This window comes from Schistocerca nitens, chromosome 4 (assembly GCF_023898315.1).
Source record: "Schistocerca nitens isolate TAMUIC-IGC-003100 chromosome 4, iqSchNite1.1, whole genome shotgun sequence".
In the NCBI taxonomy this organism is placed as follows: domain Eukaryota; kingdom Metazoa; phylum Arthropoda; class Insecta; order Orthoptera; family Acrididae; genus Schistocerca; species Schistocerca nitens.
Genome location: NC_064617.1, coordinates 273,293,762 through 273,870,477, shown reverse-complemented (window position 1 = coordinate 273,870,477; position 576,716 = coordinate 273,293,762). Strand labels below are relative to the sequence as shown.

The following is a 576,716-nucleotide window of genomic DNA, read 5'->3' as shown; positions in this document are numbered from 1 at the left end:
CTACGTAGCTGAGATGGCTGCAAGGCATTTGCAGGAACTACGTAATTAACAAGGGCTGAAAGATGGCGCGCCCAAAGGGTCGCCACCTTTCACTACCTCCCACTGGCAGTTATTCTTTTCGCTTAGGAAGTGTCGCTCGTAGATTACAGTTGTGACACGGAAAAGGGGAAAAATTAAATTGCATAAAACCATTTTCGTTCGTTTTAACTAAAAGAGAAAATATGGGGAATGCTTTGCAAATCATCTACTAATATATAAATGTCACCCAACACAGATACATATGCAAGGAGATCGACGGACTCGTCACTTTCACATTTATTCTCTGAACATGTGGGGTGAAGGTCATGTATTAAGTTTCAGTGATTTAATTCATGGACCTTCTGGTCACAGTAAGTACATGTAACGACCATTTTTTTGCTGACCAACAAAATCAACGTGGGTATAAAGCGTGTCTCCAGCAAGGCAACACTCGCTCACTTATTGTCAGGGTTATAATTATTTCAGTACAGTCGGTCCTATCACGTTTACTTACTGAACCGCTGTGACATTGATCTCCCTGAAAAAACCAAATCAGTACAAAATTTATCATTCACTGAAAGTCCTTTCATACCAAATACTTTACACAAAGGTTCTATTGTAATTCTATTCACCCCACATTCACACACACAAACACCTCGCAAAAAAATAAAGTATAGGTCACCAAACAGTGCAACGAATAGTGAATATTTCGTGTGAACATCATGTGTCACTGTGAGGAGGAAGCGTAGTTGCGGTAGATAAAGAAAAAGGTTTATATAAGAGACAACATGGTTACATTGTAATTAATACACACTATTCGGAAATTTGAAACTCGTCAACCGCTGTTACGTCAGTTCCCTACCAAATGTTTCAGGTTTCTAAATCAATAAGACAAAATACAATCAGACACTACCACATGCATAACGGTGTTCATTTGTGCTCCTTCCAAGAAAACCAAACCATCCTACTCTTCCTCTCGGTCGACCTGTTTTTTCCGTCCTTCGTTTCCTGGAGTCAGAACTAATGACGCCCTGCACACAGTGTGCGATAAAGGACGTCTGCAGCAAGGTGGACACAGCGACATTGATATCGCCTTGCACACGTACTGACACGTGGGACATTCACACATCTCTCGCACACCAGCAAAATTGGGGTCGGACCACTATACTTGCGGGACCAAGCTCTTTACGCTCGCCTCGAGTAGTACGCGCAACCATGTTGAGGACACATCAAAACACCGAATAGAGAGAGAAAAAAAAACAAAGGCACAGCGTTTCAGTGGCGTAGGGAAATACAATGCCGCAAAACGTACTATCAACCACGTTATCACCGAAAAACGACAAAGTCTAGCCCTGTGGATTCATCTCTAACAATACGCGTGTTCCTGGCGTACATACAACCGAAGACACCCAGGAAAATCTAAAGCTCAGCGCCTCGGTGGTGTGGGCAGACGCAACGACACAAAAGGAACACAACGCTCAGCGGAAAGAAGACGAAGTCATGGGACCTAAACAGTTTGTAACACAAAATGTGGATCAGTGCAGCTCACTTTCCTAAATCGTCTCTCCAGAAAAGTAACAACAATGACGTCTGATTCTGATTTCTGAAAGGCAACTGTTTCTTTTCTCTATATACAATGGACAACCTAGTAAGCCGCAGTTCACAATACCTTGCTGAGATTAGTCTACTGAACAAATATGTGTATTTGTTAATGACACAATTACATATTGTCATCCATAATGGTCTAAAGAGAAACCTTATTTTTTTAAATCCCATAAAAGTTTGTTAAAAAATTATCTACACTACAACATACCTTAAAACTATTCAGTCTACCTTAATAGAAAAAATCCCAACTTCATCTTCTCCCTTACTCCATGAAATGTTTTATGTCACTGACATGGTGGACGCCGATCGACTTCCTAGATTTTAATGTTTCAAGTTCAACAGCATTGTGGTGGGCAATTCCTTTGATGCGTCCTGGTCTACTGTAGACTGCAAAGTATTTGTGACACAGCTGCTTCTGTCTGTTGGAAAGGCGAAACGCTTTAAGCAAAAATTTTTGTCCAATAAAAACTCTCGCTCTCGGAATTTCCTGTTAGAACGCTTCTTCCTTCTCCTTCCTGCAATCTGTATCTTTCGCAGTGCATCCTCTACTTGCTTCTTGTGTTGCTCTCGGGTTCTTGGGAGGGGGGGGGGGGGGGTTCAACAGTTTCTCTATCGAATCCTTAGGCTGAAGATGTTACTAACAGGGGACATCACTGTTATTCCATGGGGTACCTCGTTCACAATATCTTCAAGATATTTCAGGAAGATATCCCACATCGTGTGCTGTTTTGCGCAATGTATCCGATATATTCTTCTTAAAGTCTGAGGGTATTTCGGCTGTCTCATACATCTTGCTCACGAGATGGTAGAGTTTTGTCAGGACTGGCTCTCCTGAGGCCGTCAGTAGTTGACAATGTTGACTGGAATACTCTCTTTCAAATTCTAAAGGTGGCAGGGGTAAAATACAGGGAGCGAAAGGCTATTTGCAATTTGTACAGAAACCAGATGGCAGTATAAGAGTCGGGGGACATGAAAGGGAAGCAGCGGTTGGGAAGGGAGTGAGACAGGGTTTTAGCCTGTCCCCGATGTTATTCGATCTGTATATTGAGCAAGCAGTAAAGGAAACAAAAGAAAAATTCGGAGTAGGTATTAAAATCCATGGAGAAGAAATAAAAACGTTGAGGTTCACCGATGACATTGTAATTCTGTCAGAGACAGCAAAGGACTTGGAAGAGCAGTTGAAAGGAATGGACAGTGTCTTGAAAGGAGGATATGAGATGAACATCAACAAAAGCAAAACTAGGAGAATGGAATGTAGTCGAATTAAGTCGGGTGATGCTGAGGGAATTAGATTAGGAAATGAGACACTTAAAGTAGTAAAGGAGTTTTACTATTTGGGGAGCAAAATAACTGATGATGGTCGAAGTAGAGAGGATATAAAATGTAGACTGGCAATGGCAAGGAAAGCGTTTCTGAAGAAGAGAAATTTGTTAACATCGAGTATAAATTTAAGTGTCAGGAAGTCGTTTCTGAAAGCATTTGTATGGAGTGTAGCCATGTATGGAAGTGAAACATGGACGATAACTAGTTTGGACAAGAAGAGAATAGAAGCTTTCGAAATGTGGTGCTACAGAAGAATGCTGAAGATTCCATGGGTAGATCACATAACTAAGGAGGAGATACTGAATAGAATTGGGGAGAAGAGGAGTTTGTGGCACAACTTGACAAGAAGAAGGGACCGGTTGGTAGGACATGTTCTGAGGCATCAAGGGATCACAAATTTAGCATTGGAGGGCAGCGTGGAGGGTAAAAATCGTAGAGGGAGACCAAAAGATGAATACACCAAGCAGATTCAGAAGGATGTAGGTTGCAGTAAGTACTGGGAGATGAAGAAGCTTACACAGGATAGAGTAGCATGGAGAGCTGCATCAAACCAGTCTCAGGACGGAAGACAACAACAAAAACAACAACATCCGATATATAAAATGTTTGTGGTCGAAACCCAGGTCTTCAGTTTCGTATGCGCTCATTACCTACTCTGCGACTCTCACGCGTACGATATTCTGTGAAACCTCGTCCCGTCGACTGTTATGGCCGATCCTTCTAATCGGCACCCAATTATGCGACTGCTCCGCTACTGTGGCGAGGCACATCGCTTGCGTTGCGCACGCTCGTGGTGGGCAAACGTAAGTAGATCTCTGTTGCGGGGATTCTAGATAAATAGCTGTTCGGTAATATCGGAGCGTGTCCCAGTCTTACTCATCTCCGGTTCGGTTTGTCTTTGATGTTCCTCGTCCTCCCCTGTCTATTAGCGCCCAGTATTTCCAACTGTTTTATACGAGCGCGTGTGTCTGTAATATCCTTCATGATCTCAGCTTGTCGCTGGGAGGCACGCTCGTGGTCTTGTTCCAGCAGTTTCAATATTGTCTTCTGGTATTCCAGTTTCTTAATTTTCTTAGAGTGCAGTGAAATATGTTCCTGAGTTTCCCGAAATATCTCGCGTCCCTTATTCTGCGTCGTGGTAAAAACTTCCCGGGTTTGACGGACTACATTTTTGTCTGCCCTAGCGTGTTTCTTGACCACTAGAGCGTCTTTTGTGCACCAGTTGCCTCCATTCTAGAAATTTTCTTCCATTGCGACCTTTTCTGCATCACCTGCTTGCCTCTTGGACGTAGCTACCTCTCCTAACACAGCCTTCATTTTTTGTGTTAACCTACCTTCGAATACTGCAATCGCTCTTTTTGTTTCTTTTGCTTCTCTGCGCCTTTCTTTCGCTTCTCTTCTCAAAAACTCGAGGATGCTGCTCTTCGCTTTGCTATATTCGATATTTGCTCTCAGAAATAGGACCACCTTTCTATCGCCAGCCACTGCTGGATTTCTTCTGTGAACTACTACATCGACATGACATGTGTCTTCCATATCTTCATCCTCGCTTACTTCACTGTTGGCTTTAGAGTCGTCGAAACAGGACGCTGAACCGAGCCTATTAGTTACCTCTGAATTTGGTTGTTCCATGCGAAAAATAACCGGCTCTTCTCCTGATCCCTCCCGATCTATACTCTGACTGTCCTCCAAGAGAGCCCGCTACTTAGCATTTTGCATTAACGACTCCGCCCCGCTCCTAGTTATCATTCAGACGTCAAACAATCATTCGAAAACAAGAACCTATACAGTTGCCCTAAATACCTTCGCTGTTAAAACGCACAGACACACCACGAAAATAACTCTCCAAAAATTCACAACGCCGCTATCCAATAATCAGATAACACACAAAATACAAACATACAATAAACTAAACACGTGAAAAGAGTAACTTGACTATCGCGAGATTAATTTGTTCATAATCTTTTTACTACATGAAATACGAAAAAATACAAGTTACCTATCTGACTGCATATCATTACATTCTACCGGTAAGATCTTGGCAGGCATCGTCAATTTGTAAGGTTTCCTACCCTTATTACGTACACTCGGCAAACAAAAAGTGATTATAATTCAAGTGGTCAGGATGAATAGGGTTGTTGTTGTTGTGGTCTTCAGTCCTGAGACTGGTTTGATGCAGCTCTCCATGCTACTCTATCCTGTGCAAGCTTCTTCATCTCCCAGTACCTACTGCAGCCTACATCATTCTGAATCTGCTTAGTGTATTGATCTCTTGGTCTCCCTCTACGATTTTTACCCTCCACGCTGCCCTCCAATGCTAAATTTGTGATCCCTTGATGCCTCAAAACATGTCCTACCAACCGATCCCTTCTTCTAGTCAAGTTGTGCCACAAACTTCTCTTCTCCCCAATCCTATTCAATACCTCCTCATTAGTTACGTGATCTACCCACCTTATCTTCAGCATGAATAGGGCACTGAACTGAAATATCGTTCTTTTAAGACGTAGTTTATTACAAGGTCAACACGTAAATTCCCTGAATTAGCATACAGATCATATTGCAAAAAAAGGGGCTCAAGCTAAAATGATGTCTCGCAAAATATAGTAGCAACAACGCTTTCTGACTCTATGTGAGGTATTAAATGAGATTGTGAAACGCTATCTGAACATCAGTACGACATGGATTGGTTGAAAGATAGGGCTGCACATCAGATGGACTCGCTGCAGTGAATATTAAGTCGTCAGACAAAGATTGCTAATAGGCCCGGACTGTCAATGTGCTGACCACTGAACGGCCCAACGGTTAATGTGGACACTGGCCATACTGCTTCCAAAATCCCCCGCGAAAATTGGCGCCAGTGAAGCCCGCGTGCATTCCCTACCTGCGGCAGACAATGCTCTCCTTCCCAGAGTAATCGTAAATCCCGGCGACCAGCTGTCAGTTGCACATTCAAGGTGGACGATACGCCTCCAGAATGCAGGCTGTTGGCCACTGCAAAGGCCGCAGTCGAAGTACTCTCGCGCCGAGACGTGCAGAGAATCGCAGCTGGCGCGCTGAAAAAGCAAGACTTCCTCTGTGGTGGCTCTCCGCCAATTTGCCGGGCATACGGCGTGCCTCGGACGAACTGCCCAGACCGTCCTATACGGTGTACACCCACAGAATGGCCACGAAAATCTTCCCTCTCTTTCCTCCTCGATACCAAATCCAGATGGAGTTACCAAAAATTGTCCCATCCAATCGCCAAGCTACTCGTGCAAATTGCGACAACGTCATTTTTCTAACAAACACCACGCCAGAACTCCCACCTAGACATGGTATTCTTCCAATGAGAAATACTGCCTCCAAAATCCCCCGCGAAAATTGGCGCCAGTGAAGCCCGCGTGCATTCCCTACCTGCGGCAGACAATGCTCTCCTTCCCAGAGTAATCGTAAATCCCGGCGACCAGCTGTCAGTTACACATTCAAGGTGGACGATACGCCTCCAGAATGCAGGCTGTTGGCCACTGCAAAGGCCGCAGTCGAAGTACTCTCGCGCCGAGACGTGCAGAGAATCGCAGCTGGCGCGCTGAAAAAGCAAGACAGAGGAAGGCTCTCCGCCAATTTGCCGGGCATACGGCGTGCCTCGGACGAACTGCCCAGACCGTCCTATACGGTGTACACCCACCGAATGGCCACGAAAATCTTCCCTCTCTTTCCTCCTCGATACCAAATCCAGATGGAGTTACCAAAAATTGTCCCATCCAATCGCCAAGCTACTCGTGCAAATTGCGACAACGTCATTTTTCTAACAAACACCACGCCAGAACTCCCACCTAGATATGGTATTCTTCCAATGAGAAATACTGCCTCCAAAATCCCCCGCGAAAATTGGCGCCAGTGAAGCCCGCGTGCATTCCCTGCCTGCGACAGACAATGCTCTCCTTCCCAGAGTAATCATAAAGCCCGGCGACCAGCTGTCAGTTGCACATCCAAGGTGGAAGATACGCCCCCAGAAAGCAGGTCGTCGGCCACTGTCCTGCTGAAGACCGGGACTTTTGTAGAAGCCTGGACGCTTTGTTGGATGAGCCTAAAGCGGTTCCTTCGACTTCTGCCGCCCTGGCCACGACCCCCTGCCATCCTTACCAACACAGTCTAGTGCCACAACTATAATTGCTACCGGCAAGCAAACTCTGTCATTCCCTGTCATACCCACAATTACTCGTGCTGATGGCTCGCTACATAGCTGAGATCGCTGCAATGTCTCTGCAAGGGGTATGTAATTAAGAAGAGGTGAAAGATGGCGTGCCCGGAGGGTCGCCACCTTTCAAGCCCATTTATCAGTATGATGTAACACTCTCTCTGACCCATTTGGATGCACTGATTGTTGTGGACTGTTAAGGCAGCCAGTCCACAGTGAAGTAGCCGAAAGGGCACGCGTCAACTCACGCCGACTGGCGCGAAGTCTGGAACAGGATACGTGATGAATGTGATAAAGAAAAGAACGTAGCTACTAGAACACTTAACTTTTATATCGTCCTTTGGTATACAGCATTCTTGATGATACAAGTGAGACTCTTTCTTGAGGTACATGCAACGTTACAAATGGTTAATGGCGCCTTGCTAGGTCGTAGCCATTAACTTAGCTGAAGGCTATTCTGTCTCTCGGCAATTGAGAGAAAGGCTTCGTATGTGTAGTCGCTAGCAATGTCGTCCGTACAACTGGGGCGAGTGCTCGTACGTCTCTCGAGACCTACCTTGTGGTGGCGCTCGGTCTGCGATCCTGACAGTGGCGACACGCGGGTCCGACATGTACTAATGGACCGCGGCCGATTTAAGCTACCACCTAGCAAGTGTGGTGTCTGGCAGTGACACCACACTGATTGTGCTGGGAAGCGTGTCCTAAAGCCCTCATATCCCACCGTGACGGAAGCTGGCCCACAACTATTGTCTAACTTGTTGTTAATATCCCAGATACTGGCACTGCGATGCAGCTGATGTTCGAGATGGTCCCACACGCGTTCCATGGGTACAGATCTAGGGACCCTGCTGGTCGCAGGAAATTCCCAACATCGCGCAGTCAGTTCACAGATACACATGCCACGTGTGGACAAGTATAGTCCTATTGAGAAATGGCGCTACGGTATTGTTGCATAAGGGGTAACAGCTGAGGACGAAGGATGTCTGGGATGTCTGCGGTGTACCGTGTGGCGTCAGATTTACGTCTATCACTACCAGCCGTGACCTGAAGACATACCCGATGGCTCCCCACACAGGGACGTCAGTGCTGTGCTTTTCCAAAATATTGGAAAAATGGGAGCTCTCCTCAGATCGCCGCCATACCCGCCGGCAATGGTCATCTGGGTTAAAGCAGAGCCGCGAGTCATCGCTGAACACAGTGTGTCGTCATTCGTCAGCAGTCCATGCTTCCTTCTCACGCCACCATTTCAAATGCAGCCGTTTGCGTTGGGTTATAAACTGCAGCCTAAGCATGGGATGGTAATTCCCTCACCCGACCAGTGGTGCGGGATGACACAGGGTCTTGCAGGGAGTCGATTGTTTTTTCTGGGATGGCAGACGTAGAAAGTATTACGATCTGACGATAAAATCTTCTCGGGTTGACAGCCGAGTCAACCCGAGAAGATTTTATCATCGACATTCGCCGAGAAAGCCGAGTGCACAATATGTAGATCCTCCCTTGTTTAGACGCGGTCGACAGCATCTACATCTACGTGATTACTCTGCTATTCACAATAGAGTTCCTGACAGAGGGTTTAATGAACCACGTTCAAGCTGTCTCTCTACAGATCCACTCTGGAACGGCGTGCGGGAAAATCGAGCACTTAAATTTTTTCCTGCGAGCCCTAATTTCTTTTATTTTATCGTGATGATCATTTCTCCCTATTTAGGTGGGTGCCAACAGAATGTTTTCGCGATCGAGAACTGGGAATTGAAATTTCGTGAGAAGATCCCGTCGCAACGAAAAACGCCTATGTTTTAATGACTGCCACTCCAATTCACGTATCATGTCAGTGGCACTGTCTCCCCTATTTCGTGATAATACAAAACGAGCTGCCCGTCTTTGAACTTTTTCGATGTCATCCGTCAGTCCCATCCGATGCCGATCCCACTCCGCACAGCAATAGGGCGAACAACCATGGTGTAAGCAGTCCCTTTAGTAGACCTGTTACACCTTCTAAGTGTTCTGCCAATGAATCGCAGTCTTTGGTTTGCTCTACCCACAACATTATCTATGTGATCGTTTCGAGTTAGGTTATATATAATTGTAATCCCTAAGTATTTAGCTGAATTTACAGCCTTCAGATTTGTGTGACTCATCGCGTAATCGAAATCTGACAACGAGTGCCTGTCCTCACGTTTCCAAGCGCTCCAGAATCAGGACACTTTAACATCTGAAAGCCCCACAGATCAGGATACTGCACAATTCAGCCAGCTGGCTAAATGGAAACCCACAATGGATTACCTTTCAAACTGTCAGGTGCTGATAACGGTGTCTCATACGCGTACGCGGCATATATGTGTTGTTCACTGTGGTCACGCAACATTTGATGCTGTTGACACCCGTTGTATACCCTACCAGGCCTGGTAACAACATTAAACGCAAACAACACCAATGCGCCGGCCTCGGTGGTCTCGCGGTTCTAGGCGCGCAGTCCGGAACCGTGCGAGTGCTACGGTCGCAGGTTCGAATCCTGCCTCGGGCATGGACGTGTGTGATGTCCTTAGGTTAGTTAGGTTTAAGTAGTTCTAAGTTCTAGGGGACTAATGACCACAGCAGTTGAGTCCCATGGTGCTCAGAGCCATTTGAACCATTTGAACAACACCAATGCACTGTAGTGGCTATTCTACTTCTCACACAGAATTGCAACTCGAATCACTTACACACTCGCCGAAGGTGTGTAAAAGTATGAAATTACATTGATAACCTTCCCTGTCTTCTGGATTACTCATTTTGTCTCTCAGTCTGTGTATAATTCACGCACATCCCCTTTATCTATTAAACTGCATTGGTAATGAATCAAGCCATATTAAATCGAAACAGCGACGTGGGATGGATACTAAGCACACAATCACGGGTCCTAACCTTCTCTTTTTTCCTGTACATGTATTTTTCATCCCAAAACTAAATAATTAAGACTGTCTTCAATTATATTCCTTACCTCTAGTATTTGTTGAAACATACCAAGATGATAGGAGAAGCTGACAAAGTACAAGCGTACGCAGAGGGTTCAGTTCAGGCTTACAGCGAGCTAGCTTAAAATTCCCCCCAGCTCTGGTCAACAGCGACCTTCATTTTCACCGACACGGATGCGAGAGTTAACGCGTGCGACGCATGAAGCCATCAGCCGCGTGTCTCTCTCTTTCCCCTCCCTTTTACCCCCAGCAGCACTGAATGGAGGCTGCACACGCGAGCTCTGTATTCCAGCGTCGAAAGCTGTTTCCTGTTACTCCTGTCTATCGCAATCTCCACGTTAATAATTAAAGCCTTCCTGGAACGAACCAGCCGTCAGTTGAAAGAATTTTCTGAGCATAATTACAGCAGCCTGAAAGATCCGTCAGACAGCGAAAATCATAGCGGAAAATATGTTACACGACCACGCAACAGTCGTTTCATTTATCAAACGTCCGCTTTATTTTTTCGTTTCGTCCTAATGCTATGATAGAAGTCTGGAACCTTGGCAAGTCTTTTTAGTACATAACTGCGTTATCATAAAAATTATTCCGACTTTTCACACATTAATGAAATTAACTTTCGTTACAATGATAATGTAATGTATTAAGAGTATAACACACAACAGTCCGAAAGAAATTTCATAAAAAGTAAAGGAGCTTTACGGCACTACAAAGTAGTTTTTTTAAAGGTTTTTGACATGTGTGTCACAGAAGCAAATCATGACCTTGATAAAGACTGTCTCCAATACGGTAAATAAACAAACATTTTCGGGATCTCATTTTACATTATTAAGTACTGTCTGTTTCGATCTGTCGTGCAGATCATCTTCAGGCCTGGCGCCGCAAGGTGCAGTTTGTCACCGGTGGTACGAATGAGTATTCTGTCATAATAAAAACAAATTTTGATCCAGATGGTTTTCCTGAATCTATCTGTGTCCCGGAAAGCATTGCATTGCATCTTCTTCTTTTTAAGTAAGTACACAAATAGAAAAGACACATTTACATGTACAAAATAAATGAAAGACAATGACTTTCTTTACATTTGAAAAAGTTTATTCAAGTGCTTTGCGATATACCATGCTTTTGGTCTACATGATACATGCGGACGTGCATTGTCCTGTTGGAATAGCAAGTTCCCTTGCCGGTCTAGGAATGGTAGAACGATGGGTTCGATGACGGTTTGGATGTACCGTGCACTATTCAGTGTCCCCTCGACGATCACCAGTGGTGTACGGCCAGTGTAGGAGATCGCTCCCCACACCATGATGCCGGGTGTTGGCCCTCTGTGCCTCGGTCGTATGCAGTCCTGATTGTGGCGCTCACCTGCACGGCGCCAAACACGCATACGACCATCATTGGCACCAAGGCAGAAGCGACTCTCATCGCTGAAGACGACACGTCTCCATTCGTCCCTCCATTCACGCCTGTCGCGACACCACTGGAGGCGGGCTGCACGATGTTGGGGCGTGAGCGGAAGACGGCCTAACGGTGTGCGGGACCGTAGCCCAGCTTCATGGAGACGGTTGCGAATGGTCCTCGCCGATACCCCAGGAGCAACAGTGTCCCTCATTTGCTGGGAAGTGGCGGTGCGGTCCCCTACGGCACTGCGTAGGATCCTACGGTCTTGGCGTGCATCCGTGCGTCGCTGCGGTCCGGTCCCAGGTCGACGGGCACGTGCACCTTCCGCCGACCACTGGCGACAACATCGATGTACTGTGGAGACCTCACGCCCCACGTGTTGAGCAATTCGGCGGTACGCCCACCCGGCCTCCCGCATGCCCACTATACGCCCTCGCTCAAAGTCCGTCAACTGCACATACGGTTCACGTCCACGCTGTCGCGGCATGCTACCAGTGTTAGAGACTGCGATGGAGCTCCGTATGCCACGGCAAACTGGCTGACACTGACGGCGGCGGTGCACAAATGCTGCGCAGCTAGCGCCATTCGACGGCCAACACAGCGGTTCCTGGTGTGTCCGCTGTGCCGTGCGTGTGATCATTGCTTGTACAGCCCTCTCGCAGTGTCCGGAGCAAGTATGGTGGGTCTGACAGCGGTGTCAATGTGTTCTTTTTCCCATTTCCAGGAGTGTACATTTAACGTAGTTCACACATATTTGCACACATATTTGAGCCCTATCTCTAGGTAATTTCAGCCTGCAGTTTCATCTGAATTCTGAAGAAACTTTTAATTCTGCCAGTAAATGGCCGTCGTTTCGAGAAAAAGGATTGTCGTTATCAATTGTCTACTTGTCCGCTATTTTACACCATGCGGCTGTAGATAGGAGACACAGACTGCACTTCATACTTTTAAAGAATTCCAAGTCAACTAATTACAGGGAAGAAACACCAACACATCTTTCGTGGCAGCCACATCTCATCGTTACCCTCAACACTAGTGGTAGTATGTGTATCTTACTCTCACAGAATTTTTAAGCAAATTATTCATGAGTACACCAAATTTGGTTGAAATTTCTCCAGGCATTCTTGAGTTACGATTTTATGTCGCACCTTTTGACACCGAGCCCTCAGCGAGAGGGGTAACAGGGATGTATTACAATCACAATAATATTTTACGGACAGCAAATGATACATATCGATGGTAGGCAATGAATACCTCGTAACTCTACTGTGTTAAATTTTGCAGGTGAAACGGAAGCGGTTTCTTAACAAGTAATATAAAGTCATTCAGAAATTTGCTACATTTTCAACCGTGTAGTAGAAGCCTAGTTATTGACAGAGAAGAGAAATCCATGCACTTTCAGGTCTTTCTCTGGTTATGGAGTTACTGGTTGCTTAAATTAGGAGTTTTCACAGACAGAGTTACGAGGTTTCCATCACCTACCATCGATATGTCAATTTTGGTAGAAACTCCTTCAGGTGTTACAGAGTTTCGTTGATCTATCAATGTCTTCACATCCCACCCTCTTCCCCCAACTCTAGATGTGAAACGTAATCATGAATGTTACTAGTTAGTCTAGTGACTTGGAAAACTTTTAGATTTGATATTAATATGAGTAGTTACTGAATATTTTTAAATGTCTCTCCTTCTCGTCAACACCTCCACCAGTAGCGCTGCTTGGGGTATATTATCCTCACAATATTGTTACGCTAGTAATTACACAAGCCGTGAGTCATGTACACTGCCGGAAAAAATATTAGTGCACCCTTTCAAAGGTTCTCTTTTCACTCAGAATTTATTGTTGCATGTGGAGTGCATGAAATGATTACATTAAAAGCGGTCCTGAGGTAGTCGTACGCACAAACCACCATCACTTCTGTGTAGGCAGAATCTACTTTCAAATGGTTCAAATGGCTCTGAGCACTATGGGACTTAACTTCTGAGGTCATCAGTCCCCTAGAACTTAGAACTACTTAAACCTAACTAACCTAAGGACATCACACACATCCATGCCCGAGGCAGGATTCGAACCTGCGACCGTAACGGTCGCGCGCTTCCAGACTGTAGCGCCTAGAACCGCTCGGTCACTCCAGCCGGCTGCGACAGTAGCAGCCGCGTGGCTCCAGACTGAAGCGCCCAGAACTTCTCGGACACCGCGGCCGGCTGGGCCGTGTTCTTTCGAAGGAACCATCTAGGCATTCGGCTTCAGTGGTCTGAGGAAACGATGGAAAACCTAAACCTCGATGGTCGGATCGATATGTGACTGCCGTACTCCCGCGTGCAAGGCCAGCATTTTAATCATTGCACCACTTCGCTCGGGAATAGGAATATGGGGAACCTTTTTAACTTGGTTTGGATAAAAAGTAATGGCAACTCTGCCGTAACATGAAGGTAGTGCGTCACATGGCATGCAGGCTGTCTATAGCTAATAGCAGAAGATCTGTTGAAGTAGCGCGGTGAGCAGCGACGGCTGTGTTTGAGTCAGTTACTGTACGTACTGTCTGCAAGTGCGGGAGGCCAGTTCAAGCACCCTAACGGTATATTTAGGAAACACGAACAACTTGCGTGGGTCAAGACTGAACTGGCAAGTGATCGGAGTGCCTTCTGGCACTGCGTCTCACTGTCCTTCACGACAACGCACAATGTCATACGGCGATCCCAGTGCAGGAGTTTCTGCGTACTTGGTGGCGTGAGATATCGGATAATCAATCGTATACACCCGATATGACCCGGTGCGAATATGACCTGTTCTCCAAAAAGGAACCTCTTCATGGCACTCGCTGCAACAGAAGACATCATACGTGTCACAGGGCGGTCCTTGCGAGACATCGACAGAGATTGATGCGCTGACGGTGTACGACGCCTTCCATCTACGTGGAGGAAGATGATCGAGATGCGGACAGATTATGCTGAGGGCATGTAATTTTGTGAAGCTACCAATAAAGTCTGGTATGACTTAACAACCTTGTTACCATTACTAGCAGCTGGTTGGTTTGAACTGCAAGAAATGAGTTGAAGGCGGGCGATAGAACAAAAAGAAGTGTTGTTTTGAGGACATTAAATACGACACATGTAGACGGGATCTCGGTAGCGGTGAAAGTTACTCATTGCGGGGAGGAAATTATTAGATTTTAGAGAACACTACAGTATATTTGATTTCGAACTTAAAACCTATCAGTAATAGCGAGACTGCACGTGTAACACAGGGTTTGAGGTATGCTGATGATGGTACATGCGAAATAGTTGGGGGAGAATTGAAGTACAGTATTCTGTTACCCGCGCGAGTGTAAAAAGTGAAACATGGGGCTTTGAGATGTGCTAATGATGGTATATGGGAAATAGTTGGTGCAGAACTGAAGTATCCGACACGAAACCGAAGCAATTTTTTTCTACGGGACGAGTAACTCTTTATTTTATATTCCACTGTACAAGGTTATTCATTGGACATTAAAACTGTCAGCGAGCCGCTTCAGTACAAAAATGTAGTCATATATACTTGCATGTCATAATGGTGCGTTAACTGTCTTAACTATAAAAGAATTATACAAACAACGAAACGTCGATCAGCGAGGCACTACTATATATTGTTATTTAAGATTCCTTACATGTTAGTCTTTGTTCTTATCATGGACTACAACAACTTAAACTAATTCCCTTAGCTATTCGCGAAAGTTTTGTTCTGGCTCATACGCATTTTAATATATTTTCTAACTTATTTTTTGGAAGAAGGGGGAAGTGAGATATTTCGATATTTTAACGCGCAAAAGTGATCAAGGTCGTCACTAGAGATTGTGATAATAAAAGGAAAATCAACTTGATCAGTTACTGCCAAACTCTATTTCACAATAAAATATTCTATTCGAGCTGTAAAAGATAAATGCATATTTTTTATAGTCACACACGAACAACACGTTCAAACAGTACAGTCAGGTGGAAAGATCGAAACGTATGTACCGTATATAATTTAAGAGTTTGAGTGAAAGTTCTTGCATGAGATAGCAAGAACGTATGAAATATACGTTAACTTTCGTGCTACCAATTGCAGTAAGCTATCAGTCTATAGTAGCAAAATGTAAGACCGTCTGCCATATCACCCACGCTGCCATCTCGCGGCGATCACTCGTACCTTTGCTGTGTTCGGCAGTCGCAAGAGGTCGTCCAATGAGCTAGAAGAGTTAACCTATCGTTTCATCAGTCGTAGCTGTGCTCTTTGAGCGAGTCATTTGTCTGTAAATCTCAAAGGGAAATAGTTTAATTGATCGCAATGATTCAGTTTTTCCAAGTTTTCTTTGCTAATGTACACGGGTCACTGCAATCATTTTCGGACTTTCACTTCATTTGGTGAAGAACTATGCGGGCAACTGTTGTAAATCGCCACAGAAGAAAGTTTTGTTGAAATTTACGTGTTTAGGAGTTCTTCTCTCCCTGATAATCTCTAAGAAGTCTATAAAAATAATCACTTGGATCAGAGTCTAGACTGTAAGAAAAACGATACAAGAGCATAAATGTTATGCAGGGTGTACCATAATTTTAATGACGCAAGCCGTCAATGTTGGAAGTACACTATGTTAGAAGCAAAAACTTCTTCGTAAACGAACTGTCAGCGAGTAATTGCGAACTCAAGAAAACATGGTGTGGTCGTTTTCAAAAGAACTGGAAACAACGCAGGACTTTAGAGTGATGGACGATATTGCAAGAACACTATGAACTCCTATTTTAACGGGCACGAGTATGCAGTAAGTGTGGGATGTAGCTGGAATATACTAAAACTAGAGTGTATTCTATGATTATTAAAGCAACTACACTCCTGCTAAAGTACCTAATAACTGTTCTTAGCCATTACAACTTTCCTAACTGTGAATTTACGAACAATGCAGTCAGCGGTGGCTGGTAAAGACAAATGTGCGGTTCTCCGTCAACGGCTTCTTGCGGGCCCGCTTTTACTAAGACTTTTGGGTGCTAGTGTCGTACTTACAACTCTGTCAGTCTGAACATCGTTTATGATAAACCCTAGAGTTCCAAGTACGAAGAGCGGCTAGACGTTACAGCAGAAAACGATGACAATCCCATGTTCTTCGTTTTCAGTAGCATTTTGTACAGCACCCTTAACTAAGGTGTACCAGTTTCAGCATTGTTCAAAATAACTACATTTATTCAACAATGCATGTATCGGAAGATCAATCATCGAAAGTTTTGTAGCAGGCAGCAGCGATTTATGGTGTGGTGAATCTTGACTGCGCTGTTCCATGCCGTAGATGGAACTATACATCTACATATTTCAACAAAACATGACCTTCGGATCGGAATAGATTCGGAATTGATAGCAAGTCGCTTTACATGTTTATATTATCAAAAATAAACATTAGGGTACTTTGCACCCACACTTCGAATGAATCAGGCTTGTGGTTTTTGTATCAGAATTCCCAAGATCAGTTTCATTTTTATGGATATTCACTAAAACAACCTGTTTACTGACTCCTCAACACTGTGGTAATGGGACATGGTAGAAAGTGATAACGTGATTTTCACTGATAAGCCAAAACGTAACGACCACTGCCCACCGCGAAGTTGGATGCCGCCTAGTGACGTCGCAGGTACATGACGCCGTAGCAAAAGTACGAAAGCGGAGCAGACACGGACGGGGGATCACCAAAGCGAAGATATGGGCTGCAAATGGGGAAATCCCTTGAAGTGAGCGACTCTGACAAAAGGCAGGTTATTATTACGCACAGTCTGTAAACGATAATCTCGAAAACACAGTAGCTGGTCGAATGTTCACGAGCTACTGTCATGAGCATCCGCGGAAACATGTAGAAGGACGGTAAAACTACCACTAGGCGCTAAATGTTTGGACTTCACAGGACGTGGGGTTCGGTGAACTGTCTGCTCTTTAAAGTAGGATAGATTTATGCCGAAAGAGCACAATGCTGGTGCACTCACAAATGTTTCGGAGCACAACGTTCGTCGTACATTGTTGAACTTGGAGCTCTGCAGCAGACCACCCTTAAATGTTCACATATTCACCCAACTACATCGTCAATTACGATTGCATGGGGCACGGGAATATCGGAATTCGATCGCCGATCAATGGAAACGTGTCGGCTCTTCGGGTGAATCACGACACTAGGTCGATGATCGTTTCCAAAAACGCCGTCATCGAGGTGAACCGTGGCTCGAAACGTGTAGCGTGCCACGGAATCCGGCTGGAGGGAGCAGTATTATGCCATGGGAGACATTCTCCTGCGCTTGCGTGGAGCCTGTGGTAGCAGTCGAAGACACGCTGACAGCGGCGAACCACCTGCATCCGTTCATGCTTGATGCCCTCCCCGATGGCGACCGAGCGAGGTGGCGTAGTGATTAGCACACTGGACTTGCAATCTGGGGGACGACGGTTCAAACCCGCATCCGGCTGTCCTGATTTGGATTCCATAATTTCCCCAAATAACTTCAGGCAAATGCCGGGATGGTTCCTTTGAAAGGGCACGGTGTACTTCCTTCCGTAATCCGATGGGACCGATGACCTCGCTGTTTCGGCCCTTCCCCCAAATCAACCAAAATCCGATGGCGATGTCATCTTTCAGTAGTATAATTGTCTGTGTCTCGGAGTCGAAACCGCGCTACAGTGGTTTGAGAAGTATTATAGAGAACTCACGTTGATGTCTCGGGGACCAAATTCGCCTGATGTAAATCCTACGGAACCCATCTGTGTCGCTATCGGTTGCATCTCCGCGTACGCAAATCAGCGGCCCGCTATTTACACGAATTACACTACCTGTGCGTAGACATTTAACGCCACATAACTCCACAAACCTACTAACAAACTGTCGGATCCCTGATACACACAGTCAGTGATGTATTTCGTTCTAAAAGACGGACAAACGAGCTATTAAGCAGGTGATCATGATGTTTTGGATCATTTGTGTATTTATGACGATTTTCTCCACTCAGAATCTACTTAACCATTCGAGCAGGCCGTACTTTTCACAGCATTTCTCATCGCTACATACTGGATCTGCATCTATACTCTGCACACCACTTCCAAGTGCATTGTCGAGGGTACTTCCTATTACTTTAGTTACTAGAGTCTTTACCCGTTCCATTCACGTGTGAAGAGCGGGAAGAACGATTGTTTGAACGCCTATGTGAGCTCTCTGGTTTCTTCAGTCTTGTCTTCCTGATCACAGCGTGGACGATATAGTGGGTGTTGTAGCATATTGCTATACCCATCGCTTAAAGTTGGTTCTTGAAACTTTGTCAGTAGGTTTACAAGCGATATCTGCGTCTACCTTCAAGCTTCTGCCACTTTAGTTCTTGCAGCATCTTCGTTACGCTCTCCCATGGATCAAACAAATCTGTGCCCACTCGACTTGCCCTTTTTGCATAGTTCCATATACACTGTGAGTCCTGAATGGTACAGGTCCCACATGTTTGTCCAATATACTTGGATGACCCGCACAACTGTTTTGAAAGCAATGATCTTTTTGGACTGCTAGCAATGCAGTAGTATTCTACCAATTAAGTGCTGTCTGCCACCTGCTTTACCTACGGCTGAACCTATGCGATCGTTGCATTTCATATCACTACAAACTGTTACAATCAGATATTTGTATAAGATGACCGATTGCAGCTGTGGCTGACAGACGTTGTAATCATAGGATACTACGTACGATTTAACGTTTTGTGAAGAGCAAAATTTTACGTTCCTGAACCCTTAAACAATTTATCAATCTTTGCAACCACTTTGAAATCTTATCAACATCTGACTGAATATCTCTGCAGCTTTTTTTCAGACAGTACCTCATTATAGATCAATGCGTCATCTACAAAAACTCAGAGGTTATTTTTAATATGTACAGTAATGTACAATATGAGTAGCAAAGGTCCCAAGACACTTCTCTTACTCGCACTTGAAGTTATTTCGACATCTGTGCTGTCAATAGTCTCCGACGTCCCGCTCGAAAAAGTGGCGTACACTTAGTTGAGCATCTAAGCTCTGTCTGAGACGAGCCCCCGTCTCCTGAGAAGAAACCCATATCTCAGAAGCCAGTGCTCAAGCTGAAACGAATTAAAAGCGTCTTCGCACAGTCTCAGTAACTGGAAAGATGTATACTACAGACTTCGCCGGGCACGACATCTGGAAGATAAAATGTAAACCTGTACTCAACCCGAAGGTGCGTTGCCTCCATAGTGCTTTATTGAACATGACCCGCCCGCATCTCGTGGTCGTGCGGTAGCGTTCTCGCTTCCCACGCCCGGGTTCCCGGGTTCGATTCCCGGCGGGGTCAGGGATTTTCTCTGTCTCGTGATGGCTGGGTGTTGTGTGATGTCCTTAGGTTGGTTAGGTTTAAGTAGTTCTAAGTTCTAGGGGACTGATGACCATAGATGTTAAGTCCCATAGTGCTCAGAGCCATTTGAATCATTTTTGAACATGACCCTACTGCAGGTGGTAAATTTTCTAGTCTACTCAGTGTACGCAGAACACAGTTTACGATTTCTCATGTTAGCGCAGACACCGGTGAAACAAGCAGCACACAGGCTTCTGTGGCCGATGGCAGTGGAGTTAATGAAGTGAATGGCCAGCCAGAAGCAAATCGAGAGTGTGGCTAAATGCGTCGTATACGGACACAGGGAGCAATCCGATCGAAAACGTAAACTCAGGAAAAATAATGTTTCTACAAATCAGGGGCATGTTGGCTACCGAAGGCTTCAAAGAATTAGCGAGACTGATTGACGAGTGTGGCGCCACGGTATTTACGGGCAGTCTCGCATCAGTGGAAGGGCCACGCGACGTGCCTGTAGCAGCAGCGGCGATGGGGTGGGCTGTGGCCGGGGTATCAAGCCTAAGTGCTTCTGCCCTTTCCTCCATACCGACATTCGAGATGAGTGGGGAATCTCAGTTATCGTCGGATACTAAAGTGAATTCTTGCACTCTAACCAGATAAATGAAGACCGTCAGATTGACGTGGACTGGGAAGCACTTGGCGTTTTTCACATTGAAATATCATAAGATTAGATTCGGAAGCGAAAGAAGCTGCACTGGGTGGGCTACAGTTAACTTCCTGTTGAAAGTTGTTTATAACTTTATAAATAATTAACAAATATTCGTGAAACGAAAACATTCCCCATAAACACCATCAGCATTCATCAGTTTTCGTAAATGAATGAGGATACTTACCGGCGGGTTTTTGCCGATAATCCAGTGGTGCGTTTCCAAGAACTTGATGAATTAGCTCTTCCCACTCATCAATAGTTTTTGGATTCGTACAGGAAACTTCCTTTCGCCCACCCCCTGAAGAAGAAGAAGTCGCAGGGCGCTACGTCAAGAGTCCTATCTGACCACTCAGTAGAGCTACGACTTTTCAATAAGCGTCCTGGAAACTCGGTGTCGAGCCACGCACGAACAGCCCTTGCGAAACCAGGTGGGGTCCTGTCTTGCATAAAAATTGGCCATCTTGATTTAGGTTTTCTGTAATTTTCCTAAATCTCTTCAGCAAACTGCTGGGATGACTCCTTTGAAAAGGCACGGTAGATTTCCTTCCCATCTTTCCCTAATCCAAGCTTCTGCTCCGTCTCATTGTCAACGGGACGTTAAACACTAATATCCCACTCCTCCTTCTCTGCCCGTCGCCACACTGCCTGCTCACGGCAGTATATCATCACTGGACGGGATAGCGCCGGTTTGCCGCAGTCCATCCACCAACGGAGGGTCGTGGTACATGCCCAAAGACGTCGTCTGCGAGATCTTCTAACATCTTCAGTGGCGTCTCGACAAGCTGAGTCTGTCAGATGAGTGACGATCATTTTCTAACGACCTCGGCAACGACACACGTGCTGACGAGGTCGTACACATGGTCAGTGTAGGCTCCAGGCCACAGTTTCGCTTCGAGGACGTCAGCGTAAGACTGCGTGTAACATATATTCGATGGAGACGAGTAGCAAAAAGATTCGTCGCATTGGTGTACCCAGGACGGAGGTCATGGACGTACTCCCAGGTGTCAACCAATTTAGCCACTTTTATGTCGTCTCGTTGTCCCTATAGAGCAGTACCATAGGAAGCAAGGAGAGAATGTGTTGTTTTGGCCTGTATCCTCGTTCTATAACACAAACTGCACGCAATTAATAACTGGGTTCTTTACTCATAAACAAAGAGCTACTCAACTTAAGTTTCCATGTGCTGTGGTACAAGGTCTCTCCTGTATAGTCTACGTACCCTCAATGCTGTTGAAGTAGACCTCCTCTACGTTCACTATAGGTTTGCCATGTACTGCCTGTCTCTGTGCTACATGCGAAGTCTGTGGCTCCGTCTCGGTGTCACGCTGAAACTCCACGGCGTGCAGACTCGAACTAACTGGCTAAACTGGCCCACCGGTCCGCGGCGGCGGTCCTGAATACTGGCGTCTGATAGGGTGAAGGCGGCGTGTTTCCAGCGAGTCTTGTCGTTGACCTCTATCGATACTCCCGTAACCTCTATGCCGCATGGTGTGCTGTCAAATGGTTCAAATGGCTCTAGGTTCCAATGGTTCAAATGGCTCTGAGCACTATGCGACTTAACTTCTGAGGTCATCAGTCGCCTAGAACTTAGAACTAATTAAACCTAACTAACCTAAGGACATCACATACATCCATGCCCGGGGCAGGACTCGAACCTGCGACCGTAGCGGTCTTGCGGTTCCAGACTGTAGCGCCTAGAACCGCATGGCCACTCCGGCCGGCGGCTCTATGTACTATGGGACTTAACATCTGAGGTCATCAGTCCTCTAGGCTTAGAACTACTTAAACCTAATTAACCTAAGGACATCACACACATCCATGCCCGAGGCAGGATTCGAACCTGTGACCGTAGCAGCAGCGCGGTTCCGGACTGAAGCGCCTAGAACCGCTCGGTCACCGCGGCCGGCGGTGTGCTGCCGCCAGCGTAGGCCATCACAAGGTATATCACGGAAATTGATCTTTCAGTGCAAGTACACAGTTAAAAAAATGGTTCAAATGGCTCTGAGCACGATGCGACTTAATTTCTGAGGTCATCAGTCGCCTAGAACTTAGAACTAATTAAACCTAACTAACCTAAGGACATCACACACATCCATGCCCGGGGCAGGATTCGAACCTGAGTCCGTAGCGGTCGCTCCGCTCCAGACTATAGCGCCTAGAACCGCACGACCACTCAGGCCGGCTACACAGTTAAAATCGCCGCCTAGGATAAAATGGTCGTGCTGATTTTGGAAGAGCGGAGCAATTTCCTCTGCAAAGAAGAGGGAACGCTCTGCTCTCCTGTCTGTACTGGACGGTGCATAGATGTTAATGAGTCATACATCAAGAACCGTCATTGCTAATCGCCGCTCCGAGGGTACATACACTACACGCTCCTCCGCGATGCCTTATCTGAGAAGTATTACTGGCCGCTGCCAGTTTCAGAGGCGTGCGCTACGTCGCATTTGTACCCCTACATGACAGGAAATTCGTCGACGTGTACGACGTCGATGTCTGCCGCTTGTATTATATCCGTGAGTAAAGACATCTTAATTGACAACCGTATGGTATTGATGTTGCTAGAGGCGAGCTGGTATACTTGTATTCGTCCAATCTCGTACGTATCGTCCATGGAAGCTTACGGCATCTGTGTTCTACAGACAGGTTACGTGACTCCGTCATGTCGGCTGTCGTTGGTTATATTTCTAACCCCAGAGGGTTAGCAGGTCACATTCACAGTCATCAGCGCAGTCTCTTTGGGACAAGTTTGACGTCGGATGGGTCTTTCCAGCCCCGTCTCTCTGCGCCATCTCTTCTACTACCTTGGTTTGGGAGTGAACGTGATAGCTTCGCATTATCGATCTCTTCAGGCCGCTCTTGTCGTATGCTGTGGTGGTGTTATGGGTGTGAGATCTCGGTACCCTCTGCAAGGTGACCGTCTTCTGCGGCCGTTTCTCGATCGTCACCCTTCGTACGTATTAAGCAGTCGTCCAATGGGGTGAGACATCGTTTCTTGTGTCATATCAGGGTTCTTACTTATGCGTGTGCATTTCTGTGGGCGTGTGTCTCTGTCGGCACTGCAGTCTGAGACGAAGGCAGCCGTTGGCACTATCTGACCATCGATGACCATTTCCTCTTCTGATCCCCCTATTGTAGGCATCGATTGCTGCTGCTCGGAGGGGGTCGTCGGCGCCGCTACCAAACTCGTGTCGTCATCTCCCGTCGTCGGCTCTTCGACGGGACTGTCCAACTGTTGGGTGAGGTCACTGTTCAGTGGGGCGTCCTTCCGGAACACATTTGCGTATCTCTGTTGGAGACATGTTGAGCGGACGTGGCCAGTTCTGACCACAGCCTGATAAAGTTTCTGGCTGACTATTGTTCTGCAGCCCCAAATTGTGAAGTAAGACGGCAAATGTTTTGTTAACTCGATACTTATTTGTCGCAACCCGTTAAGTCCCAGGTAAATAATAAAGGGTATCTATTTTTATGCTACGTGGCTGAGTGCCCTACCATAGGGTTGTAGCGCGGCAACCACGATGTCAGGAGGAACCGAAAGTGGTAGCTCGAATACTTTGACAGTTCTCAAGTGAAGTCCCACGTTAGGAACTGCTACTGCTCCCTCATTGCCGTCAGAATATTTATATTTAAGTCTGTCTTTGTTGTCACATATGACCCTGTCACAAACCGTGTCATCAATTTGACGTTGGTGACACTGCTTGTGACAGAAAAGTGAATTCAAATCCTATCCTGTGGTTCAATTTGATATCTCATCTCCTGTAAATCGTTCGACTTCAGATGCCTCCGGTCGTGCTCATTCATTATTAAAGCTGATCTTGATGGTAAGACCGTCGGTACGAATGAGCCATTCGAGATCGAAAGTATAACCGCTTGTGAAAACTACCAGGAAGTAAATAACCGGATGCAGGCGAAGCTCCGCGGCAAAGATTTAAGCAGACGTCTATGCGGCACCACCGCCGAAAGCAAACTGGATTTACCGCTTGACGATCAGGCTCGACGTGTATGTAGGTAGTTCATCTATATGTTTTGATGAGTCGGTTTCCGAATATCAATATATATGACTGCGCTGACATGGAATCAAAAATTTTTTACACTGCCAAAGAATACTCGTATTTGACATAAATTTTAAGTTGATTTTTCTACACGTTCCTGAGAAAAAGGGGTCTTAACAGATGGACGGAGTCAGATGGACATAAACGGCAAAAAATATTTTTAATGAGACGTAATAACAAATTAGCAATTTTAGGATTTTCTCATTTATTTATATTTGAAACCTTGCCTCTTGTCAAATTTGGTGTTTCTAGGTCAACAGGGAGTACCATATAGGTTTTGTTGAGTGAGTTTGCGAGTATCAAAATAAGTGACATAAATGGCCGTATCTTTAGACTGGATTGATTTAGAAACTTAAAATTCTCACATCGCCAAGGGACAGTAGACGTTATTATGTGATATAAATTTCAACTGGATACCTTTAGTTGTTCCACGGAAAAACGGGACTTAATGGTGAAATAGACATATAGACAGCCATACAACGGAGTGATCCTAGAAGGCTTTCGTTTTTACCGGTTGAGGAACGGATTCCTAATAATAAAGTAAAATAAAATAAACTAAACTAAAATAAAATAACGGATGATGGTACTGACTGGCTGCTAAATTTGAACAACTTCGCCGTCCAACTTACCATAGACTACTGTAGCAATGCCCAGAGTACTGCGCAGCGTTGAGCATAATCACCTCTCCCCTTGCCCCGTCAATGAAAATGACCCGCCAACATAAAACCAACAAAAGTGTTGCCCTTAATTAGCCGTCTGCGTCGTATGTATATACCACCTCATTTCAGTGTTATTACAGCTGGAATCGCTGGGAGGTTTTTACCGATGCGCACGCATCGTTCGCTCGTTCGCAGGCGCCGTCCAGTTTGTGACGGAATGTTTTTCGGCGCGTCCGTGCTGTATTGTGCGACGCTTCACAAGCGGCCACTTGTGGAAGCGGCATAATTTTGCGCGCCGGGAAGGCTGCATTATTAGCGGAAATTATCATATGTGCATACTAAGCGCGAATGCAAATTCTCATAATTTAAATGAAAATGGGGTGTTGCATATGTGAGCTGCATATGCTTATCTAAACCGCCCTAATAGGGGCTAGCGAGGCAGCCACTGACGGCCAACAGACCGATCGCTGCCTCTGTTAAATACTCTTTCGGAAATTACTCTATTTACACTACATACTAAAAAAGCTACTTTATCTCCCGCTTGTTTTTCGACACAAATACAAAAATAGGGAGTGCCGATTCAAAGCGGGCAATCGATGTCTATACGGTTGTAAAACACATTTCGCACTGTGTTCGCCATCATGGCGAAGAAAGGAGCACAAAATACAATCAATTTCTGCCTGTATCTGTAAGTTAAACAACTTTTATTGCATTCAGTATATGGCAAAACTGCAGAAAAATATAACGCATGCAAAGGCAATTTAATAAGTAAGGTAACGCCGTCTCACATGGCTGAATTCCACGTCTAGATAGAAGTGGCACTGAAAGATTTCTAACGCCTTGGTAGGTGGAGATGCTTGTGCCGTTGCGCTGTGAAATACGGTTTCAAGATGGAGGTTCTAACAACCCCACCACAACAAAGGTCAAAAATTAATTATGATTGTAGTGTTGCTCACGCTACTAAATATTGCATTTTCGGGCAACAGTAAAGTTATAATATGTGGCAGGTGTCATTAGAGCACAGTTAATAAAGTCATTTCTTGAAATAGTGGATAAACTAGGCACTCATCTTTTCGTGTTTCCCACGCTGGTCTCGTTGTGAACGCATGGCTCAATCGTCGAAAATCTAGGTAGTGATGATTCCAAGCTCGGATGCAAAGAGGCCTAGGTGTAATTCTGCAATATTCAAAAGTTTTGTAGATGTGTTTCATAAACCATTCTTGAAGATTAAACTTTTGCAAGTTAGGACAATGGTGATGTAAAAAAGTAATCAGCACTCCGAATTTAAGTTACACTTCTTTTTTATTACTTTTGTTGCAATATCACGTAACTCGTTCCAAAACATCACTTCACAATATAAAACATACTTGAAATATCTTCCTCACTGTTAAAGTTCACATTTGCGTCTTTTTAACATGACGACCAAAGCTTGACTCTCTAATAACCGCTTACGCGCCCTAAAATCAGAGTTACAAGTATGTCAAAGATCATAGTGACGAAAGAAACAATACACATAAGAATAATATCATTGCAATATATACATATCGATGTATCGAAGTACCTCTACATTAATGAAATCAAATCTGAATGTTGTCACAGAAATATGTTAGCTATTTTACAGAAACACAGTAGAATATTGCTGGTATCGAGAGGTTGAGGTGAGGTGCCGTAATGGTTAAGTAATTAAAGTACCATTATAAGGTGTTGACTGTTGTATGTTCCACGATCTAAGTGTCAAGTATAATCAGGGTCTTTCATTTAAAGAAAACGTCCTCGGCTCGATTTATCGCCATCTGTTGTTGTTGTTGTGGTCTTCAGTCCTGAGACTGGTTTGATGCAGCTCTCTATACTACTCTATCCTGTGCAAGCTTTTTCATCTCCCAGTACCTACTGGAACCTACATCCTTCTGAATCTGCTTGCCGTATTCATCTCTTGGTCTCCCTCTACGATTTTCACCCTCCACGCTGCCCTCCAATGCTAAATTGGTGAGCCCTTGATGCTTAAGAACATGTCCTACGAACCGATCCCTTCTTCTAATCAAGTTGTGCCACAAACTCCTCTTCTCCCCAATTTTATTCAGTACCTCCTCAGTGGTTATGTGATCTACCCATCTGATCTTCAGCATTCTTCTGTAGCACCACATTTCGAAAGCTTCTATTCTCTTCTTGTCCAAACTATTTATCGTCCTTGTTTCACTTCTATACATGGCTACACTTCATACAAATACTTTCAGAAACGACTTCCTGACACTTAAATCTATACTCGATGTTAACAAATTTCTCTTCTTCAGAAATGCTTTCCGTGCCATTGCCAGTCTACATTTTATATCCTCTATACTTCGACCATCATCAGTTATTTTGCTCTCCAAACAGCAAAACTCCTTTATTACTTTAAGTGTCTCATTTCTTAATCTAATTCCCTCAGCATCACCCGATTTAATTCGACTACATTCCATTCTCCTAGTTTTGGTTTTGTTGATGTTCATCTTATATCCTCCTTTCAAGACACTATCCATTCCGTTCAACTGCTCTTCCAAGTCCTTCGCTGTCTCTGACAGAATTACAATGTCATCGGCGAACCTTAAAGTTTTTATTTCTTCTCCATGGATTTTAATACATACTCCAAATTTTTCTTTTGTTTCCTTCACTGCTTGCTCAATATACAGATTGAATAACATCGGAGAGAGGCTACAACCCTGTCTTACTCCCTTTCGAACCACTGCTTCCCCTTCATGTCCCCCGACTCTTATAACTGCCATGTGGTTTCTGTACAAATTGTAAATAACCTTTCGCTCCCTGCATTTTACCCCTGCCACCTTCAGAATTTGAAAGAGAGTATTGCAGTCAACATTGTCAAAAGCTTTCTCTAAGCCTACAAATGCTAGGAACACAGGTTTGCCTTTCTTTAATCTATTTTCTACGATAAGTCGTAGGGTCAGTATTGCCTCACGTGTTCCAATATTTCTACGGAATCCAAACTGATCTACTCCGAGGTCGGCTTCTAGCAGTTTTTCCATTCGTCTGTAAATAATTTGCGTTAGTATTTTGCAGCAGTGACTTATTAAACTGATAGTTAGGTAATTTTCACATCTCTCAAGAACTGCTTTCAGCAGAAGTTTATGGAGTGACTGTAATGTCACAAAAACAATGCGACTTACTGTCAGGTACGGATTAGCAATACCAGTTCACTTTTTGCCCACTGTTTTACAGTTACATTTGGGGTCACTGGAAACGTGTACATGAAGAGGAAGCTTCGCACCCTGCTAGCGTTTCAGAAGGGCTCCGGTGCAGTCTCGAGTCCCGTTTGTCGGCAGAGGGCAGCCTGTGGATCTCATCAGGTCAGGACCTTGACGCTAGCCGGGTTGTCGCCGGCTCCGCTGCTCTTGTGGGGACACGGCCGGCACCTGCCCAGTGGACGCAATGAACACTGCTCCAACTTTGCCATCCCCTAGGAATAATCTGAACGTGGCGCCTTTGCCTTTCTGCACTAACTTTGAAGGCTCACATTCAACGGTGGCAGTGTCGGAGCTGTTTCGCGCCAAAAATTTGCTTCATCCAAAGAGATTGCATCATGACACCCAGCACATGGCGTACACGGACTGACCAATCAAGGTCACACTGCCTCAGCCCAGCGCCAACACCGTGGTAGTAAAACGTGTGTCTTTGTACGCAAAAAGTTTGAAGTTTCCTGTTCTTTCCTCAAATTTTTGGTAAATTTTGTTATATTTCTCATCCATCACATTGGCAGTAGTTTGAAGTTATACCCTTCATGTTGAATTTGTAAAAGGTTGGAACTGGGGTAGGGGAAGTAACTTTTTGAGTATTCAGGGAGGAGTCGGAAGGCGACCACCATCTGCTGTTGTTTGGCACAATTTGCTGATCTTGAGGACATGTAAGTATTCGCAGTCTGCAATCTGAGCAGCTCGCTTCTTGTATGTTTTGGGTATGTAAGCTGGATCGCTGATTTAATTGCGGTGTTCCGAAAGGATAGGCTAAACACGGTAGGCGGTGGCTTGTTTGTTGTTAGAAGTAGTTTATCTTGTCGCGAAATTGAAGTAGATAGTTCCTGTGAGTTAGTACGGGCAGAGGTCATTGTTGCCAACCGGAATAAAATAATAATTGGATCCGACCTCCTAATTCAGATGATACAGTTCCTGAAAGGTTCAAAGAAAATTTAACTTTGATTTCAAACACATACCCGACTCATACGATTATAGTTGGTGGTAACTTTAATTTACCCTCGATTTGTTGGCGAAAATACATGTTTAATTCCGGAGTTACGTATAAAACAACATCCGAAATTGTGCTAAACGCATTCTCGGAAAATTATTTCCAGCAGTTAGTTCATGAGCCCACACGAATAGTAAACGGTTGTGAAAACACACTTGACCTCTTACAAACAAATAATTCTGAGTTAATAGCGAGCATCAAAACGCATACAAGGATTAGTGAACACAGTGTTTTCGTTGCGAGAATAAATATTGTAACCCCCAAATCCTCCAAAAATAAACGAACATATACCTATTTCAAAAAGCAGATAAAAATTCACTTGACTTCTTCCTGAAAGACAATCTGCACTCCTTCTAAATTAATAATATAAGTGTAGACCAGATGCGGTTTGACTCAAAGTAATAGAATCGGCGGCAATTGAGAGATTTATACCAAATAAATTAACAAACGACGCAGCTGATCCTCCTTGGTACACAAAACGGGGCAGAACACATTTGCAGAAACAGCGAAACAAACATGCTAAATTTAAACAAACGCAAAATCCCCAAGATTGGCGATCTTTTACAGAAGCTTGAAACTTAGCGTGGACTTCAATGCGAGATGCTTATAATAGTTTCCACAACGAAACTTTGTCTCGAAACCTGGCAGAAAATCCAAAGAGATTCTGGTCGCATGTGAAGTGTGTCAGCGGCAGGAAACAATCAATGCCTTCTCTGCGCGAAAGCAGTGGAAAAACTATCAAAGACAGTGCTGCCAAAGCAGAACTACTAAACACAGCCTTCCGAAATGCCTTCACAAAAGAAGACGAAGGAAGCATTCCAGAATTCGAATCAAGAACAGCTGCCAACATTAGTAACGTAGAAGTAAACATCCTGGGAGTAGTGATCCTATACGAATTAGGTTTCTTTCGGAGTATGCTGATGCATTAGCTCCATACTTAACAATCATATACAACCGTTCGCTCGACGAAACATCCGTACACAAAGGCTGGAAAGTTGCACAGGTCACACCAGTATTCAAGAAAGGTAGTAGGAGTAATCCACTAAATCACAGGCCCATATCATTAACGTCGATATGCAGCAGGATTTTGGAAAATATATTCTGTTCGAACATTATGAATTACCTCGAAGAGAACGGCCTATTGACAAACAGTCAACAGGGATTTAGAAAACATCGTTCTTGCGAAACACAATTAGCCCTTTATTCACATGAAGTGTTGAGTGCTATTGACAAGGGATTTCAGATTGATTCCGTATGAATTCAACTAAATACCTAGGAATTACAATTACAAACAACTTAAATTGAAACTAACCCATAGAAAATGTTATGGGAAAGCTAACCAAAGACTGCGTTTTATTGGCAGGACACACATTTAACAGACCTACTAAGGAAACTGCCTACACTACGCTTGTCCGTCCTCTTTTAGAATACTGCTGCGAGGTGTGGGATCCTTACCAGATAGGATTGACCGAGTACATCGAAAAAGTTCAAAGGATAGCAGCACGTTTTGTATTACCGCGAAATATGGGAAAGAGTGTCACTGAAATGATACAGGGTTTGGGCTGGACATCATTAAAACAAAGGCGTTTTTCGTTGCGACGGAATCTTCTCACGAAATTCTAATCGCCAAGTTTCTCCTCCGAATGCGAAAATATTTTGTTGACACCGATCTACTTAGGGAGAAACGATCATCACGATAAAATAAGGGAAATCAGAGCTCGTACGGAAAGATATAGATGTTCGTTCTTTCCGCGCGCTATACCAGATTGGAATAATACAGATTTGTGAAGGTCGTTCGAGGAACCCTCTGCCAGGCACTCAAATGTGATTTGCAGAGTATCCATGTAGATGCAGATGTAGATTTGTATTTTGTTTCTCTAATCTGTCTGCGAGTCTGACAGATAAGGAAAGCTCTGTGCTTCATTCTCCATACAGCCTTCCTTTCATTTGGTAACTCCCACAGTGTTAGCACCACACTTGTTAACGTTATTTCGTGACTCAGTTATTCTTGCTCTGTAATAACTTTTGATTGACCTTTGTGAAACTTAAGAGTAAATAAAATACAGTTAAAGATTCTTAACTTGGCCTACAACTTTCCTGGTTGGGAGTCCCATTCAAAAAAATAAATGTAAGCTGTCCGACTGCAAAGATGTGCTTTGCTGTTTCGGTGTTGTCCTTTGCATACAGTGGTAAGATCAGACGATGGGTTACTGATTATTTCATTTTTTTAATAGCAGCAAGCTCAGAAATCACTAGAACACTTACACATCAACAGGAAGTTAATAAGGGCAGAAGAGATGATCGACATAATCAAATGTAAAGGCAGCCGATAAATCAACTTCGGAAACAACATGTGCTGTGTAGGACTCGTTCAGGCTGATAGTCGTACTCATGAGAAATAGACTGCACGCAAATTCTGCATCTCCAGTGGCAATGATACAGCAGATATCGTGCACAACCAGGCACAGAAAGATGGGGGAAAGTACGGGGGGAGTGGTGGTGGTGGGGGGGGGGGGGGGGGGTAGGGCGTTGGTGGTGTAATTAGAGAGTCTTGTACTGTAGGAAGCAAGGGTGAGGATGTTGTTATGGGTGGCTGGTATCCTCGTTCTACAAATGCATGTGTCGATTAACAGGGTCCTTTGTTTACATGAGCACATAGCTGCTACTTAATTTGAATAGAGTCCATGAGTTGTGGTACGAGCTCAACAGTAATAGTCCTCTTGCAGACAATAACAGTAATCTTGCTATTACACTAATCTGGTTGCTATGTACTGTCATAACCCTCGATGTGAACAGAGCCTGCACTGCAAATAACTGACAGACGCCAAACTGGAGTGTGTGTGTCAGTGAGAGTCTCCAGTCACCGGAGGCGGCCTGAAAACATGATGCCGAGAAGGCGTTGGCAGCGTGTTGCACGTCGGTGTGTCTCTGGCCTCTCTCGTGATAGGCGCGCTTGATCTTGAGCCTACTTATCGATCTTCGTGTTTTATCTTTGCCGGCCGATGTGCTGGCAATAGCTTGCACCAGCGCAGTAATCATGTGACTCACGTCTCCTCTGCTCTCACTCCCAACCATATTAGAATAGTGTATTGGGAGAATTAAGCTACATGGAATCTAAGAGTCTCGAAAATAGCAAGGAATTCTACAACTTAAAAGTCAGTTTTAGCTCTAGATATTTTCAGCTACTTGAGTGAGGGGCTGCTCTCTTGAATAGGCCTGCAGCCTGACTGGTAACATTCTAACCAAGTAAAAGTGCAAATTCAGAGGCTGACTACTTGATTTCGACAAAAGTCGTTTATGAATAATACACAGGAAGTTGAGTAAGAGAAAACAGTAAAGCAAAGGCTCTGCACTAAAAAGAAGAAGGTAAATGACATCCATCATGTATGCAGAAATGACTGAAAGAAATAACATTCCTTTCATTTACACTCTCATATAGCCATAGCTTACAGACCTAGAGTTCTCAGTCATAGTGCTCAGCGAAACACTGGTAATTAAGAGCACATGTATTGATATCATATTGTTGAAGATAATTATGTTCTCAGACTTCAGAGTGTTTAAATTTTTAGTTGAAACATGTACTCCTCTGATATCTGGGATATGCCGTACAAAGGCTATATCTTTCTGAATTTTAATTTCTTCTATGTGATGGTAAAACATTTTAGTATTTACTAATATTAAATGGTTCAAATGGCTCTGAGCACTATGGGACTTAACATCTGAGGTCATCAGTCCCTAGAACTTAGAACTACTTAAACCTAACTAACCTAAGGACATCACACACATCCATGCCCGAGGCAGGAATCGAATCTGCGACCGTAGCGGGCACGCGGTTCCAGACTGAAGCGCCTAGAACCGCACGGTCACACTGGCCGGCTACTAATATTAAGTAAGTGTTAAAGTTAGAGTTGCTGTTGTTGTGGTCTTCAGTCTGAAGACTGGTTTGATAGCCGGCCGAAGTGGCCGTGCGGTTAAAGGCGCTGCAGTCTGGAACCGCAAGACCGCTAAGGTCGCAGGTTCGAATCCTGCCTCGGGCATGGATGTTTGTGATGTCCTTAGGTTAGTTAGGTTTAACTAGTTCTAAGTTCTAGGGGACTCATGACCTCAGCAGTTGAGTCCCATAGTGCTCAGAGCCAGTTGAACCATTTTGAACTGGTTTGATACAGCTCTCCGTCCTGTGTGAGCCTCTTCACAACCGACTAACTATTGCAACCTACATCCTTCTGAATCTGCTTACTGCATTCATCTCTTGGTCTCCCTCTACGATTTTTACCCCCCCCCCCCCTCTCTTCCCTCCAATACTAAACTGGTGATCCGTTGATGTCTCAGTATGTGTCTATTAACCGATCCTTCTTTTGGTCATGTAGTACCACAAACTTCTTGTCTCCCCAGTTCTATTCAGTACCTCCTCATGATCCACCCACCTGATCTTCAATATACTTCTGTAGCACTACATTTCGAAAACTCATATTCTCTTTTTGTCTAAACTGACTGATTATCGACCAAGTTTCAGTTCCATAAATGGCTACACTACAGACAAATACTTTCAGAAAAGACTTCCTAACACTTAACTCTATATTCGATGTAAACAAATTTCTCTTCTTCAGAAATGCTTTTCTTGCCAATGCCAGTTTACTACGGACGTTATCAGTTATTGTGCTGTCCAAATAGAAAGAAACTTATACTACTTTACAGGTAAGTGTCTCGTTTCCTAAACGAATTCCCTTACTATCACCTGATTTAATTCGACTATATTCCATTATCTTTGTTATCCTTTCGTCGATGTTCATCTTGTATCCTCCCTTCAAGGCAATGTCCGTTACGTTCAACTGCTCTTCCAAGTTCTGTTGTCTCTGACAGAGTTACAGGAACATCGGCAAACCTTAAAGCTTTTATTTCTTTTCCCTGAACTTTATTCCAACTCCAAATTTTTCTTGGTTTTCCTCACTTCTTGTTCAATGCACAGATTGAATAATATCGGGCATAGGCTACAACCCTGTCTCACTCCCTTCTCAACCACTTCCTCTAGACTCTTATTGCTGTCATCTGGTTCTGTACAAGTTATAAATAGTCTTTGGCTCCCTGTAGTTTAGCCCTGCTACCTTCAGAATTTCAAACAGAATATTCCAGTCAACATTGTCAAAAGCTTTCACTAAGTCTGCAAATGCTATAAACGTAGGCTTGCTTTTCCTTAACCTACCTTCTAAGTTAAGTCATAGGATCAGTATTGCCTATATTTCTCCATAATCCAAATTGATTTTCCCCAAGGTCGGCTTCTACCATTTTCTTTCATTCTTCTGTAAAGAATTCGTGTATATATTTTCATCCATGGCTTACTAAACTAATAGTTCGGTATTTTCACATCTGTCGGCACTTCATTTCTTTTGAACTGTAGTTATTACATTTTTCTTGAAGTTATTTCGCTTGTCTCATACATCTTGTACACCAGATGGAATATTTTTGTCATGGCTGTCTCTGCCAAGGCTGTCATTAGTTCTGATAGAATGTCGTCTACTCCGGGGCCTAATTTCGACTTAGATCTTCCAGTATGTATCTCTCCCGTAATGAATTATGCTTGTAAATCCTTACATTTGTCGTCTAGCTATTACTGCTTAGCCATTTTGCACTTCCTGTCAATTTGATTTTTTAAATGTTTGTGTTCCCTTTCGTCTGCTTCATTTTCTGCGTTTTTATTTTTTCTTCTTTAATCTATTAAATTCAATATTTCTTGTGTTACCCAAGGATTTCTACTAGGCTTTGTCTTTTTACCTATATGATTCTCTGCTGCCTTCACTATTTCATCTCTTAGAGCTACCCATTCGTCTTCTACTGTATTCCTTTCCTCTGTTCTAGTCACCCACTGCCTAATACTCCCTCTAAACTCTCAGCAAGCTCTGATTCTTTCAGCTTATCCAGTCCCATCTCCTTAATTTCCTACATTTTTCCAATTTCTTCAGTTTTAATCTACAGTTCATAACCAATAAATGGAGGTCAGAGTCAACATCTGCCTTTGGAAATGTTTTACAATTTAAAATCTGGATCGTAATTCCCTGTCTTACCGCTATATATAGTCATTGTGAAACCTTCCGTTGTCCCCAGTTCTCTTCCACGTACACAACCTTCTCTGATGATTCTTAAACCAAGTGTTGGCGATGATTAAATTACGCTCTGAGCAAAACTCTACCAAGCTGCTTCCTCTTTCATTCCTTTTCCCCAGTCCGTATTCACCTACTATTTTTCCTTCTCTTCCTTTTCCTACTATGGAATTTGAGTAGCCCGTACTATTAAATTTTCGTCTCCCTTAACTATCTGAATAATTTCTTTTATCTCATCATACATTTCCTCAGTCTCCTCCTCATCTGCGGAGCTAGTTGGCATATAAACTTGTACTACTGTGGTGGGTGTGGGCTTCGCGTCTATCTTGGCTACGGTAATGCGTTCACTATGGTGTTTGTAGTAGCTTACCCGCATTCCTATTTTCTTGAAAAATGGTTCAAATGGCTCTGAGCACTAGGGGACTTACCCCTATTTGATTTTGTATTTATGACACTGTATTCACCTGACCTGAAGGCCTGTTTCTGGTGCCACCGAACTTCACTTATTCCTACTATATCTAACTTCAACCGATCCATTTCCCTTTTTAAATTTTCTAGCCTGTCTGCCCGATTAAGGGATCTAACATTCTACCCTCCGTTCCGTAGAATGCCAGTTTTTTTCTCCTGATGACGACATCCTCCTGAGTAGTTCCCAACCGGAGAGCCGAATGTGGGACTATTTTACCTTCGGAATATTTTATTCAAGAGGACGCAATCTTCATTTAACCATACAGTAGAGGTGGATGCCCTCGGTAAAAATTGTGACTGTAGCTTCCCCTTGCTTTCAACCATTCACAGTACCAGCACGGCAAGGCCGTTTTGGTTGATGTTACACGGCCAGATCAATCAGTCATCCAGACTGTTGGCCCTGCAACTACGGAAAAGGCTGCTGCCCCTCTTCAGGAACCATACGGTTGTCTGGCATCCCAACAGATTCGCCTCCGTTGTGGTTGCACATACCTATCTGTATCGCTGGGTTACGCAAGCCAGCCTACAGTCGGCAAGGTCCATGGTTCACGGGGGGGAGGGGGGGGGGGGAACTATTGTTAGTATTTCATTAAAATATTTTATACATTTTATGGTAACTGAACCATTTCTTAATATTACATAAGGCAAAAAAGTATCCGGACACTCCTTTGTAATGCGGGATTGACCACTAGACGCCACGAGAGGCAGGTTCTCCAGTATGAAAGGAGACTAGGGGTATTGTGTTGTCAGCAGAGAAGAAGTAACAGACGACAAGAGCACTCAGGACAGCTCAGTGAAGTACGAACAGCTAAATCAAGACCTGAAGTCATGTACATACTGACGGACAGGGACCGTCTAGCATTTAGACCGGTGGTTATAAAAATGGCTTGAAATCAGCGGAAGGAAACACTCGTGAGTTCCAAAGTGTTACCAAGAGCCCAGCTAGTACAGTGACGGTGTGTAGGGAGTTAAACAGAATGGGGTGCAATGATCCAACAGCTCCTCATAGATCACATATTTCAGGAAGCAAGGAAGGAAGATTGGGTTTAACGTTCCGTCGACGATGAGGTCATTAGAGACGAAGCACGAGCTCGTATTGTGTCAAGTATAGAGAAGGAAACTGGCCGTATCCTTTCAACGGAATCATTCCGATATTTCCCAGGAGCGATTTATTGAAATCACTGGAAACGTATTCTGGGTGTTCGGACGCGGGTTTGTACCGCCCTCCTCCCGTAGTCCAGTCCACTGTGCAAACCACTGTACGACCTCGCTCAGTCACACATTTCAGTAGCCAGTGCTAATGGCCGCTTTAGATGGTGTAAAGAGCAGCGCGACTGGACAGTGGATGATTGGAAACGAGTAATTTGGATTGATGAATCACGCTCAGCACTGTGCTATGCGATGGAAGGAATTAGTTTTAGCGAATGCCTGGATAACGTTACATGCCATCGCGTGTGGTGCCAACAGTAAAGAATGGAGGAGGTGGTCTTCCGGTATGTGGGTGTTTTTTGTGGTTAGGATGTGGTCCCCTTATTTCACTTCAGAAAACGCTAAATGCGAAAAGATATGAACACATTTTACAGCATTGTGTACTGTATACAGTAGAGGAACAGCACCGGCAGGGCCATGGTTTGTGGAGAATGACGTTCCTTAAATGGATTGGCCGGCCCAGAGTTTCGAACTGATCCCAGTGGAAATCTACTGTCTCTGGTTTCAGCTGTTGAGGAAGGGTGGGCTGCAGTTCTTCCATAGATATTCAGGCACCTCATTGAAATTGTTCCCAGCAGAGATGAATCCGGGATAAAGACGAAAGGTAGACACACCCAATATTAACGTTCACTAACAATAAAAGGTGTCCACATACTTTTGATCAGACACCGTACTTCTGTGCATTTTCGGGCATGTGCGTTTCAAAGGCTACATTTCTTATTGTTGCATTACAAGATTTTAAACATTTTATGGTAACTAAACTATACAATTCATTATTATTTTAAAATATTTCACATATATATTTTGTTGTTATTATTTAAGTCTATAACGTGTGGCCGTTAACGGTGAGGATGAGTTTGCGGCAAGTTATATTCATATTTAAAGGGTAGAAGGGGGGGAGGGCGACAGTGACAGTAACAAACAACTAAGATACCGCCAGAACGAAACAGTTTCAGCGCCGGTGCACAACACTAGAATACCGGCAGAGGTGTTCTCTGTAGGTACGGCTACAACTCTCAGGCAGGAATGAAGCCAAGGAAATACGGTTATGTGTCCAGCACTTCATGCAGTACGAGGCGGACCGTGTTTCATTCCTGCTCCGTATAATTACAAGGAGCAAAATTTGGGTGCATCGTGTGACGCTTGAAACGAAGAAAGCATCAGTGACATGGACACACAGTCTCCCTTCCCCTCTCTCTTCCCCTTTCCTGTACGAAATTCAAAACACCACTATCAGTGAATGGATGACGATGATGATGGTTCATGGTTTAGGGTGCTAAACGGCGAGGTCATCAGCGCCCTATCGGTGGAGAAACGTTTGGTTAAATTCCTTTGGGAAAGGCAGGTGAATGCTGCCAGTTACTGTGCCGCACTTCAACTGGTGAAGCAGGCGTTTCGGAAGAAACGACGGCGATTGAGGCACGACAACGCCTCACCGCGTACGGCCTTGATTCGCGCGGTTTGCTTCGGCATTTCCAGTGGACTGTATTCGAAATCTCTCCTCACAGTAGGGATCTCCCAGTAACTAAGTTTAATCCATCTGGACCCATAAAGAAACATCGGACCGATCGCCCTTCAGACAGATGTTGACGTTCAGGGACTGTTGTTAAGTGTCTCCTAGACCTGAACTCTGATTTCTTTTATGCCTGTTTCGACAAATTGTTTTACTGCTGGAACAAATGATTAGCCAGTCATGATGGCCGTGTGGACAAGTAATATGTATGAGTGCCATAGTAACTTTGATTTCCTGAACAAAAATTTTCCAGGCATATAAGGTTCTGGGAAATGAACTCTTTGATGCGGCTGCCAAGGAGATTTCCTCCATTCCAACTCATACTCGCTGTTCAGTTCCCTGCAGGCTTTCGCCACATACCTGATCATAAAGAACATGTGTTGGTGGGAGGCACAGTGGCTGAAAGTGAGGAGTAAGTAATAAGCTGCGGTCGCTGAAACCTTCAATGCGACCGTGGCTTACCTCATTCCGACGGCGACGAACTGAAGGCTCAGAGTGGGATATTACCCATTGACACATTGCTTATGCGTTCTTTGCGAGGAGCCACTACCGCGTCAAAGATGTGGAATGCAAATGTAAAGAGATCGTTTTTCTATTGAGTGTTTTTTATATGACGACCGGAAGGCAGACCGGGTCTCCCGAGCTTGGTGGCGGAGTGGTTAGCACACTGGATTCGCATACGGGAGGATGGCGGTTGAAATCCACCTCCATCGAGATTTGGGTTTTCCGTGATTTCCTTAAATCACTCCAGGCAAAACCCGCGCGAGTTAAAACAACAGTCTATATCACAATGCGATCTAGACTGTTGTTTTAACCAAGTTGTATCGCCAGATCGTTGTCACTCCTCTGGACCATGTTTTCCAAATTTATGAAACGCCGGGATGATTCCTTTGAAAGGGCATTGCGGATTTCCTTCCCCATTCTTAACAATAACAACCCGAGTTTGTGCTCCGTCTCTGACGACCCCGGTGTCGACGGGATATTAAATCCTAATCATCTTTTCTTCCCGGGTCTCCCACAGTACCGGCCCTCTATTTTACATTATAATAAGGTGAGCTGAGTTTGGTTCGTATTTTAAGGTTTTGAGTGATGCCAGGAGTCCCTCCCAAAACAATTAATGTGTCGCATAATTGGCCTGGTCACCTATTATTTATCAGTAGCCACCCAGCCGCAATAGTCTGGGCGCTTTTCAGTGAGTACCGGCATTTTACCCTCCATCTTACTTAGCTATTCTACTGTGTTTAGTCTGCATTTTATGATTTTTTATGAGCCTCAGAAAGTCAGTCTTGTATTTTCAGCTCTTATTTGTTTATACAACTTCGTTTCAAAATTGATTATTACTATTTTTTTAAAATATTTTCACCGCCCCCGTCTCTATTTACTTCAAGCAAGGGCGCTGATGACTTGTCGTTCAGACTGGTACAAAAACAAATATAAAATTAAAAATAACCATACTAAAATATTGATGAGCTAGTAAAAACTTACAGCAAATGAACATGTACGAAAATTATTAATACCACCATTCCGATCTGCTCGATCAGAGTAACGCGCAGCCTGCTCTCTTTGCGATATGGGGAGGTAAGCCGGACCAGGGTCGAACCCGGGCGGCGGGCTGACGACCGTGGCTGGCGCATCGGCCAGCCCTGTTGTGGCTGGCTATTAGGCGGATTTCCATGCTCGTCTTGGTAAATTCTGGGCTGGTCTACAATTTTCGCCTCGGAATACACGATACACAACTAAAATACGATCACACACGGAACGAAGTTTATACAATTCACAGACATGTCGTACCCACGACTTCCCTTCCTTAGGTTACCTTGACGACTATGGCGACTGGAAGTCATCCGGTGGCAAAGTTAAGTAAAATAATAAATACGCCAAAGCATAAGTACCGTGGATCCCGTCCAGGCGGGATTAACGCTCAGTAAAAGAAAAAGGAGAAGAATGAGATTAATATCACAGTTCTATAGCAGCTTTATTCCAGGGAAGCTAACGAAGCAACAGCGTTTGCATAGGCCTTCATGAAGTTATTCCAGGCTCCACGAAATCTTCTCACTTTTTGCTTCATTGCACCACAGTGTTTCTGCAATCCCCAGTTGGGAAAGAGATATTGCACATGGTGGTTGCCCGTTCTGATGTCTTTGAGATGGCTGCAGATTTTTCTTGATCCTAGAGATTTGGGCGTAGTCAGCTCGCCCGTGGGCGGGGGTAGGTTGGTTAGGCCTACCCGCCAGGTATAGAGTATCATTGCAGGCTGAAAGAGCACATATGACAATATGAGTCTTAGCTTAAAACCGAACATTAAGTAATGGTGAAAGGATTTATGAATAAATAACGCCGTGAGCTGATGATTGAAGCTGTAACATTTATTTTGGAATTAAGATGATACTTGGCAAGCGGTAGAAGTCGAGAACTGCATCAAGGCAACGCTTCCTTACGGATGTAATAACAGCGAAAGAAATAGTTGCAACGATATTGTCTCTCAATACTCACATCCATTTCTTCCCTCGTATTAGCGTGACTGCGGAAATTTTTGCAGAATTCACAGAAAACACAGTATGTACACCTGCTACACGTGAGGTCATATATAACAACATATCTGTCGAATGGGAGCCGCAGTCTGCAATCGACTTTTACATCATCGATATGCCAAAACTCATACAAAAGTTATTTAATAAGTGTAAGTGGTATGGAGAGGTAATTCCAGCAGAGCCCTGTATATAAAAGAAGAAACAAGAAAATGTATAGAAGGTGTAGTGGCATAAGTGTCGCAAGTTCAGTTTGCAGCCTGTATAGGAAGATTTTAAAACAAAGAACAGACAAGGCAATAACTGAAGTGGAAGAACAAAGTGACTTTGGAGAGGTAGGATATATGTATATAATATCTTTACCCTAGGACAGATCGTGGAAAAGAGTTTCTAAAGGAGTCCAAACAGTTATTTGGTCATAGCTGGAGAAAGCAAATGACACAGTGCTGCTAAAGATATTGTTCGAAGTGCTGTGTCCAGGGCAGTTACCAAAAGTTTATGTAAGAAGTTCAGAAAGCTTGTAAGAAGTTCTTCTATATTTGGCGTTCTAACGTATCAATATTATACTCCTTACTTATCGTTCGCTTCTGGAATCTTCGAATCTGAGCGCGCCTTTTCTATGGAGGAAAGACTGCCTTGGTGTATAATAACAACAATGCCCCAGCAGTAGTGGTCACCCACCGGCTTTGTGTGAGCAAAGACAGTGGTCGTTGTTGAGCTCCCGCGCTGATGCCCGCAGCTTCGTGGCGGATAAACAGTGTGAATACATTAGTAGAAGGTATAATTAACAGTTGAAAGTGTGGTGTCACCGCCAGACACCACACTTGCTAGGTGGTAGCTTAAATCGGCCGCGGTCCATTAGTACATGTCGGACCCGCGTGTCGCCACTGTCAGGATCGCAGACCGAGCGCCACCACAAGGCAGGTCTCGAGAGACGTACTAGCACTCGCCCGAGTTGTACGGACGACATTGCTAGCGACTACACGTACGAAGCCTTTCTCTCATTTGCCGGGAGACAGTTAGAATAGCCTTCAGCTAAGAATGGCTACGACCTAGCAAGGCGCCATTAAGCATATCTGGAGAGAGTCTCACTTGTATTATCAAGAGAAATGTACCACAAAGAATTAAAGTAAGTATACGAGAAGCTCCGTTCTTTTCTTTATAGCTTTCATGACGTATCCTGTTTCAGACTTAACGCAAGACGGCTTGAGTTGACGCGTGCCCTTTCGGCTACCTCCCTTGTGTCTAGACTGTCTTGTCTAGACACAGCAGAAAGTTTTACGTTAGGAGAAAAGTGTTCGAGTAATTCAGTTATTTCGCGGAAAGGCTTGCGGAATTAGTTATTAGGCTAGTATCGCGTAGATGAATCAGAAATTTCCTAGGGGAAACATATTGATATTAGGACGTGAATGGAAAGGCTTCCGTGATCAGTGATTATCTGTTTAATTAGTGTGGGAACACAACGTAAGATCAATGGTTACTTCATTGCGAATGTGAAGCAAGCATAAATGTTAAAACGAGACTGTTAGAACTTAGGCATTGTTAGGGAAGCGTGTTGTGTGCTAAATAATAGGACAATGAAACAAAATGATTTGACTTGTACTGGTATTATTTTCCATTTTTCAGCTGATTAACTTTTCAAAATTATAAGAGACACAGTTCATATCAGGCACTTGGTCAGGTTTCTTCGTAACGAAGCGTATTCTCTATGTAAAGTTCCTATATTTGAAACCGATAGTCCGGCAGCCGAAAACTATAAAAAAAAACTGCAAAGAGATTAGCGGAGTTTTACAACCTCTACAAGTCGGCTGAATGTGCGATTAAACTGAGGAAAAATTTTTGTAGACGAGCCTTTACAATAACTAAAGGACAGAAGCAAGGTTATCGTTGGTCTCCCACACTCTTTACGATGTACAGGGTGCTCAGAAACAGTGTGAAAAGGTTGTAATGGTGTTTCATGGGAGGTCCTGCTGAGAAAAAACTGTTAAGAAGAAAATTCGGTATGTTGCGTTGTTTCTGAATTAATTAGCATTGAAGTTAGTCAGTCAGGTCGTCACGTGCGTAAATTCAGGCAATCTGTCAGAGGCGGTGACACCAAACGTGTTCTCCGTGTGGTTTCTTCAAGCCGGACAAGTGTGAATTTTGCTCACCTACCTCTAATTTACCACCCCCGAAAAAAGCACATTTAACTGACAATGAGCATTTGAACACTTGGTAACTAACAGACCCACAGATGTCTGTGAAAGTACCGCATTTTAGCGGGTGCAAGTCCTTGAATTTGTGCGCGCAACGACCTAGCTGGCTAAGTTCAAAGCTAAACAACTCAGAAACGGTGAAAACTATCGATTTTTTTAATAGTTAAGTCTCAGTAACACCTTCCCTGCAACACCTTTACAAGCTTTTCAAACTCTTTCTGATCACCCTGTATGTACGGAAGGCACTGGATCTCCGGCGTAGAAAGTGGGTGGGCGTCGGAGCTGAAGGACGGAACCGGTGTATGTACACACTTTTCTATGCCACTAATCAGGTCACTGCAAGAAACGATGAAGAGGATACATCTTACATGCTTAGAAAGTTGTTGGAAGATACAAAAAGGGAGATTTGAAAATTAATTTTGAGAAGACGAAATATCTATGTTGTAAAGAGGAGGGAAGTAATTTGCATATTGGTGGGCATCAAGTTAAAGTATGTAAAGAGTTTAAGTATCTGAATAGTATCACGTGATGAAAGATGTGGCAGAGGTATCCAACAACGTTTAAGGCTGGTAAAGACAACTATCCAAAAATTACTGTACGTTGTTCATCAAATATAAGGTTAAAGGTTAAAATGCGATTACACAAATCCATCACGGACTCAATAACATGTTACGGGAGGGAAGGAATGTTGGGATCTCACAGAAAGGAATTAAAACAGTCTTAGAGCTTAAGTAATGGACCACTTGGAACGCCTATGTAAAATTTACCGACTTGACCGCGTAAGACATGAGGTAACAGGGGAAAAGACGCAAACTCATTATAGTATTGTGGATAGAATAGAGGAGCGTGGATTGTTAGGGCATGTCAAAAGAATGGGAGAAGACAGATGGCCGAAAAGAGCACTTTCATGGCAACCTACTCGAACAAGAAGAAGAAGGGAAAGATCACGAAAAGAATTGCTAAAGAGTACCAAAGGAGCAATGGCGAGGAGGAGAGTAGAAGAGGGTGAGGAATAATGGAGAAATCGAGGGGTTTGTCAACAGCGATGAGTGAAAGGGGGACAGCTGAAGGATCCCAGTAACAAGAATATGTACCAATATTTACCGAGATGTCGCGTTCGGTTTTGTAGAGTGTCATGAACATAACATTTAAGCACCACTACAGATTCACTTTAACGTACGTTAATATGAGCTGTAAGAGCTGCATGTTGCCGACAGTATATCTCGACTGTGTTGTCCAGCAACATTCCAACCACGCAGACTGCAGCAACATGTCCAACATTATCGACCGGTGTTGCTCGGCATTGTTCGCGACAAAACATTTCAGGGACAGAAATGTTTACATGGGCCACACTGCTGTCACAAAACGGACGAACGCAAGATAGTGGGCATGAGTGCGGCTTTCCAACTGTTAACTCCGCACTAGGAATCGAGTAAGAAAGAAGAGACAAATTGGGCTTTGTGGATACGTTCTTTTTTACGTGAGCGGAATGCTTCAGAAAATTTCAGCTCACCAGCTGTTGCTGGATACATAACTTTCTCAGAATTTTACTAAAATGTCGAAACAATACGCACAAGTAATTTGTCATAAAATTGCTAAAACAGATACAAATGTGAGAGGGTGTATACCAGTTGCAACCCGACTGGAGATCACCCTTCGGTTTTTAGCTATTGGTGCTTCATACAGAAATTTAATCTATCTCTTTAAAATGCACTATACAACAATAAGCCTCGTGGTACCAGAACCATGCAGCGCATTGGTAGAAATACTGAAATATTAAAGGCACTGAGAACTGTAAAGGCCCAAAGCAAAGAAACAAACGCCGGCCGCGGTGGCCGAGCGGTTCTAGGTGCTTCAGTCCGGAACCGCGCGACTGCTACGGTCGCAGGTTCGAATCCTGCCTCGGGCATGGGTGTGTGTGATGTCCTTAGATTAGTTAGGTTTAAGTAGTTCTAAGTTCTAGGGGACTGATGACCTCAGATGTTAAGTCCCACAGTGCTCAGAGCCATTTGAACCATTTGAGCCAAAGAAACAAAGATTTGTGGAAAATAGCTGTGTGTGGAAATCAAATTTATAGACGAGTCATCAGTCTCATAAGTCTGGATTGGTTTTTAACCAAGTCTCAGCAGCCTATACTTTCCTATGAAAAAATAATGAACCCGATTCATGTTATCAAATATTAATTAATTTGAAGATTATATTTATTATTAATATTAATTCACAAGATTTCGAGGTCTAGGGTACTGACAATAGTGTCTTTTGAAAGTTGTAAGTTTGTAATTAATTAGAACATGAAGAACAGATATTAAATGCACCATACTTACGATAATCAGCCATTTCAACACTTCGTGCTCCCCTTTGTCGTAATCTTCATCAAGCACATTCTGTGGCTTCAAGTTCAGACAAAACTTTCGATACACCTCTGATTATGAAGTATTGCTGCTACGTATATGATTTAGACGCTACATTGTTACCAACCCCAGATAGCAACTGAGTATCGCAGAGCAAAAAAATTATGGTTTGTGCATTGGGTCCATATGATGAAAATGAATATCCAAGAAATTATGACACAGCTTCCGTGAATGTTCATATATACAGCCTGGGAGTACAGGTATAAAATAAGCTGGATCACCATAAAATCGACAGATGTCAGGAGCATGCTACAATCTCAAAATCAATGACAGTGGTCTTTAGGCCCTTATAGTTCTCAATGCCTTATTTTTATTGCGCTTAGATTGAAAAAAATACGATTGTTGTTTATATTTTAATGTTATTCGCCAACACACGAAAACAGAACAAAATTCAGATTGCAGTCTCTGTACACATTACTTTCACTTCCCATAGCTTTGGTTCTAGATTAATTGAATTTACTAAATTCATAGTTCTCTCATTTGTCCGCTTCTCAGTTTCTGTTCACAAGAAACTCACAACAATAACAAATAAGTAACAAAATAGATTGCTACATGTTTGGGGGCAAACTTTTGAGCAAAGGCGAAACGACATCTTTTTGGTTCACACACGCGACTTCAGCCCTGTCGGTAAGAGAAGCAAGAAACAAAGGTAAGAGTGTATGGGAAGCATTTAGAGACAAGGACAAAGACATTGCCTTGCAATACGAAATATTCTCCACCCTTGGTGGAGAACACCGGCAACCCCTCCGCAACTAATTGCAACATCAGCAATACTTCCTGGCCACTTCGTACAACTGCCTTGTATTGTAGCCATATTGGAGCACCTTTATTCCCATAAAAATTATGTTTCATTAAAAAGATTATATCAAACATAAATCTTAGCTTCTACGACTTTTTTATAGACATATTTGTCCGCAGCTCGTGGTCGTGCGGTAGCGTTCTTGCTTCCCGCGCCCGGGTTTCCGGGTTCGACTCCCGGCGGGGTCAGGGATTTTCTCTGCCTCGTGATGACTGGGTGTTGTGTGATGTCCTTAGGTTAGTTAGGTTTAAGTAGTTCTAAGTTCTAGGGGACTGATGACCATAGATGTTAAGTCCCATAGTGCTCAGAGCCATTTGAACCATTTTATAGACATATTTATTTGTGTACACAACCAGCTCGTATAGTTTACAGCACAGTGGGATAGCCAGCGGGACACGTAGGTGAGCCAGACTCAGATGAAATCCTTTCGGTGTTTTAATGACCATTAATGTGGTACACCAAGCATCCCTATTGTGGTTTTTAGGCGGTTTTCCATGCTTATTTAGGCAAATGCTTGGCTGATCCCCATTCCCCTCCTCGGAAGAAAAGTACACAAATAGCTAAAATACGATAACACACCGCACAGAATTTACACGTTTCACTGACAGGTGGCAGAGACGACTTCTCTCCCTCATGGTAGCTGGCGTCTGTGGCGACAGGAAGGGCGTAGGGACACAAAGATAAATAAAAGTTTGTCACATCGTGAGAACAGCCCACGCTTTGTGACGGGGTTAACGCTAGGATACAGATATTCATTTCAATACACAATTTTTACACAGACAATACCAAACACAATTTTTCAACAGTTGTTACGAAATTTATTTCAGTTTGCTTTCACGCATACATAATGTCACAAAGGTAAAATACCTTTTTTCTTGCAGTGGTTTATTGTGCACGCCTATCAAATTCATAACACGTTAGGAAATATGAAAGGAGCTGTTGTTTATGTTAACAAAGATGGAACATTTGTATTGTACTGACAGATGTGTGTGTGTGTGTGTGTGTGTGTGTGTGTGTGTGTGTGTGTGTGTGTGTGTGTGTGTGTGCGCGCGCCTGCCTTTGTGCTTGTCTTCAAAGCAAAATACCTTCAGTTATAAATGAAATTTATGTTCGCTAGCTCAGTTCTTTTGATTCAGTATACAGTTGTTGGCTGTCTAGTTACGTGTGTAGAATTTTGATTTCTTATAGCAGGTTCATATTTTTGCCTTTTTGGCATCGTATAATGCGTCCACGTTTTTTGGATATCTTTTACTAAGTGTTAACTCTCAGTTAATTGCCAAGCAAAGCCTGACCATCTTCGAACTTTTACTTACAGTGCATATGCATTTTTTTGCATTTCGTTCCGGCATTCCTACTTATTTGCACACGCAATCGCCATAGTTAAACTTGTGCACTCCTTACACACTGTTTAGTTGGCTAACTTCATTGAATTATGCATGCATGTGTTGTGTAACTTGACGTCTGCGAAGGAACTAATTCTTACTTTACTACTGCGAAATTTGGCGATTTTATGTGATATTGTTCCACTGAAAAGCACGCCAACATACAGTACTTGGTTATATTTTCTCGTGCTTCCCGTGAAGAGTGGTAATAACGTTGGCTGTACAAGTACTGTTATTTTCAGATGTTTTCCCTGTGATGTTACTGTGTAGGTAATCAACTGAAGCTGGATTGAAGCCGTTATTTTGTGTGATGGTTTTCCCGGCGTACTACTGATACTGTTTCTTCGGACCTAACGGAATTCTATAGTATACACTATTAAGCATTGCTTGAAGTAACCCCTTCTCTGTTCTCACTATTTGTGTAGATCTGACTTCAGTGTTTTAGTTTATTAAGAAACAGTTTACCGAACATTATAACCATAGTAACTAAACAGCAATATCTTAGTTTCATCTATATGAGCCAAAACAAAAGAATATCTGTAAACAACTTCGTAGCAGCTGTTTAAAATTCATATTTGCTATCGCAAAAAGATTCGATTATGATGATTTGTTGTAAGAATTAAAATTTTCAATATGAATATTTCAGAAAGACAATACGTTACGATGAAAATAAAAATGAAATTATTATTAGGCGAATAAATTTTTAACATCAAATAAGTGTACACATGAGATTTTGATATACTTCGTCATTGACAGCAAGTAAACTTCATTTATCCGTGATTTTAATTAAATGTTACTTCTTGTAGTTATATGTAAAAGAAATGCATAAAATATGCAAAACGTGGAATTAGAAATTAATGTCAGATTGTGAACGTAAAGTAGAAACAAATAATAACTAAGTTACTAAAGCGTCTTCTTTCATATGACGTTACTGACAATCGATGACAAAAATTAATAGCGTAGAATTGTTATCAGACAGAAAGAAATGCCTGCAGTGATTTCATTCGCGACTCTTCGGTAGGCTTTTTGGTTGTAAAACGAACGTCTGCTGTACATAGTTTCTTCTGCATGTTATCATCTCAGATATTATCGTAGAAAATTTCTCAATTGCCACTGTGTTTGTCGAATTTGCAGATGTGCTCATGATCCTGTTAATTAGCCTCGACTTGGCTGGTAAATGCCGACAAATTGTGTTTTGGAATCCAATAAAACCAATAAATATTTGTAAATAGACATTATACGCCTACCCTAATTTGCATATAATTCTTTCGTTTCGAAATTAGTAGTATTAAATCATAATTTTCTTCTTCTGAAATTGCCTTTCAGTCTTAGACTTTTGAAAATGTGATCACGCAGTTGCCGTACTCTTGATCGAACAGTTTACTAATCCTTTCCCACCGCCCCTACCCCACCTCCACTCCTCTCTGTCTCTTTCCTTCTTTCCGTCCTCTCTTTCTCTATCCCCACAACTTTCTTTCCGTCTCTTTTCGCACCTTTTTCACGATCGTTACGCCTGTAAAAAGCTGCAATGTTTAGCTTTCCATCGTCAGTAATAAAGCTCTGAAGATTTTTTTTTTCTGTATTTGATACCTTATATCTGTCTTTCCTTAATATAGTATTGCATTCTAAATTACGTTGTACGCTAATTGCTGCAAATGATTTTGTGTCATCTAGTGATTAATATTAACACAATGATTATTCATTGCAAAACAAAAACGATGCTGAAGATGCATGAGCTTCGGTGCTAGATGTCAGAAGAACAGACTGTGCAGAAAATGGCTTTACGACTGATCTTAAGTTTCCTGGTTTCTAGTCGAGTTGATTGTTTTAATTTTGAACGCAATATTTAGGCGACTGCCCTAGCATTCTCCTACAAGTAATGCAAATGAAGTCCTTAGGGGGCACTGAGTGCGCCCTCTACGAGGAATGAACCGAAATTTTCGGACTGTTAGTTACCAGGAGATCTAAGATTTTGCCCTTACGAGGCGGTTTTCTGACTTACTGTCGAAGGAACTCTCAGGAGGGCATGTAGAAAACCTCAGACGAATACTGGCGCCTGTTTTATTATTTTCTGTTTCTCAGTCTGTAGTTATTACCTTTGAATTTGTACCTGTTCCCGTAACGTTGTCAAGAGTGGCGTAACGCAGAAGTGGTTGGCGTTCCTACCGTGCGGCTGCCCGGCGGCGGACAGTTTCGCCAACATGCGATGGTTGGAATTCTTACACTGACTGGCCAGAACGCATTTTACGTGTTACCAGATACAATAATTTCGTGTACCTGAAGACAGAATTTTAAAATCTCGAAACAGGTCGTTGTTTAAATAAATATTAGTACAACTGAAGTGGATCGCTCTAAATTAATTATCATGCCTCTCAGTTGCGGATGTCCTATGTGCCAAATCTTTTTCCGCCTCGTAAGTTGTAATTCCTGTGTGTAACTCTAACTGACGATGCGCGCCAGCCCGTAACCTGCAGCTCAACGTTCAACAAGTTATCATCAAGAGGATAACTGTAGTAACTACCTGAATCTTACAACGACAGGACGCAATACAGGATGCTTATAAATTACTTATACAAAAGTAACCTTTAATTATGAAAAAGGTGAGTAACTTACAAAAATGTTTCATACAGATGTTTGTAACACGACATATGTCCCACCTATAATCAATTTCTTGCCAAAACCTATGAAGAAAGTCTTGATGTATGGTGAAAGTCGCTTGTATTAATCCGTTGTAACAGCTCATCAACATTTCCCGGAAGCGGAGGAACAAACACTCCGTCTGTAATGTAACCACATACACGGAAGTCCATTGCGGTTAATCAGGTTCAAAAATGGTTCAAATGGCTCTGAGCACTATGGGACTTAACTGCTGAGGTCATCAGTCCCCTAGAACTTAGAACTACTTAAACCTAACTAACCTAAGGACAGCACACACATCCATGCCCGAAGCAGGATTCGAACCTGCGACCGTAGCGGTCGCGCGGTTCCAGACTGTAGCGCCTAGAACCTCTCGGCCACACCGGCCGGCGTTAATCAGGTGATCACAATGGCCAGGATACTGTTCCATCGCGCCCAATCTAAGTCGCCACATTCCTATATAGATATACGACAATTCCACTATAATAATACGGTGGAGCACTATTTTGCTGGAAAAGAAAGTTTGCGCCAATATCCTGTTGTAATTGAAGCATCAGATAATGTTCAAACCCGTCCAGGTACGATATTTTATTAAGAAAATTTTAGTAAGAAAATCATCTTTAGTCCCCATATTGTAAACCATTTTTGCAGAAAACTCAGCTCGTTTTTCTTGATCACTTTCTCTTAAAGTTTGCAACAGTTACAGTTTGTAGGGTTTGAATGTCAGAGGTTTCCGTAATACCTCCCACACTGTAACACTAGGCCTATGCAATTGTAAGCTGGCACGTCTTGTTTTTTACCCGGACTACGAATGTAAGACTGGCGACTTTCTGCGTCAGAGGCTGCTGGCGGATCCTGGCTCGGAATCCTAGTGATACACGCCAGTTTCGGTGAAACTTTTGTACCAATTAGTAGCAGTTTGTCTTTGCGGTGATGGCTTGCGATGTTTAGTCCTGAATCGTTTCTGAATTGTTGTAGCGGATTTGGATTCATGAAACCACAAACAACACTTTGCACGCTCTGTACCATTATACGATTCCATTAAGACTTTTGCAGTAACTCACGCGTTACCTTTTCACAATTAAAGGCTACTTCTCTATAACCAATTCATAAACATCCTATATTAGTAACCCCCTTGAAAGATCACGGTGATGGTTTTGCAGCTCTGTAAAAAGTGTACAACTAGTACTAGATGGCCACCGCTGACCTAAGTCCTGGTAGAGTAGTGGTCTGCACGTACCAGGCGGTTGTATGGAATCAGCACAGTGAAGACTGTTCGACATGGAGACGTGACAGAATGTCAGAAAAGAGCTGTCGTGTTTGTATGTGCCCCTGATCACACTGCGAATTAAGTTATACGATTTCTTGCTATAGCAACGCGGATTGTCCAACATGTTTACAAGGATTGGTTTACCACTTTTAGCCTTGTAACACAGCTTAAGAACAGCGGTCGTCAAGAGATCGAAGAGATCACGGACGCTGGGTACCGGACACGAATGCCGTCCCTTGCCAGTGAAAATCGGTTTCAAACCAGACAGAAATTTCTGCAGACAGTGTATGTAGATCTATCTCAACCAATTTGCGAGCGAACATTGTGAAGGGAACAGGATGCAGTGGATATTTGCAATCGTAAACTGTATTTCACACCTGCTGCTCCATAGTCACAGCGTTGTAGACATAGACTGGACTACCTAGTGGATAGCGATGACACAGACTTGTAATAGACTTTAATAATTGTTCACTGGTAGGGAACTCTACTCGTACTTCGTTACTTCATTGGAAATCTCATTGCGCACTAGGCAAGCATCAGAATATTCAGTTCAACCCGTAGAGCATGTTTCGGATAATATCGAAATATTGGAGAGTAGTGGGAGGGGGGGTATACCTTTATCACCCCAAGTGCGGCTTCTTTGTCAAAGAATGGCATTCATTGGTATGGAGTTCAGAGCCATCTATTAACACATCACACATCGCTTCATGAGGTATTTCTCGTGCACTTTTACTTTACTCGTGCAATACCAAGCTGACAATTACGTTGCAGTGATTAGGTGTGTTTACGTATTTTATATACCACATACCTCGTGATTTAACTCTGACAAAGTTTCACCACATTCAACACATTTTTGAGCTATTTTTCCACGATACACGAAACCCAATTTCTTTTTAAGATTTTCATCTTGTGGTCACTGGCCGTAATTACGTTTAGGCCTTCTTATCACTGTTATTTCGTATGTGCTGAGGAATTACTTACTGCAACTAAATGTTTGGTCGAAGTTTGCATTGTGATGTCAGTGAATTTATTAATACCTATAACCAACTTCGCATGGCCTATTAACAGTTCCCAGTTTGAAGGGGATATATCATGTTTCACTCCAGCTTTGATATTTTCAACCAGTATGATATACAGTCTTGTTCTAGATAATAGAAACGTTCTACCATTCAACCAGTAAGAGTAATGGTACTAGACGGCAAATTTTCTGGAACCATTTCGATACTGAATTTAATCATGGATGCCGTAAGAAACATTCTTCTGAAAGTGGCGTAGTGAATACACAAAATTGCTTATGCGGAGCAAGCTGAGACATAAATATCTCCTTGTTTGGGTGTACAAAATTGTAGACTGGATTTAGTGAATTCATAAATACACATTAATCAAATGGCTCAAATGGCTCAGAGCACTATGGGACTCAACATCTGAGGTCTTCAGTCCCCTAGACTTGGAACTGCTTAAAGCTAACTAACCTAAGGACATCACACACATCCATGCCAGAGGCAGAATGCGAACCTGCGACCGTAGCAGCAGCGCGATTCCGGACTGAAGCGCCTAGAACCGCTCGGTCACAGCGGCCGGCACATGAATCACCAGCAGGCCTAGGGACACTGTTGATTTCCAGAGACATGGAAATTTGCAAAGCAATGTATTACAATTCTATTGAAATGTTTCCATTTCCCTTGTATTCTGGAAAGATTTTTACTTTGATAATGAACCGCCAGTGGCTTTTTAGGCCACATTCAGGTGACAAACGAATGTTGCAAGCACAGACAAAGTAACGTGCGACTAAAAAAGATATTACAGATACAGAGCACACCTAAAATGATGAGATTCAGAATGTTGACAAAGTAAGTATCGTTACACTTATGGTATATGAAAAATAAAATTCAGTATACTACTCTAATCTGTATTTACGTAACTGAAACAATACTTAATAGACCGGGAAAAGCAAATTGTGATGGAGACATAAAATTAAGCTGTCACACTTTGTCATATGTTTACCGAATTTGGGTATTACTAGTAATATCATCTATCTGCTTTTCTTAACAGAATGTACAACGTCATAATGTACATCGCAATATTCTGTTAAAAATGATCTGCAAAGGTAGAATCTCTCTTTCCTAGTCTCGAGCTTCCGTCACGTTCTGATGACCTAACTGCGACAGCTCTGCTTTAAGTTGCCCGTATGTGCACCATGTCCCAAGAGAGGCGGTCAGAATTCAGGAGTATGTTCGGAACAACCACTCTAAGCAAAAAAGTACAGTACATATGGGCTCTAAAATCCATGTCTTAAGGGCTATGACCACTTGTTCAGTACAAGAAATGTGTTACACAGTAGCGAAGATGGACAAAAGCCCATATCTCTTCAGGTACGCTTCTTAGAACCCATATTTACTAGACTTTTTTGCTTCGTATGATCGCTTCTGTCATATTCCTGAATACTGATCATTCCTCCTCGGATACCCTGTATATCACATTATGCTGTCCCTGTATATCACATTATGCCACAAATTTAGTTGTGGTTTTCGTTACTGAATAATAATTTAGCTACAGTTGCTATTTTAGTTGCAATGCATTAAATTTTCTGCAAGGCTATCTGAAATTTTGCCAACATGTATTGAGCTCCAAACAAACTGATGTAGGCATGCCTTTCCAAATACAGAGATATGTAAACAGACAGAATATAAGACAAGTGGCTGGCGCAGTTGTTAGACCAGTTACTGCTGCTACAACGGCATGTTGTCAAGATTTAAGTGAGTTTGAAGGTGGTGTAATAGTCGGCGCACGAGCTATGGGACACGACATCTCCGAGAAAGACATGATGTCGGAATTTTCTCGTACTACTATTTCACGAGCGTACCGTGAATATCAGTAATCCGGTAAAATATCAAATCTCCGACATCGCTGCGGCCGGAAAAACACCCTGCAAGAACGGGACCAAAGACGACCGAAGAGAAACGTTCAACGTGACAGAAGTGTACCCCTTCCGCAAGATGCTGCAGATTTCAGTGCTGGGCCATCAACAAGTGTCAGGGTGCGAACCATTCAACGAAACACCATCGATATGGATTTTCGGTGTCGAAGTTCCACTCGTATACCTTTGATTACTGCACGACACAAAGCTTTACGCCTCGCCTGCGTCTGTCAACACCGACATGGACTGTTGCCTGCTCGGACGAGACTCGTTTCAAATTTTATCGAGTGGATGGACGTGTACAGGTATGGAGACAACATCATGAATCCACGGACCCTGCATGTCAGCAGGGGACTGTTCAAGCTAGTGGAGGCTCTGTAATGGTGTGGAGCGTGTGCAGTTGGAGTGATATGGGACCAGTGATACGTCTAGATACGACTCTGACAGGTGACATGTACGTTGGCATCCTGTCTGATCACCTGTATCCGTTCATGTCCATTGAGCATTCCGACGGACTCGGGCAATTCCAGCAGGACAATGCGACACCCCACAGGCCCAGAATTGCTACAGAGTGGCTCCAGGAACACTGTTCTGGGTTTAAACACTTCCACTGTCCAATAAACTCCTCAGATATGAACATTATTGAGCATATTTGGGATGCCTTGCAACGTGCTGTTCAGAGGAGATCTCCATCCCCTCCTATTGGTACGGATTTCTGAACAGCCCTGGAGGATTCATGGTGTCAGTTCCATCCAGCAGTACTTCAGACATTAGTAGAGTCCATGCCACGTCGTGCTGCGGCATTCCTGCGTGCTCGTGGGGACGCTACACGATATTATGCATGTGTTTGTTTCTTTGCCCCTTAAGTGTGGTTATGTGCTAGTGCAGCGGCTAGCTGGTACCGATTAGCCGTCGTATATAAATTGCGTAATTTTACGCCTTTCATTATTTCTTTACCCAAATAATGACATTTTTATTCTAAGAAAGATTACTTTTCGTCTAGACGTGTTGGAAAACTCACTTATCGATTGTAAACAACGTTAAAAATTCAGAATTTTGGTGAAGACTGGATCCACAGCCTTCATGAAATGTTTTAATGATGTCATTCCGCCTTAGGCTGTCAAAATACTTATTAATTGCGATTGCAATTTCGATACATGGTCACTGTCAAGCATTGTGAGATATTGTAACCCAGTCAATAACAAAAACCTCTGACATGCTGGAACAACGTTCCCAGCAGTGTAAATGAAAATTGATGTCGTGGAGTAAATATGCCCGCATTTCCATACATCATGCAAGCACACGTTGGAAAGCTGGCGAAATAACAGCAGATATGGTAGATACTGAAGTCAAAATCTCGTTTAGCTACATGTTACTGAGTGAGTTACAACATCCCACAATACTGGGCAATGTCCGTGTGTCGAAATTGCAATCGCAGTAAATAATATTTTAACCGCCTAAAGCGCAATGATTTCATTCAAAGAGATTAAATCAGGCTCCATTCTGTTGGGTTCGAAATGCAGCGTGGGCACGAAGATACATCCTTAAGTCTGTTTTCCACAAGCAATTTTCTGGTTAAAATCGACTAATAGTGGTGGGTGCACGTCACATGCCAGCATGTAAATCAACCGCCAATCACATCGCGAGTGGGCCTGTTACTTCCGTGACCAGTCGATTGTGTCGAGAGTGAAGTTCTGAAATTCTGATTATTCTGAAGACCCACTGCGCATATGCAGAAACAGGGGTGGTGGCATAGTCTGCTAATATGATAAGTTAACCTGTACTAGCTTCGCTCTTTCAGATTATAGTAATAGATTTTGTGTTTTTTGTTTTGAAATCTTTATTTTTTTGTTTGTTCTGGTAACCTATTCCAAAGATTACATGAGGATTGATATTTTTCTTCCGACAGTTCTCTCACACAAGAAATCAGATTTCTGAAGGCAAAACGCTATTTCACTTTACAAAATACACTCCTGGAAATGGAAAAAAGAACACATTGACACCGGTGTGTCAGACCCACCATACTTGCTCCGGACACTGCGAGAGGGCTGTACAAGCAATGATCACACGCACGGCACAGCGGACACACCAGGAACCGCGGTGTTGGCCGTCGAATGGCGCTAGCTGCGCAGCATTTGTGTACCGCCGCCGTCAGTGTCAGCCAGTTTGCCGTGGCATACGGAGCTCCATCGCAGACTTTAACACTGGTAGCATGCCGCGACAGCGTGGACGTGGACCGTATGTGCAGTTGACGGACTTTGAGCGAGGGCGTATAGTGGGCACGCGGGAGCCCGGGTGGACGTACCGCCGAATTGCTCAACACGTGGGGCGTGTGGTCTCCACAGTACATCGATGTTGTCGCCAGTGGTCGGCGGAAGGTGCACGTGCCCGTCGACCTGGGACCGGACCGCAGCGACGCACGGATGCACGCCAAGACCGTAGGATCCTACGCAGTGCCATAGGGGACCGCACCGCCACTTCCCAGCAAATTAGGGACACTGTTGCTCCTGGGGTATCGGCGAGGACCATTCGCAACCGTCTCCATGAAGCTGGGCTACGGTCCCGCACACCGTTAGGCCGTCTTCCGCTCACGCTCCAACATCGTGCAGCCCGCCTCCAGTGGTGTCGCGACAGGCGTGAATGGAGGGACGAATGGAGACGTGTCGTCTTCAGCGATGAGAGTCGCTTCTGCCTTGGTGCCAATGATGGTCGTATGCGTGTTTGGCGCCGTGCAGGTGAGCGCCACAATCAGGACTGCATACGACCGAGGCACACAGGGCCAACACCCGGCATCATGGTGTGGGGAGCGATCTCCTACACTGGCCGTACACCACTGGTGATCGTCGAGGGGACACTGAATAGTGCACGGTACATCCAAACCGTCATCGAACCCATCGTTCTACCATTCCTAGACCTGCAAGGGAACTTGCTGTTCCAACAGGACAATGCACGTCCGCATGTATACCGTGCCACCCAACGTGCTCTAGAAGGTGTAAGTCAACTACCCTGGCCAGCAAGATCTCCGGATCTGTCCCCCATTGAGCATGTTTGGGACTGGATGAAGCGTCGTCTCACGCGGTCTGCACGTCCAGCACGAACGCTGGTCCAACTGAGGCGCCAGGTGGAAATGGCATGGCAAGCCGTTCCACAGGACTACATCCAGCATCTCTACGATCGTCTCCATGGGAGAATAGCAGCCTGCATTGCTGCGAAAGGAGGATATACACTGTACTGGTGCCGACATTGTGCATGCTCTGTTGCCTGTGTCTATGTGCCTGTGGTTCTGTCAGTGTGATCATGTGATGTATCTGACCCCAGGAATGTGTCAATAAAGTTTCCCCTTCCTGGGACAATGAATTCACGGTGTTCTTATTTCAATTTCCAGGAGTGTACAAACAAAGAAAAAGCTGCACTCTGCATAAATATCAACGTAAACGGATGAGAAACGTTATTTAATTAAAATTGTTCAACCAGTGAAAAAAGTCAGCTCTACTGAAGGAGAAACATTTTTGGGTGTTTTTTGGCATTTAGAAAGTAAAAAGAAACAAATATGTAGCACAAAAGCGCTATATATTGCATTCTAAATATTGTATGATGGTTTTGTAGGTATATATTCATCCAGTAAGTAAACATTGTTGTTTTGAAATATCTAGACGACGCTTTTCCAATTCTTTCGCTTCTCAATAGTATAAATAATTTGACCTTTATAAAGAAAATGCACGTTAAATTTTGTTTTTATTCATTCAAAAATTTATCATCATAGGTAGTTCTTAAAGGCTGTTATTATATTTCAACTTTTTTATAAAGAGGACTGGCCCCCCCATATATTCACTTTCACCGCTCTGGTGTCAAACTCGCAGCAGAAAGCTCTCAAATGACATGCAAAAAAGTTCAAATGGCTCTGAGCACTATGGGCCTTAATTGTTCTTTAGCACCTATGCCTGCGGAGTGCTTTGCCAGAACCGTCGAACCCTTCTTTCCAAAAGTACCTCGGTCTGCTGGTGGCTCCAGTCCATTAATAAAACCACTAAAATTCCCTTTGTTGGAGTGTCAAGCGAATGGAAAGGTATTGCCTCCCCACATCAAAAGGATTTCAAGGAACTCTGTCAAAGGTATGAAAATCAATTTTCACTTTGCTGTGACGTGAGCGCTGATGGCAGATTAAAACTGTGTGTCGAACCGTGGTTCGAGCTTCGGATCATTCCTTTTGCAGACAACTGCCCTACAGACAGACCTATCGTTTTTTACTCAAGCATGACTCACGACCCGCCCTCACAGCATTACTTTCGCCTGTACCAGGTAGGAGATGAGGTACTACATCTACATGGGTATTTACATGGGTACTCTGCAAATAGGTTTTAAGTAATTGTCAAAGGGTTCATCGAACCACCTTCACGATTCTTTATTATTCCAATAATTCACCTAATGCAATAGGACAGTTGGGAAAATTATGTAAAATACAAGGAAAGTAGGCTTATAAAAGCAGACTGTTTTGAGACTCGTCATTAAGCCAAAGTAGTCTTTGAAATAGCGTTGCGGTTCATGTGGCTGTATTTCAGGTCTAATTTTCACTAAGTACAAAGTTTAGTCAACAAAAATAAGACAAATAACTTTCATCTACGACGAAGTTGACATATCATTGACTCCGTTAACATTAACGCCAAATGATCACCTTTTTGTAATATACATGAAATGCTTATTTCAGAAAACACATATTCTATGATAAGTCTTCCAATATTGCTGTTTAATTTGTCTAATTTACATCTAAACCCAGTTCAGAAGATACATCAATGTAGCACAGAGAAAATCTTCTGAATGAAGAGATTAAATTCAGTTTATATTCAGAAGACTTTGTAGTCAGGGCAGCCACAGCCAGAATATACCTTTTGAAGATAAAATAGCTTCAGCTGTAAGTCCTTTATTTTTAACACGACCAGTTTCGCAACAATTTAGCTGCGTCATTAGATGCAGTCTGTACAAAGTAGTGGACAAAAACTCATGTAGGGCAAGAAATGTAACTAAAATGAATGGATATACGGGATGGACATGCACACAAAACAAAATCATAGAAAAGAGGATGGGATGACTCAGCGTTCATAGTCAGTAATCTTTCGCTGAGCACCGGACGTAAATTATAAAATAGCATAAAACAACATAGAACGCTCCCCTTGATACGCTCCCTTGATACGTAGAAAGGACAAAACTAAAATAAGGACTTACTGATAAACTATCAGGTAGGTAAACTACTACTAAATTCCACTCACGTGAGTGCCAGTATGTTGTGAGCTATCGGGTCCCCTAACGTCGAGACAGTGGTCATAAACCGGCCGCATATGATCATCTATGGGATTATAAAAACGGTGTACATCACTACGCAGCTAAAATGCTGCTAAATCGGTCGTGCTTATAAATACTTACAGTTGAAACGTTTTTATCTTCAAAATCGGTTTATGTTGTTTAGAAAGTATATTTATTGTGGATAGAAAACGTAAACTGGTATAGTCCCTTTTTCAGTTTTTTGCTTAGTTTAAATAATTTGAGGGATTCATTGATAGTGATAATCTCAGTCGATAGAGTACTAGCCGTGAAAGGCAAATGACCCACTTTCCAGTTCAGTCTGTCGCACAACACAGTGCTGCCAAGAAATTTCACCTTCAAGATTACCAAGGAATAATGATAACAAATATCCAAGCGAAACAAGTAACTTAGCATTTTACAGTGCCATCAATCTAAAACTGCGCAGAAATGTCAATTGTTCGGATTGCAGCCGACCATTCACCGTGACTACGCTCACTCGTATATTTAAAATGTAATATCAAACTTTCAGAAAACCAGTGAATAGCTTCCTGGTTTTAAAGTTTCAGAACCCGGTTAATCAATAGTAGTGCCCATACTTTTGCGAACGGATCCGGACGAGCGGAAGCGCGTATGGTAAGGCGTTCCAGACGGGCAGCCCACCTGCCGCTGGAGTCCAGGTTTCCGGCAGATGAGCTCGCCCGCGCCTACCCCGGGACGTGGTGCTCAGTGAACTGTGCGGCGGCTCCTGTGTTTGCCGCGGAGCAGAAGTTGCCGGGAGTAAATATTTTATGCGGCCAGGATTGCAGTCCGAGCAACTTTCCAACTGTTACAGCAGCCGAAGGTTTTTACGGCGGCGAGTCGACCGGAGATGATCTCCGAAGTTGGCCCGTTAGCGGGGGTTCTGCTCGCGACGGCCCAACTTTACAGCAGAAAAAGACCTCCCAGCGGGAGGGCGACTCCACCCTTATTGCGATCTCGACCGTTTCCAGAGCCTCTTACTCGTGTGCTCGGTCTGGGGGTGTGGAGTGTCTGCCGGCGATTGGCCGCCAACTACTTCCCGCCGTTCGCGGCGGCGATTCAGCTGCCGAAAACACAAAACACTGACCAGTCACATTATACTGTGTTATAATGTGAGACATGTATCTACGGATATAAAAGGAGGAACTGGAAGACTCACGCAACAACCCACAGGCCTAAACCACCTGTCATAACAACGTCAAATTTGGTGGGAATGTTCATTATCAGCCCTAGGCCCCTACTCACAACATATATTGTAAAATGAAACTCCAAGGGGCTTAAAGTAGCTAATGAGTTTTGCTATTTGGGGATCAAAATAACTGATGATGGTTGAAGTAGAGAGGATATAAGATGTCGACTGGCAATGGCAAGGAAAGCGTTTCTGATGAAGAGAAATTTGTTAACATCGAGTATAGATTTAAGTGTCAGGAAGTCATTTCTGAAAGTATTTGTCTGGAGTGTAGCCATGTATGGAAGTGAAACGTGGACGATAAATAGTTTAGACAAGAAAAGAACAGAGGATTTCGATCTATGGTGTTACAGAAGAATGCTGAAGATTAGATGGGTAGATCACCTAACTAATGAGGAGGTATTGAATGGATTGGGGAAAAGAGAAATTTGTGGCACAACTTCACTAGAAGAAGGGATCGGTTGGCAGGACGTGTTCTGAGGCATAAAGGGATCACCAATTTAATATTGGAGGGCAGCGTGGAGGGTAAAAATCGTAGAGGGAGACCAAGAAATGAATACACTAAACAGATTCAGATGGATATAGGTTGCAGTAAGTACTGGGAGATGAAGACGCTCGCACAGGATAGAGTAGCATGGAGAGCTGCATCAAACCAGTCTCTGGACTGAAGACCACAATAACAACAACAATGGGCTAATGTGGGTATCACTTGTTTGTTATTTATTTATTTAGCCGTCCATACACATTGTACAAAGTATGTATGTTCTCAGTATGTACACTGTGCTGGCGTAAGCTGTCGTCAGCACACCGGCCGGCAAAGATGTAGCAAGAAGATCGATAGTGGGTGTTGGATCAAGCGTGCTTATCAGGAAAAAGGGCAAAGACACTCGCAAGCAGCAATCCGCCAACGCCCTCTCGACCACAAGTATTTAGATCGTCGCCGCTGACCGGAGGGCTCATGCAATCTCTCAGACACTCTCAGTCTCAGTCACTAGCTCAGTATCTGGCGCACTAGCTCGCATCCTAGTTTGTGTAACGTACCTACAACAAATATATGTAACGTAAATACAACAAATAAAGCCTGTGTTCGTCTGTTAAAATGGACTCGATAACCAACATGAGCTGTCAGTAAATGGAATATAACGTACTTAATACTGTGTGCATGTTGTATAAGTGTCAGTTTCACTCTCATTTAAGCCCTGAACAGATCGTTACTTGATGAGCTTAAAACTAACATTTGGATAAGCTATCTGACTGCGCATTTGAATAAGAACTTACAAATGAGACTGAATCTGGCTTCTGCAACGGAAGTGCCTGCATTAGAGTACACGACATGTTGTGGTGTGTCAGTGTCTCTGCTTTGGCCCTAAGCTTTGCACTGATGACTGCATTTTTCCAAGTGGTTTACAGCAAATCGCAGCAGCATGCAACAGCAGCGGCTAAAGCTTATTGTTACTAAGAATGAATTTAATAAAAAGTAATTTGCTTGGGTCCTCTTAAATACCAAATATCTTGTAAGAAGGGATTTCATAAATTAAGTCTATTTAAAAACTTCAGAGATCATCATGACCAATAATATTTTGACAAGTATTAATAATGACTGAGTGCCAGATTGACAAATTATTTCAATTTCAGAGTTACATTAACATTTAATAACCAAAGCCTATTTACTAATTATATGTGGAGAATAATAATTATTATTTGGAGGATAAGGAGGCTTCTTTAACTGACAAGCAAAGCATGGGATTATTGTAGTCTCAGACTAACAATCCTGATCCTAACCCTGCAATTGCGCTTTGCGCTATGCTTGCGAATTTTACATTGAATTCCATCTTCAAGTGTAGCTGAAGCACCCAAATCTCTCCTGGCTATATAAATGCAATCAGGCCTTGAGTGTGGTAAGATCTGCCATCACCAACGTGAGGGCAGCGTGATACGTCTTCTGTCTCCGAGCTCTCTACAAACACTACTGACTTGACTCACACAAATGCTTAGAATCACGCTTCCATGTTTCGCCCTCAGATTGTTACTACCGATATCTGAGTGCTTATTTATTTCCAGTCTTACAAAATGCAAAAAATAGCCTAAAGTTGACTCGCTCTGTTAAGAGCTTAAATGACAGTGAAACTAACACTCAGACAACACGAACGCAGTGTTAAGCAGCTTACATTCCGATAACTGACAGCTCAGGTTGCTTATCGAGTCCATTTTTACAGACGAACGTAGGCTTTATTTGTTGTATTTACGTTACATATATTTGTTGTTGGTACGTTACATTTGGCGTCCGTCATTCATCTTCTAGCAGGACTTGTACTTCACCAGCACTGAGGCTAACATGGGCTAATATTAAAGAGCTTGTACCACAACACACGGACTCTTAAAGTTACGTAGCTTCCTGTTTGTGTAAATAAAGAACCCTGTTAATACATGTGTGCAGTTGTGTTGTAGAAAGAGGATACCGGCCTCCAAACAGCATCCCCTCCCTTGATTCCTACGGTACAAGACGCTACAGTGGCGACGAGAATATAACACATGCAATTCTGCTTAAAAGTATATTGACATATTTGTATATGCTTTTTATGACATCGGAATACCTGAGTCACTGCGTAATTTCTCTCGTCACTTTTATACATGTTTATTACTTATGGTATACTACCAGTTTTCTTGCACACTTTCAGATTTTTCCGAAGAATGCTCATTATTTTATGGCTTTTGGTATTTTATTGCTCTATTGTAAATACTGATGCAACTCATCGTTTCGGATCTTCTGCTTATTGTTCGTGTCTAGAAGAAATTAATGGCTTGATCTAGTTCTACGGCTATGAATAGTGCTGTTCGTGCTACAATTTTTCTTAACGTACAGTATGTTCTGGAATACGAACTCACAAGAAACAGTCAAAATACCTGATATTTTAAATAATTATGTGCAGGGAGCCCGTTTACTGCCTTTAGAGATGTTTCTCACTGCTCTCGGTTTCACTTTGAAAATTGTTTCTGAATTGTGAAGACTATTTCTCCAGAAAGTTATCCCGTCTCTGAGGATTGAATGCACGTAGCTACAATACAAAATTTTACGCGTGCGCCGAAGTGTATAGCCTGTTGAGGATATCTTTTTTGGCGGATCTTGCCGCAGTCATTTCACATCAGTTGGCTATCAATATGGTTCAAATGGCTTGAGCACTATGGGACTTAACTTCTGAGGTCATCAGTCCCCTAGAACTTAGAACTACTTGAACCTAACTAACCTAAGGACATCACACACGTCCATGCCCGAGGCAGGATTCGAACCTGCGACCGTAGCGGCTGTCAATATGCAACCGTAAACATTTATATGCGACTCGGTAGAATTTAAGGATCAATGCCCAGCCTAAAGTATTGGCTCTACGGAAATACAATTTGGAAGCAGCATTCTTTGTTTATCTCTGAGGCCCTCTAGAAACGACTTTCTCTTTATTCATCACATAAGGCGACGAAAGAGAGCTTCAAAATTTTGTTGGCATTTAGATGCCCTTTCTAAACTAATGATCCATAAACATTAAATTTTTAGGGAACATCCGTTATGTACAGTTGGCGCGCACTAAGGGGGTCTTTCGAAAAATTGAGCCCGTACCTCGACTGGGCCGTTAAATCACCACATCTCATTCCCGTGGAAAGGAGTATTCGGAAACAGCGGGTGAAACGTAACAGTGAACATCCCCGAAACTAGACAGCTCTGCAAGATCTGACCATCAGTGGGCGAGTTGTTCACCTTGATGTGGGCCACCTGAGAAAACTCGTGCACTCTGTTCCTCGCCAAATCAAGGACAGAGGTGCGTTATACAGTATTACGCTAATGTTTCTCGAGGACGACTAATTTTTTGTCTGATGTGGTTATGTTATAAGTATTAAAATACGATCCGTCGTGTTTCATTGTAGTTACACCGCTGGTAAAAGATCGTACGATATTAATGGGTTGGTGCATAAGTTCGTAGTGTTATTCCAGAAATTTTGAACATGACACATACACATAACAGAGGCTTAGGTCTTCGATAATATACTCTCCTTCGCTATTTACAAATCTCTGCCAACGCTGGGGGAACTTACTGATTCCGCGACTGTAGAAATGATGTGGTTTTGAGGCCAAAAACTCGTCGTGCCCTGTGCGGAGCGCATTTATATCCGGAAAGCAACTGTCTTGAAGGTTCCTCGATAGATAGTGAAGAGTTGAGAATCTGATGGTGCAAGATCAGGAGAATGAAGTGGGTGCGGAATGACTTCCCGAGGCAACTTTTATACAGTGTTTTTTCTTTTTTTTTTCCAGTCTAGCAGAATGGGGGCGGACATGATCGTAGAGTAGCATCACTTCACGCAGTGTACCTGGTAGATCTTCCTGGACTGCGTCTGCAAGAAGTCTCAGTTGTTGGCAATAAACGTCAGCTGTGAAGGGGGGGGGGGGGTGGAAAGGGGAGGCGGGGGGAGGGAAGCAATTCGTAGTACACCACACCGACGCTGTTCCTCCAGATGCATAACATTCTTTGCTGGATGTACGCAGGTCTTTGTACGGAGAGTTGCTGCATTGTTTGGACTCAGCCATTCCTTTCTTTTCCTTATGCGATCATAAAAACACCATTTGTTGCTACCACCAATCATACAGGATAGGTACAATCTGTGTTGTTCACAAGCCAATTGATGACGAACAAACAGAGATGATCATGTTGCCACGAGGAAATCATGTTCTTGCCGTGCTCTGTGCAATGTCTTTACCCCCACACACGGCGCAGATGTTTCTGGCTGCCACCGCAGCTGTCGCTCCTCTGCTGAACTCAGACAGAAGAATATGTCGGAAACGTTCCGATTTCTCCACTTTGCACTCCATTTTTAGCGTCCATAGCTCCACTCACTATCCCCAAGTGACAGTATGTACACACAATAGGCAACATTGAAATACAAATAAAAAATAACAATCGATAAATATTTGTTAGTCCGTAGCAACCGTAATACCAACATGCAAACCAAAAACGCAACGAACTTACTCATCGACCTAATACTTTACTCGCAGCATAATCTCCTAGGTTGAGAACAGTGCGAGATGGTTCAAATTCTTGATCTTCTTCTGAAGAAACGCTGACCATTACTGTTTCTACTCACACCACAAATTACGAAAATACAACCGTACATATTCAGTTAGCCGAAACACAAGTCACATTAAAGTATACTTTAAAACTGAACATTTAGTAAATGAAACAAAATTACAAGTTTGTTTACCATGTATTTAAATTAAAATATCACAATTTAGATTTAAACATATAGAAGTATAACCTCAACTGACACTGTCGTCAACATTAAAATTCGTAACTCCCAAGTTATATTCTTTCACTATAAATCCAAACAAACAAATCTTCGAGTGATATTCCCATCTGACTTCCGACACGATAGCATAGAACTTTTTTTTTTTTATTCTGAAGTTTCGTTTCTGTTCACCCAGTGTTTCTATTAACCCTATTTTATGGCAAGCAGAGTGATTAAGGGGGTTAGTGATTCTCGTCATCACTTTATCCAGCGCCCCTTCCCCCCCCCCCTGGAAAACACTACAGACATACAATATTGTTGTAGTGTACTGGTATGGCGGGGTCAGTGTTTTCGGCATCTTGTTAATAGCACCATCATCGCTGCATGTGATTTAAACGGGTACAGTGACAGCATATACCTCCTTTCATGGTGCATATGGATCTATGTCATATGTAATGAATGACTGAGTCTGGCCGCCCAGGGGTGGCATGACAATTACTTGCAGCATCTCATCACATGTTCACAGTGACCATTTCGCTCCCCAGAGCATTTGGACATACGTGGGACGCCGTATTACGAGCGACTTATAACACTCCTGTCTGCTACAGCAGTACCATAACCTTAAAGTTGTAGGCAGGTCGTGAAATAAAACTATCTTGTTAAAACAATTATGGTATAAAGCAACAGAGCAGTTTTACCCTCTGAGAGGAATTTTCTTATGTTGACCGTGTTGTACCTAACGGAGGTGGCTTATCGGAAATGAAAGTTAGAATTACGTAAATATTTGAACAGTAACAAACAAAATTTTGCCTATTTGCACTGTTTAACGGATAAAGAAAACGGTCGCCAGCCTAACTAGGCAATAGAATGATTAACATTCTCGTTCAAGAAAATAATTATTAGTAACTTTAACGGATAAACACAACCTATACTTTGTCACACGCGAGTGCAATGAACTCTGCCACATACATATGTTTACGGTAAGATTGAAACTAACAGTTAGAGCAGCACAAACCATTTGCAAAATTATAACAGATAACGGAACACACTATTACTTTCAGGGCTTGTTCAAACTGTATGGTCTTTATAACATTACTATTAACATTCACTGCAGGATCATAAATTGGACATAGGTAAAGTCTCCCTCAGTTAAGTACTTTACTATTTAAAATGAAAGTTAATTGGAATCCACTAACAGGTTGCTTCTCACTATCTTTTGAATAAAGAAATTATGGTTTTCATAAATAGTGGTCTTCCCGTTACTTGTTACCTAGCATTAGCACAATAGACAAACTGTGGATCCTGTCATACTATTAATATGCACTTCCAATACTCAAGAGAGACAAACACTTAGTAATCATGAACATATAATTTTCCATAAATGCAGTTTTCTACTTTTACTACAGTGGAACACAATGTTGACAAGTTTGCAAGAAACTGACTCACCTTTTCAAATTTACTACAGGTAGCAGTGTAACCATTTACTAAGCAAAACTTTATAAGCCTCAGTCTTAAGAACTTTTAATTTGAAGTTGGCAACAACACATTAATAAGCAGTTTTAGTAGGAAAATTATTTTCAGCAAGCATCATTAACTTTAACTCACTCTCTTGCCACATTAACTTTAACTTTCTTTTTACTATGTTCAAGAGGCATCAATTAGCAAAACACTAGACTTTAAAGTTCTTTCAGTAAGGACACTCGGAAATCACTTTAGTTCAAACGGAGAGGAACCTGAGAGGTGTTATGATAAGGAGAAAAATCAAGGTAGATACATAAATTCAGTTATAAATTACCTTATATTTGAGCACACTAACACATCCATTAAGCTGATCCTTCACTGTACATTACTATAGTACTCCATTACAGTGATTGCGCAATGGTAGGTGGAATTGCAGGTAGAATTGCTGGATTCTGTCATTTCTTAGTGGCGATGATAGATACAAATTCCAGAATAGTTCCAGCTATTTATCCATCCATCCGAGGCATTGGAAAGCGGCAGGAAAAGCCGCTCTCGGAACCAGCACAATATGCAACATTTACATGGCAGTGCACAGTTTGGTAACTCGTCCCCGACTGACTCTTGGTTCCACCTTTTCTACCTAGGCCAGCCACAATTTGCGCGCGCTACACAGTTCCGTTCCCGAGGGGGACCATTACACCTTTTACATACTAAAGAACTAAAAACCCTAAGTGAGGATCAGCAATTTACATAACAGAGAACAAATATTTTAAATGAAACAGAGCCTTTGCACATATTAGCATTTCTACAAAAAATTATTCACACATAAATTATGACTGATGACCTTAGCTGTTTAGTCCCCCTTAAACATCCCAACAACCACCACCACCACACATAAATTACAATTATATATAGAAAGTTTTGTTCCCTTCAAATAGGGGACAAAGAATTTAAATGACATATATACTACGTTGCATAGAATCAAACCACGACATCAAAGTTTTAAACAAAGAAAAGAGTATACAATTTTGTGTTATCTATTCAATCAAACACATTCACAGAAGCTCAACGATGTAACATTAAACCAAAACAAAAGGCAAAATAAATCAGTACAGTATTAGAGCTATGGTGTTACAGACTGCGTTGTCTTTATCGCCGTCACAAACCGTTGCTGAGCTACAAAGGGCGCTTGTCCAGCTGTTAGTGGCGTCACCACAAAGATTGTCGTATAGCATGATCTATTCTGTGTTCAGCCATAGGGTTCTGTATTTGTGTCTCAGCTTGATGCCAACTGGCACGCACCACCTAGCGTGTGGAAGCTAAAATCGACATTAAGTCGATGGTCGAAAACACCGAAAATAACAAACGTACGACTACAAGTAATGTAAGTTAAATCTGTAACGAATAACAAATCCAGAACTGAGTTAAAAAACAGCACACCATCACACAGAGTTCCATATCTCAAATTCCAGAAAAGCGAAGTGCCGCGAGGGCTAGCCGCGTGGTCTAGGGCGCCTTGTCGCGGTTCACGAAGCTCCCCCCGTCGGAGGTTCGAGTCCTCCCTCGGGCATGGGTGTGTGTGTTGTCCTTACCGTAAGTTAGTTTAAGTTAGATTAAGTAGTGATGAGCTTAGGGACCAATGACCTCAGCAGTTTGGTCCCATAGAACTTACCACAAATTTCCAAATTCCATCCAAAAACGAATTAACACCCGTATTCCAGAATTTGTCTAACGTATACTGCAGTCGCGAGATACGGACTGTCTATCCGCTTACTGCACCGGATATTTATTTCCTGTACAGGGTCAACGGCCATACCCATTTGATACGCTATCAGCGACCCTTGGAGTCGCAGCTGCCGAAGACGGAACTATGAGAGACCAAAATGGTCCCGCCGCTAGCCCGCTACCCTTACGATGCTGTCTCCTAAGATAATCCATCATAGTGGCGTTCTTTATGCCACTGTTAGAAGTGTACCACACTTACTGTGCACTACCCATAGTCCTTAACCAGGGTATCTTTTAATTTATCTTTTTCGAGGTGCTTGGTGTTGGTTCCTGTATCTCAAACATCCTTCAACTTATGGACACTGTTACGTCACTTCATAGTAGTTTAATTTTTTATTGACCTACTTCATCTTTATTTGTTATTCCTTGGTTTCTAATATTCTTTCATTTTTTCCTGTGTTATCGGTTTCTTGCGTTCATCCACACTGCTCCTAATTTCAAATTGTTTCTACATATGTATCATCCCACGTATCTTTAGTATTTTATTCTTCTAGGAAGATCTATTATCTCTGATCCTTAATAATGGTTTCTCTCCGCGTCTTTTTTACAAAAGTACTAGAATGTAAGTGTGGTTATAGCTTCCGCAGCCTGCCATTGAATATTACTAAGAAATAGGAATTTTCTCCTATGTTTTGTGTTTCCTTTTGAAGTTTTCAACTATCTTTTCTCTGTGTAGCACCCACAATTTCTGCACAGCTCTTCTTTTTGTTGTCAATCGTCTATCTTGTTTATAACTCATTTTCAAGCATTCCTGTATGTGAAGAGTCGCAAAATTTCAATCGACGTGAATGTCACGCCACATTTGTCAGGAGATTCAAAACATAATGTATCTCGTTTCATACATATCTTATTTGAATCCAAAATACTGAGAAGATATTTTATGCTGCCCGTCTCACCACTGCAAAAAATAATGAGGCAAATTGGAAAATAAATAATTTTTTAAAAACTCTCTTGGTGCAGTTCCAGGGAACTGACTAGTTCGAAGTACCCCTAGCAAAATTTTTGTTTCAGGTTCCGTTAGTACTGAGACAGTACCTTTTACTTGTAATAATACAAGTACTGAAATAAAATGTTAATGTTTTCACAAGTTGTGAACAAAAACCATTTTTCAAACTTTTTACAAGAGAATGACTAAATTCAAGAAAAATCTTTCATTATTGACTTCTGTTTCTTACACAGCTTCATACTTGGCGTCAGATGTTGCAAAGTTCACTGTAAAACTCGCTGTGCTGATCGGGATGAAGTGGCTGTTCCTGACATTTTCCAGAGATACGTTTTGTCTGTTCAAATCAACTTTTTTCTCTGTTTTTGTAACTCATATTATATCCTTCTATTACAAAGATGTTTTATTGATAAAAACAAAAACTTACACGCACTCTTTCTACCACACTAACAGGTCATCAGTTAAATGAAGGAGACGTTGGCGTATGACACGCGGAACTCCAGAGGAAAGCAGTACATGACATAAAGACCATGCGCCATCTAGTAATGAATGCTTGAAACATTTTCTTCATGTTTTGGCTGGTACAAGTCTAGTAACGTGCAACAGAGTACCGAGAAAGCAATAACAGTGAAAACGCGTTTTGTGATAACAAGCCCTTAGAACGTTTGATATTTCCACTGTCTATATACGGGGTGTCCCAAAAAAAAAAAAAATACCGACAACGCTCAGTATGTTGTGCGGGAAGGCAAACTGATCGGTTTTCAAGAAGGAATCAATATCTGGAAACTCACGGCTTGGCACTGAAAAGTGTCGAAGTCTGAGAACGAACGGTTATAGCGGTTTGTTCCGACGAATCGTTTTGGTGACTGAATACGGAAGGTATGCAACCGTTCAGCCATCTGTGTACTGCGGTGGATGACTTGAGTCCAATAACACTGTGGACTTTGTGTGGTCTGTCAGTTCAGTAACGTTGTTGACAGCAGTGCGACGTGTACAAGAAGAACACAGCTGCGGAAATGACCAACATGGTGCTTGAACACGGCAAAGCGGATTTCAGTCGGAGAGCTGCTGCAAGAATGTATACGGAACATTTTCCAAACAGACGTATCCATATCATTACACTTCGTGGCCATATAGAGATGCCTCAGAGAAGCTGGGAAGTTGAACGTATGTATTGTCTGCCAGAGTTGTGTCCATTGTAATAGTAGAGTAGTAGCAATATGCTTGATACTTGCGAATACTATCCGCAGTCTACTGTTTGTCCTCTGGTAGGTGCCGAAACGTGATGCGGGTCGACCACACTCGGCTCGAACCCTACAGTTGAGGAGGACATACTCATAATGTTAGAAGAGGACCTAGCAACCAGCACCCGTCAAGTGGCACAGGCGCTGCACACGTGTGACTTGTACAAGAACACCAGCTCCTTCCACACAATCCGCAGAAAGTCCAGGCATTACGGGAGGAGGACTACACACGACGTGTACAGTCTGCGCAATGGTATTTACAACAGTGCATACTCCAGACACAATTCCCGAGTTCAATGATGAATGCACGTTTATTAGAGATGGTATATCAAACTTGGCCAACATGCATGTTTGGGCGGGCGAAGATCCGCGTGCAGAGACGACTCCCAACCACCAACACAGTGACGGCATTAACATATGGGCCGGGGTAATTGGTGACCATATCATTGGGCCATATCTACTGTCAAACGGCCTAAGAGGTCTGATCTACCTCACATTTATTGGAGATGTTTTGCCTGCATTATTGGATGTTCGGATGGACATTCGGCTGCAACAAGACGGAGATCCAGAACACTTTGAAGTCGATTTGCGGACTCATCTCAAGGTCGCATATCCTAGTCGACGGATTACTAGGTGTGGACGAGGTACACCAGCACGGTCGCCATATCTGACACCTCGACCATTTTCTGTGGCATAGTATGAAGAATATGGTGGACGGCACACCTGCAACGTCAGCGGAGGACCTCACTGCTCGAGTCCAGGGAGCAATTAAAATATTTTAAAGGCAACCGCACGTACTGGCTCATGGGCGTGAGGGTCAGCACCGCTGATGTAGGCCCTGTATTGACATGGAAGGCACGCAGTTCGAAGGCCATTTTTACTGTAGAGATCACGATGTACTACACGTGATGGGTTTATTGACGTAATGTGGAACGCACACCCATCTCAGACTACGAAAACAGAAGTTGTATGTTGCTGGAATTGCAGCCTTTCACTAGTAGGCTTCTAGCTATGAGAACACTGTGTTAGATGTCCGCCATGTTACAAAGAACATCAGTGTTTTAACTAGCGTAACTTACGTGCAGCAATACAACAAAAACATATACTCGATAACTTTTTTTAAAGGTTCATTAAAAGAGCCTTCTAATTTCTGCGACAAATACAGGTCTTGATAATGGAAAGATCTTCAGCCTCCTTTATGGATATTAAATTTTCTTGTGTAAGTGTCTGTAATTGAGAATATAAGAGACACTGTAATGTACAGAAATTAGGAAATTTATTCTTAAAATACTGTGAATAGGAGAGATGAACACACAAAATATTCTCTTCATCACCAATAATGTGGCCTACGACAGGTTGAGAATGAGGGATAATCGTGTAAAAAAATAGACGTTGTAGACATGAGTGTGAGAGTAAAGAACGATAATTCGGGTCATTCGTTTATTTCTTGAAACCAAGTTCTGCTACGTCTGTCTTAAAGTCGTTCGTTTTTCCATTCACATACAAGAACTCCAGATGATAATAAATAACAATAGACACGCTGTGGGAACAAAACTTTGCATACGTTTTGTTTCGGATAAAAGAGTTGAAATATCATTCCCGTTTTCTTTTCCTGTAAATAAGCGCAACAATAAAAACTCTGGAACAGTTATAAACTACTGTAACGTTGTGCTCTTGCGTCAACTGTAGCACTTACAGAAACGATGAATGAAACTCTCATCAGTTTCTATTGCCATATATTCATCTTACGTTCTACATACGTAAAATATCTTTCGCCTAGCCCCATTTGTACTCTGCCGTTATTTATCGCATTTGAACTGGGATCATGATTTTTTGTTAAGTTCCTTGAAAATTTCAAACAGGATCTCCTCGGTTTCGTAGAGAATTGGACGTAGGTTTATCAGAATGTTTCAGTATTGCATAAGCTTATCCGTGCCTATTAGAGAAGTCCAAAATATTCACATCATCGCTCTGGAATGTAGACAATTGTATCAGCGGAAATTACAGTTATTTGAAACAAACTTAAAAAGGAGCTGTAGTAATTTTCTGTCTTTTGAAGCTTAAAATCCACATAAATTCAGAATACTGAAAAAATAATGGATTGGTGGAGCAATGCTGGCACCGCAGTGACAGCGGAGCTTAATTTGTACAAAATGGAAGTCAGGCGTGTGTTCTGTACTCGTGTCAGAGGGGCACTATCGTCCTCTATATTTTTCATCGTTAAAAAAAAAAAAAAAAAAAAACGCGTATTTTAATTGCGTCCTCCTAACAACATGAAATGTCCGGCAAAAACAACAGTCTAATTATGAGAAGCAACAGAACCCTCAAGCGAGGCGGCATAAATTATTAATAAACAACAATATTTCATCACAGAGCGAGTGAAGAAATAATAGGAACACAGAATGAAAACGATGAATATTTTATCGTATACCGTGTTCGGTCAATCCTATCTCAATTTCATCTCTCTCTGTCTTCATGCTTCTTAATAAAAGTCCCAACTGTTTTTTTTTTATCCTGTGCAAGGCTACTAACATTTACATCTCTTGACTAAATTCATTATTTAACAGGATAATGTTTTTATCCTCATCGACCCCAAACACAAAAGACTAAATCTCTTTGTACTGTTCGACGACGAATGCTGGAACAGGCCTTAGAACAATACTCGCAATTTTTCAGTGGAATTCCGCACTGTAGCGTTTACAGCAACGAAGCGCAACGAGGGCCAGTTACTTTTAATTGTCTGCTTTGGGCGGCAAGTACGGATCCACAGGATACCGTGCATTTCAGCAGTCGATCAAAGAGTGTGTAATGATGGAGCTGGAAGAGACCGAAGATTTTCTCCTTGATTGGAAAGAGAAGAAGGAATTTTGAGATGCGGAAGGCTGGTAATTTCTGTGACCAACTGTGTATAAAACTGGAACACTGTGCGCGTTAACGAGTCGGCTTCAGTTGCATATTATCGAGTTCTACCAGCTGTTAAATTAGAAATCAAGTAGGAAAGATTCAACATTGAATTATCTAGAAGAAAATTTCTTCTATCGTTGTTTGCAGAAGCCAGAACTAAATAGGAACTCAGAAATTATTATATCATACTACTGTTTTACTGTTATAATTCATTTCTGATGGCTTCATTAAGTAAGAAAATCGGAAAAAGAGAAGGGATTCGCGTCTGACGTTTGCTGTTTTGCTTGTAACGTGTTTGTTTTGTGAATTCAGTATAGGCGTATGTGACAATGACATGTCTTCCACACTGACACTCCTTTAAAATGCTAAAGCGAAATTATTTGAATGGCTTGAGCAAGTACCAAGTGCTTTGGGTAAGAGTGCGTGAATAGGTGAAGCTTTGTAATTGTATTGGACGACAATGTATGCAAGCTCATAGCGTGAGATGAGTATGGAAAGACACACTCGGTTGATATATTTAAAAGAAGTATGTAGGAGTATGCTAGTGCATTTAAAATTCGGATGTATTGCTGAGGACGCGACTTTTGGAATGTTTATTGAATAGACATTTTACATAGAGCATAATTAGTTACTATAAACTTTCTCCTAGTTAAAGGAAGAATTACTATACGCATAATTCTTGTAGTGGTTGGTTTACTCTAGCCGTTGTTCGTTGTGATAACGCCTCCCTTCCCGGACTGGAATCGTTCGCCGATCGAGATGTTATCGCCTAAAAGACGTGGCACTGTGGAATCCACCCGAAGACTCAAAGTAGACCTAGTTATGTATATAGTGATATGCCGTTTACATTGTATACACGCTTCTGTAGAAAAGTTAGTAATGATGAAAAATACATATATGGATGAAAGGACTTGGTGTACTTGCTGAAAATGTAACAGTTACTGGAGATATTACTTTGTACTACAATTATTAATAAAGTCTGATCCTTAACCTCTGTAACCGGGAAGCGAACATCACGAACCGGGGGCTCAAGGACGCAACAGTTTGGAAAAATTCGAAAGCATAGTGCCGCACTGCCCGCTGAGCGCCTAGCGAGTCGGTGACGTAACCCGGCCGCCTCGGCTCGGCGCCAGGCCGGCGCAGCAGCAGGAGCGCGCTGCTAGAGCTACCACAGCGCGCGTTCGGGATAAGCCTTCCTGCTGGTGCCTGCAGAGTCTAAGTCCACTATCAGCGCATTACCTAATCAAGGTCACCCGTTTTCCATATAAGCGGGCAGTGCACGCCAGCGGAACCATTCCGCTGTGAACTCTATCTGCAACAGCATTGAAGCACTATGCCTCGTCGACATGCCTATCGTTAACGCCGCCACCGCATGCGTGTCTACAAACATATTACAAGTCTCAGTGCCAAAATCTAGCTTTTTCGGACGAGTCCCTCTTTAACTTGTCTTACAATGACGGGCGCATATGCCTTCGGTGGCGCCGTGGTGAAAGCAATCGGGCAGACTGTATCGTTGAGTGGCATAGCGGACAAACGTGAAGTGTGATGATTCGGGGCTCCATTGACGGCTACATCAGGGAGGGTTTACAGACAGAGTCATTGCCCCTACTGCAGACCGTTCCACATGCCATATTTCAATAGGACAAGGCTCGGCCGCATGTGCCGAGGAATGTGCAAACCTTCTACGAAGAACGGTGGGTACCACTGCTACCATGGCCTGCCCGTTTGCCTGGTAGGTCGCCGGTCCAACATGTGTGGGATACTGTCAGTCGACAACTCGTTCGTTCAGGTCCCCCTGCAGCATTACTTGCTGCCTTGTGGACGCGCCTCCAACCGCGTGGCAGAGTATTGCCCAACAGCGCATTCAGGCGCTCTTTCATTCCACGCCACGACGTCTGTCAATCTAATCATTTGTGTAGTGACATGTTCCTTATCGCTGGGATAAATTTCATTGTGACCACATCTCTCAGTCTTTGTGTTTCACAATCTCCAAACAGTAGTGTATTTTCTTGTATTTTATTGAGGATGTTCAATATATGCAGTTCTTCCCTAATTTCCGACTTTCGAAGTCTGTCGGCTCTGTGCATCCCTTTGCTGCTCAAGGAAACTCATCCTTGTTGCTTGTACGTGACAAAAGAAGAGGTGAAATGTGAATAAGAGAGCTTGCGACGGCCTTCTCATGGTAAATGGAAATGAGCGTTTGACGTCATTGGCCGGGAGGCCCCTTCCGGAGCAGGTCCGGCCGCCTTCGTGCAGGTCGTATTACACTCGACGCCACATTGGGCGACCTGCGCACCGGATGGGGATGAAATGACGATGAAGACAACACAACACCCCGTCCCTGAGCGGAGAAAATCCCCGACCCAGCCGGGAATCGAACCCGGGCCCGTAGGACGGCAATCCGTCGCGCTGACCACTCAGCTATCGGGGCGAACAACTTTTCATGGTGGGGCACAGCGGTAAAATCTGATGTCACCTTACGCCTCATGAACTCCTGAGCTGTTGCCTTTTTTCCACATGTATCGACACATTGCTGACTGAGCAAGGTGTGCCGAGCGCCAAGGGTCATGTCGTAGAGGGCCACCCATTTGTACCCTTGGAGACGAAGGTTGTAGGCATCTTTGAGCCAATGGTAGCAATGGTAGACAGTTACAGGGTTTCAAAAAAATGATCCTTTAATTGTGTTGTGCAGCGTATTTGCTACTCTATCACTTTTCCACAGTGCCATGCGAAATGAGAGGTCATAACAAATTAGTAAAATTATAATTGCCCATAATGGAAAAACAATCATGATTAGTGAACTGAATAGAAATTCCAGGCACCGGGAAAAAGATGAAACGTCAATTAACATGCAGTGTTAAGAAGAGATCATATTTTCATCACCTCTTAATTCCATCTATATGTAAACAACCGTCCCCTGAAAGCCTGCACTGTGAAACACTGGTGTTCGTAGTTTGGAGAGAGGTGCGGTTGGCGGCGTTTGTGCCACAGCAGCGCAGCTTCGAGCCTAGCTGGGGCAGCGCGATGTAGAAGAGGTTAGTCAGCTGCAGCGACTGGTTACGATATCAACTGTAGGCCAGCGTCGCCCCCGCGGTGAAAGCGGCGGACAAGCCTGGGGTAAGTCGTGCGGACAAAGATTCGGTGCAGCGACGGTGGTTCTCCGTATCGTCGGGTTGGCACAGAGTTGTCGGTCGGTGGGACAGGTAGATGCGGCGACTGCTACTTCATCCACCGCGGGAAGCCACCGGTTTGGCTATGGGGCCGTGTCGAGACTTGTCTGACATCTGCGTTACGGGCCCATGTTGTCGTCACGGGCCGCATATGGGCAGACCACAAGTTAGTTAGGGTCAGTAACCGAGGCGGAAGAGACAGTCTGCAACGTGGCGTGCCTTAGAGCCAAGCGAACTATACCTGTACAGTCACAACGGTCAACGCAGGGAGTTGCCAAGCTGTCGTGGACATCACTTAACCGGTGGGCGGTAGCGTCTTTTCAGGGTGACTGGTGAAGACGGCAACCACAGCCAGAAACGGAGAACAGTGGAAATTTGTTATTGGTGGAGGGCACAGAGCACTCAGGGCCTGCTTTGATGTGCAACTGATAAGTTATCAGGCTGATGTTGTTGAACATAGCCTGTGACTAATGTGTGTGTGTGTGTGTGTGTGTGTGTGTGTGTGTGTGTGTGTGTGTGTGTGTGTGTGTGTGCGTGCCCACGCGCGCGTGTGTGCGTGTGTGTGTGTTTGAATACGTTGCATTCCTTGCAAGTATGATATTTTTTATGCCGTGGCCGTGATGACACAAGAGCTTTCAATCTCTATTGTATTTTATTTTCACGCTGAGGGTGTATTCAACAGTGTGCACGAGAAAGTCGTCTGCGTTCTGTAATAACACCAAAGGTGTGTGCAGCCACTGTGGATAGTCAAGTTTTCTGAATTATGTGTTGATATTTGCTGTCCATAGAGAAGATATTCTGCTGGAGTGCTGTTGTGTGTGGTAGTAGTGAGTAGCTGGTGAACGTTCTTGATAGCAGAGGTAGCTCCTGTGTGATTTCATTCATCTATTATACTGTCGATGAAAACACGGGAAGTTCCATAACCCCATTTCCCAGATACTTCGTTCAATGCCGGCCGGTAGTGGCCGAGCGGTTCTAGGCGCGTCAGCTGGAACCGCGCGACCGCTACGGTCGCAGGTTCGAATCCTGCCTCGGGCATGGGTGTGTGTGATGTCCTTAGGTTAGTTAGGTTTAAGTAGTTCTAAGTTCTAGGGGACTGATGACCTCAGAAGTTAAGTCCCATAGTGCTCAGAGCCATTTGAACCATTTTTTAACTTCGTTCCATGGGAGAGGGGTCAAAATAAACGAACACACGTCTCGGCTTATCCGTAGATACTCGACCTTTCTGAAAATACAAATGTCAAAATTTCTCTAGGTATTTTTCAGGTACGTTATGTGCCTTTTACCGCGCGATTTCCTCAGACGAAATTGTAGCACAATCGGTTCTGTCGTGGCTTCTTAATTTTGCGCCCCGTGTTCGAAATCTCATTACCGTTTTTCATTTATATACCCATGTCTGTAAAACATTACTTCATTTCTGTTATCGATTGCTTGGTATAAAGTTGTCCTTATTTGTCTATTAATTGTACATCGAATGAATGAATGAAAAAAAAAGAATGAGAAAATTATTTGAAATTGTTTTCGGTGAAATTCCTGTAAGGTATCTTGAGTCATAATCAATTGCAAGCGTCAGTTTTCGGAAATGTGAACCGCTATGCGTCGTTTGCCGCGAAATTGCTGCTAAGGAGCGAAGTCTTCTCCAGTGTTAACGACGTTTCTTTCCCGAGTGAGATTCATACAAAGAAATGCCACTGTAGGAAACCTGCCTTCCCCCTGCGGCCCCGGGGGTTAGAATGGGCCGAGGTATTCCTGCCTGTCGTAAGAGGCGCCTAAAGGAGTCTCACACCTTTCGGCCTTTATGTGATCACCCCCCGTAGGGTTTGACCCCACTTTTCAAAATTTTCCCGAAGAGCGAGTCAATTGGAAAAGAACGCCTTACATGGTACATCGTGTCCATCGTTCATTCAGATATTTAGCCCACTCTCTCGTAGTGGTATTGCAGTCCCGCTCATCCTCCATTTCTTGAGCCAGGACACCTTCCTGGGTGCGATTTCTTCCACCCACTATGCAGTGTCGTTTTCTGTGCCGACGATGACCATGGAATTCTTGGCACCTAATATCTAGTACAGTAACCAGCCTGTTGTGGTGGGCCCGCCATGCACCCTTTGAGCCCCCTGACTACACAGGGATCGCTCTTCTGAGGCCTGCACTGTTAACTCCCCACATATGCCAAGGAGTAGATACCCGTCACCTTGGGGCATCGGGACTCCAGGAAATGGCCATCCTGCCAGGTGGCCTTTGCTGTGGCTGGGTGGCGCCCGTGGGGAGGGCCCCTGGTTGGACTGGGTGGCATCAGGGCAGATGATGCGCGATGAAGCGTACCACATCATCACTTGCTGGTGATCAAACGGCAGCAGTCTCTAACCGTTCCAAGTCCCCATACAATGCAAGGAATTATGATCCTAAATCGTTCCCCTCGCTGGCCGCGCCATGGGAGGAACGCCAGGCTAAGGATGGCAGCGAACCATATTTTCCCCAGTACCTCATGTGTACGAGGTCTCGATGAAGCCTCAGTTTTTTTATGGTGGGGAGCACTTCCCTCTCTGTTGCTCCCACACCACCTACGCCGTGAGCACTGTCCCCCCAACCATTAGGGACACCAGTCTCTACTTCCCAGCCATAGAAGTGTACGTTTTCTTTGGCTCCTCTCGCTAGGAAGGGGTCCCTTGGGTTACTCCCTTCCCAGATTTCTGCTAGTAGGAAAGATGACACCCGCCAGTGGCTGAAGAACCCAAAAGCAGCTGCTCGTAGGGCTTCACGATCATCCTCAGTCCTGGAGACTGAATCAGTGAAGCCCTCCCAGCCAGAGAAACCCAAGGATCAGCGCGAGAAATTCAGAAAGAAGACCCCCAAGTCAAAGGGAATTGCGGTGGCACCCACACCACGGCTGCCTGCAAGCTCTGCGTCTGAGTATGAGGTGAAGATTCTGGTGTCCTCTGAGAACCTAGATCTCGCCAGACCCTCAGACGCAATAAATTTAGCCTGAAATGTCAGTGGCAGCAGGTGGCCCTGAGGCGTAGACTGCCTCATTGAGTGTTTCAAGCCTTTCCAGTCTCACGTTCACGTCCTCTTCCAGTGGAATTGCTGCGGTTTTTTCCACCATCTGGCTGAGCTACAGCAACTGTTAAGCTTTACACCTGCTTTCTGCATTGCCCTCCAGGAAATCTGGTTCCCGGCAATGCGGACCCCTGCCCTTAGCGGCTACAGGAGATATTACAAGAACCGTAGCGAATATAATAGTGTGTCAGGTGGAGTTTGCATTTATGTCCTGAACTCGATATGTAGTGAACCTGTGCCCCATCAAACTCTTGTCGAAGCTGTGGCTGTCAGGATACGGATGATGCAGGAAATAACTGTCTGCAACGTATATCTCCCTCCAAATGTTGCGATACCCCTGAACGTATTGGCTGCACTGATTGATCAACTCCCTAAACCTTTCCTACTTTTGGGAGATTTTAACACCCATTACCCCTTGTGGGGAAAAACCATGCTTACTGGCCATGGAGAGATTATTATTTATTTATTTATTGCCAAATTATAGACGTGTTACCTGATGTTTAAAACAGGTCGTACCTCTTACAATTTTCGTTTTTCATCTTTTTACAGTTTTCTTTCCTTTTGTTTTATCTACAACATTTACAAAGAATAATACTTTTCAAAATAACAGTAATTTAAGGTTGAAATATAAATAAAATTTTGTTGTTTTTTAAGAATATAAAAAGAAGATAGGATACATGAGAGATTTGTTAGTACCATCACCGAATGTGAATGTGACTGACGGTGAATACCTCGGATTGGTGTCTTCGAGCCGTTGACCGCCAGTCATACACACACACACAAATGGTTATTAGTAGAGAAATAGTGTTGCTTATCCTATTTATTACTAATCCTACGTATTAACTACTTTAGGTGCCCATCCATGTACAGCATTTGGTATTTTCTTGGCTAGATTTCCAATACTTTTGCTTATTTACTGTCACATCTCAGCTTCCTCCTCCTGTTCCTTCTCATTGTCTCATTGTCATTATTTTCGCTGTCACTGTGGGTATCGCTGTCCATCCTCTGGAGATTGCTGTTACGCGGCACATAGGCATGTCTGTAATGTCGTGTCTGCATATACTCTTCATGTGTTGTTTTTGAAATACTGTTTGTCAGTGCAAAGGTGTCGAAAATTTACTGTCCCAACTCGACGTCTGCCTCTTAAATACTGGGACCGCCACATATTTTTGTGCCTCATGGTAGTTATCCGGCCACTGATTTATCAATTTGCAGCCCTGGACGTCTCCGATCTATGTCATGGAGAGCACGTGACAGCCTGTGTGGTAGTGAGCACTTCCCATCTTCCTGTCACTCCCCCGGCGTCATGCCCACGGACGCCTACCCAGAAGAGCTTTAAACAAGGCACACTGGGTAGCCTTCACCGCTGCTGTCACCTCTGAATCTCCCCTACGTGGTGCCATCGTTGTTGTCATTAAGCAGGCCACTACAACGATAATTTCTGCGGCGGAAAACACGATCCCTCGGTGTCTAGGGTGCCCCAGCGAAAGACAGTCCCTTGGTGGTCACTGGAAGTCGCTGAGGCAATTAAAGAGCGCCGGCGAGCTCTACAGCGGCATAAGTGGCACCCTTCCCTAGAGCACCTAATAGCCGTCAAGCGGCTCCGTGCCAGAGTTCGCCTGCTTATAAAACGACGGAAACAGGAGTGTTTGGAGAGGTACGTGTCGACCATTGGGTGCCATACGTCACCTTCCCAGGTCTGGACGAAGATCAGACGTCTTTTTGGGTACCAGACCCCAACAGGTGTCCCTGGAGTTAACATCAATGGCGATTGCCGAGCACTTTGCTGAGCACTATTCCCGAGCCTCTGCGTCGGAGAACTACCCCCCAGCCTCTCGCACCCTCAAACGGCGAATGGAAAGGAAGGTCCTCTCGTTCACTACACGCTACAATGGACCCTATAACGCCCCAGAGTGGGAGCTCCTAAGCGCCCTTGCACATTGCCCCGACACAGCTCCTGGTCCGCATCGGATCCACAGTCAGATAATTCAACGTCTCTCGTTTGACTACAAGCGATATCTCCTCGCCATCTTCAACCGGATCTGGTGCGATGACGTCTTTCCACCGCAATGGCGGGAGAACACCATCTTTCCGGTGCTCAAACCCGGTAAAACTCCGCTTGATGTGGATGCCTATCGGCCCATCAACCTCACCAGTGTTCTCTGTAAGCTGCTGGAACGTATGGTGTGTCGGCGGTGGGGCTGGGTCGTGGAGTCACGTGGCCTACTGGCTCCATGTCAGGGCGGCTTCCGCCAAGGTCGCTCTACCATTGATAATCCTGTGCCCCTCGAGTCTGCCATCTGAACAGCCTTTTCCAGACGCCAACACCTGGTTGCCGTCTTTTTTCACTTACATGAAGCATGTGGCACGACCTCACGACATCATATCCTTGCCACATTGTATGAGTGGGGCCTCTGGGGTCCACTCCCGATTTTTATCCAAAACTTCCTGTCGCTCCGTACTTTCCGTGTCCAAGTTGGTGACTCCCATAGTTCCCCCCGTATTCAAGAGAATAGTGTTGCGCAGGGCTCCATACCATTAGTGGCCATTAACGACCTTGCAGTTGCTGTAGGGCCGTTGGTCTCCCGTCCTCTGTATGTGGATGACTTCTGCATTTCGTATTGCTCCTCCAGTACTGGAGTTGCTGATCGGCGCCTACAGGGCGCCATTCACAAGGCGCAGTCATGAGCTCTAGCCCACGGCTTCCAGTTTTCAGCAGCGAGGTCGTATGTCATGCACTTCTGTTGGCTTCTTACCGTTCATCCGGAACCTGAAATTTATCTTAATGACGATCCACTCACTGTAGTGGAGACGTATCGATCCTTAGGACTGGTTTTCGACGCCCGAATTTGGCTACCTTACCTTTGCCAGCTTAAGAGGGAGTGCTGGCAGGACCTCAATGCTATACGCTGCCTGAGCTACACCAACTGGAGGGCAGATTGCATTACCCTGCTACAGCTCTACAGAGCCCTTTTTCAATCCCGCCTTGACTACGGGAGTCTGGTTTTCGGTTCGTCGGCGCCCTCAGAGTTGCATTTCCTCGACCCAGTGCACCACTATGGCGACCGCCCAGAGGTGGGAGCTTTTAGAATGAGTCCGGTGACCAGTGTCATGGTGGAGGCCGGAGTCCCTCCATTGCGGATCTGACGTGTGCAGCTGCTCGCCAGTTATGTCGCACACATTCGTAGTTCTCCTGAGCATCTGAATTACCGTCTCCTCTTCCCACTCGCGGCAGTTCATCTCTCGTATCGGCGGCCTAGGTCAGGGCTCACGATTGCGATTCGCGTGCGATCCCTTCTCTCCAAACTGGAGTCCTTCCCTTTACCACCTCTACTTGAGGTCAATTCACGTATACCTCCATGGTGTACACTTTGCCGAAGATTCGTCTGGACCTTTTTCATAGCTCTAAGGACTCCGTTAACCCCCTCCACTCTCCGCTGTCACTTCCTCTCAATTCTTGACGTGTTGCGTGGCTCTGAAGTTTGTTTACACCGACGGCTCGATGGCTGATGGTTATGTTGGCTTCGCCTATGTCCATAGGGGCCATATTTAACAGTATTCCTTGCCCGCTGGCTGCAGTGTATTCACTGCAGAGCTTGTGGCCATATCTCGTGCACGTATGTACATAAGTTCCTGTTCTGGTGAGTCTTTTTTTTCTCTGTTCCGACTCCCTGAGCAGCTTACAAGCTATTGAACAGTGCTACCCTCGCCATCCTTTGGTAGCGAACATCCAGGATTCCATCTCTGCCCTGGAACGCTCCAGTCGTTCAGTGGTGTTTGTGTGGACCCCAGGACACGTCGGAATCCCAGGCAACTAACTTGCTGACAGGCTGGCCAAACACGTTACGCGGAAATCGCTCCTGGAGATCGGCATCTCTGAAACTGACCTGCGCTGACTTACGCCGCAAGGTTTTTCGGCTTTGGGAGACAGAGTGGCATAACAGTATGAACAATAAACTGCGTGTCATTAAGGAGACTGCGAATGTGTGGAAGTCTTCCCTGTGGGCTTCTCGCAAGGAATCAGTTGTCCTTTGTCGGCTCCACATTGGCCATATGTGGCTCACACAAGGTTACCTCCTCCGTCGCGAGGACCCACCTCAATGTCGCTGTGGCCCCCAAATGACGGTCGTCCACCTCTTGCTGGACTGCCCACTTTTAGCCACTCTGCGGCGGAATTTTAACTTTTCCAGCACCCTACCTTCGATGTTGGGCGACAATGCCTCAACAGCATCTTTAGTTTTACGTTTTATTCGTGAGAGTGGGTTTTATCATTTGATCTGAGCTTTAGCGTATGTCTTTTGTCCCTCTGTGTCCTCCACCCTAAGGCTTTTATGGTGGAGGTTTTAATGCGTTGCAGAGTGGCTGGCTTCTCCTTTTTTATTCTCATGGTCAGCCAGCTATGGTAATCTTCTTTCTTGTTTTTAACCTCTTCTTTCTGTTTCTTGCGTCTCTCTGTGGTTTTCTTGTCCGGTTTTGTCCATTTTAGTGTTTGTTGTCGTTCTGTCGTCCTTCTGGTTCTCCCTTTCTCCTGTTATTGTGCCATACCTCTTCTTTGTTTTCTTCTTTCCCTTGGGTAATTGTTCTACTGGGAACAAGGGACCGATGACGTCGCAGTTTTATTCCTCCCCCCCCCCCCCCACCCCCCTTTTAAACCAACTAACCAACCAAACCTGCCTTCGCACGATGCTCGTGGTGTTCGAAATATTTGTGTTTCGAATGTCTCTACAATCATACAAGGGAATGGACCAAATCTTATGAGAAATAAACAGATGGACAAAATATAAGAATTAATATAAGAATTGAAATGAGAGTGAAATATCGGAATATGAAAATTTAAAAAGATTGTAACTTCCAACATACCATACTCACATACAGTATATTATATACTAAATGTATGACATTTTCAAATCCAGTTGTAATTTTACAGTGATATAGGGTCAACATTAACAAAACCGACAAACTGCAGGGACGGACTCCTGACTGGAAACGAAGGAAAAAAGATGCTATGGAATGTGTGCGGAAATGCATCGTTGCCACAGTAGATGGTACTGACGAATGAATGGTCCCTCTTACCACGTGCCGTGTGTACTTTGGGTGTTGCACGCTGTGTGACTGGCGCAGCGTACTGTAAGCAGATGAATGGTCCGGTATTTATGTCGGGAACAAGGCGAGATGGTGTTTGTGTACCGTCAAGCAGATGGAAACGGTCGAGAGGGAGCAGGGCTATACCAAAACAAGTACCCTATACATCAGTAAGCACACATAATTTGACGCAATAACACATGGTGTACCGGTACCATAGGTGTGTATTATGCGTCATAAGCCGTTTCTGATATATACAAATGAAATTCAACTTGCATTGTCGGAGGGCACAAATTTCGTACATTTTACACATGATATAAGTATAATAATGCTGAGAAAGTAGCTATCGAAGTATTCGAAAGAGTCTATAGATGGATTAATCCAAATGGATTATGATATTAAATTTAGACAAGATTTCAGTACATACAGTTATCCTCTTCCCATAGGATACCACAAACTGTAAAAATTGTCTACTCAAACAATGAAATACAAAGGAAAAAAGTGATTAGTTTTTGAGGCTACAGACTAGAAAAACTAGGGCTTAGAATAAATAATGCATGTATATCTGTTGCTTATATATCTTTAGGTATATAAGATAGTGGTTCACGACCCTATACCCCGAAACGCTTACCAGCAGCAATGTCATCCGATCCTGAAAGTCGTCATTCTATCAACTCAGTACAGCTATGTTTTCAGTACGTATGGCTACTGCTATAGATTATTTAAAAATGAATAAACTGTTTAGCAAATTTTTATTCATTAAAGAGTTAGGTAAACCTTTCTTGCAGAAAATCAAATTTACGGGGGGCAGTGGTCTCAGGGTAAAGAAGCTTATTGTAACGACTATATCTGGGTTATTTCTAGAGCATCCTGCAGAGACCTCTTCAAGAAAACGTCATTTTGACAACTGCTTCACAATATATATAGCTTTTCCTTCTTCAAAAAATAGTGGAAAGAGTAAATATAATACTAAGAACAAAGACTTCAAGGGGCAGGGGGGGGGGGGGGGTTGGGTCAGTACAGAAAATAATCAGAGACTTGGGCGCAGATGCATTCAACGACTTGTTAACAACTTGCTTATGCATGTCAAATGTCTTGTAAGAAAGATGTACTTTAATACTGCATTAAAGAACATTCAGTTGAGCGAATTTTTCCAATTCACTGAAGGTTATCTTCACCCGAAACTCTTAAAATTTATGTTTTAGTTTATTTCATAATTAACATCAGCACTGAACACAATAATATTTTATAATGCTAAAACCATTTCATTATATTTAACTTAGATAAAATGTACATTTCTGTTTTCTTTCCACATCCCAGAGACTCCTCGTCGTGCAATCGATACAATAAGAGTAATGTAGCATAAAACGTTTAACGTTATCTATCTGGTAGTTGATGGCACCTCATAAATAACCACACATGAAAGACATTCCTATTGGTGTCAAAATGTACTTTTATTTAAATCTTGTTATAGGTATCAATGGATCGTATTTGATCGTCCTCCTCAATTTCCTAAGTACACATCTAAACGTACATAGGTAATATGCCGAAATACAGTGATATGCAGTCTGTATTGACACGCAGACGTGATCATGCAGTGGAGCATATTCTCGAGGCCGTACCCAAAGAGAAATGTCTGTCAGCTGGATTGACGTTCCCGTATTTCGGCAGGGGTGGAATCGACATTCGCTGCAGAGCTGGACAAACATAGCACGGCGCTTGCTGAAAGTTTCAATCCTGCGGCCCTTCTGTTGCTTTGCAAAATGCACCGCTGTTTGCCCTTCTTCTATAGATAGACGATCACCGGCCGTCTGCATGGGCGTAACAAAGCGAGTGCTTCATATTTATCGTGCAAGGACGCGACAGACTCCAAAACCAGCTTAGGAGAAGTTTCACTGGAATGTTTCTTCGCTTGGACGTTCATTCTCTACAAATTATTCATAAGATAAATAGCATAGAAGATCTCTCAGAATATAGCTTCGTTAAGCGAAGAGTCGTCCAACAAGGAAAGGAGAAAGATTAAGCTTCAACGTCCGGTCGACGATGTAGTCATTAGAGGCGGAAAGAAAGTAATTTATTAGTTGATTGTTCTAGGAAAGTTCGCATTCGGAAATTCAACGGTAAACCACAACGTAATACACAACGCCATCTTGCCATGGCTGAACGTTGTCCTTCCAATCGTTCCACCCTTTCTAGGAATCAGACATAATCATCGTAGCTGTGTCGCAGCACTGCCATCAACTCTCTCCAAATACAAAAGAGTAACATCTGCTCAATAACCGCTGCAAAGAATTCTCTAACAATTCCCAAGCCAATATACCTAATTTTCTCCACCAGTATTCACACTAACTTTTCATAATTTCGCGATCCAGAAATCTACTAGCAACTCTCTTTGATAATTTGAAGCCATATTGACTATTAATCGACCGTGATTATTTCAGAAATATGAAAAAGTTTTCAAATACCGCTACCATTCACAAAGTTTGTTAACAGCTGAATTATTCATTTAGCGACACGTTTCGTGGTGACATCTCACCATCAGACTGTACTGGCATTACAAAAACATTTACCGCATGTTTAAACAGATATTACAGCTTCTTTACATGACTGCTCTCTCTCTCTCTCTCTCTCTCTCTCTACAGAATGATCACAGCAAAAACATTTAACACGTGTTTATACAAAAGTTAGATCTTGTTTTCACGACTGCTCTCTCTCCACAGGATGATCACACCAGGCATGTAAGGAAAAAAATCATATATTAAATGCTTTGTAATGCCATTACAGCCTGAAGATGAGGTATCACCCCGAAACATGTCGCTAAATAAATAGTTGTCAACACATTTTGTGACTGGTAGCGGTATTTGAAAACCTTTTCAAACTCTCTTTGAATTTTAAGGCCAGTATTCCCGCAGAAATTTTTCCCAAAACTCTTTGACATCATTATAAGCATTTACGTTATTTGCTCAGGGAACTGCATCTCCTTTTAATGTCTTACTTCGAAGTAAATTTGCTGCTTTGTTGGAAAAGATACTGACAACACGTGCATGAATTCCTGTACGAATGATTTTTGGTACACATTACCTTGAAGAACGAAATAATTACATTTGTTACATCAAATGAAGACCGATTCGTCTGAGGTAACAGGCGAATGCTGTACTAAACTTTTACAAAACTTTAAAATCTCTTGATCTGTGTTGATCATTTCCGACCACAGTATGACTATGTACAAACTGCTCTTTTTGAAATGGCTTGGACACCTTTCGCTCAGCATCCAGTGTATGATTGTCTGTGATGATTGCTTGTATTAGTCATTTATTTGTCAACAGCCTCCTTATGTACTGTTTGCGTCAGCACTACTTACTCCGTAAAATTACGATAGATATCTGTATCGGCTTTAAACTTTTTCGTGATTAGCAGCTCTGATTCCATCGCCCATGTTTCGCAAACCTTTTACACACTACTGACTTCCGAGTCTACCTTTGAAGTCATATTTTTCAACTGCGGATCAACCTACACCTCCAGTTGTACTCTGTATTGGGCAAACTGGTTATCAAACTCATTCTGTACTACCGATTTCAGTTTCAGTATTTTGATTATCACATGGGTCTGTGCTTGTTTTATTTCCATTACCAGCTTCGAAGTTGCCTTTTCATTACTCTTAAGAATTTCGCTTCTTAAACTTCCGCTATTCTTTCGTAATTAAGATTTGTGATCACTTAATGTGGTGATTGATGACAACAGTAAAATATTGTACCCACCAGACTTGACATCTGCAGATAATTGTTCCACTACTGAATCTGTCAATAACCGAATGTATCAATACCAGTAGGTACTAATCGCGCACATCGAATACAAGTGGGTTTATTTGGACTTGCTTTACTGGAACAATGCAGGAGGCTCTAACCCCGTTACATTGCTGTACTGTTATCTAGCCGATAACATATAGGGACTGAAAACTTCAGTACTACTCAGCTGCCATTTAATTCTATCTATCTCAATTATACCCTCAGTCGTCCGCCGCCGGTTGCTGAATGATCAGCGTGACGGATTGTCAATCCTCTGGGCCCGGGTTCGATTCCCGGCTGGGTCGGGGAATTTTCTCCGCCCAGGGACTAGGTGTTGTGCTGTCCTCATCATCATCCTATCATCCTCATCGACTGCAGGTCACCGAAGTGGCGTCAACTTGAAAGACCGGCACCCGGCGACTGGTCTGCCCGACGGGGTCCCTAGCCATACGATTAAATAAATGAATACCCTCAGTTTCACGTTGTGAAGTGACATCTACTGGGCCTTATCACTATTGACCGTACTGTTCTGAAGTGTTACAAGCGTGCCCAACATCTGGAAAATAACTCTATAGCTTATCTTTTGAAGGTCCCTCCAGCGTATCGACCACGACTGCCCTGGCCGCCATCTCTGCTGAGGCCCCGGTGCCCCACTGTCTGGGACCGCCAGTCTCCGGTGACATCATGTCTGGCACCATCTGCGTCCTGGCCTACAACTGCCATATTTTACGACCAAAAAGCCGATTTTACCTGCTCCCGGCAGAAGTGCGCTGACCGCTGGAGCTCTCCCTTTCTGCCGTAAATGGGACGAGTAAGAACCTGTAGCTGCTACTTCTCAGTGTTGTATTTTACGCAACCATGACTAATGTCGAAGAATTCATTGCAAACTTATTACTCCCTGCATAAATACACAGCAGCATTGCATACCATTTCTCGGCACCATGATGCACCATTTTGGAACATTAAATTCCCTCTGTTGATTTTATTTAATTCTATGTAACATTTCTGATATTAATCGACTGGGAGCTGATATTCATACATTGGTTTACACAGTGTGAAAATAAAAATCAAAACTCTAACATGCCGTCGAATACACTTTCAACTCCCAGACACAGTAAGCAGACTAGCAGGGGTGTGTGAGTGAGTTCCAACAAAAAACTACCTTCTGGTACATTACACTGGTAGACCAGCCTCAGATACTTGAACTGTTATCCTTATCTTTTATGCAGTTGTTCATACGGTACACTCTCATATGTGAAATTTGATTCCTCTTTACTTTAATGTCACAACACTCCAGGAGACATTGGTGAAATGGAAATGAAATGAAGTCCCATGCTTCTTTACAGAGCGTAGGGGAACGATGCGGGAAACCCGCACCGCCTTACTAGGCAAGGTCCTAATGGAGGTGGTTTGCCGTTGCCTTCCTCCGACCGTAATGGGGTGAATGATGATGATGATGAAGACGACACAACAACACCCAGTCATCTCGAGGCAGGAAAAATCCCTGACCCCGCCGGGAATCGAACCCAGGATCCCGTGCTCGGGAAGCGAGAACGCTACCGCGAGACCACGAAGGGCGGACAGGAGACATTGGTACACCATCAAATAAAGAACAAACTAATCTGGTAAAATCGCAGTATATTGTTGAAGCTCTGCGCCCTTTAATTTGGATAGTGTGTATGCTTTACAACAATTATGCAAAGTCACTAGTGCGGTTATCAGAATTCACGGAGCTTACGCGACCGAAAATTACTTCCAATTGCGAAGACCCTCCCACTTCCAATGAAATAATTACTCGCGTATAAAGTAGAGCGTACCACCGCGGCACTACCTGCCACACAGATTGCGCTGTCTGCCACTCAGTTTCTGACCTCTGGATCTGCTGGCAATAAGTCCCGCGGTATTCTCCGAGACAGGGAATAGTCTAAAACCCACATTCGCGACCAGGAGGCCATCAGCAGAGCTCAAAACATCACAAAGGCTAGAGGTGGACACATACCATTTTAATATTCATTAACAGGGATGTACTAAATAAGAGGCGTGCAAGAAGAAAATGGAAATTATGTTCCTAGAGGCGATAGTCCATCGTCAGCATCAAAAATTGAGTATTTCTAGTATGCACTGGTCCCAAGTATTTTGCTGTGCCCAGCTTTTCTTTGGTCATCCAGTCTTCCTTCCATCCTCTTTTTTTTTTATTTACGCACAGTGCAATACTAAATTCGTGCATCCTTGTTACATGCTCTTTCCATTTGCTCCAGTACTTCAGTATTTCTTCATTCAGTAGATTCATGATATCTTTATTTAATCTTATTGTCTCTCGGTGCCCGCATCTCGTGGTCGTGCGGTAGCGTTTTCGCTTCCCACGCCCGGGTTCCCGGGTTCGATTCCTGTCGGGGTCAGGGATTTTCTCTGCCTCGTGATGGCTGGGTGTTGTGTGCTGTCTTAGGTTAGTTAGGTTTAAGTAGTTCTAAGTTCTAGGGGACTGATGACCATAGATGTTAAGTCCCATAGTGCTCAGAGCCATTTGAATCTTTTTTTTTTTTTTTTTTCTTTCTCTCTCGGTAATCTCGTCTCTGAAATTTCTGCTCAGTCGATCTGTCGTTTAATAACCGTTCAACATTCCCATTCTTACAAGAACGTTGGTTTCGTCGTTATTTTGTATACTACAGGCTGAAAAAAGTGAGACACGACGACTCAGAGGTGTGATTACAATGACATTTATTCCACCCACTAGGGACAGGACACTACACACATGTCTAGCCTTACAGACTTGTACATGCACTGTGAATGTGGAAATTCAGTACGCTGTAGCGCCATCAAAGAGTGCCTGAATATGCTACTGGGGAATATTCTGCCACGCAGTTTGAAGGTATGTCCACAAGGCATCAACTGTGGATGCAGGAAGATCTGAACGAACAAGTTGCCGACCGATCATATCCCTGACATGTTCGATGGGTGACCTGTCAGGCGAAACTGCAGCCAAGGAAGTAGTGCTACCCGCTGTTCTTCGAAAACGGCTTGCACATTCGTGCCACATGCGGCTTGCCGTTGTCCTGGTGAACTGTGGCATGTGGAACGGCCTGCTGAAGGGGCAGTGCCTCGGGCTGTGAAACTTCTCTGAAGCACTGGTAGCTGCTCAGATTGCTCTCAAGACGAAGTAGGAAGCGACATCGCGTGTTGCAGGCAGTGACGACCCAAACCGTCACACTTCGCGCTTGTCTGTAATGCCGCTCAACAATACAGTCTGTCCGATTGTATTCGCCGCGGAGGTATCGAACGCGTATGAGGCCATCACAGTAGGATAAGGTGAAACGGGACTCGTCCGTAAACATTAAATTTTGCCACTCAGTAGTGTAGGCGTTCACATGCCAGTTGGAGTCTGTGGCGTTGGTGGGTTCTGGTCAATGAAGGCCGACGCAATGGTACACGTGCCACTAGTACATCCCGCAAAATACGGCGTAGAACCATCGACGCAGACATGTCCACACCCGTTGCAGCTCCCCAACGTAGAGTCAACACTGTGTATGAAGCTCTTCTGTCCGTTATGGCCAAGCGGACAAGAATGGCTGTCATGACGCGCTGTGATCACATCGCGCCGTCCAGTACCCTGTCTGCCCAGTGAACAGCACTCTTCTCTCCACTGGTACCACATACGCCTCCTGTTGAAGCAGCGTGCCCTGGACGAACCGCAGTGTCACAGATCGACAACCCGCCCCCCGGTGACCAATCCTTCTGCGCCGTTCGAACGCACTCACAGGCCGATATTCCACCATGTGACGTCGGCAAGGCATAGTGCCACTAGGTTACACGTGTCCACTTCGTATGACGGCTCCGCACAGACTGAGCGTTGCGTAGCACTGACCTCTCAGATGACACGAAAGAGGGTGCTGTTGGGCCTACGTGCACTCCACCTCGCTGCCACTTAAATCACCTGTTGTGTGTCCGCTACTCTACATGCCGTCTTATCGTGGCGTGCTGCAGACCATAGCTTCTGAGTGATTGACTTTTTATAAACAGTAGTGCAGTTTCAGCAAATACGACGCTGCTAATGTTTTCGAGCTATTGGCTGGGCAATGGATGCTGACCTAGCCAATTTTATCTCAGTACGACAAAAAGGAACTGCTGTATAACACACAGTGAAAATCCATTACTGCTGTATCCCGAGCGTTCGGTGACCCTTGCTACTGAATGAAATGCCGTTAGAATATTCTAGTCAGGAATTTCAGTATCCATTATCTCGAGTTTCTTAGCCAGTTTTCATAGAAATCCGATTTTGACTTCTCCTCGATCACCACGTAACGCAGAATGCCAGTATTTTGACTCCTTTACGTCTGTGCTGCCTTCTCAGAATAAAAAGTAATTAAGAAGAAAAAGAAGAAAAGAAAGAAAAATGAAACCAATCATTTCGTGCAAAGGCGCACGAAAGGAAGCACTGTGGTAACTTTACTTAAAATTGTGCTTGTATTTATTCAAAATAAGTGGCCAAAAGAAACGAAATAGAGCTTATGTTTTGTCGTTTCGAGTGGCTAGGAAACAGTATCTCGAGGAAACTCTTGTTTAAGGGACCAAAGTATTCGGTGCTCAAAGTAAAGTAATTAGAATTCCTTGCGCGATTCATGTATGAGCGCTAATCATAAAGATGTAACTGTCGCCTCGAAAAAATGAAGTTACGTAATTAATTATTTGTTTGACTGCAAGTTCATGTCTGTAGTTCTACTACGCACTGGAATTCTCTCACCACAGTACGGCCGCATGTTGCCAGAGCTGCCAGTCCATCCCACTTTATCAATGGGCTGGGCCGCTTTGTTTGGGCTCCTATAGCGGCGTGCTATGGTACTGGGGAGCAACGATGGCTACATGCACCAGGACTGCAGATTTGTATTCTTATCGGGGTTCAGATCACATAAGGAAATGATCGGGACGCTTCCTTTGAAAACAACCGACCGATCTTCTTCGCCATCATCTCTCAAACCGAGCTTGTGCTCCGTCTCTAATGACCTCATCGTCGACGGGACGATGAACCGTGATTTGTTTCTATTTTAGCCGCTGTACTACAGAGAGCGTTATACAGATACTCAGCTACCTACAGTGGCAGACGCGTCAAGAGAGGTGTTCTTCATGACGGAGACGTCTACTGTTGAAATTTCGAGAGAAGGCTTTCCAGGAGAGTCGCAGGTTCGAATCCTGCCTCAGGTATGGATGTGTGTGATGTCCTTAGGTTAGTTAGGTTTAATTAGTTCTAAGTTTTAGGCGACTCATGACCTTAGAAGTTAAGTCGCATAGTGCTCAGAGCCATTTCAACGTTACCTATCACACAACAAATTAATATGGCACATCTCACACAAATTACGCTCTCTCAGTTAAGTGTATTGTAGGTTGTAGGTAGTAGCATTAGTGTATTTAATGATTGATAAACACAGTTTGTCAATAAAACTGCGTTTCATCGTATTTTGTAAAGTATTCTCTCTCGTTTCTTCCAGTTCTCCTGCTTCGCACCGTCAACAAATCTGAGTTCCCCCTCCTCCTTCTCTTCCCTCTCTCCTTCCCCTCCCGTCGACTGCCCAGCTGAGATTCTGAATGCGCCCTTGGACGTAAACACATTAACGAGAGGCACTGCAAAAAGGAAAGACAAGGAGAAAAGTACTGGAAGACGAAGAGGGCTGTTTCTCTGTTACTGGGAGGCGGAAATGTTAAGACCTCCGCGCAGCCAGCGGCAATACATCTCCGTATGCGTGCATAACACACGCCAGCCCTCACCGCAGACATTTCCTTTCTTCCCAGCTGAATAAAATAATGCATGACATTTGCATTAATATCATCGGAAAAACACACTAAGGTCCGCATAACTGATGGAGTAAATGACGTAATCTGAAGTACTTGTGGAGTCGCGCTAGCGTAAACAAAACCCTGTGATAGGCTATTTAACTAAAAACTAATCTTAAATCTGTATTTAACGTAGTGGAATTCGTGCCACTGTGAAAAATAACACACTTACGACATATTTCTAAAGCTGCAGATAAATTCGGTGTAATGCAGAGACGGATAACGAATCGTTCATCTTGCACGCTATTCGCAAGTTGAATACGAAGTGGGAAAAAAGGACGAAAATAAGGTTATTTATTTTTCCTCCGTGAAATGAGCACTGCAGTGCCTTCATATCCTTCAGACCTGTCCCTGAGCAATTCCTCGTAACCAAACTATATTGCCCATGCTGAAACCCGAGAAACGTGGATCGGAGGCGAAAACCTTTCGAACTACCAGCTTTCTTTTGTGTTGACTTAGGCTCTTGCCAAGAATAGTCAAACACAGACTCCATTTTTGACATGGAGAGCACGGTACATTGCCACTGTTGCAGATGAGTTTCAGGAAAGATAAAGATACCAACGCAACGCGACTGTAACACTAACGATACACTTTGAGAGTGAGCGCCAACAGATAGATGGCAGCAGTATTTATGGGGTTGAGGGAGCGGCTTCGAGTTCCTGGAAGATAATACTGAACGAATAATGGTTCAAATGGCTCTGAGCACTATGGGACTCAACATCTTAGAACTACTTAAACCTAACTAACCTAAGGACATCACACACACCCATGCCCGAGGCAGGATTCGAACCTGCGACCGTAGCAGTCCCGCGGTTCCGGACTGCAGCGCCAGAACCGCTAGACCACCGCGGCCGGCACTGAACGAATAGACATACCAGATATACTTGTTGGTTAATCTAATCTGTCTTTTAAGATATACGAAATTCATTATTACAGTGAAAAGCAAAACTGATGCTGCTATGGAAACTAGTAACGGTCTACCATAAGGATAAACACTACCACACTTACTGCTTAGTACACATTACCGGAAAAAAATATGCAACACAAGGTCAGTTTAGCGACAAGTGAGGTGACGGGTAGTTAACATTGTAGGAGATTATGATAACTAATTCAGACCAAACAGCTGCATCAATACACAGTGTGCCCAGCTCTGGTGGGACTGCAGACGTGTATTCTCGCATGCAAATGATCATAAAGATACAAACAAACCCGTTGGGGGAATATCCGCAACTGAGCATGGTATGAGACATGAAAATCACAGCTTGAGTTCTATGGCTTTTATTTTTTAAGTCACGACATGTTTCGGGTTAATATAGACTCTCCTCAATCCATCCTCCAACGCCTTCAAAGGTATGTCGATGATATTTTTTATTTCTTTATAATGGAACCGACGCTTAAGTACAACTTTTTCAAAAAGATTTCGATAAAATGCACGCCAATATACAGTGTATGCCTACGTTAGAACACCTCTGTGGCTTCACTCTTCCATTTCTGGACCTGGAAATAACATTACAAGACAGTAAAGTTCATTTTAATAAATTCAGGAAACAAACTAAGATTAGTTCTATTGTTAATTGCTCTTTTGATCACCAAGAGCAACATAGAATGGCTACTCTCCGTGCAATGCTTTACCGCGGTAATCGAGTGCCGCTCTCGGAACAAGATTACCAGCCAGAAGTGGATACAATTAAATTCATAGCACATGCTAACGTCTATCAGCCAAACGTTATTGATGTTCTTATTCAGCAAATGCAATCGAAAGCCTCAACTAACAACCATTACCAGAGTACCCTATCACCCAGTAAAAAAGACTACGTCGGAAAAATTTATTTTACGATCCCGTACGTAGCTATTATGTCTGATAGGATTGGTAAATGGCTCAGGAAAGCCTTCTATGCGTCCAGTAAAGCCAGATGTCCATTGAAACACCACGAAACTAGAGAATACAATCGCTACGCTCATCAGGTATCTATCGGACTGAATATGGCGATTGCCCGTCAATACGTAGAGGCCAAACCGGCCGGTCCTTTAATATACTCGTACGTTTCAGAGAATACAAAGATCTCAGCAATTCTAAATCAGGCCTGACCAACGATATGAAAAATTATAGTCTTTCTATCTCATATATAAACACGGATTGCAGTATTTTACATCTTCAGACTAAGGGTTGTGTTTTCAATATTCTAGGGGAAATTGAAATTCATCACAGACCTAATCGTTATCCGTTGTGCACTTCGAGTGAACAAACCTCGCTTAAGCACACAAGCCTATTGAATAATTTTTCTTTCATGAAGCAGCGTCCGACTTCACCCCTTCCTCTTTCTATTTGCTGATAATTAAGCGTTCCAGCTGTATGCTTTTAACAGATTTATTAATTTTTCGTTATGTGATATTACTGGAACTTTGCTAAATACGTGGCCACTAAATGGCTTCTCGCTTACGCAAAAACTTTATGATTCAGTTTATTTTTGTTCTGCACACTTTTAAGAATTCTACTTCCAATAAAATTCTGTACACTTCCAGCGGTTTTATTAACTTTTGATTAGAGCATACTACCGGAGCTTTGCTAAATATGTATTCGTTTTGTTTCTTCATTTTAATGTATTCATTAATCTTTCAAAATTTGTCTTATTACACTTTTCTAAGCGCCTTTAGTGTCATTTGAATCTGGCCTTCACACTGATTACAAATTAAACTGCCCAGAGCAAAAAAGGAAGTGGTAAACAGATGTAAAAAAATTATTAACCAGCTTCGTGCAGTAAATAAGGTAGCAATTGGTGTGCCGACGAGGAGACAAACATTTTCCGCTCTCCCTTACGCTCAGAAGTTCATGAAATGACAGTCTGAAGCTATAAGATTATTTTTTGGAGCTGTGATCTCAACCTCATCACATGTCCTCTTAGTCGAATGGTTCAAATGGCTCTGAGCACTATGGGACTCAACTGCTGAGGTCATTAGTCTCCTAGAACTTAGAACTAGTTAAACCTAACTAACCTAAGGACATCACAAACATCCATGCCCGAGGCAGGATTCGAACCTGCGACCGTAGCGGTCTTGCGGTTCCAGACTGCAGCGCCTTTAACCGCACGGCCACTTCGGCCGGCTTAGTCGAATACTTAAGCTATAAATTTCTAAAGAGACGAACCCAATTCTCCGGTGATGCCCTCTTGGGGACATTCTGCTATTTCATCAGTTGGTATTACGTCAATGGGAATTTCGTTGCGAGAGAATAATGGGATGGTATGGTATTCCTCGTATACACTAACGAGCTAAGACATTATGACCACTGCCCACCACTAGCGTTGGGAGCAAGCGACGCGGTAATGAAAGTATATAAGTGGATCAATGACGAATGGGAAAGCAGTCTATCGACGATAAGGGCAGCAAATGGGAAATATACTCACATAAGCGACTCTGAAAGAGCGCCTATTCTTATGGACCGGTGTCTTTGAACGAGCACCTCGGATACGGCGAAGCTGGCCGGCTGTTGAAGTGCTACTGTGTCAGCATCTATTGAATCTGGCTGAAGGATGGCGATACCACGAACTGAAGGCAAGGTGTTAGACGTCCACGCATCATCACATAACGCTGAGGTCGGTTGCTTGGCTGCTCAGTAAAGCAAGACAGGCGGCGATCCGTGGCAGATCTGACGACAAAGTACAACCCTGGTGCAGGCACAAGTGTTTCGAATCACACCGTACAGTGTACATTCTTGAACTTGGTTCCACAGCAGAGGTCTCCTACATTTCCCCATGTTGACCCAACGACATGGTCAGTTACGATTGCAGTGGGCACGAGATCATCGAGATTGGCCTGTGGATTAGTGGAAACGTTTCACCTGATCGCATAAATCACGTTTCGTGTCATCTATGCGAACGATTGTTCGAAAAACACCACACTATATACCCTGACCGGTGGGACCAGCTACACGCTATTGGAAACATTCGCCTGGACATCCATGATATCCTTGCATCCTTTCATAGCTGATATCTTCTGTGATGGCGTTAGCAATCCAGCAGGATAACTGTACGTTTCACATGGCCAGAACAGTGCTACAGTAGTTTGAGGAGCATACGTCGGAACGCTATCAGGCGCCAGATCCGCGCCGCAAACCATAGGCCAGTAATTTAGGGGAATTGTGTGACCTGTGTCAGAAACCTACCAAGGACTTGCCGAATCCACGCAGGATTGCCGTTGTATTGTGTTCCAGTGGAGAACCGATACATTACTAAGTAGGTGATCATAATGTTTTCGCTCATCGGTGAATACTCACCGGTGTCCACCCAGCGAACATTACCGTTTGAGAGGAAATTTTGCGACTCCATCATTGAGTCACGTTTACACCGAGGTGACAGAAGTCATGGAACAGCGATATGCACTTGTAAAGATGGCAGTGGTATCGCGTACACGAGGTATAAAAGGGCAGTGCAATGGTGAAGCTGTCACACCCAGGTGATTCAAGTGAAAAGACTTCCGGTGTGATTATGGCCGCACGACGGAAATTAACAGACTCTGAACGCGGTATGGTGGTTGTAGCCAGACGCATGGGACATTCTATTTTGGAAAAAGTTACGGAATTCAATATCCCGAGATCGACAGCGTCAAGGATTGGAAAAGGGTACAGGTCATCCCCGTTTTCAAGAAGGGAAGTCGAACAGATGTGCAGAACTATAGACCCATATCTCTAACGTCGATCAGTTGTAGAATTTTGGAACACGTATTATGTTCGAGTATAATGACTTTTCTGGAGACTAGAAATCTACTCTGTAGGAATCAGCATGGGTTTCGAAAAAGACGGTCGTGTGAAACCCAGCTCGCGCTATTCGTCCACGAGACTCAGAGGGCCATAGACACGGGTTCACAGGCAGATGCCGTGTTTCTTGACTTCCGCAAGGCGTTCGATACAGTTCCCCACAGTCGTTTAATGAGCAAAGTAAGAGCATATGGACTATCAGACCAATTGTGTGATCGGATTGAAGAGTTCCTAGATAACAGAACGCAGCATGTCATTCTCAGTGGAGAGAAGTCTTCTGAACTAAGAGTGATTTCAGGTGTGCCGCAGGGGAGTGTCGTAGGACCGTTGCTATTCACAATATACGTAAATGACCTTGTGGATGACATCGGAAGTTCACTGAGGCTTTTTGCGAATGATCCTGTGATATATCGAGAGGTTGTAACAATGGAAAATTGTACTGAAATGCAGGAGGATCTGCAGCGAATTGACGTATGGTGCAGGGAATGGCAATTCAGTCTCAATGTAGACAAGTGTAATGTGCTGTGAATACATAGAAAGATAGATCCCTTATCATTTAGCTACAGTATAGCAGGTCAGCAACTGGAAGCAGTTAATTCCATAAATTATCTGGGAGTACGCATTAGGAGTGATTTAAAATGGAATGACCATATAAAGTTGATCGTCGGTAAAGCAGATGCCAGACTGAGATTCATTGGAAGAATCCTAAGGAAATGCAATCCGAAAACAATGGAAGTAGGTTACAGTACGCTTGTTCGCCCACTGCTTGAATACTGCTCAGCAGAGTGGGATCCGTACCAGACAGGGTTGATAGAAGAGATAGAGAAGATCCAACGGAGGGCAGCGCGCTTCGTTACAGGATCATTTAGTAATCGCGAAAGCGTTACGGAGATTATAGATAAACTCCAGTGGAAGACTCTGCAGGAGAGACGCTCAGTAGCTCGGTACGGGCTTTTGTTGAAGTTTCGAGAACATACCTTCACCGAGGAGTCAAGCAGTATATTGCTCCCTCCTACGTATATCTCGCGAAGAGACCATGAGGATAAAATCAGAGAGATTAGAGCCCACACAGAGGCATACCGACAATCTTTCTTTCCACGAACAATAAGAGATTGGAATAGAAGGGAGAACAGATAGAGGTACTCAAGGTACCCTCCGCCACACACCGTCAGGTGACTCGCGGAGTATGGATGTAGATGTAGATGAAGAGTGTGCCAAGAATACCAAATCTCACGGTTTACCTCTCAGCACGGACAACGCAGTGGCAGACGGCCTTCAGTTAACAACTGAGAGCAGCGGCGTTTGCGTAGAATTGTCAGTGTTAACAACAAGCAACACTGCTTGAAATAAGCAGTCAGTGCGGCGAAATCTGGCGTCAGTGGTCAACGGTCGCAGACGACGGGCGCGAGTGCCTTTGCTATCAGCACGACATCGCCTGCAGCTCCTCTCTTGGGCTCGTCACCACATCGGTTGGACCCTAGACCACGGGGAAACGATGGCCTGGTCGATCGAGTGCGGATTTCAGTTCCTGAGGGCGGACGGTAGGGTTCGAATGTGACTCAAACCCCATGAAACCGTGTACCCGAGTTCTCAACAAGGCACTTTGCAAGTTGATAGTGGCTTCATAATCGTGTGGGCTGTGTTTACATGGAATGGACTGGGTCCTCTGGTCCAACAGAACCTTTTGGAGACCATTTACAGTCATTCATGGACTTCATGAAATTTGTATGGACGACAATGCGCCATGTCACCGGGGCACAATTGTTCGAGATTGGTTTGAAGAACATCCTGAACAATCCGAGCGAATGATTTGGCCACCCAGATTTCCCGGCATTAATCCCATCGAACATTTATGGGAAGTGATCGAGAGGTCAGTTAGTGCACAAAATCCTGCACCTGAAACACTAACGTAATTACGAATGTTTGAAGAGGCAGAGTGGCTCAATATTTCTGCAGGGGACTTCCAACGACTTGTTGAGTGCACACCACGTCGAGTTACAGCACTTCGCATGGCAACAGGAGGTCTGACACGAATAGAGGACCTGTCTTTAATGCAAACGGCAGAAACAGAGTTGAGCTCTATGAATTGCTAATGTGATTCCGCTAGCTTACAAGACAACTTACCAAGGGTTGCGCAATGCACTGCGCCAAAATGCAGCTGCACAAAGACAGATATAAACTGAATAATGACGCTATTGTTATCGCTGAGGATTTTACTGCCATCTTAGAAGTTATAAAGCTTTCTGCCCGACTCGAAACCTGCTTCTGTCTTGCAAAAATACCTGAGGAAGGGACACTCAGTGTGATACTGATATTGATACTAACTGATGGTGCTAAAAATATGTCTATTGACTGCGAGAGGATATCACATTCTTTTTGTCTTTGATATAATCACATATCAAGGTAGCAGGTAATGAAATAGCTGATTTCTTACGAAGAAAGCTACTACAGTGGTAAGGTAACACACTAAGTCTCAGCCAGGGACGGGAATTGTTAGCTGTTATATCCCACGTGAAGTTTAACCACGTTCAATTTAAACAAGGCTGCCGAATATCAATATCATATCACCTCCTCAGTGCGACAGTAGTGACGAGCAAGACCAAGCCCATATATTCTTTGGCTGCGTATGCCGGACGACCTAGTCAACAGCATTACCAAGGAAACTAGTTACCGACTCAGTCCCTGTACACTTAGTGTCAAAAGATATTTTAATGTCAGAAAACTATAGACCTCTTACCAATTCCTGGAACTGTAGAAAGAATGGAGTCGTCCTGCCTCGACACGTTACTGCATCTGAACGTGCTAACTCCATAACTTGTTCCCTGCGTGAACGTTGTATAAACTGCGAGATTTAATCCTAACAGTCTACACTAGGTGGTTCGCTGATTGTTGGAAGAGAGGTCATTTTACCTTATGCATTCTAAAGATGTCTCCATGTCCCCACTGGAATTTCGCTACGTAGGTCGCAGCTTCTAACATAACTGTTAACAACGAGATCACTTCTATTGTCACTTTAATACTGCAGAAAGTTTTTGATATACGGAAGCTGGGTACCACCTTATTTATTCGTCCATATGCGTTAAATAAGAAGTAAACTTACATCTGGCAATTTGATAAAACAGTGCCGAGAGCCAGCAAAAAGTTAAAAGTCAAATTTACGATAGCGATATCTAATCTCAATATCGCACTCAAACAATATCGCTGTCTTGTTTTGAGAATCGAGTAATATATCATCAAATGTTGCGCGAGGTGCTTTTAACATCTGATGAAACCTTCCCGAGTTATCAACCGAGTCGCCGTAATGTGGTCGCAAAGTTTCGATGAGTTTCCTACTTATTATCTTCAGGCGACAACTCGACTCGGTTGATAACACGAGATCATTTCATGAATGAAATACCCCGAGAAACCTAGCATTCTCTCACTTTTAAGATTTATTTCTCTTTTAACTACGAACCTGTACATTCGATGAATAGTTACGTTTTAATATCACTGAGCTCCGAGGTTGACTTCCTAATCACCAACCATAACAGTTTCTCACTTGCCCGTACATCGAAGGTCGACCATCTTCGTCAACATTAGTCACGTTAAATTGATTAATTATTATATTTCGAAAGTTGTTCTCAATAAGTAATGTTACAAACATGAATCATCAGCATGAGTAAGAATTCCAGAATATGAATACGTACAAGCGAAATTCATGAAACATGAATCAATGATTGTAATGTTGGAATCTAATTTTAATATCATTTGCTGTACTTCGTCATGGCTGCAAAATTTCATTACTGTTACATATAAGAGAATACACGTTACTTATGTGAGGATGGTCCCTGATCGATACTCATTACACAGTACCGGCTGAAAGTAGTTCCGGTAAGCAACCATAGCGGAGTCAACAGACAAAGGGGAAATTCATACACCCACAACCTCAGCAAGAACGCTACTGCACTATCTTGGTAACAGCGAATGGCCTGACAGGAGAAATGGACATGCTAGCATGGCCATACGTATTTGAAAATCAACCAGGATTGGAAGTTTTCAGATATTATAAAAGCAGTAAGGGAAAGTAAAAACAACGTGACAAGACACTTTGTGAACAAGGAACTAGTAGCCACTGGCGTGCTATAAATAAGGGATCATCACAAGTATGAACAGTAGTATGATAGCCATCCCAGTACAGCAGCAGTCAGATTTCATCCTCCAAGCTTTGACGCTACAATACTGAGTGCCATGTAGCAAGAGGTAATCTACGAGGAGAAATGTGTTCCATTTCGCAGAGCACCTGACTTAGATGAATATAGAGCAACATAAATATTGGGTGTCTATATGTGTCAATTAATAGAAGACTAAGAGCTGTTTACGCCTTACTCTTTTAGTGAGCTGATGTATGTGCTTCTATCGAGAATCAGAACAAGTTGTGGCATACTATTCGTCTCTGACAGAGCTGAGTAATTCAGAGGATAGGCTGAGATGTACGTATTCTCTGCAAGTAAGCAGACACGGAACAATACTCCTATCAGAGGGTCATAAACTAACATTATTAGAGTAATCAGAACAGTTTTCTTCTAATACAACTCTTGAAGAGCTAGGCTTACGATCCATAGGAGGAAAGTCACTGAAAATGTCTATCTCAGTAAGGTATTTACGTGAAATTAACTGTTGAACTGTTTAAACAAAACCTGTTTGAAATCCATAAAGGTACCTAGTATAATAGAGAGGTGCTACAGATGAAAGCTGAAAATTATGGGGACTGATAAGATAAGGAATGAGGAGGCTCTAATCAGAATGGAAGGGAAAAGGAGTACACAAAGTGCGACAGTAAAGTAATGAGTCTGATTTTCTTTGCAGGATGTGGCAACCCTGCAGGTTAGCGTAGGCACAATACCTTTCACCTTGGTCTATAAGCTGCTTCTAGTCCAAGTGGCACATCGATGCAATTGCTCAGTCGTGAGTTGTGCTGTAATAAGTTAACACGTGTTTGTGTCTCTCGTCACGGAAATGGAACTGCATAATATTGGGCAACGGTATGCCATTTCTTTTCGCGTTAAATTGGGTGAAAACGCGACGACAACTTACTGTAAGCTTGAGAAGGCTTTAGAGGAGGTTACGTCAAGAGCTCAAGTTTCTCGTTGTCATAAAATGTATAGTGAAGGCAGAAGGAATGTTGAAGATGAAGACAGCAGTGGACGACCATCAACCTCACGGACGGATGTCAACTTGGCCAGGGTGCGTGAACTGGTACGATCTAATCGAAGATTATCTGTGAAAATGATTGCAGAAGAACTGAACATCAATCGAGAAACGGTTCGTCTAATAATAACTGAAGATCTTCGTATGAGAAAGATTTGTGCAAAAATGGTCCCCAAAAATCTCACACCACAACAGCGAGAAACACGGACAAATGTGGCAGCCGATCTGTTACAGCAAATGGAATTCAATTCAGAGTTGTTGAGCTGTATTATCACTGGTGATGAAAGTTGTTTTTTGCAGTACGATCCAGAGACAAAACGCCAAAGTTCGCAATGGTGCTCAAAGGGATCACCCAGATCAAGAAAGCTCGCATGTCAGAGTCAAAAGTGAATTGTTTGCTTATGTGCTTCTTTGATTCCAACGGAATTGTTCATAAAGAGTGGGTGCCTCCAAGGCAAACAGTTAACCAATATTACTACAAAGACATTTTAGAAAGAGTTCGTAAAAGAGTTCTTCGTGTCCATGCCAACATAGCTGATAATTGGATTCTGCATCACGAGAATGCGCCATCCCATACTGCTCTGTCAGTACAGCAATTTTTAACCTCAAAACAAGTTTCAGTGTTACCACAGACACCTTAATCACCAGATATTGCTTCGTGCGACTTTATTCTATTTCCAAGAGTCAAAACGGCGGTCATGGGACACCATTTGCAAACAACACATGTCCAAAAAGCTGTGACGAGGGTCTTGGAGGATATTACAGAAGATGAGTTCCAGAAATGTTACCATCAATGGCAGAAGCCCTGGAAAAAGTGAGTGCAATCAGAAGGGAACTACTTTGAAGGAGACAACACCAAACTTGACTAAAACGGTAAGCAACATTTTTTTTCACGTCAGTCTCATTAGTTTATAGTCGCACCTCGTATGAGAAACACTGAGAAGAAGAAGGGGCAGGATGACAGGACATCTGTTAAGACATCAGGAACGAACTTCTGTAGTACGAGAGGGAGCTGTAGAGGGTAAAAACTGCAGAGGAAGGCAGAGACTGGAAAACATCCAGTAAACAATTGAGGAAGTAGGTTACAAGTGCAAGTCTGAGATGAAGAGGCTAGCGCAGGAGAGGTATTCGTGGCGGACTGCATCAAACCAGTCAGAAGACTGATGACCAAGAAAAGATAACAGTCCTGTCCACACCCCTCACCTGTCCTAAGTAACTTAAAAAGGCGCACACTTCCTGTCACTTCCTACTATGTTACAAAGGAACCAGCCCACAAAGCACTTCCTTTCATGTCTTTTCCGCAACTAATAGGGATACGACATTGTACACTATTCATTAAGCTACTGTACTTATGTAGCTGTCTACTATGTACAGTCTAATTCTCACTCCCTACTATGTTACAAAGGAGACAGCCCACAAAGCACTTCCTTTCATGTACTTTCCGCAACCAATAGGGATACGAGTGTTTGTACACTATTCATTAAGCTACTGTACTTATGTAGCTGTCTACTATGTGCAGTCTAATTTTATTTCTTTCAGGTTTAGTAGACATGTGCTTCGAAACGATTCATCCAATTTGATCTGCCACATGAATGAAAACAGAAACATTTCACATGAAAGACTTCATCTACTTTTCACAAATGTTCCTGTGGACGCACGACAAACAGCAATACGATAGTCAGACTCGTCCCATGCTTTTGCGAGTGTACCTGGAGTTATTGCATTCACTGATGTTGCTTTGTGGTATCGAAGTTCATCCAAGAATGCTTGGAAGGTGAGGCACATAAAAGACGCGAAAAATCACTTTCCATCAGATGAGGGGACCTTTGAGGCCTATGATGAAGTGAGAGATTGTATGCCACTTAACGGTCGATCTATCGTCGAGGCAGATCATTGTTGAGAACCACTCTTACGCGCAGCTGCTAATAAGATTATGTTCAGCCCTGTTCAAAAACGAAATTTTCGGCGTTCTCACAACTGCAGAAAAAACCAGGTCTGTAACTTACCCACGTACTTGATATCTGAAACATGCGGGCTAGCGAGCGACCAATCTGCACCAGAGAGGCCGCGACTGGCAATCATATACAACTTTATCAGAAGTATCTAAACACCTACTGACTGACATTTATAAAGGTTGTGCGTATCCTTCGCCTTCACGACGGCTTGAATTATCCTGGCGACTCTTTCAGTGAGGTGTCCGAAAGTCTGTAGAAGAGTGGTAGCCCATTCCTACTGAAGTGGTAAAACCACTGCTTTTTCGGACATGTCCGAAGGAACAGACACTACGCGTTCGTATAAAATTAGAGAGGATTTGACGCTTGAGTCTGGAGCGTAGTCAACAATTTGTCTCATCCGACAGAAGTTCCATTGGGTTGAGAATGGAACTCCGGGCAGGCCATTCCAATTCGGGAATGTTATTGTTCACAAATCATTGCCTCCCAGATGCTGCTTTTTGACAAGATGCATTGTCATGCTGAGACAAATAATCATCGTCTCCGAGCTGTGCCTGTACTGTACGCAGTACATAACGCCTTAAAATGTGTTCACATACTTCCACGTTTTCTTAAGCCTAATAACGAGACCACACCGTAACCACGAAAAACAGTTCCACACTGTAACACGAACTCCTTCGTATTTCACCATCTGCACTACACATGATGGGAAGTAACATTCTCCACGCCAGATCCAAATTTTTCCATCTGATTTCCCCGGGGTATAGAGTGATTCGTTATTCCAAACCACTATCTTCCAGTCACCTGCCTTGCGGTGGCGTCGCTCTATACCCCACATCAAGCGTCGCTTACTACCAACTACACAAATGTGAGGCTTACGTCGAGCTGCTCAACCACTGTATCCCATTATTTTTAACTACCTACGCACAGTCACCATATTACGTGGATCTCTGGTAGCGCTGTGGAACTCACTAATGATTCCTTTCTCTTACTTCATGGTATTTTTAAACCACTCTCCGCGATGTTCGGCGGTCCCTGTCCGTCGCTACATGGGGTCTGCTTGGTCGTGGTTTAGCTGTAGCTGTTTCTTCTCGTGTCCACCAGTCGACTTTGGCACCTCTAGAAGGGTTGAAAGGTCCATGATAGATTCGGTACACAAATGATACCCTTTGACTGGTCCAAGTTCGAAATCAGTGAGCTCTCCTGAGCGATCCATTCTGCTAGTACTGCTTCTCTACTGAGATGATGATACCCTACGCGTCCTTTTATACTGGAGGATCCGACTCCCCTGACATCTAGTGGTCAAGTCCCCATTGCTAAGGGGTGTCTGGATACTTTTGATCGTGTAATGTGGGAAGTGGCAACTTAGAACTCTCGTCAGTGTAACCTTTTAGTTTCAGTGCGAAAATCAAAATTTACCGCAAGTTTCTACACTCGGATAAAAAAATATAGTCTTGCCAAGTCAGATGAATGTTTTTAAAACTCCCTGAATACGTAGATAACTGGTTGGGGGGGTCACCGAAAGCCTAAAAAATAGAAAGAATGAAAGATACTTCTGATGGTGAATTGATAGCATGGCAAAGTTGAATTCTCCTTCATGAGTCACAGTTTTGAATTTACATAATCTGTCCACCGTTATACCTATGTGTTTTGTTAATAAAGAAGACTTCTGATACTACTGAGAATTAAAGTTAACTAGCACACCTGAATCAGTGTTACATTTGCAACCACCAACCACTATAAAGCTTCTACATTGAAGCGCCAAAGAAACAGATATAAGCACGCGTATTCAAATACAGAGGTATGTAAACAGGCAGAATACGGCACTGCGGTCGGCAACGTCTGTATAACACAACATGTTGTTAGATAGGTTACTGCTGCTACAGTGACAGGGTACAAGATTTAAGTGAGTTTGATCTTGCTGTTATAGTCGACGCCCGAACAATGAGACACGGCTGTGGCCGGAAAAAGATCCTGCAAGAACGGGACCAACGACGACTGAAGAGAATCGTTCAACGTGACAGGTGTGCAACCCTTCTGCAAATTGCTGCAGATTTCAGTGCAGGGTCATCAACAAGTATCAGCGTGCGAACCATTCAACGAAATATCATCGATATGGGCTTTCGGAGCCGAAGGCCCGCTCGTATACCCTTGACGACTGCTCGACACAAAGCTTTACGCCTCGCCTGGGCCCGTCAACACCGACATTGGAGTGTTGATGACTGGAAACATGTTGCCAGCTCGGACGAGTCTCGTTTCAAATTGTATCGAGCAGATGGACGTGTACGGGTATTGAGACAACCTCATGAATCGATGGACCCTGCATCTCAGCAGGGGACTGTTCAAAAAAATGGCTCTGAGCACTATGGGACTTAACTTCTGAGGTCATCAGTCCCCTAGAACTTAGAACTACTTAAACCTAACTAACCTAAGGACATCACACACATCCATGCCCGAGGCAGGATTCGAACCTGCGACCGTAGCAGTCGCGCGGTTCCGGACTGCGCGCCTAGAACCGCTAGACCACCGCGGCCGGCAGGGACTGTTCAAGCTGGTGGAGGCTCTGTAACGGTGTGGGGCGTGTGCTGCTGGCTGATACGTCTAGATACGATTCTGACACGTGACGTTTGCAAGCACGTGACGTTTCTAAGCATCACCTGCATCTGTTCATGTCCATTGCGCATTCAGACGGACTTGGGCAATTCCAGCAGGACAATGCAACGTCCCACAAGTCCAAAATTGCTACAGAGTGGCTCCAAGAACACTCTTCTGAGTTTAAACACTACCGCTGGCCACCAAATTCCCCAGACATGACCATTGTTGAGCATATCTGGGATGCCTTACAGCGTTCTCTTCAGAGGAGATCTCCATCGCCTGCTACTGTTACAGATTTATGGACAGCCCTGCAGGATTAATGGTGTCAGTTCCCTCGAGCACTACTTCACACATTAGTCGAGTGAGTGCAACGTCGGGTTGCGGCACTTCTGGGTGCTTGCGTAGGCCCTACACGATATTAGGCAGGTGTATCAGTTTCTTTAGCTGTTCAGTGTAGTTATTATGGGAAAAGTTGTTAATTTCGAGCTTTTGTGTGTGTGTGTGTGTGAGTGTGAGTGTAGTTTTTTTTTTTTCGCTGTTCCGAATGTAGTACGTGCAATTTCGCAATGTTGTGCTGAATATAATAAGGTTTAAGGAAGGTGCAATGAACTAACCAACTATGAGATTCTCTGAATCTACTTACCCGCACGCGCGTACTGTAATTCTGTCCCAGATTTTAACTTCATTTTCTTTTGACTCAAAACAAGCGTGCAAAACATATGTTTTCAGAAAACCCGCAAATTAGTTGCGCGCGTAACGCAGTTGCGAGCCGCCGCTTTTGTATTTAATGCAAGGAAAAAATAGGGTTAGAAGATGTGAATATGCAAGAGAAAGGAGTGGCTAAGGGAAAAGAGTGACGCGGAGAAAAATACTGCCAGAGTACCAGACGTTTCGAGAGAATGAAACATGCAGATCAACAAGCAATCTGCAAGATGAGCCGCATGTATGCTTGTGTAATGGACATCCGATCCTACCATAGACAGTTCTTTCTATCTCGACTGAAATCAGTAACGGAAGATATTTACCGTAACACAAACGAAAACTGACTCGGGAAGCACTAATTCATTAATACACGAAATCTAAAGTAATCGTTTGGCCACTTTCGCGTAAAACAAGGATATTTTTATATGTTTTCAGTGCCAGTAGAAACTTCAAAATTCTATTAGACAGTGTGGAATATTTAGAGATGCGAAAATTTGCCCTCATTGACACATTTCGGTGACTGTACTTCTTTAGCTCCCACGTGAATATCTAAATTGATACGTTTGATAAAAAAATTATTTTTCAGCGTAACCTCCATGGATCTGAATAAATTGGTGCTATGGTACAGACTTTTTTTGAACTTCATACAACAAAGAAGCATTAATGGTCTCGAATGCAGACGTGGAACGGAGAGAGAAATTCCAAAAACAAGTCATCTACGTCACAGTTTACCGTGGAGTTTTGACATGTATTATGAGTATACTGGAGACGAAGCAAGCGTGAAGCTTGACACGTAGCGCTACAGGACGAACATAAGACTCATGTAAACTGTAAAGTACTGTGAGATGAGGTGCTTAATAACGAAACGAGAATATGCAAAAATCTTACCAGGAGAAGAGGTATATAAGCGGGTGAGGAAACAATAATTAAATTGCCACTGGAAGGATCAGTGTAAGGGCAGTTTTGTGGGGTAAGGCTTAGCCTAGAATGTGAAGAACAGGTTACCGACAATATTGAGTGTAGTACTCACGCAGAGATGAAAACAGTAGCGCAAGATAGGAAGAGACTGGGGATAGCGGCAGATATTGACAGAAACTGGTCATTATTAAATAAAAATGGGGATTCAGCTGAGAATGATAAAACTTTCGCAATATTATTTTAGTGGTAACAGAAATGTTTACTTTAACATCTATAGGTGATGGTTTACGAGGGCTAATACTGCACCGCATGTGTACACTTATTTAAGTTATTCATTTGCTATTTTCTTTTAGTCTGTGATCCAGGCAGAAGAAAAAACCAAATTTTACATATGAGTTGGATCTCATGAAGAAAAAATATAATATTTTAATTTAAGAAAAATATTTACCTAAAAGGTAACATCCATAGTTGCCTTTGGTGAACTGGCGCACCGGTATCAGTTCGTTCGGGATCCAGAAGGTACTGTTGTACTACACAGCATTGCTACATCACCAATTTCGTAAGCTACAATTGTAGAATACACTATGCTAAACTATACAACACTATACTACCCAGCACCGCACCACACTACTGTACTTAGTATTTGAGGTAAAACTAGATTCGCTCATTTTTTTCTGTATTATGAGCCCTTGAAGCGCTGATCCGTTGAGGCACAGCTCAGGATCCAGAGGTGCTGTGCTGCCATGCCATCCAAGGTGCAGAGATTGTAGAATATCTGTCAAGGTCTCAGGAAATCCTTCCTGATCCTCCCCGACACTCACTTTCTCGTTGCTTTTGAAAGGTAACTGTATCTGGATGATCCATCTTGGTGCGTCTAGGCTGTATGTGGTCTCTTCTTGCTTGGTTCAAATGGCTCTGAGCACAATGCGACTGACTTCTGAGGTCATCAGTCGCCTAGAACTAATTAAACCTAGCTAACCTAAGGACATCACACATATCCATGCCCGAGGCAGGATTCTAACCTGCGACCGTAGCGGTCGCTCGGCTCCAGACTGTAGCGCCTAGAACCGCACGGCCACTGCGGCCGGCCTTCTTGCTTGTCTCTCTGCTATGTAGGCTTGGAGTTCGTAAGCTAATATTTTGGCTGTCAGCAAGTTCGCTTTGTGCCACAATTCCTTAGTCCTTGTTAGGCTATAGACTGGTATATTACTAGTGATGTTCACGTCCTAGTCTTTAGCATTTTGTCTAATCGAACAGTTCCTAACGACGTGGTTCGGAATTCCAATTGCTTCACATCACAAGCGTCTATGGTGCGCTGGTCAATTTTCTGTGCGAACTTACAGTGTCCTGACAGATATTGTATTGCTCTCTTCTCCTACGAGAAGAATGACGTTTTTCATCTTTCTTTTATGTTGGGAAGGATCTTTGAAGTGTAACGTAGGCTACCGTCTATGTGGTGCTGAAGATAGTGTAGTTGCTCCTGGAGATTTATTTCCATATCGCCCTTTTATCACTTGTAGATAACTAATGCTACACGAGTTAAAAACCATCACCACCACAGCATCGACTAGGTGTGTGTGTCATTGGACGCAGAGCTTAAGGGTTTAAGTCCAATTATGTTTCTAGAATCCTCTCTACTTCGGTCATTATCAACGCTCAAATATCAAAATTCACCTACCAGGATTACCGTCTCATTATCTAATCTCATTCCCTCCGCGTCGTCTGATTTATTTCGACAACAGTCTCTTACCTTTCTCTTGTTTTTGTTGATATTCGTATTATAACTTCTCTTCAAGACACTATCAACTACACTGACCGAGGCGGCGTAGTGTGTAGCACACTGGACCCGAATTTGGCCGGACGACAATTCAAATTCGCTTCATTCCATCCAAATTTAGTTTTTCCGTGTTTGTCCTAAATCGCATGAGGCAAATACCAGTAAAGCTCCTTCTAAAAGACGGGCCGATTTTCTTGCTCAGCTTTCCCCAGCTTATGCTCCGCCTGTAATTTCGTCATTGTCGGTAGGATATTAAACTCGCAATCTTCCTTCCTTCCTTCCCGTTACCTTCAGATGCTCTTCTAAGTTTTATCCCGTCTCCGACAGAATTACAAAGTCATCTTCAAACTTCACAGTCAAACCTCAAAGTTTTTATTTATTTTTCTGAACTAGAATTCCCCTTCCCAATTTCTGCTTGATTTCTTTCACTGCTTGCTCAATGTACAATTGAATAACATCGAGGATAGACTACAACCTTGTCTCACTGCCTCATGTCATTTCTTCGACTCTCTACTACCTGCAAAGTGTCAAAGAGTGTAGTCCATTCAACATTACAAAAAGGTTTCTTTAAATCTTTTTTCCATATATCTCCTAAGATATTCCGTAAGATTAATATTACCTCGCGAGTTCGTAAATTTCTCTGGAACCCAGACTGGCATTTTCAACGGTCAGCTTCTATCAGTCTTTCTTTATTCTGTAAATAAGTCGTTCAGTATTTTACAACGATGTAGTAAACTGATGCTCGGCTAATATTGGCTCCTGCCAATACCTGCCTTCTTTGGAATTAGGAACTGTAACAGTATATTGCATACCAAGTGGAATAGTTCTGTCAAATAATTACGAGGGTTGCACAGAAAGTAATGCACCGCATGTTTTTTCTCAGCCGAAAACGGTGCTACGAATGCGAATCGTTATGTATGTATCATTTGAAGTCTTCTGAGTGAGTGCGCTAAGTTTCCGTCACTTCCGACAGATAGCGTAGCTGCAGGACAGTTTCAAAATGGTGTCTGTCGGTGATGTACGTTATAAGCAACGTGCCGTCATTGAATTTCTCACCGCAGAGAAAGAAACTGTGGGGAATATTCACAAACGTTTTGTGAAAAGTCCATGGAGCATCTGCTGTCGACAGAAGTACAGTTTGTCTCAGAGTAGGAAGGGTGGAGTCATCAGAAGGCGGTTCGGCGGAGCTCCACGGTTTGCAGCTTTCGGGGAGACCATCCACGGCTGTCACACAGACACAGCTTAACTAGCCCCCTCGGACTTCCATTTGTCTGAGCCATTAAAGGATGCCATTCGTGGAAGACATTTTGAGGACGATGAGGAGGTGATTCACACAGTGAAGCACTGGCCACCAGGACAAGGACTGGTACCGACAGGGCATGCACGCCCTTCTTTCGCGCTGGAGGAAGGCCATAGAACGGCTTGGAGATTACTCAGAAAAATAGGGTGTGTAGATAAAACATCATTCTTTCACGTGATTCTCATTATGTTCAGGAAAGAATTGTTGAAGAAAAAATTGGGTGCATTACTTTCTCGGTAACGCCTGTATGAATGAATGTTTTCTGCTCTAGGTTCCTACGTCTTTCAGTGCTTCGCTGATGCTCTTCCCCCTAGTATCACATCTCCCGTACATACACACTCAAACGGAGAGACTTGTATATATATATATACATATACATATATATATATATATATATATATATATATATATATATATATATATATATATATATATATATCAGTCTGAAAATTGGTTTGTTGCAGTTCTCCACTCAAGTCTAACCCATCCATTTCCTCTGGTATGCACATAACTAATCCGACCTACATTCACTCGAGCCTGTTTACTGTTGTCAATACTTGATCTGCATCTACAATTTCTACATGCCACCGTTTCCTCCATTACCATATTAACTATTCCTTGATGCCTTCGGACGTGTCCTGTCAACATACCCCTTCTGTTAGTCAAATTGGTAGATAATTTTCTCTTCTCCCCGATTCGGCTTAATTACTCTTCACTAGTTATCCAGTCTAATCAAATAAATCTTCAGCATTCCTCTGTTCACCTCATCTCGAAAACATCAGTCCTGTTCATATTGATTCTAGTTATTGTCCACGTTTCACTCTGATAAAAGTACGTAGATTCGACGACGACGCTTTCAGGAAAAACTTCACAAATGTTAAACATATTCGAATGCGTTTATATAACTAATATTAACTCTATTATGAAACCATTACGCTTCGACACTTGCCTTCACTTTGTAGTCAACCCAAATGATTATGCTCCAGCCTAAAGCTCTTTGTGTCAACTGTGAGGTGGCCCGTGCCGGATTTCAAGCTGTACCGTCTACGGATATGTTCGGAGTCTCCGCGTTTACTGGGTTGTTTGCGCCAGACCGAAACTGTGTTATCTGGCCGTGTTATCGGCTAAATGTTCTTGCTCCCGGCGTCTGTTCTGCTACCGCCCCAGTGTGCTGTCTCCGTCCCATTATTTCCTCGTATACAAAGATACCTAAATGCAGAGCAGTTCGTTGTGATAAAGTACCTAGGCCAGTTAGTGCGATGTACGCCGGAGATACAACGCTTGCTGTATTCACGACCTAAATGCTGCTCTTGATCTCGACAAGGTATATGCAGTATTTGCTAGTTACGAGAAAATGAAGCCACGCTTCTGTATAGTGATAATTGGAAACAACCTTCACCTTAATCCTTCTTTTAGACAAGACAGAATTAGATTAACGTAACACAAATGCTTTGCTTAAATGAGAATCTTTTGAACATAGGCGACATTGATTTCGGCAATCTCTGATAAATTTAGAGGAAAGTTATTCGCAGTTGCCTGGGTAACGCATCCTCTGCCACCAGCGTATTGTTCGGACAGGGACGAGGAGCACAGGATAAGGGAGATTAGGTTGCGTACTGTAGCGTGACAGAAAATATTCTCCGCCGTGCATTGCACAGTGGGTTGCGGATTATGTACACTACGGGTCATTAAAATTGCTACACCAAGAAGAAATGCAGATGATAAACGGATATTCATTGGACAAATATATTATACTACAACTGACATGCGATTACATTTTCACGCAGTTTGGGTGCATAGATCCTGAGAAATCAGTACCCAAACCAAACACCTCTGGCCATAATAACGGCCTTGATACACCTAGGCATTGAGTCAAACAGAGCTTGGATGGCGTGTACAGGTACAGCTGCCCATGCAGCTTCAACACGATACCACGGTTCATCAAGAGTAGTGACTGGCGTATTGTGACGAGCCAGTTGCTCGGCTAGCAGTGATCAGGCGTTTCCATTTGGTGAGAGATCTGGAGAATGTGCTGGCCAGGGCAGCAGTCGAACATTTTCTGTATCCAGAAAGGCACGTACAGGACCTGCAACATGCGATCGTGCATTATCCTGCTGAAATGTAGGGTTTCGCAGGGATCGAATGAAGGGTAGAGCCATGGGTAGTAACACATCTGAAATGTAACGTCCACTATTCAAAGCGCTGTCAATGCGAACAAGAGGTGACCGAGACGTGTAACCAATGGCACCCCATACCATCACGCCTGGTGATACGCCATTATGGCGATGACGAATACACGCTTCCAATGTGCGTTCACCGTGATGTCGCCAAACACGGATGCGACCATTATGATGCTGTAAACAGAACCTGGATTCATCCGAAAAAATTACGTTTTGCCATTCGTGCACCCAGGCAATGTCGTGATGCGATAAACCGCAATCGCGATAGGTTACAATCCAACCTTTATTAAAGTCGGAAACGTGATGGTACGCATTTCTCCTCCTCACGCGAGGCATCACAACAACGTTTCTCCAGGCAACGCCGGTCAACTGCTGTTTGTGTATGAGAAATCGGTTGGAAACTTTCCTCATGTCAGCACGTTGTAGGTGTCGACACCGCCGCCAACCTTGTGTGAATGTTCTAAAAAGCTAGTCATTTGCATATCACAGCATCTTCTTCCTGTCGGTTAAATTTCGCGTCTGTGGTGTAGCAATTTTAATGGCCAGTAGTGTATGTTACTTGGCAGTCAAACATCATGCAAACGTTACTGTCGTCCTTGAGTTTCGCACACCACTGTAGTTCTTTTGTACGTTCCCATTATTTTGGAGGTCTTACCCACTACTGCCGATATGTCATCGCAGGAACTAAGCTCTTCCTCAATGTGTACCAGAAGGTATTCACAGTTTGTCGTTCTTGCTGTGAAGATACGAGCATCACCTTTGTCCCTTTCAAAGTAATCTCCCTCAGATATAATACACTTGTGCCAACGCATTTTCCAATCGAGGAAGCACTTCTCGAACTCACCTTTCGTTGTGATGCTTAACTCCATCAGCGATTCTATTTTTGTGTCATCAATGCTGGAAAACGAAATCCTTTCATGGATCTCTTCAGCCTCGGGAATAGAAAGAAGCCACAGGGGGCCACATCCGGCGAATACGGTGGCTGTGGCAACACAGCAGTTGTGTTTTTCTGCCAAAAAACCACGTACAAGCACTGAGATATGAGCAGGAGCATCATTGTAATGCAGCTTCCACGAGTGGTCTTGCCACAGTTCTTGTCGTTTTCTTCGGACTGCTTCACGCAAACGGCTTATGACTGCCAGGTAATATTCCTTATTGAACGTAAGGCAGGAACTCATGATGCACTACCCCATTGCAACAGAAGAAAACAGCAGTCGCGTGCGTTCGGACTTGTATATTAACCGGTCTTGGCTCTTCAGGCAGGTTCCATTGTCCTTGATATCGATGTCACACCCGTACGACAATGTTTCGTCGCCTTTTATAACCTACTATAGAAATTCTGACTCGTTGTCGATTTCATTCAGAGATTTCTGAGACATATCTACGTGACGTCGTTTGTGGTTGAAATTCAGCTATTTCGGAACAGACTTCGCTGCTACACGTTTCAGACCCAAGACATCCCAAAAAATTGCTTATCATGAGCCAAATAATACACTAGTGGCCATTAAAATTGCTACAGCACGAAGATGACGTGCTACAGACGCGAAATTTAACCGACAGGAAGAAGATGCTGTGATATGAAAATGATTAGCTTTTCAGAGCATTCACACAAGGTTGGCGCCGGTGGCGACACCTACAACGTGCTGACATGAGGAAAGTTTCAAACCGATTTCTCATACACAAACAGCAGTTGACCGGCGTTGCCTGGTGAAACGTTGTTGTGTGGCCTCGTGTAATGATGAGAAATGCGTACCATGACGTTTCCGACTTTGATAAAGGTCGGATTGTAGCCTATCGCGATTGCGGTTTATCGTATCGCGACATTGCTGCTCGCGTTGGTCGAGATCCAATAACTGTTAGCAGAATATGGAATCGGTGGGTTCAGGAGGGTAATACGGAACGCCGTGCTGGATCCCAACGGCCTCGTATCACTAGCAGTCGAGATGACAGGCATCTTATCCGCATGGCTGTAACGGATCGTGCAGCCACGTCTCGATCCCTGACTCATCAGATGGGGACGTTTGCAAGACACAAACCATCTGCACGAACAGTTCGACAACGTTTGCAGCAGCATGGACTATCAGCTCGGAGACAATGGCTGCGGTTACCCTTGACGCTGCATCACAGACAGGAGCACCTGTGATGGTGTACTCAACGACGAATGGCAAAACGTAATTTTTTCGGATGTTTACAGCATCATGATGGTCGCATCCATGTTTGGTGACATCGCGCCGAACGCACATTGGAAGCGTGTATTCGTCATCGCCATACTGGCGTATCACCCGGCGTGATGGTATGGTGTGGCATTGGTTATACGTCTCGGTCACCTCTTGTACGCATTGACGGCACTATGAACGGTGGACGTTACATTTCAGATGTGTTATGACCCGTGGCTCTGCCCTACATTCAGCAGGATAATGCACGATCGCATGTTGCAAGTCCTGTACGTGCCTTTCTCGATACAGAAAATATTCGACTGCTGCCCTGGCCAGCACATTCTCCATATGTCTCACTAATTGAAAACGTCTGGTCAATGGTGGCCGAGCAACTGGCTCGTCACAATACGCCAGTCACTACTCTTGAGGAACTGTGGTATCGTGTTGAAGCTGCATGTGCAGCTGTACCTGTACACGCCATCCAAGCTCTGTTTGACTCAATGCCCAGGCGTATCAAGGCCGTCATTACGGCCAGAGTTGGTTGTTCTGAGTACTGATTTCTCAGGATCTATGCACCCAAACTGCGTGAAAATGTAATCGCATGTCAGTTCTAGTATAATATATTTGTCCAATGAATACCCGTTTGTCATATACATTTCTTCTTGGTGTAGCAATTTTAATGGCATGTAGTGTGTGCTGACATCATCAGCAACTTCTGCGATGGTGATCCGGTGATTTTCCAGAACCTTTTCTTTACTTCTTCCACATTATCGTCAGTAATTGATGTGTTATGGCGTCCAGACCGATCTTCGTCTTCAACGTCTTCTCGCAAACTCTCGTCTCACTCATAGCCGCAGTCATTTAAAATGCGGTGCTGCACTTTATTCCATTTTTCAAGCAAAATTTAATGTAAATTCATCAGTCCATCTTTTTCGAAAGTAAAATCGCCGAGCATTCAAAAACACGTATAACCTTTTCGACTGTCAACAACGAAGTAAACATTCAAAAAGGGTGAAAATGCAAATATGCATCAGGAACATGTGTACCAACAAGATTAAAAAAACTGAAAAAGTCGGATGTATAACGTCCGCGAAATTAAAAAAATTGCCGTTGCTTTTTATGCCATCTCTTATTCCGTCTCTTTTCTGTAGCGAGTAACATCACACTGTCGGCAAAAAGGAGGCAACCGAGCTGCGCCTGAGGTGAAGGGTCTCAAAGCGGTAACCCTGGAAGGGGCGTCTCGAGACACGTGTAAGGGAGCACCGCCGTCGGCTGGCCAGTGAAAAGTGGCCGAAGCCCTCGTGTGGAGTGGTAGTGCACACTAGGATACCGGGGGCGGCGGCGGCAGCTGCGGGGGCGGCGAGATGGGCGGTGGCGGCGGCGGTGGAGGCCGAGGGCAAATCAATATGACGCCGGGTCAGCCGCAGCCTCGGCCCGGCACAGCTGCTGCCGGCAGTGGGCGCTCAGGACCCGACCCGGAGGCCGCCGTCCGCCGAGCCAGCCGCCAGCCCCACGGTAAGTACTGTGCTGTGCACGGCCTCCTCCCACTGCGTCACATCGCACACGGCCGCTCCTCCGGCCGCTCCTTGCGGGGAAGGGGGCGGGTGTCTTAACTGTCCTCTCCTAGACTGTACACATCTTCCCCTACTCCCACCCCTTCCCCTGCTTCCCCTCTGAGGAAATGCACGTCTGCATGTGTGTATGCTTTTATGTTTGTGTGGGTGGAGGTATGTGTGGTGGTGGGGACTTGTGTAGGCCTAGACATGTGCTGTGTGTGTATGTGTGTTTTGTGTGTGTGTACATGTTTCAGTTTTCTTTCGTTTTGTTCACAGATACGTTTGCATACTTCGACTCTTGTACAATCCCTACTGTCAAACGAACGATTGACGTCCATGAAAAAAAAAAAAACCTACGTCAGTGCCACCGAATTGGCTTCCGCCCTCTGTTTTTATACTGCAATGTAGCTATGTACCATTGAAACTGAGTCAACAGTTTTAGTATTTGCATCTGTCTTATACATATTTATCATTCACTTTATTGTTGCATCTACTTGTGTGTGTTACACCCGTCACACACGAATGCGCATGACCGTTTCTATCAGTGTTTTCTGGGCCTTTTGAGGAACTATACAGTAAGCGCACATTTAGAATCCATATAGAATTTGCGTCTTCCACTAAAGTTCCTTCCAGTTGTTGAGTTGTGGATTTGTAAACTAACGTCTCTTCATGTCACTGCGTAAATTATATTGACTGACTGAATTTATTAATCAACATCTCTTCGTATCACTGTGTAAATAATACTGATTGACCCACTTAACATATTTACCGAACAAATGCTGGATACTTACTACACTGCTAAGCAGATGAATAATCGCAAAGACTTTTTTTTCTTTTTGTAATCGTATTAACTGCTGAGATACAGACATCAGCTTAATATTATCAAATGCACCTCTAATGGCTCAAAAACACCAGTTCATAACGAGACAAATTCAGTTCTACAACTGGACAACAGTACAAAATAAAATCGCATCATAAATTCGATTTTTATATCTTTACTGAAACGGATTCAGTGACGGATACACAAATGCGTCGCTAAGATAATTTCTGATTTATTGGTGTATTGTCCTTCGACGTAACTAAATGTAGCGCCATTCGACGCAGTTCAAATTCCCAAAAAGATACGTCGAAATTCATTTACGTTATATTATTAGTACAATATTTTCAGCGTCCCATCTTTATTAATTACTAAATCATTATAACTCTACAATAATAATTTACTAATAATTAATTGCTTGATAACGATACTGAAAACTGAAATGGAAAATGGTACTGACGTGTATCAAGAGCGGACGCGCTTACATCATACGAAAAGTGGTTGTCCACTTCGTGCCATCATCATCATTAATGTGCGAAACGGTAGTTAATGCACAGAGAAAATTGAAGTAAGGAAGTTTCCCAACAAAGCAACAAATTTCCAAATCTCACAACTGGTACAATAAGTTCGCCAGCTAAGCTTCGTCAAATTCGAATGGATATGTCTTACTAACAACTTGGTGTAAATGAATTCCAGCATGTCGCCGAACGACGTTGATGAAGTAAGACGTTGATTTAAAGGCACTTCCATTGAATTCTCCAAAGCGCGATACGTAACTGATAAAATATCTCTTATCTCAAGCGATTTTCATAATTCTGAGTGAAATTCTTCCCACGATATGACCAACAAAAATAATGTCAATGTTCAGAACATTTTACTCCATAATTTCTCTCCAAGCAAATGGCAGAGCTATGTCGCTGAATTCGTGTCATCAATAGTTGTTATTCTGGAGCCAAAAAAAATACCCTTAAATTTGGAAAAAATGGTCTCTTCATCTAGATAGTTTATAAGAAAATTCTTTTACTGTATTATCCAGGATAGAGTCGGGTCACTATGTAACGTATTCAGATCATCCGATGATGACTCCTAAGAAATCGAAATCGATTATAATCCCGTCTGACTCGAGCCTAGAAAAATGGAATAAAATAATTTTATCACAGGATGGTTACTGCCTTCGCCTTTGGTGTGTGTCTGGTCTGTGGTAGTTAATATGGCTACGGAAAGAGTTTCTTCTGACTGACTGTTCACTAATATGACACAGATTGCTCATGTCTTCGACCAAACGAAAAACACCTAACGTACACCTTTCAGTATTGTGGTAGCATGCACACTAGCATTCATTGTTCATGGTCGGCAGTTCGAATTTTATTAAGTGTTCGAAAGCACCCAGTTTAATCCTCACATCGTATACAAAAAGCAGCATTTTTTGACGCTCTCGGTTGAAATTATTGCTCGAATATCACAGGCAGACATTCATTACAAAGATCTGCTGTAAAACTTTTCTTATAGTGTGTATTAAACATTGCTCAAATGAGTGGAATGGTCTGTGTGGAGCCCTGGACTTACAGAAATATGGGAACACCAATAACCACAGACTTATTTCAAATGGCTCTGAGCACTATGGGACTTAGCATCTGAGGTCATCAGTCCCCTAGAACTTAGAACTACTTAAACCTAACTAACCTAAGAACATCACACACATCCATGCCCGAGGCAGGATTCGAACCTGCAACCGTAGCGGTCGCGCGGTCCCAGACTGAAGCGCCTGGAACCGCTCGGCCATACCGGCCGGCACAGACGTATTTGACGGGAGGGAAGGTTATAACAGAGACTCTGCTAAACTTAAGCCATCAGTCACTTGAAGAACGATACTTAATATCTCACGAAAACCAACCAAGAGCAACTACAAATCGCTGCTATAGTGATACCGAAGGTATAACGATGATAACGTAGATGCGGAGAACTGCAGTGGGAAACTGAGTATTCATTGACCATTTGCCAATTAATTTTCATTTCTGTTTCATTTATGTCAAAATTGCCGTAAATTAACCGTAAGTAAGAATGCGAACATGAAATACCAATAAAGACAGATGTATACAAAACGTAAAAAATAAAAAACTCAAATTGAGTCCAAAAAAATAACCTTATCAGGATATCTTTTGTAAGGCTTTCTGTAAATTCTAATATTACGCAAGGAGGCCCTTGGCTCCTATCACGGCCTATAGACTTCTAAGTTTCGAACGCAAAAGATGACGTATGACTTCAGGAATTATTTCACCCACACTTAGTGAATGAAATTCAATGAATGATCGAATTCAGTGAAGAAGAAGTCAGTGGAAATCTAATGGCACTAAATAACATCAGTAAAATCAGTTAAGAAATGCTGAGACTTCAGTAACAGATATTAAGAAATTAAATTCTGTACCAGACCGAAATTCGAACCTGGCCTTCGTAAGTTACCTAGGCACGGCTCCAAACCTGACTCAAACTTATACTGTCACTGATTTTTTCCTCACATCCCTATACTACAACATATGTACCTTCACAGGGTATGTGGGAATAGCAGCACAGTGGGCGTGCTCAGCCTGCTTTATGGTTAGGGTGACTGCTACCAAGACCCCTTCAGTCCAGTTTCGAGACTGAATTAATAAAAAACAGAGAAAAGTTAAGATGATGATTTTAAGGCTTCAGGTGTTCTATATAGCCTCCCCCACTTGAACACGACGCACAGAACGTTTGTACAATCATGCGAAACTGCCAAACAAGTCCTTCTTCAGAACATTTGTTCAACTCGTGCGGCCGGCCGCGGTGGCCGTGCGGTTCTAGGCGCTTCAGTCCGGAACCGCGGGACTGCTACGGTCGCAGGTTCGAATCCTGCCTCGGGCATGGATGTGTGTGATGTCCTTAGGTTAGTTAGGTTTAAGTAGTTCTAAGTTCTAGGGGACTGATGACCTAAGATGTTAAGTCCCATAGTGCTCAGAGCCATTTGAACCAAACAACTCTCGCGTCACATTCACACCTTCTTCCACCAGAGACCCATTCCGAACTTTGTCATTTTGTGGTAGATTCGCACTGATAACTCAAAGTCTTTTCACTCGTGACGATCTTCTGCAGAAAAAAATGGTTTGCGTTATGCCAATTCAATCAGCCTCGGCAGACGTCCACACGTATTTCCTTTTGTTCTGGATTCAGGGTGTGCGGGACGAACTTTGCAAACAATTTTCTGTTCTTCAAAACATTCTGGAGCATACCTTGAGCACTCGATGTACAGATGTTCAGTTCGTTACTCCACAGCGATTTGTGACTCAACGACGCTGACACGACACGGCTGCACGTCCTCTACTTAACACCGCCTGCTCACAACTTATATTCATCGTACGCTCACCTGTTGTCTACAGTTGTTGTTAGTTCACACTGTCGCCGTAATTACTGCGCTGACGTCGCTTATGCGCCAGGAATAAAATCAGTATCAGAACTTTTTGGACGGACAGTGTAAGCAAGATATCCAGGTTCGGGTCTTAGTCTGGCACAAATTTTCATTTGTACGACTTAGTCATTGTTGTCAAGTGCCAAACTGACTCATCACATGATGATCTCTTCCGTTTCCTAATTTGATTCTCCAATATCGGTGCCGTAGTTTCTACTGGGTGTATGTTCGGTGACTGAGGGGCAACTCGTAATTGATGAGCTACTGCAAAGCAACCAGCCATGGGTCTTAAGTGTTAATGTTTGGAGTCGTTATCTTGATGGAATAAAAGCCATCTCTCGATTCCAAGCGCCTGTACATTTGTTACTAAACTGTTTCACAAAGTGTTTATATAACCGATTGCGTTAAAATATAACGGCTAGTTCTGCAACGCATGCGTGATTCAAGTAACCAAAAATGATGACACTCTCTCCACCTTGCTACACTGTGGATGCAATATTTCTGGCGTCGAGCACTTCATTTACCTTTCCCCACACAAACTGTAGCAACGACTCAATAGCGCCGCATGTTTGACGGTAGCGGTCAATGCGGGCCAGGGCAGTGCTTCACTGATGGAGTACTGGTTATTCTTCGAGTTCCACTGTCCCTCTTAATGCATATAGACTAATTTTGGAGCGCTCTATCCAATGAGCACACAAAATTCTCTTTTAAAAATCATTTTGCTTGTAAAGGGAAACAAATCGACGCTTTACGACGACACTGCTCGTCGCATGAAACATTTGACGAGCAGTGTTTGTTTGGAGTGACTCCAGCTACACAATGTGAAATGAAATCCCAAGTATCTGATGAAACACTAGAGAAACCGCGCCTGACAACTCTATAAATATACGAATGGAAAATGGTACACATTTTCTACTTGTTAATGAAATGGAAGGAATATTTACTACATGGCCTACTAAAAGTTACCTTCTGCTATGTACTTTACACTAACTTAGAAAGTACAGATCTCGTATCGGAGGCAATTCAGTTTGCATTTTCATGCAAGCGTCCGTCACTAGACTAACATTATTCACTATTTCTGTTGACTGCTCACACGACTTAAACAATTATTGTTCAGTGTTGTCCTTATGTTTCGGCACCGCATTTCTCCCTCTCCCTTCTCCCATCATCATCTTTTAATGCAAAACATAAACTACACACGTATCCGTTACACTCTAAAAATACACATACGACATTACTCTCTCACATCTGTTAGGATAGGTAGCAATATGCGCGGAGGAAGAACACCGTTTCCGAAAGGTGGCTGAACCCACCCCGTAGGATATCCCAACTACCAGTGCCATACGACATTTAAAGTTTAAGTGTACCTCAAAAGTTGATACTCTTCTACCCTTTATCATATTTCATTCTAATTACAATGGGTACGCATGTAACTGCTTTCCGGCAATATCCTGTCAAGATTTAAAAGATTACGTGCGAACAGTACAAGTTCATCAAGCAATTCTGTGTAGTCAGCTACAAACACATGTAAGCATTTACATGATTTCCTCGAAGTAAACTTGACATTTTCATTTGTATTGCCGGTACCATAACATTCTGACGTCTTCCTATTAAAACAAATCAGTGGAGTGATGTAGCTATGCAGCTTTGTGTCCAAAGAAATACATTATTTTATAAAGAGCGGATGGTTAAATAAATAATTGTTGTGTGACTTCAAACCCGGTACAAAAGGTTCGATCTGAAGCCACTTCAACAGTTTGCATGTCAGTTTCGCTTCATATTTCATTAAGCAGCTTATTTGACGTCATCAGGAAATTTTAGATATGTGATCAAGTTTTAGAAAGTGATAGCAATTAGCGACTTTGTGAAATGTTCAGAGACTTTCTTTCAGTTAGATGTAAAATACTCTTTTCGAATCAGAGTTATGTCATAAATATTCTGCACATTTAAAGGGGGCGAATTGATGTGCTATCTCTGATATTCGACAGTTGTTCGGTGCAATCGATCTTGATACAATTCAGAACAGAAATCTTCCCTCTGTCTCTCTTCTGAATGCATTTGTGTACGCGAGAGGACAATGGTTTCTCATGCAAAGTAAGAAAGGAACGAAGACTAGGTTTAATATTCCGTCGACGACAAGATTATTGGAGAAATAACACACGCTCTGGTAGAACAAGATTAGGGTACGCAATGTGTAAGTGTCCTTTTAACAGAAAACACGCCGGCCGTTTTGACCGAGCAGTTCTAGGTGCTTCAGTCTGGAACTGCGCGACCGCTACCGTCGCAGGTTCGAATCCTGCCTCGGGCATGGATGTGTGTGATGTCCTTGGGCTAGTTAGGTTTAAGTAGTTCTATGTTCTAGGGAACTGATGATTTCAGTTGTTAAGTTCCATAGTGCTCAGAGCCATTTGAACCATTTGAACAGAAAACACCCCGGCATTGTCTTTACTGACTTAATGAAGTCACGGAAAACTTAAAATTGGATGGTGGTGTAGTATTTAAACATCGTGCCTCTCGATCGTTGGTCCAGTATGAAAAACAACGAAAAGATGCCGCTATCGGAGCAAACAAAGGCGAGTATTGCTTCTGTTTAAAAGATTCTGCCGCGCTGTCTATGGGCGTCTTGCACGGTTCACGCGGTTTCCCCCGTCGGAGGTTCGAGTCCTCCCTCGGGCAAGGGTGTATGTTGCTCTTAGCGTAAGTTAGTTTAAGTTATATTAAATAGTGTGTAAGACTACGGACCGATGACCTCAGCAGTTTGGTCCCACAGAACCTTACCACAATTTTTTTTAAATATTCTGCCTGAAAAATGGGGTACCTGATACCTCAGTCTACCTTCCTCTGCACCTTTAAAAATTTTCACATAAATTTTGGCAGGTGAATATATTCGCGCTCTTTTTAACGTGCATGTCCCCTCTCAGTGCCACAAGCTCCCTTAATTGTAACTCGTTCGCACCACTACTGCATCGCTGTCAGCAACTCAGAGCCATCCACTTCTACTCGCCCATTCTCACTCAGTCATTCAGTCCAACTCATTGTCATCGTCTCTTTGTGCTTCTTTAACTGTCATCGTATCCATTCCCAAAGCCACAGTCTCCTTCGTACTGTCCTACTACTACTGTCTCCACTCACTGTCATTATCTCCCTCTCGCTCTCTCTTACTGCTGCTATCTATTTCAGTCCTCCCCAGTGATGCTGTCTTCTCTCACTCCCATTATCTCCTCTTTCACGTTGCCATTGTCATAGATTCTTTCCCTCATTATCACTGACACTCACGCAATTCTTCTCCCCCTATCAATGTCTCCTCCACTCTTTCCCTAGCATCGTTCTGTCACTGTCAACTGTGTTCCACTGCCACTGTGTCTGTCTCTTTCTGTCACTCTGCCAGTGTCTCTTCCGCTCTTTCTATACCACAATCGCTGTCTACTGTCAGTTCCAATCAAGAACAGCTGCCAACATGAGTAGCTTAGAAGCAGATATCCTCGGAGTAGTGAATCAGCTTAAATCACTTAATAAAAGCAAGTCTTCCGACCCAGACTGAATAGCAATTAGGTTCCTTTCGTAATATGCTCATGAAATAGCTCCATACTTAACAAATATATACAACCCCCCGCAGCCGGCCGGTGTGGCCGTGCGGTTCTAGGCGCTTCAGTCTGGAACCGCGCGACCGCTACGGCCGCAGGTTCGAGTCCTGCCTCGGGCACGGATGTGTGTGATGTCCTTAGGTTAGTTAGGTTTAAGTAGTTCTAAGTTCTAGGGGACTGATGACCACAGATGTTAAGTCCCATAGTGCTCAGAGCCATTTGAACCATTTTGAACAACCGCCCGCTTGACGAAAGATCCGTATCCAAAAACTGGAAAGTTGCACAAGTCACATAAATACTCAAGAAAGGTAGTAGGAGTAATCCGCTAAATTACAGACCCATATCATTGACGTCGATATGCAGCACGATTTTGGAACACATATTGTTTTCGAACACCACGAATTATATCAAAAATGGTTCAAATGGCTCTGAGCACTATGGGACTGAACATCTTAGGTCATAAGTCCCCTAGAACTTAGAACTACTTAAACCTAACTAACCTAAGGACATCACACACACCCATGCCCGAGGCAGGATTCGAACCTGCGACCGTAGCAGTCCCGCGGTTCCGGACTGCAGCGCCAGAACCGCTAGACCACCGCGGCCGGCCGAATTATATCGAAGATGGTTCAAATCGCTCTGAGCACTATGGGACTTAACATCTGAGGTCATCTGTACCCTAGAACTTAGAACTACTTAAACCTAACTACGCTAAGGACATCACACACATCCATGCCCAAGGCAGGATTCGAACCTGCGACCGTAGCAGTCGCGCGGTTCCGGACTGAAGCGCCTAGAACCTCGGCCACCGCGGCCGGCTACCTCGAAGAAAACGGTCTACTGACACACAGTGAACAAGAATATAGATAACATAATAGGTACGAAACACAACCAGCTCTTTATACATATGTAGTGTTGAGTGCTATTGACAAGGGATTTCAAATTGATTCTGTATTTCTAGATTTTCAGAAGGCTTTCGACACTGCATCACATAAGCGACTTGTAGTGAAATTGCGTCGTTATAGAATATCATCTCAGTTACGTGACTGGATTCGTGATTTCCTGCCGGAGAGATCACAGTTCGTAATAATTGACAGAAAATCATCGAGTAAAATAGGAGGTAGTGTTATAGACTCTCAGCTGTCCCTTACCCATGTAAATGATTTAGGAGACAATCTGAGCAGCTGTCTTAGGGTGTTTCCAGATCATGCTGTCATTTATCGTCTAGTAAAGTCATCAGAAGATCAAAACAAATTACAAAACGATTTAAAAAATATATCTGTGTTTAGCTAAAATTTGCGGTTGACCTTAAATAATGAAAAGTGTGAGGTCATCCACATGAGTACTAAATGAAATCCGTTAAACTTGGTTACACGATAAATTAATCGGAATAAATCCCATAAATTCAACTAAATACCTAGGAATTACAATTACGAACAACTTAAATTGGAAAGAACACATAGAAAATGTTTTGGAGAAGGCAAATTAAGACTACTTTTAATTGGCAGGACACTTAGAAAATGTAACAGATCCACTAAGGAGACTGCCTTACCAGATAGGATTAACGGAGTACATCAATAAAGTTCAGAGAAGAGCAGCACGTTTGTACTATCGCGAAATAGGGGAGAGAATGTAACTGATATGCTACAGGATTTGTGGTGGATATCATTAAAAGAAAGGCGTTTTTCGTTGCGAAAGAATCTTCTCACGAAATTTCAATCACAAGTTTTCTCCTCCGAATGCGAAAATATTTTGTTGAGACCGACCTACATAGGGAGAAACGATCATGATAATAAAATACGGGAAATCAGAGCTCACACGGAGAGATGTAGGTGTTCGTTTTTTTCGCGCACTATTCGAGACTGGAATAATAGAGGATTTTCGTGATGATAGTTCGATGAATCCTCTGCGAGGCACTTAATGTGATTTGCGGAGTATCCACTTGGGAGTAGTCGTGGGTGTCCCATCTTGCAGCTTTATTATTTTCCGTCTCTTTCGAACTGCCGCTACATCATTTTCTCACAGCATAAGAACTGCGAAATATATTCGCATTCCAAAATTTTTAGGAAAATTTTTAAAGGTGCTCAGTAAGGTAAAATGAGGCAGCTAGTACCCCACTTCTCAGTCAGAGTCTTTTAAAGAGGATCATATTCGCTTTTTTGTGCTTCTATGGAAGCATTTTTCCGCTGTTTCCTGTCTTTTCCCTGCTACAGCAGGGCATTTCACTCATGTGAAAATGACCTCATGGATCAGTAAAATTTTGGGAGTTTACATATGTGAAATTGGAATAACTCAAAACTATATGATTTTACACCTCAGACCCGGCTTAATGGGGAAAAATATTTTGCATGTGCTTCAGTACAACAACAGCATGAAGTTCCCAGAGCCCTTCTGATGGTATCAGCTACTTTATCGCATATTTCTCCACTCTAAGGCACTTTATAAACTACGTTTTCGTCGCACACAGGATTTTACGATCGTATTACACGTGTGCAAGTAGGGTAACTTTGAATTTTTTATCTCGGGAACAGATAAAGATATGAATAAAATTTTCTACGGTGTTCGAGATAGAGATCTTATAAACATATCGTAAAAACTTCAGCCGTTTGCTGTGCATAGCCGCCTTGTAAACCGCGGCTTGGTTTATTTATTTATTTATTTATTTATTTATTGTTCCGTGGGACCAAATAAAGGAGAAGTCTCCATGGTCATGGAACGAGTCAATACATGAAATTATAACACGATATTAGAAACAGATAAAATGAAATATAAAAAAAACATATTCGGGTGACAAGTCGTAAGTTTAAATAAAGAAAATCAACAATGTAACACTGGAATTTGCTTAATTTTTTAGCTCTTCCAGGAGCTTCTCGACAGAATAGAAGAAGTGAGCCATGAGGAAACTCTTCAGTTTAGACTTAAAAGAGTTTGGGCTACTGCTAAGATTTTTGAGTTCTTGTGGTAGCTTATTGAAAATGGGTGCAGCAGAATACTGCACTCCTTCCTGCACAAGAGTCAAAGAAGTGCATTCCACATGCAGATTGGATTTCTGCCTAGTATTAACTGAGTGAAAGCTGCTAACTCTTGGGAATAGACTAACATTGCTAACAACAAACGACATTAAAGAAAATATATACTGTGAGGGCAATGTCAGAATTCCCAGACTATTGAATAGGGGTCGACAAGAGGTTCTCGAACTTACACCACATACAGCTCGAACAGCCCGTTTTTGAGCCAAAAATACCCTTTTTGAATCAGAAGAATTACCCCAAAAAATAATACCATACGACATAAGCGTATGAAAATATGCGAAGTAGACTACTTTTCGTGTTGAGGTGTCACTTATTTCAGATACTGTTCTAATGGTAAATAAAGCAGCATTTAGTTTCTGAAGAAGATCCTGGACATGGGCTGTCCACAACAGCTTACTATCTATCCGAACGCCTAGGAACTTGAACTGTTCCGTCTCGCTTATAATATGCCCATTCTGTCTGATCAAAATATCGTTTATTGTTGAATTGTGAGTTAGAAACTGTAAAAACTGAGTCTTACTGCGATTTAGTATCACATTATTTTCCACAAGCCACGAACTTATTTCATGAACTACATTATTTGATACTGTTTCAATATTACACACAAGATCCTTCACTATCAAGCTGGTGTCATCAGCAAACAGAAATATTTTTGAATCACCTGTAACACTAGAAGGCATATCATTTATATAAATAAGAAACAGCAGTGGCCCCAGCACCGACCCTTGGGGAACGCCCCACTTAACAGTGCCCCATTGGGACTGAACATCACTACCACTCTCAATATTGCGGAGAATTACCTTCTGCTTTCTGTTCTTAAAGTAAGAGGCGAACCAATTGTAAGCTACTCCCCTTACTCCATAATGGTCCAACTTCTGCAGTAATATTTTGTGGTCAACACAGTCAAAAGCCTTCGTTAAATCAAAGAAAACACCTAGCGTTCGCAACCTTTTATTTAATCCATCCAAAACCTCACAGAGAAAAGAGAATATAGCATTTTCAGTTATTAAACCATTTCTAAAACCAAACTGAACATTTGACAGCAAATTATGTGAATTTAAATGCTCCAGTAACCTTGTATATACAACCTTCTCGATAACTTTAGCAAACACCGATGGCATAGAAATAGCTCTAAAATTGTCAACATTATCAATGTCTCCCTTTTTATAAAGTGGCTTCACTACCGAGTACAATAATCGGTCAGGAAACCGACCACTCCTAAAGGAAAAGTTACAGATATGGCTAAGTACTGCGCTGACATACATAGAACAATACTTCTGTATTCTGCTAGATACCCCGTCATATCCATGAGAGTTCTTGGTCTTTAGTGATTTAATTATTAACTCAATCTCCCTCTTGTCAGTATCATGAAGGAGCATTTCAGGTAACAGTCTCGGAACACTTTTTTCTAAGAGCGCTATATGATTCCCTGTTGGGACTAGGTTTCTATTTAGTTCGCCTGCTATATTAAGGAAGTGATTATTAAATACTGTACATATATGCGACTTATCAGTAACACGGACATTCCCACTACGCACTGATCCTATATCCTCGACCTGTCTCTGCAGACCAGCCACTTCCTTTACGACTGACCATATGGTTTTAATTTTATCCTGAGACTTAGCTATTCTATCTGCATACCACATACTTTTTGCCTTCCTAATAACATTTTAAGCACCTTACAATACTGTTTGTAATGGGCTGCTGCATTTAGATTCTAACGTTTTGATATAATTGCCACTTTGTTCTACAAGATATTCTTATCCCTCTAGTCAGCCACCCATGCTGCCTGTTTGTGCTAGTACCCTGTTTTGAACGTTCTAACGGAAAGCAACTTTCAAAGAGCACGAGAAAAGTCTTGAGGAAAGCATTATATTTATCGTCTACTGTATCAGCACTATAAACATCTTGCCACTCTTGTTCCTTGATAACGTTTACAAAGATCTCTACAGCAACTGGATGAGCTTTCCTAAACAGCTGATGACTATATTTAACACGTGTTGCAGCACAAAAATCTTTTAGAGTTAAAATTTGTGCATCATGATCTGAAAGGCCATTCACCTTTTTGCTAACAGAATGCCCTTCTAGTAATGAGGAATGAACAAAAATGTTGTCTATGGTTGTTCTACTGTTCCCTTGCACTCTCGTTGGAAAGAATACGGTTTGCATAAGATTATATGAATTAAGGAGGTCTACCAGCATCCTCTTCCTTGCACAATCACTTATACAATTAATATTGAAGTCACCACATATAACTAACTTTTTGTATTTCCTATAAAGTGAACCAAGAACCTCCTCTAGCTTTAGCAAAAATGTTGTGAAATCGGAGTCTGGGGATCTATAAATAACAACAGTTAGAAGTTTAGCTCCGTTAAATTTAACCATACCTGCACAACATTCAAACACCTTTTCAGTGCAGTACTTTGAAACATCAATTGACTCAAATGGGATGCCGTTTTTACATACACGGCTACTCCTCCACACCGCAAATAGCTCCTCGAAAAGCTGCCAGCCAACCTGTATCCTGGTAAAGGAAGCCTCTGAATTGTCTCATTTAAGAAGTGTTCAGATATACCAATAATTTCAGAGTCAACATCTATAAGCAGTTCACTAACTTTATCTCTAATACCTTTTATATTTTGATGAAATATAGTAATTCCCTCATTACTCGGATACCTAAGCTTTGTCGAAAGTGGTTCCTTTGTTAGAGAGACTTCCCTTAAGCAGGAATACCTATCAGCTGACTTCACTCCAAAAAAGGTGCAGCTCTAACACCCACTACTGCAGGAATTTTCCCATGAATGATCCAACCCAGCCCACCTATGCTGTCACCTATAAGCTTTGCCAACCTCCCCTTCCCATACCTGTTGAGGTGCAGGCCATGTCTAGTGAAACCCGTCCTGCTGATAGACTCCACCGACACCACTGAAATGTGACCCATGCTTTTTGTCATCAGCGCACCTCCAAGTCTCATGTTATTACGCCTGACGCCTGTATTGAGATGAGGCCGATCGTGACGCTGAAACAGTTCCACGAAATGCACATTCGTGTTGCCAGTCTGAGTGGCTATCTTTTTCAGGTCACCATTTATGTCATACTCCCCATCCCTATCAATACTATTACCAGCCCCACCCACAATCACTACCTGATCCTCTTTAGTAAAATCCCTACATAACCCCCCTATGTTAACAGTCACCTGAGCCAATCCTGCATTAGGCTTCAAAATGATGGTGACCTGTTACTCACTCCCCAGCACTTCCTGCAACTGCTGGCCTACACCTCTGCCATGAGAACTATCTAACAGCAGAACCTTCTTCTTCCTCTTCGACTTTGCAACTGTTCTAGCCACCGTAACTACTGAGGTCTGCTGTATACTTCCTAAATCTACAGCTACTAGAGATTCCTCTCCACTAGACTCTGACAGTTGGTCATACCTATTGTAAACACCAATAGTAAAACTATCTGAAAATCTTCTTCTCCTAGCAGATCTCTTGCCAACAGCCAGCTCCCATTCCCCAACCCCCTTCTCCCTCCTCATCCTATCTAGCTCCTCCTGTGCGTTTTTCAACTGCACCTGAAGGGCACAGATCTTACGCTCCTGCTCCTCTAACAACTTACTCTTGCTACATAACCTGCTGTTCCAGGAGAGGATCTCACCAGAATGCCCACTGGCTTCCCCACTGCATTCCCCCCAGTGAAAATACTTCGAACAAGTCTCACACCGCAATCCACTACTCACGAACCTACGGCAAAGCCCACACTTCTCACTCATGGTAAAATTTTACTTTTACTAAGTTCCGCTATTACAATGGTTCCCAGAAACCATATTTTTGGGGTGTTTCTTGATAACTGAAACTGCCGCTTCTAGATAAGTACTAAGAGAATACAGCCTTAAAATTTGAGCTATTTGCTGCTGTTAGTTATTTACGTACCCGTCGCTGACGCCTAAAAATGATGAAAAACGCTTTTTTCGTGTTTTCTCAGGAAACGCCCATCAACCAAATGGTGCCTCCGTAAGACCCTTAAGGCGCACCGTAGACCACACCTAATGCAAAAAGAACCAACCGATTTAATCAATTTGACAAAGCTTGGGGACGTATATAATATTTGGAATTTGACACCGTACTCTAGAATAGTTACAGTAAGACAATCCTTCTACTTGGTGTACAAATGGTCCCTATCCCAAGCGCTACCCAAAGCACTTGACCCTACCTTTCTATCGCCAATAGAAGCCGAAGTACGAGCCACGAAAAACTCTCGTTCTTATGCGTGGCGTTTTGGAACATATTGGTAGCGCATCATGTCGCTTGCGTACCGAAGGACTAATCCCATTGATGGTGCACGGTTTGTAGTTGTAGGCTGTCTAACTAACGGTTTCCAGGAGCAACAGAAGTTTGAGTTTTGAATACTTCATCTAGTTATTGACCGAATTTAAATATTATAAATGTTGTCATAACCCGTCCATTAAGGGGAATAATAGTATGTTGAATGTTTAACAGAGCTAATACAAGTATTACCAGTTTCGAACTATGTATACGTCATCAGCCAATGTAACTCATGGCACGCAAATTACCCATACTACACTCCTGGAAATGGAAAAAAGAACACATTGACACCGGTGTGTCAGACCCACCATACTTGCTCCGGACACTGCGAGAGGGCTGTACAAGCAATGATCACACGCACGGCACAGCGGACACACCAGGAACCGCGGTGTTGGCCGTCGAATGGCGCTAGCTGCGCAGCATTTGTGCACCGCCGCCGTCAGTGTCAGCCAGTTTGCCGTGGCATACGGAGCTCCATCGCAGTCTTTAACACTGGTAGCATGCCGCGACAGCGTGGACGTGAACCGTATGTGCAGTTGACGGACTTTGAGCGAGGGCGTATAGTGGGCATGCGGGAGGCCGGGTGGACGTACCGCCGAATTGCTCAACACGTGGGGCGTGAGGTCTCCACAGTACATCGATGTTGTCGCCAGTGGTCGGCGGAAGGTGCACGTGCCCGTCGACCTGGGACCGGACCGCAGCGACGCACGGATGCACGCCAAGACCGTAGGATCCTACGCAGTGCCGTAGGGGACCGCACCGCCACTTCCCAGCAAATTAGGGACACTGTTGCTCCTGGGGTATCGGCGAGGACCATTCGCAACCGTCTCCATGAAGCTGGGCTACGGTCCCGCACACCGTTAGGCCGTCTTCCGCTCACGCCCCAACATCGTGCAGCCCGCCTCCAGTGGTGTCGCGACAGGCGTGAATGGAGGGACGAATGGAGACGTGTCGTCTTCAGCGATGAGAGTCGCTTCTGCCTTGGTGCCAATGATGGTCGTATGCGTGTTTGGCGCCGTGCAGGTGAGCGCCACAATCAGGACTGCATACGACCGAGGCACACAGGGCCAACACCCGGCATCATGGTGTGGGGAGCGATCTCCTACACTGGCCGTACACCACTGGTGATCGTCGAGGGGACACTGAATAGTGCACGGTACATCCAAACCGTCATCGAACCCATCGTTCTACCATTCCTAGACCGGCAAGGGAACTTGCTGTTCCAACAGGACAATGCACGTCCGCATGTATCCCGTGCCACCCAACGTGCTCTAGAAGGTGTAAGTCAACTACCCTGGCCAGCAAGATCTCCGGATCTGTCCCCCATTCAGCATGTTTGGGACTGGATGAAGCGTCGTCTCACGCGGTCTGCACGTCCAGCACGAACGCTGGTCCAACTGAGGCGCCAGGTGGAAATGGCATGGCAAGCCGTTCCACAGGACTACATCCAGCATCTCTACGATCGTCTCCATGGGAGAATAGCAGCCTGCATTGCTGCGAAAGGTGGATATACACTGTACTAGTGCCGACATTGTGCATGCTCTGTTGCCTGTGTCTATGTGCCTGTGGTTCTGTCAGTGTGATCATGTGATGTATCTGACCCCAGGAATGTGTCAATAAAGTTTCCCCTTCCTGGGACAATGAATTCACGGTGTTCTTATTTCAATTTCCAGGAGTGTATATTCATCCAGTGTTAGAGAATTAGTGAACTTACCGCTTTCCTACAAACTTTGCACATAATTCCAAACCTAATGAAACTTTTTCTCTCTCACGCTTCCCCGTCCCCCAACCCCAAAATGATGAAATAACAAAAGTTTACTATATTTTCGCTATTCATGCAGTAAAACTTCATCATCAGGCATTTATTAATTCTTTACTATTAACTCTCTCCGTAATACTTTTAGCAGATAGTGTTCACATATACCACTGAACGTAACTGCAAAATTATATCATTGTATTATACATAGTTCAGGACATATGACTTAATAAACGTTGAGATGCGTGAAAAAATTGCTTTTGCACACAACGGAGCACAATTTACTCAGAGTGCACTCATCAAGTCATTGTTAATGAGAGCACTTAGCGACTTGCAACAGACTTTAAATATAATTTCAAATCTTTTCTACATTTTTCTCGCTTATATGCTTAACATCAGGTATTTAACGCATTAACTCATTTTCAGAGTACTAAGGCGTTTGAAGTTGTTACAAAAATTGAATTTCGATTCTGTAAAGGATCGGGGCTGGAAGTTTGCTGGTGCCCATCGTGACGCATGGCTCGGTGAAATATTCACAGAAATATCGCGATAATGAACGGAATATTTGACGCTGGTTGCGTCCCACAATTTTTATGTACTTCAGAAGCGGTATCTGATTTGGCACTAAGCTGCTTTTAAAATGTACTTATTTATTACGCGATCTGTTTTGTCAGACTCCATGATCTGGATCACATTTTATCTTAAAGCGTACACATACACTAGGACGACAGTGGCGACATTCATGTCAGTACAACAGAGATACATCCAGTGTTGATGAAAACAGAAATCGTTTCTGGGACTGAATGATCTTCTACGATTGCTTGTTACAGTACCATCAGCTGAAGTAGTATTACCTCTGAAATATTGCAAATAGAATTTGTTATAGTGTCGATAATTTGAACAGAATTTGTATGTAGCAGAACGAACAGCTTAATAGTTTCAGACACGATGCCATGAATTTAGAGAGATATTACTCATGTAAGCTTGTCCACCAATGTAGGCAAACTGCAGTAGATTCCAGTGTATTATTTGTTCGCGGGCGGAAACTGTACAAATGCCGTAATCCTCCAAAGAGTTATTATTTTGATATAGTGTTCGTAGATAATCCCTCCGTGATGATCCATTATTTATGTGTAAATGTACAAAGCGGTAATGTTTTTACGGCGACAGCAGAATATTAATGTTCACGTAGCGAGTAGTTGATTGTACTATTTGGTCAGTTATTTTCAATCGTTTCGAGGTGACCGCTTAAATCCGCTGTAGCAGTGCTGCAGTTAGCTTTTGCCTCAAAGTATGTCCATCCGCTTAGCTACATGACGCAATTAAGCTGTTTTTTTTTTGTTTTTTTAAATTAATTTCCTGCGTGTCTCTGACAGCTTATTTGCTTGAATGCAGGTGTTGGTTTAATGCTAATATATTAAGGGTAAGCTTTTTGATGGTGTGGCTCTCTCGACAGAAAAATAAGGGTGACTAGTCGAACCTCAGAAACGTCGATATGCAGCAGGATTTTGGAACATATATTGTGTTCGAACATTATGAATTACCTCGAAGAAACCTGTGTATTGACACACAGTCAAAACGGATTTAGAAAACATCGTTCTTGTGAAACACAACTAGATCTTTACTCGCATGAAGTCTTGAGTGCTGTAGGGTGGGATTTCAAACTGATTCCTTATTTCTAGATTTCCGAAAGGCTAGTGACACTGTACCACACAAGCGGCTTGAAATGAAATTTCGTGGTTATGATATATCGTCTCAGTTATGAGACTGGATTCGTGATTTCCTGTCAGAGAGGTCACAGTTCGTAGTAACTGACGGAAAGTGATCGAGTAAAACAGAAGTGATTTCTGGCCGTCTCCCAGGTAGTGTTATAGACCCTTTTCTGTTCCTTATCTATATAAACGACTTTAGAGACAATATGAGCAGCCGTCTTAGGTTGTTTGCATATAACACTGTCGTTTATCGACCAGTATAGTCATCATAAGATCAAAACAAATCGGAAAACGTTTTAGAAACGTTATCTGTATGGTACGGAAATAGACAATAGATCCTAAATAACGAAAAGTGTAAGGTCAGATCTAAAGGCCGTATATTCAATTACAATTACGAACAACTTAAATTGGAAAGACCACGCAGAAAATGTTGTGGGGAAGGCTAACCAAAGACTGCGTTTTATTGGCAGGACACTTAGAAAATATAACAGATCTACTAAGGAGACTGCCTACATTAAGCTTGTCTGTACTCTTTTAGAATACTGCTGCGCGGTGTGGGATCCTTACCAGATAGGATTGACGGAGTACAACGAAAAAGTTCAAGGAAGGGCAGCACGATTTATATTGTCGCGAAATAGGCGAGAGAGTGTCACTGAAATGATACAGGGTTTGGAATGAAAACCATTAAAACGAAGGTGCTTTTTGCTGCAGAGGAATCTTCTCACGAAATTGCAGTCAATTTCTTTCTCCCCCGAATGCGAAAGTATTTTGTTGACAGTGACCTACATAGGGAGAAAAGATCACCATGATAAAATAAGGGAAAATCAGAGCTCGTACGGAAAGATATAGGTGTTCGATGTTTCCGCGCGCTAGACGAGATTGGAAAAATATAGAACTGTGAAGGTGGTTTGATGAACCCTCTGCCAAGCACTTACACGTGATTTGCAGAGTATCAGTGTAGATGTAGGAGTAGAACTCTCACAGTATGGACTTTTCACAACACTTCCATCCGCAGTAATGAGGGAAAGGGGAAAATCTTTTAAACTTTAAGTTGAAAAATTGTGTTTTGTTAAGTAAATAATGCACTTTCTTTCGGCGTCGATATGTTTTCAGTTAGTATACTATCCGATCAAAAGTGTCCAGATTCGTATTAGTGGACATTAATATGGGGTGTGTCTTCCCTTTGTATTCACAGCGGCACCTGAATTCTGCAGGGGACACTTTCAATGAGGTATCCGAATGCGTCTGGTGCAATGGCAGCCCATTCTTCCTCAAAAGCCGAAACCAGAGCAGGTAGTGATGTTGGACGGTGGGTTCTGGGGGTTAGTCGACGCTCTAACTCATTCCAAAGGTGTTCCATTGAGTTCAGGTCGAGGTTTTGGGCAGGCCATAAATATTATTGCTCACAAGCCATTGCCTCACAGATACTGTTTTACAGCTTACTATGTCCATCTGACACAAAAAAATAATCATCTCCGAACTGTTCCTCTGCCGTTCGCAGTACACAGTGCTTTAAAATGTGTTTATATCTTTCCCCATTTAGTTTTTTCTTAAGCACGCTAGGGAGCCCACATCGTAACAGCGAAAAACGCCTTCATAGTATCTTTGCTGAACTGCGAAAAAAGAAGCAAAATAGAAATAGTGAAATGTCCCAGAACAAGAAGTGCAATATAAAGAAGCCGAGAAGAAAGACGGTGTTGTGGTTAACGCCGGCACGGTAGCTCAGCGTGTTCGGTCAGAGGGTTAGCTGACCTCTGTAATAACAAAACTGAGTGAACGGATCATCGATGAACTTGAACAGGTGTCATGGGATGTGCGCCCTAAAACAGGTGCAATGTACAATAACGAAAAATACGAGATCAGGGAAAAAAAAGTGGTTACGGTGTTGGACTACTAGGTGGGCGAGCTGTGTTCAGGTCTCGCTCGTCCCAGGTTTTTTTTTTTTTTCCACTGTACGCTTCATTCAAATTTGTGTCTCTGTCGTGTTGTAACGCCCGTTTGCAACAGCGAGATGTAAGGTAGGGATTTATACGGCATTAGTAACAGTATGAGTATCATCAGATAAGATTCTCTTGTCGACGCGCCTAATTTGTACGACTGGTGAGTGACTAAGTGAGATATGCCTCTTTCTCTGATATGTATGTGATCACTCCCAATGAAATGATGAAAAAATAATAGTTTGGCACATAAACTGCAACAAATGAACGCAATAGTTTCACAATCGCACAGTTTCCAAGTAGCTACTCCAGGCGGGTGTAAAATGAATGTGCGCAACGGAAATACTGAACGCGAAAATAAAGATTTGGCCCTGAAGCAGATCTTAGGATCTCTTAAAGGTGAGTATCTCCTCCTTCTTTTACTTTAACATATAAATTACATCATAAACTTAAATGAATGATTAAGGACACTAGTAATGACCAAATGATGAATGCTGTTTCGGCTTATACATTTACCTTCGATTAAAACTTCTTTATATTACAAATGTTTATATATCGATGTCCAATGGACATACAGGGATACAACTGAATTTCGTAACTAATACGACTGATCATTTGCCCAAATCTACCCCTTTTATGGCCAAGCGATCTAATATAAATAACGCGAGACGACTGACACCATCTACGTACCAAACACTAGAAGACACTACTTTCAAAGATGATCTACAGTGATGTGCAACCTCAGTGGAAATAAAATTTACGTGCTCACAGCTGTTTAGCTTTATATGCCTAATAAGCAGAAGCAATTAGCAATATCACCGTATGTACCGCGTCCGGTGCGTCGGAGTGATGGTTCTCGTACACGTCTACGACGACGGAAGAACTCCAGCCACAAAATATGTAAAAACAAAAACTCATTCAAACACTAGGACGGCACAAGACGGTCCTCTGACTAGTACAATCTAATACTGTCTTCTCCTCTCTGTGTTCTACAGACGAGAAACGCAAAGTCACAACCACAAGGACGGAGTTCAGATAACGTCTCTACGTTAGTATAGGCAGAAGAAGTGCTCTCAATCACTGAACGCTGCGTACTCAACGACGACTCCCACCCCGTAGGCGAAGTACAGAATCGTATAAGTTCGCAACAGTTCAGTGACTAACCGTTTTAACTATGAAATCTGAGAGAAAAGACAGCAAGTCCGTCTGTACCAACAAAAGCTGATACGGAGCGACTGTCAAACTCGGGCGCTCAAAACGGAAGACTCTCCTCTCCACCTCTGGTTTCCCAGCAAATCTCGGGCCCCCTCTCTCGTAACTCAGAAGGCGAATCATATTCTCGAAACCACGGAATATCCTCCCTCTCTACAGATTCTTCCGAATGCCGACCAACCATATTTTAATCTTTTGTCGTCCAGTGCGGAAAGTTTGCGAGGGAATACCTATACTCATACAATGGTAGGTTCTCAGAAAAAAATCCTCGGAAATAACCCAGCCTGCGATTTCCGAGGTAACGATTCCTCGATCCCCTCTGCTCCGTCCAAGATTTTCAGAGTTTCCAAAGTATTATCCGGTTATCCATCCGGCCCCACTACAATACCGGTCGGCCGCCGCTGTATTGTGCTTCCGCGCTCAGGTGTCCAGACTGTACGTCTTGGCACTTCCTGTGTGAAGCAGGACCAACACACCTGTGTGGGCTTTTCCGCCCAGGGCGTGAGTTACGCCTGCCGTTTCATTTCCACTGGCGTTCCAACCTCTACTAGTATAGGCAATCATTCATTACGCCGTTCTGATAATAAAGACACTCCGTCACCTTCCATGCAATAAGCGTTAACAACTATTTACAAGGTATACGTGACAATGTCAGTCGTCTTTAAATATTCATATATACGATATACAACCTATCAAATGATACCTAATTCCGGTTGTAAATCACGGCAAAGTATCTAGATGAGTGCTTGTAAGCTGCGAAATTATAGCCACCTTACAAGTTTCTCTGTGCTATGTCAAAATATATGTTTTAACGGTTTTGAAGTTGCGATCCGTAATGGAAGACTTGATTCCTGAATCCTGTGTTGTAACATAGTTCACAGCCGTTTTATTTGTTGTTTTCATTTGCGACGGTAACATATTCTTACCACAAGACTCATATTCTATAACCAATGTAAAGTATGCACCTGTCAAGACTACAGAAAGAGAACAAAAGTTTCAGTGACCGGACGGAGAGTTCATAATTATATATATATATACACAAAGAGAGAGATTTGAACACAAATCGCCAACTTGACAGTCCAACACCGTAACTACTTAACTACGGTGCCATTCATCTTCTCCACTGCTCTGTTTCTACTTTTTTTTTTTCACCGTTCAGTACACCTTCTTCCTACTTTCATGCTTGATCTGTGTTCAGTTTTTGACAGGCTATCCACTGATCCATCTTACCGTTAAATCTGAGGGGGTTGCGATAGCGAGTTTCCCTTGTAAGGGTGTACTGCAGGGAAATGCACCTATGCAACTTTATGCCTCCTATACCATAACACTTGGACCACCGAAACAATCGTGTTCGACTATGTTGCAGGGTGCGTTACGTGTTCTCACCTCTCGCCATTGGGGTTACATACAGCAGTGTCGACAGGAACGTTCTGGGACTCCAGGGGTAACGGTGCAGGGAGGTAAAATGTTGTACGGGTGTAGTAACATATCTTCGAACGCGGTATACTCATCGCTCAACCTTTCTGTGACAATGTCGTCATTCCCCATGTGCGTCTCTTCTGGATTGCATTCTGGCCTGACCTCATTTCTATGGGTGCCAATGCGCGACCGCACGGAAAAGCGCCGGCGGAGGAGCTCTTGGAACGAGAGGATATTAGGCGAATGGACTTGCCTCACCTTTCCCCCTGCGTAAATCCCATCGGGAACTCGTGATGTGCACTGGGGAGACATACTGCAGCACGTCCACAGGCACTAAAGACCATTTAGCAGATGTCAACCGCCCTGGTGGGAGAATAGAACGCCGTACCACAAGGATTCCTTAAAAACATTGATGTGAGCATGGAAGCGCACTGCAGAACATCCGTTGTCGTCTGTGGAGATCACACGCCCTATTAAGAACCGTGTCTCGTCTTTCGTAATGTACAGGAGACCATTATGAATCTCGGTGGATTCAGTGTAACTATTTTCTGTGAATAAAAGTGTCATTTCTGTTCGTTTTGCAGGGGTTCCGAGCTAACGAATATATTTCTGCCCCCCTCTCACAGTGAACGTTTCGCTGATTGTGTAACTTGTGCCTGTAGGTTGATGCCGATGTAGCAACCTGTGCTCATTTACGCGACCGACTTACAGTGTTCAGTGTTTCTTTCTGCTGTATAGCTATGTCACCACCTCTGCCTGGTGTTGCCTGTGGCTGTGCTAGCGTGAACTTAAGAAAACTTTTGATTTCTTCCCCTTTCCTATTCCATGGCGGAACGATATCATTGCGTATTTATTTCAGTTACCTTCTCTACTATACTGTAGCAATCCTTTGTAGGTATAGACCGAGCTTCATCATGTTACTTGGCAATGACACATAATGCGGAAGCTACATTCTTCTTTATATTTTGCATTTTTTTTTTTTTTTTTGTTTCTTACTTTCCCTTTGAATTTTAGCCCACAAACGTGTTCATTATCTTCAAGTGGTGCCCAACAATATTCGAGCAGATTGTTGGGATTATTGTGTGCGTACTCTGTTGGCTGTTCTCCACTGGGTTTCCGGTGCTGATTTGGACGCTGTTTGGCAGCCTTCTTGCCATAGTTATTATGCCGCGAGGGCTGTATACTTGTGCATTTCTGTATTATTTGTGCTCTGTGTAATTAACGATCTATCAAGCAAATACGGGACAAGTCATCTGACGGAATCTTATTCCTTATATCGTGAAGATGGTTCGTCTCCATAATTTGCAATATTTGAACCAAGTCTTGGATAGAGTAGTTGGTTGCACCTCGGCAAGATGCAATTTTCTAACGAGTTTTGACGTGTTACATTGCTGTTGCCGTTCGCACACAAATTTCTACGTTAGATATAAAATCCTTTTTTATATATTTTGCAATATTTGAACCAAGTCTTGGGTAGAGTAGTTGGTTGTACCTCGGCAAGATGCAATTTTCTAACGAGTTTTGACGTGTTACATTGCTGTTGCCGTTCGCACACAAATTTCTATGTTAGATATAAAATCCTTTTTTATATATTTTTCGTGAATTGCCTATCGAGATGGTCCACTTGGTACTGCTCCGGGATCTCATTCTGAAGCAAGTGGACATAATCCTAATGGCGACATCCAGGTTAACGTTTTTGAGCTTTTTCAAAATCACTTCAGCCGAATGCAGCCTTTTACATTTGAAAAGACCACACTATTTCACATCCTAGCGGTATCTAAGTCGTGTTTGTTTCCAATATCTACTCTTTATTTCTGTTTTGGTCTATATCGCACTTTCAAATCATTTAACTTCAATAAAAGAACGTATTTCACCATAGAGCCATTCAAAATGGTTCAAATGGCTCTGAGCACTATGGGACTTAACATCGGAGGTCATCAGGCCCCTAGAACTTAGAATTACTTAAACCTAACTAATCTTAGGACATCACACACATCCATGCCCGAGGCAGGATTCGAACCTGCGACCGTAGCGGTCACGCGGTTCCAGACTGAATCGTCCGGAACCGCTCGGCCACACCGGTCATAGAGCCATTATCAGACACTTTTCTCACATGCGAGTCGCGCCTTAGCTTGTCATTCAATTCTGCCATTAAAACTAAGTTTAACAGCTGTTCTGTAGGTCAGCTGGTTGTAAACTATTTACGCAAATATTGCTCTTACGTCACTACATATTAAATTTTAAATCTTACACTCAGTAACTTCAGTTCAACACTTGCCTGTCTCCACTACCCTAATATAAAGGATACGAACGTGGTAACGGACTCAAATGCCCGCGTCATCCACGTGACCTTAAGTAATAGCCCTGTTTTCTGTTTTTCTCCCCGTCCATATTTCGTTCTAAAATTTCATCTAATATTTTTGCTGCTTTTCACGATATATGTAAATGACGTGACGATAAAGTATGCAGCTGATTACGTTGTTCACAGTCGATGCAGCTCTTTACTGGAAGGAGATGGCCTTAGAAACTTGTTACAAATTGCAGAGACGTCTGCACATGACCAGTGCCTGGTGCAATGGTTGCCAACTGACATTAAACATACATAAATGTTATGTAATACACGTAAATAGGCTAAGAATCCGATAACGTTTGACTACGAGACCGGCAACCAGTCACTGGAGTCAGTCCAATCCTTCACGTCATTATGAATGCCTGCCGTGAGTGATGTAAGCTGAACTGACCTCATGAACATAGACTCGGAAGAGGCAAATTCTAGACTCCACTCCACTTCAATAAAAAAGAAAAATGAAATAAAAAATGTTTATCAATTACTACAGCTTCGCTGTTCGTACAGTCAAAATTCAGCACCAAGTATAATTTGCAAAATTATATCATTGCACGACACACATTTCAGGATATATGGCATCATAAACATTTACATGTGTGAAAAACTAGGTTTTGCTTAAAATGACGGGCAGAAAAACTTTTGCACAGAAATGACGTTTTAATTTTTTACATCTTTACTATTTACTCTACCCAAGACTTGGTTTAAATTTTTCGCAACATACTTTACAGACAGTATCTACATATATCATTGAATGTACTTGCAAAATTGTATCATTGTACGACATGTAGTTTGATAGATATGGCGTCATAAACATGTATATGCGCGAAAAACTAGCTATTGCTTAAAATGGCGCCCTGTTGATCATCAGACATGACGTTTTAATTTATTATTTTGTACTACTAACTCTATTTGCAACACACTTTGCACTTGGAATCTACATATATCATTGAATCTACTACCAAATTGTATCGTTGTACGACTCACAGTTCAGGAAATATGGCGACGAAAACATTGAGATGCAAGAAAAACTAACTTTTGCATAAATTGTCGCGCGAATTTCGAGGCTATTTTCAGCTTCCAACAACCTTTAAGCATAATTTCAAACTTTTTCTAAACATTTCCTCGCTTATATGCTTAAAGAAAAGTATTTAACACATTAGCTTGTTTGTAAAGTAATCAGACGTTTTGAGCTGCTTACATGGGAATTCGATTCTTTAAAAATCTGGGGTTTCCTGGTAGACACCAGGTAGCGAGAGCGTTAGGCCCAAATATCTTAATCCATATCTCTTAATTCAGCGTGACATGCTTAAATACAAAAAATATTAAGTTAATATCATTCTTTAACGTGTTAACGAGACTCAAACATAATTAAGAGGACAAGAAAAATTAAAAAAAAACACACAAAAATATATAGCAGCCGTTAATATATAAACTGTCAGGGATCTACTAACGACCAGTACTCTACACAAATAGTATTTCTGTATTAGTTCTTTTATGTCTGTAGCCAATGCCTCACGATCGTTCAGGGTAAATTTCTGACAGTTTTCATCTTATTGTATTCTTTGTCGTCTTCATGGCGTCTGCGCCTCTCTGAAAGGCTAAAGGCTGACATTAACTTCAACTTTGTAGATGTAAAATGGTGTCATGCGTATCTATAAACTGTATGCTAGCATCTTTAGACGCAACGCTCTCAAAGCCAAGTCATTATTATGCTTCCCGTAAACGTCACATGGCGCTGTTGGCAGGTTGGCAGTATATGCTATGAAATTCTCGTCGTTTGACGAGGTTGTTGGACGGGTACATGCTCTGATATTATATTGTAGGTATACTGCAGTACGTTTCCATATCTTGTTTAAAATACCCTTTGTATTTCATAATTGACTGAGTTATGTATTTGATATTCCAGATCTGAGGATGAGGGTTTTGAAACGTGTCATGAATACACAGTAGAATGCACGGAAGAAATTCCAGTGTATCATTTAGTGTTGGTCGCTATTAGTAGTAAATTCTTTGAATCTCATATCCATGAAAAAACTCCCTACGATCATATCGTGGTTATTAATAGGCAATGCAGTATAATGTCAAACTCCTTTCGGATATCTATTAAGACATAATCTACGTGTGCAGTTGGGTCTACTATTTACCAGATAGTGTGCGTGAATAAGACGAGCTGTATTTCACAGGGGTAATTTTTCCGAGCCCGTTAATAACTTTGAGATAAACATCTTTTCTCCAGGAATATCATAATTTTAGAGCTTGGAATATACTATTAGGCTCCCGTTCCAGATTTACAACCACGGATACTGTACTGTAGTTACGTGCGTTCGTTCTTTTACCGTTCGTGTAAACAAATGCGAACTGCCCTACGTTTTTTACCAGTTACGTGAGACTAAAAAACTTTTGAAGTAGCTCACGTCTAAACAATAATTGCTCTTTTTTCATTTATGGTACCCCCAACCTCTGTATTGTTGTAGACAAAGATTCTGCGTCAGTTTACTCAAGCAAGGTAATTTTTCCTATGCAATAACTGTTCATAGCATTGCTGCCTCTCGATCAAGGGGTCCCGGGTTCCATTCCCTGCCGGGTTAAGGATTTTCTCCGCCCGGGAACTGGGTGTTCGTGTTGTCCTCATCATTTCATCATCATTCGTGAAAGTGGCGATGTAAAGATTGGAAATTTGCACGGTCGCTGATGACCGCGCAGTTGAGTACCCCACAAACCAAACATTATCATCATCATCAATAACTGTTCACAATAACCTAATTATGATATTACAGTGGATGTTACATTTAAAAAACTTTTCTGGTCTAAAGAACTTCTTACTTAACTTGAAATTCGAATTTCAGTATTGAATGAATTGGTGTTGGACACGGAATGCGTATTGCCACGGAATGTAACTTCGCTACGTGAAATGTGTAATGAGTATATGCGGTAGTTATCTATTTTATAACATTTAAAATATCGTGTGCAGTGAAAGAGGACACTTTGGGTCGCATTTTTCATTTTCGTTGTGTACGAAGACTGTCAACCTGTTTTCTACTAAAGAATTAAGAGGACACAGCCGTACCGGTCACCACAGACACGCGTATCACCCGCTAGCCTAATTCATAGGGGACTCCTGGCACTCTTACACTGGACGCTACAATGTCTACAGAATTTTCGTTAAATATATGCCTCCATTTTGTTGTAAGCCGCTGTCGTGACTGATTGTATACCCTAATTGCTTAAATTAAATTATTTGTTGAATGACTGAGTCCGAAATCCTGAGGCACATAATGGTATGTTGTAATAATGTAATCAGTTTTACGATAGATACATAGACAACGCACAAACTTCCTGGTCTGTAAAGAAATATTAATGATCAAAGTGTTAATTAGAAATTTCAATGTTGAGATTTTCAAAAATTTTTTCCAACAGCTAACGAGTAGAGAAAACTGGCCTGGCGAGATATTGCGGACTTTTACGAATGTCCGCAGCTCGTGGTCTTGCGGTAGCGTTCTCGCTTCCGGCGCACGGGGTCCCGGGTTCGATTCCCGGTGGGGTCAGGGATTTTCTCTGCCTCGTGATGACTGGGTGTTGTGTGTTCTTCATCATCATTTCATCAACATTGACTCGCAAGTCGCCGAAGTGGCGTCGGGTAGATTTCCCCACCATGTTACAGTTCTGGGTGGAGATTTTAATTTGACGGATATAGACTGGGAGACTCAAACGTTCATAACGGGTGGCAGGGACAAAGAATCCAGTGAATTTTTTTTAAGTGCTTTATCTGAAAACTACCTTGAGCAGTTAAACAGAGAACCGACACGTGGGGATAACATATTAGACCTTCTGGTGACAAACAGACCCGAACTATTTGAAACAGTTAACGCAGAACAAGGAATCAGCGATCATAAAGCGGTTACTGCATCGATGATTTCATCCGTAAATAGAAATATTAAAAAAGCTAGGAAGATTTTTCAGTTTAGCAAAAGTGACAAAAAGCAGATTTCAGAGTACCTGACGGCTCAACACAAAAGTTTTGTCGCAAGTACAAATAGTGTTGAGGATCAGTGGACAAAGATCTAAACCGTCGAACAATATGCATTAGATGAGTATGTGCCAAGCAAGATCGTAAGAGATGGAAAAGAGCCACGTGGTACAACAACCGAGTTAGAAAACTGCTGCGGAAGCAAAGGGAACTTCATAGCAAACATAAACATAGCCAAAGCCTTGCAGACAAACAAAAATTATGTGAAGCGAAATGTAGTGTGAGGAGGGCTATGCGAGAGGCGTTCAATGAATTCGAAAGTAAAGTTCTATGTACTGACTTGACAGAAAATCCTAAAAAACTTTGGTCTTATGTCAAAGCGGTCGGTGGATCAAAACAAAATGTCTAGACACTCTGTGACCAAAATGGTACTGAAACAGAGGATGGCAGACTAAAGGCCGAAATACTAAATGTCTTTTTCCAAAGCTGTTTCACAGAGGAAGACTGCACTGTAGTTCCTTCTCTAGATTGTCGCACAGATGGCAAAATGGTAGATATCGAAATAGACGACAGAGGGATAGAGAAACAATTAAAATCGCTCAAAAGAGGAAAGGCCGCTGGATCTGATGGGATACCAGTTCGATTTTACACAGAGTAAGCGAAGGAACCCCCTTCTTGTAGCGGTGTGCCGTAGGTCTCTAGAAGAGCGTAGCGTTCCAAAGGATTGGAAAAGGGCACAGGTCATCCCCGTTTTCAAGAAGGGACGTCGAACAGATGTGCAGAACTATAGACCTATATCTCTAACGTCGATCAGTTGTAGAATTTTGGAACACGTATTATGTTCGAGTATAATGACTTTTCTGGAGACTAGAAATCTACTCTGTAGGAATCAGCATGGGTTTCGAAAAAGACGATCGTGTGAAACCCAGCTCGCGCTATTCGTCCACGAGACTCAGAGGGCCATAGACACGGGTTCCCAGGTAGATGCCGTGTTTCTTGACTTCCGCAAGGCGTTCGATACAGTTTCCCACAGTCGTTTAATGAACAAAGTAAGAGCATATGGACTATCAGATCAATTGCGTGATTGTATTGAAGAGTTCCTAGATAACAGAATGCAGCATGTCATTCTCAATGGAGAGAAGTCTTCTGAACTAAGAGTGATTTCAGGTGTGCCGCAGGGGAGTGTCGTAGGACCGTTTCTATTCACAATATACGTAAATGACCTTGTGGATGACATCGGAAGTTCACTGAGGCTTTTTGCGGATGATCCTGTGGTATATCGAGAGGTTGTAACAATGGAAAATTGTACTGAAATGCAGGAGGATCTGCAGCGAATTGACGTATGGTGCAGGGAATGGCAATTGAATCTTAATGTAGACAAGTGTAATGTGCTGCAAATACATAAAAAGAAAGATCCCTTATCATTTAGCTACAGTATAGCAGGTCAGAAACTGGAAGCAGTTAATTCCATAAATTATCTGGGAGTACGCATTAGGAGTGATTTAAAATGGAATGACCATATAAAGTTGATCGTCGGTAAAGCAGATGCCAGGCTGAGATTCATTGGAAGAATCCTAAGGAAATGCAATCCGAAAACAATGGAAGTAGGTTACAGTACGCTTGTTCGCCCACTGCTTGAATACTGCTCAGCAGAGTGGGATCCGTACCAGATAGGGTTGATAGAAGAGATAGAGAAGATCCTACGGAGGGCAGCGCGCTTCGTTACAGGATCATTTAGTAATCGCGAAAGCGTTACGGAGATTATAGATAAACTCCAGTGGAAGACTCTGCAGGAGAGACGCTCAGTAGCTCGGTACGGGCTTTTGTTGAAGTTTCGAGAACATACCTTCACCGAGGCGTCAAGCAGTATATTGCTCCCTCCTACGTATATCTCGCGAAGTGACAATGAGGATAAAATTAGAGAGATTAGAGCCCACACAGAAGCATACCGACAATCCTTCTTTCCACGAACAATACGAGACTGGAATAGAAGGGAGAACCGATAGAGGTACTCAAGGTACCCTCCGCCACACACCGTCAAGTGGCTTGCGGAGTATGGATGTAGATGTAGATGTAGATGAACTAAAAATGACTAGCAATACGGAGGCCGAACTTCCCCGCATGGGCCCTCCCGGCCAACAATTCCGTACCATCATTTCATTTCATTTGATCGGAAAAAAAATTAAACGATCGTGTGGCATTGACGACCGTGAGGCTACATCCGGAGAAGTTCGGCTGCCGGGTTGCAAGTCTTATTTCAGGTGACGCTACATTGGGCGACTTGCGCGTCGGTGATGATAACACAACACCCAGTCCATTAGCGGAGAATATCTCCAACCCTGCAAGGAATCGAACCCGGGCCCACTGTATGGAAGGCAAGCACGTTACCACTTTTTTGTTAATCTCATTTTGTTCATCATCTTTTGTTGCATTTGTTCGGTGGGGACGTCCCATGATACCCGTCCAAGTTCGTCGTTGATCCAGTCACTCCGGACATTTTTTTTATTTTATTTTTATTTTTATTTTATTTATTTTTTTAACAGAGGGCAGTTAACCCTCTGACCGAACACGCTGAGCTACCGCACCGGCTCACTGAGCGAAGCAGGTAGACATTCGGTTGCAGACTCGTGAAGACTAGTAACAAGATTAAGCCGAAGTCCAGTGATGATCAATCCGGACTTAAGAAAACTTCAGTGAGACCTTCTTCCCACCGAAAATCTGATATAAATACACAACTATTCCAGCTTCTCCCCGTAATTTGGCCTTTTTTTTCTTTTCCATTGATGTATGGCAGTTTCCACGAATGAAAGGAGACCAGTTACATACGCAGGAAATACTTTTACGTTTGTAAATAATAAAACGCTAGGTAAGAGCCATCTCTGTTGTGACTCGTTCAGCATAGTACGCTTCTGTGTTAGCCTCGTGTTGAGTTAACGGGACGTAAACAAGAAACATATGCATTTTGGAATTTTACAATTTCTCATAGGTAAAACGTAAAACCATAAGAAATTTTGCACAGGTGGAATACACATTTCAGCTGTAATACACATTCAGAATCTCAAATGAACGGGTGCAATTTGATGTATGTTGCCTAAAGCTCTGTTCTTACTCACACGAGTAAATTCTACCCTTGTCATTAAATGATGACCAGCTCTGTTCTCTGGCAGCATCACCTAGTTTTTGCAACAGACTGATCATAGTCTGTGAACTGCGGACATCAGATGCAAAGTCTTCTAAAGAATGCAAAGAATTAGTACCAGTCACTCAAGATTTCGATCTGCATTAGAATCTGCTGCCATCAGCTGCCGAGGCAGATACTTAAAATGGGAAAACGAGGATGGACTACGTGTTACTGGAACATACCTGAACCACCTTATGTTTGCAAGTGATATTCTCCTATTTAACTAAGGCGCAGGGGAAAACTACCCGGGCAGCCGCACTGGGCCAGAATCCTGAAAAACCTGGCCAAAATTGCAAAATCTTATAGAATATACCCAAAGATAGGTATGCATAATTTGATTTCTGACCCTTCTGAAAAATATTTTCATCATTTATAATTTTAATGATAACCTTTATTAAAAAAAACTGCCTCTATTACAGGCTTTATTACAGAAAATGTATATTAGTAACAAAAATTGAATTTTACGTAAGTCTTCTTAATCTTCTTCCTTGTCTGGTTCTTGTTCATAAATTTCATTTCGTTCTTCATTTTCTTCCTGACCGACATTTGTATCCTCTTCATCATCCTCAGCATCTGATTCCTTGTAATCCTCTGCAGCAGGTGCGAAGAGGACAACAGCTTCCGACGTCAGTTTTCACTTTCCTCACGTATGGTTTCGCAAGAAATAATATGTAGTAGTAATATATAATTTATCAAAATAAAATTTATCAAGAAAAAAGCTTATGGATGTCGGATAATGTTATTTTATAAAAAGTATTTTTTATATTTTTAATGCATTTTATCTATTTTCTATTTAGCAATTATATTTGTATCTTGTAATAGCTTATCAGCAATGTTGTAGAAATAGAAACTGTATATGTGTGCATATGTTTTATTCGTATTTTAGTAAAGATTTAAACTTTGTTTTCTCATTGTAAATAACGACATTTTGCGACTATCGTGTAAAAAGTGGCTCAGAGTCGGAGTTGCCGCTAGTAGCTGGATTTTGAGGTTGATTCGCAAGTGTTATAGCACATACTTGAGAATGGAACGAAAAATGAGACGAAATGTCGTGGTATCTACACTCCTGGAAATGGAAAAAAGAACACATTGACACCGGTGTGTCAGACCCACCATACTTGCTCCGGACACTGCGAGAGGGCTGTACAAGCAATGATCACACGCACGGCACAGCGGACACACCAGGAACCGCGGTGTTGGCCGTCGAATGGCGCTAGCTGCGCAGCATTTGTGCACCGCCGCCGTCAGTGTCAGCCAGTTTGCCGTGGCATACGGAGCTCCATCGCAGTCTTTAACACTGGTAGCATGCCGCGACAGCGTGGACGTGAACCGTATGTGCAGTTGACGGACTTTGAGCGAGGGCGTATAGTGGGCATGCGGGAGGCCGGGTGGACGTACCGCCGAATTGCTCAACACGTGGGGCGTGAGGTCTCCACAGTACATCGATGTTGTCGCCAGTGGTCGGCGGAAGGTGCACGTGCCCGTCGACCTGGGACCGGACCGCAGCGACGCACGGATGCACGCCAAGACCGTAGGATCCTACGCAGTGCCGTAGGGGACCGCACCGCCACTTCCCAGCAAATTAGGGACACTGTTGCTCCTGGGGTATCGGCGAGGACCATTCGCAACCGTCTCCATGAAGCTGGGCTACGGTCCCGCACACCGTTAGGCCGTCTTCCGCTCACGCCCCAACATCGTGCAGCCCGCCTCCAGTGGTGTCGCGACAGGCGTGAATGGAGGGACGAATGGAGACGTGTCGTCTTCAGCGATGAGAGTCGCTTCTGCCTTGGTGCCAATGATGGTCGTATGCGTGTTTGGCGCCGTGCAGGTGAGCGCCACAATCAGGACTGCATACGACCGAGGCACACAGGGCCAACACCCGGCATCATGGTGTGGGGAGCGATCTCCTACACTGGCCGTACACCACTGGTGATCGTCGAGGGGACACTGAATAGTGCACGGTACATCCAAACCGTCATCGAACCCATCGTTCTACCATTCCTAGACCGGCAAGGGAACTTGCTGTTCCAACAGGACAATGCACGTCCGCATGTATCCCGTGCCACCCAACGTGCTCTAGAAGGTGTAAGTCAACTACCCTGGCCAGCAAGATCTCCGGATCTGTCCCCCATTGAGCATGTTTGGGACTGGATGAAGCGTCGTCTCACGCGGTCTGCACGTCCAGCACGAACGCTGGTCCAACTGAGGCGCCAGGTGGAAATGGCATGGCAAGCCGTTCCACAGGACTACATCCAGCATCTCTACGATCGTCTCCATGGGAGAATAGCAGCCTGCATTGCTGCGAAAGGTGGATATACACTGTACTAGTGCCGACATTGTGCATGCTCTGTTGCCTGTGTCTATGTGCCTGTGGTTCTGTCAGTGTGATCATGTGATGTATCTGACCCCAGGAATGTGTCAATAAAGTTTCCCCTTCCTGGGACAATGAATTCACGGTGTTCTTATTTCAATTTCCAGGAGTGTATAACTTCTCTTTTTTTTCGTCAGCATTTTCCAATTTTTTGCTTTCATTCCGGCTAGAAGTTAATTAACAAAAACAGTTGCTAATTATGATAACAAAATGAAGTAAGATTCGTAATTAAGTACATACCGTCTGTAATAGCTTCCGTTTAAAAAACTGTCAGTCTGATTCCGTTGAAGATAAATACTTCATCCGAACGAAATTCAACCTTCTGGAGAAATAGCTGGCCGCTTCTAAGACTTCGAACTTTTTTTTTAAATTAATGGTCACTTTTTCGGGATTCTGGCCCTAATGTGCGCCGCTTTCGGGATTCGAGTAGACGATCCGGTCTCGGATCGAATCCGCCGGTGAATTAATGACGAGGGCCGGTGTGCCGGCCATCCTGGATCAGGTTTTTAGGCGGTTTCCCTTATCCAAGTAGGTGAGCACTGGGCTGGTACTCAAGCCGCTCCTTAGTTACACGGTTTACAAACATTTAGAATGTGTTTCCACACTTTCACATGGAGAACACTACATGAAGGTGGTTGGGATACACAAATTCCGTTCCTTGAGGCAGGGGGTGAGGGGAAGGGAGGGTGGTAAAGGGGAGGTGGAAGGAAGAACATTCGACTACCCTCTAAAATTAACAGCGCCAAATACGGTAATAACTATGCTGACCATTGTCGGTGTGGAACAAGGGTATGGGACAAAGGCAAAAGCTAAAGAAGACTCCTGGTGCAGACAAACTTCACTAACGAATGGAACAACGTAATGGAAAGTGATCGAAAATACGCCTGAATATAAATTATAATAAGACTAACATAATGGGTAATCAACTTACGAAAAAATGGAACAAATAAACAATGAAGTCATAGAATTAGTTCATTAGTTAGGACAGCTGAAGACCCTGGATGGACAGACAAAGAAATAAAAAGCTACTTCACGTGGCTTGGTGTGCTTTTGGTGCACTAAAGAGCCTTTCAGATCTAAGTTTCCGATGTGACTTTAAAGGAATGTTTAGAATTGGTGTGTATTACCTTTGGTATGAGACATGGACTTTCCACATGGAAACCAAGACATGGGCTTTTCACTTGGAAACCATTCAGAAATAGCTGATCGAGCAATGGAGATATGTGTGTTGTCAATTATTAACAGACAAAGAGAAAAAATGGATCAAGAAGCAGAATAATTACTACCAAATGAAAATGACATGAAATGGCCTCCATTATTGGACAGTCAAACGTTTCAGATGACCAATATAATACTGTATTCCAAAAAGTAAGAAAAGACAAAGAGGACAACTGAAGTGGAGGCATCCATTGAAAGACTTTCAGGTGTAGCATGGATGCAAATCATCGAAGATTGTAACTATCTATTGTTCAATATTAAATATTAAGAAAAAATAATGTAATTTGGCATTTGCAAAGCTGTTCCGTTTTTCCATTTTACTGCTGAAATGATCCAAACACTGACCGGAGCATCCTCCGGACAACCTACAGTAATTGAATCATTACGCTGACAGCTCTAATCAGAGTGCACTATTAGTTTAAATATCTGGATCGAACATTATTTAGTAAAACATAGGGAGTAATTTACTGTATTTATGGCCAGACGTTTAGCATGCATTGGGAAACAACCACTTAAATCGTTCTGGACGTAATCTCCTAGGTGCTTCATTTTTCTGACAAATTCCAGTGACCACCTCCAGTGGCCTAACACTTCCAGCTGCCGGCCACTTCCAATGGATTGACCACTCCTATATGGCTGACCAACTCCAGCGCCTGACCTATTCCAGCAACTGATCAATGCCGGCAGCTAATCACAGCCAACGCTCAAATCCATTTACCGAAACAGAGTAAGCCGGCAGTAGTGGCCGAGCGGTTCTAGGCGCTACAGTCTGGAACCGCGCGACCGCTACGGTCGCAGGTTCGAATCCTGCCTCGGGGATGGATGTGTGTGATGTCCTTGGGTTAGTTAGGTTTAAGTAGTTCTAAGTTCTAGGGGACTGATGACCTCAGATGTTAAGTCCCATAGTGCTCAGAGGCATTTGAACCATTTGAATCAGAGTGATTAATCTCAGTGACTGATTGTAGTGGTCAATTGGGCAATCTCACTGATAGCTGATCCCAGTAACCAACCCGAATGATGCATCTCAATGACTAACTGCCGACAGTGTAAGGAAACCGTTTCATCGTTGTACATCCATTACATTACTACTTATGTTTATGTTGAAGGTTACTTGCTGGTCTTCGTACCAAATACTGAACACTTCTTATGACTTGAATGGTATTTCAACAACTGCGTTGTATGTGAACAACTACAGTGATCTAAAACATTACCCACCAAGTCCTGACCGATAAAGAAGCTGTCCAGACGAGACAGAATACCGGGAGAAACAGTACATATTTGAGGAACCAAACTGCAGACCTGAGCCTGTATATGTCTGGTTGTTATTATTAATTTTCCAACCCTTGTACAATGAAACGTGTTCATCTAACGTAAGAGAAGATGCCGTGGAAGAAGATAGGATGTCCTCAGTGTTCTTGAGAATACCCGCATTGAGGTGGCAGAACGAGTCGTCAGAATTACAGGTCCTGATGCTGTGAGTGGAATGGGCAGCTGCGTTGCGTGAGTTTGCTATGGCGACCGCAGTGGCTCTAGTTAGACGGCGCCGGCTCGCCTACAGTGAAAACGCCTCGGGCCCGAGTATGGACCCAATTTCCCGCCGTGAAAGGCGAGCCGCGCTTTCAGCGTCGCAGCGCAGCGTTGAGCCACATCACCCACGGCGAATACACACACACACACACACACACACACACACACACACACACGATGTAGGCCCTGCGGTATAATACGTCGCTTCTTACTGCTCTTCTGGTGATTAACGTCCCGTCCATAGCTAGCTTCATTAGAGGCTAGGAGACGACCCTGTCCGCCTGGTCCACTGCCGAATGGACCTGGGGCTGAACAGTAAGGTCTAGATGCACTGAAGCTATGAAAGCATTCCTCTCTAGTAATGCATGGGTACAGCACTAGTTTCTCAAAAGCTGAAAGCTGCTACAGCATTCGCCAAATAATCACTACATTTCGTTACATCTACATATGCACTCCGCAAGCCACAGCACGATGTGCAGTAAGGCGTCCATAGTGCATCAAAAATTCACCCCCGGCCCAACGCTATTCCACTCGCAGTTGGAGCCTGTTAGACAGAGTGCCGGTGTCTTTCTATATGAACCCGAATGTTTTTAATTTTAGCGCTGTGCTCATTATGCGAGATGCAGAGGGTTTGAATGATTTAAAACTTGCATCCCACGCTCTTCTGAAATGGAGGGTACTATAGATGCGCCGTTTTCACAGAAACGATGTGTAACCAAGGACCCACAATCGCAGCCCACGCAAGGATTTTAATAATCTCTAGAATGTGCATTTAGTTTAAAAAATCACATTTTTAAATGGCCCATTAACAAAAGAAAATTAGAGTAAATTATAATGACAATAGTATTTCTTTCAGTAGCCTATTACTGTGAAACTACGTTTGTGACCTAAAATACCTGGAAAATTATCACTGAATTAACTTGAAAATATCGATAAACTGACGTAAATTGATATAAAACTTTCGTAAAGTGAGTTGTAAAATAACTAGATCAGTGAAAAACTTTATAGGAGTTTGGGACCGGAATTAAAAAATGGATAATTCATTTACAATCGTTATCGTTTTTAGTAATAAATCTCATTATTTGAAGATGTACGAAAATTGTATAATCATCTTAGAGCTATTTCAGAGCACGTATGATAGCACGCAAAGACTCCTTAAAGTGAAGGAGCGTCTGTTGTCAGATAAACATGTACCTGTAGTTTGCAAATCTTTCAACACTGCATAGCACGCAAACGTAAACAGATTTGCAAATGCTCATTTTACTGTTTATTGTGATTTTGAAGAAGTAACAATCATATGCGAGCGCTACATACACGTACATGGCCATGTGCGCAAGGTGCTTTTTAACTCTAAATGTTTTACCATATTTTTGATAAACTTTGGTATAAAATTCTGTATTTTAGTGACCATAATGACAACATAGCATAACTTGAATACTCATTGTGCTAAACTTTTAACGTAATAATATCCCTCGTAATGAGTAGATTATATTCAATCAATAATTAAATGAAATAATGAAAATCAAATTTTTGTTGCTCCTGGAAGCTGGTAGGCAGGCAACCTGCAACAAGTATTGTGTGACCATTTTAGCCTCTTACTAATGACAGTTACGCAGAGCATCTAACTTTTTGATCTTATTTTACAATCTCTAAGTCTGGATCTATACATTTTTGTACACGACACTGTTGACTTGGTAACTGACAACGTGGCATGACCCGTAAACGGTGGTTGGCTGAATTTAAATTTAATGATTGCTGTCATCGATTGTTGCCACTATTACTTTTGGAGTATCAAATGCCGTATAGTTAATGCGCTAAAACAAGTAGGAAATAAATTCTGGATGAGCTGGAGATCTGCTCTAATGAGGGTCGGATAAATGGGGTTCCACTGTATAAGTAGTCCATGACCAACCACAGTCCAATAGTTTTAAATACCAGCAGTTGTATGCACTATGTTTCAGCAATAACTTAAGGCAAAAGGGAATAAACCATTGCTTTGGGTTCCGAAGAAAACAGAGGACTGGCCTTCAAAGGAGGTGTTTAAAATGCCGACCACCTTATTCAGTACAAGCTTGCAGTCTGCCATGTAAAGGTCGATGCACACATTCTACGAGGGTCATTCAATAATTAAATAAACAAATTGGTCTGGAGACAAAAGCGTTTATTTTTACAAAACAATACTCTTTCTACTTTTCAACATAGTCCACTTGAGCATTTATGCACTTGTTCCAACGGTATACAAGCTTTTTTTATTCTGCCTGAAAGAACTCTTTATCTTGATGTTTGAACCAATTTCCCACAAACTTTTTCACTTCCTCATTGTCCTGGAACTTCTTCCCAAGTAATGCCTCCTTCAGTGCACCAAACAAATGTAAATCATTAGGGGCTAAATCAGAACTGTAAGGGCGATGAGGCAGTACTTCCCAACCCATTTTTGTTGATGGTTCCACTGGTTAGTTGAGCAATATGAGGACGTGCGTTGTCTTGCTGGAGAATCACACCTCTCCTCTGAGATCCATGACGTCTCTCTCATGGCTGGCTTCACCTTGTTTAAAAGCAAATCTGAGTAGTATTGGCTGTTCACTGTACGCTGCTCTTGGAGGTAATCAGAAAAAACTGGACCTTCAGCAATCCAAAACAGTGTCAACATGACTTTTCCTTCTGATGCATTTGTTCTGAATTTTTTCTTGACAGGTGAGTTGGTGTGCTTCCACTCCACGCTTTGTCTTTTTGATTCTCGCTCATAATAATGAACCCAAGTTTCATTACAAGTTAAAAATTTTGTTGAGGAAGTGCTCACCTTCTCTTTCATAACGTTTCTTTAGATCTGTGCATACTCTCAACCTTGTTTCCTTGTGTAGCCGCGTCAATTCCTTTGGGACCCACCTTGCACGTGTTTTGCGGTACTTCAGCTTGTTACAGATAATGTTGTGAACTGTACCAGTACTAACTTGAACCTTATCAACCATGGTTTCCACAGACATACGGTGGTCGGCACGAATAATGTTCAATTCGACTTTCAAGTGACGGAGTTGAAACTGCAACTGGTCGGCCAGAACGGTGTTCGTGAGTCACTGAGTCGTGACCCACTTGTAAATTTGTACAATTCATACACTCTTCACCATAAACTTTAGACATTCTGCAGCATATATTCACTGGTTTCTCGCCTTCAGCAAATAAGAAACGAATAACAGAGCATTGTTCAACTAATGTGGACGTTTCAAGCGGACTCGTCATCTTGAAATGTATTTTTGAGGTTTTAAACAAAACAATGTTGACACATCAGTTGATTAGGGCTCATCCCAGTGATCCCAACTTAAACCCATAAAAGTACCAAACTTGCCCTACTAACAGTTTTTTCACAGACCAATTTGTCTCTTTAATTATTGAAAGACCCTCGTAACATTTCATCGGAGAGTTCGGCACAGGCAGCAGTAACAAGTCGTTTTATACCATCTGGTGCAATCGTTATGTCGTAGCAAACAGTGTCTTAACTTTCCCCGGAGAAACGAAACGTAAGATAGTCTAACCAGGTGGAAGTGCAGACCAAGGCACTTATTACCTTCGTCCAGTCCAACGATTTGGAGCCAACCGGTGAAAACAAGCTGTAGTAGGTTGTGCTCTATTCGACAGACAGCTGCAACTACTCGTGGGCTCTTTGCACTATAATCTGGAAGAAATTACCCTCAATGACATTCTAATTTACTCTATAATCTGTTCAGGAGTACTTTAAAATTGACACTTCGGAAGGAACAGATGGGGACGCGTAGCAGTTTTGCTACGTCCCACACGGAGCACAAGCATAATCTTACAATTCATTCAACTCGCTGGAAGTCGCAGACTATTCGATGCGCAGCTGGAACTGGCATTATTGTCTTCTGGATGATCTACTCTACGTTTCAGTTTGTTTGCGGCAGCCACTTTTAAGAAAATGTACAAAAACTTGACAAAAATGCATTTTGTGACGACGTTACCGAATTTTCGACGTGCGGGAAACTATTTTTTTATTGAATTTATGCGAACTAAATCTTAAGATTACATCTTATTTTCATATGTTCAAAGCTGCAACTCGCTCGGAGGTCTCTACCAGGAGATAACTTGAGTTTAATGTGACGCAATCACACGCCAAAACAACTTTGGTAGCCCGCTAGGTTTCATTTAGAGAAACATATTGCAAGGTTTAGAATTCAACTGTTTTGTGATCGAATGACAAACTAATTATGCCTGTTAATCAAGGTAACGGAACGTTTCGGTTTGTACGAATGAAGATAGTGACAACAAAAAGCACTGCCTCAGTATTGCAAAAATTATAACCCAAACACGAAGAGGGATTTCTTTTGTGTGACTGTGTTTCTGAGAGTCCGCAGCTCGTGGTCGTGCGGTAGCGTTCTCGCTTCGCGCGCCCGGGTTCCCGGGTTCGATTCCCGGCGGGATCAGGGATTTTCTCTGCCTCGTGATGACTGGGTGTTGTGTGATGTCCTTAGGTTAGTTAGGTTTAAGTAGTTCTAAGTTCTAGGGGACTGATGACGATAGATGTTAAGTCCCATAGTGCTCAGAGCCATTTGAACCATTTTTTTTTTTTGTGTGTGTGTGTGTTCCTGAGGTGAACTTCATTCAGATTGATAACAACCTCCTTATTAATAGTCCAAACTAACAAAAATATAATTTTGCTATGCACATATTTATACCGCACATAAAAAACGAAAGGACTAAATCCACATGTGCCTCTTTTTTGTGATGACCGAGGGAATAGTCTTGACACTAATCTCATTGCATCACGTCCTTGAAGAAACTTTGTCATTTATTTACTGACGCATCATTTCCTACAACGAATTGTTTTAAAAAGCATCGTTCTACTGTGCCTTTCAATGACGCGCTGCCAGCTCGTAGATTTCTTACGTGGGGAAGTGTGGTTTATGAAGATATATCAGATCCACTAGCTCCATCGTTATAAATATATACTTAATTCGACGTTCCGACGATGAAGTTGAATATCTCCAGTTCACTTTTCGCATTGTAGGCGTCTTTTCAATAACAATAGAATGGTTAGTACCATTGCCAAGAACAACTGCTGACAGCGGGGGCACATAACGTTCAAACTATTTCTCTTGCGTGACCTTGACACCCATGACTGAAGAAGACAATGTTCGTCCACACATGGCACGTATATATCTATGAACAGCCCGCTGAGGTATCCATTTGGCCACCTAGATCCTCAGATCTGTCCCCGACAGAGCATGTGTGGGACAAGCTCGGACGTAGACCCATTCCAAAGCCAGTATCTGGGTTATTCTGACCCGTCTACCCTCTTTAGAACCACTGAAAGCACTAAAACCCAATTAATGTGATAATTATTCCAATTTACACAATAACTGCGTGTGTATTGGAGATCAGAAATCTTCAGCTATTTAAAGAGTGCTCGTGAGAGAGAGAGAGAATCGGTAAAATGTATTCTGCACGTCGCTTATTTCTCGTTGTTTATTGCTGGTTCTTCTCTTCCTTGGCACAGTAGTCGTACTTTGGTGATTCCTCCATGCTAAAGCTGCAAACAGGTGTACTGGTTTGGTTTATCTATAAATCAGATCAGTAATGCCATCAAGCAGGGACGTAATTCCTCTTCAAAATTAATTTATTTCAAATTTTGCAGTTTCCACAATTTAAGACACTCCTTTTGACTCAACATAAATGTATACAACCAGCTTGTTACATATCACAATCAGAACTGCTTCACAAGTGCCTCGCACCAAAACATAACACACACTCAGCATGTGGACAAAAACAGCGATATAACAATTTCAGTACAAAGATATATTTACACAATAGATATAATCGATGTCCTTGGCCAAAGAATTACAATTGGTTGATATTTCATGAAAGCAAAAACAAATACAGTCCTCCCTCGATTTTATCTTGTGGACCAGTTGTGGAATACAATAAATACAATTATAATATTAAAAATTAACAAAACTGTGAAGTACATTAGAAATACAAAAATTATTATGTTTCTCGTAAAATAGTTGATCTTGTATCAGCTTTAAGCTGCATCTGTATACATTTACATCAAAATGACAAAAAATATACAAGTTTCAAGCCGGCCGGAGTGGCCGTGAGGTTCTAGGCGCTACAGTCTGGAGCCGAGCGACCGGTACTGTCGCAGGTTCGAATCCTGCCTCGGGCATGGATGTGTGTGATGTCCTTAGGTTAGTTAGGTTTAATTAGTTCTAAGTTCTAGGCGACTGATGACCTCAGAAGTTAAGTCGCATAGTGCTCAGAGCCATTTGAACAATTTTCAATTTCAGTCTCTTTGGATCATGTTCTGAATTATAATGTATCAGGTTCTCCGATACTTGCAGAAAACACAGGTATATCAACTACTTACATAACAGTATCAAGTATAAGTTACAACTGTGCGGTAGTTTGCCTCGGGAGAGGATGGAACTTTTCCCAACAGAATCAGCGCATACACCCTGGCAGAGGTGTGCAACTTCACACTAATGTGGCCCCATTCTCTTAAGTTCTTTGTAAATTTTCACTTTTTTTTAATTACTGAAATAACATCACACACCCTCTGAACCCTGAAGTTCCACTTCGTTTCCCCTCCCATTCTAGGTGCTTCACATTTTTTGTCACCCAGCATAAGTACTTATACTACCGGAAGAAATTAGTAGATAGGAAAAGATGAAGTCGATTTTGATCCGATGGCTCCATACGCCACCTGGCGGATAGTAGGTACACTGATAATGGTCTCAACGTCGTCCGCCAACAGATAGCGTAGTGGCGTAGCTACCAGAGCGCCATCTATCTCTACCCTTCAACTGGGAATGCTCACAGCCAGAAGGCTCAGCGGGTGCAAATGTGGGAAGCAAACAGGCAACTATGCCACGGAGACGCACACGTGTTTCCTTCTGAGCAAGTTTGAAAGGTATCAGATTGTGGCCATTCGAGCGGCAGAATGGTCCTTTCGGACAATTGCTGCGTAAGTTTCACGTGCTGCGTGTGTTGTGCATCGATGTTGCTATCAGTGGTCACGAGAACATTCTCACACCCATAGATGAGGTTCTGGACGCCCACCCTGCACAGACATCCGCTAGGTTCGTCGTATTTTAAGGCCAGAAGTGGCAGACCGTTCAGCTACCACAGCACAGATAAGAGGGTTTGTCAGCGCACAACTGTTGCGAACCGGTTACTAGTAGTGGAACTACGAGCACACACTCCTGTAGCCCGGCTTCCGGTCACGCCACAGCATCGACGTGCACGGCTCCAGCGGTGCCGTCAGATGATAACCTGGAAGATGGAATGGCACCCTGTGGTCTTCCGCGGTTAAAGCAGATTCTGCCTGAAGGCAAGTGATGGTCGTCTGCGCATACGACGTAGACGTGGCGGGTGTTGTCTCATAGAGTGCATTCTTACAAGAGACATTGGACCCACCCTAGGCCTTCTGGGCTAGGGTGCTATAAGCTCCAACTCTCGTTCACCTTTGGTGTTTGTGGAAGAGACGCTAACCAGCGCTCGGTGTGTGCAGACCTGCTCTTTTGCCGTTATTGCAACCGAAAGGTGATGTGTTATTCCAACAGACTAATGCTCGCCCACACGCTGACCATGAAACTGAGTGAGCGCTTCAAGATGTGCACCAACTGCGCTGGCCAGCACATTCTCCAGACTTGTCTCCAGTCTAGTACGGTTGGATATGACGGGACGAGAAGAGACTCCTGCGACTCATCAACCGACAATTCTTCCATAACTACGTGAATATGTCGAGCAGGCGGGGCATAACGTATTCCACGGAAGTATTCGCCTATCTGTACGACTGACTGAATTCAAATGGCTCTGAGCACTATGGGACTTAACTGCTGTGGTCATCAGTCCCCTAGAACCTAGAACTACTTAAACCTAACTAACCTAAGGACATCATACACATCCATGCCCGAGGCAGGATTCGAACCGACGACCGTAGCGGTCGCGCGGTTCCAGACTGTAGCGCCTAGAACCGCTTGACCACCCCGGCCTGCTCTGGTGGGCGTTTTGCGAGTTTATATCACCTCGGGGTATGACCATGCGGTGCATTTGACCTGCGGTCGTCGCACGGTGGCGCTGGCAGCAGTCCACATACGCAGAGGTGTCTTCGTGCATGTCAGCGTACAGTCCAGCGAGTAAGTGTGCAGACGTTTCCAGACGTTCCAATGGTGACTGTGTGTCGAAAATAGCTCAAAAAACACATATTGATGACGTTATGAGGGGTACAATACTAGGGCGACTGGAGGCTGGTCAAACACAGCAGGTCGTAGCACGGACCCTCCGTGTGCCACAAAGTGTGATCTCAAGATTATGGCAACGATTCCAGCAGACAAGAGACGTGTCCAGGCGCTACAGTTCGGGACGTTCACAGTGTACAACACCACAAGAAGACCGATATCTCACCATCAGTGCCCACAGATGGCCACGGAGTACTGCAGGTAGTCTTGCTCGGGACCTTACTGCAGCCATTGGAACAGATGTCTCCAGACACACAGTGTACAGACGGCTGAACAGACATGGTTTATTCGCCCAGAGACCTGCAAGGTGCAGTCCACTGATCCCTGGTCACAGGAGAGCCCGTAAAGCCTGATGTCGAGAACACAGTACATCTCATTGGAACAGTGGTCCCAGGTTATGTCCACAGACAACTCCAGGTATAGTTTGAACAGTTATTCTCGCCGGGTTTTCATCTGGCGTGAACCAGGAACGAGATACCAACCCCTTAATGTCCTTGAAACGGACCTGTATGAGGGTCGTGGTTTGATGGTGCACGTACACCCCTGCGTGTCTTTGACAGATAAACTCTAACAGGTCAGGTGTATCGGGACGTCATTTTTCACCAGTATGTCCGCCTTTTCAGGGGTGCAGTGGGTCCCACCTTCCCCCTGATGGATGATAACGCACGGCCCCACCGAGCTGCCATCGTGGAGGAGTACCTTGAAATAGAAGAAATCAGACGAATGGAGTGGCCTGCCTGTTCTCTAGACCTAAACCCCATCGAGCGCGTCTGGGATGCTCTCGGTCGACATATCGCTCCACGTCTTCACACCCTTAGGACACTTCAGGAGCTCCGACAGGCACTGGTGCAAGAATGGAAGGCTATACCCCAGCAGCTGCTCGACCACCTAATCCAGGGTATGCCAACCCGTTGTGCAGCCTGTGTACGTGTGCATGGTGATCATAGCCCATATTGCTGTCGCGGTACTATGCTGTTAGCGCCAGTTTTGTGTAGTGCCACGTTGTGTGGCACCACATTTTGCAATTATCCTTAATTTATGAGCATGACTGTATTTCATTTCTCCGTGTGCACTATTGCAACAATAAATCTTGACTAAAATGGAAGCTCTAAAAGAATGTACTAAGCTTTTTTTCCGGAAATGTATTTTCTAAGGGAAATGTTTTAGTTTGGTGCTGGAGGAGCTGTGCCATTGCATCCAATATGTCACACGGGGCGGATATTGTATATTGTTCAACATAAAGAAATTCGCAAAGTTGATGTTTAGTCCCGTATCGTAAAAGAAGAGTTACTGGACATGCTTCCAGTGAAATACTGCGAAGGGAAGGCAACAGCACGGGGCAAGTGGCACGAGAGTATCGGTAAACAGACGGGTCTTATACACATTCCAGTACAGCGAAGCTGCCACAGCGACACGACTCGTGTATACCGCACAGTTGCTACAGTGTGCGATGAGGAATGCGCGCCGAGCGGCTGCAGAGGCCACATGTTTGCGGAGGACAGTTAGTTAGTACCAGCCTACCTGCGGAACGGGCCGCACAAACGCTTTGCAGCGGGAGCCAGCAGTGGGCAGCTGTTTTCGCGACATTCGTCACGGTGTCAGCAGGGTGCGTGCGCCGCTGTAATGGCTGGGCACGGCAGTAAATCATAGGCCGGCCGGCGCGCCGGCCTCTGGTCATTAGGCGGCGTATTAATTACGGCCGCTGCCTGCTAGCGCACGCACACAGCCCTTTACGACGAGCTGGGTGCGCCGCCCGTCCACAACACACAGGGCACCGCGCTGCTGGCTCAGCGTGTGTAACCGCCACGGTCTCAGCTCTGCACCCACGCCGTACGTCATTAGGCCGCGGAGAACTGGCCGCCTTCTGCTCCTGCTCTAGCGCACTAGCTGTCGTGGAAACAACCTGAGGAGGAACTGTCAGCTTCTGAAATGTGGGACTAAATGCGTATGTTACAAATTTAGTTACAAAAATGGTTCAAATGGCTCTGAGCACTATGGGACTTAACTTCTGAGGTCATCAGTCCCCTAGAACTTAGAACTACGTAAACCTAACTAACGTAAGGACACCACACACATCCATGCCCGAGACAGGATTCGAACCTGCGACCGTAGCGGTCGCGCGGTTCCAGACTGTAGCGCCTAGAACCGCTCGGCCACCCCGGCCGGCATTTAGTTACATGCCAATAAATTACCGGAAGTTTCACAGCTTCCAGATATACATAGCAGAAGAGGCAACAAAATATGTAAGGAATGGGAGGACTACAAGCATTTGAGGCATTCCCACGGAGGTATTAAAATTGTACAGTCTTGTACCACAAGGAAGCAAGGCTGGTGGGTAGATGTTCTTATCAGCGGTCAGTATCCTCTTTCTACAACACAAACGCACACGTGGATTAATACGGTTCTTTATTTATATGAACAGGATACATAACTTGAACAGACTCCATGTGTTGCAGTATAAACTCATCAGTAATAGTCCTCTTGCAGACAACATCAGTAACCTTGTCCTGCTATAGTCACTAATCTGCTCACTTTGTACTGTCGTAACCTGCGTTGAAGTAAACATGCCCTGCGAATGGACTGACAGACGCCATATTGAAAGAGTCAGTCAGTGAGGCCCTCCGGTCACCCTAAATACGTGCTGTCGAGAGGGCGTTGGCGGCATGTTGCTTGTGTGTGTGTCTCTGGCCTCTCTCATGATAGACGTGCTTGATCCAGCACCTACTATCGATCTTCGCTCTGCCAGCCGCAGTGGCTGTGCAGTTCTAGGCGTTACAGTCTGGAACCGGGCTACCGCTGCAGTCGCAGGTTCGAAACCTGCCTCGGGCATGGATGTGTATGATGCCCTTAGGTTAGTTAGGCTTAAGTAGTTGTTCTAAGTCTAGGGGACTGATGACCTCAGATGTTAAGTCCCATCCATAGTGCTTAAAGCCCCTTGAGTCAACCATTGGCAGTAACTACGACGGCAGCTTGAACTAGCTACTGTAAACGACAGACGTGCATTCCACGAGGCACTTCTTAGCAGGCAGTGTCAGTGCCTGTAGTCTGTCAACGTTGCTGTGACACAAATAGCAATTCAGCCGCATCTCTAAATCAGGTTTCCAAGATATTCTCAAGAATCTTTCGAAGATGAGGAAAGCGTATAGAAAGTTTCATCCCCCAAGAACCATGGACCTTGCCGTTGGTGGGGAGGCTTGCGTGCCTCAGCGATACAGATGGCCATAGGTACAGCCACAAAGGAGGGGTATCTGTTGAGAGGCCAGACAAACGTGTGGTTCCTGAAGAGGGGCAGCAGCCTTTTCGGTAGTTGCAGGGGCAACAGTCTGGATGATTGACTGATCTGGCCTTGTAACACTAACCAAAACGGCCTTGCTGTGCTGGTACTGCGAACGGCTGAAAGCAAGGGGAAACTACAGCCGCAATTTTTCCCAACGGCATGCAGCTTCACTGTATGGTTAAATGACGATGGCGTCCTCTTGGGTAAAATATTCCGGAGGTAAAATAGTCCCCCATTCGGAACTCCGGGAGGGGACTACTCAAGAGGACGTCGTTACAAGGAGAAAGAAAACTGGCGTTTTGCGGATCGGAGTGTGGAATGTCAGATCCCTTAATCGGGCAGGTAGGTTAGAAAATTTAAAAAGGGAAATGGGTAGGTTAAAGTTAGATATAGTGGGAATAAGTGAAGTTCGGTGGCAGGAGGAACAAGACTTCTGGTCAGGTGAATACAGGGTTATAAATACAAAATCAAATAGGGGTAATGCAGGAGTAGGTTTAATAATGAATAAAAAAAATAGGAGTACGGGTAAGCTACTACAAACAGCATAGTGAACGTATTATTGTGTCCAAGATAGACACGAAGGCCACGCCTACTACAGTAGTACAAGTTTATATGCCAACTAGCTCTGCAGATGGTGAAGAAATTGATGAAATGTATGATGAGATAAAAGAAATTATTCAGGTAGTGAAGGGAGATGAAAATTTAATAGTCATGGGTGACTGGAATTCGAGAGTAGGAAAAGGGAGAGAAGGAAACATAGTAGGTGAATATGGATTGGGGTTAAGAAATGAAAGAGGAAGCCGTCTGGTAGAATTTTGCACAGAGCATAACTTAATCATAGCTAAGGCAGAGATTTAGGAACCAGGTTTTAAATTGTAAGACATTTCCAGGGGCAGATGTGGACTCTGACTTGGTTATGAACTGCAGATTGAAACTGAAGAAACTGCAAAAAGGTGGGAATTTAGGGAGATGGGACCTGGATAAACTGAAAGAACCAGAGGTTGTACAGAGTTTCAGGGAGAGCGTGAGGGAACAACTGACACGAATGGGGGAAAGAAATACAGTAGAAGAAGAATGGGTAGCTCTGAGGGATGAAGTAGTGAAGGCAGCAGAGGATAAAATAGGTAAAAAGACAAGCGCTAGTAGAAATTCTTGTGTAACAGAAGAAATATTGAATTTAATTGATGAAAGGGGAAAATATAACAATGTAGTTAATGAAGCAGGCAAAAAGGAAAACAAACGTCTCAATAATGAGATCGACAGAAAGTGCAAAATGGCTAAGCAGGGATGGCTACAGGACAAATGTAAGGATGTAGAGGCTTATCTCACTATGGGTAAGACAGATACTGCCTACAGGAAAATTAAAGAGACCTTTGGAGAGAAGAGAACCACTTGTATGAATATCAAGAACTCAGATGGAAACCCAGTTCTAAGCAAAGAAGGGAAAGTAGAAAGGTGGAAGAAGTATATAGAGAGTCTACACAAGGGCGATGTACTTGAGGACAATATTATGAAAATGGAAGAGAATGAAGATGAAGATGAAATGGGAGATATGATACTGCGTGAAGAGTTTGACAGAGCACTGTAAAACCTGAGTCGAAACAAGGCCCCGGGAGTAGACAACATTCCATTAAACGAAACTTCCTGACAGATTAAAACTGTGTGCCCGACCGAGACTCGAACTCGGGACCATTGCCTTTCGCGGGCAAGTGCTCTACCAACTGAGCTACCGAAGCACGACTCACGCCCGGTACTCACAGCTTTTACTTCTGCCAGTACCTCGTCTCCTACCTTCCAAACTTTACAGAAGCTCTCCTTTCTTTCAGGAGTGCTAGTTCTGCTTGGTTCGCAGGAGAGCTTCTGTAAAGTTTGGAAGGTAGGAGACGAGGTACTGGCAGAAGTAAAGCTGTGAGTACCGGGCGTGAGTCGTGTTTCGGTAGCTCAGTTGGTAGAGCACTTGCCCGCGAAAGGCAAAGGTCCCGAGTTCGAGTCTCCGTCGGGCACACAGTTTTAATCTGCCAGGAAGTTTCATATCAGCGCACACTCCGCTGCAGAGTGAAAATCTCATTCTGGAAACATTCCATTAGAACTACTGACGGCCTTGGGAGGGCCAGTCCTGACAAAACTCTACCACCTGGTGAGCAAGATGTATGAGACAGGCGAAATACCCTTAGACTTCAAGAAGAATATAATAATTCCAATCCCAAAGAAAGCAGGTGTTGACAGATGTGAAAATTACCGAACTATCAGTTTAATAAGTCACGGCTGCAAGATACTAAAGCGAATTCTTTACAGACGAATGGAAATAATAGTAGAAGCCGACCTAGGGGAAGATCAGTTTGGATTCCGTAGAAATATTGGAACACGTGAGGCAGTACTGACCCTACAGTTATCTTAGAAGCTAGATTAAGGAAAGGCAAACCTACATTTCTAGCATTTGTAGACTTAGAGAAAGCTTTTGACAATGTTGACTGGAATACTCTCTTTCAAATTCTAAAGGTGGCAGGGGTAAAATATAGGGAGCAAAAGGCTAGTTACAATTTGTATAGAAACCAAATGGCAGTTATAAGAGTCGAGGGGCATGAAAGGGAAACAGTGGTTGGGAAGGGAGTGAGGCAGGGTTGCAGCCTCTCCCCGATGTTATTCAATCTGTATATTGAGCAAGCAGTAAAGGAAACAAAAGAAAAGTTCGGAGTAGGTATTAAAATCCATGGAGAAGAAATAAAAACTTTGAGGTTCGCCGATGACATTGTAATTCTGTCAGAGACAACAAGGGACTTGGAAGAGCAGTTGAATGGAATGGATAGTGTCTTGAAAGGAGGATATAAGATGAACATCAACAAAAGCAAATCGAGGATAATGGACTGTAGTCGAATTAAGTCGGGTGATGCTGAGGGAATTAGATTAGGAAATGAGACACTTAAAGTAGTAAAGGAGTTTTGCTATTTGGGGAGAAAAATAACAATGATGGTCGATGTAGAGATGATATAAAATGTAGACTGGCGATGGCAAGGAAAGCGTTTCTGAAGAAGAGAAATTTATTAACATCGAGTATTGATTTAAGTGTCAGGAAGTCGTTTCTGAAAGTATTCGTATTGAGTGTAGCAATGTATGGAAGTGAAACATGGACGATAAATATTTTAGACAAGAAGAGAATAGAAGCTTTCGCAATGTGGTGCTACAGAAGAATGCTGAAGATTAGATGGGTAGATCACATAACTAATGAGGAGGTATTGAATAGAATTGGGGAGAAGAGGAATTTGTGGCACAACTTGACAAGAAGAAGGGACCGGTTGGTAGGAAATGTTCTGAGGCAGCAAGAGATCACAAATTTAGCATTGGAGGGCAGCGTGGAGGGTAAAAATCGTAGAGGGAGACCAAGAGATGAATACACTAATCAGATTCAGAAGGACGTAGGTTGCAGTAAGTACTGGGAGATGAAGTTGCTTGCCCAGGATAGGGTAGCATGGAGAGCTGCATCAAACCAGTCTCAGAACTGAAGACCACATCATCATACAAAGTTTGTCCTGCACACTTTTGCTCACGAATAAAAGCAACGACGTATGGAAACGTGTCGCGACTTGATTGAAACGTGAAATGTGCACAATGCTTTTCTGAAACATATCATCATGAATAATGAGACTTGGTGTTATGAACACAGACCTACCACAAAACCACATAACGCAGAAATTCGCATTAATGGTCAATGTCTTGAACAAATATACGATATTGAAGCTAATTTGATGCGCGAGTTGAACAATATCGCAAAGAACGACCTTTCTGAGAGTTTCACGTCGTTGTATGAGCATTTGGACGGACGAGGTACATGTTTCAGCATGCACAAGGCATTCTTTGCAGATTTTGCTTTAACAATCTCTGTGATTATTTCGTAGGGTAGTTTCGTATGTACCATAGCATTCTGTATGTCATGGTTTCTGTTCATGTCTTGTTTAGGTGGCAAGATGTTGCACCATACATTTAACATTCTTGTAGATTGTATTAGATCACTGTGTACGATGCACAATCAGAGCCGGCCGCGGTGGCCGAGCGGTTCTAGGCGCTTCAGTTCTGAACGACGCGGCTGCTACGGTCGCAAGTTCGAATCCTGCCTCGGGCATAGATGTGTGTGATTTCCTTAGGTTTAAGTAGTTCTAAGTCTAGGGGAGTGATGACCTCAGATCTTAAGTGCCGTAGTGCTCAGAGCCATTTGAAGCACAATCAGATTACTTGTATTCATCATTTCGTTGGCTGATACTGGCTAGCCCCACGTACTAATAGTTTCTGTAGTAGAATAGTAGCTCTTTTAAAAGGAGAATGTCTATAACAAAGTGAACGAATCTAATAGTATACGACCAGTAAAGCGGCCACCCCCGATTCCTTAAAGAATCGAACACCATGTGTAAAACACCTTTTAACAACTGATTACTTTACAAATGAGTTGATGTGTTAAACAGTTGACGTTAAGAATATAATCTGGGTAATCTGCGCTGAGTTTTAAGCAAAAGCTAGTTTTTCACGCACCTTATTGCATATAAAGTCATATTTCCTGGCCAACTTGTAGTACAATTACATAATTTTGCTGGTACATTCAGTGGTATATTTGGATACTGCCTGCGAAATGTTTTGGCAATAGAGTTAGCTGTAAAAAACAATAAATTACGTGATGCTTGATGCTGAAATATAGTAAGCGGTAAACTTTGTCCCTCTCATTATTTTGTGAGGGGCATCAGCGAGAAAAAAATTCGTCAAGATTCGAAATTACGTTAAACTCTGCTTGAAGTCTCTAAGTGCTCTCACTCTCATATACTGGATGAATATGGTGCGGGTAACTTGCGCGACATGTGTTACGTTACCTCAAGATGTATAGACTGTTCCTAACTGTAACACTTCTCTTACCGTGTTAAACCTTCAACAAAAGGTTATAGCTCTTAATGAGTGTATTATGACACCGTTTTAAATTTTTAAATACGGGTATACGGATTCTCCACTGCCCAGAACCTGTGATTCTGTGAGTTGACATAAACCACTCAGGTGAAACCAGACTTCATCGGACATAAAGAACAGATTCATGTGCAAGCCATTCATTTTTATCTCATAAACAGCCACTCACAAAACTGGAGGCGCCGAGGAACATCTACTGGTTTTAATGCATGAACAACAGACTCTCGGTAGAGATTCATGTGTATGTCTACGTGAAGTATTCGTCCGCGTGATCGACGCTGCATGCTGATTTCTTGCAATAGGAGTCAAATTGATTTGGTAGGACTCTGGAGCATTTTCTGGCGAACTGCAGCCACATTGTCTGGTGTGCGGTACGTTTCAGAATGTTTTTTGTCTTATTCAAAACAGATCCTGTCTGACTCCATTTCCGGACTAAGCGTTGCATCGCATTATTTGCTGGCACTTTGACACCATACTTTTTTCAGAAAACATCTGACCGCACCGTTTCCACATTTCTGTTGTCACGTCATTTTCCACAACGAACACCCCCTGCTCCATTGTGAGTACTATCGTCCCCTCTGCACTGCTCCACTCACATTAACACAGCCCGCACTATGCTCTGAACTGGTGTGAATCACTTGGTGGGTGGACAGGTGGTGCGCGTCAAGGGGTGTGGTTATATGTGTGCATTCAAGTTCAGTCGTATCCACTCGCCTGGGCCACTTTCATTTGCCCCATCCTGTAGGTCACAAGATTAGAGATGAATATCTTCAGCATATCACATAGTATATTTAGGGGTAATACTAACGAAGCAATATGAAATGCTACTATCAGGTAAATCAGTTTTACGGAAGGCGAAAAGAAGACTTAGATTTGACGGAAGGATGCTGGGAAAGTTCATTTCAACTGTACAGAAATTCGCATACAATATTCTCGTGTGATTAATTCTACACAGTGATCACATGTCCACACATTCGTAGATGGTCGCATCGTATTAATGTGGGCTCGTGGCAGAGGACAACCTTGATGTAGTGCGACTATTCTTTATTATTTATTCCAGAGTGGCTGCGTGTACACCAACGTTCCCTCAACAGAGTATGATACTCCTCCATGAACGATACGAAATTCTCCTCAACATTGCTCAAAAATGTTCAAATGTGTGTGAATTTCGTAAGGGATCAAACATCTGAGGTCATCGGTCCCTAGACTTTCACGCTACTTAAACTAACGTATGCTAAGGACAATACACGCACCCATGCTCGAGGGAAGACTCGAACCTCCTGTGGGAGGGGCCGCGCAATCCGTGACATGACGCCCTAAACCGCGCGGCCACTCCGCGCGGCAAACATTGCTGGCGTGATGGCAGTAAATGCAGGTGGAACTCCAGCCTTAAGTTCGTCAACTGCCTCGTAATGTGTGGCAGCAACATTCAGTTTAATGGACCCCCATGATGCATTTCGCAAGGTGACAGATCAGGACTTCTGGGAGGCCACTCCAAAGGTGCTTGGAAATGGACAGAACCACGTCCAAACCATTTATCAGGAAATACCTCATTGAGATATTCTCTCACGGCTATAGCGTAATATGCTGTTCGTTCCTGCTTCTGCAACCGTACACGGCCGAGCAGCCCTCTGTCTCGCAGACGTGGAATGAACCAATCATGTAACATGGTGAGATAAGCAATGTGATGCACAGCGCCTTCAGAGAAATACGAACCTACCGAGTGCATTGCAGACATTGCAGCGCAGATCATAACATGCGGTGGGATGTGTTCAAGCTCTTCATAAAAACGTGGGTTTTCTTTACTCCAGAAATAAATGTTTCTCGCTTTTGTGCCACGATGCGTTGCACATTCGCTGAATTGTATCTTCATCTCTCTTCTTAAAGATGTCCGTTTCCGTAGCGTAGCGATAGCGTTGCCGCCTACCACGCAAGGGGCCCGGGTTCGATTCCCGGCAGGGGACTGGGTGTTGTGTGTCCTTCATCATCATTGACCCGCAAGTCGCCGAAGTGGCGTCAGCTTAAAAGAACTTGCAATACGGCGGCCGAACTACCCCGAATGGGGCCTCCTGGCCAACAATGCCTTAGATCATTTCATCTCATTCCATTTATTAAAGGTATTTTCCAGAGCGTCCTTAAAATGTTCAACACCGGAGACGGAATGAAACTGCCTAATGTTATATATTGGGCGTTGTGGTGTCACCGCCAGACACCACACTTGCTAGGTGGTAGCCTTTAAATCGGCCACGCTCCGTTAGTATACGTCGGACCCGCGTGTCGCCACTATCAATGATTGCAGACCGAGCGCCGTCACACGGCAGGTCTAGAGAGACTCCCTAGCACTCGCCCCAGTTGTACAGCCGACTTTGCTAGCGATGGTTCACTGTCTACATACGCTCTCATTTGCAGAGACGACAGTTTAGCATAGCCTTCAGCTACGTTATTTGCTACGATCTAGCAAGGCGCCATATTCTTCAAGAATGTATTCTGAACAGATAATATTGTGAATCATGTACCGTCAAGAGCGACGTTCAACATTAATGGATTGAAGTTATCAAACTAATTTCGTCTGCTTTCTGAATTCCCATTCCTTGTCATGTTCCAGACCTCACGTCAGTATAGTTCCCTCCTCACGCCAGCCTGCGTGAGCTAAGACGTGTGCATTTCGGCCTCCTCTCGTAACACGGTGTTGGCTCTTCTGCCAACACAACAGGTGTGGTACTGGAATATGTTCTCAGTAAGCCGAGGGGGCGAACAATCTGCCTGCCGTAATCGCATTCCCACGCTGGCATCCGCTGTACTGAGGACGTTGACGTCTTAGCGAAGCAATCTGCATCTAATGTAGACGACTTACGTGAGGTCAAGAGCCGCGGATAATATCTATGGGAAGAGATGTGGAACGTGTCACAACAAACGAAAGGTGAATACTGTGAGGAATTACGGCCCCAAATTCTTACAAGGCCGTGGTGTATAAGGATTCATTTCGACCGATCAACCATCTACATCATCATTTGACTCCTCTTTAACCATGGCCTTTTTTTTCTTCATCTACATAGAATAAACATTTACGGCTCTCCTGTTTATGAGAATGATTCTGAATCAGAAGCTGATATAAACCACATCTCGTTTTCGTGACCCAGATTAGACTGTGAAAGATCGGAATTTTTGAAGACACTGATTAATATGGGATATCACATCCCTCAGTTAGCTTCTTCTGCTTTACTTACCAAACATATTCACCTCTATAAAGTCATAGTCAGTTTCCTTAAAAGTATAGGGGAGAATGTGTAGTTTTTAATATAAGGAGCAGTCAAATAAAAACCGAACACCTGCCACAATGAGCCCATGGAATGGTTTCATTCGAAAGCAACCACCAGAGCTGTTTAGACATTTATTCCACTGGGAGACGAGACGATCAATTCCTGTTTCGCGGAACGCAGTCGGTCGCTAACGGATCCACAACCGCACCCACTCTTGCAATTCTTTGTCCGACTGAACCCGACGACCACGCACGGATTTCTTCAGATCGCTTTTTGAGTTTATGGAGTATCGCAGTTTCTGCAAAGTGTCTTCATAACTCTGCGCATTGATTGTAGTTCCACGACGAGCAGAGGGCCCCTGCTGTCTAAGAGGGAGTTCATTACGACGTTACCGAACAATGTGAACAGCTTTGGATTTCTTTTCCGGGAGAGATGTGGGATGGTTCCACTGTTGGCTTTCGTGTTTGCCTTTAGCCTGTCGGAATGCTGTCTGTCGGAATCATCCCGTCGCACGAGAATGCGCACCTCACACTGCCAATCGGATGGGAAACACTGCCGCATCCTCCGTACAAACCGGACCTTTCACAGTGCGATTTTCACATCTTTGGCGACCTGTAGAAAGACAGGCGAGGTTATCGGTTAAAGTCGGACGAGGAACTGCAAGCATGGGTGTGGTTGTGGATCCATCAGCGGCCGATTGCGTTATACGATACGGGAATTGGGCGTCTCGTCCCCCAGTGGGATAGATGTCTTAGTGCATGTGGTGATTCCTGTTGAATGCAATCATTCCGTGGTCCGGTTGTTCCGGGTGTTCGATTTTCATTTTCCTGCCCCTTAAGAAATACACTAAGGTGACAAAAATCATGGGATTGAGATATGCACAAATACAGAAAGCGGTAGTATCGCGTACCCGAGGTATAAACGGTCAGTGCATTGGCGGAGTTGTCGTTTGTACTCAGGTCATTCAAGTGAAAAGTTTTCTGATGTGATTACGGCCACATGTCAAAAATTAGCAGACCTTGAAGCGGAAAAGTAGTTGAAGCTAGACGTATGGGACATTCCATTTAGAAAAAGGTAAGGGAATTCAGTATTCCGAGATCCGCAGTGTCAAGAGTGTGCCGAGAGTGCGAAACTTCAGGCATTACCTCTCACCACGGACAACGCAGTGGCCGACGGCCTTCACTTAACGACCGCGGAGTTTGCATAGAATTGTCAGTGCTAACAGACAAGCAGCGCTGAGTGAAATAACGTGGGACGTACGACGAATGTAGTAGTTTGAATAGCACTCCGAAATTTCATGTTAATGTGCTATGGCACCAGACGACCGATGCGAGTGCCTTTTTAACAGCGCAACATCGCCTGCAGCACCTGTCCTGAACACGTGACCATATCGGCTGGACACCAGATCTCTGGAAAACCGTGGCCTGGTCAAATAAGTGCCGATTCCAGTTGGTAAGAGCTGACGGTAGAGTTCGAGTGTGGCGCACACCCCACGAAGCCACGGACCCATGCTATCAACAAAGCACTGTGCAAGCTGGTGATGGCGCCATAGTGGTGTGGGCTGTGTTTACATGGAATGGACTGTGTCGTCCGCTCCACCTTAACCGATCATTGACTGGAAATGTTTATGTTTGGCTACTTGGAGACTATTTTCAGTCATTCATGGACTTCCCAAACGATGATGGAATCTCTGTAGGTGATAACATCCCATGTCACAGGGCCACATTTGTTCGCGATTGCTTTGAAGAACATTCTGGACAATTCGAGTGAGTGATTTGAGTGATTTGGGAGCCAGATCACTCGACTTGAATCCTATCGAACATTTATGAGACTTAATCGAGAGGTCAGTTCGTGTATAAAATCCTACAACGGCAATTATGGAATTATGGACGGCTGTAGAGGGCTACATGGCTTAGTATTTCTTCAGGGGACTTTCAACTTGTTGAGTTCACGCCACGTCGATTTGCCGCGCTACGTTGGGGTAAAGGAGGACTGGCACGATATTAGGATGTATCCCACGACCTTTATCACTTCTGTGTACTGTGAACCAGTAATATAAGGATGTCTACCTTTTCAGGCTATTTGCTAAAAATTTACTGTAGATAAAATTACGACAGCTTCAGCTTTTAATTTTTGTGTTACTTAAGAGTGCTGGTGACGGGTTGAAAGGCGTGCAACAACAAGCACAAAGCATCTTTGTTAAAAATTAAGATATGATTTCAAATGAGATCCAAACCAAGAGGCGGACTCCCAGCGAACAATCATAATTAGTTTACACAGATTATAATAAATTCAACGAGGAACGATTAAAAATAAAATACACAACAGTACTTATTGCGCATAAATATAAAAACTACAGAAATCGTAACTCATTGTGAAATAATATTCCTTTAGAAAATCACATATAATTTTAATTCCATATTGGCCCTTGAACAGATCAACGCCTAACAGTGATCAACAGAGGATTCAAAAAACACAACATAGTTTAAATGAGGCTAACAAAAAACAAGCAGTTGCCACAACACGTGCAATAATAAAGGCTACAAATTATCACAAACGCCCGTGGGGCGAAAAAGACAAGAATTGGTATTCAGTCGGCAACGTTAACTAATATGTAGCTTATGATTCCTATTCTATAATGAACAGAAAACGTGTGCGCATAATAAGAGAAACGGAATTACACTTAACGCAGTCAACAGCACCTGCGCGGGCACATGTCACTGTCCATGCGATGATACGACTCACTTCAGTTACGATTTAACCAATATTACAGAATGCCCGCAATCGACTTAACAGGGAATCGTAGCGTTTTTTCTGTTCAATGAATCTTCCCTTCATACAAAGTAAATTCAGTCGATCCCGACCCAAGCTAACATACTGGCGGCGAATCCTTCTGATAATTGCAAGTTCTCGCCATGTCGAGACACGTTCCACAGTGAAACACCTGCGCCGCCGGTATGAGGATAGGCTGTGTTTTTTTGCTGGCCGCTCGACTGCGAAGAGCACGCTCGGGAAGGCGCACCGCCGAACTTGGCACCGGAGCGCTCACACTGTAGCAGCGGCGAGCGTGTGTACTTCTACTGAGGTGCGCCCGGGACGTGCCACAGCGGTTACACACACGGTGGACTTTCCGCCGCGATCAATTGACCGTCGCCACCGTTCCAACAGTAGTGCACTGAAGTAAGTTAGAGCTTCCACATCAGGCGGAGAAATAAACGAACGGTAAACCTGCCGTCGGCGGTGGCTGTGCGACCGCCGGCTGCCACTGGTGCAACGGTAGTTTAACCGTCACCGCCCAAGTAATGGCGTACATTCTCAAATGTGCGGTTTTCCTAACGTCGAGAGTTTTTCTTTTTTCAGTGGGAGCTGAACCTTCGTGAGTGTACACAGTTATTAAGTGGTTTTTCCGTTGCAAATGTGAATAATCCGTATATAGATAACGAAATTTTAATGTTATTAATTCAAGAAAGGCCCGTTTTGTGAGATAAAACCGTCGGCATATTCATGACGGAGACGCTACCAAAAACGTGTGGCGTGAAGTCTGCCTGGGAATTCGGAGCGACATTGATGTGTTGTACGAAAGAGAGAGAAATCATTTTGTCAAGTGCACAATTTTTTCACGTGTATATCGACTACTAGAAGAAATTCGAGTCACAGAGCCTAAAAGCACTAGGGCTAATTCTCTGTAGTGGCACAGGAACTTGAAGGCGTTTCCTGGATTTTATTATTTATGTGTTTTTTTATCATTGTAACGGTTTTGGTGGGGTATTATTAACAAGTAACTTACTTCTAGAAATATAAATATTCTTGGACAAATCAGTGAAACTGTCACTTTTTTGCGAAAAGGTTTATTGTGCTTGCAAGTTACTTGTGTTGTTACAATAATAGAAGATAAAAGTTCTTTATTTCTGTATGGGAATACTTATGTTCAGTGCGAAAGCAGCCCGTTTGACTGTTAACTGTTGTGGGCGCCATGCTGTTCGAAATGCCTTTATTTCTTGGGCATTTGCCCGTAAGTGCTCCCTACACTTCAAACAAAATATTTACATGGAATGCTTCTCACATTGTTTCCTTTGAGACAATTGTAGTATTCTGTCCTTGAATATCTTCCTACCGGATAATTTACCTATCCTCAACCATATATCCATCTCCATCCCTAACACAATTATTAAGAATAACGCAGGCTTTAAAGCTGTCACTAGCAAATTGTGGTTTGACGTTTGATGATTGTTGTGATATTCTTCGTTTCTTGCTGAGGAGACCGAACACACATTGTATTTGCCTTCTTGTTCGGCATAAGCGATAAAGATTCGCTTGTCAACTGCTAAATACGTCCCAGCATAAGCCCTTTACGTAGTCCAAATGCTGCATCATCAACAAAAAAAATCTTCCTGCAACTGGTAGGCGCTTCTTGTCAGGTAGATTTTTTGAACTGCTTTCTGTTGATTTGTAAAGTTGAGTGTATTTAAAAATCTACGAGTAAACATCTTGTTCATAGCTACCAAAGTGCACATAAACGAAAGGTACTTACTATCTGCAATGCCCATTAACACAACTGAAAAATAGTCTTTGTATTTAAAATACATATATTCACTTTCTATTGGACCCTCGATGGGGAAATGCGACCTACATAATGGGAAAAGTTTTCTGCATGTTCACATCCATTTGGTGCTGTCTGTCACATTTCCTTTGTAAGGGGATGCAAACACTGGCTCTGCATAATCTTCCACAGAGCTTGACAAACTTCTCGATCACTCTTGCTGTTGAGTTTCTTACTCTGACGGGGTCATGAAGGTCGGTGTAGAGGAATCCATGTTAGATATCTGAAAAACGAAAAAAAAAATTACTTAATTTCTGAAGATGAAACAAATTATTAATTTTTTGTACGTACTTAACGTTGGCGGTACTTAATTATTTTCCTTTTTAGATAGAAGTGATAAAACGATAGAAGCACCCACGTGACGCCTTGGCCAAGGCTGAAAAGAGGGCAAAAGATAGCAAAACCAGTGCCTCACAAGCATGCATTCGTCGACATAATAAATTTTGGAAATTTGTGATAAGTTCCTATGAGACCAAACTGCTGAGGGCATCGGTCCCTAGGCTTACACACTGCTTAAACTAACTTACGCTAAGGACAACACACACACCCATGCCCAAGGCAGGACTCGAACCTCCGACGGGGGAAGCCGCGCGGACCGTGGCTACGTGTCTCGACATAATAACAATAATCGTAGAATTTAGTCTATGTTCGTTTAAGGCAACGCTGTGCGCTTAAGAGCAATAAACAATTTAAATAACACAGTAAAATTAAGTGAACTAGTTTGTTGGTAAAAATACACTGCCAATAAGTGTCTGACCATTTTATAGCCGTGTGTGCAAAAACTAGATTCCTGTGAGCGGCGACCGTCAGTTGATCGCGACGAAAAAATCCGCCGTGTCTGCAACCGACCTACGGCAGTTGTTCAAAACGGCTCGGTGACGGAATTTAACCGTCACAATTCTGTAAACATGCATTCATGCATTTTCTGTACAGAATTAGATATACAACGTAAACATGTGTTTTTGATGGTTAAATAAAGTACAAACTCTGGAGACCAAATAAAACAAATCACTAATGGCAAACACGCACTGCTAGGATCGCAGCAGCTCGGTATAGGCCATACGAAAGTGTAACAGAAACGTTCTTAGAAGAATGATGACAGCGTTATCGTGAAATGTTACAGTATAAATTTATAAAATCTATATTCCAGGAAGACTGAGTCACAATACTGCCGTCACCATTTTATATCTCCCTAAGAAATAGTGATTTCCCTAAATCACTCCAGGTAAATGCCGGGATGGTTCCTCTGAAAGGGCACGGCCGACTTCCTTCCCCATCCTTCCCTAATCCGATGAGACCGATGACCACGCTGTCTGGTCTCCTTCCCCAAACCAACCAACCAACCTAAGAAATAATTAACATAAGACAGTTTAGGGAACGTCCAGAGGCATAGAGACGTTCATGTACTCGTTACTCAAGATGGAAATGAAGTAAGACATAGCCGCCCGGAGTGGCCAAGCGGTTCTAGGCGCTACAGGCGGGAACCGCGCGACCGCTACGATCGCAGGTTCGAATCGTGCCTCGGGCATGGATGTATGTGATGTCATTAGGTAAGTTAGGTTTAAGTAGTTCTAAGTTCTAGGGGACTGATGACCACAGTAGTTAAGTCCCATAGTGTTCAGAGCCATTTGAACCATTTTTGAATAAGACATAAAATATCTAATAATAGTATGTACAGTGGCTGGTGAAGCTTGCTTGTAGATCTATCTATATCCGGATCCCGCTCCAGCTACTGCCGGGTCTGGGTTGTTACTATGCAGTTTGTCAATGTTAGTTTCAGAGAGTGGCCGGATACCCTTCCTGTCGCCACCCCGTAGCCCCTGGACGGAAGTTAGCTAAATGACATCTACGATATTCTTGCAGTGTAGCATGGAAGAAGAACGAACATAAAGATCGAGAGCCCATGTAGGAGGGGCTGCACCTGTTCTTCATGCGAGAACCACCATCGACCGAAAGGACATTTAACAGGCAGAAAATAGTAGTCGTTAAAATGCGAAACATTGGAGAAAATGTTATAGTGTTTGAAGTGAACTTTCTGATTCTTGCGTAAAATGGTCGTATTTTCTATTGTTTATCTAGGAAGTCGCAGTACAGTACTTCCGAAACCACCACACAGCGAGCCACATTAAACGAAAACAGACCGCAGCAGGCAGTCATGAGTTTCCAGAACGCTTCCGTCTTTGAGTCATGTCAGCAACAGAGACGTCAATGCTGTATTCGGTTTACCGCCGGTCAAGAACTTGCAGTCGAGTGGCTGGCTAGGTCGTTTATTCCTTCCGAGTGCTAATCATGCACATAGACTGTAAAATTTAACACATTTGTAAGAAAATATATCAGTTGAAAATTCGTTACTACTTCAGCAAAGGACAAAAGTTGTGATTGAGATAAAATTTCAGCAACAAGGAATAAGGTGTGCATGTTTTTAAACAGCCGTTCAGAGTTCAGAGTTCTGTTACTAAGTCACAGAATTATGGCACGGTTCCCGTTTGTTTCCCTGATTCCTTCCAGCTTTTAACATAACATCAGCCTCTGGAAAAACTTCCTGTTTATGAAACGTGTCTACTTACAATGTCACATTGATCCATCGTTATGCTGTTTTGATACTTTTGACGGTATGTTCTCCTGGGCAGTCTCTACAGAGAACAGTCGTTTGTTATAAAATACCTTTCGACGGGCACACACGTTGTGCGCTGCTGGAAGATACTAACCTCTAGATGTATGATTTTTCCTCTTTCGGGCTATCTTTTTATGAAACGAGAGCCAACACAGTAAGCCCTCAAAAATCGAAGCTTCCCGCTGCTGGATCGCTGCTTAGCGCCTTTATTCGCTACAGATGACTGGCTGCGAATCAATGGCCACTAAGCTGCAGAGATATTGACTATTCGCCTGCCTCCATCCCTTTCATATTTCGAACAATAGGAGAACATTGTAATACGTCACAGCACTCGCGTCATACTTCAGCTGTGAAGAGAATATCGCTATCGAGACAACTGCTAAACTGAATGTCACGCAGAGGACATTTTTAGAGCCCATAAGATAAAGTCGGCCCCACTGTGCGTTACTAACAGCTAGTGTGCTCTTTTAATCTCTAAACTGAGAATTAGTTCGACCACGTAGTTATAGGCGACTTCGTTTTGAATTATCTGTTTTCACAAGTACAAAGTTCCTTTTTTCCATTTGTGAAAATCATATTAAATCCTACAGGGAATTCTCTGAGAAAACGCGAATCGAGCGATGGATATTCTGATTAGGAAGAAAACCGAAAAATATCGGAATAATAACATCAACGTCACTGTTTTCTTCGGAGCTGCTGGTCTGTCCGAAAATGTTCGACATGGGTGACCATTACCCTTACTTTTGGGAGCTTATACGGAGAAAACTGCATCGTTTAGAGACTAATTGCAAACATTAATGAAGAAATATTTTCTTTTCATTGATAACTGACATATTTGAACGATATTTCATTACATTGTGTTGTTGTTGTGGTCTTCAGTCCTGAGACCGGTTTGATGCAGCTCTCCATGCTACTCTATCCTCTGCAAGTTTCTTCATCTCCCAGTACCTACTGCAACCTATATCCTTCTGAATCTGCTTAGTGTATTCATCTCTTGGTCTCCCTCTACGATTTTTACCCTCCACGCTGCCCTCCAATGCTAAATTTGTGATCCCTTGATGCCTCAGAACATGTCCTACCAACCGGTCCCTTCTTCTAGTCAAGTTGTGCCACAAACTTCTCTTCTCCCCAATCCTCTTCAACACCTCCTCATTAGTTATGTGATCTACCCATCTAATCTTCAGCATTCTTCTGTAGCACCACATTTCGAAAGCTTCTATTCTCTTCTTGTCTAAAATATTTATTGTCCATGTTACACTACCAGACATGGCTACACTCCATACAAATACTTTCAGAAACGACTTCCTGACACTTAAATCTATACTCGATATTAACAAATTTCTCTTCTTCAGAAACGCTTTCCTTCCCATTGCCAGTCTACATTTTATATCCTCTCTACTTCGACCATCATCAGTTATTTTGCTACCCAAATATCAAAACTCCTATACTACTTTAAGTGTCTCATTTCCTAATCTAATTCCCTCAACATCACCCGACTTAATTCGACTACATTCCATTATCCTCGTTTTGCTTTTGTTGATGTTCATCTTATATCCTCCTTTCAAGACACTATCCATTCCATTCAACTGCTCTTCCAAGTCCTTTGCTGTCTTTGACAGAATTACAATGTCATCGGCGAACCTCAAAGTTTTTATTTCTTCTACGTGGATTTTAATACCTACTCCGAATTTTTCTTTTGTTTCCTTCACTGCTTGCTCAATATACAGATTGAATAACATCGGGGAGAGGCTACAACCCTGTCTCACTCCCTTCCCCACCACTGCTTCCCTTTCATGCCCCTCGACTCTTATAACTGCCATTTGGTTTCCATACAAATTGTAAATAGCCTTTCGCTCCCTATATTTTACCCCTGCCACCTTCAGAATTTGAAAGAGAGTATTCCAGTCAACATTGTCAAAAGCTTTCTCCAAGTCTACAAATGCTAGAAATGTAGGTTTGCCTTTTCTTAATCTAGCTTCAAAGGTAAGTCGTAGGGTCAGTACTGCCTCACGTCTTCCAATATTTCTACGGAATCCAAACTGATCTTCCCCTAGGTCGGCTTCTACTAGTTTTTCCATTCGTCTGTAAAGAATTCGCGTTAGTATCTTGCAGCCGTGACTTATTGAACTGATAGTTCGGTAATTTTCACATCTGTCAACACCTGCTTTCTTTGGGATTGGAATTATTATATTCTTCTTGAAGTCTGAGGGTATTTCACCTGTCTCATACATCTTGCTCCTCAGATGGTAGAGTTTTGTCAGGACTGGCTCTCCCAAGGCCGTCAGTAGTTCTAATGGAATGTTGTCTACTCCCGGGGACTTGTTTCGACTCAGGTCTTTCAGTGCTCTGTCAAACTCTTCACGCAGTATCATATCGCCCATTTCATCTTCATCTACATCCTCTTCCATTTCCATTGCCCTCAAGTACTTCGCCCTCGTATAGACCCTCTATATACTCCCTCCACCTTTCTGCTTTCCCTTCTTTGCTTAGGACTGGGTTTCCATCTGTGCTCTTTATATTCATACAAGTGGTTCTCTTTTCTCCAAAGGTCTCTTTAATTTTCCTGTAGGCAATATCTATCTTACCCCTAGTGAGATAAGCCTCTACATCCTTACATTTATCCTCTACCCATTCCTGCTTAGCCATTTTGCACTTCCTGTCGATCTCATTTTTGATACGTTTGTATTCCTTTTTGCCTGCTTCATTTACTGCCTTTTTATATTTTCTCGTTTCATCAATTAAATTCAATATTTCTTCTGTTACCCAAGGATTTCTATTAGCCCTCGTCTTTTTACCTACTTGATCCTCTGCTGCCTTCACTACTTCATCCCTCAAAGCTACCCATTCTTCTTCTGCTGTATTTCTTTCCCCCATTCCTGCCATTTGTTCCCTTACGCTCTCCCTGAAACTCTGTACAACCTCTGGTTTAGTCAGTTTATCCAGATCCCATCTCCTTAAATTCCCACCTTTTTGCAGTTTCTTCAGTTTCAATCTGCAGTTCATAACCAATAGATTGTGGTCAGAGTCCACATCTGCCCCTGGAAACGTCTTACAATTTAAAACCTGGTTCCTAAATCTCTGTCTTACCATTATATAATCTATCTGAAATCTGTCAGTATCTCCAGGCTTCTTCCATGTATACAACCTTCTTTTATTATTCTTGAACCAAGTGTTAGCTATGATTAAGTTATGCTCTGTGCAAAATTCTACCAGGCGGCTTCCTCTTTCATTTCTTACCCCCAATCCATATTCACCTACTACGTTTCCTTCTCTTCCTTTTCCTACTACCGAATTCCAGTCACCCATGACTATTAAATTTTCGTCTCCCTTCACTATCTGATTAATTTCTTTTATTTCGGCATACATTTCTTCAATTTCTTCGTTATCTGCAGAGCTAGTTGGCATATAAACTTGTACTACTGTAGTAGGCGTGGGCTTCGTGTCTATCTTGGCCATAATAACCTGCCTTCACTACTTCATCCCTCAAAGCTACCCATTCTTCTTCTGCTGTATTTCTTTCCCCCATTCCTGCCATTTGTTCCCTTACGCTCTCCCTGAAACTCTGTACAACCTCTGGTTCAGTCATTTTATCCAGATCCCATCTCCTTAAATTCCCACTATCGGTTATGAACTGCAGATTGAAACTGAAGAAACTGCAAAAAGGTGGGAATTGAAGGAGATGGGATCTGGATAAACTGACTAAACCAGAGGTTGTACAGAGTTTCAGGGAGAGCGTAAGGGAACAAATGGCAGGAATGGGGAAAAGAAATACAGCAGAAGAAGAATGGGTAGCTTTGAGGGATGAAGTAGAAAAGGCAGCAGGGGATCGAGTAGGTAAAAAGACGAGGGCTAGTAGAAATCCTTGGGTAACAGAAGAAATATTGAATTTAATTGATGAAAGGAGAAAATATAAAAATGCAGTAGATGAAGCAGGCAAAAAGGAATACAAACGTCTCAAAAATGAGATCTTTCCCCCATTCCTGCCATTTGTTCCCTTACGCTATCCCTGAAACTCTGTACAACCTCTGGTTTAGTCAGTTTATCCAGATCCCATCTCCTTAAATTCCCGCTATTGGTTGTGAACTGCAGATTGAAACTGAAGAAACTACAAAAAGGTGGGAATTTAAGGAGATGGGATCTGGATAAACTGACTAAACCAGAGGTTGTACAGAGTTTCAGGGAGAGCGTAAGGGAACAAATGGCAGGAATGGGGGAAAGAGATACAGCAGAAGAAGAATGGGTAGCTTTGAGGGATGAAGTAGTGAAGGCAGCGTTTGTAGTAGCTTACCCGCATTCCTATTTTTTTATTCATTATTAAACCTACTCCTGCATTACCCCTATTTGACTTTGTATTTATAGCCCTGTATTCGCCTGACCAAAAGTCTTGTTCCTCCTGCCACTGAACTTCACTAATTCCCACTATATCTAACTTTAACCTATCCATTTTCCTTTTTAAATTTTCTAACCTACCTGCCCGATGAAGGGATCTGACATTCCACGCTCCGATCCGTAGAAGCCAGTTTTCTTTCTCCTGATAACAACGTCCTCTCGAGTAGTCCCCGCCCGGAGATCCAAATGGGGGACTATTTTATCTCCGGAATATTTTACCCAAAAAGACGTCATTATCATTAACAGTACAGTAAAGCTTCATGCCCTCGGGAAAAATTACGGCTGTAGTTCCCCCTTGCTTTCAACCGTTCGCAGTACCATCACAGCAAGGCCGTTTTGGTTAGTGTTACAAGGCCAGATCAGTCAATCATCCAGACTGTTACCCCTGCAACTACTGAAAAGGTTGCTGCCCCTCTTCAGGAACCACACGTTTGTCTGGCCTCTCAACAAATACCTCTCCGTTGTGGTTGCACCTACGGTACGGCTAACTGTATCACTGAGGCACGCAAGCCTCCCCACCAACGGCAAGGTCCATGGTTCATTGGGGCGGGGGGGGGGGGGGGTTTCATTACATAACAAGAAATAATTTGTTACTTTTATGATTTGCATTTTCCAGCGTTCATTTTTGTTATGAACAGTATGAAATCAGTCTGGTAACTAGTGATCACAATTCGCACAAGTTCGTTTAAATACACGTCATTTAATTCGTATAGATATTTAGATTTAATGCATTTTTTGAGTATTGAGTACAGGGAGTCACAGACAAGTGATACGAAAAGACTGAGATCTCTTACCGATCATTTGTTGGCGGTATTTTTCTTCTCGAAATCTCTTCCGAAATTCAGTAGTTGAACAAATAGCTCCTTTCAGTCCTTTTAGTCCTTCGCCCTCTTGCAGTTTCTGCGACTACAAATCTAAAGTTGTTGAATTCTTTACAATTGGCGGTGAAACGAGGTAGCCATCGTTCACAACATTAACAGCAAACGGACTTTCCAGTAACGAATATGAATATTTAAGCGTCTCCAAATCATTAAACCAGCGATTGTTTTCTTTAGTGAGATCGTTGATTCCTCCCAGGTGCTAATCCATGCAAACAGACGGTAAAATTTAACACGACATGCACCTCTGGAAAAACATCCTCTTTATAAAACATGCCTACTTATAATGTGGTCCTCATTCCTCGTTCTGTTATCTTGATACTGTTCATTGTATGTTGTCCTGCGCAGTCTATAGATAAGATAGTCACATATTATAAAACGCCGATTAACATACACTCCTGGAAATGGAAAAAAGAACACATTGACACCGGTGTGTCAGACCCACCATACTTGCTCCGGACACTGCGAGAGGGCTGTACAAGCAATGATCACACGCACGGCACAGCGGACACACCAGGAACCGCGGTGTTGGCCGTCGAATGGCGCTAGCTGCGCAGCATTTGTGCACCGCCGCCGTCAGTGTCAGCCAGTTTGCCGTGGCATACGGAGCTCCATCGCAGTCTTTAACACTGGTAGCATGCCGCGACAGCGTGGACGTGAACCGTATGTGCAGTTGACGGACTTTGAGCGAGGGCGTATAGTGGGCATGCGGGAGGCCGGGTGGACGTACCGCCGAATTGCTCAACACGTGGGGCGTGAGGTCTCCACAGTACATCGATGTTGTCGCCAGTGGTCGGCGGAAGGTGCACGTGCCCGTCGACCTGGGACCGGACCGCAGCGACGCACGGATGCACGCCAAGACCGTAGGATCCTACGCAGTGCCGTAGGGGACCGCACCGCCACTTCCCAGCAAATTAGGGACACTGTTGCTCCTGGGGTATCGGCGAGGACCATTCGCAACCGTCTCCATGAAGCTGGGCTACGGTCCCGCACACCGTTAGGCTGTCTTCCGCTCGCGCTCCAACATCGTGCAGCCCGCCTCCAGTGGTGTCGCGACAGGCGTGAATGGAGGGACGAATGGAGACGTGTCGTCTTCAGCGATGAGAGTCGCTTCTGCCTTGGTGCCAATGATGGTCGTATGCGTGTTTGGCGCCGTGCAGGTGAGCGCCACAATCAGGACTGCATACGACCGAGGCACACAGGGCGAACACCCGGCATCATGGTGTGGGGAGCGATCTCCTACACTGGCCGTACACCACTGGTGATCGTCGAGGGGACACTGAATAGTGCACGGTACATCCAAACCGTCATCGAACCCATCGTTCTACCATTCCTAGACCGGCAAGGGAACTTGCAGTTCCAACAGGACAATGCACGCCCGCATGTATCCCGTGCCACCCAACGTGCTCTAGAAGGTGTAAGTCAACTACCCTGGCCAGCAAGATCTCCGGATCTGTCCCCCATTGAGCATGTTTGGGACTGGATGAGGCGTCGTCTCACGCGGTCTGCACGTCCAGCACGAACGCTGGTCCAACTGAGGCGCCAGGTGGAAATGGCATGGCAAGCCGTTCCACAGGACTACATCCAGCATCTCTACGATCGTCTACATGGGAGAATAGCAGCCTGCAATGCTGCGAACGGTGGATATACACTGTACTAGTGCCGACATTGTGCATGCTCTGTTGCCTGTGTCTATGTGCCTGTGGTTCTGTCAGTGTCATCATGTGATGTATCTGACCCCAGGAATGTGTCAATAAAGTTTCCCCTTCCTGGGACAATGAATTCACGGTGTTCTTATTTCAATTTCCAGGAGTGTATCTGAACTTCAGAAAGAGTTTCAGTAATTTTCTTCAGACATTAGAGATAAGCAAATGTTTTATTCCCAAGTTCCTTCCGAAATAATCTTAGCTAAATACATGCTGCTCTAAACCATACAAGTACGTATGTTTTCCACTCCATTGTAATGAGATGTTTAGCATTTGCAAATGCTGAACAATACCTGTATCTTCACAAAAAGAAATAAAGAACACAGTATCTTATAATTAAGTTATTAACCTAAGGATATGAAACGGAATGAACATACAGGGACAGTCGTATCAAAACAGGTGAAAAACTGTGGTTCATTTGTAGGACACTGGGAAAATGCAGTCACTCTACATACGAGATTATTCACAAAACATTCGTACAATCCGGCCTAGAATGTTACTGAAGTACGTGGGATCCATACTAAATAAAGGTAGTAGGGCATTACGAACGTATACAAAGAAAAGCAGCACAAGTTCACTTCATCCACGGGAAAGCATGACGGAGATTGTGAAAAACCTGAACTGACGGACTCTAGAAGATAGTCACCAGCATTCTCGCGAAAGCCTACTTACAAAGTTTCAAGATCGACCGTTAAATGATGACCATGCAACGCCTAAAGTACCGCCTCCATAGGAACCGTGAAGAAAAGATTGGATTAATAACAGCACACACAGAGAAGTTCTTACGCTGCACCAAATAGGAATGGAACTGAAAGTGGGCTTAGTATGCTCTAAAACAAAAAAGAAAGACGCACCATGAAGGAATTAGCCAAATGGGTCGGAAATCGGTAAGTTTGATGTACATGTTCAGACAAAGAAACGATTACAAGTTCAGAAAAATTGGGTTATTTATTCAAGAGAAAGAGCTTCAGAAATTGAGCAAGTCAATAACGCTTTGGTCCACCTGTGGTCATTACGCAAGCAGATATTCGTCTTGGCACTGATAGAGTTGCTGGATGTCCTCCAGAGAGATATCGTGTGAAACTCTGTCAAATTGGCGCGCTAGATAGCCAAAATCCCCAGCTTGTTGGAAGGCCGTACCGATAATGCTCTTAACGTTCTCAACTGGAGAGAGACCCGACGACTTAGCTGGCCAAGACAGGGTTTAGCAAACGCTAAGACAGTAGAAACTCTCACCGTGTGCGGGCGGACATCGAAATGTAAGCCCAGGATGATTTGCCTGGAAGGGCAACAGAACGGAGTGTAGAATATCACCAACGTACCACTGTACTGTAAGGGTGCGCAGATGACATCCAGTGGAGTCCTGCTATGAAATGAAGTGGCATCCCCCAGACCCACCAGGTAATGTGGTGGGCGACAGTCAAGTTGGTATCCCACAGTTGTCTACTGCGTCTCCAGACATGTCTTCAGTGGTCATTATGGCTTACTTCGATGTGAGGCCCATAACTGAAGACAATTCTACCTCAGTCAATGAGATTCCAGGCCTTGAAATAAGCGCACGTCTAAACTCAAGTGGCCCCATGATACGCAAATTACATTGTTGTAACTGCGACCGGGACGGTCGCGGGGTTGAAATGACGGAAAGCGCGGCGGGACTCGCGGAGAGGCCCGCGAACAACGTCACAACGGGAGAGGACGGACACGACCAACGAAGGACAGAACGAACAACAACAAGATCAAACAATGGAGTCACAAGAAACCTAACAAAAACGTCCACTCGTACACAGAACAAGAAAGTAAGTAAGCTGTCTAACGCGAGGCGATGTGTCCACAGACGTACGCGAGATTAGACTGATTGACTAAGTGAGAGGCAGGCGCTTAAGTACTCTATCGGGGGCGCCGCTATTGCCCGCTGGAACCACGTGTTCCACTGTGGCGCCCTCACACTAAAAGCGGGCCAGGAGGCGCGCGCCGCCACAGCTTACGGCGCGATGGTGCAGAGGCCTCTAGGGGTCTTCGACATCCATGACGGCTGGTGCGAATTCAAATTCCGCAGCGCGCGGTACCAGAGAAATGGCACAGCGAACTATGTGGAGAGGGGGGGGGGGGGGGAGCTGCGTTTTCCAGTTGTGTAAATATTGTGCCCCAAATTCAAGTATAATGTCCTTTGGGAAACATACCGTATTTGGGCCAGTGGGTGATCATGGATAATACCACCTCATACATGGCTTCGAAATAGGTTTTGCCACTTAGTGACAACCATGGGGATTACCATCTGCATCCTCTGTAAACAAAACGGCTACATAGACGTCAGTATGGTGGTGGCCATATGAACAAAATAACCGTAATATTCTAACTGAAAGTGAAAAACGGCCCCGCATAGTTCCCCTAGTATTTACAGGTTGTAGGAATAGAAGACACAACCATGTAAAACACACGACACAGACACTTGGACAGGATGAATCACCTCAACTTGCACCACAAAGCTTGCGAAAACGGAAAGTGCTACCTGTGGGAAGGTTTCACAGGATGCAGCGGCAGTCATGGATTCGTATTTTTAGCCAATAAACGGATTTTAATAATACTCACAACATGGCCGGCCGCGGTGTGCCAGAATTCACGCGTGCAGCGTTTGCCGGCTGCACGTGGACAGAGGCGTGGCCTGTTACCCAGCTTTGTTCGGTCCTACCCGCAACAACCCGGAATAGCGCGACATTTCAGTTAGCATTGTGGTGCGGCATTTTACAGACAGCACATCTCTCTTACTTCGGCAGGATCGTTGTGTCAGCGCTGTTTACCCATCGAAATTTGCAAGTGGTATGAAGGACGTTCACAGATCCAGTGGCTGCATGCACTAAAAGAGGCTCTCTAGCGATCTATCGTCACAATCCTTTAAGAGGAATGGGAATGACAGAAGAGACGGATGAGAATTCTCAATTTGCATAAGCGACGGGTACTGTTAATTTGCTACGAACGATCATGCAGAAAGAATTTGTTAGATGACAATGAAAGAAAAAAATTACAACGATCGACAGATGGAATTCATTTTCTGTACATCAAGAAGTACTTCTTGCTAAATTTTCAGGCATGGAGCACTTGAAGAAATTGGTGATACGAATAGTAAAATTTCCGTAGTCGCATCCATTATTCCATTTTCAAAATGGTTCAAATGGCTCTGAGCACTATGGGACTCAACATCTTAGGTCATAAGTCCCCTATAACTTAGAACTACTTAAACCTAACTAACCTAAGGACATCACACACACCCATGCCCGAGGCAGGATTCGAACCTGCGACCGTAGCAGTCCCGCGGTTCCGGACTGCAGCGCCAGAACCGCTAGACCACCGCGGCCGGCTTCCATTTTCAGTTGCAACAGTTTTCATGTAAATAAACGAAGAGTATGGAGACTTCATATATCACTACGAAGTGCGTTGCTTAAGCCAAGGGGCATACCTGGAATGATCCTTCGATTTAAATTTTGCTACTGTTGAATTTATAAAGGAAAAAGAAGAGAAGGAACAAAAATTAGAACATCAGAAGTGGATTGAAAACTTCACATTTGAAATGAACTCGACTGCACACTGACCACTGGAAGACACTGCAAAGTAACTTGTATGTGATTTGATAGGGATGCATTTAAAATGAAAATCTTATTGTAGAAGGGACACATTCTGACGAAGTACATAGCATTAAAGGAAGTTCGAGGTTTAAGAATTCATTGTGGCCTTGCAAGAATTACAACGATACTTTTAAAAAGGTTTTGAGGACACTGTCAGTCCTACAGGTGTTTTCGAACTGTTTTCGAGACCACATGCCGTTTCTGTTTAAAGCGCCCCTGTGCATATGCAGATGTAACTGATTGACCTGCAAGGTAATTTCAGTTCTAATTAAAAATCTTTTTACGTTAAGACCGTCCAGGACCTATGCATTGCTTTTCTCAGGTACATTTTTAAAGTACCCATAATGAGGTTGCGATAGTGCTACAATATTTCGATCAACATATTTGTGTGAAAGACCTTTTTTCGCTCACGAGAGCGAAACTATGTGAGATTATCTGCGTCTGTCCGTATGCCGACAGTCTACACCTGATAAAAGTTATGTTATCTCCTGAGCAAGAGAAAAATAATTAATAAATACTGAAAACTTGTTTTGTTTGTTATCTATTTTGTTGAGAAACGTGAAATATAAATCCAAGTCATATGCAGTACGACTATACTGCCATTTAAACGCGGCGTGTTGGCTATTTTCCCCTCTTCCTCCTCCTCGCTTTCAGACAGCGTAGACTGGCTGTGGGGGAAATGTGAAGCGAGGCTGAGCGCTTTGGCACTCTTGCCCGGGCGTAGCCCGCTAGCCGAAAACTTGGCCACCCCTGACTTGGAAAGTGTATTTATTTGTGCAAACATACACTTCTTTAAATTGTACAATGCCTATTGACACTAGAAAACTAAAAGTAGGGTAAATTAGAATGTCAGTGGTGTTTGTTAGAGGATTGTAGTGCGAGTCGTTTACGAGATGTCGTATTTTGAAAAGTTCCCACACCGACACTTGTTTGTGCCATTGAAGCTACGTAGTTGCTACGTACTATGTTTGCTTACACTGTGCTTGCGCGTTCCTTGAGTGCACTCTTACTTGCTAGTGTGTGACAGTCCAAGCGCTATGTCGTGAGTGGATTGTGGGATTTCGTAATCTAGAAAGAGCCGACATGCTCATGGTGTATGGAGAGTATAAAAATAATGCACTTTGTTCTTGTACGGTATATATAGCAATATATCCCAGTACACATCAACCACCTTGCAATTATTTATCAACCTCTTCATCCAGTTATGTGAAAGTGGTTGTGTAACATGTATACAGCGTAAAAGAAGGAAACAAATGATACAGAACAGAGGGAATTTAATGTTCTTGCTGCTGTTGCAGATGATCCGCACGTTATTTCCCGCGCAACTGCACGAGAAAGTGGCATGAGTCAAGTAAGTCCTCTACACATTTTCCATGGACATAGGTTCCATCCCTACCACATCTCTCTCCTTCAAGAGCTGCATGGAAACGATTATGAGAATCGTGTTAACTTCTGTACATGGGCATCAAGACAGGTTACTCCAGATGAATCATGTATCTTGTTTAGTGATAAAGCCACATTTACGAATCATGGCCAGGTACACCGCCGAAACATGCAGTACACTGGCATTTTGACAATTCCCTATGGCTTCGTTTGGTGGAACGTCAGTGTCCACGGTGTGTAAACGTGTAGTGTGGGACAGTGACGGAACACTGAACGTTCGCAAATATCGCAGCCTCCTAACTGACCATCTTCCACGGATGCTTAAGACGTTGCTCTGCAGACTAGAAGTAACCTGTGGTACCAACATGACGGCTCTCCAACCCATAGTGCACGAAGTACTACAGCCTGTCTTCACGAACTGCTCCCAAAGAACCTGTACGTTGGCTGGTCCAGCTTTGACGCCTGTGGCCTTTTTTTTCTGTGAGAAAAGCGGAAAGACGCTGTCTACAAGGGCACACCAACTACAGCCAGTGATATGCAACGACGTATTACTGCAGACTGCTCGGACATCTCCACTGAAATGCTATCACCTGTGCAGCAGTAATTCCATACCAGACTGCAAGTGCGTATTGCCACTGCCGGGGATCGTTCTGAACACGACTTGTTATGCTCAGTTGTCTCGTTACTAGCCACAATACATATAACTAATGTATGCTCCTGTGTTGTTCTTTAGTGGGTGCTACCACAGGTACTATACACAGGTTGGCGTGGGAACTTTCAAAATATCTCGTGAACGACACGCACTACAATCCGGCAACGAACACCATTGCCATTCTAATTTACCCTAATTTTAGTCTGTTATTGTCAATAGGCATTGTTCCATTTAAAAACGTGTATGCTTGCACAAAAATACGCTTTATAAGTATTATTACAGTCTGTTGACTGGCGAATAATACGACCCCCTAACAACAAATCTATTCTGCAAAAACGATATATCAATAGCACCTTCAATTTCCGCAATATTGCGGTTCAAGTTTTAGTTGATTCATCCTGTATAAATGCTTGTGTAGCGTATTTTACATGGGTTTGTCTTATTTCCCTATAACCCGCAAATGATAGAACTGGGAAAGGCTGTTTTCCACTTGTAATCACCATATTGTAACCATAGGTACCTTAACTTCTGTGTGTTGCCCGTTTCTTCTCTACATGTAACAGTCTTCCCACAAACACATCAGATAATTTACTAACTGGTGTTTTCTGCACAGTTGTAAGTGCACCACTAAGTGGACTACACCTGTCGGTATAGACTAACCGGATCAACTGATCCATACTTCAACAGCTGATTTTCTACCCAGGAGAGAATAAGCATTAATTGCTTGTTCTTGGCACAATTACTTGCAGGTCTAACCAACACAAAAACGTTGTACTCCTAATAACTATAATTATTAGACTGTAAATGAAGTAAAAACCAAACCGCACTTATAAACATTACACAAGGCTTCATTACCTACAACTTACAATTCACGTTCTTGTGTACCGCAGGTGTTTGTACGGACTGGGGTCAATCACTATCCACATGTACAGTTGTTCATAAGAGAAATATATGTATATTAATATTAAAGTGAGTACAAGTATCTGACAAGACACAATGGGAGTTTACGCAGGCAGTGGTAACAAAAGACTTCAATAAATCAAAGGTAATAAGTTGGAAATCTCACTCATACCTACCTACATTCATTCGTAAAACAATATTGGATCGCCGTACTTATTATATGTGAAATTCATAACAGGGAGAGATGTGAAAACTGTTAAACATTATTAGTGAGAGCATTCTAGGACTGGCGCATAAAAATGTAAAAAAGTAAATTTCTAATTTGGAATGTAAGCAAATTGATTTCTAAGTGCTTTCGTTGAGAGTCCATAGTCCGCGGCTGGAGGTCTAGTAGTTAGTTAAGCGTTACTGCCTCAACATCAAGGCATCGCAGGTTCGACTGCTGGCGGGCTCGGAGATTCTCTTTGCAAAACGTGTTGTGTTAGTTCGTGAACAACAAGATGTTAATGTAATCGGTTACCTTAGAAGCAGCGGCTCATGACTCACGGAGCAACATTTTTGTTCTTTTTTCAAGTGGGCTCGCAGGTTAGCTGTTGCCGTTCTTGTTTCACATAACTGGTGTATTACTATTGTTACCAGACCCATTACAGAATGTACGAAACTGTAATATGTAGTCCCTAAATTGTGGAGAGACAGAGAGAAAGACAGAGAGAGAGAGAGAGACCACAAAACGCACATGATAACACGACAAAACACAGAATATACAAAGCTATACAAATACTTCGTTCCTGGCAAGCTATCGTTGCCATCTTAAGTAGAGGTACTCTTATTACAGACTGTCTCATAACCAACTCACGAGATAAATAATTCGCAAGGTGCGCTGAAAAAATATTACAATCATAAGTTACAGTCACGACTGTGCAGAAAACGTCAGGTTGTAAATAACGTGATGTGTTTGCGGGACGACTGTTAGAGGTAGAGAAAAAACAACTAACACACTGAATTGGGTGCATATTAAGGCGCCAACGATCACAATATCCGCAGTCATAACCCTAACACTCTGCTAACCCCTGATCACTCCTAGACAGCTCCGCGTATCTACTACAAGCACTCTCGCATTCAAAGAATGATATTACAATACGGATGTTACATAAGAAGGGTAAATTTACGATATTTTAAGTGCGTGTTAAACTCCATCACCACTGTTGGTAGTATGAGACTGTTTCACACACATGATGGATGTGTAATTACTGTGGGTCGTGTTTGCACATGTGGTCACAGCAACCAGCCCCATATTCTAAAGCGTGTTCACTCTAGCTTTTGTGGAAATCCTCCAAAGGAGAAGTAGCAGAATATCAACTTATTGTTGTTTCCAGAATAGAACAGAAGTTAGGAAAGATCAGAAACTCAGCGAGAAAAATTCTGACACCCCCTTAAAAGAGCGTACTGGTCACTTTGGAACCCTGTATGGTGCAGAAACGGTACCAGGCGATCACGCGACACTCCACCGCTGACTTACGTCACGGCAGCGAAGTGATATGTATGTCCCAGTCAGTTGTATGAAATCACTGGAGTAAGAGCGTCGAAGTGGAGATGTGACAAAACGTCGGAGAGGAGCTTTCGTGTCTTGAAGAATCCACCACAACGTGAATGAAGCTGGCCAATTCGTGGATGTAATAGCGTCGACGGTCCAGCGTGTGTGAAAGGAATGGTTTACGACACGAAGCCATATAACATGGCATGAGAACAGTGGTCGTAAAAAAATCCTATCCGATAGAATCCAGTGACGAGAGTCACTTTTTGTCAACGACAATCGATTTCGAAGGCGACAGGAATAGCATCTTTCAGCGGATGCAGATCTATCTCAACCAATTCCCCAGCGATCTTTACGAAGAAAACTGCATGCAGTGGAAATTTGGACTGTTATCTCGCAGAAAGCACAGCAATACAGAAAGCTGCACGTCTTCAAAGGATCAACCGACACAGAAACTCAATAGTAGTTGACTGGAGGCGTGTAGTGTCGTTTCGTTTTTCAAATTACACAATGCTTCGAGGAGACTGAGAGCCTAATGTGGCGCTTAATCCACAAATAGTTCTTTGGTGCTTTGGGGGTACTTTTGTACCATTACTTGACCCCACTGCTTCATATTACTGTGAATAAGAACCATGATGTTCATTTTTAACGTTCTCAAAAATGGTTCTGAACACTATGGGACTAAACATCTGAGGTCTTCTGTCCCCTAACTAACCAAAGGACATCACACACATTCATGCCCGAGGCAGGATTCGAACCTGCGACCGTAGCAGTCGCGCGGTTCCGGATTGAAGCGCCTAGAACCGCTCGGTCACAGCGGCCGGCGTTAACGTTCTCGATGACCAAGAGTTGCCCTTTCTTCTATATCTTGGAGACGAGTATGCTGTGTACACCCAAGACTTCCAAGATGGAAACAGTCGTACTCACAGCACTGCACCCATTTGCACCAACATTTACATGATTATTCTGAAATTCACACTTAAGCTTAGAAAAAAATCATTTTATGCCAATATCTGTAGATTTTACTTATTTTCTACCGGTTTCTGTACTGGCTACCAGCTTCACAGGAGATACTGGATGGTACAAAACAATCTATATCTACATCTGTATAATTTTTCTGCAGTTCACAGTTAAGTGGATGGCAGAGGTTTCATCCAACCAACTTCAAACAATTTCTCTAATGTTTCTCTCTCAAACACCGTGCGGGAACAGGAACACTTAAATCTTTCTGTGCGAGCTCTGACTTTTCTTATTTTTTTATGATGATCCTTGCTCCCTATGTCAGTGGACGCCAGCAAAATATTCTCGCACTCTGAGGAGAAAGTTGATGATTTAACCCTGATGAGAACTTTCTGCCACAACGAAAAACGCCTTTTCTTTAGCGATTGCCACTCCAGTTCAAGTATCATATCCATAGCACTCTGGCCCCCCTATTTTGTGATAGAACAAAACGAGCTGCCCTTCTTTGGACTTTTTTGGTGTCTTCCATCGATCCTATCTGACGTGGATACCACACCGCACAGCAGTACTCCAGAAGAGGACGATCGAGCGAGGTGGCACACTGGTTAGCACACTGGACTCGCATTCGGGAGGGCGACGGTTCAGACCCGCGTCCGGCCATCATGATTTAGGTTCTTCGTGATTTCCCTAGATCGCTTTAGGCAAATTCCGGGATGGTTCCTCTGAAAGAGCACAGCCAACTTCCTTCCCTATCCTTCCCTAATCCGATGGGACTGATGATCTCGCTGTTTGGTGCCGTCCCCCAAATCAACCAACCAACCAGAAGAGGACGTCCAAGCGTAGTGTAGCCAGTCTCTTTAGGAGACCTGTTGCATTTTCTCAGTGTTCTGCCAATAAATCTTAGTATTTGGTTTCCTTTACACGCACCATTATCTGTATAATCGTTCCAACTTAAGTTATTCGTAACTGTAATCCCTAAGTATTAAGATGAATTTTCAGTCTTTAGATTTGTGTGATTTATCGTGTAATTTAGCGAATTCCTTTTGGTGGTCATCCTACTCGGACTGTCTCCTAAATCGTTTATTTAGATCAGGAACAGCACAGTGCATCTAATACATCCTCGGGGAAGGCCAGATATTACTTCTGTTTTTGTCGATGACTTTCCGTGAATTACTACGAACTGTGACCTTTCTGGATGGAAATGTGTTCCAGTGACGGTTATGGATGCCCTACATAAATTTTATGAATATAATACTTGCAAATACGTTCACTGCTGATACACATAAAACTTGTTACGACCACGATCTTTGAACAATGCCGTGTAACACAGTAAACATATGATACGTATGGAGTATTTGATTAGGGTAGATTACTCCGATTTGGGAGTGAAAAATACTTATATTCAGGGCTTATTTAATTTTGCATGTAAACGTGCCATACATTTTTGGGTAATGTACTCTTCCACTCTTGCACCACTACTAATAGACGTCGTCTTAAACTGAATGTTTATCCATTTGCTCTGTAATCAAAGAAACAATACAAAAGATGTACCGGCAAAACATAACTATAGCCTGGCGTTCTTTGATGAACGTGTAAGCTCTTCTTGTATTAATATTGTAATTTTATCTTTGGACTGCATTATGACCAGTGAACTATATATCGACGAAATGTTTTGCTTTATAGATCATGCTCTGACTCAGCTTTTGCTGTTTAATTGATGTTAAGACCAAGTGTGTACATGGTATCCCATTTCGACTGTGTAAATCTACTACTGTGGAAATTCAATGAAACAATTATTGTGATAATTCGTCATCTGTTATACTTGATATGGCGAAGATGTATTTTTGATCAGTTGATGTACATTATGTTAGTATCTGATGCTTCTCAATTTTGCACCTACATTCATGTTGTAAGATTGTGGATAACCAAATACTTGTATTATCCGGTTTTGTTCCTTGCAGTATCTCCTGTGAAAATGGTAGCCAGTACCGAAACCGGCAGAGAATAAATAAAATTGTACAGCTGTTGGCACAAAAAATTATTTTTTCCAAATATTTAGCGGCTGTAGATAACCGCTTGAAGACAGCTTTATTTAAACATAAGTGCCTGATAGAGGGTTCATCGAATAACTTTCACACTATTTCTCTACCGTTCCACTCTCGAAAAGTTCGGGAAAAACGGACACCTAACTCTATCCGTGCGATCTGTGATCTTCCTTCTTTTATTACGATGATTATTTCTCTCCATGTAGGTTAACGTCAACAAATTATTTTAGCATCCAGAGGAGAAAGCTGGAGATAGAAATTTCGTGAAAAGACATCGCTGGACGGGAAAACGCCTTTGTTTTAATAATTGCCATCCCAACTCGCGTGTCATCTTTACTGGATTTTTGCATCTTGTAATTTTTCTGCCAACCAAGCGCAGACCTATACATTGCTGGTTTGACGAACACTTGGGTACACTGACGTACTCCGGCTGGCTCGGTAAATAACTTGCTACCCTACTAACACTGTAACAAATGTCTAGGACCGTTTGGAACAGTGTGTCAAATGCTGCAATCAACATACCCGTAATTTAAAATCTCTTTAAGCTCTGATCATCAGTGATTAGCTTCGAATGGGTATAGTACAGGGTGATTCAAAAAGAATACCACAACTTTAAAAATATCAACCCGATACTCCAACTCGTTCCACACTCTCTGTAGCATATCAGGTGTAACAGTTTGGATAGCTGCTGTTATTTCTCGTTTCAAATCATCAATGGTGGCTGGGAGAGGTGACCGAAACACCATATCCTTAACATACCCCCATAAGAAAAAATCGCAGGGGGTAAGATCAGGGCTTCTTGGAGGCCAGTGATGAAGTGCTCTGTCACGGGCTGCCTGGCGGCCGATCCATCGCCTCGGGTAGTTGACGTTCAGGTAGTTACAGACAGATAAGTTCCAATGTGGTGGCGCTCCATCCTGCTGAAATACGAATTGTTGTGCTTCTTGTTCGAGCTGAGGGAACAGCCAATTCTCTAACATCTCCAGATACTGTAGTCCAGTTACAGTAGCACCTTCGAAGAAAAAGGGACCAAAAACTTTATTGGCTGAAATGGCACATAAAACTTTCACCTTAGGCGAGTCACGTTCATACTGAGTTGTTTCCCGCGGATTCTCAGTGCACGCTGAACAACTGTCGTCGATTCACTTCTGCCGTACTCAATAACACAAAAAGCTTTCTGTTGAGCGGTCGCCATCTTAGCATCAACTTACGCTGACGCCTAGTCAACAGCGCCTCAAGCGAACAAATGTACAACTAAATGAAACTTTATAGCTCCCTTAATTCGCCGACAGATAGTGCTTAGCTCTGCCTTTTGTCGTTGCAGAGTTTTAAATTCCTAAAGTTGTGGTATTCTTTTTGAATCACCCTGTACATCTGAACAGACTCGTGGACTCTCTCCCTTGCTGAATTGAGGCCCTTATCATAAATCTACATCTACATGGCTACTCTGCAATTCCCACTTAAGTGCCTGGCAGAGAGTTCATCGAACCATTTTCATACTACTTCTCTACCATTCCACTCTCGAATGGCGCGTGGAAAAAAGGAACACCTAAATCTTTCCGTTCGAGCTCTGATTTCTCTTATTTTATTACGATGATCATTTCTCCCTACGTAGGTGGGTGTCAACAAAATATTTTCGCATTCGGAAGAGAAAGGTGGTGATTGAAATTTCGTAAATAGATCTCGCCAAAAGAAAACCGCCTTTGTTTCAGTGACTGACACCCCAACTCGCGTATCATATCAGTGGCACTCTCACCCCTATTGCGCGATAACACAAAACTAGCTGCCCTTCTTTGCAGTTTTTCGATGTTCTCCGTAAATCCTACCTGTTTCATACTGCACAGCAATATTTCAGCAGAGGAATATGTAGGTTGTCTCTCTAGTGGGTTTGTCGCATCTTCTAAGTGTTCTGCCATCAATGCGCAGTCTTTGTTTCGCCTTCCCCACAATATTATCTATGGGGTCTTTCCAATTTAAGTTTGCTCGTAATTGTAATTCCTAGGTATTTAGTCGAATTGACAGCTCTTAGATTTGTGCGATTTATTGTATACCCTAACTTTATCGGATTTCTTTTAGTACCCATGTGGATGACCTCGTACTTTTCTTTTGTTTAGTGCCAATTGCCACTTTCCGCACCATACAGAAATTCTCTCTAGATCATTTTGTAACTGGAATTGAACGTTGATGATTTTACCAGACGGTAAATTACAGCATCTGCAAACAATCTAAGGGGGCTGCTCAGATTATCACCTAGATCATTTATGTAAATCAGGAACAGCAGAGGGCCTATGACACTACCTTGCGGAAACGCCAGATATCACTTCTGTTCTACTCGATGATTTACCGTCCATCACTACGAACTGTGATCTCTCTGTGAAGAAATCACGAATCCAGTCACACAACTGAGACGATACTCCATATACACGCAATTTGATTAATAGTCACTTGTGAGGAACGGTATCAAAAGCGTTCTGGAAATCTAGGAATGGAATCGATCTGAGATCCCTTGTCGACAGCTCATTACTTCTTGTGAATAAAGAGCTAGCTGTGTTGCACAAGAACGATATTTTCTGAATCCGTGTTGGTTATGTATCAATAAGTCATTTTCTTTAAGGTGATTCATAATGTTCGAGTACAATATATGCTCCAGAATCCTACTGCAAATTGAGGTCAGTGATATGGGTCTGTAATTCAGTGGGTTACTCCTATTTCCTTTCTTGAATGTTGGTGTGACCTGTGCTACTTTCCAGTCTTTAGGAACAGACCTTTCGTCAAGTGAACGGTTGTATGTGATTGCTACGAAAGGTGCTATTGTGTCTGCATACCTGATTGGTATACCATCTGGACCGGAAGACTTGCCTTTCTGAAGTGATCTGAGTTGTTTCGCAACACCTAAGATATCTACTTTTATGTCACTCATGCTAACAGCTGTTCTGGTATCGAATTCTGGAATATTTACTTCGTCTTCTTTCGTGAAGGAATTACGGAAAACTGTATTTAGTAACTCCGCTTTAGTGGCACCGTCATCGGTAACATTTCCATCGCTATCGCGCAGTGACGGTATTGACTGTTTGTTGCCACTGGTGTACTTTACATAAGACCAGAATCTCTTTTGGTTTTCTACCATATTTTGAGATAATATTTCACAGTGGAAACTATTAAAAGCATCTCCCATTGACGTCCGCACTAAATTTCGAGCTTCCGCGAAACTTAGCCAGTCTTGAGGATTTTTGTTTCCTCTGAATTTGGCATGCTTTTTTCGTTGCTTCTGCAACAGTGTTCTGACGTGTTTTGTGTACCATGGTGGATCAGTCCCATCTCTTATTAACTTATGCGGTATGAGACTATCTATTGCTGTCGCTACTGTATCTTTGGTCTACACTTACATAATTAGCACTGGCCAGTTCATCTTACAGTGTGTGGTGGAGGGTACTTTATACATGTCTGTGATTTCTCCTCCTTCCTGTTACTTTAGCAACTGTTCGTAAACCTCTGTGTGAGCTCTCCAACCCTCTTATTTTTTCTTCTTGGTCTTTTCGCTGTTTATGTACAGAACGAAATAAATTTTGGTTAAGTACCCTACGAAAGTAATATCTCGCAATTTTAACACTTGATCTTTATTTTATCTTTGTGGTATTTTCGCTAGTTATATACAGGATGCAATAAAATGTTGGTTACTCTTCCACGAACGTAACCTGTGGGAATTTTACCATTAAACCGTACCGTGATGCTCAACGTCTCTCTTGTAGCTTCGCCCACTGGAGCTGTAGAGCATCTCCGTGCTGCTTTCGAGCTTACTGAATTAACCTTGACGAAACGCGGTGCTTTTCTTTGTATCTTTTCTATTTCATCTAATAACTACACCTAATAAAAATCCCAGACTGAAGAGATATACTCATGTACCGTTAGATCGAACAAGTGTTTTGTAAGCTGTCTTCTTTGTTGGGTGGACAACGATTCATCAGGATTTCTGAAATGAATCATAGTCTCACATCTTCTTTCCTAATTCTCCACGCACATACTGCCAGACATCTGTTGTATATCACTACTTCCAGTAAAAAATGTAAAAGTCGTATGGCATTGTTGGTTGGGATATCCCGCATGGTGGGAAAGGTTTTTCTTTCTCCGTGCACGTTGATCCCAGAGAGGTTTGAAATTTAATCCGGAACATTAGCACAGAGACTGGTGACCAGTAAGGTTATATCAAAAATGGTTCAAATGGCTCTGAGCACTATGGGACTTAAGATCTGTGGTCATCAGTCCCCTATAACTTAGAATTACTTAAACCTAACTAACCTAAGGACATCACACACATCCATGCCCTAGGCAGGATTCGAACCTGCGACCGTAGCAGTCGCGCGGTTCCAGACTGAGCGCCTAGAACCGCTAGACCACCGCGGCCGGCAAGGTTATATCACTACCTCTCTTAGCATTACTGGCCAAATACTAGCAGTGAAAATTCCATCCACCACCAGGATTCAAATCGGCTTACCCCCGAGTCGAGCGCCAATGTAAAGCCGTCAAGGACTTCTGAAACTTTTTTTAATAAAGAGAATATATAACAAAGAAAGTATATGTGACCAGCAATCATCTTTCAAATCTTGGCACACAAATATATGTCAAAAACTTTTTACGTGATTATTCCCAAATTACTATGGAACACAATTTTTGTTTGTTCCAGGAAATTCAGCTGAGAAGTTCTTTTCAAACTTTTATCTGACTGGTTTCTCTTATTGTTCTAGCTTGAAACATTTCCACCACAGATGTGTACACTTTATACAGTAGAAATTGCAGATTAGATCAGACGCACAGACATTTTCGGAGAACTTATTCAGGACTTCTGCGAAATTATGAATAATTTCCAAATAACAGAGATTAATGTCTTTTACATCTACGCATATGCAGAGATAAAGGCCTACACATATCCTGCACCCTATTTTTAAGCTTCGAAACTCAACAAAGTTTGTGTGTTTAGCATCGCTTACTGTCACCACAGATAAATACTTTACCTCAAAATTTTATTTAACATCTGGTTCCCATCATAATCAAAATTCATACACTATTTGACCAATCGAGTCTTACCATCTAGATTTTGGCCGCACCGTTTTTGTTCCACCTTCTCCACAGAAAAAGCGTCAGTAATGTTTATAGTGATAGTTCGGAAATCGTGTACTCAAACAGAAACGGATCTTTCCGCCTTTTTATGGACAGTACATAACATTTGTTCGTGTTGAGGTCCGAGTGCTAATTTCTTCATGAAACGTCGATCCTTAGCAGATCTTCCTGCATTTCGCACCAATTTTCTAGCGGTTTGATATCTCTGTATATAACAACATCATTGAGCTTTCTATGTTATCCACTAGGGTTTATCTTTTTTTGTTATGTTTCACGTTGGGATACCCCCTATACACTTCTACGACAAAAGATTTACCACGTCTAAGAACGGTAAACTGATTTATGTTTCCCTCCATTTTTTCCAAATAAAGAATTAGAGATTCTCTCTCCCTGGATGAATGAAACTGAAAGAGGACTTTCTAAGTGACAATAATTGTTTGTGTAACCCGCAATGGTGTGCTCGGAGGGCTTACTTGGATAAGATCACTGCTCGGAATTAGCACAGTTTCTGGAATCGAATTCCACTATAGCACGCAATTTCATTTGTCACTGCATAACCATCGCATTGCATGTTTATCATCTCAAAACGTATTTCACGGTTATAATTTCCTGACGTTGCATTGAACTGAACTCATCCCGATTTATTCCATTCTTATGGTGACTGCGAATTTAGTTCAGGTAATTTGTTCGGAAAAGTAGAGGAAAACCTAAGGGAAAATGAGTGTTTGTGTCGATTATGGATACTGGGATGGCCAGAAAATGATTAAGGCGACTGCACGTGCTAAGTAGGAGGGCCGTGTTTGACTCTTGGTACGGCACAAATTTTTATCTGTCCAGAACATATTAATTATTTGTGCTATGTTAGGCTGCAGTGGTTAGCTGTTTCTGATAAGTGATAAAGGGTCCCTTTAGGTTTTTGGACTCTCACGAGAGTTCACAACCGCAGACCATTAATATGACTAAAATAACTGTACTGGAGCTCTTTTAGGACATAATAAGTAGCCCCCCCCCCCCCCCCCACTCACCGCCGGCGGTGGCCGTGCGGTTCTAGGCGCTGCAGTCCGGAACCACGGGACTGCTACGGTCGCAGGTTCGAATCCTGCCTCGGGCATGGATGTGTGTGATGTCCTTAGGTTAGTTAGGTTTAAGTAGTTCTAAGTTCTAGGGGACTGATGACCTAAGATGTTAAGTCCCATAGTGTCCAGAGCCATTTGAACCAACCCATTCATCATCCCTTAAGGTAGTAAAGCCTAATTCTTTTACGTTCCTTCTCCGAACGGAGGATATATGTTCAGGACGCTATATTACATTCGCCCTGAGTACATGGATTGCTCCATCTGATCTCTACCCTCTGTATAGCGGTGTGCACGTCGCCAGTATCACACTTCGCCGTTTCAATGCCATGTTTACACATGATAGATCACATTGTGTACTATTATCGTAGAGAGAGTTAAACATTTGCTAATATTTCGAGATTACAAGAGAAAGTTTTTGTCACAGGTATTTGCCATGTATCTTTCTGCCCTACAGTGCCGTATAGCATAACGGAAAGCCTATCAAAACAAATAAATCACCAGGTCAGGATGGAATCCCAATTCTACTTTACAAAGACTACTCTACGGCATTGGCCTCTTACCTAGCTTGAATTTATCGTGAATCTACAGCCCAGCACAAAGTCTCAAGCGACTGCAAAAAAGCGCAGGTGACTCCAGTATATACGAAGAGTAAAAGAACGGGCCCGCAAAATTACAGACCAACATTCCTAACTTAGGTTTGCTGCAGAAATCTTGAACATATTCTGAACTCGAATATAATAAACTTTCTTGAGACTGATAAGCTTATGTCCACGAATAAGCATGGTTTTAGAAACCATAGCTCGTGCAAAACTCAGCTTCCTTTTTCTCACATGATATAAGGGCAACAGGAAGTTTTCAAATTTCTAGATTTCCGGGAAGCATTTGACACGGTGTCCCATTGCAGCTTTTTAAAGAAGGTACGATCATATGAGATAAGTCCTTTAAGTACCTGCGTGTAACGTTGCAAAGCAATATGAAATGGAACGAGCACGTGACAACTGTGGTAGGGATGGCGAATGGTCGACTTCGATTTATTGGAAGAATTTTAGGAAAGAGTGGATCATCTGTAAAGGAGACCTCATACAGGAAGCTGGTGCGACCTATTATTGAGTACTGCTCGAGTGTTTGAGAACCGGACCAGGTCGGACTGAAGGAAGACATCGAAGCAAGTCAGAGGCGGCCTGCTAGATTTGTTACCGTAGGTTCGAGTAACACGTTAAGTGTTACGGAGGATGCTTCGGGAACTCAAATGGGTGTCCCTGGAGGGAAGGCGACGTTGATCTCGAGAAACTTTATTGAGAAAATTTAGAGAAACGGCATCTGAAGCTAACTGCTGAACGATTCTACTGTGGCAAACATGCACTGCGCCTAAGGACCACGAAGATAAGATTCGAGGAATTAGGGCTGACACGGAGGCATATAGGCACTCGTTTTTCCCTCGCTCTATTTGAGGGTGGAACAGGAGAGGAAAAGACTGGTAGTGGTACAGTGTACCCTCCGCAGCGCACCATACGGTGTCTTGCGGAGTACCTATGCAGAAGTAGATGGAGAATCATGTCCGCCGCCGAAGGCCCTAAATAGTAATGAGCTTTACCTTTACCAAGAAATCAAACTTCTAGGCTGCTTGCATACCCTTCTTCCAAATGCTAGAAAGGTTTTTTTTTATGCAAGACTGCATGATATCTTGCTAAATATTCTAGAAACAATGTATTGAAATAAAACAACATGACAGTGGTATTTCCTATGGACAAGTGTTTATATTTCATACAGGTATCAGCTTTGGAACTCACATGTGGTAAACATCTGTTTCTTGTGCTCGTGCATGTTACCAACACCCAGGATTATTTGGTAAGCGTGATAGCGTTACGGAGATGTTTAGCAAACTCAATTGGCAGACTCTGCAAGAGAGGCGCTCTGCATCGCGGTGTAGTTTGCCGTCCAGGTTTCGAGAGGGTGCATTTCTGGATGAGGTATCGAATATATTGCTTCCCCCTACTTATACCTTATACTTATATCAGAGAGATTCGAGCGTGCACGGAGGCTTTCCGGGAGTCGTTCTTCCCGCGAACCATACGCGACTGGAACAGGAAAGGGAGGTAATGACAGTGACACGTAAAGTGCCCTCTGCCACACACCGTTGGGTGGCTTGCGGAGTACAAATGTAGATGTAGATGTAGATATATTTACAATCAGTAAAGTCATAGCCTATATAGCTGATAAGGCATTTTTAGTTAAGACAGCAACAATTACGACAAGTGAGAAGTGCAGAAGCCGCCAGATAGGTATTTGTTTGAAAATAAACCCACATCTGAGATGTACAGCGTCCGTGTAACAGGAATAAATTTATAAAAACAATATCTCTCTACACCTGTTGTTATCGTGGTCTTCAGTCCAAAGACTAGTTTGATGCAGCTCTCCACGCTACTCTATCCTGTGGAAGTCCATTTGCCTCCGCATAACTACTGCATCCTACTTCCATTTGAGCCTGCTAGCTGTATTCGAGCTTTGGTCCCCGTCTACATTTATTAATCCCCACACGTCCCTTTATTAGCAAACTGACGATTCATTGAATGTTTTATATAAATCGATCCCTTGTTTTAGTCAAAATTTCTTCTTTTCCTAACTCGATTCAGTACATCCTCATTAGTTATTCGGTTTACTCATCTAATTTCAGTATTCTTCTTATCTCAACAGTTGTAATGTTGTTGCTTTAATTTGTTCTGAAAGCGGTGCTGATATTCAAGACCGTAAAAGTGGGTTAAAAGCTTTGAGCTATGTGAGGAAGTTAACCTTGCATTACTGCGCAACTGTTTCACCAGGTATCCAGTCTAGCTTACCAAATTCCCAACCAGACTAACATTAATTATAATCTTTTAGTACTCATCTTACGATAACCGCTGATATATATATAAAAAGACAATTTAAATAAAAAGAAATAAATCAGTTTATATTTGGACATTTATTCTAACATTGATCATTGTTCCGTTATAATTTCAGCATATCAAACTTGATTCATAACTAAACTGGTGCCTTATTTAGGATTGTGAAAATGTGAGTTTGTAATCTTACGGAACACATCAAATAGAGAGGATTGGGAGACTGAATACAACACTGCATTCATAAAATAACACACGAAGAACGTTGGAACATATGCAAGAGGAAATTAACCACAATCAACCGATTCAATTTTCACCCAAAGAAGTTACGTTCGTAGCGCAATCCTGTCCTTCATGTAATTACCACACACTGGTATACTAAATTCACACTAACTCTCTGTGAAATCTTCCCGAAAAGAATAGCTGAGGGCTACTTTTATGATTACACCACATGCTTCACGTGTTCAACTTGGTTTACACAAAGAGTGTAACTCCACAATACTTTTGATAATTAAAATAAATTACATCGAAACGCAATTTACTAAAGAAAAACCTCGAACTGGTTACTATCGTCTTACTATTAACCTGATGGGTCAAACAATTGTATAAGCACGTGGTACTGGTCTCACAAAGTACACCCCACGTGGGTTGAACATAAAGAAAAGTTGCTATATTGAAAAATATTGTCCAGACGAGACGTTATAATCTCACGCACATTCGCATTTAAGATTGATGAGCTTAGAGTTACTGATCAACACGTGGTTCCACTTTACTCACAAAGTAGTGACAAAGCAACTACCGGAAGATATTCTGAACTTCACTCGCGAATTACACTGCGTTGCAATTTAAGATAACATTAGATATTTTAGAGCTAAACCTGAAATAAAGGTGATTAAATTTTCAGTTAGGCTGAACTTAAATCCATTGTCTTACGGACTTAGCAGACACGCGCTTAGCCGGAGATCTTACCACTTCAAACGCTCGCCGCGGACAGACTGATCTGGGCTCCTACCAAGGGTGCTTCCGAATACAAAACGGAAGTGACCAGAGAGGCAGCTTCCTATACCAACATGACTAAGGGACGGACAGGACCATACTAAGGATAGAAACCTCTTTGCTTTTAGAAAGCGTAGCTACCTGTTCCGACGTTGGTCCTACTGTTCTCTAGCAGACAGGCTTGTCTGCTACCATCCAGCATGCAACTAGAAATATATTTGCTCATTCATGCTCTCACACAGAAGGGAAGGGAGATGACAGTATCTTATCATATACAGTATATAAAAGAAAGCGGATGTAGGTTCCGTATGAGACTGTGTGACATGAATTACATATAAACTGTGTTTTAAAGTGTAGTAGTGTGACAGATCGTTCTTGTTTATGTGTAAAAGTAACACGTTTCACTGCTCAGTCTCCTCCCAGATAGTCAGAAACACCACAGTAAATTTAGAAGAGGAATTTATGCCGTAAATGACAACATATTTAAGAAATTAACATGAAAGGAATCCAACAGAGACCTTTCACAGTTTATCGTCCAAGTTTCACTTTCGTACAAAGCTACACTTTAGTCAAATGCCTTCAGAAAACAATTCCTTACACTTAAATTTATATTCGATGTTAACAACTTCCTCCTACTCAGAAATCTTTTTCTTGCTAGTGCCAATCTACACTCCTGGAAATGGAAAAAAGAACACATTGACACCGGTGTGTCAGACCCACCATACTTGCTCCGGACACTGCGAGAGGGCTGTACAAGCAATGATCACACGCACGGCACAGCGGACACACCAGGAACCGCGGTGTTGGCCGTCGAATGGCGCTAGCTGCGCAGCATTTGTGCACCGCCGCCGTCAGTGTCAGCCAGTTTGCCGTGGCATACGGAGCTCCATCGCAGTCTTTAACACTGGTAGCATGCCGCGACAGCGTGGACTTGAACCGTATGTGCAGTTGACGGACTTTGAGCGAGGGCGTATAGTGGGCATGCGGGAGGCCGGGTGGACGTACCGCCGAATTGCTCAACACGTGGGGCGTGAGGTCTCCACAGTACATCGATGTTGTCGCCAGTGGTCGGCGGAAGGTGCACGTGCCCGTCGACCTGGGACCGGACCGCAGCGACGCACGGATGCACGCCAAGACCGTAGGATCCTACGCAGTGCCGTAGGGGACCGCACCGCCACTTCCCAGCAAATTAGGGACACTGTTGCTCCTGGGGTATCGGCGAGGACCATTCGCAACCGTCTCCATGAAGCTGGGCTACGGTCCCGCACACCGTTAGGCCGTCTTCCGCTCACGCCCCAACATCGTGCAGCCCGCCTCCAGTGGTGTCGCGACAGGCGTGAATGGAGGGACGAATGGAGACGTGTCGTCTTCAGCGATGAGAGTCGCTTCTGCCTTGGTGCCAATGATGGTCGTATGCGTGTTTGGCGCCGTGCAGGTGAGCGCCACAATCAGGACTGCATACGACCGAGGCACACAGGGCGAACACCCGGCATCATGGTGTGGGGAGCGATCTCCTACACTGGCCGTACACCACTGGTGATCGTCGAGGGGACACTGAATAGTGCACGGTACATCCAAACCGTCATCGAACCCATCGTTCTACCATTCCTAGACCGGCAAGGGAACTTGCTGTTCCAACAGGACAATGCACGTCCGCATGTATCCCATGCCACCCAACGTGCTCTAGAAGGTGTAAGTCAACTACCCTGGCCAGCAAGATCTCCGGATCTGTCCCCCATTGAGCATGTTTGGGACTGGATGAAGCGTCGTCGCACGCGGTCTGCACGTCCAGCACGAACGCTGGTCCAACTGAGGCGCCAGGTGGAAATGGCATGGCAAGCCGTTCCACAGGACTACATCCAGCATCTCTACGATCGTCTCCATGGGAGAATAGCAGCCTGCATTGCTGCGAAAGGTGGATATACACTGTACTAGTGCCGACATCGTGCATGCTCTGTTGCCTGTGTCTATGTGCCTGTGGTTCTGTCAGTGTGATCATGTGATGTATCTGACCCCAGGAATGTGTCAATAAAGTTTCCCCTTCCTGGGACAATGAATTCACGGTGTTCTTATTTCAATTTCCAGGAGTGTACATATTACATTCTCTCTATTTCGGCCATCATCACTTATTTCACTCACTTGACTACTTTTAGTGTCTCAATTCCTAGTGTGATTTCCTCAGCATCACCTGATTTACTTCGACTAAATTCCGTTACCCTTGTTTTAGTTTTCTTGACGTTCATTTTATAACCTCTTTTCAAGACATATACACCGTTCATCTTCTTTTCCAAGTCCTTTGCTGTCTCTGACTGACCCATTAAGTCGTCGGCGAACCTCAGAGTTTGTATTTCATCTTCCTGAACTGTAATCCCCTTTCAAAATTTCTATTTGGTTTCCATTACTGCTTGCTCAATGTACACGTTCAATAACACCGCGAATAGGCTGCAATCCTGTCTCAGTCACTTCTCAAATACTGCTTCCCTTTCATGCCCTTTCATTCTGGTTTCTGTAGATGTTGTGAAAAACTTTTCGCTCCCTGCTGCTTCCCGAATTTCAAAATAAACATTGTGAAAAGCTTTTTCCATGTCTAAAATTCTATGAACGTATGTTTGCCTTTTATCTACAAAGATGTTAGGTCACATTTTGATCTTACACGCGTAGTGGTCACGTATTCTTCAACTCGTACCTTTCATTTTGCACTTTTACCATACGACGCGAGGTGAAGCGAGTTCTGGGAAACTAGAGACGTAATAGAGTGCAAGAAACTAAATATTTTCCACTATAGCGTAGCTCCAGATTCAGAGATGATAAACGCTACACACTGCTTCCGACCCAGAAGCAATAAATTGCTACCGACAGACTCTTTGAAAGAATCGCATGCAGTAATAAGAGAGCTCCGAGTATATGTATATATTAAGTAATAACTCGTTGTAGGTGGAAAGATAATGAACATTCGTGAGTCTTTCATGAATATTGAATGTACTGCAAGAAAGGACCTCCGTCCGCAGCTCGTGGTCGTGCGGTAGCGTTCTCGCTTCCCACGCCCGGGTTCCCGGGTTCGATTCCCGGCGGGGTCAGCGATTTTCTCTGCCTCGTGATGACTGGGAGTTGTGTGATGTCCTTAGGTTAGTTTGGTTTAATTAGTTCTAAGTTCTAGTGGACTGATGACCATAGATGTTAAGTCCCATAGTGCTCAGAGCCTTTTGAAAAGGACCTGCCAGAGCAAAAAGCAATGGACTTTGGTGAGCTGCTTAGAACGTTATTTTTTGAAAAGAGGGACTTCATCTTAATTAGGAACAGAAAATCAAACTGCACCATATTTTTAGCTACTCAATTAATACAGCTAAACCGTAGCATTAATCAAACTGAAATGAAACTTTTTCCTCCCTTTTACAGCATTTATAATCCAGTACGTGTGCCTTACAATAAATACTTGTTTCAGCAGCCACATATGATGAGTACAGGACGGCTGATAAAGAATGTACGAAGTACTAGTGTGGTCATAAATCCTATCAGAGCAACACAGAAAGTGGCTGTGTTGAATGAGAATAATATTTATCTGAGGGAGGCAGGCTAGTTTAGAATGTCACCCGGTGCTTTGGAGATGGTAGGCTCACTATTTTATGAACAGAATAATTAATCATTTATCACGAGACGTGGTACAAACAGTCGTAGGTTCTCTGCACTTACATGCACGTACGTCCTTCTCAATCTGTTGCGCAGTACATCGCACTACGGTACTACGTATAAATACACTTACAGAAAAAACCGAGTACAGCAGGAAAGACGGCGTCAATTTTTATCTGATGACGGCATATACCACCTAGGGAACAGTAGATGTACTAATAATGGCCTCAACATCGTCTACCAACACATAGCGTAGTCGCATAGCTACCAGAGCGCCCTTTGTGTCTACTTTTTAATAGGGAATTCTCACAGCAGGAAGGCTCTGTGTGGTGCAAAATGTGAAGCAAGCAGGCAACCATGACACGGAGACGCACTCGTGCTTCCTACAGCCAACTGAATGACTCTGAAAGGACACAAATTGTTGCTTTGCTTATGGTGGGTAGGTCCTTTCGAAGAACGGCCACACAAGTTGGACGTGATGTGTCAGTAGTGCAATGATGCTGGTATCAGTGGCCACGTGAACACTCCAAAATCCGTAGACGAGGTTCTGGACGCCCACGCAGCACAGACGCCTTCCAGGATCACCGAATTGTAAAGCCAGCAGTGGCAGATCGTTCAGTTGCCACAGCAGAGATAAGAGGGTTTGTTAGCATAGACGTTTCTCCACCAACTATCGCGAACCGGTTACTGGTAGTGGGACAATGGGCAACAACACCTCTAGCCCGGTTTCCACTCACGCCACGGCACGACGTGAACGGATCGACTGGTACCGTCAGAGGATAACCTGGAAGATGGAATGGCACTCTGTGGTCTTCAGCGATGAAAGCAGATTCTGCCTGAAGGCAAGTGATAGTCCTTTGCGCATAGACGTAGACCTAGCGAGTGTTGTCTCGTATAGTGCATTCGTCCAAGACAAACTGGCCCTACCTCAGGCCTTACGGTCTAGGTTGCGATAAGCTGCAACTCTCATTCACCTTTGGTGTTTCTGGAGGGGACGTTAACTACCGCTCGGTACGTGAAGAATGTTGTTAGACCCGTACTTTGCCGTTCTTACAACAGAAAGGTGATGCGTTGATCCAAAAGGATAATACTCGCCCATACACTCCCTGTGAAGCTCAACGTACTCTGGAAGACGTGAAGCAACTTCCTTCGCCAGCACGATTTCCAGACTGGTCTCCAGTCGAGCACGTGTGGGGTTTGAATGATGGGGCGCGAAGTGACTCGTGCGACTCGTCAGCTGACAACTCTTATATAACTACATGCACAGGTTGAGCAGGCGTGGCGTATCCCAGGACATTACTCATCATCTGCACCATTGGCTGGATGCCAGCGCCAGCGCTCGCATTGGCGCCCGTGAAGGCTACACCACGTTCTAATATGGGTTTTGCAGCATGGGTCGATACCTGGTACATCAGAAGCGCTTCTGCTGATGATTTGTAAATGTAATTATTTTATGTTCTCTATATGCACTGTTGCAACAATAGATCTAGAGTGAGTTGGAAACCTCTAAAAGGGTGTACTAATTTTTTTCTGGTAGTGTATCTACGATTGTTGCATTCCACTCGTGTATAGAGTAGGGGAGAAATGCATCGACAAACATCCCAATCTTTCTACCTTATTGTTACGATCAAGTCGCGAGTTGTACCATTGAGGCAGCACTGTGTCTCGAAATGTCGTTATCTAAATTTATCCAATAGAATTGAGAGAGAACGGCATCCAGTTTGTTTCAAAGATTCTCATTTAAGTCCCCTAAGATTATCCACTACTCCTTTACACTTTCGTATTGACTGCAGTCACCTCTTACAATTCTAGGAACATATCTCTCAATTCGTTCGATGTCTGCGGCCATAATGGTCCACCCGTTGGAGCAGTACTCTACTGTACTTGTATATGGTTCCCTCCACAGATGCACAGCACTTACCAGAACAGCCCCACCAAGGCTAAGTTTTCTATTACCAACCCTGCCGCTAATTTCACATGTTCATCCCATTTCGCCGGCCGGAGTGGCCTAGCGGTTCTAGGCGCTTCAGTCTGGAGTCGCGCGACCGCTACGGTCGCAGGTTCGAATCCTGCATCGGGTATGGATGTGTGATGTCCTTAGGTTAGTTAGGTTTAAGTAGTTCTGAGTTCTAGGCGACTGATGACCTCAGAAGTTAAATCGCATAGTGCCCGGAGCCATTTTTTTTTTGAAGTAGTTCTAGGGGACTGATGACCTCAGATGTTAAGTCCCATAGTGCTCAGAGCCATTTGAACCATTTATCCCATTTCATATCACTTCCTATCATCTTCTTCAACCTGTAAATATCCTCTCCTCCAAATAGGCCTCTTCCAAAGATTTCCATGTCGATCTTTGCTGGGCGGTCTGGATCCAGTTTCTTCCTGCATGTCGTTCGATGTCGTCTCTTCATCTCGCCAGAGACGCTTCTCTTCGACTCCCTCGGACGCCACTGCATCAGTATTCTGCTCCTGGCCACATATACTGCCCAACGCCACTCCAGTCTCACTATCCACTTGACAACATCATAGAACCCCTTTCTCCTCTTTATCTCTTCGTTCTTGATCCTGTCTCTCACACCCATCGTGCGGTAGCGTTCTCGCTTCCCACGCCCGGGTTCCCGGGTTCGATTCCCGGCGGGGTCAGGGATTTTCTCTGCCTCGTGATGGCTGGGTGTTGTGTGATGTCCTTAGGTTAGTTAGGTTTAAGTAGTTCTAAGTTCTAGGGGACTGATGACCATGGATGTTAAGTCCCATAGTGCTCAGAGCCATTTCTCACACCCGACCCAAGCATTGCTCTATTGTCGTTTGATATACCTGGGTCGATTATCGCAGCTTGTGTCATTGTTTTGAGCCAGTTTTCTGTTACTAGCAGGATGCATGTGACATAAACTTTCCTTTCTAAATTTATAGGGATGGTCGATTTATGGAGGATGTAATCAAGTTTCCCGAATGCCATTCAGGTTACACCAATGCGTCTGGTTATCTTTTCCAAGTTGGATTTTATGTCCCAGATAAATGTATTCATTTACTACTTCCAGAGGATGGTTTTTGATGGAAGCCGTAATTTTAACAGGGCTCGTGACTTAGCTGTTTTGAAGGTTAATTTTGAGGGCTACGGCTTGTCGGGGAGGGGGGAGGGAGCGGATGGTGCAAGTTTGAGTTCTCGGATGAGCATTGTCATTTCGTTTCAGTGAGTGCTAAATAGGGTGATATCATCTGAAAAGTGAAAATGGTTGGGACGTTTTCCACCTGCATTGAAACCTTTCTGTCCCCAGGACAAACACTTGGACACACCTTTCACAGCCAACATGAATAACTTAGGTGAGATCTTGTCTCCTTGTCTGACGCCTTTTCTAGGGCAACCTTTCCAGTCATCCAGACTTCTTTCAGCTTCACATGTGGAGTGACATTCTCGTAAAAGCAGAGGACTGAGTTGGTGCATCTGCAGTCAATATGGCCGCTGTTGATCACCCTCAGTACTACCCAGGTTTCGATCGTATCGACCACCGTCTGGCAGTCTTTGAAGGCCGTATAAAGTGGGATACCATACCCCACACATTTCTGTGTAGCTGTGCGTACTGCTTGAATACGGTCAGTTGAACTCAAACCTTTCCTGAGTCCGTCATATTCAACTGCCTGGTAAAAGTCATATTTCTTTCTCAGGCCGTTCGTGACGATTTTTGTTAGTAATTTGTAAAAGGTAGATAGACTAATAGGACCGTAATTCTCGATGTTTGTTTAGTCACCTGTTTTGAAGAGGATAATGACTTCTGCATTTTTTCACAACTCTTGAATCCTCCCATCCTCGTGATGCTCATTTAACAAAATTAGAAATGCTTTTTAAGTGTCTGTCCTGTAATTTTAAGCATCGCGCTCCTATTCTGATCTTCTCTTGGCGCCTTACAATTTTTGAAACGTTTCAAAGTTGGTTCTATTTCATTTTTACCGATGGGTTCTACTTCTTCCGATCCCACGTTCATAACAGATCTTCCTGAATCGTCAAGCAGACTTTGGCTTGTCACTGATCGACCGTAGAGCTTCCGATAAAAGTCCTCTACGGTTTTTATAATTTTGTCTCTCTCAATAACAACTTCTCCTCGGCCATTCCGAACTTTATGGATGATCAACTTGTCTCGTTTTCACATTATTTTTCGGTAATCCCCTCGATCACTCTTAGCGTTCTCTGATCATTTCTAATCTCCTTCTAAATGTTTTTGTAGAGGTCTCGCTACTTGTGTGGGCCTCTCTCTCAGTGTTTTGCCTGCTCGTATAAGTTTTTCTGTTTCGAGAATGGATTTGGGATTTTTCCGTTTTAGGAGCACAAACTTCTACAGCTGTTCAAAAAACTGGTAATTTCTGGCGACGGTTCAATTCGTTCAGTTCCATTCCTTTTAACTTTTCTGTTGGTAGCTTCTTGTCTGTGCATTGGTTAAAGTCACTTCCTATCTGTTTCAACTCATTTATTGTTGGTCGGATGTTCCTTTGCATCATACGTTTTGTCTCGAGTTGAGTGTTAATATGGACCTTCACTCTAATCAGCCTATCGTCGCAACCATTGTTGAAGCGAGTTATGACTGACAGATGTGAGCAAATGCGGGTGTTCGATGTGAGGCTGTAATCTACTTCATTCTTAACCATGGCGTCAGGAGTTCATCAAGTCCATTTCCTTTTCGATTTTTCTTGTAAAATGGGTTCATGAAGTATAAACATTATTTCTTAAGAGTATTCGCCATTTGTCCTTTTTGGTTCGCGTTGAAATCCAAAATTTCCAATGAAGGAAGGGTCTTCTGGGGAATTTCCTTTCTTGGCATTATAATCGCTAAGCGTTAAGGAAAATATGGTGTTTCCTGACTTTTTTGCAGTTGTCAAATATTCTTAGAACTGTTCTAGCTCTTCATCAGTCGAGGTGGATGTAGGTGCGTAGGTCCAAATGATTTGGATCCTGGTCTTAACTTTCAACTCAAGAAACACATAGATCCCTCTGTCTGAAATGAACATGGTCTTGGTGATAACGTTTGAAATTATCAGAGATACGCCACCAATATGCGAATAGGAGGTTCCCGGACTTGAGAATAGTAGTTTCTTCACCTTTTAATCTCGTCTCACAGATTCCGAGCACGTCCCGTTTTATGTTCTGCAATACATCTTCCAGTTAGGTGAGATCTTCTTCATATCTCATTGTGCAGATACTATATGCTGCAGCACAGAATTTTTGTTCTTGCTCCCTTTTTGTTTATTTCATTGTTTAATTTAATTAGTCGAATTTTTGTGGCAGAAATTAGGGCTAAATTTCATCTCATATGTACGGAACTTCAGACGATTTGGAGCTCAGAGACAGGGAGACAATATTAAAAACTATAACTGCTCAGTAGTAAGCCGGTAGGTACGAAGGTCCCTGTTATCGGGAGAAAGTGCAGCTCACCACAGGATTATAAAAAGCGGGGGCGCCTTTTAAGACACCCATAGAATTGCGATTCGAGCTCAGCATTTGAGTTCCACCAGTTTCTTACTCAAAATTTTCATGCTGTCTTCGAAAAACTTTTAGCCTTCAAATATTAACGAAATTGTAGTTCGTGACATGAACGACGACCTGAATACACCCTGACAGCGTGGCTGAAATTCAGTGCTGTGAAGAAAATTCACAAAGGTTTTTCAGCTTATAATTCTGTAATCTTCCCGTATATAAAAATTTTCGGGTACAAAATTGACTGAGAATTGAAACTGATAAATTTTGGACGTAAGCAGCGCTACGTCATGGCCCTGTGAAATCAACCGGAATAAACTGAAAAATTCTTACCTCATAATGGTGTCGCCGGATAATGCTGTCTATATATCTGCTCCTAAATGGCACAGCTTAGTGCAATGCTGGCCTATCTACTACTACTGAACAACATATGTCTGAGATTTGCATTATTAGGGAAAAAACTGAATTTGCCTGTTGACACAACTGCATAGCTGGTGCCCTGATTATTAAACAACACATGACTGTAATCCAGTGTGCGATTTGCAGGAGGGGATGGGGGGGATTTCCCCCCTCTGCATCAGACCATCCCCTCCTCTGGTTTTAGTTTATGCGTCCCAACCTGGGATGTTTATTTCTCATGCACTGGAGTAAAACTTTACATATAATTTAAATTTGTGGAGCTGAACACTGAAAGTTTTTAATAAGTCTTACTATTAATATGTTTCAGTTTTCTATCATCAGAATAAGTACAGCTTTTCACAAATATGCCTCTACTTTTTGAATTCCCCTCGTATACCTGTATGTAGAGGATTTTGTAAATAAGCTTTACCTATAATGTACTTTTAAAGATATAACAAGGGATGGCTTTTCTGATAGTGCATACGCGTGAATAGTGAGTATCGGCATTAACATCTATTTATAAATTGCTGTTTAACCATGCGTAACGCCACGGTCCAAGCTAGTAACATATATAGTTCTAATAACCCCCGAAGACATCCACCCCACTGGTAAAAGCACAAATCGCACCCTGCCGTAATTTGGGAAAATTTGTAAAATATTTAAGTTCAAGTAAATGACTGGTAAAAAATTACGTTCTGAAAAATCTTATTATTGAAAACATTTCTGCAAACCATTAGAAAGTCTGACTTAATTAGTGTTGAAAAATCACAAAAAGATTGACATCTCAGACAACAAATTTAAGTGCGCGCATGGCGATGAAGAATAATAAGGTTTACCTTACACTACATGGCAATGAACTGCGCTGCACCAGCGGCGACTGCTATTGCTCTTACACGGCTAGCAACTGTACTGTAGCGGTGAGTTACTACGACTTCTCCGTAACAGCGAGCTATTGCGACTGCTCCATAACAACGAACTATTGCGACTGCTCTGTAGGAGCGAGCAATTATTACTGCTGCCGACACTGCTCTGACTTGCGATTCTATTGCAACAGAGATGTTTTATATCGCAGGCAGCAAATTATATTTGCTCCAGTAGGGTAATGAACAATAAGGCTCTTACATAATGAACCCTTTACAATTCTCTAAGATCTTATCTAATTTTAAAACTACATCGACCATTAATTTATTTACAAGGAAAAAGTTTCTTTGTGGTATTAAGTGCTCCAGCAGAACAGAAATCATCTTATAGTTAGCTTTTACCTGTCAGAAACGGCCTCCTTCTCTCAACAAAATCCAAGATCACAGACGTTATTAATATAATTTCTACAGCGGTGTATGTACTATAGGAGGCTGCATGTTCACTCAATTAATGTTGTAAATGGCCTCCAGTTATGAGAGCAGCCCTTTCATCAGTACATGGGAACGCCGTTTAATATTTCAGTGCCGTGAAGTGCTTATAATGTAGTCTTCTCTGAGGCATGCAAAGGACTCTGAAACTAATTATTCAAGCCAAAATTGTCTTTTCCTTTGTCACCACTCCCGTTGCGCCGTCTAAGGACATTTCTATAAGAAGAATCAAAAGATAAAGCGCTCCTGCAAGCGTGTGGCTACTGCGACAACGGCGGCACGGAACGGAAACGAGGTTTTCGAAGACTCTTACTGTCAGAGAACCCGCTCATTAGAGACGTAATTAAATCTGTTGCTGCCTTGTACGTTGACACAGCGGTTGTCTTGAGACTGCTACTGAGATAAAGACGGCTGTACTGTCAGTTTATATTCTAAATGTGTACCTCCATACAAAAAGCGTACCTTACGTCAAATTCTACTTCTTCCGAAACTGTGTTAGCCTTTTACCCGATCCTGTGAAGTTTTTTTACGCTAAAATATTTACAGAAATAACATCTTTGTACTTAAATTATATCTACTGAATACTTACATTATCTGATCAAAGACACCCAGCCACTCCTGTGTAACATGGAACTGACCACTACTAGGCGGTCTTACCAGTACAAACATAGGCGGGGAATTTTGGGTTGTCAGTCCGGGCCTATCGCGGGACTAATACTCCCCGCCACAGAGTGATACCGAGCGAGGTGGCGCAGTGGTTAGCACACTGGACTCGCATTCGGGAGGACGAGGGTTCAATCCCGTCTCCAGCCATCCTGATTTAGATTTTCCGTGATTTCCCTAAATCGTTTCAGGCAAATGCCGGGATGGTTCCTTTGAAAGGGCACGGCCGATTTCCTTCCCCATCCATCCCTAACCCGAGCTTGCGCTCCGTCTCTAATGACCTCGTTGTCGACGGGACGTTAAAAAACACTAACCTAACCACAGAGTGATAATACGGCTCACTCAAGTCACCAGAGGCCAGGTCACACAGCTCAAAAACCAAGAGGACAAGCTTGAACAACACATTGGTGTCTACCGTGCGCCCAGGCCGAGCAAGGTTGCGAATTCTGTTGTCAGTAGAGAAGCAGTAACAACAGAAATGGTCTTTCAGTAGAGCTCAGTGACTTCTAACGTGGATTAGTGACTGGATGACACCTGAGTAACAAAGCCATCAAGGAAAATTGAATCCTTTTAAAGCTTCCAAGGTCGACTGTTGCTGATATTACTGTGGAGTGTTAACGAGAAGGAACAACCATAGCTAAACCAACACCGTGCACAATTTATGCACTGACTGATAGGGTCCGTACTGCATTGCGGAGAAAGGTTGTAAGAAATCGTATGTAGTCAGCGGAAGAAATAACTGTGAGTTCCAAAGTGATACCAGCACTGTAGCTCGCACAAACACGGTGTGTAGAAATTTAGAAAGAATAAGTTGCAGTTATCGACCAGCTCATCGGGTTCAGTGACGCTGGAGATGGTCTAAAGAGCGACTCCATTGGACAGTGTGTGACTGGAAGCGGGTTACTTGGTGTGATGAAACATGTACAAGGTTTGGATTTGGCGAATACCTGGAGAACGTTACCTGCCATCTTGTGTCGTGCCGATAATGAAGTACAGAGTAAGTGGTGTTACGGTATGGGGTGATTTTCGTGGTTTGGGTGTGGTCCTCTTCTTGTGCGTAAGTAAACGCTAAATACAGAAGGGTATGATTACGTTTTACTCTATTTTCTACTTCGTACAGTAGAGAAACACTTCAGGGACGCTGATTATTTGAGCAGCATGACAACGCACCCTGTCATAAAGCAGAATTTGAGCGGCAGTCTTTGTGACATTCCTGAAATGGACTGTCCTGTCCAGTGTCCCGACACCAATGAAATGGAACACATTTGGATCAGTTACGACGTCGACTTCGCTGCAGACCCCAGCGTCCCAAATCACACAGTTTCTGTTTTCGGCTCTCGAGGAACAATAAGGTGCCATTACTCCGCAGACCTACAATACCTCACTGAAAGTGTTCAAATCATCATAAAGCCTTAGGGTGTACGCACGTCATATTAAAACTAACAGTATTCTACGGCATTGGCTCCTTACTTAACTTGCATTTCTCGCAAATCTCTCGCCCAGCGAAAACTCCCAACCGACTGGAAAACAGCGTAGGTGACTCCTGTATACAAGAAGGGCTAAAAAACGAACCGACCAAATTACAGGCCAGCATCCTTAATACCGATCTGCTGCAGAGTTCTAGAACGTATTCTGAGTTCGACTATAATAAATTTCCTAGAAACCGAAAGTTTTAGTAACCATCGCTCGTGCAAAATTAACTTCCTTTTTCTCACATGACACAAGGGCAACAGGAAGATTCCATATTTCTAGATTTCCGGAAAGCATTTGAAAGTGCCCAATGTAGACTGTTAACGAAGGTACGACCATATGGAATAGGCTTCCAGATAAGTGAGTGGCTCGAAGACTTCTTAAATAATAGAGCCCTTATCTCTGATGAACGCCGAATTTTCATCAGAGATAAGGGCATCGTCAGGAGTGTCACAGGTAAGTGTGATCGGACCACTATTTATTTTCTACATACATAAATGATCTGGAGGACAGGGTGGGCAGCAGTCTGCGATTTTTTCCTGCAGATGCTGTGGTGCACGGGAAGGTGTCGAAGTTGAGTGACTGTTGGATGATTCGAGATGGCTTAGATTAAATTTATATTTGGTGAGATGAATGGCAGCTAGCTCTAAGTGTAGAAAAATGCAGATGAGTAGGTAAAACAAACTGTAAAGTTCGGATACAGCATTAGTAGTGTCCTGCCTGACACAGCAATGTCGTTTAAGTATCTGGGTGTAACATTGCAAAGTGATATGAAATGGAACGAGCATGTGAGAACTGTGGTAGGGAAGGCGAATGGTCGACTTCGATTTATTGAGAGAATTTTAGAGAAGTGTGGTTCACCTGTAAAGGAGACGGCATGTAGGACACTAGTGCGACCTATTCTTGAACCCTGCTCGAATGTTTGGGGTTCGCACCAGGTCAGATTAGAGGAACACCTCGAACCAATGCAGAAGCGGCCTGCTAGATTTGTTGGCCATAGTTTCGAACTACACGCGTGTTTTACAGAGCTGCTTCAGGAACTCAAATGTGAATTAATCCCTGGAGGGAAGGCGACGTTCTTATGGAGGAGCGTTGTTCTGGCATAGAGACAAGCACCGGTAGGAAGATAAAGAACGATACAGCAGAGAGGGCTGTGAAACGACGTTGGCCAATAACACTCTGACTAGGACGTCACCACGACAGGAGCGGCCTCTACAAAAGCAGGATAAAAGTGATGCGCCGCCTAGCCTGGGCTCCTCTGTTATGCCCATCCTGCCTGGATCTCCGGCCCCCCTACCTTTTACAAGTCCCTTCAGATCCTTGAACGCCATGCTCTCTGCCTCGCCTATCGCATCCGTCTCCCCTCCCCCACGCGGATCCTGTATGACCTCATCCCGTTCCCCTTCCTCCTCCTTTTCCTTGAAAGGATACGGATCCTCTACACCTCCCGTAAACTCGATCCTCCTCACCCGCTTGTCTCCCCCATCCTCTCCCACCCCCGCCCGCGCCACGCCTATATTCCCACATCCCACCTGCTATCCATCTCTCCACCCACCTTACCCTCTCCCAAGGTGGCTTCCGCCAGCTCCCCCTGCCTGATGATGCCCCCTCCCCTCCATCTACCCCTCCTACCAACTTTGACCCTCCCTCCCTCTTCCTGTGTTTGCTCCCTTGGGCATCCTCCCTCCCATCACTCCCTGTTCCCTCCCACCTCCATTTCTCCCCACTCCTCCCCCGGGCTTCCCCTGCCCTGTCCCTCTACTCCTGCACCCATGTCCTCAGGCATTGGCATTTTTGTTCTCCCCTCTCCCACCCCCCTCACCCTTCTTCCCCTCTTTGCAGGTCCCCGGACTCGCACACGCTACGTGGACATTCGCGCGCCGGAGATCATCGCCATCAGTGTCTCGTGTGTGCCGTCGTGTTTAGTGTTCAGTGTTCACCGTCGCACTCCATCGTTCACCTGTGCCATCGACATCTTCAGTGTTCGTGCGTCGTGTCAACAGTTTGTAGAGTGGATTATCGTCGAGTGTGAACGGCTCCGTGTTTGTCTTTATGTGTCTACTTGTTATTACCCACCGTTATGTAACTTATGTGTATTCTTTCTGTTGTTTCTTTGTCTATTCTATGGCTGAAGAGAAGCGTAACATGCTGCTGACAGCCTGCCTGTTCTACAGGTTTAAAAATAACAATAAAGAAAAAACAAATAGCCTGGGCCGCACTAGAGGAGCCGCACTAGTAGAGCCGCATTAGAAGATCCGTGACTTGTGATCCACATCAATAACTTGCACGGAAATTGATATTTCGAAGGACACTGATTATCTGCATGTCGTCAATTACTTGCGACACCACCTTGTACATACGCAAGTTAAGTATTGTCAGTTAAATTACTGAAATAAACTCCATTAATATGAGTCACTTGTATGTTGCCTAGCTGTCCGAAAAAACATCTTCATAGGAGGATTCCACAAACACTATTGAGAAAATTTAGAGAACCGGCATTTGAAACTGACTGCAGAAAGATCCTGCTGCCGCCAACATACATTTCGCTTAAGGACCAGGAAGACAAGATACGAGAAGTTAAAGCTCTACTAAGGCGTAAGGGCAGTCCTTCTCCCTCGCTCTGTTTGCGAGTGAAGCGGGAAATGACACGACTATTAGTGGAAGGGGTACGCTCCGCCACGTTCCGCGCGGTGGCTTGCGGAGTACCTACGTAGATGTAGGAGGTAACAGGTGTCCAGATACGTTGGAGCAGATAGTATACATTGCCTTTGTAACACAAATTTGGTGGAACACGTTAAGATCTTACTTAGCGTCTGTACTTGATTAACAAATCGTTAATATTTTTAATTATTCATGTCATGGTTACCACGTATAACATACAAGGGTAAGTTAATAGGTATCGGCACTTCTAATCGTCTTCAGGTTGGAAATATAGTTTAGTGCGCTCGCCAGCCGCGACAAGGCATCGTTCACTCCGCCTATGGCAGTTTTCAGTATTGTCACACCAGTACGCTTTGCGCGTTTGCAAAGTAAAAGTGTCTACGTCACACACCTTCTCTATGTGGTAGAGGATAATTTGTGTGCCACTGTCACTTTCCCCACTTTGTTGTTCCAGTCGCTAATGGTGCATGGGAAGAACGATTGTTGCTATTTTTCGAATCTCTCTAACTTCACCTTCGTGATCTCTCCAAGATATACAGGGTGGTCCATTGATCGTGACCGGGCCAAATATCTCATGAAATAAGGGTCAAACGATAAAACTGCAAAGAAGGAAACTTGTCTAGCTTGAAGGGGAAAACCAGATGGCGCTATGGTTGCCCCGCTAGATAGCGCTGCCATAGGTCAAACGCATATCAAGTGCGTTTTTTTTAAATAGGAACCCCCATTTTTTTATTTTTTATTCGTGTAGTACGTAAAGAAATATGAATGTTTTAGCTGGACCACTTTTTTCGCTTTGTGATAGATGGCGTTGTAATAGTCACAAACATATGGCTCACAATTTTAGACGAACAGTTGGTAACAGGTAGGTTTTTTTAAATTAAAATACAGAACGTAGGTACGTTTGAACATTTTATTTCGGTTGTTCCAATATTATACATGTACCTTTGTGAACTTATCATTTCTGAGAACGCATGGTGTTACAGCGTGATTACCTGTAAATACCACATTAATGCAATAAATGCTCAAAATGATGTCCGTCAACCTCAATGCATTTCGCAATACGTGTAACGACATTCCTCTCAACAGCGAGTAGTTCGCCTTCCGTAATGTTCGCACAGGGGACGTCAGATCCGGTGAACGTGCTGGCCATGGTACGGTGCTTCGACGACCAATCCACCTGCCATGAAATATGCTATTCAGTACCGCTTCAACCGCACGCGAGCTATGTGCCGGACATCCATCATGTTGGAAGTACATCGCCATTCTGTCATGCAGTGAAACATCTTGTAGTAACAGCAGTAGAACATTACGTAGGAAATCAGCACACATTGCACCATTTAGATTGCCATCGATAAAATGGGGGCCAATTATCCTTCCTCCCATAATGCCGCACCATACATTAAACCGCCAAGGTCGCTGATGTTCCACTTGTCGCAGCCATTGTGGATTTTCCGTTGCCCAGCAGTGCATATCATGCCGGTTTACGTTACCGCTGTTGGTGAATGACGCTTCGTCGCTAAATACAACGCGTGCAAAATATCTGTCATCGTCCCGTAATTTCTCTTGTGCCCAGTGGCAGAACTGTTCACGACGTTCAAAGTCGTCGCCATGCAATACCTGGTGCATACAAATATGGTACGGGTGCAATCGATGTTGATGTAGCATTCTCAACACCGACGTTTTTGAGATTCCCGATTCTCGTGCAATTTGTCTGATACTGATGTGCGAATTAGCCGCGACAGCAGCTGGAACACCTACTTGGGCATCATCATTTGTTGCAGGTCGTGGTTGACGTTTCACATGTGGCTGAACACTTTCTGTTTCCTTAAATAACGTAACTATCCGGCGAACGGTCCGGGCACTTGGATGATGTCGTCCAGGATACCGAGCAGCATACATAGCACACGCCCGTTGGGCATTTTGATCACAATAGCCATACATCAACACGACATCGACCTTTTCCGCAATTGGTAAACGGTCCATTTTAACATGGGTAATGTATCACGAAGCAAATACCTTCCGCACTGGCAGAATGTTACGTGATACCACGTACTTATACGTTTGTGACTATTACAGCGAAAAAAGTGGTCCAACTAAAACATTCATATTTCTTTACGTACTACACGAATAAAAAATAAAAAATGGGGGTTCCTATTTAAAAAAACGTAGTTGATATCCGTTTGACCCATGGCAGCGCTATCTAGCGGGCCAACAATGGCGCCGTCTGGTTTCCCCCTTCAAGCTAGACGAGTTTCGTTCTTTGTAGATTTTTTGTTTGATGCTTATTTCGTGAGATATTTGGCCTGGTCACTATCAATGGACCACTCTGTATACAGGGTGAGTCACCTAACATTACCGCTGGATATATTTCGTAAACCACATCAAATACTGACGAATCGATTCCACAGACCGAACGTGTGGAGAGGGGCTAGTGTAATTGGTTAATACAAACCATAAAAAAATGCACGCAAGTATGTTTTTAACACAAACCTACGTTTTTTTAAATGGAACCACGTTAGTTTTGTTAGCACATCTGAACATATAAACAAATACGTAATCAGTGCCGTTTGTTGCATTGTAAAATGTTAATTACATCCGGAGATATTGTAACCTAAAGTTGACGCTTGAGTACCACTCCTCCGCTGTTCGATCGTGTGTATCGGAGAGCACCGAATTACGTAGGGATCCAAAGGGAACGGTGATGGACCTTAGGTACAGAAGAGACTGGAACAGCACATTACGTCCACATGCTAACACCTTTTTATTGGTCTTTTTCACTGACGCACATGTACATTACCATGAGGGGTGAGGTACACGTACACACGTGGTTTCCGTTTCCAATTACGGAGTGAAATAGAGTGTGTCCCGACATGTCAGGCCAATAGATGTTCAATGTGGTGGCCATCATTTGCTGCACACAATTGCAATCTCTGGCGTAATGAATGTCGTACACGCCGCAGTAAATCTGGTGTAATGGCGCCGCAGGCTGCCACAATACGTTGTTTCATATCCTCTGGGGTTGTAGGCACATCACGGTACACATTCTCCTTTAACGTACCCCACAGAAAGAAGTCCAGAGGTGTAAGATCAGGAGAGCGGGCTGGCCAATTTATGCGTCCTCCACGTCCTATGAAATGCCCGTCGAACATCCTGTCAAGGGTCAGCCTAGTGTTAATTGCGAAATGTGCAGGGCACCATCAGGCTGATACCACATACGTCGACGCGTTTCCAGTGGGACATTTTCGAGCAACGTTGGCAGATCATTCTGTAGAAACGCGATGTATGTTGCAGCTGTTTGGGCCCCTGCAATGAAGTGGGGACCAATGAGGTGGTCGCCAATGATTCCGCACCATACATTTACAGTCCACGGTCGCTGTCGCTCTACCTGTCTGAGCCAGCGAGGATTGTCCACGGACCAGTAATGCATGTTCCGTTGATTCACTGCCCCGTGGTTTGTGAAACCCGCTTCATCGATAAACAGGTAGAACTGCAACGCATTCTCTGTTAATGCCCATTGACAGAATTGCACTCGATGATTAAAGTCATCACCATGTAATTGCTGATATAGCGACACATGAAACGGGTGAAAGCGGTGACGATGCAGTATGCGCATGACACTACTTTGACTCAGTCCACCGGCTCTCGCAATGTCCCGTGTACTCATGTGTGGGTTCATGGCAACAGCAGCTAACACACCAACTGCACCCGCTTCTCCTGTGACGGGCCTGTTACGGACCCGTTTGCGTGCTACGACCATACCTGTTGCATACAGTTGGCGGTAGATGTTTTGCAGTGTGCGGCACGTTGGATGCTCTCTGTCCGGGTACCGTTCTGCATACACCCTGCAGGCTTCAGCTGCACTTCTTCGACACTCGCCATATATGAGTATCATCTCCGCCTTTTCACAGTTCGAATACACTATGGTCACAGTTCCTACAACACTACACTGTCACAGACGCCTGGGAACACGGTGCACTACAGTTGGTCTGCGTGCGAAGACGAATGCAGAATAACAATAGCAGCAAGCGCTACATGCGGACACTGTGACAGCTAGACCAAACCACAACAGTGCACTACAGCCACACTCGTAAACACGGTCGTCATCGTAAACATGTCCCTGCAGATGCTGCTCGCCGACCGTGGCCCGTGTTTGTTGCAACACGCAACTGAACGTCGGAGGTTTCAAGCGTCAACTTTAGGTTACAATATCTCCGGATGTAATTAACATTTTACAATGCAACAAACGGCACTGATTACGTATTTGTTTATATGTTCAGATGTGCTAACAAAACTAACGTGGTTCCATTTAAAAAAAAACGTAGGTTTGTGTTAAAAAAACATACTTCCGTGCATTTTTGTATGGTTTGTATTAAACAATTACACTAGCCCCTCTCCTCACGTTCGGTCTGTGGAATCGGTTCGTCAATATTTGATGTGGTTTACGAAATATATCCAGCGGTAACGTTAGGTGACTCACCCTGTATGTGGGAGCAAACAATAAATTGTCTGATTCCACTGGAAACGAACACCCTATGAATTTTAAAAGTAAAGCACTGGGTGATGTACAGTGCGTCTGTTCTAGATTCTGCGACTGGAATTGAATGAGCATCTACGTCGCGCTTTTGCAGTTACTAAGCGAACCTCGTACGAAACTCGCTGCTATTCCTTGAATCTTCGCCGGCCGAAGTGGCCGTGCGGTTAAAGGCGCTGCAGTCTGGAACCGCGAGACCGCTACGGTCGCAGGTTCGAATCCTGCCTCGGGCATGGATGTTTGTGATGTCCTTAGGTTAGTTAGGTTTAACTAGTTCTAAGTTCTAGGGGACTAATGACCTCAGCAGTTGAGTCCCATAGTGCTCAGAGCCATTTGAACCTTGAATCTTCTCTATTTCCTCTATCATTCTCTCTCGTACGGGTCCCACACAGACGTGCAATACTTAATTACGGTCGAAGGAACGTTTTATAACTTGTCTCCGTCGTAGGTGGACTACACTTCCCTGAGGATCCTTTCAATAATTCTTTCCTACGGTTAGTTTTAAGTGGTCGTTTCATGCAATAACGTGTCTTTCCGTCTATTTAAACTCAATACGTTTTTTTTTGTTTTTTTTTTTTTTGTGTTGAGGGTCAGCTCCTAATCGGTGCACCAAACCTAATGGACCTTCCGTTGATATGCAGAAGATCATTTCTATATATTTTGAACAGTAATGGTCCTATAACACTCACCTGTGATACTCCTGAAATTACTTTTACGTCTGAAGATGTCTCTCCGTTACGAATGACATACTGTGTTTTATTTTCTAGGAACCCTTTAGGTCAATGACAAAGTCGCTCTTATAGTCCATATTAGGCTTATTTTCTTCATGAGGCGATAGTGTGGAAATGTATGGAACGTCTTCTGTAAGTCGAGGAAGGCAGTATGAACGTGGGTGCCGGTCCTCAGGGTCTCGTGGACGAACATAGCGAGCTCGTTTTCACAGGACTGTTGTTTGCCGAATCAATGTTGATACCTACAAGTAATATTCTTGATTTGCAGACGTTTTCTGCGTTTCATTTTATGGTCGCACGTTCCAGACTTGTGTTGTTCGCACGCTCTGTCCACTCGCAGCGCACTGCTATATTTGATTGAAATAACTTTGTTGGTATTAGCGAGTCGGTTGATAGGTGGCAGCCGTCAGCCAGTCGTAGGCCTTTCTCGAATGTAACGTGCTCGTTGCGTTGCCTGTTTTCTAAGTGCATGATAGCCTTCGTGTCATGTGTGGCGGGCTGCTCGCCACCCGCACCCCTCCCCCCCTCCCCACGCTGCAATTGGACAATCTCAAACATATATTTTTCGAGCTGTAGCCGCTCTGTCCAACTTTACTCCTCCTAAGTTTTGTTCTCTAGTCGCGGATCGTAACTGCACTGGTACGTTACGTACGCAGAAGTCCAACCTACTCCTGGAAAATGAATCAGTAACTATGTTTCACATATACACGGGGGGTAGACAGAAGCATGGAGGCACCAAATTATAGCACATTACCATGCGTAATACAGTATAGGAAAACTGTTGGCACTAAAAACAACTTCTAGTCGCTTCGGTGTGGGTAAATGCAAGTCCTGTTATAAATTACGTTTTATTTTCTTACTCCATACCCGAAAGAAAAATAATAAAGTGACTTCGCTACAATATACACTAATGTTCACAAAAAGCAGAGCACCTTGAGAGACTAGGAACAGGACGTTCCTATTCACAGGTCGTGTACATTAGTGTGTTCTGCAGAAATGATTAGCATTTGAACCCTGTCGGCCCACGGGTTCGAGGTCGCCGCGCAAGATCATCCACCGGTAAAATGTACCTGTGGTTCTCGTTGTTGACATAAACCGAAGGTAATGGAGCAGTGTGACTTGAGCAGCCGTGCAGGATACCTCGCAGAGGTATTCGAGAACCATACCGTCAAATCAGTGAGTTTAAAAGAGGGCTCGTATTTGCCATGAAAGAATGGGATACATTCATCCGGGAAATTGCTCGTGTAGTTCGGCAGTGCAACGGGAGTGTGTAGAATGTTTCACGGAAGGCCGTAGAACACGCCGAGATGGTCAGGTCGCACCCCCGAGATCGACGCCCTATCAGAATGGCATTTGTAGGATAGATGTGCGCCCTCCTCGGCTCTGGAGCAACAGTATAAAACATCGTACATTATCAAGGGTTACATTCCGTCGCCGTTTATTGCGGCACAGGTTGCGTGCCGGTCGTCCACTTCTCCGCCTACCTTTGACGAATATGCGGAAACATGCCTATCTCCAGTCGTTGAAGTTGTTGTTTCTTCTGAACATGAGTGTAGCACATATTCGATCGCTCATCCTTGTGCATTGCTCACTTGTCCCGGTTGCTTATTAAGAAGCAGACATTAAAAAAGTGGAAACAAATGGGGACTGCAGCGTTTGTGAGAGATGCTGCTTCGTCTGCATGAAAACATTGCAATGGCGTTCAAAAATACCCAACAGAAGTCTGTAAGACATGTGACTTATACAGAACTACCATTAAAATCCTCAGAAGTCGTCTTCACACAGGATTATAACAACAACAAAAAACAAATAAATTAGGGTTCATTGTATACTACCTGGACATGAAAGAGCGAGGCTCTTTCCATTTCTAAGCACTATACGTCGTGTCGTAATACTGCGCTACTAATTTCCGATCTTGCACATTGTGACAAGAATCGTCAAAATCAGGGTAGGCCATGCCGTGCCAAACTTCAGGCGTACACTGTGCGTGGCAGTCGTGCAGTACGAGGCTCGGCCCGTCTTGGCACGATGCTACACTGTTTCTTCCGCCATTTAAGGCGGCATTTTCCAGTCGGCACAACTTTTCTTCAGTTGCGCAGAATCGTGGTACCAATGTTGTTTCTCCTCCGTCATTTATTTGTGGTATAAAGGAAGTTCATAGGTCCAGAGGTTGCTTGCACAGAAACAGGCAGTCTAGCGATCTATCGTCATGATATTAAAAATGAATGGGAATCACGGAATGAAGGATGAGAATTCTCAGTACCCATTATGCAGTCGCATAATCGACGAGTACTGCAGATTTGCACTCGAACAGCATTATAAAATAATGCGGAAATAATTTAAAAATTTAGTTAATGATGAAAGAGCAAAAAATTACTAGGATTGACGGACCATTCGTAGAGATTCATTGTTTTGTAAATCCAGAAATAGCAGGCATAGAGCACGTGATGAAATTGGTGGTATCCACGGTAAATTTTGTGAACTTGCACGCATTATTATGTCGTCAGTTACAAGAGCTTTCGCTCGAACAGAACGAAGAGTATGGAGACGTTATGTATTACAGCATAGAACGTTGGTTAAGCCAAGGGGCGTGCCTGGAACGATTTTTCGATTTAAGAACCGCTATTGTTGAGTTTCTGGACTAAAAAGAAAAGCAGGAACCGAAATCAGAATGTCTAGAATGGATTGCCGACCTCTCACTTTAAGTGGACTTCACTGCTCACAGCCCACAGTAAGACGCAAAGTGGTACACAACTTACTTCTGATTTGGTGGGGATGCATTTAAAAAGAAAATCGCATTGTGGAAGGGGCAAACTCTGAAAAAGAAACGGTACACTTTCCTGAGTTCACTGACGTTAAAGAGAACGCGGATAGTCAAGAATTCATTGTAGCGTTGAAAGACTTACAGAAATAGTGTTCTACACGTTTTGAGGGCACTGCCCATCTTACATCTGTTTCTGAGCTGTTTTCGTCACCGTTTGTCATTTCAGTCGAAAACGCCTTTGTATATGTGCAGATGAAATCGATCGATCTGCAGTGCAATTCCTCTTTAAAAGACAAAAAGACAAATTCTTTCACGATGAAACTGTCCAGGACTTCTACGTTGTTTTTCCATAAGGAGGTTGCAAACGTGATACCACGTTTCGATCCACATATTTGCATGAAAAGCTATTTTCGATTATGGAACTGGGTCACGATTAATGGCAACCCGACTGACGAAAATCTGAGAAATATTGTCAGCGTCTGTCCGTATGCCGACAGTTTGCACCAGATGTAAGTTTTATTGTGTCTTCAGCGCACCATACATAATTAAATAAAACTGAAATTTTGTTTTTTGCTTTTGATCTATGTTCTTAAGAAATTTCAAACCAAGAAACCAAGCCACATGCAAGACGACCCCTTTTTTTCTTTTTCTTTTTTTTTTTTTTTTTTTTTTTTTTTTTTTTTTTTTGCATGACAACACTGCTGCACATCCGCAGTTTCCCCCTATTCCTGCTCAGACAAGGTGGCGTGATAGTGGGGGAAAGTATACAATTGGGTGACAGAACTCTGCACACAAGCATGAGCACTGCATGTGTGCAGAATTTGTTGACATTCCTGGTCGAAATCGATCAGCTCAGGGTCAGTGGACAAGCAGTTTACGGCTGATGTGTTCTTCCCCTTCGCTGGACGGTAAAAGCAGCGGACCTAATGGTAGCCTCACAGTTAACGACGTACAGTAATTTTTGCAGCTGTGGAAGGAACGACTGCAAACATGTGTGGACTCAAATATACACATGAACAGTCTGCAGGCAATGAAGCATCTTCCTAATACTTGCATCGTTTACAAGCCGACTTTGGCAAACATGAAAGCTGCACGAAAAGTATGTCAGAGTAAAACTAATGAACAGCGTTTTGCTTATAAAAAATTCTAGTATGGATTAAAACCGTCTTTGTATTTCTTTATTTATGTCACTGAACGGTATGCATATCACATGAGTATCCATATACTATCGCATATAAAAAAGAAATATACGTTTATTTTGCTGGAGCAATGACAGTACAATGTACACAATAGCTTTACCTCACAATTGAAGCACAAAAATACTCTGATGAGCCATAACGTTATGACCAGTTACTGAATAGAATGTTACTCTACCTTTGGAACGCAATACACCAGCGATTCCATGTCCTTGGTTGGTTTCCAGGGATATGTGACATGCACAGGTTACGCACATCCCGTACATTATCTGCCGGTGGTTTGTGGATGTAGAGCTGGCGCCAGATGTGCGACCGAGATGTGTTCGATTTGGTTTCAATCAGGCGAATTTGTGGGCTGACATTAATGTGAGTTCACTACCACGTTCCTCAAACCACTGTAGCATGATTATGGCCTTATCACGTTAATAATTATCAAGCTGGAAGATGCCACAGGCATCATAGAAGACATCAACCATGAAGGTAAGCAGTTGGTCTGTAATAATGTTCGAGTAGTCCACAGCAGTCTGGTGTCTCAAATTACTGCCACAGGCCCCATAAAAGTCCAAGTCCCATAGCATAATACTGCCCTCATCAGCCTGCATGAGCGACGTGCTGCATGTTTTTACCCACCGTTCACATGGATAATGGGATGTCCGGACGCGACCATCGACACCGTATAACAAGAAACTTAGTTCATTCAACGACGTTTCCATTGATCCACAGGCCAGTTTCGATGATCCCATGCCGACTGCCATCATAACTGAAAATCTTGGGTCAGCGTGGGAGCACATGTAGATCGTCTGCTAGCAAGCCCCATGATCAACGATATGGACTGAACAGTGTACTGTATGTCTGTACCAGGATTGCACTCCCCCGTCAGATCTGCCACGTATGGCGGCCCATTACACTTTACAGAGCGAGCAAGCCTCAGAGCTCCATGTTGTGTGATGAGTTGTGGACGTCCAACACACTGTCACCCACTCGTGGTTTCACTACACTTCAAGCAATGCCGGTAGATGCTCACGACAGCAGCACACGAACTGCCGACCAGCTTCCTCCGTTTCGGAGATGCTCGTTCCCAGCTGCCCGGTCATAAAGAGCTGCCCTTAGTCAAGGTCGCTGATTTCAGTGGACTTCCTCGTTTGCTGCTAATTCGTCGCTACAATGTTCACATTCATGCCTGCTCCGCTTACATATTTTTCTCACCACATGGCCGAAATGGCACCACATGGCATTCATTCTTATGTATGGCAGTGGTTATAATATTTCGAATCATCAGTGTTTGTCGCTCTTCTTTTGTGTAATAACTGCACTATCACCAGCCTCCGCTGCAGATGTGAGTAATGCAAGCCTGTGCAGTGGCGCTCAACTCAGAGATAATCCTGTTCCTGGTGAGGGATGAAAGTTTCACTGCCAGTATTTGCCCTGCAAGGGGAAGAGACGTTCAAAAAATGTTCAAATGTGTGTAAAAGCTTATGGGACTTAACTGCTAAGGTCATCAGTCCCTAAGCTTACACGCTACTTAACCTAAATTATCCTAAGGACACACCCATGCCCGAGAGAGGACTCGTACCTCCGCTGGGACCAGCCAGGAAGAGAGGTGTTCGCATAAAGATCCTGATCACTTGTCTTTGCGCCAATGTCCTGGATTAAATTCCAAACCTGATCCCAGTGTCTCAAGTGAGGGCATGTGACACTGTGTATGACGATCCGTCGGTTGGGTGTGGATGTTAAGCACAGCGGCCTACTTGTTGCCACGCTAGAAGAGTAGGCTATGTTGCAACACTGGGTTTCAGCCACTCCCTTCCCTCTTCAACCGTCAGACAACACAAAACATAACACTACACTATACACACATCCATTACACTCACCTACACTCCAGAAACATGTGCGACGCAGCCCACAGATATTCATGAACAGACGAGCCTATGTGCGCGAAGGGGCACAGACCTTGTGACTAGATGGCTGAGACCACCTCACGCTATTTCCCAGACAACAATCCGATACGATATTTAATTTAATTCAATTTTTACTGCATTTGTGAATGAATGAGAGATTCTAAAAGTGTGGTAGTTATCCATCAAGGTTTGTGTGTATGTGTATGTGTGTGTGTGTGTGTGTATGGAGGGAGAGAGAGAGAGAGAGAGAGAGAGAGAGAGACTGCTGCTGCAGTGGGTATAAATAAACGAAGGGAAAGGGAGTGTGTGTATCCGGTCTCCTGTCCTTACCGTTACAAAAGAAACTCCCTACACGTTACAGTCTACATTTTAATATACAACATATTTGAATTGCTGTCCCATGTACTGTATACTCATTTTTTCAACTTACAGAGCTCGATTTCGAAAGACACTTGCGAGTGTTGTCACCGCACCGCCTCACCAAGTCGAAGAGGACTGACTGGAAGACAGCATATCTCTCCATGAAGACATCTCGGAAATCTGTCAGCCACATATAACGCTGGTCTTGTAGATCTGACGTAACAAAAAGGGAATTCATTGTCAATCTCTCAGCAACTCGAGAAATCGCTGCGGGAAAACAGCTTCGCAAAAAGTTTCGTGCGACTAAGCACTATTCAGAAAATCTAATGGTGATTACAGGAAATAAACAATAGTTGCAGACGCAATCGGTGACCGCCGGATATTCAATAACTACTTGAACTTTTAGCAGCTGAACAACAAAAGAAGTGTACCAAAGGAAGTGGGGAGAAAGTTGGCTTCGCACTAACACGATAATTGTTAAGTGTACGAGTTGCCCCCTGCGGAAGAGCGGAAAGGAGAGAGGATGTCCGAAACTTGCAACTGATTCCACGGAAAGATGCTTTCCCAACGTCGTTACGAATCGGTAAGACTCCGGTGAGGCGACCGACTGGTGAGGACGTGCGACGAGTAGGCGAGAACTGGCAGAGGAGGCGAGTGGTTCGTGGTATGCGGGCCGACACCGTGCGAGCGCAGTGATGGGGGCGCTGGGAGGGGCGGCGTGGGTGGTCGCGCTGGCGCTGGCGGTGTCGCTGGCGGCGGGGGCGGGGGCGTGCTACGTGTTCCCGGCGGGCGTGCCCGACCCGTGCGTGGGCGTGTCGTGCCGGCACGGGGCGCGCTGCGTGCCCTCGCGGGACGGCCGCTCGGCGTCGTGCCGCTGCCCCGCCTCCTGCCCCGACTACGGCGACCACGAGGGCTCGCGGCCCGTCTGCGCCAGCGACGGCCGCACCTACCGCAACCAGTGCGAGCTGCGCCGCGCCGCCTGCGCGCACGCCGCGGACCTCGCCGTCCGCTTCCCCGGCAAGTGCGGTAAGTCCTCCACACGTCACCACATTGTGGTTGGTCCTTCACACCCAATGGACACAGGCATCAGTACGTTGTGGCAAGTCCTTCGCACATAACGGACGCTCAGGTCAATGCAGTGCGGTAAATCCTTCACACGTAATGGAAGCATATATCACTACAGTGCAGTAAGTCCTTCAAGTGGAATGGACGCCCACGTCACTACAGCGTGGTAAGTCTTATGCATGCACTGGACATTCATATCACTACAGTGTGATGAATTCTTTACACACACTGGACGCTCGCATCGCTACAGTGCAGTAAGTCCTGTAGATGTACTGCCCACTCGGAACAGTACTTTAGTAAATCCTGCAGATCGCTCTGGACTCTCACATCACTATGACTTGGTAAGTAGTGCTCAGTGCTCAGACAGTAGACACTCATTGTTACAGTGTAGTAAGTCCTGTAGACATGCATGCTTCGCGTAATACAAAAGTGCAATAAATTCTGCACACACACACACACACACACACACACACACACACACACACTGGTTACTAACAGCACTATAGTGCAGTAAGGTCTGTATCCACTTTGGCCTAAGAAGTAGCTACAGTGTGCTCACTTTACCGCCGTGCAGTCTATCCTGAATACACACTGACAAATCTCATCACACACACGCACACACACACACACACACACACACACACACATACACACATACTGGTCACTTACAGGACCGCAGAGCAGTAAATCTTGAAGACGCGCTGGCCATTGACAGCACTACAGTACAGTAAGTCCTGCACATACATTAGTCAATCAGAGCATTACAATGCAGTGCGACCTGCTGACAATCTCGTTGCTCATATGGCCTGAGTACACACTGGGCCATCATGATATTACAGTGTGGTATGTCCTAGATGGTGAGATGACGATATACCAGAAATATACATATGATATATATTTTGTGGAATTAATACCAATGTTCATACATCAATGTTACGATGTCGATATATCAATAATGTTGGTACGTTTCCACATTATATCCAACATTTTCGTATACTTTTCCTAATGCCGGTAGTAGGTAGTTACTTCTTTTCAACACATCCCATCACCTAAACTTAACAAACAGTCATTAACTGTTCCCAGTATTGCATTGACAGATGACACCTCAAGTTATCAATATGGTAAGTATTTATTATTTTAATGAAGTCATTATGTCTTCCTGACAATTTAGATATGTCACATAAGCCACCAATATCCCTGTCTCCCATTCTGAATAAACGTTGAATAACCTCACAACTCCTTCTACTCCGTACAAGAATTTCGAATACTATGATGTGTAAAAGGTGGTGGGTAGAAAATACTGACTCACATCTAAACATCTTTTTTTTGGAAAAAAAAAGAAAAGACACTTAGAAATGTTCAGAATGTAACCATATGCACAAATTAATTTGCGATGTGAATGTAAAATGACTCTTCCCACAACATTACGACTTATCATACAAAATGATTCATGGAATATGTAAGTAACTAACTAACTAACTTGGTAAATTACTGGTGTCTTTGAGACTGCTAAATTGGTGGCCCCACTGTATATCAGAACCCATTGTATACATAACTCTTCTTCGTGTCTGAATTTAGTTATTGTTACCCATCTGTTCAGTTTAACTATTCAATCAAATCTATTTTGCATGGTGTATTTGTAAATTGTTGGCATGCAGTTGAAGAAGTCACATATTGCATATTTCGTTGCTTTCTTACGATTGTGATTTGTTATTAAGCTAGTGTAGTGGAGGTGGTTCCTAAGACTGATGTGTGGAGACGCTACAAAAAACAGTAGAAATGCTGAGGATAACATTTCCGACAAAAGTTTGCAATATTCTAGGATTACATCAAACATTAACTCACACTTGGAGCTTCCCAATCTAAAATATAACTGGCTCGTGTAAAGCATAAGTCAAGTGCAAAGAGATCAAGTGTGACAAGTATACAAAAATTAGTGGCCAGAAGTACGCGTTCGCAAGATACTTATTTTGCACCTGCATCTACCCTGCCGTCAGTGTCTTAAAAGTTCAAACGCCGAATCTTCGGGAATAAATGTTTCTCGCCTTCCACCATCGTCTTCATAGAATATCGACCAGCTGTCCACGAGGTGCCCGTCAGGCTTAAACAAAAATGTTGTAACCCTCACTTTTACGACTGAGAAAATTGCTACCTCGGAAGGCCTCAGCGTTTTTTCATTTTTTATTATTCGATGCAGAAGATTATTTATTGAAATCAGCCACACCTTCTGTTGTTCTTAAAAAAAATTGGATCACGCTACAAACGAACAACATTGTACTGAATTCTAACACTTAATTAGAAATATAGTAAACTGGAATATTAAAGGCAAGCTCCTTAGCTTTAGGAGATAGAAAGGAAGTCAAGAAGAGTACAGTTTTATTTCCCATCTATGCCGAAATAATTAGAGACAGAGCAGAACCTCGAATTATGGAAGGAAATAGACCGTGCTCTTTACAAACAGCTAATCCCGCATTAGGTTTAGTCGATTTTGGGGAAACCACAAACAACTTAAATCTGGATGACTGTCCAGATACAAGATACAAGTACAAAATAGTATAAATTACCTCGACGCTTCCTGAATTCTGATGCACCTGAAAGCTTTCGTCATTGAGATAACTTCCACATCACGCACGCAATCCGTGTGTTCTTCCCAGCGGTAACTTTGACCGCAGACCGGTCGCCACATTCAAAAGCCTACGCTATTGGAGCGCGGTCATCCATTGTTAACGTTCGTACAATGTTTTGAAATGTCCGAGGGCAGCCGAAAGCGGTCACCCACATTGTCCGTCAGCGGCATCGCGTGAAGCGCCTGTTTGTTTGTCCTGGCAGGATACAAGCTTGCGGTGAAATCCATTTTGCGTTACTGCTGACGCCAGTCAACCATTCTCATCTGTCATGTCTAGGTTTCCCATATTGTTTTTAGCAGAATTGATGGATTTTAAAAATAACACACATAAATTCAGGACAAATGAGTAAAAATCGGGACAGGGTAGAAATTGGCTTAATTTATTTTCACATAATCAACCATGTTAGTGATGAGAGGTTAACAGCAGTTTTGTATATACATTTTCGACGTAAATATAAACTCAAATTTCACACATTTTGCATTGAAGAGGGTGGTACAGACTTACTAATATTTGAGTAGCACTTTTCGGTGGCGTGTTTGCTTCAGAAATTTATTTTCATTTACTATGAGATTGTAGAAACCTACGTAAGGGAAGCTAACAAATGTGGTTTTTATCATTGTCACAGCTTTTGTTTATAATCTGAATATTATTGTTTCACCTGTGTGCAACACTTTAATTACTGAGCATACAATTTCGAATGACGCATTAGAGCCTGGAATAGCATGCGAAAATTCAGCCAAATTTTAAAATGTTTTAGACACACTCGCTTAGTGTGAAAGTGACTAAAATTTTGCTGTTATTTCTCACTGACATATTTGATTTCATATTCCAGTCCAGCAGTTTACTTTCACACTATTTATTTACACAACAGTACTCGTCAAACAATTCGTAGCACTAGATTGTACAAAACTATACAATTCTTGAGCATTAGCCCAGCTCATTGGTTTCATTAAGGGCGATCCACCACATTGGATGAAGAGATTCCAGAAACGGTTTCCATCATTTGTCAATACATCCAAAGAAGTTAAAGCAGTTAACACAGAAACCCGTGGTGATATCACTAAAGTCCCTCACTTTCCAAATCATGTAACGGCTGTTTTACTGTAGATGTCAAATAAATCTTTGGGATTTTCTAGCTTCTAATTTTTTGAGTAACGTATTTTTTTGTCTGCAACTTCTGGTTACATTTTCTCTTTTAGTAGACACAAAACGACGGAAAAAATACTTAATTAGCTTGAAAGGAAATTAAGTACGATGAAAGAGAGCAAATTTTTGAGAAAATTCTTCAGGATAATAGGATACTTGCCAACGGACTGTAAGTAGGATTTTAATGCTTGTAAAACATCACTGAATCTTTCCAGATGTTAAAAGGAATAACAAATTAGTTTTACTATGACCTAAAAGTTTCTTGAATTCTACTTCAGCAAACTCACAGCGTGATTTCACTTTTGTACACGTGCAACATAAATATGGAAACGTTGATAGATTTTGTAAATTATAATCTGTATACCACTGGGTAAGCTGTCTGCGCCACTTTGGTGAGCACTGTGCGCTGTATGATCAGGACATCCTACTCTTACTAAATTACTTTCGCTATTTTCTTGCGAGTTAAGAATAAGATTTTTTGTCTTTCTGTTTATTTACTCTATAACTGGAATTTCTGATGCCAGCCGAAATTCCTACAACGTTCTCCTCAGGTTCTCTGCACTTTCAGCATTAAAATTCACTAACTACGACTACAACTACTACGAGAATTTTAAAACCTAATCAGTAAAGGAATCAGACTGAAGTCCGTGTGGCTAGAAGACTCTATCAACATTGAAAAACTACGCTTCTTTCACTTCCTTCATTATTTGTTCCATAGCAATCGGCACAATCATGTTCGTCAAACTGATTTGTTTTTCGTCTGCGAGCACAAGAATTTCTTGTTGAACAATGATTTAATTCTGTCAGTGATGCAATCATAATCTTTTCTTATGCATCACTGTGTGGGACGCAAATGTGGCTTCTTGATCCAAAATTGCTTATCCATGTCTGAAACTATCTTCACAGATAATTAGTTATCAATTTCTGATCTTTGTGAGTTCGAGGTGGCATGCTATTGCCTTCCTCCGACCTTGAAATGGCTCATCCAGCCAGTTATGAGGAGAGCTAGTATTTAACGTGGGTTCCGAACCACTGTGCAACTCTGCTTTTTCTACTTGGATAAGCATTACCACACGTAAAAGAAAACTGACTGGAGACCGAACACAAGACCTTTCGATTTGTAGTCTGGAACTTTACCACACTTTTTTTTTATCTTTCTGTCTGTATTAATTCTTGTTGTACATATTAGTCGTCGTATTTTTATTGTTATTACTTTCAGTCTTTATTGTACTGAATTTTTTCTACAATTTATACTTTGTATGTAATTCATCTCTGTATGTTAATAATGCTGTATCAGCTGTATCATGTTCTGAACACGTAAAACAAGTAAATAAACTGCGCCACACCTTAGAATAGTACAACACGCCTAAGTCAGAATACGGGCAATAGCACAGGATCACGGGACCGCCGAGTTTCCAAAAGAACTGAAGTATACGTCGAACTTGACCACAAATACAGTTTACTTTCTTCGTGAGAACGGAGCGTAATGCCAGCGTTCCAAAACTTGAGGCGAAAAATGTATTGTATCAGGGCACGTGATTAGTACAGAAAGAAAAAAGTCACGCTGTGTAAGACGAAAATCCGGTACACTTTGTTGTCCCCAGAGATGGTTTAGGGACCCTAGGAATTTTGTTAGAACTCGGGACTGTCTCGGAAAAATCGGGACAAATGGGAACCCTAGATATGCTTCATATTGATTGTCTTGGAATTTCTATATGTAGTAGACTAACTCAAAACGGAAAGTAACACGAGCTTCAGTGGACAAATTGGTGATATGGCTGCGGTACCATTTTATTACTTTAACCTTAGTCAGGACGGACCCTCTGGTAAATCTCGTCTTGACAACAAAAAGTTGCCAACATACGTGTTACATTTTTTTGGAAGACCTGCAAATGAGTTGTGAAAGAATAATTACAACAAAAGAAGCTCGGTTTTATTACATAGTATGTAAATTGAGTGCAACAATGCGAGCATAGCAGACAAATCACATATTAAAAATGCCTGCAGGATAAGGGGGCTTGTACTACATTCGATACTATGTTTTCCATGTTTTCCATTTTAGGTTATCATTTATTGTAATCTACAAAACACTACTGTAGACTGTTGTAAATAAATGTGACACAGATATATACCTGTGAGCTCATTAAGCAAATAAAACAGTTTTCCTTGCCTATTGGCAAATGTGGCAATTGTATTGTTGAAGGTAAAACGACAAGCCAAAGTCGATTACACTTCATACATTTCAGGTGCTCCTACATCAAATAAAAGGGCGTAGCCAGCGAGGGGCAGGGTCGGCTGCGACGTGAGATCTCAAAAAAAATTACCCTGCACCACTGCTCTCCTTGGAACTAAAAGCGCCGGATTAGACAGTTTTTGCACTTTTCATTCCCTTCGCTGAGAGGGACGGGCAGGCTGCTTGAGGGCTTGCAATACCCTTTTCATCCTTTTGATGTACAGCTACAATTTATTTACTTTTTTAATTCATGTTTCTTTCTAAAATCAGGGCGTCTTATATATAGATTTTCCAATACTCCCTCCATCTCCCGCTCCTGGTGCTATTTCTGCATTTGCTGTTGTGGGTGGTAGCGGTAGTAGGGTGACATCGACGGCTCCAAGCTGCGGCCTACAGGCTCCGCGCTGTCGTCAATGGAGCGAGGGGGGAGGAGGTTTACAAGCACCCCTTTTTTTCTCGGCTCATTGCAGGGTTCCATGCCTGACTCGGCTGTAGGTCAGTTTTTGTACCATGGTCGGCCATGTTGTAGATTACAACAAAGTCTAGATACTTAAGCAACCTTCCTCCTCCTTATGGGATGGTGTTATTACGACTGTTTACAACTGTACCTACAAATGAGACAGGCATGGAACCCTCCACTGAGGCGAGAAAAAGAAAAGCGTATCGTATACAGTGAGGTCTGCTGATAACGGCGATATTGCAGAAACCGGAAACCACAGTTCGCTGTCGGCTTACGCCACCCCTACCACCACCACCATTACTCTCGGCGCCAGGGATGAAGTGACGACTGGGACTCCGACCCGAGCATAACAGCAGCCATCAGGAACCACCTGAAGATGACAACCACTCTGCCAAAACATTGTGAAAAACTTACCACATATTCCCGGTGGACACCAGAGAATTCTATAAGTTAGAAATACGCCAGGAACGAATCACATCGAGTATCAAGAATCTTTTATTAGCCAATTTCAAGTACTACTAAAAGTGTGAATATGGAAATGATTCGCGCTTATCTGAATGATACTTGCAAAAAAGGAAATAAAAAATTTTCAAATATGTGTGAATTCCTAAGGGACCAAACTGCTGAGTTCATCGGTCCCTAGGCTATGCTTAAACTAAGTTAAACTAACTTACGCTAAGGATAACACACACACACATGCCCGAGGGAGGACTCGAACCTCCGGTGGGAGGGGCCGCTCAATCCGTTACATGGCGCCTCAAACTGCGCCCCCCCCCCCCCCCCCCGCGGCAATGTTACTTGCCTCACAGCATTGTAGTAAGTACAAATTTCAAACCAATAATACCTGTTGCTACCATTTCTGACTACTCTTTAATAGTAGAGAGGGTTTCCAGAATGAATCTTTCACTCTGCAGCGGAATATGCGGTCTTTTGAATCTCCCTGACTTGAAACGGCGACCAGTGCTCTTACCGTCTGAGCTGGCCAGGCACGACACAAGACCCATCATCAGTTACGTTTTGTCAGTACTTTGCTGCTAGTCTGTGAACTTCTTAGAAGCTCACCTGCTGCCTTACAGAGTTACTACTCGTCTCAGGATCTCCGAGTTGGCGCGAGATCGTCACAGAAGTAGGCGCTAGTAGAGAGGCGTTGTGCTTCACGGAGAGGTTTACTGTGAGATAGTATACACCAGAAAGAGTCGCGAAACATATTACTTCATCTCACATACATTTCACAAAATGACCAAATCAAGAAAATCAGAGGAACCAGAATTGAAACGGAGGTTTAGTGTCAGTAATTCATCCCAAGCGCCATTCGCTAATGAAACACGGAAAAGGAAATGGGGGGGGGGGGGAGATAGTACCACCCCACATACAGTAAGGTGATTTGCAAAGTATAGATTTATTTGTTAATGTAGGAAAAAAGGTTATCGACATTTCTGCCGAGTATCCTTCTTCCAGGGGTGCTATTCCAACAAGATATCTTGCAGTGCTTCTGAGGCACTTGTAAATTGGGAGAGAGGTAGTGACGAAAGTTCTGTCTGAGGGCAGTACGTGAGATATGCCTGCGTTTCTCAGTCAGTAAGAACTCTGGCCGCCAAATACACTGCCTTATCAAAAGTATCCGGACAACTATTACTGTCAATTAGTATGAGGTTTGTCCACCGCACGTCTTTATGGCGGCTTGAGCTCTGCTAGGGACGCTTTCAGTGGGGTGTCTGAATGACTGCGTAGGAACGGCATTAATTCAGAGAAGGTATTGATGTTGGACGATGGAGTCTGTAGCGAAGTCGACGTTCCATCTCATTCCAGAGCTGCTTCACTACGTTGAGGCCAGGACTCGGGGCAGGCCACTGCATTTTAGAAATTTCGTTGTCCACAAACCATTGCCTCACAGATGCAGCTTCATGACAGGGTTCACTGTCACGCTAACACAAACATCGTCTCCGACCTCTTCCTCTGCTCTATACAGAACAAAATGCTGTAAAATGTGTCCATATCCTTCAGCATTTAGCGTAGTAAGTGGACCATACCATCATCACGAAAAACAACCCCATACCGTAATGTCAAGTCCTTACTTCACTATTGGCACTACATGTGGTGGCAAGTAATTTTCTCTAAGCATTCGCCAAACCCAGACCCTTCCTTAGGACTGCCACACTCGTTTCTAGTGATCTGCTGTTCATTGGCGCCGCTCTTTTCACCACCTCAAGCGCTAATTACCATTGACTACAGAAATATGTGGCTTCTAAGGAGGTGCTCGACCATTGACCCCCACTTTGGAACTCCCGAGTGATTTCTTCCGCTGATCTCATGTGATTTTTTGCACCCCTGTCCGCAATGCTCCACGGTTATGTACTGGCTGCAGTGAGTGAGGTCAGCTTGGTCTTGATTTAGCTGGGGTTTGTTCCTTGGCGTTTCCACCTCACAGTCACATCACAAACAGTCGACGTGGCTGGCTTTAGAAGGGATGAAATGTCCTTCGTGGATTTGTTTCTCTGAGGTAACATCCAGTGACAAGTTCATGTTCCGAGTCACGGAGTTTTGCTGCCCGACTCACAACACGATATTACCCGTCTCCATTTATACTGGTGAGTCCGCCTCTCTTGACGTCTAGCGGTCAGTTATGCAGTACATAACTCTGCGCAGATACTTTTGATCAGATAGTGTACAGGGTATCGGGTTCGAGTCCCAGTCCGGCACACAGCATTAATCCATCAGGTTGTTTCAGAGAAGAAGCTTTCTTTCCGCCACAGAATGAAACCTGTATAAAATCAACTCATCTTTCTGTCATTAAAAAACATGTAATTATTTAACTAGTCAGATTGGAAGATTACAAGCTGTCTGGCTTGCCTCCTTCCATTTATACTAAACTAATCTGCCCTTTCTCACAACTGGTTATAGGAAGGACACTTGGTTAACTCCCATTACTTTAATGCATTACATGGAAACGTATTTTATAAAAATTTCAGTGTCATCGGTAAAGGCGCTAATAGTTCCAGACTGTGAGTACGTGAGAAATTCACAGCTCGCACACTGCTCTGAATGCGGCAGGTGTGTCGTGGGCATTCAGAGCTTTGTGCCGGCTTCAGTGTGTCAAGTGGCCAGCAAATCTTACGGAACCTTCCGATCTTTTTCACTAAGTCGTGGTTAGCGGCCTGTGGCACGACTCGCCTCTTCAAATGGTCGAGGACAACAGTTCCAAGTGCTTGCTGGGATACCACAATTTATGGCGGAAATGTACAAGTCTTGCAATGTTGGGGCAAAGAACGGTGATAACAGTGACCTTGCGAAACTCAGAAGTGTTAAACAATGTTCTGTAACAGTTCTGATACTAAATGTAACTCGGTTTTCTCTTTTGATGCTAGTCAATTGTCAGGATGAGCATTCTAAAGCATTATGTCAGGGTGAAAATACTAAATTAATTAATTTTTCTCTCTTAACAACTTGTGGGCATGGTGGGTTCTTCCTTGGAGCGGGTATGAGGTCGAATGAAACATCATTTTTACGCAAGATAACTTTTATTGAAGATTTGTACAACTGTTTCTTACTCGATGTTCTGGCTCGGAGAGCGGCAGCTGTGTCGTTTGCGAAGTCTTCTGCTGCGGCAGCGGCGGCGGCGGCGTCTGATTACGCGTGGCAGTGTGTATCTCGTGTCGCCGTTTCGCCCAGCTGACTGGAAACGCGCAGCGCGAGGTGGCCCGTTTAATTATTGCGAGCGAAGTCGTGCATCGGATGGTGATACCTTGGATATGGCGTCCCAGTGTTTCTCTTCTCTAAGCGGCCGCGTGTGTTGTGCGTCGGCCAGCGGAGCGGCGCGGCGGGGGGAAGGCCAGTGTCCTGGACTCGAACAACGGACTCCCGCTTGCCAGTCTTCGGCTGTCAGATCTTCATCCCAGCTCACAGGTGACTGCTGATGTGAGGCCGTCTCCTTCCCGTCCTCACGAGTCACCCGGGTATGTAAAAATCAGACTTCAAATACCTTTTAACTTCTGTCTTCTGGCGCCGAGGCTGCTGCTTGCTATTCCATTACAGCGACGGACTTGGTGCGTCTGTGCATGATGTAGTCTCTTCTTGCATGACGGTCTTCAGCACCGAAACTGACTGAAAACTACTGCTACACTTCTTCACTTCATCGTCTTCTTCGTCTCTCGTCTCGTCTTCGTCTCCCGGGCCCACTGCGTCTCGCGTATTTATTCACTTCAGTTTACTGGAGGCGAACGACTTCACGGTCATTGCCTCTTCTGTCACGTTGAAAAGCTTCTCGAAGAATCTTCTTAACGTCGGACATTGACTCTTGGAATGTAGGCGAGGGCCTTTGATCGCATGTGTCGACTGAGAAACAAGTGAGCCGGTCATTGCCTCTTCTGTCACGTTGAAAAGCTTCTCGAAGAATCTTCTTAACGTCGGTCATTGGCTCTTGGAATGTAGGCGAGGGCCTTTGCTCACATGCGACAACTGAGAAACACGTGAGCCGGTCGGGCGATGCCCTGACGGCTGAATCGACAGCGCCCGCTTATGTGGAACTTGCTGACTTCACGGTCATTGTCTCTTCTGTTCTGCTGTTCTGCCCGCTGTTTGCCAGTATGTAACTCTCTAAACTAAACCAAGCTTTTCATTTATATTCTAATTTCTACTTCACTTTGATTTCACTAATTTATATACTTAAGTACCACTCAACAGTTCCGATTCGCCAGTCGCCGGCTGACATCAGACGGGAATTTCCAGGACAAACTATAGAGGAAGAAGTGCTCTGATTGGCCCTTAATTGACGATATTTTGGGGTGGGAATTTGTAAAACGTGGCACTGACACGCTATTGGTAGAAAACAGTAACGTTTTTCCTGATGTCGTTTGCAGCCAGACTGATGCAAATTGCGGAGCCGGGAGTTGGAGGAAGGGGCAATCTTGGTGTGATTGTGCATCGAGATAGGTCGCTGGTACCAGGCATGGTGGCGCTTGGAGGTATCAGAGCCCTGACGAGTGAGATTCTGATTCTCTACTATGACCACGGTCCTCCGACTTACCGCCACAGCAGATTGGTGAGAGTATACTAGGTGGTGGTTAATGTGTAGATAGGAAGTGTACCGTTGCCACAACTCTGCTAAACCTGATTCAAGACTTAGCATCGTTTGATGTCGTATTCAATCGACCACTGGGGTTTCTAACTTAAATCGTTGGATTGTAGTGGATTAATGATTTAATGTGAAACTAGTATGCGGTAGCCATCCCTCCGCTTTTCTATCTTGTTAGTTGTCATGAACAGCTAACGTTGTTTTTTCGTAGAATGTTGATGTGTATATTTGGTAACTTGTAAATATAACAAATAATTGGTTTATGTTTCAGTTTCATTTTTTGTTTGAAGGTGCACGTAGTTCCCTTCAAGCCAATGATTTATTCTATTGACTGAGTAAACACATATAGTAGGATCATCGCAAATTCCCACCTTATATTCAATGTTAGGGCATTTCAAGATAGCGATTCCGTTGCGTTATTAAGAGTTAATGTGGATGGAGTCTTAACGGGAGTGTGACGGGGTCTGGGTAGGTCCATTACTCTGATAAGTTTCACAATCCCACACACCGGGGGATGCTGCAAGATGAGTCTCTTGGTTGCAGCAGTTCATGACTGGAGGTAGACGCGTAATCCCCCGTCTCATTGGACCTGTTTTCTATATCTACATCTACGCACATATTCGGCTGCAAGCCACCATATGATGCATGGCGGGCGGTATATTTTGTCACTAATAGTAATTCCATTTACTGTAGAACTCGCAAGTGAAGGGAGGGGGGGAAATGACTATAGGCCTCCATACGAACTTTAATTTCTCTTATCTTGTCTTTGCTCTCATTACGCAAAACGTTCGTTGGCAACAGTAGAATCGTTCTGTAGTCAGCTGCAAATGCCGCTTCGCTATATTTCCTCAATAGTGTTTCGCGTAAAAATGTCGCAGAGATCCCCACTTGCGTTCGCAGAGCGTCTCCATAATACTCGTATGTTGTCAAACCTGCTGGTAAGAAATCTAGCAGCATGCCTCTGGATTGATAGTACCGTAGTACAAACCCCTGTATAAAAGACAAGGGTTCTCATTTTTTATTATTCTTTTCGATCTTTCTAGGTTGGAAAATTTATAGAGCAGTATAGAAACTGCCATAGTTCAATAAAATTTAATTTTAGTTTCCTTATGGGAGCAGGGGGCGGGGGAGGGGGAGGGGGGGGGGAGGGGAGTGCACATAAATATGAGAACGGCAAAAACACAATAGATTACCAAGAGTGATACGGCGTAGGAAAACCGATGACTTTCAAAACCCTTTCCAGTCGTCTCGTAGTGGATAAATATAGGACCTGCATGGTTTACAAGGGAATCTTATACCATTATTCCTACAAAATAATGGTAATTTCACGTAACGATAATGGAAGTATATAGCGATCACGCACCCTTCTCTGCGAAGTAGACCACACAGGCCCAACAATATTGAGTTCTGCTGACTGCGGTGACCAGGGGAGATGCGACAATTCATCCTCCCGCTCACAAAACCAGTCCTGGGAGATGTGAGCTGTGCGAACAGGGGACTTGTCGTCCTGGAACACAGCGTAACCATTACGGAACAAACACTGTACGATGATATGGAACTTGTGGGGCGGCGGGTTAATAATAATTAATAGTAATTAGGAAATATTAGAATACTGTTCACCGTCTTTTACGAGAGCCTGGAAACTATTTCTGTGGTCAGCCAGAAAGCGATGGAGAACAAAATGATTCAAATGGCTCTAAGCACTACGGGACTTAACATCTGAGGTCATCAATCCCCTAGACTCAGAACTACTTAAACCTAACTAACCTAAGGACATCACACACATCCATGTCCGAGGCAGGATTCGAACCTGCGACCGTAGCAGCAGCGCGGTTCCGGACTGAAGCGCCTAGAACCGCTCGGCCATAACCGCCGGCAGCGATGGAGAAAATACTGACCATAGTTACCAGTCTGCAAGTCCACATTCTCGTCTGGCCCACTGAAAGGAATGTTTCTATTCTCTATTTACTATGATTATAAATGAAGATCTTGTTCTAACTGATAAATTTTCACATGCACAACATCGTAATATTCATTATGTTAGTACCACTAATAAATCTCTCTATCATAAACAGCACTACAAGCAGTTCAGAGGCGACCTCTACGGTAAATTCCGATTAAATGATCTTTCATCCTGACTTCTGATGATCAAAATAATTGCTCGCCAAAAAAGTGGAAAATAACTATCATAACTTGACATGCGGATTTGTTAACATTACGGGCGGCACACTAACAGTTACTTCCGAAGAATGTAAGCGATCCAGGACAGTGTACAGTCCTCGCGATTTTACTTCCTATTTGTACCGAAAACATGAGTTCAGTTGCGGTGTGGCTGTGACGTCATCCGAGGCAGCGTGTACTCAGGCGTTTGACTGACGCGGATCGTACGGTAGCTGGGTGCGAAGTGAGTGAAGTCTTGCCTCTCAGGCCGTTATTTATATACGGGCGCAGCGGATGGCCAATGGAACATTTGCTGTTATCCGCTCTATCCTTACGGTAGTAGCCTCTAAACGGCCGCCTCCTCGGACACACAATATTTTATAACACGGTTATGAATCAATTTAGAATCTTCGTAGTTTTTGTATGAATGTAGTTAACCTGGTTAAAATCACATAAAAAGTTTTAGCTCGCATGCATTTAAACTTTGCCGTCTATAACTTTTATAACGGAGCTGACAGTAGAACATGACCTCTGAACTACAATTTTAAGAGACCTTTTTTTGTTATTATTTACATCTAGGCCTTGACACTTGTTATAGCTCTATTATTTAATTGGTTTCATCACGTGCTGTAATCAGAACTTTCTAGCATTAATATAACAGATTCTTAATCTACTACAGTAAGGACGATTTTGTTCCAAATTTAGTTTTCAGTAAATTACTCGAAAACTATTAGACGTACCTCAATGGGGTCACATAGTTACTATTTTTTGTTGAACTGAAGCTTCATACAAATTTTCATATTTCTAAGTCTAATATTTAGCGCCTTCAATTTTTCTTAAAAACATGGATTCTGACCAAAATATTGCTTTAATCACATTGACACTTGTACCAGCTAATTTTGGCGTACATCTGAACATTATGACCAATTTTTGGCCTCCTAGATTTATTATTTACCGAGACTTATTTTTTTCTTAAAACTTTGTATTTAGGGAAAGACATTCATGTGATCGATTTGAGATTTGACAATTTAAACATTAATACACTGAAGCATATGTTGACAAAGTTTGGAAAAGCAACTTTAACTTTAAATTTCGTTCTTAAATTATGGTGCAATACTTGTGTGCTACGCACGGATGCGCTATGGTGACGTGGTGTCAGTACCAGTGAACTGTGGTAAGTCCCGGCACACTCGCTCTAAAAAATGGCTCTGAGCACTATGGGACTTAACATCTGTGGTCATCAGTCCCCTAGAACTTAGAACTACTTAAACCTAACTAACCTAAGGACGTCACACACATCCATGCCCAAGGCAGGATTCGAACCTGCGACCGTAGCAGTCGCGCGGTTCCGGACTGAGCGCCTAGAACCGCTAGACCACCGCGGCCGGCACACACTCGCTCTACTCTGTATCTCTCAAATGATACAGCGCTTTTTGCCGCCACAGACTGATACGCCAAAATGGTCACATAATACTCGTCAGTAACGTAACTGAACCTTGGATTTATCTTCAAAGAATATTCTTAAAAATTTATTTTATTTACTAGCGATTCATCAAGAACATTAACACATTTAATCACACTATGCGAGCGTGGAAGGAGTAACTGATGAAATCAAAATCAAATAGCTTTTAACAAATGGGAATTTTATTTCTAAAAGCTTTTTTTAAAAAAAAGAAAAAGATTTAAAATTATAAGCAGAAAGCACCCTCTAAATATCAAGTTACAATTTATTCAGAAGCAGAAAGAAACAAATTTTTGAGTGTATGAGCTCTCGAGCTGAGAACCTTGCTGCTCCCTTTTGACACGGCCGTAGTTACGACAGCTCACAACAACATCTGAAAGACTATACAGGTGCAAATCTGCAACACACCAGATTACCTTAAAGTAAAGGTTTTAACAATTCACACAAGCACACATACTATGCACCCCGTAGGAGGGCTGCAAATGGTACAAAACACTAAAATTAAAAGATTAACTTTCCACCGAAGGTGCAGCTTGATTTTAACTTCTAAGAAAAGTCTTACGGTGGAAGGGTGGCAACTTTATATAATAAAATGATCATTTAAATAAAAGCCCATGAAATGCAATCTTACATAAAATTCTGCAAGGCTGGCCAAACAAGTTCAGATGCTCTACAGTACACAGATCATAGGCAAGATCATAGGCAAGGTCAAAACATATTTCAGATATTAGGCCGTTATACTCCAAGCAATAAATTCGTTAACACACCAAATACGACAAACAGACAGAGGCAGCTCCGAACGACAGACAGACACTAACTGCCTAACAAATGCGGACGAGAGACAGACGAACAAGCTGGGGACGAAAGACTGACTAAGAAAACAAGTAGAATTTAACAACAGTAATCACACAACATATAACCAATCACTTCTAATAAACGGTGATTTCTCGAGAAGACCTGGCGCAGCACCCCCAAATCGCTCTCCTGAACCGTCCGCTGCCAGCCGCTTCAACGGACGCAGGAAGGCGCGCCGATCTCCCGTCTTTCCTGGCCCGCACCAACCGACCGACTGCCCGCTGCTCCGTCGCGACTGCACTGCTGGTGCGTCTCCCACTCACTTCCAGACACACGACGGCGGAAATACTGGCTCGGACCCAACCGTGCAGAGGAAACACGCCCACTGGCAAAACGACATCTCTGTACCAGGAAAGGACCGAGCCAAGCTCCACAAGATGGTAACTGAAGGGGCCCAGAAGCGCTCGGAGAGCCAGTTACACCACGGCGTCGCAGCTCGCACCGGCCAGACTGATGTCGCGGGTTGACTCCTGTTGCTCTCGTGTCGACCGCGAAGCCACTACCCCTCGCTATACGGCGTGGCCCACTGGACTCACGTGGCGACCTCACATGCGCCGACGCTCAAAACGGACAAGTGTCTCAGTGCGCGACCGACCAAACGATCGATCCAACCGCCCATGACCATTGCCTGAGCAAACTCGAGCAGACTGGCGTCCTAACGCGCAAACTCAGATGCAGGATTAAGCCCCGACCGTGCGACCACTCGCTGAGTTCTCTTACTGGCAGAGTGGAAAGACTCTCATTTATCCGGCTTTAAAGATTGATCCGAACGAAAGACCTACTAGCACTCCGGACGACAGACAGACACTCACTGCCTCAGAAATGCGGACCGGAGACAGACCCAGACTGACTCCAGACTCACTCCAGACTGACTAACCTAGACTGACCGACTGGTGAGCTCATAGCGCACCTTAAATTCACGTGAACAGGCTACTTTTCCCCTTTCCCACCAGAGGGAGACACCAAAGCTGCGACTGCCACAGCGGCGCCACCGCCAGAAACGGAGGGCGACTGCTTCACACTACGCGCTGCGGCGCGCTCTTCAAAACAGCAGTTTTTACCACTGCTCAGTAATCGTGCAAGGTAACCATGGGGTCCGGTGAATACTACGACGGGGCTGTCCATATCACCGAACCCCACCTCGTTTCAATCTTGGGACGTAGTTGGAAACAGTGGGAAACAAGACACGTCCTATCAAATGACTATTCCACTGCTCCATAGTCCAGGTTTTATGACTTCGCCACAACGTCCCTCTGTGAGAGGCATCGGCATCCCTGATGAGTGGTTATGGAATGCCGGCCGGTGTGGCCGTGCGGTGCTAGGCGCTTCAGTCTGGAACCGCGCGACCGCTACGGTCGCAGGTTCGAATCCTGCCTCGGGCATGGATGTGTGTGATGTCCTTAGGTTAGTTAAAGTAGTTCTAAGTTGTAGGGGACTGATGGTTCAAATGGTTCAAATGGCTCTGAGCACTATGGTCATCAGTCCCCTAGAACTTAGAACTACTTAAACCTAACTAACCTAAGGACAGCACACAACACCCAGTCATCACGAGGCAGAGAAAATCCCTGACCCCGTAGGGGACTAATGACCTCAAATGTTAAGTCCCATAGTGCTCAGAGCCATTTGAACCGTTTGGTTATGGAATTCCAGGTCGCTCTGCGATTTCCTGCTTCTTGAGCTCCTTTCGTGTTGTTTCGGCGCTGACGCGGTTCGCGAGAGCGACATTCATTTCTGCAGTGCCTTTTTCAGCAGTCGTCCTCTTATTTTTCGTCACAATTCTCTTTAATGACCGTCTGCCACGATGACTCAACTCACAGTTTCGTCCGCGTTGTGACTTAGTGGATGACGTATTTCCGCTTTCCCCGCATGCGGTATAAATATTCGATACAGCACCTCCTGAAGCATCAAAAACTGCTGTTACCTTGGTAACAGAAGCACCCAACATACGACCAACAGTTTGCCGACTTAATTCACTTAGTTCCGACATAATGCTCTCACAACTACACAGAACACTATTCTGACCACAATTGACACTTGCAAAGTATTGAGTTCATTGCACAGGTGCCGTTCGTGGTCAAATACAACAGCGCACCTACATACGCTTCTAACGCTGTTTTTTTTTAATATTTACCCGACCCCTGTGTATTGGAATTTTGCAAGCTTTTGAGCTACTAGACCGCTGCCGCACTATCCTTAAGGAGGCCGGACGTCAAAGATTTAAAAAAAATCGAGTTTCAAAAATACGCCTATTTGGCAGTGCACGTCTTCCTGAATAGTTTGATGTATAAAATATATATATATTTGAGAGATCATAAAGCACGTTATTTGGTCTCAAATGTAGCAAGATGATGGTGACAGAAAAGCTTTCCTTGAGTTTCAAAAATGTGCTCCCTATGGAGCTCAGACTGTTGTGCAGAAGTTCGAGTCTGTCGGACATGTACATAAAAGACTTTGCACTAGACTTATAAGGCTGAGACAAGATTTGTCAGGACAAAAATTATCTGATTGGAAGAGAATAAAAGGAAGAGGGTGACTGACGGATGGAGCAATTGACAAGCTACAGACATATTATGGCTTGGCAATAAGAAGGAACACAGGGGACTTGAAACATATGAAACAAGCAGTTTGGGCCTTATACTGCCAGAAAATGTCCACAGACATTAACCCTATCCACATCTTGTGCCCAGAAGGAAGCGAATCATGGTGTGGCTGCCAAAGGTCAATTGCTAGTGGTGAAGAATATCATCACAGGAATTGCCTACCAACTGCTGTAATGGAAGCCATCAAATCTATGTTCAGGGCCCTTTCAAATGAAAACTTATTGAAGAAATTTTTTCATGGCGGTACCCAAAACGCAAATGAAAGTTTTAACCAATATGTATGGAAAAGATTGCCAAATCCCATTTTTATGAGAAGAAAGGCCGGCCATTGTGGTCCAGCGGTTCTAGGCGCTTCAGTCTGGAACCGCGCGATCGCTAGGGTCGCAGGTTCGAATCCTGCCTCTGGAATGGATGTGTGTGATGTCCTTAGGTTAGTTAAGGTTAATTAGTTCTAAGTTCTAGGGAACTGATGATCTCAGATGTTAAGTCCCATAGTGCTCAGAGCCATTTGAACCATTTGTGGGAAGAAATGCACTTGCTATTGGTGTTTATGATGCAGTTCCATGTTTTAATGATGGGGTGCAAAGCAGGAAATACGTTTTAAAGAAAATGGGAATTAAGCCCCGAGTGAACTGCATTGAAGCTTTGTATGCGATAGACAGAGAGCTTCTAGTGAAAGCAGGTAAATCGTTTTTGGAAGTGATAAAATCAAGAAGAGTGCATCATAGGAATGTGAAATGGAAGAAAACAAATTTAGAAAACGAAAAAGGACCTGCTTATCGTGCTCGAAAGTTCTAAAAAAATGCCAGATACAAGCAGAAACTTTATCGGCCATTTTCTGCAAAACACATTTCTGTACTTAGGTACATGTAACATCCAAAGTAAAAGTCCTATTATTTTAGAACTTGGTATGTTTATTAAACACAAACTCCTTTATGCAAAACTCTAGAATTTTCCAAATGCAGTAAAAACTGTGGTAAAAATTGAGATGGAACTTCCTGGCAGATTAAAACTGTGTGCCGCACCGGGAGTCGAACTCGGGACCTTTGCCTTCCGCGGGATTGTGCTCTACTTATCTTTCTTTTTTTTCCCTCTTGCATTTTGTTCGATATAGTTCGTTGCGTTTGGTCTGGGCGGACGTCACAAGACATCCGTTCAAGTTGATCGTTGATTCTTTGACTCAGTTTTTTTTTATTTTATTTTATTTTTTTTTATTACAGAGAGCACTCAGCCCTCTGACCGAACACGCTGAGCTACAGTGCCGGCATCTGTCTGAGCTACCGAAGCACGACTCACAGCTTTACTTCCGCCAGTTCATCTCCTACCTTCCAAGCTTCACAGAAGCTCTCCTTCAGACCAAGCACTTCTGGCAGAAAGGCTGCTGCGGAGACATGGCTTAGCCACAGCCTGGGGGATGTTTTCAGAATGAAATTTTCACTCTTCAGCGGAGTCTGCGCTTGTATGAAACTTCCTGTCAGATTAAAACTGTGTCCCGGACCGCAACTCGAACTCGGAGAGCTTCTGTGAAGTTTGGAACGTAGGAGACGAGGTACTGGCGGAAGTAAAGCAGTGAGGGTGGTCATGCGTCGTCCTTGGTACCTCGGTTGGTAGAGCACTTGCTCGTGAAAGGCAAAGGTCCCGAGTTCGATTCTGGGTCCGGCACACTGTTTAAACTGCCAGGAAGTTTCATATCAGCGCACACTGCGCAACAGAGTGAAAATTTTCGTTCTAGAAACTGATATTGTTAACTATAAAATTTAAGATTTTTCTAAATATGAAGTTCAAAATGTAATAGCTCATTCATTTTTTCATGAATGGCGTAAATTGTAGAGTTTCATACATCCGTAAGTATGGTTTGTTTGCTACGCAAAATTCATCGAAGAATCTCTCTTATGAAGAAAAGTGTACCTATAGCAAGAAATGCAACCAATAGAAGGTGAAAACATGATGAAATTTCACATGTAAAAAAAATTATTTGGTTATATTGTGGAACATCTGCTGCTATGAGTGTGAATCTTGAATCCTTCCTGGTCATGCTGACAATGTCTTATGACTTTATTTGTAAAAGTACCCGGTGATCAAAAATTCAGTATAAATTTGAAAACTGAATAAATCACGGAATAATGTAGATAGAGAGGTACAAATTGACACACATGCTTGGAATGACATGGGATTTTATTAGAACCAAAAAAATACAAAAGTTCACTAAATTTCCGACAGATGGAGCTTCGTCTGATCAGAATAGCAACAATTAGCATAACAAAGTAAGACAAAGCAAAGATGATGTTCTTTACAGGAAATGCTCAATATGTCCACCATAATTGCTCAACAATAGCTGTAGTCGAGGAATAATGTTGTGAACAGCACTATAAAGCATGTCCGGAGTTATGGTGATGCTTTGGCGTCGGGTGTTGTCTTTCAGCATCCCTAGAGATGTCGGTCGATCACGATACACTTGCGACTTCAGGCAACACCGACTCAAAGGGAGGCCTCGGCGCTTGTTGGTGACGTCACGTCAGCTACGCACGGCGAACGCCAGGTTTGTTGCAGGCATACACATAATGGTGGTGTCTGCCTCACGGACACAGGAAAATGTGAAACTATTGGCGGTAGTTGAGCAACACACATTGTTCTGAGAGATTTCTGCAATCAATTAATTGTGCAGTTCATTACACTTCTTAACAAATAGTGTACTCCTGAACTTAAACTTCCACCTGTTTTAAGGATTGACATACAAAAACAACTATAGGTCCAGCAGCAACAGAATTCGTGCTTCTTTACCTTATTTGTAAATCTGAGGAAGTTACGTTTGTATTGGGTTGCTTTTACAAGAAACTGTGAACATATTGGTGCTCTTCTTTAGGTATCTTGGTTGACTATGGGGTGAGGAGCACTGATTGTTAATGAAATATCTAGCGATTGTACATGTTGGGGAAGGGGGTGGGGGACAGAAGAAGAGGCAAAAGGGAGATACTTGTTTTATCAAATAATTTTTTTTATCTTATAAAGTTCCTCCTTTCAGTTGCAAGAGGGGAATATTTATCTTTTCTAATGTGCATGTTTAAAAAAGTTTAAGCTCAGCAGTATTTTCAATGTATGAAGCTATTTTTTTTTCCTGTTTAGAATTCCTTTCGTTGAAAACGACTGTAGTCTAATGACTGGCAACAGCTGGACATTTACAAATGTAAATTGGTTCACATTTCCAGTGACGATGTCAAACGAAAATAAATAAATAAATAAAAGAAACGAGTTCATTGTGAGGGGGTTGGGGTAAGCTTCGATAACAAAATGCATCAAGTAAATATAGTTACTTGAATGTAAAATTTCCGAAGCTTGCAATGGGGCAAAGCATCTTCTCATATTGATCTACGTTTGTTTCGACAGGATTCAGTAATATAGAACTATGATCTTCATTTGTAGCTTTACGATAGTAAGAAAATCTTTCATCTAAATAAAACTGCAGAATCCAAAACAATGCCAAACATTTTGTCCAAAAATAAGAGATTTATAGTGATAAGCACGCCCAGGCGTTTCTGCCTGCAACAGTCCTGGCATTCGCCGTGCCTAGCTGACGTGACGTCACGAACAAGCGCCGAGGCCTTCCTTTGAGTCGGTTTTGCTTCAGGTAACCCCAAAGCCAATAATCGCACGGACTGAGGTCTGGCGACCTGGGAGGCCAAGCGCGACGAAAGTTGCGGCTGAGCACACGATCATCACCAAACGACGCGCGCGAGAGATCTTTCACGTATCTAGCGATATGGGGTGGAGCGCCAACCTGCATAAACATCGTACGTTCCAGCAGGTGTTTATCAGCCAGGATGGGAATGAAGCGATTCTGTAACATATCAGCGTACCTCTCACCCGTCACCGTAGCAATTTTGCTGCCCAGCGCCATCCGTCAGACATTTTGTGAACTTTGTTTTTTTTTTTTTTGTTCTAATAAAACCCCATGTCATTCGAAGCATGTGTGTCAATTTGTACCTCTCTATCTACATTATTGCGTAGTTTATTAAGTTTTCAAATTTATACTGACTTTTTGATCACCCGGTATAGACAGTGGAAATGAAAATGTGCTGCGATGCCTCTCGTGCTCCAATCCGGCCCCCCTTAACGCCTCCCTCTGCCTGTGTTGCGGCAGATCCGTGCGAGTCGGTGCGGTGCGCGCCGCCCGAGGTGTGCCAGCTGGACGCTGACCGGCAGCCGTCGTGCCGCTGCGGCGAGACGTGCCCGCTCGACCTGACGCCCGTCTGCGCCTCCGACGGCCGCACCTACGCCAACGAGTGCTCGCTGCGCCAGGAGGCCTGCCGCACCCGCAGGGCCCTCACCGTGCTCTTCCGCGGCAAGTGCTCCGAAGGTAGTAACACTCTTCCTTCTACTCTCTGCGCCAGCCACATCGACTCAGTCTCGGAACCTGTCACTAGAAAATCCGGAGGCTAATGAAACTCCTCCCCATGAACCATTGACCTTGCCGTTGCTGCGGAGGCTTGCGTGCTCAACGATACAGATAGCCGTACCGTAGGTGCAACCACAACGGACGGGTATCTGTTGAGAGGCCAGACAAACGTGTGGTTCCTGAAGAGGGGCAGCAGCCTTTTCAGTAGTTGCAGGGGCAACAGTCTGGATGATTGACTGATCCGGCCTTGTAACACTAACCAAAACGGCCTTGCTGTTCTGGTACTGCGAACGGCTGAAAGCAAGGGGAAACTACAGCCGTAATTTTTCCCGAGGGCATGCAGCTTTACTGTACTGTTAATGATAATGACGTCCTCTTGGGTAAAATATTCCAGAGATAAAATAGTCCCCCATTTGGATCTCCGGGCGGGGACTACTCGAGAGGACGTCGTTATCAGGAGAAAGAAAACTTGCGTTCTACGGATCGGAGCGTGGAATGTCAGATCCCTTAATCGGGCAGGTAGGTTAGAAAATTTAAAAAGGGAAATGGATAGGTTAAAGTTAGATATAGTGGAATTAGTGAAGTTCGGTGGCAGGAGGAACAAGACTTTTGGTCAAGCGAATACATGGTTATAAATACAAAATCAAATAGGGGTAATGCAGGTGTAGGTTTAATAATGAACAAAAAAATAGGAGTACGGGTAAGCTACTACAAACAGCATAGTGAACGCATTATTGTGGCCAAGATAGACACGAAGCCCATGCCTACTACAGTAGTACAAGTTTATATGACAACTAGCTCTGCAGATGACGAAGAAATTAATGAAATGTATGATGAGATAAAAGACATTATTCAGGTACAGAAGGGAGACGAAAATTTAATAGTCATCGGTGACTGGAATTCGTCAGTAGGAAAAGGGAGAGAAGGAAACATAGTAGGTGAATATGGATTGGGGCTAAGAAATGAAAGAGGAAGCCGCCTGGTTGAATTTTGCGCAGAGCATAACTTAATCATAACCAACACTTGGTTCAAGAATCATGAAAGAAGGTTGTATACATGGAAGAACCCTGGAGATACTAAAAGGTATCAGATAGATTATATAGTGGTAAGACAGAGATTTAGGAACCAGGTTTTAAATTGTAAGACATTTCCAGGGGCAGATGTGGACTCTGACCACAATCTATTGGTTATGACCTGTAGATTAAAACTGAAGAAACTGCAAAAAGGTGGGAATTTAAGGAGATGGGACCTGGATAAACTGAAAGAACCAGAGGTTGTACAGAGTTTCAGGGAGAGCATAAGGGAACAATTGACAGGAATGGGGGAAAGAAATACAGTAGAAGAAGAATGGGTAGCTTTGAGGGATGAAGTAGTGAAGGCAGCAGAGGATCAGGTAGATAAAAAGTCGTGGACTAGTAGAAATCCTTGGGTAACAGAAGAAATATTGAATTTAATTGATGGAAGGAGAAAATATTAAAATGCAGTAAATGAAGCAGGCAAAAAGGAATACAAACGTCTCAAAAATGAGATCGACAGGGAGTGCAAAATGGCTAAGCAGCGATGGCTAGAGGACAAATGTAAGGATGTAGAGGCTTATCTCACTAGGGGTAAGATAGATACTGCCTACAGGATAATTAAAGAGACCTTTGGAGAAAGGAGAACCACTTGCATGAATATCAAGAGCTTTGATGGAAACCCAGTTCTAAGCAAAGAAGGGAAAGCAGAAAGGTGGAAGGAGTATACAGAGGGTCTATACAAGGGCGACGTACTTGAGGACAATATTATGGAAATGGAAGAGGATGTAGATGAAGATGAAATGGGAGATATGATACTGCGTAAAGAGTTTGACAGAGCATTGAAAGACCTGAGTCGAAACAAGGCCCCCGGAGAAGACAACATTCCATTAGAACTACTGACAGCCTTGGGAGAGCCAGTCCTGACAAAACTCTACCATCTGGTGAGCAAGATGTATGAGACAGGCGAAATACCCTCAGACTTCAAGAAGAATATAATAATTCCAATCCCAAAGAAAGCAGGTGTTGATAGATGTGAAAATTACCGAACAATCAGTTTAATAAGTCAGAGCTCCAAATTCCTAACGCGAATTCTTTACAGACAAATGGAAAAACTGATAGAAGCCGACCTCGGGGAAGATCAGTTTGGATTCCGTAGAAATGTTGGAACACGTGAGGCAATACTGACCCTACGACTTATCTTAGAAGAAAGATTAAGGAAAGGCAAATCTACGTTTCTAGCATTTGTAGACTTAGAGAAAGCTTTTGACAATGTTGATTGGAATACTCTCTTTCAAATTCTGAAGGTGGCAGGGGTAAAATACAGGGAGCGAAAGGCTATTTACAATTTGTACAGAAACCAGATGGCAGTTATAAGAGTCTAGGGGTATGAAAGGGAAGCAGTGGTTGGGAAGGGAGTGAGACAGGGTTGTAGCCTATCCCCGATGTTATTCAATCTGTATATTGAGCAAGCAATAAAGGAACAAAAGAAAAGTTCGGAGTAGGCATTAAAATCCATAGAGAAGAAATAAAAACTTTGAGGTTCGCCGATGACATTGTAATTCTGTCAAAGACAGCAAAGGACTTGGGAGAGCAATTGAACGGAATGGACAGTGTCTTGATAGGAGGGAATAAGATGAACATCAACAAAAGCAAAACGAGTATAATGGAATGTAGTCGAATTAAGTCTAGTGATGCTGCGGGAATTAGATTAGGAAATGAGACACAAAGTGGTAAAGGAGTTTTGCTATTTGGGGAGCAAAATAACTGATGATGATCGAAGTAGAGAGGATATTGTGGTGACACCGCAAGACACCACACTTGCTAGGTGGTAGCGTTTAAATCGGCCGCGGTCCGGTAGTATACGTCGGACCCGCGTGTCGCCACTATCAGTGATTGCAGACCGAGCGCCGCCATACGGCAGGTCTAGAGAGACTTCCTAGCACTCGCCCCAGTTGTACAGCCGACTTTGCTAGCGATGGTTCGCTGACAAATTACGCTCTCATTTGCCGAGACGATAGTTAGCTTAGCCTTCAGCTAGTTCATTTGGTACGACCTAGCAAGGCGCCATTACCAGTTACTATTGATGCTGTAAAACATGTACCGTCAAGAGCGATATTCACCAATTATGGATTAAAGTTAAGTATTCCAGAAGATACGTTCCTTTTTTACTAGTCTCATTTCCGTGTCCTGTTCCAGACCTCACGCCAGCCTGCGTGAGCTTAAACGCGTGCCTTTCGGCTTCCTCCTAGTGCGTTGGCTGTCTTGCCAATCCACAACAGATATAAAATGTAGACTGGCAATGGCAAGGAAAGCGTTTGTGAAGAAGAAAAATTTGTTAACATCGAGTATAGATTTAAATGCCTGGAAGTCGTTTCTGAATGTATTTGTATGGAGTGTAGAGAATAGAAGCTTTCGAAATGTGGTGCTACAGAAGAATGCTGAAGATTAGATGGGTAGATCACATAACTAATGAGGAGGTATTGAATAGAATTGGGGAGAAGAGGAGCTTGTGGCATAACTTGACTAGAAGAAGGGATCGGTTGGTAGGACATGTTCTGAGACATAGAGGGATCACCAATTTAGTATTGGAGGGCAGCGTGGAGGGTAAAAATCGTAGAGGGAGACCAAGAGATGAATACACTAAGCAGATTCAGAAGGATGTAGGTTGCAGTAGGTACTGGGAGATGAAGAAGCTTACACAGGATAGAGTAGCATGGAGAGCTGCATCAAACCAGTCTCAGGACTGAAGACCACAACAACAACAACAATGAAACTCCTACATCTACATTCATACTTTTGTAAACCCTCGTCGCCAGCTTTGCAAAGGCCTCGTCGCTACTAGTGTGGAGGCCGAGTTGCCACTGTTGTTACGGTAGGCTGAGCCCGTGAGTCCGTGAAACGGCTTCTAGTGCAGTACACCGCTAAGACAATTTCTCCCTGCCCCTGGGTCAGGTAACAGGATCGCAGAACGAAGATACTTCAACATTCCAACAAATTAGTAACAAAGTCACACAAATGAGTTAAAAGATTTACTTATCTTTGTGACTTGTTGAATGATTAAGTCTGTAACATTGCATGTAATGTTGTTGTTGTTGTTGTTGTTGTTGTAGTCTTCAAACAATGGCTCTGAGCACTATGGAACTTACCTTCTAAGGTTATCAGTCCCCTAGAACTTAGAACTACTTAAACCCAACTAACCTAAGGACATCACACACATCCATGCCCGAGGCAGGATACGAACCTGCGACCGTAGCGGTCGCGCGGATCCAGACCGCAGCGCCTAGAACCGCTCGGCCACTCCGGCCGGCTGTAGTCTTCAGTCCAGAGACTTGTTTGATGCAGCTCTCCATGCTACTCTACCTTGTGCAAGCTTCTTCATCTCCAAGAAACTACTGCAGCCTACATCCTCCTGCATCTGCTCAGTTTATTCATCTCTTGGTCTCCCTCTCCGATTTTTACCCTCCACGCTGCCGTACAATACTAAATTGGCGGTCCCTTGATGCCTCAGAATATGTCCTACCAACCGATCCCTTCTTATAGTCAAGTTGTTCCATAAATTCCTCTTCTCACAAATTCGATTCAGTACCTCCCCACCTTACCTTCAGCATTCTTCTGTAGCACCACATTTCGAAAGCTTCTATTCTCTTCTTGTCCAAACTATTTATCGTCCATGTTTCATTTCCATACATGGCTACACTCCATGCAAATACTTTCAGAAAAGACTTCCTGACACTTATATCTATACTCGATGTCAACAAATTTCTCTTCTTCAGAAACGCTTTTCTTGCCATTGCCAGTCTACATTTTATATCCTATCTACTTCGACCATCACCAGTTACTTTGCTGCCCAAATAGCAAAACTCATCTACTACTTTAAGTGTCTCATTTCCTAATCTAATTCCGTCAGCATCACCTGATTCAATTCGACCACATCCCATTATCCTCATTTTGCTTTTCTTCGTGTTCATCTTATATCCTCCTTTTAAGACACTGCCCATTCCGTTCAACTGATCTGTCTCTGACAGAATTACAAGGTCGTCAGCAAACCTCAAAGTTTTTATTTCTTCTCCGTGGATTTTAATTTCTACTCCGAATTTTTCTTTTGTTTCCTTTACTGCTTACTCAATATACAGATTGAATAACATCGGCCATAGGCTACGACCATGTCTCATTCCCTTCCCAAGCACTGCTTCCCTTTCATGTCCCTCGACTTTTATAACTGCCATCTGGTTTCTGTACAAATTGTAAATAGCCTTCGCTCCCTGTATTTGATTCCTACCACCTTCAGAATTTGAAAGAGAGTATTGTCAAAAGCATTCTCTAAGTCTACAAATGCTTTCCTTCATCTACCTTCTAAGATATGTCGTAGGGTCAGTATTGCCTCACGTGTTCCAACATTTCTACGGAATCCAAACTGATCTTCCTCAAGCTCGGCTTCTACCAGTTTTTCCATTCGTCTGTAAGGAATTCGTGTTACTATTTTACAGCCATGACTCATTAAACTGATATTTCGGTATTTTCCAGACTTGTCAACACCCGCTTTGTTTGGGATTGGGATTATTCTTCTTGAAGTCTGAGAGTATTTCGCCTTTCTCATACATCTAGGTTACCAGATGGTGTTTTGTCAGGGCTGGCTCTCCCAAGGCTATCAGTAGTTCTAATGGAATGTTGTCTACTCCCGGGGCCTTGTTCAGACTTAAGTCTTTCAGTGCTCCGCATGCAGTATAACACAAAAAGGCCTTCAACGGCTAAGCGCAAATATTCGTAGGCAAAGTTCACAGCACATAGCAAATTCAATTTACAACAGCTGTCTGTTGACTTCTAAGAGTTCACTAAACGACGTTCCTTGCCTAGTAGCCCTGGACGATGATCTATAACCAAGTGCGCTGCTCTTCTATCTTCCCACTAGGCTTCTGTCCGATGTCGTCCGGTCATTGGCTGAACATACTCGGTAGGCAATTGGCCGAAGCTAAGTCGATATCTTCATCCTGCCTACACTACGCTTGTCCGTCCTCTTTTAGAATACTGCTGCGCGGTGTGGTATCCTTACCAAATAGGATTGACGGAGTACATCGAAAAAGTTCAGAGAAGGGCAGCACGTTTTATATTATCGCGAAATAACGGAGAGAGTGCCACTGAAATGATACAAGATTTAGGGTGGACATCATTAAAACAAAGGCGTTTATCGCTGCTGCGGAATCTTCTCACTAAATTCTAATCACCAACTTTCTCCTCCGAATGCAAAAGTATTTTGTTGACAACGATCTTCATAGAAAGAAACGATCACCATGCTAAAATAAGGGAAATCAGAGCTCGTACGGATAAATGTAGTTGATCGTCCTTTTCGCGCGCTATACGAGAATGGAATAATAGAGTATTATGAAGGTGGTTCGGAGAGCCATCAGCCGGGCACTTTTTAAATGTGATTTGGAGAGTATCCATGTAGATGTACACTGTGTGGTCAAAAGTATCCGTACACCCCCAAAGACATACGTTTTTCATATTAGGTGCATTGTGCTTCCAGCTATTGCCAGGTACTCCATATCAGCGACCTCAGTAGTCATCAGACATCGGGAGAGAGCAGAATGGAGCGCTCCGCAGAACTCACGGACTTCGAACGTGGTCAGGTGAGTGGGTGTCACTTGTGTCATACGTCTGTACGCGAGATTTGAAACTCCTAAACATCCCTAGGTCCACTCTTTACGATGTGATAGTGAAGTGGAAACGTGAAGGGACACGTACAGCCAAAAGCGTACAGGCCGACCTCGTTGTTGACTGAGAGGCCGTCGACAGTTGAAGAGAGTCGTAATGTGTAATAGGCAGACATCTATCCAGACCATCACACAAAAATTCCAAACCGCATCGGGATCCACTGTAGGTACTATGACAGTTAGGCGGGAGGTGAGAAAACTTGGATTTCATGGTCGAGCGGCTGCTCATAAGACACACATCACGCCGGTAAATGCCAAACGGCGCTTCGCTTGGTGTAAGAAGCGTAAACATTGGACGGTTGAACAATTGAAAAACGTTGTGTGGCGTGACGAATCACGGTACACAATGTGGCGATCCGATGGCAGGGTGTGGGTATGGCGAATGCTCGGTGAACGTCATGCGCCAGCGTGTGTAGTGCCAACAGTAAAATTCGGAGGCGGTGGTGTTATGGTGTGGTCGTGTATTTCATGGAGGGGGCTTGCACCCCTTGTTGTTTTGCATGGCACTATCACAGCACAGGTCTACATTGATGTTTTAAGCACCTTCTTGCTTTCCACTATTGAAGAACAATTCGGGGATCGCGATTGCACCTTTCAACACGACCAAGCACCTGCTCACAATGCACGGCCTGTAGCGGAGTGGTCACACAAGAATAACATCCCTGTAATGGACTGGCCTGCACAGAGTCCTGACCTGAATCCTATAGAACACCTTTGGGATGTTTTGGAACACCTACTTCGTGCCAGGCCTCACCGACCGACATCGATGCCTCTCCTCAGTGCAGCACTACGTGAAGAATGGGGTTGCCATTCCCCAACAAAGTTTCTAGCTCCTGATTGAACGTATACCTGCAAAAGTGGAAGCTGTCATCAAGGCTATGGGTGGGCCTACGCCGTATTGAAGGTGCCATGATCTTGTAAGTTATTTTTAGCCAGGTCTCCGGACACATTTGATCACATAGTGTAGATCTTCAGCGCAACGTTAAGAATGCAGTCGGAATGTATTCTCATCTGTTGGATGAATGTTACGGAAACAAACACTCCAAACCGACATTTCACGTAAGTAACATCCAATGAAAAACTGTAACTCGATCATCTGCGTGGCGTGCTTATAATTATGTATTATTTATATTTTAGGAGAATTAATCTGCGAAAAAACACACCACATGTTGTAATGAAAGCATGAAAGCCGTCTGAAGATGAATCGTAATGATTCGAAACCGATAACGGTACATTTTGGATAAAGGAACTGAAAATAAATCTATGGCTGGTTGCTGTCTCAACACCATCAACATCTGTCTTCAAATAACAGCCACGGTCTCCAACCATGTCATCATATGACAAAATTGCATTATTGAGCATATCTGGGATGCCTTGCAATGTGCTGTTCAGAAGATATTTCGACCCCCTCGTAGTGTTACGGATTTATGGCCAACCCTGCAGGATTCATGGTGTCAATTCCCTCCAGCACTACTTCAGACTTTATTCGAGTCCATGCAACGTCGTATTGCAGCACATATAGGCCTATAGTTTTTTGCGTCTGTTCGACGGCCGTTCTTGAAAACAGGAATGACTTGTTCTTATTTCCAATCATTAGGAACGTTTCGTTCCTCTTCAGATCTACAGTACAATGCTGCTAGAAGCAGGGAAATTTCTTTCGCTTACTCGGTGTAGAATCGAATTGGTATCCCGTTAGGTCGAGTGGCCTGTTGAGCGATTTTAGTAGCTTTTCTATCTCTTGGTCACTTATCTCCATAACTGTCATTTGGTCGTTCGTGCGACAGTTTGGAGGGGGAAGTAGAGTTCAATCTTCCTCAATGAAACAATTTTGGGAAAAGACGTTTAGCATTTCGGCCTTTTCTGTGTCATCTGCTGTTTCACTGCCATTATGATCTGAGAGTATCTGGGCAGATGACAGATCCGTTTACTCATTTAACACAACACCAAATCTTCTAAGGATCTTCTGTCATGTTATCTTCACTTTCAGGGATTAGGCGTGACGCCTGTTCCGGCTTCATGGGTCACTGTATTCGTGCCACCTCTTCTTCAGTCTTGCAGTACTCCTTTTTCCAGAGGTACATACGGTCTTACGAATTGAAGATGCCTAAGGAATAAATAACTTTATTACTGAGCACAAAAACACGAATACACAGAGCATTCCATACCATATCTTTCCGAATCATTGTACAGAGCTAAACACTAAGCTAGCTGAAACGAGTCCAAACCAAACAAGACTGACAAAGGCATCATAAATGATACATCGGAAGAAGGGCTGAGGGCACTGCTCGTGTGAGGTGTTCGAGCAATCAATCTCTCTCGCCCGAGTCCACACTTCCCCTCATACCACATCACGCTGTCTGAACAATAAGTGGGGGAACACAAAGCGCCACATGGGGCTTTGTTCCATGTTTCTGAACAACAGAGATCACAAACAAAACAAATTTTTACTATTATTTAATTATTTTTGGTGATCTGAAGACTTAATAAAATTTGTATGTGGCACAAACTGTCTGCATAAGGACAGACGCAGACAGCTTCGCAGATTTTCGTCACTCGCGACACCACGTAATCGTGACTTACGAGGGCTGTTCAATAAAGAATGATCATAATTTTTTATGGTCAGAATTTCTCGTGCTAAAATTTAATCTCACGATATTCTGTTATATTATGTGCAACAAACACGCCGTAGTAGTTTCATTGTTGGGACTGCTAGTTTTCGCGTTTGAGAGGCAGGCAAGGTCAGACATGTTCAGTATCGCCTACCGCAGCAGTGGAGGTAACACACGAGGAACAATATGCGGCTTTGAAATTCTGCTTTCGTCTCAACAAATCTTCAGCTGAGGCCTATATAATGTTACAGGAGGCCTATGGAGAGTCCGTTCTTCCCTACAGTACAGCTCGAAGGTGGTTTAAAATGTTTAAAGAGGGGAGACAATCAATTTCAAATGAAGGTGGACCCAGTGATCCAGTTACTGCTCTTACGGAAGAAAACATCAACAGTGGTGCTGTTACTGTGGGAGAGGATCGACTAATTACTTATAGATGACTTTCTGAAATACTGATCATTTCATTGGGTGCCACCCAATTACACATGCCATGTGTTTGTGCGCGATGGGTTCCAAGACAGTTGATTCCCGAACAAAAGGACATTCCCGTGCTGGTCTGCATGCAGTGAACGTTGAAGTTAGAGGAAGATCTGGAGTCTCTTTTAAATGTAATCTCTGCTGATGAAACTTGGCTACATCATTTTGATCCTGAGAGCAAACAGCAAAGCTGGGTGTGGAAATCTCCTTCATCACCAATCCAAAAAAAAAGAAGTGGTTGCTTCTGCTGGGAAAGTTATGGTCATCTCATTCTTTGATATTCATGGAATGGTTTATCAGCATGTTGTATCTGCACACACAGCAGTAACTGGATAATACTACAGTGAAGTCCTGAAAACACTGCAAGTCCATATCAGGAGCAAAAGACCACATTTCCGTGAAGCAGGCTGGATGCTGCACCACGATAATGCGCGGCCGCATATTGCCAATGTTGTTGCTCGATATCTTTCAAAAATCAACGTGAAGTAAATCCCTCACCCTCCCTATAGTCCGGATTTAGCCCCATGTGACTTCTTTCTATTCCCTGACAAGAAGAAACGCTTTCGTGGGAGGCATTATCAATCATCAGAAGCAGTGGTGAAGGCTGCAGAGGCGATTTTGAAGGACCTCTCAAAAAATGGTTTCCAGCACGTATTTGAAGACTGGCAGAAACGCTGGGACAAGTGCATCGCATTCGTGGGAGGCTACTTTGAGAAGGAGGATGAGTAAAGTTATGAGGATGAGTAAGGTATATTGTCAAATAAAAATTATAGTCATTCTTTATTGAACAGCTCTCGTATTTTGTTTCATAATCGAAGAAATGTTTCACGTAAATATGTTAATCGGAACACTGATATCACGTTTGCAATCTCATTATGGAAACGTGAAAAGTCTTCCCGAGGAAATCAATGTAGGGCCACCTTCAAATGAAACTGTAAACGGTCTCGAAAACAGTCCAAAAACCAACAATGTAAGTCTGGCCGTGTCCTGAAACGTTTAGAAAGCTATTCCTGGAATTCTTTCAATACCACAATGGGTTGTTCAAAAGTTGCGTTTTCTTTAACGCCAGTGAGTGGGGTGTGGCGGGGTGGGGGAGGGGGACGGTTTCTAACACAATTCATCACAAGCGGCTTGGCTTCTAATCATATTGCTTGCCTATGGAGTAGCGTCTTAGTTGTGCGACTAGGTTCGTGAATTCCTGTCAGAAAGGTCACATTTCCTTGTAATTGACGGAAAGCCACTGCGTAAAACAGTAGTGGTATCTGGCGTTACCCTAGAAAGTTTTACATGGCCTTTAAACGAATACGTTAAATTTCGGTTTCATGACAAATAACACAAATTCACATCAATGAAACACCTAAGTATTACAATTACGAAGAAGTTCAGTTGGAACGATGACATATAAGCGAGACAGATGGAAAAAATTCAGTAAACTTTTTATTATTTCAAAAATATTCGCCATATCTACTAATACATTTATCCAGCTGTGAAACAAGAGGGTCAAAGCTTTCTTGGAAAAGTGTTTCCGGTTACCTAGGGAACCGCGATTCAAATCGACAGCCAAGAATGTCTTCCTTCAGGACTCCAAAAACATGGATATCGCATGCAGAGAGATCGGGACTATATGGAGGATGTGTGAGGGCTTCCCGGCAAAACTTCTACAGCACGTTCTAAACAACCTTCGCAGCATGTGGCCGGACAATTTGTTGGCAGGTTGTTTTGACTACGCTCCACAAGTTTCGCTGGGTAGCTTTACGCATCCTCATACAGTCTCGATACCTCCCCATGAGATTTGCATATTTTTGGAGCACTGAAGAAAGCAGAAAGCATTGACCGTCTTGTCTAACGGCGGATAACTGTTTTAACAATTATGGTGATTACTTCTGAAATAATAAACACCATCTGTCGCGTTTCATAATGTTTGAGAAATGTATTAACAGTTACGCCTGCCGGAGTGGCCGAACGGTTCTAGGCTCTACAGTCTGGAACCGCGCGACCGCTACGGTCGCAGGTTCGAATCCTGCCTCGGGCATGGATGTGTGTGATGTCCTTAGGTTAGTTCGGTTTAAGTAATTCTAAGCTCTAGGGGACTGATGACCTCAGAAGTTAAGTCCCATAGTGCTCAGAGCCATTTTTAACAGTTACGGCGATTACTTCTGAAATAATAAACAGTTTACTTACTTTTTTCCATCTGTCTCGTTTTCATCTCACTGCCTCTTACAGAAAATTTTGTGGGGAAGAGGAACCAAAGACTGTTTGACTGGCAGAACGCTTGGAAGGCGCAACAGGTTTACTAAAGAGATTAGATTAGATTAGATTAGATTAGATTAGTTTTTCGTTCCATAGATCCATGCTGAGGAGATCCTCGTGGATGTGGAACATGTCAACTTTTTTTTTTTTAGCTGAAATAACAATACTAATAGTATGAATATATACGATACATCATTTGTTTCTATTAAAAAATTCGTCAATGGAGTAGAAGGAGTTGGCCACTAGTAAGTCTTTCAGGTTCCTTTTAAATTGATCTTAATTTGTAACTAAATTTTTTATGTTTGCTGGCAAATTATTGAAGATGAGTGTTCCTGAGTAGTGGACCCCTTTTTGAACTAAAGTAAGTGCTTTTAAGTCTTTGTGCAGATCATTTTTGTTCCTGGTATTGTATGTATGAACTAAGCTGTTTGTTGGAAAAAGAGATATATTATTTCGGACAAATTTCATTAAGGAGTAAATATACTGAGAGGCAGTGGTTAGTATACCCAGTTCTTTGAAGAGGTTTCTACATGACGTCCGTGAATTTACCCCACAAATAATACGTATTACACGCTTTTGGACTCTGAAAACTTATGTTTGACTTGAAGAGTTACCCCAAAATATTATACCATATGACATTATGGAATGAAAGTAGACAAAGTATGCAAGCTTTTTCATTTTTATGTCGCCTATGTCTGCTAACACTCGAATTGCAAATACAGATTTGTTAAGGCGTTTCTGCAGTTCTGTGGTGTGCTCCTCCCAACTGAATTTATTATCAAGTTGTAATCCCAGGAATTTAAGACTGTCAACCTCTTCTATCTGCTCTTCTTCATACTTTGTGCATATGCTGGGTGGAAACCTCTTACAGGTTCTGAATTGCATGTAGACTCCTTACACTACGCTTGTCAGTCCTCTTCTGAGCATTCCTGCATGGTGTGGAATGCGTATAAGATGGGATTGATGGAAGATGTCGATAAAGTTCAAAGAAGGGGAGCTCGTTTTGTATTATTGCAAAATAAGTGAGAGAGTATCACGGATATGCTGTGCGAGTTGGGGTGGTAATCATTAAAGGAAGCGTTTCTCGTTGCGGCGGGATATTTTCACGTAGTTTGAAGCACCAATTTCTCCTCCGAATGCGAAAATATTTTGTTGACTCCCACTTACATAGGGCTAAACGACCATCATAACACAATAGAGAAATGAGAGCTCATACAGAAAGCTTTAACTGTTTATTTTTGCCTCGTGTCTACATTTACATCTCAAGCCACCTGACGGTGTTTGGCGGAGGGCAATTCCGGCACCAGTAACTGATCGCCCCTTACCTGTTCCGGTCGCGAATGGCGCATCAAAGAATTGTCAGTAAGCCTGTGTATTAGCTCTAATTTCTGCAATGTCCTCGTCCTGGTCATTTCGCGATATGGATATGGGAGGATGTAATATGGTGTCCCACTCTTCCCAGAAAGTACTCTCTCGAAATTCCAATAGCAAACCTCTACGTGATGCACAGTGGATCTATTGCAGCGTCTGGTAAGAGAGTTTGCTGAGTATATCTGTACCGCTCTCGCGCCGATTAACGATCCAGTGACGAAATGCGCCGCTCTTCGTTGGCTCTTCTCTATCTCGTCTATCAGTCCTACCTTGTATAAGTCGCATATTGTGAATATTGGTCAAGAATCGGTCAAGCAAGCGCCTTGAAAACCACTTCTACAGTTCCTTAAAATTCTTCCTATGAATCTTGTAACATTACTGCTGGGAATGTGAGTAAATATAATTATTTAAAATTGCTAAATGTTAATGTTCACTATGAAATCTCATTCAGTAGTCTCAGCAAAATTGAAAAAAAAAAGGTTCCTCCACAAGGTACAGAACACGACGTACTTATATCAAAAATTTAGACTGAAACTAATAAAAATGATAATGTCAATAAAGTTCTCGGGTGATATCTGCTTTGCGGATGATGCCCTATTGTCCTTGATATGTTGCTGTAAGAAATTGAAGCAATCTTGTCACACCGTGGTAATCATCGATGAAAGTTCAGGAGGTGCAATTGAGTCTTTTATTACTGTGTAGGTGGTGTGGAGCAATGAACAATTGGCATTACAAACCGACGTCATCTCGACTTTCTGAAAACTGTCTAAAAACTGCGTAACGGCATTGCTGTTGTACGTCTCTTTATACTTTTAGTAATAATCAACAGTATTGTTTAACACATAAATCTACAAAATTAGAATAGAATATTAAGTCACAGAGATAAACTGTGGACAGCGAAATTTAGGTTCATTATTTCCTGATGCGTATGTACAGGTAGTATGTGACACAAGCAATTTAGAAGCTTGAAACAAGATAATATACGGAAATTAACAATGCGGATTACATTTTTTTTATTTACAAGCAAAAGTAAGTTGCGTCGTTTTCCTGACATAAACTGCAATTACAAATCAAATACGCTTTCATTTAACATTAGCCACATACACTCCTGGAAATGGAAAAAAGAACACATTGACACCGGTGTGTCAGACCAACCATACTTGCTCCGGACACTGCGAGAGGGCTGTACAAGCAATGATCACACGCACGGCACAGCGGACACACCAGGAACCGCGGTGTTGGCCGTCAAATGGCGCTAGCTGCGCAGCATTTGTGCACCGCCGCCGTCAGTGTCAGCCGGTTTGCCGTGGCATACGGAGCTCCATCGCAGCCTTTAACACTGGTAGCATGCCGCGACAGCGTGGACGTGAACCGTATGTGCAGTTGACGGAGGGCGTATAGTGGGCATGCGGGAGGCCGGGTGGACGTACCGCCGAATTGCTCAACACGTGGGGCGTGAGGTCTCCACAGTACATCGATGTTGTCGCCAGTGGTCGGCGGAAGGTGCACGTGCCCGTCGACCTGGGACCGGACCGCAGCGACGCACGGATGCACGCCAAGACCGTAGGATCCTACGCAGTGCCGTAGGGGACCGCACCGCCACTTCCCAGCAAATTAGGGACACTGTTGCTCCCGGGGTATCGGCGAGGACCATTCGCAACCGTCTCCATGAAGCTGGGCTACGGTCCCGCACACCGTTAGGCCGTCTTCCGCTCACGCCCCAACATCGTGCAGCCCGCCTCCAGTGATGTCGCGACAGGCGTGAATGGAGGGACGAATGGAGACGTGTCGTCTTCAGCGATGAGAGTCGCTTCTGCCTTGGTGCCAATGATGGTCGTATGCGTGTTTGGCGCCGTGCAGGTGAGCGCCACAATCAGGACTGCATACGACCGAGGCACACAGGGCCAACACCCGGCATCATGGTGTGGGGAGCGATCTCCTACACTGGCCGTACACCACTGGTGATCGTCGAGGGGACACTGAATAGTGCACGGTACATCCAAACCGTCATCGAACCCATCGTTCTACCATTCCTAGACCGGCAAGGGAACTTGCTGTTCCAACAGGACAATGCACGTCCGCATGTATCCCGTGCCACCCAACGTGCTCTAGAAGGTGTAAGTCAACTACCCTGGCCAGCAAGATCTCCGGATCTGTCCCCCATTGAGCATGTTTGGGACTGGAGGAAGCGTCGTCTCACGCGGTCTGCACGTCCAGCACGAACGCTGGTCCAACTGAGGCGCCAGGTGGAAATGGCATGGCAAGCCGTTCCACAGGACTACATCCAGCATCTCTACGATCGTCTCCATGGGAGAATAGCAGCCTGCATTGCTGCGAAAGGTGGATATACACTGTACTAGTGCCGACATTGTGCATGCTCTGTTGCCTGTGTCTATGTGCCTGTGGTTCTGTCAGTGTGATCATGTGATGTATCTGACCCCAGGAATGTGTCAATAAAGTTTCCCCTTCCTGGGACAATGAATTCACGTATTTCAATTTCCAGGAGTGTAGTTCAAAATGATTGCTGGAGCTGAAAATCAGTATAATTTTATATTTGTAATAAAGGACTGCATAATTTCTCTTTAATAACAAACAACATTGCAAGTATTTTACGTTGTTGAACTATTATACTGCAAACTTTGATGAAATAATGTATACAATGCGAACAGAATATGAGGCAAATATAAATCCTAGTGAACACTGGTATTCATTAAAGATTTTAACTAATTAATGGCTTCAGTGTTAACAAAAAATATTCCTACCTATTACAGAGTCTGAATATTAAGTATACTTGAATCTGATGTAGCCATAAGCTTTCTGTTTGGCTTCTAACAAGAACTTCCTTATTAACTACTGTCTAACTGACATAGCAATTAGTATCAAATTGCAATATTCGAATGTTTGACAGTATTTTATATGCATATCTGAGGATAAATGGCTCTTCAGAGGGTGTTCTGTAACAATACCTACCCCCCTCCCCCTCCACCCCTTTTCAAAGAGACTTGTCCAACTTTTTACCAACAGTCAAGGCTCTTTGTGAATACATTTATCCATAAACATATATAGTAAATTACAAATGAAAGTTTACACTCAGTATTACATGCTTTTTATTATGTAGTATTTTCTTCAAGAATAGTGAGTAATAAAGATGTATTTAAATAAGATAAGTAGTGGTGAGTTACAAATTGGGTACTGGAGGTTACAGACCTTACCAAATTTATGCTGATACAAACTAAAACATCATGTGAATCAATATTACATAAGACATATTATCAAACAATACATGTTTTACTTTTTTGTGTGGAAATGTTGATTTAAGATCTACTCATGTTATAGTTATGCTTTGTGATTACACAAATTTCATCTTTACACTCAGATGCTATGGGATGTTTCACCATTCCAAGTATGAAACACAAATAACTCAACTGCAAACAGCGTTTTCCCTTTCCTAATGGCATGCATGACCAGCAGTTCATGAGTAATGTAGTATATTACAACTTCAAACATCTTGTATGATCTTCAGTGTTAACATAGAATAATAGTGTTTTAACTCATCTACATATGACACTGCACAAACAGAATAACTAATCAGTGTGTTTACTAAATTAGCAAGTTTCTTGCCATAATTGTACTTTATAGGGTCAAAATCCAATTGTAGAATGCTACAAAATGTTCAAAATATCTTCAAACTGGCTGATGTACAATACTACCAATTAGTGTGACCTTTTCTACAATATATCGTACATAAGCCTCCAGTTTCCATCACATATCTCTACTGGATTATATGAAGGCGAATAAACAAAAATAAGTATGTAATTTATGTACATTTCTGTAACAATATCTTTCCAAACATATTATGTGAACTGGTTTCCATTATCTGACAAAATAGCTTTTGGTGCAGCTCCTTTTTGAAAGAAATCTAGAGTAATATTACGAATAATATAAGACTAGTTGCATTTTTCAAAAGGATAATGTTAAACTAATTTCAAAAATAAATCTATCATTAAAAATAAATAAGTACAACCTTCTTTTGAACAAGGCAATTGCCCAAATGAATCTATTTCAGTTAGTTCTAGCTTGTTCTTTGGTATAATGTTTTGTATTAAACCTCTGTGTGTTTGATTTGTAGTCTCAACCCTTCGACATCTGTCACAAGAAATTAAGCATTTCCTTACTCTCCTCCTAATGTTGATAAAATAGACAGTTTCCTGAATTTTCTGAATACATTTCATAGTACCACAGTGACAAAAAATCTGCTGTATGTATTTAAAAGACTGTCCGTGTGTTGCTCCAGCGTGCAGACTTTCCAACAATCTGAATCTACATCGTGTCTTCTAAACAAAATTCCTTTATATGCCTGATTGTACTGTTTGACTTTATCATAATCTCTTTTACCTAAATAACTTTTTACCACCTTCCATTCAACACCATGATTCTGATTTCTCCTTAGCTGTTCACAAATTTTAGTGATCTCTTTTGTTCCCTTAATACCTTGAATATACGTAATTCTGAAATTTGTGTTCCTTTCTTCATTTTCATTCCCATTCCCACCTGCCATCAGTAGTCTATAAAATATGTCTGCAATCACATTCAGTTCTCCTTTGAAATACTGTACTGTGGAATCATATTGTCGTAGATACACTACCCATCTCATAATTCTATTATGATATAATTTGAATTCTTGAATATTACATAAGGCTTTGTGGTCTGTGTATACAATTATTTTGTGCTCAACTAAATAATTTCTAAATTTCTTGAATCCCCATACAGTAGCTAATAATTAATTTTTTGTAATTATGTAATTTCTGTCATGGAAGATTCTGCTAGCAAAACTTACAGAATGATGTCCAGTTTTCCCATTAATTAATTTCTCTTGAAATAAATGAGCTCCCAGCCTGTAATCACTGCTATCCATCTTCAAAGAAAATGGTAAAGACAAAGTCCACTATCACAGTGTTAACAGATATGAAACAAGAACGAAGGTGTCATAGTATAGTGGCTCCGAGCGCAAGTGGGCCGAGTGGCTGCTGCTAGCTGTCTTCTACACACATCCAAAAAAGTTTTGCATCACCCTGATTCCCAGAACTCCTGAAGATAGACGTTGACTGCGGATCTGTATCACAGACACAGTCCCTTTGACTGTTCAGAGATGCCACTAAAGTCGCCCACATATGTAAACAACCATGCATGAGCAGCCCCTATTAGACTGAGGGGGTCCGACAGATGATCAGTTCCTGTCATTCCACCAGGAAGGAGGTACATGGCTCGTGTTGTCTGTAGTTCAATCATGACTAGACGGTCAATACCGCGGTTCGATCGCGTCCGCATTGTTACCTTGTGTCAGGAAGGGCTCTCAACAAGGGAAGTGTCCAGACGTCTCGGAGTGAACCAAAGCGATGTTGTTCGGACTTGGAGGAGATACAGAGAGACAGGAACTGTCGATGACATGCCTCGCTCAGGCCGCCCAAGGGCTACTACAGCAGCGGATGACCGCTACCTACGGATTATGGCTCGGAGGAACCCTGACAGCAACGCCACTATTTTGAATAATACTTTTCACGCAGCCACAGGACGTCGCGTTATGACTCAAAACATTGTGCAATAGGCTGCATGATGCACAACTTCACTCCCGACGTCCATAGCGAGGTCCATCTTTGCAACCACGACACCGTGCAGCGCGGTACAGATGGGCCCAACAACATGCCGAAAGGCGCCGTAACGGCAGTACGATACGTGAATGCCATCCTCCGACCGATAGTGCAACCATATCGGCAGAATATTGGCGAGGCATTCGTCTTTTTGGACGACAATTTGCGCCGCCATCTTGTGAATGACTTCCTTCAGGATAACTGAAACCTCCAGTTAGAAAAATTAATGAATGATTGTGCTGATAAACCCCTTACGTTATTTGATTTTCAAACAGCTGACCAAAACTGAACGTGCACAGACATTTCTCTCTTTACTTATTCTGATCGTCACTAAACTGCCACACAATATTTGTAGCGCACCGCAATCTGACTTTCAATAATCCCTACAAAAGAATGGCCCTGACTAATAGTAACCTATACCTTTCATGAATCACTTACCTCACAAAAATATTCGTTACTCGAACTACTGCAATACAGCGAGCGCCAATACTGCCAGCTAAATAAAAGATTCTAACTACTGAAGTCACTAACTACTGATAGGCATAGTTAGCAAATGAAAGATTTTGATAGAGAACAAACAATTTATTTACCTTAATAGTGTTCAAAAGTATATATATATATATATATATATATATATATATATATATATATATATATATATATATATATATATATATATATCAGTTCATGACATCCAGTCTTACAAATTTACTGTCTCTGATGGACACACGTCCAGATCATCCGCTCTCAAAGCTCTGCCATCTGTCTCCTCACATCCACCACTGCTGGCAGCTCACCTCCAACTGCCCAACACTACAATAGCGAATATTAGAACAATGCCAACCAGGCACAGACTGCACACAGCACAGCCAGTGATTTACATACAGAGCGCTACGTGACGTTACCAATATAAAAACCTAAACAGCCTACTTACATAACAACTTCGCTCGACGAGTGTCCAGTATGTTCTCTAGACATGAACCCTATCGAATATGCCTCGGATAGATTGAAAAGGGCTATTTATGGACTACATGACCCACCAACCACTCTGAAGAATCTACATCGAATTATCATTGAGGAGTGGGACATTCTGGACGAACAGTGCCTTGACAAACTTGTGAATAGTATGCCATGACGAATATAGATATGCATCAATGCAAGAGGATGTGCTAGTGGGTATTAGAGGTACCGGTGTGTACAGTAATCTGGGCCACCACCTCTGAAGGTCTCACTGTATGGTGGTACAACATGCAATGTGTGGTTTTCATGAGCAATAAAAAGGGCGGAAATGATATTTGTGTTGATATATATTCCAATTTTCTGTACAGGTTCTGGAACTCTCGGAACCGAGGTGGTGCAAAACTTCTTTTGATGTGTGTATTACAGCGGCAGGGCGCACTCATAGTACAGAACTGCAGGGGCTGTGGCTTGGTGGACACGCACTGTTGGGTCCATTTGATTCCGTGCGACTGCTATCCGTGTCAGACGGAAATTTGCCATTGTGTTACCTACCTCAATACTGCGTGAAGTGGTACCGATACTTAATACCACAAGATGCTTTCCTGAGGTCAAGGAACACAGCGATCAACCAGAGTGCCTTTGCCTACAGATCTATATGTCTCGTGGAGGAACTGAGCAATCTGAATTTTGTTGAATTTCTGTTTGTAGAATGTTTGATGACTTCTATGGAGGAGATATTCGTTCTCGAAAATGCCACAGTTCTTGAGTATAAAACATGTTTCATAATTCTACAAGAGGCTCATGTCAATGATGTAGGCCTGTAATTGTGTGCATCTGCCCTGTGGTCCTTGTTGTAAACGGGAATTACCTGTGCTTTTTTCCAGTTGCTAGGTACCATTCGTTGACCCAATGATTTACAATAAACTGCTGCTAGAAACGGAGCAAGCTGTTGCATACAATATTTGTAGAACCTTAATAGTTACTGCATCTGGTTCTCATAACTTTCCTTTACTAAGCAATTGTAGTTGTTTTTCTATTCCACAATCAGTTATCTCAATATCTGCCATTTCGATGTTCACATAATGATTGAAAGGAGCGACGGTATCATAGTGTTTCACGGTGAAGCAATTTCGGAAGTATTCTGTCCTTCTGTCTGTCATGTTCCATTTCTGTGCCATTGTGGTCTCTGAGTGAATGAACGTGTGTTTCGAATCGATTTTACGGAAGAGCAAAGCCTCTTAGTGGCTTTAGTCAGATCACTTTGTAACCGCCCAACAGAAAAATTCCGAAACCTCCCTACAGTAAAAAATATAATTATATAATTCACATTCTGCGTAACCTACCAATAATGCAATGTGACTAACCTCTCAACAAAATTGTGGCTCACTTATAACCTTTCAATAATTGATTGTGAATTTAAACTGGTAAATTTTAGACGTCAGCAGTGCTGCGTCATGGCCCTGAAAGATCATTCTGAATAAATTGAAAAATCTTACCTCAATGAAGTCGCCGGATAACGCATATATATCTGCTCCTATATGAAATTTTTCTGGCACAGCCCAGTACAATGCTGGCCGATAGATTTCAAATGGTTCAAATGGCTCTGAGCACTATGGGACTTAACATCTGTGGTCATCAGTCCCCTAGAACTTAGAACTACTTTAAACCTAACTAATCTAAGGACATCGCACACATCCACGCCCGAGGCAGGATTCGAACCTGCGACCGTAGCAGTCGCGCGATTCCGGACTGAGCGTCTAGAATCACGAGACCACCGCGGCCGGCGCCGATAGATCTGTCATGTATAAAAAGAACAACTGATTTTTTCTTTACAATAATCGGGATGACCATGGATTGGACAAATAAGTAAATTCTTTAAAAAGAAATGAATGATTGTGAAAAGTTACTTTTTATAAGAAAGATTATTATTAAGAGATTTTTGAAAAACATTTACATGGGACTTGATATTACAATGGTACATATGTGCAAGGCTGCTTTTACCTTATACTACAATGCTCAGGCACCGCCATCGCTGCCCCACGACTGGCCCAGCCAACTCCACACACACAACTGCTAGCAACAACTTACTGCTACTGCCACACAGTTCCTACTGCTGACAACACTGCTCTCTGGTCTGAGATTCTCTTATACCGTACATATCGCAGGCAGCGCATGAGCAATCCATCGAAATTACATCTGCTCGAGTGCGCTAGCAACAAATTCCTCAATCACGGACCTCTTACAACTTCACAAAATTTTACTTTCAGAGTCATTGTCCGAGAGTGAAACAGTAGAGAAAAATTCGAAAGGTAGTTTGACAAACCCTGTGCCACGCACTGAGTACGAGTCACAGAGCAGTCTGAAGTCGATCTTCCGAAATTGCTTCCAGGCACGTGTAACGCAATACCTCCTTTCGATAATCGTAATGGCAGATACTGAGATGCACGTGTAGATTTCCCGCGCTGCCAGGTAGACTACAGGAGTGGGGGTTGTGCCTGTGCTGACAGGGGCGAACCCGTGCGCGGCGCTGCGCTGCGGGCCCGAGGAGCGCTGCGTGGTGGTGGCAGGCGGGCTGGCGCGCTGCGAGTGCCCGGAGACGGCCGACTGCGAGCCGGTGCTGCGGCCCGTCTGCGGCTCGGACGGCCGCACCTACCCCAGCCGCTGCCAGCTGCGCCGCGCCGCCTGCGCCGCCAGGACCGCCATCGCCGTCGCGCACGCCGGCGCCTGCAGTGAGTACCGCCACTGCTCCCCTACTCCGCCGCTTGCCAACACGTCCAGTTTCGCCTCGTTCACACCTCCGTGTCTATTAACTCCTACTCCTTTCTACACTGAAGCGCAAAATAAACTGGTATCATGCGTATTCAAATACAGAGGTATGTAAACAGGCAGAATATGGTGCTGCGGTCGGCAACGCCTACACAGGGCGTTACAAAAAGGTACGGCCAAACTTTCAGGAAACATTCCTCATACACAATGAAAGAAAATATGTTATGTGGACGTGTGTCCGGAAAGGTTTACTTTCCATGTTAGAGCTCATTTCATTACTTCTCTTCAAATCACATTAATCATGGAATGAAAACACACAGCAACAGAACGTACCAGCGTGACTTCAAACACTTTGTTACAGGAAATGTACAAAATGTCCTCCGTTAGCAAGGATACATGCATCCACCCTCCGTCGCATGGAATCCCTGATGCAGCCCTGCAGAATGGCGTATTGTATCACAGCCGTCCACAATACGAGCACGAAGGGTCTCTACATTTGGTACCGGGGTTGCGTAGACAAGAGCTTTCAAATGCCCCGTAAATGAAAGTCAAGAGCGAGGTCAGCAGAGCGTGGAGGCCATGGAATTCGTCCGCCTCTACCAATCCATCGGTCACCGAATCTGTTGTTGAGAAGCGTACGAACACTTCGACTGAAATGTGCAGGAGCTCCATCGTGCATGAACCACATGTTGTGTCGTATTTTGTAACCTCCCCACAGAAAAATAATAATGACAGTGGACCATGAACCAAGCGTAAACTCCCCACAAAAATAATAACTAAATGAATTTGTTAATATTGTAACCTCAGAACAAAATTGGTTTTAATGTAACCTCTGAACAAAATTGGCTCCCATTTATAATCTGTGTGCAAAAATGCATTCACATTTAATGTAACCTCAAAATTCAATTCGTAAATCCGGAAATAATAATAAAAAACAAATTAGTAACCTGATAAATTTTATGAGGACAGCAGCGCTGCCCTTCGGCCCTGTATTCTGAATAAAAAAGCAAAAATTCTTACCTCAATAAAAAACTGCAAATATATCTGCTCTTATGTAGAAATTTTTTGACACAGCTTCGTGCAATGCTGGCGTATTTTTTTTTTTTTAATTCTTGGAAGGAATGATCATGCATTGGAAATATTCTTTAAATTGAAATGAATGCTTTTATTTAAAAAAGTTACTTTATATTGTAAAAATTATTATTGGGGCATTTTTTTTGAACAAATTAAATGACAAGTAACATACATTATTAGATATGCGCAAGGCTGCTTCTTTACCTTCTACAACAATACTCATCCTGCAGAGTCCTGACCAGAGTCCCGAGCAGAGCACACAGCCGACACGCGCCGACTCCCGCCGACTCACGCAGACTACTAAAGACTACTGTCGACTCGCGCATACAAGCGCAGACTAGCGACAAGCAACAACTAACGACATACTACTCTCTGGTCAGAGACTCTGCCATGCCTCGCCCATCGCCGGCAACGCATACGTCTTACATAAACCTCCACTGGGGGGGGGGGGGGGGGGGGGAGCAAAAATTTGGCAGCGATAGTGAGTCAATTGGACTTGCCATGAGCAACAAATTTTTCTTAATTAACTAAGTTTACAATCACAGAACATATACATATATATATATATATATATATATATGTGCAGAACATGAAATAACATATAGTGCACATGCACTGAGTACAGAACATATCAGGCAATGACAAAATGTATACACAATGAGTACAAAACATATTAACAAATGGCAAAGATGCACACTCACTGTAGTAGTGAACATATCAGGAAATCACAAATGTATAGGCAATGAGTACAAATCACATTGACAAATGACAAAAGTGCACACGCACTGTAGTTCAGAACATATCAGCAAATCACAAAATGTATATGCAATGAATACAAATCATGTTAACAAAATGACGAAAGTGCACACGCACTGTAGTACAGAACATATCAGGAAATCACAAAATGTATACATAATGAGTACAAATCATATTAACAAATGGCATAAAGTGCACACGCACTGTAAAACTCTTTAGCATTTTTACAACAAATAAACATATCAAGGAGTGAAATAAAGTGCACATGCACTGTATATGTCTTTATCATTTTACAAGAGTTTAAACGCATTGTATAAGTGTTTACCATTTTACAAGAACTAGGAAAGGAATGGGAAGGGTTGCATCATGGTTGTAGCACTTTAGGTTGCACACAGCTGCACTGAAAGTCCATATCTTTCTACAGAAGCACAACACCAAGTGAGACAATCTGAAGTTCTTTTCCGTGAATTATTTATCAGTGTAGCCAAGACACTGAAATGTCGTAGTAATATTCCGTGTTATCATTTTGGTAGTACACTAGGCACACCAAACAGTGGGACCATAATAGCATCTCCATCGCTCAAGGTGGTGGACAGCATGTCGTGTCAACACCACGTTCTTGTAAAGTACACCAACGTAGAGTTAGTGCAAAAACCAAATATAGTGCTCCATGATCATGAGGATAGACAGGACAAACGGATATTGCAGTAATTTCTGGTAATTAGGTCAGAAGGTGAAGGACATTAAGTCACATACTAGTCTTCATTGAGAATTACACTAGTCTAACAACTGATTTGAGTAATTGGTGGCACTCATCGCCCAGTTACTGAACATTTCTGTACCATGTATGAAGTATTACAGAAAAATGTTCAGAAATTATCTGTTTACAGAGAACATTGGCACTCATTGGCCAGTTACAAACCATCAGAGGTCATCATTCAAAACAGGAGCTAATGAATGGCATAGTATTAACATAATTCACTTAGTTATAGTAATCATTGGCACTCATTGTCCAGTTACAAAACATACAGCAAGTATTGAATAGTACAAAACATTTTTCATCATTCAAGTGACATACAACATATTTAAAATAGTTATTGGCATTCGTTGACCAGTTACAAACCATCAGAAGTCATCTTTCAAAACAGGAGCTAATGAATGGCATAATATTAACATAATTCACTTAGTTATAGTAATCATTGGCACTCATTGGCCAGTTACGAAACATATAGCAAGTATTGAATAGTACAAAACATTCTTCGTCAATTAAGTGAGATACGACATACTTAAAATAATCATTGACATTCATTGGCCAGTTACAAGGTATTCATATAGTTTTACATAACATTATTCAGTATTATTCAGAAGTTACCATTCAAAACGAGAGTCAATTATTGGCATAGCATTTATAGAGTATAACAAAATATTATTTACAGAAATTATAGGCATAGTATTTATGCATTATTGCAAAGCATCATTCAGTATTACTCAGAACTGATCACTCCAGTGACATAGGACATATTGAAAATGTAACATACTGTAACTATTATTCAAGGTCTGTGACTAGAAAACATTATTCAGTATTACTCAGAATTCATCATTCAAATGACATATTACTCAGAACTCCCTTTTTTGTGCTAGCAATGCATTGCGTTGAGATCGATAATTAATTACTTGGGCATAAAAATATTTGCTTTTCAGTTATTGCTGCAAATGAAGATGTGCAACGTCATTTGTCATGAGTCAGCTGTAGCAAGGTTATGAAACAAGTAGAGTATATGTGATCACATTCATGAAGACACAGGTTTAATGACCAACTGCTTATAGCACATTAATTTCATGAATAATTTCGCCTGCAAAACACTAAATGGATTATTAAACTGAAAGAAGAAACGCATATTATGCTGAAAAGTAGTGAACTTCGAATTAACAGGTAGTGAAATGTGTATAAAGTATATATGTTGTCTAGCTGTCCTTTCCAAAACCTTCAGTCATCATACCATGTGACATAATACATACTGTCAAAACGAACTGCAACAAATACTTGAATAACTACATAGCATAAATACATAAACTTCAACATTATCCTCATCTGCAAAGAAAAAACTTCATTATCCATATCATCATAACTCCATTATTATCATCACCTGTAAAGAAAAACTTCATTATCCATATTAGCATATTCTTCATCACTCATCACCATTCATTATCATCTGCAAAAAAGTCACTTCATTATTCATTATACAACTATTCCTTATTTCTACCATATTTCATCACTATAACTAAGATGTGTAGTTCTGTCTGACAGCCTGCATCAATCGCCTCGTATCCTGAAAGAAAAAATTAGTTAAGACTGCTATTCTACGATGTGTATAGTATATTCTTGTTAATGCTTGTTAATTCTGATCCATTTACTCTTCGTCACGAGGTATTGCATCTTCTTTCGTTCATTCCGAAGGTGAAATTCCCATTTCTGTTTAATTTATTTATTTTACACGTTGTTTCTTTATGAAAATGATGAACAAAGATTAATGTCTTGCATTTAAATCATATACCCACTAAATAAAAACTGGTTTATAGTAACATAATTGAGCATACAGCATAGCATGACAGAAAACGTAATATGTCAAAAACATAGACAGCGTGCAGGTGCAAAAAAAAAAAATGTGCACTGAGTATCACAATGTAGCAGCAAAAAAAAGTGTAAAATAGTCACGATGTTGAGATATCATAAGGCAAAATGTTAATGTCAACTGGTGTTTGTTATATCTTAAATATTTGATAGAGCATACAAATAAAACAGGAAAACAATCATACATACATTAAAAATGGAAAATATGCACGGTCTGGTATATAACGACAAGAAATGTGACCTTCCTTGTGTTCAGCTTGTATGTTGTGTAGTTAATAGAGGCGAGAATTGAAGACTTTAATGGAGAGAGAATTTAATAAAATTAATATGTCACCAGATAGAATTGCATAATTATTCATAAGATACGTAAGTTTATCTGGAAAAATATGCACGGTCTGAGGTGTAACGACAAGAAGAGCGACCTGCTAACCTTACCTTGCCGGGCACTTGCCAAGAAGAAATACGATAAACATCAGTAAGTGTTCATGTGAATATAATTGCATAAGTGGTCATAAAAAAAATTAGGAAATGGCATTACAGTGTGATAAATCATAGAGTATGTTCATTCAATAAAAGGTTTGATGTTGGAGACGTGGTGGTTCCCTTTGGTTTTTCTGGTTCTCAAAGTTTCGACGTGTACTACATTGGGGTGAGGAATGCTGCGAATTCGATATGGACCTGCGTATAGAAGCTCAAATTTACTGCATCTACTCTTTCCTCTGTTGGATAAATAGTGTGTACGTACTAATATCTTCTGTCCAATGTGAAAGACACGGCGTGTACAAACCTGTTTTTGCTGTCTTCTCCGGCGCTCTGCGGCACGTTTGATGTTGTTCAGCGCAATGTCAATTATTTCATGGTGTCGTAGTCGACGAGATGTAGGAAAGGTTACTAATTCTTTAATTTTGTTAGGTGGTTCAACATTTTCAGTATAACAGACGGAGATAGCATAGCAGATTCATTTGGTATGGAATTAATTACATCCTGGAATGAGAGTTGTATGTGTCCCAATCAATATGTTTTTTATGGCAGTATATTCTACACAGTTTACCAATTTCTTTCATTAATCGTTCACAAGGGTTCGAAGAAGCATGGTACCTGGATACATAGATCGGAGAAATGTTTCTAGCTCACAACATACGTGTCCATATAGCAGATCGAAACTGTGTTCCATTGTCGGAAATTACTTTCAACACATGCCCTACATGAAATAAAAAATGTTTTACAAATGCTTTCGAAACAGTTTTAGCAGTAGCTTTGCGTAACGGAGTGAAGGTAACAAATTTTGAAGTGAGTTCAACAGCGACAAAGATGTAGCAAAAACCTCTATAGTTCTGGGAATCGGACCAAAAATGTCTACAGCGGCCATATGTCTCAATTTAACAAGTACAATGGGATGTAACGGAGGAACATGTGAAGTCGTGTCTGATTTAGCTTTCTGGCAGATTTTACATGACGCTAAAACTCGTCGTATACATTTCTCCATGTTGGTAAAATAACAGTTCTGTCTCAGTATAAGAAAACATTTTCTGGCTCCGTAATGTGCGTAACTTACATGAGTATACCAGATTAATTTGTTAACAAGTTCGTCAGGAATGCATAATAACCAATTGTTGCTGTCAGCATGAGAGCGGCGAAACAGAATATTATTGCATACAGTGTAATGGTTTCTAATGGTAACATTATTCCTATCTTGCCAAAGGTGTTTAATTTCTTTCCACACGTTGTCTTTACTCTGCTCTTGTGCTATGTCTTGTAATGACGACGAAATGAAATTTTCAAATGCAACTTGTTGACTGTACATGACGCTGAAATTTGCTTTGCAGAGGTTGGTTGCGATGTCTTGCTGATTGTTGCTAAGAGAACAGGATAGTGCGTCTGCTACAATATTTTGTGTACCGGGAATGTGAACAATTGTAAAATTAAATTCTTGTAAATAGAGTTTCCATCTACTTAATCTGTCGTGTGTAAATTTAGCCGAAAGTAAAAACTGTATCGCTCTGTGGTCTGTGTAAACGGTAGTATGTCTTCCATAAAGAAAATGCCTAACTCTGGTAAAAGCCCATACAACACATAATGTTTCAAGTTCTGTAACAGAATAATTGCAATCAGCAGGTGACAGAATGCGACCTGCAAAAGCGATGTTTTTAATTACTGTACAACCATCTTCTTCAATTTCCTGAAAAAAATGTACGCCTTAAGCGGTGTTAGAACTGTCGGTGTCAATGGAAAAATTCTTAGTAAGATCTGGGTGCGATAAAAGTGGTGCATTCAACAAGGCTTCTTTCAGGTTCACAAATTCAGAATGTGCTTGCCTATCCCAGGACCAAATAGTGTTTTTACCTGTCAATTGACATAATCTAGGGGTGTCTAAAGCAGAGTAATGAATAAATTTACGAAAAAAGTTAATTAAACCCAAAAAACTGCGTAGTTGTTTCTTCGTCGTAGGAACAGTAATGTCACGTAAAGCTTGAAGTTTTTCCGGGTCAGGCGCAATGCCCTCTGCTGAAATTACATGTCAAATAAATTTTATAGAAGTTTCGCCAAAGTGCGATTTACTGAGATTAACTGTGAGTCCTTGTGCACGAAAAGTTCGTAACAGTTGTTCAAGAATTAGATTGTGTTCAGACCAGTTAGCTTTTGCAATAAGAATATCGTCTACATACGTTGTGATTCTGTCTTTAAGTTCTGTCGGAAGTATTGTATTCAAACCGCGAATAAATGCTGCTGAAGAAATATTTAAACCGAATGGTAATTTACAAAATTGATAACAGTCACCAACACAGAGAAAAGCCGTGTACTTTCTGCAGTCCGGATGGAGTTGAATTTGCCAAAATCACGATTTCAAATCTAATGTGGAATAAATAGCAGTACCATGAAATTTCTGTAAAAGTTCTTCTAGTGTCTGTGGGCGATCTGTTTCATTAATAATAATGTCATTGATGTGACGCGAATCAAGTACGAGGCGAAGTGAACCATCCTTTTTCTTAACAATATGGAGCGGGTTTATGTACGGACTAACTGCCGGTTCAATAATTCCTTGGTCAAGCATAGCTTGCAATTCTTTCTTAACTTGTTCTCTGTGAATATACGGAATGGGATAATGTTTGGCTTTAAATGTGTCGTGCTGTTTAACTTGAAATTCATACATAAATCCGGACATAGTACCGGGAGCATTGTCAAAAACTGGAGCTTGCTGTAAAAGAATTTTGCGTAGTTGCCTGCGTTCGTCGTCTGTATTTGCACTGCTCTGTTTAACTTTATCAGAAATCATCTGTATAACGTCATAGTCGGCTTCGTCTGGAGTATTATAGTTGTGTACATACGTATCTGTGAACAATGTGGAATGACAGTCTATGTTACGTGGTGCGGAAATGACCTCTGTACGATTAATTGTTTGTTCTTCTGCAGATCAAGAGTGCTGAAATTCTAAAGCCAGTTGTACATTTTCATCCTTCATCATTAAATAGGAGTTTTGAAAGTCAATAATGGCATCGTGTTGTACCAGAAAATTCGTACCTAAAATAATGTCTGTTGTCAATAAGGGAACAATCCAAAAATTTGAGTGAAATGTATGACCTGCAATACAAAATGATAAATGTGTCTGTAATTTTACATCTACCCCTTTACTAGATACTGCTCCTTTTACTTTCGTTTTGCCTAATGGTAACGTAGGATAGGTATTCTCTTTGTTACACTCGTTGAAAGTTTCTTCATTTATAACTGACATAGGTGATCCAGAATCGATTACTGCTGAAAATTTCGATCATCCAATTTTAACTTCGGTGACAGGGTGTGAAATGGTTTTTTGAATAACTGGTCTTTCCTGCAAAAGAGCGTCTCGGATGTCGTCAAAAGTAATAACATTTTCGTGAACAAGATTCTGCGTATCTGAAGTATTGCTTACGTTACTGGAAGATGCAACCTGTACTGTATTTAGTCAAATTCTATCTGATGTGCTATTATTTTCGGCAGGATGCTGTGGCATTTCCACTATTTGAACTGTTCTGTTATTTCTTCCTGACGTATTACGTTCGGGATGATATCTACTGCCTGGTTCATTCATGATAATGTGTTGTTGCGGATGTTCTTGCTGCTGATAAGACCGACTGTTATTAAACGTACGCTGAAAATTGTGCTCATTACATTTACGTCTGTTATGATAGTCATTTCTATACGGTGCATTGCGATAGGAATTGAAATAGTGTGTTTTCTGTACGTACTGATTCCCTTGTTGCTGTGCGTTACTATTTGTTGTGGCCGACGCTATACGCGTACGCGGCGAAACATTAAAGCTTGGAGGGGACTAATGACCTCAGCAGTTGAGTCCCATAGGGCTCAGAGCCATTAAAGCTTGGTTGACCTTGTGCATTACATTGTTGGTTAGGTATGCTAACCGGTTGGTTTTGTTGCTGTTGTTGGGAAAAACCTCTATTGTTACCAAAATGCGTTCGCTGTTGCTGATAATCTTGACGATACTGATAATTAAAATTTTGCCTGTTATTAAAGTTCTGGTGGTTGTCGTTCCCGAAGCGTCTATTGAAAAATTGTCACTTTCGGTAAAACTTGTGTTATCGGGTTTTCTTTACTCATTCTTAATCCTAGATAGAGCTATAGTTAAAGAGCTATTCAGATAGATATAAAGGATAGTAGAAGAGAAGGCAGCAGTGCAGAAAACTAAAGATGAAACAGCACTACTATGGCTCGGGGCCCTGTGCACGCTACGGCACATATTCATTAAAGCGTAATGAATCCCCTGAGGTCAATTACGCGCAGCAAATAAATTTTAGCTTTTGCGTTACAGGCAATGGCGGTGAAAGTTCAAAAGCAAATTGCTGTGTCCAAGCCAATGCTAGTTTCTGCATTACAGGTAATGGCAGTGAAAGTACAAAAATAAATCGACGTATCCAGTTCAAAGCGTGTACCTGTGCTCTGTCATTTTCAAATACCTTAGATTTTCTTACGGATATAAATTGCTTATAATCAACGTTATCGCCACTGAATGTGTGAACAGGTTCACGATTGCATAAGAATCTGTTTGTCTGTGATTGTTCGGAATCTAAGTCACGTAGTCTCTGTAAATTACCTAAGTTACACTTGCTGTGTGAGTGTGTCAAATGTTCGGAATGTGGCGTATGCTGTGCTGTGTTATTGACTGAAACATTTTTCATTTCTGTTACTTTAATACGTTCCTCAATTTGGCTGTTCTGTTGTTCACATTTCTTATCGACTTCCGTATCTAGAGTGTGTGAAAGTTCTGGTGACTTTAAATTAAACTCGTCGCATATCTGTGTTGCGTTTTCTGAACATTGTTCAGTGACTGCATTAATTTCATCTTTAAGTGATTCTGTTGTGACTGCATGTGTATTATTCAATTCTTGAGCAACAGATCTAATTTCTTCACTACTGTTCGTAGCGCAAGTCTTAGTATCCTCACGTAATTGTTCTTTAGTATCATGACATTGCACGGTAACGGCTGTAATCTGATCACTAAGTTGTTTGTTCTGTTTATTAAGGTTGTCGTGTTTTTCGTTCGACTGTTTGAAACTTTCATTAAATTGTTTAATCGACCTGTCATATTTTTCATTGAGTTGTTTATACGATTCATTAAGTTGTTTGAAATTTTCATTAAGGTTGTCGTATTTTTCAATAAGTTGTTTGTTCTGTTCACTAAGTTGTTTGAAATTGTTGTCTTGTCTTTCATTCTTCTGTTTGGAATTTTCATTCTGTTGTAGCAATATTGCCATAATTTGATCCAAGCTAATATTACCTACTCTATTCTCAGTGCTGTTTAATGGCGTACCTGCAATTGTCACGTTTTGTGTAACCATTGGGTCATTTTGTGATTCTTGAAAATGTTTTCCAATCGGATGTGCACTGTTAGTCACTACCTCGGAATCAAATAAATCTGTCCTATTTTAAGTATACTGCTCATTTTCGTTAGAAAAAATTATCTGTTCATTACGTAAATTTTGCAAACCGATTGTGTCAAGCTGGGCAGCGTTCATTGTAACAGAACGTCCAGCGTCATCAATTGTCGTTAAATTAACAGAGGACACAATTGAATTTGTTTGCTCATCATTAGCATTAAAATCATTACTAGTGATCAGTACGCACTGATTGTCTACAATTTGGGGATTATCATCATTACACTGAGTGTCGCAATGTGGGGCGGCGGGTGGAAAATATGTTGCTGTTACATAAAATTTGTTTGCATGTTGAAACACTGCATTTCCCGGCCGATTAACCATATGTGCGGCGGCGGGTGGAATTATTGTTGTTAAAAATGTTCCTAGTATTTAGAATGTTATTTATGCTGTCTTTCGCCGTTCTCAACACTGGCTCTCTAACTACAATATCGGCTACCAGAAAGTGATTAGCAAAACGTGAAGCCTGTAATTAGAATTCCTAGTGCCCACTTCATCTGAGAAACACACTTATAGCTGCAGCTTATAGCTCTGAGGAATCAGGAGATTGTCTGGGATTCATAATCAAAACTATCGTGAAAAAACTTTCTCTATATTCTGAAAATCACAGATAAAACAAAGAATCCACACAATCTGACTAACAGAGCAGTTCAGAGTCTAATGCGCTGATGCAACTATAACTGTCCAAATTAAAAGTTTAAATGAATGCTCGCCATAATTTGATGATTAGGTTCATCAAACGCCACGCTAAATAATGGCAGAATGTTTGTCCCGCGGCGGCACGTGAAATTACGACATACGCAAACTGAAGATCGATAATTAAAATCATCCCAGAATTAACACTTCACTCGAAAATGATTTCATGGTTACGCGTATCTCGAGTAACTTAATACGGCATCCGAGGCTGTTTGTAGCAATGATACCGACGCGACGCGACTCCTGACCCAGATGGCGTGCTATTCAGCGTCTGGAGAGAACTGGGGCCTTCTTTCCTCGCGCAGCGTTCTTATATATAAAGCCGCGGTGCGGACGGCTAAGGGAACGCCAGATCAAATCGGCTCTCCCGACTAGCCGCTGGGCTAGTAATGCACCACTTTAAGTTACCTAATAAATCATAGCTTCTCTTGCTGATGGCTGATCAAGCTCTTAATTTAAATGTGCATTCAGCACACAGGTAAGTATTGATGATAAAATTTGGACGTGGCTAAGTTAAATATTTTGGGCGGGAGAATTAATTTAATTACACTGCACGCAGTAGACGAGCTCTGAACTGGCCCTTTGGAGATACGCTATCGCTATAGTTTTATAGGTATTCAAATGAAACTTTTCACATCTTCATAGTTATAGCGGATCTCCAACCTACTTAAATATAAACATCCTAGCCTTATTTATTAGCCTACTTAATCTATCTTGCTTCCTTAAGTTTTAAGACGAAAACCAGAAAATCATGAATTTCCACTAAAATTTTAATTTGTGAAATCCAAAGTACTGTTTTTATTAAATTATTATGAAAGATGAATCTAAATATAAATTTTTAACTTTCTAGCTCTTTTCTGTTGCGCCAATGATTTTTACAGAAAAACGTCCAAATTTCGAAAATGGCTAAAGTTATCGAACTGATATTTAACACATTTTAATTTAGTATTACTCCTGACATGCTAGAAATGTTTTAGGTTATTTGCTTTATTTTTAAAATATTGCGCAACATTTATGACGTCAGAGCTAGTTACAGCAGACTGGCTGGCACACAATGTAAAGCCTGATGTGAGTTTACTACGGCGTGAGTAGGCTGCTTCCCTACATCACCCTCTACTTAATTTTTTTTTGTTTATGAATGTTAATGAATGAAAAAAAATTTAATTACAAAAAGGGAAGCAAGAGTACAGCTTAACTTCCTATGAAAATTAAAACTGAAATGTAAACATGTAGAAACATTAAAAGAAAACTGATTACCTACATTAATTATTTAAATTGCAGGCATGTTCACTGCCTTTTAAGCAATATTATCCCTCAAAATTTAAGCAAAATCAATGAAACACTTTGGCATACATATTGCCTTAGACAAACAAACACATAAAAATATGTAAAATTATGAAAATCTTAACTCCATCAAATACATTTTTACATACACAAATTCAAAGAACATAACATGATACATAAACAGATGATTATATCTTAGCAGTCTTTTCTAAACCTGAAAGAAAATTTCACAAATAATTTTTACACACGTGGTTGTAGCCGCTTTGGTTGGCGTCCTACACTTCCATTCACAAGGGTATAGGAGGGGAAGTTGCTATGGTGTGTGTCCTTCACGATCACTCTAAATTACATGGGGAAAGGGGAGGGGTCACTGTGAGTTGTGTCCAAGTCACTTCACGCTTTCACGCAGCTACCAGGCTGCCATTATCTGGTTTGTCCTGTAGAACAAACAAAAAGAGTGCCTCAGACTCTGTTCACTTAATATCTAAGGGTGGGTCACAATGAAATGGGGATATATACATTTTATCCTTCAATATGTTGCTGGAACAAAATTAACAGAACTTTTTCAATTTTACTCTTACGGTTACTTAACTGTCATAAAATCGGTAAACAAATGGCTCAAAACGCCATTAGTCACGTACTAGAGAAAATTAATGCTCAAGGCATACAATCATGAATCCTATTTAACATCAATTTATTATTTCTGGGCCGGAACACTGAACCAATGCTCGGTACATTCCTGACAAATCTGTATTTTACTCACTTAGCTGACTCATCTTCGATTACCTTATTCTTAGAGATAGTATGAGTATATTTGATTAGTAGTTTTCTCAGCTTCTTTGTACATATGAGTAACTTTTGGTAATAGTACAGTTCTGAGTGTTCAAAACACACTACGTTTAGTTGACTACAAAATCCACTTATTGGTCCTCTGCTGCTGTGTCAGTTCCACATCTGCAATTAGTTACTTACTTACTTTGAAGTGTATTTATGCTGAGCTAAAAATAATGTTTCACGTCTGTCATTATGTTATTCAATTATGTTGCTAGTGTATGTACTTATTTAACACTCACTCTATTAACATTTAAAGTATAGGATAGCATATTTATTTCATATCCATAGTGTATTGCAGCTGATCAGTTTGCTCATGTGGCAATCCATTTCCACTCGATCGGACGCTGAAACCACAGGTAGTCTCTCTCGACCTACCACTAAAATGCATCAAGTAATTATGGACGAGCGTAATGCTAAATTCCTTAAACCTATAGGACACCATAAGCTTCTCTGTCTCATCTAACGTAAGGGTACCTATGGTCGCATTCACGCCTCCAACTCATAACCTCAATACGTGTAGGTGTGTCCTGTCACACACTATACCAAAATAATGGCCAGCTCCAACCTTATAAATACTTCAGGGACGTGTCCTTCACGTCTCAACCACAAACACTGTTCAATTCTATTACACTGCCATTCCTTGCTACACAAGGTGAGTTTATTCTTACAATTTATCTGCATATTTTTCATAAAGAAACCTCTTTTACTATTTATTAGTTAGCTCTAATGCATACACTAGGTTTCACTACCACTTCAGATCCTGCTTGTACACGAATTTGTATATCTTTTTTAAACTACTGTTGGTGGACCATTTCAAATAAAACAACACTTTGTACCTACAATATTACCAGGGTTCTATATATACTTGTTACTCAAATACATTTGTATCTTAATTACGTCATACTTCTCTATTGTTTACGTCACTGTTAGGTTTGTCACATTAGGTATTTTTCTTCACTAATCGGTGGATAGAATGGTTACAGAACTTATGGCTTGATAGCCATGACGGAAAATTTTTGTATTGGAAAGTAAGCGCCGAAATTTTGGAGGATAGGAAAGATGAAGAATGAATGAGACCTGAAGAGGAAAGAAGATCTCACACAGCTGGGACTGCACAGCTGCCACACTGTGTAGAGGTTACAGAACAACCTCCTCCCTACAGCATTCATTAGCTTCAGAAATTTTTCGTATTGGAAAGAAGGGGTCGAAATTTTTGTAGATAGGAAAGATGAAGAATGAGTGAGACCTGAAAAGGAAAGAAGATCTCACACAGCTGGGACTGCACAGCTGCCACACTGTGTAGAGGTTACAGTACAACCTCCTCCCTACATCATTCATTAGCTTAATGCTGGCTTGATAGTCATACCGGAAAATTTAATTTGTTGGAAAGAAGAGGTCGAAATTTTAGGTGGATAGAAAAGATGAAGAGTGAGTGAGACCTGAAATGGAAAGAAGATCTCACACAGCTGGGACTGCACAGCTGCCACACTGTGTAGAGGTTACAGAACAACCTCCTCCCTACAGTATTCATTGTTTTCGGAAAATTTTCATAATGGAAAGAAGGGATCAAAATTTTTGTGGATAGGAAAGATGAAGAATGAGTGAGACCTGAAATGGGAAAGAAGATCTCACACAGCTGGGACCGCACAGCTGCCACACTGTGTAGAGGTTACAGAACAACCTCCTCCCTACAGCATTCATTAGTTTCAGAAAATTTTTCATATTGGAAAGAAGGGGTCGAAATTTTTGTAGATAGGAAAGATGAAGAATGAGTGAGACCTGAAAAGGAAAGAAGATCTCACACAGCTGGGACTGCACAGCTGCCACACTGTGTAGAGGTTACAGAACAACCTCCTCCCTACATCATTCATTAGCTTAATGCTGGCTTGATAGTCATACCGGAAAATTTAATTTGTTGGAAAGAAGAGGTCGAAATTTTAGGTGGATAGAAAAGATGAAGAGTGAGTGACACCTGAAATGGAAAGAAGATCTCACACAGCTGGGACTGCACAGCTGCCACACTGTGTAGAGGTTACAGAACAACCTCCTCCCTACAGTATTCATTGTTTTCGGAAAATTTTCATAATGGAAAGAAGGGATCAAAATTTTTGTGGATAGGAAAGATGAAGAATGAGTGAGACCTGAAATGGGAAAGAAGATCTCACACAGCTGGGACCGCACAGCTGCCACACTGTGTAGAGGTTACAGAACAACCTCCTCCCTACAGCATTCATTAGTTTCAGAAAATTTTTCATATTGGAAAGAAGGGGTCGAAATTTTTGTAGATAGGAAAGATGAAGAATGAGTGAGACCTGAAAAGGAAAGAAGATCTCACACAGCTGGGACTGCACAGCTGCCACACTGTGTAGAGGTTACAGGACAACCTCCTCCCTACAGCATTCATTAATAACCTATGACCACGCCACGTCGATCTGAAAATACTTTATGATGCCTTTTTAAAACCTGTCTCAGTTCTTCCTTCTGATTAGCTGAAATTTTATTGGTTTCCTGCAATTTAGCTTCTATTTTGTCTAAAATAATTGCTTCTTCTTCTTCTTCTGTGTTCAGCTTATTTTTACTAAGATTAACACCTTCGTCCCAATACCTCCTATTTTTCAGAACTCGTATAGACAGTTCCCAAGTTTCATCATTAGTTACTACATGTTTATCACTAAAAGGTACTGTAATTACTCCGGTTATTGGCAAGACCATTTTTAACTGGCTTCTTTCAAAGTCAACAACACTCTGATATTTTTACAAGAAATCTATGCCAATTAAAACCTCAATACTGAGATTGTTTACAATTAAGCATGGATGATCAATTAAATTACCATTAATGTTAAAGGGCAGCAAAGCTTCTTGCTTTACCGTTTTTGACACCTTACCAGTAGCACCAATTATTCTTAGTCCTGATACCCTCATTACTGTAAGCTTGTCTTTACCAGGTAATGCATCAAAGAAGGACTGAGATATCGCACTCACCTCACTTCCACTGTCTAAGGGACAACGTACATTGATACCCAACATATTGACTATTATTATAGGGTGGCTTACTCTAGTTTGTACAGGTGGTGCCTCAAACTCATCCAATAGTTCCTTTTGGATTTGTCTCCAACTAAAGTGATCGACATCTGTCTTCATTACATTTAGGTCACAGTGTGTAGGGGTTTCCTGAATTACATTTTCAGCTGCCTTTTCCAGTCGGTCTATTAATTTCAAATCGAAACACCGCACGACTTCATTACATTTAGTTTGCTGAACATGACCCAAATTACTGTAGTCTGAGCGATTCTGCGCTTCCAGACCGGGCATAATACTAGTTACAGCTAAACCACTTTTACTATTATCGTCGGGTTCCTTCTCCAGTGACAACTGGTCACAGCTACTGGGTTCATCGACTCCCAACAGGCTACCCTCTACATTCTCACTTACCTCCTGTCCTAAATCTATTAGTACAGTATCAACATCCTGCACAGGCACTTTAGATAAGAGCACATCATTCTCATCGTAAATATAAGCATGAATTTCTTCTCCTTCTTCACCTGACAATTCAATATTTTGTAGCTCTTCCCTATCGTTACACAGCTGCGCCTTCTCTTTCTCTTCCCACTTAGAAAGCGTCTCTAACACGGTATCTATCAAATACTGTGAGTGATCTAATATTTCTGCTGTATTCTTAGATGCTACCGACCCTTCATCCACATGTTCAGTCTGAGTATTCTGATCTGTCTTACCAATTCCCTTAACTACTGGCTTAGGAAAAGTAACCGCCTGGTGAGCGCCAGTGTCCTCATAGACGGGAACTAGTTTTCCTGCCTCGGCCTACTACTGTTTGCTTTATTTCCATTATGTCGTTATCAGGAGAAAGAAAACTGGCGTTCTACGGATCGGAGCGTGGAATGTCAGGTCCCTTAATCGGGCAGGTAGGTTAGAAAATTTGAAAAGGGAAATGGATAGGTTAAAGTTAGATATAGTGGGAATTAGTGAAGTTCGGTGGCAGGAGGAACAAGACTTCTGGTCAGGTGACTACAGGGTTATAAACACAAAGTCAAATAGGGGTAATGCAGGAGTAGGTTTAATAATGAATAAGAAAATAGGAACGCGGGTAAGCTACTACAAACAGCTTAGTGAACGCATTATTGTGGCCAAGATAGATACGAAGCCCACACCTACTACAGTAGTACACGTTTATATGCCAACTAGCTCTGCAGATGACGAAGAAATTGAAGAAATGTATGATGAAATAAAAGAAATTATTCAGATAGTGAAGGGAGACGAAAATTTAATAGTCATGGGTGACTGGAATTCGAGTGTAGGAAAAGGGAGAGAAGGAAACGTAGTAGGTGAATATGGATTGGGGCTAAGAAATGAAAGAGGAAGCCGCCTGGTAGAATTTTGCTCAGAGCACAACTTAATCATAGCTAACACTTGGTTTAAGAATCATGATAGAAGGTTGTATACATGGAAGAACCCTGGAGATACTAAAAGGTATCAGATAGATTATATAATGGTAAGACAGAGATTTAGGAACCAGGTTTTAAATTGTAAGACATTTCCAGGGGCAGATGTGGACTCTGACCACAATCTATTGGTTATGACGTGTAGATTAAAACTGAAGAAACTGCAAAAAGGTGGGAATTTAAGGAGATGGGACCTGGATAAACTGAAAGAACCAGAGATTGTACAGAGTTTCAGGGAGAGCATAAGGGAACAATTGACAGGAATGGGGGAAAGAAATACATCAGAAGTAGAATGGGTAGCTTTGAGGGATGAAGTAGTGAAGGCAGCAGAGGATCAAGTAGGTAAAAAGACGAGGGCTAGTAGAAATCCTTGGGTAACAGAAGAAATATTGAATTTAATTGATGAAAGGAGAAAATATAAAAATGCAGTAAATGAAGCAGGCAAAAAGGAATACAAACGTCTCAAAAATGAGATCGACAGGAAGTGCAAATTGGCTAAGCAGGGATGGCTAGAGGACAAATGTAAGGATGTAGAGGCTTATCTCACTAGGGGTAAGATAGATACTGCCTACAGGAAAATTAAAGAGACCTTTGGAGATAAGAGAACCACATGTATGAACATCAAGAGCTCAGATGGAAACCCAGTTCTAAGCAAAGAAGGGAAAGCAGAAAGGTGGAAGGAGTATATAGAGGGTCTATACAAGGGCGATGTACTTGACAATATTATGGAAATGGAAGAGGATGTAGATGAAGATGAAATGGGAGATACGATACTGCGTGAAGAGTTTGACAGAGCACTGAAAGACCTGAGTCGAAACAAGGCCCCCGGAGTAGACAACATTCCATTGGAACTACTGACGGCCTTGGGAGAGCCAGTCCTGACAAAACTCTCCCAACTGGTGAGCAAGATGTATGAAACAGGCGAAATACCCTCAGACTTCAAGAAGAATATAATAATTCCAATCCCAAAGAAAGCGGGTGTTGACAGATGTGAGAATTACCGAACAATCAGTTTAATAAGCCACAGCTGCAAAATACTAACACGAATTCTTTACAGACGAATGGAAAAACTAGTAGAAGCCCACCTCGGGGAAGATCAGTTTGGATTCCGTAGAAATACTGGAACACGTGAGGCAATACTGACCTTACGACTTATCTTAGAAGAAAGATTAAGGAAAGGCAAACCTACGTTTCTAGCATTTGTAGACTTAGAGAAAGCTTTTGACAATGTTAACTGGAATACTCTCTTTCAAATTCTGAAGGTGGCAGGGGTAAAATACAGGGAGCGAAAGGCTATTTACAATTTGTACAGAAACCAGATGGCAGTTATAAGAGTCGAGGGGCATGAAAGGGAAGCAGTGGTTGGGAAGGGAGTAAGACAGGGTTGTAGCCTCTCCCCGATGTTATTCAATCTGTATATTGAGCAAGCAGTAAAGGAAATAAAAGAAAAATTCGGAGTAGGTATTAAAATCCATGGAGAAGAAATAAAAACTTTGAGGTTCGCCGATGACATTGTAATTCTGTCGGAGACAGCAAAGGACTTGGAAGAGCAGTTGAATGGAATGGATGGTGTCTTGAAGGGAGCATATAAGATGAACATCAACAAAAGCAAAACGAGGATAATGGAATGTAGTCTAATTAAGTCGGGTGATGTTGAGGGTATTAGATTAGGAAATGAGACACTTAAAGTAGTAAAGGAGTTTTGCTATTTGGGGAGCAAAATAACTGATGATGGTAGAAGTAGAGAGGATATAAAATGTAGACTGGCAATGGCAAGGAAAGCGTTTCTGAAGAAGAGAAATTTGTTAACATCGAGTATAGATTTAAGTGTCAGGAAGTCTTTTCTGAAAGTATTTGTATGGAGTGTAGCCATGTATGGAAGTGAAACATGGACGATAAATAGTTTGGAGAAGAAGAGAATAGAAGCTTTCGAAATGTGGTGCTACAGGAGAATGCTGAAGATTAGATGGGTAGATCACATAACTAATGAGGAGGTATTGAATAGGATTGGGGAGAAGAGGAGTTTGTGGCACAACTTGACCAGAAGAAGGGATCGGTTGGTAGGACATGTTCTGAGGCATCAAGGGATCACCAATTTAGTATTGGAGGGCAGCGTGGAGGGTAAAAATCGTAGGGGGAGACCAAGAGATGCATACACTAAGCAGATTCAGAAGGATGTAGGTTGCAGTAGGTACTGGGAGATGAAGAAGCTTGCACAGGATAGAGTAGCATGGAGAGCTGCATCAAACCAGTCTCAGGACTGAAGACCACAACAACAACAACAATTAACTGGCACAGCATTGGTTTGGGCACTGTTGTTTTCCTGCATAATTTTGTTCGGAACAAAATTACTATCATTTGGATGCCATTGTTGGTTCTGATAATTACTTCTACAATTCCTACCTCTCTTAGGATGGCGAAAACCTACTGTTCTGATGTTTACATTGCCATTCTGCTCGTTCCTAAAATCACTACTATTGTTATTAGCATTTCGGTTATTACGTGCTTGCTCCTCATTGGCAGCAACACGTTCTACACGTTCCAGATACTCAATGAAACGATCCAGATTGTCTCTAGGGGAAGATATAATTCTAGTTTGCCAATACCATGGCAGTTTGGCTTCAAGACCTAGTATAATCATTTCCGGTTTTAGCTTTTCGTCCAAATGTGGCAAACGTGAGATCCATGACCTAGCAAATTCTTTAATTGATTCCTTGCCTGCATTGAAGCGTCTTCCACTCCAAAATTCTCTCAACACTTGATTTTGCTTATTACTAGACCAATACCCATTAATGAAAGCTATTTTAAACTCCGCTAATGTTTCACACTTCAACATAACATCAGCTGACCAACGCATGGCGTCACCTGCTAAATGGCTTCTAATAAATGAGATTTTCTCTCGTTCAGACCAAGTTGGTGGAATCACATCTTCAAAATCGTTCCAGAAATCTAGCGGGTGGATATTTTTACCTGGATCGAGCCGCAAGAACTGCCGACACCCGATAAAAGCGGCGTTTGCAGCTACAACTTGTTGTATACTACCATTACCAAAAGTTAGTGAAGCTACTTTACTCTCAATGTTAGCAATGTTAGTACTAATATTTTCTACTTTCATTTCAACATTATCTACTCTTTGCACAATATGAGTAGTATCAGTTTTGATTGCGTCTACTTCTGCTTGACATATGTTTACTTTTATATTAACATCTTTAAATCTATCTGAGCACAGTTCAGATTCCGCCTCGATCTTTTCTGTTAACTTGTGCTCCAGCTTCGCATCTTCCATTTGGAAGTCTCTGCGAACCTCAGCAACTTCGGATTTTACTGTTTTATACATCTCAGAAAACTGTTGAGCAAAATTTTTCTTAATATCCTCATGGTTGTAATCAATTTTATAATTCAAACTGTCCAGATCCTCTTTCAACTTATTGCAACCAGCCTTGAAGGTATCGTCCATTACCTCCAATCGTTTATTAAAATTGGTTTGGCTAGCCACAATCCTGTTATTTACCTCAATTATATCAGATTTTAATTCAGCATTACTGCTTTTGACCTGTTCACTTATTTCAGACTTTAATTCAGCCGTCATTTTAGCATTACTGGCTGACATTTTAGCATTACTGGCAGCTATTGCTTGTAATATAACATTTAAATCAATAGCCCCAGTATCTTTGGGTTGCTCACTAGTTGGCTTTTTATCACACTCATGTGACGAAAAACTAGCTCCAACACCAGAATCATCAAAACTAAATGGAACTTCTGATTGATCAGTCATATCTAACTTCTCCTGTTTAAACTCTACCATCTCTGATGACTGTTTCGTTTTTAATTCATCAGATAAACTATAATCCAATAAATTAACAATTTCTGCTTTCTGCTTTACTACAGGGGTCTCTATTATTGAATCATTGCCCCTTTTTACACTACTGTCAGGAGACAATACTTCATATTTCACTTTAACATTACTACTTTCATGCATATTTACACTTGAATCGTTGTCTGGATTTACAGCTTCCTCAACAGACATAGGTTCTGATATAAGTTTAACCTCAGTTTCTTTTGGCGGTTCCATCGCCGACAATCTTTTAGTGCAGGTTAGTAAAATTTTTAACAGCTTTTCACTTAACTTAGTTCCTTCTGCACGACGTATGGCGTTGCCGGTATGGTGTACCAGGATTACTGATACGACGCAGCTCGCTGAACTGCCGACGGCTGTTGTGTGTTTGCGTGGCCCGCAACTGCAGGCGCAGCTCCGGCTGTTCCGGCGGACAACTGCGGTGAGGCGAAACTGGCTTCTCGCGATGCCGGCAGCGCCGCTAGACTCAGTGCCAGCTCCGTCAATCCAGATACGTCGTTAATCCAATTGCGTCGACCACATACACACGTAACACTTTCACTGTTCTATTACTCAGTTGTGTGTCGCATTTCACTTGCAAATCCCAATATTTAAAAATCACTTTCACTTTTACTCAGTTGTTTCCCGGCCGATGCACCATATGTGGGGCGGCGGATGGAGAAATTGTTTTATTAATGTTATATAATTTTGTTTGAATGTTGAAACACTGCATTTCCCAGCCGATTAACCATATGTGCGGCGGCGGGTGGAATTATTGTTGTTAAAAATGTTCCTAGTATTTAGAATGTTATTTATGCTGTCTTTCGCCGTTCTCAACACTGGCTCTCTAACTACAATATCAGCTACCAGAAAGTGATTAGCAAAACGTGAAGCCTGTAATTAGAATTCCTAGTGCCCACTTCATCTGAGAAACACACTTATAGCTGCAGCTTATAGCTCTGAGGAATCAGGAGATTGTCTGGGGTTCATAATCAAAACTATCATGAAAAAACTTCCTCTATATTCTGAAAATCACAGATAAAACAAAGAATCCACACAATCTGACTAACAGAGCAGTTCAGAGTCTAATGCGCTGATGCAACTATAACTGTCCAAATTAAAAGTTTAAATGAACGCTCGCCATAATTTGATGATTAGGTTCATCAAACGCCACGCTAAATAATGGCAGAATGTTTGTCCCGCGGCGGCACGTGAAATTACGACATACGCAAACTGAAGATCGATAATTAAAATCATCCCAGAATTAACACTTCACTCGAAAATGATTTCATGGTTACGCGTATCTCGAGTAACTTAATACGGCATCCGAGGCTGTTTGTAGCAATGATACCGACGCGACGCGACTCCTGACCCAGATGGCGTGCTATTCAGCGTCTGGAGAGAACTGGGGCCTTCTTTCCTCGCGCAGCGTTCTTATATATAAAGACGCGGTGCGGACGGCTAAGGGAACGCCAGATCAAATCGGCTCTCCCGACTAGCCGCTGGGCTAGTAATGCACCACTTTAAGTTACCTAATAAATCATAGCTTCTCTTGCTGATGGCCGATCAAGCTCTTAATTTAAATGTGCATTCAGCACACAGGTAAGTATTGATAATAAAATTTGGACGTGGCTAAGTTAAATATTTTGGGCGGGAGAATTAATTTAATTACACTGCACGCAGTAGACGAGCTCTGAACTGGCCCTTTGGAGATACGCTATCGCTATAGTTTTATAGGTATTCAAATGAAACTTTTCACATCTTCATAGTTATAGCGGATCTCCAACCTACTTAAATATAAACATCCTAGCCTTATTTATTAGCCTACTTAATCTATCTTGCTTCCTTAAGTTTTAAGACGAAAACCAGAAAATCATGAATTTCCACTAAAATTTTAATTTGTGAAATCCAAAGTACTGTTTTTATTAAATTATTATGAAAGATGAATCTAAATATAAATTTTTAACTTTCTAGCTCTTTTCTGTTGCGCCAATGATTTTTACAGAAAAACGTCCAAATTTCGAAAATGGCTAAAGTTATCGAACTGATATTTAACATATTTTAATTTAGTATTACTCCTGACATGCTAGAAATGTTTTAGGTTATTTGCTTTATTTTTAAAGTATTGCGCAACATTTATGACGTCAGAGCTAGTTACAGCAGACTGGATGGCACACAATGTAAAGCCTGATGTGAGTTTACTACGGCGTGAGTAGGCTGCTTCCCTACAGCAAGTGTTATCGGTCAAAAGTATTCGAGTCGGCTGTTTCACTCATTGCACATCGCGATGTACTGTTAACAGTTTTTCGCGGCATTTTTACACAAATCAAAATTAAGCACAAAAGAAACAATGACAATGCAAAATGCAACAAACACAATTACAAGAAAGAGCAACAAATTGCCGATGATCTGTGAAAGAAAGAGTGACAAATTAGTAAATGCGTTGCGCCAGATGCAAACTACATTAAAGTAAATAAGAACAGATATGTGACTACTTATCAGAAGATGCACAAAGAAATACGATCCTGGCCGGATGTCGCCAAGTGTAACCTCCCCACAGAAAAATAATAATGACAGTGGACCATGAACCAAGCGTAAACTCCCCACAAAAATAATAACTAAATGAATTTGTTAATATTGTAACCTCAGAACAAAATTGGTTTTAATGTAACCTCTGAACAAAATTGGCTCCCATTTATAATCTGTGTGCAAAAATGCATTCACATTTAATGTAACCTCAAAATTCAATTCGTAAATCCGGAAATAATAATAAAAAACGAATTAGTAACCTGATAAATTTTATGAGGACAGCAGCGCTGCCCTTCGGCCCTGTATTCTGAATAAAAAAGCAAAAATTCTTACCTCAATAAAAAACTGCAAATATATCTGCTCTTATGTAGAAATTTTTTGACACAGCTTCGTGCAATGCTGGCGTATTTTTTTTTTTTCTTAATTCTTGGAAGGAATGATCATGCATTGGAAATATTCTTTAAATTGAAATGAATGCTTTTCTTTAAAAAAGTTACTTTATATTGTAAAAATTATTATTGGGGCATTTTTTTAACAAATTAAATGACAAGTAACATACATTATTAGATATGCGCAAGGCTGCTTCTTTACCTTCTACAACAATACTCATCCTGCAGAGTCCTGACCAGAGTCCCGAGCAGAGCACACAGCCGACACGCGCCGACTCCCGCCGACTCACGCAGACTACTAAAGACTACTGTCGACTCGCGCATACAAGCGCAGACTAGCGACAAGCAACAACTAACGACATACTACTCTCTGGTCAGAGACTCTGCCATGCCTCGCCCATCGCCGGCAACGCATACGTCTTACAACTTGTAAAGGCACATGTTCTAGCAGCACGGGTAGAGTATCCCGTATGAAATCATGATAACGTGCTCCACTGAGCGTAGGTGGAAGAACATGGGGCCCAATCAAGACATCACCAACAATGCCTGCCCAAACGTTCACAGAAAATCTGTGTTGATGACGTGATTGCACAATTGCGTGCGGATTCTCGTCAGCCCACACATTTGTGAAAATTTGCAATTTGATCACGTTGGAATGTAGCCTCATCCGCAAAGAGCACATTTGCACTGAAATGAGGACTGACACATTGTTGGATGAGCCATTCGCAGAACTGTACCCGTGGAGGCCAATCAACTGCTGATAGTGCCTGCACACGCTGTACGTGGTACGGAAACAACTGGTTCTCCCGTAGCACTCTCTATACAGTGACGTGGTCAACGTTACTTTGTACAGCAGCAACTTCTCTGACGCTGACATTAGGGTTATCGTCCACTGCACGAAGAATTGCCTCGTCCATTGCAGGTGTCCTCTTCGTTCTAGGTCTTCCCCAGTCGCGAGTCATAGGCTGGAATGTTCCGTGCTCCCTTTGACGCCGATCAGTTGCTTCGAACGTCTTGCTATCGGGACACCTTTGTTCTGGAAATCTGTCTCGATGCAAACGTTCCGCGCCACGGCTATTGCCCCGCGCTAATCCATACATCAAATGGGCATCTGCCAACTGCGCATTTGTAAACATTGCACTGACTGCAAAACCACATTCGTGATGAACACTAACCTGTTGATGCTACGTACTGTAGAGCAATGAGTCGCAAGTCAACACAAGCACCGAAGTCAACATTACCTTCCTTCAATTGGGCCAACTGGCGCTGAATCGAGGAATTACAGTACATACTGACGAAACTAAAATGAGCTCTGACATGGAAATTAAGCGTTTCCGGACACATGTCCACATAACATATTTTCTTTATTTGTGTGTGAGGAATGTTTCCTGAAAGTTTGGCCGTACCTTTTTGTAACACCCTGTATAAGATAACAAGTGCCTGGCGCAGTTGTTAGATCAGTTACTGCTGCAACATTGGCAGGTTATCAAGATTTAAGTGAATTTGAACGTGGTGTTATACTCGGCGCACGAGCGATGGGACACAGCATCTCCGAGGTAGCGATGAAGTTGGGATTTCCCCTTACGACCATTTACGAGTGTACCGTGAATATCAGGAATCCCGTAAAATATCCAATCCCCGACATCCCTGTGGCCGGGGAAAGGTCCTTCAAGAATGGGACCAACGACGACTGAAGAGAATCGTTCAACATGGCAGAAGTGCAACCCTACCGCAAATTGCTGCAGATTTCAATGCTGGGTCATCAACAAGTGTCAGCGAGCGAACCATTCAACGAAACATCATCGATATGGGCTTTTGGAGCCGAAGGTCCACTCGTGTACCCTTGATGATTGCACGACACAAACCTTTACGCCTCACCTGGTCCTGTCAACACCGACATTGGACTGTTGATGGCTGGAAACATGTTGCCTGGTCGGACGAATCTCGTTTCGAATTGAATCGAGTGGATGGATGTGTATGGGTAAGCAGACAACCTCATGAATCCATGGATCCTGCATATCAGCAGGGGACCGTTCAAGCTGGTGGAGGCTCTGTAACGGTGTGGGGCGTGAGCAATTGGAGTGATATGGGACTCCTGATATGTCTAGATACGACTCTGTGAGGTGAGACGTACGTAAGTATCCTGTCTGATCACCTACATCCATTCATATCCAATGTGGATTGCGACGGATTTGCGACACCCTACACATCCAGAGTTGCTACAGAGTGGCTCCAGAAAAACACTCTTCTGAGTTTAAACACTTCCGCTGGCAACCAAACTCCCCAGACATTAACATTATTGAGCGTGTCTGGGATTCCTTGCAATGTGCTGTTCGGAAGATATCTCTACCCCCTCGTTCACTTATTGACAGCCCTGCGGGATTCATGCTGTCAGTTCCCTCCAGCACTACTTCAGACACTAGTAGAGTTCCAAAAAAAATGTGTGTGAAATCTTACGGGACTTAACTGCTAAGGTCATCGGTCCGTAAGCCTACACACTACTCAACCTGAATTGTCCTAAGGACAAACACACACACACTCATGCCCGAGGAAGGACTCGAACCTCCGCCGGGACCAGCCGCACAGTCACTAGTAGAGTCCATGCCACGTCGTGTTGCGGCACTTCTGCGTGCTCGTGGGGGCCCTACACGATATTAGGCAGGTGTACCAGTTTCTTTGGCTCTTCAGTGTAAATGTAATCTGAGTACGCAACTGGTGCAGCTTCAATATCAACTCCCTGAAAATATTAACCTTTTATAGACAATCCTGACTTTTAACAATTTTTCACATAAAAAATTCCGAGGAATTACTTTCCAAGATAGCCGGCCGAAGTGGCCGTGCGGTTAAAGGCGCTGCAGTTTGGAACCGCAAGACCGCTACGGTCGCAGGTTCGAATCCTGCCTCGGGCATGGATGTTTGTGATGTCCTTAGGTTAGTTAGGTTTAACTAGTTCTAAGTTCTAGGGGACTAATGACCTCAGCAGTTGAGTCCCATAGTGCTCAGAGCCATTTGAACCATTTTTGAACTTTCCAAGATACCCTCATATTCAGGGGCAAGATACAAACATGAGGCAGATCATAGCACCAAGAGGCAGGTACACGTATTTTACACAAAGTTTCATAATAGCGAAAACTTCCAGCGTGTAACTTGTGTTTACTTTCTGACATAAACCTGCAGTTACGTTAAAATCTCAGGTCACTGGGGAAACTTTATAGTCGTTGGTCTATGAAACAAAATGTTCATCAGCTACATTATTTATGATAAATAACATCGGCTATTGCAGATAATACTTCTGTTAAATTAATGACATAGACGCAGAATCTTTAAGAAAACAAAAGATGAAAAAATGTGCGGTAGTAACTAGACGGTACTTTCCTCTTAAAGTTCGTGACACTATCAACTACGTTACAAATCGCTCCTAAAACGAAGCGTTTTCAATAGATCCTCAATGTTCTAGTGTTTTTAAATAGCTTTTATTCATACTTGGCAGCCCTTGCTGGCTTTTAACAGCCTTAAGCTTAACAATGTACAAGTCATTACATCGTCAATATACGACAGGATATCACATATCGTTGGCCACGTTCCTCTACACGAGAGAAAAATCTGGCGTGCCATACTCTTTATTTCACGTTTCGCCATGTAGTGGAACGTGGAATTACACGTTATGACGTCACCAGTTCCTCATCCACAAACGTCTTTTTCGTTCCGTGAGAGGGCGGATTTTCCTGCGCTGCGCCAGGTAGCTGCACACGGGCAGGGCGGACTGCGTACATCACTGATTATGACTTAAACCGTCCTCTCACGGGACGTAAAAACGCAAGTGGACGAAGAGTTTGACGTGACAGCGTGAAATTTCACGTTCCACTACACATATCGTTAGGTAACGGTTATCTGTAACCGATGTTTTCAGTGTTATAGCGTATGTGCTACGGAAGTGTACCATTTCAGTGATGCGGCACAATGATGATTTATGAAAAGCGCGTGTTTTTTGGTACAATTTGGATTTTAATATCAAGTCATAACATTTGCAGAAGCTCATAAACTCAAAAAAAAAAAAAAAAAAATACGTTTGCAGATAGTCTTCCGCAGTTTATGCCATGTACGGAACACCAACATCTATGTTGAAACTGTAGTGCACTTGATAGCGCTGTGAGCTGTGTGTAGTATGGTAACAGGTTTGCGTTCAGCTCCTTGCAGTTTTTTTAACCCTATAATTTTCTAAAAGATTATGGGTCTTTCTTATAAATTTAATAGAAGTATTATCTGTCTCGGTTTATGGACTGACCCAGGTTTGTATCTTGCCAGTAAACATCTTTTTATATGATGGTGAGCAGCTTCGAATCCTGAAATCTACGTAATGGACTACGTTATTTCAGTGTGCTGATAGTGAATGCAACATCGAGAATGTGGATATTTTGCATGCGCAAACCAACGTTAGACACCATACCTTAACCATATTCTATTTAAACCCGGAAATGGGATGAAAAAGCAATTGAATTAACAAATAACTTCTACTAGTATGTATCCCAGGTCGTCGTACAGTATCATGTAATGTTCCACTACCAGCAATTGGCCGTTCAAGCTATCGACGAGTCGAGAATCTTCTTCGCGATTTTCTCCACTCTCCTTCGACAATGGCTAACAGAGATAAGGCGGCTATTTAACGGGCGACTACTTTCGGAAAGAACCTGTGTGGTTTGCGAGCCAAATAAAGCGAACAACGGCCGCTAGAGAGCGCTGAGAGCGCAAATCATGTTATCCAGCTCTTCCGCTGTCTCTGGTGATGTCGGACGCCCCATCCGCGTACACGTCTACGTTAGCTGCCTCGTCCCTTGGTGAGACGGCTGTACCACAGTCTAACATAACAGTCGCCCCACTTCGCCTCGGTTTTGTTGCCTACTGCGCTAGTAGCGCGCCAAGCGACCACTAAGCTAAGCTGTTGAGATCGGAGCGATCGTGAAAGCGAAAGCGTATAGTAGTTGTTTATTTTGGTTTGTACAATGGCTTTTACAAGTGTGAGTGTAGCGTAGCGCACTAGATTGCAGCAACAACAAAAGAGACAATATCTATTTTTTAGGTTCCCTAAGGACCCTGGGAAGTATATACCATCATGTCACTAAACTGTATCGTCAGGATTCGCTTGCAAACTACATGTGTATTGATGATTAATGTTTCGTTTTTGGAGCAGAAAATGGGTAGTGAATTGCAGACGAGAAGATCTTACGAAAACAAACCCTGTTTACCTTCATAATAATGTTAAGTTTTGTCCGCTACACGTAGAACAAAGCCAGTTCATGAATGCAGACAACAATAAACTCGTGTGGAATGCAGTTAACCACACTGTCTGACATTCCAAATGAGCCAACCCAATTGACGGTGGAGAGGAAACTACCACAAAGGTTCGACAATCCGCCTGAAGCCGTAAAACAATTCTATGGCACAGAAGCAGCCAGTTCAACTCTCCATATGTCAGTGCCAGATTCACCTGCTTTGACGATGAAGTGGTAAAATTAAGTACAGTTATTCGCATCTACGAAAAGGCGTGTGGAGTGTCAGAATGTGCAGATCGCTAGACTTCGTGCGAAACTGTTACGGGACAAGTACAGACAGCAACAGAAACTGAGTCAGAAGGATCAAGTGATGAAGGACAGACAAAATTTTGAAGACTACAGGATCTCGATATTTAAAAAAAAGGTGCCCTTGACCTGTTGTTGAGCCAGATTAGCAATAAAAAAAAAGTTCAAATGTGTGTAAATTCCTAAAGGACCAAACTGCCAAGATCATCGGTCCCTAGATTAAACACTATTCAAACTAACTTATGCTAAGAACAATAAACACACCCATGCCCGTGGGAGGACTCGAACCTCCGGCGGGAGGGGCCGCGCAGTCCGTGACAAGGCGCCTAAACCACGCGGCCAATGGGCGCGGCAGATTAGGACGCCATCTGCAAGATGGAAAGACGAAAATAAGCTGTTTGCTCTAAATTTATTACATTACAGCTCTCAAGCATACAGGTTTTGTCAGAATGTTTTGTGTTTCCATCAGTGTGTACATTACAGATGTGCGTGGAAAGCATACACATAAAATGAGGGATAAGTGACAATATGTTCCGCCTTCTAAAGCAAAAGGTAGAACATTTCTCCGATACTGATAAACTAGTGCATGTGTCATTGGATGAAAAGTCTCTAATGGCAAATTTAACATAGGGCAGCACTTCTGACCGCGTTATTGGCTGTGGGGAAGTGGGGTTTAAACACACAGTATATTCCTCCCACTGTTTGGCAGTTTCTTGATCCACTTAGAATAATATAAAATGAAGGTGATACTAGTGTAAACAGGCGACAATGACTAAAACACAGAAGGTGTATGGAACGACAAATGGGGCGTCGATCCCTTTTTCATGTAGAGGTACGTGTGTGTTCAAATGGTTCAAATGGCTCTGAGCACTATGGGACTCAACTGCTGTGGTCATCAGTCCCCTAGAACTTAGAACTACTTAAACCTAACTAACCTAAGGACATCACACACATCCATGCCCGAGGCAGGATTCGAACCTGCGACCGTAGCAGTCGCACAGTTCCGGACTACGTGTGTGTGCTTCTTGTGCGTGAATCTGTGTGTTTATATTCCGTTGATATCAACGCGGGAAGCTACAGTTCTATCCAACGTCACAAGTGTTTCTTCACGAATGTATTGTACCTTGCCACTCGATTCATGATATTTATCCCTATCTGCGCGTATGTTAGAATCATTTTTTAGAAACATCTATGTCTTATGATATTAAACAAATCCTTGGAGGCAAAAAAATAATTTAAATATTTCGTAAATCACGTAGGAAAGGGATGCAAAACAAACATTATGCTTAAGCCGTCGGCACACGGACCGTGCGTCCGAACGTTGGGCGTTGAGCGTGCCGGGTTTCTGACGTCATAGCGTGGAACAGCACGTTCGGGAGTCTTTCCGAGCATGCAGAGCAATATCTGGCATGTCAGATATTCTGAGCGTGCGTCTGAGCGTTGACCTACGTCACACGCACGCCGTCTCCCTTCAGAACAGAGTTATGAGGCGCCATATTGGCATTCATTTCAAGTCTATATGTATATATGCCGTTTCTGAGCACCAGCAAATTGAGAATCACTGGAAAACCCGTTGTTCACTGTGTGATTCGTTCCAATAAAATAATGAGAAACATCATATTCGTGGCAAAAGAATTATTGTAACTTGCGTATTATGAGAGTAGGCTATTTGAAGTCAGACACACACTGAATATCCACCCAAAACGCATTGTTCTTGGTACAATTTGTAGTAATTGAAGTTCATTTCGTAACATATCTACGAATAAGGCTTTCAGAAAGTCTTAGCAAGCTATGATTAGGAACAAGGGCTGTGGTGTTGGTTTAGCGTAAAGAGTAGTGTCTGTGTCTTCTAGAAAATTGTGTATTGGACGGTGGTTCGCTTATTGACACTCCCAAATTTTTTTCTTAAGATTCGCGTTTTTATTAGGTTCTCGTACTTTATTATTAGTTTAATATAAGTGTATACTATAATAGTTGACGTTATGTAAATATAAGTTCACTTTTTTTTAGGGATGACTTTGTTCGATTGGCTTAATCTACAGGACAGCTTGCACTGCTTGTATAAAGATATTTTGCTCCTTTTTCTTTTACGCTTCGTAATTCACATGTTGCAAAGATTCTGCTACTAGGTAGGAACAGTGATCAAGTAAGACTGACCTTGGGGTTTTACTAAAATGTGGGAATGATGAAATAATGTTTATCTTATGCGGAGAAGTATTCCAAATTTGTACCGCACTGTTTGTGATGGAACTTTTATAAGTCTGTGTCCTTATTGACTGGACACGGTACTTTCCTTTTCGTGGACGATGGAGGAAATGTACGTTTTAATAGAGGTAACGTGGGAATTTTACGCGCGCCCGTTGAGTAGTGTGATTTACGAAGTAGAAACTTCCCTCAACTGCCGCTGGAGTGCGTTGCGGTCGCGTATACCACGTCGGTCCCACGTACCGTATGCACAAGCCGCATCGTTCCTGGGCGTTCAGCAGCACGTTGAACTTACGCTCAACGTTAACGTTCGACAGCACGGTCCGTGTGCCGACGACTTTACGACGCATTTGAAGTTCTCCTTTGTTGCCGCTTGGAGCGCCAGTGTCTCTCCAGCTGTCAAACGGTAAGCAACTTTTACAGCAGTGAGCGTCGCGAGTGTCATGTTAGACTGTGGGTGTGCTGTGCAGGTATTTTGCGCTTGCGCAGGTGGCGGCGGCCCGTGCAGCGTGCGGCGCTGCGAGCACGGCGCCGAGTGCGAGGAGCGGGCGGGTCGCGCCGAGTGCCGCTGCCCCAGCTGCTCCGAGGAGTGGGCGCCCGTCTGCGCCAGCGACGGCATCTCCTACGGCAACGGCTGCAAGCTGCGCGCCGAGGCCTGCCGGCGCGGCCGCCGCATCGTCGCGCTCTACCAGGGGCTCTGCGGTCAGTGCCTCTCCTCTCCTCAAAACAAACAACTTTCCTGCGTCGGCTGATTTTATTTTGTCCACTACGACGATTCGGCTGTGTTACCATTCTCAAGTAACTGTATACGCACAAAAAAAAAAAAAAAAAAAAAAAAACATACTTACAAGGGAACCTTCCCATCGCACCCCCCTCAGATTTAGTTATAAGTTGGCACAGGGATAGGCCATGAAAAACTGAACACAGATCAATAGAGAAAACAGGAAGAAGTTGTATGGAACTATGAAAAAAATAAGCAAAATATACAAACTGAGTGGTCCGTGTCCAAGATAAGCCGCATCAAGGTACGTGTACACTGATGAGCACCGTGGTCCCGTGGTTACCGCGAGCAGCTACGGAACGGAAGGTCCCTGGTGCAATCCTCCCTCGAGTGAAAAGTTTTAATTTTTTATTTTCAGACAATTATCAAAGTTCATGCACTCAGACATGAGCAACTTCGCTCTCCAAAATTCCAGGACATGTTCAGATTTGCTTGGACACATGCAGGATTTGACGGTCTACACACGGAAAAACTTGAAAACGTTAAAAACGTTTCTTTTGACAGAGCACAGGGAAAACTGTGCGACTGTGAAACTTGCATTCATTTGTTGCAGTTTATGTGACAAACTCTTATGTCTTCATCACTTTTTTGGGAGTGATTATCACATCCACAAGAAAACCTAAATCGGGCAAGGTAGAAGAAACTTTTTACCCATTCGCCAAGTGTGCAAATTATGTGGGTCGACAACATATTCCTGTAATGTGAAGCACATGCCGTCACCAGTGTCGTATAGAATATTTCAGACGTGTTTTCCTGTGGAGGAATCGGTTGACCTATGAATTTGCGATCAAATGTTTTCGGTTCCTATTGGAGAGGCACGTCCTTTCGTCTACTAATCGCACGGTTTTGCGGTGCGGTCGCAAAACACAGACACTAAACTTATTACAGTGAACAGAGACGTCAATGAATGAACGGTCAGATCGTAACTTTGCGAAAATAAAGTAAGTAAAATTTTTACTCGAGGGAGGACTCTAACCAAGGACCTCTCGTTCCGCAGTTACTCACTCTAACCACGGGACCACGGCGCTCCTGAGCTTACACAGTCCTTGATGTTGCATATCTTACACTTGGACTACTCAGTTTGTATAATTTGCTTATTTTTTCATAGTTACACACAACTTCTTCCTGTTTTCTCGATTGATCTGTGTTCAGTTTTTCAAGGCCTATCCACTGTGTCAATTTATAACTAAATCTGAGGGGGGTGCGATGGGGAGGTTCCCTTGTTAGTAGTCCTTTCGCTGCTGTGGGCGTGCATACAGGGTGTTTCAGAAGTGGTGGAAAGTGCAGGCCAAAAATAACTAAAAAGCTCCAATAAACACGAGTCCGCAAATAAACTGTTGCCGACGTATCGAATTAATTCGACTTGGGAACCAACTGTAAACGCCCCTGGATACCGCGGTATTTACGTAGGTATCTCAAGGTTTGGGATCGACTATCTGTTTGTTGACGCATGCGCGCCTACGTCCCTTTCCCCCTCCGTGCACTGTGCCGTACCGGCCTCACAATCAGTTATGAACGTGAAGGCGCCATGTACAGAGGTTACACCAATGAAGAGTACGCTGACATGCAGTTCGTGTATGGCAAAGTGAATGGCAGTACCCCCGATCAAACTGAAAAACCTGCAAACCTTGCCTGACTATTGCCTACATATAATTGGCAATTTTCTCAACATTGGAAGATAATGCTTCACATCGATGGACAACGCTCCCGCGTTAGACGTTTATAGGAAGGAATCCCACAGGGCTCGGTCCTATCCCAAACTGTTTTCGTCGTTTATGTTAACGACTTACCATACTGCACCAGGTCGTCCTAGTTCAGTTTGTGGACGACACAGCCTTACTCACCAGTAGCTGGCAGATTACTGCAACAGTAGGGAGACCGCAGCGCCAGTTCACGCTGACAGAACAGTGGGCATCAAATAATCACATTCGTCTCAACCCTAACAAAACTAAGGCCGTACTCTTCACTTGCAAATGACCTGACCTACGAGACAGCCTTACTCTTCAAGAACTTGCATGGATAAACCAAGTAAAATACCTACGGCTGACCCTGGATAGCAAACTCCTTTTCAAACGTCATATCCACAACAAGAGGATTCAACTACTGTACCTCCTACACCAATTGTATCCACTGTTAAGCAGTGGCCAGATGAACGTTCCAATAAAGCTTCAGCTATATCGAGCGACAGTTTTACCTAAACTTCTTTGTGGCTACTCCACGTGGGGAACCACCAGCCTGTCCAGTCTTCGTCCGCTACAAGTCTTTCAAAACAGATGCCTCCTCTTCGGAACTCCAAGCTGGACCCGCATTGCTGACCTTCACGATGAACTGTACATCTCACGCATCTCTGATCACATCACATCTGCAATGCAGAAACTCCTCCACGGATCGATGAACTTAGGCCCATTACGCGACTCCTGGAATATACTGGCTGCTCTATCGCTCCACAACGGTGGCACCAAGTGCAGGTCCCTCGTGCAATCATCGAGCCCCCCACACCTCAATCTCTGGAGCCAACGAAAACCAACTGCTTTAGTGGCGCCACGGGCTGCGAGCCCTCCCCCCTGTTTACGTCTGAATAAAGCTTGACTAAATCCCTATACCCAGAAGCCCAGCTTAATGTCAGGTAGTGCTCTGGCTCACTTCACACACACACACACACACACACACACACACACACACACACACACACACACAAACGGAACTGTATTTTGTGCTCAGGTGATTCATGTGAAAAGGCTTACGACGTGACTATTGCCGCACTACGGAAATTAACATATTTTGAACGTGGAATGGTAGTTGGAGCTAGACGCGTGAGACATTCCATTTCGGAAATAGCTAGGGAAATCAATATCCCGAAACCCACAGTGTCAAGACTGTGTCGAGAATACCAAATTTCAGGCATCACCTCTCAACACTGACAACGCAATGGCCGACGGATTTCACTTGACGAAAGAGAGTAGCAACGACAGCGTAGAATTGTCAGTGCTAACATACAACTAACATTGCTTGAAATAACGGCAGAAATCAATGTGGGACATATGGCGGATGTATGCGTTAGAACAGTGTGGCTTTACGCTTCTGCTCTGCACCCCGTCTCCACCCTGTTACATTTCCCGAACACAATGTATTCTTTAAAACGGCTCTACTTCACTTCCAATAAATCATTAATTTTATTACGGCAAAACACTAGTTTTAATAAACTGCAATTTTTCCATTCCATGCTACGCAGAGAAAATTAGCCGTAGAGACAGAATGAACAGGAACGTTTTTGTAGGAAATTTAATGTAGCTTAATTATGTACTGGTAAATATTTTCGTTAGGAGCTGCGATTTCCGAGTCATTCAAGAAAAACGTAACGAAGTCATCTTTAAACGCTGCCCTCCACATCGCCACACCCCACTGCTCATGATTTCTAGTTTGCTGTTTACGGCAATCCCTCCTGCCACAGAACAAAAATTTGCTACTACGCGAATTTTTCCCCTGATCCAACCCTTTTTAGTGTTCGTTGAGCCGGCTGGTGTGGCCGAGCGGTGCTAGGCGCTTCAGTCTGGAACCGCGCGACCGCTACGGTCGCAGGTTCGAATCCTGCCTCGGGCGTGGATGTGTGTGCTGTCCTTAGGTTAGTTAGGTTTAAGTACTTCTAAGTTCTAGGGGACTGATGACCTCAAATGTTAAGTCCCATAGTGCTCAGAGCCACTCCATTTTTTGAATCTTCGTTAAGTGAGCTAATTAATGACTTAGCGGGTTAGTGTAGCTGTCATTTAGGACCTTATGCACATGTTACAGTCGTGTATAAGGAAAGTCTGTTGTTGTTTTGGTCATCACACCTACTGTTTCTTTGATCACTGAGATGATACAATATGCGATATAAAACGCAACGCGACTCAATACAGCGCAGAAGCAATCCGCATCGACCGAGCGCAAAGAAACATGTGAAGGTTCTGAACTGGTTCACATTGGGACGGTAGCAATTATGGCACTGCCGCGTATCTCTGTCGCATCGCTTGGCTCAACCTCATGTGTTGTTCGCTCCTCGCAACTTCCTTCGTACGATACACGATAAATGAAATTTCAAGCCGGCCGGAGTGGCCGTGCGGTTCTAGGCGCTACTGTCTGGAGCCGAGCGACCGCTACGGTCGCAGGTTCGAATCCTGCCTCGGGCATGGATGTGTGTGATGTCCTTAGGTTAGTTAGGTTAAATTAGTTCTAAGTTCTAGGCGACTAATGACCTCAGAAGTTAAGTCGCATAGTGCTCAGGGCCATTTTTTTGAAATTTCAAGTCATCCCGAAGTGCCTAAAAGAATATTTTATACAGGTGAAACAAAGCTACATCTATCTTTGTACTTAGTTTCTCAGTAAAACTTTTACTTTGTGTGTAAAAAATTAAAAACCACTGTTTTGGGATACGCGCGTGTTCTCCACCACACTCACACCCCACTCGTCACGATTTTTAGTATGTTGTTCATAGCAATCCCTCCTGTCAATATACAAAAATTCGCTACTACGCGAACCTTTCCCCTACTCTAACCATTTTTAGTCTTCGTTGACTGGTCTAATTAATGACCAGGAGATTAGTATTTTCGGTTGGTACTCTATGTAGTCTTTCTGACTCACTTTGCCGGCATCTGTGACCGAGCGGTTCTAGGCGCTTCAGTCCGGAACCGCGCGACCGCTACGGTCGCAGGTTCGAATCCTGCCTCGGGCATGGATGTTTGTGATGTCCTTAGGTTAGTTAGGTTTAAGTAGTTCTAAGTTCTAGGGGACCGATGACCTCAGATGTTAAGTCCCATAGTGCTCAGAGCCATTTGAACCATTTCACTCACTTTTGGGGAAACTAATCGGTTAGGTTGCTTGCTTCATTCGGGGGGAGGGACCAAACAGCGAGGTCATCGGTTCCTTCAGATTACGGAAGGATGAGGAAGGAAGTCGGTCGTGTCTTTTCAAAGGAACCATCCCGAAATTTGCCTGAAGTGATTCTGAGAAATCACGGAAAACCTTAAGCAAGATGGCCGGACGTTTGAACCGTCATCCTCCCGAGTTCGACTCCAGTGTGCTAACCACTGCTCCATCTCACTCGGTGTTCGGCAATAAAAATTACTAAAAAAAAATAACAAAACTGATTTTTCCGTATCTTATAGTCTAACTTCACAACTGGATAATGACGCAGTAGTCACTGGCCATTCACGCTAACGCCGTGTGGCTGGTTCCTGCAGCTCTGTCTACTTCTGAATGGAGAATATTGTCAAATCCTCTATATTTGACACCACACGTGAGGTATTTATTGACAGTACAGAGAATCCAGAATGAAATTTTCACTTCGCAGCGGAGTGTGCACTGATATGAAACTTCCTGCAGATTAAAACTGTACCTGTCCGAGACTCGAGGAAAAGACGAGGCAATGGCGGAATTAAAGCTGTGAGGACGGGTCGTGAGTCGTGCTTGGGCAGCTTAGATACGTAGAACACTTGCCCGCGAAAGGCAAAGGTCCTTATTTCGAGTCTCGGTCCGGCACACAGTTTCAATCTGCCAGGAAGTTTCAACACCGAGAATACTTTGAGGTCCATCAATACTGCTCATCAATATTTCTAGCATTGACAATGTGTCAATATGAGCCCTCAGACTGTCAATATATTGACAGTTTGACAATATTATTGAACGTTTGGGGTTCCCTTAACAGTACGTACAGTAATACTTCGCGCCTAGGGACAGCTTAAATTGGCAACTCTCGGAGACGAGCATCTTTCAACTAGTGCCGATTTTCTCCGCTTCTGGCAGCACCAGTAAAATTTTCAAGTTAATTTGCTGCTCGCAAATTATTAATAGTGAATTACCAGTCAGAAATAAAAGTAAAGGACTAGAAGTAAGATTTCAGAAATAATACTAGGAAAGGTTTATTTATTACAATTTTACGTTGAATTTTCTTGCTTTGGGTGAAGCAAACACATGGAGTACGTCGTTAAAGTAGGCCTAACGTTTAGAAGCCATATCTTATTATAGCAACAAGATAGCTAATTTTGACAGTCTGCTTTCAACCATATTCGACGTTAGGTAATTTTTTAATCATCTTTAATTTGGTTCAACTTCGTTCAGTAGACGTTGCCGTCTGTGGCTTTTTCACAAATATGCTCAAAGTTTTTTTTCAACAAGCATATCGTAACGCATACTCTGGAAATACCTTCGATGCTTTAACGTGTGCCAGAGATTATTCGCGCTGAAATAAATTAGTGTCTTACGACACCAGACGTTTGAGCACTGCAACCGTTGGCCAATTGTACGGGGGTCCAGCTTAGGCGAAGACAGCTCCTTTTTCTTTTACCGGTAACGTAGTTGTTGTTCACAAGCACTAAGACTATTCATAAATTAAGGGTACCAACCGAAAATCAGCAGTAGTCGAAGTCCTGGCTGGGGAAAGTAAATTATCCTCTCCATCGCTTTTTCATGCTTTCCTCATAGGCTCGTCTTCAATCGGCAGAAATCAGAAGACTTCTGTCAAACAGCATTTTTGATTCGGCACCCACTCGCCGACTCTTGAGACCCCACAACAACTTTGCGTCAGCAAAGTAGCAGCAAGAACTTCAATGTTGAACTTGAGCGAGCTGTGTAGACGGTAGCTGTATGAACCAAGCGCATTGTTGCCACATAAAGTCATGTTTAATGATAAACGTCTGTTCGGGAGAAGTCGTTTCTTTATAATGCTCTTAAACACCAAAAACAATTTCGATATGTTGCTATTTTCGTACGCAACAATCCATTATCTAAAAACCCATCAAATGTTAACTGGCCAGCGACCACTTTCTTTGATGCAAACTTTTCAAAATATGCCCAGTGGGTCATCATCCAGCTGTGAAGTCAGATTTTAAGATACGGAAAAATCAATTTTTTAACCGAATAGTTTCTCCAAATTGAATCAGAAAGATTGCATAGGGTACCAACCGAAACTTAGCAGTAGTCAAAGTGCTGGCTGCAGGGTTAAGCAAATTACGTATCCTCTCCACCATGAACTTAAACGGTGGCAGTACTGCGGGATGCAACAAGCTGAGGTTAGACTACCTGACCTGCAATCTACTCACTGCTCTTGAGCAGTCGTAATTTGTAGTCAATTTGCAGTTCACCTATTACAATGATACATTTCATTGGTTGTGTGCATGATTTTTTTAATGCGCAGAATTCAAAAGTATTATTGTATTAAAACTGCTTAAAAATCATAAAATATGCTCAAGCTGCATAGTTAAAAGCGAAGAGTGGGGGTCCACAACATTGGCAGCAAACCTCTGCATGGCTTTGCGTATTTGTGTTCCTATATTTGATAATAAATCTAAATCTCTCATTCTCTACCACTGATACAACTTTTTAATACTGGAAGGCCTACAGGTACTGGTGTTCAGGTGACGCATTTTTTACCACACTGTGTTATTTAAATACGAATGTAAATTTATTTATATACGAATTCTAAGGGAAGTTTTAGTTACGAACACACAATCGTATTCTTTTTCTGTTGCTTCCCATAAATCTCATCATGAAGATGAACTTCAGAGAGGTGGAATAAATGGATGTCTAATCATGATTCAACGTACCGGTACTTAGTTTCCATTATTTTTGTCTAAATAAATGTCAAACACATTTTATTACAAGGCATCTGCTTTCACAGAGACAGCTGCTCTTCCAGGTGTACTATTCAGTCAGTTTGAGTACTACATTTGTGTACCATTTGCCTGAGCTCACTAATTATTGCCCAGGAGAAATACTCATATTTGGTACATACTGTAATAATGGGAACCTATTTACAGAAAAGCATAATTTCTCAGTATGGGGTGACATATTCTAAACGAAAGAACAAAAAAGAGAATACTAGCCTTATTTATGAGATAAAAAAAATAATACACAGAATATTTGTGACAGTGGTACATCAACCCCTTTCAGCCACCAGAATGGGAACAACGGAGGAAAGTTGGTAGGCTCAAAAATTTAAAATTATTTCAATATCCAGGTTTCGGTAAGGGTCCATTGTTATTTCCTCATTATTTCCTGCACTTTATATCTCTCCAAATTCAATATTTGGAACAATTTTTATTTTTATTCAGCAACTTTTTTTAAATTTTTTTTATTACAACTGTTCATGTATTCCTACCCTTTCCCATGTTGTCCTTCTCTGATCACATCTCATATTAACTCTTACTGACTACCCCTTATGTCTTTAATAATCACACCCACCCAACATCACGTAAATAATCATTTTGGTTCAGGGGGTTGGTGGAAGAAACCATTAACCCTCAGATTAATAAGGATTAGGCTGATCATTTTATCCATTGTATTTTAGAATGTACAATGTGCTGCTAATCCCTACAACTTGCTAAAATGCACTATCTACTACATACATTTTTGTGTCTTAATTGTATATATTTTCTTGCTTTGAATTTAACCAAACATATAACATGCAATATCTCAGTAGCCTATACATTCTTGTAGATTAGCACTTTATTTTGCCTATCTCTTCAGTTGGAGTGTATTGTGGCTTTTTGTGTAAAGTGATCAGTACACTGATAAGCCAGATCATTATGACCACTGCCCACTGCAACACTGGATGCCGCCCGGTGGCATTGCAGGCGCCTGACGCAGGATTCAAAGTATGTAAGTGAAGCAGAAATGGACAGGGATCACCTAGTGAAGATATGGCCTGCAAATGGGGAAATCCATCGAGATAAGTGAGTCTGACAAAGGGCAGATTATTGCTATGCAGAGGCTATGAACGGGTATCTCAAAAATGGTGAAGTTGGTCAAATGTTCACATGCTACTGTCATGAGCATCTTTGGAAAGAGGTAGAAGGGCAGTGAACTACCACTAGTTGCTAGAAGGTTGAATGTGACATCCACGACTCTTCACAGAGCGTGGAGTTCAGAGGCTTGTCTGCTCTGTAAAATAGAATAGATGATGATTTGTGGCATCTCTGCCCGAAGAGCACAATGCTGGTGCATGCACAAGTGTTTTGGAGCACAATCCATCCATTGTACATTGTTAACACGGAGCTCTGCAGCAGACCAACTCTACATATTCACATGTTGACCCAACAACATCATCAATTACAATTGCAGGGTCACGAGAGCATTGGGATTCGACCATCGATCTATGAAAACATTTTGCCTCTTTGGATGAATAACATTTTTGCTACACTATGTCAGTGATTGTCTCCAAAAATGCCCTCATTGAGCTAATTTGCAACTCAAAACGTGTAGTGAGCCATGGACACTGGCTAGTGGAAACAGTATTGTGCTCACATGGGACGTGTGGTAGTAATCAAAGACACCACCTGCATCGCTTTATGTTTGACGTCTTCCCCGACAGCGATGTCATCTTTCAGCAATAGAATTGTCTGTGTCTCAGAGCCAGAACAATGCTACAGTGGCTTGAGGAGCATTATAGTGAAATTGGGGTGTTGTTTTGGTGACCAAATTTGCGTGATGTAAATCCTATGGATCCCATCTGGGTCACTATCCGTAACCGTGCCTCCACAAACCTATCAACAAACTGTCAGATCCCTGATTGCAGAACAGTGATGTATTTCATTCCAAGGATGGGCAAACAAGCTATTAAACAGGTGGTCATAATCTGGCTCATCAGTGTATGTGGTTACCCTGGTAAACCGTGCAAGTTCGACAGCTGAAACACAATGTAAATTTATGTGCCTATGCACTATTACTATTACTAACTCAACATCATTCAGTGGCCATGAGCAGACAGATTGCATCACATGTTAGTGATTATATATTAAAAGCACTGCTAAAACTAAGATGACAGACAATAAGCATTACACAATACTGATGTTATAAACAGTGGTTATAAACAACACTTTACAGGTGCTTAGTGTTTCGAGTTTGTGGCTTCGCATGTGATGTTATCATGTTGACTAGTCTACAATTCCACTTGTATAGAAAAATTCATTTACAGGATATAGGGCTGTTGTTTGACCACATGTGTCAGTCTAGTTCTGAATATCCTCAGTGACAATGTTGAAATATTCAATGGTAGGTGGTTGAACATCTTCAGGGCTGCTATGGGAAAACTGTCCAGTGCCTTACTTCTGCTTGAAATATCAACGTGGCCTTATTTTGCATGTGATAGTTATCCAAATGCTTGTTCAGTATATTTATTAGAAAATTTATTTATGGATCAATTTAAGCTGTATTTGATGTTTCCTCATTCTGATTTCATTCCTGTTGCTATTGAGGAGTATTCTAATACAACCTCCACTTCTCATCAGTAGTTAACTCGTACTTCGGAAAGGGTGGGGTGGGGAATATAGGCACTACAATACTATCTATGCAGAATGAATTTTCTCTTTGCAGCAGAGCGTGTGCTGGTTTGAAACTACCTGCAGATTAAAACTGTGAGCCATACCAGGACCCAAACTTGGGACCTTTGGCTATTGTGGGCAACTGCTTTTCCAACTGAGCTATTAGACATGATGCAGTACCCACCCTCACAGCTTTAATTCTGCCTTTACCTCATATCCTAACTTCCAGAGTTCACAGAAATTCTCCTGTGTACTTTGCAGAACTAGCATTCATAGAAGAAAGGGTATTGCGGAGACATGGCTTAACTGCAACCTGGATGATTGTGTCCAGAATGAATTTTCACTGTACAGTGGAGTGTGCACTGATTTGAAACTTCCTGGCAGATTAAAATAGTGTGCCACAAGGTATGCAGGAGAACTCCAGTGATGTCTGGAAGGTAGGAGATGACTTACTGGTGGAAGTAAAGCTATAAGGGTGTACTGTGCTTAGGCAGCTCAATCAGTAGAGCAATTGCCCATGAAAGGCATAGGTCCCAGTTTTGAGTTCCTGTCAACCACACAGTTTTAAACTGCTAGTAAGTTCCACTGTATATACAGGTAAAGCCCTTAGCAGTTTTGTTAAAAATTGTGTTGATACAATTTACAGCTATATGTCCAGTAGCATATACAAAAGTCTAACTGAAATGCCATTAACAAGGTCTTGTGTGTAACATGGGGTATGTACACTACTGTGTTACCATGTCAAAAATGTTCAGATATTGAAAGAAGTGAAACAAGTCTACTACTGTATTAGCAAATCTATTTTCGTTTACACTTTTATAAATAACTATTTCTGCTGCATGTTTCAGAGTTTTAGGTAATACACTGATTACAGAGTTAGTTTAGGGACATTTCTGAAAAATCAGTGAACTGTTTCAAAAAGCCACTTGGTACTCGATTGTACCCAGAATAGTTCCAACATTTCAATAGTAAGATGATTAAATATCACTGAATGGGACCAAAACTAGCTACAAATACCTAAAAAAGATTTTGCTTAGTTGTCATAACAGATGCTGGGCAATTTTGCTCGTATTCAGATGGTTACATTTACTTTTCTTAACATAGCGAAAGCTTTCATTGTAAAATTATTTCACCAGATGATCTTGCTACTGTTTAACAATCATAATTTACCTCCAGTACTGGTTAATGGCAGGAGCATATATCCATGGCAACCTTAACACTGCATAGTCTGGAAAACATAATTGACACAACCTTTTTAATTTACTTTGTTTCTGTGTGAGATAGTTGCACAGTCCATATTTATTGTATTTTTGAATTACATAGTTTCGTACATTCTTAATAAACTGGATCGTAAATGTATGATGACAGAATTACAGAACAAAGTTTATTGGTGTCACAATAATACACTCTAGTTGTATTTTAAGAATAATGTGAGCTCTTATCACAATAAAGCTGTCATTATGTAATGTATGTGATAGAACTGCTGACCGGTACATAGCTAATTAGGAGGTGAAGCATTAGTACTGGCAATAGGCACATATAAAAATACACTATCCTCCATGTATTGTACAATCATATAACATTTTATGAGCTCAAATGTAATGAGGTATCTCAAACAGAATGACCTCTTCAATGCCAATCACCTTGCATTCAAAAAACACAGCTCAACACTTTTTCGCATGGTGTTCTGAAGGTCAGACCCAGTATTTCTCAGTTTTGGAATTGACTCAATATCACATCTATGCTTATTATAAAAAAAAAAACATGATCATATGGGCTATCATGTTAAATTTGTGACTGGATTCAGAACATCTTGGTTGACAGGACACGGTAAGTTATTTTTGATGGAGAGTCTTTGACAGATGTTGAAGAAACTTCAGGTGTGTTTCAGGAAAGTGTGTTGGGACTCTTGCTATTGATGCTGTATATTAATGATCTTGCAGACAGTGTTAATAGCCACCTCAAAGTTTCTGCAGATGATGCAGTTATCTACAATGAAGCACCAAAGATACTGCTATAGGCATGCATATTCAATTACAGAGATATGTAAACAGGCAGAATATGGCACTGCAGTTGGCAATGCCTATATAAGACAATAAGTGTCTGGTGCAGTTGTTGATCGGTTACTGCTGCTACAATGGCGGGTTATCAAGATTTAAGTGAGTCTGAACATGGTGCTACAGTAGGTGCACGAGCAATGGGACAGAGCATCTCCAAGGTAGCGATTTTCCCCTATGACCATTTCACGAATGTTCCATGTATATAATATCAGGAATCTGGTAAAACGTCAAATCTCTGACATTGCAGCGGCCAGAAAAAGATCCTACAAGAATGGGACCAGAGACAACTGAAGAGAATTGTTCAATGTGACTGAAGTGCAATCCTTTTGCAAACTGCTGCAGATTTCAAAGCTGGGCGATCAACAAAAGTGAGTGTGCAAACCATTTTATGAAACATCATCATTATGGGCTTTTGGAGCCGAAGGCCCACTTGAGTACCCTTGATCACAGCACAACACAAAGCCTTATGCCTCTCCTGGACCCGTCAGTGCCAACATTGGACTGTTGATGACTGGAAACATGTTACCAGGTTGGATGAGTCTCGTTTCAAATTGTATCAAGCAGATGGACATGTATGGGTATGGAGACAACCTCATGAATCCATGGACCCTGCATGTCAGCAGAGGACCGTTCAGGCTGGTGGAGGCTCTGTAACAGTGTGGGGCATGTGCAATTGGAGTGATATGGGACCCCTTATATGTCTACATATGACTCTGACAGGTGACACATATGCAAGCATCCTGTCTGATCACCTGCATCCATTCATGTCTGTTGTGCATTCCGACGGACTTGGACAATTCCAGCAGGATGATGCAAAATCCCACAAGTCCAGAGTTACTACAAAGCAGCTCCAGAAACACTCTTCTGGATTTAAACTCTTCCGCTGGCCATCAGACTCCCGAACATTATTGAGCATATCTGGGATGCCTTGCAACATGCTCTTCAGAAGAGATCACCACCATCTCATACTCTTATTGATTTATGCACAGCCCTGCAGGATTCATAGTGTCAATTCCCTCCAGCACTACTACTTCAGACATTAGTCGAGTCTATACTATATCGTGCTGCGGCACTTCTGCATGCTCGTAGGGGCCCTTCAAGATATTAGGCAGGTGTACCAGTTTCTTTTGCACTTCAGTGTATAATGAAGTACTGTCTGAAAGAAGCTGCACCGATATTCAGTCATATATTCCTAAGTTTTTAAAGTTGTCCAAGAATTGGCATCTCATATACAATTTTTTTCTTTTTTTTAATGAAAAAGATATAGTATCCCATGGTTACCATATCAGTGAGTCTGTTTGAATCAGTCAGCTCATATAAATACCTGGGTGCAACAATTTTTAGGGTTGTAAAACAGAGTGACCACATAGATTCAGTCGTAGGTAAAGTGGGTGGCAGACTCTGGTTCGCTGATAGAATACCAGGAAAATGCATTCAATCTACAAAGGAGATTGCTTACAAAATACAGGGTTATTACAAATCATTGAAGCGATTTCACAACTCTACAATAACTTTATTATTTGAGATATTTTCACAATGCTTTGCACACACATACAAAAAACTCAAAAAGTTATTTTAGGCATTCACAAATGTTCGATATGTGCCCCTTTAGTGATTCGGCAAACATCAAGCCGATAATCAAGTTCCTCCCACACTCGGTGCAGCATGTCCCCATCAATGAGTTCGAAAGCATCGTTGATGCGAGCTCGCAGTTCTGGCACGTTTCTTGGTAGAGGAGGTTTAAACACTAAACCTTTCACATAACCCAACAGAAAGAAATCGCATGGGGTTAAGTCAGGAGAGCGTGGAGGCCATGACATGAATTGCTGATCATAATCTCCACCATGACCGATCCATCGGTTTTCCAATCTCCTGATTAAGAAATGCCGAACATCATGATGGAAGTGCGGTGGAGCACCATCCTGTTGAAAGATGAAGTCAGCGCTGTCGCTCTCCAGTTGTGGCATGAGCCAATTTTCCAGCATGTCCAGATACACGTGTCCTGTAATGTTTTTTTCGCAGAAGAAAAAGGGGTCATAAACTTTAAACCGTGAGATTGCACAAAACACGTTAACTTTTGGTGAATTGCGAATTTGCTGCACAAATGCATGACGATTCTCTACCGCCCAGATTCGCACATTGTATCTGTTCACTTCACCATTAAGAAAAAATGTTGCTTCATCACTGAAAACAAGTTTCGCACTGAACGCATCCTCTTCCATGAGCTGTTGCAACCGCGCCGAAAATTCAAAGCGTTTGACTTTGTCATCGGGTGTCAGGGCTTGTAGCAATTGTAAACGGTAAGGCTTCTGCTTTAGCCTTTTCCGTAAGATTTTCCAAAGCGTCGGCTGTGGTACATTTAGCTCCCTGCTTGCTTTATTCGTCAACTTCTGCGGGCTACGCGTGAAACTTGCCCGCACACGTTCAACTGTTTCTTCGCTCACTGCAGGCCGACCCTTTGATTTCCCCTTACAGAGGCATCCAGAAGCTTTAAACTGCACATACCATCACCGAATGGAGTTAGCAGTTGGTGGATCTTTGTTGAACTTCATCCTGAAGTGTCGTTGCACTGTTATGACTGACTGATGTGAGTGCATTTCAAGCACGACATACGCTTTCTTGGCTCATGTCGCCATTTTGTCTCACTGTGCTCTCGAGCGCTCTGGTGGCAGAAACCTGAAGTACGGCTTCAGCCGAACAAAACTTTATGAGTTTTTCTACGTATCTGTAGTGTGTCGTGACCATATGTCAATGAAAGGAGCTACAGTGAATTTATGAAATCGCTTCAATCATTTGTAATAGCCCTGTACTTGTACAGCCCATTCTAGAACATTGTTGAAGTGTACAGAGCAGAGGAAAGAGGAGTAGGTGGGGAAGATTGAAAAGGAAAGGAAGGCCCCAGGATGAGAGAGACCCAACTGTTAGGAGGACAAGAGGAGAAAGGATCTGAACTCTGAACTTTATGTTGGTTTATTATGACATAGTGAAACACAAGTCATTTAATTTTTTGATTTTATAATATATTTGTTTTCTATGAAATTTTAGGCAGCAGCGATATATGTAATTTTCTTCTTGCAGATGGCTGTGAGAACCATAAGTGCAGTCACTATGGCATATGTGAGAGTGATGGTGCTGGAACAGTAAGGTGCATATGTCCAGAGGCCTGTGATGATGTAAGTTATGTGCATTATGTACATTACTTTATACAAACATTAAAAATAAAAACATATGCATAATAATATTCATCACTGTGTCACTAACAGAAATTCACAGGAAAAATAAGCAAGTTAACCTATTGTGTACCCTCATCAGTGAAACCTGAATATGACACCACTGATTTCATGGCATTGATGACAATTGACTCTAGAGATTCCTAGTGTTGCTCACAATTTTATGTACATGTTTCTCAGATGAGCAGTTTTTTCCTTGTTAATGATGCTATGATATTCAGGAAATTAACTTCGTCTGCAGCATAAGACACAATTTCATCTGTAGAAGTACATTTATCAGTATTTTCTTCCAGGACAACAACTTCCTTTTATTGTTCATGGTGTACTGGCAATTGTAGAACTTCATGGAAATATACTTAGTTGCCTCTAGTATGCACGATGTGGTTGTCATGGGTATCACATTTTCCTTCTCAAAGCATCTATGCATTAAGCATCTTCTGTCATAGGCATAATCTCTTGCTAATTAGAACCAAGTAAGGTGGTTTAGGCATTAATACACTGGACTTACATGTGGGAGGAGTGGGATCACATCTCCATTTAGCCATCTTGATTGAGGTTTTCTGTAGTTTTCCTAAATCACTGCATGAGCATGCTGGAATGGTTCATTTCAACAGGTCACAGTTGATGTACTTTCCCACCATATCCAGTGTAGCTAGTGTTCCACTTCTAATGACCTCATAGTTCATAAGTGCCGTATTTCTTGTGCTACTTTTTTTTTAATAGTTGGAAGGAGCCAACTTATGATGTCAGCGTAGAGTCACTCATTTATTTTTCTCCAAATCACTGTTTTCTATTACTCATTGTAGACTGTTCCATTAAGGAGATGTGTATGTAAGTTCACCAAAAATTTATGCAAGCTATCTGTCACTGATCAATTTTGAGAGACAAAGTTCTTACAATAGTTAGATCATTCAACCCTCCCCCCTCTTTATCTTCTTCTCCCTCCTCTCCCCCTCCTGTGGCCTGCCCCTCTCTCTCTTCTCTCTCTCTCTCTCTCTCTCTCTCTCTCTCTCTCTCTCTCTCTCTCTCTCCCTCCCTCTCCCTCCCACCTTCCCTCCCTCCCTCCCTCCCTCCCTCCCCCCCTCTCTCTCTCCCCCTTTGTCTCTCCCCTCTCTATGTGCCTACTTACAAGATCAAAAACAGTCTTTAATACTTTAGTTATCCCTCAAAGTAATGTAATACTATCATTATTCATCTAATGCAGAGACATTTTTGTATGACTTTTTCAAACTAAGCTTATTTTTACCATTGCTTTTGGTATTAAACTGTCACCTGATCCATGACAATGACTATGTGTTCTAGGTCATATACAGAGTGTTTACAAAAATTCTTCAGTAAGTTTGTGTTAGGAATATGTCCTACATTTAATGAACAATTGCAACAAACCTATAGTCTACTATCACCATATACTACAATATTTTTAACATTTATTCAATTTAGCAGTGTCTAGTTGTAAAAGTAAACATTTTTGGCAGTATAATTCATCAGCTAATTGATCTCTTTACATTTAAATCTATATCTACCTACATACTCTGCAACCCACTGTGAACTGCAAGGTAGAGAGTGCTTCTCATTTTACAACATACAAATGGACCATGAGCTAATACCAGATTGAATCACCATAAATGTGTCCTCTGGTGACCTGATAATTACTTCTAAGCCACTGCCATTCAGGCATCCTGCAAAATCCCTGTCATAAATGTGGCCCTTCTCATTAGTAGGTTAAAGATTTTGGACATGGAGTGTGACTCTAGGTAAATGAAAGACACTCTCTGAAAACACTTCACTTTATTTAGAATCTAATAGCTATTACCTTGACTAACATATCACAGAATGCTACTGTCAAAAAAACAAAACATTATCACAATTTTTAAATTTGATCTCTCTGTCACTGCCATTTCATTGACTTATATTTTAACATATGCTTGTGCAGAATCTAATAGGTACCAGTACTTTACAGGGACAGTTGCCTCACTGTCCTATTGTTGCTTTTTAATGTGTGTGCCACTGCACTCTGTGTGACAACACTGACTTCTAGTGGCTTCAGTCAATATCGTAACCTTACAACCCCTAAACAAATGAACACAATTTATGTATTTAACAGATAGGTACTGTGCAAATTTTACCGCACAGTCTTGGCTGTAGTAATATGCTGGCATTTGGAATCATTCCTTTAATAAAAAAATGACAAAAGTCTCATCAACTGCTTCTTAATATTAATAAGAGGAATAGGAGAATTACTTTCATGTATTTGTTTTATTGTTATCTGACTTAAGTTTTTCTCTTCCAGTTGGAAGCTCCTGTTTGTGGCACTGACAGCATCACATACAGAAATGAGTGCGAGCTGAGGAGAAGTTCCTGTCAGCTTCAGAAGGCTCTTGCTGTGGCTTATAGAGGAGCTTGTGGTAATAGTATATGAAAGATCCTGTACACTCGGAAGTAGAAGCAATTCCACATGAGTTACTAGATCACTTTTGTAACAGCAGAATTTAATGAATTGTATTTTCCACATGTGTAGTTTTTCCTTAAATAATTTAAGGTCTTCAACCATGTGAAATCTTTTGCTTAGACTTATATCCTGCCTTTGCTGACTTTAAACTTAGTTTTGTGAACATAAATTGGTGCACTGGTTTGTAGTGCCCAATACAGAGTCCTCATAATAATTTTTGTTTATATCTGATTAATAAATTTGCTTTTCTTTTACCAGATCTGTGTGAAGGCATAAAATGTGAACTTGGTACACACTGTGAATCAGGAAAATGCACTTGTGTTAGCAACTGTACCAACAGTAGCTTGTCACCTCTCCAGCGATCAGAACCAGTCTGTGCTTCAAATGGGCAGACATATGCTAATGAGTGTGAAATGAGACATGCCTCCTGTTCTCAGCCTGTTGGCTCATCACCTCTTAGGGTTGTTTTCTTTGGAGAATGTAGAGAACGAGCTGGTTACACAGCAGCGGCAATCCTAAGTGAGTGTAAAAATGTTCTAAAAGTATTGTGAGTAATAATGCTGGGTACAGTGTGTATACCATAATAGAACAAAATCAAGATGTAGCCTCATTGGTACGGCAGGCCTGTTAATCCTATTTATTCATTGGAAACCTATCCTTTGACTTATTAGTAAGTATGTGGATCCAGCAATATATGAGCCTTGAAAACCTGAGAAGTTAAGTAACAGAAGGAGCTGTCACTTACTCAATGTTAATGACATTCAGGTCAGGCACTGTGCCACAGCTCAACCCATTTTCTGGTCGATGTTATCAGTACCTTGTGACCACTTGGTTTTTCTTGGTTCTTGTCTTTCTCTGATGTAGGAGTTTTCTTCCTACTCTTCTCTTTCTTTAAAAGAAAGTCAAATCTTGGCATTCAACCTTGTTTCTAACTTTATGTTGTCCATGTTTTAGCTACTGAATATTAATGCTGTTAGAGACAGAAGTGAGAAACATGTTGAATTTCCAGCTTTTGGAAATTTAAATTCTCAAGCCCTAGAAGAGAAAAATTATATAGAAGACAGAAAAAAGATAATAACTAAATGAGAGGGCTAAAAATAAAATAATCTTCTTCCTACTTTACAGATTGACTGTTTTTTTTCTTTTTTTGCCAGTTCATCTTTTTCTTAGTCTTACCATTCTTGCCTTTCCTTGGGGTGGTATTGCATTGCTTCCGCCAGACTGTCATAGTGTGTATATGTTGTGGTCATGTCTCTCATTATTTATTTATTTTGTCATTTATTTTTCTTTCCACTCTTCTTCATATCTCACACAGTATTTTTGTTCTGTACCTAACTGTGTGCAACCTTTTACTCTTTTAATAAATCTCTTTTCTGTGATTTAAATTCTACTTGCATAATTCCTACTATATCTTGTTACTGCACACTGAAACTGATAAAGCTATAACATTTTCAAATCTGAGCAGAGTACTCTTCCAGTCTAATATTTTGACAGGCTGTTGAGAGATTTTTTGGGTGAACATAGATAAAATCTTTGATCTCACAAAAGTCACAAAATTCAGTCACACATATTTACCTTTATACCAGGAATCCAAAAACCAGTTAGTTAAATAGATAGCAAGAAATTTGTTAATGTCAAATATAAATTTAAGTTTTAGAAATTATTTTCTGAAAGTATTTGTGTGGGGTGTAGCCTCCATGGATGATAAACGGTTCAGACAAGAAGATAATAGAAGCTTTTGAAATATGACGCTACATGAGAAATCTGAAGATTACATAGGTGGATTGGGTAACTGATGAGGAATTACGGAATCAAACTGGGGTAAAAAACTATGGTACAACTTGAGTAAAAGGAAGGATCAGTTGATAGGACACATCCTGAGGTATCGAGGTATCATCAGTTTGGTAATGGAGAAAAGTGGGCGAAAGGGGGCAGGGGGATTTGTAGTGGGAGATGAAGGCTTGACTATAGCAAGCATGTTACTGTAATTATTCAGAAGTGAAGAGGTTTTCTCAGGATAGACTAGCATAGAGAGCTGCATTAAACATCTCTTCAGAATGCAGACTATAACAACAAAAAGCTACAGTAGTAGTAGTAGTAGTAGTAGTAATAGTAATAGCTGGACTCCTGTCTATATATCATCTACATGTAACATATAGTACCATAAAAATCATGTACAGTATTTTATAAACAGCAAAATTACATAAGCTAAAAAGAGAGAAAGAGAAATTTTTGGTTTGCATGGAGGGTTAAGGTTCTTTCAAGCAAATGTACTTACAAAGACCATGGTTAAAAGAAAGAAAGAGGCAAATTTTTTGTTTGCGTGGAAGATTGAGTTTCATTTATACTTCTACATCTATACTCTGCAAACCACCTTGAGGTGCATGTCAGAGGGTATGTCCCATTGTGCCAATTATTAGGGTCTCTTCCTATTCCATTCATGTATGGAGTGTGGGAAGAGTGATTGTCTGAATGCCTCTGTGCATGCACTAATTATTCTAATCTTATCCTCATGATCCCTATAGGAGCGATATGTAGGGGGTTGTAGTATAACACTACAGTAATCATTTAAAGCCAATTCTGAAACTTTGTTAATAGACTTTCTTGGGATAATTTATGTCGGTCTTGATGAGTCTGCCAGTTAAGTTCCTTCTCTGTGACAACCTCCCACAGATTAAACGAATCTGTGACCATTCATGCTGTCCTTCTCTGCATATGTTCAATATCCTCTGCTAGTCCTATCTGGTAAGGGTCCCACACACTTGAGCAGGATTCTAGAACCAGCCACATGAGTGATTTGCAAGCAATCTCCTTTGTAGACTGATTACACTTCCACAGTATTCTACCAATAAACCAAAGCCTACCACCTGCCTTACCCACAACTGAACCTATGTGATCATTCCATTTTATATCCCTACAAAGTTTTACACTCAGGTGTTTGTATGAGTTGGTCGATTCCGACACTTACTCATTGATATTATAGTCAAAGGATATTACATTTTTTCGTTTTGTGAAGTGCAAAATTTTACATTTCTGAACATTTAAAGCAAGTTGCCAATATCTGCACCACGTTGAAATCTTATCAGTATTCAACTGTATATTTATGCTGCTTCCTTCAGATAGTACTTCATTATAGATAACTGCATCATCTCCAAAGACCCTGATTTTACTGTTAATATTGTCTGAAAGGTCATTAATATACAACATGAACAGCAAGGGTCCCAACACACTTGCCCGGGGCACACCCGAAGGTATTTCTACATCTGATAATGACTCTCCATGTAAGATAATATGCTGTGTCCTTCCTACCAAACAGTCCTCAACCCATTCACAAATTTCACTTGATACCCCATGTGACTGTACTTTTGGCAATAAGCTTAGGAGTGGTAATGAGTCAGATGCTTTCTGGAAATCAAGAAATACTGCATCTACCTGGTTGCCTTGATCCAAAGCCTTCAGTATGTCATGTGAGAAAAGTGCGATTTGTGATTCACATGATAGATGTTTACGAAATCCATGCCTTTTGGCATTGAGGTGGTCATTCTCTTTAAGATACCTCATTATGTTTGAGCTCAGAATTTGTTCTAAGATTCTAGAAAAGATCCCTGTCAAGGATATTGGACAGTAGTTTTGCAGATCACTTCCACTACCATTCTTCTAGAAGTGTATGACCTGTGCTTTTTTCCAAGATCTGGGCACGTATTTTTGAAGGGATCTACAGTAGGTTATAGTTATAAGAGGGGCTAACTCAGCTGCAAATTCAGTGTAGAATCTGACAGGGATTTCATCAGGGCCTGGAGCTTTGTTCAGTTTTAACTATTTCAGCTGCTTTTCAACACCACTGACTCTAGTACAAAGGGCATTCAAGAAGTTTTTTTTATTTTTTGCAGGAGGAGAATGAAAATTTTTGTGAACATACTTGGAACATTTAACTGTACATTGAGCCTACTCAGTGTAGCCTCCATCAGTTGTGACACATTTGGCCCAATGTTCCTTCCATGATGTAAATGCACTTTGGTAAAATTCTGGGGATTGACTTTTACACCATATCTTGACATAGGAAATAAGGTCTTTCTCACTATCAAATGTTTTACCAAGCAGGTGGGCTTTTAGATGACCAAAGAGGTAAAAATCAGACACAGCTTGGAGTGTAGGGAGGATGAGGAACAATTTTCCAACCCATGATTTTCTCCTGCGTCATAAGGACTGTATTGGGTTTGGCATTGTCATGGTGTAGTCTGATGAGCTTACCCTGAAGCTGTGGTCTGTGGGTCTTGATGGCACATCCCAGCTTGTCCAATGACAAATAGTAATGGTCTCGCTTAATTGTAAAGCCAGGTTCCAAAAAGTCAATGAAAACGACACCACACTGATCCCAGAAAAAGGAGGCCATCACATTTTGGCCTGCTGTTTGTGAAAGTCTTGGTTTCTTCTTCCGGGGGGAACCCGGATGACGCCACTCCATGAATTGGGTTTTGCTCTCAGTTTCGTACAAAAACAACCATGTTTCATCCTGGGTAATGACGCCATCAAAACACTGTTTCCACTCTTCAGTAAAGGTCTTCATGAGATCCTCACGCACATGTCCAGTAGAGATAAATCACCTTCCTTAAACCTCTTTAACCACCACTGGATCCTGCTCCAATCTACTGTGTCCTCCCCATAAACAGTGAGCAACTTCCTGTGAATCAATGTGGGAGAGTCATCACCGGTCTTGAAGAGGAACTCCATCACCGACCGTTGTCACAAGCTGACATCTACTTCATGGTCCATTATGGCTCACAAGTAGATAAAAGAAAATACTTATATATACCAACTTATAGCTAAATGTTCCAAGTATGTTCACAAAAAAATTCATTCTCCTCCTGCAAAAAATAATAAAATTAGGAACAACTGTGCAAAACTTTTTGAACGCCCTTTTTACTTATTTCATTCATATTTTCAGTGGTACAGGGATTAAATTGTGGCAATTCTCCTGGATTTTCCTTTGTAAAGGAACATTTGGCTTTTGCTTTGCATCCTCAGTTTCAGTTTCTGTCTTATTCACTAGGTACTGGACACTAACTTTGGTGGCACTTACAGCATTTACATGCAACCAGAATTTCTTTGGATTTTGTGAAATGTCATTTGACAATATTCTGCTATGGCGGATGTTGAAGGCATCACACATAGCTCTCTTGACAGCCATACACACTCCATTCAGCATCTCTCTATCTGTAACTCTATGCTATGTTTTACACCCGTTATGGAGTAATCTGTTTCTTGATAAGTTTCTTTGCAGTTACTGTGTACCATGGAATTTACCTCCCATTATGAACTGTTCTACTAGGTACACATCTGTCCAGTGAATGGTCAACTATTCTTTTAAATATGAGCCAGAGTTCCTCTAAATGCTCCAGTCATGTGCTGAAAGTTTCAAGTTGCTCATTGAGGAATGACACTACTGATTTTTTTAACTAGTTTACTGAACAGATATATCTTTCTGCTTGTTTTAGTTATCCTTTGTACTTTGGTAATCATTGTTGCCACAGCCACATCATGGTCACTGATACCAGTTTTGATGTGGACATCCTCAAAGAGGCCAGGTCTATTTGTTGCCATTACATCAAGATATTTCCATCATGAGTGAGGTTCCTAACTATTTGTTCTAGGTAGTTTTGAAACTTCAAAGTCTCTGGTTCAGTCCTTCCAAGGGCCACAATCAGTTCTGGGGTCAATGGTGCAAATTATGAGCTTCATTGAAACTCCGCATGCAAGTCTGGTCTTCTCAACCTGTTCATTTCCAAGCACATGTGCTTCTCCATGGGAAACAGAATATTTCACAATATGGAAGCAATGTCCAGAAATATATATATTTTTATACCTCACATCAATAACTAAAAAAATAACTCTTCAGTTCAAAGCTATTACTGAAATTGTGAGATTGAATTACTGGCTAGTACTTATCTTCAGGAGATGAAATATGTTGCACTTTCAAATGACACATACAAAAGTGAACAATACTATCCTAGGCTTCAAAACTATTTTACATGTGTCTCTCAGAACTACTAAATACAAGTTGTGCCAAAAGATATGATTCATTTACATTCAGCACAGCCCCTGGGGTATGCACTGGATATACACCACAGTGCTTAGACCTAGGATTTCCTATGGGGCCGTAGTGTGGTGGAAGAAGGTAGACAGTGTGTTGCTGCTAAAGAGCTTGCTAAGATGCAGAGATTGACCTGCTTAGCCATAACAGACGGAATTAGCAGCACACCAACTGCTGGAATGGAAGCCATGCTGGACATGCCTCCAACTTTGGGTTAAGATGGAGGCAGCAGCTGGGGCATACAGACTTAAAACTGGCCAAAACTGGGTCTCATTTGGATATCCAGAATCACACACTAACATAGTGAGTGAGGTAAATAAAGGTATGGCTGGGGAAATGCCCGCTGACTATATAATAACTCTTAACTGCTTTGGCAAGCCTCACAACATAATAATTGGAAGTAGGGAGCAGTGGGAGAAAACAGTTCGACACCGTACGGGGGACATCGTTTGGTTCACCGATGGGTCGAAAACAGATCAAGGCATTGGGGCAGGGTTGAACGGGATTCAGCCAAGACTAGAGAGCAGCATCTCTCTAGGGAAACTGGCCTCTGTATTCCAAGCCAAAATTACTGCAATCAGGGCATGTCTGAATATGAGTAGGTGCTACAATGATCGTAGCATCTACATCTATTCAGACAACCCAGCAGCCCTGAAATCATTGGCAGCTCCTGCAACAAGATCTAAGTTTGTTGCAGATTGCCACAGGGCTCTGGTGGAGCTAGGGGGAAGTAATAGGGTGTACCTAGTGTGGGTCGCTGGCCACTCAGGGATCTGTGGCAATGAACAAGCCGATAGATTGGCTAGGATGGGCGCAACAGCTCCATTTATTGGACCGGAACCTGTCTTGACAGTCACCAAGGCTATGATCAAATTAGAACTATGGAACTGGCTTAGGAAACAGCATGTAGGATATTGGACCAAGGTCCATAAACAAAAACATGGTAAGGTAATTGATGTGTTGGCAGCTGGGCCAACACCTTGTAGATAGAAGTGGCTTAATGCACGCTAGATTAACGCAGATGGGCGTGAAGTACTGGAACAGGATACGTAATTAATGCTATGAAGAAAAGAACGGAGTTTCTCATATACTTATCTTTAATTTCTTCTTGTACATCTCTATGGTGAACACAAGTGAGACTCTAATTACAATCACTGTAAGGCTAATGGCGCCTTGCTAGTTCGTAGCCATTAACTTAGCTGAAGGCTATTCTGTCTCTCGGCTAATGAGAGAGAAAGGCTTCATACGTCTAGTCGCTAGCTCTGTCGTCCGTACAACTGGGCTGAGTTCGAGTCAGTCTCTCGAGACCTGCCTTGTGGTGGCGCTAGGTTTGCGATCACACAGTGGCGACACGCAGGTCCGACATGTACTACAGGACCGCAGCCGATTTAAGCTACCACCTAGGACGTGTGGTGTCTGGCTGTGACACCACATTCCTCCCCCGCAAATCGGCGAACGGTCGTCAGATAAGGCTTCCGCCCGCCGTGGGGAGGACCCCATGTTGACGTATGCGATGAGGTGGGGAGCCTAACAACAGGCGAGGCTGTGCCACCCGCACCCGGCCATTCGGTCTGAGGGGAGCTAGGAAACGCCTGAAAACCTAGTCCAGGGTGCACGTCAACATGCGGTGTATGCGCCCGTAAAGAGACAGGAGGGGCCGAAGGGTCGACCTCCATGTGGTCGGAGAATCCGACGCGCGATGACGACATCTGGTCCAGAGCAGGCAAGAGTTCCACGGCGGAGGACAGCTGGTCACGGGAAGCGATCGGCGGCGCGTGACCCAGGGAGGTGCGTGGCGGCTGCAGCGAAACGTCCACTGCGGGCGGCGCCGGAGGCGGCTGCGGCGGCGGCGCGACGCCATGAGGCAAAATGGAAGGCAGCGTCGGTAGCACCTGGAGATGAGGCGAGCCAGTAGATGGGTCCCCAGGGCGCTGACCTGACGGCTCCGTCGCTGAAAGCAGACGGGGAGTGGCAGAACCCGGGCGACGACAGAGGCGCAGCCGATTGAGATGCCGACGCACCTCACCAGAGGCCCCCAAAACCAAATACATCGCGCGGCCGAGGCAGCGAAGAATGCGCCCTGCGAGCCAACGCCGTGAACCGCAATAGGTGCGATAGAAGACAACGTCGCCAGGAGCAAAAGCAGGAGTCTGCCGCTGCACAGGAACCTGATGCGGCGGATGCAGCAAAGACATCAAGGTTCGATGAGAACGACCATGGAGCAACTCAGCCGGCAAGCGACCATCGCGGGGCTGAGAGCGATACGAGGACAAAAAGAGCAATAACGCGTCCTCCCTAGAATGCGACTCTTTCAATTTCAACATCTGTGACTTGAAAGTCCGGACCAATCGTTCCACGGCACCGTGTGACTGAGGCGAAAACGGCGCGGACGTCAGATGTTGAATACCATTGGCCCTGCAGAAGGACTGAAATTCTGCGGACATGAATTGTGGACCATTGTCGGAAACAATAGTCTGCGGAAGACCTTCAATGCAAAAGATAGCAGACAAGGCTTGGATTGTGGCAGAAGACGTCGTGGAAGACATCCGGACAACAAAAGGAAAATTACTGAAAGCATCGACCACAACCAACCAACGAGCATTCCAGAATGGACCAGCAAAATCGATGTGCAAGCGTTGCCAACGGGAAGTGGCTTTCGGCCATGCAAAGAATTTCCGTGGCGGTGCGGATTGTTGTTCGGCACACGCCACGCAAGAGGAGCACATATTCGTAATCGCAGCATCGATGCCGAACCAAGTACAGTGCTGACGAGCAAGTTGTTTCGTACGCACTATACCCCAATGTCCGTGGTGAAGAAGCCGTAAGACAGAGGACTGTAACGAACGTGGGACCACGACTCGGGACTGATCATTATCAGAACGCAACAACAAAACACCACGTCGTACAAAAAGTCTCTCCTTGTGAGCAAAAAATCGGCAAACCAGCGGATCCTCGATCCATGACTTGGACAAGGGCCATTGCGTAGCAACAAAACGCAAAACAGTAGCAAGGACAGGGTCAGCAGCTGTGGCCGTAGCGACACGACGAAAATCAATCGGAAACGATTCGACCACATCATCGGTTTCTGCATCAATGAACATGCAAGCAAGTTCGGAAGAATCGAATGCTTTATCCTCAGCAACAGGCAAACGGGACAACGCATCAGCGTTTCCGTGCTTAGCAGTGGACCGATACAAGATATCGTAGCGGTACTGCGAGAGGAAAAGAGACCAGCGAACGAATTTCTGCGCCGTACGCGGAGGTACCGGCTTGTTCGGATGAAAAAGTGATGTCAAAGGTTTGTGGTCCGTGATGATGGTAAAGTGACGACCATACAAGAAATCGTGAAACTTAGTAACACCAAACACGAGAGCTAAAGCCTCTTTCTCTATCTGTGAATAATTTCTTTGTGCAGATGAGAGCAATTTTGACGCAAAGGCAATAGGGCGATCATGCGATCCATCTTTGTGCGCAAGCACAGCACCGATCCCGAAATCCGATGCATTGACCATCAACAAAAGGGGTTTCTGGGGATCGAATGGCATAAGGCAAGTATTTGAAAGCAACGCCGAGTTCAACTGGCGAAAGGCGCGTTCGCATTCCGTCGTCCAGATGAACGGAACACCTTTACGGCGTAAGCGATGAAGCGGAGCTGAAATGGAAGAAGCATTGCGCAGAAATTTATGATAATAATTTATTTTACCCAGCACACTCTGTAGCTGTTTCAAGTTCTGCGGTGACGGCAAATCCTGTATGGCACGGAGGTGCTCTGGACTCGGATGGATGCCCTGGGCATTTAGTACATGGCCCAGGTAGGGTAAATCCCGAGCAAAAAACACACATTTGTCCTTCCTCAAGCGAAGACCATTTTGTCGCAAGACCTGAAATAATGTTCGGAGATTTTGCAAATGTTCGGCTTCTGTCTTTCCGGAGATCACAATATCGTCTAGATAGTTCGCAGCAGTAGGGACCGACGCACAAATAGTTTGTAAATATTGCTGAAACAATGCAGGGGCGGATGCACACCCGAAAGGCAGTCTTTTGAAGCGATACAAGCCAAGATGCGTGTTTACCACCAAGACGCGCTGGGATTCTTCGTCCACAGGTATTTGCAAGTACGCATCTGCTAGGTCCAACTTTGAAAAATATTTTCCCGGGCACAGTTTGTCAAAAATATCTTCCGGGTGGGGCAAAGGAAAAGTTGCAGTCACAAGTTGTGGATTCACAGTTGCCTTGAAGTCCACACAAAGTCTCAATTTTCCGGAAGTTTTTGGCAAAATTACTAAGGGTGAGGCCCAGAGAGAAGCCTGCACACATTCAATTACACCTTGAGATTCTAAATCGTGCAATGTTCTTGCGACCTCATCACGCAATGCGTGGGGAACATTGCACGCTCTGAAAAATTTCGGTTGCGCGTTCTCTTTCAGTTCCAAATGTGCGGCATAGTTCTTAGCGCAACCAAGGCCCGGCGCAAAAATGTCTGCAAATTCTTCACATAGACTAGAAACACTGGCTGAAGGCACAGTCTGATTCACTGATAGGACCTGATTTACGATAGACATGTTAAACAACTGAAATAAATCTAACCCAAACAAGTTCACTGCAGTAGAAGAACGAAGAACGTAAAATGACACAAGTTTTGTTTGTCCCTTGTATGTTGCAAGAAGGCTGCACTGTCCTAACACTGGTATTTTCTGGCCTGAGTAACTATTGAGCTGAACATTTGCGGCACGCAATGGAGGTTTGCCCAGTTGGTTGTACGTGTCGTGATTGAGTAATGAAACTGCAGCTCCGGTATCGAGCTGGAATGGTATCACTTTGCCTGCAAAGTCTAAGTCTACAAAAAGTTTAATGTCCTGCTGACGACAAAAGCGACTGTGTTGTGCAACTGGAACAGACACTGGGACAGAATCACGTGCGACGTGACGGGACTTCCGTCGACGTCGACGCACACTTTTTGTGGAATGAACACTGCCACCGGACGGGGTGGAATGAACTACATGAATATCCATGGGCGAAGGTTCACGAGCCTGAGTTTCCTTGGTTCGATTCCGGCGCGAAGCAAAGGGCCTGGAATCGGTGTGAGCGTCTGATCTGAGCTTTTTCTGGCAAACACTTTGGACATGTCCTTTCTTATGACAGTAAAAGCAAATAGCTTGGCGTGACGGGCAATTTTCACGCGAATGTCTAGTTGCACACTGCGGGCATGATTTCACTGGATTAGCTTGCTTACGCGGCGCACGTGTTTGCGAGCTAGGCTGCCGCTGCGCTGACGGGCGCGAGGGCCGCCTAGCGTCCCGTGCAGCGGGCCCGGCGGGCCGGTTAATGTGACACACTGCCGGCGAAGTTGCAAATGAGTCCTAAGCAAAGTCAAGTGTGTCTTGCCTATCCAATATGTCTATCACTTGTTGAAGGGAGGGATTAACTAGTTTCAAAATCTGTTCCCGTATGCGAACATCAGAAACGTTCTGTGCTATCGCATCACGCACCATAGTATTTGAATAAGGAAGTCCACATTCGCATTGAAATTCACAATCCCTAGTAAGTTCTTGCAATGTAGCAACCCACTCCCTATGAGTCTGACCGGCCGTACGTTTTGTACGAAGGAACGTATACCTTTTTGCAACGACATTTACTGTTTCCTTGAAATAGGCATCTAAAGCAGACAAAATTTCTTCGTAGGACAGAGTTTAGCTACGTCGCGCCGGGGAAACAACTTCACTATCACTCGGTAGGTGGACACACCGACACAAGAAAGCAAAAACGGCTGCCGCTCATTACCTTGAATTCTGTAGGCGGCTAGATGAAAGCTGAACTGGCGGGACCACTCCTGCCATGACTCTTGGGTTGCATCAAAGGGTCTGAATTGAGGTGCAACAGCATGTTGTGGCGGCGGTAGCGATGAAGCGGCGGCGGCCGCATCGGTGTGCAGTGCACGTTGACCCTGGACGAGCTGTCCAAGAGCATCCAATAACGCCTGCGTCTGCTGATTCTGCAAACGATAAAATTCGGACAGTACATATGGAGATTGTGGCGAAGCCATGACACAAAGAAATTAGGGCAAAGTAAAACACACGAGCCGTTGTAGACTCGTCGCCATGTGATGTGTCGGCAGCTGGGCCAACACCTTGTAGATAGAGGTGGCTTAATGCACGCTAGATTAACGCAGACGGGCGTGAAGTACTGGAACAGGATACATAATTAATGCTATGAAGAAAAGAACGGAGTTTCTCATATACTTATCTTTAATTTCTTCTTGTACATCTCTATGGTGAACACAAGTGAGACTCTAATTACAATCACTGTAAGGCTAATGGCGCCTTGCTAGTTCGTAGCCATTAACTTAGCTGAAGGCTATTCTGTCTCTCGGCTAATGAGAGAGAAAGGCTTCGTACGTCTAGTCGCTAGCTCTGTCGTCCGTACAACTGGGCTGAGTTCGAGTCAGTCTCTCGAGACCTGCCTTGTGGTGGCGCTAGGTTTGCGATCACACAGTGGCGACATGCGGGTCCGACATGTACTACAGGACCACGGCCGATTTAAGCTACCACCTAGGACGTGTGGTGTCTGGCTGTGACACCACAGTAATGATGCCCAAGTCATGTTTTAAAAGAAGCTCTGTAATCCTGGGATTGAACAGGATAGAGATCAAACTCATGACTGGACTGATGACCGGCCATGGGAACTTCAAAAAACACCTGCACACATTGGGTATAATGGAAGAGGACCCTAAATGTAGGATCTGTGATGAGGGTGAAGAAACTGCATCACACCTAATCTTTTAATGCATGGCATTGGAGAGTAAAAGATACAGAATCTTCGGGACAACTAGACCTGAAAAAATTGTGTCTAACAAAAAACTGGTAGAGGGACTCCCTGCACTATTCAAGGGCACTGATTGGCTTTTACTAGATGTACAGGGAGCGGTACCACACAATAAACCTAGTTTCAGTGCGGGCAGTGGCAGGTTAGACCTAAGCTGTTTTAGCTCTCCTGTTAAAATCAAATCAAATCAATCCATTCCGCACAAATTTAGTATAAAAAATTGGCCAAGCTTGAATAGGATTAGTGCTCTGAGGGTTCAGTACAAACTAAATTGTGTATAGACAATTCATCCATTCCAGGAATTGAGAACCTCGATATTTTTTTTTTTTTTTTTAGGTGAAATTGATACAGGCAAGATATCAGTCCTGGGGATGCCAACACTTTCAAAAATGTTTTAATTTCAAGTTTGAAGTCAGATAACAAGTGACCAAAAGAATTTTTTTTGTGTGTGTGACATAATTACAAATTAACAAATTAACCTTTTTTTTTTTTTTTTTTTTTTTTTTTTTTTTTTTTTTTTTTTTTTTTAAATCTTGCTTTCTGCCAAATTTCATGATTATAGATCAATGGGAAGACGGGAAGTACCCTATAGGCCAGTGAGTTTGTGAGTATCAAAATATGTAGCATAAATGGGTAAATAAAACAATGGAAACTCCACATAGGAACATCATTGATGTAGGCAGCTGAAGCCAGACTTCCGGCCTGAGGTGCCAGCGTTGGTGGTCATGTGCCTATGAGACGTGCTTGTTTGTGTGTATGAATGGTGTCTGTTTCTCTTTTACTGATGAAGGCTGTGGCTAAAAGCTTTGTGTGAGTGTCTTTTAATTGTGCCTGTCTGCAACTTAATATGTCTTCATTATGGTAAATAGCAGTCTGTCTTTTTGTACATTGTTGACGTAAATGGCAGTACGTTTTTATTGTATTGATTTACAAGCTTAACAATTTTGCACCACTAAGGGCCATAGATCTCAGTGTGTGACATAAATTTCAAGCTGATATGTCTACTGCCTGTTCCTGAGCAAAAGCAATCTTAACAGATGTACAGACAGACAGTCAGACAGTTAAAAAAAGACAATTTTTTTTTCATATGTTTCATTACAAATTAACATTTTTCAAATTTTTTGCACTGGTTGTACTGTGCAACCTCGCTTCTTACCGAATTTCATGATTCTGGGCATGTGGGAAGTACCCTGTATGTTTTGAAGAGTGAGTTTACAAGTATCAAAATATGTAACATAAATTGTCATATCTTTTGATTGCATTGACTTAGAAGCTTACATTTATTATACCACCAAGGGACCAAATTTCAACTTGATATGTATATGTTCATGAGAAAAAGAATTTTTAACTGTCAGACAGACAGACAGGTGGACAAAAAAGTGATCCTATAAGGGCTCTGTTTTTATTGATTAAGGTTTGTAGCCCTAAAAACATATATCTATATGACAAAGACATATATGAAACATTAGAAATCATTAAAGTTCAATCTGACCACACCGCAAGTCAACACAGAGAGATCACCTTTCAGCTGTTAGCCCAGAATGTGTTCCATAGTTCATCAGATGTAACACTGTTAACCGCTTCCACAGCCAAGTCGTGCAGCTGACTCAGTGCACTAATGTTAATCCTGTACAAACTGTATCCGATGATGTAACACCATCCCACCAATACACAACTCTAATTGTTGATGAAATAAATCTCGGGTGAACAGCCTGGTGTGAGTGTACAAAGGACACAATATTTCGGCAATCAACCTTGCTGCCATCATCAGGTGTGCTTATGTACTGCCAAGGGTCGGCAAGCGTAGTGTATACATCAGATTCCTCCTTCCCCTCCCTCGGGCACTCCCTCCGCTGTCCGCGCCGTGGGCGCTCTCTTCGCCATCCGCGCCAGGGTTCGATGCCTAGCTTGCGGCCCAGCTCCTGGGTGTTCCCTTGTAGGTCTGCACCCAGGGAGGTTTGCCAGCGTCGTTTTGAAGGTTCCTCCCCCTGCCCTCAAATTCAGTACATTCTGGGATATTTCTATCTTCTTCTTAATCTGGGTAATGGATGGTTCCCAAGCTTGCTTAAGGGAATAACCGCTGTCATAGTTCAGTTCAGGTTTTCTTACTCTGATCTCTATAGCTTCTTTGATGATACAGTCCCAAGATTTTGAAGTCTGTGTTAGGACCTAGGTCTTGTCATAATCCATGCCATGAAATTCTGACAGTCAATGCTCGGCGATTGCAGACTTATAAGGCTGTTGCAATATTGTGTGCCGTTGGTGTTCAAGGCACCGGTCTTCAATGGTGCGAATTGTCTGACCTATGTATTCCTTACCACATTGGCATGGTATTTTGTAAACTCATGATTTACGTAAACCAAGATTATCCTTAACACTGCCAAGAAGTGCTCTGGTTTTAGTTGGAGAGCAGAAGATGGTTTTTATTTGATATTTGCATAAAATGCATCCAACTTTTCCCAATAAGTCCCCACAAAATGGAATGAATGCCATGGCCATGTTTTCCTCAGGTTCTTCATTAGTTTCTGCTGGTTGTGTTGCGAGTGTCAGCCATAGAGCATCCTGGATTTTCCCTTCCTTATAACCATTCCTCAGAAACACAAACTTCAGATGGGCCAATTCTTGTTGGAGACTGTCCTTGTCAGAGAGGGTGTGAGCACTGTGTACAAGAGCTTTTGGCAAGCCATTCTTCAGAGCAGGGTGGTGGCAGCTGTCCACGTGTAGGTATAAGTTGGTGTGAGTTTTCTTTCTGTACATGCTGTGCCCCAACCTGCCGTCATCTCATGTTTTGACAAGAAGATCCAAGAAGGGGAGCATCCCATCCAATTCTACCTCCATAGTGAACTTGATACTCTCATGTCTTGAGTTGAGATGTGCAAGAAATTCTGTCAGCTTGTCTCTTCCATGTGGTCAACTAACAAATGTGTCGTCCACGTATCTGAATAAATAGGTAGGTTTTAGATGCGCTGAGTCCAAGGCTTCTTCCTCGAAATGTTCCATGTACATATTAACAATGATGGGAGAGAGAGGACTCCCCATAGTAACACCTTTGGTCTGCACATAGTAGTCACTGCCAAATAGAAAATATGTTGACGTTAGAACATGTCTGAACAGATCGGTGGCTTTCTCATCAAACTTCTGGTTGTCGAGTCCCAGAGATTCAGGTAACAAACCCTAGTAAACAGGGAAACCACGTCGAAGCTCACAAATATTTCAGATTCCTTAATGTGAGGTGGTTAAGGCATCCCAAGCAATCTGAAGAGTTATGGATGTGGTGTGGGCATGTCCCCATGTGATGGCTGAACAGCTCCTTGAGGTACTTGGTGAGAGGATACGTCAGGGCACCAATATTGCTGACAATAGGACATAAAGGGACGTGTTCCTTGTGAATTTTCGGTAAGCCATACAGCCTCAGAGGATCAGGGGTCCTGGGTCGTAACTTCCTTGTGACCTCTTCAGAGGACCATTTCTCTAGTATACATTCAAACTTGGATGTCTGTCTTCTGGCGGACTTCATTTGGCCACATATGCATGGGGCCCATGTGACACCATCAACCCAATCCCAGGTGCATGAATTGAAGCAGTTGGCGAGTTCTCCTCCAACTACATTTACAACTCGCTGCTTCAGTTCTGAAGAGAGGGGGAAGACAATTATCAATCTCACAAACATAGAACTGGATAATGAAGCGATCTCCATTCTCAAGAAAGTATTGAACTTTGCTCCGACACCTAAAGATGCATCCATCGCTGACATCATTAGTGCAGTTGAACAGACAGTGGCTCGACTCCCACTTGAGGCAGCGGAAGAGGTGCGTCACGAAACCTGCAAGGCCATAACTAGAACTAGACCTATGAAACCGAATATTTCCAAAAAAGAGAGGGTGGCCATCCAGATGCAAAGAGAAGATCCAGACATAGTGGTCTTACTGGCAGACAAGGGTAACGCTGTGGTAATCTTGTCCTACCAGGATTACACCAGGAAGATGCGGGACCTGCTAGATGACACCGCATACCGCAAGATTTACACCAGTCCTTCCGAGAGTGTCAAAAGGGAAACTTTGGCCCTTCTCAAAGATTCCGGCTTCCCTGAAGAGGTCACAAAGAAGTTACGACCCAGGGCCCCTGATCCTCTGAGGCTGTACGGCTTACCGAAAGTTCACAAGAAACATGTCCCTTTATGTCCTATTGTCAGCAATATTGTTGCCCCGACGCATACTCTCGCCAAGTACCTCAAGGGTACTGCTCAGCCCTCACATGGGGACATGTACACACTATATCCATAACTCTTTGGATTTCTTGGGAGGCATCAACCACCTCACATTAAGGTATCTGACATACTCGTGAGCTTCCACATGGTTTCGCTGTTTACTAAGGTTAGGTTACATGAATCTCTGGATCTCATTGGCCAGAAATTTGATGAAAAAACCACCGATCTGTTCAGACATGTTCTAACGTCAACATATTTTCTATTTGGTGGTGACTACCACGAGCAAACTGAAGGTGTTACTATGGGGAGTTCTCTCTCTCCCATCATTGCTAACATGTACATGGAACATTTCTAGGAGGAAGCCTTGGACTCAGTGCATCTAAAACCTACCTGTTTCCTCAGATATGTGGATGACACTTTTGTAATTTGGCCACATGGGAGAGACAAGTTGATGGAATTTCTCGCACATCTCAACTCAAGACACAAGAATATCAAGTTCACTATGGAGGTAGGATCGAATGGGATTCTCCCCTTCTTGGATCTTCTTGTCAAAACATGAGATGACGGCAGGTTGGGGCCAGTGTGTACAGAAAGAAAACTCATACCTACACATGGACAGCTGCCACCACCCTGCTCAGAAGAATGGCGTGCTAAAAACTGTTGTACACAGAGCTCATGCCCTCTCTGATGAGGACAGGCTCCAACAAGAATTGTCCCATCTGAAGTTTGTGTTTCTGAGGAACAGTTATAAGGAAAGGAAAATCCAGGATGCTCTACTTCCAACACACACAACACAACTGGCGGAAACTAATGAAGAACCTGAGAAAAACATGGCCATGGCATTCATTCCATTTTGTGGATTCTTATCGGGAAAAATTGGATGAATTTTATGTAAATATCAAGTAAAAACCGTTTTCTGCCCTCCAACTAACACCTGAGCTCTTCTTGGCAGTGTTAAGGATGACCTTGGTTTACGTAAATCAGGGGTTTACAAAATACCATGCCAATGGACATAGGTCAGACAATTTGCACCATTGAAGAATGATGCCATGAACAAAAATGGCACACGAGATTGCAACTGCCTAATAAGTGTGGAATCTCTGAGCATTGACTGTCAGAACTTCGTGGCATGGATTATGACAAGACCAAGGTCCTAACACAAACTTCAAAATATTGGGACTGTATCATCAAAGAATCTATAGAGATCAGAGTAAGAAAACCTGAACTGAATTGTGACAGCAGCTACTCCCTTAACCAAGCTTGGGAACTAGCCATTACCCAGATCAGGGAGAAGGTAGACGTATCCCAGAATGTACTGATTTCGAGGGCAGGGGGGAGGAATCTCCAATACGCCGTCGGCAAAGCTTCCTGGGTGCTGACCTACGAGGGATACGCAGATGCTGGGCCACAAGCCAGGGGTCGAACCCCGGTGTGGACAGCTGAGAGAGTTCCCGCGGTGCAGACGGCAGAGGGAGCACCCAAGGGAGGGGGAGGAGAAATCTGATATACACCTCACATCTGCTGTCCCTTGGCAGTACATCAGTTTACCTGATGATGGCAGCAAGGTCGATTGCTAAAATACTGAATTTTTATTTTACTGAATAATATTTACTGTTCAACCAAAAGTAATGTCATTACAGAAAGTAAATTAACTAAGTTTTGCAACAAGGAAGTGATTTGAATGCATAAATTCACTGGAAAAAATATGTGGAAATTGGGGAAATGTAAATCTGAAGAATCAATGATTGATTTGAAACTAGCTGCTGCTAATTGTGGGCCCATAATTCCAATCACATGTATTGATGCACTCGCATCTTTAGAGTGTGTAGAATTGTCATTGAACAAGCTGAGCACTTAAAACAGAGGCAAAATATTCCACTCAGAATCCCCTTTAGACTGTGTGTTTGGTATCATTGTCAAGTATGAAACTCACTCTGTTTCCTTCTGATCCCGTTTTTATATCTGTAAAGGTTATTAGTCTCTCAACTTTTGACATTAAAATGCTCCACTCCTCATGCTGATAGTGTTGGATTTGGTAAAGGTATGTTGAGTTTTGTATATAACAATAAATGGAAATTATAGCCAAGATAGAATAAGAAGATCCCTGACAGCTTGCAGCACTGTTACCGCTTTCAAGTATGAAGCGCTAATAGCCACAGGTGAGAACAGTATCTATCTAAAAATTGTGACAATACTGAGTCATTTCCATAGAGACATTTATGAAATTGTGTTATGTTACCACTTAAGGTAGCCATGTGAAGCTGCTGGGCTGAACCCACTGCAGCTGTCAGGGATCAACTTACACCAACTCACCTATGGTACAGGGTGAACAAAAAGGACTTTACAATTTTTGAATTATATGTAAATTTATTGAGACAACTTACAGAATCAGTAGACATGTCATTTTGTAGCAAACAACCTCAAGTTTCACATAAAAGTGTCAAGTGTCATTTTGATTTGATATGTCTTCCATTTGCGATGCGGCACACATCCCACTGGTAGTCAATTTCTTCTCACACTCTTTGTATCGAATTGGGTGTAACTTGTGCATTGGCAGTGTAGATTCGATATTCTGCAGTTGTGGGTGTTCACATGCCACTGATATGAATGTTGACTCATCATCGAAGATGATTGTTTTCAGGTATGTCTTGTTGCCCTCTGTCTGATGTAACATTTCCACACAGAATTCCCCACAAGCAACCTTACCTGCATTACTAATGTGCCGCACCATTGTGAATCTATCTGCTTTCAAGTGTAAACATCTATGCAGTACTCACGAAACAGTCTTTTGTGGAGTATTACCGTATTTACTCGAATCTAAGCCGCACTCGAATCTAAGCCGCACCTGAAAAATGAGACTCGAAATAAAGGAAAAAATAATTTCCCGAATCTAAGCTGCAGCTGAAATTTGAGACTCAAAATTCAAGGGGAGAGAAAAGTTTTAGGTCGCACCTCCAAATCGAAACAAAGTCGGTCCATTGTAATATGAGACACAATTTAGGTCGAATGAATGACGAAACAGCTACAGTAGTTTGGTTCAAGCCGTAAGCTTAGCAGTTAAGCTTTACCAGGTAGCCATTGCTATGCGTCAGGCGCTCCGTCCTTATTTATGCGGGTACCCTTCGTTTTTCACGTGCTTCGTCTGGTTTGAATTGATTGCTTATTTTTCCCAGATCTGATAATTGCCGTTCTCTTTGTTATAGGTGTTTTCGTCACTCTAAGCTGAAAATGCATTTCTGTACTGTGTCATGCATTGTTTGTCGCATTCCGATAATGAATGTTCACGACCTGTCGCCGCTCGCGGCATGGTTTGCTTTTGTGCGTGCTACCGCCGCTTACAATAAAAAAAAAAAAGAGAGAGTAATTGTCTCAGTAGCGAAACAATGGCAAGAGACTGCTATTTGTTGTTATTTACACTGCTGCTTTCTTTGATAATGATCAACAAGAACCAAATAATAAACTGCGTATGATAGATGATGTTCTGAACGAGAGTTTAGCGAAAATTTTTCTCCGTTTGAAAATCTTTGCAGACGCCTCTTTAGTAAATTATTTTCTGTACAGAAATTAGAGTCATCTTAGATTTAAAAATCTAGTCAATTGCCATGCTTCATTTCTGACTGTATCACTATTAGGCATAAGAATAATACAAATATGAACATGACATATGTGTATACTTCCGCGTTTGTGTTGTCTCACTCTAGTTTTGTAGTTTATTAGGCAGACAGGATTTAAATGAGATAGCAGCAAACACGAAAGAATACATGGCAAAATGTTTATATTCATATTATTCTTATGGTGAAGGGAATACTGCATGTGATCCAGAATTCACAAAAGTTCCCATTAGCAACCATCTCTTCTCACAGGTAGAAAAAAAATCAGAACGTAGAATTGGCCATACTGACAAACATCGCAAAAGGTCTTGCCAGTCGGATTTTCGTAGTACATTGAAAAGCTGCTACATTCGAAGATGAACAATACGGAATTTGTATTTACTTCGTTGGATAATGTATGAAAATGCAGTGGTCGAAATTCGGGGCAGAGAAAAAAGCTCGTCTTCCACCTTTTTTTTTTTAATTTATTTACTGACGCAGAGGTTTTGGCGCCAGTATTTATCTTTGTGCCTGTAAAGCATGCCTGTGTAGCGCTACATATATTCGACGACAGAAGTTAGTTGTGGCGGCACCTACCAACATATTTCAGAACTTCCGCTTACTTTGCACTCAATTCTAAGCCGCAGGCGGTTTTTTGGATTACAAAAACCGGAAAAAAAGTGCGGCTTAGATTCGAGTAAATACGGTAGTCACACAAGACACATGTCTCGTTGATTTTTGTGAACTGCAAGTAAAGCTCTCCCTAACCTGTACAACATAATCATCAACATGCAGGCGACTTGGTGATTTATCATATCACAGTGAAAAAACTGTCTTAACAAAGTTCTTGTGCCAAGAGTAAATTGTAGGCCTTCTTGGTGATTCCTCAGCATATTCAGTGTGGATTTTACGCTGAACAGTTGTTGCAGAGTTTGTTTCATGAAACTGAAACACATGACAAGCATTCTCCACGCCATTGAAAGGAGCCGCTTGAACTGTGCACTACACTGGCACTCCTGGTGGCAGAATGGGGTACGATGCACTACATGAATCAAACTTGTGGTTGTTTGCTACAAAGTAACACATATACCAATTCTGTAAGCTATCTCAAATAAATTTCTATACAATTCCGAAGTTGTAAAGTCCTTTTTAACTCACTTTGTATTAGTCAGGAATTTCTGTAATGTTCATACTTGCATAGCTTACTCATTTTGGTATGTATAAATGTTTGATGTTGCATTGGTGATTATTGCCTGTACATATAACTAACACATGTTTTTTTCTGTGTATAGTCTTGCAAAATATGGCACCTTTGACACTAATTCCACAAAATTTATTTCTTTTCTCTAGCGACAATGACAACACCTTCTTTTTACCAAAGTCCTGTCCGTCAGAAGATATTCATAGTTAGTGAAAATGAAAGAATGTTGCATCATGAAAATAGCATTTTGAGCAACTCAGTCAATCAGGAGAGGAAAAATAACACCAAGATGTTCAGCCTGTTGATGAAACCAGGACTTGCCAAGGAGGAAATGTGCCAAGATGTGAGATGTGATTTTGATGCTAAATGTCAGATTGGATCCGATGGTCATCCACACTGTGAATGTGACTTTAACTGCAAACATTTGCAAAAGGGAGAGCCAGTATGTGCTTCAGACAAACGTATATATCCATCCTTGTGTGAAATGAAAATGGAGTCTTGTATGCGTAAAGAAGAACTAAGATTACGACCAATGGATCTCTGTCAAGGTTGGTCTTACAATAAATATCTATTGCTTTATTCTACATTTGTATCTTTCAGAAGACATGAGGTACTCTGTCAGTAGAGTAGTTAGGGACGACCATTCTTTGTTCAAAACAATACATTTTATGTTTGGATTGTGGGATCACATGACAGAAACTGTTATGTATTACAGACTGTGCAGACCAAAGAGAAGACAACACGGATTTTTCCTGTTCTCAAATCATATCAATATTTTCATCCTTTACTTTCAGTGAAAGATGTACAACAAAATCTCTCTGGAGATTCATGTTTCAACACTTCCACGGAAGCTACTTTCTTTCTTTTGCATAGAAAAACAATTGATCCAAGCTGACTCCTAATACTGGAAAAATCTTTTTTTCTTTTGCATATTTAGTTCGCTTCCTTCGTCATCTGTCCCTCTTGTTCTTCTTTACTTCATTCCTTAATATTCTTCTCTATCTCTGTGGGTCAGATCCTCTGTTGCATATTTACTTTTGTAACTCGTATGTTCATTGAAGAACATTGTTATAAATAGTAGTAGAGAAGCAAATGATGTAATTCCATCTAATTGTTAGTAATAAAAGTCATGCTGCTGTCTTTTCATAAAATACACTTCAGACTGATAAGCGCATAGTCATTTGATTTTTTATTAAAGAAAAACAGATTATCATTGGAATTGCATGCTTTACATATCAAAAAAGGAGTTGCAAACAGTAAAATGAAATGCTTGCAGGAATGAAAGTTAAGCCATGCAATGGTGCACCCCCTTTGATGAATCCCATTACTGGTATGGCATATGATTGTGGCAGTGGCCCTTCAAGGCAGGACTGTCCTGCTGGCAGTTACTGCCACCAGACACCATACTTTGCTCGCTGCTGTAAGAAGGGTAAGATTAATGGCCAAACTGTTTAAAATTCTATTCATACATCTCTGGTGTCAGTTATCAGACATATTATAAGTGGCAAACCTATTCTCATTGTTTTCTAATTATGAAATAAACAAGAAATGGATTTGATGAAGTCGTGTAGGTATAAGGTCATCATGTGTCATAACTGTTCATATTAGATGCATTCACTTTCAAACATAACCTCTTTTATATTGGCCTGTGTTGCTCATATGCAGTAAATACATTTGAACTTGTGATTTACATGGTGTTACTGTCAAATAATACAAAAGTCTTACAGTATCTGGAGTACGTAAATTACCGTACATTTTGATGGTAGCTGAATTTGGACATCATAGTAGAAAAACTATTTTCTGAATCTTCTCTACTGATTATGAAACTGTTACTGAGTAATACAAATACAAATAATAATTATGACTGAACATTTTTATGTATATTCTGAAAATGAATGTAAATATGTCTTTGTATAAGAATTAAGAATAAATTAGCTGTCTAAGCTTTTGCAGCTGTTCCATACAACTTAAAATGTTGTGAACTGCTAGGACACATTATTTTTCAAATCTCCTCCACCTCAAAATTCAAGTAGGGTGCTACTGAAGAAAGTAACACCAAGACAAAAATGTTGGATTGAAGAAGGTTTGAGCAATGGTGCAGTCTAGCAGATCAGGATGTTTTTGATTGAAAGAATAAATTATTTGTTTCTCTCAGAAAACTCTGTAAAATATTCTACTCACGGTTTAGTTCCCTAAAAACGTGGAACACACAGTCAGTTTAACTCCTTTCAGACACTACCTTCTGTAAAACTATCAACAAATCATTTTTCATTATTAAATATAAGCTGTTATCATACTTGATGCAGAGAGTTCACAGCTATAAATTCGAACTAAGTAAATTAATAATAGAAGTAACTAGATGGAAGAGAATACTGAAACAAAATTTGGATGGTTTTTCAAAAATTTACTGTCGTATTATTTCATTTTAATTGCAAACCAATTATGATGTAGATTTAAACATCTAATACTGGACATACACTTCAGTAAATTTTTGCCTTCTGCATTTCATTCTGTTTGCCATAGCCTTAGATAATTAAATAAGAGGCAGATGTATTAGGCTTTTTTTCCTGTAAAGATTTTAATAGCTTACAACTGTTTTGTGTTTCCTAATAGGTTAAAATGTTTACATGCAAGTCATTTAAATACCAACAAGACATTTTAACTGCAAAAGGGGAGACATTCCTACAAAGAATTTACCTGCGTGCAGTTCAGGTCCATGCTGCAGGTTTTTTGTGGAAATGGCAGGACAAAATCATATCAAATGTCTCATCTTAATATGTGACTTACTTATCAATATATTTAACACAGTGGTTACACAGAGTAGTATGATGGTTATAGAATAGATAATCACAAGTTTTGACTTGCTGGCTACTGTTTGCTTGATGGGCCAGCTGCATAATCACTTTGTGCTGTATTTTCATTTTCTTTTTGAAGCTGCCATACCTCTTGCATTTGCCTCACATTGGACTTTTTAGGCTTTTTGGAGTCCATTTGATGTAAGCTTTCCTCTGAGTTGCATTTTGTATAACTCCAAACATATTTACAAGTAACATGGTACAAAATCTTTCATTCTTTTTTAATTTTAAATTTAATATCAATGCATCTACCAAATTTTCCCAATTCAGAACTACGGAGCCCTAATTCGTCTCTTTGTGAACAAATTGTACAGACGTAATCCATCCATTGTGAGCTCATTCACTGTTTACACATTATTGGGCTTGTAGTTGTTAGTGATTCAACTCTGACAGTATGTTGTCACTCAAGAAAGTTTGATAAGTTTTCAAGTCAAAAGAAGAGAATCTTCTTCCTTACAGCTTCTCAAATTCTGGAAGATGCTACTTAAATTATCACTATCCTTATTATGTAAACTGAATATGGTGTACTAAAATTAACACAATATGCAGTATGTTTGCTTTCCTTTAAAACTGTTTAATGCTGAAAAATAGTAATTCTACAACCTTTTTTGTCCCTACACACAGTTTCATAGCAGAATTTTAGAATTAATTTCAACAATATTTGCAATGGTAGAGAAATATCTGGTTAGCTGCTACATAAATATGAACAGCTGGAGCAAGTCCTATAATTCCAGTATAGCTACAAAATAGAACCTCTAGCTTTCTGGACTGATAGTAGCATAATGTGTGAAGAGGCCAGAAAGAAACAAAAGTCCCTGCATGTCCTGTATTAGAAAATCATAATAGGTGCATTATATCACTCTCTCTTGCCAAATTTTTTGGATCATCTAATTCATACTTTATAGTGGCTTTTTGCTTGTCTCTGGCATCTGTAAATCTTGAACCCTCTTCTCACAGTGCATCTTTCATTCCCTACCAATCAAAGATCTATTTGAAAGTAGTGAAATTTAAAGATCCCATCCAGTCTTTCTGTTAGTCTTTCTTCAGCTGCTCTGGCAGCTTAGGACTCTTTGGAATCAGTTATTGTTAGTTGTCACTGCTTTTAGTTGTTTGTTTTAAGTGATAAAACCTGTTAACCTGCAATTTGTATCCAGAACCACCATAGAGAAATCAGTTAAAATCATTACTTACCGACATGACTTTCACTATCAAGAAGCAAATAAGACAGAAAAATATTTATACATTCTGATTATTAAACTGTTGTATTGCCCATTATCTGGTGCCCCATTTTTGAAGCTGAAGGGGATTAATGGATAAAGAAAATCTGTTGTGAGGCCACAGTGAAAAGAGTATGTGATTCATGGATAAATAACGCCATAGTAGATGTATATCATGGGAGGAAGTGAGTTCACATCCAGTGTCAGAAATATCAGCTGAAATTAAGTTATCAAGAAAAACAATCAGTTTTTGACAAGATAATATAACTGGATAGATAAAAAATCCACTCACCAAGCAGCAGGAGGAAATTTAAGACAATGTGCAACCTCTCAGAGCCAGTGGCTTGTGGCAGAAGGGTTGAGAGTGATGGAAAAGTGACCCAGACCCCAGGGTGGGGGTAAACTACTGAACAGGATGAAAAGGGAAGACTGACTGTTGTGGACTGCACCAGTCGAGATATGAAAATCTGAGAGCTTACGGGTGGAAGATGGGTGATAAGCTAGACACAGATTACCGACAAAACATTGTGGAAACAGATAATAAGTGCAGAAAGCTAAGTGCATTATACAGGTTAGACATGTGAGATGTGAGAGGGAGGCACAGGGGCTGGGGGAAGGGGAAGGAAATAGACGGGTTAGAAGTAAAAGGTATAGAAAACTAAAAGAATGTAACAATATTATGAAAGGGAAAGTTGCTACTCACCACATAGCGGAGATGCTGAGTCGCAGATAGGCACAACAAAAAGGCTGTCACAAATAAGCTTTTGGCCAACAAGACCTTCGTCAAATATAGACAACACACAAACACACTGACACTCACGCTAACGCAGCTCACAAACCCATGATAGCAGTCTCTGGCAGCTGAAGCTGAGTGTGGCTTCAGCTGCCAGAGATTGCAGTCATGTCTGTGAGTTGTGTTTGCATAAGTGTGTGTGTGTGGGGGGGGGGGGGAGGGGGGGGGGCTCTGTGTGTGTGTGTGTGTGTGTGAACTATTTTCGACGAAGGCCCCATTGGCCAAAAGCTTAGGTGTGTCTTTTTGTTGTGCCTATCTGCGACCCAGTGTCTCCACTATATGGTGAATAGCAACTTTACTTTTCATAATACCATTACATTCCATCCTGGATTTTCCATTGTTAGAAAACTAAAAGAGAATGAGGAAAAGAATAGCTACTAAAAGGAAATGCTGAGACCAAAGAAGTTAACCTAAATTAAGAAGTTAATCTAAATTAATTTTTGTGCAACCTTTGCACAAAAAACTAAGTTGAACTAAATTAAGGCAAAGTGGGTAGCTAGAACCAAGGGCATATTGTAATGCCAGTTCCCACCTGTGTAGTACTGAGAAACTGGTGTCAGTGAGAATCCAGATGTCATATGTGGTGAAACAGGTGCTGAGGTTGTGCCTGTCAAGTTGTAGAGTCCTGACAATCATTCTTTCCTTCTGATCCTGTCTGATAAGTTCCTCTTGGCTCGGAGATCTGACCCGCTTTTTCATAACTCTCTCTAGTACCTACACTTCAACAGCCCTTTTCTTACATCCTTCTTCCTTCCCCTTCAACCTTCCTGTCCGAAGAAGGATCCACTGATGCCAAAAGCTTGCAGTTTTCCTTAAATTTTACATGTTTTCTCCATCTGGTACTTGGTGACTAGGTTTTTTATCTATCTAATTATATTAGATGAAATTAATCACAGCACATGATGTAGTAAACTATCATTTGAAAACTTTTTATTGGTGTGCTTCCAAAGTAATCTTTGTGTCTTATCCTTCATAATACACTACTGTCCATTAAAATTGCTACACCATGAAGGTGACGTGCTACAGACGTGAAATTTAACCGACAGGAAGAAGATGCTGTGATCTGGAAATGATTAGCTTTTCAGAGCATACACAAGGTTGGCGCCAGTGGCGACACCTACAACATGCTGACATGAGGAAAGTTTCCAACTAATTTCTCATACACAAACAGCAGTTAACTGGCGTTGCCTGGTGTGTTGTTGTGATGCCTCGTATAAGGAGGAGAAATGCGTACCATCATGTTTCTGACTTTGATAAAGGTCGTATTGTAGCCTATCACGATTGCGGTTTATCATATCGCGACATTGCTGCTCACGTTGGTTGAGATCCAATGACTGTTAGCTGAATATGGAATCGGTGGGTTCAGGAGGGTAATGTGGAACACCGTGCTGGATCCCAACAGCCTCATATCACTAGCAGTTGAGATGACAGGCATCTTATCCACATGGCTGTAACGGATCGTGCAGCCACGTCTCAATCCCTGAGTCAACAGATGGGGACGTTTGCAAGACAACAACCATCTGCACGAAGAGTTCGACGACATTTGCAGCAGCATGGACTATCAGCTCGGAGACCATGGCTAAGGTTACCCTTGACGCTACATCACAGACAGGAGCGCCTGCGATGGTGTACTCAACGACGAACCTGGGTGCACGAATGGCAAAACATCATTTTTTCGGATGAATCCAGGTTCTGTTTACAGCATCATGATGGTAGCATCCGTGTTTAGTGACATCGCAGTGAACGCACATTGGAAACGTGTATTCGTCATCGCCATACTGGCGTATCACCCGGCGTGATGGTATGGGGTGCCACTGGTTACACGTCTCGGTCACCTCTTGTTCGCATTGACGGCACTTTGAACAGTGGATGTTACATTTCAGATGTGTTATGACCCGTGGCTCTACCCTTCGTTCAATCCCTGCAATACCCTACATTTCAGCAGGATAATGCATGACCGCATGTTGCAGGTTCTGTACGGGCCTTTCTGGATACAGAAAATGTTCGACTGCTGCCCTGGGCAGCACATTCTCCAGATCTCTCACCAGTTGAAAACGTCTGGTCAATGGTGGCTGAGCAACTGGCTCATCACAATACGCCAGTCACTACTGTTGATGAACTGTGGTATCGTGTTGAAGCTGCATGGACAGCTGTACCTGTACACGCCATCCAAGCTCTGTTTGACTCAATGCCCAGGCCTATCAAGGCCGTTATTATGGCCAGAGGTGGTTGTTCTGGGTACTGTTTCTCAGGATCTATGCACCCACATTGCGTGAAAAGTAATCACATGTCAGTTCTAGTATAATATATTTGTCCAATGAATACCCGTTTATCATCTGAATTTCTTCTTGGTGTAGCAATTTTAATGGCCAGTAGTGTAATATCTTCTTAATGCACAAATAAAGCAAAACAGTTCTCAACATTCCAGAAGGCTTTCGACATCTTTCCTCATAAGAGTCTTTTAACCAAAATGGAAATGATGAACCATGAGGTTAGGAAGGTTAGGTGGACGGCAGAAAGACAACACCTAACCTTCGTAACCTCTTGAGTCATAGCTATGAAATCCCCAAACCAACTTCCCTACCCTCTGGCTCCTATCCTTGTAACCTCCCCCGGTGTAAAACCTGTCCCATACACCCTCCCACCACCACCTACTCCAGTCCTGTAACCCGGAAGGTGTACAAGATCAAAGGCAGAGCCACGTGTGAAAGCACCCACGTTATTTGCCAACTGACCTGCCTACACTGTGAAGCTTTCTATGTGGGAATGACCAGCAACAAACTGTCCATTCGCATGAATGGACACAGGCAGACAGTGTTTGTTGGTAATGAGGATCACACTGTGGCTAAACATGCCTTGGTGCACGGCCAGCACATCTTGGCACAGTGTTACACCGTCCGGGTTATCTGGATACTTCCCACTAACACCAACCTGTCAGAACTCCGGAGATGGGAACTTGCCCTTCAGTATATCCTCTCTTCTTGTTACCCACCAGGCCTCAACCTCCGATAATTTCAAGTTGCCGCCACTCGTACCTCACCTGTCATTCAACGACATCTTTGCCTCTGTACTTCCGCCTCAACTGACATCTCTGCCCAAACTCATTGCCTTTACAAATGTCTGCTTGTGTCTGTGTATGTGCGGATGAATATGTGTGTGTGTGCGAATGTATACCTGTCCTTTTTTCCCCCTTAAGGTAAGTCTTTCCGCTCCCGGGATTGGAATGACTCCTTACCCTCTCCCTTAAAACCCACATCCTTTCGTCTTTCCCTCTCCTTCCCTCTTTCCTTATGAAGCAACCGTTGGTTGTGAAAGCTTGAATTTTGTGTGTATGTTTGTGTTTGTTTGTGTCTATCAACATGCCAGCGCTTTTGTTTGGTAATTCGCATGATCTTTGTTTTTAGATATTTTTCCCACGTGGAATGTTTCCCTCTATTATATTCATACAACTAAATACTTAGGTATTACAATCACAAATAACTTAAATCAGAATGATCACATAGATAATGTTGTGGGTTGAGCAAACCAAAGTCTGTGATTCATTGGCAGAACACTTAGAAGATGCAACAGATCTACTAACGAGACTGTTTATACTGCACTTGTCCGCCCTATTCAGGAGTATTGCTGTGTGGTGTAGCATGTGCATCAGATGGGACTGACAGATGACACTGAAAAAGTTCAAAGAAGGGCGACTCGTTTTGTATTATCACAAAATAGGGGAGATAGTGCCACAGACATGATACGTGAAATGGAGTGGCAATCATTAAAACAAAGGCATTTTTCTTCTCATGAAATTTCAATCACCAATTTTCTCCTCCAATTGCACAAACATTCTGTTGGCACCCACCTACATAGGGAGAAATGATCATCATGGTCAAATAAGTGAAATCAGGGATCGCACAGAAAAATGTAAGTACTCATTTCTCCCGCGCACCATTCGAGAGTGGAACGGTAGAGAGACAGCTTGAAGGTGGTTCATTGAACCCTCTGCCAGGCACTTAATTGTGAATAGCAGAATAATCACGTAGATGTCTATACATTCTAGTGTTTTATCAAGCATATTACACTTAGAGGTGCTATTCCCTTCCTGTTTTCTTAAATTTGAAGTGAGTTAATTGGGGAGCCAGTGGCAGAAGCCAAGCTGTATTTCAGAAAAAAAAATCCTCAAACACCTATCCTTGGCTATCTATGTTTCTGTCCACATCTTATCATGTCCAGATGTCATAAACTCATCTTTATTTATCTTATCATCTATCATAATGTTTCTGATGAGAAGATACTAGGGTTTTCAGAGAGTACATGCATACACTTATAGAAAATGACAATGTCATTGCAGAAAATTGAGCAACCTTTGCACAAAAAATAATGTAAAATATGACTAATCTCACACTTACACTTTCCTTTGCCACTTTCCAAAAACAAGTCTGTAACCAGTGTTTGTATTCATCATTTATATGTATCATGAAAATTCTATAAGGGAGGCAGGGGAGCTCTCAACCAATATTATAGGCATAGGAATTATGCTGCTGAAACTGAAATGGTGGTAGCAGGCACTGGCAGAGTGGATACGACAAGCATTAATGGGTCTTTTTTTTTTTCTATACTCAGAGAAAAACATAGTTTTAGTGGAGGTGTTGGTTGTTCTACTCTTGGGCAGAAAGTAATTTTTAAACACAAAGAGTGAAATTCTAATATTACAGTTTTGAGTTAATAAAAATATTTGGAGCCATATTGGTATAAGTGATGTCTTACAGGAAAGACATCATGGTGATTGAAAGAAGTAAAAGTACTCATTTTTTGTTCAAAGACTATGTCACAGAGTTTCCTTGTAGTCATGAAAATAAAGCCATTTCAGAGAAAGTGTCCACTGTACATAAAATACACTAGGGAAATGGTTTAATGGAAATATCTGGGTTTTCATCAGCACCTGTTGTGTTTTTATTGGGTAATGTTTTTATCATCATAGATAATTCTTCAGGTGTTATAGAAGACACAAATGCTGTTCTTGTATGAATTTTTCAATCTGGTTTTCATTTATTACTCTGTGGTTGTGTGATGACATTGCACTTATTTCTGTTTTGAAGATTTTCCAGGATGTTTTCATCTTGTTCCTGGAATTTTCTATTTGTTTGTCATTTTCTGTTGCATTTAATTTGGTATTACTTGTCTAAGTATTTGTTTATATTGTTTAAGCAGTTAATAAAAACAGGATTTTTATTTTGCTTTGACTGTTCATTTAATGTGCTCTGACGCTGGCATGAGATTTTTATTCCTGCTGTGATTCACTTGTTGATGTTTATTTGGGGAAAGCCGTTTCAATAAAATAGCTGTTGTTAGAATCTATGCATGATGATCACTAAAACCAGTGTTAACAATTTGTGTGTTGTAGGTATATTTATCTGTGTTTATAAAAGCCTGGTCACTGCATGTTGCAGAAGTAATAGTTATATAAGTTGGATTAGTTACAGTTGTATACTAGAGGGAAACATTCAATGTGGGAAAAATATATCTAAAAACAAAGATGATGTGACTTACCGAACGAAAGTGCTGGCAGGTCGACAGACACACAAACAAACACAAACATACACACGAAATTCAAGCTTTCGCAACAAACTGTTGCTTCATCGGGAAAGAGGAAAGGAGAGGGAAAGATGAAAGGATGTGGGTTTTAAGGGAGAGGGTAAGGAGTCATTCCAATCCCGGGAGCGGAAAGACTTACCTTAAGGGGGAAAAAAGGACAGGTATACACTCGCACACACACACATATCCATCTGCACATACACAGACAGCGAAAGCTTGAATTTCGTGTGTATGTTTGTGTTTGTTTGTGTGTTTGTCGACCTGCCAGCACTTTCGTTCGGTAAGTCACATCATATTAGTTACAGTTGGTTTTAATTAAAGGATTTCAGTAAATCTTTAAATCTGTTGGGTTTGGAGAAATCAGTATTGAAAATATTTTTCTTGAAGGTGATGAAATTTTCTAACAGTTCCTCCATATAATTATGAAAGACATTTTATCACCATCTTGTGATGTATATGCAGAGATGATCACAGTATTTTGATTTGGGAGTTCTGCTGTTGAAGTGTGATGTATCTTTCTCCAGATAAGCTGTCATATTCGGTTATATTACCAAATTTTATATTTTCTCAGCCATATATACAGCTACCATCATGAATGAGTATTTCTCTGCAATATTTGTCCACCAATTTGAACTGATGGAGGTGTATCAGTTCTAACAAGCCTTTATTCAACTGGTGCTCAGTAAAACATAATAAGGGAATACCACTCTAACCTTATCTGGAGTCTGCGTTTCTTGTTTTGTGGTGTTTCTGATGATAACCCACTTGTTGAGCAGCATTTGTTTCAGTTTAGGTATGGGTACTTCACTCGCTTCCATCCTCTCTCTCTCTCTGTATCTTAAAATGAAATAAAATAAAATAAAATAAAAATTCTTATGTCTCCAGGCAGACTTTTTGGTTTAAAGATGAATTCACCTGCTTTGTACAGTAGCTAATTTTAATTAATGAAGAGAATGTATTGTATACTGGTTCTTTCTCTTTTCTGTTAAAGTGAAAACAGTGGCGTGTTAATTTATCACATGGTAGTCTTCCCATTTCAAAATTTGTGGATATTCTGCTTTTGATGCATGATTCTGAACAGTTCACTGTTTTCACTACATGATGGTTAACCATATTGACCTTTTTGTTCATATGTCCTTTGTCACATCTTTTAGTTATTGGATGTAAATTACATATATCTATTTACTCAGATGGAGACCACTTGGTAAGATGTTATCATTGTTTTTAAAATTATTTTTATGTGAGTCTTCATGAAAAACTTCCATGAGAGCAGCATTTGGCTAAATAAAACTTTGAGTGCCTTATTTGATTCACTTTTTTTCTCCAGTATGTTTCTACATTCCTGCCATGATTGTCACTCACTATTACAACTCCTGTTTCAGTGCTGTATTTCTTGACTTGCAACTTCTCCTATAATTAGATGCTTTATCTTCCAGAACACTGCAGGCATCTTTAACTACAGTTTCTTGTGCTATTTCATTTTCACTGGTTGGCATGTAATCAATGTCTTTAATTACACTTACTTGTTGTGCTGCCATTTTGCTAGCTGGCACCAGAGAACTGGGTGCATATAACACAAGTTTGTCATCAGTGGTGATTTTAAATTACATGAATTGGATACCCTTTCTAATATACAAGGCCTATCCCAAAAGCAAGTACTTTTTTGGGAAAAAACTCATAAAACATTTTTTTCAATGTAAAATTTGTTTTTACAGGAAAGAGTATTTCTTAAACTATTTTTGTACATGTCTGTCACCATTGTTCAGACATTTGTCATAGTGGGAAACCAATTTTGTATGCCCTTGTCATAGAAAGCTGCCACCAGTGAAGACAGCCACTGTTGAACATCATTTTTGTGTTGGCATAGCTGTCAAAGCGCTACCTCCAAAATGATACTTCAAGTTCAAGAATAAGTGATAGAAAGTGCAAGATCAGAGTGGTACGGTGGGTGATCGAACTGCTCCCACCCAAATTGCTGAATAAGATTTTGAGTGACACCAGCAGACTGAGGACATGCATTATCATGAAGCAATACACTGTCTCAACTGAGCACTCCATGCCTTTTGTTTTTGACTGTGTCCCAAAGTTTTCACAATGTTCCAAAGTATCATACCACACTGGTGGCTTCACCTCTGTGAAGAAACACAAAGAGCAGAATGCTCTGTCTGTCTCAGAACACAGTGCACATGATTTTTTTGTCTTGCCAATGTTGTTTTTAATTCTTGTTTTTGGGGGTTCATGAATGCCCCATCACTGACTGTTGTTTTGATTCTGAAGTGACATCACAAACCCAAGTTTCATTACCAGTCACAATTCTGTTTGAGAATTCATCTCCATCATCAGTTTATTGGTTAAGAAATGTCAAAGCACTGCCACACTTCATTTTGTGGAAATCTGTAAGCATTTTCAGAACCCAGCAGGAATACAATTTGCAAATTTTTAAGCAATTTGTGACAATTGCATGCAAAACAGTTTTCTTAAATTTGTGGGAACTCATCACAAAGCATGTTTATTGTCAACCATCTGTTTTCACGAATTTTCTCATTCACTCTCTCAACCAAACCAAACCGCAGAAGGCTGCCCAGTCCGTGTTTAATCATAAATGATTCATCCATCATTGAACTGTCTCACCCACTTCCTCACCACTCCATCAGTCATTACATTTTCACCATAAATCCTAAAACTTGATGATGAATTTCAGCTGGCTTAGCATTCTTTGCATTCAAACACTTTATTACAGTGTACTTCAAAGTTGAAAGGCTCAGAGATTGTCTTAAATATTTTGAACGATCACTACAAATGTAAATACAACACAATCCTGCTGTAATGGTGTCTGTGTAAAGACAATGAACCAGAGAGATGAGTGCAATCTGTGGAGCAGCAATGATAGTGCTGTGGTGGTGGTAGAACAGAATGGTACTTACTTTCTGGAAATGCCTCATACATGACTTTTCACTGGTTACATGTTTATTTTGTTTTTGCTCAAACTCTCTGATTTTCACTAATGGAGCATTCCTACCATGTTGCAACATCTTAATTATCTCATCTTCTGATGCTAAGTGCATCAAGAGATTTTGATCGCTTTATGGAACTGGACACAGTTTTATATTCTTGATCACGCAGAGATACCTTTACAATTATTTACTTTAACAACACATGAGTAACACAGGCTGTCTTTATCATTATTATTTTTCAGTCAATAGATATGTAACTATCAGAACAGTTTGTGACTTTTTTGAGTTGGAGGGCAAAGGAGGAGGGCGGGGGGATGTTGTCATTGCTCCATCATATGCAATCCCTCTAAAGAAACTGCAAATACCACACAACAGATGTAAAACAAAGCTTCCAGTTATAGATAGAGAGATGCTAAAGGAAACATGCCGTGAAATGGGAGTTCATTATGCTTTTAATGCCCCCTGTAGCAGAATGTATGTTTACTGGGTGTTAGTGCAAAAAAGTTAGTGTCCAGACACTTGCTGATGATACAGGTAGGTACTGAAACTGAAGTTCAAAAAGCAAAAGTAGAGATGCTGAATTTCATTTTCATATGTCACTACACTAGATACAGGAGTGTGCTGCAAGTTAATTCTCATACCATTGCAAGGATGACTGATAAAGATATTAGTTTCAATGGAGTTGAGAAACAGTGGATATAGCTGAAACTGAACCAGGCCCTGTGCCTAATAGAATCCCTATCTCTGCAGAATTTGTGATTGAGCTACCCCTCTTTTAAACATAATATATGGTAGATCACGCCAACAAATAACTTGACCAGTAGTTGAAGAAAGCGCAGGTCACACCTGTGTAGAAGAATGGTAAGAGCTGTGATCCACATAATTACCATCCAGTGGAAAGTCCAGGATGGAATAATAATTATATGTAAAGAATAAATTGCACTCACCACATAGAAGAGGCATTGAGGTGCGGCCTGGCATAATGAAAAATAATACTAGAAATATTTAAGCTATCAGACAAAGTGCTTCCTCAGAAACAGAACTCTCACCATTCACACAACATGACTTATGTCCCTGGGTGCTAAGGCCTGACTGAAACAGTGTCTGACATGAGCAACAGTCTGTTGGGGCGGTTGGTGGGGATAAGAAAGAGGCATGTGGCAAGGAGGGGGAGGGATAGCAGAGTACGTGTGAGAGAAGATGCTAGTGCTGCCTGTGGGAGCATGCAAAGGGTGAGGTGGGACAGAACAGGGCTGCTAGGTACAGCATTGGTTGCTGCGGGGAAGGAGGAAGAGGAGAGAAGCAGAGAAGAGGAAATGACTTGTAGGTGCATTGGTCTGCTAGAAGGCATGCGTGTATTGTAGTGGGAGCTGGTAAGGGACTAGGCGGGTGGAGGACAGGGACTAACAAAAGCTGAGGATACGGTGGTTGTCAGAATGAAGGATATGTTGTAGCTAAAGTACCAACCTGCACAGTTAAGATTCATTTAGCTGCAATGACTGTGCAGGATTCTCTGTGGGCTTAACTACTAGCAAGCTGTCTATGTGCATGAATGGCCACTGTCAACTGTGGCCAAGAGGCAGCTGGACCATACAGTTTATGAAGATGCCACCCAGATAGATGTGCTTCAGTATAATGGCTGTTTCACAGTTTGTAGTATCTGAATTCTTCTCACCAACACCAGCTTTTCTGAACTACGTAGGTGGGAATTCACCCTATAACATATCTGTGTAGCAGCCCTAACTTGTCCCCACCATGCCCCTTCATGCTCCCACAGGCAGCAATAGTATCTCATCCCCCCACCTTATCCCTCACCCTCCCACTGCACACCTCCTTATCCACATCACCCACACAGTTGATCACTGCCCATGTCAGACACACTCGCAGTTGAGTCTTAGCACCCAGAGACAGTAGCCATGTATGTTTGAGTTGTTTTTTGTGTGAGAGCTCTGCTTCTGAGAAAGGTCTTCATCCAAAAGCTTCATCCAAAAGTTTAAATATTTCTAGTATTCTTTTTTATTGTGCCTGTCTGTGCCTCCTGTATGCAGTGAGTAACAATGTATTCTTTCTGCACTGTTGTAACTACCTCCAGTATCTTTGACATCCACAGGTTATAGAATCTTAAAATATATTCTGAGCACAAATGCTTATTAATGAAAGAACAATCATATCAAACAAAATGTTCAGAAATGGAAAATTGTGCACTTCAAACACTGCAGAAATGTAGTAACCTTTGGTTACAGTAGCAATGAGACACAATTGGAATCAGTCAACTAGACTTAATCATAAGTAAAGAAGGTGAAGTCTTCAGTTTATTGACAGGAGACAAGGAAAATTCAGTCCGTCTACCAAGGAGATTTCTTATAAAACACTCATGCCACTCATCCTAGAATATTCCTCACACATGTGGGCCTATACCGAATAGGTCTAATAGGATATACAAAGAATACCAGCATGAATGGTTGCTGGGTTTCTTAGACCCTGGGACAGCATCACTGAGATACAGAAACAGCTGCACTGGTAGGCACTTGTAGGTGCATGCCGAAAATTAGCTGCAATCACTGCACTGCATTCTATGTGGGCATAACTACTAACAAGTTATCTTTGGGTATGAATGGTTGCTGCCAAACTGTGGCCAAGAGACAGCTAGACCATATAGTTTGTGAACATTCCACCCAAATAGATGTGCTTCAATATAATGACTGTTTCACAGGCTGTGCCATCTGGATCCTTCCCACTGTCATCAGGTGGGAACTCTCCCTATTACATATCTACTTAGCAGTTCTAGACTGTCCCCACCACGTCCCTGCAAGTACCCAAATGCAGCACAGGCATCTTCACCCACTCCTACCCTGATATCCCTCCCTCTCCCCACTGCAGGCCTCCTCCTTATCCACATTGCTCATCTTTATGAAGTTCCAAGAAACACTACTAAGTGAGAAATCTAGGAATGTATTACAGTGCCCACATATCTCTCACACAAGGACTGAAAAGACTAGACTAATTTAAGTACACACAGAGGCAATTAAACAATCATTCTTCTCCCACTCCATATACAATTGGACTGAGAAGAAACCGTAATATGTTGTACAACAGGATACACTTCACAGAGTTTTGCAGAGTATAGATATATGTGTGTGCTGGATTTTGTATAAGTAATAAGTTTTTGCAAAAATGTAAGAATGAAAAGAAATAGAACTGAAAATTACATTTAAATGATGGCAGTAACAAGCATAGAATTATAGTATTTTTTAGTCATCAGTTTGACCTACTTAATAGCTCCACAGTATTCCACACTTATGGGTTTTGGGAGGTTGGAAAGGGGGAGAGGACAGAATGGGGGCAGTTCTTTGCAGAGCTTTGTCTCATACCCTGTGATAAAAGGACATTACCAGTATGAAACAAATAATGAACTAAGGTTTTTTTTTCAGATAATGCATACATGAAATGTGTGTAAATGCAATTGATTTTCATTATTGTTTACAAAATACATGCAGTATATCTTAATAAAATTTCTGTCAGCTGTTGAGGCCAGTCCATGTCAAGCAACATTTCTTGGTTGTTGTCCTGATGGAAAAACTCCTATCCAAGGAGAGGGAAATGCTGGTTGCCCCTCACTTTGTGGATGCAACAAACTGGGTGAGTGTGATTTAGTTACAATGAAATATATGATGTTAATATATTGATTAAGTGACAATGTGTAATATACACTGAAGATCCAAAGAAACTGGTACACCTGCCTAGTACAGTGTAGGGTTCCCGTGAGCACGCAGAAGTGCCTCAACACAACACGGCATGGACTTGAAGTAGTGCTGGAGGGAATTGACACCAGGAATCCTGCAGGGCTGTCCATAAATTCATAAGAGTGTGAGGGCGTGGAGATCTCTTCTGAACAGCACATTGCAAGGCATCACAGATATGCTCAATAATGTTCATGTCTGGGGAGTTTTGTGGACAGCGGAAGTGTTTAAACCCAGAAGAGTGTTACTGGAGCCACTCTGTAGCAATTATGAACATGTGGGGTGTTGCATTGTCCTGCTGGAATTGCCTAAGTCCGTTGGAATGCATAATGGACATGAATGGATGCAGGTGATCAGATAAGATGCTTACATACGTCACCTGTCAGAATTGTATCTAGACTTATCAGCCAACTGCACATATTGCATACCATTACAGAGCTTCCACCAGCTTGAACAGTCCCCTACTGAAATGCAGGGCCCATGGATTCATGAGGTTGTCTCCATACCCATACATGTCCACCTGCTTGATACAATTCGAAATGAGACTCGTCTGACCAGGCAACATGTGTTCAGTCATTAACAGTCCAATGTCAGTGTTGACAGGCCAGGCAAGGTGTAAAGCTTTGTGTCATGCAGTCATCAAGGGTAAACAAGTGGACCTTTGGCTCCAAAAGCCAATATTGATGATGTTTCATTGAATGGTTTACACCTGGACACTTGTTGGTGGCCCACCTTTGAAATCTATAGCAATTTGCAGAAGGGCTGGACTTCTGTCATGTTGAACAATTCTCTTCAGTCATTGTTGTTCCTGTTCTTGCAGGATCTTTTTCCGGCTGCAACAATGTCAGAGATTTGATGTTTTACCAGATTCCAGATATTCACAGTACACTCGTGAAATGGTCATACGGGAAAATCCCCACTCCATCGCTACCTCCGAGATGCTGTGTCCCATAACTCATGTGCCAACTATAACACCACATTCAAGCTCACTTAAATCTTGATAATGTGCCATTGTAGCAGCAGTAACCAATCTAACAACTGCACCTGACACTTGTTGTCTAATGTAGGCATTGCCAACCGCAGTGCCGTATTCTTCCTATTTACTTATCTATGTATTTGAACACACATGCCTAAACCAGTTTCTTTGGTGCTTCAGTGTAGTTACTTAAACTGGATCAAAGAGGCACTGTGTGTTATTTTATAGCACAGTAAACTTTTATTTAAGAAATGTTTTAATATTCACTGTTTTCACAAAAATTGTCTCATTAGCTAATTTTAATAAGAAAATAAAACATTATTTCATGTAGTGGTTTAGAAACTAAAAGTAACTGATAGAGTATGGGGAAGGGGGAAGAGTTGCTCTCCACATGAAAGGACAACATAAGCAGTGAAGAAGTGAAATCTGTGTGGCATTACACAGAAATACTGTGCATTTTAGGAAGCACAGATCATGGCTTAACCACCTGGATCACAGTTGTGGTCAGATTGCCAGGGAATATTAACATCCAAGCAACAAAGAGAGCTTGAATAGCTAGTCCTGTGGGAAACTAGTAATAAAAAATTTCTTTGCTGATAGTAACAGAACAGTTCTCCTCTCCTGAATGTGTTTGTAATTGTTAAGCAGGGAAATGGGATTTCTATGTTCAGAAGCAATAAAGCAGCTATCAAATGACACTTTCCTGGTGGAAATAGAATGTTTCACTATGCTCCTTAGTGTGAAGTTGCTTAGGAAGTGTGTGATTATAACATATTTATTTCTGGCACATTAGACCCTGATAATTTTACCCACAGGGTATAGTGACCCTACACTGCTTGCCAGCAATACCACTCTTTGTCTCATGATTAGTTAACTTGTAATTGCTTGGTCATGCACATGGATAATAGGAGAATGACGTTTCCCTTGTCTGTGACCTCATGATGCCATAAATCAGGAAGTGCTCTACAACCTCATCACACCTTCCCATTCAGTTTTCCTAGATTGAGAGTTTAATGAATGTCATGTTGCATTATGGTCTGTTAGCACCTTCCTCATAAACTGATATCTAGAGTATACCTGTTGTTATCAGAAGCTCTGTCTATTATGAATGTAATGCACAGTACAAAGTAGCAATTTCAGCACTGTCACAGAATTGTTCTCCAGCACCAGTCTCTCGTAATTCTCTGCCATCTTTGTAGATGCTGCTTTGGGGACAGTAGTTGATGACTTTAGTTAAAGACTTTTCAGGCCAATAGTGAAAGCAGCCTGATCCTGACAGAGTATAAACTGGCACGTGTGTATCAGAAACATGAGTGCAGTACTGTAAAAGCTAAATGCAGGTGAACTGCACAGATCATCTCAGCCTTTTAGTTGACAAAAGCAAAATATAAATGATGTACTGGTAAAGAGAACTAGAAAATATTTCATTGTGAGCTCCTAAACATCAACACAATTTCAGGAAGTGTTCTGTTGTTTGGGTGATCATTAGAATGATTTTCAGGAAACTGCAGAGGTGCCTTTAATAGACTATCTTAGGTGTCATTGCACAGCTCCTTCATGGAGAAGAAGCACTTACATTCTGTCCTTTCTTTCCCAACATTATTTTATGAAGTTTTGCTAAGAAGTAATGCCTTCAAATCTTTTATGTGAAAACTATTAAAATTTTTTAAATAAAACAAATGTTACTGGCATTCTACATCATTGTTCCTCATTTCTACATATTTATTTCTCAATGGAAAATCCAGGATGGAATGTAACAATGTTATAAAAAGGATAGTTGCTATTCGCCATATTGCGTAGATGCTGAGTCGCAGGTAGGCACAACAAAAAGACTGTCAGAATATGTGCTTTTGGCAAACAAGGCGTTCGTTGGGGATAGAACATACACACACACACACACACACACACAACTCACAAACACATGACTGCCCAATCTGTGTGGTCTCAGCACCCAGAGACTGTGATCATGTGTGTGTGAGTAGCATTTATGTGAGTGTGTGTGTGTGTTTTTCTATTTCTGACAAAGGCCTTGTGGCCAAAAGCTCATTTTCTGACAGTCTTTTTGTTGTGGTTATCTATGGCTCAGCATCTCGACTATATGGTGAGTAGCAACTATCCTTTTCCTGATATTATTACTTATTTCTCAAGGTAGTCACCCTAGAGAGTAACACATTGTTTCCACTGAGAGACCAGTTTGTTAATACCATCACTGTGCAGTGTTTGAAGACTTTGTTGATGGACTCACAACCTCATCTCTGGTAGCACCACTTCAACACTATTAGGGTGAAGTCCTTCAAGGTGTTCTCTAAGTTTTGGAAACATATGAAGATTGAATGGGGCAAAATCAAGACTGTGTGGAGGATGAGTAATGATAGTGAACCAAAGGCATTGGATTGTTGCAAGTGTTGCAGTGCCTGTGTGTGGTCTGACATTATCATGCTGAAGGAGAGGGTGCTCCATGTGTGGATGAACTCTTCGAATTTGAAACTTGATTGCACAGTATGCAATTTCTTCCACACTAATATAGTCATGTTACACACTGCCATGTTCCATGTTATAATTTGGAGCCCTCTTGTGGCAGAGGACTGCAAATTGGTAGACATAAAAAAATAAGGATTTAGAATGCTAATAATGTTTATTTTCTTTAAAAAGCTTAGAGTTTTCACATAAAGAATTTGGAGGCATTAGTTTTCAGCATTCTATCATTAAATATCGTACATATTAACCTTGGAACTGTGGCATAAATAGAAGATGGCCCAGGCAGAGACTAGTGGCTATTCTATGTTTTGAAATATTTATTTACCATTAAATAGGCTCTCCAGCTACACCAGATTCTTTATCAGAGGTAACATGTATAGAGTATTATTTCATGAACCATGTATAAATTGTCACAATAGTTGTAATGATGGTTCAAATTGTTTCTATTAAAATATACATGAAACATGATGTGCATCAGTATTATTTTTCTTTATTTCATTGCTTGACCACTGAAGAAACACACTAAGCTAACAGGTTTTTTTATGCTCATTTCATCTATGTCTGTAGACAGCCATGTATATTTTTGTGTTTTAAGTCAGAGATGTTGAAGAGGCATTTCATCCATTTGGGGTCATTCATTCTTTTTATATGATCATAAAAGTAGACTTATTGTTTGTGTATTATGTCTCTAATTTTTTCTAATTTTTTGAAAGTAGAACAAGTTTTTATAGTTTGGACACAGCAAACTTAGTATGATCTTTTCTTCTTTTTATTCTAATTCCACTAGGAACGTTTCTCATATAAACACGATGGTTTTTGGAAGAATTTTAATGATGAGTTTTGGCATGTATAAAACAAACAATTTTTTTGTAAATGTTTCATGTTTCCATTTTTCTGGCACTTGTTTTCAATGCTTCTTTATTGAACCCATTGAGTGTAATCCATTTGCCAAGGGATGTAAAGATTTTTATGCATGTTATTGTTATTATCTGGTGTTTAATTGGGATGTATTGTCCTTGACATTTGGTATTATACAATTTTTTTCATTGTTTTCCCCTAAAGATATCTGCTCTGCCACTTCTTTCAATATATTCTTTTTGTTATGTCCTGATGGGACTACAATCGTCAAATATAACTGTGGGTTGCTATGGAATATAGTGGAGTAAAACTACAACCTATGAAATATTAGTGCACTTTATTACAAGAATGATAAAAATATTTACTTAACTTTATATAATCCATTGCCACATGAATGTGCTAATTATTTACAGCTGTCTTTAAATATTAAAGCATCACTTGATGCGCACTTTTATTAACTCTTCTCTTCAAGTATAAGGATCACAAAGTTCTGAAATATAGTTCATTCTAAGACATGAGTAATACATGTGTCCCAAGTAGACAATGTTTTCTGTTTGATTGGATGTCGCAAACTGGGGCAGCCTTCCTCTGCTTGGCTATATATCAGCATCCTTGTGATAGTGCTGTGGAGCTGGGAGAGAGGGTGTGGTTTTGCCAGCACCTCCCATTCATTGTTGCAGTATGTTCTGAAGCATTGTTATATTTCGTGATGCTGACTTTGTTTGGAACCATGATCTACACTTTCATTACATTATTTTTTGTTCTTGCTGGTTCAGAATATTCTGTTATTAGGACTGTATCATCTACAAAACCTAAAAATTATATTTACATGTTATTCCTCTTAGTCTCATCTTTAAATGTTCTTTAATTTTTTAAATGTTCTGAAACTTTTATTCCTTCTATCATTATTGTTATTATTGTTTGTATTATTATTTAACACACAGTTAAACAAAAGTGGCAACAGTCCAGATCCCTGTTAAAGACATGTTTTGATTTCAAAGGGGTTAAATAAACATTCATGGAATTTATTTTGGACTTGCTGTTAATCAACTTTACCGTTCTCTTATATTTCCCATTAGGTTTTCATCAGCTTCTATTTCTGCTAATATGTCAACTAGCATATCACAGTGAAACTACAAAACTGGATAATATTACCTTACTATCAGCATATAGTATCTAACAATTTCATATTCAGTGTCTGGTCTGCTGTCGATCAACTTTACCAGAATTAGCCTTGATATTTTAACTTCATGTCTACTCATGGATGTGAGTTTTTACCAATATTCCTTACGGATAATCATTAAAAATGAATTTAGAGCATTTAGTGTGAAGGAATGTACACACTGAGAAAGATGACGTGACTAAGGGAGAAGTTTCTCATTTGTTGTGATTCGTTTTCTGATTCACACAATGGAAAAAATGATCTAGAATATACAAGAATCCTTTGTCTGTGTACAGAAATGGGGAAGTAGATGTTATTCTGACAGGCACAAAGGTACATCAGAATCTAAGGAAACAAGCAAGCTGATTTAATAGTAAAAGTGCCTGCTGGGGTACATAATTCAATAGTGTGGCACTCCCCTAAATACCATAAACTCACTGTTGGACATGGTCATAGGTCAGTGGAAAACTCAGTTGCTGGGCACCATGAAAAGATTTGCATTCCACTTTTGCTTTTCCTCCTCTTGGTCACTTAGGCTGGATGAAATGGCTTTACACATCTTTGTATATAGTTCAGTTTCTGATGAATGTGCTTTTATTCTCACATCGAAAGCCTCACTTGTTCATGGTCCTTGTGACACATGTATGCCTCATTTCAAAACAGTGCATTTTATGAGCTGGAATTATATTGTTAATATAAGTGAGGTTCTGCTGTGTATTGTAGCTGGTGATAGAAGGAGTGTACTGTGCAAAATGTTTATGTTTCAGACATTAGTATGTTGCATGGAGCCAGTTCATCCATTTTTAGTGTAATGATCAGCTAGTACATGTACTGTCTTAACAGTTTATTCTGTTCTTTTTCTTTACATGTTTCAAATATGGATGCTTCTTATGATTTTAATGTATGTAAGAACTATTTTTTACTAATTTAAAAATGATACTTGTAACAGGTAAATAACACTCATCTAATAATATTTTAAAGTGGAAAAACTGAAGCCATTCCACACCTTCAAAATATCATCACGCCATCTTCATCAACATCAACATCTTTTAAATTTTCTTCTTGTTGAATATATTGTAAATGTTTGTGCTTTTCTCTTTTTTGTAGGTTCTATCTCTGATGCATGTGATCCAGATACACTGCAATGTACATGCAAACCTGGAGTTGGTGGTGTGAAATGTGACCGTTGTGAACCGGGCTACTGGGGGCTGCCAAAGATATCTGAAGGTCATGATGGATGTTTGTGTAAGATATTATTTGATTTTGCAAATGGTTTACCATATTTCATTCATTTAATGTTATAAAGTTTGTTTATGTTTTTGCTTGTTCTTTGCACTTCCAGTTGTTCATTTTCCTTTATTGTAGTGGTATTTACTCTTACAGCAAATGGTATATTCACTAAATATGGAATTATGTTTTGAAGTGAAGGAATGACAGTATGTACAAACTGTTGCAATTATGAAAGAGAAGAACTGGACACAGAGAACGCAGACCTATAGGAGCATAATAATATACATTGACACAAAATCTGAATCTGAAATGTGTGATTTCATAGCCAAGATTAAGATCATAGGATAATAATGCATTATAACAATAATGCATTACAAAACAGAAAGCAGTCAATTGCTCAAAGATGAGGCATTATACTAAGAGGCTGATATAATAGAAGAGCAATAAGGCAACATAGCTAGGCAATAAGGCAACATAGCTATAAAAAAATACAAATACATGGTTTCTCAGGAGTAATGATCAGTATTCAGGGATATGACAGGAAAAATCTTTCAAAGCAAAAAAGTGTAGTAAACATGGTGTCGAAAACGCATGCATTAAGAGCTATGAGCACCTCTTCATCTTCGATATTGTGAAACAAATCTCTTCTACTGCAAGCTCTTGGCTTTACATATTTTGGGAGGGGTTAGTGTGGACCAAAACAGGAAAAAAATTTCCTGGTAAACATTGGCTCTAAAAAGCATACCTTAAGTGCTATGAGCACATGTTCAGTAGAAGAAATGTATTTCACAGTAGTGAATATGAATAAGTGCTCATAGCTCTTAAGGTATGCGTTTAAGAGCCCATGTTGACTGGATATTTTTTCCATACTTTGATCCACACTGCCTCTCAAAATATGGAAAGCAAAAAACTTGGCAGTAAAGGAGATTTCTTTCACAGTATTGAAGATGGAGAATTACTCATAACTCTCAGGTCCCAGGACTTGGACACAAGTGGAAGAGAGTAGATCCAGAAATTAGATTGATGAGTATCCTAGTGGCACTGAATAGGTGCAGAAGAAGAGACATGTGTATATTGTCCACATGTCTTACTGTTGAAATGGTATCAGCAAGAAAAATGGATTATCAAAGCAATCTTGAGAAACTGAATCCAAAATCATCTTAAAATTATGTGGCACAGCTTCGGCAAAAGACATATTCTTGTAAGAAGATAATATAAATTTTAACTGACCAAATTAGAAGTTCAGCACTGACATACCAAAGGCTTAAATTCAAATTAGAAAACTGCATTAACAGCATACTTTTAATAATAAATGCTTGGAATATTAAGTTACATTAGTTTATGCTTGTGCCAACATTAAAGTTCTGCTAGAAGATGAATGGTTAGGTAGAAACTAGCTGCAGAGTAATAAAATAGAAACTTTTAACAACTTGGTGTCATCAAAATACTTATTGAACTGTAATCAATCAGTTGGAGCAATAGACAAGACAGTGTGACTGATGTAGAATGCATTTGAATCAACATAAAATTATTTAAAAAATTAGTCTTCATGTGATAAACAAGTGTACTGGTACTAAATTCACATGTTACTTACAAATTCTGTAAGTAAAAAACCTATTAATCCTAGAATATCATTTCATTCTTATTTGAGAAATTACACTGGTCAACACTCATTTTCTTGCCAAGGATATTTGAGTGGCTTTAGGATGGGTTAGTGGTGCTGAGGACGAATATAGCAACCATTTATGCAGTTTGGCTCTAGTTTTTGAGATAATGCATGATTTATTCAAAAAATTAGAAAAAATTGCTAATACTGAACTCGAGCGCTACAAACTACAATGAAAAAAGAAAATAATCTTTATAAATAGCTTCTATGAAAACCTGATAGGCATTTGTCCACGTATAAAACATAATTGAAAAGTTTCTCTATAAGTATATCATTTTCCGTCCATGACGAACCGCTTCCTGCACGCTTTTCTTTTATAGGTCTCTTCAGAACAGTCACGTTGCAGATTCCAGCAATAATCTGCCATCATATGCCTGTCCCATCTTCATTTATATCTTTCCTCTATTCCTTTCATATCTTGATGGAACCGCTCTCCTTGTTCCTCACTGAAATCACCTAGATTACGAGGAAATCGATCCAAGTGGCTGTGAAGGAAGTGCAATTTTATGCTCATGTTAGCTCCTAAGTTTTGAAAGTTAGTGAGCATGTTTTTGACCAGTTCCTCGTAATTGGGAGCTTTATGATTGCCCAAAAAACATTTTACAACAGCGACAAAACTGTTCCAGGCCGATGCTTCAGTGACAGTCATGACACTTGTAAAATTGGTATCGTTGATGAGCCTGCGAATTTGAGGACCATCAAATATTCCTGCCTTAAGTTTTTCACTACTGAGTCCAGGGAACATATTGCAGATGTATGTGAAGCAATTACCATTTCTGTCTAAAGCTTTGGTGAATTGCTTCATTAGTCCTAACTTAATATGTAATGGTGGAAGAACAATCTTGTCCCTACTAACCAGAGGTTCATTAATGATATTTGCTTCACCAACAGCCATATGTTCCCTTGGAGGCCATGTTTTCTGCTTCCAATGTTCGTGCTTAGCCCTACTATCCCACATGCAGATAAAACATGGGTGCTTTGTGTATCCACTTTGTTGTCCAAGCAAGAAGTTCACCATTTTCAAATCAACACAAATCAACCACTGGTGCTGCATATACTGAATTTTCTGCAGAACCATCTTGATGTTAGCATATGCTTCACAAAGTTTTGTTGAGTGGGCAATTGGAATAGATGCGTAACGATTGCCATTGTGTAGGAGAACACATTTTAAACTTCTAGTGGAACTGTCTATGAAGAGACGCCAGTCCTCTGGTCTATATTCCGGCAGCCCCAATTCAAGTAAAAGTCCAGGTATATTGCTGCAATACACTATAACCTCTTCTTGGTTGAAGTATGGAAGAAGGTTTTCTTCTCTCGTCCGGTAAGCTGTTATTTTAACACTTGGATGAAGACAGTTCTTTTCCTTAAGCCTGGATGCTAAGAGTTCTGATGCTTGCTTTGAAAGATTGAGTTCTCGTATCAAGTCACTGAGCTCCTTCTGGTCGAACTGCTGGGGTTGTGTCTCACGTCCTTCGTATTCCGAACCACTACTTGTACATTCCTCGCCGTGCACATCGTCATCTGATGATGTTAGCGTGGGTAATGTTGTGAAGGTTGGTACAGGAACATCGTTGCTGTGCACCACCGGTCTTCTTGCTGACTCCAAATCGGGATATTCCCACTTTCGTTTTTTGAACCTATTAAAACCTTTCACATTAACAATGCAAAAATAGCAATCATCTGTATGGTTCTTCTGCTCTCGCCATACCATAGGCACTCCGAAGTTTAAGCTTTTCCTTTTTCGTTTTGTCCACTGCCGTAAGCACTCCACACAGCATTTACAAACTTTATGGGGTGCCCACGCCTTGTCTTGATCTCCAAGTTTAATTCCGAAATATGCCAGATACGCTTCCTTCACAAAAGGAGTGATATTCTTCCTGTTCTTTTGAAGAATGTATTCACCACAAATGTAGCAGAACTCATCTGGATGGTTCACGCAAAGACGGCGTGAAGAACTCATGTTTTCCTAAAACAAAATTGCACAAATACTACATATTATGCAGAACTTTCTTGTATTTGCATGTCAATCACATCCAACAAACATCATTAATTGTTTTGTGTGAAATGAATACTCACCTCTTATTTGCTACGTCACGATGAAAAGGTTCTATCTCCTTGAAGCTGCACTGCACATGTGTGTGACTTTCGACCATCGCCATTTTTCTTGTTTACACTGAACGCTACCTATCGGCTGTTGTGGGGATTACCTCGGCCAACAAATGAATGTCGAGTACTGCCGAATTCAAATCTGCACAACCCTCAATATCTTCAACACACGCACCGCACAACAGGACTGAACACATGCTGACAGTGTGATGTTTGCATGATGTAATCCTCAACCACACAGATGCACTCCCTGAGCACAATTGTTTAATAAAGTTAGTACAATATCACTAATTAAAAAGCAGGTAGCAAATATATTACACCATATATGGACCCTGCAGTCGATATTATCCACATGAAACTCTCATTTCCACAAATAACCTATATCTCAAAAACCAGAGCCAATTTGGAAAAAGTACAAATATACTCGGAATGAGTATCATAACAATATCCAATTTTCGTTCAAACTTCCCCGGCAACGAAAAAAAAATTTTATTTTGTAGAGCTGTGTTATAGAAAAGCATGACAAAGAAAGAACAAAATTAGGAGATTACATGAATGCATGATGCCTGTTCTTTCAGACACGTCCAAAAGAACACACATCACACAGAATTTGTAGCTGTGATACATATTATGTAAATTGAAGGTGGAGGGAAGAAAGGAAAGGGAAGGGACTATTGATGTCAGCTGCATCAGGACTCAGCTGCATTAAGCACTGTGCCAACTGCACACAGTATTTATTGCAATTGTGCAGATTGTCTTGACATATCTCTCGGCCTAACCACATTCCCATTTACTGCCAACTACCTGAAGTCCCTGTCCATGTCCACGATCCTCACTACTTTGAGAGTCCCACAGGAAGTTGGTCGTCCACTCTACTGATGCCTCGATGGGCAATGATTCCACCACATTCAGTAGTGCTGATGCTCAACTACAACCAATATCCTGCCGGAATCATAAAGCAGTGAGCATGGAGGACATAGATGGGAACAGATAGATGGCTCTAGGTATTGTATTATATTGAATTTATTGGTCCAGTTGTCTACAAAGCAGCTTATGCATAATACATTGGACAAGTCAAGTTGTAAGTATACAGCTGAAAGTCATTTCTAGGCATACTTATTTTAGGTTACAATAATACACTTTATACATAAGTATTTATATAACAAACTTCATAAATTTAAATATTCTTCAATGGAGTAAAAGCAGTCATGCTATAAATATGACTTTAGAGATTTTCCAAAGGTATTGACCTCAGCAATAGCTTTTGTTTTCAGTAAGTTTGTTATAAAGCTTACTCCCATGTGAAAAGTGCCTTTTTGGCACAGAGCTGTGCTGATTTGTGTTATATGTAAGTTTCTGTTTTGTCTGGTAAAGTGATCATGTATATCACAGTATTTTTGCAGTCTGCAGTCCTTTCCTATTACATTTATTTTAAAGAATAAAATGGTTTCCATAATGTATACACATGGTAATGGAGGTATACTAGATTTCTTAAACAATATAGCAGAGATGGTGAGTTGCGATAGGCACAACAAAAAGACTCACACAATTATAGCTTTCAGCCATTAAGGCCTTTGTCAGCAGTAGACACACATACACACACTCACGTAAATGCAACTTGCACACACGTCCGCAGTCTCAGTTAATAAAAGTCCTTAATCTTTCCTCTCCCACATCCACACCGGCTGTTCAGAGCATCCGCCTACAGGCCAACCGCAAATTAGAACTGCATGCCACCCTCCACCTCAAAAGACTATCCAATATCCTGGTTTCCCACCTCCGGAAAGGCAACTCACTCATCCTTCACAACCTTTCCAGCAAACCTCAACCTCCTCTCATTGCACACAAACCCAGTCTCTTCCATCTACTTCTCCCACTTCCAGCTCCACTCCCTCCAAAACCTCAAAATTCCAATCAACACAATCTGGAACCACAACACCCTAATTCAGTAGTTAACCTTTCCTCCAAACCTTTCTCCCAATCCGAAATCTCTGTCCTATCCAAAGGCCTCACCTTCAGCCCCACTCCCAGATTCAACCAAACAGCCCTCGTCAAAGATTTACTGTCCTACTCTCGTACTCTCTGCTGGAAATATCACTTTGCCACAAAGAAAAATGATCCTAATCCTACTCCCAATGATACAACTCCCCAGGACACTATCCAAATTGAACCCTGCCTGGAACAGTTCCGTCCTCCGTCGCAGCGGGACCCACCTCCTCTTCCTCAAAATCACCCTCTCCAAACCTTCCAGGAATTTCTGACTTCCAGCCTTGCACCCCAATCCTTCTTAAAAAACCTTAATCCTACTCCCAACATCACCACTGCTGAAGCCCAGGCTATCCGTGATCTGAAGGCTGACCGATCCATCGTCATTCTTCCGGCGGACAAGGGTTCCACGACTGTGGTACTTGATCGTCGGGAGTATGTGGCTGAGGGACTGCGTCAGCTTTCAGACAACACCACATACAAAGTTTGCCAAGGTAATCCCATTCCCGATGTCCAGGTGGAGCTTCAAGGAATCCTCAGAACCTTAGGCCCCCTGCAAAATCTTTCACCTGACTCCATCAACCTCCTGACCCCACTGACAGCCCGCACCCCTACCTTCTACCTTCTTCCTAAAATTCACAAACCCAATTATCCCGGCCGCCCCATTGTAGCTGGTTACCGAGCCCCCACAGAACGTATCTCTGCCTACGTAGATCAACACCTTCAACCCATTACATGCAGTCTCCCATCCTTCATCAAAGACACCAACCACTTTCTCGAATGCCTGGAATCCGTACCCAATCTGTTACCCCCGGAAACCATCCTTGTAACCATTGATGCCACTTCCTTATACACAAATATTCCGCACGTCCAGGGCCTCGCTGCGATGGAGCATTTCCTTTCACGCCGATCACCTGCCACCCTACCTAAAACCTCTTTCCTCATTACCTTAGCCAGCTTCATCCTGACCCACAACTTCTTCACTTTTGAAGGCCAGACATACCAACAATTAAAGGGAACAGCCATGGGTACCAGGATGGCCCCATCGTACGCCAACCTATTCATGGGTCGCCTAGAGGAAGCCTTCTTGGTTACCCAGGCCTGCCAACCCAAAGTTTGGTACAGATTTATTGATGACATCTTCATGATCTGGACTCACAGTGAAGAAGAACTCCAGAATTTCCTCTCCAACCTCAACTCCTTTGGTTCCATCAGATTCACCTGGTCCTACTCCAAATCCCACGCCACTTTCCTTGACGTTGACCTCCATCTGTCCAATAGCCAGCTTCACACGTCCGTCCACATCAAACCCACCAACAAGCAACAGTACCTGCATTATGACAGCTGCCACCCATTCCACATCAAACGGTCCCTTCCCTACAGCCTAGGTCTTCGTGGCAAACGAATCTGCTCCAGTCCGGAATCCCTGAACCATTACACCAACAACCTGACAACAGCTTTCGCATCCCGTAACTACGCTCCCGACCTGGTACTGAAGCAAATAACCAGAGCCACTTCCTCATTCCCTCAAACCCAGAACCTCCCACAGAAGAACCACAAAAGTGCCCCACTTCTGACAGGATACTTTCCGGGACTGGACCAGACTCTGAATATGGCTCTCCAGCAGGATACGACTTCCTCAAATCCTGCCCTGAAATGAGATCCATCCTTCATGAAATCCTCCCCAATCCACCAAGAGTAACCTGTTAATTCATCCCTATGAAATCCCCAAACCACCTTCCCTACCCTCTGGCTCCTATCCTTGTAACTGCCCCCGGTGTAAAACCTGTCCCATGCACCCTCCCACCACCACCTACTCCAGTCCTGTAACCCGGAAGGTGTACACGATCAAAGGCAGAGCCACGTGTGAAAGCACCCACGTGATTTACCAACTGACCTGCCTACACTGTGATGCATTCTATGTGGGAATGACCAGCAACAAACTGTCCATTCGCATGAATGGACACAGGCAGACAGTGTTTGTTGGTAATGAGGATCACCCTGTGGCTAAACATGCCTTGGTGCATGGCCAGCACATCTTGGCACAGTGTTACACCGTCCGGGTTATCTGGATACTTCCCACCAACACCAACCTATCCGAACTCCGGAGATGGAAACTTGCTCTTCAATATATCCTCTCTTCCCGTTACCCACCAGGCCTCAATCTCCGCTAATTTCAAGTCGCCGCCACTCATACCTCACCTGTCATTCAACAACATCTTTGCCTCTGCACTTCCGCCTCGACTGACATCTCTGCCCAAACTCTTTGTCTTTAAATATGTCTGCTTGTGTCTGTATATGTGTGGATGGATATGTGTGTGTGTGCGAGTGTATACCCATCCTTTTTTCCCCCTAAGGTAAGTCTTTCCGCTCCCGGGATTGGAATGACTCCTTACCCTCTCCCTTAAAACCCACATCCTTTCGTCTTTCCCGCTCCTTCCCTCTTTCATGATGAGGCAACAGTTTGTTGCGAAAGCTTGAATTTTGTGTGTATGTTTGTGTTTGTTTTTGTGTCTATTGACCTGCCAGCACTTTCGTTTGGTAAGACACATCATCTTTGTTTTCTGATTGTAATAAAATTGTTAAATGTGTTGGCTACCTGTAAGGGATTTGTCACTTCTCTATTTTTTTGAGATAGTGTTATATTTTTGCAAGATTGTCTGTATCCTTCATTTTCATATTTTATAACGATAGCCTTTGATTTATTAACTGAATCATAAACATATTCATCATAATGCATTATTTTTGCTGCTTTTATTACTTTTTTAAATATTTTGAAGTATTTTTTATAGTATGCGTGTACTTCAGATGAGGAATTTTTTGAGTTACATACTTCATGAAGTAGTCTTTTCTTCTGGCATGAAACCCTTATTCCCCTTGTGCTTCAGCTGTTTGTTCTGGAGTTCGTCCGTATGTTTACAGTTTTCAGTGGGAATGCAATTTTAAAAAAATGGGTTAATGTATCAATGAAAGTGTTGAACTTTACATTTATATCAATTCATTCTGTACACTTGTGACTGATTTCTTTCTGTAATAAGCTGCTGACGTAGTTTACATTATCGTGATTATAATTTCTTGAATAAATGTTGTTAATAATACTGCCTTTTACTTTTATGCTTAATATTTGAGCAATAGGGTCACTAAAACCTGCATTGAAAAGTTTTAGTGAAGTGTTGTGTAAACTCCTCTTGACTAGAAATCGGTCTAGAGGTGTTTGGCAAGTTTCTGGTACTCAGATAGTAGCTTTTATTCAGCCTTTAAATTATAGGATGTTGCAAGGTTCAAAAGGGTTACTATTTGTAAGGAAATCCATCCATTTTATTTACTTTATGTAGCAATGACTCCATTTTGTTTAAGAAAGTTCAAAATTTCCAGATGGTGATCAGTAAACTGTAGCAAAAACCAGGTTGAACTGAATAATTTTTATAGCTGCAGTTTCATAATCCTTTTCTGACGTATGTTCTAGTTAAGTCAGGTAGGCTAATAAAATCTATGTTTTCCTTTGTGTAAATTGCCACCCCACCCTGCTTACTGTTTTTCCTGCAGTAGTAAGAAGCCAAAGTGAATTTGTTTATTTTCATATTCTGGTTTAATTCTGGGTTAAGACAGTCCTCAGAAATGCATAGCACTGAGAAATATTTAAGTTCACCTGTTAACAATACATTAATTTCATCAATCTTATTATGCAGGGACTGCACATTATGGTGGTAAATTTTTAGATTGGGCTTTACTCATGATCTCATAATTGGGAGTCATATTTACAGCATTACTTACCATTAGTTTAAATTAGGATCATCAGTAGTGCTGTATTTTAGTTCTTCTTTCTCATTCAATTTGTTTTCCTTGCTGTTGTTGGAAGTGGCAATGTGGATTGGCCGAGAGGCATGCTGAGATAGTGCACACAGTTACAACAAACATTGCATCCAGGTGGCGCAATGGTTAAGACAACTGCCTAGTAAGTAGGTGATTCCAGGTTCAAATCCCGGTTCGGCACACATTTCCACTCATCACTGCTGATTCTGCATAAAGGCCCAATGCAGCTGTCATCCACAGTCCCTTTCCTTGCCTTTCCTTTCCTTTCCTTCCTCTCCCTCCACATGCAATTTATATAAAACCAGGAGAGGAAATCCCTTTGTGACTACAATAAAAGCACTTTTCAAGCATTGTTGTTTTGTCTTGGAAAAAAAATCTGCCATGTGATAAGATATGTTGGCTGCAACAAAAAATAATAATAATAATAATAAAGGGAGACAGTATGCTGTCCCATGTTTTGATATGCTCCATACCATAAAACACTGTGCAGTAGTAATGGCAGAATTGCCAGGACTGGCTTGAGGCACATCACACTGCACACCACAGGGTTACCAGTGTTTGAATTTTATTTTGTAGTTTAATCAGATACTTACTGCAAGTGCAGTTCTTTTCTTCTTCCAAGGAATGTTATGCCAAAGTACACTGAAATATCTTGCAATTGGGTAGTTCTATGCAATAATATTGTTCAACATGTACTAAATACATTATATGCTTTTTGAAGAGAGCTGAGCACACGACATCATGTAAATGTAGATGTTGTCTTGGATTTTTAGAAGTAAGACACTAAATCTTGTATAACTGTCACATTTTTGTACTGCCCAAGCTTGTGTGCTCTGTAAATTAGTGTAAACAATTGAGTGAAGTAACAGCTCTTCAGTAAGGAGGCTATATTCAAAATTGTAGTATTGCTAACAGATTGTTTAACCCTTTTGCAGGCCGTAGGGGATATACTTCCAACTAAATGTATTTCTTTACAGCATTTAAGGGAATGTGTGTTACCACTTCTGTACACTCCTGGCATCTAGTGGCAGTCCACTGTACCAGCTATAGTTTCTGTTTGTTGTGGAACATAGCCTTCAGGGCTGTGGGAAGTATAAAGCTCACCAAACAATGGCATGTTAATGGCTCTTGGGAAGTATGGTTACCACCAAAATAGTTTCTGGAAAGGGCTTGCAATGTGTACTTACCATGAAGTTAATCTGGCACTCGTTGTCCTTGAGAAGCTTACTTACCACCAACTCAGGGGTATCCCGAAGCTTTTGGAAATATGTGTTACCACCTCTATCTATACATGACATGTTGTAGTAGTACACTGCACCAGGTATATGAAAACTGCTACAACAATCAGTTTCTGTTCATCATGGGATCAAATGTTATTAGAACACATTGCTTCACTCCTGCAATATACATTATTGTGACAGTATAATGAAAAAGATAGTTGCTCCTCACCATATAGTAGCGGAGATGCTGAGCAACTCAGCATCCCTGCTTTATGGTGACTAGCAACCATCCTTTTCATTATATTGTTACATTTCATGGATTTTCCACACATCATTGTGACCTATATCAGCTCATACCTCTATTGCATGATAAAGTTTCCATGTCTGTTTTCACATTGTGGTAAGTAAATTTTAATATTGGTAACAAATATTATTTAAATAAATATTGGTTGACCTAGCAATCTTACACCATTGGTGTAGAAGTGTAGCTTGGATTTTGGGACTCTCCAAGAGATATTTTCTGCAGTTCCTTTAGTCATTCTGAATATAATTTCCTTCAGCACATCTTCATGCTTTTTGCGATCCCATTTGGTGTAATTAGCTGTTTGTGACAAGGATTCCGTTTCACATGCTGTTAGTCTTTTTGCATCTTTTGCCTTTATTTTCTAGGCATTGATGCCATATTGTAGACATAGGTCTTTCTAAAGTCTTATAAAGGCATGTTCTGGTTTGCTTCTGAATGAGAGAGGGTTTCATTACATTATTAATGACTCCCATTGCTTTTGTATACCGGGTGGCTTTTTCAGCTAGGTCTGTTTCTTCCAGAAAGGTTAGTTTATAGCCTATATATGTGAATGTTTTCACTCTTTCTAGAATTTCTCTCAAACAGATCTTACTTTGTACTGGGTATTTCCCACAGAAGGTCACAGTTTTTGTTTTTTTGACAGTGTATTAACTAAGTGGAGAATTGTGCATTTGAAGGGAAACAATACAACAACACATGCTGAATTGGTGGAAGCAGAAATAAAAAAATGCAGCATCATATAATACAGTGGGTAGGTGGCACAGATACATACAGTGTGTTCAAACAAGTCTGAATAATCAAGAACTACATGGCAGACCACCTCTCTGTGAAGAATAGGAAGTGGAAAAGAAGAGCAGGCCTTGGTGCATTAGTGGTAAAAATGAAAATCGTCATGGATCAGTTTTCAAGCTGTGTTCCATGGCTGCTCACATCCATTTGAACAGTTTGCCAAACTGAGACAGCAGGGTAAACGTTGCACCTATCTTAGGCCAATCCAGATGACTACCTACCTAATCACCATGGATGTGTGCTGTGCCTATCACTATTACTCCAAGACAAAGGAGCAAATCAAGTAGTGGAAATGTGTGGATTCACCATTGACAGAAAAAGGTGAAGGCTCAACCACCATTCAGTAATGTGATGCTGAGTATTTTTTGAACTGCTTCAATATGTTACTAAAATTATGCAAATAAGGATCTATCCATCACCGAAGCATACTACCAAAATCTCCTGTTGAGGTTACAGGAGGCTATCAAGACAAAGTGTTTTAGTTCCATGACAACATGCCAGCTCATTCTGCACAGGTCTTACATACTGCTTCTTTCAGCTGTCAGATTTTCCTCAACCCCCTATTCTTCTGTCATGGCACCCTGTGACTTTCTCTCTCTCTCTCTCTCTCTCTCTCTCTCTCTCTCTCTCTCTCTCTCTCTCTCTCCTTGTAAGAAGAAACCATTGCTTTGCAGCCTTTTCCAGAATGCTGACAAGATAAATGTTGAATGTTTCCTGAACAACAAAAATCCAGATATCTTTAACCAATGTTTCTGCCAAGTAATACATGTTAGGAAAAGGAGAGTTGCATTGAAAGTCCAGCATGTAGTGAAAGACCAGCACCACCTTTAGTTTTCATGGTCGCAGTTTAGTTTTTCGAGTAGATAATTAAAATTTATGGGTACCCCAAATATTTTGGAAATTTTAATGTGGTAGAAAATCACAGATGCCTTTTTTTCATTTATTAGTGTAATACACTTCCACATGTAGATTATTTGACATGAAGTAAATGCCATATTTTATAAGCTTGGGTACATTCAACACTTCTGTTGATCAGGCAGTCAAATGAGGCAAAACTGTGCCAAAGCTTGTGTATAACACTTTACACTTTGTCATTTGCTGTGTAAGTAAGTAAAAAATAGATCTGTAGGTACTGTATAGAATGATGCCTTTAAATATGTTTGAAATTTCTGCAGGGTAGCTACATTGTGGATCCGTGTGAGTTTGTTGTCTTTGAGTTGAGGCTGGGGATCTTCTGGGAAAGTAGGGGAAAAATGGATTAATGGAGCACTGAGGTGTTGATAATAGGGGAAATGCCTGTGAGGGGTGATGATGATGATGTTTGGTTTTGGAGCGCTCAACTGAGCAGTCATCAGTGCCTGTACAGATGAAGTCCCAATTTTTACACGGTACAATTTTTTATAAAGGCCAATCTAGACACTGTTGCTAATGATAATGATGATGATGAAATGATGAGGACAACACAAACACCCAGTCCCTGAGCAGAGAAAATCCCTAATGTGGCCGGGAATCAAACCCGGGACCTCTTGATCCAGAGGTAGCAACACTAGCCACTAGACCGCGAGTGCAGATGCTGTGAGGGGTGAAGTAATCTTACTGGGTAGTAATATTCCAAGACTGGAGCTGGAAATTTGTAGATTTTGTATTTGTCTCAGCCTTATGAAGACAAAACTGGGGGCAGCTGCATCTGAGCATTAAGTAAGAAAGAATGATCCATTGCTTTCAGCTTTTCATACTCCATAAAAGGTTTTCCAGACACTGTCAGGTTAGTCAAACCAATGTGCTGTTTTGACAGTTTATTGAAGTAACTGAGTAATCACGATTGAAGATTAAAATGATTTATGTTTAAACTATTCTACAGTTGAAATGAATTAGTTTATTTTCCTTCACTGAACCAATTACCATTTTCTGTCACAGCTTAATGCAACAGTGGAGAACTTTTACACCTTAATAAATCTCGTAATACAGTTTATGCACCTACAGTCCGAATGACATGAAAAATAGTGTTAATTTATAATATATACCTTCTTCTTTGCTACCCCAAGTCATTCGCATGTGAAAAATACCTAACAGACATAAGCTTGTTTGTATAAAATATAATTGTAAAATGTGTATCACTAGTACTGCAGATAGCAAGGATTTTTGAATATTCTGTGAAAGTTCGTATATTTGAATAGAATACATATAATTCATAAATGGAAGCGCATTAAAGATTAGATGTCTTTTCTTCAAACAATTAGCTTGTGAATGCTCCCCATATGGTGCTGTTCGAGAAGATTGTGAACAGATGACTGGCCGGTGCATGTGCAAATCTGGTGTTCAAGGACAGAAGTGCACTGTCTGTACTGGGCATAACTTAACTCTCGGTCCTTCAGGCTGTGTGTCAGTGTCAGGTAAGAATAACCATTAAAATTATGTAATTGTAGTGCAGTGTAATACAGACAAAAAAATTAAATATAAGAAATGGCCAGTGTTCAATTTAGTGAATGAAATCTACATCAGCAGTCAGGAGAAGGTTATGGTAAGGGTGATAATTAGAGTCATAAACAAATATTGAATTTTCATCTTCTTGAACCTAAGATTTCTATATCAGTTAGTGTTGCATGTTAATGTTATTTCAGTACACTCTGCCTCTTTTCAATCTGTGCCACACATTGATACATACTGTATAATGTACTCACTTTGTTCCTCATCATTAATGCCTGTGTTCCAGCAGGGAATTAATATGTGTTAGTGGATGAAACTGACAATATCTCCAAAACTGCCCATTGCAAATATCTGGTTTAGTGTCTGATGCTACATGTAGTTCCCTTATTGTGTTCTATAGTGGCTGTATGCTGCTAGCTGTTTTGCTATGGAGGTATCACAGTGTTTGAAGTGGTCACCATCACACCATGGTTGTTACCAGAATTCTTTCCTGTCTCTTTGGCATCAATGTATTTTTCAAAGTTAAAAAAAAAATTAAAAAAAGTAAGATAAATGAGATGCACTATAATATTTTCAAGCTCATGTGAGTGTTCTCAAATGGTGACACTAGTGACACATTTTTGAATGTTGCAGAATATTCTCAAATATTCCAGATTACAACTTGGAAACAGCATGTGTCACATTGATCTGCATTCTGACAAAATCATCGTAACTATGAATTGCACTTGTTTCAACTAACTTTCCATTCAGCTTTAAAAGACTCCACTAAGATTAGTGTACAGTATGACTATCAGTAAAGCACAGGGACAAACATTCCAGTGTTGCAGAGTGAATTTAAAATAATCTTGTTTCATAATAAACAACTATATGTAGCATGTTCATTTGTTGGACAACCACAAAACTTATTCATCATTGCATTCAGAATCAAACTATCAACTGTAGCTTATATAAATATACTTTGAATAAGTTAAATGCCATACACATGATACAACCTGTTTCCAACTTGCTCTGGATTTGTGCAGACATAACTGAGTTTTGGAACAGTATTAGTTAGATTAGGGGAAATACTGTGCTAGAGACAGTAATTCAGGAATATCACAGGTTCTAATGAGGGAATTATTCACACCCAGAATGTTTTCCACATCACTCAACAATGATTTTTAAAAAAATCCTTAGCATCCAAATGAGTGACAAGCCAAAATGAAGGCAACCTACTGGCAAACTAACCAGGAAGTTTAGTTTGGTATGTTTTGCATTTACAAGTAGCTTCTGTTGTGTTGACTTGGTAACAAGGGTGCTAGAGTAAATTGCATACTTCACTCATACTTAAGTTCACAGCCATACATATTACGGAGGTCTCTTCAATTATCATGACATTCTTAGATTCACTTCCCTGTTCATTTGCTTGTTAGTGCTACTTTGGGCTGGGTATAAAAATCAACATAATTTATTGACCATTCACACAGTATAAGACAAGTGTTAAAACTTTTAAATATTAAACTGAATGAATAATCAAACAGTCAGCAGTAGCTACATCTAGTGATGTTGATTAGCATCTCTAATCAACTTCAATAAATACAGCTATTATGGACTATTGGACTTTTCATTCAGTTTTATATTTTAAAACTTTTAATACCTGTGTTATACCGTATGAATGGTGAAACTATTATGTATAATTAATTGAACCCTAGTTTTAAAATTATCTGTAATAAGAAGCAGATTCAGATGAATTGTGATGTATACAACAATACAAGATACAAAAATATCTTCCATCTAGACTTTGTGTTCTTACGGAAGGTTTAGGTATGGGAATCTAAATCTACATCTACATAGATACTGAGCAAGCCACCGTAAGGTGTGTAATGTAGGATATAGTGTACCACTACTTGTCATTTCCCCTCCTGTTCCACTCACAAATAGAGCAAGGGAAAAATGACTGTCCATACACCTCCGTATGAGCCCTAATTTCTTGTATCTTATCTTCATGGACCTTATGCATGATGTATGTTGGCGGGAGCAGAATCATTTGGCAGTCAACTTAAAATGCTGGTTATGTAAATTTTCACAGTAGTATTTCCCAAAAAGAACACTGCCTTCTCTCCAGGGATTCCCATTTGAGTTTCAGAAGCATCTCTGTAATACTTAAGTTTTTCCCAACCTAATGGTAACAAATCTAGCAGCCCTCTTCTGAATTGCTTTTATGTCTTCCTTCAATTTGACGTTGTACAGATCCCAAACACTCAAGCAGTACTCAAGAATAGGTCACGCCAGAGTCCTATATGCTGTCTCCTTTACAGGTGAACCATTCTTTCCTGGAATTCTCCCAATAAACTGAAGTCAACCATTTGCCTTCCCTACCACAGTTTTCACATGCTGTATCCACCTCATACTGCTTTGCAAAAGTTGGACACCAGTAATACTGTATCTGAACATTACAGGTTTGTTCTTCCTACTCATCTGCATTAACTTACATTTCTCCAAATTTAGGGCTAGCTGCCATTCATCACACCAACTGGAATTTTGTCTAAGTCATCTTGTATCTTCCTACAGTCACTCATCTTTGGCACCTTACCATACAGCATGACATCATCAACAAACAACTGCAGACTGCTGCCCACCCTGTCTGCCAAATAATTTATCTATACGGAGAATAACAGCAGTCCTATCACACTTCCCTGAGGCACTCCTGATGATACCCTTGTATCTGATGAACACTTGCCATTGAGAACAACATACAGGGTTCTATTATTTAAGAAGTCTTTGAGCCACTCACATATCTGCGAATTTCTTCCATATGCTCACACCTTCATTAATGGCTTGCAGTGGGGCACACATGCATGTGCATTTTCAATTAAGTATAAAGTTTTTACAATTACATTTTTTTCAGATTACATTATTTATTATTACATTATAATTCATAATAAATTCAAGTTACAATGGCCTTTTGGGATAAAACCACTACTTGACTTATTTTTTAAAAGTATCCCCTGTGAATATCTTAACTTCATGTGGTAACAAGTTATGAAAAACAGCTCCTTTGACATACGGGAGTTTTGCTATTAAAGTTAATCTTTTGTTAACCATATGAAAGTCTTTTCTATGCCTTGTTTCATAGTTGTAAATATCCTTGTTTCTTCTTGTAATTTTAGTGTCTCCTTTCACCAGCCTTATAGTTGCTACCATATACACAGCATAAATTGTGAGAATATTGTGCATAATGAACAGGGGTTTGCAAGAAGTTCCTGGTTTTACTTTTGCTGTGTTCCTCAAGGCTCACTTCTGCAGTATAAAAACCATTTTCCATATTAGTTTGGCATGTCACACCCCACAGTACTATTCCCTAAGATAAGAAAGGGTACACTAATCCATAATACAGGCTGTTTATAAATGAATATCGGGTTTTAATGCTTTATAATATTTATTACATTAAACTTACAGTTATAAATGAAATGTCAAATGAAAGAGCAACACAAACAGTTTTACCAAGAACTTTATAAATGTTCAATGTGAGCACCATCTATCACATGGCACCCATAAAGTCAATTTACCCATGTACACAAGCACTAGATAGGCCGCGAGGGGCCCAATGACAGGGCTTGCTTTGCATGGACTCCATGTTCACCTGACCTAACGCCATGAGATTTTTTCCTTTGGGGCTTCATCAGGGATTGTGTGTACATGCCTCCGCTACCAGCAGACCTCCCTGAATTAAGAAAATGGATTGAAGCAGCTGTTGCTACAAACACTGAAGACACACTTGGAAGTCAAATAAAATGGCTCACGAGTGTTATGTGCGCAATGTTCTACCACGCGGAAATACAGCCGTTGAAAGTGAAAATATTCCATGTAACAAATGTGTAACAGATATTGAACATTTAAAAGAGTGTATCACAAGCATGCAAACAGCGATTAACACTTTAAAGAATGATTTAACATAACTTCGAAATGAAAATACCAAACTGATAGGTTATCTGAAATCGAGTGCACCAATCAAAACATAACCGACAACAACTGTAAATAGTGAGAAAGAAAAGCAGCATGAATGGACCAGAAGCAAAAATACTACAGTGAAGGACTCAAGTGTTTGTATTATGAAGTGCCCTGACAAAACCAACAGTGTTAATACAAATGGAAACTGTAAAAAAAGCAATTGACCAGTGCCCCAAGAAATGATACACAGTGATAACAAGAGACAGAACATATTAATTTTTTCTGACAGTCATGGTCATCACTGTGCAAAAATTATGAACAGTTCTCAAAATCAAAAACATTACATCTCTTCTGTAATAAAACCTAACGCACAGTTAAAGGATGTGGTTTGTAACATAGATGGGAAGACGAAAGAATATACGAAAAATGACAGTGTCATCATTCTACATGGGACAAACGACATCCTAAAGAAATTTCAGGATTTCAAATGTGCCTTAACAGATTCTCTTCATAAGACAATCCACACAAAAGTTATCTTGTGCACAATTCCGTACAGATACGATGTACCAAAACTGAACAACAGAATCTATGCTGCAAACGAGTTCTCAATGAGGACAGCAAAAAATTATGAGCATGTAATGGTATTGGACGTCAATGCATTCCTCAGTAGAAGCGATTATACAAAGCATGAACTTCACTTGCGAATGGAAGGCAAAGAGAAATTATGTAGACATTTACAACTAGCAGTAAGTGCCAATCTGCAAATACCGGGTCTAACATACATACAATGTGAAGACCTTTCAGCAAGTATGGCAGTGAAAACACAAGAAAAATCAGAAGCAGAAACGGCTTTATCCAACTCGATAGTTATGAAAGATAAACGAGGAGGTGCAAAAAATAACTGTACTACACCTTCATCACTCAAAAAAGACACAGTGAAACAAAACTACTATCGACTAAACCTGGCTGTGATACCAGCAAAAGCATCTAACCCAAAAAAAAAGCGACAGAACCAAGTTCCACAACCGAAGATATTCAAGACACAACAAGAAGAACTGGGCACTGGAAGCCAGAAGCAGTAGCTACAGAAGACCCACTAAGGACATCAGCAGATCCAGTCTCAAAAGTATTACCAAGGACATCTAATTTTACATGTATCAGTGAACACCAACAATCAACTACTACCACCCCAGCAACAGGAGGAAGTTCAGCAATTCCAGTGAGAAGAAATGTAAGGTGACCATGTCATCTACAAGATCTTTTATTCCCAAAAAGCCTCAAGACCAAATTAGGATAACTAGTGCACCTATCAGCACCACCTCCAGTAGCAGTCCTTGCAGCAAAAACAGAAACCACCTCAACATTGACCACACAAGTAAAATGACTAGAGAGATGGAGAACTGCCTCTTTTCACCATCAGGACATTTTCTTATGACCAATGGAAAAAACCAACTCACGCTTCTAGATGAGAACGAAGATTTCTCACACAATTTAAATTCAGGAATAAAGGTAAGTGGTCAACCAAGTACAATCAGAACAAACCTAAAATCTCACCAGGTCACTCTTCTTCATCAGAATATACAGTCACTTAGGAATAAAGTAAGAGAGCTTGAAATCTTGCTATCAAGTGAACTCAGATACGTTAATATACTGTGCTTAACTGATAACTGGCTGAAAGAAAATATGTTAAAGACAGTGAAAATAACGGATAATGTGTTAGCAGCACAAACTTGTAGATATAAGTTTACACATGGAGGGAACTGCATGTACATAAAGAAAGATATCGAATTCAATAACTTAGACAATGTTGAATCCTTAAACACTGAGAAAGATTTTGAAATATCAGGCATAGAAATTCCAGCATTCAAATTAATTGTAGTATGTTTATATAGATCTCCAGACACCCACCTAAAAAAATTACAATACTCGGCTTGATAATTTACTAAATAAAGTAGTAACAAATCAAAAAACAGTTCTTATATGTGGAGACCTAAATGTAGACTTTAGTAAGCGAAGCAATTCAAAATCTGAGCTGATGAACATATTAGCAGACAATAATTTGGAGATTACAATCCACTCCCCTACATGTAAAACGAATCATTCTTGCACTACCATAGACCAAATAATAATAAGCTCCAAAACAAAATATAAATCAGTTGTAATAAAAGCTGGACTGGCAGACCATCAGGCACAGGCTATAAGCTTTTGTGTAAACACTAACCCATCCTATAATTATATGAGGAAGACTACACACATGGGCAGAACTTTCAGTAATACTGCAGTACAAACATTCCAGAATTATCTCCAACAAGAATCATGGGAGATCGTGTATAGTACAGAAAATATTTCTGATAAGTTTCAGACATTCATGAATATTTTTTAAATATTATTTTGATCTTGCTTTTCCATGGAAAGCCAAAACAGTGCAAACCACTAAAAGCAACAAGTGGATTACTAATGGTATAAGGAAATCTTGTGCTAAAAAACGGTACCGTCACAATATTGCAAGAAGCTACAACACAACTCAGGAGTTTGATAGTTACTTTAAAAAATATAAATCTATCTTAAATAAAATAATAAAGGAGGCAAAGAAAGGAGACAATGACAAAGACATAGAAGATGCTTCAAACAGAAACAAAGCAATCTGGCAAGTTGTAAAAAAAGAAACCAAATCTTACAAAAGTAGAGTTAATAATATAGTATTAAAGGCTGGCTTGGAAAACATTAATAACCCACGGGAAGTAGCTAACATGTTTAATAACTATTTTATAAATGTAACAGAGAAACTACTACAACAGACTACTAATAGAAAACAGCATTCAGAAACAGGGAAAAAAGTCTCAAGCAGATCAATGTTTCTGTACCCAACAAATGTGGAAGAAGTACAGGTTACAATAAAAAGTCTCAAAATGAAACACTCTGCAGGTGTAGATGATATACCTGATTTCATTATAAAGAAGTGTGGGGACTTGATTACTGAGCCCTTAACCCACCTATGTAACCTATTTTTTGCTACAGGAACTTTTCCGTCATGTTTGAAAATAGCAAAAGTAAAGCCATTATACAAGAAAGGAAACAAAGATGATGTTTCCAACTACAGACCACTGGCACTTCTGTCTGTTTTCTCAAAAATATTAGAAAGACTTTTCAATAAGAGGCTAACAGACTTCTTAGAGGTAAATGGCATTCTGTCAGAATCCCAACATGGATTTAGAGCAAACCACTCAACCGAATCTGCAGTTCACTCCTTTCTATTAGAGGCACTGGTAGCATTAGACAACAAAAAACTTACCATGGGCATATTTTTATATTTGTCAAAGGCATTTGACACCATAAATCATGACAAATTGCTACATAAGCTAGAAAATCTTGGCATTGGGGGAACAGCTAACAACTGGCTCAGCTCTTATCTTAAAAACAGGGAACAATATGTGGAAATAGATCAAGAAAGGGACAATGTCATTAGGAAATATAATTCCTAGCTACTGACTGTTAAATATGGAGTGCCACGAGGATCAGTAATGGGTCCTGTTCTGTTCTTACTCTATGTAAATGACCTAAACATATTTCAATTTGCTCATGATATGAGTGTTCTAATTACAGGAAACTCAGAAGAAGCTCTTGTAAAAAACATAAAAGAAACCACTGACAGGCTAACATGTTACTTGATGACAATGACGTAATAATAAACACTGAAAAAACTGTAGCTATGGATATGCACACAGCACAAACAAAAAAATCTGATATCACCCAATCTAGAGCTATACAGACAGACAATTGCCAAAACAGCCTGTACCAAATTTCTTGGACTTCATCTACAAGACAACTTGAAATGGAAAGCACATATTGAGCAAATGAACAAAAAATTAAGTACTTCTTGTTTTGTGCTGCGTACATTAAAAAATTGTACCAGCTACAACACCCTTCAATGTGTATATTATGCAGTGGTACACTCTCACCTCCGGTATGGGATTATGTTCTGGAGATGCCACAAAACATTCAAAATTCAAAAAAAAAAAAAAAATTATAAGAATAATGGAAGGGGTAGATAATCGCAAATCATGTAGACCATTGTTTCAAAAAAGGATGATCCTGCCACTTCCTTGCATATATATACTTGAAAATATAATGCATTTAAAGCAACTTACGTACAAAAAGACCACTCATCACTCAAAATAACACAATACACAGCTAAAATGCAAGACAAAAATTGGATGTACATGTTCAAAGCGCCAACACAAAGTTATTTCAAAACAGCCTTATCCATCCTAGTATCAAACTATACAATGCCTTACCAGATACCATTAAACACATACAAAACATTGGTCACTTCAAATCTAAACTGAAGTCATACTTGGTTGATCACTGCTTTTACACAGTAAATGAATACGTACAAAACTATTTTTTTTTTGTTTACATAATGTAGTCTCTTTCAGAAGAACATTTGTATTTTATCTCTCTGTATATAACGTAACAACATTTATTTAAGTATTAATCATTAATTGATATATTAATGTGTGTTATTATGTACAAAGTTATATTATATGTAAAACTGTTAATATTAACAAAAAAATCCAAATATCTCTTGCACATTGTGCAGCTGTAGATGAAAATGGATCAATAAATCAAAATCAAATCAATGTTTGGGAAGAACTCAGCTATAGACTTGTGTGCCATGTGACAAATGATGCTCACATTGAACATTTACAAGGTTTTTGGTAAAACTGTTTCAGTTGCTCTTTCATTTTACATGTCATTTATAACTGTAAGTTTAATATAATGAGTATTATAAAGTGTTAAAACCCCGATATTTATTTATAAACACCCTGTATACAGACCTTAGGACTTCAGAATTAAGATATGGTGATAATCTTTTGAATACCTATAGACTGGGTGTTATTTTTTTACAGACATAATCAGCTTGTTGCTTCCATAAAAGTCAATCATCTATGCATAAACCCAAGAATTTACTGTCTGTACAGATTTTTGATAGAATTTCAGCAATCATGGTATTTTGTCCATTTGGACCACTTGGTTTAAAATATTAATTTTTTCTTTGTTTAAAATATTAGTTTTTTCTATTTTTACTTTTAGGTTGTCTCTTTCAAAGTGAGCTCTTGCCTTTTCACTAAAGTTATGCATCTCTTCAACTAGGCTGGGTTCACTGTCTGCATAGCAGACACCATATGTACTGTCTGCATACATAGTGATCAATTGCGTACTGTCAAAAGAACTTAGGAAATCATTTACATAGCATATGAATAGAACTGGACCTAAAATGGAGTCCTGAGGAACACTAAAATGTCTATATCTTATACTTGACCTTGTCCTCTCCAGTATTTCTCCATTAGAGTATATAATCTCCTTGCTCTGCTGTCTACCCTTTAAATATGTTTCTAGCAATTGCGTGAGTTTTCCAGTGACACCACTCTTCGCAGTTTTTGATAAAAGCACATCATGATGCACTCTATCAAAAGCCCTTGAGATGTCCAGGAATACTCTTGCTGCCTGGGATTTTCCATCTATTTTTTCAAGTGCATGATGGACAAATTGTACTGATGCTGACGTGGTACTTCGAGCTCTTCGGAAACCGTGATGGAAATCACTTAATTTGTCAGCATTGTTATAATATTCCAGGATTTTTTTTTAATATTATTTTCTCTATCAGTCTGCTGTAAATTAATATTAGAGCAATAGGTCTGTAGCTCTGTACATGCTTTATTTTCCCCTTTTTGTGTATTGATTTAACTACAGTCAGTTTCAACTTGTCAGGGAACACACCATCTTCAAAAATACAGTTTATTAGATGAACTAGTGGTTTCATTAGTTTATGTTTTGCATTTAATCAATAGGTATGGAGAAATTTCATCTAATTCTGCAGATTTTTTTGTTTCTGAGGCTGCAGAATATCATATGTGCTTACTGCAGGTAGAGTGCTGTGTTCTGTATATCCTGTTTCATAGAGACATCATTTTCCACAGTATCTGTGAATTGATTATTAAAAATATTGCTGACTAGAACGGGATCAGAGATATCATCCTTAATCACAGTTAATTGTACAATATTAATAGGTTTATTTTACACATTTTTGCTGGTTGATGATAACTGGTTTTAAGCCCACCAGTACTTGGGTGTTGCATGGTGGTACTGTTTGTTTTGTCTTCTTTGTCCATATTAGTCAATAATCTATCTTAAGAAATGCTTGATTTTGATTCACTGTCAGTGACTACACTCACGGTTGAGCTGCTTTTTTCCTGTGATTGAAAACAACTCTGTCGTTCTCTGTTTCTCATGTCCTTTTTCTTCCCATGTGGTTTGATGCAGCTCGTCATGATATCACAGTCTACAGTTGAAAGCACTTCAAACGGGTTTTCATGCACAAAGATTGTGTCACAGGCCTCAATTACTTCAGTATATAGATAATATTTATTGTTACAAAAGGAAAATTCACTTGAGAAAACTGTACAATTGAGAGACAAAATTGCTATTTAGTACTTGACTTCAGGGCACAAAGATTTTAGAACTGCTCATAGACATATATAAAAGTACACGAAACAGTTCTAGCTTTCAGAAATGTATATGAACTGTGAGTATTCAACATGACATAAACTTCTTACAATGGTACATGGTAAAATTCACTTCAGACGTAGTGCTTCATCAATACAAAGTATTTTGTAAAAAATGTTGGGTTTACGTACTTTAAAAGTAATGATGGAAGAAAATTTTAGCAGCAAGAAGTGGTGTAGTTGTAGCAGAAGCTATATGTATGAGGTAGCTGCACAAAATTAGGGAAAAGATAGTTCAAAGTTGTTACCTTGATGAACTATGGGTGAATCACAATGATTTTATGAAAATGTGCTTAAAAATGAGTGATGATTCTGGCAAGTTTTTTGGTTCCCTTAGGAAAGGTTCACAGATAACTAGGAATTCTACACACTAGCTCTTCCTCTGATTTTCTTTCTGGGAGCAAATTTGTATTCAGGTGTAAGAAAAACAGAATGACTGCTATTTGGAAATGAATGCTGTCACTTTCAAGAACTGGATCATTGTATGATATTACAGTCTTAAAATTGAAACCCAGACCTGCTTGTAATACTAACACAGAAAGTCAGTATCCAAAGCAGAATCATTATCTGAATAACAGCAATATGTGATTGACTGCAACTCATACGATGTGCTATACTAGACTGGGTTAGCAGCTGCCCGCATTGCCCGGTTCCTGTTGTGAAGAAAATAGTTCTTGGAGATTCACTGTGACTGTGAATTTGTAATCAGAAAATGTTTAAAGAAAAACTGCATGAAGTAAATTAATATTGCATAAACCCCGAGAACCCGTTTTACTTCCGGAAACTTCAAAAGCAAGCCTATGTATGAGAAGTTTCCCAATCCTGTTAAAATTGTGATAATAAAATTCTTTGATAGTGCAAACAGTAAAACACTCTGAAGTTAATTTGATAAATAAGGACACAGTATACTGTAATTTTGCTTACTCAGATAAACTTGCATATAGACATGAATGGATGGAAATATGACATTAAGTGGCGTGTAAACAAAGATCGCGTACTTTGACAGTTGTCAAGTTCAGAGTACCAATACACTAACTTGAACCAGTGGTGAGTAAGCTACTTCTTTGTAATTGGTCGGTGTAAATGGCGGATGCCTCAACTTACACGTCTGGCTACATTTCACTGTACAACACACAAATTCTCCTGCCTAAACTACTGTATATACACATCAAAGCACACACTTCCAAAACACACATACAATGCATGCAACAACTAGTACAAATACACTGAAACACAAAAACAAATTAATTATGCCAATAACTACTGTTAGTGGTGGGGTCAACAGTCACTGAAGGTTAACAGTCTTTATGATACACACTACTTTACTTTTATTTACGGGGTGAAACATTAAGAGATAGTCTGTTACAATGCAGAAAGAAATTGGTTACAGTTGTGAGTTCTCGAAGAGAGATATGGTTTTGAGTCTTATCTGTTCTTGGTTGGCATGATATGGCGAAGGCGATAGAAGCAGTTAGAAGTTGCTGATACAAATCCTGTAAGTTCATCCATTTGCCTCCCGGGCAGTAATATATTCTCTTTTCATTACATCCTGTTTTGGCTGGCAGTGGTATTAAGTTGTGTAGGAAAAATTTGTTGCAGGGTGGAACAAAGTGTGGTAGTGACTGTTTATGCAGCACTTCAAGGTTGTATTATTTCAATATGCAACTTTCACACATGATACTTTGGCACAGTCCATACATCATGTTTAAATTAACATTCCATTTGCTATAATTTACCTACTGCAAAATTAGACCACCTACTGTTAATATACATGGTTCATGATAACACTGTTCCCGCGAAAACAGTCATTTATGTAGCAACACTGTTCACAGTTTCCACATTGGCAGTTAGTGTTTTAGCGTATGTCACATGTCATAGTCAAGAAAATGAACAATATTAAATTCGCAGTTTATGTAATGCAGTTTAATTCTAAACCAGCAACAATACTGTCTAGTCACGAGTGCATTGTCACTACCACAAGAATCGTTCTGCAAGAACCAACAGCGTTTGCATGATACAGCGGCCATCATGGAGTCAAATTTCAAACCGTGTCTAACACACGAAAGTCCAATATTCATATTGCATTAAATGCACACCATTACTACACACAATACTTGCTTTCGTACCGTCACGCTCACGCGCCATCTGCGGCTGTCTGCCACACTGTTCGACCCAACAACTATCAATACCTCTCTCACTCCACAGTTCTTACAACACTTCTGCCTATTGCATTACGTTTCACACAATACATTTAACAAAAATATCTGAATGATCATCAGGAAAAAAACCAAGTCTTTACATAAGGAACTCATATAGGAAAGAGCAAACTAAACATAGTCGCACTTCATGTTCTACACTATATAACCAAATGAAAAATATTCTACATCATTAGACATATAAGAAAAGGTCATAAGAGAAAGAAAAAATATATCTTGTTATTACTCATGGTATCACACTGTGAGAGTGGATAGACCACATGACATTTGACATACGACTCTGGCAGCAATCATCGATTGCAAGATGCATCACATTGGAGCTGTAATTGATATGCACCATTGGCAAGAAAACTGACACATAGGGCCAAAAATGTCCAGGCTTATGCTGCTGCTGCTGGCAAGGAGGTTGGGAGTGAGAGGAGTGGCAAAATTCTCTGCCAACAACAGATTGAGCTGCATGGTCGTGGGGCCATCCAACTGAGATGGTCCAACAAGGGACTAAGGCAATAGTGGAGATGGTAGCGTGCCAAAGGCAATGGGTTGTGCCAGTATGACAAGGGTGAGTGGAGATAGGGAAAAGGGAACAGTTCTGTCCCCATGGGTTTCCACACCATTGTCCACTAACCAAACTGCCACAGGAATGTGGGTGGTGTGATGGAAGGGCAGTAGGCATGGCTGGTTCAGATGTTCAAATTTGTGTGAATTCCTAAGGGACCAAACTGCTGAGGTCATTGGTCCCTAGATCTACACACTACTTAAACTAACTTATGCTAAGAACAACACACACACCCATGCCCGAGGGAGGACAGACAGGAGCACTTCCTGCAACTATGGTCAGGGTCAGAACTGGTTGCGCTGGTGAGTCAGAAGATCACCTCTGGCCATGGCGTCAAACAGCTGACGACCCCTGTGTCCTACGATGAACACTTGGGCCCACTCTGAATGCTGGCCAAAGGTGTGTGACCAGACACAGGTGACCTATGTGTAGGCAGGCACACTGTACAGAATGCAGGAGGTCTAACAGGGAGCAATGCCAGTGCCCACACAGTGTTTTGGCTGGACTGATCCCATTGATGGGAGTGGACTGATAGATGGCAAGAAAGCTGTGGAGGGCTTCCTTGGTGAACAACGTAGGCAAGGCCTTCCACTTCTGAGGTTTAAAAGTGCTGACCATCTGCTCAGCCTCTGCATTGGAGACAGGGTGAAATGGTGTGGTGGTCAAGTGTTCGATACTGTTACGGTGAAAGAAGACCTGGAACTGCAACAATGAAAGTAGATGGCCATTTTCCAACACCAGAGTACATGTCAGAATTGTTGAGAGGGAATGAATGGTAGCAGAGCAGGGAAGTTTGAAAGGATGTCCTCCACCAGCAGCCACATAGCTCCCTAAAACAACCTGGCAAAATCAACATGGACCCTCTGCCATGGTTGGTCAGGGTGGAGTCATGAGGAGAAATGTTGTACAGTGGCCATCTGATTGAGGGAGCAGGCACAACAGGAGCAGCACACACATTCAGTGTTGGCATTGAAGCCAGAGTTGTAGATATGCCACTTGTCCAATGCCTTCATGTGCATCATCCCCCAGTGAGAAGCATGAAGGAGCTGGAGGGTGTGAGGTCAGCGTGTGGGCAGAATAGTGAATTGGCACTCAGATTTCTCTGTGGTCCAATGTTAAGATTCCCTTATGGGGTTGAGCAGCAAATGCAATCCGAAATGACTGAGCGAGACCATGTAGGTGTGACAGGAAACATGCTCTGGCCACCCCTTCTGTACATCAGACAGAACTATCCACTATCTCTGCTTGCCCCAGGCCCAGCAGTCTGCTGTTCAATGCTGGCAGCTATGTCCAGAATGCCTGCTTCAATGATCAGGACTGAAATGGAGTTTTTTACTTTGTGTGAAGCACATCACAACACCAAGGAGGGTAGTTGTTTCTGACCTGTGTCTGAAATTACAAAAATGATCACTTGATGCTGAGGGGGGAGTAGAAAAATTGGCATACTCAAGTCTCTTAAGAGAAACTGGTGATCTGGATACCCATGAACTCAGCTGAGACTTAAAGGCAAAAAAAGATGGTGACAAGCCAGAATCAATGGTTGACCACTGGTCATTGTGGTGAATTTCTTTTGTGAAAGCATACTGAGCTTCAAAAGCAACCTTAAAAGATTGAGCAATTTTAAGCACTTTACCAAGACTAAGGTCAGATGTGGTCAGAGCTTTTACCATACCCCCCCCCCCCCCCCCCTCGAAGGCAAGGCACTCAATCACATTCCAAATCAGTGATTCTGCATATGAAACTTTACTGCTCTGAAATGTGCAAGACTCTGCAAGTTGTCAGCGTATGCTGTGTAAGACTATCCATGTTGTATATGACAATGATTAAATTTTAGTTTAGCTGCAACAAGGTGTGTCTGATGACCATAGAATTTGGTTAACAAAGGACAGTGTAGATTGAAAGATAGATCACTAGAAATCAAGAGTGGTAATAACTATTGAATCAGTTTATAAAAACAGCTTCTGGGAGTATACGTAATCCATTGACCAATTCATATAGTATAACAGGTGTTTATATACAACTGTTAAACGACTGAAATATAAAACTGAATAATAAACCCAATAGTACCCTGTAGCTATATTTATGTAAGTCAATTAGACACTTATACAACTGATTTTGCAACTTTTAAGGTGCATCCTCTGGTTTATAACTGTACAGAAAATTTTTATAAATTAATACTCTGATAATGGGAAAAATGAAGTTATCTGAGGTAAGTTAAAGCACTGAGTGAATAGAGTTAAACAAGGAAGACAAAATTGTAAGGGTTGTTTCAAAAACAAGGTTCCCACATTTTTTTTAGACACAAGGAATTTTTTATTCGAAAAAACAATTACGCTGTTGGAAATGTTGATCTTTAAGCTTTTTTCCACATAATTCCCATATTTTCTATGCATTTTTTTCTGTCGAGTAATCCACTTTTGCATTCACACCTCAAAAGAAGTCCACCACCAACCCGTTGAGAAACTTGGAAACTTCATCTTGCAATTCCTCGTCTGTCTGAAATCGTAGACCGCCTAGGTGCTCCTTCAATTTCGGAAACAGATGAAAATTGCTGGGTGCCAAATCAGGGCTGTAAGGGGGGTGGTCAATGACATCCCAGCCAAATTTGTTGATTAACTCCTTCATTTGTTGTGACACATGTGGACGGGCATTGTCATGGTGCAGCCTTATGCCTTTGCTGAGTTTTCTCCTACGACAATTTAGTATTGCCCATCTGAGCCTTTTCAAGGTCTCGAAATAACCTGTTGAGTTTATGGTGGTCCCTCTAGGCATAAAATCAATGAGCAGTACACCACTCCGCTCCCAAAACACCGATGCCATGATTTTTCCTGCTGACAGCTGCTGCTTAAACTGGTGGCGATCCGGTGTGTTTCCATTACCACGATTGTTGTTTTGTTTCCAGAGTAATGTAATGGCACCATGATTCATCTCCCGTAACAATAGAATCAAAGAAGTCTTCCTTATTCTCGTCGCATTCACTCCAGAACTTCCAAGCACAGTCGACATGCTGCTGTTTGTGGACTTCTGAAAGCATGTGCGGTACACAGCATGCACACAACTTGTGGTAGCCTAGCTTTTTATTCAATATCCTGTCAATTGAAACTTCAAAAGCCTCAGGAATTTGAGCAGCCAGTTGCCAGATGGTGATTCGCCGATCTTTGAGCAGGATTTGCTCAACTTTCGCCACAACTTCGTCGGAGATTGACAGCCTCCCGCTTCTTTGTTCATCATGGACGTCCATATGGTCATTGGAAAACTCCCTACACCATTTTCGGATGTGTTGAATGCTTATACACGTTTCCTCATACATTTCACTCAATTGCCGATGAATTTCTACAGGTGGTAACTTTCTTGCGTGCAAAAATTGGATGACCGCACGAATTTCATGCCTGGCAGTGACGGCAATGATGGGCTCCATTGCTTATGGCTGTCAGGCTGGTACTGACCATTGCAGAGCCATGCTAGTTGTTGGAATTGGTGGTGGGGGATCCGGTAAACATGGTGGTGTTGCCAGATTTCGCATTGCACCATGCACGGTAAGGATACAGATTTGGGAACCTTACTTTTGAAACAACCCTCATATTCATCTAGTTAGGAAACTACATGTGGATCACACATGCCTCAGAAAGAATGGGCCTTTACATATTTAATAAATATGATTTGTGATTTCATACCAGAAGATGGTTACTTGCAAAATATGTTGTATGGTACAGGGAGCTATTACAGAATGCCACAGAATAACAATTCACATGTCAAGATAAAGTTCTCATCCTTCTTGAACTGATAAAAACCATCATCACTGATGAATTTCCAGTCAGTAAAAGTGGATAAATTGAATTAGGAATCAAACTGATCCTTGACTAAAAAACAGTTCAGCAGTAACTAAAATGAAAAAGAAATGGGTACTTACCCATGCAATGTAGAATTGCCAAAAATGAGACTGATCTGTGTGAAAATCATGTTACTTGATATAGGCCCACTGGAATATATTTCAATCAGCAAAGTGATGACAGCTCTTTTTCATGCTGGGATCTAGAAAATGCAACAAATAACTGAATTAATGAAGCAGCTCTCCTGCTGAGGCATACAGTGTAACTGATCTTCACTGTTGTAATGTGTAATGGTAAATGTTTGGCTGCTTACAAAGATTTGCTCATTATTATCTGTATATTTATTTTCTAGTAAAGTAATTATTTTTATCAGTAACAAAAATTTTAAACAGACTAATTTCTTTGTATATGCATTAACACGTTAGGTTTTTGTGTGAAATCTATGGAAGAGGTGGCTTAGAGTTCCTGTCATAATGAAAAGGGAAATGGCAGACAATTGCAGAAAGAAATGGTATGTGTAACGCTTGTGAGGAAGGGCCAAGTCACAACAAAACATAAATCAAGAGGGACATGAGTGTTGAAAAATAACCAGAGTAAGAATGAAACGATGAATGTGTTCATTTTCATTTACACACTACCAATTCTTTTGAGATTAACCTTTCTGGTTGCTAACTGCTAACAGCTCACTGTTAATACCCAGGAATTTGATTGATAACTGTTAGCCAATAATTGCTTCCACATTCTTCTTTTGAAATTGTCTATTTCATTTTACAAGTCAACAGAAACATCTCGCCTCCTCCAGCTGTACACCTCACCCTCCTTCAACATTTCTCATATATTTTCATCTCTCTTCTTCTTCCCTTTTGTGTGTTACAGTCTCTGCAGGACCATGGAAGCACCTCTATTCATATTCATCCTAATCACATGTCCAGAAAACCTTGCCCTTTTCAGTGTAATTGCCGGCTTATATTGTCCTCATACCCCAATACAGTTCTTCCCTAGATCTTTACAATCTAGTACTTTCCTCTCTTTGTATATCCATTGATCGGCGCCGTTTCATTCTAATGTTATGGTCTCATGTGCATACAGTACCACATTCCTCACTGCTGCCTTGTAATGTTTGATCTTGTGTCTGTAGAATTATTTTTGTTGTATTTATCTCTTGTCATACAGAAAACTGACCTCATCATCTTTATCCTATCAACTATCCCCTCATTGCTCCTCTTTCATCCTCTTATATATTCACCCAGAAATTTAAATTTGTCCACCAGTTGCATGCCTTCTGGTGTTCTTCAATCCCCAGTTGTATTCCATGCCTTGCCTTGTTGCAGGTGATTCTCAGTCCCACCTTCCAGGCTACCTTTGATTGTCAAGTTGTGACTTTGCATCTTCTTTTGCCTCATGCACTGTTGCTATGTCATCTGCAAAAGCTAGGGAGTCCACTTGAACCCTATCAGCCTTTTCATAACCCAAATTTATAATCAGGCTTATACTACAGTAAGAGAATCCCAGTCTGTTACATTACACAGTATACAGTGGCTAAACTTTCCATACACTAGTGTGAACCAGCTGCATTCTATTTACATTACTGATATTTTTTAAGTTCATCCTCAATCTGACATTCTGTCACAATGTCAACAGATTTGCCATTAATAAATCCCTCATTACAACTTCTTCCTCTATTTACACAATTTTTGCATTCTCAGTATCTTTTTGCACTTTTAATAATCCAGCTCATTAATATTATCATTACAAAACTACTACTTCTTCTGACTTGGCCTAAAAAGGATTAACAGTAACTAACATCTGCTTATCACATTGGTTTTCAATTTCCCTCTCCTTGGACGCACTATCATTAGAGCAAGATGTTGTTTCAGAGTCCATACTTTTATTTGAATTTTCTGATATATCCTCAAAACAAATTTCGTGGAATCTAGTTTACTAACTGATTCACAATTAATTACATTTGTTTTTAGAATGAAATTTTTACTTTGCATCATATTGTGTGCTGATATGAAATTTCCTGGCAGATTAAAACTATGTGCCAGACTGAGATTCAAACTTGGGACCTTTGCCTTTCGGGCGTGCAAGTGTTCTACTGATTGAGCCACCCAAGCGGAACTCGTGAGCCATCCTTGCAGCTTTACTTCCATCAGACCTCATCTCCTACCTTCCAAACTTCAAAGATGCTCTCCTGCAAACTTTGCTGGACTATCATTTCTGGAAGAAAGAGTATTATAGAAACATGGCTTAGTCACAGCCAGGGGGATGTTTTCAGAATGAAATTTAAAAAGCATCACTCATGTGAAGTGAAATTCAACTTGCCCTTTTCTCAAAAGATGTACTGCAAACTGTTGATGATGGACAACAGGGAGATTCCATATTTCTAAAGTTCCAAAAAGTATCTGACACTACATCACTGCAGACTGTTAATGAAGGTATGAGCATACAGAACAAGATCCTTATATGAGAGTGGCTTGAAGAAAACTTAAGTAATAAAACACTGTATGTTGTCCTTGATGGTAAGTGTTTATTTCAGTTTATTGGAAGAATTTTATAAAAGTGTGGTTCAGCTGTGAAGGAGGCAGCATCGTGTAGGACACTAGTGCGAGGTATCCTTGAGTACTGCTCAAGCGCTTGGGATCTGCACCAGGTTGTATTAAAAGAAGACATTGAAGCAGTTCAGAAGTGGGCTGCTAGTTTTGTTATCAGTAAGGTCAAACACTGTGCAATCATTAATGAGATGCTTTAGGAACTCAAATGGGAATCCCCAGAGGGAAGGGTTTTCTTTTTTTTAAGAAAAAAAGGGGGGGCGGGGGGCTATGCTGTTGAGAAAATATTGAGAACTGTTGAGAACAGGCATTTGAAGCTGACTGTAGAATGATCCTATTCTGCCAGCATACATGTCACGTAAGGACTATTAAGATAAGATACAAGACATTATGGCTCACTCAAAGGCATATAGACAACCATTTTTCCCTCGCTCCATCTGCAAGTGGAACAGGAAAGGAACTGACTAGTAGTGGTACAAGGTACCTTCTGCTACACACCATACAGTGGTTTGTGGAGTATGTAATGTAGATGTAGATGCAGAAATTTTCAATTTGTAGCAAACTGTGCACTGATGTGAAACTTCCTGGCAGCTTAAAACTTTATTCCAGACTAAGACTCGAATGCAGGACCTTTGCCTTTCACAGGCAAGTACTCTACCAACTAAAGTACCCGAGCATGGCTCATGACCTGTTCGCAGAGCTTTACTTCTGGCATACCTTGTCTTTTACCTTCCAAACTTCAGTGAAGCTCTCCAGTAAGGTTCACAGTAAAGCTGTGAGTATGTGTCATGAGTTGTGCTTGGGTAGCTCAGTCAATAGAGCACTTGCCTGCCAAAGGCAAAGGTCCAGAGTTTTAGTCTCAGTCTGGCACACAGTTGTAATATGTCAGGAAGTTCCATATTAGTGCACATTCCACTGCAAAGTGAAAATTTCATTCTGGAAACATCCCCCAGGCTGTGGCTAAGCCATATCCCTGCAATTTCCTCTTTCTTCCAAAAATGGTATTGCTGCAAGGCTCACAGAAGAGTTTCTTTGAAGTTTGGAAGGAAGGAGGTGAGGTACTGATGTGTGACAGCAAGTAAAAACTCATCAAAAAACTGAAATTGGTATCTGTGTACAAAGTATTCGAGCTCTTTTCTGAAATGCAATGACCACAAATTATATGTTCAAAACAAGCATTTTTGAGAGATCATCCTTTGTGCTCATCCAGAGAAAAATCAAAAATTGATGATGAGCATGTTGAATTAAACCAAAAACATCACAGCAGCTAAGTGGTTAAACTGTAAGCATAAATGTGGACATGTGCTTAATGATATACTTTGTCACCATTGCTGTTATTGTTTAATGCTTTTCTTACGAGCCGCACTTCATATGCTCACCACTGTTAAAGTATTATTTTAGGCTTGATGAGAGAAACACAGATGTGAAAAAATTATTTTACTTCCCCAGTTGATGTAACAAGCTTGTTAGAAGTTGGCTCAGTGAATTTCTGTGCACTGTGTTAAATGTAAATTTGAAAGAAAGGTCAGGTGCAACAGTTTCACTTCATTCCCTCTATCACTGCTGCCAATCTTTACAGTCGAGAGTGTGTGGTGTGTGCGGTGCAAAGTATATACATGAGTAGTGTATATAGTTGTTGCGACTGTATCGTGTCAGATTTGAACGTGAGAGCCTTTAGCATGTGCTATCACGAAAGCCTTTTTCTATTTCCATCTGACATCTCTGTCATAGGACATCATCTGCATAAAAAGTATTTTTTCAGCACTTCAGAAAGTTCTTTCACCCATACGTGCACTCCCATCACTGAAGGGCCACTCCTTCTCTCCATATATGCAGTAGGTGAGCTCATGCTAGTTAGTGTGGTGTGGCGGCTGCTCTGGCAATTGGATGACTTAACAAGTCGCCAACCGATAAGAGTTCACTAGCCAGAAATGGGCAACGTTTCCTCAATTATGATCAAGCATGTTCTTTGAGACTCAGTGTTTGAATTTAAAAGGTTGTCTATTGATATAGTACAACAGAAATACATGCAAAAAGATGAGACTGAGTTATAAGTGGAACAAGAAAAGGTGGTAGCCAGGCACCTTCATCTCGTATTGGCTCCTTCGGGAACGCTTCATGTCGACTGTCTCGTTTTTCCATTACCGTTGCAACCTGGCAGTACAGGGCTATTACAAATGATTGAAGCGATTTCATAAATTCACTGTAGCTCCATTCATTGACATATGGTCACGACACACTACAGATATGTAGAAAAACTCATAAAGTTTTGTTCGGATGAAGCTGCACTTCAGGTTTCTGCCGCCAGAGCGCTCGAGAGCGCAGTGAGACAAAATGGCGACAGGAGCCGAGAAGGCGTATGTCGTGCTTGAAATGCACTCACATCAGTCAGTCATAACAGTGCAACGACACTTCAGGACGAAGTTCAACAAAGATCCACCAACTGCTAACTCCATTTGGCGATGGTATGCGCAGTTTAAAGCTTCTGGATGCCTCTGTAAGGGGCAGTGAGACAAAATGGCGACAGGAGGCGAGAAGGCGTATGTCGTGCTTGAAATGCACTCACATCAGTCAGTCATAACAGTGCAACGACACTTCAGGACGAAGTTCAACAAAGATCCACCAACTGCTAACTCCATTTGGCGATGGTATGCGCAGTTTAAAGCTTCTGGATGCCTCTGTAAGGGGAAATCAATGGGTCGGCCTGCAGTGAGCGAAGAAACAGTTGAACGCGTGCGGGCAAGTTTCACGCATAGCCCGCGGAAGTCAACGAATAAAGCAAGCAGGGAGCTAAACGTACCACAGCCGACAGTTTGGAAAATCTTACGGAAAAGGCTAAAGAAGAAGCCTTACCGTTTACAATTGCTACAAGCCCTGACAAAGTCAAACGCTTTGAATTTTCGGCGCGATTGCAACAGCTCATGGAAGAGGATGCGTTCAGTGCGAAACTTGTTTTCAGTGATGAAGCAACATTTTTTCTTAATGGTGAAGTGAACAGACACAATGTGTGAATCTGGGCAGTAGAGAATCCTCACGCATTCGTGCAGCAAATTCGCAATTCACCAAAAGTTAACGTGTTTTGTGCAATCTCATGGTTTAAAGTTTACGGCCCCTTTTTCTTCTGTGAAAAAAACGTTACAGGATACGTGTATCTGGACATGCTGGAAAATTGGCTCATGCCACAACTGGAGAGCGACAGCGCCAACTTCATCTTTCAATAGGATGGTGCTCCACCGCACTTCCATCATGATGTTCGGCATTTCTTAAACAGGAGATTGGAAAACCGATGTATCGGTCGTGGTGGAGATCATGATCAGCAATTCATGTCATGGCCTCCACGCTCTCCCGACTTAACCCTGTGCGATTTCTTTCTGTGGGGTTATGTGAAAGATTCAGTGTTTAAACCTCCTCTACCAAGAAACGTGCCAGAACTGCGAGCTCGCATCAACGATGCTTTCGAACTCATTGATGGGGACATGCTGCGCCGAGTGTGGGAGGAACTTGATTATCGGCTTGATGTCTGCCGAATCACTAAAGGGGCACATATCGAACATTTGTGAATGCCTAAAAAAACTTTTTTGAGTTTTTGTATGTGTGTGCAAAGCATTGTGAAAATATCTCAAATAATAAAGTTACTGTAGAGCTGTGAAACCGCTTCAGTCATTTGTAATAACCCTGTAGTTGTATGAAACTGCACAGTGAAGCTTAATGTTGCAAGTTGTGTTGGCAACACCGATCATGGATTACATCATTCTCCTCTCTCACATCTCCCCTCTCCACAATGACCTAAAATATTCCCTAAACTCCACCACCACCCGTGGTGTGAACCATATGTCTTTTGCACCATTTATAACTCATTCAGTAACATCAAATGTCAATAGGATGAAAACGGGAAAAAGTCAAGTGAGAAGTCAAGTAAGAACTTAGAGTCAAGGTGAACCTTACTAGGAAGAAATTTAAAATCGGTGAATTTTTAGCTAAAGTCAAGTGAGACATTGAGCAAGAACTTAGAATCAAGGTAAACTTTACTAGGAAGAAATGTAAAATTGGGGAATTTTTAGCATTGACCTTACAGATTTTTCACAGGGCTACTAATTTATGGTGTAGAGTCATGAACAATATAAAATCAGAGAATGTAAAATCAAAGTTTCACTGTATACATCTTCTAATTTATTCTTTCACAATTTTTCATACTCATCAATTCCCTTTTGCTAGTAAATTCATATCCAGTCTTTGACATTACAGTGCAGTATGAAATACAACAATTATCTGAGCCATGACTGCACTGAACATGAACTGTCACATTGCAACTCTATAACACAGCTAACTGATTCTAAGTGCTTTGGCATGACACTGGCCCGTATATAGAAAAGTAATAATTCTTGTTGCCATATACATTATTTATTTTAGAAATTTTATAGTAAAAATAAGGCATACTTACTTGTATTTTTTGTCAGAAAATTATTTTTTCTGATTCCAGTATACATCCACCAGGCAAATAACTGTAGCAATATATTTTGTATCAGTTCAGATATCAAACCAGTGTGTAAACACACACACACACACACACACACACACACACACACACACACACACACACACCAGTGCGCCTAGATCGTACTGGCTAGACATATGATGCTGGGATTGCATTTTGGCTGGTGGACTGGAATAGGATGGGGATTGTCTCATGAGGATGGGTAGAGGAAGAGAGAGGCAAGAGACAGGAAGAGGGATTGGGTGTGAATAACTAGCAGCTAAGAGGGAGGCAGTATGTTTGCTGGCTTGGAATGTGGGATGGAGGAGTGGTTGATGAATGGGCTCGGCATGTGATGCACAGATACCAGAGCCAGTGATTTTAGTGCATGTTGAAGTCGATCTGTAGGCAGGGATTGATAGGGGATGTCAGGACAGTGGGAAGGGAAACTGTTGGATGGAGGGTGCGGGGATGGTAGGTTTACAGAGACTGACATGAGGAGGGTTATAAGATTGAAATATGTGTTGCAAGGATGACTCCCATCTACATAGCTCGGAGAAGCTGATAGTGGAGGGAAGGATCCAGATGACACAAGCTATGAAGCAGCTGTTGAAATCAAGCATGTTGTGCCAGTGGCTGGTCAACTCTGTTCTCTGCCACACTTTGACAGTGGCTATTCATTCTGGTGGACAGCTGATTGGTTGACACACCAATATAAAAACTGTGAAGTGGTTGCAGCAGATTTGGTATATGACATGGCTGCTTTCACAGGTGGCCCTGCCTTGATTGGATCAGGTAACCAGTGACAGGACTGGAGTGGGAAGTGCTGGGTGGATGGATTGTCTTGAACCTGGGTCTTCCACAGGGACATGGTCCCTGTTGCACACACCAAAAAATCACCATTTTACAGCCTGGTCACCCATGGACCATGTATCTGCAGCCATGAGAACTCCATTGTCACATATGCTGAAGGTCTCAGGAGGGTCTTAACAGACAGGCACTCTTCTACAAATCTACTCCACAAACAGTTATATTCTCTCACCCCTAATCCTCCTATGAGCTCCACAAATCAGCTACAAAGGAATGCCCCCTTGTCACCCAGTATCACCCAGGACTGGAACAACTGAACCATATCTTTCACCAGGGCTATGATTATTATGATCATGCCTGGAAATGAGGGACATCCCATCCACGGACCTTCCCAAAACTCCTAATGTGGTATTCCAATCACCCACCCAACCTACGCACAATCCTGGCCCAGCCCCCTGCCACTCTCCAGCTCAGCACCTTGCCACAGGTATCATATCCCTGTGGAAGACCCGGGTGAAAGACCTTGAACAGGTTGCTTCCAATCAATGACACTTCCTACCCTAGTCATGTCACAGTCTAGTCTTATCCTATCATAAGCAACTATGTCATGCACCAATTCTGTTGCAATCCGTGCACAGTTTTTTATGTCAGTATGACAACCAACCAGCTGTCCACCAGAATGAATGGCCACTGCCAAAGTGTGTGGCAAGAACAAAGTTGACCAGCAAGTGCCACAACATGCAGCTGAGTGCAAAATGCTTGGCTTCAGTGGCTGTTTCACAACCAGGTCCATCTGAATCCTTCCCTCTGTTACCTGTTTTTCTGTACTACACAGATGCGAGGTATGCTTGCAATGCATTGTTCACTCCCATAACCCTCCTGGCCTCATTCTCTGAAAACCATATGTCCCCATACCCTCCACAGAGCAGTTTCCCATTCCTCCATCCAGTAACCAGGCATCACATGCCCAGCCTGTACACCTACCGCACCATTCTCCCACATTCTTAACCAGCAAAATGCTGCCTCCCTCTGAGCTGCTAGCTACCCATCCCCAACCACTCTTTGTGCATTCTGTGTCTTATTTCCTCTACCTACCCCACTTGATACAACCCCACACCACCCTAATCCACTTTCTGAAATGGAATCCCGGCATTGTGCATCCACTGGCAAAATTTATGGTCACAAGTGTGTGTGTGTGTGTGTGTGTGTGTGTGTGTGTGTGTGTGTGTGTGTGTTGGTGTGCATGCACTTTGTATGTGTATTTGTACTCTAGCCTGACAAAGGATTGCCGGCGTGGCCAAGTGGTTCTAAGCGCTTCAGTCGGGAACCGCGCTGCTGCTGCGGTCGCGGGTTCGAATCCTGCCTTGGTCATAGGTGTGTGTGATGTCCTTAGGTTAGTTAGGTTTAAGTAGTTCTAAGTCTAGGGGACTGATGACCTCAGATGTTAAGCCCCATAGTGGTTAGACCCATTTGAACCATTTTGACAAAAGATTTGTTCCAAAAACTAGCAAGTTTATTTTTCTTTTGAGTGTGCCTGTCAATGACTCAACACTCCTGCTGTTTGTTGAGTGGTCTCCTTTACTCCTAAATTATTTACGTTAGTTATCAGTTTGTTATTTGACCTATATTTTATTTTATATTCTTGGTAACTGTTTGTAATTTAGCATATTTATTTCATAATGGTTTCATTATCATCTCTGTGTAGTCAAATTTCAGATTTATGGGTATATGTGTTTGTTTCATCTGAAAACAAATGTGATGCTGTACAACCAGTAGTGTAGATGCACTGTCTGGTAGGAGTTGCCAATGAAACCCCAGTTTAGCAGTTAAATACATTTGTGAAGAATAGATTTGATTAATCAGTTTGTAACAGTAATGATTTATTGCAAAAAAGAACTTATTGGTATTCTATGAGTAACTGCAATCTAAGATAAAAAGTATAAGAAATGTAATTTTCCTTTTTAGAAGTGCTTGTTCCTGGAACAGAACGTCCAATAAGAAGATCAACTACTTATCAGTACACAGAGGCTCTTGATGTTAACCTTCCCATCTTTAAGTTTACAAGGCATCTGTTGGTTCCAGTAGCACCAGATGACAGATACTTTTACCATTCTGGCAGTTTGCATCAAGAAGGATCTGATAATAACAGTGGTAAGATATAGAGAACATTTTATGTCTTGGTAGGATTGTTATTTTAATTCTGTATATGCCAGTTAAAATGTTATGATTTTAATTTTCTAAATTCTTGTAAATTAAAAGACATTCTGTACGTTAAAAATTCAATAATTGACAGTGTTAGCTTTCTAACAAAAATATGAAAGTTAAGCATGCAGACATGTGTACAATACTTGCAGGAAAGATTTACAAAAGTGATTTGATTTGGTTTTAACTTTTGCAGATATTTCATTTGAAGCTGTACTTCAACCTACACCTGCAACTGTTCAGTTAGTTATTGCTGCGATTGGAGAAAGATGTGGTACTAATTCATCTTGCACCATTCCTAAGAGCCACTGTATTTCTGGCCAGTGCATGTGCAGTGATGGCTATTTCGAAGCACCAGACAGGCAAGGCTGCATTGGTAAATTAATTTCAGTTGTAATCACAAGTCTGTGATTTGTTAAGTGCCATTACTAATGGGAAAAATACTTGCGCTTCGGCTGTTATTAAAATTGTTATTAAGTTTAGTCTTAGCTCATACTAGCAACTTTTTGTTAGTTACTCACTGGCTGTAATCAGTCCACCACAACAATGGATTGCATGTAACAATAAACCTGTATCCAGTATGGGATGAACTCTCCTGTACTCTTCAGTGGGTATTGTAAGATATGGGGATATAGTGAAGAAAATATAATAACAAAAGAATGTCAACATATTAAAATATTTAATCAACTTTCAAATCTAAGAAAATTTGCAGGGGTTGAAAAATCGGCCAACCAGTTGCAAAACAAAGATTTATTGGCACTTTACCTAGGTTTTCATACTTCTAAAAATATCTTCTGCAGAAAGAGTGGTCCTTGTTACATCACATGATGGAACATTAGATTAGATGAAGCTGAGAGACTCTTGTCATATATGACATTGACAAAATAAGAATTATCCTAAGCCATGGCTTTACATAGCCGCCAGATCACATGTATCATACTTTAGAATGAATGCTCACTAGTAAATTCCCGCAGGTAGAGACTCTGGCATGATGTACATGTAACTTATGAAAATATTTTATCCTGTGACTCCTATTACACTTTATGTTGGCAAGAGCCTCTAACTGTGGGCATTCACTAGTGGGCATTCATTTGAAAGTACAACATATGTAATCCGGCTTTTATATAAAGCCATTGCTTGGGATAATTCTTGTTTTGTCAATGTCTTATAAGACAAGAGCCGCTCGGCTTCATCTAATCCAACATTCCATCATGTGATGTGACAAGGCCCACTCCTTCTGAAGAAGATACTTTAGAAATATCTAAACCTAGGTCAAGGGCTAATAAACATTTATTTTGCAACTGGCTGACTGATCTTTCAACCTCTTCAGATTTACACAGCTGCTGTTTTGCAGCCATGTTTAAGATTTCTAAGAAAATTTGTAACAGAAGCTAACTGTCTTCTCCCCACATCTCAAAAGAGGAGTGAAGTGAGCAGGAATCTTGAAAAATGTAGCTTTTGCAATTAACAAAGCATAATTCACCAAGAAAAAGGAAATGATAGGAAAGGAGCAAAAGAAAGGTCCAATTTTGCAGGTGCTGGAAGGAAGTGAAAATCATTCCAAAACTTGAGTGAGAAATGATACCAGTTGTAGGAAAGGATTAAGAAATAACTAACAGTTGTGTGTGTGTGTGTGTGTGTGTGTGTGTGTTGAGGGGGGGGGGGGGGGAGGTGCATGCAAGCCAGTTTCTGCCCTCTTAGCTGTTAGTCAATAGACACCAGTCTTTTATCATGAGTGGACCTTTGTTAAAATTCAAGTAATTTTTGCAATTTAATGCTACCATCAGTGGTTACATTCTAACATTAAATCTAAGTATTTATACATATGAACTCGAAATTATTTTTGGATTTTTCATTTGTTGAGTCTAATTGAAATGTTCAAATATCTTCTTACGCTTATATCACTTGAACACATTTAACTACTAACTTTCTGTGAGTTTCGTAATCTATACTTTTCTCCAAGAACTATCTTATTCCACATGTCGTAACCTGAAATTTCGTCTGTGCACTTAACAAACTTCCTAAGTGACATAGATTGAATTGATGCATCTTTATAACCTCAGTACTCACCACAAAGCACAGACACAAATATTATTTAAATCAGTGGAGAGTAAAAATCAGAAAATTCTCTCTGTATTAAGCTATTGTTGTAACAAATGCTGCATGTGTGTAAATACATTGGCATACAAAACAGGGAGGTGAAGCAGAGCTAGGCTGAATCCAGGTGCCAGAACATGACTGTTGGTCTTGTATATGTTATTTTAGATGGTTTTCCATGTGTCATGGCAAATGTAGACCTGGGTCCATTTCCTAATAGAAACTGCAACACTCAAAGAGTTAAAATACAAATAGACACTGTATACAGTTCCATGATTCATAGACATACGGCGCACATGACTTTCCTCCATTACAGTGGCTGGTATTTGTGAGAGCAGTAAGAGCTCCTTGTTACAGAATTAAAATTAAAATAGCAGGCAAGTCAAGAATGAACAAATACTCATCACTGGTAGACAATCACTGAGGATAAAGAAGCAGTTTAGTTCCAGTCACTGAAGTGAAATAAAGTCATATCTTCTTAACTCTTCAGGCTTTCCTGGCGAGATCTTGACATCTTCTTCTTTCTTTGTTTGTCTTTAGTGTATTTGCCATGTGACAGGTTTCAACTGGAGAGGCTCCATTGCATCCTGCTCTAAGCATTTTCCTCCATCTGTATATACACTCCTGGAAATTGAAATAAGAACACCGTGAATTCATTGTCCCAGGAAGGGGAAACTTTATTGACACATTCCTGGGGTCAGATACATCACATGATCACACTGACAGAACCACAGGCACATAGACACAGGCAACAGAGCATGCACAATGTCGGCACTAGTACAGTGTATATCCACCTTTCGCAGCAATGCAGGCTGCTATTCTCCCATGGAGACGATCGTAGAGATGCTGGATGTAGTCCTGTGGAATGGCTTGCCATGCCATTTCCACCTGGCGCCTCAGTTGGACCAGCGTTCGTGCTGGACGTGCAGACCGCGTGAGACGACGCTTCATCCAGTCCCAAACATGCTCAATGGGGGACAGATCCGGAGATCTTGCTGGCCAGGGTAGTTGACTTACACCTTCTAGAGCACGTTGGGTGGCACGGGATACATGCGGACGTGCATTGTCCTGTTGGAACAGCAAGTTCCCTTGCCGGTCTAGGAATGGTAGAACGATGGGTTCGATGACAGTTTGGATGTACCGTGCACTATTCAGTGTCCCCTCGACGATCACCAGTGGTGTACGGACAGTGTAGGAGATCGCTCCCCACACCATGATGCCAGGTGTTGGCCCTGTGTGCCTCGGTCGTATGCAGTCCTGATTGTGGCGCTCACCTGCACGGCGCCAAACACACATACGACCATCATTGGCACCAAGGCAGAAGCGACTCTCATAGCTGAAGACGACACGTCTCCATTCGTCCCTCCATTCACGCCTGTCGCGACACCACTGGAGGCGGGCTGCATGATGTTGGGGCGTGAGCGGAAGACGGCCTAACGGTGTGCGGGACCGTAGCCCAGCTTCATGGAGACGGTTGCGAATGGTCCTCGCCGATACCCCAGGGGCAACAGTGTCCCTAATTTGCTGGGAAGTGGCGGTGCGGTCCCCTACGGCACTGCGTAGGATCCTACGGTCTTGGCGTGCATCCGTGCGTCGCTGCGGTCCGGTCCCAGGTCGACGGGCACGTGCACCTTCCGCCGACCACTGGCAACAACATCGATGTACTGTGGAGACCTCACGCCCCACATGTTGAGCAATTCGGTGGTACGTCCACCCGGCCTCCTGCATGGCCACTATACGCCCTCGCTCAGAGTCCGTCAACTGCACATACGGTTCACGTACACGCTGTCGCGGCATGCTACCAGTGTTAAAGACTGCGATGGAGCTCCGTATGCCACGGCAAACTGGCTGACACTGACGGCGGCGGTGCACAAATGCTGTGCAGCTAGCGCCATTCGACGGCCAACTCCTCGGTTCCTGGTGTGTCCGCTGTGCCGTGCGTGTGATCATTGCTTGTACAGCCCTCTCGCAGTGTCCGGAGCAAGTATGGTGGGTCTGACACACCGGTGTCAATGTGTTCTTTTTTCCATTTCCAGGAGTGTATGTTCATCCTCTTCTGGTGTCATCAATCTTTTCAATTCTCTTCCTACATCTTCCACATTTCCATCTATAATTCTTTGTTGCAGACAATTCCTACATCATATATATACCAGCCAAGATTTTTTGCTCCTTCTGGTCACTTCCACTTATCTTCTTTCTTTTTCTATTTTCTTCATTACCAAGTCTTTCAGTCCATGTATCCTTAAGCATCCTTCTGTGCAGCCACATTTCAAAACTTTCAGGATATGTTTCTTCTTTCTTTTTAACTGCCCATGATTCCACTGCTGTATAACACTACACTCCAGACGTAACAGCTAGCAAATCATTTCCTCAGCTACATTGGAATTCTTCTAGACGTTGGTGATTATTTCACCTTTTCAAGTTCTATCTTTCCCATCTATATCCTTCCTATTTCTCCTGTACAGCTTCCATTCCATGTTGTTAAACTCCATAGGCATAGAAAGGATTTTACTTGTATTTTTTTCCGTCTGGGAATAAGTTACATCACTTTTGTCTTCCCTATGTTTATCTTCATTCCATACTCCTTGCCCTTTCTTGCAATACTCATCAACATCTCCTCTAGCTCCTCTTCTGATTGTGCCAGCACTGCTCAGTTATCCACGTATTTTATAGTTTTCGTCCTTTCTCCTCCAATTTCAATGCTTCTTGCATCCTTTTTTTTTCCTTGCCTGTCAGTTCTTCTCCATATTTGTTGAATAGATTTCATAGAGTGAGCATCCATGCCTTACACCTCTTCCAATGCACATCTCTTCCATCTCCTCATTCCCTACTCTAATTGTCACTTTTTGTTTTGTATACATATCCTTTATGAATTTCTAGCTTTTCAGTCTGAACCCACATCTTTTAAAATTCTCAGCAGAATTCTCCAGTTAACTATATCGAAAGCACCTCCTTGTTCATTTCTATCATTCTTCCTCCAACAATCTATAGCATCTCTTGTCCCTTTACCCTCTCTAAACCCAAACTGGACTTCCCCACTACTTTTTTTTTTTTTTCAATCTCTATACTACGACTCTTATTATAGGCATTGATAAAACTAATTGTCCTGTAGTCTTTGCATTATTTTGCATTTCATTTTTAGGTAGAGGTACTAGAGTGGCCTTGTGTAGATCTTGAGGACAAATTCCTGTGTCATAAATTCTGTTCACTAACTCACAAGGAACCCACCCCTAACCCAACATGTCAAAACCTGTCCTAAAATACGATATGTAAAAAGAATACATGGAAAGGAACACACTGTCAAAATTATAATTGCTAAGACACACTGCAAGTATTTTGTTTTTTAAACGTTGAAAATTAATGAATTTATAGCTCAGCAGGTGCCCAAAGAAATGTACACCTCTACCGTAGCTGTAGCAGATAGCACAAGTGCAACACGACAGGTATATAGTCTTGGTTGACAGCACATTGGTAAATACACTCCTGGAAATGGAAAAAAGAACACATTGACACCGGTGTGTCAGACCCACCATACTTGCTCCGGACACTGCGAGAGGGCTGTACAAGCAATGATCACACGCACGGCACAGCGGACACACCAGGAACCACGGTGTTGGCCGTCGAATGACGCTAGCTGCACAGCATTTGTCCACCGCCGCCGTCAGTGTCAGCCAGTTTGCCGTGGCATACGGAGCTCCATCGCAGTCTTTAACACTGGTAGCATGCCGCGACAGCGTGGACGTGAACCGTATGTGCAGTTGATGGACTTTGAGCGAGGGCGTATAGTGGGCATGCGGGAGGCCGGGTGGACGTACCGCCGAATTGCTCAACACGTGGGGCGTGAGGTCTCCACAGTACATCGATGTTGTCGCCAGTGGTCGGCGGAAGGTGCACGTGCCCGTCGACCTGGGACCGGACCGCAGCGACGCACGGATGCACGCCAAGACCGTAGGATCCTACGCAGTGCCGTAGGGGACCGCACCGCCACTTCCCAGCAAATTAGGGACACTGTTGCTCCTGGGGCATCGGCGAGGACCATTCGCAACCGTCTCCATGAAGCTGGGCTACGGTCCCGCACACCGTTAGGCCGTCTTCCGCTCACGCCCCAACATCGTGCAGCCCGCCTCCAGTGGTGTCGCGACAGGTGTGAATGGAGGGACGAATGGAGACGTGTCGTCTTCAGCGATGAGAGTCGCTTCTGCCTTGGTGCCAATGATGGTCGTATGCGTGTTTGGCACCGTGCAGGGGAGCGCCACAATCAGGACTGCATACGACCGAGGCACACAGGGCCAACACCCGGCATCATGGTGTGGGGAGCGATCTCCTACACTGGCCGTACACCACTGGTGATCGTCGAGGGGACACTGAATAGTGCACGGTACATCCAAACCGTCATCGAACCCATCGTTCTACCATTCCTAGACCGGCAAGGGAACTTGCTGTTCCAACAGGACAATGCACGTCCGCATGTATCCCGTGCCACCCAACGTGCTCTAGAAGGTGTAAGTCAACTACCCTGGCCAGCAAGATCTCCGGATCTGTCCCCCATTGAGCATGTTTGGGACTGGATGAAGCGTCGTCTCACGCGGTCTGCACGTCCAGCACGAACGCTGGTCCAACTGAGGCGCCAGGTGGAAATGGCATGGCAAGCCATTCCACAGGACTACATCCAGCATCTCTACGATCGTCTCCATGGGAGAATAGCAGCCTGCATTGCTGCGAAAGGTGGATATACACTGTACTAGTGCCGACATTGTGCATGCTCTGTTGCCTGTGTCTATGTGCCTGTGGTTCTGTCAGTGTGATCATGTGATGTATCTGACCCCAGGAATGTGTCAATAAAGTTTCCCCTTCCTGGAACAATGAATTCACGGTGTTCTTATTTCAATTTCCAGGAGTGTATTTGAAAGATTTAGAACTGCTCTCATGAGAGTCAGTGCATTATTGCCAAGGGAGATCTGAGGACCTCTGAATTGCAAGTGAGATGAACATTACTGACTTTCATACCTCTTTGAACTGGTTAAACGGATTCAGTATATTATATGGAGAAGGAAGTCACAAAATTTCGAAGTTTACTTCAAGTAAACATGTACAGGAAGTGTCATTAACAGATAATATAGTAGGGAACTTTGTAACTGACTTGAAGATGGAGATTCTTGCTATCTCCTAAAATGCTATGTATAAGGATAAGTAGACAGTCTTGTGCAAGGACTGCTTGTGACTCACACTTTATCGTTTCATGCGAAAAAAGGCAGAGCTGCTTGTGAAGTCAGTGAATGCTCTGATACATTCATATACAACAATGCCAGTGATATCAGTGAATTACTGTATCCATAGCGTTGTGTCTATCATATGGAACATCAAGGCAAGTAACCATCAAATTAAAAAAATTGACTTTTTAGTTGAAAAATATCTTGTACCCAACATAGCAAAATCTGGAAAAATGGTAATTTTCACTACTACATCTGAAGCATTTTCTCACCAGTTGGAGGAAGTAATTCATTGCTTTTCTTGGATTCTTTGTCTGGATATAATGACACCTCTGTCTTTAGGAGGATGACGAAAAGACTTAATATAATACAAATTCCACTCGGAATTAATGGTGTGATTCACCAACTCAATAAAGAAATTTCTCAACATTGTAAACCATTTTCTAGAAAATTGTTGGACAATATAATTCCCAATAGCTCTTTGCCATTTCAGATTTATCAGTGGAACAGTACTGTGAAATTCAGTCATTCCTGTACTGTCAGTTTGCATCATCATATTTTACAAATCTGATCAAATGTGCCTGGTATGCACCACAATATGCAAAGCAACAGCAATGACATTTTCTTCCTCCATTCCAGTTCTGTCTAAATAAAACCATTAATTACTCTGAACTGTCTGAATTAATTAATTTTTCTTTTATTAGGTGTGCTTTGTGTAACGAAAATGTTTCTCTTTGTCATCCAATACAAACTTTGCATTTTTGTGACAACTACATAGAATAAACAAGGAATGGTTTCATTGTTACCTAACTACACATTATTCAAAAATCATCGTAAGAACTGTGCTACAGGAATTGTCACAAAATATTTAATATCAACAAATTAAAGTTCTGATTGATGCAAGTCATCTGTAATGTAATATCATACAGTCCTTTGATTGTCTTTCCTCTATAAGCCACTTCTGTCACAGCTACACCTGCAACAGTTTAGCTGTCGATATGAACTGCAAGTTCAAAACATTAATGAAGTGAGACGTTTTTGGTATGGTTGTAAGTGCTTCAAATTTGCTACATGGCACTACATCCTTTTGTCACAACTACATCTACTTATTTGCTGACTTGAGTGGGAGGCAGGAAGGACTGCACAAACCACTGTTATGAGCAGTTCTTTCTGTGGTGGTAATGAGAATAACTTTAACATTTTTTAAATACTTGCAGCACACATCAGCAGCTAAATTATTGACTTATTCTTCCTGAGGGGAAAATATTCGGGTAGGTTTTGACATGTTGGACTGGATTATTCCCATGTCAGTCAGTCCGGCTATTGAAGTTAGACCGAAGACTTTCGTTGCCTCAGATGGTATTCTGTACAGCCCAATGCTTTCTTTTCCCAGAGCTCCCAAGTTATGTTCTCTGTTTACCTATTAGAACCTTGGTCTTCTTCATTTTGTTCCTCTTCATCTTCCAAAACTAGTTTGTTATGATCTTCTTCCCATCTTTATTTAAAATTCCTTGCATGCTTATTTTCCTTGCCTCTCTTGTTAAGGATTTTACTGTTTTCTACCCTTCTTCCAATTTTCCTTTATTTCCAATTCTTCCATTTGCTCATATTGTTTCCTCGTCAAATCCTCTCTAGACTGATCAGTTAACTTTCTTAGTTCATTGCTCAGCTTTCTGTGCTGTCTTCTGCCTTCTCCCAAATTGTCATTTTTCCATCAATATACTGTATGATAAGCTGTTAACTGTGAATGTTTGGGCATCACAGACAAAATGACAGATCGAATGGTTGAATGGGACTACCACTTTCTGTATAGAGAGAGAGAGAGAGAGAGAGAGAGAGTAAAATATCCACTGATCTTTTCATTTATTATAGAAAGACATCTCTATCTGTTTCTCAGTTTCACTTACATTACTTATCAAAATAGTTTGTGATAAATAAGTTATTTATGGTTCATATTTGCATGTAAACACTATACCTCAGAACTTAGTTACCAGTTTCTCTGAATGACTTTTGGTTTTTGTAATGGTTGTTAATTCTAATCTGAATCTGCAGTGAAGATCAGTCTCTAAAATTAATAAACCCAGACATTATATTTTGTACACCAGTGGTAAGTCGATTCACATTTGTGTTCAAATGCTTGGAGCCTTTGTCAGTTTTGTCAAATAATCTTTTGTGTACAATCGTGATTCTTTTATGTTTCAACAAGTTTTCCTATGATGTAATGGTTTTCTTTAATTGTATCATGCATAATACATAATCAGGGGAAATAGTGGAACCACCAAAGTTACATAAATTGTTAGTAGTTACAGACAAAATTATAAACTACAGAACTTTCATGAAAAACAATTCTCTTGTGTTTTGGAAAGGGTAGACAATTATAAATTGATAGCTTTGTCTTCGTTTGCCTCAGTCATATTTATTCTATGTCCTCTTCATTTCTTTTGATCTGGCAGTTGTTTAATCCACTAGTTTAAGCAGTTTAGAGTGGTTAATTGCTTATTATTTTGTATTTTGCTCCTAAGTAGATGTTTTCAAGATAACTTGTATTTCTAATTTGTTAACGTTAATATTACTGATAAACAACAAATGACAAATCTGAACTGCATAGTTACCTGGCCAATGAAAAGAGGTTATGTTTCCAAAGTCACTATTTAATCAGTTAATACAGAATATCTGTAGAATTGATATCTGACATGTGTCACAATCTGATATTAATTTCAGGATCATTAATACACATCATTTTTGTGTGCAAGCACTTACTATGAATTTGATTATATAGACTTCATGTCTGTGATAACTCATGAACAGTAAATGAACAATGTTTATTTTATAAAGAGTCCCTTTTTTATTTATTACAAACTTTCTTGTAAAACATGCCTATGCTATGATGTAACTTCCAAATAATAAAAGCTGTTATTCAAGAAATCTCATCAATCTAATGTGACTAGTTCACCTAAATACTAATATTAAAATAATTTTAATTTCCCTCAAAACAGCTTACAAAATACCATCATTTGATGGGAAGTCATATATTCAGCTGAAACGCCTGAAAGCTTACAATAAATTAAGTGTAGAACTGGAATTCAGTACATACACCAACAATGGCATCATCCTGTACAATCAACAGAAATCTGATGGAACAGGAGATTTTGTTTCTTTGGCTGTCATCAATGGGTAAGTCATAAAGTAGTTATTTTGAAGTACCAGTACAATTTAACCTTAATATATTATCCTTGCAATCATCACTGTCTTTACCACCTGCGATGTAGGATGTGACACCTCCACTGTGTTTGGATGAGGTACCCTGCTCACCATGTATGAACCTTCAAAAATTTGGAAAAATTCTCTATCTTGTTATTAGTATCTGATGATTTTTTTGTCATCTTTATCAAATTTGTCTTTGTTGAGAACACATTGTGGTATTCCCAAAGCAAATTCTTTAATTTTCCCTTTACAGCTTTGTTAATTCCTATAATTTCCATTACTTCAACTCATATTCCATTGTTTGACACATGTATTTCACTATTGAGCTGACTATTCTTTTCTTTAGCAACGTAATCTCATTTTATTGGATTTCTATTGAAAGCATTAGCTCATCACCTTCATGTAGCATCAGTTCTGTGCTTCTTTGCAAAGACTAGTAATATTTGCAAACTTTGTCTTTGTTTTGTTATAAGAAAGGATCTGTTGGAGGAACATGCTGAGGTGGTAGGTTTTGAGACGGGTTGTATGACACAGAGTATAAAGGACCATTTACTTCGATGGTCATACTACCCTTCTCAAAATCTAGTATCTTGGCATGATCTACCAATGGATCCTTTCTTATAATAAAACTGATACATACATCTTTTACCATCGTAGCAGTAACTCTCAACAATGTTTCTTGTTTCCGTATTTCTAGTAATACTCGTTTTTTTATTCTTATCTCCAGTATCATCTATGATCACAAACCTCTGTATCTGTAATACTGGTACTCTCTCTCCATTTATTATTTTTCCATAAAGTCCTCCTAGAATGGTGCGTATTTTGCTGCTGGTGTCAATGGCTGCTACTGTTCAGTAACATTAATTTTAACACTTGCCACAAACTGATGATTCCCTTTACTATCATTCCTTATTCCTTTCCTCTTATGTATGTTTCCTTGGTCACAATCATTATACTGTCTATAGTCAGAAAAATGTTAACCACTTTGTCTCCCATCTATTGCTTTTCTGGAAAAATCATTAGTGTATCTTTCATTCTGATTTGTGGGAACATTGTTTAATCATAAGTAAACAGTAACTTAAACTTATATGTAATCACCAGTCTTTCAATTTATTTATATCTGCCTGAATAGTTCCTATGGTCCTTTGTTTACTTTTTAGTCACTACTTAAATGAGTTTATATGATTTCTGTTTTTACCGTGAGTGAGAAGTGTGTGACATGCCGTAGGATCGTTAGTTCCGGGGTATGGTGTGATGGGTGCTGTAGTTTCTTTCATTGGGGCGAATGTAGTGGCGTGGGAAATGGGGACATAAATGAGGCTCACCAGTGGTATTGTAAGATCTGTAGTTGAGATAGGAAAATACTGGAACAGGAATTGAAAATTGCAGCTCTTCAAGCTGACCTAGACAAGGCAAGGAAGGATCTGGACAGGTTAAAGAGGGAGAAGGGTGAACAGAGGTGGGAAGTGGCAACAGGGGGAACAGGCAAAGGAGAGCATCAGACAGCTTTGTCATAAATCTTGAAAATAGATTTGATCTGTTGCCTCAGTCAGAATCGGATGAGCCTCATGTAACTGAAGCTGTATAAAGGGTACAACAAGCTTTCAACGACTTGAAAAAGGTAGGGAAATTTGTGAAGAGAAAGAAAGTTCTGTTGTTAGGTACTTCCCATGGTAGAGGTGTTGGCCAACTACTGCAGGAAAATCTAGGTCCAGAGTATCAGGTCACAAACTTTTTCAAGCCTAGTGCAGATCTGGGTCAGGTAACAGAGGATGTAGGTTCTTTATGCAAGGATTTCACCAAGGAAGATGCTGTGGTTGTAATGGGTGTTCCGGGAAATAGTATTGACAGAGACTCTGAATGTTCCATAGAGAGTAACCTGGTGAAGATAGCATCAGCAACGAAGCATACGAGTGTGGGATTTGTGTCTGTGTTGAGACGCCATGATCGGCCTCATTTGAACTCTTCCGTAGGGAGGGTGAACTTGAAGTTGGAGTGGCTGCTTAGGACGGATATAGGGTCCCATATTGGTTTGATTCCTGTGGATGCTATCGATAGGTGGGACTACACTAGGCATGGCCTTCACCTCTATAGGAAAGGGAAGGGAAAACTGTCTGGGTTGATTGCAGAAAACTTAAGGGGGGAACACTGTCACAAGTGGTAAAATACCAGTGGTCACAGGTGTCAGGGGGGTGTCTGTTTTAGGATAGGGAAGGGGGAAAGAAAACGAGTTTTAAGAGAGATTGGCAGACACACTCAGTTTGAGAAAACAGATGAACTGGAGTCAGATTTTAGCATACAGCCTCCATTTAAACAATGTTTAACAGAAAGAAATCAGAAACTGCCAGTTCATCTTCACCACAGCAGCTATAATCCCATTAGTATGCAGTATCAGTTATCTTTATTACACCAGAACATTTCAGGACTCAGAAATAAAGTAGATGAAATATTCATTTGTATCGATGAAATGAATTCATCTAACCAAATTGACATAATCTGCCTCTCTGAACATCAAGTGACCACTGGTATAGATATGTCAGACATTTCAGGATTTAAGCTAGCTTCCTACTTCTGCAGAGTAGATATGGATGAAGGAGGAGTTGCCACATTTATTAAAAACTGCCATAAATTCAAGAACATTGACATTAATAAATTCTGTTTAGAGCAGCATCTAGAAGCATGTGCAACAGAAGTAGAGTTCCGTAACAGATCCTATATAATAGTAACTATTTACTGAGCACTTGCAGGAAATTATAATCTATTCATAAATCGTCTAGAAGCTCTTTTGGGTTATTTGACAGGAAGAAACAAAGAAATTTTGATTGCTGGTGACTTTAATACAGATTTTCTATTCCAATCTTCCAGTAAACATTCACTGCAGTTAGTAATGTTGTCTTTCAATCTAACTCACACTGTAAACTTTCCAACTAGGATCACTAAATCCTCAAGGACAGCCATTGATAACATTTTTAAAAACAAATCAAAGGAACAAAATCATATCATAAAACATGCAGCTCCTTGTTTTAGACGTAAATTCTAAGCAGATTATCAAGACAGCTAAATCTGAGTACAGGAGGGTAGTCAATCAACCAAAAATTGAGTGTTTTAGAAAACTGCTCAAAGATATGAACTGAAAAGATGTTTATAGTGCTCACGACATGAATGAAAAATATAACACATTCATGAACAATGTCAGTACCATGTTTGAAAACTGTTTTCCTCTAAAAGTTACTCAAATTAAACAGATTCTCTCAGTTGGTGGGACTATACCAGGCATGGCCTACATCTCAACAGGAAAGGGAAGGGGAAACTGGCTGGGGTAATAGCAGGAAATTTAAGCGGGGGAGGCACTGCCATGAATGGTAAAATACCAGTGGTTACAGGTGTTGGAGCAGCACCTTTTTTAGGATAGGTAAGACAGAAAGATGTCAAGTTCTACGAGAGGTCAGGATTGAAACAAATCTTCAGTTTAGGTAAGAAATTAAACAGCACAATTCTAGCACATTGGATCACCAATCACAGCTGTCAATTATAAATTTTCACCAATCACCAGAAATTTTATCTCCACCAAGTTGTATCTCAGTCCTAGGTAATTGCATTGATGAATTAAAGTCACCCAACCCAGTTGACATAATCTGCCTCTCTGAACACCATGTGACCACTGGTATAGGAACTAGGCCTAAGCACAATGAGAAACTCAGACAGGAGAGTACTGCAAATGTTAGAATAAGGAAAGGTTCTCATAAAAGTGTAATTAAAAATAAGGTAAGTATATTTCATCAAAATATTGGGAGTTTAAAGAATAAAATAGATGAGCTTCTGGTTTGTTTAGAAGATTTAGAAGCTGAGGATGAAATAGATATACTATGCCTGTCTGAGCATCACATTGTTACTGATATGGAAAAGGTAAATGTAAGTGGATATAAGCTCTCTGCACATGTAATGAGAGAAAATATGGAGAAAGGAGGAGTTGCCATATATGTCAAAAGTTATCATTGTGCAAAAAGTATAGAAACAAAAACGTTTTGTGTAGAGAAACATATAGAAGCATGTGCCTGTGAGCTTAAATTAAAGAAAGGCACATTTATAATTGTAACTGTATATAGGTCCCCATCAGGAAATTTTCAACTATTTCTGAAAAATTTGTGCTCCTTGTTGTGCTATCTGTCAGACAGGGGGAAGCATATTATTATTTGTGGGGACTTCAATGTAGATTCTCTGAAAGAGGGTAATAGGAAAAATGACCTTGAAGTATTACTCGGTTCTTTCAATTTGACACCCGTTATTGATTTTCCTACTCAGGTGGTAAAGGATAGCAGCTCACTGATAGATAACTTCTTTATAGACCAAGATAAGTTTAACCAGATAAATGCTCAGCCTGTTGAGAATGGTCTTTCTGATCATGGTGCACAGCTAGTTACAATATATGACATAGCTCCATTCAGCAATACTAAACAGTCCTCCAAAGTAGTACGTTCAGTCAACGATTTAACAATTGCAAATTTCAGGGAAAGCCTACAGCAGTTAGACTGGGATGAGGTGTACCGTGAACCTGATGCCAATTTAAAATATAATTTATTTCATGACATTTTTATAAATGCATTTGAAAACTGCTTCCCCAAGAAAATAGTTAAATATACTCGTAAGAAACCTTGTAACAAACCATGGCTTACTAAGGCTATAAAAATATCTTGTAACCGGAAAAGGGAAATGTATCTGACAGCAAGGAAGAGTAGTGACCCAGAAACTATCAAACATTATAAAAACTATGTGTTATATTAAGAAAAGTTATTAAAAAATCCATGAGTATGTGTATCACGTCTGAAATCAGCAACTCTGATAATAAAATTAAAACAATTTGGAATATTATTAAAAGAGAAATAGGTCAACCAAGAGCAGAGGAAGACAGTATTACCATAAAATTGAATGAAAACTTTACGAACAAAAAGTCAGAAGTTGAAAATATTTTAAATAATCATTTTCTAAATGTTGTGGATATAGTAGGATCCAGGTGTTCATTAGAAGATGCTAGGCTGTTAATGGAAGAGGCCATACCTATGCAATTTGATACAATTGAAATCTCACCCACTTCTCCCTCTGAAATTAGGAAAATAATAAACTTGCTTAAAAGCAAAAACTCACATGGAATTGATGGCATTTCCAGCAAAATACTAAAAGCTTGTTCTCAACAGATAAGTAAGATTCTCAGCCACCTGTGTAATAGCTCTCTGGAACAGGGCATTTTCCCTGATAGACTGAAATATGCTATTGTTATACCTTTGCATAAAAAGGGGGATAGATCTGATGTCAACAATTACCATCCAATCTCCCTTCTAACAGCTTTATCCAAAATTTTTGAGAAATTAATGTGTTCAAGAGTACCTTCACATATCTGTAAAAATGAAGTACTAACAAAATGTCAGTTTGGTTTCCAGAAAGGTTTTTCAACAGAAAATGCCATATATGCTTTCACCAATCAAATTTTGAATGATCTGAATAACCGAACACCACCCATTGGGATTTTTGTGATCTCTCAAAGGCTTTTGATTGTGTAAATCATGAAATTCTGCTAGACAAGCTCAAGTATTGTGGCATGAGTGGGATAGTGCACAAATGGTTTAATTCGTACCTAACTGGAAGAGTGCAGAAAGTTGAAATATGTAGTTCTCATAAATGCAAAGATCAGCACATTCCTCAAACTGGGGAACTATCAAGAATGGGGTTCCACAAGGGTCAGTCTTGGGTCCTTTGTTGTTCTTAATATATATTAATGACTTGCCATTCTATATTCATGAAGAGGCAAAGTTAGTTCTCTTTGCTGATGATACAAGTATAGTAATCACACCTGACAAACAAGAATTAACTGATGAAATTGTCAATACTGTCTTTCAGAAAATTACTAAGTGGTTCCTTGTAAATGGACTCTCACTGAATTTTGATAAGACACAGTACATACAGTTCCGTACAGTGAATGGTATGACGCCATTAATAATTATAGACCTTAATCAGAAGCATATAGCTAAGGTAGAATATTCCAAATTTTTAGGTGTGTCCATTGATGAGAGATTAAATTGGAAGAAACACATTGATGATCTGCTGAAACGTTTGAGTTCAGCTACTTATGCAATAAGGGTCATTGCAATTTTGGTGATAAGCATCTTAGTAAATTAGCTTACTATGCCTATTTTCACTCATTGCTTTCATATGGCATCATATTTTGGGGTAATTCATCACTGAGGAATAAAGTATTTATTGCACAAAAGCATGTAATCAGAATAATAGCTGGAGTCCACCCAAGATCATCCTGCAGACATTTATTTAAGGATCTAGGGATATTCACAGTAGCTTCTCAGTATATATATTCTCTTATGAAATTTGTTATTAACAACCAAACCCAATTCAAAAGTAATAGCAGTGTGCATAACTACAATACGAGGAGAAAGGATGATCTTCATTATTCAAGAAAGGGGTGAATTATACTGGCACTAAAGTCTTTGGTCACTTGCCAAATAGTATCAAAAGTCTGACAGATAACCAACAAGTATTTAAGAAGAAATTAAAAGAATTTCTGAATGACAACTCCTTCTACTCCATAGAGGAATTTTTAGATATAAATTAAGGAAAAAAATTTTAAAAATAAAAAAATAAATAAATAAAAAATACAAAAAAATAAAAAAGTTGTTATATTAACTTAAGTATGTTGTTAAATTAACTTAATTATGTCATGTATTGGAAAATTTGACTCGTTCCACATCATTACGAAATATCGTATTCATGATCCATGGAACTAGTATTAATCTAATCTAATCTAATCTAATCTAATCTAATCAGAAGTCTATAATAAAACCATGGATTACACAAGGAATAAAGATTTCCTGTAAGACAAAAAGGAAAATGTATCTGTCGACCAAGAATAGCTCCAATGCTGATGATTTAGCTAAATACAAGGAATACTGTAAAACATTTAAAAAAAGTAATTCAGACATCTAAACAAATGCACTACGAGAAAAAGATAGCAATGTCAGGGAACAAAATAAAAACAATATGGGATATAGTGAAAGAGGAGACGGGTAGAACCATAAAGGAACAGGAGCAAATAGCCCTAAGGGTAGATTGCACATTAGTAACCGATGGGCATAGTGTGCCAAATCTATTTAACAAGTACTTTATAACCGTTACTGATAGAAAGGGACTGTCAGGATCAGTAAATAATGCCCCTGAATTTCTGAAACTAGCCTTTACAAATAGCTTCAGGTACATGAATATGTCACTCACTTCACCAAAAGAAATAACTTCCATAATAAAATCTTTAGAAACAAAGTGTTCTAGTGGTCATGATCAAATATCAACAAAGTTAATTAAGGCATGTTCTTGTGAGTTTAGTACAATTTTAAGTTACTTGTGTAACCAGTCAATTATAACTGGGACATTTCCTGACTGGCTAAAATATGCAGATGTTAAGCCTCTATTCAAGAAAGGGGATAAAGAGATACCATCAAAGTACAGACCGATTTTACTTTTGCCAGCATTCTCAAAAATTTTAGAAAAAGTAATGTACAGGCAGCTGCTCAACCATCAGACCACAAATAACATATTATCAAGAACACAGTTTGGATTTCTGAAGGGTTCTGATATCGAGAAGGCTATTTACACCTACATTGAAAATGTACTTAATTCATTAAATAACAAATTACCAGCAGCAGGTATTTTCTGTGATTTGTCAAAGGCATTTGATTGTGTGAACCATAACATCTTTTTAAAAAGATTATAATTCTATAGTTTCACGGTGGTGGTTCAAGTCATACCTCGCTAACAGGAAACAAATGGTGTCAGTGCAAGGGACTAGTGAATTAAGTCATCAGCCATCATCAGAATGGGAAGAAATTACATGTGGTGTCCCACAAGGATCCATCTTAGGACCATTGCTTTTTCTTGTGTACATTAATGATCTCTCATCAGTTACACTGTCAGAAGCAGAGTTTGTTTTGTTTGCAGATGACACAAGTATTGCAATAAATAGTATGTCAAGTGTAGTTCTAGAAAGATCTGCTAATGACATTTTCATGGATATTAATAAATGGTTTAAAGCCAACTCACTGACATTAAACTTCGAAAAGACTCACTATATGCAATTCAGAACCTGTGAGAGGTTTCCACCCAGCATATGCATAAAGTACGAAGAAGAGCAGATAGAAGAGGTTGACAGCCTTAAATTCCTGGGATTACAACTTGATAATAAATTCAGTTGGGAGGAGAACACCACAGAACTGCAGAAACACCTTAACAAATCTGTATTTGCAATTCGAGCGTTAGCAGACATATGTGACATAAAAATGAAAAAGCTTGGATACTTTGCCTACTTTCATTCCATAATGTCATATGGTATAATGGACTCTTCAAGTCAAACAAAAGTTTTCAGAGTCCAAAAGCGTGTAAAACATATTATTTGTGGAGTAAATTCACGGACGTCCTGTAGAAACCTCTTTAAAGAACTGGGTATACTAACTACTGCCTCTCAGTATACACTCCTGGAAATGGAAAAAAGAACACATTGACACTGGTGTGTCAGACCCACCATACTTGCTCCGGACACTGCGAGAGGGCTGTACAAGCAATGATCACACGCACGGCACAGCGGACACACCAGGAACCACGGTGTTGGCCGTCGAATGGCGCTAGCTGCGCAGCATTTGTCCACCGCCGCCATCAGTGTCAGCCAGTTTGCCGTGGCATACGGAGCTCCATCGCAGTCTTTAACACTGGTAGCATGCCGCGACAGCATGGACGTGAACCGTATGTGCAGTTGACGGACTTCGAGCGAGGGCGTATAGTGGGCATGCGGGAGGCCGGGTGGACGTACCGCCGAATTGCTCAACACGTGGGGCGTGAGGTCTCCACAGTACATCGATGTTGTCGCCAGTGGTCGGCGGAAGGTGCACGTGCCCGTCGACCTGGGACCAGACCGCAGCGACGCACGGATGCACGCCAAGACCGTAGGATCCTACGCAGTGCCGTAGGGGACCGCACCGCCACTTCCCAGCAAATTAGGGACACTGTTGCTCCTGGGGTATTGGCGAGGACCATTCGCAACCGTCTCCATGAAGCTGGGCTACGGTCCCGCACACCGTTAGGCCGTCTTCCGCTCACGCCCCAACATCGTGCAGCCCGCCTCCAGTGGTGTCGCGACAGGCGTGAATGGAGGGACGAATGGAGACGTGTCGTCTTCAGCTATGAGAGTCGCTTCTGCCTTGGTGCCAATGATGGTCATATGGGTGTTTGGTGCCGTGCAGGTGAGCGCCACAATCAGGACTGCATACGACCGAGGCACACAGGGCCAACACCCGGCATCATGGTGTGGGGAGCGATCTCCTACACTGGCCGTACACCACTGGTGATCGTCGAGGGGACACTGAATAGTGCACGGTACATCCAAACCGTCATCGAACCCATCATTCTACCATTCCTAGACCGGCAAGGGAACTTTCTGTTCCAACAGGACAATGCACGTCCGCATGTATCCCGTGCCACCCAACGTGCTCTAGAAGGTGTAAGTCAACTACCCTGGCCAGCAAGATCTCCGGATCTGTCCCCCATTGAGCATGTTTGGGACTGGATGAAGCGTCGTCTCACGCGGTCTGCACGTCCAGCACGAACGCTGGTCCAACTGAGGCACCAGGTGGAAATGGCATTGCAAGCCGTTCCACAGGACTACATCCAGCATCTCTACGATCGTCTCCATGGGAGAATAGCAGCCTGCATTGCTGCGAAAGGTGGATATACACTGTACTAGTGCCGACATTGTGCATGCTCTGTTGCCTGTGTCTATGTGCCTGTGGTTCTGTCAGTGTGATCATGTGATGTATCTGACCCCAGGAATGTGTCAATAAAGTTTCCCCTTCCTGGGACAATGAATTCACGGTGTTCTTATTTCAATTTCCAGGAATGTATTTACTCCTTAACGAAATTTGTCCTAAATAATATATCTCTTTTTCCAACAAACAGCTCAGTTCATACATACAATACCAGGAACAAAAATGATCTGCACAAGGACTTAAAAGCACTTACTTTAGTTCAAAAAGGGGTCCACTACTCAGGAACACTCATCTTCAATAATTTGCCAGTAAACATAAAAAATTTAGTTACAAATAAAGATCAGTTTAAAAGGAGCCCGAAAGACTTACTAGTGGCCAACTCCTTCTACTCCATTGACAAATTAGTATTGTTATTTCAGCTTTAAAAAAAAAATTGAGATGTTCCACATCCATGAGGATCTCCTCAGCTCAGATCTATGGAACGAAAAACTAATCTAATCTAATTGTTATGGTTTCTGTCCCAATTATCCTTTGACTTCCATCTTACAATGTTTCAACTATTATACTTTGTTGCTTTTTCTAACAAAGCAACCACCTGACTCAGGGCCTTGCTAATATGCTCAGTTTTCTTTCTATGATTCCCGATGGAGTGTACATTTTTATAGCAATGAATTTGTGGCAAATATGTTCTTTCAAACAGTGGTCTTCAGTGCTAACATTTCAACTATTATTATTTACTTTTTAATTTTGAATTTGGCTTTTTCTTTACATTTCCAGCAGACGGTTCAGTATCTATATCATTAAAATCACTGACCTCATGGTAAATACTATTTACCTTCTCAAATACCTCCTTTGCAATACTTATGTCAGATTTTCTATCAGATTCTACTTTAACACCCAGGTTGACTGATCCTGATCATCTGGGACCAACTTACTATTTATATCAGAGACTGTCCTTATACATTCTTCAGTCTCGTCACTAACCATAGTTTGCCAAGTATTAGTGGCTACCTCAGTTTTGTTGACATCAAGAGTGCTTGCAGGTTTTTCCCTACACATGTCCATGAGTAAGTTCAAGGACATCATTATCTGCTCATCATTTTCTTTGATTAATTTCTACAGCATACATTTAATACTTGGTCACTGTTATAAACATAAACAAGTTAACAATGTAAATACAATAAAATCAAACACCATAAAATCGAAGATGGAATAATCACAATATTATGTAAAGGATAGACTGCTACTCATCGTATAGTGGAACACTGAGTTGCACACAGGTGCAACAAAAAGAAAAAGTTATTCAGGAATGTGTTCATACATGTTGAGGAAAAACAATGGTTGATCTGCCTACTGTCATTGTCCCATTGCTTACTGTTGTGAGCGTGTTCCAGTTATGGGTTTTGAAACAAAAATAATGATAATTTGTGTCACTGTTCTACCAAGCATAATGTCCATTTGTGAACTTTCAGTATAAGTGTCTCAGTTATTTAGATTTGTTTTCGATTTTGTAACTAGAGGAAAATATAAAAGTGCATGCTGCAGTTGTAGAAAATGTTGAAAGTTTTTCTAACTACAAGTAACTGTAGTTAAACAACAGATGTTCCCTCACTTTTGAGAATAAATGCATGCTGACTGTCATACACTGCAATAGTTCTGAGATGGTTATACAACAATTCTCATGATACTTCATTAATTGTACTTCTTAAAGAAAAACCTAGTGATTTTAAATTAATTATAATTTTTGTAATATCTTTCCCAAATGTCCATAAAGTTTTATTCTAGTTTGATGGTGTTCAAACTTTTTAGCTGCAAGGCAACCTTGGCCTAAACATAAACACCTGTAGGCCGTTTCACACGTATCTGACATGAAGTTTGGGTTAAGTAAACTTAAGTTTAAAAAAAAGTAACTGTTGTTATTTCATTATTAACTACTAATATAACAAACTTTAATCAACTTTAACATTGTTACATCTTAATTTTGCAACAGAATAAATGGAAAGAGTGAGCTTGCTTCTTCAGCAGGGCCAGCTCAATGTCCAAGCAACACACCAAGCTGAGAGGGGCTCCAGAAGCACAAAATTTGTATATAGGGTGTATCATAATTAGTAGTGAAAATAATCCATTTTCACACTTATTTGTTTTAGTTTTATTTGTAAAGGCCTTACTAAGTACTCAAGGAATGGCAACTAACATATGTGAAGAGAAAGGAGGGGAGGAGTGTCAAATGATATGTCACTTTCATGGAAATGTGTTCTCACACTGCCCCTGAGCATCAGATTGGAAATAGTGACTCATGTCTCTTTCTCCACAGTCATTCATGATCTTTATTTCATGCTGATGGCTCCCAGTGCTGAAAAATCTACCTCATGTGAGTTGGTTGTTGCAAAAGGTATCATAACTTGTGGAGAATTGTGACATACTTGCTGATACTTCTGCTCCATGAAACTCCAAAATGCAAGGAATGATGAGGAAATGATCTTCAATTTCAATGTGGAGTCTGAAGGAACATCAATAAATCACTCTTGTTCTTCAGTGGTAAATGTTGATGGAAGTTTTGCACTGAAAGGAGCTTTACTCCACTTGTAAATTTAACCTCCTTCTGAAAAGTAGAGGGTAGTTACGATTAAATTTTCACTACTTGAAAGATCCCCCATGAAAAATGAGTGATCTTAGGACAATAACACTTTGTGGAATCATTTGTAAGGACCTGCATAAGAGAAATAATGAATAAAACATTGAAAGAAACACATTTCAATTTCCACATGAGAAGGTAACATTTATTAATTCATACCTTGTTTACATTCCAGGTTACAAATGTTGCTTAGTATGACAACTATCTGCATCCATGACAGTCTGGAACTGCACTAGAGACACCATTTCACAATTGTTCATAACATTTTTTGAACAGTGGACCATCTAATGTCCAGCTCATGCTCTGCTTGAAGATAACACATTGCATCCAGCATTCTCAGCCTTGGCAACAGTAACTTCTTCAACAGTTTTTGGTGCAATTTACCATTGGTCTCTCCCAGGAGCAGTTACCCAAGTTGCCAATTAATTCGAACTTCTTCAACCACAGTGCAGAAAGAGGACCTCTCCATATTCATGTAATGCATCAATACTCATGAAGAGCAGCAGGACAATTGTTGTTGTTTTCATATAAAAGACCCATATTGACTGTGTGCAACTGTAATGCACACTGTCACTTGTGTTTCAGCCCTGTGTTGCCATACCATTACCAGCACCTAATGAATGTCACAGCAGTAACATTGCTGACAACATAAATTGTGCAGCGCACAGTCTGAACTCCATTCCTATAAAGTTATGTGCCCACATGTGAAATGTTTTTCTGTCCACACTGGTTGTAGTAGTGAAAGTTTAATTATAACCCCCCTGTACTTGAGAATGTAATCACTGATTTTAATTACACGATCCACAAACTCAGATTTCAGTCTTTTATTCAGCTGAAATTCTTTGTCTTCTAAAACCATCTGAAGAGCATGGAAAAAGTAATAGATTTCCAAATAATCCAGAATTTTTTTCCATAATAGTAGTTTCTTTCTGAAAGCTGAAATGTAGTCTGAGAGTATGCTGGCCTCACTACCTTGGAGGGATACATGTAATTAACTGAATTTTTCAAAGATATCACAAAGATATGCCAGCTTCAAACCAATGACACTGTCTATGATTTTCTTTGAACACAAATGTTTCTCCTGAACAAGGTAGGAGTAAAGTTTATTTTTGAGTTCACACCCCTGTTCAAGGCATTCCCTAGTGAAAACCAATGGGAGTTACTTAGCTATGTGTTCCATTGATCAATCTCACAGTAATCATTATGATGTGAAATGTGCCAAGTGCATAATAAATGGACACATGAATCAAGATTAAAATAAATAAATAAAAATAAAAAAGCTTAAAATTTTTATTGCTTACTCCATTCCCTTAAAGGGCACAAAATGTGTATATTATACCTATAGATTTATTTATTCTTGTTTGAGAATTCATCTTTGGTATAGAAGGAGTTGTAAAGGGGATATGATTTCAATTTATTTTTAAAACTATTACTGCTGTCTGTCAGACATTTTATTTCATCTGGTAATTTATTGAAAAGTCTTACAGCAGTGTATTTTACCCCTTTCTGTGCCAAGATAGGTTAAGTAGAGGATAGTGTAAGTCTTTCGTTCTTCTGGTATTATAATCATGAATGTCACTGTTGTTTTTAAACAGGTCCATGTTGTTGAGAACAAATTTTTTTACTGAGTAAATGTACTGTCAGGCTGTTCTAACAATTCCTAACCTTTTAAACAGATGCCTACAAGATGTGCAACTGTGAACCCCACACATTATTCTAACCACTTTCTTTTGAGCAGTGAATACTTTTTGTCTAAGTGTTGAGTTATGCCAAAATGTTATTTCATATGACATCAGAGAATGAAAGTATCCGAAGTATGTTAGCTTGCTAATTTCTATATCCTCAAAATTAGCAATTATTCTGATTGCAAAAGTTGCTCAACCTAGTTGCTTTAGGAGATCCAAAATATGAATTTTCCAATTAAGATTCTCATCTATACATACACCCAAAAACTTAGTATGCTCTACCCTGGCTGCTGACTTCTGTCGATGTGCTATATTTATTGAAGGAACTGTACTCCTGTACTCTTTGCAATAGAAAATTGGATGTACTTTGTTTTTTCAAAGTTTATGGTGTCACTGTAGGCACCGTCTGTGCCCACTGCCTATGTAAAAGGTTCTATAGAATTACATACCTCAGCAATCGACTTTTGATTGAACTGCATTTTGTTTAGACATTTGCGACAAGTTAAAACTGAGCACCATACTTGGAGTCTCACCAGGATCTTTGTATTTTGCAAGTGGTTTGTTACCAATTGTTCCATCCGTATGCACCTCACTGCTAAGCTCAAAGTTTGAATTGTCACTTGTTGCTGTCCACATCTTCCAATTTCCACATAGGCTGTACCGCTATGCTGTTCAATTAGCATCTGTGAGGGAAATGATGCAGTTCCACCCATGGTGCAGGGCAGAACATACACAGTTGAGTCTAATATAACAACAAAAATAGTCAATTTTTGACAATATAATGCAACTGGATGGATAAAAAAATCTACTCGCCAAGCGGCAGCAGAATATGCACATAAAAAATGGTTATAATTATGCAAGCTTTCAGAGCCAGAGGCTCCTTCTTCTGGCAGAAGGGTTGAAGGGGAAGGAAGAGGGGTGAAGGAAAAGGACAGGAGAGGTCTCAGGAAAGGGGTAGATTTTGGAAAGTCACCTGGAACAGCGGGTCAAGGGAAACTTAACAGACAGGATGAGTTGGAAATACTGACTGTTGTGGACTGCGCTGGATGAGATTTGAAAACCTGAGTACTTAAAGATGGAAGACAGGGTAATGTGCTAGACAGAGATGACTGCTTAAACATCATGCATGAGTTAATAAGAGTGAAAATCTAAGTGGTTTGTACATAACAGAGGTGGGAGGGGGGCCACAAAAAATGGACAGGTAAGGCTTTAGTTTTCCACATCTTTAATTTTCTTTTCAGCTCTGCTACTCCCATCAGTCACTACTCCCATACATAATTATTACATGTTGCTCCATCGTATGAACAAAATGACAACTAACATTAAATCATGCATTTATGAAGATATGTTGATTAGATCTTATTTGTTCCTTAACCTCTCAGGGATCACCTCCCACAGTTTGTTCCTGTTGTTCAAAATCATCCTGCAGGTTCATTCAGCAATGTATTTTCGAATTGCTCCTTTCATAACCGTTTATTTTTAAATGATTTGAAATTCAATTTTATTAACAGTCGTCTGCTATGAGGTTATTTAGGTTAAAGTAATTCAGCATAATATAATGGCTTTAATAGTAATCTGTGTCCTTTATGTTTCAGGCATGTGGAGTTCCGCTACAATCTTGGTAGTGGACCAGTTTCAATAACATCACTTGAACGTGTTCAACTAGGTCGGAAGCATCATGTAATAGTGAAACGATACCATCGAGATGGTGTCTTACGACTAGATGGTGGAGAAGATGTCACTGGTCAGACAAAAGGCTCACTTCGTGCGCTTGACTTGGGAGAGGACGCCTTCATTGGATATGTGCCCACCAATGTCTCCAAGTGTGTGGGACATCAACCACGGGTATCCCATGTGGATCTCCTAGCTATGTTCTGCCATCAGTCATGTCTTCCTATTAATGTCAGAATGTGATAAATAATGTCATTGTGCTAATTACAGTTATAATTTGAATTATTTCCTTGCAATAATTACTCAATAAAAGTTTCATAATTAATTCTGTTGACCAAAAAACTGATGTGAATGACATACAGTCATGACACAAGGGTCATTGACTAAAAGAATATGATTTTTTATTAAGAATCTATTATGAGAATGGAATACAACACTTATTTATTTTTCAGTTTAATCACTGTCAAGTTCTATGCACTTATGTTAGTGCTGAACAAGCTTCTCAGTTCTACATGCAAAGAATTATCGGGGGCATTTGCATAACTAGTTATGTACTGCTGCCTGGATTCCTCATCAGTGAACCTTGAACCACTAAGAGCTTCTTTCAGTGGGTTAAAAATGCACCCAACTTTCACCTCCCATTAAAGTGCAGTAAAGAAACACCTCCTCTTCTGCCTTGTACTATTACAAAGGCTCCCTGCACACATCCATGTGCCTCTCTTTCCTTTCCGATGTCAAATGTTTTTGGACCTACCTCACTCACACTTCCTTGAACATCAGTACTTCATGAACAGTATGGTTGGCTCATCTGACACTAATGTTCATTGCTGCTGCAATAACACTCACTGATATATGCCTGTTTTCCCATATCAGTCCATCAACCCACACAATGTTATTCTCCATGATGATACAGACAGAGCATCCTGGGTGTGGTGAATCTTTGGCACTTGTTACACCTCTTTTGAACTTATCTGCCCACTCATACACTGAAGTTTGACTCAAACAATTTTTACTGTATTGCACTGCCATCTGACAATGAATTTTGATTGATTTCAACTCTTCAGCTATAACACTTCACTGGTCCACATTGGTGAAAACCTGCTTGGGTGTTGCCATCTTATGTTACTCATTCCCAGCATCCTGTTTATGAGGTAGGCGTGCCAGGCCCATCTGATAATAGTTCTATACACCACCAAAAAATAACAACGGAGGACAAGCTTTGTTGAAGTTTTGTGTTTCCATACAACACTCACACAACATCATTTATTGAATGGACCTTGTATAAACAGTCAGGCATCTGATTTGGTACACTGTGTCTTTGAAATATGGAAAGTGACTTTTGTTAGTTATAGCATTCAAGGGTTTTGAGAAAAAAATATCAAACTTTTGTGAAGATTAAAACATAAGCTTCCAAACCTAAAAGAACATTCTGGGACTTACTTTTGTTGATTTGTTCTTCAAATATACCGGTAATAATAATTAAGTATCACAACAAATATTTTATGAATAACCGTTTTTCCCCGTTCAGAAGGATAACCAGCCTGTGGCTGTGATATGTAGTAACTGTGACAAACACAGCTCCAGTTGCAACAGAGATTTATTTGGCACAACCAATTTTCACTCTGATGATGGTCATTATCAAGTGATAACAGCCAGAGACATCCTGACTAACAGATTTACTAATTCACATAATTTTCTTCTGGCTGATGTGCTTTTACTTTTGTTAAAGAATACACTTGACACATTAATGTATGATTTCAAACTGTATCAGTGACTGAGAGACATTGAGTGTGATTGTTTATAATAGAACAAAGAATGAGAAATACAAAAAGAACACTGTGTCACTAAAGAACTTCCAGAGAGCTGCTTGTGACTGCTCCTCTGTCAAAGTTTTTGAAACATTTTCATAATAGATGAAAAAGAAACTGGAAAACTATTGCTATACTATGAAATGCTGTGTAGATATAGAATAATTATAATACTTGTACTGAAGTAACATTTCAGATCTCATTTATACTGAGATAATACTTGAGAAATTATTTAGAAGAATGAAGCTCAGTTGAATCAAATGAGTTTGAACTCTAAGTGCACAATGCAATTGTAGAAAAAGCAATTTACCACTCATACAGTCTATTGAACTAAGTAACTCCAAATTCAATTTACATAACTAGTGTAAGTTAATAATGATGAAAAAGGAGAAAGAAAGGAGGAAAATGGAACCAATGTCTGCTAATAGTGTAATGCTTTAGGAAACACTGGAAAAATATGATCAGATACATGGACAAAGAAGTGGAAGAAGAGCATGTACTTGGGGACATAAGTGAAAAACATGAAAACAGAATTCACTGTACACAATGGAGTATCATAATCAACATATACATTTACCAGTGTAGCAGTTTACTGTTATGTGCATAGCAAAAGAGGAAGCATGTTGTCAATACTGACACTAAAAAAATTGCACTGTTTTGAAGCACTAATAAATTAAGCTAAGTTAATTAGTTAAAAATTTCTGTTTAAAAGTTGGTATTTACAGAAATCTGATTATGGAACATCTGCTGCTGTCTAAATGTTAGCATACTCACACATGGGGAAATAATTGTAAATTAGCCAGAGTGAGATGCCAGAAATTCAGTGGTGTGTTGCAGATATCCTTCTTGTAAATTTATTGTTTAGCATAAATGATCTAAGACATCAAATTCTTTTACACATGAGTTGCAGCCATGTTCTGTGTCTATATGTAACTATCTGGTCTGTTTTTGGTTCAGATGCTTTGTTACTCTCATTGCACAGTTGATGATGTAGCAAAACTGAACAGGATGTTTAATCAGGTTACTGATTTCATCTTTAATACTTACCATGAAGAGACAGAATGGCTGGCAGCACTTACCTAAAGCTGCCAAAAGGAATACTTGAAGCAGCAAATAATGATTATGATATGAAAAGGATAACTGCTACTCACCATATAACAGAGATGCTGAGTCACAGATAGGCACAACAAAATGATTGTCAAACAAGCAAGCTTTCAGCCAGAAATGCCTTCATTGGAAGTAGACAAAAAACACACACACACATATTCAAGTGCAACTCATACGCACGTGACCAGGGTGCATGGAGGAGGAGGGACAGAAGTTGGTGTAGGGGATGATAAAGACATGCTTGTGGTAGTATACAGGGATAAGGTGGGGAGAGTGTAGGGCAGGTAGGTGCACTTGAGAGGTTAGATAGAGGCAGGGGGAAAGGGGGGGGGGGGGGGGGAGTTGCTGCCAGTGTAATGTCTCATTTCATATATTTTATATTTCTTTATTTAATTAAGAACCTACTGTGAAACATACATTACTTGTGATTTCTTGTTTGCACCCAAGTGTTCCATAGGCGAAAGTGAACCAAACTGCTGTAAACTGGATTTATGATAAAATCACTGTCTGTTTCTTCTTTTATTATTACTATAGCAACTTGATGATGAGTCATAGATTTACAACAAAATGTGTATCACAGGCAGATATTTTCAACATCTTACTAATCTGTCTGACAGTGGCACAATATTTACACTTTTACAATCTAGTTCTAATGGAACGTTATCATAATACTGCTTTTAGTTAACACACTAGAATTCCTTATGATAAAAATACACATATGTCCATGATGTTGACAAAAAGATGTGACCAGATAAATTAACAAAATTATGAAAAGGATAGGTTTGCTGCTCACTGTACAGTTAACACATTGAGCTGCATAGAGGCACGATGAACAAACTGTTATGTATTAGCTTTTTGCCAGAGTTGTTTTCAGAAAACAGAAATGAACAACATTCACACAAGCTCCCTGTTTTTCCCCCCTGCTCTTCCTCCCCCACAGCCTCCTAACACTGCACCTGTCAGCCCTGCCATGCCACCTCTGCCAGACAGCATCAGTTCCTCTTCCCCCACCTGTACCTTTCTACCACTCTCCCTTTCCCACTCCGCACATGATTGTTGCTCCCATTCAACGTGTTTCTGTTGCAGTCTGGCTGAAGTGGCCAGTGATAGCGGTCCTTTGCATGCAAGTGTGCTTGCTTGTGAGAACGTGTGTGTGTGTGTTTCCCTTTTCTGGAGAAGGCTCTGCCTGAAAGCTAATATGTTGCAGTCTTTTCATTGTTCCTGTCTGAAAGCCAGCATGTTATCTTTACAGTGAGTAGCAATCTGTCCTTTTCATAATATTGTTAATATTCCACCCAGAACATAAATTATTCATAGATTGACTCAAAGAACTTAATAAAAGCAAATACTAGTTACTACATGATGTTAACACGTTAAGTGAATGACAGAGATGTTGATCGTATGAATACTGCTGGTACACTTTCCATAATAGTAATGCAGAGATGTTACTGTGGTGAAAGCAGAAGGTGGAGTTGTTACATAGATCTTACTCATGTGATTACCAGGTTCAGACTGAAAATTTTTGAGGTGCGGGTGCCATATAAAGACTGGTGTAGTGACTTTTTGTGATCTTTACAATTATATTATAATTTATAAAACTGTAAGGTGAACATTTACTAAATTTTCTATATGTTTCAACAAAAACTTGTGTAGAAAAAATATTTTTAGTTAACAAACTAAGAAAGACTATGAAGTTATTTTGTATGTCTCTTTACATATTTGCAAGTTATATCACTGAATAGACAAAAAAATCTACTCACCGAGTGGCGGCATGGGAACACACATATAAAAAAGATCTTACATATGCAGTCTTTTGGAGCCAGTGGCTCCTTCTTCTGGCAGGAGGGTTGAAGGGAAAAGAAGAGGGGGAAGGAAAAGGACTGCAGAGGTTTAGGAAAATGGGTAGAGTTCAAAAAAGTCACCCTGAACACCAGATCAGGGGAAACTTATTGGATGGAGTGAGAATGTTTCACTGGAAACTAGCAATACTGTTACAATCAGCAGGTTAAATATTATGATATAAGTAATGAAGCTACACAAATATTGTATGAACAGCATTTTGGCAGTTTTAGGTGCACACTGGTTATACCCAAAGTGTATAACTGAATATAGATGAAAGTTGAGAGAAAAATTAGTTATTTAAGAGGTGTAGAACAACAGCAAGTTGAGTGATTTCACCTTGCTACATTTCAACTGTTGTTTTAGTTTTTACCATTGCTAGAGATTGAAAAACTGTTATGGAACCTTTCCACACCAGTGTCTGCTAGGTACTACCTGTTAAAAGCAGTCACATTTCGTGCAATTATTTTTCAGTTGCCTTTTTATCCTGTTGGCCTATATAGTCTTAAAGTCTTTGGTTAAAAAAATGGAAAGGAATTAAGGACACACAGTCACACTTCATGATTTTACTTGACAAGGTTCTTAATTTCTGAATTTATTCATTGTTAGTGTGTAAAAGATTTCACTGGTTCCATTACAGATGTACAGATTCAGTCAGTGAAAGTCCATGAACTGAAAATAACATGAATAGGGAAATCTTCTCACCAAATGGTGACAGATTAAAAACATGCAGAAAACATGAAATGGTAAAGAGGATCTTCTTCTTCTGGCAGAAGTAGATTAGAAAGGCTGTCCCAAGTGAAAGTCAGGATGAAAGGAACCATGCAAGAGGGATATGTCACATTAAACATTAATAGAAACATGCCATAAATAGGTGAGACATAAAATACAGGAAAAATAGTAAAGAGGAAGGAAAATTAATGAAAAGGAAAGACATAATAAATGAACAAAGGAAGAAGAAGAAAGCTTGAGAAGTGGCATACCATATCAGTGGCAGGAATAATGCATTTGTGCAATAAGTACACATCTGCAAAGTTCTAGGGAACTGTATAGTAAGAGAGAAACCAGGTAGCCTGCAGGCTAAAATAGGCATCAAGATCATGACTCTCACATTGTGGAGCATGCAGGATACTGTGTGTTACCAGTACATATTATTTATTTGTGTTCATTCCATCTTGCTGACACCTTACTTGTTGTTTTACCAGCATAAAACCTTGTATAGCGGTTGCACTTAAGTTGGTTAATGATGTGAGCTGGTTTGAAGGTGTGTCTACCTTTGTTAGAATAGGTTTTACCAGTAATGAGGCTACTGTAGGTAGTTGTAAGAGGAAATGTAGGACAAACTCTATAGTGTGGGCAGTCACAGTAATAATAACCTTAGACAAGGAAATGATTCAGGAAGAATGTAGTGTCTGGGGTCTGTTCATAATGTGGAAGTTGGGAGTGGGAGGGGGGGATGGTGTTAAAATTTTGTTATCCTAAGTGGTGTGGGATGAAAATAAAGTACGGTGGTCTTCATTTCAGGACATGATTTCAGAATTCATACCCTGGCTGAAGAATATGTTAATGCATTCTGCAGTACTAGGTCTGTAAAATGGGCTGGTGGGGTAATTACAACAGTGCAGGTACCCCCTAGGGGGCTCACCACTCTTTGGTTGGTTCATGCTTGGCTACCACAGGGCCCCAGCCTTTGCAGCATCTTTTCCCTTTCATGCTGCATGTCCATCCTCTAGCTATTATTTTTCCCCTCCCTTGAGGAATATGTCAGAGATGTTTCTGGAAATGTGTTCTGCTCAGTAGCTGATATCAGAACAGTCTCTCTGCTGTTTTTTGTTTCTTTTTTCTTTATCTGTTACCCTCCTCCTATCCTTCCTCTGCTTCAGTGTTTGAGGTTCCTCTTTCTCTTCCTTCTCGCTGTGCACTCCTGAAGGCTGGCCCAAGCGACTGACACAGAACAGGTGATTGGGTAATGCTTAATTCCCAGCCCTGGGTCGACAGATAGGATTCACATATACCTCCGGGTACAGGTCAGGCCCAGGCTGGGGTGACTGCCTGAGCTGCTACCTTCCCAAATAGCTGATTGGTTCCTCTGTCAGGTGTTCGGGAAGTGTGACCTGAGGTGTGAACAATCACCTAACGTCGGTGCAAACCCATCTTAGGAGGGCCCCAGTTGAAAGGTGCATGCCATCGGAGACACTGGCAATTGGGGGGATTTTCTCACAATGTGCCAATCATCTTCTTTACAATCAGTGTCTACTAAACATAAGCGGAATGAAGCTAATTCAAAGAACATCCCAGTTGCACCACTCTTCCTTATGGTTTCACTTACTAAAGATGGTCAGTTCTTGGCTATGGTAAATCCGTTTATTATTCTGATAGGTGTTGATTGCCACGCCTGTGAAATTCTACTCTCTTTTATGCAATGTCACTTTGTGTTTGGAGGCTACTTGTGATTCTCGAGCACAACAACTGCTTGCAGCTTTGCTCCTCCACTACTATTCTGTTCATGTTGAGGCCTATTGAACACTGAAGTCTGTCCATGGTGATATTTACACTAGGCTGCTCAATTGCCTGACCAAGGCAGAAATCCAAAGCTACCTCTGATCAAGTTATCATTGCAGTCCATTGGGTGACGAAAAAGGTGGATGCATCCTTATTGCCCATATGCACTCTTGTTGTCACTTTCAATATTGTGGTGCTTCCATCAAAGATCAAAGTAGGCTATGAAGTTATCACAGTCTGACATTACATTCTGAAACTGTGCTACTACCAGTGTCACCATTACAACCACACTCAAATGTCCTGGCAACATCTGACCAAATGTGTAACCTATGGTATGGATGCTCATAAGGGTGATTGTCCGTCTACTTCCCCCTGCTGTATCAGTTGTAATGGTGATCATGTTGCCTCCTCGTGAGATTGTCCCTTATATCTAAATGAGCAAGCCATCCAGGACATCTGATTGAAGGAAAAAGTGCCTTACCCAGTCACTCACAAGTTGTTGGCTGGTCAGAAACCCTGAGTTCTACCATCCAGCTCTTACACATTACTGTTCTTGCTACACCTTGCTCCACAAAAGACATAGTTATGCAGACATGCAACCTCAAATTCAGTGTCATGATAGCATCCCCGTCTCCTCCTCGAGCTGTACAAAAAGCCACGAAACTTTCATGTCACGGGACGAAGTCATGTGCTACACAACCAGCAGGCCAGAAAGGACAGAAGGAATACTCCCACAAAGACTTGTTACATCCCTCCAGCCAACAAACATCTGAGTATTTCTTTCCCAACCAGAGAGGCTGCAAGAAATCAAACAAAGGCAAACGGTCTTCTCCTTTGCCAACTCAGTGATCTTCGACAGTGTCACCATGTGATACCCTCGCCGTGGCCAACCCATGTCTCCTGTGTGCACTGCCAACTGTCTTTCTGTCCTGAACTCTGCAGAGCGACAGAAGGAATCTGTCAACACCTCGGTATATTTCATGGAGCAGGATCCTCCAGCCTCGGGTGCACTGTAGCAGTGAGTCTTCAAAGGTTGGCACTCTGCAGCCACCAAGGTGACACATCTACATTTTTTCCCTCCTCCCCTTACCTCATTGATACTCTCCTCCAATGGAATGTTTGTGGCCTTCAATCCAAGAAAGAGGACTTGCAGCTACTCTTGGCATCACAGTGTCCACTTGTTCTCTGCCTCGAGGAAACCAAATTGTGTCCTCATGACTGCTTTGAGCCGTGGCATTTCTTCCCAGTCCGCTCTGACCTTCCCCCAAGGATGGCTTTCCATCTCATAGGGGAGTCATGCCGCTGACCTGGGGTGATGTTTGTAGTCAACCCATCTTCCTGATGATCTGGATTCAAGCTGTTGTGGTCCAGATTTTCCTTCCTCTCTTGACCTTTTCCTTTTGACTGTTTAGATCCCTCCGTCATTCGGTGTCACCAGGGCAGACTTCCTCCAGCTTATTGCAAACTCCCTCATCCCTTATTGCTGCTTGGTGACTTTAATGTGCACCACCCCCTTTGGGGTTCTCCAAGAACCTATCTGAGGAGTGCTCTCTTGGCTAACATTCTCAATCAACTCAAACTCATCTGTCTTAACACAGGAGCACCCATGTTCCTTTCAGACTCCATGTACACCAGTTCCCATTTGGACCTCTCCTTCTGCACTGCACAGCTTGTCCATCATCAAAGTGGTCCATTCTCTCTGACACAAACTCAAGTGACCATTTGCTGTGTGCTGTCCAATTTGCTCACTCGTACCCCATCTATGTGCACACCCAAGTGTCAGCTTTCTAAGGCCGACTGGAGGCATTTCTCTTCCCTGGTGGCCTTTGATGAACAATATCACCCCATGTATAATGAACAGGTAGAATATTTTACAAACATTATCTTTGATACCACAGAACATTCCTTTCCTGACACTTCCTCTTTACAGTGCCATATCCCAGTCCCCTGGTGGACTGAGGCATGCTGTGATGCAATTTACATGTGGAGCTGTGCTCTCTGCATTTTTAACAATTATCCTATGATGGAAAATTGCATTAATTATAAACAGTTGTGTGCGCAGTGTTGCCGCATTCATCAGGACATCAGAAAAGCTAGCCGCATTTCCTGTTTCCTTTACTAGTTCTTTTTCCACTACCTCTTCCATTGTGTGGGCCAATCTCTGACAGCTGTCTGGGACCAATGTCCATCCCCCTATTTCTGGCCTGACCATAGCAGATGATGTCATAGTGGACACTATTGCTATCTCCAACACGTTCCTGGCCATGTCGGTATCCCTGGGAACGAAGCTGCAGATGCCGCGGCCAAGGCTGCGGTCCTCCAGCCTCGGACAGCTTCTTGTTGTGTCCCTTCGTCAGATTGTAGCAGGGTAATCTGTCGGCGCATTGTATCGCTGTGGCATGCCGATTGGGCTGCACTTCCAGACAACAAGCTTCGGGCCTTGAAAGCTCTTCCCGTGGCTTGGATGTCCTCCTCACGCCCTTCTCGGCGGGAGGAGGTAGTTTTGGCCCGGTTGCGAATTGGCCACTGCCGGTTCAGCCATCGCCATCTGCTGATGGCGCCGTTCTGCCCATGTGGGCAATTGCTGACGGTCCGCCACATTTTAACGTCGTGTCCGGATTTTAACACCCTGCGTCTCGATCTTGGCCTGCCATGTACTGTAGAAGCCATTTTAGCGGATGACCCACGAGCAGCTGCTCGCGTTCTTAATTTTATCAATTTGACAACCCTCTCAAAGGACATTTGATTATGCTGTTTTCTTTTTTAATCCTATGCCTGTCAGTATGTCTTTCATCGTGTTTTCCGTTTCGTTGCTGTTTTAAACTTGTGACTCGCAGTGCATTCCTAAAGTAGTCTGGGCGCTAATGACCGTTGACGGTGCTACAATGTCACCTTTACTGTGTGGGAGCTAGATCACGCTCTCACTTAATCACAATCATCTGACCCAGGGTCAGGCGATGTTCGCATTCAGATGCTGCAGAACCTTTCTCTTGTAGGCAAGTACAATCACATCTGAGTAGAGGGCATGTTTTCCAAATGCTGGCGTGAAGCCACTGTCACATCCATACCTAAGCCCGGTAATGACAGACACCTTCCTTCTACAGTAGTTATTGCCCCATTTCTCTCACAAGCTCTGTTTTCATGGTGATGGAACATATGACTCACACACAGCTGGTATGGTGGCTCAAGTCACAATTTACTAACCACTGCACAGTGTGGATTTCGAGCAATCCATTCTACAGTTGACCATCTCATCACCTTGTCCATCCATGTCATGAATGGTTTTCTACAAAAATACCAGACTGTGGCCATGTTTTTCAATTTGGAGAAAGCCTACAACACCTGCTGGAGGTCTGGTATCCACCGTATTCCTCTCACAAGTCTTACCTGGCTGCCTGCTGTATGCGGTCCCTCAGTGTCCTGTGTGTCCTCAGCAGTACTTCCTGGGGAGCAGATCGGACGACCCTCCTCCATTTGTACAGGTCCCTTGTGCAATTGAAACTAAACTGTGGGTGTTTCATTTATGCACCTGCACATCTGGCCATCTTATGCCATCTCAATACTATGCACTATCGTGTCATCCATTTAACAACTGGCACCTTATACACTAGCCTGGTTGAGAGACTCTGTGCAGAAGCTGCCAAACTACCACTACCATACTGCCGTGAGTTTCTCCTGAGCAGACGCTTGCCATTTGTCTGCCATGCCTGGCCACCCATCCTATGTCTCCTTCTTCGATGACTCATTTGATCGCCAGTGCGGGTCAGATGATTGTGATTAAGTGAGAGCGTGATCTAGCTCCCACACAGTAAAGGTGGCATTGTAGCACTCACAATTCTGAGAAGAGAAGGGTATCATCCGAGCCTCCTCCACTCGTTTCTGATAAGGAAGGAAGGGTGATAGTGAGTGGAGCTCAAAATCTCCATAAAATAGTGGCCCAGGGTGTTAGAGATAGCAAGTGTCCACTATGACATCATCTGCTATGGTCAGGCCAGAAATAGGGGGATGGTCCTCCTGGAGTTCGCTTTCGGCTCTTGCTCTGACAGCTCAACTTCATGCTACCTGCCACTTTCCTGATGGGTGAGAACCCTCTCCACCTACGCTTCATGCAGTGGCCCATGTTCACCTTGGCCTCCATTCACTTCCTGAGGACACTACTCCAACCTCACTCTATCGCTGTAAGTTTCTTGTCCTTTACATGGAACTTCGCGATAGTACACTGATGGCTCTCAGACTGACCATGGTGTCAGGTGTGCCTTCATCATTGGCACTGACAGTTTTTGGTATTGGCTTCCAGAACACTTCTCAATATTTATAGCAAAGCTCTTTGCTCTGCATCAGGCCACACAGTACATCCGGAGACACAGACTTTTGAATTGCGTCATCTGCTCCAACACTCTCAGAGCCTTTCAAAGCCTCTGTGTGCTGTACACTGTCCATCCCTTAGTGCAATGGGTCCAGGAAAGCTGTCACTTGCTCATGCTTGATGGAGCCACTATGATGTTTATGTTTGTTCCTGGTCACATCTGTCTGATGGGAAATGAGGCCACTAATTCTGCTGCCAAAGCTGCAGTCCTTGTACCTCAGCCCGCTAGTCTTTCCATTCCTTCAAATGATCTCTGTGTTGCTGTCTATCAGCAGTTGGTGTCACTTTGGCATCACTACTGGTCCTCCCTTTCAGGGGAACTAGCTCTGGAGAATTAAGCCTCTTCCAGCAGCTTGGACGACCTCCTCTTGGCTCGCCATGAGGATATCATTTTAACCAGATTTCATATTGGGCACTGTCTTTTTAGTGATCACCATTTGTTAAGTGCTGCTCCCCCAGCTCTTTGTGCTCATTGCCGTTTCCTGACAGAGTACCCTTTTTTTTAACCACTTACATCCTCATTTATGTTTGCCATTTGTGTTATCGGCCATTTTAGAGAACGATGCACAGACTGTCAACCATGTTTTACTTTTTATTTGTCATAGCAGTATGGCAAAGGACATTTAATCTTTAGTTCAGGACCTCCATTTCTCTATGGTGTATTTTATGAACCTTTCTCCAAGTCCCTGTTTTTGGCTGTCTTTCCTTCCATCCAATGGGCTTAAGTTTAGTCATTCTTAACTCCTTTTTTGTCTTTATGTTCTACAATTCTGACATGGGTGCAAATGACCCTAGTTGTTTTCACAACCTAAAACAAAACAGTGAAGGCAAAGGTAATACTGGTGATGTTTTCCTGTAAGGAGTAAGCGTTCAAACAAATACATCTGTCATGAATACTAAGGCTGTAGCTGGCTGAATATTTTATATCAAACATATGGCAGCTTTTAAAGGAGTCCTACTATGAAAAGAAATGGACGCCCAGACCATCACTCCTGACTGTTGGGCTGTTTGGTGGGCAACAGTCAAGTTTGATTCCACATCTGTCCGGGGCATGTCTTTGGCCTGGAACCTCACTGTTTGGTGTAGAACTGTCTTTAAGTGATGAGTCTCACTTCAAATTTATCCCCAACAACCAGTGACTATTTGTCTGGAGATACCCCGGACAGTGGTGGGATTCCAACCTGACTGTATCCCACCAGATGGCTCGACAAACACGTGTGATAGTCTGGGGTGCCATTTCGGTTCTTAGCAAGACCCCTCTGGTTGTCATCTGCAGCAGCCTTACAGCACAGCAGTACACTGACGACATTCTACTCCCCGTTTTGTTGCTCTTCATGGCAAACCATCCCGGGCATACATTTCACTCACACACAGCCAGAGTTTCTACTGCTTGTCTTTGTGCTTGCCAAACCCTGCATTGGCCAACAAGACCACCAGATCTCTCGTCAGTTGAGAATGTTTGGAGCATTATGGACAGGGCTTCCAAACAGCTCAGGATTTTGATAATCTAAAATGCTAATTGGACAGAATTTTGCATGATATTCCTGAGGAGAACATCCAACAACACTGTCAATCAGTGCCAAGCTGAATAACTGCTTTCATAAGGGCCATAGGTGAACCAACATATTATTGATTTGCTCAGTTTGTAAAGCTCTTTCTTTTGAATAAATCATCCAGTTTTCCTGAAACTGTAATTGTTTGTTTGTACATGAACATCACATTTACTAATTTCTGTTCAATTTGGATAATTCTTTCATGGTGCATTATCTTTTTGTCATAGAGCATACATTAAATTCAAACCTTCGGCTTCCTGCATTTTGCTATTTTTCTATTTTGGATTGTGTTCCATTGAACTCAGAAATGCAATACTGAATATATCACGTCACTAACTGATGGTGGATACTGCAAATGATGTAGTCAGGCCACCCAGAGAAACGTAAATACCAGCACTTCTACCACCACTTTTAAATTATGCATCTGCAAATTTATATCTTCAGCTTATAAATGAATCACAAGGAACTTGTGGCTCGGTTTATAATCAGTAGAAAGATCTCAAAATGTTACATTTGAGTCACATTTGTTAGTTAAACTATCAAATCATTGCAAATGGATGCCGAATTTTTAAATTAAGTAGGTTCTACATTACCACATTATGCTAGTCTATCAGAGAGTGAGGTGTGTACACCCCGACATAATATCAAAATACGATATGAATGATCAAACACCATGCTATTGTATAACAACAACATATAAATTATGAGGTATTCTACTTTTTCTTTATGTTGACATTTTTGTAAATAGCCAAATCATATAATGATCTCAAAATTGTAATATTATTACAAAATGGTTTTGTACATGGATTAATGGCCATTGATCACAAGTAACAGCAACCAGTAATGGAGATTAACTCTTACCAAACTGCTTGGGACTTGTAAAAGACAAAGGATGTGGATAATGCCACACATTCTGAGTGCTTAAAGGAAACTGGATAACTTGATTTCTCTGAAAATCACAGTACAATATATGCTGTATCACTAGAAAGTCCCCTTTTTTTAAGTTTGACATTGCAAAGCAAATCCATAGAGCCAGTCAGATTACTTATGACATTATCATGAATAATTATTGAAGTTTCACACACTTGCTGATGTTCAGCTGCATGAGACATCATATCACTCATTATTATGTCTACACATTAAACAGTTGCATTCATTTATAACATATACAAAATAAAGTGTTTTCCGCCATACTTTAATTCCACAGATACTTAACTGATTGTTTGCCTTGTGAACTTGTATGTCTCTGAGAATCAAGTGCCAAAGGCTAGCTGGCTGTTAGCAGTTCATCAGAAAGTAAACATTCCCCTTTTCTAAAGTAACAGAAATTTTTATGCTCAGTAGTAATAAAAAGAAAAATGGAGATTGTTCAGTAACCACAACTGAACTGAACTGACTAATGGCCAGACACTGATAAGGCTGCAAAATACTTGCCTAAACTGTCCCTTTGTCAATGGAAGATTGATGCTGGTATTTATTGATGTGCCATTAGAATGAATCATTACTAGTCTCTGATGTTCAAAACTGCTGAAACAATTAATGCCAAGTACCTAACCCTGTTATGTGAAATTACATTAATTAAAATATTGTAATTAATCAACATAGACAAGCAGTACAAATGATTTACTGAATTGTGCTTCATCTACCTCAAAACACACATTTCCAACTAGTGGATCAAATGCAAGAGACACATCAAAAATCTGTGATAAAACTTCACCAGTATCAAAGCATATTAAATACCATGAACAGCAACCCAATATTAATATAGTCACATTTATTTATCTTTTGCATGCACCCTGCATTTTCCTTGTTGGATCTTAATTGCTTACCTAGAATAATATTACGTTTAACAAGAATACTTTGAGGCTGGATGGCAACTACTTTCTCTAACAGTTTAGGAAGAACAGAAATAATATCAGTTTCCAGTGTCTTCTCTTGACCATTTCTCAATCAGAGATTCAATCTCTGTCTACTGAAACTTGTCAGGAAAGCACCCTTGTTCAAAAGATTGATTGATTGTTAGAGTTAGTGTAGTTACTATTATTTGATATACCATTTTAATTACTTTAGTGGATATCCCATCTGACCCAGAATATTTTTGTTTTTTAATTATGACCTAGCATTTTTCACATCCTTTAAAATATTCAGATTTTTGGTGAAGTCCAAGTACTTCATACTGATAACCTACTATAACAACATCTGCTTCAACTATATTTATGAGGAATTCATGTATGTGCTCTGATATTTGAGCAGAATATACAATAATGTTATCATTTAGTTTAATTTTAGACTGTCTAATTCTGACCTAACAACTAACTGCACTGCTTCTGTCTTACTTTTATGATTTAAAATTGACTTTGTGTTTGTCATATGCTTCATTGCCTTCACAGTATGATTTTATAATGTATTACATATTCAGTAACATATCTATTTTATTATACACTCCTGGAAATGGAAAAAAGAACACATTGACACCGGTGTGTCAGACCCACCATACTTGCTCCGGACACTGCGAGAGGGCTGTACAAGCAATGATCACACGCACGGCACAGCATACGACCGAGGCACACAGGGCCAACACCCGGCATCATGGTGTGGGGAGCGATCTCCTACACTGGCCGTACACCACTGGTGATCGTCGAGGGGACACTGAATAGTGCACGGTACATCCAAACCGTCATCGAACCCATCGTTCTACCATTCCTAGACCGGCAAGGGAACTTGCTGTTCCAACAGGACAATGCATGTCCGCATGTAACCCGTGCCACCAAACGTGCTCTAGAAGGTGTAAGTCAACTACCCTGGCCAGCAAGATCTCCGGATCTGTCCCCCATTGAGCATGTTTGGGACTGGATGAAGCGTCGTCTCACGCGGTCTGCACGTCCAGCACGAACGCTGGTCCAACTGAGGCGCCAGGTGGAAATGGCATGGCAAGCCGTTCCACAGGACTACATCCAGCATCTCTACGATCGTCTCCATGGGAGAATAGCAGCCTGCATTGCTGCGAAAGGTGGATATACACTGTACTAGTGCCGACATTGTGCATGCTCTGTTGCCTGTGTCTATGTGCCTGTGGTTCTGTCAGTGTGATCATGTGATGTATCTGACCCCAGGAATGTGTCAACAAAGTTTCCCCTTCCTGGGACAATGAATTCACGGTGTTCTTATTTCAATTTCCAGGAGTGTAGTTTATTTTATTATCAAGTTGCCTCCCTCTGTCAGCTTATTACTACGAGGGTAATCCCAAAAGCAAGTTCTCCTATTTTTTTATAAGTACTTAGACCTGTTTATTTCTACTGTGGGTTACATCAGTTTACAGCTTGAACATTTAGCTATTTTTTGACATAATCACCATTTCTGTTGCTGCATTTTTGTAGACGCTGTGGTAGTTTTTGTATGCCCATATCATACCAGCTTGCCGCCATTTCTACAATGGGTTACATCAGTTTACAGCTTGAACATTTAGCTATTTTTTGACATAATCACCATTTCTGTTGCTGCATTTTTGTAGACGCTGTGGTAGTTTTTGTATGCCCATATCATACCAGCTTGCCGCCATTTCTACAATGGGTTACATCAGTTTACAGCTTGAACATTTAGCTATTTTTTGACATAATCACCATTTCTGTTGCTGCATTTTTGTAGACGCTGTGGCAGTTTTTGTATGCCCATATCATACCAGCTTGCCGCCATGCTCTTCAGAAAGTTATGAACCTCTTCTTTCACCTCGTCATCGGAGCTGAATCGCTGGGATCACAATTAACACTGACAGGTACTGTGGGACTCTGAAAAAGCTCAAACGGGCAATTCAGAACCAGAGAAGAGGAATGTTGAGCAAGGGCGTACACATTGTCCATGACAACGCTCACCCACACATCGCTTGGCAAACCATTGCTCTCCTGCGACAGTTTCAGTGGAACATAATCACCCACCAACCCTATAGTCCTGACTTGGTGCCCAGTGACTGTCACCTGTTCCCTAGGTTAAAAGAACATTAGGCCGGAAAGCGATTCAGCTCCAATGATGAAGTGAAAGAAGAGGTTCATAATTTTCTGAACAGCGTGGCGGCGAGCTAGTATGACATGGGCACACAAAAACTGCCACAGCATCTTCAAACTTGCATTGACGGAAATGGTGATTATGTCAAAAAATAGCTAAATGTTCAAGCTGTAAACTGATGTAAACCATTGTAGAAATAAACAGGTCTATGTACTTATAAAGAAATAGGAGACCTTACTTTTGGGATTACCCTCGTAAATATGATCAGTTTGTTTTTTATTAGTATTTATTTATTTATCTTTTAAGTTCATTTTCAGAAGAAATTTCCCTGCTCATTTCTGATAGTTCAGTGAATAACAGAGAGTGGTCAAGAGATTCTTAAATCTAAGCTAAATAAATATACATCATCTAACATGTACTTAGTTGCAGTATTATCAACACTATTTGCTGACTGTGCAATTACTCTGGTCTCATCACAGAAATGTAATCTGAAGCCATGCTTTTTTATTACATCAAGAAATTTAGATGTATAATTGTTTTCAACTGCCAGTGTGTTGTTAAAGTCAAATGAATGGAAAAAAGTATGTACAGCTTTGGATGGTGTATACAGGACTATTCAGGGATTAAATAGAGAAGTCACTTTAGGCTATGAGTCAGAAGAGACATAGGAGTCCAAAATGTGACATGCAATAAATTTCTGGTCAACTGCTTACAATATTTTTTTTAGCACATTTTGTATTTTTGCCCATGAAGCTGTTGTTATTTTGAAGATTTTATTTTTTCATCCATAACATAAAAGTGGTGTGATAATAGGTGCTACTTTGCTTGATAAAAGTTTGTGTCTGCCAGGTTACCAAAGTTACCTGTGCAGTAGCAAAAGCCACACATCCTTTCTTCCATGTATTTGACTTTAACATTAATAACACACTGGTAGGGGAAAGAAATTATTGCACTCAGCATTAAACATGCAACAATTTGATATTTGATACAATAAAAGTGACTGAAACTAGAAATGTAGTGTGATACTTTGTTGTGCATCATATTTACTTTTTTATGTACTCATATATCTGAAATGCAGCCACAAAATGTGCATAAAGTGATACCACTGAATAAAACAACTTGTGGTAATACATTAAAGCTAGTTATTAGTATGTTTGGTTGTTGTGCAGGGTATTTGAAAATGCTGGCACAGAAGTTGGTTTGACTGGCTGCATTTACGCAATGAGACTTGGGCAACGATGGCTGGAGCTCCACGAGGGTCGTGATGCACAGGTAGTGCGGGCATCAGATGTTCGTGAATGTGGTCTCAGCCCTTGCGCTAACCTGCCGTGTCTCCATGGTGGATCATGCAGTGTTGTAGGAACTGACAACTACACTTGTTCATGTCATCATGATTTTACAGGTTACACCTTCAGTTCTTTCTTATAAATGTAATAACTCTATCATATTGTGTTACAAATTATTGTAATGATCTTCTTATATGTGCCTTCTCCACATATGCCACAAAAAGCTGCAGTAACCTTATGTATTAATACCATCTAGAAAGCAAGTTTCCCTAGGGCCATACAGAGAAATTAAACATAGCTGGCTGGAAAGATACAGCAATTGTTGGGTTATTTTTCTGTGCAAATTCCGCTAGAATTGAGACCCTTGTGTGGCTGACATATAACAGAATAGAACCAATGTCTGGTAGCTAGTCATATATTTTCATCATTATGAAAATGATTACTTGGTAGGCAGATCTTTTTAGGTTTCTGTGCATCTGTCTGTAAAAATGAAACCCTTGTAGGATTGCTTTCTTGTCCATCTGTCTGTTAGTCTGACTGTTACGAATCTTTTTTCTCAGGAATGGGTGGACATATCAAGTTCAAATTTATGCCACATGTTAATGTCTATTGTCCATTGGTAGTGTCAAGAATTTAAGCTGCTAAGTCAATTCAAGTCTGTCCATCAAGACCCATTTTCCTCATGAACAGGTTGGCATATCAAATTCAAATTTATATCACTCACTAACATCTATGTCCCCTTGGCAGGGTAAAAAATTTAAGCATCTGAGTGAATGCAATCAAAAGATTCGGCCATTTATGTCACATATTTTGATACTCGGAAACTCACTCATGAAAAGGGTATGCCTCATTGATGTAGAATAATGAAATTTGACAATAAGTAAGGTTTTGCAGAATAAGTAAAGTAAAAAATCTGAAAATGGTTAAACTGTAATATAATGAAAAGGATAGATTGCCACTCACCATATAGTGGAGATGTTGAGCTGCAGAAGGCACAACAAAAAGATTGGTGAAAAAGTAAGCTTTCAGCTAAAAGGCCTTCTTCTGAAATGAACAACATACATGAGGAGGAGCACACACACACACACACACACACACACACACACACACACACACACACATGACCACTGTCTCTGGGCATCAAGAAAGAAATCTTTTGGCCAAAAGCGTATTTGTTTAGCAGTGTATTCATTGTGCATGTCTGTGACTCAACATCTCCACTATATGGTAAGTGGTAGTCTATCATCACAATACTGTCATTATTCCATCCTGGATTTTAAATGTAATTATATCACATAAAAATATCTTTTTGCCATTAGAATGTACATTGGATTCATTGTCCATCAAAAGCATTATAGATGAACTTTACTGCATGCTATTACTGCATGCTAGTATAAAATGTAAGTTGCAGTCATGTTTTAATAAGTAAATAAACAATATTTTATTATATCTTCTGTATCTACATATATAAACTGAAGTGCCTTACTTGCTTCTTTTTGGGTGCCCAGGCTAGTCTGAGGAACTACTGTGGAAATTTTTGTACAGTCCTGGAATTCCCAGACCAATATCATCCCAGTACCTAAATCAAAAACGAGCAAAAAACAAAGACATTCTCAGTTCCTAGCATGGATGAACTATACACATACACACATAATTATGTTTGCCCAGAACCCTCAGTGTACAAGTCCTACTTGCATTTGGCCATTTTTTTAAAAAAAAAAAAAAAGAAAAGAAAAGAAAAGAAAAGAAAAAGTTGTTGGCCCATTAGATGGTGCTGCCACAGGTCAAATGGATATCAACTGCGTTTTTTTAAATAGGAACCCCCATTTTTTATTAAATATTCCTGTAGTACATAAAGAAAGATAAATGTTTAGTTCGACCACTTATTTCGCTTTGTGATAGATGGCGCTGTAATAGTCACAAACATATAAGTACGTGGTATCAGGTAAAATTCCGCCAGTGCGGATGGTATTTGCTTCGTGATACATTACCTGCGCTGAAATGGACCGTTTACCAATTGCAGAAAAGGTTGTATCATGTTGATGTATTGCTATTGTGATCAAAATGCCCAACGGGCGTGTGCTATGTATGCTGCTCGGTATCCTGGACAACATCATCCAAGTGTCCGGACCATTTGCCAAATAGTTACGTTATTTAAGGAAACAGGAAGTGTTCAGCCACATGTGAAACATCAACCAAGACCTGCAACAAATGATGAAACCCAAGTACGTGTTTTAGGTGCTGTTGTGGATAATCCGCACATCAGTAGCAGACAAACTGCGAAAGAATCGGGTATCTCAAAAACGTTGGTGTTGAGATTGCTACATCAACATCAATTGCACCCGTACCACATTTCTATGCACCAGGAATTGCATGGCGATGACTTTGAATGTTGTATACAGTTCTGCCACTTGGCACAAGAGAAATTGTGGGACAATGACAGATTTTTTGCATCCATTCTATTTAGCGACGAAGCATCATTCACCAACAGTGGTAACGTAAACTGGCATAATATGCACTATTGGGCAATGGAAAATTCACGATGGCTGCGACAAGTGGAATATCAGCAACCTTGGCGGGTTAATGTATGGTGCGGCAGGAAGGATAATTGGCCCCCATTTTATCGATGGCAATCTAAGTGGTGCAATGTATGCTGATTTCCTACGTAACGTTCTACCGATGTTACTACAAGATGTTTCACTGCATGACAGAATGGCAATGCACTTCCAACATGATGGATGTCCGACACATAGCTCGCGTGCGCTTGAAACGGTATTGAATAGCATATTTCATGACAAGTGGATTGGTTGTCGAAGCACCATACCATGGCCCGCACATTCACCGGATCTGACGTCCCCAGATTTGTTTCTGTGCGGAAAGTTGAAGGATATTTGCTATCGTGATCCACCGACAATGCCTGACAACATGCGTCAGCGTATTGTCAATGCATATGCGAACATTACGGAAGACGAACTACTCGCTGTTGAGAGGAATGCGGTTACACGTATTTCCAAATGCATTGAGGTTGACAGACATCATTTTGAGCATTTATTGCATTAATGTGGTATTTACAGGTAATCATGATGTAACAGTGTGCGTTCTCAGAAATGATAAGTTCACAAAGGTACATTTTTCACATTGGAACAACCGAAATAAAATGCTCATACGTACCTACGTTCTGTATTTTAATTTAAAAAACCTACCTGTTACCAACTGTTTGTCTAAAATTGTGAGCCATATGTTTGTGAATATTACAGCACCATCTATCACAAAGCGAAAAAAGTGGTCCAACTAAAACTTTCATATTTCTTTACGTACTACATGAATATTTAATAAAAAATGGAGGTTCCTATTTTAAAAAAACGCAGTTGATACCCATTTGACCTATGGCAGCACCATCTAGCGGGCCAACCATAGCACCATCTGGTTTCCCCCTTCAAGCTAGACAAGTTTCGTTCTTTGTAGTTTTTTTGTTTGATGCATATTTCATGAGATATTTGGCCCCATCACTATCAGTGGACCACCCGGTGTGTGTCTCTATATATACATAAGATGATGTGACTTACTGAACGAAAGTGCAGGCAGGTCGATAGACACACAAACAAACACAAACATACACACGAAATTCAAGTTTTCGCAACAAACTGTTGCCTCATCAGGAAAGAGGGAAGGAGAGGGAAAGACGAAAGGATGTGGGTTTTAAGGGAGAGGATAAGGAGTCATTCCAATCCCGGGAGCGGAAAGACTTACCTTAGGGGGAAAAAAGGACAGGTATACACTCGCACACACACACATATCCATCTGCACATACACAGACACAAGCAGACACTTGTAAAGGCAAAGAGTTTCTTTGCCTTTACAAATGTCTGCTTGTGTTTGTGTATATGTGGGTGGATATGTGTGTGTGTGTGTGTGTGCGAGTGTATACCTGTCATTTTTCCCCCTAAGGTAAGTCTTTCCGCTCCCGGGATTGGAATGACTCCTTACCCTCTCCCTTAAAACCCACATCCTTTCGTCTTTCCCTCTCCTTCCCTCTTTCCTGATGAGGCAACAACCCTTTACCTCCTTTTGCAATGTACTGGCTGGCATCTTTTTTCGATATGGGAAACTTACTTTCTAAATATTGGTGCAATAGCCTAATGCCTGTGTATAATAGTTCATAAAAATTTTGTTGTGAAATAATATGTGTGGTCATAGAGGGATGTTGATTTATCACCTACCAATCCAGAAATGGTTAAAGCAAAGTTAGTAGACATAACTGTAAAAAAGCAGTTAAATCACTGACAGCTGTTTATAAAATTCCATCATAGTGCTGACAATGAGCTGCAAACACAAACAGTTAATTTCAGGTACTGAAAGAAAGAAAAAGTTGCTGTAGATCCTGGATCAGATGTAATCAAAGGAACGACAGACTAGTGACCAATTTTCATATACTGACACTGATAATAATGATGTGACAGAAGTCAGTAGTCAAAGATGAGAACTATCTTTCAGGAGAATAATATACTTTCTTTGCGTATAGACTCTGTAATTAAATTATTGCTAACAAACAGCTCATTATTAACAGTACTGTACACAGCTACAGGTCTAATGGTTTGCGTCATTGCCTCCATATCCCGAGATCCTGGGTTCGATAGCTGACTGTGTCCAAGAGTTTTCCACTTAGGGGTTGGATGTTTATGTTGTCCTAATAATTTAATCTCATCTTCATCACAAAAATAGGCAAATTGATGAAGTGGTGTCAAATAGAAAGACTTGCACCAGTCAGCCAAACAGATGGGGTCTTCTGACCATTAGTGCCATACAATCTTTTCATTTAACAGTACTTTAAAATTTGAATCGTAGCTGACAGCGCATTTTTAATTTAATTGTAGTACCTAGTGTCTTTCTTAATTCAGAGTAGTGATGATGTTTCCTTTGACACATACACTTTTTCTATTTCCTCATCTTCATCTTGATGAAGATATTTTAAGAAAATGTAAAAGGTGAAGACTCACCACATTTTTAAATTTGTGGGTTTCTCATCCTTTTCTCTGTGCATCAGTAACAGGTAAATGAACACTAGTTTTACCACAAACATTATCAGTGTCATAACTTTTTGCATTCTTTCTCACTAACTATGAAATAAAACAAAGTGTGAGATAGGTGTGTGATATGCTTCTCAATATTGATGGTATCTACTTAGTACAAAATTCTAAAACTGATGATTACAGTTGTTCAAAAATTATACATTTTTCTTTAATTTCTGGCAGTGCCAATTTTCATCAGAGTAGGATCAAATACCAATCCAGTAATATCGATATCAATTTTCCTCGCTTTTCTAAAATTGTCAAGTACCATTACAGTTTCTTTGACAAGACTTCAGTGTTTCTGTCCTCCATAACAGCTGAAAAAATGGCTCTGAGCACTATGGGACTCAACTTCTGAGGTCATTAGTCCCCTAGAACTTAGAACTAGTTAAACCTAACTAACCTAAGGACAGCACACACATCCATGCCCGAGGCAGGATTCGAACCTGTGGCCGTAGCGATCTCGCGGTTGCAGTCTGCAGCGCCTAGAACCGCACGGCCACTTTGGCCAGCTAACAGCTGAAACTGTGTTACTGTTCTGTTCGTTAAGATCTGAATGTTAATGGGAGAACACATATTTTTATGTTAAAAATGAACACTTATAACAATTTAGTGAATTTTTATTGCTGTTAATTACATATCTTGAAAACATGTTGTGTAAGAGTTTTCCATGAGGCGTACAAATATTAATATACTTCAGTTACATTTAATATACAGGTATGTGCCAAAAATAGTAATTATTTGTTTGTTGTAGGTGTAAACTGTGAGAACCAATTGAATTCTTGTGCATCTCATCCGTGTGCATCTGGTTCAACATGTGAAATGTTGTCACATGGAGGTTTTACATGCAAATGTCCCCCTGGCCATTCAGGGAAAACCTGTCATAAAGGTATGAATTAAATTATTATGTTATATTTGTAATCATCATTTTCTTGGGATTCTTTTAAGATGAATTACCTTGATCCAACCTCTTACACACTGTTGCTCAGTTCCAAAAGTAAGAAATATGTGATAAATTCACTTATTATTAATTTCTTTTAGAATTTTTATCATTGCTGAAAATAGATAATTGCTTTTTAAAATGAAATAATGTGTACACTTACTGCCAGATAGTTAATAATAATATCCATTCTCATTAAACACTTTTGATAGATGAAATTTTGCTCCTATAACCGTCATAATCTTTAGCTAAATCAGTTGCATCATTGAAACAAGAAACAAACAGGGCAACATAATTCTCATTCTTAAATTTATGATTATTATCTTCAGATTTTTAAATTATTAAATTGTATGCTCTGCAAAGGAAGAAATATTTTAATACTAATTTCTCAGATGTCCAGCTGAGTAAAATCATGAAAAAGACATGGCAAGCTGATGTCCTGATCTCCTGGTGAAGATGTTGGAAGTGAATCTACTTTATAAGTGTCATGTTTTCCATGATCTCATTAGGCTTGGAACCTGAGCATGTCTTACAAGTTCTAATTGTATCAAAGGAAGATTTAGTTGAGAAAACTAATAAATGAGACAGAAGTGCTACAGGAGGTGAAATGTGAAGAACTGCCTATAAACACATATTAAAGTAAAAGATGCACACTGCCTAGCTTTTGGAACTAATTGTTCCTTCGTTGGAGCGGAGAGGGGGATCCTTTTGAGAAGGTTAAAAGGGAATGGCAAGTCACTCAGTATGAGAGAGACCCAAATATAGTGACAACAAGAGTTGACAAAGATGGAGAGCAAGGCATCTGAGAGTATAGTTCAGAGATGGTACATGGTAAGGCACTGTTTCAGCTCCAGTCCAGAGATAATTACTGAGAGAAGTGTAGACGATTAGGAGAAAGAGACAAATTGTGCAGTTAATAATGCCCTCAAATACACTCCTGGAAATGGAAAAAAGAACACATTGACACCGGTGTGTCAGACCCACCATACTTGCTCCGGACACTGCGAGAGGGCTGTACAAGCAATGATCACACGCACGGCACAGCGGACACACCAGGAACCGTGGTGTTGGCCGTCGAATGGCGCTAGCTGCGCAGCATTTGTGCACCGCCGCCGTCAGTGTCAGCCAGTTTGCCGTGGCATACGGAGCTCCATCGCAGTCTTTAACACTGGTAGCATGCCGCGACAGCGTGGACGTGAACCGTATGTGCAGTTGACGGACTTTGAGCGAGGGCGTATAGTGGGCATGCGGGAGGCCGGGTGGACGTACCGCCGAATTGCTCAACACGTGGGGCGTGAGGTCTCCACAGTACATCGATGTTGTCGCCAGTGGTCGGCGGAAGGTGCACGTGCCCGTCGACCTGGGACCGGACCGCAGCGACGCACGGATGCACGCCAAGACCGTACGATCCTACGCAGTGCCGTACGGGACCGCACCGCCACTTCCCAGCAAATTAGGGACACTGTTGCTCCTGGGGTATCGGCGAGGACCATTCGCAACCGTCTCCATGAAGCTGGGCTACGGTCCCGCACACCGTTAGGCCGTCTTCCGCTCACGCCCCAACATCGTGCAACCCGCCTCCAGTGGTGTCGCGACAGGCGTGAATGGAGGGACGAATGGAGACGTGTCGTCTTCAGCGATGAGAGTGGCTTCTGCCTTGGTGCCAATGATGGTCGTATGCGTGTTTGGCGCCGTGCAGGTGAGCGCCACAATCAGGACTGCATACGACCGAGGCACACAGGGCCAACACCCGGCATCATGGTGTGGGGAGCGATCTCCTACACTGGCCGTACACCACTGGTGATCGTCGAGGGGACACTGAATAGTGCACGGTACATCCAAACCGTCATCGAACCCATCGTTCTACCATTCCTAGACCGGCAAGGGAACTTGCTGTTCCAACAGGACAATGCACGTCCGCATGTAACCCGTGCCACCAAACGTGCTCTAGAAGGTGTAAGTCAACTACCCTGGCCAGCAAGATCTCCGGATCTGTCCCCCATTGAGCATGTTTGGGACTGGATGAAGCGTCGTCTCACGCGGTCTGCACGTCCAGCACGAACGCTGGTCCAACTGAGGCGCCAGGTGGAAATGGCATGGCAAGCCGTTCCACAGGACTACATCCAGCATCTCTACGATCGTCTCCATGGGAGAATAGCAGCCTGCATTGCTGCGAAAGGTGGATATACACTGTACTAGTGCCGACATTGTGCATGCTCTGTTGCCTGTGTCTATGTGCCTGTGGTTCTGTCAGTGTGATCATGTGATGTATCTGACCCCAGGAATGTGTCAACAAAGTTTCCCCTTCCTGGGACAATGAATTCACGGTGTTCTTATTTCAATTTCCAGGAGTGTATTTCTGGGACCATTCAAGATGCTGTGATTCTGTTTCACCCCAGATTAATTGTGAAAAATTCCTCACTAAATGACATATGGTCTCTTTTTATAGCTATACTAATTACAGAGGTATCAGTATCAACTTTGCTTTTTCAAATGTAACTATGATAATTTCTGCTGGTTCTATCATAACTTAAAAATAGGCAAACTCAGCAACTTTTCTCTTGCCAAAGTCTAATTATTAGTTTCTGAGTAATTACCAATATTTATAACATAGAACTGATCTACCTTGAACTAGAAACCAATTGCTATGTTAAGCTGAAGTCTGTGATTTCATACCCAAATAATGAAATACATCACAGTGTATAAGGAGGAAACAGAGCATTGCACTGCCATGATACCAGTGTAAAAGAGCTCAGGAAATGTACCTTTCATTTTGTCTACATCACTCATGTGTGTCAAGTGCTGGTTAATTTGAAAAATTAATGTTCTTATTTTGAAAAAAGAAATGTCTTTAACAAACCAGGATAAACTAGACATGCTACTTCTTTATAGGAGATGCAGAAGGAACATGAGGAGAACAGTTGAATTGGATCGACAAAGGTAATCCAACAGACAGTATGCAAGAAAAATGATAATTCAGTAAATGTGCAAAAAATCATCATTGTAAGTTCACTATAATAATATGCAGTCTGTTCAAAAAAATCCAGAACTTTGTCCACAAAATTTTTCTACACTTATCTTTTACTTATTGTGCATGATCTCCGTTGAAAACTTCTCCTCGGCAATTGATACACTGCTCCCAATGCCATTTCCACTTCTGAAAACAGTGTTGGTACGCCTCTTGCCGGATTGTGTGAAGTGCCATCTGCAAATTTTCTTTTATCTCATCTGTCATTGCATATCTTTGACCTTGCAATGGGGTTTTCAACTTTGGAAACAAAAAGTGTCTGCAGGAACCAGGTTTGGAGAACATAGAGCGTGAGGCCGCACAGTGATTTTGTTTTTTTGTACAATAGTCACACACGAACAGGGATGAATATATGGGTGCATTATAATGCAAGAGCCATGAAATGTCTTGCCACATTTCAAGTCCTTTCCTTCTCACATTTTCTCACAGGCATCACAACATGTCCGAGTAGTACCATTGGTTAACAATTTGTTGCTGTGGCACAAATTCATAATGAACTAATCCTTCAAAATCAAAGAAAACTGTCAGCGTTGCTTTAACATTTGACCTAACCTGACGAGCTTTTTTTGGTCTTGGAGAACCTCTCGTGAGCTATTGTGAAGATTGAACATCTCATTCTCATTTGTGTGATCCATAAGCTCTTCACAGACTGCAAGGCAAAGGTCTTTCTGGTCTTGACTCATGAGCTCTGGGGCAAACTTGGCAGCAACATGATTCATTCCAAGGTGCTGTGTCAGGATTTCATGACCTGTTCAATCTGAAATGCTACATACTTCTGCAATCTCTTGGACAGACATTCTTGAATTGGCACACACAATTTCTTTGATGTTTCTGACATGACCATTATCAGTAAACATCAAAGGATGTCCTGAACAAGTATCATCTTTAACTTCTGTCCAGCCATTTTTAAACCATGTTAACCATTTGTAACATGAAGTGTGACTTAAGTACTCATCAGCATAGGCATCCTGCATCATTTGGTGTGCCTTTGTAAAGATTTTCTTGAGTTTCATGCTAAGTTTAATACAAATGTGTTGCTCCTCTTACACTGTCATCTTGAAATTCGCAGGCTGTGTAACACAATGTTCTACTCAATATAGCACTGGACCACAACTAACAGAAATACAACACTGAAACGTTTGGCAGATGCATATTAAATACAGGCACGTGCATGGATGCCAGTCGCATTTCTCTGAAACACACCATTGGTGCAAAATTATGAATATTCTGGAATTTTTTGAAAAGACCTTGTACACAGAAGGTAAGGAGCAAGCCTACAACAAGTAAAGCAAATGAGGCAGATGCTCTTGAACTGTTGCTCATAACCCACGTGTTAGCTCCAGAAATTGCATGCATCTATGGTCTAAGTCAGCCCAGAATTGTTTGCACTTTGCACACAAACAGCTTCCATATGCATCATTGATGGTGTCACTTCACCAGTAAATAACCAGCTAGATTGCAAAAGCTGCCTGCTATTCAGTTCTGATGTGGCAAGTGGACAATAGATTCTTTCTTCAAAGGATTATCTTTATCAATGAAGCTACTTGTGGTATCATCCAAAGATCATGGTGCCACACCACTGCTGGCAGCTCACATTGATATCACAGACATTAGTGACGTCTCGCTGCAATCTGCAACAACAAATGGGAAAGGCTGAAGAAGACACACCCTCTTTCTCAGCACAGCAGCATCTCACACAGAGGTTGAAATAGAACCAACCATGGAAACACTCTGCCCCAGTTCGTGACGTTAGCTGAAGCAGTCAGTATCATCGAGTAGGACTAAAGAGTCATTGAAGGCTCAGATCTAAATGTACTTTTGTAAATGTTGAATGTTGTACTTCAAGAGAAGAGTTTGGTAATTAGTACATCAAGTCATGCTTTAACAATCACCAACAGCTAAGAATTATCAGGCACTTCTGTGGCAAAGGATTGTACCAAGTTAAATAAATCTTGTTATCATTCATGTAATAAAGTGAACTAATAATTCAAATGTTGTAGTTCAGATGAGCCATCATCCAGAGCAATCAAAGAGCCACAGTTGTGGCTGGGTGATTGTAGTTTCATCTGGCCATAACACTATCTGTACAGATCACGGAAAGCTATACGTAAGAAATATGTGTTATTGCAGTTCTGAGAATCTCCACCGACTGAGACAGGTTGAACACCAGAGTCAACAGAGTGTGACCATTTGGTAATGGATTATCAGAGACTACATCATTTGTACTTACTACACTGAAAAAACCTTAACAGTTAAAAGATGTGCATGATTTCTCACCAAAGCTAGTGGCTGTCCTAGAGGACATGCCACTTCAAATACATAGATGAATGTGGCATCAGCACAATGGGTGTCCAGCTCACTATTTGCTTGTAGCTGGATTAGACATCAAGGCATTACCAGTTTCCTGCTCATTTGCTTGATTTCATGCCATTTTATTTTTTCTATGGGGCAAAATCAGAGGAGACAAATTTGCACAAGTTCTGACAAGTATTTAAACATTTAATTATTGCAACATGTGCAATGACATCAAAGTGTTCTCTTCAGTCTGTTCAGAAAATCCTTGTGCCAGTGACTACAAACACGTATTACAGCAGACAGTGGCAATTTTGAACACTGGAGAGATAAATGAAATTTTAAGAAGTGTTTGTGACTACACTCTTTCATGATTTTCCATTCCTTGCTGTTGCTGATATAATTTTGCAATATAAGTGTGTCTCTTGACATTAAACTCATGACACAAAATTAGTATCTAACAGTCTGTATACCTCAGTTCTCTGCTTTATAAATCCATTTAAATTTCGATGTGCACTTACAAATTCAAGGCTGTGGCAGAAAAAGAGCAGAACCATTACCATAGTTAACTGGTGAATCATCCTTGGCTGCCACATCCAGTGCCTGTCAATTGGTGTGTCAGTCCAACCATACATAGCAGAGTGTGTGTAGCAACAGTTTTAATTTAAACTTTTTTCCATTCTTCTTCTTTAGTAAGTATAACAGGGGAGCCGGTCATCCAGATGTGACAGTTCCCTATAAGTACACTAACTTTTGCATAAGACAGTACTCAGTTCCATGTTCAAAACAATTAATTCTAAAGTCCTAAATATCATCATTTCCTTAAAATCATCTATCAGATTTAGAAGAGTGAAGTGCCATTGAAATCAACTCTAATAGAACTATGGAACCTGCAATAGAAATAAGAGGCTGTAGGTCATTTAGTGGGGGGATACACGCTCACACACTGCTTGACAGTTGCTAAGGAACAATTGACACTTGCTAAAGAATTGCTACAAAACAACTGACTATTCTACAGAACACCCAAACAATGAGTCAATAATGGTAAGTCTCCCCTGATCCCATTTCTGTGCAACTTTTCTGAACTCTCTCCACATCCTACACCTCAACAGTCCTTTTCTTTAACTCCCCCAATCCCTCTTCCTTCCTCTTCAACCCTTCTGCTGGAAGAAGGAGCCACTGGCTCTGAAAGCTTGCAAATTTTAATATCTTGAAATGTGTGTTCTCCTGCCACCACTTGGTGAGTAGATTTTTTATCTATCCAATTACATCACATTTTCAGTAATTATAAAGCAGCTATGGATGCAAATGCCACATAACTGAGGAATATGTTAGCATATTTGTTGTAGCAGATTTAGACAAACTCCTAAGGCAAAGCAATTCCTGCAGTTTTTGATCAGTCAGTCAATGGTTTTATTCTATCTTTTTTATTTATGTAGATCACTTTCATAGGAAGTCTTGTATATCAAATTTTGTCTAGTTTGTGATCTTGAGAATTTATTTCTAGTAGCTTTAACCTTTATGTCACTAGAATTAAATTATTTTTTTTGTGACCTTCAAGTTTCTCCAGTTACCAACAGTTTTCTGCATCTAAATTCCATAAGCCACTTTACAGTGTGTGGAAGAGCAACTGTAGTGTCATATTCCTCTAGGAAACAATACACCAGGAACCTTTTTCATTAATCATTCATTCATTCATCATGTTCCATAAGCATCATCATGGTGTGGAATGAATCGACTTGTACATTAACAAAATCGAGTCAATTCTTACAAATTTTCTCTGTACACTGCATTAGAAATAAACCACTACCTGATGGTATTTACCAGTCACACCCCACCACCCATCACTAACACCGACACCACTCCTGGTTCTTTCAAAAGTAAAATTCCTATGTATAAAACAACTTCAACTGTCTGATTACACAGGCCAATGCCGGAAAAACTTTTTGCTGAAAATGTCTTTTTCTTGTGTTTTTTAGGGTGGGAAATCCAAATATGATACTAAAAACACTGTATCACCTACCATTTCTTCACATTTTATAGTTAAATTTATTAAATTAAGCGATTTTTTAAAGAATTTAACAGCTTTTATGTAGTTAAAATAATTTAAAAAGGAGGTGTAATGAATGTAGATGATGTTGGTAGCACTGCTGAAAAACATTTGTGTCATAAAAAGGTCGATTCTATTTTTTTTGTTAACAGATGGTGTTTTGTTTATTGTCAACCTAACCTCACTTTCCCATTACCTGTTCATGTGCTGAGTACAATGTCTAATCGTGGTTGTAAAAACTCTGCTGACAGTTTTTGTTATATTTGTGGTGAATTTGTGATTAAGAAACACCAAAGAAACGCTACAGACTTTGTGAAAAAGGTTTATCTATCATACTTTGGATCTAAACTTGGTGATCAAGATAAATCTTGGGCACCGAATAAGGTATGTCGTGTTTGTTGAAGATGTGAGAAAATGGTCCAAAAAGAAGCCTTTAGATTTGCTGTTGCTGTGATACGGAGGGAGCCAATAAATCATTCTGATGCTTGCTAATTTTGCAGTGCTGATATTACTAGTCATAATTCGAAAAACAAGAAGTTAATAAGCTACCCTAACCTTCCGTCCACCATCCGACCAGTGCAGCATGGTGTAGATTTGCCTGTTCCTGAACCACCAGATGATTTAAATTCTATTCCAACAGTAAATTTTCTGATGTACAATGTGATTTAGATGAACCAGATGATGATGAATTCCATTGTAATACTGAAAGTCTAGAGTCCAGATTGTTTACTCAGAGCAAGCTTAACAATTTGGTTAGGGATCTGGGCTTAATGAAAGAAAAAGCTGAATTGCTTGGCTCTAGATCAAAAGAAATGAACTTATTGGCAGTTGGGACCAGCATATACATGTATAGAAAGAGAGAGCAGCAATTTTCCAAGTTTTTTCAACAAGAAGGTGATTTAGTGTACTGTCTGATGAATGAGTTTGGTATTGAATACAAAAAGGAAGACTGGAGGCTGTTTATTGATTCATCCAAAACTAGTGATGGGAAAACTCTGCCAAGATTGCTGGAACACCAACATGATGGGGGACTACTGTTGGTCACTTCACCGGGAAATTCAGCAATCAACTCATCGTAGAAAAAGCTACACAAGAAGCTTCAAAGAAAAAAGAGAAAGAAAATACCATCCAATTCCAGCTGACAAGTGAAACCTCTATTAACACATATCATTGTTTTAAGTAGCTTACTATAAATACAAACCATGATTATGTTGTAACAAAGTGTTTTATTAATTTCCCCGTATACTGTATAGCATAGGATTTTTATACTATATAATAAAAATCATATTGCTCAAAAACTATGGGTGATACAAAAAAACTAAGGCTATATTTGGATTCAGCTCCTAAAAATCTATAAATATCAGCTATCAAAGTAAAAAAAGTTTTTCAGAAAAAATTTTTCGTTTTCCTGTGTTATATTACAAATGAGTTAATGTGTTAAATATTTTATGGTAAGTATATAAAACCTTAAGGACATATTTATACTGCACAGTGGGCCAAGACATGCCAGCCTTGGCTGTGGCATGCTGGAATATCAAATCCATTGTTTTGCACTGTGGTGTTCACTCTCATGACTGGGCCACTATGGTACTCTGAGAGCCAAACCACAACAACATCCAGAATGTTTAAAATTTCTGACACAAGTCCATGGCTGGTGAAAGCTTGTGAAGCTGTGCTTTAGCCTCAACAGTACATGTATCAGATATCTCCCACCTGCTTTTGTCAGAAGAGTCACTGTACATGTTGTTGTGTTTTTCCTCCTTAAAAAAAGTTCTGTCACATTTCACAGTCAGTGATGAAAAATCACAGGAATTGAAATGATACATGAAAAGTTACTTCATCCATCTATTTTCATATATCTGTAACAATAGGGAACTGTCCGCCCCAGTAGCTGAGTGGTCAGCGTGTCGGATTGCCGACCTCTGGGCCCGGGTTCGATTCCCGGCTGGGTCGGAGATTTTCTCCGCTCAGGGACTGGGTGTTGTGTTGTGTTCATCATCATTTCATCCCCATCCGGCGTGCGGGTCGCCCAATGTGGCGCCGAATGTAATAAGACCGCGATATGGCGGCCGGACCTGCCCCGCGAGGGGCCTCCCGGCCAATGACGCCAAACGCTCATCATCATCATAGGGAACTAAAGTGACATATGTTTAACACCTTTTTATTATTCTTTAACTTGAAATGGAAATACCTCAGAAAAAGTTGCAGAGAAAAATGTGAAAAACTTGGCAAAATCAGGTTGGGTGATGCAGGAAAAAGTCCTTTCAACTGTAGTTCCACTTGGCCTTCATCACAATTTCCTAAAAACCATCTTAATTGAAAGAGCTATGCAATGTTCCTTGTCATTGGAAACAAAACCAGTAAGCCAAATGGCATTATCTCAAGAATTTTCGCTCGTCAATCTGTCTGTATCATAAGACAAAGAAGATCATTACAAGTTGTCATTGGCTGCAGTCGATGAACCATTGCCACTGCCAACTACCACATCATTAAGGAAAAAGAAAAAAACTAGTGGGAAAAGTATTGAAGAATTTTTGCAACTGAAAAAAGACATACCAAGATTTTACCAAATAGGACAATGCTAATTACTTCTTGATGTGTCTCAGGTCTTGAATGTTCTGCAATACATACTAAAATATATTGTGATTTATTCTGTAATATCAATAACATTTTTCAGGGAAGTTAGTACTTCTTTACATAAGGTAAAGAACTCTCATAAATGTCTGTCGCTATTCGTAGGATGAGTCTATAACCTCCTAGTTCTTCTGTGCTGGAAAAACCTCAGAATATCACTCTACTGCCAAAACAGTACCAAAGTAATGAAATCATGTCATAGCACAGACTGGATGGTATGAAAAACTGATAGTTGCACCTGTGTTACCTTACGACCTTGTATGCCAGCTGTCAGAGAGTGGGTATTCCCTTGCTAGTGCAGCTCACCCCACCAGGGAAGAGGGTGGAGCTGGAAAAATGATGGGCACCCCCACCTCAGTCAACAATAATTTGTTTACCTGTGCTGCAGTGTTTGATAGTATTCTGAAACTGTCCATTATTCTTTTTTGTTAAATGTCTCTAATGGTCTTCATATCAACAGGACATTAAATCCAGATGTTGCTTCCTTCTTTCTGCTTTATAGGAAACTCCTTAGGGATGGATGTGAGTTGTAAATATTTACAACTCATGGAACTACACTCACACAGAAATATGAAAGTAAAAATTTCCAAAGAGAACATCTTGTACATTAGTCAGCTTATATAAAGAAACATCAATAAATTTAATTCTGTTTTTTGGCCTGTGCAGTTTTTCATTTCCAACTGGAAAGCAATTAAGTTAAATGTCACAAGCTTTTATTATAATCCACCCACAGCGAAGTCTCTGATTAATTTGTTCTTATCTTCTAGTTCCAAATTCAAAATGTACATTCTACTAATTGTAAGATGCTGATAACAAATAATTGTTTTCCTTTCATAACGTCAAGTGTGGCCTTTTATAAAACCATTGCTTGTACAACTGGTGTTCACTGAAGGAAAAAGTCATAAATGTTTAGAGTTTTCTGCACATGGTTCATTAAAATAATATGAAGGATGAACACTAGTCCTGCATTGATCACTGGTAATTCCATTTTCTTTTTATCTTGCATTGTCTTACATTACACTGAACATACACGAACTCCATAATCTCACAATCACGACATTGATGCCACTGAATAACACACATTTACTTGTGAACAGAGACAGATATCACTGTCACTACTATTTCAAAAAAATTTTTGTAATTTTAGTTATATTTCATTTCCAGTAATGTATCTATCAGTAGGCTACCTGATACAAAACTTGTTCACTACAAGATTTGTATATCAAGTGCACCTGCCTGACAAATAGCATACTTTCACAATGACTGTTACAAATTATGAAAAGGTAAATGTACAACACCAAATTTTTAACCACACACTTTCTTCAGAATTGATTCAGAAACATTATAGAACTAAAAAACATGCATAATTTCTTGCTGGCAGAATAATTTTGGATGTCTTCAGCAGACTACTGTGAAAACACCACATAACCCCAGTTTTTTGCCTGCCTAGGACTAAAGTGGAGATTCACCAAGTTCTGTCTATAGTAAAACATACAATCTCCAGTAATCTTTATTTTACAATTGTTGTTCCCTACTTTGGCCCATATAAACAGATCCTTGTCTGCATTTAGCTTCTACTTCCTTCTTGTAGACAGAGTAAACAGCTTGTCTGGCACCAAAGTACCATAGATAACCTTAGCCAGTAGACTTGTACTCTCAGCTATACTCCATGTCTTCCAAGCCAAGATGTTTACATCAGGGAAAGCTTCAAGGCCACCGTAGTCAGCATTATTGCCCCATACAACAGCCAAGGTCAGCCATGTACTGCCTCCAAACACAGCAGAAACATCACACATGAACCGCATTCTTAGCCCACGAGAAACATTTAGACCTCCTGTAAGTTGCTGCTTATTGAATTGTCCAGCCAAGTCAATCTCTATTGCTCTCAGTGACTTGTACACAGGAACAATGCATTGCCAACGTCGACGATAGGCACATCGCAGAGGCATTGCACTAGTACCTTAATGTAATATTGGACAAATGACCTGCACAACTGAAGATCGACATATAGAACATGAGCACCACACAGACTTACTGCAGTCTAACAAGTTTGCAGTAGCAGAAAACTGCATTGAAAATGGATGTAAAATGAATTATCAGCAAATGAAAATCTTGGTTAAAACTAATAAATTTATGGGACTTCACTTTCAAAGAAGCAATTGAAATTTGTGTAACTGATAATTTAATCAACTGAGCAAGGCATGGGAGCCAATAATACTAAGCTCTGTGAAAGCAAAATGAGACACCTGAACACAAGATGCAACAGGGTTGATGGGCAGAAGGTGAAAGAGACTCTCCTCTTTACCACCGCAGCTGCATGTACTCCCACCATTTAACACGGTGCAGGGCTGGTGTGGCCCAAACTCTGAACTGGCAAGTATAAATACTGTATGTCTGCAGCAGACACTTCATTTCATCAGCACCACCTGATGGTGGTGGATAAGTTGTCCACAGAAATATTAACACGGTGCAGGGCTGGTGTGGCCCGAACTCTGAACTGGCAGGTATAAACACTGTATGTCTGCAGCAGACACTTCATTTCATCAGCACCACCTGATGGTGATGGGTCAGTTGTCCACAGAAATATCGTATACTTTTGACAATTGGATCTGGCAATACATCTGAGAACCATGGAAGCACCATTTACTCTGGAAATCCTCAGATCATATATTTTTACTATCAGCAGCAAAAACTATCAAGAAATAAATGTACCGAGAAGTCAGTATTAAAACATCAAAGGTCCTTAAAGAGACCTCTGTAAGATGAGCTGTTATCTAATTTACACAATAATCTTACTGTTTGGTTTTGCTGAATAAATACTTCACTTACTTTATGTGCATTGCTCCAGAAAATAATTCTGTGAGACACAGGGAGTGAAAATATGCACATCTCAACGAGATACACAGCTATGAGAACAATACATTGAATAGAGCTTCTTGACAAAACTCAAAGTAATTTCAAATGTGGCGTTTCATTTTGTGTATGGCCAGTAATATTTACATCATATATTGTCATGTCATATTTACTTATTTAAAACTTCATAATACAAGTCTTGATGAAATTAAGACTTAAATCTGTTTGATGTGAATCTGTAGTAGGTCTGTTCACCCATCATTTGAGCTATTACCAGTAAGTTTGAGTTTAGACATTGGATTGGTAGTATCCACAGATTCCACAAAGATACTTGGTGTGGTGGCTGACGGAGTTAGCTGAATCAATATGTTTCAAAGGTCCTTGACGTGCTCTAGCAGCTTTCTGTCATACCATCCTAGCCTGATGATATTAACATATATTAGCATATCATCTGATTTTGTATACCACATCACATAGTGTTACAGATTGCTTAGTTATAATGTCTGACTGAAGATGAAATTATATTATCAATTGATATGTTCACTGCTATAAAATATGTAGGAGTTATCAATTGACTTTATGAAAATTGATTTAGACAGACGTGAAACACTGAATAAGGTTCCTGTTGGTTTTTACTTTTGTTGAAACTTTCCTGTTTTGTACACAGTGTAAAATGTAGAAAGTAAGTAGAAAAGTTTCAAACTTGTGAAAAATCAATCAAATTCATATTCCACTAACATTATTGTCTCTGCTGGAAACCTGTTCATTGTTGGCAATGGAGTGCTGTGCCTGCATTAGAAACATCATAGATGACATCTCTCATTACACCCAATACTCACTCTCTAATTGTCACTGTCTGACAGTATCCTGTCCAGTCCTCCGTAGTGACTGTGAGAAGTGTCAGTACATTTACAAAGTTTTCTCACTTATGTTTGCTGCCTGAACACACTTTTTAATTTTCGCCCATGGAAGGTTAACTGCATTCAGGTGAGAGTTATGTGATGGTAAGTGGACCACTCAGTGCCTTCACTTATAGCCTATGTACTGACAACATAAGACTCACATAAGCCAATTAAGGAATGAAGAATTTCATTCCTCATGCTATAGTCACAGTGGATTTATCTCTTTCATAGATACTTGAACACTGCTGCCTTCGAGTCATGAAATGTAAGTGTTTTCTTTGTGATAGAGTACATCACCTAGAACAATAACTGATTATGGATGAAAATTAGATCAGCAATAAACTGCAGAATCCTTGAATGTCCAGAAGTTTTTGTAACATGTTTTCCACTGTTAATGGACTTGATTGTGGTTGGTACACAGTGTGTGTAGCAATCCCACTTGTCAGGTGCCTCGTGTCAAGGACACAGCCCTATCTAAAACTGCAGCAACTGAATAAACAATCTGATTAGCAATTTAATATTGTTTATGCTCCAGTCAGTAGATGACGTCCCAGTGCTGAGGCCCATACAGTGCAAGCATGTTGGATATTAACAAAGACTGTCTTTATAACAGTGTGTTCAAATTATTGTCAAATTCCAAAGCCTGTGCTCTTTAATTGATAATGTGCTGTTTGGAGACATTTCATAATGAGTTTCAGCGAAAGTTGTACTGAAAGTACTCCAGAGAAGAAGAAAATAAAAAGTGAGAAATTTAAAAGAAATCACCAAAGGACCAATAATGTGAAAATTGGAGATTTGACATTATTGAGCAAAAAAAAAAAATAGATTCTGACTATAAGTACTGTGTGCATTGTTTCTTCAAATTAAATGTTGATTTCAAATCAGGCTTGTTCAGCACTATTACTTTCTTCAAAGCCAAGGGTGATGAAGGTATTTTCTTGAAACAGTTCACTGGAAAGTTAATGTGAAGGAGTATAAGCTTTTTAGTGAGTTTCCAAAGTTCCATTCAGCCCCCTACAAATAAAATATTTTGATCAATACAAAAAAAGTGTATTCCAAGTAGCATTTATGCCATTGCATGGTGTAACAGAAAACAGGATGCAACAATTGATAGAGCATGTTCATCATCATGTTATTAGTTTTGCTTCATGTGATCATTCTCCTTCTACGAACAGGAGTGGTGGGACTTGATAACTCCCTCAAAGGGCTGGCAGCTGCGTCATCACATATTTTCTAATATTTCTAAAAACTGTTCACCATCACGATGAATACAACAAAATTCAGTTTAGTACAGCATCATTTCCTGTTCTTGTGTTGACTGCCTAGCAAATGTAAAAAATAAAAGATTATGAGATCAATATCTTTCTGAATCTCTGTGACATATAGAGCAGTCTTTCAGTGTATTATTAAATGAGGAATTTTAATGCCACTTTGGCATCATTCAGCTATTTTCTGCATTCCTGCTACTATAACTTATACAGATTTCTACTTTTACTTAATTTCTTAAATTTAGTTCACTCTTCCACCTCAGAGCACTGAACTTTGGGATTTACATTTGGAAACAGCTTCATTTAATGATGATGAGGACGTGTGGTTTGTGGGGCACTCAACTGTGCAGTCATCAGCACCCGTACAAATTCCCAATCAGTACACAGTCCAATGTAGCCACTTCCAGGAATGATGACGCCAAAACAAACACCCAGTCCACGGGCAGAGAAAATCCCCAGCCCGATCGGGTATCAAACCCGGGACCCCGTGATTCAGAGATAGCAACACTAGCCACTAGACCATGAGCTGTGGACTAGTATCATTTAAATGCTGGTCCATGCAACCTGATACAGTTATTAATGCTTTGTGAGTGCATGGGATATGATGACTCCCCTCTCTCTCTCTCTCGCTCTCTCTCATTCTCCGTCCCCCCCCCCTCTTTTTTTTCCCTGATGACACCTTATTGTGAGATAAACTAATGAAGAATCTCTGAATTAATGTAGAACTGCATGTCAATGAAGGACCCGAAAACAAGCACTCATTTAAAATTCGCTTACATGTGCAGTGCAGTGAATAGATTTCTTTTTTTTTTCTTTTTTTTTTTTTTTTTAAAGCTGTCAAACCTGTTACATAATAGGAAATGGCATGCAGTACTGTAAAACGTCATGCAGTCATTTACTGTGTACATTCCTATTACTTTTGAACAGTTTTTTTCCTAAACTCTTTCCAACCATTTGCAGCTCCAACAGATCCAGGGTTGTGTTTCTTTATATGCCATATAAACAAACAGTGGGGGAATGGAGAGTAAAATTGTAGAAAACCAAAAGTGAACTTTAAATATAGGCTTTTAACTCTGACACAACTCATTTCTTTTCCATCTTGCAGACAAAATACAAAGAAATGTGTGTTTTATTTTCCAGTGGATGTTGCATTACAGGAGATTTATGTGCCTGAGTTTAATGGCAGCTCATACATGAAACTTCCAAAGCTAGAAGGTGTGGGAAGAGCATTCTCCATAGAAATGTGGTTCCTCTCACAAGCTTTGGATGGAATGTTGTTTTATAATGGACAGATGGCAAATGGAAAAGGTGATTTCATATCACTAGAATTAATTAATGGCCATGTACAATTCCAGTATGATTTGGGAAGTGGCCCAGCAAATATAACGTGAGTACATTGACTTATCTTTCTTAGCTATATGTAAATTTTATAAATGAACAAATAAAAGTTTTTTATTGTGTTTATAACAGTCTAATCAAAACATTAAGTATGGTGCTCTTAATATTGCAGAAAATAAATAAATTCTTGTAACAAGTATGTAAGCATGTTTCAATTTTTTTAATCTTTTACATACTAAGTTTCTCCTGTCAAGTCCACACCAAGTTGAAAAAGTTGTAATTTGTCTTTGAAGATTTTATCTTTGTATTCTACATAAAAGCATAGTGCAATGGTTAATTTTATTTATTAAGACAGCCTTTGCTTACATCTGTATACACATTAAATGGAAATCAATGTGTTTTAAATGAATTAAATTTTTCATGGGTATCTATCAGGTGAAAATACAGTTGACTCTATGGTGAATCATCAAATTTGCATGTACAATTTAAGTGATGTATGTGCACCATTTACATTATTGTGGGAACATGAGATGCTGTGTTTATTTCTTGCTGAATTTTGACCACATCCTGTAGTTCTTTATAATGCTGAGCAGTTAAATTCACTTCATTTCATTCTATTTAACGTAGTTTTGAAACTGTATATTTATGAAATAAGCATACATATTATTCACAATGGAAATTCCTGGATGCAATAATACAAAAAAATAAAGGAAAGGTAACCACTTACCTATAGCTGATTGATGTGCGACACAAAGAAACATGCAACAGAAAACAGTATTCACACTATCATTGGAACAGTTGCTCATTCTCTGGCAAAAGTGCACACATTCACACACACTGCCATACAGACACCCAAATGTACACAGCCAGGGCAGTGATGAGACTGAATGTTGATATTGATTATTGACAGCAGTTGCCTGGATAGATGGAGATTGGGAGAGGATAAGGGAGAATGCATGAGGTGAGGAGCAGGTAGCAGGCTAGTGTGAGACAGGTTTCTCAACAGATGACTCAGCTGGTGAACAACAAGATGAAAGAAGATCAGAGGGTAGAGCATACAAGAGATAGAGAGGATGGGTGGGAAATGGGCATGAGATGCAAAAACAGGAGAGAGAGAGAGAGAGAGAGAGAATATGAATGCATGCATTGGGGGGGTGGGGGGTGGGGGAGTTGTAGAAAAAAGCAGGAAACAATCTGAATGGGGAAGAAGTGGTGTGGACAGAAGAGAGAAGGAAAAATGTTAGGTGAGGCAGTACAAAACACATTAGTGGATAGAGAAAATGCTGGAGAGACAATTCCCACAAGCATAGTTCAGAGTAACTAGTACTGGAAGGGAGTATCCAAATGGATCCATTAGTGAAGCAGCTGTTGAAATCATTTGTGAGCCATTTGTGTTGGCAACTAGATGGCCGAGTTTACAATGCACCACAGTTTGGCGGTGGCCATTCATGCAAGTAGTCAGTTGGTTTCTTTTCATGCCCACATAGACTGCTGCACAATAATTGCAGTTGATATATAACATGACTGCTTCCACACATGTCCCTGCTTCTTATAAGATAGGAAATGCCTGTTACTGGACTGCAGTAGGAGGTGGTGGATGGGTATATGCGACATGTCTTGTACCTGGGTTGACCACAAGGGAATGATCCATGTGGTGCAGGGCTGGAGTAGGGATGGACAAAGATATTTTGTAGAGTGCTTGGGCAGCACTAGACTACTTTGGGTGATGTGGGTAGGAATTTGAGTAAGATATCCCTCTTCTCTGGGCTTGAAGTAAGTTAGTTAAGTCCTGCTGAAGGATGTGGTTGAAACTTTCAAGGTCAGGGTGATACTGGCTGATCAGAGGAGTGCTGTTCAGTGGCTGGTTAACAGATTTACTGGTGTTGGAGAAGGAGACAGCACGGGAGAACTATTCCTGGATGGGCTTTGTACAATACTGTCTGTCAGTAAAGGCTCAGGTAATGTTATCTATATACAGGATGAGTCAGGAGGAAAGGTACATGCTTTGAGGGTGAGAGTATCAGTGACTCTGAACAAAAAACTTCATATGGACATATGCCCTATTCCAAATGGTTTCCGAATTAGAAGACATTTAATATCACTTTTGTACATTTTTCTTGAATAACTTGAAAACCACACCCTCCAGCGAAAACATGTCACAGTACAAAATTAAATGATATTAAATTTCCTACAAAACAGGTCCTATTCATTTTTTTCTCTATAACTAATGGTTTGTGTGAAGAGAGCGTGAGAATGTTGAAAAACTCGCTCAATGCACGTGCACTGTAGCTTACGTAGTTTTTGTAGGCCAATTTGAGGTTTACAATGTTCCGGGAGTTTTTGTAGGTCAATTTGAGGTTTACAATGTTCCGGGAGTTTTTGTAGGTCAATTTGAGGTTTACAATGTACCACAGTAGTGTAGAGCAAGTTGAGACAAACAGTTTGATACGGGACACTTGTAGTCTGTCAAGTCAGGAAACTACCTCAAATTGGCCTACAAAACTACATAAGCTTCAGTGCATGCATGTCAAGCAAGTTTTTCAACATTCTCGTGCTCTCTTTGTACAAACCATTAGTTCTAGAGAAAAAAAATGATAGGACCTTTTTTGTAGGAAATTAAATATAGTTCAGTTTTGTACTGCAACACATTTTTTCTGAAGGGTGCAGTTTTCGAGTTATTCAAGAAAAACATAAAAAAGTGATATTAAATGTGTTCTATTTCAGAAACCATTCACAACAGGGTATATGTCCATATGAAGTTTTTTGTTCAGAATTACTAATACTATCACCCCTCAAAGCATGTACCTTTCCTCCTGACTCATCCTGTATATAGATAACTCTTGATTTCCACTGTATATGGAATGTGCAGGGGAGATGATGCAAAAGAACAGCTTTCAAAGTTGAGGTACTATAGGTGATTGGAGAGCATGATATGACAGACGTATTTATGTAGCCATCAGAGAGGATGAGATTGGCACCTAGGAAGGTGGCTTGTAGAGTTGAAATGGATCAAGTGAAGCAGATTTGGGAGTAGGTATTGAGGTGTTGGAGGAAAGAACATTAGTTGTCCCTGCCAACAGTCCAGATCATGAAAATACAATCGGTGACTCTGAACCAGACAAGGGGTTTTATGTGTTGACTTTGATAGGAAGGATTCCTCCGGATGGCCCATAAATAAATTATGTAGGATGGCGTCATGCAAGTGCCATGCATCCTGCGTTCAAGAATCTCTCTTGCTTCACTGTCTTTCCGCATTTCCTGTCCCATTACCTCCAGACTCCTTGTTGGTCACTGTATACACCAACTTCACTGACACCTGTCGCTTTGTGGTCATGGAACACTAACTTTTCCAATGTCCTTCTAATACCAAACCCACCCCATCTTTTCCTAATCATTCTAGTCAACCACAACTTGGGCCACAATTGCTTCACTTGCAGAGGCCAAATCTGTAAACAAATCAATGGTACTGCAATGGGTACTCACGGTACTCACATGCCACCACCCTCTGACAACTTGTATACTGGTCATATGGAGGGATACTTCCTGTCCAGTTAACACCTACAGCTCCTTGCCTGGTTCGGATTTGTTGTGGACATTTTATGATCTGGACTCATGGCAGGGACAACCTTTGCTCTTTCCTCTTCAGTCTCAACACCTGCACACAAATCCCCTTCCTCTAGTGCTTTTAAACTCTAAATGTCACCTATCTAGATGTCTGTCTCATCCTCTCAGGTGGCTCCATAAACATATCTGTTTATATCAAGTGTTCCAACCACCAGCAGTGCCTCCAATTTGGCAGTTGTCTCCTGTTCCATATCAAAAAGTCTCTCCCTTACAGCCTTGTCATTTGTGGATGCCCCATCTGCAATGGAAACCAGGAGTTTTCGAAATATACAGAGAACCTTACTCCAGCCTTTATTGACAGATGGTATCATACCCAGCCAATCCAAAAACAGATCTTCTGTGCCATCTCTGTCTCTGATGCCAGGAAAACTGTTAACTGGCTAACAATCAGCAGTGTTCTGATCACACAGTATCACCCTGGCCTTGAAGAGCTCAACCACATCCTTCACCAGGGTTTTGACTACCTCTCGCTGTGTAATGAGATGATTCTCACATAAATGGCCACTGCCAAACTGTGGTAAACTGCAAACTTGAACATCTAATTGCTGAACATGCTGCACACTACAACACAAATGACTTCAACAGCTGATTCACTGTGCAAGCAATTCCAGCACTGACATTTTCCCTTCTCTATTCTGTCCACTCCACACCTTTCCCATACAGAAAGTGTACTGCCTTCTTCTACATCTCTTCCTCCCCCCCCCCCCCCCCCCCCGTCTCCAATACAGGCATTCACTCTCTACCCCTCCCCTTTTGCACTCCTCTCCCTGTCTCTCCCTTAATTTCAACTTTCCTTCACCGTAAACCTTCCCCCCATCCCCTCTGTCTCTGATATGCTTCTACCCTCTGATCTCCTCTCATCTTCTTTCATCTTCTTTTTGTGTGTGTCAATGTGTGTACTTTTATTAGAGAAAGAGCGAGTGTTCAAAAGCTAGTGTGAATATTGTCTCCTGTTGCATATTTCTATGCACGTCTCATCAGTCAACTGTAGGTAAGTTGTTGCCTTTCCTTTATTTTACATAGCCAACGGCCTTGCCACAGTGGTAACATCGGTTCCCATCAGATCACTGAAGTTAAGCGCTGTCGGGCTGGGCTAGTACTTGTATGGGTGACCATCTGGTCTACCGAGCACTGTTGGCAACCGGGCTGCACTCAGCCCTTGTAAGGAAAACTGAGGAGCTACTGGATTGAGAAGTAGCCACTCCGGTCTTGGAAACTGACATACGGCCAGGGGAGTGGTGTGCTGACCACACGCCCCTCTATATCTGCAGCCAGTGATGCCTACGGGCTGAGGATGACATGGCAGCCAGTCGGTACTGTTGGGCCTTCATGGCCTGTTTGGGAGGAGTTTATTTTTAGTTTTATTTTACATATGTGTTATTAGATATATTAAACAAATGCTGTGGTTTTAAGACTTCATTAACTACCTGAGGGAATATGTTGCATACCAAGTATCATATTTGTTAGAGAATACACAGTCTGTGGCCAATTTATTAGACACATTACAGTTTTTAAGCAAATTTTGATTTATGTCTAATGAAATTTGTTTTTTAATACATAAATTGTAATGAAATGATTATGTGTAATCTATTTCATAACTAAGGTGATACAACAAATAAGTAAAATGTACTATTTGTTGAAAATATTTTATTTCAATGATTACAACAAAAATTAAAATATTGTGGAAGTGAAAACATTAGTTTTAATATCTTGTTGAGCCACCTTTTGCAACTATGAGAGCCTTAATATGGCATAGCATGCTGTCGCTGCAGGACAGTACAGTCTCCTGCATTTGTGGATGATGATACCATACATGGATAATCTTCTCTAAGAGCTGTGTTTTTATTGTGATGACATCTTCTGCCACCTCCCTCTTCATTAATTCCCATACGTTTTCTATTGGGTTCATGTTGGTAATATTACCTGGTCAGTCTAACAGAGGATTTAACTGATCTGGCTGTGGGACTGGGAGCTACATCCCGCATAAAAATAAATGGTTCCCCATCCAGGAACCATTCTCTGTGGTGTGGTATTAACCATTTTTTAAGGACTTCCTTGTACTGGTCTTGCCTCATTATGCCTTTAACCACGTAAAGACATCCTGTACCCTTGCCACAGATGACAGACCAAATCATCACCTTAGTTGCACATTTTACGGTCTGAATAATGCAGTCAGTATGAAATTTTTCTCTTGTTCAACGGCACACATACTGGGATATGCTACTTAAAATTTCAAACATGCTTTCATCACTGAAGCATACCTGTAAAAATCAAGAAACATAATTAATACATTATGAATAAATCTACATAGATTATATCATATCATAAATAACAGTTTTAAAGTTAAATTACTGATCTCCAGAAGTCCACATCCTTATTACAGCACTATTTAGCCCACTGCAGATGTTTTGCTTTCATTTTGGCTGTTAAGTGTGGTTTTCTAGCGGGTCGACAGGTCTTGAAATCAATATCCTTCAACTTTCTGCGAATAGTGCATTCAGATGCATTCACATGAGCCTCCTACAGTTCAGATTTTATCTGTTTCATTGTTGCATATCTGTTTTCTAGGCAAATTCTTTTGAGAAATCTTTCTGACCTTTGGATGGAAATTGGTTTTCTTCCACATTTATTCTTCTTTCTGGGACTCAGTTCTTTACCTGAATTAATTTTATTCTTTATACGCCTCACGCCAGCTTCTGATATTTCCAACCTTAGTGAAATTTCCAAATTGGAATACATTTTCCTATTAACGAGGGCTTTGACCCCAGCTTTTTTATGTGGTGAAATGTCCCCTCTTTTACCAATTTTTAAAGGTCACAATTAGTAACATCTGGCTGTTAAACAATCAGTTGAGATGTCAATATTATGAAATTGATAATCAAAATGAACAAAGTATTACGTCATTTACATGTGATAATGCCACTGAACAGGTCCTTTTCTGTACACTGTACTCTGCACATTGATACCTACAATAAGTCAACAATCCAATGTCTTCCCTCCAGTCTTCCAGTCAAGAATGGTTTGCAATAAGATCAATCAATTGCCAGTAAGCCTCAGCAGTACTTACAGTACTTACCAGGGATCACTGATTCCTTCTCGTGTTGTAAAGATTGTGCTCAAACCCATGATGGACTGGGGTGAGTTTCTTCATGCATTTGAAAATATGAAAAGAAAACAATTAGCAACATATAACACAAAACAAAACAGAATAGAAGAAGCATTTGGTAACGTCTAGAGCACAATTGTTTGCTAATGTCGGTAGTATTGTAAATGTGGTATTAGGTCATAACCTCTATTGGTATCTTTGGCAGCCACAGTTCAAAACATCCCCATCTAAAACTGCTGCAGCCTGTGTCACAGTACTTTTGGATTTACTTTCCAATAAGAATAAAATTGATATGCTGAATAAAATGGATTTTTCTTCATTATTTCTGTAACTGTTTTCTTAAAGGCATTTATGTTCTTTATTTAGCTGATATTGTATGAAAGAAAGTTGAATAGGTACATCCTTATGCACACTATAATTTTCTTGTAATGACTTGACTTGTGTTGAATTTTTCTTAGTTTTCAACAGTTTCTCATTTTGTATTGATGTACCTATGAGTAGTGTTTTTCTTTATGTGTGTGTTCAGTGTTTCTCAATAGTCACTGTTCAGAAAGCCCTTTTCTGTATCTCATCATATTTACTGAGATTCCTCATAGGTCTAGTCCATATGATGTAATGGATTCAAAGTGTACAAATTAATACATTTTAAGAACTTCGGTACTCACAATTCTGGCTAATTTTTGTAATGCATAACAGACTGAATTTACTTTACTACATATTATACTGATGTGTTCTGTACATGTCAATTTATTATCGAGGTGAATATCCTGAAATTTTACAAGCATCCTACAACTGAACAAAGCCTACTATCTGCTTTATGTACAGTTGAACCTCTGTGACCAATCCGTTTCATATCCTCACAAATTCTTAAATCAAACTACTTGTCTGAGTTGACTAACTCCAACTGTAACTCACTAATACTGTCCTCATATGATACTCTGGTTCTGCAGTTTTCAAAATATGCAGTTTTACATTTCTGAACATTGAAAGCAAGTTGTCAGGTTTTTCACAGCCTTGAAATCTTGGAAAGATCTTTAAGAACATATGCTGGGTTAGGTTGTGGCAGCAGAGAATGTTGGACTAACAAGTGCTAGTAAACATGCATACCAAAACTTGTGATGCCACCATCTTGTTGAGCTACTCTTTTAAGTGAACACAAGAGCAAATCAACAACAATTGTACTCCTCTCTCTGATGTATCAAACATGCAGTAAATTTAAGAAGTGTTGTAGTACTACATTGCTAACAACTCAACATGAGTTAGTATTCAAAATGATACCTGCTTGATCCCCACTACATGCCCTTGAAGTAATGAGAATTATTGCTTGTATATACCAGATTGTTTCAATCTGCAGGCAGCCTTATCTTCTTGATAGAGCATAGGGGTAAAAGCACTTTGCTCAAATTTAAAGTAAAAAGTAAGTTCTTAAAATCTCGTCTTCTGCCATTTCAGTTACAAATGTCTAGCTAATATTCCTGCATCATGAAAAACATCTATAAAACTAAAACAAATGAGAACTATAAAATTACATTCCATTACTAATTCTGATTGTGCATTATCATCATCATCATCATATCATAATCATAGCCTTAAAATATCAAATTGCCCTTCTTATTTGATTTGCCACATAGCAATCTTGAGCAAAAGTAAACTACAATATCTGAAAAGATTAGCTGCTTTTCTGCAAAATCATGTATGTATGGAGTACTGCTATGTCTATTCATCTTGCACCTACATTGTTGAGAAAAAATAGCAAATAGAAGTGCAACAGAATGTATATTTAAGTAATGTTACTTATTATTTGTCCATGATATTTTGAATAAATATAGACATCTGTGAGAAACTGTTCAGATTCATCACAGTATTCTTTATTTTACATGTTTTGCAGATCTGATGATGAAATTGTTCTTGGAAAATGGCATTCTGTGAAAGTGAATAGACAAGACCGTGAAGGAACACTGCAGCTGGATAATGGTGCTTTAACCAGTGGAGAATCAGGATTGCCTCTTGTTGAACTAAACCTTGAGCTTCCATTGTACATTGGAGGAATCCCGTAAGTTTGTTTGTCTTCCTAGTAGTCTCAACTTCTTGGCAATAAACAAGCCCTAAGTCTTCAATCACTTTAGTCTAGAGGAAGAAATAAGTCTCATTGGCTACTTGCATTTTTGGACATGCAGTGCAAAAACTGACTAATTATTTGAGTGTCCAGCAGTAAATTTCAGCTGTGGAGGTGAAAATGTAAAGGATGTTTGCCTTGAATTCAAACGTATTGAAGGATGTTTGCTAACTACGTGCACATACTAAATGACGAGGGAGTTGAACTTTGATTAATGATAGTACAAGGAAATTATTTTTAAAAATTGTGTGGGAGAGAAGTGCTGAAAGAATCCAAAAGCATAATTTTATCTGTTAAATTGTACAAAATATCACAGGAACTTTTGGTCGTATGCAAAATCAGTTTGGAGATTGAATATATTCAGTCACAGTTCAGACTAGAAAAGGATGAAATGAAGGCCAAAATTTTAAACTCTGCATTTGGAAGTTGTGTTGCAGATGAATTGTACCAGAGACCCTTCTATTGATCATTACATGAATACGAAAATAGGAGCTATAAGAATAAGTGATTATAAAGTTCAACACAATTGGTGTCACTGAATAATGGAAAACCAATAGGATATACTGTAATTCTACATTGGTTGAAACCTTACTGTAAGATAAATGATTTCTGCTTGTTGTCAAGAGGAATAGGTTCTGTAGCTGCTAATATGGTTGGTATGCTTTGCCCCTTATCACATAAAGGTCTGTACATTCAGATACAGTTTTCACAATTGTTTGCATAGCTTCATAAATGAATGTTTTGCTGTTAATCTCCCTTAGATGTAAATCCCTTAAAAACTAATCCAGAATACATTGTTCCTCAAAAATTGTAAATGTGGTATCTCCAGTTGCACATTTTATTTAAAATTTATTAAGCCCTGCTCTCTGTAAAGAAAAAAAGCTATTTAATTGACACTAACAAGTACAAATTGTTTTTTAACCATAGTAACAGCATTATTAATCTTGACATGAAAGCAGTGTTGGTTTACTGGCTGGGCATTTTCTTCAAGAACAGTAATAAGTATCACTAATGTATTACAGTAGCCTTATTAACATTTCAGATCAAAAGATAACACCTCTGTTGGCTTAGATGGAGCAGTGCAACAATTTATTGTCAATGGAAACTCCATAGGTGACTTCAGAACATCTGGTTTACCACAGTGGACAGGAATACCATGTTCCCAAAGCCACTGTGTGCATGGTGGTGTGTGTCAGCCCATGTTACAGGAGTATACTTGTCTTTGTCCAGAACCTTACTCAGGGAGGTTCTGTGAAAATGGAAGTAAGTAATTGAAAATAGGAGTAAATGTTTAAAGTTCTCTTCTAGATTTCCAGTAAGTTAATTCCATCATCAAAAGAGCTTTATTTTTTGCCTCTAACTGATATGGTAATGGATACTCAGATAAAACTGTGAAGAATTAAGTTTTCTATTAAATTGGAGATGGATCTGATATATATAACAGATGTACATTTGGGGAAGGGAAGGGGAGTGGAGGTGAGAATGCAGGATACTTTTCCTTCTTTTTGTCAAGGGTGTCCTATAGCTGTCACCACATCCTGCATCTCTGTCACCAAACATCTCAACATCACCATCCTTCCTCATCCTTTTCTCTCCTTTTTTCCTTGGATTCCCCTTAGTCACCGTTATCAGAGTATTCTTCTTCTTCTTTTTCCATTAGGCTGCCATGAAAGTGCTGCTTGACCATGAGTCCTATTCAATTCTTTTGACATTCACTAACCAGCCTAGCTGTCTTCTTTCAATTCTATTCATAATATCATCTTTTCTCATATGTCCTCATTTCTCATGCAGTCAAGTCAGGAAATTCTACATTCTGTTCTCATGTTGTCCATTTCTAAAGTTCTACGTCTTTTTATTTCTTTCCATGAGTTCCTATCACTCACTCCCATTACTTGTTATTGGTTCCATGGTGGATTTGTATAACTGCATTTTAACCTTTAAACTCATTTTTGAGGACCAAACTAAAGACTTCAATTTGTGGATAGCCACCCTTTCCTGTCCAATCCATTGTTGGATATCCCTGTCAAGTCTACCATCACATATCATATAAAACTGACCAGATACTTAAACTCTTTACACACTTTTCAAGTCACATAATGCTTAGAGCCTTTTGAATCATCTTTACACACTTTAATTTGATATCCACCTATGTGCAAGTTACTTTTCTCCTTTCGCAAACATAGGTATACTATCTTCTCAAAAGTCATTTTCAAACATCACTTTTTATATTCTTCCAATAATGACCTCAGCAGGTTACGATATGTCCTCTTCATAGTTCGCTGCAACAATCTGACCATCAGTATAGAATTGTATGTACATGAACTAGTTCCCTGCTTCTATTCCCATGCTCATGGACTTTTCATACCAGAGATCCAATGCTTTCTACACATACATCTCAAAGATTGGAAGACAGACAACACCCTTGTTTTAGTCCTTTAATTATTCTGAAGACCTCTGTACAACTTTCTTTTGCTACTTGAATGGCATATTCTTCTTACGTGTAGAGGTTTATGATTCTTCTTACATAAGTTTTTGGCAGTTCCCCTGACCACAGCACCTCAAACATCTTCAGTGTCACCATGTCATATGTTCTCTCAAGACCCATAAAGACCTCAAGTGACTGCTTGAATTCCTTTGCAGTCTCTTCTCAATGGTCTGTCTTAGGGTGAATATATTGTATACACTTGATCTGCCTCTTTGAAAGCCACTTTATTTCTCCACTTCTGTTATAATCTTCTCCATTCTTTATTTTAAAAATTTCACATACAACCTGCTAATTGAAGTTGTGGCACTTATGCCATGGTAAATTGCTACAGACTTTCTTGTTTCATTTTGTTGTATGCTTTTCCACTATTATGTAAATATGTTTCTATGTTTACCTTTCATGACACATAGTGATGTTAAAATTGTGTATTTTATGTGTTGTGTTGTTTGTGGGGAAGAGACCGTGTATTTTATGTCATTATCCACAATAAGACATGTCAAGTTGCAGACAGGCACAATTAAGTGACCCTTGCATAAAGCTTTCAGGCACAGCCTTCATCAGTAAAAGACACACACACACACACACACACACTCACACAAGCAAGCAGACCACATGCACACATGACTGCAAACTCCAGCATCTCGTGCCAGCCCAAGATGGTCTGTGACTGAAACTGGTTGATAAATCAGCTAATGGTCAAACATGCATTTTATACATGTAATGGCAGCTGATGTGTTGGTGAATGTGCCAACACCTTGTAGATAGAGGAGGCCGAAATGCACGCTATCTAACGCAGATGGGCGTGAATTCTGGAACAGGATAAGTAGTGAATTCTAATAAGAAAAGTATGCAGCTCCTCGAATACTTAACTTGTATTTATCCTTGTTGTGAATACAGCCTTCTTGATGAGACATTTCATACGATAACTATCAAACTATGTAAGGCTAATGGCGCCTTGCTAAGTCGTAGCCATTAACTTAGCTGAAGGCTATTCTGTCTCTCGGCAAATGAGAGCAAAGGCTTCGTCTGTACAGTCGCTAGCAACGTCGTCGTACAACTGGGGCGAGTTCTCGTATGTCTCTCGAGACCTGCCGTGTGGTGGCGCTCGGTCTGCGATCACACAGTGGCGACACGCGGGTCCGACATGTACTAATGGACCGCGGCCGATTTAAGCTACCACCTAGCAAGTGTGGTGCCTGGCAGTGACACCACAGCAGCATAGTGCATAAACTCTCTATAAGTGCACAAGTTTCTACTAACTTTAACTTATCACCATTGTTGTGTCATTTTATGCCTTTAATCAACATAGGTGGCACATGCTCATCTAAAGAATAATGCACAGCAAGTTTCAATTTTGCCCACAGTTCCTCTATATCCATCACACTTCATTTAAATTATGGCCATTTGTTTTGTAAGAGATTAATGACTCTTTATCTGTTCTGTCAAATATAAAAATGCTTTTATCCTCTTGGTGGATTTATTGACTCTAACAGTCATTCACATAGATGGTTTTGTAGCTATCACTCCAATAATTTTAATCACTTTCATACACACAGACATCCAGTCCAGGCAGTAATGGCTAAAGTGGCAGGCATCTAATGAACAGTTGCTGAGGCTGACAGGATTGGGGAAGAGTGGAATGAGTGGCTACTTGGAGGAGAGTAAAGAATATCTTCTCCAGCTCTATAGAATTGGAGCCTTTTTATAAGTATACTGTAGGAGACAGTGTTAAAAGCTTTCCTCAAACCTAGAAGAGTTGCACAGGTTGTTTTCATAGTCTCAAAAGAGCCATAAATTTTTCTGATGATATTCTCAACTGGTTTGACTGTGGAAAAATGAGGTCTGAAACCGTATTGTGAGGAGCTAAGTAGATTATTTTGTTTGAAATGCTGGTACATTTTTTTGTGCATACGATACTCTATAATTTTTTATATGACTGGTATGAGTGAGATGAGATGATAGATATCAGGAGATGCTTAATCACATTTCTTATGGATAGGTGTTACAATAGTAATTTTTAGGCAATCTGGGAAAATTCCTTTGTCTGGCATTTGTTTCATGATTTTGGTTAGTGGCAGTAGAATTTCTTTCTTTATATTTTTTATTATATTGTTTGGGAGCCCATAGAAGCTTTCTGCTTTTGAGTTGTTAAGTTTGGCAATTGCTTTGCTGACCTGTCTGTAGCATACACAAGTCCAGCAGAAGTTGTCATGTTGCTTACTATCTAGAGCTGGAAGCAAAACTACACTTTATTTGCATCTTCAGTGAGATTTTTATTTGAGCCAGAACTGGTACAGTGTGCATTTGAGGTGTTTGGTTGCATTGGAATGTTGTTGTGTTTATTTTTGGAGCTTATCTCAGTTTTGATAATATTCCACGCTGCTTTACACTTATTTGTCGAAATGAATATGTAACTATCATTGGCTTTCCTCTTGGCTGCTTTAATTTGTGATCTATACACTCTTCTTGCTGCTGTGTAAGTTTCCTTCTCAACTTGATTCTGATGAAATCTGTCATAGTCTGCCGTCATTCTTCCCTGAGTTTACACAGGTGCCACATGTGCCAGTTTCTCAGCTCTTGCAGTTTATTACTCCAGTTCTGCTTTGGGTGCTTTCTATGATACTTGGAACAACAAAAGTTGAGGTTTTGTACTAATAATTCTAAAAATTTCTATGTTGAATCCTTGACAGATGTATCACTAGCGAGTACTGTATCCCAGTTTATGTGATTAAGATGGGTTTTTAACTGATTCAAACTATGTTCATTGATTGGCCTGGTTACTCTTCCTAGTTCAGTTGCTGAACTGTCTGTATTGTTGTTTAAAGGGTGCCTAAACCACAGCTGCTTATGATCTGAATCCCAAGGTTTACAGTAACAAATTCAGTTTTATTTGGCCAAAAGTTGCATATTATATTATCTAAGCAAGCACTTAGCCTGGTGGGTTTGTCATTTAGACAGTATAAGTTTAATGATCTTAATATTTATAATAGATGCTTCAAATGTTTAAGAGCATTATTATCAATTTTTCAAAATTTTCTATAATAATTCTGTGTTATAACTATGTAGTGGTACCACCATTTAGGATAGTGAAAATTAGTTTTGTGCAATATTCTGAGCACAAGTGACAGCCAGGTGTGGGCCGGATTGCAGTGAGTTACGCATACCAACAGTTGCAAAGTAGAATAGAGGCCACAGGGCCATCAAACTGCTGAAAGAATATGCAGGGTGTTACAAAAAGGTACGGCCAAACTTTCAGGAAACATTCCTCACACACAAAGAAAGAAAATATGTTATGTGGACATGTGTCCGGAAACGCTTACTTTCCATGTTAGAGCACATTTTATTACTTCTCTTCAAATCACATTAATCATGGAATGGAAACGCACAGCAACAGAATGCACCAGCATGACTTCAAACACTTTGTTACAGGAAATGTTCAAAATGTCCTCCGTTAGCGAGGATACATGCATCCACCCTCCGTCGCATGGAATCCCTGATGCGCTGATGCAGCCCTGGAGAATGGCGTACTGTATCACAGCCGTCCACAATACGAGCACGAAGAGTCTCTACATTTGGTACCGGGGTTGCATAGACAAGAGCTTTCAAATGCCCCCATAAGTGAAAGTCAAGAAGGTTGAGGTCAGGAGAGCGTGGAGGCCATGGAATTGGTCCACCTCTACCAATCCATCGGTCACCGAATCTGTTGTTGAGAAGCGTACGAACACTTCGACTGAAATGTGCAGGAGCTCCATCGTGCATTAACCACATGTTGTGTCGTACTTGTAAAGGCACATGTTCTAGCAGCACAGGTAGAGTATCCCGTATGAAATCATGATAATGTGCTCCATTGAGCGTAGGTGGAAGAACATGGGGCCCAATCAAGACATCACCAACAATGCCTGCTCAAACGTTCACAGAAAATCTGTGTTGATGATGTGATTGCACAATTGCGTGCGGTTTCTTGTCAGCCCACACATGTTGATTGTGAAAACTTACAATTTGATCACATTGGAATGAAGCCTCATGCGTAAAGAGAACATTTGCACTGAAATCAGGATTGACACATTGTTGGATGAACCATTCGCAGAAGTGTACCCGTGGAGGCCAATCAGCTGCTGATAGTGCCTGCACACGCTGTACATGGTACGGAAACAACTGGTTCTCCCGTAGCACTCTCCATACAGTGACATGGTCAACGTTACCTTTTACAGCAGCAACTTCTCTGATGCTGACATTAGGGTTATCATCAACTGCATGAAGACTTGCCTCGTCCATTGCAGGTGTCCTCGTCGTTCTAGGTCTTCCCCAGTTGCGAGTCATAGGCTGGAATGTTCCGTGCTCCCTAAGACGCCGATCAATTGCTTCGAATGTCTTCCTGTCAGGACACCTTCGTTCTGGAAATCAGTCTCGATACAAACATACCGCACCACGGCTATTGCCCCATGCTAATCCATACATCAAATGGACATCTGACAACTCCGCATTTGTAAACATTGCACTGACTGCAAAACCACGTTCGTGATGAACACTAACCTGTTGATGCTACGTACTGATGTGCTTGATGCTAGTACTGTAGAGCAATGAGTCGCATGTCAACACAAGCACTGAAGTCACCATTACCTTCCTTCGATTGGGCCAACTGGCAGTGAATCAAGGAAGTACAGTACATACTGACGAAACTAAAATGAGCTCTAACATGGAAATTAAGCATTTCCGGACACATGTCGACATAACATCTTTTCGTTATTTGTGTGTGAGGAATGTTTCCTGAAAGTTTGGCGGTACCTTTATGTAACACCCTGCATGTAGCGGTTTTGCATGTCGCAAACCACAGGCAGAAGGGGCCGACTGGCCAACCTAGCATGTCATGAGTACGTGACGCGAAGTGGTGCATATGGCAAAACAGAGGCGCACAGCTTTGTATAAACAGGTGCGGGTTTCTAACAAGATTCATTCAAGTGTGGCAGCTCTCCTGGATGGCGAGGCATGTCATACCTCCAGCTACACGCAGCAGCAGATGGGGTGCCAGCGTTCGAGTCCACGGTGGGTTGCTGGTTCAACCCTCTGAGGCTGACTCGGAGTCTGTAGCCAGCCAGCAGTGGGCTACTCCCTGGCTCGCTACCGTGGGCAGGTGTCCTGGCTTCCAACACATACTGGAAGCATCCCGAGGTGAGGGCCATAGATTCAGACGCTGGATCACGGGCACTCATTGTCACCGCGATCCCAGCCATGCCAGAGAGAAGGATGCAGCTGGCCCTCTGCAGCTCGCACCGAGCAGCGCTGAGTCGGCAGGGACGTGGGCCGCCACTTCAACTGCTGGCATCCTGACAACGACGCAACTCTGCTGGTGTACAAGGCCTACACACAGTGTATGCGCAGGTCACTGAGGCAGCCATCCCATGCCAAGCTGTTTCACAGACAGTGAAGCGGTGTCCTCAGCATTGTGGAACCCGGTGACAGAGACCGAGAGGAACACGGCGCTATAGATAGGAACAATAAATCACTTGGAAAGCTTGGACGAGTCTTCATGCGGTACCTTCTACCTCTTCCCAATACATTTGGTCATCCTGATACATTCGGTGGTAGAAGTTGCTACTACATTTGGTGTCAGAATAGTGGTCATCGTCTGTCCAGTATGATGTTCGAGCCCACCACCCGCATTACATTCACACGATGTGATGAGTTTTGACCAGTTTTCTTTTGAGTGTTAGTCATTTTCTTTCTTGTTTGTGTTTTGAGTATGGCCTGACAGGAGCCACATTTTAGAAGTTTGTGTAGGCATATTATTATTATTATTATTTTATTATTATTATTTTCAGAATAAGTTTTTGTGTATTTGGGGCAGTAAGATTTTTTTTTTTTTTTCGTGGTATTTAATTACTTTTGTATTGATTTGAGTATGATGATATTGAGGTGTAGGGGGTTGGATTATTCTTGTACTTAAATGTTTTGTTTCAGGACTAACTAGGAATGAAAGCAACACAATGGCAGAGTCATGGACGTGAGGTGTATCAGAACCAGAAGTGGTATGGATTTTATTGGAAAAAGTAGCACAATTCACAGCAGACAATACGCAGTTGAGAAATGAATTAACATCTAGAAGTGAGCAGGAAACCACATCCGATCAGTGGTTGTTGCTTAGGGTGCAGGGGATTGATCCATCTGCTGCAAGTTTGATTATTCCATTTTATGGCAAGGCATCTGAGGATGTGCATTCGTTTGTGGGGGACTTGGAGACTTCAGCATTGATGAATGGTTGGTCTGATGAGCAGTTGTTACATATAGCGAATATTAGATTAACGGGTGAAGTGAAAACATATGTAAGGTGTTCTGAGGCCATAAGGAAGGCAGGACAGTTTAAGCAGTTAAAGGAAGGGATTTTACAAAGGTACAGAAAACAGAATAGCGCTCGGTACTTTAGAGAGAGGTTAAGAACAATGACAAAGAGACAGGGGGAGACGATGGAGAAATATGTGGACAGGATAAGGGAAATTAATGAGTATACTTACGAGTTGGGTCAGAGCAATGAAGCGAATAGTGTTCTGTTGCAGGAGGCCAATCAAAGAGCACTTGATGTATTTTTGAGAGGGTTACTGGCGCATATGTCACAGAAAATGCGTGAAGGGACTCCAAAAGATTTGTATTCAGCCATTGAGCTGGCAATTCAATGAGAGGAAATAGACGTGGCAACAGGGGTACGTGAGAGGCAAACAGTGTTTACAGTGGGTGTGAAATATTTTAAGTGTGGTTGTACGGGACATGTGCAGAGGTAATATACCCAGTCACCAAGGAATAAAGGAAGAGGTGGAAATCAGCAGCGGGGAGGATGTAGAAGTGGAGATAGGAGAGGTGGACAAGCATTAAATGGTAGAGTGGGCCCAAGACCCACCTAAGGGAGCTCCTGTTTAATTTCAGTGCTATGAATACATATGCAGAGGTGGAATGTTCAGTGGTAGGATCCATAGGAACTAAAAAGTTTAGGATTTTGTTGGACACAGGGGCACAAGTGTCAGTGGCTACTAGGAATATAATGGGACGAAGGAAGCTAGACCCACCATATTATAGGTTGCATAGAGTGGGGGATAAGGAGGTCACGCCTTTGTGGTTGGTGACAGTTGACTTTCAAATAGAGAAAGTCCGATTTAATGAATGCATGGAGGTAGTACCATGGGTAAGGACTTGATCCTTGGAGTAGATTTCTTGCATCAACATCATGCCAAAATTGACCTTGGACAATGAACCGTGGAACTTGGTGAAATGTTATTTCAGCTAGGGAAAACTGTTGTCAATGCAGAGCTGTTACCAGGGGCGTTCAATGTAATGAACAAACCAATTGAACCGCATACATTAGCATTAAGGCTTAATTCGCATGAGTGTGTGTCTAGTGGCACAGGAAAGTCGCTTTGGGTAAGTGTGGAGTCAAATCTACCTGTGGGTACAGTGTGTGTTATTGAACCATTGGAGGATAATGAAGTTCTGGCTTCATTGGGTTGTTTTGTGAAACGTAGTGTTGCACACATACAGGAGGGGAATAATGGGCGAATAGTTCCCATGAACGTGGATGATTTTAGCGCTGTAGATGCGAATGTGAGGAAAGGAGTTTTAGTAGCAAATTTGGATGTGCCAGATGGTGAAGACTGGTGCTCGAGAGGTAGGCAAAGCGATCAACCACTAACTGCCAATAGAATATCATTGCTTGGCAAAATTAAGCATTTGAAAGGAGGAGAAGGAGAGCATATGGAAGAATTATTGTGGGAATTTAAGGATTTGTTTTTTCCGCAAGAGACGTTACCAGCATTAGTTCAACATAGGATACCAACAGGGAATGAAACACCTGTTTACTGTAAACCATACAGAATACCAAGGTATTTGCAGCCGATTGTGGAGAATTTCATTGATCAGCAGCTTGCGGACGGTATTATAGAGCATAGTAATAGTTGCTGGGGAGCAGGCATTGTCATTATGCCTAAAAAAATCTATGGATGGAACTAAGAAATACAGATTCTGTTGTGACTACCAATACCTCAATAATAAGACAGTAACAGACGCATATCCCATTCCAAACATATCGGAGACTTTGGATCACTTAGAGCAGTGCCAGTACTTTTCTACAATGGATTTGACAAGTGGTTATCATTAGTTAGAGGAAGCTCCAGAGGATCGCCCAAAAACAGCTTTCTCTACTCCTGGAGGCCATTACCAGTACATTAGAATGCCATCCGGTTTGAAAAACACTCTGATTACGTTTCAGAGGTTGCTAGACAGTGTTTGAGGAGTTTGAAACCACAGCAGTGTCTGTTCTATTTGAACGACATTATAGTGTTTTCAAGCAGTATGGAGCAACATAGAAAGCAGTTAAGGGAAGTCTTTATGAGGTTAAGAGGAGCTCGTTTGATGTTGAGCCTGGAGAAGTGTCATTTTGCATTAGAAGAAGTAAAATATTTGGGTCATATTATCAGTAAGAACGGAGTGTGAACAGATCTGAGGTTGGTACAGGCTGTAAGGGATTTTCAGGAACCAAAAACAGTTAAGGAAGTGCAGTCAGTCATCGGAATTTGCAATTTCTACCAAAAGTTCGTTTTTGCAGATTTAGCACAGCCATTGGTGCGATTGTTACGGAGGGGTGTGAAATTTGAGTGGACAGAAGAGTGTCAGAAAGTGTTTGACAAATTGAAAGAAGTGTTAACATCAAGTCCGGTTCTTGTGTTTCCAGATTTTGAAAAGGAGTTTATACTAGCATGTGATGCATTGAATCAAGCATTAGGGTGTGTTCTTAGTCAGGAAACTGATGGGAAAGAACATCATGTAGCCTATGCATCTAGGCAGTTGAACGCAGCAGAGAGGAATTACTTAACAACTGAGAGGGAGATGCTTAGTGTGATCTATGGAATCACATATTTTAAATGTTATTTATATGGGAGAAGATTTCGGGTAGTGACAGAGCATGCTGCATTGAAATGGTTGTAGGGGTTGAAGGATCCATCCACTAGACTCGCTATATGGGCTGTGAGGCTTAGTGAATTCGACTACAAGGTGGTGCACAAGCCTGGGAAGAAGCACGGTAATGTGGATGCACTAAGTAGGAAGGTAGCAAAAGTAGAAGTCATAGGTCATGACCTAGCAGTATGGCAAGTATTACAGGATGTGGACAACAATTGTAAATTGTATCGGACACAACCACAGTTTAATATGTATGACGGTCTTCTGTGCAGGGAAATGAAGTTAGGGCCAAGGGTAGTAGTGCCAGCGAAACTAAGGGATGAGGTTTTAAAGGAAGCACATGGTCACGTGTTATCCGGTCATGGAGGGTGTAGAGCGACAAATAGGAGAGTGGCAGAGAGATATTCGTGAAGAGGTAGGAAAGGAGATGTGGATCAATATGTCAAGAATTGTATACCATGTGCGCGGAGAGCAGGTTTGAGTCGGAAACAGATACAGCTACAACGATTACCAGAAGCGACATGTCCATTTTCTTTGCTGGGGATCGATGTCTTAGGACCTTTCAGATGAACACCATTTGGGAACAGATTCGTTCTGACAATAATAGACCATTTTTCGAGGCATGTGGAGGTGGTGGCTATGCCAAATCAACAGGCAGCAATGGTAGTGCAAGTATTAGTAAACAACTGGATTTTGAAGTTTTGTGTACTGGAGACAATAATTACTGACCAAGGGACCAACTTCATGTCAGATTTAATGAAGGAACTGTGTAAATTGTTGAACATAAAGAAGTTGAGGGCGAGCGCATTGCATCCACAGGCCAACAGAAGGACAGAATGGGTACACAGAACAATCGAGAAGATTCTGAGTTTTTATGTGGATTCTCATCACCATCAGTGGGACGGGTATTTGAAGCACACTGTATGTGCATACAAAGCAAAAGTCCATACAAATAGCAGTTTGTCTCCATATGAGGTAGTGTATGGGTGAAAAATGCCGTCACTGTTTGATTTGGTGAGGCTACAGAAAGGAAGGCCCGGTGAATCTGTACATCAGTTCACAAGGACAATTTGGGTTGTTTGGTAATGGGTACAAAAGGCGAATACAAAGGCTTTGGAAAGGCAGGAAGATGCAGTAAAGTGGAAAGGAAGTTTACCTAGAGTGGGGCAATGAGTAATGCTGTCCAACCCTTATACGCAAAAAGGGAAAATGAAGAAGTTAATCACGAGGTATCAAGGGCCATACCAAGTTGTTGAAACCACATCCCACGTTAATGTTAAGCTTCAGCTGCCAACTAGAACAATGATAGTACACATTGGGGAGTTACGGCCATTTAAGGGTTGCCTGGATGTGGTTCCAGGCATGTCACAGGAAGGAAAGAGGAAGAAAGAGAGAGGGAAGAGAGGTGCTAAGCACAGAGAAAATCAGGAAGTACCATATGCTTTGTGATCCAGAAAGTAGTAGAGTTTTTTTTTGTTTTCTCTCTCTCTCTCTCTCTCTCTCTCTCTCTGTGTGTGTGTCTCTCTCTCTCTCTCTCTCTCTCTCTCTCTCTCTCTCTCTCTCTCCATGTATCACTGGGTTTGCATAGAGTAATTAGGCATTGTATTTCATATGTTGTATGTATTTTCGAATATAGCCTGCTGCGGACAGCAGTCCTTTTGAAGAGGGAGAAAGGGAGATGGGAATCCCTGCTGTCCTCAGGCTAGTGAAGTTGGGCAAGTTTGCGGAAGTGAAAACTAAAGAGGTATTGCTGATTTCAGCAACTAAAAACTGGTACGCCGAGATGGCAAGGGAGGAATTACGAGCTGCCATAGAGGGAAGGTAATGGTATGTCCAGCCAGGGTGGTAAGTACCAATCCAGACATGTCCACAGTGCAGTTATTTTTAGCCAGGGGGAAAGGAATAGACTGTCCAAGGGACATTGTGGAGCCAAAATTGAGCTTGCAATGGTTTGGGATGCATTGGATCTTCTCCACCTATGAGAATTTGGCAGTAGTAGCAAGTTGTTTTGAGCAGGGAGTATTTGCAGAAGCAAAATGTATAGAGCTCAAGGGGAATGGAATTTTAATCAATGGAACTAATTGTAACATAATAGGATCAGCCTTCCACCTGCCAGCGTCAATTTCAGGAGTCACGCAATTGAATGTTATGCAGCCACAGCTGTACTGGCCAAAAGCCACTTTAAAGTTTTTGCCAAGGCAGAACCTGACCTTGTTAAATCAGACTCAGCTGAACAGCTTGTGCAACATGTCACTCAGTATAGGGAAAGGCAAAGGCAAACAACGATCATTTTGAGCACCTCTGTGCCAAGTGTCAATGCAGCCTTAACTTTGTTATATGTTGTTTTCTCTCAGATCAGGCGGAGAGATAATTTCAAGAGGGAACCAAGGGTAGTCCAAGTCCCAGTGGATTGGATACTGAAGGTGTGAGATGAATAGGTAAGGGGTTGATGGAGCAGTGGTTGCTGGCCGGGGTGGCCGAGCGGTTCTAGGCGCTACAGTCTTGAACCGTGTGGTCGCTACGGTCACAGGTTCGAATCCTGCCTCGGGCATGGATGTGTGTGATGTCCTTAGGTTAGTCAGGTTTAAGTAGTTCTAAGTTCTATGGGACTGATGACCTTAGAAGTTGAATCCGATAGTGCTCAGACCCATTTGAACCATTTGATTTGAGCAGTGGTCATCCAGTAAGGTATTTTTACATTTTGTTTCATGTCATGGTTTCAAGGGGCACTAGACCACATTTAAGTTTTCTAATATTAAGGAAATATGCCATTGGTGCCGACCCAAACAAGTTGAGAGCTAGTTAAGGGTCAACCTGGGGACCAGATCTTTCTGAAGAGGGGAACAACATAGCGGCACCACCGTTTAGGATAGGGAAAGTTAGTTTTGTGCAATATTCTGAGCACAAGTTACAGCTAGGTGTGGGCCAGATTGTAGTGAATTACACATACCAACAGTTGCGAAGTAGAATAGAGGCCACAGGGCCATCAAATTGTTGAAAGAGTATAAGTAACAGTTTTGCATGTCACAAATTACAGGCAGAAGGGGCCCACTGGCCAACCTAGCGTGTTACGAGTACGTGATGCGAATGGCGTGCATGGCAAAACAGAGGTGCATAGCCGCATATAAATAGGTGTGGGTTTCTAACGAGATTCATTCAAGTGGGGCAGCTCTCCTGGACAGCGGGGCATGTCACACCACCAGCTACCCGCAGCAGCAGATGGGGCACCAGCATTCCAGTCCACTGCAGGTCACTGGTTCAACCCTCTGAGGCTGACACGGGGTCCATAGACAGCCAGCAGGCAGGTGTCCTAGCTTTCAACACATGCTGGAGGCATCCTGAGGTGAGGGGTGCAGATTTGGATGCCGGATAATGGGCGCTCATTGCCTCCACGATCTCAGCCACGCCAGAGAGAAGGACGCAACTGGCCACCTGCAGCTTGCAGCGAGCAGCACTGAGTTGGCAGGAACGCATCAACTGCCGGCATCCTGACGACGACGCAACTCTGCTGGCATACAAGACCATCACACAGTGTATGCACAGGTCACTGAGGCAGCCATTCTGCACCAAGCCATTTCGCAGGCAGCGAAGCGGTGTCCTCAGCATTGTGCAACCCAGTGACGCAGTCTGAGGGGAACACAGCACTGTATTTGGAAACAATAAATCACTTGGAAAGCTCGGACAAGTCTTAATACAGTGGCTTCTACTTCTTCCCACTACATTTGGTCATTCTGCTACATTCGGTGGTAGAAGTTGGCTCTACAACTAGAAGAGTGGTACAATGATATAGCTATTAGTTGTTGACTTCGGATTATTATTGTTGAGACTTCAAAAACTGCTTCCATACATAGAGAACTTATATCTATCACTTCATATATTAAAAAATATATCTAAAAACAACCAAATGAAAGTGCTGGCAGGTCGACAGACACACAAACATACACACAGAATTCAAGCTTTCGCAACAAACTGTTGCAACTGTTTGTTGCGAAAGCTTGAATTCTGTGTGTATGTTTGTGTTTGTTTGTGTGTCTGTCGACCTGCCAGCACTTTCATTTGGTAAGTCACATCATCTTTGTTTTTAGATATATTTTTCCTACGTGGAATGTTTCCCTCTATTATAACCACTTCATTTATTAAATTATTTGTTTCTTAGACAAAGACTGGAACACCACCCTGCTTCAGATTTTTTCTACAGTAACATGTTGCTAATTTGTATCAATAAGGTATTTTTTTTTTTGGTGACTGTATATTAATGTGGAATTAAAACAAACTTCTTGCATTATTGTCTGGCTGTTGGACACACAAAATTCTTGACCATTGTCATCTGGCTGCCCCAGGTGAAATGCATCAGATGACTTAAGCTGCACCTCCCTTGTGTGACTCGCCATAAAAGACACTGGGCTTCCTTTCTTGTGCATGTCAGATGAGCTGTTTTTTCCGCTGGAAATGCTGATAGCAGAGGTGTTGGTTTCGTCTCTGCTGTGCTGTAAGAGTGCCAGTTTAAAATGATTTTACTTTTGTGCATTTGATTCCTGTTGTTGACATTATTGTTTATATTTTTTATGAGCAGTTTTTCTGTAGTCTGTTAAGGTGTAATCCATGTGATGATTGGAACCTTTGGCCAATGTTGCTACCATCAAGGATTTTTACAGTTCTGAAATGTTTATATAATATTGACATTTGTTCATTGGTGGTAGTAATTTCCTTGTTTACCCACAACCACAGTGGTAAGTCATTTTGGTGTGGGTATCCAGCATGAAGACATTTGTGTGCGTCAACTATTCTAAGCACTTTTTCAATTGGAGAGGCAGGGTTCAATGTTTTTGATTAGGGATTGGTGGCAAAGAAATTTTTCCATTCCAGGGTTCGGGAGAAGTAGAGTAGGTCTTTGAAAAGTCAAACATGGTTAAATTTGGGTATAGAGCTAAAGACTTCAAATCCACCACCTCATTCCCCATATACCTTACTAACTTCATCCTAACACACAACTACTTCTCCTTTGAAGGGAAGGTATACAAACAAATCAGCTGTACAACCATGGGCACCTGCATGGGACACTCCTATGCCAACCTGTTTATGGACCACCCAGAAGAGACATTCCTAGCGCCCCGAAAATGCCAAACACCTAGTCTATTTCAGATTCATCGACAACATATTCATGATCTGGAATCAGGGCCAAGATGCCCTGTCTTCATTTCTTCACAACCTCAACAATTTCTCTCCCATCTGCTTCACCTGGTCCTCTCCAACCCAGCATGCCACCTTTCTGGGCATTGGCCTCCTCCTCTCTGATGGCTCCAGCCACGCTTCTGTCTACATTAAACCCACTAAACAGCAACAGTACCTGCATTTTGACTTACCCAGTGTGCTGAAGGCTTCACCGAGGCCATCACAGAAGGGCACTATCCCCCAGATCGAGTCTGCAAACAGATCTCCCTTGCCATTTTCCCACACACTCCCAAACCTCCCACCACTCCCCCAAGGACCAGCTAAAAAAAAAAATGTGCCCTTCATCATCCAAAAGCGCTCTGGACTGGATCAACTGAACCACATCCTTCATCAGCACTTTTATTACCTATTGTGATGCACTGTAGTGAGGGCATCGTATGAGAGACCCTTCCCATCCCTTCTAAAATGGTGTTCCAGCACCCACCCAACCTCCACAACATCCTAGTCCATCCCTATGGCTATTCCAATCCCAATCCTGTGCCATAAGGTTCATATCCCTGTAAAAGACCCAGGTAAAAGACCTGCCCAATTCATTCATCCAGCACTTCATATTGTAGTCCTGTCACTGGCTTATCCTACCCCATCAGAGGCTGGGCCACCCGTGAAAGCAGCCATGTCACATACCAGCTCTGCTACAATTATTGCAAAGCTTTTTATATTGTTGTGACTGACAGCCAGTTGTCCACTTGGATAAACAGCCACAACCAAACTGTGGCCAAGAGCAAAGTAAACATTCCTACGATACAACATGCAGCTGAACATATCATGCTTTATTTCAGAGGCTGCTATGCCATCTAGATCCCCTCCTCCACTACCAGCTTTTCTGAACTGTGCAGATGGGAGTTATCCTCACAACACATTCTCCACTCCCGAAATTATCCCTGCCTCAACCTATGGTAACCCACTGTCCCCATCCCATCCACCCAACAGTTTCCATTCCCATTGTCCTGTCACCTGCTCCCTATTCACATCCCCTCACCCTTATTGTGTGCACTCACCCATATTTTCTTTTCCCTGTTCCTTTCATTTTCCACTCCACATTCTGCCCCTTCCCCCCTCTTAGTCCCTGCCCCACAGCCTTCTGATGCTGCGTCTGGTGACAGTCTTGTCGTGCCTCCGTCTAGACCCTGCACACTCCACCAGACAGTGCTCTTCTCTCCCTCATACATACTCTGTTATCCCTTCCCCTTTCCCCACCCCCACCCCACCCCTTCCAGATTGCTGCTTTCGTTATACATGACTCTTGCACCAAGCACATCATAACCCTTCACATCTGTGCCTGCCATCTGAAAACAAGTAATGGACTCTGTGAAACATTCTGTGTCATCCCATGCCCTTGGTCAGAGAATAGCAGCAGCTGAACTAGGGAGGTACCTTTCCTGCATAGGTTGCCATCTATGTCACAACACAAATGACTGCATTTGGAGTGGTGCTGTGACCAGGAACTAGGGACTTTTGATGAATGGCATAGCATTATGTTCAGCTATGAAACAGAGGTTGCACTACTGCAGATGACCATCATCAGTGACTATGGCGATGACCTCGAGAGAGAGGTTCCATTCTTCTAGTGTTTCACGGAGGCACAGCAGCGTTAACTTCTGATGGCATAGTGTGGGAGGCCATCAGGTATGATGGCTACTACCTATTTAGGGAGCCGGCCGCGGTGGTCTAGCGGTTCTAGGCGCTCAGTCCGGAGCCGTGCGACTGCTACGGTCACAGGTTCGAATCCTGCCTCGGGCATGGATGTGTGTGATGTCCTTAGGTTAGTTAGGTTTAAGTAGTTCTAAGTTCTAGGGGACTGATGACCATAGATGTTAAGTCCCATAGTGCTCAGAGCCATTTTTGAACCTATTTAGGGAACTCTAATGGCACAACAGTACATCACAGACATCCTGTGTCCTCCTGTGTTACCTCTCATGTAACAGTTTTCTGGTGCCATTTTCAACAAGTCAATCCTCATTCACACATGGTAGATGACTGTGTGAACTGTCTACATCATACTGTGGTACACCAATAGCCAGCAACATCTTCAGATCTGTCCCTGATAGAACAAGTGTGAGATCAGCTCTGATCTCGGCTCCATCTCAATGCCAGTGTCCAAGGTATCAAGGACAAGTTACAACAGCTGTGGGGCAATTTGCCTCAAGAGAGGGTATGATAGCCTTATGATACTTTCCCAATTGAATCAGTGCATGCATTAATGTCATTGGAGGTGCAACATTGTACTGATAAGTGGGCTTAGAATGCCAAATTCTTTGTACACTCATGCTTTTTAATTGCTGAAATAACACCACCTACCCTCTCAACTGATGAAGTTTCACTTTGTCTCCTCCTCTGTTTCTGGGTGCTTCACTTTTTTGTCAGGCAGTGTAATGCACATACACCTGTGTGTATATGTATACTGTATTGTATAGCTGTGGAAAATGATACATGTGTGAAAGCTAGCAAATTTCTCAGTCTGGCTTTTGCTGCCAGAGACTGTGGTCATTTGTGTGAGAGTTGTATTTGGTGTGTGTGTGTGTGTGTGTGTGTGTGTGTGTGTGTGTGTGTGTGTGTGTGTGTGTGTGTGTGCGTGTGTGCCTGCACCTATCTGCGACTCACCATCTCTGCTATGTGGTGGGTAACAGCTATCGTTTTCATGTTGCCAAATTTCTCAGTTTTGTTTATTTACCTTTCAACAACTCAGTAATTTACTATTTTGTGAATTATCTTTTCTCCTTAAATTACTTATATGCTACCAGAACGTTTCATCATTTCTCTAAGTGTGTAAGGCTACTATGCATTAGCTCTTGCAATTTGTAAAGAGTTAGGCAGCACTGTACTCATATTAAAGAGGAGTACTGTTCAAATTTCCGTTCATTTTCCCAAATTTATTTTGTCCCTCATCTCCTTAAATCTGTTAAGGTTAACGTCAGAATCATCACTTTGAAAAGATAACAGGTGATATCCTTCTCTATCCCTATCCTTTCTGAGCATGCTTTCCATCTTTCAGCTGTATGATATGGAGTGTTTCAAAGATAGTTCATCAGCTATAGAGATGTATTACAAAACTTTCAAAAGCATTGTGTGTTTTACCTTTGTCAGTTGCATTTCATACATGCTCTTCTAAATTTCATTTTTATAGCATCCAGTGCAGTCCTGTGAGCTCTGTATTTTTGTGTTATCTCTGCTCCCATCCATCCTTGTTTATGTAGTTGATATTTGCAGCCATTCCTCCTGAGTTGTTACTTCTTGTGGACAGAATAAGTATTACGGTACCTCTCCGTTGCAACTAAATTTTTATTATTTATTTACCACATGTGTGTAATGTAATCATATTAAGATCTGTGATCTACAAAGAAATAAAATCCATGTTCAAAACTGTAAAAAATAAAAGGATAATTACTTCATTATCACTTTTCATAACAACCTTTTGAAGTTTATGACTTTCAATGTAAAATAACTAAGTGGTTCACTTCATACGTAATTGACAGGAAGAAAAGAGTCATTTTAGGTACTTCATGTAGCTCTTATGATGAATCTCCTTCAGAGTGGGACAAATTATTATTGGTATTCCACAACGTTCAATTCTAGGGCCACTCTGGTTCTTGCTATATATAAATTACCTTCCCTCTTATGCTGACAATATAGGAACAGTGCTCTTTTTTGATTATGCAGACATCATAATCAAGCCTAACTGTAAAAGAAGCCATAAATAAAATATTCAGAGTAATTGTTGTTTGCTTCTCGGTAACTGGTCTGTCAGCTACCTTTTAAGAAACACAGTTCTTTCAGTACTTCATAATGCAAAATAAATCATCAGCAACAATACAACAGAGGGAAAGAAAATATGTAGAATCAATTTCCAAAATCCCTGGGTGTGCATACTGACAGAAGTAGGATTGAAAATGACATATTATTAATCTTAAGCACTTGAGTTCAATAGTCTTTGCTCTATGTATAATTGCCAATTTTGGCAATGAAAGTATTACGAAGTTATCTTACTATGCAGACTTCCATTCATTTATGTCATATGGTATTATTTGAGGTAACACACTCACACACACACAGTATTCATTGTGCATAAATATGCAGTAAACATGTTTCGTGCCCATCCTCGAACATTTTGCTGGTAACTGTTTAAAAAATTACAATTTCACAATACATTTATTCTCTTTCAAAGTTTATTATGAAGAATAAGCACAGTTTGAAAATAATAAATAGCATGCATAAATATATAACTAGAAACAAAAGAAGCTAGCCACAACTTAACCGTTCTCTTGCACACGAATGAGCAAAGTATGCAGCCATAAAATTATTTGATCACCTCCCTTGTGAATTACAGATGTTGGCAGATAATGAAAGTGTTATAACGTCAAGTTGGACACATATATTTCAAAAACGACACAACACATGTAAGTGACAGAGCAAGTTGACAAAGCAAGACATGTGAACACGGTAACATTCAAATCAGCACTGAGTCCAAGCCTAGCGGACGCTGGCTGGCTGGCCGCTTAGGTGGCGTGGCTGCTGCATGGCTGGCAGACAGCGCCGCATGTAGAGGACGCACGTAATTGCGCGGTGGCACTTTGAATGATCGGCGCATCACAACACTTTTCCCCCCCTATGAAATTTTTGCACTGGTCTTGATAGAGGTGGCCTGTAGATGGCTAATGTCCATAGGCGTTGTTTGACTGGCTGTGAAGTCTTGAGGAGGAGGCTTCCCGTACGGACGGAAGTGTCCCCAATGATAACGGGTCGAGATGACAGGAGACGTAGAGGTCGAATCTGCTGGGGCCCCGTGCACCAATCTGCCATTGCGGCAAGTCCAGTTGTTATAACGGGAGACATGGGCAATGTGTCGGCATCCGTAGGAGAAGGAGGCGAGTAGCGTTGCTCCGACAGATGATGGTCATCCGGTTCCTGCATGGGCACGTCTCCTGGTGGCGTCCATTCTTGTGCTGGCACCGAGATGACGGTAAGAGGGCTGCGTTGTGAGTAATGAGAGATGCCGAGATCCAGAGTGTCAGGTAGAGCCGAAGGTGGTGTAATGAATCCGGAACAGGCGTTGCCTGCACCCGAGGCCAAAGCTGGTCCGAATGACGCACTGCAACACCCGTGTCTGTCTGGATTTCATACAGGCATCAGCCACAGTGTCGTAAGATGCGGCCCAGAATCCATTTTGACCACCTGCCATATCCCCGTACCCATAAAAGGTCGCCGGCGGTGAACCGGCCAAGCGAAGGCACCCGCGGCCATAAGGTGGAAGGCCACAGAAGATGAAGTAGCGTGCGGGGCGCTCGGCCATGTAAGAGCTCAGCTGGGCTGTGGTCGCCCATGGAGGTGAAACAGTAAGAAGCCAGAAATTGGAGAAGCGCATCATCAGCAGCAGAAGTCAGGAGTTTCTTCATCTGAACCTTAAATGTGCGGACCAGTCGTTCAGCCTCACCGTTAGATTGTGGATGGAACAGAGGGGCCGTGACATGCATGACGCCGTGACGAGCACAAAAATCTGCAAATTCGGAAGAGGCAAAGTGCGGACCATTATCAGTAACAAGAGTAGAGCGAAGGCCTTCCAAAGAAAAAATTCTGGCAAGAGCACTTGTGGTTGCTGCGGTGGTAGGCGACGTGCAACGGACAATGAAAGGAAAGTTAGAGTAGGCGTCAATTACGAGTAGCCAATAAGTACCTAAAGAAGGTCGCACAAAGTCAGCATGAATGAGCTTCCAGGGCTTCTCAGACGAAGGCCACGGTGACAAAGATGACTTTGGTGCAGCGGCCTGTGACGCACAAGCGCCGCAGGCAGCGGCCATGTGTGCTATTTCAGGGGTGATGCCAAGCCAGCACACATGATGGCGTGCCAGAGATTTTGTGCAAGAGACACCGCAGTGCCCTTGGTGAAGGAGGCGCAAGACCGAAGCACCCAAAAACGCATGTACCACAACACTCGGCGAAGCATTTTCTGTGGAAAGGAGGATAACACCATCTCTAGCCATGAGGCGGTAACACAAAGTGTAGTAGTTCCGCAACGGATCAGAAGTCTTAGTGGATGGACGATCTGGCCAACCCTTCTGAATATAGCGTAAAACCTGGGAGAGGGTAGGGTCAGAACCCATAGCAGCCGACAGCCGGTCACCGGTGATGGGGAATCCGTCCACAACCCGCAGCTCGGCAACATCCAGATGTAAACACAAAAGTTCGTCCCTATCAAATGCCAGATCAAGACCCATGGGAAGGCAAGACAGTGCATCAGCATTCGCATGTTGAGCCGTCGGTCGGAAATGAATCTCATACTTGAAACGAGACAAGTAAAGAGCCCAACGCTGGAGGCGGTGTGCAGCCTTGTCTGGAAGCGACGTTGATGGATGAAACAAGGAAACAAGTGACCCTGAAGTAGGCCTATAATTGTGTATACTGCTAGCTATTCCCTTTTTGTGCAATGGTCTTATTTCAGTGACTTTTAATGAGTCAGCAAATGACCCCTGACTGAACAAGCTGTTTATTAAATGTTGTAGTGGGTTTATTAATTCATTACTGCATTTTTTTTTTTTTTCAGAAATTTGGCTGAGATGTCATCCAAGCCATTGGATGTATTTGCTTTTAAGTTGGAAATTGTTTTCAGGATTTTCAGTTATGTAACACACTCAGGAATAATGAATGCCATTACTGAGATTTAGTACCTGTTGTGGATCAATCACATACTCCCTATTCTTCTTACTAAATTGGTCTCTGAATGGCTCACATACTTCCATTTGGTCGCTCAGCAATTTTTCATTGCCTCATATTATTAAATTATTGCACATTGCATTTTTGCCCCCCCCCCCCTCAACTTTCCTTATTTACTATACTCCTTGCTGTTTTCCTAACATTACTAGATTGGATCATCTGTTCTGCATACATATATGCTTTTAATGTCTTAAGTGCTTCCCTTTAGGTTTTTCTACAAGCTTTGTATTTAGACTGGAAGTACTGCAGTTTGCTGTCTCTAAAAATATATATATATGTAAATCCTTCATATCATCCTTTAAGGGGAGGTTTACTATCTTTGGCCCCAAAAAAGCATGTTCATTGAGAATTTTTTTCTCTGGATGTGTTATAGATAACATTGTCAAATTTGGTCAAAATGTTTATTGACATTTCCTCTACAAACTGGAATTTTTTCGACCGGAAATGTAAGAGCAAAGGGGGAAGTGCCGTCGGAACAAAACAAAATTTCGATGCAGACCTCCACACACGATATGTCACAGGTCATCCAGCTCATCTGAAATCAAAATTGCGTTGACATTAGGCAAGTATATAAGATTCTTTAGGAGTTGTACCTCGCTTAAGTTATTTGGACCATAGGAAAGAAAATGGCAGCCATTTGGGAAAAAAAAAAGGGTTTTTTTTTTTTTCATTGATTTTTCGACTTTGTCGGCCAAATAAAAATATTTATAGTTGATGGATCAGAATGAAAGTGGTACAACTCCTAGATAATTTAGTTAGCTTCGTTGTAAACAAAGAATGATGCCAATTCGTTTAGTAGATTTGAAGTTACCATACCGCGCAATAAAAAAAAAAAAAAAGTCATTTCAAGAAAAACGCATTTGAAGTTTTGACTACATATGAATGTAATATTAAGCAACTTACGTTCAATTTGCTATTCTGGGTCCATTAACTAAACCTTCCTCTTCCTCATAGAGGTCGTTCTGCTCGATCTGGGCCATCCTGCGCTGCTCCAGAGCCTCTCGTACGGTCGGTGACAAGCGGTTTTCGGCCGCTTGAATCCGGTGGATGTCCAAATGCTTGGCGAAATGCATTGAATAAAGTCCCAGGGTGACATTCATCGTTGTCATGGTCTTCAGAATTGTTGAATACCCTTCATTGAAGCTGCTCACTGCCAGGAAAGTCGCAATCTCCACAGTCTTCTCACCAGAATGGAAATGCTTGGGGCCTAACTTCCAAACACTTGTGTTCAAACTTTCATTTGAATTTAGTGTTTTTCCCCCAGTACAATAACTCATCCTCCGAAAGAAAAAGACTGGTGCATTAAAAAGGCCGATTTCAGGCAGGTGCATTTTTTGTTCTACCGTGAATAACCAACATTTCTGTTCTGTATTCAAGAAAACCGTTTCAGGGGTGGATTCTTAAACACTTTTATGGATCCAAAAATGTAATTTTAAAACAAATCGATTTTTTGAACCAAAAGATAGTAAACCTCCCCTTAATTCTATCACGTCAGAGGGAATTTAAGGTTCTTGAAACTGACAGTTTATGTGTGCAAGGGTTTCCTTTAATGTGTAACACCTTGTCTATAAAAGGTAAATATGTCACCATGAGATACTATTTCTTTGTCTACATGAAGCTCTAGGACCAATAACTATGATCTGAATTGTGGTGCTCAGCAGTTCTAATCACAAAGTCTTCCTTGCTTAAGTTTGTAATAACATGGTCCATACATACCTGAGAGACACATGTCAGCATTTTTGTTGTTGAAATCATCATCATCATCATCAGTTATCTGCTATATTAGCAGGTCATTTGCCTCTCCATTTTCTGCGATCCATTGCTTCCTTCTTAAGGCTGCTGTATGTTGTACCGTCCATCATGTCATCCAGTATCTGGAATCTCTTCCTTCCTCGCTTCCTTTTCCCTTCTACATAACCTTCTAAAACTGTTTTTATCAGTCCGTCATTCTTTCTTAATATATGCCCAATCCAATTTCTTTTTCTTCTCTTTATTACATCTAGTAACTGTCTTTTCTCTCTCACTCTTCTCAGTACCTCTTCATTTTTTACTCTGTCCATCCAACTTATTCTTTCCATCTTCCGCCATGTCCAGATCTCAAAAGCCTCCAGCCTTTCTCTGTCTTTTTTCCTCATAGTCCATGTTTCAGTGCCATATAGAAGAACACTCCATACAAGACATTTTATGAGTCTCTTTCTGAGTTCTCTGTCCAGACCACTGCAGAAGATTGTCCTTTTCTTATAAAACACCTCTTTTGCCATTGCTATCCTTGTTTTAATTTCTGTGGTGCACTTCCAGTCGGTGTCTATCCTGCTTCCAAGATACTTAAAATTTTGCACCTGTTCTAGTGTTTCTCCATTCAGCACAATTTTTATTTCCTTATTTCCTCCTATTGCCAATACTTTTGTTTTATTTGTGTTAATTTTCATTCCATATTTTTTTCCGTTAGTTGCAATGGTGTCCACCAAGTCCTGTAATTCTTTTTCCCCTGTGGCTAGAAGGACCATGTCATCAGCAAATCTCAAGCATCCTACTCTTCTTCCTCCAATTTCTACTCCTTTGTCATCTAATGAGCATTGGTCAATCATATTTTCCAAGTACAGGTTGAAAAGAGTAGGTGATAAACAGCATCCTTGTCTTACTCCTTTCCCTAGTCTGATCCAGTTTGTACTTTCTCCTTTCACTTTAACTGAAACTTTTTGATTAAGGTATAATGAGTTTATAAGTCTTCTGGTTTTCCAGTCCACTCTCTTTTCCCTCATAATAGTCGCCAGCTTGTCCCAAACCATATTGTCAAATGCCTTTTCTAAATCGATGATGCACATATATAGGTCTCTTCCTTTCTCAATAAACCTTTCTCCCAAGATTCGTAGGAGCCCTATTGCATCTCTGGTGCCCATATTCCGTCTAAAGCCAAACTGCTCCTCGCCGAGATTCTCCTCTATTACTTTTTCAAGTCTTTTATTAATTATTCTTAACATCACTTTGGCTGCATGTGAAATGAGGCTGATTGTCCTGTGCTCGCTGCATTTCTTGGTTCCTTGTTTTTTCGGTAATGGAATCATTACTGTTGTCAAAAAGTCCTCAGGTCATTCACCACTGTCATATATTTTATTACATAACCTCAATATTTCTCTTATTCCATTGTGGTTCAAGCATTTTAGTATTTCTCCCGGTTTTGTATCTGTACCTACTGCTTTGCCATTTTTCATTGCAGCAATGGCAGACTTTACTTCTTCCATTATGATGGTCGGTCCTTTCTCTTCATCACTTACACTGTTGTGTGATTCAAGTTCCAGAGTTTCTGGTTTGCTATTTGTGTCATATAGCTCTTTTATATATTCTTCCCATCTCTGGAGGGCATCGTCACAATCTTTGTACACTATCTCTTTGTCTTTACTCAAAATTTCCATAGTAGCACTTCCTGCTCTGTTTTGTTCCCATGTCATAGTCTTTACTCTGTTGTATAGTAAGTCGTATCTTCCCTTCCTGTCCAGTTCTTCAATTTCATCACATTCCTCTTTCAGCGATTTTTTCCTAGCCTGCTCTGTTTCTCTTTGCAGTTCATTATTTAACCTTCGGTATATCTTTCTTGCATCTTCAGTGTTCTTGTTTTTCAATTTTCTTTTCTCCTCCATCTTGGAAATCATTTCTTGTGTGACCCATGGTTTTTTTTTTGACCTTTTCCCTTTTACATATCCTATTTTTTGCTGTCCTGCTTTAATGATTCCTTCTTTCAGCATGTTCCAGTACTCGTTGGCATTATCAGGTGCTTCTTTGTCTCGTAATGTGTTTAGAAAGTCCCGAGACAGCATTTCTGTAATTTGTTCTTTGTTGGACCTTATCTTCTCTAAATCCCACTTCTTCACCATTGTCGCCTTTTTCAGTTTTTTCATTCTTATTTCTATTTCTGCCATAAGTAAGTTGTGGTCACTATTAATATCTGCACCTGGTAATGTGTGCACCTTCTTGATTCCATTCCTGTATCTTTCTTCTACCAGTATAAAATCGATTTGGTTTCTGTATTTATCCCCTGGTGATTTCCAAGTGTAGAGCCTCCTCTTATGGTTCTTGAACCATGTGTTTGCCGCTATCAGCTGCCTTTCCCTGCAGAAGTCAATTAACCATTCACCTCTGTCATTTCTCTTTCCAAGACCATGACTGCCTACTATGTTTCCCTCTTTCCCTTCTCCCACAATGGCGTTCCAGTCTCCCATTACTATTTTGCAGCATTTTTTATTTTCGTCCATTATTCTCTCTATTACACTGTACGTTTCCTCTACAATTTGGTCATCATGTTCTGAAGTTGGCATATACACCTGGACAATCAGTAAATCTTTTTGTGCTCCTTTCAGCCTTACACCAATAACCCGGTCATTTGCATAGTCCACATATTCCACACATTTAGCCAATTCCTTTGTCATAATCATTCCTACTCCATTAATTCCTTTTACTTCTCCTCCTGAGTAGTAGAATACATATTCATCTGACTGCAACTCTCCATGTCCATTCCATCTTACCTCAGCAACTCCTACGAGGTCCATATGATTCTTTTCCATCACTCTTTTAAGGTTTTCTAGTTTTCCTGCTTGTAACAGAGTTCTGACATTCCAGGTACCAATTCTCGTTTTGTAATAATTAGAGGACTGCAACATACCAGTATATCTAAGATAATTTACATTATTATTTAAGGAGTCAATGTTCACATCCCTTAGTATTATAGCCTGTTTATGAGTTTAGAACTTATCGATAAATTCCTCTAAATGACAAAAGAATTACGGCAGGAGATCTGTACAGCTACCTATTATTAAACTGCTATTCTGAACTTTATTCGTACTGCAGCTATGTCAAAAATCATCTCATATGAAAATTTATCAACCCAATGAATTTTTTTGCACTGGACATTATTTTTGACATAAATACCAACACCTGTATGTTGTATCCTACAATAGACACTGGCAGTTTTATAATTACTTAAATTGATGCTATACATTTCTTCAGTTTTGCACCTCAGTTCATTCACAAGATAAATATGAGGAGTGCTATTATTTAGAAATTCGTCAATTTCTTAAATTTTGTTGGGAATATACTGGATGTTTTGTGATATTACTTTGAGTTTACTGTCATTTATGATGTTGTCAACATCTCTTTCATTTTTTGCAGGTCTGTCTCATTTCTGGCTCATTTGTATATGGGGTAGATTTGAAATGGCAGTCATTGTGGAACCCTTCCCCTGATTCTAAAAAGTTTTCTGTAATCAAACTATGTATCATACAATCTGACTGTTCGGTGTACATTTTATTTTTCTTGGCTATAAAACACAGTTCTCATTGTCAGAATTTTATCTTGTGATCAGCACAAATAAGTTATTTTCTTCCTGATTACTAACAGTATTTCCAATGGCTTTTGACACATTTCTTTTAAAACAGTTATAGTTTCTCATAAGATAAGAAGAGTGACATTCACTGTTTCCTGGAATGTTCTCTCTCTCTCTCTCTCTATCTCTATCTCTACTCCCTTCCCGTTCCCCGTCCTCTCTCTGATAGTGACTGGGAAGCATTGTGAAGCTTCTTCAATTACTTTGATGTTTTAAAGTGATTTATTTATATAATTTTTAAATGTCGAGGAAATTTTATTACATCCCCTGATATAACAACAAATGTAAACTTACCTGTGATTTTCTTTACAGACACTGTAAAACCAGTGAAATTTGATGGCAAAAATTTCTTCAGCAGTCCTCTTAATATTAAGAAGGAGTGAGTATTATTACAATTGTATTTTTGTTTGTATGAGTATGTCACTTTTATTGTAACCCATTTCCAGTGAGGACTTATAAATATCTCATGTGATTCTAAAGACTAACTTTTTTAAAAAAATGAATAAAAATTCAAATCATTTTACAACATTTGTTTCTTAACATTATCATTGACTTAATGAATTTGGATACATCTGCATTACATTTCAATATTAAAGTGCTTTTCATTTTAGTGTTTTGAATTACTGAGCAGTGTCAACTAGCCTTGTTACCAGAGTAAACAAAACACACACACACACACACACACACACACACACACACACACACACACACACACACACACACTGGTCATACCGGACTCGAGAGTCCATTACCGCAGCAACGTATTTTCGCCATCTGTCCCTGTCTTGGGCTGTTTCCTTCTATTCACCTTCAATACCTAGGCTCCTCAAATCAGCCTTCACATTGTCCTTCCATCTACACCTCAGTCTCCCCACAGGGTGTTTTCGCTCTAAGTGCCCTACCAGTACTCTGCGCACTGCCCTGCCCTCATCCATTCGAGTTAGGTGATCCACCCGTCGCAGCCTACATGATTTAATAATACTGATTAAGTCAGGACTTGAACAGAGTTCATGAACCTCTTCGTTATGCAGTTTTTGCCACTCTCCGCTAATGTCATCCCTTTTTGCTCCGAAAATTTTCCTCAAGATTTTGTTTTCAAATACTCGAAATGGCTTTTCATTTTGCACAGTGAGAGACCAAGTCTCACACCCATACAGCATAACTGGTAGAATAGCAGTTTTCTATATTCTAATCTTTAAATTCCCAGACAATACCCATGATGAAAGTAATCTATTCAGTGAGAAGTAGTACGCATTTCCCGCCCATAATCTCTTCTTCAGTTCGGATTCAATCTCATTTCTCAAAGTGATGTCCATGCCTAGATACTTAAATGTGTTCACTTTTTCAAACTGCATGTCTCCAACTCTTAACACACCATAAGAGTCACACAAAATGTTTAATAATGCACAGAAAAGAAACGTTAGCTTAGTTTATCAAAACATTAAAGTACTGAGTATAAGGTAGAAAGCTTCTTGCCTGTTTGGAAAATTTAGAAAGCTCTCAAAAGATAGATATTCTTTGCCTGTCTGAGCACCACATAACCACAGGGTTAGAGATGCTAAACATAAAAGATTACATTCTAGCATCTTACTCATGTAGAACTAATATGGAGAAAGGAGATATTGAGCCATGTATTAAGCTAGAACACAAGTTCAAAAACATTGAGACAAGTAGAGTTTACAGTGATCTGCACTTAGAAGTATGTGCTGGTGAATTAATACTCAAAAATAGTTCAGTTTTAATTGTTTATAGACCCAGCAGCAAATGCTCACTCTGATACACAGTAAGTTACACATGATACACAGTAAGTTAGGATAAATGAGATAGTGTCTTACAGTACAGATGCTCCTCAGTGTATGAGAGTTAGATTAATTAATGACTCCTGAACAAATGTTTTCAAGAATATTTTACAAGAGATGACTTGGGATCAAATCTATAACAAACCAAATGCTGAATCAAATTTAATCGATTCCATGATAAGTTCATATCATTATTTGAAAACAACTTTCTGCATAGGCAAGTCAGAAAGGACATTGACTGGCCATGTAAATACCATGAATCACTATAGGGATTAATGTATCATGTGGAATGAAAAAGGAATTGTATCTGTTGTCAAGAATGAGTAAAGATCCTGTGCAGTTGCACACTACAAAAACTACTCACAGTTACTTAGGAAATTTATTTTAAAAAATCAAGGAACATGCATATTATATCATAAATGAATAATTCCAGCATCAGACTTATGGCTATATGGAATGTGGTGAAACAAGAGTCAGTAAAACAAGCCAAAGAACACGATAAATCAATATTGACTTCAATGTAAGAGCTATAAATGATGACTCACAGGCAGCAAATGCATTTAATAATCATTTCTTAATATAGCAAAAAATATAGGGGCAAACACTCTGAGAAGAAATGCACAGCAGTATGTTGAAAAAGCAACTCTCATAAAATTCAGTCATATGTATGTATCACCAACTTCTCCCTCTGAAATTAAGAAAATTGTATACTCCATCAAAATAACAGGTCATATGAATTTGATGGTGTTTCCAACAGAGCACTAAAGATTTGTTTCCACATACTAAGCCCTGTCTTACATGAAATATGTAAAAGCATCACTTACTCATGGCATTTTCCCAGAGAGATTGAAATAAGCCATTATTAAATCTCTCTATAAGAAAAGCTATTGGAGTGATGTCAATAACTACTGGCCTGTATTGCTACTGATATAATTTTCCAAAATTTTTTAGAAGATCATGTATTCTAGAATAGTATTCCAGCTGAGCAACAACAATACCATCAGTAACTCACAGTGTGGATTTCAGAAGAGTTCCTTTACTGAGAATGCCATTTACATGTTAACTCACTGTATTTTACAAGCATAAATAACAGAATGGCAGTAGCTGGTATTTTCTGTGACCTAGGTAAGCCATTCGACTGTGTGAACCACAATATCCTCGTAGATAAGCTGAAGTTTGACCAATGGGTAGTGTCATTAATCAGTGGAGATTGTTTCAATTGTGAAGTCACATATGGAGTTCCCAAAGGCTCAATCTCAGGTCTACCATTGTTCCTCACATGTATAAACAATGTTCTATCTAACATACAACAATCAGAATTAGTTCTTTTTGCATATGACACTAGTATTGTAATCAATCCAAGCATACATACAGCAACAGAAGAAGTGGTAAACAATGTTTGTAACAGTGTCATTGGCAGGTTTCCTGTGAATGGCCTCACTCTCAATTTTAAAAAGATACAGCATATTCAGTTCTGCACATCTGGAGATACTGAATCGACAATAAATGTAACACATGGCAAGGAAATAATTGGTGTCCATATTGAACAGAACTTAAACCAGAAAAACACATTTTAGAACTCATAAAACAACTTAGTTCAGCCACAGTTTCAGTTACAACCATTGTAAATCTTGGTGAGAGAGAATCAGTAAGTTGACATATCTTCATTCAATAATGTCAGTTGAATAATGTTCTGGACCAACTCGTCTTTAAGAAAGAAGTCTTCATTGCTTAAAAACATACTGTATGAATAATATTTGGTGCTTACCCCCAATCATGTTGTAGACATCTGTTTAAGGAGTTGGGCATTGTGATTACTGCCTCACAGTGACCCTTGTGAAGTATGTTGTAAAAGATCCACTGCAGTTCAAAGGAGCAATGATTTACATAATTACAATATCAGAAGAAAAAAGATGTTCATTACTCCACATTAATGTTGTCTTTAGTGCTTTAAGTGGTGCACAAGACTACAATTAAAATTTTTCTCACTTACCAAGAGATAAAATGTCTGACAGACAGCAAAGTAAAATTTCAAAACAACTGAAAAAGTTTATCTTTGACAACTCCTTTTATTCCATAGAAGAATTTCTGTTATTGTAACACGTAAAAGGTGGTGGGTAGGAATTCAAACTCACAAAGACATATTTAATAATAATAATAATAATGTAAAAAAACTTCTAAATTTTCAGCATGTAGCCATATTTACAAATTAATTTGCAATGTGAATGTAAAGTTACTCATTCCATATCATTAAGATTTATCGTACAAATGATCCATGGAAGATGAAACTAACTAACTAACTGAAAGTCAGTCTCAGAGTCTTTCATAATAACATTCTCAAATAAAATCGTCTCAGTCCCTTCGAATAAAAAACTTTATCTTTTGGCAGCTGTCTTCACCCATACTTCCAGAGCTGGAACAGTGTTTCATTTATAGAGACATGATAGCAGTATTTGGAACCTTCCAGAGAGGGCTGGAGTGGTGCATGTATAGGAATGCGAGTTGGGTAGCTCAATGCAGCTCTGGCTTGCTGCATGACTGAGAGGTGTTGGATTCAGGTGGCATGAAGTGCTAGCACTCCCACCTCCCTACAAGCATCAGGCATCCATCTTTGCTTCCCAAAGTTCACCCTCATGCCCTACTAATTATGTACCTCTGGTCTCTGATGTAAGTGTTGGAATTTATTCTAATTTCATTCACTACTGTTATAATGGAATCCCAGTATCGTACTGCATGAGTCAAGACTCTCATCTTTTCATATTGTATTTTGTGTCCATTCTTTAGGCAATGTTCATCCACAGCTGAATTCTCAAGTTTGCTTTGTTTAGTGTGTAGTGTGTGATGAGAACACCACTCAGCAACAGTGTGAATAGTTTGGCCTAAGTGGATGCTACCACATTCACAGGGGACTCCTTACACACTAGGCTCAGGATCTACATCATCTTTAACAGGGTTGTAACATATCTTGTATCACGGACGTGGGCTAGAACATTGAGCTCTGTCCATGTCTCTGCAGACTGTACATGGGTTGAGACCAGTGTTCTGGCCCGCCTCTAAGATATGAGATATGTTACGCATCCATTAATGACAATGTAGATATTTGAGTGCCAATGTGCAAAGTGTCCTTTGCACTCATTGACAGACTGGAATCTACAGGCAGTTAGACAGGTAAACTATAGTATAGTGTTGGTGTTCATTGGTTTTCAACACTGTCATTATGATTGTAGAAACACTTGTTCCATCAGTATTCCATGGCAACAGAGCCTACATTGCAAGTACAAAGCATTTGCAAAGGTGTCATGATAGTGTGATGAAATTCATATTGGCTATAAATTGCATACAACCCAAGTGTTTCCACATTGTTCACAATAACAGTCATCAACATTTCAGTAGTACCCAAAAATGTCTCAATAAAGAAATGAAAGGTCATTGTCTTTAGATTTGTCATCACATACACTTTTTCTTCCAGCACCAATATTTCTGCCAGTTTTAATGATTCAAACGTGAATTTTGAGAAGATACAAGAAGAATCCCTCTTCATGGAGAATGAAACATTTTGGGAGCAAGATATGTATGATGAAAATGATGGACACCTTTTTCAGAAAAGGTAATGTAATTTAACCTTAACATTTTAATAATGATGGCACAGGGAAACAGGAAAAGTTTAAGTCACTAGAAAAAAATTAAGAAAAATGACAAAGCTTTATTTGGGATCAAAAATATGCTCTGTAAGACTAGAAATTACATTTAGCGTCTCTTTAAAAACTTACATCAGTCGAATGCCATCCAATCTTACTATAGGTTTTCAGTATACTATTTCTACAGAAGTAGAATGCATCACTAGGGGTGCTGACAATTTATTCTGTCACTCGTGACTTGAGTTGAGCAAAAATATTTGGCATAGTCTGATATGAAAAAGCCAAAAGCGCAGAGTCCAGGTTAACCTAGCAGTGTTAGCATTCCTTGAAACGATGTGATCCTAAAATACATTATTCATTGCTGTCATGCACTGTCTTGCCATCTGCAAAAATGGCTAAATTTGCTAAATGCCAAGATTTTGGAATGTTTGAAGCCTATGAGCCAAAAAAATGTCTCAAGCATGTTGATATAATGTTCAGAATAAAATGTTCAGATGTCACAGCAACAGTGGTGCTTCATTCACACTCAAAAACATAAAGGCCCATCACATTGTGACACAATACTGCAAGCCATATCGGAACTTTGGCACTGTGTAATGGATACTGGTGGCTTTGAGCAGAATTATTTTGAGCCTGTTAATTCAAGTTCTGTTTATTCGTGTGACTATTAAAAGATAATGGGCTTCACAGCACATTCAAAGATTTTACACTCAAGCACCAAAGAAACTGGTTTAGGCTTGCGCATTCAAATACAGCGATATGTAAACAGGGGGAATACGGCGCTGAGGTCGGCAGCACCTATATAAGACAACAAGTGTCATCATGTAAGGAGATAGGTGACAGAGAGAGTAGTCATGAAATATCTACAATTAATCTGTCTGCCCACTTTGCTTGTCTACCATGCCACAGGCTCGGGTTTGATTCCCAGCTGGGTTGGAGATCTGTTACAATAGGTGCTCTGAAATTGTTCCATTACAGTCAGTCTGTCATTATGTGTGGTAAACATACATACTGCAAAACTCCAGTGCTTCATAGTCACTAAATTGTAAATTACTGCTATGCAAGATTGATGCCTTTTCTCCACTTCTGCTATCATTGTCGAGCTATAATCATCTCCATCTTAAAATTATCTTGTTTCCTGTGCCACTCTGTTTTGTGTGGTTACCATATTGTGAATAATTATTCATAATACATATTGGAGAGTAGAGGTGGGATTTAAATGCTTGATATCATGGGAAAATTCTTGATGAAATGTTTCTGGTGTGCTCTTTGTCTATTCAGGCAAAACAATTGCATGACAAAGTTTCCTGCTAATTGAAAAATGTCAGTTTGATGAATTTTGTAGGACTGGTGCCTTCGTGTGTATAATAATTTCAAAGATGTAGTTGTTATGTACGACACTTATAAACTATTATTTAACTGTAAAATATGTACACATAACATCATTAAAAAAAACACAGCCATCACATCATTTATAAATTTACTTGCCCCATGTCTTATTGTACTTAGTACAAGAATTATGAAAAAGTGAATCATGGATTATTAGTCTCACAAAATAAATTAAATCATTTGCACAGATTTAATAAGGAAGCAATGGAAAGTCCAGACTGGAATAATATTAAAATGTTTATAATGAAATTTTGAATCTGGTTTGCAACTACTTTCCTCAGCACTTTTGACAGAAATGGAAGTATAAAAACAGGATGACTGTTTCCCAAGTCTTCCCTCAGGCCATTCTTGAACTTAACCATACTTCAACACATCGCAAAAGCATCCCTGATCCAAATATTGGTTGATTATTTAACTTAGTGGAGATTCAGTTATGTGATGTACTGCTACCCTGCAGAGCTTCTACTTCTTAGTGGTAGCATAATATTTCCCCCATCCTTTATAGAAATCTTTTTAAATCTGTAAAATATATGGCTTCTTGCTGAAATCCAGAGGGATTTACTTCACTCAGATCCCAGGGGGATTTACTTTACCCACTCCCATGTTGACATCCATCTTTGCTACATTTACGAAGAATTCATTAATATACTCTGATACTGGAGCTGGGTTTTCAATATGACTGTCATCTAGTTTAATCACAAAAATGATATTGTGGCAATGTTGGCCAGGAGGCCCCATCCAGGGTAGTTTGGCCACTGGGTGCAAGTCTTATTTCAGGTGATACCATGTTGGGCAACTTGCTCATTGGTGATGATGAGATGATGATGAGGACAACACAACACACAGTCCATGGGTGGAGAAGATCTCCAACCCAGCCAGGAATCAAACCTGGGCCTGTGGCATGGTAGGCAAGCACTTTACCACTCAGCTAAGTGGGCATACAGATTTAGTGTAGATATTTCATGACTACTCCCTCTATCACTTACCTCCTTACATGATGACAAGGATCAACAAAGCGCACTCTATTACAATATGATTAAGCTGTCACCAGTTTGTCTATTAAACATTAATTTCTTCTTTCTTGCCTACATTTAACTATCATTACATGTTACACTTGTAGGTTGTTTTGTAGCATAAATAAGGAATAAAGTATACAGATTTTTTTTAAAATTAGTGTTGATGGAATAGTCTGTCAGTTCTTGGAGAAACATAGACAAATTAATAACTTCAATTCACAGTATTAATGTTCCACAACAATACTCATTTAATAGTTCGTTATGAACTGGCTTTCAGCTTGTTAGCCCATTGTCAGATAACTTGAAGCTATCTAATGATGGCCTAAGAAGCTGAAAGCTGGTTCATAACGAACTATTAAATAAGTGTTTTCTTCAGTTCTTTGAGTTATTTTATTGTTTTTGTGCTCTTAAATTTATTAACGGGTAACTTTTATCATTAGGCTCTTTGCATTTGAACTTGTTCTATATTCTTTTTCACAATGAAAAATTGTAATATGTGTCTGATATTTTCATTTTACCTTTTAGTGTCACCATTGAACAAAGGCAAAGTTACGAAGTTGTATTTCGTACAGCAGAATCAAATAGCCTTCTCCTCTGGTTATCTAATGACTTCTCTTATGAATCTGATTTCTTCTCATTAATTATTTCTGATGGCTTTGTAGAACTTCATTTAACAGATGATAGAAAATTAGTTGCAAAATCTAAGGTTAGTATCTAAAATTTTATTTCTTTTATAATTTTAAATAGATGTTGAATATTTATTTACAAGTTATTAAGCTTATCATGACCTAATGATTTTTCTCATTGTTTTCCATTTATAAATTGAAACTGTAAGTGAAGATTTTAATTTAGAGAGGTAACTTATGTAAAAATAGGTTAATGCAATGCAGTGGTAAAGTCAGATCTTGTATAATATGTAGCACTTTAGGAACAATTTCAGCATAGCTTGTCAGCTCTGCTACCATTTAAATTTTCTTTATAGTCAGTGGTAAATGATATTGTATTGCAGGTGTATGTGAGCGATGGGACATGGCATACAGTAACTGCTCATTTGAGCTCTCTACAAGTTGACAGTGAGAATCCAGTACGTATTCAGTTCAACAGAACATCTTTCCAGCCAGTATTCAGCACACTCTGGATTGGTAAATATTTAATATTTGGTATATACAGTGAAGCCCCTTACTTACATTCCTTGAACTTGACAGAATCACTTACAACTTTGTATTAAACATAATGTTCTTCATACTTGCAACTATTGCTAAACTCTGTAAAATAATGGCATGTGCATGTCAGTGAATAAATATTTCATCAGAGATGTTGAGTGTTTTCCCTGACTCCTGTAGAAGTAGACTTTGGAGAAACTAGTTATATAAATGTATATATGAAGTCTTCACGGGTTGTCAGCCGAGTAACATCGACGTCTCGTAGCAACAATTTTATGGAATGCATCTCCATCACGGACCTCTATCTTAATGCCAACAGCTGCCACCACCCTGCGCAATGTAATTCTGTACTCAACACCTTAGTGCACAGGGCCAGGCCGATCTGCAATAAGGCAAGTTTGCCAGGAGAATTGCAACATTTCAAGGACACCTTCAAGAAAAATGGATACAGTGAGACACAAATAAGCAGAGCTCTGAAGACCGACCACAAGAAGAGAGAAGAGAGACCGGATGAAGATGAAGCAATGGGCTATGCATTCTTTCTATATGTGGGTCCTCCAACGGCCAAGATCATGAGAATTCTCAAGAAACATAAAGTGAAGACCGTTTTCCGCACAGTGGGAGAAATCAAAGACCTTCTCAGTACAACCAAGGATCCACTAGGTCTGACGGCACCTGGTGTGTACAAAATCGGATGCGAATGTGGGATGCAATATATAGGACAGATGCAGCGTTACATCTCACAGTGCTGTTCATAGAACTTCCCAGAAGAACTTTGGTGGAAAGTTCTACGAACAGATAGATGGTGTAGTTATGGGCTCCCCCCTAACACCATGCATAGTCAATCTATACAAGGAGCACTTCAGAAAGCTAGCACTGGACACTGCTAAACACAAGCCAAAAGCCTTCTACAGGTACTTTGACGATACTTTTGTAGTTTGGCCACTTGGCAGGGACAAACTGCTAGAGTTCCATCAACACCTCAATGGTATACATGTAAATATCAAATTTACCATGGAGATAGAAGAGAACAGAACCTTACCCTTTCTGGATATCCTGATCACAAGAAACATGGACGGCATGCTGGAACATGCAGTGTACAGAAAGAAAACACACACGGACCTCTATCTTAATGCCAACAGCTGCCACCATCCTGCGCAATGCAATTCTATGCTCAACACCTTAGTGCACAGGGCCAGGTCAATCTGCAATAAGGCAAGTTTGCCAGGAGAATTGCAACACCTCAATGACACCTTCAAGAAAAATGGATACATTGAGGCACAAATATGGAGAGCTCTGAAGACTGACCACAAGAAGAGAGACCGGATGTAGACGAAGCAATGGGCTGTGCATTCTTGCCATACGCAAATCCTCCAAAGGTCAAGATCGTGAGAAATCTCAAGATACATAAAGTGAAGACCGTTTTCCGCGCAGTGGGAAAAATCAAAGACCTTCTCGGTTCAGCCAAGCATCCACTAGGTCTGATGGCACCTGGTGTGTACAAGATCGGATGCGAATGTGGGATGCAATATATAGGACAGACGCAATGCTGCATCTTGCAGTGCCACAATGAACACATCAGGCATGTATGCTTGGGTCAGTCCAACAAATCTGTTGTGGTGGAACATAGTATTGATGAGAAGCACACCTTCAATTTCGAGGACACAAAGAAAATTTGCAGTCAAACAGATTTTGGGACTCTGTAATCAAAGAGTCCATAGAAATATGGTTACATGACAACCTAATCAACCGTGACAGTGGCTACCACCTCAGCACAGCCTGGGAGCCTGCAATCAGGAAAATCAGAGAAGAACGTTCTGTTCCACCAAGGGCCACAGACAGAGACGGACGCCGGGACATGAACCCCACACATGCGGCCCCCCTACCACCGGCCGCTCCAGGCACATCAGGCAATTCTGTGGGCACGTGATTGGTCGGCAGCAGGAAGTGGAGAGTGGTCCAGCAGAGATATCAGCCCGTGACCAACAATATCCCGACACTTCGCCTGAAGATAATGGAGACACATTCCATCGAAACATTGCTATGAGACGATGACGCTCCTCGGCTGACAACCCATAAAGACTTCACATATGAAATTCACCGAGAAAGCCTGCAGTCTCATATAGTTATATAAATGGTTATGCACATGCATGTTTGTTGATTTGACTTAATACCACATCTACATTTATTATCAAAAGTAAGATTGTAAGGAGTATCAAGCAAAATTTGTGACTCAACTGAGGCTTTTTTGGTAGGGGGACACAGCAAGTTATTGTGGATGGGGTTCAAAATGGTGCAAATATTGGCAACTTGCTTTAAATGTTGAAAACTGTAAAATAGTACACTTCACAAAATGAAAAAAAAAAAAAAAATAGTATCGACTGATGACCATAGATGTTAATTCCCATAGTGCTCAGAGCCATTTGAAATATAGTATCTTATTGCTACAGTATCAAATAGCCTCAGCTGGGACCAGTAAACTCATACAAATAAATGTGTGTGACATGAAATGGAACAATCACTTAGGCTCAGTCGTGGGTAAAGAAGGTAGGGGACTTTGGTTTATTAGTAGAATACTAGGGAAATGCAATCATCCTACAAAAGAGATTTCTTGTCATTCAGTCATATGACCCATGCTAGAATAATGATCAAGTATGTGTAAACTGCACGAAATATGACTAGCACGGGATATTGAGCATATGCAGAGGACAGTAATTTGTTTGACCCATGGGAGCATGTTACAGAGATGTAGAAAGAATTGAACTGGTGCACACTTGAAGATAGATGTAAACCATCCCAAGAAAGCCTACTTACAAAGTTTCAAAAACCAGCTTTAAATGACGAGTCTACGAATGTACTACAGCCGCTACATATTGCTCCTGTCAGGATCATGGGGACAAGATTAGATTAGTTACAGCATACACAGAGGTAAGTAAACACTCATTCTTCATGTGCTGCAATAAGTAAGACAGCTACCTTGAGTGTGTGGATCAACAAACGGATACGAGACAAAAGTGGGGAGAAAGCAACAGTACTGACAACCAAACAGATAAGTGGAATTAAGACAGCACTGAAGAAGAAATTCATGTGTTTTTCAAGCAGTGTTCTAGAAAAATATCTCTAGAGGGCATCCTTGGCAAAGTAAATTTATTTCAGTCTGTTAATACCAATTCTATCCTGCTTTAATGTGTCTATCTACAGCCAATACATTGGAAAATTTCTTTGTTTAACCTTGTAAAATGAATTACATAGGTATATTATGGGTCCATCAGTGCCAAGTCTGTGGCTATATTTCAAGTTCTAATTCACCTTTCTCCTTATTAACAGAGATTTATGGTCATATTTCAGGCTCATAAGTATATCTTTTTTTTATTTCATCGAAATTTCATTTTCCGTTATTAGTATCACCTAATAAAGACAAAAAAAATATTAACTCTTCAGACTAAACTGCATGAATATACTGATAATTGCACACACACAGTTGAAATTAGTTTTTAAGCAGGGTTTGAATCCCAGCCTTTGTGCAGATTTTCATTCATCGCTTCAGTCTGTGTATACATCACAGATGTTTGATACTGAAATAGGTTTCTGGAGCCTTATAGTTTCATTTGGTAATTATATTAGTTATTTCTGTGGCAACACTCTTATGTGTACAGATTTTTTTGTAAACTTACAAACTTTTACACAGAAGCATATTTACTCTTTATTTATTTAGTCCTTCTAATCCTACCTGTATGGAATATATACAAGGATATTGGACATGGTTAAGTCTTAACATAAAATACAATTTGTATTGCATTCCTAAGGACTAGATATTTAATTAATTTAGCAAAGAATCATATATACAACAAACATTAGAGACAACATGGAAAGTAGAATATTCATAATGCTTATTTATTTTTGTTGTTTTGTTTCTAGGTACCCTGTCAGACTGTAAAAGCAATGATCAATTAAATATGCCTTTAGCTCAGCCTTAAAACTACTGAATTTACTTACTGATTTAATATGGTTAGGCAGATTATTGTAAATTTTTATGCTAATATGTAGAGTGCCTTTTTGGCACAATGATGTTCTCACCAGTTTCATATGAAGATCAGATTTTTGTCTTGTATTGTATGCATGTATAGCTTTATTTTTAATAAGATATCTGGGTGTCTATCAATATATTGTTTTATGAAAACTGATATTTCGTAGATAAAAATGCAAGGAAGAGGAAGAATTGAACTTTTTTTTTAAATATGGATCTGCATGATTTCCTATTGTTTACCTCTTCAATAATGCTTAATATTCTGTTTTGCATCCTGAAAAGTTTAATATGTATTGTTAAATTGTCCCAGAAGATTATGCCATTTTTAATTACAGAATGCACATAGAAGTGGTATACACTTAACATGCTGGCTTTGCCGCAACAACTTTTTAAGATTCCTATCACGTAGCAGGCATAGATTTCATTAAGAAATTCAAATATTGCACTCTCAGTTGAATAGCCTTTCCTGAAACCATGCTGTGAGAGAGAGAGAATTTTATGTTTATTTAGGAAATCAGACAATCTCTTAAAAATTTTTGAAAATACAGGCAGTAGGGCCTGTAAGGTCTTTAGGATTTCCGTTTTTGAGCAGTGGTTTCAGTTTTGCTGTTTTAAGCATGAAGGGAAGGTTCCTGGTGCCAGTGAGCTTTTGCACAAGTGTGTCAAGGGTTCAGCTAAGACAAGACAGCATTTTTTAATAATCACATCTGGTATTTCATCAGTTCCTCATGAGTACCCTGTTTTCAAGGTTTTTATAACTGATAAAATTTCTTCTGTATTTGTGGGTGAAAGGAATAATGATTTAGACATATTTCTTACGCTATTGTATGATGGAGGTGTTATTTTGTTGTGTTCTTCAAGTCCACTCACCAACTGTTCACTTATGTTTGCAAAATATTTGTTGAAAGTCTCTGCAAGAAATCATTTGTCCTTCATAACATAAGTTTATATTTTTATACTGTTTGGTTTCACTTGCTGTTTGTTTATTTATAACTTCCCATATAGCTTTAGCATTTTTTTTTAATTTTCAATGTATTTATCATTTGCCATTGTTTTAGCTATCCTTACTACATTTTTGAGGATCCTCTTGTAATTCTTCAGGTATAAATGAAATTCATGAGACATGTTCTGTGTCTTTACAATACTGTGTAATCTTCTCTTCTTTGCACAAGAGATTCTAATACCTGTTGTAATCCTTTTGTTCTTGTTGAAGTTGACATTTTTGTTATTTTAATGGAAATGCAGCTTCAAAGTATGACATGAAGATTTCCATGAATTTTTCAAACTTTTTATTGGTATTCTCACAAGTATACACTTCATACCAGGTTTCTTCACTTAGTCTCTGTATAAAAACCTTTGTTTGTTACTGAATTTTCTTGTTTCTTGTACAAGTTCCTCTTTCTCATTTGCTTCGCTTGGGGTATGTAAAACAATAAACTGTGCATAGTGATCACTGGAGCCAGTACTGAGCTTTTCAGCACAGAATTTGTGATTTACATTTGTGTTTATTAATATCTGCTCAATTGTTGAGCTTATTGTTGATGTAACTCTTGTAGGAGAATCTATGGTGGCTTTTATGTCATATGTTCCCAGTAGGGCCATTACAGTATGCTGGTCGTTTGAGATTTCTTGAAAATCAATATTAAAATCTCCCCATATGATCATTGTTTTGTTGAGGTTTTTTATGGTGTTTAAAGCTGCTTCTAGTTGATGACAGAAATCATTTAAGTTCCCATCAGGGCTCCTATATACACAGATGATTATTAATTTTAATGCAGAGAGCTCAAATGCAGATACTTCAAAGACTTTCTCTTCAGCTAACAGTTCAATAGGTTTTATGTTACAATAATCAATACCAGTTTTAACAAATACACATGACCCTCCATGACTAGATGTAGTTCTAGAGAATGATTATGAAAGAGTGAAGTCTGCAAGTTTTGTGACTGGCATTGCATTTTTAGGCAGCCAGTGTTCAGTTATACACATTACAGAAGCATTTTTTAACTCATCAGTAAATAAAATTTCAAGTTCACTTATTTTGTTTTGCAATGGTTGGACATTTTGATGAATCAGCATGAAATTAAAAGAGTGTTTAGACTCTGGTATATTTAATTGATCATTTACCTTTATCTTGTCAGTAAAAAATCGTTCAGGTGTACTGGAAGTACTGTTTTTCTTTTCCCTAATGCATTTATTCTTCTAATATCATCTGCTGCAGAATTTTCTTCTGTGTCTGTCTCCCCTGTTAGTTGTTCAGCTGCTCTGGTTGTTGATTCTGCTGCTGATGCGACTGTTGATGATTTTGCTGCTGGTTTAGAACTGAGTCTGTAATTGGTGGAGCTGTTACTGCATTCATTGTTGTTGCTGTGACAATATTGAAGGCACCTTGTTTTTTCTTTTGTTGTCATTGATATTGGTGACGGAGGTCTTGCTGGCATTGTTTCCTTTGGATAATGGGGGGTGGGGGGGGTGGGGGGGGGGGAGCAATCTAGGATGATTTTGCTTTTGAGTGTTTGATGCCTCTTGTTGATAATTTCTTTAATTTTTTCAACGAGCAGTTTTTTCCTCATGTTGTTAATGAAATCCATGTAATGTGTGGAATCTGTGCCCAATATTGTTAACATTTACAAGTTGTATATATCTGAAATGTTTGCAAAGAAATGAAATTTGGTGGTTGTCATTAATTATTTATTTATTTATGCATGACCAAAATAAGTCGTGCCAATGTGGGATGTTCAGTACTAAAACATTTGTGCGTGTCAACTGTCCTAAGCACCTTTTTACTTTTTGTTGTAAGTTTCGTTTTGTACATAGCATTTGACCCACCAAATAGCACAACAAAGTCTTCAGAGGATAAGTCAGCAAAGTCTGTGGATTGTACATGCTTGAAAACTTCTGACATAGAAGCATCAGGCTTTATGCAAGCGATTGTTTGTACACTGGATTGACCATTCAAAAGGCAAGCAACTCCACGACCATGACTGTGTGCCATAACAACTACTTTTTTTTTTGTTCAGGTTTCTTTGCATGTTTAGAAGGGCCACCAGCTTTATAGCCAAAACATTTAGTATCAGCGCTGAACAAACACTTGATATTTAAGTCACACAAGTGTTCAGGTCTAGCAGACTCTTTCTCTTTCATAATAGTAATTGAGTTGTTAAGCATTATTTCGGATGTATCACTCCGCGTATTTGTAGTTTCACATTCAGCTCGCAAATGAGTTTTATCATGTGCACAGTGTTTCTTATCTTGGATGTTGATTGCACACTGAATCTGCTTGTGAACACAATATTAGGTTCATTTAATAAGCTTTGTTGAGAATGTGGCATTTTGTGACGTAGCAGCAATTGAAAAAAAAAATTACTTTGTTTTTCACTTTGCCTGGAATTTCAAAGTTACTGTGAGGCAAGTTTGCTGTCAGTTCACGCTTTTCAGATGTAAGTTTGTTTAGTTCGCTCACCAGCATATTAATGGTTAGTTGCAGCCTACTTACACGATCATTTAACTTTCTGATTTCATCACTACAATTCACACACACACTGTTTTTATCAGTATAATTTTCACTTTTTTCGCATGAACACTATGTATATCAACACTAGAGGCCATCTTTAAGTAAACATAGTAACTCACAGTCTACAAAATTATCAACTATGTGATTTTATCCATTTCATTGCATATGATAACTAAAATAAAACTGTGGCATTTCATGCAAAATTACTAGTTCTTTGCAACAATTTGTATTAGAAAGTGTATGTGGGGCAGTATCAATCAAAACATATTTGTTTGCTATAAATAAATACTATTTTTATTTGAAACATATGTAATATTGTGTATCATTTATCCTTCTTTCCTCAGGTGGTGCCGCTGTCCTTCCAGCTGGTCTTCCTGCTCCTTTCTATGTTGGCTTCAGAGGGTGCATTGATAGCATTAAAGTGTCCCAAGAACAGATTGAACTGCAGCACCTTCATAATAATACTGAAGAAATAGAGTTTTGTGATGAAAATGATGTATGACTGTGTGGCAGTTATAGCATGCATTATGCCTCTGAAGCACACAGTTCCCAAACAGTTGTCATTTTACTGCTGTTGTCCAAAAGCACATGACTTTCATGAGGCACTCAGAGATGATCTTGTCTTTTTCTATATCATGATGCTCAGCTCACTTGCCTTCAGAATGTAATGTCTGATATTCAGACAACAAACGAACAACTCTCTTTTTGTCACTAAATGAAGAAATCTTAAATAGTTGTTTCCTAAAAAGAAATTAATGTAAATGGACTGTAACTGCATCTCATTATGCTGTTGTTTGGTGTGCACCATTGGAGGCACTTAAAAGCAGAGCCTTCTGAAAGACATTTCAAAGAGTTAATCTTTTCAATTAAGCCACAGCAGTAACAAAATTTATGGACATTGTTGTTAGTATTACAACTGAAATAATGTGTAATTATATGCATATGGCAGTATCAATAGATACTATACATATTTTTTTTTTTTTTTTTTTTTTATGCTACATACTGCCACAAACTATTATACAAGACTCTCGCATGAAATGATGCAGCATACTGGACATATCTGATTACACATCTTGCACCACAGATTGAGTAAGACCACAAAGTTGTGCATTAATCACTCAGATTTTATAAACTCCACAGATGTACAAAGTAAAAACAATTCTTAATAAAATGGTTCAATGGTTTTGATATATTTGTAGTTTACTGGACTATTTCCCTTTAAGTATCATTTTCCTACACATCCTAACTGGGAGAATTGATATTGTGATTAAAACACTGGACCTACACTTTGAAAGAGTGGGTTCAAACATCATCTTGGTACATCACCTAGAAAAAATAACAATGAAAACTCCAGGTTATAGTATCAACAATATTAGGAAAAGGATAGATTGCTATTCATCATAAAGACAACATATTGAATTGCAGACAGGCACAACAAAAAGATTGTTACAAGTTTAGGTTTTAGCCAAAGCCTTCTTCAGAAAAGCAAGCACACCTCATGTGCACATGACCAGCAGCTTGAACCAGAATGGGGCTGTCACACAGAGCAGCAATCTGGAGTGGGGCAGGGAAGTGAGAGGGATGGCAGGGTACAGGTGAGGAGAGAGAAGAATGGCATATGCACTAGACGGAGGCATGGGGCTTTTTTTTAAAAAAAAAAAAAAAAACTGTCAGGCCCAGTGTCAGGAGGCTGAGGCTATGGGTGGGTGGGAGGTAGGGGAAGCAGGAAAGGAGAGGAGAGGAGCAGGGACAGGGAAAGATGTGTGCAACTGGCAGAGTGTGGCACACAATGAGGGTGAGAGAGTATGAACAGGAAGGATGTGATGACAGAAGGGAAAGGAACTGTTGGGTGGAGGGTGTGAGGACAGTAGGTTACTGTAGGTTGAGGCCGTGATAATTTTAGGAGCAGGGAATGTGTTGAAAGGATAACTCCTGTCTGTGCTGTTCAGTTAAGCGGATAGTGAAGGGGAGGACCTGCTTGTGAAGCAGCCATTGAAATCAAATATGTTATGTTTAGTTGCACGTTGTGCCACAAGATAGTCTACCATGTTCTTTGCCACAGTTTGGTGGTGGCTGTTCATCCTGATGGACAGCTGGCTGGTAGCGGTCATACCAAAAGAAAAAGCTGTGCAATAACCGCAGCAGAGCTGGTATATGCCCTGTTAAGATGGCGACGCATATAGATGTGGTAGTAAATCGGTCCATAAATTGTGAGTATTTAGCGTCAATAAGGTGCAAGTTATGCGACAAAATGGTATCAAGTGGCATTAGAATTTGTTCAGTGTTGCATATTTGGTATCATTCGCAGTGCTTCGCGAAAATAAATCAAGAAAACATCTCGTGTACGTGTGGAACAAAGTGTAACGGACGTCTGGCAGCGAGTGAAATGTGCCGCGCAAGTCGTGAAATCATAGTACTCGAATCACTGCAGAAAGAACTGAAAGCCACAAGAGAACATGCTCTGTTGTTGGAAAACATTATTAAAAGTCTATCTGACCCATCACATAAAGAACTCGGTGAACTTCAAGAGTACAGTGAACCAAAGAAATGTGCAAAACCTAAATTTGTTTCCAGTGCGTTAAAAGTTCCGTTAAGAAATCGATTTCAACATCTTATTATGGATTGTGAACTTAAAAATGTTGAAACAAGCAACTCACACCAAGACTACGAATCGGAATCGGCGGACAGGAAATTTACAAAGCGCAATAAGTCAGTAAAACGTAACTGTCTCGATGTTGCAAACAAAGTGACTCCTAAAAACTTTAGTAGGCCTACAGTTTTGCTTGCTGACAGCCACGGAAGAGGAATTGCAAGAATTCTTCGTTTCCAGCAGGATCTCAATGTGACAAGTGTTGTGAAACCTGGAGCAGGCCTAAAAGAAGTTTTGAAAAACTATAAAAACAATAATCATGTGACACAAAGTGAATGCATTGTAATATTGGGCGGTACAAACGATGTATATAAGAATGAACTAATAGTAGCAAACAGAGTGCTAAGAGATGCGCTACGTACAACTGAGGATCAAAAAGTTATTGTTGTAGGCATTCCACACAGACATGACCTTACTGAATCTTCTTGTGTGAACAGAGAAATCCAAAAAGCAAACAGGATGTATGAAAAGATCTGCAAGACCCCTTCAAATGCTTTTTTCCTCAGTATTGACGATCTTGAAAGACAGCACTTCACAACACATGGTATGCATTTAAATAAATGGGGCAAATCGCTGCTCAGTCAAAAGATCAAAATGGTAGTGGATATTGTTTCTCCTAGGTGTAAGAAAAGTGATCCTATTCCACTACCACTGGTAAAGGACGCCTGCAAAGTATCTTCCCTACCATGTACTCCAGTTGCAGCAGTAACACAACATCAGGTATCACTGATTACAAAAGAATGTGCTGGGAGAGAGGAAGCTGTAACTACAGTTACAACAGGTAGAACACCTCATTCAGGAACTAGGATAACAGAAACAGCAAAAGTGGCAGCATATTCAGCAACAAGTGTACCAACAGGTGATCCAGCTGTCCATTCTGCAGCAACATTTGAACTACCTACAGTGGGAACCCAGCCACTTAGATCATGCCATGAACAAGAAGACACGAAGAGACCTCCAAGAGTAGAAGCAGTATCAAGTGTAGCGGGCAAACGGAAAACCATACCTCCATTACGTCTAAATGATTTTTTAGTAGAAGGCAGCAAGGGGAAGAAGCCCATAAGATAAATATTGCCAGAGATTTAATAGCCTCTCAGCAAAATAGTGCATCTGTAAAGAAAGACAGGTTTGATTTTATAATCTGTTATCTTAACATTGAAGGAGTAAGGGATAAAGAATTTATTGTCAATGACTTTGGATTAGAAAAGAAGTTTGATATCTTTTGTTTAAGTGAACACTGGGCTAGTGAGAGTGAACTTACATTAATTAAATTTGATGATTATATTCTAGCCAGTAGCTACTGCAGAAAATTGCATTTAAGAGGTGGTGTGGCAATATATGTTAACAAGTCACTTAGCGGTACATTCAATAGATTAGATCTAGATTTTCTGTGTGATGAACAGAACTTTGAAGCTGCTGGTATAGTAATAGACAGTTTTAAGTTAGTTGTAATTTCCCTGTACAGGTCACCTAAGGGTATATCCAATGTATTTTTAGAAAAACTGGACCTGCTGTTACATGTACTTAGAGATACTAGATGGATACATTATGATATTGTGATAGGTGGAGATGTGAATGCTGAATTCGATGTCACAACACAAAAACGTACTGTCACTGAACTCCAAAACCTACTAAGACAGTGCAACTTACATTCAGTCAATAACAAACCTACAAGAGAACATGCATGTCTTGACAATATTTTTGTAAATTTTAAAACAACAGAAGAATCATGTTTTGTGACAGTATTTCCATATTCTGATCATGATTCAGTATCTTTAAATTATACAAGTAGGTTCCCTCTTGATAAGAGTTATGTAAATAAGTTTGTCCCAGAAGTTGTGGTCACTAGACCAGTCACAGATGAGAAAATTGACAGGTTTCGTACATCCCTTTCTAACAGAGATTGGTTTGGCCTGTGTTATGATGAGACACATTATACTCTAAGCAATTATCTGCCAGCAAAGGTACTATTTGATAGGTTTCTCAAGGCATTTTTGGGACACTTTAATGACTGCATACCAATAAAGAAATGCTAAGTAACTGACAGAGTCCTAAAAGCAAAAGTTCCAAATAGACAAAATACATGGTACACAAAACAGCTGTCTACTATGAAAAATCAAGTTATGTTGTTGTACAATATTTATAAAAATCTGAAAACCAACCATGCTAAACTAGCCTATGTTAGATCTAGGAATGAGTACAAAAAAGCAATTGTGGAAGCCAAACAAGCACACAATCTCAGAAGTATTGAGGAATCCACCAATAAGTGCAAAGCAGCATGGGCTCTAATAAATAGTGTCGCCAAAGATAAAAGAAGTGACAAAATTAGTATCTCTCCCCAGGAATTTAATGACTTTTTTATTAAATCAGTTGAGGAAGTAGGAAGTGCTATAATTAAACCTGAAATCAGCTCATCACAGTTACTGTCAAAAAATATTGCTAGGTCATCAACAAACACAAGTACCTTCAATTTTTCTGAGGTCTCACCTGGTTTTGTGTTAAGAATAGTGAAGCAATTAAAATCATCAGACAGTGTAGACATATATGACCTGTCTTGCAACATGCTTAAGAAAGTAATAGACTGTATAGTGTACCCCCTAACATATTGTATAAACAAGTGTATACTGGAGGGTTTTTTCCCTGATGAGCTTAAACTGTCTAGGGTAGTTCCAGTACATAAAAAAGGAGATAAAAATTCTGTCTCAAGTTACAGGCCAATATCCATAGTCCCAGTTTTCTCAAAAGTTCTAGAATGCATAATTTACCAACAATTATCTGTTTACTTTGATAACATAGGATTAATAAGTGGATCACAGTATGGCTTTAAGAAAAACCTGTCAACCATTGATGCCATAGACAATGTTGTTAAATACATCCATCAAGTATTTGAAGATAAATACTTTGCCCAAGTGACTTTTTGTGACCTAAGCAAAGCCTTTGACTGTGTAGAACATACACTACTACTTGAAAAAATGGACTTTTACGGTGTTAAAGGTAACAGCCTTAAGCTATTAAGATCATATTTACAAAACTGTAAGCAAGCCGTCTGTGTTGGGAAAGAAATGTCCAGTATAGAGCAAGTCGAGGTAGGTGTTCCGCAGGGATCCGTGCTGGGCCCTTTCCTTTTCCTAATAATGATAAATGACCTGCCATCATTTATCAAATCCAGAACAGTACTCTATGCTGATGATACAACATTTCTGAACAGCAGTAATGATCTTAATAGCCTTAAAACATGTGTTACAGAGACAATTGAGCAAGCTTCACTCTGGTTTAAAGCAAATGGGTTCTTGCTTAATGAAAGCAAAACCCAGCAGATGGTATTTAGTTTAAAAGACAAGTTTCCATCAGATGATCCTAGTTGTGTTAAATTTTTGGGGGTATATTTGGATGATAAACTTTCTTGGAATCCACATATTAAGTATATTAGCAGTAAATTGTCTAGGGTAATCTATTTGTTAAGGCGATTAATGCACTGTGTACCTAAAAATTATGTTAGAGTATCTTACTACTCATTTTTCCAAAGCATCATATCCTATGGCATTATTTTATGGGGAAACTCCACTTGTGTGCATGATATACTATTACTGCAAAAGAAAGCTATTAGGATAATTACAGGCTCACCATACAAGGCTCATTGTAAACCTTTGTTTACTCAACAAAAAATCATGACAGTAATAAACCTATATATTTATTATGTTTTAATCTACACAAAAAAGAACTTACGTAAAGTAAAACGCAGGGCAAATATACATTGTTACAGCACTAGGACAAACAGCTCTATCTATACGCCCTACCACAGACTGTCAAAATCAGTTAACAGTTATGAACTTATGGGCCACAAATTATTTAACAAACATCCACAAGGTATACAAAATTTACCAGAGCAACAATACAAACAAACACTTTATGACTGGTTAGTTGTAAACCCATTCTACAATATAAAGGATTTCATGACCTGTGATATTAAACTGTAAAGTTCTTAACAATTCTGTCCTTCTATAGCATGTACTGAACTGTATTGTATTATATGTATGACTTTGTCTATTGATGTAATGGCTTAAAGACAATAAAATTATTATTATTATTATTATTATGGCTACTCTCAGAAGTGGCCCAGTGCCTAAGGGGTAGGATAAGCCTTTGACAGGACTGGAATAGGAAGTGCCGAGTGTATGGTTTGGGCAGGTCTTCCTCCTCTGACTTCACCTAGTACAGAGTAATGTGGAAACAAAGCTCTCGTGTTAAGCTTTCATATTCCAGCAAATGAGAATTCAATAGCACAAACAAGCAGTGCAATTTAAAAAAAACTCAGTCAGTATTCTCCGCAGAATTTCTTGGCAGTTGACTCCTGGATGATTTCTGATGAGATGCACAATGAAAATGTCTCGAAGCAGCTAAGCACAGTATGTTACATAAAGAGATTTCTTGAAAATTACTGACACAAACACTACCTGAGAAGAATTTATTTGCTTTTTCCATCGATGAATTTTAAGAATTACAAGCAGTACAAAATGGAACATCCTGCAAATCACTATACGGTGAAACAGGAATACTGCCCTTACCATCTATACCAAGTTATAGATTATAGTCCTTCAACAATTTTTTCTGTTTGTATGTTAAGGCTAATATCAGGTACTACTGTAGGGATTTTGATACAGTTTTCTGTAATAAAGGGTGTCTCAAACTCTCTGAGTCAAACTGAATCAAGTGTAGAAAGTTGCAAGAAAGAATCATTTGCAACATGTGTTCTGCACAGTTGAGGGCATCATGTCAACCATTATTTAAAGACCTAAAAACATTAATTGTCCCCTCTTTATACATCTTTGACGTAGTTCTTTTCCTATACAGCAGAGCTGATCTATTTAAAAAAATCATTTTGAACACTCATGCAACACAAGGCGTAAAGAAAACTTTATGCTCATCTCACATCACTTAAAACTGCATGCTCAGACTCCTTAGTTTATAGCCATGAAAGTTCACAACACAATAAAAGGGTATAACATAATGAGTATGAAGATAAATATTTTAAAAAGCAAGTTACATGATTTTCTAATTGAACAATGTTACTACTCTGTGGAAGATTTCATGAAGGACGAAGTGATATTTTGAGCTTGATCCCTAAAATGGAATAAAAATTTTGATAGTTATAGTAGATGTAAATACTGTAAGTTTGGCAAATTTTAAATAAGTAAATTCTCCACAAGGTATTATTGCAAATGTGACAAAATTTCAAATAAGCTAATTGTAATCTTGACATGTCTCCTATACATCAGACATATGTTATGAAATCGTGTACGGTATGGGATAACTAAAACACATTTCACATTAGAGATAGGGAACCAATGGTTGGAAATGTGTATTTATTGTGTTGTGAACATACACAGTGTAATGACAACATAGCTCACAGTAATTGTTCAAAGTGATGACTGCTACTCTCAATGCATACATTGCAATGATGCAAACAGTTTTTCCAAACTCTTGTGAAGATTCTTGGTGTGTCTTGTACTCTGGAACAGGCAGCAGATGATAAACTGCATACACCCCTGACTGCCAAACTGAGGTAGAGTACACAACTCATACCACAAGTGTCACATGACAACTGCATGCATCACACTGGCATAGGAACATGTGCTATGTGCATGCCACTATCCCTGGCATCAGTTGTCCATTGCATCAGACAGCCTGTGATGTGTCCACAGTGAGGCGTACTACTGTGTACAGTATGTTACACATACTCATCACAAGAGTTGGCAGAGATGCCTTTAATGTACAGTGCTGCAGGTTGCAGTGCTCATAAAGCAGCACAAAGGTACAGAGAATGCTTTTTCAACAGGTGTAATCTTAATTGGAAGAAGTTTATCTCCGTGAATAGCAGCTTACGAGAGATGAGTTCATTCACACCGCAGAGAGCTCACAACGTTCCCTCTAAAGCCATATCTGAATAGCAGACTTCGAGGAGATGGTGTTGGATCATATGCCTGACCACTCATATGCACTGGTTAACTTTCCCATGAAATGCACACTTTGAAGGATACAGTGTGGAGAGTACTGGTGGAACAGGTATTACACCCCTGTAATAAAGAATGTGTGCAAGCAAGACCACACGTTCACTTCAAACAGTGGATTATCCACTGAAGCACTGTACTGCTGATCTTTGTACAGTTTGTCTTGTTCATAGACGAGGTCTCAATCACTTGTGATGGTGTTTGAAACAGCTGCAGCAGCCATTTCTGGAGTGAGGACAATCCCTCTGCCACTCACATTGGTGGCCACCAGCAACAATTCTCTGTCACCAAATGGGCAGACATTGTTCAAGATCATGTAATATGATCTTATTTGCTACCTCCCATTTGGCTGATCCATTCCTGTGAGATGTGCTGCCTCAGTTCTCAGAGACTGTACACCTTGTTGTCCATGAAAGGTTGTGATTTCAACATGGCAGTACACCAGCTCACTTTGATGTTAATGTCCACGAACATCTGAGGAATACATACCCTCATCCAGGGGCGGTGGCAAGGAAGGGGCTATGGGGGCTATAGCCCCCCCTCCCCCTCCTCCCCCCTCGTGGAGTATTATATTACATTGGATAAAATTACGTCAGAAATCAGCAAATATATTACTCCAACAGATTCAATAATTTTTTTATATAATTATGTACCAATTTAGGTTGCAATGTATTCCAAACACATTTTAACAAAAGAATAAGAGTGGCAAATACCTTACTACCTAAACCAATAAATATCATTTAACTTAAAATAGGCATCTTATTATTTATTAATACACATTTTTTACCTTGAACTCCTAACAGTTACCAAAAGCTGCTTTAAGCAACACCAAATTTTACCAATTTATTGGTAGAGGACCCCCAACTCTCCTTTTGTTAAGCCATATTCCATTCCCCCAAACCCCCTCCCCCTCTTGACCGACCCCTAGAATCGCCCCTGCCCTCATCACTGGATTGGAAGGGGAGGTCCTGTCCCATGACCAGTTCAATTGACAGTTCTCACACCCTTGTACTCTTTCCTCTTGAGTTATGTCAAAATGATGGCATATTAACCCCCCCAAGAAACAAATGAAGTCCTGCTTCCTAGAGTCCGAGCTGCCTGTATCCTGGTACAACAAACACCAGATATCTTTGAGAGAGTGTGGCAGAACTTCATACATCATTGTCATGCATGGACTGAGATTGGCAGTCATCTGTTTGAACAATTACTATGAGTTATGTTGTTGTAATGTGGTGTATGCATGCATACCAAAAACACAATAAATATGCATTTCTGACAATTGGTTCCCTATCTCAATATAATTGGTTGTGGACCCAGTATCACCTGTTTCAATTTGACCCAAAAAGTTTGAAACACCCTGTACACAGACTGATTCATGAGCATGGTTTGTGTACATAATTTATAGTAATTATGAGTGTGTAATATGTGAATTGTTATCTGTTCTGTATTTAATCTTGTGGCAAAGATGGAAACTATGAGCTGGTCAACTACAGATGAGGTGGCAACTGGCAGGAAAAGCAGAAATGTAAACAGCTGCGGCAACTCCAGAGAACAGCAGAGCTTGGTCAGAATGTATTCATCTACACACGTCTTCTATATAAGTTGTAAAGTAAACTCCTACTCAATTTTTTCTGTCTGTACGTGAAGGTTAATCTCATGGGCTACTATAGGAAATTTGGTAAAGTTTTTGCTAAGAGATAGACTGATTCCTGTGGAAGGTTTGTGTGTACAATTTATTGCCACTAGACGAGAAAAGTTGGTAAGCTGTGGATGCTCAGTGCTATCGAGGCAAAGTTGGGACTGGTTGCTAGTATATGTACATGGTGTTTGAAAATTACACTAACAAACTTCAAGGAGATGTCTAAGGTGTCCTGGGAAACAAAACGAAGGTAGGAACCCATGTCCAGAACCATCGTCCAATGAAGCTACAGAGCGTCGAAGTTATAGGTGCCGTTGACCACTGCTAGACTACACCTTCAGCAGCAGATGTGACTTTGCTCGCCAATGGACTATAAGCAGAATGTCTTGAAGTGTTGTTTGTTGTTCATTGATTGTGACTGACTGCCACAAATGGCAGTGGAGAAGTTGAAGCTAGCTGCTGCATAGACAGGCCTTGCCTCCTATGATCGCAAAGCTCTCTTGCCTCATTTTTCTCCCTTATAGCAAAAAACACAGAGATTTTAGAAGGTTCCAACAGAAAATAAAGTGTGTATGGAAACCTGTGCCCAAGACGTTTCTCCTCGAGGCAACAGAGCATTACATTCCTAGGAGACTCAGCATCTAGTTCCATCTTCTCCATGCCTGATCATGGCATCAGTTGCAATCAACAAACACTATGAGACATTCCCCCTACAGTCTGTCAGTATAAAAAGTCATGTCTGCTGCCGAAGGGTTAACCTAGTGGCAGGCGCTGGCACTTGTAACCTTAAAACTCTGTAGCATCGTTGGACGATGTTTCTGGTTCCTACCCCCATTTTGTTCCTCAAGACACCTTCAATATCCTCTCAGAGTTTGTTGATGTAATTTTGGAACACCCTGTTTATTTAAGACATTTATGTTCATTAAGAGGTATGCATTTGATATTGGATATCTGTTCTGCAGGAATGAAGATATTCATGTTTGTAAAATATGACAAGAAAAGGAATCTGCTGACTGAACAGGTAAAAAACAACTGTCATTTAGAGATGAACACTACATTAAGGTTAAAAAATTTTACAAAGGCTCCTGAAATAAATTAAATATCTAGATATTATAATCACATCTTAAACTCAGATTGAAGGCTTATTTAATTCATAGCTGCTGTTATGGCTTGGGAATTCATTGGGAATCAACCCACTCAGATATTTAAGTACTGCTTACAAGCTGTTTAAAATTTTACAGTAATTGTAAGAATTCACCTGCTATAAACTATAGACCGACTTCGGGTTTCAGAAACGCACTATGTAAGATTCCATATTTCATCACTACAGAAAATATAATTCTCTTCTTGCTTGTGTGTATAAAACAATTTCAGGGAAGTAGGCTATTAGTTTCTATAACACAATTCTAAACTATTTTATGTAACTTAACCACAAAAATATACCCATATTATCATAAAAAATGTGTGTGCATGGTATCAGTTCTCACCTAATTATATCATATCTTATTGTATCTTGTACAATAACTGACAAAAGAGAATAAAAAAGTCAATGCAAAATACGCCAAAGTAGTTTTGGGAGTATTGCGAGAGACTGTTATAGGGCAGTTGCTGTTCATGATACATGTAACCTATATGCAGAATAGCTTCATAAACTTAGCGAGGATGTTTACAGATGATGTAGTAGGAAGTAGGAAAGTTGTTGTATATAGGAAAGTCATAATCTCAGAAAACTATAGAAAAATATAGGAAAGCCAGCAGTGATTGCCATTTGATTTAGGGACTGGCAGTTGACCTTCAAAATAACTTATTATATTGTATTATATATAAATGGCAGGGGGTTACCTTCATAGTCTCAGATGTTATTGAATTTGGTATATGTTAAAATTCAGGAGTAAATAAGAAACACATATTTTTTTTGTTTTATCCAAAAAAAATTACTGCCCTAAGATACAGGCCTCCAAAGATGACACTGCAAACACCATTTTGAAGATGCAAATTTTGGAAAAAATTCTAAAATGCTGTATCTCTGGAATAGTTCTAGATATTTTGTTGGTTTTTTTTATTTGAAAGAGAATTGCATTATGATTACAAAGAAATCCTCCATTTGGACTTATCTGTCAAAGTTCTTTTACGATGGTGTTCTGAACTTTTTTTATAATTTATGGATTTTTTTTTTTTTTCAAAAATACCAACCCATAATTTTTTTTTTTTTTTTTCTATTGATTAGTACCACACAGTTCTAGGTTCCTTGAAAAGGAGAGCTTCCACTTTTAAGTTGGACAGGTTTTATTTTAAGAAATAATTTTTTTTTAACTTTTGAGGCAATGTATCTGTTTACTGAAGTTCTTTCTTACTAATTTCTTTGTTACAATGTTTATTTCTATTGTCTTTGTTGCAGTTATTTCTTATCACTTTCTTTGTTGCAGTTATTTCTTTTCACTTTCATTGCTGCAGATATTTCTTACACTTTGTTGTAGTTTCTTGTCAGTTTCTTTGTCGTGGTTGTTCATTGCAGGTTTCTATATTGTAGTTGTTCAGTGCTATTTTGTTTACTGAAGAGATTTCTAAGAAATCTGAAACCATCCACTGAGTTCTGTGTTTTAGTGAGGAATTAGCCAGTTGAAACAGTTGCAGTCTGTTTTGTGAAAAGGATTGTTTTAAATGTCTTCTGACTGGGGCCACAGGAGAGTGAAGTTTGGTGACTATTTGCATATCCACAAAAGAATGATGTATAAGACAATAAAAAACAGACTTTGTTCAGGTTGGGAATAAATGTTCTCATTTGAAGACTCTGTTTCAAAGTGAGCACATTTCCAGTGATGACATTTTTGTCCTACATGCTTTGACAGAATAACAATAATGATAGTATCTGAACAAGGTGAAGCCTCCTATGGTGCAGATTTTGCTTCAGTAGAGGAAGAATTAAATACCCTGAATCAGTCAACTACAGAGGTAGGTGTTAGTCCTGTTAAGAAACTGGTCAGTGAAGTCGAGTCAAGGCGTCAATAAAGCACAGAGAAATTACTAAAGGCTGATGGATGAATACATTATAGTAAAACTGACCACACTCTTCAAAGCAGAAATTCCATCTTCAGAAGAAAATGAACCAGAGCACTCTTGTACCTCTTGCCAGAAATTTTTCACAAATATCAATTCAGCTGTTGAATATTGTGCATCCTACAGTGAAAAGGTCCAAGTTTTAACTATTATTTCAGAGACATTTTCAAATAAAATAATTTGAATCATGTTCCATCTGTATCAAAGTACATGGCAGACAAATGAAGAAATGTGAGATCTGTAAAAGGAGTCTTTGGAAGACCAGATCCCTATTATGGTCATCCTGTAGAAGCAGCTCAAGTTGAAATAGTGCTGTCATTTTGCCCTGGAAAGGGAGGACTGTCTTAAGACCGTTACCTTTAATATTCAGTGACTTAGTTTCCACAATTGACCTTTGCCTTTGTCGCTACAGCGCTTCATTCGAAATATGTATTACGCGACATTCATACTAAATCTCATTTCTAAATTACGACACCGGCTGACCAAGGTTTTAACAATTGCGACCAGGTGCCATGACCTATGTTTCAGAAAAAATTAGTCCATATTTTAATTTGAAATACTTAAGTAACATTTTACATCCATTATTGTGACTATAACCAATTGTTTCTGTTACATGTTACGCCAACTGCGTACCAGACAAGGAAATTATTATTGAAATCTTAAACTGATAAATATTTATCCTAAAAATTTCGAAAAGAAGGAGGTTTTGCAACATTAAACCTACTACCCAGAAAATTGACCGGAAAAAGAAAATATGTAAGGAAAAATGGTTCAAATGGCTCTGAGCACTATGGGACTCAACTGCTGAGGTCATTAGTCCCCTAGAACTTAGAACTAGTTAAACCTAACTAACCTAAGGACATCACACACATCCATGCCCGAGGCAGGATTCGAACCTGCGACCGTAGTGGTCTCGCGGTTCCAGACTGCAGCGCCAGAACCGCGCGGCCACTACGGCCGGCCTATGTAAGGAAAGTGCAACAGCACTATTACACTTTTGGTTGATCGTAAATGTGGGATAGAATTGCATATTTGCGACATCCACTGCATAGCACTCACTCATTAATTTCCAATATTTATTTTTCAGATATTTTTGTAGATTTTTGTAAATATATTTTACATCAATTTACCACAAGATGGCGAAAAACTTAATAGTAGTTGCGCTGGATTCTGAATCGTCAGTCTGTGGAGACAGATATTTTACTGCATTAATTTAAACGCACAGCGCTACGTCATCTGTGATTTGTGTACGTGTGATACGAATTACTGCAATAGTGGAGCTTGGTTATACAATGACTAACGGGTACAGATAACGATGGTGAAATTTAGGTCTCAAACTAACGTAATGGATAGTTTATCGGACAACGATTCTGTTGCTCAGCCTTTAATAAATCCTGAGGTAGAAAATGTACACGATAGCGATACAACGTTCGCTCGCATTCGGGAGGACGACGGTTCAATGCCGCGTCCGGCCATCCTGATTTAGGTTTTCCGTGATTTCCCTAAATCGCTCCAGGCAAATGCCGGGATGGTTCCTTTCAAAGGGCACGGCCGACTTCCTTCCCCGTCCTTCCCTCATCCGATGAGACCGATGACCTCGCTGTCTGGTCTCCTTCCCCAAACCAACCAACCAACAACGTTCGCAGCGACTAGTGATACTGTGTCGTAAGCTGCAGGCGATAATATGCCTACGCTAGAAACCATACCAGACTCTGCACTAACGCAGGTTCCAGCAGAGCCAAATTTATTAAAATTGTTCAAAGCTATGCAATCTGATCTGTTGACACATTTTGCAAATCGATAACCACACAAATGACGACACAATGTGCAGTTGATAAACTAATGTCAATGAACAGACGAGTGGTTTCGAAACTGATGTAAAGTATCTTACAGAAATGCAAAACAACCTGACATCACAGATAACACAGTTAAAATCCGAAGTGGCTGATCAGGTGATCGAAGTAATATGGGACGATTGAAATAATATGAATCAGGACACTGACAAATTAAAAACAACGGTAAAAGATAAACCCGACCAAATAAGAAAGCTAACTGCAGACTTTAATGCCATGCACTTACAACAGACAACACTTAACACAAAAATGCAGCAAAAATGCACTCAAGATGAAGAGGTAACTAAAAAACAGAAGCGACAGTTTGATGAATTTTTGCAGGAGAAAGATATTAATATAAAGCGCACTTTAGAAACAGAAAGCTATAAATAACATAATGGAACAAGTTTACACTAAACAGAACACGTTACGAAATTACACACAGACATAGAGCAAACCGACAGGCAACTTCATGACATTTTGGGGCAACGTAGAAATGCAGAGGAAGAGGAAGAACCTGAAAACACGCATACAGGTAAGGAAGACAGCAATCAACGACACCAAAATGTGTTAGGAAACAGACAACAGTAAAACCAGCTTTGTCGACTGTATTGCTCGACGAGACTCTTATAAAACATCGGCAGTTTCAGGTGTTTATCCCTGAACGCAAGTCTGTACATCCTGTTATTTTTATTAGGTTATTCAGAGATGTGTTGCCCAAGGGATGGTCCGAACAGCAAAAGATTCAGTATGTTACCGGATACATTCAAGGCGATCGTTCGCTGTGGGCAACCAAAATATCTTAAACTTGCCAAACATTAGAGCAATTCGAAAATGCTTTTCATTCTAAGTACTGGTCGCATTGTGTACAGGAACGACTGAGGAAATCGGCGTATGCTCCTCAACAATGCAATACAAAGTTTGGACCTTTACGAAAATCCTTCGAAAAGTATCTAAACAAAAAGCGTTTCTGGGATAAACAAGTTTCACATACTGATGTTATACTGATTTTGAAAGCGTAACAGCCCATTAACATTAGAGAAAAACTTGTACAGGTACCTGAGAGCAACTTGGAGTACATCTTATCGATCTTATATTCCACAGATATGATTTATGAAGACACGAGGCACAGCGGTAACAGCCAAAATAGCTATCGTAACGGTGGCGGAATTCATTCTCCGCCGCACCAAGCGCAATACGGCGTCCACAACGCCGAGCGCGCGGCTGAGCCAGGACCAGCTTTTTCGATTCAGCCTCTGCAGCGCAAATACAAAACCAGAATTCGGGAGGCAATTTTAGCCCCAATTACAATTCTAATTACAACCAAGGCTTTAAAAGAAAGAGGAAGAATGGTGATAGAAATTATTATGGCAACGGAAATCGAAACTGGAATAGGCAGGATGGTAGAAATCAATGGGGAAACGCTTACAACCAGTGTCAACCATAGCTCAATAGCAACAACAACTTATCCAATCCTAGAAACACGCAATGGCAGTATGCCCAAAGAACAAACCGTTTCAGTTTCAGGCACAAAATAATATATTAATTAATTAACATTAATTATTCATTAATATTATACCTGTGAACTCAGGACCAAATAATGACCGCGATGCGAAACGTATAAATAACGCAGCAGCCGTAAACAGTATCGGAGTGAAGAATAAGATACCAACCGACAAAAATATGGTGTTAAACTAAACGTGGCCACATTATACCCTCCAATGTTGGCCATGGATAGTCGTGGGGACGATCCATGCAATCAGCATACCTATTTATTGAGGTACCAAGATGAAGCTGACATACATGGTGTATTGACAAACAATGAAATACTCCATTTGTACGCGAAGGATGACATAGTTCAAGCAAGAATACAGGCGCTAATAAGAAAAATACCGATCAATATCTTACTGGACACCGGCGTCAAGGTTAGTGTGCTACCGAAACCCCTTTTCAAAGAGACTGACAGTCACAGAGCCCTTCCAACCTACCCACTAAAAATTATAGGATACTATGTGCCATAGGTGGCAAATCCAAGCTGATTAAAGCGCAAACCATGATCGAAGTACAGACTGAGGATATCGTATTCCAGTCGATTTTCCTGGCGGTCGAAGGGTTGACAGAACGATGTATTTTCGGACTGGATTTCCTGAGGGAAAAGTGTGCTACAATTGATTTAGAATCTGGGGTATGTCATATTTTTATCAATGGTCAAAACTGTGTAATAGATTTAATAAAGGTTAAAGGTAGGATTGGTAAGCCTTGTAGAAACATACACATTCAAATTTCGAAGGTCAACGCGTTTCACTGCCATGACTCGACAGAACAGTGATTCCAACAAGTGGAGCGTGATGAAATCGAAAATAAGGCAGAAGAGTGCACAGAGACTTCTCTGCAACAAAAAGAAGAACTTAGAAGTTTATTGTAGGAATATGCACGTGTGTTCGATAAAAGACCCGAAGTTATTAGAATGTATTAGTACCATGTGGATATTAGACCCCACGAAACATTTGCAAGAACACATATTCCATACCATGGTCAAAGAGAGGCAGTAGCTCGCGAGGTAAAAAGGATGCTGTCTGGAATATTATTGAAACATCGTTATCACCATACTGCAGCCCGCCGCTAGCGGTAAAAAAAAGGCAAATAACACAGTGAGGCTCGTTCTCGACGCCTGGGAAATTAACAAAATTACTGTCCCACTAAATACCCGGCCTGAAAATTTGGGGGAACAGTTATAACTCTTTCATGATGTGCAGTATCTGTCCAGTCTTGACCTCCAGCGTTCTTAATGGCAGATCACACTGTCACCTGAAAGCAGAAAGTACACAGCCTTTATTTTTTCAGGCAGGTCCTTCCAGTGCTGCGTTTTACCCTTTCGGGTGAACATTAGTGCGGTTAAAGGCGCTGCAGTCTGGAACCGCAAGACCGCTACGGTCGCAGGTTCGAATCCTGCCTCAGGCATGGATGTTTGTGATGTCCTTAGGTTAGTTAGGTTTAACTAGTTCTAAGTTCTAGGGGACTAATGACCTCAGAAGTTGAGTCCCATAGTGCTCAGAGCCATTTGAAGCCATTTTTTATAATTGCACTTGACACTGTATTAGGGCCTGATCTCCTCGACAAGCCCAATGTGAACATTGATGATATATTAATCGCAACATCTACCTGGGTTGAGCATTTATAACTATTAGACAGAATGCTACAGTGATATTCGGCAGCTGGGGTAACGGCGAATCTTTAGAAATCAGAGTTCGTTATAATAAAATATTAAATTTTTACGTCACATAATTTCACCTGCTGGAATAAAGCCTGACCCTGAAAAACTGCTGGCGATTAAGAATTTTCCTGTACCTTGCACAAAACGGCAGCTAAAAGTGTTGTTTTTTCTTTCGCCGTTTTGTACCTAATCAACTGCTAAATAGTACCGCCTTGTTATGATTGTTAGAGAAGGACAGGCAATGGATTTGACAAGCCGCTTCGAGGACATAAAATGTGCTCTGGTAAACTCTAACATTCTTGGCCACCCAGACATTAGCCAAGTCTTTTGTATCGCTACCGATGTATCATTTTCAGGTTTAGGTGCCTGCCTCTTTCATATGACCAAAGGTGGTGGCACCAACGATCTGTTTGGTGTGCATGTGCGAGTATACAGCGATCATCAAGCACTAAGTTTTCTACTCAGTTGTAGGTTGTTACACAATCGGCTTGCAAGGTGGACACTGTTCTTACAAGCTTACGATTTTGAAATTATACATGTGAACAGTAAAGACAACGTAATTGCTGATGCCTTATCACGATTGCCTCAAGGTTTACCTGAATTTGTGGAATTGGTAGAACCGGATACTGAGTTTAGGACTATTCTCATAAAGGACACTAAGTATAGAAAATATTTTTTGGATGTGTGTAATAACATGATTAAACTACAAAAGGAGGATCGTCGGCGGATAAACGTTACAGTTAAGCAACAATCCACATGTACCTGTGCGCCAGCATTACCAACTTTATCACGATGTGCTATTTTATAGGAGAAACTCATACAGCAATTCGTGGTGTGTTTGCATTCCCAAAGTGTGTGAAGGGAATTTAATTTGGCACACTCGGTGCCCGTAAGTGCTGTAAGAAGTTAAATGTTTATTGCTATTTTCCTAATATACTCAGACACACCGAGCAAGTTTTAAAAACTTGTATTTTTTGCCAAATGGCTAAAGCCCGGTCCACACGCAACGATATGTCTGCGCAGACATTGGCGCAGATGACTGTACATGCAAAAGATCGTTGCAAATGTGGTGTGTTCACACGACACAAACTCCAATCTACTACTCGCCCGCCATCTGTCGGTGTAGAAAAGAAATATCAGTGGCAAGAGACTACGCTCCCAGTAAACGTCAAAAATTTAATTCAGTTATTTTGAAATATAGAAATGGAGGAAGTTCTGTTGTGGTCTGTGTTCGCAACTTGTGTTGCAAAAAACATTAAGACCAACCGCAGGAAATAGAGAAAGCGGTCAAAATGGTGTAGACAGTGGCTGCTAAAACGAAAGCAGTTTTCTCACGTAAATTTACTGCGAGAGTTGCAGGGCGAACCTAACGACTGGAGAAATTATTTGCGGATGGATGTCGAAACTTGTAATTATCTCTTAAAGCTTGTAACCCCTCATATTATGAGAAAAAAATACTTTTATGAGAAGGGCAATTTCTCCTCATGAACGGCTGGCGGTAACATTAAGATTCCTAGCAACAGGAAGGAGCTACAAGGGTTTGGAATTTTCAACTGCAATATCGAAACAAGCATTGAGTGAAATAATACCCAACACATGTGAAGCTATTTACGCTGTCCTGAAGGATGAGTTCTTTTTATAACAGCAGTTAATGTTCTATTATGTTTGCACACTAATATACTCTTTTGAATAAACTTTTTATAAACGTATGTGAAATATATTGTTTTACATTATCTCGTGTTCCATTTCCCTGCACATTGACACTCCAATTTCATCTTGAATTGTACTCCTGCTTGATCTTGACGTTTCTTGATCACTAAGAAAGCCAAGCAGATCAAAATACCATAACGGTGGCTGGTATACTTGATCTACTCCTACACCAGGTCTTCTATATTTCTGAACTTTGGATAACTCTTTTCGGTAAACAGTTCGCAACGATTTTTTTTTAATTTTATTATTACTGTTTCTCTGTTTGCCGAGGCGTCAACTGCCCGCAATTTTTTAATTAGAGCATTGCATGCTGCTGTCTTTTTGTCTCGGTCACTATATTCTTTACTTTTAATCTTTCTCAAACATGGGTGGTTTCTGTATATTTCAATGAATTCACTTACAAACTCTCGAGAACACTGACGAGTATCAGTCATATTAATGCCCTGTGCGCACAAATACAAACACTAGACTGAGCAAACAGCTGTTTTGCGCCAGATTTGCGGCGATCTCCTGTCCACACGCTCAAACTTGTCTGTGCAATGTGGTTTGAACCCACAGATTTGAGAGGTTTCGCTCAAACCTCCAACTCCAACTTCCAGGTTTGCACACACCTCGTGTTGGTGCAAATCTTCTGTCCACACGCAAAGATCTGTCTGCGCAGATGTGATGTGCGCAGACATTTGCGCAGACAGATCGTTGCGTGTGGACGGGCCTTAAGCCTTCCAACCAGAACTGTGAAACAGTACTACGTCCTATACTGCCAAAGAATCAACTAGAACTAGTTTGTATTGATGCTTCAGGACCCCTGCCATCTGCTCGAGGCAGTGTTAAGTACATAATGAGCGTATATGATGTATTTTCCAAAAATGTAAAACCGTACACCACAGTACTAGGTCTGCAGCTGCAAACTCACCAGGTGAGTGACAGTAAGAGTCCACATTCGGAGGTTGGTGTTCGTCCACAGACAAGATGGCCGCATGGCCGCCGAGTGAGATCACAGGTATTTCCTTCGTCTACTAAAAGAACTTATTTAAGAGGAAATAGTGTCAAATTTAAATTTTCTTTGTTTTGTATACTTGCTGTAGTGTCCGTTCTTGTCACACAATTGAATATTAGCGTCCCAACATAGCTTTATCGTGAAAAAACTTGTTCTTTAGATGAAGTCCCGAAATTTTGCGTGACATAAACACAAAAAAATATATTCCAATTTTCTTCATAGTGCAAAATTCGTTTAAAAAAGACTGCTACTAGTTTCATCAGTGTCTATTGTCGCAATAAATGTGTAATGAAACGTTTCTAAATCGTATTTAACTAACACATTTCATATTGTTTACTAGTTAGATAGACGCGATCTAGGCCTAAATTTTCCGAATTATAAACGTTTAAAAACATGACCAAACACGCTTGATTACGTAAATTCTCTAAAGGCAAACTAGTTACAAATTCATTCTTCTGTCATTGTATCTCTAAATCAGTACAAAAACAACAACCACCGCACATAAGACCTCTGTTTCGTTTTTTGTTTACACACTGCCAATCTCTCGTCTTCAACAAATTTAAAACATTCTTAAACTTATTATTCTTTCGAAACTGACCATGAATAAGAAATATGTAAGCTGTTATAGGATAGTGAGTAGAGGGATTTGTTGCCAATGTTGTAGGAAATATTTTCACTAGGGAGGAGGGGGGGGGGGATGGAGTGGGAGAATGTTGGCAGAACAGAAGAGGCCCTCTCCTGGAACTGCAGAGTATGCAGTAGAAACATATTGATTGGGGAACAGGAAAAGAAAATCTGTGCCCTTCAGGCGTAGTTGGAGGAAGCAAGGAAGGAACTCATAGGGATCAAGGGAGATAGGGGGGAGGTAGGAGGATAGTAAGAAAGAGAACGCGATCTGACAGTTTTATTATCAACACCAAAAACAGGTATCTACTACTGCCAGAGTTAAGTGGAGAAGAGCGTCAGGTAGAAAGAGGAGCAGGAAATGTGCATCACACTTCAACCGAGGCCAAGAAGCCTAGTAATGTACAAAGTCTTAGGAAGAAGAAAGTGCTGCTGCTAGGTAGTAGCCATGGGCGAGGTGTAGGCCCCGAATTACAGGAAAGTTTAGGAGCAGTGTACCAGGCCACCAGTATCTTCAGACAAAATGCAGGGATAAGTCATGTGTTAGAGGACATAGACGTCTTTATGTAAGGACTTTACAAAAGAGAACTATTTAGTGATAGTGAGTGGGGCGGGAAACAGTTAGGTCAAGGGTGGTGCATATGACATAGGTGATGACCTGGACAAGATAGCTTCCCTGACTCATGGCACCAATGTACACTCCGTTGAGCTGTTCTGGCGTCATGATTGACCACACCTTGATGGAGCTGTGAGGTGAAGCAATGTGGGTTAGGGATGGCTCTAAGGACAGCCAACTTTGCTCATGTTTCTCTTGTGCCTGTCGGAACTATCAACAGATGGGGTTTCACTAGGCATGGCCTACACCTAAACAGGACTGAGAATGGAAGATTGGTACAGCTGATTCATGAAAGTGACCAAATTCCTGTTGTCATACGTAGGAAAAGTAGGTCTTTTTTAGGATAAATTCAGACAACAGGTTCTCCTGCCTAAAGAGTATCTCCAGCAGTTTAAAAAATACTAAAACAATAACTCACAAGACAGATTTTAATACTCCAAATATCACACATACCAGATGTCACAAAGAAAAACAAACAATTGGAAAGAATAACATGGGACATTTCACAGAATTTCAATCCTCCGTCAAAACATGCAATCAATAAAAAATAAAATACAACTATTAGAATCTCCAGTCTTTGAACTGCACAGTAGTTTGTATTACAGAGCACTGGTGCAGAGACACAGAAATCCAACATGTAGTATTATCATTATATGAAAAGGCAAACTCTGACTGCAGAACTACTTCAAGGGGTGGAGTATCATGTATTTATATCAGAAAAGGAACACAGTTCAAATCAAGACATGACCTCAACACAGTAAGTGAAGACAAACACTTTGAAATATCAGCTATTGAATTAACAGGGCTTGGTATCACCAAGCAATTAATTATTTTGTGTGTGTATAGATCTTCCAATGGTAATGTGAACGCTTTTTTCAATAAATTAACAGAAATTCTAGATAAAGTCTCAAGTACAAAGGTCAACATAATTCTGTGTGGGGACATTAACATCAACACATATGATAAATGAATCCAGCAGCTCCTTCATAAACATCCTTCAAAGTTTTGCATGCCCCTATTGGTCAATAGTCCAACAAGGGTTACTACACCTACTGCATCAGTAATTGACCATGTGGCCACAAATATGGATAGGAAAAATGTGATGTAGCTGTAAAAGATCTCAGACTATCAGACCATCTCTGTCAAATAACATCAGTAAAATCAGGCATCAAATCATTCCCTAAACTACGAGCCTACAAATGACATCTATCAGAAATTAAAATAAAGGATTTTTTAAAAGAACTAGCAAAACAAAGCTGGGATGAAGTGTACAAAGAAGCCAATGTGAATATGAAATTCTCTAAACTCTCCACATTGTTTACATTGAACTTTGAAAAGGCATTTCCAAAAGTATGCATATCTGTATTAACATCTCACAAAACAGATGGATAACAGCAGGTATTAAGAAGTCCTTGCACACATTTAAACACCTCAGTTCCATGAAAAAGTTTCTCAGTGATCCAAAATTCTTAAATTTCTATCATAGGTACAAAGAGATTTATAGGAAGAAGCTGATTGCTGCAAAAAAGTCATTTAATGATAAAATAATATATAATGCAGAGAATAAAAGCGAAGCAGACTGGGATGTTATAAAAAAGGAAATGGGGAGAGGCAAACAAACGCAGAATAACATACTGCTAACCGAGGGGTATATATGATCCACAACACTATTTAAACGAGCCTTTTTCAAGTATTGTAAAGAAGTTACAGCAAAAATTCCCCAAAACAAATAAAACACCTGTAAATAATGTCACACTAAATACAATTATGTTACTTCCAACCATAGAGAATGAAGTCAATAAAACTGTAAAAAACTAAAAAATAAAAGTCGGTAGGCTTAGATGAAGTACCAATGTGTGTACTGAAACAATGCATAGGGATTATACAAGGCCCCTTAACAAATAAAATAAATGAATCCTTCACATCAGGAACATTTCCAGAGCAGTTTAAACAGGCAAGAGTTGTACCTTTGCTTAAGAAAAGTAATGCAGAAGATATAGAAAATTGCTGTCCCATTTCCCTGTTGTCAGCATTCTCAAAAATAATAGAAGCAATTATGAAAGACAGATTAATGAATTACCTGAATAAATACAATCTTTTAAGTGAATCACAGTTTGGTTTTCCAAAGTGGCAAAAATATAGAGTCAGCCATAGTAGAATTCAGAATAGTTGTACTTGATGCTCTTGGAAAATATGAGTATGTCACAGGCATATTTTTGGATCTTCCTAAGGCGTTTGATACAGTCGACCACAAGATTCTATTAAATAAATTAGAATCATTAGGAATAAGAGGGGTAGCTAATGACTGCTTTCGATCATACCTAACAGATAGGGCACAAAGAGTAGAGATAACACCTACTTCAAATAGGTGTAAACATTTAGTAAAACACTCATCAGAACCAAAATACACTAATATAGGGGTTCCGCAAGGTAACATGTTAGGACAAATACTGTTCCTGATATACATGAATGACTTTCCCAGTAGTGGTACTCATGGTGAAAAAATTCTCTTCGCTGATGACAGCAATATTATAGTCACTGAGAAAACAAGAGAACTCCTTGTCAAGAAAGCAAATGAAACTCTCAAGGAAGTCTGATTGGTCAATAAGCAACAAAGTGACATTGACCATAAAGAAAACTAATGCCATGAATTTCAGTGTGACAAGGAAAAATGACAGTATTAAATTAAATGTAGATGGCACCTCTATAGACTGTGTAACTAATGCAAAATTTCTAGGAATGAATATTGATTCTCAGTTGAAGTGGTGTGAACACACAAACAGAATGTCATCAGCATGTTAACTACCTTAGAATCCTATTATCAGTGTGCAACATTCAGTGTCTTTTAGTTACATATTATTCATATGTACACCCAACTCTTAGCTATGGCATTCGTTTTTGGGGAAAAATGCACAAAATATGAACACAATTTTCAAACTCCAGAAAAGAGCCATAAGAATAATAACAAAAAATACTATTTGAGCGCATTGTAAAGATCTGTCCGAAATACTGGGGATTTTAGCTGCTCCATGTGAATACATTTCCCAGTAAGTTGTGCTCATCAAAAATAACATTGGTAATTACTGCACAAACAGCTCTGTCAATGCCTATGTAACAATAGATAGACTCAACTTACACTTACCAAGGAAAAATAAACAAAACTCAAAACAGCATTTTCTACCAAGCAATAAAACTGTACAATAAATTACCAAAATACATTAAATAAATTGCAAAAATACACTTATTTAAAAAGGCATCTAAGAAGTACCTGTAATGCAATACATTTTATGCATTGAAGGACTACTTAGATAAAACAGAGTAGGGCTTTGGTAAGAAAAAAATTATACAAATAAATAGTAAAAATGATTATAAAACATCCAACATTCCACATAACACCTCACACTATTTTTTTCCTTCTTTTCTTCTTTTCTAGAAAAATGTACCCCAAAGCTATGCAGAGCACAATACTAACACCTCTTCCTCTTTCTGAGCCCAATATCTCACTCATTATGGAGGGATGCTGACTCAGTTTGTCAGGAGAGCAAATGATGGGAAGTTCTGGAACAGAAAACGGCTCAAAGATCACCAGTGTGTGTGTGTGTGTGGGTGTGTGTGTGTGTGTGTGTGTGTGTGTGTGGGTGTGAGTAGTGAGTGAAGTGTTATGAAACAATGTATGCATAGTGTGTGCAGTGACTGATAGTGAGATTTGAGTGAACAGTGTGGCATTACATTATTTAATAAGTTATTTGTAAAAAAATGTATCGTATACCAGAAGTAAATCTAATGATTGTCTCTAACTAGGAGTCTGTAAATATATGTGTATACGAATTAGCTTATTTTAAATTGATCTAAACTTGTAAATAATTTGACATGCCCTATATTCTTGTAAAAAGAGATCTACAGATGAATAAAGCTACTACTACTGCTAAAATCTATGGCAGCTAAGCCTAAATGACTACTTTTCCTCTGTTGGGAAATCTCAAGTGATTTTATCGGACAATGTAACTAATTTTACCTGCAAGTGTTGGAAACAGTTTTTAAGGGAGCAGCAGATCCAGCAAATTTTGATATCAAAGTACAGCCCGCAATCTAATCCCATTGCAAGTGTTTTCCATGAGCTAAATAGATTCATGAGGACGTATGTAGCCGGTAAGCATTCAGATTGGATCCAGTACTTAAATGTCTATGAACTATTGGTAAACAATTTACCAATTTACGACACAACAGTTACATCATTGGATATAACTCATAACAAGAAGAAGGACAATGAGTGGGTAAATCCCATCCCATCTGTTCCAAGAGAACAAGTAAATTTAGATGAAAAGGTGAGGCAAGTGCTAGTTTCTATTACAGAGAATGCCAATCGTAGGAGGAAACATTTTTTACAGGAAATTACGTTGTATAACAAGAGTTGCTATTGGAGAGAAGATGTTGCTTGAAACTCATGGTAAATCATCTTTATTAACTAAGGGAAACGATAAGTGGCAAATTAAATATACTGGCCCTTTCACCATTGCACATATTCCACTCGATGGATGTTACTTAATCCTGTGCCCTCACAACAGCGAAGTCAAAGGACTTTACGCACACTGAGACTTAAAGAAATTTTACCATGTTTAGAAACACACATTACACCTGTTAATGCACATAAATACACTATGTGCTCTATTATAAGAGAAAAAAATCTGGCCAAGAAAGTTATGTTTATACTATACTTGTTTTCACCACAAGTGAATATGGACACAATATGTAATTAAACTAGGACACACAGACAAGAATTAGTGAAATAAGCGCAGAATGTACTTGTAAGGTTCTGATTGAATGATTTTTTTATCACAGTGGTTTTAGTTTTAAGCTTATGAATACAGGTACTTGAAGAGAACAATTAGCACAGACATGGTACTAAAATAAAGTAGTTGTAAGTTTAATGCACCACTTGTGCATCAGGATAATAAGGATCTGGGTAAGTTACATAAAAAATTTGGACCCCCCAAGGCAGGGTATATGGTTACACAAGTACATGTCATTGTGCATAGAACCTTTAATGACGTGTCCACACCACTATGCAGTTTTGATGCAGCTTTGATTAGAACTGAATTAATTAAAGTATGTTTTACATGGATTAAATGATTTCGAGCTGCTGAAGAAAGTCTCTCGCATCATCTACTATTTACTTGGCTACCTAGCCTAAGTTATGTGCATCAAGAGATAATATTATAATAGAGAATTAGTGTGAACTGGCAAGGATACATTTATCTTTATCTGTATATGTGAGATGCTAACTACACTAATGATGTACAATTTGTAAACATGGAATAAGGTAAATACGACACAGTCTACAAAAAGTACAAGATAAGTTACAAATGCAAACCTGGGAAGTAATACTATGTAGTACCAGGTCATCGCAATTATTTATGGATGGTGGCATCGAAATTCTACAAGACTTCATCTGGCGATAAAAAGCAGTAAAGTTATACAGACATTACAACTATTCCAGGCAATCTTGTAAAGTTTATCACAGCATTGGCTGCACTCAGCATGCTGTTCAGTAACCCCAGTGGAAACATGAGATTAATGTCATGAAAACATGACATGATTGCTTTTAATAAAATATGTACATACTTTGAATTTTCTTATATTTATAATATTTTATGCAAGATATTTTATGTGTGATAGGAGTTGAGAGGTGACAGAGGTCAGGATGATTGTTAATACATTCACATACTAGTGTATTGAAGAAGCATACACAACATGAGACATGTACAATACATTGACACACACTTAGAAGCAGTCTAGTGCACTGCAACCAAGCTTCATTTATTACTAATATTATTTGTATTACTTGTCAGGTTATTCTTGTTTGCTTTATATTTATGTGATGTTAGAAATAGAGATTCGTTTTATTGGTGTGTTATTTATTATTTTCTTTCTTTGGTGTTTGTACGAGAGTGGTTTGAAAAGTTGTCGGAATCACCACGAGAGGACAGCGCCAGCGCAACGAGTTGTACACGTGATATTCATTGCACTGTTTCCTGTAAACATGTGCTACGTCAGTGCTCTTGGAAGAGAGCTGAGGTGGTGACGTTGCTCTGTTTTTGTTCCAGCGTACTGATTTGCGGAGAGGGGAAAAAAAATCGAGATTCGAGCAGTGATTAAGTACTTCGTAAAGAAATGAATGAAAGCAAAGGACATCCATGCCGGTATCCAGAATACATTGGGGTCTCTGCTACTTCATATTCAACTATTGCCAAGTGGACAAATGAATTTAAATTTGGTCGGGAGAGCTTAGATGATGATCCGCACAGTAGTCAGCCAAGACGTGTCACTACTCCAGAAATCATTGCAAAAGTGCACAAAATGGTCATGAAGGATCGCCGATTCAAAGTGCATGAAATTGCTCACGCTTGTCAGATGTCATCTGAAAGGGTATATCACATTTCAACTGAAGAATTAAAAATGAAAAAATTATCTGCAAGATGGGTGCCGCGACTCTTGACGCGCATCCGCACACATGTTCCGTCGCCTTGGCAAAATTACACGAATTAAGGTATGAATTGTTGCCACACCCGCCTTATTCACCTGATATGGCTCCTTCAGACTTCCATCTCTTCCCAAAACTGAAAATTTGTCTTGGTGGACGAAGGAAACTACACTGAAAAATAAAAAAAAGTTTCGGTGTTGTAAGTACTTTTTCCTACTGTGTTTCGAGAACTTTTCAAACCACCCTCGTATCACGCGTTGTTACTTAGGTTTGGGTGACGTAAAAATGAGATTCTTGGCCCTTAGTAACTCGTGAGTAGTTAAAGCACAGCTTTTACCTCATTTAGAGACAATTTCTATAGGCACTTTTGGTGCCTTCATTTATTGTATGGTCGTTTCGACATATAACTGCGTTTGTAGCACGATCCTAAGCTAGGAAAGTGCTGTTATTCTCGAAAACGTGTCCTCCTATGGCCTGTGAGATGTAAGATAGTATCGCGATCGCGAACTGTAGCAGTAGAGGCGCGTATTTTCTGAGAG

General features: G+C 41.5%; 1 protein-coding gene and 1 pseudogene across 1 annotated transcript; both read left to right on the top strand.

The window, feature by feature from the left end:
* Positions 1-241,732: 241,732 nt before the first annotated feature.
* On the top strand, positions 241,733-548,513 carry LOC126252249 (agrin-like; the record flags this gene model as incomplete). Its single annotated transcript, XM_049953122.1, has 26 exons — positions 241,733-242,012; positions 264,804-265,019; positions 287,605-287,826; positions 320,550-320,762; positions 336,272-336,366; positions 338,714-338,828; positions 339,131-339,391; positions 360,933-361,331; positions 362,060-362,212; positions 377,705-377,821; positions 384,504-384,641; positions 398,751-398,903; positions 425,837-426,022; positions 426,270-426,449; positions 436,377-436,554; positions 452,312-452,539; positions 470,731-470,963; positions 476,671-476,805; positions 493,024-493,270; positions 501,840-502,004; positions 503,110-503,330; positions 531,119-531,185; positions 536,075-536,212; positions 539,174-539,354; positions 539,658-539,790; positions 547,694-548,513. Coding segments are annotated over 26 exons (4,812 nt in total), but the record flags the coding sequence as incomplete, so codon positions are not given.
* LOC126254008 (5S ribosomal RNA) lies at positions 497,868-497,985 on the top strand (annotated as a pseudogene).
* Positions 548,514-576,716: the final 28,203 nt, after the last annotated feature.